This window comes from Carassius gibelio, chromosome B21 (genome assembly GCF_023724105.1).
Source record: "Carassius gibelio isolate Cgi1373 ecotype wild population from Czech Republic chromosome B21, carGib1.2-hapl.c, whole genome shotgun sequence".
In the NCBI taxonomy this organism is placed as follows: Eukaryota; Metazoa; Chordata; class Actinopteri; order Cypriniformes; family Cyprinidae; genus Carassius; species Carassius gibelio.
In genome coordinates, this window is record NC_068416.1 from 9,289,254 (window position 1) to 9,776,759 (window position 487,506).

The 487,506-nt window shown below is 37.1% G+C and overlaps 9 protein-coding genes and 1 long non-coding RNA gene across 20 annotated transcripts; 5 read left to right on the top strand and 5 right to left on the bottom strand.

The window, feature by feature from the left end:
* Window positions 1-4,280: 4,280 nt before the first annotated feature.
* LOC127985770 (transcription factor COE1-A) lies at window positions 4,281-119,263 on the bottom strand. 3 transcript variants are annotated; one of them, XM_052587914.1, is made up of 17 exons: window positions 118,646-119,263; window positions 118,010-118,166; window positions 117,094-117,157; window positions 115,937-115,992; window positions 108,628-108,701; window positions 104,665-104,733; window positions 43,137-43,218; window positions 41,218-41,359; window positions 34,524-34,654; window positions 29,928-30,054; window positions 20,270-20,358; window positions 13,600-13,665; window positions 13,258-13,420; window positions 12,989-13,168; window positions 10,284-10,478; window positions 9,138-9,206; window positions 4,281-8,116 (listed from the first exon to the last, which is right to left on the bottom strand). In XM_052587914.1, the coding sequence occupies exons 1-16, from the start codon at window positions 118,777-118,779 to the stop codon at window positions 9,139-9,141; spliced, it is 1,797 nt and encodes a 598-aa protein (XP_052443874.1). In that variant the 5' UTR covers window positions 118,780-119,263; the 3' UTR covers window positions 4,281-8,116; window position 9,138. The 3 variants fall into 3 exon arrangements, with proteins under 3 accessions (XP_052443874.1, XP_052443873.1, XP_052443875.1); XM_052587913.1 differs by having other exon boundaries at window positions 13,258-13,435; window positions 118,646-119,261; XM_052587915.1 differs by lacking the exon at window positions 9,138-9,206 and having other exon boundaries at window positions 13,258-13,435; window positions 118,646-119,262.
* A 2,926-nt stretch (window positions 119,264-122,189) lies between these two features.
* Window positions 122,190-144,199, bottom strand: LOC127985857 (RING finger protein 145). 2 transcript variants are annotated; one of them, XM_052588048.1, is made up of 11 exons: window positions 144,016-144,199; window positions 139,648-139,860; window positions 133,848-133,956; window positions 133,573-133,664; window positions 130,485-130,720; window positions 129,295-129,470; window positions 127,914-128,054; window positions 127,615-127,797; window positions 127,053-127,200; window positions 125,673-126,029; window positions 122,190-124,953 (listed from the first exon to the last, which is right to left on the bottom strand). In XM_052588048.1, exons 2-11 carry the CDS (start codon window positions 139,829-139,831, stop codon window positions 124,549-124,551), a joined length of 2,031 nt encoding a protein of 676 aa, XP_052444008.1. In that variant the 5' UTR covers window positions 139,832-139,860; window positions 144,016-144,199; the 3' UTR covers window positions 122,190-124,548. The 2 variants fall into 2 exon arrangements, with proteins under 2 accessions (XP_052444008.1, XP_052444007.1); XM_052588047.1 differs by having other exon boundaries at window positions 139,648-139,865.
* Window positions 144,200-145,253: 1,054 nt separating this feature from the next.
* Window positions 145,254-163,245, top strand: LOC127986053 (mitogen-activated protein kinase kinase kinase kinase 2). Of its 2 annotated transcripts, none has more exons than XM_052588249.1 (32): window positions 145,254-145,495; window positions 147,003-147,060; window positions 148,365-148,455; window positions 148,547-148,611; window positions 148,915-148,970; window positions 149,672-149,719; window positions 149,853-149,895; window positions 150,012-150,084; window positions 151,996-152,127; window positions 152,520-152,582; window positions 152,672-152,753; window positions 152,853-152,963; window positions 153,395-153,470; window positions 155,138-155,196; window positions 155,464-155,510; window positions 155,741-155,779; window positions 156,330-156,363; window positions 156,444-156,729; window positions 157,514-157,620; window positions 157,861-157,899; window positions 157,987-158,071; window positions 159,006-159,085; window positions 159,284-159,344; window positions 159,443-159,566; window positions 159,657-159,715; window positions 159,800-159,903; window positions 159,991-160,165; window positions 160,263-160,331; window positions 161,744-161,830; window positions 162,420-162,490; window positions 162,575-162,630; window positions 162,699-163,245. In XM_052588249.1, exons 1-32 carry the CDS (start codon window positions 145,403-145,405, stop codon window positions 162,784-162,786), a joined length of 2,661 nt encoding a protein of 886 aa, XP_052444209.1. In that variant the 5' UTR covers window positions 145,254-145,402; the 3' UTR covers window positions 162,787-163,245. The 2 variants fall into 2 exon arrangements, with proteins under 2 accessions (XP_052444209.1, XP_052444208.1); XM_052588248.1 differs by having other exon boundaries at window positions 145,255-145,495; window positions 157,502-157,620.
* A 7,143-nt stretch (window positions 163,246-170,388) lies between these two features.
* On the top strand, window positions 170,389-184,637 carry LOC127985396 (myotubularin-related protein 1). 2 transcript variants are annotated; one of them, XM_052587399.1, is made up of 16 exons: window positions 170,389-170,657; window positions 172,051-172,156; window positions 174,145-174,210; window positions 175,580-175,655; window positions 175,814-175,908; window positions 177,454-177,561; window positions 177,698-177,799; window positions 177,888-177,971; window positions 178,080-178,229; window positions 179,184-179,372; window positions 180,526-180,711; window positions 182,127-182,333; window positions 182,427-182,519; window positions 182,605-182,718; window positions 182,804-182,980; window positions 183,916-184,637. In XM_052587399.1, the coding sequence occupies exons 1-16, from the start codon at window positions 170,608-170,610 to the stop codon at window positions 184,063-184,065; spliced, it is 1,953 nt and encodes a 650-aa protein (XP_052443359.1). In that variant the 5' UTR covers window positions 170,389-170,607; the 3' UTR covers window positions 184,066-184,637. The 2 variants fall into 2 exon arrangements, with proteins under 2 accessions (XP_052443359.1, XP_052443360.1); XM_052587400.1 differs by lacking the exon at window positions 174,145-174,210.
* A 766-nt stretch (window positions 184,638-185,403) lies between these two features.
* Window positions 185,404-189,217, top strand: LOC127985398 (high mobility group protein B3). The gene is made up of 5 exons (XM_052587402.1): window positions 185,404-185,563; window positions 187,358-187,537; window positions 187,645-187,787; window positions 187,897-188,071; window positions 188,332-189,217. Exons 2-5 carry the CDS (start codon window positions 187,388-187,390, stop codon window positions 188,467-188,469), a joined length of 606 nt encoding a protein of 201 aa, XP_052443362.1. The 5' UTR covers window positions 185,404-185,563; window positions 187,358-187,387; the 3' UTR covers window positions 188,470-189,217.
* Window positions 189,218-190,996: 1,779 nt separating this feature from the next.
* Window positions 190,997-209,118, bottom strand: LOC127985400 (uncharacterized). Its single transcript, XR_008160646.1, has 5 exons — window positions 208,970-209,118; window positions 204,521-204,682; window positions 203,939-204,106; window positions 192,152-192,217; window positions 190,997-191,618 (listed from the first exon to the last, which is right to left on the bottom strand). It is a non-coding gene; the product is annotated as an uncharacterized LOC127985400 (long non-coding RNA).
* On the top strand, window positions 204,604-242,974 carry LOC127985399 (short transient receptor potential channel 5-like). The gene is made up of 11 exons (XM_052587403.1): window positions 204,604-204,726; window positions 215,751-216,177; window positions 219,227-219,748; window positions 223,838-224,174; window positions 227,159-227,298; window positions 227,408-227,730; window positions 232,226-232,421; window positions 233,599-233,793; window positions 236,169-236,210; window positions 238,592-238,681; window positions 239,510-242,974. Exons 2-11 carry the CDS (start codon window positions 215,791-215,793, stop codon window positions 240,347-240,349), a joined length of 3,072 nt encoding a protein of 1,023 aa, XP_052443363.1. The 5' UTR covers window positions 204,604-204,726; window positions 215,751-215,790; the 3' UTR covers window positions 240,350-242,974.
* Window positions 242,975-243,966: 992 nt separating this feature from the next.
* Window positions 243,967-266,336, bottom strand: alg13 (ALG13 UDP-N-acetylglucosaminyltransferase subunit). Of its 6 annotated transcripts, none has more exons than XM_052587398.1 (25): window positions 266,080-266,336; window positions 265,790-265,873; window positions 265,634-265,684; window positions 265,314-265,360; window positions 264,500-264,572; window positions 263,688-263,769; window positions 263,393-263,555; window positions 262,397-262,466; window positions 262,214-262,322; window positions 262,052-262,116; window positions 261,755-261,855; window positions 261,563-261,678; window positions 254,841-254,885; window positions 254,642-254,738; window positions 254,419-254,508; window positions 254,008-254,152; window positions 253,045-253,189; window positions 251,230-251,265; window positions 251,039-251,097; window positions 250,701-250,772; window positions 250,434-250,617; window positions 250,195-250,287; window positions 250,066-250,106; window positions 245,305-245,488; window positions 243,967-244,659 (listed from the first exon to the last, which is right to left on the bottom strand). In XM_052587398.1, the coding sequence occupies exons 1-25, from the start codon at window positions 266,197-266,199 to the stop codon at window positions 244,376-244,378; spliced, it is 2,556 nt and encodes an 851-aa protein (XP_052443358.1). In that variant the 5' UTR covers window positions 266,200-266,336; the 3' UTR covers window positions 243,967-244,375. The 6 variants fall into 6 exon arrangements, with proteins under 6 accessions (XP_052443358.1, XP_052443357.1, XP_052443356.1 ...); XM_052587397.1 differs by having other exon boundaries at window positions 254,419-254,529; XM_052587396.1 differs by having other exon boundaries at window positions 254,419-254,532.
* Window positions 266,337-284,827: 18,491 nt separating this feature from the next.
* On the bottom strand, window positions 284,828-420,637 carry dacha (dachshund a). The gene is made up of 12 exons (XM_052587401.1): window positions 419,978-420,637; window positions 356,684-356,799; window positions 330,875-331,000; window positions 310,817-310,969; window positions 309,344-309,516; window positions 308,019-308,154; window positions 307,689-307,763; window positions 295,440-295,585; window positions 295,064-295,211; window positions 293,808-293,954; window positions 291,749-291,814; window positions 284,828-286,241 (listed from the first exon to the last, which is right to left on the bottom strand). Exons 1-12 carry the CDS (start codon window positions 420,463-420,465, stop codon window positions 286,204-286,206), a joined length of 1,812 nt encoding a protein of 603 aa, XP_052443361.1. The 5' UTR covers window positions 420,466-420,637; the 3' UTR covers window positions 284,828-286,203.
* Window positions 420,638-429,215: 8,578 nt separating this feature from the next.
* chm (CHM Rab escort protein) lies at window positions 429,216-482,627 on the top strand. Its single transcript, XM_052588466.1, has 15 exons — window positions 429,216-429,289; window positions 441,375-441,441; window positions 441,576-441,648; window positions 441,813-441,943; window positions 443,238-443,577; window positions 444,454-444,570; window positions 445,143-445,263; window positions 448,748-448,970; window positions 463,099-463,176; window positions 468,569-468,673; window positions 469,497-469,560; window positions 470,921-471,017; window positions 475,952-476,062; window positions 481,613-481,770; window positions 481,872-482,627. Exons 1-15 carry the CDS (start codon window positions 429,238-429,240, stop codon window positions 482,124-482,126), a joined length of 1,992 nt encoding a protein of 663 aa, XP_052444426.1. The 5' UTR covers window positions 429,216-429,237; the 3' UTR covers window positions 482,127-482,627.
* The last annotated feature ends 4,879 nt before the right edge of the window (window positions 482,628-487,506 follow it).

Below are 487,506 nucleotides of genomic sequence, written 5' to 3' on the forward strand. Positions count from 1 at the left end.
TAAAATAAAGTGCAACCGTAATATTACTTGGTATACTGGAGACATAAAATATAAGGACAACACAAAATAAAATGTAACTTGTTTATTTACTGTTATAACCAGTAATAAGTATTTTCATCATGAACGTAGCTTTAAAAAAAATAAAATGAAAATGAACTTTAATGCTAACAATCAGTGGTATCATATGAATATTTATTTAGGTGAAATAACCACAGAGGACAGACTTATTAGTTTGATGCGTAGTTAAAAGATGTGTTTATATTGTGCATGTATGGTGACCCAAGTTCATAGGTTACCCAACCTTATATATCTATATTTACAAGTATATGTATATGTATTTGTGTTTGTATGTTTATGTATTAAGAGTTTCAATAAAAAAAAAAAAAAAAAAACAAATTAATTTGTATAAAATAAATTAAATGCTGATTAATTTAATTTAACATTTATTGTCAAATAAATAAGATTATTTGAAATGATGATTTCTCCATATCATTCCAGATGTTTTTCTTTTTTTCTTTTCTTTTTGGAATCTTGGAATGTTAAAATCATTCCTTCAGCCCATACTGACCTTAGTCTCTCCATACAGAGTAAAACTGACCCAGAATCCTCTGTTCCCTCCCACTCATTAACCTTATGAACATCCCAAACCTTGTGCGGTTCTACAATGATTTTAACAACCCCGCTGTCAGTTAGGATAAATAGCTCTCCATCCCTGATTGTTAAATTATGTCCTCTATTATTCATCAATCTGTTCAGTGGCTGCATTAGAGGAGTGGGTAGGTTTGACAGACAGACAGAGGGAGAGATGGGGGGCGGCGCACAGGGGTTAAACGCAGGAGGGAAGTGGCAAGACACACTCACACTGATCCATTAGCTAATGGAAGCCTAAAGCACTGTCACTTAACCCCCTGTGTTCCCATTATTGTCAAACACACCTCTCAGCTGTGTGTGTGTGTGTGTGTTTGCTTGTGTGTGAACACGTGTGCACACAGTGTGCTTGAAAGTAATATGAAGATCAAGTGTAGTATTAATGTGTGAGTTCGTGAAAATTATTGTGTTTCTCTACAAAAATCTGCACACAACAAACAATGGAAATAAAATGTTATCCTAGCCCAAAGTTAAGTTACACTTTTGCCACTTTGAAGAACCTAGAATATGACATAATTTCAGTTTTTTCACACTTTTTTGTCATGTATATAATTCCATATATAATTCCACGTGTTAATTCATAGTTTTGATGCCTTCAGTGTGAACCTACAATTTTCATAGTCATAAAAATAAAGAAAACTCTTTGAATGAGAAGTTGTGTTCAAACTTTTGGTCTGTGCTGTATACAGTATATATATATACATTAGGGGTGTAACGGTTCACAAAATTCACGGTTCGGTTCGATACGATACACTGATGTCACGGTTCGGTTCGGTTCGGTTCGATACGTTTTAGATACAGCAAAATGTAAAAACATCTCAACTTTTCAGAATGCCGCAAGCGCACCGCGGGTCATGTGACAAGAACCAACCAATCAGCTTCATCCTTTCCCGTAACAACGTTGAGAGCTCAGCCAAGATGAAGGAACAGCTGATCATAGTTGTATATGGATTGCAATTTTGAAATAAATTCAGTAGCAGAGCTACTGCAAGCGATTTTTAGAGCTGCAAATCCATTTATCCTTCGCTGAAATTTCCGCGTCTCATGGAGAGAGCACGTCATTGTTGCTTAGCAAAGACAGACGCCTCAGGAGAAAGACGCGCTTAGCGTTTTCCACGCGTTTTTAGGCACGATATGTGAACGGCCCCTAAGGCGCTCGCTCACTCAGCACGCGCTGAAGGCTCGTTGCAAAATGTCTAATGCATTTAACAGACCAGAAATATAAGATCCTAAAATAACCAACAGGTCTGGTGTTTGGGTTGGATTCCCTGTAAGCTATAGTGTCTAAATGCTGCAGGGATAGTTTGCTGCGTGCATGTTTCTCCTTTTTTTCGTCTTTTCCCAGATAGTACTGACGCATATATCCCAGATATTCCCGCTGGTTTTTTTTTTTTTTTTTTTGTAATCCCGCTGGTGTACCCTGTCATGTTGCAGATGCGACATACCGTTGTTTTTTTATCCACCACTCTCTTGCCATCACCATTATAGCTTAAAGGGAATCCAAAGTGCACCCAAACACCAGACCTGTTGGTTATTGGAGGATCTTCTCATTTCTAGTCTGTTAAACGCATTGGCTATTTTGCAACGAGCCTTCAGCGTGTACTGAGTGAGCGAGCGCCTGCTGAGTAGCCTAACATAAACATATAAGATGGTGTTTTTTTCTTCTTCGGGAGTGTCAGGGGCGTTGCCTGTTACGTTGTTTGGGTTATTGGGCTACCTTGTTGAACGTATATCATTATATTTCTTTCTCTCTCTTTTTTTTTTTTTTCAAATATAATTAATTACTCCAACGAACCGTTCGGTATACATAATGCGTACCGCGTACCGAACCGAAAGCGTCGTACCGAACGGTTCAATACGAATACGCGTATCGTTACACCCCTAATATACATATATATATATATATATATATATATATATATATATATATATATATATATATATATATATATATATATATATATATATACTGTATACAGTACATATAACATAGAACAGATTCATTCAACAATAGAAACAAGTAACTGCCAAGTGCGTCATTGAATCAGCTACTAAAACATTGATTAATTCTGAAAATTACACTACTGTGTTGTTTAGCAGAATTCATTCATCCCGACATGGCATTTAAAATCACAAATTGCATGTTGTGTCCAATCAAAAGCAAACAGAGCCTGTTCAGGCCAAGCGGCAGCCTTCTGGTTTCTATCGTGAAACCAACACGGAAGTAACTAAAACTGCAATTGATCTAGAGGATGGCTCCAAAAGGGAAACACTCCCATAGACTCCCCATGTTAAAATGACCAAATTTATAGCAGAAAAAAAATATGTTTACAGCCTGGTACAGAAAGTGGTTTTGGTCTATATTGCTAGTTTTGCCCTTCATGAGAACTGTGAGGGGGATGACATTTTTTATAACTCATCTGTTTAAATTGTATTAAGCTTCTGCATAATTAAGGGCGTGGCCACTTGAGTGACAGGTGGATTGCCACTGCTGTCACCACTGTCGTGCTAGGTGGGCGTGGAATTAATACAAATTAGCCACCAACTGACCCTTTTGCGGAGAGTGATCATCATTGATCAATCATAAGGCAGCATCCACCACTTTGTCTGACAAACAATCCAGGCAGGAGAGTAGATTAACGTTGGTAGACTTGAACTTGAAAAGTGTTGTGTACTGACATATTTCAGCTGTAAAAACAAGATACCTTCTGATGTTCATTCATGTTTATTTCATGCTATAACTAGTAAAGAGGAAGCGATGATTAGCTTACATGCCGCTTGAACTGAGGTGTTAATGCGATCTGTAACAGCACATTAAAGAGCCCCTGAAACTCTATTTGATAACAAGGGTAAAAATGAACATAATTACTAGAATATATCTAAAAACTAGAACACCCTTGAACCCACCTAGCAACTACCCTGGAAACATAGCAGTGAGTCTTAATGCCATTTTACATGGGCACTACTTAGAAAGTTTAAAACTACAGTTACGTTATTTTCTTTTACGGGAAAAAATCAACAAAGAAGTTAAAATGTTCCAGACAATCAGCTTAAGTAAAAAGAAAAGACTGATAATTGGAAGAAAATGTAAAACCGACACAGCCATCAAATTCCTGCAGAACTCAACCTTCTGTGCTGAGGTCAGGGGACAGACATTTTTCAAGCCAGTCAAATCGGTTCATTTTACGTATGTGAGTATATCTGCTGATGACTGTAAATGTAAATGATGAGCCAATTAAGTGTCAAATGCATTTTAATAATAATAATAAAAAAAGACCAGAGCCATCATTAATAAGTTAAAGTAGCAGTGGGCATATTCTCTATGCCAGAAGCATGTAATATATTAATGATCTAGAGTCATTAAAATGGGGCCATATTACTAATAAAGTTCGCTTAATTTCTGATGTGAATATAAATTGATGTGAATATAACTCTTATTGCAGATGACAGGCTTGTGTGTGATCACGTGAACCCCTGCGCTATAACGGCTCTTCATTTCTTTATACATATGTAATATGTAAATGTCGCAAATGCCATACATTTAAATTTCCCACAACAACTAAAATTTAAACAGCATCATCCCATAAATGCTTAGAATATTTTTTTTTAATAATAAAAAAACACAAAGAATGAAGAGTCACAGACAAGAGGAAACTTTAATTAAATATTGTGAAAGTCAAAAAGTTATTTTACAGTTCAATGGTATTTAAAAAAATGATCATCTTTACAGTAGTTTCTTTTTATATTTTCACCAGTAATAACTGCCCACTGAAAGTCCAGTCTACAACAAGTTTGTAATCAACAGGAAAAATAGTAGCAGATGACTTGTCAATTTAGATGCGTGACATATTAATCAATAAATCAAGTAGCCATCAAATGATAGTTTTGCAATTGATGCCCATTTAAATAATGGGAAAAGCCATGATTCAGAGGGAAATGAGACACATGAACTGTGAAACACAGACAGTTTTTAGATGTGATGCACTAAAAAAAAAAAAAAAAAAAAAAGATGAAATTTGTTAAGACATGACAGTGGAGAGGAGTGTCATGGAATGAAATGATCAAGCGAATAACTGGATAGACTCTTGTGCTGTTACTCCATAGTTTAACTTGTTAATTTATATTTTTATCTAACCAAACTATCTAAATAAGTATTTCTTAAAAATAAATAAATAATGTAAAAAAAGAGAAATCTGCATTAAGACATCTGATTGTTGGTACACTTCAAAAAAGAAAAAAAAGAAAAAGAAAACCGTATTGTGAAATTATTGACAAGGGATATAAAGGAAGAAAAACATGTGTATTATTTTCCCTCTAAAAAAAGCAAATTCCGGAGAGAAATTATTCAAAAACAGGGAGATATTATTGTATATTTGCTGAGCATGAAAACAATAACTATCCTTTTCTCTGCAAGTTCCAGAGAAGCAAAATGAAAAGATTATATTGTTTACATGTTGAATATACTCTCAAACTTCATTGCATTAAAATACAAACTATTTAACAAACCGTGCCATCTGAAACAAAACAATGTAACAAAATGCTATAACATTTTCATGGAGAGAGAAAAAAAAAAGTGTGTGAACAGCCCAAAAAACCTATCAAACAAACAGTTGTTCTTCGACATACAAAAATTACTATACAAATAAAATCACATTAATGGACACAACTTGGCAGATGACGATATAAAAACAGATCATCGCCAAATGAAGAGCGAAAACACGCAAACATGAAGAGAGTTTGAAGCATGTACAATTTCAAGCGATGCATACATACAATATTCATATGGGTATCCTACATAATCCCTTCGTGAACATCAAAACCTCAGAGCTAAAGTCAATGAGATCTGCTAAGCATGTCGTAAACATTATATCAGTGACACTAGGTTGTACAAAGCTGCCTTATGACTCCATTCTGATGTATAAATATATTCAAAACAATGACTTTGGCAAAATAAAAGAGAATTATAAAATCAAACATATGTACATGCTAGAATCCAATGTAATGGCTTCATCTGAATCTCGGCTCATTCGTGAGAAGGGTACAGAGATTTCACAGTGCTGACCATGCCGTAACATCCAAACCCTTCATCTCCTGAACATACACTCAGACTGATCTACATCGGTAGTTCTCAACCGGCCGGACGGGGAATAAAAACGTCTCAGCTGATAGGGTCAATGGGAAATCAAAATAACATAATGCTATGAATTATGTAATGTGCATAGTGATTTGAATGCATTTCAGTGTTGATTTGAAAAACATTTTCAGTACTTTTGCATGATCAGTTCAGGGCTGTGTTGGGCAAACTCAAAGGTAAAACCTGTTGAGAACCACTGAAGTACAAGAAAAGCAGAGCATTAAATACTTAATCAGTTTCAGTCGGTTCAGTCTGAACATTATCTACTGGAGGACTGCAAACTAAAGTATAAAGAAGTTATCACAGTTTTTATTCTTATTTTGTTTCTACAACACAAACAAATTAAAAGGAAAAAGGTCATTAAAATGGCATAAAACACTAATAATTAGCATTTTTGTTTTTGACACTGCAAGTCCTCCATAGAGAGTAGTTATAAAAAGAAGGCAGCGATCTCTTTTCGGGCTTTTTGATGGCATTATCTCTGTATAAAATGTGTTACTAGTGGTCAGTGTTTGCTCTCCCTGTTGAAAAAAAAACAGCATATGCTAGTTAGGGACCAGTTTAAACCAGCTTCAACATACCTAACCAGCATATGCTGGTTTTTTTCGATGGGGCTATACATTTTGGCATTACATAATGATAAAACTGGGTAGAGATGAGCATGAAATTACTTGAAATGTTGCCTTCAAGTCATATCGGATTTATCTTTTCTAGTTTCTAGTGAGAAACTTTAATTTCTTTTCTTTAAGACTTTCTGAGTTAGTGCTGTGGCAATTCAATTCATTGTGGGGACAAATATTAATTAACTGTTAATATGCAGTTTCTGTGCTGTGGATCAGGAATACCGTATTTTCCGGACTATAAGTCACACTTTTTTTCATAGTTTGGCTGGTCCTGTGACTTATAGTCAGGTGCGACTTATTTATCAAAATTAATTTGACATGAACCAGGAGAAATTAACCGAGAGAAATGAACTGAGAGGAAACATTACCGTCTCCAGCCGTGAGAGGGCGCTCTGCTGCTCAGTGCTCCTGTAGTCTACACTGAAGACATAGAGCGCCCTCTCGCGGCTGGAGACGGTAATGTTTTCTCTTGGTTCTAAATAAATGTGACTTATAGTCCAGTGGGACTTATATATGTTTTTTCCCTCATCATGACGTATTTTTGGACTGATGCGACTTATACTCAGGTGCGACTTATAGTCTGAAAAATACGGTAGCTGTAAAGCTAAACCGAAAACACTACTTTTATGTGACAAAGCTATCAATCTTTGAAGGCATAACTATTAAAAGAAAAATACATAAAGCATCAGGTACACACTTTGCATGCATCCTTTGCCTTTAAAGTGATAGTTCATCCAAAAATGAAAATTTGTTCCAATAGTTGTTCCAAACATGTATGAATTGGAAACAAGAATGTGGGTAGCCAAACCGGTTTGGAACAACTTGAGAGTGAGTAAATGATGAGAAAACGATCCTTTTAGTTTTGTTGCAGTGCTGCTAAAAAGCTTAACATTAAGTATAAAAAGGGCCAAACATGCCCATTTTCCCCAACCAACGACTCTCAAAATGTTTTTCGGAATTAAAACTTCCCAGAAGGACTTGAAGGCAGCATAATATCAACAAATGGAATATGAACGTGAAAATCAAGGCAGTGACAATGCAAAGGAACCGAGTCTCTCAGCTCTGAATTGGTTTTTAACCATAAAAAAGGCATAAATTATTTTTTTTACATGGCTGTTTACATTGAGTTTACATTGCTGGCATTTTGTAGACTGACTGACTTTCAAATGCATTTTCACAAATTCAGTGGGACATTCCTTGAGCAAAAAATCACCTGCAATCCTTCATCTAAAATCATAAATAGAAACCACTGCAATATTGTGTCAGGTATCATTTCATAAAAGGGTGGTACACACAGAAACACACAAATATTGATGGCAAATCAATAACTACTGTTTTTTAAAATAAATAGACCTCTCATGTTATAGTGTAGACGGGGCAGGTCGCCCCTTATCTTAAAAAGTGTCTAGAAGGTGAGTACAAATTTCAACATCAAAACAGGGAGGTACAACAGTTCAGTTCGATATTTTTCTCGTATCGTTCTTCCTCTATATCTTTTTGTTTCAAAGCAGATTGTGTTTAAAAAGGGCCTGAGTTTGTAGTTTTTCATCCTTCAGAACAAGACCGGGAGGTCAGTCCAGCGCCGGAGTATTCTGCACACGCTCAGTGAGACCAGTGGCATGAAAGAGCATGTTTCATCTTTCCATCTGCACACACACACACACACACACACACACACCCTACATTGGGGGAACAATCATTCCAGGGATAACTGTGAAGAGAGAAAAACACAGTGTTAGTTCACTTTACTCCATTAAACATGCCATATTGAAACAGACCTGGCTTCACATTAAAATGAAGTGTGACAGAATGAAACAATGAGAGGACGAATAGAAAGCAAGCACCAGCTATAAGATTGGACACCGTTTCATGTTTTTCACAGTTCTTTAAACTCAGAAATCAGTTTCCACATCTGCATTATAAACTGTGTCCCCTTCAGATGAGGCATACATCCTAAATCTCTTTCAGCGTCAATGCGAAACTGGCAAAAATGAGACACTTGAAGCGCTTGATTAAACATCTAATTGTTTGCAAACCATTTCTGGGCTTGTAAGGTCATGGTTGCCCTGGTGTACACCACTAAGAATGATGAATTCAGGGAAATCTGAGACAGTCTATCACATCATTCATGCCAGAAACTTCACTTTGTTTAGTTAAGCCAACATGTACTTCTTCTTTTTTTTACGCACGAGGAAAATGCTTAGCACTGCAGATCCGACTCAACATGAGTTTAGCAACTGCTGACAAACAAGAAAAGAAGAGAGGTGAACTGTTTTGGATTCTCTAGGAACCGCTGGAGGTGAAACACAACCTTGAGCATGAGCATGCAAACACACACTCACACATAAAACTGACACACTGTAAGATAGTTTTCAATGTAGAATGTTCTGCAGGTATATAGCAGGTACTGAACGTAAAAATGGTGTGTGATATACGGGAAACATGGGATATTTAAAGGTGAAGTGTCCGATTTTAAATGCAAATGTAAAATAATGACTGTTTTCGAACAGGTTTGCCTCATGTCTGTCACTTCCAACTTGCATAACTGAATTTCTTAGAGCTGGGATTGTAAGTATTTTAACATCAGACGATGCACTTCACCTTAAAAAACAAGCATAGTTGTTGTTTTTTTATTATTATTATTCTAGAGCACTGTTATTTGTTGGTATATGGATGATCAGATATAGAAACAGTGGGATGGATGTGGGAGGAGTAACAGATGAGTAACATACTTCAGGAGAAGGCCAGGCCCTGGAGCACGCTGGCTGTGGAGTACTTGTTAGAGTCGACAAAAGACTGATCTGAGGGCAGTGGAGAGAAGAAGAAGGGAACGGGAAAGAAGAGAGAGAGAGAGATGTTAATATCAGATCGAATGATGAGTGAGTATATGGTCAAAAGGAGAGATATTCATGCCTCTAGTTTACTGTCACAGATCCTCACAGGACTTTAGTGTCACATACATTGTCATTCAGATATTTGGGATCAGTACGATTTATTATTATTATTATTATTATTATTATTATTCAGCAAGGACGCACTTATAACTGGAGTAATGATGCTGAAAATTCAGATTTGCCATCACAGAGATAAATTAAAATGTAAAACATATTCAAATTTAAAACAGTTATTTTAAAATGTTTTTTTTTTTTTTTTATATATCAAATAAATGCAGTCTTAGGAGTCAATAAATAAATAAATAATAAAACATTCAAATATCATACCATTAAATATCATACAATTAAATGAAATATCATACAATTAAATTAAATTAAATTAAATTAAATTAAATTAAATTAAATTAAATTAAATTAAATTAAATTAAATTCAGTATCACCGAATATCATTACTGTCATATTTCCCTAGTGAAAAATAAATATACATTTATTTCAAGCTAAGCATCCTACACATACATTTACATATTTATGAACTTAATAAAAATACCCTGCAATTGTGCTCATTTTTCATTTCAATTCTGCAGAAGTTGTGCTGATGTCCAGCTAAAGATACACTGAGCTGAAGTGTATTTGATTGTGCTAAAGTTGAACTTTTGCAAGTATACTTCAGCTACACTTTAAATATCTTGCTTTTAAAGACTGATATTATTCAAATATCATACAATCCTCATCAATAGTGACATTAAAACACATTTTAGGCTTAATATTAAAACAAAAAACCTACAAGGTGCCAATTTGAGCTGACACAGATTGATGCTCAGAAATTAAGTTATAGATTTTCCTTTTGAAAAGTCGAGCCTCTGGAAGGTATTAGCCCACTTTTATACAGTGTTGTCAGTGAACTTCCATTTTATTGCTGGAGTATTTTCAGTTTTTAAAAGTGTCATAAAAACCCCACCCCAGCAGAATCTTTTTGTGCGTTACCTTGGAGACCGTTCCCATTGGTGCCAGTGCATGTAGGTGGAGGTGAAGACTGGGGCCGAACGACAGGAGCGAACGCGCTCTTCTGTTTCACAGCTGAAACCATGTTTGCCGGAGAGAAGGAGAAGATTCCAGAGGAGCTGCTGCAGTTCGAGGGCAGGCTGGTGGAGGAGGCCATGGTGGGGCTGGAGGGGACGACTGCAGGAATGCAGAGAGCGGGGTTCAGAAACACATTTTGGATTCAGCAAGAAGACAAGTAAGGAAGAGATGAAAAGTCTTGTGGGAAAGGGTTTGGGGCGGAAATTATTAATTGCAATTAATCTCAATCACAGAAGAATACATTTGAACAATTGCCCTAGTGAAAAAAGTGATATATTTAAAATACATTTATTTCCTACTATGTATAGTTCAAATATAATAACATATTTACTGACATATCACTCGAGACCTGTTTATAATTCAACTTTATTTGGAGTACTACTTGTGCACAATGCACATTTCTTAATATTAAGCCTAAAATGTATATAAATGTCACTACTGATGAGGATTGTTTGAATTGTATGAATAATAAAAATATAATACCTGAAATATAATTGCAATAGTTCCACTTTAGCACAATCGATACTTCAGTATATCTTTAGTTGCCCTACTTCTTCACAATTAAAGTGCATTAAGAACAAAACTAGTTGAAACAAATACGAACTTAGTATACCTAAATTACAAATGCAGGGCATTTTTTAAGTGCATAAATATGTAATGTATTTGTTTTATACTTAGCATGAAATAAACATATATATTAGTATCGTATTTTCCGGACTATAAGTCGCACTTTTTTTCATAGTTTGGCTGGTCCTGCGACTTATAGTCAGATGCGACTTATTTATCAAAATTATTTTGACATGAACCAGGAGAAATTAACCGAGAGAAAACATTACCGTCTCCAGCCGTGAGAGGGCGCTCTGCTGCTCAGTGCTCCTGTAGTCTACCCCTAATAAACATAGAGCGCCCTCTCGCGGTTGTAGACGGTAATGTTTTCTCTTGGTTCTAAATAAATGCGACTTACAGTCCAGTGCGACTTATATATGTTTATTTCCTCATGACGTATTTTTGGACTGATGCGACTCAGGTGCGACTTATAGTCCGAAAAATACGGTATATTTATTTTTCACTAGGGTGTTTATTTCTTAAACATAAATTTTGATGCAAAAAAAATTACCAAATAAAATGCAGGCGACAATTAAGCAAGCCGTTTGTAGGTTGAAGTCATGTGACATTTTGCCATGTTTGAAACTCAAATTAGAAACATTATAACAAAGGCAGAGTCCAACTAATCAATTAATGAAAACTGGAAGCTTAACAGGGGTCTCTGCGTTTGACTGGAAGTGTCTGATGGAGTCAGTGAGCCTTTTATAATACTTGTTAACACTGCTGGATGTTAGCAGTCAAACTGAAGTGTTGCCCCTTCAATTACTTTATTGATTTAATTAACCGTGTTTAATACACAGGCTAAAATGGAATTTACATTTGATAGAGGCAATAAAACCCTGTTTTTGTAAAGAAGACCAGAGTCATCAGAGGATAGAGTGGGCAGGGTTGCATTGCCGAATTCCTGATTGCTTTCTTTTCCTTTGCACGGGATGTTTGTGTCAAAGTTTTGCGTGCCGCTCGTCTCGCCTTTTTTAAGATTTAATGTCAGATTGCCCCCCCGAACACACACCCTCACTGCTCAAGTCATAATTAACCAAACAAACACATCACTCTTGGAATATTCCAAATTCTTTAGTCTCTGGCTCACTTTCGCATGTCTGGTTAATTGGAAAAAGCAAGCAATTAAGTATTAGCTCAATAAATAACAGCTGGAGCGAGGTGGCACTGTCAGGGGAACAGAAGAGAGACAGAGAGAGAGAGAGAGGCGAGATAACTTTTAAAGAGCTGTTGAATATAGACTGCAGAGCATTGTGGGAATTCTCAATTGGGAATTCTATCAGACCTAAAGGCCCATACTGTCAGTCTTCCTGCAGTGATTGTACATCAAAGACAGAAGTTTGTTTGGAAATAAGGGCTTGTTGGAGCATGTGAATTAAACACTTCAACTGTCACATTTCACCCCATAAAACAATACAGTAGTTCCAAAATACTGTATGCCTTGTGAATGGATTTTATCACTTTCAAGTGTTTAAACATTGCAGACGAAAGCATGTCACGGTAGGTCTTGACATCACATTTTGTCATTTGTCTTCAAGTGAAAGTCAGATTTAAAAGCTACAGCAGAGGGAAGATTTCATTCAAGTTAAAAATGTGGATCTATTCCTGACATAAACCAATCATATAGCTTCAGATAAGATGGAAATATAATACATGGGCTATGCAGACTCCACACACACACACACACACACACACACAAAAAAGATTTCTAGTAATTGCTAGTAAATGTTACAAATAATTACAAAGAAATGGCAGGAAAGTGGAAGTGGAAAGACTAAAGCTGTATTATCTTGTAAAACGTAATATTATTCCAACTTCAAAATGTTCAAATGAAAAAAAAAAACAATAAATCCCCTTATGGAAAAATGTAAAAAAATAAAATTAGTACTTTTAAAGTTTCACTTTCATTGGAAAACAGCAGCGTGAACATTCTGCTAAACATCTCCTTTTGCGTTTTATGGAAGAAAGGAAGAATATTTTGAACATGACATCTCAGCACTCACTTGCGTAGGGCGAGTTGGCAGCAGAGCCGTTCAGGAAGCTCGGGGAGCCGGTCAGGTTGGTCATGCCGCCGTTGCCGTAGCCGTTCATGCTGGTGGATACTGTACTGTAACTGCTCTGCTGTGGGGTGGAACTGGGCACGTATCCGTGTGGTGATACGCTACTCGTGTTACGACTGAAACCTGTGGCCGGACACAGAGAAAACTTCAACTGAGCCTTATGTCAAAGTAGTGTGGCAGTATTCAGCTTTGATAAACTTCATCCATCTTACCCTGGTTTCCACCCTGAGATGACTCTGAGACGTTAACGGCGAGCTGTCCAGTGAAGGAGTTCACTCCCATCATGCTTGCATGGACGGAGCTGTTGGTGAGGCCGGTGAGCTGGTTGTGGTTTCGTGGCACATTGTACAGGGCTTCAGCAATGTCTGCTGCTCGCTTAAGAATGATTTCCTAAGGAAAAATGATCCATCATCTCTCACAATTGAACACTTTCATAGCAAAAATACAAACAGAAAGACCCATATATTTTCAACATGTGTTGACAGTCAACTGTAAGTGAAGGGAATTTATGCGACTGTCATTTATCAATGATAACCAAGGAGTTTCTTCCTCACCTGGTTGTTATGAGGCATTCCATAAAGTGCTTCCACTAGATCGGCTGCTCTCTTCAAAATCACTTCCTGCATGCACAACAAAACAAACAAAAGAAATATTAATGATCAAAAGACGTTTGAGAACCAGTTTCATCCTCAGTTCAATCTATACACATTAACAATCCATAACACGTATCACTTGTAACTATACAATGTGATGTTCTCTTTCACAGATTTCCGTTTAATAACATCGGCGATCACAGCCAAGAGGAACACATGGAGCTGATGTTTGCTCAATTGTTCTGTGTCTGTCAGGATGAAAAAGTGCAGTATTTCAGCAAACATCTGCTTTGGGTTGAGGAAGGACAATGCAATCTATGTTTGCAGAGAAGGTCACTCGGTTTCACAGTACTGGGCAATAACTCAGCGGAGAGCAAGCTCTCGTAAGAGCTCTTGTGATGACGGTACATCAGAGATTGAATCGATGCGCTCCCGCTAATGAGAAGTAATTACTTTAACATATGCTTTTCTGTGCAGTCAAATGATGGGAAAGAAGGACAGCGGGTGTCATGATTGTTTAAGTGTAATGGCTGGAAAACATTAGCGACTTTTGTGTAGCTTTAATAATGTGATTATGTGGCTTGAGCAATATCTCCACATTATCAAACTAGCATGAGGGAAGTGAACCAAACGACATGCTTGTCTTGGCCAGTAAAATTTGAAACACAAAATCCTGTGTTTTGAAATTTTCACAAACAATGATCACATCATGTAGGTTTGTCATTCGAAATCTCTCATAAATCAAATGCAACATACGCATATGCAACATATGCAAAATACCCTTATGGAAAAATCACACAAATTTCACATTTTTTAAAAAATGTCAACTTTTTTGAAACCCTTTACCAAAAGTTTCACATCTGAAACTTTTAAATCTGAAATCATGATTACATTTGTTCACACACTGGGCCTCGTTCATTAAACAGAAGAAAACAAAAACTCAAATAATATATTTTTTGTTCTGAATTGCACTGATATAAATGTAAATAGTTTCTAAAATCATTTTTGTGTTAATTGTTGAATAATACATCATATCAATGCAAAATCATTCTAGAACTGAAAACCATTCTTCCATAAATTATTGCATGTTATAAATGTGATCATAAAACCAATAAAAAATGAACTTTTTACATTAAATGTTGCAATAATAGAAATGCAAAATGTGAATAAAACCATTCTTACATTGATTGGTGCATTGAAACGAATGTAGATTGTTTGTAATCCAATTTTTCTGTCAAATGTTGCATTGTCATAACTATAAATCATTTTTAAAACCAGCCTTATGTAAATATATAAATGGTTGCATTAAATATTTAACGTTTCTTATCTAAGTTGTAAATTCATTAAACTTTTAATCACAAAATGGTCCCATCCCTGTGAATGTAAATCATTTGAGAAAAAAAAAAAAAAATGTTGCAAATTTTTTACAAAAATATTAATTAATAATTATTTAAGTAAATAAATCATAACAACTTTCTTAATCAGTCATAAATCTAAATTATGCATAGAATAAATGTTATGCTAAATATAAATGTAATGTGCATAAACGTAAATTGTTGCATGAACGAATGGTTTTACAAACAATTTACAAATACATTTTTTCTGCTCATGTATATAAAATAATTAGGCCCTTTAATCTTACATGCAACTAAAATTCAGTTTTTTTTTTTTTTTTTTTTTGTAAGGATACTGTTATTGGATGTTTGAATCGCAGAACCGTTCACATGGTCCTCAAGCATTTTCCTTATATTTCTCCGGTCCTGTATGTTGGAGAGTGGGAGGTCTTTGAGAGAAGTTAATGCAGAAGGGCGCTGCTCCAGCTAACCGAGTGACAAGGCAGAAAATTGCTCCCTCCTCTGAATGCAACCTTCATCAGGATCTTACCCCTTAGCATGTGTGTGTGAGCACTGTGTTGGAACATATTGCCTCCCAATCAGCCCTGGGGTGTGTCGCATCATGCACACACACACACACACCCACACACACAAACAAAACTTGACGGGGGGTCACGCAAGCAATGAGGAGTTTTAGTGCGCTGTCCAAGGTGCTAAATTCACTCAATTATGGCCATGCTGGCACTGTGTTAACCTCTCATTATCGTCACGGGGAGCTGTTAGAGCGATAGATCCTGCAGCGAGAGTGAGGAGGCGGAGGAGAGCCCCTCTGCAGCCCAGCGTGGGGGAGCGCGAGAGGGATACTGGCGAGCGAAAGTTCCCGAATGAACGTGGGGCAGCCTGGAGGCAGTGAATTCCCAGTACGTGCAAGTTCAGCCAAAACATCAATCAAATTCAGCGGAAAAGATGAGGAGCAGAGGTCGATGATGAATACTGTATAGCAGAACACTGAGCTCTATACATCACAAATGTAATATGTTTTCCTATGCCTGTGGACCAGGTACTAAGACTCATCCATAAAAGTCAAACAGTGATCAGTTCTGTTAAGAAATCATCAAACCCACATGAATGAAAACATGGAAATCATGACAAAACTGAAAACCAGACACAACTATAAGTTAAAGACAATCCATAATTGTCCTTCTAGGCAACACCATCAAAAAATGATGATTGTCCCAACATTACATGACTGTGCCTCACATTACAGGAAGCAGTTTAACATGTTCACTTCATTTTGACAAAGCTATTTACTGTTCAGCATTTGTTCACAGCGTTGATTAGATCAGCTCTGATGCAGCAAGACATCAGCAGATGATGGCATCACAAGCTTCATATACAATGATATCAGCAAATTTGGTTTCCCAGAAAGGTTTTTAGTTGGCATTTCCGAAAACCTGCTATTTATTTAACCCTATAAAGCCAACTGTATAAAATCTGATACACACATTTCTAATTCCTCTAGATCATTAATGCATTGTGTTGCATTATCTGTTTTGTCCAAAAAAAAAAGAAAAAAGAAAAAAGGTGCAAAGCTTTGGTCATAAAACTAAGTCACTTTATTAACTTGTCACTTTACTAAAATTTTATTGGAAGAGGCATAGTGACAATTGATATTTATATGCATTTTATGTAAGTATGTTAAGTAGTTATAACGATCTCATTGATTTACATCGCAAGTTATTAATTTTATTTTACTTTTTGGGCAGATGAATGACAACATCTGCAACAAACTGAATACATGTTTTAGTCTTTTATAATAGCATATAGCAATGTGTGTGTGTGTGTGTATATATATAAATTCAAAACAAAAAAACAAAAAAAACCACACCTAGCTAATAAAGGCTCCAAAATGGGCAGGTTGTGTAGGTTCATGTCAGATCTCATTACGAATGTAAATGTCCAGCAGAGCATTCAGACTTCTGTTCTCCTCTCTAATCCTTTCATACGGGCTACTACACCGTCTGTCCGTCTGAGCTTCTCAGGTCTGTCTGGCTTTGAACTGTGAACATTACAGCCTCTATAGGAAACTAAACTGAGAGGTTTAGATAGGAGATACACTCAAAAAAAAAAAAAAAAAAAAATGAACTGGGGGAAATTGTTTAAAATTATATCTCTAATGACTGATACATATGTCAGAAACAAAAATAGATGATATTGCATATGCTGTACAGCAAATGATTGCTTAATCAGGTGTATCACATTCCAAAAAGTAATTAAAAGTGTCAATTTCACATTGCTGTATGAATTTTGCTTGAAAAACCTATATATAAAATATATCTTACATACATTTTAACTCTATAAAATGCATTACATACATTAAAACTCTATCAATCTGCTTACAGTAGATTCATTGTATTGTAAACATAGAGTAGCATCCTAAGCAAAAGTTTAGCTTTTGATTTTAAAAGCTATTTATGTAAGAACAGTAGAAGTCTATGGCATGTCTTCATTTAGATCTGTGTGTGTGTGTGTGTGTGTGTGTGCATCTCTCTCTGTGGCGTCCCTGTGTTTGGCTGGTATGATTGAGGTGAGCAGTTGAAAAGAGAGCCCCGTCAACAAACTGTTATTACCTCAATAAGGACGAGAAAATCGATGGGGCGGAGAGGAACAGAGCGTGTGTGTGTGTGTGTGTGGTGCCGCCGCTGCCAATGGGACAGCAGCCAAGACCAGAGAGATGGAGAGAGAGCGAGAGATTATGTATGATTCTCTGTTCCTCCATATGTCCGACCTCTTCATTGAGCTCAACACTGTTCTGAATGTCAGAGGTGCCAGTGCGCTGGAATAATTTCTCTTCCTGCTTTCAAACACACACACACACACACACACCCACACACACACACATATCCACTGCTGTGACTCAATTACTGGTGCTGGAGCAATAATAAAGTCCAGCCAGCGGAGACTTCGATCGCTGACCTGCCGGGAGGCACCGCTGGACAGCTGACTTCACCATGATGGATCACCTCTGGGTGCCAGCGCTCTTAAACTCACACACACACACGCACGCACACACACACACACACACACACACACACACGCACACACACACACACACACACACACACACACACACACACACACACACACACACACACACAAACACACACACACACACACACACACACACACACACACACACACACACAAACACTCACATGTATATACAATAAGCTCCCAGCACGTGACCAAACATACACACTTGTGAAATGAACAAGCAAAATACACTCAACGCTCTAAAGAGAAGATGAATGTAGAGAGGGAGCTTTTATAGTTTACGTGATTTTGCCAACTATCTTCCTGAAGTACATGGCATCATGGAATTATATTCCCATTAACCAATCATATTTTAAGGCTAGAGAAAGGTGGTGGTCTAGAGAAGGACTCTGACAGGTTGATTCTCATCAACATAGAATTTGCCAGAGATTGAAACTAATATCGGAGTAGCTCCGCTTACTAACATGTGATTGTGCTAGTCAACACTACAAAAGACGTTTATCTTCAGTGGTGTACTGTAGATTCGTGTATCGTAGTCTTCTTGATGTGATCGACCTGAGTTCGAATCCGCCATTTGCTGATTTTTTCCATCCCTTTTCAAATCTCATAACAAATTGTAAAGGCATTTATTTTCATTAAATATGAAGGAAATTATTGCAAAGTTGAAAATAAAGTATCGGGTAGGTGTAGGGAGGGCTTTTGTCCCAATGAGGTGGCATTCACTTAATAATTTGAATTAAAATTATAATTTATACTCAATACGTTATTATTGCTTACTGTTTTATAATATACCACAATTCTGAGGTGCAGATAATTGCTGCTGTTTGCACTTACTGTAAATAGCATATCACTAAAATAATCCTGCTATTTTAATCTAATAGCTCATAAATAATCTAATCTAAATATAATATAATATAATATAATATAATATAATATAATATAATATAATATAATCACAAAACATCACTTCACAAACCTAACCCTAACCCTTACCCTAATTTCTATAATGCCCAAAGTATAAAATAGTTAATTGTTTGCTTAACATGAAATATATATATATATATATATATGTATATATATATATATATATATATATATATATATATATATATATATATATATATATATATATATATATATACAGTAATATAAAATAATATAATATACTTGTCATTAAATGCCCTTTTATTAAATTTAGCTATTAATTACTTTTTTATTATTTTATCTTATTTTATACTTAAATTAAAATGGCAGAATGTTGCTTTAGCCCCAAACCTCGGGCCAAAGCTGAGGTCTGACCCTAAACCCTGAAAAAAAATAAAAATAAATTGTTCCAGAATCAACAAGAAAGTTGTTCCAGGAACACATTGTACTCGGCAAAATCTAAGCCAGTGTTTTCTAAATAACCTGACGTAGTCCCGGTATAACTGAGATTTGAACTGTGAATCTCAGTGATTGAACAAAGACTGTCATATTTCCAGAGCTCCAGCATAACTAATGCAAACCAAATACCTCCACCCTCTGCGACGCTAGCTTAGTTGGACTATTTAGACTGTTAAAGAAACACGGTTTCATTAAGACCAAATTGACCCAAACGGAAAAACAGAGAAAACACTCTGCAGAGTACCTGTTACACTCAGACGATCCATTTACAACAAACACAACACATGCAAACATTGCTCTGTATACATGTAGAAGTAAAACAGAAACATGATGCAACTCTTTCTGTCCTTTTGCAACAGACTCTAATGTTCATCCAAGCAGAATTATTACCATATGAGTTTCATCACCAAGACAATGATGACATAACAGAGGCCGGCCCACCATCTCAGTCCTTCATAAGTGAGACTCATTACTTTGATGTTATAGCTAATGCTGTAGCACTCTTTCTAAATCAAGGAAAGTGGATCTGGAAGCACTTAATAGTGATAGAGGACTGTCAGATCAAATGCATACAGCTGTATAATGATTCATGATTCAGCCCACACAACATACATTCTTGATAAACCTGTTAGTTCAACAGAGTCAGGCAATTAACACTCCAAATTAATCAGTTATATATTTTACATAAAAAAATTGAGATTCAAATAAACTAGAGGACGAGGGCGTTCTGGTGCAGGTTAACAGGTTAAAGCGATAATGTATATAAAGCTACATAAAATAAAAACATTTCAGTCCAGACAATTACTGCATTTATTGTCTGTTGTTGAAAAACAGCTTCGATCTGGAATTCGATTTGGTACCTTTGGCAAGCGTTCAGGGTCTCCTGGATGCCGAGGTATGACCTTCTGTAACCGCTGAAAACCGTAGTCTATGGTGGGTTCATTCAGAGCTGTGGACACAAACAAAAGAGACAAAGCCCTCATTTTTTCAATGTAATTTTAGAAGACTGGTAAGATTTTTCCCTTTTAATGTGCTGCAAAGAGTAAAAGGCTTAGCATATTTTAGGAATAGAGCTGAACATGGAACATTTAGTTGTTGCATTATCTTTTTTTCTTCTTAAATACACACAAAATTGAGTCCAACCTAGAGTAATAACTCTTCAGAAAGTGCAATAATAATATATACAACAGTCCTAATGGAAGTCATTTAAAATGGCTGGGAATTGTTGTGCGCCCATGTTAAGTGCAGCAACGCATATACTGTGAAATCGCAGGACGTTCATGTTTTACGTTTCACGCAGCAATTACTTTGCATAAAGTCTTTATTCTGTCAAAAACATGAAAGCCTGTCTCTCAGTCTGAGCGAGGTATGAGATGGAGGACAGGAGAGATGTTAACAAGCTATCCGACACCACTTGCTCCTGTAATGGACGGAAGATGGATGTAGAATATCTGCTCATGACGGCACTTTGTTTGTGAAGTACCACAGTTTCGAGAGCCTGCTTAGAAGTAGGGGAACCAAAAAACAACAACAACAAAAAAAAAACTCCTATAATTGCTTTAGCATTCAAGACAGCTCTAACCAGCTAAGACAAACTACATTTTCTAAAAAGTTCTATTATATTATATTATATTCTGTAACATTTTGTAATATGAAGATGAAATTTAATAAATAATATTAATTAAATGAATTCAAATATATTAATTATGCAAAATTTTAAAATAATAAAATAATTCTATAAATTAATATTTAGAATTGTATGGCAATACATTGTATAGTATGTTATTATTAACATTATATTATATAATAAATAAATAGCAAAAATTACTTTTTCATTATGCAAAGCATTTACTGTAACATATAGTGGAACATAACACGAAATACGTTAATCCTACATTCGTCTTATATTCATAACAGCTTGTGTTTTACAGGTGCCAAGTTGTTCGCTGTCCTCTGTGTTTTGGTTAGCATGTGGTTCAGTGTTCGTGGGATCCAAAAATGGCATCTGATTAAGCCCAAAATATGTATGTATTGCAAAACGTTCATAAATAACATGTCATTTGAGTGTCTGGTCCCAAGGCTGTTGAAGGATGGATGTGTGAGAAGAAAGAGAGAAAAGAGGAAGAGAGAAAGAGAGAGTGGTTTGGACAGTTTGAGTGTGAGGGAGTGTTAGGGGTTGCTGGGGCATGAAATGTAGGTACTTTCCTGTCGGTTGGAGCAGATGGTTAAGATACTGTAAATTCTGTTTAAGTTATATCAAAGTTAGTTCTTGGCAATTAAGAACATATAGGTTATATAAGCTATATAATATATATTGACCACATAAGTGCTGCTGTTCACAGTTATTACAGCAATAAATGACCTTTCATTATACAGTTCCTCGGAAATGCTGGTTGATAAAATCTAATTAATCTGAAAACTTGTCTGGATGAAAGGGAAAGAGAGCTGGCGTGTCTGTGTATTGCTGTGTGCGGGCATCTGTTAATAAAGTGATATGGAGATGGATGAGTCTCAAACACATTCACATGCTTGTATGTGTCAGAAGGACTTCACTCCTCGCTTGTTGCCATTGATTTCTACATTGTGTCCAATCCTCTCACTCAGCCTGGGGAAAACATTCACTTACAGAGAGACCCAGAGGTTGACAGAGAAGAAGAGGGAGAGAGAGAGAGAGAGAGAGAGAGAGAGAGAGAGAGAGAGAGAGAGAGAGAGAGAGAGAGTGCAGGGAAAAAGGGGAATTGTTTTAATGAATTGATCTTGGTACCAATCTCAATGAAATAGTATTTTGCATCTAATGTAATGACATTCATGCATTTTAGAGTGTGAATTGTTGTGTATTCAAACACTTGTTGAGTTAGAAATATCAAGCAATGTATTTGTGATTTAATGTACACTAACAACTACAGTAGATAAATATAAAGTAATGTAATATAATTTAACCCCATTTTATAATAACTTAAAAAATAGCAACAATGTCAATCACAACACATTATATTATATTATATTATATTATATTATATTATATTATATTATATTATATTATATTATATTTGTAAAATACTTTATTCAATAGAAATCGTTTATTAAATATATGATAATATGCATCAAGAGATGCATGTAATAAATAGCAATACAAACAACTATGATTGTTATTAATACATGTTAATATGTTAATTAATAAAAGCTAATTATATTTTTCAATGTGTATATAATATAATATAATTTTATTGATGCATATTATCATATATTATGATGAATATGATATAATAAATAAATAAATAAAAACTGTATCACTAAATGCATACATGCATACATATATACAAAATCAATCATGCATTCTTAAATCACAGTATTTCTTGAGTCACGTTCTAAACCACTTTCGAAAAATGACCCTAGTCCAGACTGTGTTTGTGAAGAAGCGGTTTCTTATGAAAGAACCTTTCGTCCACTTTCGACACAGGCTGAAACTGCGGGACATTGTGTCCCTCAAGAATATAAGAGTTTCCAATTTGATATACTTTGATTTGGTCACCACATCCTCTAGCCCTCACTTAAAAGAACACAGATATATCAAGGGCACTGAGACATATAAAGTAAAAAAAATAATCCTTCAAGGGTCTTACAGAGGACAAACTCGAGAAAATTCTCAGAAGGAGAATGAAGCTCTTCAACTATTCAAATATCTCTACTGTACGAAACGTTTCTCTTCCCGAAATGGGGAAGTGGGATTGTTGTTGGCCTAACTTTTCACTGTAGCCAAGTGCAGTATTCACTACATGCGAAACAAGCACTAACCACACGGTAAGTATTTATAGCTTGGCCTAACTCCACTTCTTCAAACTGTTTTATTGTTTTCCTCGTATTAATACCACATGGCATCAATTTGCAAAGGGATGTTGGTTTTATAGCTCTCCCTTGGTAGCTTTAGCGGTTAAATAGCCAAAAATAACCTAAGTGAGAGAAGTACTGTATCTAACTGTGCTACTAGCTAATTTAGCGGCCTAAAATGTTTCAGAAGGGAGTTGTTAAAAAAAAAATATCAGTTTGAACGTGCTAGCATGGTGATGGCAAACAATCCAACACATCTGCTGTAGTATATATCATATATTGTTATGATACTGGAAATCCATAGGCCTATGACAGTTCTACCTGGCCTAATGTATCTGAACTTAATGGATTGGTGAGAAATTTGGATGTTAACCAAACAAAACAGAGATTATCATGAGTCTGTGCAAACATTGTAGTGTCCACAAAGAGAGAACAGGATCGATGAATAGTGCCACTGCCGCAACATCTGTCAGCTGTCAGCACTAAAAGATTGGCGGATGCGGTCACACTGATACGAACATCACTGACAATAAATGAATGAGCAAAAAAAATGCGTATCACTTATTTCTGTCCCTCGCTCTCTGAGAAGAATCTCCTGCAATCACAGAGATCAATTCTTATTGAAATTTCATGAGGGCAGATCCAGGCCTCATCATATTTCACTATAATGACCTGGACTAGGGAATGATGTGAGAAGACAGACAGTGTGGAAAGAGGAGACAGGGAACCATGAGGTAAGTCCTCATTTAATTTGAGGATAGTAAAGTGGCGTGATGGGTAGTGGTTGGATACGTAATTGCCTACTGAACATACACTTAATCTACAGCCGAGCCAAACCCATACAACAGTAATACATTGATTACTCACCTTCAGAACACAAAAAATTATGAACATAATTGTTCATCTTCGGGAACACAAATTAAGGCCCTGTTTACACTGGTGCATTTTCATTTTAAAACAGTGTTTTTAAATTAAAATGAACCTCGTCTACACTGACGTTTTCAGTGCGTTTCAGAAACTATCTCCACCTACACTGCACAGCCGAAAACACGTCAGATGACCATTTATGCAGGTTCAACCGTAGATGCCCTATTATTTAGACTGCGGATGCGTCTGTGTGCTTGGAGCAGTGGAAAAGGGAATCTACCTTAACATAGCTATAAGCATGATGTTATTGTTTACACTGTCATCAAGGATACACATTTTCAAAAGTCTTCATTTTTGAGGGTTGAAAATGTTGGAGTAGTGTAAACGACAAGCATAACCAAAGCAAAAGTTATGTGTTCAGAATAAAAACACACTAGTGTAAACTAAGATGTCTATGGAGGGTCAGTAAGCTCTTGGATTTAATCAGAAATATGAAGAGTTTGTTTGCAAAAACAGATAACAAATTTTTTTTAATCATATTTTTTTTTTACCATGCTTTTATTGTGTTAGCTGTATTTTTTCTTATTTTATAACCTAATCAAAATAATGCAACTGCAGTTTGTTTGAGATTAATTGGATGCACAATGCACAATGAAAAAACATGATTTGTGAAAATTGTTAAAAACAGAGTTAATTTGAGTTTGAAGATGAATGAAGGACTTACAGGTTTGGAAAAAAAACATGTAGGTGGGTAATTCATGACAGAATTTTTATTTTCAGGTGAACTTTCAGGTGAAGTTCTGTTTTTTCTTTTTAAAAGATTCAAATAACACTGAGTCTTTAATCGACATGATAAATATAATCAAATTGAACACATCAAATAAAGCAGATCCAAATAAAGAATTAAATATATAACATAATACATTTTACATGCCTGAATCAAATCAAAACAAAATCGAATTTAATGTTATTGAATCAAAGCGAATTAATCAGATGTATAATTGACTCTATTCTAACCAGTTTTTGAATCAAATTCGAACAAACTGAATCTAGCTAAATAAAAGCAAACTGAACATTATCGAATCAAAGTAAATTAATCAAATTCATAACAAAATCAATAAAATCCAAGAACCACCAGAACAGGCACTCTAGCAGCACTAATATGGTTTCTTTAAGATTGTCTTTCACTAAAACATAATTTTTAGAAGGTTTGGATCAAATCTAACTAATTAAATAATAATAATAATAATAATAATAATAATAATAAAATTATGAAATCAAACTGAAAGCTAGAAAATAACTGATTGTATTCCACAACCAGAAGGTCCAGTGGTGTGTCAGCACTATGATATGGATCGTCTTTCATTTTTTTTAACAAATTAAATTAAAAATAACGAATCCAAATCATTTAATTAAAAATCAATGGATATAAAATAATTGATTATGTTCTATTCTATAGGCCGTGAGCTCTGCTGGAACTGTCTGGTTTAATCCCTAAAAATGTACCAATTTGGACCGAACAAAATGAGTTGAATCTACGAAAGAACTGATTCTATTCCAGAACCATCCGGTTTGGTGCTTTAGCAACCATGACGCACAAGTTGTCTTCCCGATGTTTTTCAAGAATGTTTGAATCAAATCCGAATTGAATCAGACAAAACGGAGACAAATTTAAAGTTATCCACTCAATACCGAATCTGTTCTTGGAACAAGCAGGTCCGTGGCTCTGACAGCTCTAAGACTGCATGGATCATCTTTAACTAAAACTCCTATCCTTTTTCTGCTGTAGTACTGCAGTTATAAGCAAGGGAATGTCATCACTTCCCTCCCCCTTCATCCCAGAGGGCGCATGTATTTCCCCCAGGTACGAGCTGAAGGCAAGAGCTCTGGGGGATCAATACCCACGGCAGTGGAGCGTTCAATACCTCTGAATTATTGCTTCATTCTTCTCCCCTTATTATAGATGAGTTATTTTTTCCAAGCCACACCACTTTAAGATCAATAGAGAACAATCTTATTCTTGTCTTTCCCCCTCTCTTATTCTACCACACTTTCTTCTTTGTAATGTTGCATCTTTATGACACAAAACAACTGGCGGTAAAAGAGATGTTGGATGCAGGTTTAGAGGAAGTGTTGCTGAAGTTCACTTTCTTTATACAATGAAGGAAATGTTTCTTTGCATGAGAGAACTATACACAAATATATTACATGCAGTGTGTCGTATTTTAGACTAGAGCTGTTTTTCTCATTACTTTGAGTAACCTAAAACCACTCTTGTGTTTTTTCTGCTTGGTGTGCTGACTAATAGCGTATTTCCATTGTGCTCTTGTTTTCACTGAGGCTGTGTTATATAATAAAGCCTCAAAACTCGTCCTTTGGGGTCTTGTTAGCAGTGTGTGTGTTGGTGTGTGTGATTCATCTACAGCACTACTAGCCGTTGTGACCGCTGCAGAGATATCTGGCTATAGTCCGGTCTTGCGGTGACCTGGAATTGCCTGGAATCTAATTGGAGGTGCTTGTCCCTTCCGACAATAAAGCTTTAAGTTGGCAGCAGTAGATCCTGCTGAATTTTTTTTACGTCACCAATTACTGCAGAAAAGGCGCTTTGCTATCAAGAGGCGATATTTGGTTAAAATGATAATAAAAAAATGTACCGTTATATGGGATGCTAGGGGAATTTTCAGCTATACTATCAGAAAACAAAATCAACATGTCATAGAAATGGACCAAATGTATCATTATGTATTTAAATTAAATTTAAACCTAATTTAAATAGGTTTTATTTCATATATTATTAATATAATATACTGTATAATTAAATAACAATATCATAATACAAATGTAAAATATTAGATAATAATTTGTTATTCCAAAGTAAATATTCCATTAAAATGCTCCAAAGTTGCTCAAATTTTACAATGGCATTTTGTTTTGATGTTTTAACCAATCACATAATTTTTCAAACCCTTCCCACCAACCATAAACTGTTTTAATCGATTCCTGATTTTATTTATTTATTTATTCACATTGGAAATACGTGAAGTCATGCAAGTAAAATATATATATTTTAATGACAACTTTAAAGGAAAGAAGTGATTTGGCATCACTGTTACACATTACATAATGTTACATAATTGATAAAACAAATTGGTAGCACTTTATTTTACAGTCCTGTTCCCCATGTACATACTATGTACTTATTATAGTAATTACAATAACTATGTAATAACTAGGTACTAACCTTGAACCTACCCCTAAACCTAACCCTACCCCATGAAGTTACCTAGTATTACCAGAACTTTCTTAGATAAATACACTGTAAGTACACTATAAGTACATGTAAGTACACATACTGTAAAATACAGTGCAACCAACAAATCAATCTCAAAATTCTAAAATTAAATCAAGTGAATTGAGAACAGAATGGAAAACATGGCCTTTCTGTCTCAGATCTGTTTCCCTGCGATTCTTGAGAAAGTTGCGGCAGTTCCATAGGCAGGATTTGTCTCTGTTACTCCAATGGTTTATCGATTGGCACTCTGCACTTCCTCCTAACAAACACACGCCGCTGACATTCAGTTTTAAAAGTGACACAGAACCTACACTGTCAATTATATGAGATGTATTAGTTTGTCCCCAGGGATCTGTATATGGTGTCCAGTACAACAGAAACACCAGGATGAGAGAGAGACAGACAGACAGAGAAACAGACAACCCTGCTGAAAAACAGTAGATTAAACCAGACTAAAGTGGTTTGCAGGTTTTAGCTGTTAGGAATAGGGATGCAGCGAGATATTGAAATTCTTGAGTGTCTACTTACTTATTAAGTGAAAATAGCCCACCTTGTTGGCAGAAGCTATTTACACTAACTCGGGCCACCAGTATGTGACTGCGCTAGTCAACACTACAAAACATGATCCTCTAACAACAGCTCAAGTGCTGTAGATGGTGAATTGCGTATATCGTACTCTTATTGTTGTGAACGACCCCGGTTAGAATAAGTGGCTCAAGCAGCGTTAAACACTCTGGAAGCAGACTTCCAGGTATATCAGGTGTACTGATGTAAGGAAACAATACATCTATATACGTGCTTTATTTTTAATTGCGCTGTACTTAATCTATACTCTCATTCTGGCGTAATAATCAAGGACCTTTCTGCTGCCGTACCATGGGTGCAGCAGGCGCAGTGATACTACACAACACCTGGAAATAGTCCTCAGATAGTTTGTAGAAAATCGCAACTTTTCATCTTCCGTCGGTAAATAGTGTAACTACAGAAGAGTCAAGTTTTAAATTGGAAAAATATAGGAACTATTTGGTCATTTTTTAATAGAATCAATATAGAATCAATGTTCTATGCTAAGCTAAGCTAAAAGTGCTACTTCCAGACCCGGAAATCGGCTTAATAGATTCAAAAACGGTAAAACTCAACTGTTTAACTCTAGGGGAGTTGGAAAATGCGCCTATTTTCAAAAAAAAGTGGAGTGTTCCTTTAACAAAAGAATGTGTTTTGTAACTTTATTGTACTACTAAAACTCTCAAACAAAGCTTGACCAGTAGTTTCATGTAAAACAGCCCAAAAGCACAGACTTTCTTGTGTCATCGTCTGCAAGACCTTATGTTCAACTTATGTTCTTGTTGTGGTTGACTGATTTAGCCATTTATGGATTCCGTCTTCAGTTGTAGTTTCCATTTGCTTCTGTTTCTAAAGATTTTCTGAGAGAAACGTCTGATATACTCGCAGCAGTGGGTGAAAGAAATGAAATAATGAATTTGCCATCTGTGTCTTCCTTTCAGTGTCACTGGTTGCCACCTACAACTCTGACACCATGTCTATCGTGGCACTTAATTTCTGTGGATACACATACTGTTTCCCTCTCCTTTCCTCAGTGGAACGAGTCGGTCGCCCATCTGTGCACCAGATCAGCTATTTTTCTCTTTTAATTCGCCTTTGATTTAGAATCACTTTCAAGTGTGTTCTCTTGTTTGTGTGGGTGTGTGTGATGATTTAACACCAGCGAGGATGTACAAACAAAAAGCAACAGAAAAAATAACCATGAAATTAGGCAGTGAGCTGACTTTTGACCTCATGGAAGAAATAGGCATTGATCGGTTGGGGTATGAGGTAAGACCAAAGCGCAATCGCGTTGCCTCACAAACACTGGAGGAACTGATAACAAAAGGTTAACTTTTTGTACATACAGTATATATCTGGTGCCTTACATAATTTTGTAAAAGAAACTCTTAAAATATTTAATTTGTCTAACAGTTAAATACAGTGTATAAACATATATGTCCAATAGTGTATATTCATACTGTGTATATAGAACAGAAATCTGTAATTTTGTCATTTGTATGTGACTCTACTGGGCCAAACGTTTTGTGTTTGTTTGTATATTTATGCATGAATGGTTTCATGTAAGCTGCGCAGTTTGTTTCACTGTTTAAATGGCTTCAATATGGTCGCCTATAAAATGCAGCTTGTTTTCTTCCTTAATTGTAACAGGTTTTATGAGCATTAGCGGTTATATTTTCTCCATCAACAGCAATCAAGCTTACAAAGCTGTACTTCTGAGAACTTGAGGGTTTGTGTGTGTGCTTGTGAGGAAAATCAACAGCAGTCTTTCATATAGCAAATAATTCTATGCATTCTATACAAAAAGATCAAAATTTATACCCATCTACTCAAAATTAAGAAAAAAAGTATAAAATCCTATGCATACCTCTTTAAATAATATATTGGGTTAAGATAACATGTAACGTGTAACAAGGACCCCATAAAATAAGGTGTTACTGTTTCGTTTTTTAAGATAAACAGCGTACCTGTGTAGATGAATCTTCCTGGTGTGCCTTTGCAAAACTGTTTGGATTTATAGGAGAGCGTGACCTCAACCACCCCGGGGATGTGACGCGGAGGGGTCTGAACTCTGATGGCATGAGGTGTGATGAGCTGTGAGGAGAAAATGAGAAAAAGAGAGGATGTTAGACTTAAGGAGTTCTATACCTGGAGATACCTGGAATTTCCGTTCTGCTCAATGGAAGTTGCTTGGCTGGCACAGGAAGTATGAGAATTGAAATCTACCATATTTGACAATGGGCGCTCAGTTCTGAAGCTCGGATGTTCATCATTAGAGCTGTAAATGCCATGTGACTAAATAATAGCTCTGAAGCTTCAGGAAATAATGTCAACAAACACAATCACTTGTGATATGAAAGGCAACAGATACTGACAGTAAACATCACATTGACAAAAGTTAATGAAAAAAGTTTCAGAACAGTGAAGTTAGTTCTGAGAAAAACTCTAGCAGCATTTTGTTGGCAAAAGTTAGTTGTGTTTTGTTTGTTGATTTGCCCTGGCTGATTATGTTCTTTGATCCAGTTCTGATCAGTAAACAATCTGACTATGTGTGTGTTTGTACGTGAGTGTATGAATCTAGTCTAATCAGTATCAGGCTGTTTATGGTGGGTGGTGAAGGGGTGGCGTAGATGAAGGCTGGAAGAGGACAGGTGGAGCTCCTCAGAGACGTAATTAACAGCACACTGTCTTTCAGCATCTCACAGTCTATGTGCATGTGGTTCATATGAGCTGTTGTCTGAAACATCTTTGAACATTTGTCTCTCACAGTCATAAACTTCATTTCAAAACAGTAAACAAGTGAACTTAGCTTGACAGCATTTATGGCATTAGACGCACTCCGGATGCAAGAGCGTTTCAAAATGTAGCCAGCAAAGTTGTGCTTCCTTTTGAGAGAGCTCATTGCGGCCAAGTTCTAGTCAGGGTAATCATAGAACGCAAAATAAATGTGGAAAATATGTGGAAAATAAATCCAAAATTGCAAAAGGAGTCAAGAGAAGGGTTGACTGAATTCAGAATAGCACATTCGTTTAGAGTGGCAGGAAAAGGAGTTGTAGCACACTAGTGAAGTTAACTAATCAGATACTATCACTAAAATAGATCAATCTAAAATAAATTATACCATTTTACCCAGTATTTATGGGGTTTATGTTGTTACCTTAGTAAACTGTCAAACAGAAATCAACAGAGAAAGAACTGTATATTCGGTGTTTCAGAGTTTGTGCCTATCTAGAGGATACCAGATCATTCACAAGTATGCAAATGTAAATGTTTGGGCAATGCCAGTGCTATTAAAGAATGGGTCTCTGTGATAAAAAGTTGAAATAAAATATAAATATTACACACACACACACACACACACACACACTTTTTATATATATATATATATATATATATATATATATATATATATATATATATATATATATATATTAAAGAGGTAAATAGAGGCATTAAAAAGCTAATGAAAATAGCAGAAGCAAATAACAAAATGAATAAAATGTAAAAACAAAATTAAAATAAAACCTAAAAAAAGTTATTTTAAAATATTCATAAATACTGTAAAAGAAAGCTTGTGCTTGCATTCTTATATGTATGTTATCAGACTTTACACATACACAAACACATTGCAAGTATTATAGTAAAAGTATTATGAATACATGAGCAGAGAGAGGTAACACTTTATAGGTTAGGGTATACTTTTCACTATTAACGAGTTGCTTATTAAGGCTATGTTTACATGACAATGATGAAGACAAAAACTAAAAAGTTTTTTTTTTCACTGTGTCTTTAAAAAGTTTCAAGCATAAATGAAAATGTTTTTAAAACGTTATATATATATATATATATATATATATATATATATATATATATATATATATATATATATATGTGTGTGTATGTATATATATATATATATATATATATATATATATATATATATATATATATATATATATATATATATATAGGTTTATACATATCCATGAAAATGGCCAGAAACGCTGTATTATGTATGCCAGGCCAGTAGTTGGCGCTGTCACCTTGTTAGTAAACAGAACCTTTAGGGAAGTAGCGATTAGATGTTGTATATGATGCTTATATACAAAATGTCATTGTCATGTAAACAAACGCATAACGCATAAAAAGTTAAAAAAAACTTTGTGTGAATAGCCTCTAACATGCATATTACTAGCATATTAGCAGTTTATTCTGCATGGCCATATTCTAGGTCACTTAAGCCTACCCCATACATAAACATAACTACAGAAACTACCTAAGAAGCAAATTAGGAGATTATTGGGGGAGAATAGTTCATGTTTAATCTTAGTTTATAGTGAATTTGTTCCCCGTTCTGAAGGATTACTGAAGTTTAAATTGAATCCAGTACAATCATCACAGTATACTCTGTCTAGGGTGCGTTCCCCAAAAGCATTGTTAGATAACTATGGTGATAAGTTCCATTGAACTATTTAGGTAACGACGGAGCTTGCAACCATAGCAGCTTTTGGGAAACGCAACATTGGTTAGTCTATAAGGCTATTTGTTCCTAACTGTCCATTTGACTATTACAGTACCGCACATGCTACAGAAAGACACAAGATCTCTTCGAAGCCCGAAAAAAAAAGGACGTCTTTGAAGCACAGTGTTAATGAATGCGGCTATTTGAGAACGACAGACAAAAATGACTGTGTTCAGAAGACAGTGAATTGGTAGGAGGAGAAGAAATGAAAGAAACAGATCTTCCTTGAACCCTCCCCTGCTCTTGTTCTCTTCCTCTCTCGTTAGATGCTATCTGTGGTAATCAGATCCCCGCTGCACTGCAGCTGAAGGGAACTACGTGGCTCTTGATGGGCCCCCCGTGTACGGGGGTCACGGGGTCAGGAGGTAAAGGTCACAAGGTTATGAGGTCCACAGGAACCGCTATGGGGAGATTTCAGCACAGTGTATTGAATCGGTACCAGATGTAGTTCATTACACACACACACACACACACACGCACACAGTCATTAGCTCGTTTAGCACTTAGCATCAGCAGATCAAAGAGGTTAGCTGAATATGCAGTGGGGAAATTTGTATCAGGGTTGGTGCTTGATGAACACTCAGTAGTCATGAAGAGTGGCGGTCTGAAGTGAAAAGTACTACAAAACACTCCAGATCAATGTGTTTGTGCATGTGATTCGCCACCACTGATTTGAGCGCCTTTAAAGCCGCCGCTATTGAGCAGTTAGCCAGCGTTAAACAAGCTGCTCAGTTTCTTGTACAAAACAATTGAGCAGCTACTGAATGTATTACATTTCTTAATCACTTAAGCAGAGTAACTAAATCACCTGCATAATGTCGGCCTAGCACAACACTAATGTATTCTGATAGGACAAAGGGTGTCATTGACAGCTTCGGGAAAGGTGACGGATGTAACTGCATTAAGCTAACAACACTGGAGGACTTTTATTAACGTTGTATTTAGGATATAATTTACACTAAACTAAATGTAGACTATTTTAACTTTTACTAATCAAATTTTTATAATATAATTTTAATAATTGACAAAAGGTAACTGATTGGCCGCAAAGCAGTCATGACACAAGCGTGGATTCATTTTCAATGACTCCACAGTCTAAAGGGTAAAAAACTAAATTATTCTGCTAATATCATTTTTTTCCACATGCACGTTTATGTAGTGTCTTTACCTCTTTCTTAAGCTATCACTATTTATTAAAGAACTTGGTTATGTGATAATGAAAGCATTGTGGTCAACAATATGTTTTTTTTTTTTTTTTTTTGTATATTTGGATGTACATATAAATATGCAATATGGATGGCAGGATCTAAAATCATATATGTGAAAGCTATTTTCCTACCAAAAATTATGAGATAAAAAGTAGAAATTATAACAAAAATGATGAGACAAAAAGTTAGCCTATTTTTCAAGCTGTCAAAATTTTAGCTTACAATATATACATTTCTAGTTGTTGTTAGATAATTATAACTTTATCTTATATGACTTACTATGTCAGAATTTTGACTTTTTATTAATTACTTTTTTAATTACTGACTTTTTATTTTATCATAATTACAACTTGTTATAATTGTGACAATTTGTTATTTATTTATTTAAACATATTCATTATTTAAATATATTCATTTATAATATGTGGACCTCACTACACAGCTTTAGCAACATAAATATCTTTAGGAAATATTGTATTTATTTTATGTATATTTCTGTACTTCTGTACTTTTAGAGTCCCAAACCTAACCTCAGTCTTAACCAATTTTATACATTTTAAGAAATAGACAACTAAATTTTAAGGTGACAATGATTTTAGTTTGAAAGTTTCTAAAGTTTCTAAAGTTTTATACATGTGTTTAAGTTTTAGATGTTGGCAATATGTTAATAATGTATGTTTCATTGTCAGTGTAATCTAATCATACAAATCTATAAGAACCATGCTTTGTGTATAAATGCCTATAATTACTAATGCGATCACACTGTAGCGACAAGCCGTGAGAAACAGCAAAGTTCAGCTGGACAGATGACAAAATACGACTTGCACACTCACCTCACTCCAGACCAGCATGGTGCCGAAGATGACCTGCAGCCCGTCAAAGAAGTTGTCTCCGATGATGATGACAGTAGCACCTCCTGTTGTCCAGCCTTCACTGGGACTAATGGCTTTGATACAAGGTGCAGCTGCTTCCAGAAACACCACAGGACCCATTTAAACAAAAGAGAAAAGTGAAAATGTGCTTAGTTTAGTTATCCAACATTAGCATTACTTGACCATGATTACAGGTTTTGTAGAGAACTTCCTAACATTCAGGATCAACATTAGTGCGAGGGTTGCAGATTTCGGGGTTAAAGGTGCCACTCGAATGCAGTTTAAGGGAAGTCTTGACACCTCTCAGTCTCTTATTTCAAGGCCAAAGCAGGAAACCAAAAACACACTAAGAAAGCTCACACAGCTGGATTCAACTAAGAGTCCCATACCACAGGCACTGGAAAAGTGTCGGTGGTTTTCACAGCTCTCGTAGCACACATTAGCCGTAAAAACAAGGGATCACTTACACCAAGAATTCTTATCCAACTCTATATGCCCGAGCTGGCACATCCATACTTTGAGGGCACAGTAAGGAAATGCTTGGGTTGTAGCAGAACAGTGAGACATCGCCTCAAATCATGGGCAGGACTGCCAATAGATTTACTCTTTTACAGCAAGAAAGATGCAAAAATAAAATACTCAATACCTCAGTGTCCAGTATGTCCTACTGTAATTTAGTCACAGTTGATGATGAATTGCAATGTCTATAGTGTTGATAATATTTCATCATTTTAAAGACAACATTAAAATGATTGGAAAAACTTTTTTATCATGGTTTTATCATTCACGTTATTGTTTTCCCCTTGACCCAGACTCTTGATTTGACTCTTGAAGTATGAAAATGAATCATAAATATGTAAATTTGCATGTTTGGTTACACTATATTTTTAAGGTGTCCTTGTTACAGTGTAATTATAAAAAATATAACGAGTAATGTTAAATAAGAACATGCACTTTATATATAACTAGGGTTAGGGTTTAGTTAGGGTTGATTGCTTATAATTATGCATAATTTACAGTTATTACTATAGTCAAAACAAGTAAGAAGTGTAACAAGGACACTGTCTCACCATGTTTTATATAAGCTACAATAATCTAAACAAAGGGGTTTTTTTAAGTTTAAAAAAAGATTTCTACTGCATGTCTACTGTTTTACAGTATTTAACTTCCAATTAAACTTTAAAATTTGCCTCAGAAAAGACAAAAGAGATTACATTTTATTGTAAAATATGTGTAAAATGTGGTAGAAATGTGACATTTCACATAAATAAATAAATATTGCTATTATTATTAGTAAGATTGAACACTAGTGAGACTAGTGAGAATGTCAGCAGATCATGAGTAAGATCGTAAAGTGTTATTTGGTTAAAAATCCACGGGCAAACTGTTTATCAATTCTTCAAGTGTCCTAAGAGTAGACATGACCATTAAAGTGTGGTTGTATGTCTTGGTGTAAATGAGGTGACCTTAGGCCTCCTGCTGTAGGAGACACGTGTTTTTGTCACCGGGCGTCGAGGTACAGTGGCTCGTTTAGCGTGTTCTGTTTGTTGCTCTCCACGGCGGCCGTGGATCAGTGGCTGAGTGAGAAAGGGACCACCACGGAGAAAGGTCAGTTTGCTTATTAGAGCTGTCTGCTCCCCTCCGAGACGCAGAGTCTCGTGCTAGCAGGGGGCAAAGAAAGCAATTTAGCGGCCGGCATTTACCTGCATTTTGCTCCCAAATGCCAAAGCGTCACTCACTGTAATGAGATATAAAGAGACGAAGGGTTGTGAAGGGCCAGCGTGACTGTTAGATCCACACACTGTGAGATGCAGGTCAGGTAAGATATACTGTAACCTTGCGAGACTTAGATGAGCTGTTACAGTGAACATGAAGAGTGGAGCAGTATGAGAAACATGTCAGCGGTGCCTAATGATCAGACACATGAGGTCCAACAAAACATTTATGAGAAGCACAAACAATGATTGATGCCTCAAATAAATATTATTTTCAGCACTGATTTTATAGGTAAATCTGTAATAAATGTATGTATATATATATACATTTTTTATTCACCATTTATTTTATTTATTTATTTAACATCTACTGGAATGATTTAAATGTGGTCCAATTTGCAGTCTTTCATGTCCTGAACATGTCATGATCATTTATACTATTACAATGATTCATTCCATTATTATTATTATTTTCTATCATTTAATTAATGAATTATTATTTTTGTTTTATTTGTGATTACACAGTGACTATATATGGATATAGTAATTAATTAAAACTAATTAATTTTTAAAATTAATTAAAACTAATTAATTTTTAACTAATGATTTAAGTATTATATAATGTAATTATATCTGTTAAAGTAATAAATGTCAGTCATTTGGAATTTGGAAAATAATCCAAATAAAAATATTTAAACCATTTAGAAAAAAAAACACATCTGGCCTCTCAAATACAAAGGCTTGCCACAATTGTGAAATACCAATCATTTGGTTATTACATTTCAAAAACCTATCATATTTAAAATCTCGAAAGGCAAAAAGCTTAATCTGTGGCCAATATTTGAAACGCGCCTTTTGTAATTTGAAAAACATCCCTAAATCCTAATCACAAACAGCTTTAGATTACGGAAAAGCACAACTTCTCATGTTCCGTAAACACATGTTAATCTTCTCTTTTTACATGTCATGCTTGTGTCAGACACTAGAAAAGAAAGAAAAGCAGACCTGGAGGGTGAAATGAGACATACACGCACACACTTTGGCGTTTGGTTGGGTGGTAAAGTAGGGAAAATGAGGTGCAATCTGTGGCGCTAATCTTGGCGTGAGTGGAGGTTTTTGGCGGAGACTGAAATGGTAGCTGGATTAAGCAGATGGAGACGCATGAATCCATCTGATAGGATTAAACTTTCTGTGGCTTTCTCTAAGCCATCTGCTCACCATGCTGCTCTGACACAGACACACACATACACACACACGTTTAATTTACAATGTAAAAAGTCTCTCTCACACACACACACACACACACACACACACAAAACCAAAAGACAGGGGTACGAACACAGGGCAAAGCACATCTGAGCAATTTCACTTGATCGACACTGTACAGCACAAAAACACAACAAAGATGACAATTTTAGGATATCCATATATGTGTCTTCTCACGTCATAGTATATTTGATGACAATTAAACTAACCATTTTAAAAGATGATATAATGATATCACAATTGGGAGAATATGGGCTGCATTTTCAAAAGATTTCATTCAAATAAATAAATGAATAAATAACTATCACTATTAGCATTGGCAATTGATTTTGAGACATTGTTCTGTGGTACTTGATTTTTCTATTACTAAAACATTCCATGCTATTTGACAAAACTAGAACACTTCTATAAAAAATTAAATAATAATAATTATAAAAAAATAAAAATACAAGAATACTAATTTTAGACACTGCATAACAGGACTAACTGATTATTTAACAATTGATAGATATAATATTATTAATATTAATTCCAGAAATAGTTATGAGCAATAATTTGGGTAAGGGAGCTTGACTGTAGCAACACCAGGGTTGTGTTTTTTATTTGTCTCTCTGTTAATATATTTAAAAGTTAATATAATATATAAAAAATAACTTTTGATATTAGAGTAAAGCCAATTTGATTTAAAACACGTTAAAAGTAGAAACTAAAACCACAGAAGCTACACGCTGAATTTAAATTCAATGCCCACATAAGGTATATAGCACATTATTGCACACCATGGACAGATTGCATCCCCTTTCCACGTCCCTAGGGTCTGTGCTTGGTGCTTTGGGACAGAGAGACTGTCTTCCACTGGGATGCGCTCAGCTGAGCCATTTTTCCTGTTTTCCCTTTCTTATAAACTCATTTAATGCTGTATGTTGGAGTATTTGGGGTCACACACCAACCTCCAGCTCCAAGAGATACATACATGCACCCAGTTGTTGTTATCGGAGTTACACTCATTAAGTTTATTCTAACTGCTGCTCTTTTAATGAAACATTTCAGACCTGATCTGAGGTCAGTTTGGGACCTATTAGAACCTCAACCATGATAAGCCCAATTAATGTCATCCCGTTGCTCATAATTCAATCTGCACCGTAATAAACAATACACAATTAAATTACAGCAGTTACATGCACTTATCAACAGTGGGAAAATTTTTTGATTTTTTTCACCAATTTTCTGAGCCGCCAAACAGGAAAATGTAAATTTAACAAGCACCATGAAATAAAGTTGTGGATAGAATGGATGTCCTGAGCTTGTCCGTCTGAAATGCAATAAACTGAAACCCTAACCAAAAAAAAAAACAAGAGGCTTACTGTCAATACAAACTGTAAATCTGTACTTTCTGTCTTTCATCCAAATGCAAACAGACCTCTTGGTATTGCTTGATGCCGCCAGCACGCGGCCACAAACCCCAAGAGACCATCACAGCTTATCACACCATATTCATCCACAACCCTAAATCACCACATCATATGTTCTGTTCTTCCATTCAGATCCAACAAATTTCCCTGGACATCTAAATCCTTGACAGGCTAAATGGGACACTGATTGGATTGGTCAGACGTCTAGATAAATACTTCAATAGTCTTTGTAAAGCATGTCATTGTGGGCTTGGTCTTGTGCAGATGGGCTCCGCGAAAGCTAACGCTAAAGCTAAACTCCAATAAGAGAGTCTACAGCCATAAAACATTCCAATAATAAAAACCACCCTATTTCTGAATTTTTTAAGAGCTTTAGCAAATGAGGTAGAAATGGAATTCTGAGACAATTTTTGTCATATATTATTCTACTTTCAAGTTATTATTCGAGTTCTCAGTCGTCAGTAATCCAATGTTATGGATGTGGTGTCAAAAGTGGGATTTTTCCACTGCATTATGTCAGGAGGATTTAAAGGTGAATGTATACTGACAATGCTAATAATTCAGAGTGTGCATTAAATCATTAATTTTCTAATAACAACGGTATGCTTTTGCCATGTCGGTCAAGAACAAAGAGGCCTAGGCATGGACAAAATAAACATTTGAGAGTTGTAACAATCACAGAGGACACCAGAATGTTTTTTAAAAGGCATAGGTTTATATTCTGCAGCCATTTGTAGGTATCCAAAACCATAATGGATGATATTGAGTAAACTCATTCAGTCCCATAATGCACCTCGACAGTGTACAACCAATGTGCGCTGAACAGTTGGCTGCTAGAAAATACCTATGCACAAATGAATTTCCACTCATTTTCTGACTTCAGTCTCTTATTTTTATTCACTTATTCAATGTACATATTAGTAAAGTAATGTAGGGAATAGTGAGTGAGAGTATACGGAAGCCAAACTTAAAAAAAAACGTAATTAGCACTTTAGCACGAGATGGTGGATAAAGATAGTCTGACTATAAATATATAATTAATTTAATACTGACAAGCAATTAAATAGTTTGAGATTGTTCTTTACCCAGCATTGTACTGTGTATGTATTTTGGATAATCATGCTATTAGCTTAGCAATATGCTAACAACAAACTCCACTGGAATCTCCGTCTAAGAAACAATACCTCAGAGTTCCATATAAAAACCATAGTACATAAATTTCCCTTATTAAAATTAACCATGGTTTATTGTAGTAAAAGTGTAGTAACCATGTTTTTGGTGTATTGATTACCATTTGTATAACCACAGTTTTACTACAAATACCTTGGTTAAACTATGGTTAGTGTAGCAAAACCATGGTTAATTTGTGTTTATCATGGTCTAACTACCATGTTTTTTTGGTTATGTTTTTAATCATAGTTAATTTTCATATGGGATGCTAATCATCAGTACCATGGAACAGTAGATGTCCCATATTTAAAAATCTGTGCTTTTGAATTTGATGTATCTGGCTCAGTGCATAATTTTTATCCTCCGCATTCAATTAAAACCTACCACAGTAATTTCTGCAGATGGAGGGATGGGTTAAAGGAAAGAGGGAGGGCACAGGTTAGTGCTTTAATTAATCTCTGCTTCATCTTTTACTCTCTCCGCACCACTGGAGAAGTGACTTAAAGGGCCAAAGCTCATAGACGGCTCCGACAGCTAAGCGCTATCTCTCAGCAACTCATTCACACATACTGGATGGAGTTTAAGATTTTGTATCAACACACTATTAGTAAAATGTAGACTTGTGTGTGTTTTGTCAGAGGCTTGCGGAGGCTTACTGCATATTTCATCACAGTATAATAAAGTGTGAGTCTACATGATCTGTCAGGGTCCCTGTTCACAAACTAGCCAACCTCATCTTGCTCCTTCCGATGCCATTTATCGTTTTTTTTTCCTCTTGCAAACCAATAGGGACAGGATGAGTAGGCAGAAAAGACTTTGTATTTTGAATCAGTTTGAAATGTCTGTTTCATTAAAATGCGTTTTTCCATTCCAATACACTATTTTTCCAAAGTCTTTCTGTGTGAACATGCAATAGATGGACCGTATGACCGTTGCACTAGCATCTTGCCTCTTTGGGAGCACAATGACTCCTTCTGTGTGAATGGCCCCTAAGACATCCCAATTCCCAATTAGAAGCCAATTCAATAGAAAGATGTAAATGCAATTCCATTTGTCTGCTAAACTCTTGATGATCCATCCGCAGTAACTCACCGTGCTCCAGATATGATGGCGTTCCCTCCGACGGGTCCAGTCGCCGAGCTCTTCTGCCATGTTTGGAGTTGTTGTGCACGAACATGTTGTCCGAAACAGCCAGAACATGTCCTTCTACACTCACAGTCGTCGACACAACCACCTGTAAAGAAAGGTAATGGGAATAAATGACAAAAAAAGAGTTGTATTTTGTCACTTTGAAGGAAAGTGTCAAATTTTTCTCCCACTACTGGCAAAAACTGGAACTGAAGCCTTACCTCATCAGCGGTGCCACGATTAAAGCACTCGCAGTCTCTAAATATTTCCATGCTGTACACTAATTAACACCGCATACAAAACACACTTCTCCGCCTTTCCCACAATGCCCCGCTCTCTCTGATTGATTGTTGATAGAGGTTGGCTCGGATTAATTAAATTAAAAAGCGTGCAGTACTTGTGCGCCCTGAGACAATGCGAAGAACGTAATAAGTGCTGGAGGTTGCCATTATGAGTGGCACAAACAGGCCCTCTTAATCTGCAGAGGCCCCCTGGTTCCCCACACACTGTAGAGCCTCTTATTTCAATTGCTGTTGAGCTTTGAGAGGAAATTCCACCTCTTCAAAAAAGAAAGGACTTGGTGAAGAGAGGTAAGTCTCTAAGGGACGTGGCTAAGCATATACTTACACTTTTGTTTTATTCTCTCTCCCTATCTATCTACATCATTCACTTTTTTTTTACTCCTCACAGTCCTTGATGTTCAGAGGTGGGATTCCTTTTAATATATCAATTGTTGCTCCTAGACAACAATGAAATAGACATTAGAGAAACAGTTAATTCAAAAAATTTTATTACCCTAGTGCACTTTTTATGTTTGATGGATGCACTTTTTTAGGCTTCAAAATCTCAACACCCTATTCACTGCAATTATAAAGCCTGAGAGAGACAGTATATATATATATATATATATATATATATATATATATATATATATATATATATACTAAAATAAAAGCTCAGAGATCTTAATATGAGCTCAAACTTCTAAAATCAAACTTCTAAAATCACATCTACGGAAGCCAGTTTCCGCCACTGAATAAATTTTGACTTTATTACTTGCATTTGTTAATCTATATCATGCAGTTATGACTTTTTAACTGCAAATGATGCAGATGATTAGTTTATAGACAGAACTATACAGATAGCTGCTGAGATAATATCTTACTTCAACAATGAATACTGATTCAAAATGGGCTGATATTTTGGAGTCAACTCCATAAAACCTATAGGTAGCTTTGACTCCAATTCAGACATTGTGCTAACTAGATATCAACTTATTCTACTAACAGAACATCAGCAGAAAAGAAAATAAGACCAGAGCTACAGGCTTTAGGCACCACCACAATGACAACCTTTGTACCTTTTTGATCTAAAATAGTTTCATAAGAAAGTAAACAAAGTCTATTCTTGTTGTTTTAAAGATTCATGTATAAAGAGTGTTAGAACAGTGTGATTGTGAAAGCAACAAGGGTCAAATACCAGTGAATGACTGGAGGTCAAGGTCTTGTGTTTCTTGCAGAGCAGTGATAGGTTGTTTACTCAATGTCTCACACTCAAACACACTCGCACTGTGTGAGCGACACTGTCGTGCAATTATGCAGAGTGTGTTTACAGGCTCAGAGCCAGATTTGAAATACCCTCAAATGCTGAAGAGAGTAAAACTGCATGCAGATAAAGGAATATTTCACACCACAAATAATAATTAATGAGAGCACAATTACCCCCGATATTCTACACTGGTATACCAAAACATTCAGAACCAGACCAGATCAGCAAAAGCAGACTAAGAGAGCTGGAAACACTGAGTTAGAAAGATGGATGGAAGGAAAGTGAGCATAAGTAATGAGCTAATGACTGAAAAGGTTAAAAGCTAAATGGTTTACCTGAAAGCGCCGCATGTCCCGTGGATTCCCTGCATTCTTCAGGCAGTTCTGATTGCATTTCAGGAAAAACTTGAGAAAAAATCTGCAAAAGGAGGAAAATGATTGGTTAGCGGTGGACTGAAGGAATCCATTGAATGTTCTGAAAAGCTTAAACAGAATAGACAAACATTTAAACACTGTAAATATGCCTGCTGACCAGTTCAAGTTAACCGAACCTCTGACAGTGAAATTAGACAGATCCAATTAGGACCAAAAATCCTGATTCTGATGCCACAGGAGAACCTTTGTAAGCTCCACAAAGATCTTTTGATTCTAGTTCTTAAGAAAACATATCCACTGGTACCTTAAAGATCCCTTTAAATAGTTTGATGAGCGCAATTTTCTTAAATGTTGACATACTTCATGTTAAAACGGCAACTAGTGGTGGGACATATAAAAGTCTTTGTCTTTTTATAGCACTAGCACACTTGAAGTGCATTTTATAAACTTTTAGAAGTACAGTAGTTTATCAATGACATTAAAGTTAACTCTTTACCATGAGAAATATATTTACTTTTTTCCAACTATATTAATACTTTTGTCCAGGTGATGAAATGTCTGAATAACCCCATACTACACGAAAGATTCTTGATTTAAAAAAGGTGTTCAACATTTTTAAAGAGACTTTTACACATCCCTAAAGTTCAGTAACACAAACACATGGACAGACAAACACACACAGCAACAGGCAGTGTGCTGAAATGTGGAGCGCCCATCTGTCGTGCAGGGAAACGCTGCTAACACACACACACACAGAGTCCCATCCAAACAGAAAAAATCATGTCCGTCTCTCTCATAATCATGGTAAGCAGAAATCGGGCACATTCATGGGCACTAGCACAAACCCTTCACTCACAGACTGGCATTAGAGCTGTAACAGCACAATACCAGCTGCTCTGACTGGCACACAAACAGTGTGTGTGTCTAACTGGATAATGCCATGGCACATACCCGTCTGTCAGGACCTTTTTTTCTCATGCATTTCTCTCTTGCCTCTTTGTTTGCAATTCTGTCTGTCTCTTTTGTCAATATGACACTGAATGTGTTAGAAAATGAATCAGCTATTCTTTCTAGAACTCTGTTTCAAACACACCCACGATTGCTCTGCTCCAAAAGCATCGTTGCGACACAAAGGCTGTTCCAAAAGATTGCTAACTTAATTATGCTGCCTGGTAAGACACCTCATTTTAGCCAAATTTCGAAGGCAGTGTCATGTGTAGCCTTTACAAAGAAATCACTGTTAAAAAAGATACTCATAATTCATTCAAATCTGTCAAGAATGTGCAATTTGTGAATTAATTAAAAGTGAAGTTAAGAAATCTGTTTGCAGATGCCACTTAGTTTTAATATAATGATACTCTCGCAAAAGTGTGACTTAAGTGTTTAAATACACTTAGATGTGCATTTGTGTTTGTATATCCATGTGCTTTTATATGAGTCAGGTTAGGCTGCTTAATACTTTTATCCTAATGTGGCCCGACAAGCACAGTTATATGGCAAAGAGCACTAAGGTGTGTGTGTATCATCTCATGAACACACACTCACACACTCGCACTCAGTTCCATAATTGAAAGGACCTTGCTGTCGTCTTCAGTTAAGGGCACTCCAATGAAGGCCAATTACTAGAGGGGTTGAGTGTGGAGCTGTACTTACTTTCACGAGCTAACAGTGAGACACCTGTGACCTCTCTAGAACAGATCACAATACACCACCGCTGATGAACACGGGAGAAAAACACACCGAATCAAAAAAGACCCATTTTAATTCAGGGTCTTAATTTATGCACATTCTGTTGCCTTGATCGTTTATTTATTTTTTTAATCAGTAAAAGCGTAATTAATTTATACAATGACTTGTATAGCCTCTTCTATGATTAGTATGTTTTTTAATCATTTTTCTTTGTCATATCAAATAATTGGTTATGACAAGGCAAGGCTAGTTCAGGTTGTAGGTCACATCTGGAACATGAACAACACGGTGAATAAACACTCAAGGAAAAAAAGAAAAAAAAAGAAAAGTGTGGCAAAGAATCTACTAGCCATGTGCAAATTTGTAGGTATTTATGGAAGCGATTTACTGTATGCTTTGATAATCATACGGAATATTAGCCAGATGTAGTTTATCACAAAAATGCAATTTTCTCAGCTTTTTGCTGAAAATTATGCATTTTTATGAAACCTACCAATATTTGAGTGTTGATAAAAAAGAAAGCTTTAAGCTAGAAAATGTGTTGTTGTTGTTGTTTAAAAGTAGAGGCTCTGATCTTTATTTTGATGTATTGCATATTCAAATATTCATACAGCAATATATCCTGGAGTCCATGAAATTTGTGTGAAAATCATCAAAATCGTTGACGGTGGCTGGCAACTTAAAAAAAAAAAATGCTGGCAGTGAAAGAGTTAAGAAAAGATCATGTTCCAGGGAGATATTTAGAAAATTTCCTACTGTAAATATATGTCAAACTCAATTTTTGATTAGTAATATGCATTGCTAAAGATTTGGACAAATTTAAAGGCGACTTCAATATTTTTGAATTATTATTATTAATATTATTTATTTATTTTTTCACCCTCTGATTCCAGATTTTCAAATAATTGTATTTCGGCCAAATATTGTCCTGTCCTAATGAACCATGATAATGTTGTATACATGTTTGCAATGTTAATAAAAGCTTTAATAAAAAGGCAAACTAATAGCCAATTAGTTTGGCTAATTTCTTTACTCAAAACCAACATCAACACCATTTTTATCTTTAGGCAATTATTATATTATATTATATTATATTATATTATATTATATTATATTATATTATATTATATTATATTATATTATATTATATACTCTTCTCAGTCATTTCACAATTATTTAATCGTCAAGATCAAAAGATCAATAAATATCAATACATAAAACCATTTTAATCTAAATTCAAAATTCTCTATGTAAACATAACAGTGCAATGATGGTAGTTTTATGTGTCTATACTGAGTATAATTTAATATAGAAGGACAGTATGTTGAAATGAATCACAATGGTATAATTTAAACACTCATGGCACACTCATGGAGTTATTTCAGGGCATTAAACTGGATTGGTTGACGATGAAAAAAACAGGTTTTTGCATTTCCTGAAATTCAGCAGGGCTGATATCATGATGAGAGAAGCTTTTGCATGAGCTAATCTAATTTGGTTACTAAATGCAAAACAGCGGCCATAGCTGCCTGTGCCATATTCCTGTATGGTGCGAGCCACACCAAGAGTAAATGAGCCCATGTGAACAGCACAGCAGCATAAATTATTCACGGGCTGAGATGGCAATTATGGCTCTGAGCACAACCAACATTAATATTTTATGAGGGCTAACGCACACTTCCAAGTGAATCAGAAAGAGAGAGAGAGAGAGAGATTGGGAGAAGTGGGTCTTCCCTATCCACTTTCTTTGTATTTTTTTTTTTTTTGAGTCTCTCTCTCCTTGAACTCACTCATTTGGGCTCTTCCTCTCTCAGCCTTACCAACTTATCTATTCTGCATGATTTAAGTTAGACCATTCACTATTGCCCAAATCCCAAAAAAGAGATTTAAGTTGTGTTATTACACGTTTATAACATAGTAATAAAGCAGTTATATAATGCATTAACTGCAAGAATTGTAAATTTCTGAGCATTTACACATTTTTGATTTATAACACCGGCATGTGTTCATAAAATGACATGCTAATAGAAATTAAACAGGAGAATTACATCTAAATTTGTTAAATACTGTAGAATTGGCTTCTGATGTAGTGGTGAGAATTCAATGCTGTGTCAATAATGTCATGCCAAGAGAAATACTCTGCATATTCTTGTGTGAGTTTACATATGTGAGTAATAAAAAAAGAGGGGATTGTGTTTTATTTGTCATTTTATGTTAGTTAAAGTGAATGCAGATCAGTGCACCCATATGATCCCACCTTGTTCTCTAACACACACTCGCTATACTCTTAAACTGACCCAAAATTCGAAATTATTCCAATACCCGTTACTAAATATTATCAGTGTTATAAAATAGTCTGTAATCTGAGGGAAATATCACCTATCATGTGCTAAAAGTCATCAATAAATAATCTCACTGAAAATTGTCATCATTTACTCTAAACCCCTTTGACACACAGTTTGCAAATCTCATTCTCTCTCATAAAATAGGTTGGGCCAAGTCTGATGTCACTGTCATGAAATATCATTGATTCTACATTGTCAGTGTGTCAAACCTGGTGTAATGCATTTTGACCAGCCGTATATTAATGTATGGAGATCATGTTGAAATTTTTTGGTGCTTTTTAAAAAATTTCGGTATTTGACAGCTCCTTGCTACTTGGGAAAGAGCAGCGGGAATATTTCTCAGAACATTTCCTTTGTGCTCCATGGAAGAAAGCTAGTCACATGGGTATCGAATGACATGATGCTGATTTCATTTTGCAATTAACTATTCCTTTAATGCCAGTTCCATGACTCAAAAGGGTGTGACACGATTACTAGATGTGATGTCACTCAAATGATGATGTCATGCCATGATTAAATCACTGCTTTGGATCAACTCACTCGTAACTCTTGCTATTATGTTTTTAGATGAAATTTCTCTCGCACTCAGTTTCAAATATGCATAAATGCAACACAAGCCGCAAAGAAACTACACAGAAAGAGAAAATCACACGGGAGCATCATTTTACACAAGCAATCCTTAATATGCAGGACTGGTAATTGCTCACCCCAGTGTGGGAACAGAGAGCTGTCAATCAGACTGAGAGGTCCCTGGAGATATGGAAATCAAGTTGATGACTGGTTCACCTGGATCTTATTCATGCTTATATTCGGTGTTGTAGGCACAGTTATTCTATAATACAAGACGCCTTGTTGGACGGCTGAGTTCAACTACCTTTTTTGTGGTGTTTAAATAACTACTTGAACTGGAAACACAAATAGATAATAAATTAGCATGTCGATAGTTTGTAATTTTTTGTTATTGTTGGGTTTCAAATCCCTTTGAGGGATCCATCAGTCAAATCAAAAGATTAATATAATTTTCTAAGCAAATTATAAATATTTAAATACATATTTAAAACATTTATTTTAAAATACAACATTTTGTACAAATATATGAAAAAAAAAACAAATACTATAAATATGAATAAAGTACTTCATGAATTAAATGGAACTATAAACAACATTTTCCAAATAATTAAAATATTTGTAAATGTGTAATAAAAAATGTAAAAAATATATTAAATAATAACAGATACTTGTTGTTGTTATTATATTTAATAACAAATATTAAATACATCTAAATATTTATAAATATTAGTCAAAATGTTTTAAATGACACAAAGACGGTGTACTCAATATCAGTACTAAAGAGAGACTGGTAGCATCCAACTAAATACTGGTTCTTTTAACATCCTTATTACAGGCAGCATCTTGCATTGACCCAACCGGAAATGAACCCTTTAGCCAAAAGCATAAACACAGTCCATACTTTCACCTGGCAAGAAAGATGACCTGACCTCTGGAAACATTTTTGACAGAGTCCCCAACAGACCAACCCAATGATAGAAATAGAAATAGAGAGAGTAAAAAAGAGCAGTCTGAGAGAGAAAGGAAAAGAGGAAGACAGGTCTCCTTTAGTGTCTATTGTAAAAGGCTGAAGGCAAACAACTCAATAATTCATGAGAGCAAGATTGATTTTGGGGGCTAGCTCAGAGGGTCGTGGGGGGGCTGGTGTGGTGGTCTAGCTGGGAAATCATTAGCCCAGCTAACACACACACACACACACGCACACACAGAGGCAAGGCTGATTAACGGTTAGCAGGGCTGGGAGGGTCCCGTACCTTGGGGGCTGGCAGATTTACTACTTTTGTTTTCTTGCACACAAACACTGGCTTTATACCTCTTCTTTGTCTGTTTGTCTTCTCTGGGGAAGTGAATTGAGTGGTGGGTTAGACCAGGGCAAGAGACGAGGAATAACAGATTCAAGCAAACTGAGAGTGAGAGTGTTTGTTTGGCTAATGGTTGTGTTGATTCTTTTTTTTTTCTTCATGTCTCGTGTTCAGTCTTTTATTTTGAATTTATTTAGACTCTTATTGTGAAAGTCTCTCTTTTTTGGTCTTTGCTTTCAGTTTCATGTGTTATTCCATTAAGTTTTTTGTATATATTGTCCTTTTGTCTGGCTGACATGTTTAAATAATCATATTAATGAGATTTACGAGTTTCCTTTCCTTCGTTGATGCATTTCCCACTGAAACAGGAAGTTTGGGAGGAACATATTAAAAGGCCATTTAAAGCCTGCTAGCCTAATTTAACCAACAGGTTTTTGTTTGTGTGACAGCCATAAGGGTTAGGGTTAGGGTTAGGGTTAGGGTTAGGGTTAGGGTCAGGTATTAGGTAAAAGGACCTAGTATTAGCGATAATTTGATTGGACCAGAAAATTAGATACGTCCACAAGTGCAACATGAGTCATCAATATTCTTAGCCTATTTTCCCAAAAGATACTGTATTTATTATTTTTTAACACATTATTATTATTATTATTTACAACAGATTTTGAGTTTACTTCAATTTTGATTAAGTTTGCATATTTAATTTCACTACTTTTCCTGTTGAAGCTGCTTTGAAAGGATCTGTATTGTATGCAGCACTAGATAAATAAAAGTGATTTGACTGTTCAAATCATGCATTGAAACTAATCACTGAAACTAATAAACTGCACTTTTTTGGGGGTTTTATGTATCTCCACAAGGATCAAAAAATATGTCTCCGATAGAATGTAAAATATTGTATCTTGTTATTGCACATCTAGCAATCATTACAGAATTGAAACAAGTCCCTGCAGTGTACACAGAGCCCAAGTCTATAACACAAGACGGCTAACCAACTCTACGCTCCAGGCATGTGAACGATTTTCTGCACGTGTCAGCAGACAGCTTACACAACGCTGAGAGGCACTTTCCCATCTCCACCAGAAATCAGCTATCATATGTCTCTCTCCACATATCAAAGGCGTAGATGTGTGTGTACAGCTGTACAAATGCTCGCCAGATTCACATAACACCCTGAATATGGATGTTTCCACGTCATTCTTCTCGCAAATATCAAAAGAGCTTGAGGTGGCGTCTGATGAGACACACTCTTTTGTCATCGCTGGCTCCAGCAATAATTCATAGACAGCACATTGAAGTCGAGGCACTGGGAACTCATTCTGACAGCCACTACGTCCACATTCTTCCACCTGTCTTATCCTGTCTGCAGCAGAGACAAATAAAAAGCCACAAGATGGTTTCCCAGGTTTCCAGATGATGACCACATTCATGGTCCATCTGATCAGATTTGGCAGGGGCTTGATTTGCCAGAGAAGAGAAGGGATTGAGGCTAGTCATTCAGATAAGGAAAACATGGTACGAATAATTGAGAAAAAGTAAGTCCTTACACTCTGCCTAAACCAGGAACAGATAAAAAAAAGTGTCTAAAATTGAAAATTCCAAATTAGGAAAATTCATGGGGCTGGGTATTAACATGTTCCCAAAGCTCCCCATTCTGTTTTTGATTTGATAATATAGTGATGACAACTTGATGCTGATTCAACAGGTCAATGGATTGGATCAATGTTTTAGTCTGATTCAAAAAGTAACTCTAAAACACAATCTTTTTGAATACTTCATTGGACAGATTAATTTGGAGTCATTTAAAAGTTGGGCTACATTGGATGTGATGTATGTTTATGATTCACTAAAAAGCCTATGCTGATAAGAGTTACTTTGTGAATCAGACTACTCATCTCGTCCTGTGATGTTATTGCGTGCAGCCCGCAAGTACACCACAAAATATAAGTTTTCATGCAACTAAAACACTGGAAAAGATTAATTGATCATTCTGAATTGATTCTGATCATGAGGAAATAAAAATGGATTAAATAATTTTAATTTCATTATTTATTTTTTGTTCGTTTTAATTTTCACTGGCAGCTGTTCACATTGAAACTCATGTTGAACAATTCACATTCCAGTTTAACATCTTGCTTCAAATACGTCTATATTGATTTCCAAGCTGCCATCTCACAATTACCATAATTCAGATTTCTGACTGCAGCATAAACCTCAAATATGTTTATATTGGATGTGATTTTGTTGCTTCACAACATTCCACAACTTCATGCTGGAAACTTGTGTGAAAAAGTGTTAAACTAATCCAAGTGTATTTCAGCAGCACCCATATAAACTTAAATGTACCTCCACTATTTTAAAAGTAGAAAACTGACATACATCAAGAGATTAATACATTCGTAAACATACTCTACACAGCCATACTGGGAATTTTGAATGTTTATTCCATATTATGTTTGATATTTCCTTGGAATTAACTCACCAAGTCAAATTCCTCGTAAATCTTTGAAACGTACTCTTTTCTGATTCTAATCATGTTAACAAAATCTCCTAACAAGTGCTTTGATTGGCATTAGCCGCTTACGACTTCCACTCACAAATCCCTCCTTTGGCTCCATCTTTGGTGTGTGGACTCAGGTTCGCTCTCTCTCTCCGCTCTGAACATCTGCTCGCTGTTGAACTACAGTTGGATTTGCCCATCTAGCTCCAAGAGCGCTAGTTAATTAGTGGATGGAGATTAGGTGGGATAATAGACAGGGAAAATCTCCTGATTATCTCGCAGAATCCCGGGAAAGAGTTGCATTATAGCGGAGATGCCATCACCTTCTTATTTGTGTCTGGTTTAATTACTGAGTATGGGTCACATTGAGAAGTGGCTCTGATAGACGTGGGATATGATCAGCACAGCTGAGGACCATTTTCCGGTGGCTAAATAAAGAATATTGCATAAAGGAGTGAGCTTCCAGAGAAAGTTTACGTAAAAAAAAAAAAAAAAAGATGAATAGATTTGGTTATAATTGTGAGTCCATGCTTGGTTTATTGTTGGCAAATGTTTAGGTTCACTTTAAATGTGATTGGAATACACATGGCCATGGTTAAAAATGGTTTTACTGTCCCCGTTCCCAAAAATATAAAGGTCAGTTTCCCACACTCAGATACTGTTTAGCCCCAGTCATAAATATGGCCAATGAATAATCATTATTATGCAATAAACCAGATCTAAAGCTGTGTGTTTTCAGGAAAGAGGCCCAAAAAAAGAATGGGTCGAGGATTGGAGCAGATTCAAGATTCTAACAGACCAAATTCAGCCAAAAAGCAATGCAGCCTATTAAAGGGCAATTGAGAAATGCATCTATGAAATTCTTTTTTGCTGAAACATAATTAGTATGATGACAAGTAACCCCTATATGTTCCCTGGGTAACAGTACAATTATTGTAAAACTCTAAACAATGAATAAAAATGGGTACAAAAGCCTGTGTTAATAAAAAGGCTTATGCAAATCTCTATTCTTTGCATTAATCTAATTTGTTAGCAGTGTTTCACTGCGCAGCCTGATGTTAGAATTCTCTTCTCTTTACCCCCTTCTGCGCAGTTCATTATAAATGGCCGTGAGGGAAGCGTCTTTTATTATTTACAGTATTTACTTCAGGGGAAGTCATGGCTTGTGTCATATTTATCTTGCTGAAAAACGGGCTGAGGAATGCACTTCACCCCCTTTGAACACAAGGAAATGTAGCGTGCTACTGATACAGCTCATGTTGAGTATAACTCAGTAGGCAACATCCAGAAGATTTGTCTCATTTAATCTGATTGTTCACAGAGTTTTGATTGTCCACAGTTTTGTTTTCCAATAAATATTTATAAACATTATTAGAAAGGCATTTGTATTTAAATACACTAACATTTAAATGCATAACCATTGAAATGTTGGGGTTAGTAAGATTATTTAAATCTAAAAAAAGGTGGGGGAGGTGAATATTTATTCAGCAATATTTATTCAGCAAGGACATATTAAATAGTTTAAAAGTAAATTAATTTATAATGTTGCAAAAAATATTTATGTTAAATAAATGCTTCCTTTTAAACTTTCTATAAATCAAAGAATTATGAAAAAAGTGAAAAACTAAAATATTAAGCGGCACAACTGTTCAATACAATAATAATCGGAATTGTCTCTTTAAAAGCAAATTGGCAAATCAGGATCATGTAACACTGGAGCTGTAGCTGAAAATGCAGCTTTTCATTACAGTAAATAATTACATTTAAAAATACAAAAGAGTTGTTTAAAATTGTAACAATATACCACTAAACTACTGATTTTTTTTTTATCAAATAAATGCAGCCTTTGTGAACAGAAAAAAAAAAAACTTTTGAATGGTAGTATATACAACATGAAAATAAAGATTTATATAAAATATATAAATAACATATAGTAATATAAGTTCATTTTTATGACCTCATGAACAGTTCTTCCTTGTTTTAAGTAGAAACTTATTTTAAAAGACTTTTATAGATTTGAAAGATTCTAAAACAGAAACAATTTAAGATAACAGATGTTATTTTATATATCCTGCATTTTCTTCAAATTAATACGGTAAATATACTGTATCTTGTTTTAAGGATGCAGTACATGCAAAGGAGTTGTCCCATCTGGGATGGAGCAAATAACGGCGGGGGGAGCGTGGGATTTTACGAGAACCAGTGATCCACGTTATGACTGAGTGTGTGTGTGTGTGTGTAACCCAAGCCGGGCACCAGAGCAGGCAGGTCTAGCGTTACACAGCCTCCAGGCAGCTACATCTGCACCAGGTCTTGTCCGACAGTACACAGAGACTGCAGCCAAACTCACACACACACTGACATCATCCAGCCGTGGCTTCTGCTGTATGTTACTCACACCCACCGAGCACAGGTAGCTGATCCTGGAGACACACGGTCGTCCCACAGGACAAAACAGAAGAATCTGGGCCATTTTGATTGCGGTTGTTCTAAATAACATCATTTCTATAGTATATAATATGTACAGTAGAGCGCACAGTATGCAACATTTTTTTTAATTAAATTTTTTCATTTATAATGCAAAACACTCAACTTGACCTTTAGTCATTGCAGTTTAATCTCGATTTTTCCATTGATTTGAGGAAGAAAGTAGTGACGAGGAAAGCTATCACGTAGCGAGATGTCAGCTTTGACCTCAGATGTCAGGGGTCATGACCCCACAAAGGGCCTGGAATAATAATCAGTGTGACGGCAAACAGATGTCATTCATTTTCGTCCTGGTAAAATTTGTAAACTTGGGTTTCCACAAGCTCCCTCTTTCTCTGAATACGCTGACGCTATAATACATCAATGACATCTCAAACCGGACTAAGAAGGCTGATTTTTGTTGTGAAACTCCTTTCTTTCCCGTCATGCCTGCAGGCTCTTTAAGGTGATAGATGGCGCTCTGTGTCTCGTGCCAACAGCACAGCCATGGCAGACCCCTGGGGAGGCTGAACTGCCATCAATAATACAGAGACCTGAACAGACTCTCAGTCTAGACGAAGAGGTAGGTTTGGACACTGGTTAGGTGTAGTCTGATTAGGACATTATTATGAAGGACTGGCAAAAGAGCGGATACAAATCTGGGTCAAATCTGTAGATGTTTTTTGTTTTGTATGTAAAAAAGGATGCTGATCCCCATGCAAGGGATATTATTCCTAAAATATAAGGCAGATTAATATTCTCATGTATGATGAAGATGTTTTCATGCTTGGTTGAAGAAATATTGCTCATGATATTATTAAGATACAGTATTCACTCAAGCTAAGAGTTTAGAAAAAAAAATGTAAATATTTTAAAATATAAATGTATTTCTATGTTTTTATTTTTATACATTTTTAAATGTAATTGATTCCTGTGCATTTTCAGTGTCACATAATCCGTCATAAATCATTTTAATTTGGTAAATTGCCTCTTAATAAACATTTATCAGTTTAAAGAAGGTGCTGCTGAATATTTTTGTGGAAACCATGACAATTTGATGTGTCCTTGCTGGAATTATTATTTTATATACACACACACACATATATATATATATATATATATATATATATATATATATATATATATATATAATATATATATATATATATATATATATATATATATATATATATATATATATATATATAATATATATATATATATATATATATATATATATATATATATATATATATATATATATATATGTAATGAGTAATTCTGTAAGTGGACATAGCTAAATTGGCTTACTTATTATTTATTGGCTTAAATATATATATTTAAAAAAAAATCTTATTGAGCTTAAAATGTAAAATCAGTAAGATTTTTATTTTTAAAATTTCATCTTAAAAATATACATACAATTCTACATTTTAAATTTAATTTAGATTGATTGTAAACAAAATAGAGCTCCCAATGGAATACAATTATTTATTCATTTGTATTCAATTGTTGTATGTTGTATTAGAGTAAACATATACTTAATTAAAAGTTTTTTTTTTTTAAATGAATAAATAAATACCTAAAATATTGTCCTAAGGTGATATGTTTTGGTTTGAATTGATACAGAATTGGAGAAAGGACAAGAAATGCCATTGAGAACATAGGAAAATGAGAAAGGAATTTAGTCAAACTATCAAAGTTCAGATTTTTTCATCACATATAATCTGCCCAACTATGCCTCCAACTGATCAATATAAGTTTACACCCAATAAATAATAAGTAAGCCAATTTAGCCACGTCCACTTACAGAATTACTCATTACTCGTCTTTAAATCACAAGTTATTATGACCATCAACCATTTTTGCAGTTTAGTCTTCACAAATGGTCTCGATCTACATTATACACATTTTTATTTTCAAAAGAGCAATGAGGAAATACGCATTCATATTAATGTTCTAAAGTCGATCTTTAATGACGAGACTATCATCATCTCACAGTGGAGTCTGAGGCCAGAGACAGGAAGAGTGGCCTCAGCACCTAGCCATTGGTTCATTTCTATTTCAGGTTCAATCTTTTATTTAGTCACAACATCCCAGTGTCATGAAATATTGATGGCAGCATGTATTCCGTCTAATACCGCTCATGTCCTGTAACGCCCTGCCATCTTTAAATATTTCTCAGAACAAATGCACTCTAGCCTCGCTCCGCCTCTGCTGCTCACCTGCGCTGGACCTGCACGAGAACGGTCAACTGCTGCATTAATGGGCCAACCAGGACACGGATGAGCCTTGACACTTCAGGGAGGATTTGATTAAAAATGCATCAAATTCACAGAATTATAGATTTGTGTATTTAGGGGAAGCTATTTTAGCTTCATTATTGAAGTAAAACCACAATATTATTAGTTGTTTAGCATCAGCATAAAATGAATCAAATTTCCCTGTGATATTCAAACGAGTTTTGGAGAGTGTTTCAGCTGGCCTGGATGCAAAAGGCAATAATACAGTAATATGGCATGAGAACAACTGTTTTTTTGCTGTTTTTGTAGTACATTTACAGCTCAGAACAAGTTGAATCCCATGTAACCCATTTCCTAATGCACATCATGGTGATATCAATATGAAAACTGCAAGGTGGTAAAAAAACAACAACAACAAAAACAGGATGTCATATAGCAAGGTAAGTCTTGAACATTGATTATGAATGCTGACAATATAGGCCAGTCTTGCTGTGGTCTACACCTCATTAATTTCAGCAGGGGCCAATCTGACAGGCTTCGGGGCCCACTCTGCCTTTGCTGGGGTTTCCACAGGAGTCACAAATCTGGCAGAGGGGCTCATTTTTAGCCGTCCACCCCCCACAGCCCTGCTCCGCGGCTGACAGTGATAAATAGAGCTTTTAGGACTCAATGTGACAGTTAAAGACTGTTACAGTATTTACATGCAACCTTATATTATGTTATATATATTTATTTGAAGTATAATTCATGTGTGTTGTGCTGCATGTTATGCTGTTATGTTTAATACAGTATTTCAATATGTGAAATAAGGTACCATTTTCCTAAATTTATTTATGGTTACCTGGCAATAGCCGTTTTTTTTTTTTTTTTTTTTTTTATGAGAGTTTCTCCTCTTTCCGGTTTCCCAACTCCCACTCACACTGAATGACCTTGAAAATCTGCAAGCTCGACAGGAGCTTTAAGGATTTTTAAAGGGCTGATTTCATCACAGACGTGTCGACTAATGACAGGATCACAGCTTTTCAAAAAAGACAAGAGGCTTGGGGGTGGAGAGAGAGCAATATCAAAACACAAACCACTCAAATGCTTTCATTTGAAACATGATACTGGTGTCCTCTACAAATTGTGGGTCAAACCCAAAAACTGGGAAGATAAAAAGGGTTCAAATTATGTAATTGCAAAGCTGTACATCAACATTAACACACACAAACTCGGCGCGCTGGCAGCCCCCTCTTCCGCGCCGGCATCACCCATGCCGGTTTTTACGCCAGCTGACGCGACGGGGGAGCCTTTCTCACCGAGAGCTGGGAAGGAGACAGGAGAGCGAACGGACGGGTGGCAGAGGACGTGTAGCGGCCCCCGCCGTGTTTGTCAAACAAATTAAACGTGTTGGAGATTCCTCACCTGCCTTGCGCACCGCTGCCGCATATGGCCCACCCGTTCAAAATAAGGAAATATGCATACATTAGCATACCTAATAACCAAGCCTCTCCATTTAATATGCAAATGCACTGAAATATTACTGAACGCCGTCTGTTCTAAATGAATAAATTTGAATTGCAATTAGAATAATCCTTTATAATTAATGAAAACTGTCAATTTTGGTTCAGGAGTAATTTGATTAACAGGATGATGGGATGATGGTTGGGGCCAGTGGGGGGGAGGCAGACGGGGGAAACGACGGCACCGTGACTGTTCATGGGCGGCAGGGAGGACCCCTTCATTATTGATTACACTGTCTAGGAGAATGGCCTAGGCCACGAATACCGGCTGATTTGATAGGCCAGCCACTGAGGTGATGTTTGAGTTAATCAGGGCAAAGCTGACCCTCTTTCACACCGTCCTCTGCAGGAATTCGGAGGTAGTCATTAAAAAACCATAAAGAAAGCAGAAAAAGCAAACCGCTACCCTCATAGTAGGTGACCTCATTCCTGACTGCCAAAGACAGCAATGTGTGTGCTGCCGTCGTCACTGAATCGCATACATCATCATTGTGTTTTAAGTACATTTGATTATGCATTGATTTTTATGAGCTGTCTACGTCATTTTGGCACACAAGTTCTGATTAACGCAAATTTGCATGGTACCATTCCCAATGCGGTCAGCTCATTGGATTATGGGTGTTTAGAGAACAAAACCCAGGGGTTTTCTCATTGAAAAGCTTGGCGAAAAAGTGGCACAAATGTTCATTGAATTTGTCCCCAACATATTCAGCAAAATGACTGCTGCATTATAGCTCGAAATGAAATGCCGGGGTCATTTACATATAACAGATGCCAAACCTTCAGTCAAAAGAAGCTACACAGACCAAATTCCCAAACCCCAAAATCCAGAAACACATAGTGAGTGCTTCAAATACGAAGAAACCAATGTGTTCCTACCTGTTTGTGCAAATTGCAGTGAAGACCCACGGGACATGAAAGAGAGAAAGAGAAGAAAGGAAATGTTGATTAGTTAATTATACAGTTCATTTTGAGCCATGTGCTTTGAAAGCCAATATCTGAATAACATTTGTAAAGATCTCCAAAGGTGTAAAGTAACACAGATGGAGACGGCTTACAGTTACAACACATTAAAGAGGCTGTCACAACATGAAGTACATTACGAAAGCAAAACTGGAGGGGCTTTTCAGTTTTCTTTCTAAATAAATCTCACCGGCATTAAAAAAACAGAAACAGTTTTTTTAAAGGGTGGGGCGGGGGGTGGTGCTCGGGTGGAAACACATGTATAGTGAGATCATCTGTTTGGGAAATGGAAGAGCACAGAGCAGGAAATGTTTGAATCGCTACTACTCAGCTCTTTCGGCATAGCAATTGGATGAGAACGATTTTAATAAAATCTGAGGAAGTGTCAAGGGTCAGATAAAAGATCTCATGAAAGGAAAGTGGAGATTAGAATTTCTGTGAGCATTGCTATCATATATTTGAGAATATATGATATTCATCTTCATCTTGGGAAATGGGATAATCAACATAATGGCATCACAGAGGCATGTACATATTGTTGTCTAACAAAACACTCTCTAAAAAGAAAATGTCCTCCCCAAATACCTTCGCCCTGCAACTGCTAATGGCAAGTTTTGATGGAGTGCGGTCTTAACAAACATTTTTACAGAGTGTGGCATAAAAAGTAAATGTTTTGCTGGAGTGTGATATAAATAAAAAAAAATTACAGGTGGTTTCGTAATCACTACATGTTTAGGTGAGTTGTGAGGTAAGTAAAGTAAACTTTTTTTTACAGGATGTGCTGTAAATATAACCTGGTCTCATAAAAGTACAGTACATACCTCTGGGTACTCTTCTGCAATACTGTGTTTATGTACCTTACTGCACATTTCGCCACAAATGTCCACTGATTGTCACTAAAACACGGGTTCAATACCTGGCACGTTTTTATTACGTTGATATAGGTATGTATTGTGGTGGTTCACAATTCAAATATCTGGGGACTGTTGCTAAAAGTTAATGCTCTATCGTGTTGGAAATATGCCCTACACTATACCTTCCCGATAGTGTTTACAAATTAAAAACTCATAGAAAAACACATTTGTTAATGCAACCATGCCATTTTTTTATATGCAGATTTGAACTGTTTTGTTGAACCATAGTTAGACGGGATTTGAACTGGAGCTCCTCACCCCTTCACCTCTCAAGTATGTCTCCGTACTATGAAAACCCATGGATATGAAGCTGGATATGTGCAATGAAAACATTCAAAAGCATCAGTTTTCAAATCTCCCTGCAATATTAAAATTGTTTTGAAGTCATAACATTCAAGTAATTATGTGGAAATTAGACTTTATTAATTTAAACTGTAATTTTCTGTGAAAAGGAAAGAAGTGTCAGAATTTTATTGTCTCTAGTCTTCATTTCTTTTGAAAACTGCAGTGATATGTACATATTGGTATTTATTTTGCATCTTGCAAAAACTGCCCTTAGGTAAGTTTTTGCTATGAGACCATGTTGGGTAAATACTCAATATTTTGCTGTGGTGTGGTGTAAAAAAAAGTTATTTACAGGGTGTGGCGTAAATTATGAATGTTTTAAAACAAAAAACTAAAACTTTGTTACAGGTTTTGGCGTAAATAATAAATGTTTTGCTGGGGTGTGGTGTAAAACAAACAAACAAACAAAAAACTTTTTTAATGGGTGTGGTGTAAATACTGAATGTTTTGCTGGAGTGTGGTGTATACAAAAAAAGTTTTGTTGGGGATTGGTGTAGAACAAATAAACAAACAATTATATAATGTTTTCAAATACCTGACAAAGATTTTCCAGTGTGTGGTGTAAACTAAAGGCTTTAATTATATAAAAAATGTGCCTTATTCCAGTTTCAGCAGGAAATATGTATGAAAGAATACAGCCCTCTGAAGACCTTTTCAGGTGGTCTTTAATATTCCATTAGCTACCACGTCAAGACAAGCCATAAAATTGTACATTTAAGCATAAGATGTAAAGTTCACAACATCCACACCATAGTAAAGAAGAACCACAAGTAGTCAAATAATTCAAGACAAGAAATACAGCAAAGTAAAAGTTAAATTTACAGACTGAAGAGTCAAAGCTCTGGACGCTGGAAATAGAATAAAGGTCTTCCTCTTTGCCAGATTGTTCTAGAAGCAATTAAGTGTTTTCTGGCAGGTCGCTAGTGCTGCTGGACCTCGTAATGGTGTCATTTACACTCCAGTCACAAGTAGCTGTCGCTCAGCCCTGCCAATAACCAGACAGAGACGCCACACCAATGTAGCGACTAATTAGCAAATTACGTTGAAAAAGGCAGAAATCGTAATTAACAGTTATTATGGCATTTCAGGAGTTGTAGCTTTAATTAGTGCAGAATGGGTGCTTGCATTTCAATGCTACCTCTCTCTCTTTCCCCATCCATACAGAAGAGAGTGTTCCATACGCTGCCTTGCTGGGTTAAGTCTTTTGCTCTTAAGAAAGCACTGCTCTAACAAAACCATGGTCAATAAGCTCAGGTCGTGATTTGCCACCACAAACATAGACGCTGATTAATTTGGCTTATGCAAAGTTGCTGTGCATTTAATAATGTTTTATGCAAGTTGCAAGAAACAGGTATAATTCAGGTCCATTACTGTGTATTGCAATCCATCACCAGAAAAATTGCTTCTTCGTTTTCTACGTTTCTCCTGCTGTACCTTTCTTTCCTTCAAAGCCAATGTTGTAATTTTGCTTACATTTTGCTACGTGTCTCTATGTGCTCTACTTCCATAATGGGCACCTTTTTACCAAGGCTTCCTCTTGCATCAAAGTCAAAAGCTGCCGTTTTAATTAAGTGACACTAATGAGCTTGTTGAAAGAAGGCTACTCTAGCGCTCTAGCGTGCAGTTAATGTGTTTATACAGGGTGTCATCCCTGATGGGTATCCTCCTGTCCCCTTCTTCTACAGCCTGAGGGATGAGGACACAAAATGAACTAGGGAAATTAATTTTCTAAGAACAATTTATATTTATTCACACACAATTCTATAGGTGCTATAGGCTGTAATGATGCTAAGCTAGATGCTAATGCAAAAGAACGCTGTGCAGTTTACAGTTTAAAGCATATAAGTGAATTGGGTTCAGTTAATATTACATTAATTACATGTACACTAATATTAAATGTATTCAAGGTCACAATTTTTGCATTTTAAAACATTGTTTAAAACATTGACATCCCGTTTTCTTGTCGCGATTACAATGTTATTTAAAGGCTGCATGTTTCTTACAACATTCTATTAATGTTATTTTCACGCAAAATAAAATGTTATTTTAATAGTTATTTTCCTACGTTATAAGAATGTTAAAATGTTGTCATGATTAGAACATTATTTAAAAACTCCTAAAGGATTTCTTACAAAATTTGAGCAACTTTACATTTACCCAAAATATAAAATTATTTGAATGTTTATTTTTTATATTCTAAGAACATTTTCTCTCAGTGTTAAGAGAATGTATATCAAACGTTAATAAAGTAATAAGAACATTCCATAAACATTATTTTAAAAGCACTTTGTTCAAACATTTACAAAGCATTAGTGAAAGTTAATGAAAGGATTTTTTTATATGTGTATTATTATATATCTTACTATATTATATTTTTAACATATATTTTACATGTTTATGTAAAATTTTAGAGATAGTACCGGATGCCAGGAAATTTTGTATACAGAACCATATTTGATCATTTCTGCCAGCCACGTCTCTTTTTACATGGAAATATGCATGATTATGTAAGTAACATTTTTTTCTTACATCATTTCACTTGTGTTACCAAATAAACATTTGTTGGTGTAAGGGATAAACAGTGCTGCTGTAACAGACTGTATTATCATTGTCCGATCAGGGTACATACAGTAGGTGGTAATGACAAACATGCATGAGCATGCATCTGTTACCATAGTAACAGGCATTAGTGTGCATGACAGGGGATGATTGACAGATGGCATTCTGATCATTGTAGGATTGATAGACAAGTGATGCTTACTATGCAGGGAAATGTCAAAGTCCACCAGACCACCATTACCATTCGTAGTCCACACCTACTGCTAAATGCCAAATACTACTCAGTATTCTTAGTCAAAGACATTACATTACTCATTGCAAACTCCCGCCAAACCTGCATTTGATCTGCGTTACACTTATAGAACCACATTGGGTGTAGTTCAACAGTTTCATATTTTCATTTTACCCTAGAGATTTCAGGTCACCTCTAACTCTAAAGTCACTTTGAATATGGCTCATATGACGACCGCTCATTTTTGAGTCCTTCCACTATCTCTCTCTTCTCTCTTTTGCGATTGTTATGGAAATGCTGAGTGTCGTCTTGGAGATTACTTATCTTTCAAACGGCCTAATCCTGCCCAGGATGCTAAATTCCTCCTTCAAAACGCATCTTTGTTTCAGTTCCATTCTCGGCTTTTGTTCATTAACTTCTTGAATATTTATAACATTGATGCAGTGCTCGTTCGCTTTCCCCTTTTGTTTTTGCATTTTGTTAAATATTCAGAAAGCGGATGCAATTAACATGTTGTTAATGAATAATTAATCAGAACTAAAGCAGCCCCCAAATTTATGCACTTTAATTATTGAAACCGTAAATATGAAAATACAGTCCTGCTGCCTTTTATCAACCCCTTATTTTAGTGTGTGTTCTTACATTCAAATGAGTCCATGCATGTGTGTTGATCATTACAATATGCTGTATGAATTGTGCATATGTGTGTTTATGCATGTGCATGTAGCTTTGATCCAAAAGCCTAAACAACTCCATTTCCAAGATTATCCATATGGAAGACTGTACAATCAGCCTAATGTACTGAATGTTGGCCAATAGTACTCCAATCAGAAGTGTTCTCACATATCCCAAACCCATGACACTTTTTCCTTTCATATAACAAAAAAGATTCATTTTTGAACAATATAGTGGTTCCATTTGTCTTCTCCACAAGGTAATGGGGACTGCAATTCATAGGACCTTTTCATATATATAAATATGTGTGTGTGTGTGTGTGTGTGTGTATATATATATATATATATATATATATATATATATATATATATATATATATATATATATATATATATATATAAAAGTTACTATAATTTTTTAATATTTATAATTTTTTTTAAAGAAATTAATTATCTAAAAAATATTAAATATTGAGAAGGTGAAATTGTATTTCGGTGTGACCTATCCCTTTAAAAGTGCCTAGGCCAGATCCAGGAAGACACGTTACACCCCCTGCCACAGCACTGAATTACGGTCTTATTGCTTGCTCATTACACTATGTGTGTGTGTCTGTGTGCATGTTTGGCGGCTCATTAGGGCATATCTAATTATTACTGTTGCATGCAAAAGCTTGCCGGTCATGTTGTTTGCAAAGAGGGAAATGTTGTCCTCGTTGCACCCTTCTCATTGGAAAGAACGGAGGAAGTCTGAGTGAGAAAGAGAGAGAGGCCTATCCAACCCTGCTAATTGAGATTTGTTTCTGGGAAGGCACCGATGCTGAGCATAACAAGAGGAAATTGACCGTACGGCACATAATTCTCTACTTGGCATTCCAAAAATAGGCGGTGCTTGCTCAGTACTTCAGGTAGCTCAGTGCACATTACAGAATCATATAGCGAGAAATGCTGAGGTGCGCGGATGAAAATATTCTATACGTCCTAATACGCCGCGCTGGCTTGTTATGAACCACTAGCCATTTATCTTTAGCATCAGCAAGATTAAGCTGCACTCCATATAATGATGATACTGCTGACACCTTGCACCTTATATGTCTTTTGAGAGAGAGAGGGGAAACCGGAGTGAAGCTGCTCTCTCGTCCCGTTTTGCACTCTACCTGCATCTTTCTCTCCTCTTTACTCAGGTTCCTGGTGAAAGATGATATGTGACAGCAAGCCAAAATCCTTGTTAATAAAAGGGCCTCCTTCTCTCCGTCAACAGGGTGTTTTAGAGCAACGGGGAAAATGCTTTATTTCAAGTCGACGTGAAGCCTGGAGAGGGTTCTGACAGGTATCAGTGACTGCAGAAGTCTGAAGAGAAAGTGTGCATGTGTGTGTGTGTGTTTATGTGTGTTGAAGACTGCATCTGTCATACAAAAACACACACGTTACACCGGAGATGGCTGACAGCTCCCTGAGTGTGGCGCGGGAGCAGATGCCATGCTCCTACAATCAGACGCAATCAGACGCTCCAGCTAGCTGCCTTGCCATCGCCTCGTTTTTGTTCCCACTCACAGGATCATAAATAAATGAACTGGTTTGAGAAAGATAAAGGCTTTGAGAAGGCAGACTTGTCAAGTAGTGCACGTTCAGGTGTACCTGATTTGGCATCGTATTTGCTCTTAAAATCTTTTCTAACAGGACCACACTGCGTTGAGCACCAGATATGAAGTTGTCTTGTTGATAGACCTGTAACAAGCAGTCAAATGACTTTGTAAGAACAGAGAGCTGGCTTATGAATTAATAGTGGTGCCTGTTTAGAAAAACATTACTGTTGCTATTGCTCATACTAGGGTGGAGTATAAATCTCTATTATACATACTTCACAGTGTAATTCAACCTACAGACATGAATGGGAACTCAAGTCAACTTGTTGAAGAAAAGCCCACAGATGATAAATATCCACCTAGCAACACCCTAGCAACCACCCAAAATCAAGGAAGGGAGTATTACTTAGAAAATGAAATGTAATTTGACACAAATTTTCTGCCTTGATCCTTGTGGGTTAAGCTTTAATGTGATGTATAGTTTAAAATATTTTGAAGGCCTTGTTGTGATTGATAACTCAAAGTGTTTTGGCCTTCAGAAACTCATTACCACAACAAATGCTGTTTGTAAGAACATGCTTATCTTTTGATTGTAGGAAGAATCATCAATATGGTCTTCTTAATATTCATACATACACAAATACATGAAATGCCATTGAATACATTTCTTGTATTAAAAATTGGATTAAAAATTCATCATCATTAAATAATCCTAATTATTTTCTCGACATATTCTCTGATAGCATTTCTCCATTTACTGATACTGTAAATATGAATTAATATCAGTTTATATTTAAATCTAAGGGAAAAGTTTGTGTAGACTTTGCAAAAAAAGTACCTATCAATATTAATAAAATCATTTACATTGATGTTTTTTGGAAGATGTTATTTCACCATGCACTGCAAATCTAACGTGTTCCGTTTACAAAATATCCCAGATAAAGTGACCTAAATGTCCATCAGAGGCACATTCATGAAACATCTGTCTTTCCTTCACCGTTTCTTGAACATCCTCAGAATTATTTATCTTCTGCTGCAACAAGAATTCTTTTGTTACTGACAAGCTGCTTTTCTTTCTGATAAAACTCTTCACGGCTTGAATGAAAGAGAGGAGATGCTGTCAGGCCTCTGTCTTAAAAGTGCTCTCTTCAAGACAGCATCATTCCTTTTAATTAGCATTCCAGCGGTGATCAAAGATGAGCCACCTCTGCTGCAGGAAATATCGATATGCGACAGGAAACGCAAACGTCAATCCCTGCCAGGTATAATGCTGGCACTGTTAAGATCCATGCCAAGTTGGCATGCTGGCGGTCTGTCGTAGATGCTCTTACAAGACTGAGGACGATACTGTGACAACTGTCACATATTCATGGAACGATGACTGCTTAATTATCCAGTCAATATAAACACATATTCTAGAAAGGGGATGATGATTACAGAACAGATGTATTCAGAAAAATGAGTTGACAAACACACCATGCGGCAGTTTGGGCTGTATGAAAACAGATCAAAAAGTGTGTCACGTTACTCACGCTAATGATGCAAGATTTACAGAAAACTGAGGGATGGTGAGCTATCAAATATGTCTTTAGCAGTTAGACATTCATAATCATTCATAACTTTAGATTTGTTTGTAAGGGAGCACTGTATTTATTCCTTATGTATTCCTCAACCATGCTATTTCTGTTCTTGTACATTATTATTTTTATTTTTTTGTACTTTTATTATTCTTACTTTTTCGAGATAAACTCGACTTTAGGTGTTCTATCATTTCATACTTTGAAAGTACTTTCAAAAATGAAAATCTCATGAAATGTGCATTATTACTTGTTAGACTTACTGAATGTTACATACAGTGTGCATATTGAACATTAGCACTACATTTAATAATAAGGCCACAGTGAACAGCTTGGCCCTTGTGGGCAATATCAGTCATCTCAGAGAGTGAATGTGTGTGTGTCTCCACCTTGTTTTCCTCACTCGTGCTGTTTTTGAACAGCAAAGTCTCTGAAGGGAATAGAGAGCTGCCTGATGTTTGTGCAAGTCTCACACAGCACAACAACATCTCTGCACCAGATTCGGCAAAGGTGATGTTTGCTGCTCACAAATGCATCGCACAAACTTCACAAAAGCTGTCCAAGGGCCTCTATAAGGCCAAAAATACCACCACACAACTGTCTTTACATTACAACCAATCAAACTGTACAAAACATCATATTTTCAGCATCTTTCTGTGTTCAGTAAAGATTAATAGGATGCTCTGATCTGCAATTTGCCATATATTTGTCTTAAAGGGATTACAGTATGTATCCAAAATTGAAAATTATGTTATTTAATATGTTACAAATTTAATATGTTTTATATTTAATATGTATATACAGTATATATACCCATATATATAACCATGTATAGCCACGATCTATTATAATATACTTCATTATATATCATTATATATCAGAGTAAATATCATTTCTGTGATCGAAAAGCTAAATTTTCAGCATTATTATTCCAGTTTTTAGTGTCACACGATCCTTCAAAAATCATATTTGGCAGAGATAAAAATACTTAAAAATCTGAAATCTTAGGATGCAATAATAATAATAATAATAATAATAATAATTAAAATCTAATTATTTAGAAAATCACCTTTAAAGTTAAAATTAAGTTTTTATTAATCAAAAAATAAGTTTTTATTTATTTATGGTAGGGAATAAACTTCATGGAACATGATCTTTACTTAATATCATAATGATTTTTGGCATAAAAGAAAATATTTATCTATACTTTTGACCCATATAATGCATTGTTGGCTATTGCTACAAATATACCCATGCTACTTATGGCTGGTTTTGTGATCCAGGGTAACATATTTGTTTTTTTATATTTCTATTTATTTATTTGTATTATTTTTCAGGAGATTCTTTGATGGATTATTATATATATATTATTGACCCCAAACCACTGATGTTAAAAAGGTAAAAAAAAAAAAGGAAACTTAAAGATTTTGTTTGTAAGATTGTAAAAGACTTTACTGTCACTTTTGAAAATTTAAATTGTTATTTGTGCATACAAGTAATAATTTCCTTAAAACAAAATACTGACCCTTAGAATGGTAATAAATTTATGTAAATTTGAAATTGGACATTATTTAAGATAATTTCATAATTGAAAAAGCATTTTTAGATTTTTTTGTGGGCTGGTTTAAATGGACAAGGACATTTCCAAAGACATTTCCCATTTTTAGACTGTCTGTCAGTAAAAGAGTAATGTAATTTACAAAAAGGAGACCAGGGAAACACTTCTGTTAGCCTGGAAGGCACAGTGGAAGCCCTTTGCTTTAAACAAACACATTAAATAACCTTTAATCCATCTCATCCAATGCTCTCTTTCCTTCTCTTTCACCGATGACAGGAACACCTCTCCGCTCAGGTTGTCCCCGTTTCCATAATCAGCCGATTTCAATTATTCTACTTCCCAACGCCAAGCGTCGTTTCACAAGGGACCCTGCATGCATATTAAAATCCTGTGCAACTTTCACCAGCAATAAAGTATCAGAGAATAATATTAGAAGCTTTTCTCTTTTTTTTAATCTGGCACTTTTCCATCTTTAGTACGCACACGTACGCACAAACACGCACACAGACGCTCGCATGCTTTCCCAAAACAGCGTAACTGGTTTCTTGGGACCTAATTAACATCACCTGCGTTAATTACTGCCTCAAACCAATCAACAGCTTTCCCACTAATTGGGTTTTTTTTCTCTATCAAGGCCGGAAGTCGCCATGGAGACATGTCACCTGAGGCGTGATGTATACACACACACCGAATAAAAGGGGACAGCCTCCAATTTAGGCTTGTTTGCGTAGCCTCATCAACACACACCTTATGCTAGACTTGAGGGATCAACATTGAGCTGTTGTTTTTGAAGCGGGCGATATGAAACGTGCCCAGGTTCGAGCAGTCACGGGGCGCAGCTGCGAGAAACTCTCTCCCCAGAGACCCGTGCCAGTCAAGATCCCATGTGTGTGCACGAACGGGAAAGAGTGAGTGCAAATGCGGGCTGTTTTTATGTGCTTGAATTCGTTACCTTACACATGATGCCGTGTTGTTGTGTAAAATCATGCAAAGACGGAAGGACTGCTAAAGGCAAAAAGGATAGCGATGATGTTCGGGTTGAGATGGTCAAGATGTGAAGAGATTGATTTCCTTTCCACGGATACTGTCATATAGACACTTTCGGCAGGCATCAGGCCCTCTCCATGGCCCCATAAATGTGTTGTAAAGTTAGAGGGGCCACAGGGCTGGCCAGTCCAGCTCACAGGAGCCTTAAAAATCGATAAGGGCTTGTCAGACGGAGATGCTCTCACTTGGAACACTGTCTTCACCAAACACACAAATGATTGGTGCAAAAAAAAAAGATGGACAGCACGTCTCTACATTCTTCCACAGTGAAAAGGAGAAGGCAAAATGCCCAAGTTTGGCAATTGTCATCTTATGTTGATGATGTCATTTGGTTGCAGGAGTCTGTGAAATAGTGATCATGAGCTGGAGCTGCTGTATTAAAGTCCCATCCAAACTCCAACAAGCTCACAATCATAGAACCACACCTTATTTTTATAGCATTAAATAACTAACACCAAATTTATCAGAAAAAGAAAAAAACACTTGAATATACATCAGCTTGATGAGATCTACCTAAAATGTTGGAAACCATCTTTGGGAAAATTTCATTTTCATTTTTTGTTTACATGGAGAGGGCAGGGTTTATGACCTATACTGCAGCCAGCCACTAGATGGCAATCAAAATATTTTAGCTTCACTTTTCAGGGGTGCATTTCCTAAAAGCATCATTAGTCAACTATGTGCACAAGTTCTGTTGTTACTAACATTGTTCAGTGATTTGGTGTTTCCCGGAACCATAGTTCGAACAAACATTCGCAAACAGTGTCGCAAACGTATGTGGTTGGAACTATAGCTCTCAACCTGTGGTTGGCATAGTTTCTGGTTAATTAGATATATGGGGCCAGATTTACTAACAGCATGCGTCAGTACAAACAGTCTTTTGACTTTAAAATAGTACTGTCAGGAATACAACATTTTACAGTGAATAGTTAGCACTGAAAAGGCGTGGACACAGTTCTGTGCCTAACCTTATTGAATATGCGTTTGTAGCAGTTTCCCTTTCAGACGTAAAATGTATGGAAGGAGAGGATTAAAATGAATCACGCAACACAATTTACTAACATTTGAGCTCATCAAATTACTGATATTTGCGCCATTGTTTAACGCCCACAAAAGCATGTCTTAAACTATTTTGCACTTGAGAACAGAAAGCACGTGGTAGAAGGAAGAGGATTTTTTTTCTCACATATTCATTTGGAATGCCAGAGGAACACATTATCCGAATCTGAACATATCCTTACACTAATTTGCACTGCGCTTGGTAGACTGCGTTGGTCATTATGGAAATGAGATGTTGCGTCTGTGTTCTTAAATTTGCACGTTGCCAGTAAACCACCCGCGGAAATTTCCACACCCATTGGAGCTGTTTTGGAATTTGAACAGTTTAGTAAAACTGGCCCATGGACTTATGCTCTTGGGCACAATAAGCACAATATGCAAGCTAACATGCAGTACAGTCTATATCTTCTATTCTATCTAAATATAAATGCATTTTGCGCATCCTCAATAAGCGCCATTTTTGCCTATATAGGGCTTGATTCTGCCAAACACCTAAAATAGGGAATTGAGGACAGGGTCCTTAAGTCATGGATAAATATGTATACATCCAGTACACACATACACATACTGTACAGTATATTAAATAATTAAATAGCACAGTTGGTGTATGAGCATTTAAAATATAAAGATAGACAAGAACAAAGCAAAAGGCTTGAGGCCTTACTGAGTCAACAGTGAATGTGTGTATAACTCTTTTAATAGCCTATGATGGTTGCCCCATTGGTATTGTGCAGACACCAGCACCAGGACAAACCAATCTCGCTCCACACAAGCATTAAGCATTCACGTGATGTTCTTGATGAACCAGCACAGACCAGCTGATCAAAAGCCTTGTGTGAGCGCTGGCCACTGAGGGACATCTTTTGACAGCTTTCAGCTATCAATCCAAAACCTCTTCACACACTCACCTCCGACCCCCGGGAGGAATTTCTGCTCAATACCACTCCCTTGACCACATACGTGTGCGCCTCTCATGCAATATTTAGTGCCCAGAATGGAGGCCATAAAAAAGTGGCCAGGCCTCTGCCATTGTAAATTATAAATCACTATTGATTTTCTTCGCTTTTTCTTTTGCACTAGCAAAGCACCTCAGGCTCATTGTAAGACACTACTAGCAGAGAGCACTTTATTAGATTAGGAGAGAGCCATCTCTTTTTCTTTTTCTCTCTCTCTCTCACACACACACACACACACTTAGTTTTAACAGCTCAGGGGTTGTCATGGGATAGTCAATTCCCCAAATTCAACAATGATATCACTGCTATAAAAAAGAGGGCAGAGTGAAACCGAGGCTGGTTCATGGTCCCATGAGGGCCCTGGGCACAGATCTTTGGAAGACCCTCAATCCCCTTCTACTACCAATACCCTTAGTGCCCTATTTTATGTTAAGCGACAAGGGTGATTTGGCTTTAGGCTTTTGTAGACTAGCATAAGACAACTAAAAACAGTGGTCAGGGGGCTTAGAGACTAACTTGTTTCATATATCCTGAGGGGCCAGGGCCCTTAGTAGTTAGCACATGCTGATGTTAAAAGGGGCCTGGGTCCCTTATTTGCTTGTGAGTCCCATGGGTCCTTGTGGTTAGATTGTGCTGTACAGTAAATGCTGGGGTCCCAGGGACCCCTGTGGTCAGCTCTTTCTGTATGTGCTGGTGGGGCCCAGTGGTTTTTCGAGTCAGCTTGTACTGTAAAGGACCAGTGGACCCTAGTGGTATGATTCTGCTGTATAAGCTGCCCTTTCGGTCAGCTTATGCTTTACATGCTAAAGGGCCCATGGCCCAACACCTTGGTGTTTATTGGTATTTATAAAGCACATATTCTGCTTGACCATATGTGACCCTGGACAACAAAACCAGTAATAAGTAGCGCCGTTATATTTGTAGCAATTGCCAAAATTACATTGTATGGGTCAAAATTATTGTTTTTTCTTTTATGCCAAAAATCATAAGGATATTAAATAAAGATCATGTTCCATGAAGATATTTTGTAAACTGCGCACCATAAATATATCAAAACGTAATTTTTGTTTAGTAATATGTATTGTACCAAATTTAATTTGGACAAATTTAAGGGCGATTTTCTCAATATTTAGATTTTTTGCACCCTCAGATTCCAGATTTTCAAACAGTTGTTTCTCGGCCAAATATTGTCCTCTCCTTACAAACCATACATAAATGGAACGCTTATTTATTCTGCTTTCAGATGATGCAATACTCAAAATTTACCCTTAATCCTACCCAATACCTAAACTTAACAACTATCTTATTTCCTATTAATAAGCAGCAAATTAGGAGTTTGCTGTTTGTTAATAGCGAGAATTGGACCTTACAATAAAGTTTGACTCAAATAAATCTAATATGAATCGGATATGTGCATTTGGGTCTGCCATGTAAGTGGACAGATCAGATTTTCCCATCAATGTGAGTCGTATGTCAATGCACAAGCGAATAAGTGACGTTGACTCAGGTGAATGCTTTTCTGGGCAGTGTTGCCAAGTCTGTGGTTTTCCTGCAGAATTTGGACACTTTTTTGATGTGGGTTAAAGTGATCTCCTCTTTCCCTTAAAATGTGATTTTGAGGAAGGGAACCACCGATGAAAAAAATCTAACTGGGATAATTTTGGGATAATTTTGAATAGCAATCATTCTGTTTCCCAGACCTGGCAAACCTGTTTCCAGGTCAGTACATCTACCTTGGGTTGTTTCACCAAGTGTACAGTGTAAATGCAGATGTTGGATATGGGTCATTTTTAAATGAAGACATAAGCTAGTCATAAAACAAATCGTAATTAGGAATCAAGACCTGCAGTGTAAACATGGCATAAGCTTCCTACTTTTCCATAGCATTCAGTTCCACAGACCTCTGCCTGCCAGGAAATCCCATTCTGTCAACCTCTCTTTCATACTCATCTCTTCTCTATTTCTCGCTCTTAAGCCTTCTTAAAAGCATCTCACAGGCTTTAAGCAGAAAAGACCTTGGCTAAGAGCATCTTTCATGTTACCGCGCTGTCTCATTAAAGAATGCTTTGCAGCTTCCAGCCCTCCTAATTCAATTAATGTTTTCAAAGGAGGCTTAACTCTGCCACCTAATTCATCTATTCTTTAGCTACTGTGTTAACAAGTAAGCTCTCTCAGCCAGGGGTTAAGACACAGTTGGAACAACAAGAATGTTTTCCCCTCTGTTTCTCCACAAAGTGCTCCCATAATATTTGGACATAATGTGTTTGTATTGCTCTCAGATGTCAAGGGCTTGGAATTGGACAGGATTGGTGTGCGTATCTGCGAGCGTGGTCCTGTATGTTTAATCTCCACTCTTCCTCTTGCTGTTTTCCCTCTCTAAGTGTGAGTGAGCTTGTTTGTGCAACACTTTTCGCAGCTCATGACTGCTATCGGAGCTATTTATGTAAACACTCAGGCACTTATCTAATAATTCGCTTCAGTCTGCCACCTCAGAGAAACACTGTATTTAGAGGCTTCATCGACATGACGGCCACCACACAACTCTCCGAAGCATCTCATCTGCCTCCAAGTGGCTGTGGCTCATGTAAGCTGTATTGTTTTCTATGGTGAAATTATGGTTATGGATGCAGAATATGGTCATGTGCTTTATAAGTTCTAATAAACAGCCAATAGGCATACTAATATGCAAATAATTAATAGTGATAATTGGTCCCTATACTAAAGTGTTACCATTAACACTTACAAAGCACATATTTTGCATGACCATATTCTACATCCTTAATCACTCCCAATTCCTAAACTTAACAACTTTTATAGTAATAATAAGTAATAGTAAGGTTACTTACTATTAATAAGCATCAAATTAGGAGTTTATCAATGCAAAAGTTGTAATTAATGGTTTGTTAATAGCGAGAATTAACCCTTAAAATTAAGTGTGACCAAAATGATCATTACTAAAAAAGAACGGAAGCAATTAGGCAAAGAACAATTTAAATTCTGACATGTGAAATTTTGTGAATAACAGGCATTTTTGTGGAAATCTACACGAGTTCCTACGGTCTGCAGATTCCATGAAGATCTACTATAAAAATATATTTGTCACACCAATGTCTTACGATAATGTTCTCATATTTGTGAGGTATTAAAAAATCCGTGTTTTAGTCGAAGTATTACAAAATCTTGATAAATGAGACAACAATATGATGGGTAGAGTATAATTTGGCTATTTACACAAAAAAGTTTTCAGCCAAAAACTGGAAACTTCGTATGCGTTTCGCATATTCATTTAAATTGATAATGGCGTTTTGGGGACTGAAAATGCATATTTTTTTTAATGGTTTTCAAAGTGCAAGTTTTTGAAAATGGCACCATTATCGTTTCCGTGTAAACACCCAAAATGGGAATCTTTAAAAACGGTGATGTAATGCACATGCGTAGTATGCGTAAGTATGTAGGCGTGCGCGAACAAGCATACACAACAATGGCGGCGTATATGGTACTCTTGTTGATGCTCAAGAGCAGCAACTTCCCAACAGCTACTGTTTACTAACAAGAGCCCCTTTCACACTGCCATTCCGGCAAATACAGGGGTAAAGTGTTCCTGTAATTGTTCCCTGGTCACTAGATTTGGCACTTTCACACTCCCAGTGATGACCCGGTATATGTGCGTGCTTTCACACACAACCCTTGAAGATCCCGTAACGACACGTGACATCAGCGCGTGACGTGTAATGTACGAGTCGATAACGCTTGGCACGTTATACTTTAACTGAAGCAAGCAAATGATCTCGGCGTCAGCGCGGAAAGTGAGGAGCTAACTGATCTCTGCTTCATTACAGTTTGCACATATGTTTTCGTCGCGAATGTTGATCTTCAAAACAGCCGGTAAAAGAGTCGCGCGATAACGCGCGTCATCACTTCGATACGGAATTAGATCTGGCTTTTGTTCACACAGCGCTCGTTCCAGATCGATTACCACAATGTTTCTAGGTCCCCGACCCGGGTTCAATTCGGTAATCAATTTCGGGATGTGGTTGCTTTCACACAGAAGGCGACCAGGCAATGTTACGGGAATATTGCGGGTCCGACGTGCAGTGTGAAAGGGGCTAAAGTGACAGCGCCAACTACTGGTCTGGCATATGTATAAAACAGCATTTTTGGTAGTTTTTGCCGATATGTATAAGTGCAAATCATTTTGAAAATGTTGTTGTGTATACATGAAACTTTTTAAAAACGCAAGGGAAAAACTTTTCCTTTTCTGACTACGTCGTTGTTGTGTAAACGTAGCCCCAGTAGGAAAGAGCTGGCTCTGGATTCCTGCAAATGTGTCAGCAGCGCTCTAGTTCCACCAGATCCTGCTCTAGATTTCAGCTCGACGCTTTCTCCCCTAACCTCTCACTGTCTCCTCTCACAGGGCCCCTTCATTAGGATTTTGCAGCCATTCTAACACCCTTTCTTCTTTGACAAGGCAGGCGTATCCTGTTACTGACGCCAAGAAAAAATAGCTCTGATAATGGCACGTTGGAGGGCAAGAGCGACCCATAGGACACAATTATTGCTTCCCGTATGTTAACATGTCGAAGAAAGTGTCAAGCCGTTTCAAATCAGTCTCTAACACTCTGCAAACCTATTTTACCAGCAGTTTTCCTCTTCAGCAAGACTCCTCTAACATCTTTTTGAGTGTGCAGTGCTTTCATAGCTGGGCTAACTAAAACCAAACTGATTTTGTTCACTAACTAATACCAAAGCCAAATGTTGTATACTAGAGGGCAGATGTTAAAAAAATCAACAGCTTACATTCAAATTTCTTAAAAAAATTGACAAAACGGGTCGAAACTGAGAAATATATGCTGAATAGATGAGTCCCTTACACTCGGATGTGATCTGAGAGCGGTTAATACATCCTATAGAAATGCTAATAGGTCTCTTGAACTGAGCATAATTTCTCCATTGTTCGGTCCAGGTTGTCTTTCAAAGTGGTCTCCTTATTTGAACTCTCGACAAACAGAAATGTGAAAAGTGCTGATGGTACTATAATTGAATGAGCAAATGAGAAAATTCTGAACTTCTGAAAGGTCACAACTAGTTTTGGTTACAGTTGAAAGTACACTCAAAAAATATGTAAGATTTATGCAATCAATGCAGTAAAATTCCTTTAAACTGAATAATCCTTACATATTTTAACTGAATGATTGATTATGGATGGTACAGTTATTCAATTAAAATATTGTAGTATTATCCAATTCAATTTGATGGAATTTTACTATTAATTAAATTGTGGAAATCTTTAAAAAAAAATGCCTTTTAATAGATATTTTCACTAAACTAGCATTGCGTAAGCTAAAGATAACATTCAATTTTAACTTAATTAGGGAAAAAAATGCAAAAAAGGGACTATAAATATTGAAATGGTTATGATTCAGGTTGTTTAATTAGATTATAAGAGTGTAAAAATAAAATACGTTAACATAAACATGTGTCTTTGACAGATGTTTATGTTTATATTAATGTATGGATCTCGGACAAGGGTAAAACAATAAAACCTGTACATAAAATGCATTCAAAATGAAGAAAGCATGGCAAAAAGTTGTAATGTGACCTTTATTTAACAAAAAGAAATGGTTGGTGTCTGTTAGTTTGAAATAACACCACAAAAGAAGTGGGTATTAAAAGAAGCACTTCAAAGAATGAATTAGCAGTGTGTGTGATTTGTATAATGGCTGTGTTCAGGTGATATTGGATATCAATGATACAGAAACACAACCCATATTGTGCTTCAAACATGAGATGCGGGGAAGAGAGCCAGAGAACAAGGATAATTACAAGAGTAGTTGACACTTGGATTCCAACACAACACCATACGCTCATTAGCTCTCCCTCCCGCTCTTTCTCCCTTGTCTATCTTTATTTTTCACTCTCTTTCTTTCTCTCTGTCAGTCTTTATCGGTCGACTAGCATGTGAAGCATACACTAAAACACAAAAACACAAATTAAACACTTATAATTTGATCTGGCTCATAATTTGCATTAGCGCACCACACACAACATCCTCCAATTTACCATAGCTAATCATTTGAAACGCCTCCAGTTTACAATTGAGGACTGCAAGGAATCTGTGTGCAAAGAACTGGATTTTTTTTTATTAATTTTCATGAAGGCCTGTACATAAGTTGCAAAAATCACACACACACACACACACACAATGCACACAAACTACACTCGGAGTCTATAGAGTAAACCGAAAGCAAACAAGCAAACTCAAGCCTGTTAGACAGGAAGACAGGCTGCTCTAAAAAAAACCAAGAGGCCAAAGCGAAGATCATACTTGGCGGAACTTTGACATGTTTGTCATCTGCAAACTATTTTTTTGCAGAGCCAAGAAAACAAACATTTCAGAACAGCCATTTAACTGTTTGCCATTAGTGAGAGCAGGCAAGAGCATGAGGAAGAGATGAAGAAAGAAAGAGCGAGAGAGAGAGAGAGAGAGAGAGAGAGAGAGAGAGAGATGAGAGGAAAACAGAGAAGCCAAGTGTTATTTAAACCAGTTTGCCACAAAACAGAGCGATAAATAAACCCATTGTTGTTTTTGCTTTAACCCGAACACAAGTGCACTGTTGAGACACCGCAAAAAAGACTAAATGTTTTGTGTTTGAAGAATAGAGAGAAAAAAGAAACACCAAGACTATCAATCTACAGTTTTTACACAGCTAAGATAAACTGGGTTGAAACGTTTCTCTTCTTTTTTCTCTTCAGTGCAAGAACCAGTCTGACATTATAACTGTAGTTTAACAAAAAAAGCCCAAGCAAATATCTCCAGCTTCCCACTACTTCCAAATCATGTTGGTTTTAACTCAGTCCAGCTTTGTACCCATAAAATCATTAGCAATAAAACTGAACAACATTTCCCTTTTATAACAATAATCGAATGTTTTAAGCTATATTGAAAGAAATTAGGTTAAAATGTGCATACAAATGATTATATCTCTCTTACTGCCTTTTTCTGTGGCGTGAACTGATCGTGATGTTTGTTTCTCAGTTTGAAACTCCTAGTGAAATGCGGCAAGTTGTTGCTTATGAAAACCAAATGTTGGCACCACATAATTCACAGCACTTCAACGGGGCCAAAGCAATACGAGAGCATTTCATGAAGATTTGCAATCATCAAAGTTACTGACTGCTCCTTTATTGCATATGACATATATTTTATTTATATCATATTAAGACTTTTATTCAGCAACAATGCATTCAATTGAACTAAAGTGACAGTAAATACTTTTATGACATCATAAAAGATTTATTTTTCAAACAAATGCTGTTATTTTGAACTTTCTATTCATCAAATAATTTTTTTTAAAACAACAATATTTCTGAAATGTGCTGTATGTAGGACTGGCAACGAGTGGTTGATCTAGGTATTGCAGTCCAAATGTAAAATATTGGAGAGGGTTTTTTTCATCCGGCCACTGCTCCCAAGTACGGAGCCCCACACATGACATGCAGGAAAAAATATTAGGCTAAATCGTGTGCACGATTTACTAATTCATTCCCTCAATGTACTAAAATGTGCACATGAATATTTCGTTCACTCGATTTGAGCACGATTTAGCAAATTTTGTAAATCGAGGGAACACAATAGTAAATCGAGGGAACGCAATAGTGAATTGAGGGAACGCAATAGTAAATCTAGGGAACGCAATAGTGAATTGAGGGAACGCAATAGTAAATCGAGGGAACGCAATAGTAAATCGAGGGAACCCAATGGTAAATCGAGGGAACGCAATAGTAAATCGAGGGAACGCAATAGTAGATCGAGGGAACGCAATAGTAAATCGAGAGAACGCAATAGTAAATCGAGAAAACGCAATAGTAAATCGAGGGAACGCAATAGTAAATCGAGGGAACGCAATAGTAGATCGAGGGAACGCAATAGTAAATCGAGAGAACGCAATAGTAAATCAAGAGAACGCAATAGTAAATCGAGAAAACGCAATAGTAAATCGAGGGAACGCAATAGTAAATTGAGGGAACGCAATAGTAAATTGAGGGAACGCAATAGTAAATCGAGGGAACGCAATAGTAATCGTGTGCACGTTTTAGTAAATTGAGGGAACGAATTAGTGAACCGTGCACACAATTTATTTATTTTTTTCTTGCATGTCATGTAGAGGGCTCCGTACCCAAGAACTTGACACACATGCAGGTTGCCAGATTGACAACACCAAATACAATTGACAAACCAAAACAGAGGACGACATATCGGCCTGGAACGCACATTTTCAAAGAAGAATAACTGACTGTAGCATTGTTTCTCAGATAAACAAGTATGTTAACTTAGCATGTTTCTTAAATATCTGCAAACATATTATTGTATTTTTATGCTTTAGTAAAGCCCAAAACTTACATACAGCACCTTTAAATGCCAAATATGCATATTAGAATGAAGGATCGCATGACACATAAACAAAAAAACAAAAACAAAAAAAAAAACACCTGAAAACATATTACATTAACATATAATATAATTTCTTACTGTAGCCTTGGTCATAAGAGACTTCCTTCAAAAACATTATAAAATCTTACCGATACCAATCTATAACAACTGGTAGTGTATATATTGGAAATAAACATTTTTTTTTTTTATATTTATATACAGTACATTTATCTTTTTTTATTTTGAATAACAAAATAAAGTATAAACGATTATAAAAAAAAATATTACTCAATATAAAACATCCATAATTTAATATTAACATTAATCATTTATGTTAAGTATATCAAATTAAATGACATAACAAATTGTCAATGGGACAGAGACCCATTATGCATCCACACATCAATTTCACAGAATTACAGATGCCAAAATACAGTCTCATGATGCAGGATATAGGGAGGTTTACACTGCTACTTGGTACCAGATTTGGCCCACATGTGGACATAATGAGGCAGGTAATTGGCCGAGCAGTATAGAGTAACAAAGAGGTGCATTTTGAGCCAGGAACACACGAGCCGTTTTGGTTCAGCAGTCTTTTAAAAAGCTGCAGCAGCACTTGAACGTAATGCACTGCAGAGCGAGCTTTAACATCTCTCCCTGGGCAAAACAGTTAAAGCAGCATGTGCTTTTAATTAAACGTATAATTCAACAAATATTAAACACTTATAATCTATTAACAATACAGTCTATGCAGGGAGGAAGTGTGTACTCTGAGAGGGCGTAAAAAAAACTGAGGTGACGAGTTCAACAAAAAAGTTCATGACAGTAGTAAAGGAATATGCTAGGTTAAGTACAAATAATCTACAAGTTTTTTTTTTTTTTTTTGTTTTTTTTTACAAACTGAGGAATGTTCATTCAATGCACCTTCATTCAAACTCCCTCACTGAGGAAAAAATTGATGTTTGCATATTAGAGTGGTAGAGTTAATTAATAATGTTAAAATGCATTTTAACAAGCAGAACTTCTCAAAAAAAAAAAAAAAAAGTAAATAATAGATTTTTGTGGGAGGGTAATTGAAATAATATTGACATTATAATAAAAAAAAAATATTTGAGTTGACAGAAAATTATAAATATCTTAACAACTAGAAATAAAACTGCTCTGGGAAGTCCGGAGGCAGACTTTTTGGTGATCCTGCCATATTACGATGTGCAGCGGCATATTCAAATGGCAGACTCATAAACTCAGCAGAGGTTCCCACACAAATCATTTCCCCCTAAATACTCCATTTATGTGTTTACCCTCCATGTGCTATGTGGAGCCAGGCTTGAATCTGCTCATTCTGGATAAATCAAGACCAAACCAGGATGTGTTGTTGGCATATGCAGTGTTATTGCACACTTGCGGACACTCGCACTTCAAGATATAAAAGGCATACAAATGTTGAGATTTCCAACAAAGTGATGAAAGCTAAGAAAAAAAATGCATGCACTACAAAGAATGTAAAGTGAAGGTCAATATGGTTGATTCGGGGGAAATGCTGTCCCTCCTGCCTTGCACACAGCACAGGTTTTCCTACTATTGTCATCAGCAAGATTGATAATGGCGCTCATTACAGCCAAGCAATTGTCAGCTTTTCCGGGACAAATTATAAAAAGAAACAAAAGAAATCCACACGCCCTGTCATTGTAACTGAGCTCTGGAGGACCGTTCCCTTTTGCTTGTGTCTTTCGCTCCAGAGTGAGGAATGTTGGCATGATGCCGAAAAACACAATAAAAATATTTTTATATTCCCTATGATTTGAGCGCATTAAGTGCCCTACAGCTCACCTTAAATGCACTTGGGGGTAACGCATTCCAAGTAACGTACAAAAATCAGAATACTTTTTTCAAGCAACTAGAAAAGTAACACATTACTTTTAAATGTATATTTAAAGTCACCCAGCTGTTAAAGCTGGTTCATAATCGCTCAACGCTGCAGTTTTAAATATCGTAGTTGCTTTTTCAAATAAGTAACACACTGTTTTCCTATTCATTCACTGACACCTCTCCTGAATTGTGTTGAGAGAATTGAAGTGAATTACAGAGGAACTTCATTCCATTCACTGGATTGAAATGGCATTTACAGTTGCCAAAAATATCACTTTTAGGTTTTCTTGTTTTTAAGAAATAAGCAACCTATGCCAAATTGAAAAAAAGTAACAAAAAATTTACGCAATGAATTACTTTCCATAAAGAGTAACTAAGTAACACAGTTAGTTACTTTCTTATGGAGTAATGTAGCATTGTACACTGTAAAAAAAATAAAATAAAAAAAAATAATAATAATAATAAAAATAACTATCACATGACTGGCAGCTATGGCTGCCGAATAAAAATAAAATAAAATTACAGTAAAATACTGTAATTTAAACTAATTACAAAAACAATAATTTTACAGAAGTTTTCGTTTAATATTTTACAGAGAATAAAAAAAAATGGATTTTTGGAGATTTTTTCTTGTTTCAATTATGATATTTTACTTTAATGTAAGTTTTTTTGTTGGGCTGCTGTAGCTTCCAGTGATGTAACTTTTTCTTTTTTTATATAGTGTAAAAAGTATAACTTTCCCCAACAGCAGCTTGATTTATTCAAATTGTAAGAGTTTAAGTATAGAGACACTGCTATCAGTTTGGGGGTTTCCACAAGACCCCCAACATTATTTGGAAAAAGTTATAAAACAACATATATACCGGGGTTTTTTTTTTTTTTTTTTTTTTTTGTGGTTGGGCCTATTTTTTTTTATTAAAAGCAGTAGTAAAAATAAACTAGTATTATTACAAATGTGGGCCAAATAACACTCCATGTTATTTCTTTGATTTGGCCCCTACTATCACCCTTCCCACATGCTCTCTGTCAAACAAGGCTCGTGCCCAAAAGGGCAGAGTCTGATCGCGTTCCAGTGTTGTACAATCGCATAAGGGCCTGGCATGATGGATTAAGCTGTGGGGAAACAGAGAGGTCTGCTGTATATCATCCACCTACAACCAGAATGCAAAACCACAGGCCCCCTACTGACAGCTTCATTATTTACTGGAGCTGTTGGCCATGGGAATGCTACGAGGAACGCATGTTCTTCACATGCTATTTGAAACAGTATCCCGAATTACTGCTTATGATCTTCAGAATGGAGGAAATTCAGGTATGGGACCAATTATGTGCTTGACTTTATCAATTTATCTATCTTGATGGAAACTAGGAACAAAATCCTTTCTGCTGTGGAATGGCAAAAGAGAAACTTTGAAGAATGTTCTTGCCATTATTTTCCATGCAATACAGTGACCAGGGCCTGTGATGCTCCGTTAAACACAATGAATATAAATCATCATATCATACTCCAAACCGATATTCTTGAATTGTATTGATGAGTTTGAGTGGAGGGAATGATTTTCAGTCTAAAGACATAAGAATATCAATAAAAAAAATATAGTTTAAAACATTCTTAAACATTCTAAAATATAGTTTAAAACTTCCATACCATATTCAAGTTTTACCATATTCATCAATTTAATTTGACTTTGAATATGTCTTTTTACCATCAAGTGAAAAGTAAAACCTTTTTCTTTTCGACCTTGTATAGACGTGTATACATATTAATGATTTATGTGTACTTGTATTACATGACATTTTACAACTTAAACTAACCATGCCATGTCACAGAATAGTCAAATAATCAGATATTATAAGATACTTATTGACCTTACTGATATAATTTTCTGTTTTCCTGTTTTTACAGGAATTAATTAATTAATGACAAACTACTTTAAAAGATTTTTCCTCATTATGATATTAGAACTTAACCACAAAAAATAAAGTACAATTATTATAGTTATTTTTTTTAAATTGTTTTAATACTTTTATATAATGTAAATAATTATGTGTATTAGTGGAGACTTTTATTCAAGTCATTGTATGAATTGATTGTTATATTATATTATATTATATTATATTATATTATATTATATTATATTATATTATATTATATTATATTATATTATATTATATATTTATTAAACCTTAAAATTATTATATATAATTTAATTAATATTATATTAATTAAATATGAATTGATCTAGACCAAAAAAAAAGTAATTTCACTGACCCCCATAACAACTTAAATTTAAGATTGTTTGTCTCACAAAGCTATTATAAGGCTTCAGAAAACTGTTCAATGATGTTGTCCATATAATTTGACAGGCCTTATACTCATTGTAAAATTTTCTGAAACTGTATAAAGAAAACATGAAAATGAAATCTGAAATTCTTCATTGTTCATTTGAAGAAAGTAAAAAAAATGCAATAAAAATGGTTGCACAAACTAATTGGAAAAAACAAAATGTCACACTATTCCTTTTTAGATGAGAATACAATGATTTGAGATTTCTTGCTCAACGGGGCAAATGCAGATGTCCAGGTAGCATCATTCCCATGAGCCCTTTAACTGCACTCCGTAGTGCTGACTCCCTTCTGTTTATTTCTGTCTGTCTATTTCTGGCTACTTATAACACAAACTACACTACAAAAACACAACCCTTACCCCCAAACGAAAAAAACACAGGGGAGGGTCGGAACCCCGAACTCCCTGGGGGAACACATTCCTCTCCATTAGCTGATCCGAGCCCACTTCCTGTGGGAGTAGGACGGCCGCCATCGCTCCCGGAGCCAGGGCCCTCCAGAACAGGAAGTAATCCAGCGAGTAGAGGAATTCATCATTCAGAGCCCCTCCACACATCTGACGGCGACATGTCGACGATTTCGAACGCACACACACACGCACACAAACACACTACGCTCCTTATCTTAGCATGGGTCTGACCTCTGCTCCTCTGGCTGTTGATAAGGGCTTACAGAGAGGATGTGCACGAGAGAGGCAGAAACATAATTCGATTATCTCTCGCTCACTCTCTGCACTACAATCAGCACCTGTATGAAAGTACATTTAATGCGGTTTGTCACAGGAAGAGGTGAGGAATCGACTTCCTGTTAGTGCCAGCTCTGGTGGGTGACCCAAGCCCTTTTTCCATTGTCACGACACAAAGATGTACAGGACATATGAAATGACTTGCACCACCCAGAACAAAATGACATGTATTCTTTGGACCACAGAATTCAGAGCCGAGGTATTTCTGTGATAACATATTTTGTTGTCGTCCTTGTTGAAGAAAGATTTGAAAAGTACCTCAAAACTATATTTTTACATTTACTGGAAGCATTGTGGTATAGTAGTGTTTGCCTGTACAAAACTGCCACTGAGCAGAGGGTATTCTGGGTAGTGGTTGACTGCCCTCTGAAAATGCACTGATATAAAAACTCAATTGGATAACTCTGTAATTAATTGTATGTTATAGCTGACAAAAGATAAAGGACCAATATTAAAATGCTACACTATTTTATCTTAAAATATAAAAAAAATTACAAAATTTAATTAGTAATTTTAAATGCTACAATGGAATGTAGACATCACAATATTATAATGTACCATATACAAATGGATATTCATTTTAATTTAAAGATTTATAGTGATATTAAAGGATTTAACTTAAAGTGAGCATTGGATGAAAAAGGTGCAAATGAAAATGCAAAATTAAATATCCTAAACAATAATGATAAATCAAATAAACATCTCAAAGATAGCAAATGAAAATCTAAATAATAATAATAATAATAATAATAATAATAATAATAAAATGCTACACTATTTTATCCAAATACATTTTAAAAACAAATAAAATATCTAAAAAAAGAGGCTTTTTTGCCGTTAAATATATTTATTTGTTTATAAATTTAATTATATATTAATCAGTCAATGACAAATAAAGTTGTGTTTTTTTTTTTTTTTGTTTGTTTTTATAATATGAACGTATTTTATTTCCTTTATGTAAATGTGTTAAAAGAAGTTTAATTTGTTAACTTTTTTCATTCATTTCATTTATTTTTTTTCCCCTTTGGGTCATCTTAAGACTTGATTTTCACATTTACCTCCATTAAATGTCAGGTGGTACAACCAAAAATTTGTACATATAATTATATTTCTCATTTTATTTCTAAGTGAAATCGCAGCAAAATAACCCTTACAGTGCCTAAAACATTATTATTTTGTGGTTGTGTATTTCATTCCTATTAATTCAAAATTCTTGCATTCAGTTAGCTGGGTATTTATTATCATGCTGGTATGTTGCAAACAGATAAACGTCACCTCACCTCACTAAATTTTCCAAGCGTCATTCTGCATCCACACAGGGTGTTTTTACAGTTAGTCTGTGCCTTTGACCCTCCGGTGTTGACAGCGTGCCTGTCCCTAGCTGTTTACAAGCAGGTTCCATAAGGCTCTGGAGGTCATTTTCTTTTGTGATGTATGCGCGAAGGGGTCGAAAAGCTTCCCGCCCTGTACTCTGCCATACATTTCCATGCTATTCTTGATCTTTTATCACCTGAGACAAACCTTCACACTCTTTGTTTCAAGATCCTTGTTTGACGCACCAGGCTTATTCTTCATGGAATAACCTCACAATGACTTTTATTAATAGGCCTGTTTATTATTGAACTCCAGCGACACAGACTCACCAGATGCTAAAAAACACCTCGAAGTCAGACTGGATGCGATTATTTTTATATCCAAGTGCCAACACCGAGCAAAACTTCCGGCCCTACGATCTCTGCCGCTTTCCACAGACTAAACCATCCGGGCGTAAAAGATGCTGTTAATCTTCTTTGACTTAGATTCTTAGACTGCTAAATTATAGGTCAGGCGCTTAACAAGTGAAGATGCAAAAATGGCTGTTTATGCGGTGGCGCTGATTTGCCTACATCGCATCCAGCCGTGCTCTGACATTAAGAGACGAGGCCCTCGCTGAGGAGACTGTCTAAACAAATCAGAGGGCGTGTGAAAACAAACCAGCGTGTTTTGACTGGAGCTCGCGTGAAACGTCTCGATTCCTCTGGCTGTTTAGAAAACAATCCTTCTTCAGCAAGAAACCGCGAGGATCTGAAATCCACTTGCCTCGCGATTAGAAATCCCTGTCGTGCCACTGATGGGGGTAGGTATGGGGGGCAGATGAGTGTCAGGGGTGGATGGTGAGGGTTCTTACCGAGAAGATTTTCCCTCAGTCAAACTGCACCAGAACATGAGCTGAATTTATAATCTAGCTCTTGTGGTTTGGAAGAACAAGACAGATCCCGAAGCCACGACATGGAGCTTTTTTGTGTGCGGGAAGTAAGCCGTGACTTAAATCAACCAATCAAATGGCTGTCTTTTTGATGGCGAGTGAATTTATGTTATGGTTTTGGGTCACTCAGTGTTGGTATAATGTTTTCGGAGAAAGCGTCAGTTTAACCCACAGCTCGCTGTAAAGTAATTGAACCGATTAGCATTTCATTAGTGCAATAGAAACTATAAGGCATTGAAAAAGGTTAAAAAAGACTGCCACTAAATCTTTAATTTCAGTTTTTCAGTTCAGTTCCGACGTCTGTTAATATGTTTACTTATATATATGTGACATACTTATATATATGCATCAGAATTATAAATTTGTATTTTATACCAAAAATCATTAGGACATATGGAACATGAAAGATTTTACCGTAATTATTTAAAAACTTAATTTTTGATTGGTAATATGCATGGTTAAGTTTATTATTTATTTTATTTTATTTTTTGCAGCCTCAGATTCCAGATTTTCAAATAGTTGTTTCTCGGCCAAATATTTTTACTATCCTAACAAACCATATACCTGGCTTTGTGGTCCACGGTCATATCTATATATATCTATATATATACTTTATATACTTTATGGGGGGATGGGGGTGTAAATGTGATTTTAAAAACTAGGATTGTGGTTTAAAATGTGAAAAAATGAATAAACAATAATAATATATATGGATATATTTGTTGTGCTTGTCTAAAGAGCTGCACAATTTGGCAATTTTTTTAATTGTTATTATATATCAGTGTGGACATAATAATAATTATTATTGTTATTATTGTTATTGATTATGAAAATACTAAGATAATAATAATATAATTTTACATTACAGCTGTAAAATTATAATACTAATATTTATAGCTGTCTTAATTTCTTCATTTTCGAACATCAAACCATAGAATAAATAAATAAAATATTTATCCTAGAAGTGGTGCATTCATTTTAAGTCATTTTTACAGTAAATTAACTGGTCCTTATTTATACATACATACATATATATATATATATATATATATATATATATATATATATATATATATATATATATATATATATATATTAAAAAATCATAACATTACTGCTAATACTGTTGACTGAGCAGTGTTATTCTTTTAGAAAAGGACTATAAAGCCAAAGGATGGTGGAGATGAACGAGCGGTGTGCTAAATGCTTGACGGATGGGTCCTGCCTTGTCTCCAATTGACCGTGTGACATCAGCGATGTGAGGCTCGTGTCAGTAACGTGGCGCTAATGGCAGCCTAAGCTACGGTTCCTGACTGAGCAATCTATTAGCGCCTAATCGCCACTGCCATATATCCTGAGCGATCCAGCTTTCCTATGCATCACAGTGTGTGTGTGTGTGTGGAAACAAAATCAGCCATCCAGAAACGGCCATCTACAAGCATCTTTTTTTAAACCCCACCCTGGCTCCGGAATAGATTTTAATGTGATTTAATTCCATCTAAATGGGCCAGAACTATTGATTTCAATTAAAAAAATGAAAACACGGCTATTAAAGAGAACGGCTACTCATGTGATTTCTGTTGTAAAAAAGGGTCCACCAAGTTCTCATTCGCCAATTAAGAATAAAAACGTCAAGCCTATAACTCATTATAATAGAGCCGCTCAGGAATTAAATAATGTCAGAAGAGGAAGCGCCCCTGAACACCAGAACAGTTTGTCCATGCACAATGCAGTCAACAAATGTCCATTTTTACTTAAACGACTCAATTATTTGTACTCACTTGCAGTATTGAGATGAAACTCTCAGCTATAAACACAGCGTTCCTTACACAGGCCATCGGGAAAGATGGATGACTCCACTTCCTCATATTATGTCGTAGCGCTCTGACATTTGTCAACAGAGGAAATGTAGCTATTTCCTTCAACAGGCCGATACATGTGTGTCATCATGTGTGCTTTTGAACTTCTTTATTGTTTGGATGGGATCCTTATCTTCCACTCATAAGCAGTTCTCCTCGATTAGAGACGTCCAGAGAGACTAGAACACAGGAAGCTAATGAGCTAGTCAAAGATCCACCACAGGATCCTAACGCAACGAGTACGACTGGATAAGAGGCCAAAATCTCCGGGTTTAACCTTCTGAAGGGTCACTCGATAAATTCCAACTAAACAATTCCTCCCGTGTCCGCTAATCAATAGAGCCCGCGACACACTTCCCAGTGCCACCATGGCACAGAGCGAGTGTTTTGTTTTATTGCTGTTTATTTTTCACTTTCATTGCATTTTCCATCTCTGCTTCCCTTAAGGAGAAACAGGAGGAGGTGGTACACCCCAGGCGGAGAGCAATTATTGAAATGGGACCCAGGTGGCCTGCCATCGGTCTTGCCACTTGAGCAAGGCGGCAATGCCTTGACGGCTAATCGATTAGCGCTCTCATGAAAGCAGCGTTGTGACCCTTGACCCCCCGGATAAGCTTCCTGTCTGACAGCTGACATGGGGAGTGCTTTACTTGACTGAATTAGAAATCTGCAGCGTTTCTCTTTTTTGATTTCTCTGCGTTTCGTATTCCGCCTCGAGGAGGTGGAGGGGTTGGACATGTCTTCTTTTTGTTCAAGTATGAATGTGAGGCAAAAAGAGCGCGACTTCCTTTAGCACTTAATCTCAATCGATGAAGGGTTTTTGATGTTGAAGTTGTGCGAGGTGTTTCGAGCTAGACGTCCCAAGAGGCGTCGCCGTCCCCTGAGCTAATATGCTTTGTTTTGATCTTACACTCTTGTTTTTCTCTGAAGTCAACAAAGAAATGGCCCCACAATACGCCAAAACAATGTCATCACGCAACAGAAATAACAGACAATAACAACAATGATAACCGTCTTGGACAAACAAAGCCAAGTCTTAAAAATTTGGTTTAAGGGACATAATCTTTAATCTTCCATGTCAATTTACATAAGCTTCTTTGTGGCTTTATCGAGTATCTGTGCAAATAATTCCTGAATATAAATGGGATGTTACACTACAGCCGCTGTCAGAGTCAGGCAAAACGACTGATATGGGATATATGAATGAAAACACTGACACAACACACTTCACGCAGAAACACAGCTCACATTAGGGACTGAGATAATAATTGATACATATTTTATAATTTATAAAAAATATATTTAAACAAATTATATATAAATAATAATACATTTATATAAACGTATTTATACATTAAAATAGGGACTGTAGTTGATCTATTTTTTAGGCAGTGTAGAAATAATATATGAATGGTGTATTTTAAATTTTTATTCTAAACTAATTTACAAAACTGAATTCAAATAAACACCGTTTTTGCTAATGAACTTTATGCTCAAATAAAGAGCGCATTCAAATCAACGTAAAGTCCATGGTCTTCATTTACGTCATATGACCAATCACACTGCAAATATATTGTGAATATTTAATAAACAGCCCAGCCTGGCTGCAGGCCCTCTGTCTTGGTGGCTCAAGTGCATTCATGATTTACGCCCATCGTCTCAGGGCATGTTTGTTGTTGTACAGCTGTCTTGCATGTTGCCGGGGACAACCAAGACGATGAATAAGGCCATCGATCAGGGCAGCTGGCGCGGAGGGAGCAGAGGCCCGCAGAGGGACAACAATGCTGTGCGCGGCGGGACTCTTCCTGGAGCGCTTTGCAGGGGAAGTCGTCTGTCGAACACCCTCCAAGGCCGATCGCCGGACAGACCTGTCGAACAGGAAAAGCCCACTGATCCACACAAAAGGTCCGACGGCACGGCCAGACACATGACATCATCTCCAATCACGGATAGTCCTGAACGCCCCCTGATGAAGACGCTGAAATGAGATGCTAATGGCGTTCTCTCTTCATCCCCGTCTCAGATTTGTTTACAGACACTGACAGTCAGACGGTGGTGGGGTGGCGAGGGTGCGAGCTGAATGCATTAAAGTTGGCCCAAACAGCAGGAGTGGCAGCTGTGGCGGACTCCAGGCATTCTTCCTTTCATTGTGACTCAGTTGTAGGAGGGAAGCGCCCGAGGACATGAAGCTGTGCGGCTCGCATGGCACCAAAAGAGGAGGGCACCTTGTGTTCGTATCCTGCCAATACGAGCTCTTGAAATATATCCCGAGCTTTTTAGTTTTGAGTGGTTGCGGCTACCCTGGACCGGCATTTGAAAAACAAAAGCACATAAACACAAGAGGAAAATGAAAGAGTGCTCGGTCACAGTGTTAAAAGAGAGAGGTCAGATTGACTTGCCACCAGTCTGCTCTCGTTTTAGGCCATTGTCACCACAGGGCCTGGCATGTAATTGGTGGAAAGAGGTTTTATATATTCTTTTTATCACGTGGTGGCGGTCGATAAGCCAAGTTTCTGCGCAGAAAGTGCATGCAAGAATGTGAGGTCCAATTCCTTGAGACATGTTCACTTCACAGATGAAAAGGTCTTCCTTTTGGCTACAGGAATGTGTCGTATTTTCAAGAAAGATAATGTTTGGTGTGAAACTTTGGAATTTGATTTAGTGGAAAAAAGAAGGCAAAGAAAAGATCATTACAACCAGGGATATATCTGGTATATCTGGATATATCTGGTATATCAGTTATCGGCCGTTATGATTTTAAGACTTATTAGAATTGGTATGTAATTGATATTTATGAATGATTATGAATGCTGTCACCTAAAACTGGAAATAGTTAGCTAATTTAAATAATCACTTTTCAATACGTAATATTGTGCTGCCTAAATTTACTTGTAGCACAAAAAAATAACTTTTTTTGTGTTTCATTTTCAACTTACAAATTAATATAAAGAGTATACATTTTATTATCTGGAATTTTTATTTTATTTTATTTAGCATTTTTATTTTGTTTGATGTATTTATTTAACATATTATAAATTAATATATTTATTTATCAGTTTCCAGCCATAACATAAAATTTGCTTTCAGGATATCAATATCAGGCAGAATTTTAATACAGTATGAGTGCATCTCTGACAAATTAGATTTTTATTTTATTATTATTTGTTTGCATCAATAAAACATATGCAATAGAACATTTGGGAAACGCCCCAAGCAGGACTCAAACTCTGGTCACATGCATGCAAGCACCACTGTACAACACGTCAAAGGACACACCACCAACTAAGACCATTCGTCAAGAAAACAAGGTCACAGAATGCACATTATTGCTGACTGCTTTCAAAATTAAATTGAGTGACAAATTAATCTGACACGATTTAAAATGTAAAAAAAATAAAATAAATATATATATATATATATATATATATATATAGATATATATATATATATATATATATATATAAATGTTCAAAAACCCTCACAAAGCCACCACACACTTAGAAGCTGATTCTCTGCTTGGTCTGTGTCGAGAGGTTGTCTGAGAGAGGCAGAGATCAACAGAGATGACTGCGGTGTCGGCTGCCTGTTAATTACCCAGCGGTGAAGCGGTCCAGACAGACTAACACACGGAGTCCCCCACCCTGAACCAGTGGCTCATTCTAGAGCTCCAGGCTGGCTCGCTCCTGCTCATCACTACACACTTTAAAGAGTTTTCTTCACCCAATGAGGCCATCAAAAGGACCAAGAAATCTATCATATTATAGGCCGTGGAGAGCTTGATATAACAATATTACGCCTGGGTTATGCTTTTTAAGTAAGCTATGTTACAATGTGGTTCTAGCTGAAAATAATCCAAATAATGTGAAGCAACAGGAAAACAAGTGCATATGTAAGCTCAATAGAAGCTTCTACAGTTCATGTGAAACATTATTCATGAGCCGTTTTATTTCTGTTTCTACAATTTCGGGCAAGGGATTTATTTTTATTAAAACAAACAGATGTCAATGTTATATAAAGACTATATTAAAACCTTTTTTTTTTTTTTTTTTTTTTTTACAATTCCTTTATTGTTACTTTTCAATTTTTCAACTTACTATTTTTAATGGATTTTATTACTTTATTCTTGTCAAATTGGAATTATAATGTTAAAAAGTATGATCATCTTAACAAAGGCAAAATCCATTTCAATATTAAATGTCAGATGATTTACATCCATTTTTAAATATGATGAAAAATATGAGTATGAATATTATTATACGAAATATATGAGAGGTGATGTAAAGTGTTGAATTCATTTGTGAACTTATTTTAAATTTGTTGATTTATTTGTGAACAAGATTTTCTATTGTGCGTTATTTCCAATCAAGATTACACAAAACGTCCCTATATTTGGAATCTTAAATTGGAAATTATCCTTAGCAAGACACACACACAAAAAAGTCAATCATGTTATAAAATGTCAAACATGTCATGTCCACCCTGTCATTTACATCACACAATGCTATTGAGCACAATACATAATTTGAGATGTGGTGGAAATGACTGCATGGAAATTATGACTTTAAAAAAAGAAAAATGACAAAAAAGTCAAATATATTCTTTTGTGATGTAAATTCATGCAGATCAAACAGAATATCCTGTGTTTCAAAAGTTTATTTTTTAAACCTCTGCAGGGCCAAATTTAAAGAAACAGCCATATAGCCTACACTAAAAATGGCGTAGGACTAATTTTCACTCAGAGGCTGCTAGTAAATGTCACAAATGATCACAAAGAAATGCCATGTAACACACAGGGCTTATTTTAATGATCTAAATGCAAAGTGTACAGGTACAAGTCAGGGCGTGTCCAAATCCACTTCTGCTATTTTAATGACAGAAAAATGTATATATATATATATAGCCTACAAAAAAATGTTATGCATTCCAATACTTTAATTTGTAATATTTGGCACGTTTGTGTGCTGCTGTGTGTCCCTGTGTTTAATAAGCAGTGTGTACGCTCTTTAAATAACAAAGAAAAAACATTGCGCCAGACTTTAGACCAGAAGATAGACTGGTCTATGACGCAGTCTATCTTCAGCTCTTTAAATTAGTATTGTGCCAGCAATGCGCCTGAACACACCTCTTTTTTAGACCAGCATGCCCATGGGTGCAAAAATGAACGCAAATGCATTTGCTAATTAAACGACATGGCCCTGGACAGGAAAATGCGCCGGCGCCGGACTGAAACTAGCAAACACACTTGCTCTGCGCCTTGCGTCGCATTGCGCCAGGTGTATGATAGGGCCCATGGAATTAAAAGTGAATTTTTAAATTACTTTGAATTTCCCTGTAAAACATACTCCAATAATATTTACATATATTTTTGCATGTTTGAAATTCACTTTTAGCATTGTATATAGCTTTAATATATATATTATTTATGATGCACTTTGTACTATTTGGAAATTTGTCCTTGTCTCTATATAAGTTGGATAATATTGTATTCTGCGAGAAAAAGAGGGCATGTTTTATCATGGAACATCACTTTGACGGCATGAGCTCTCTTTCCTGGCAACCCTTACCACTCGCTTCCTCCTGAAGGTAGTGCCGTAAAAACATACCGAGACACACACACACGCATTCCTTTAGGGTTGGCGGCGCCCTGGTCTTCCAGCACCCCACCGCCTGACTTTGATGGGCCGACCGTGTGTACGCAGCCATCCGTTAAATCTGACAAGGTTTGCGTTTTTATTCAGACCCTGCTATTAATAATGGAGTGATGCATGACCACCGCGTCCAGATCCTTCCCCTACTTTTAGATTCTCTCAGTGCAGCCCGGAGTGCTGACTCGCTAACCAATATCTACACCTTGTTTACATTCTCAGCGCGACCAGTTGGCTTGAACTCGCCTGCAACCTGTATTAATAACTGTTATGGGTCTGAAGTTTCCCCACCGACTGTGATGTTGAACTCTGGAGGCTGGAAACTTTTTGGGGAGGAATTCACCAGGGGCTAGGGTCTAGTTCTGCAAGTGACGGTGAAGCTGCAAACGGCCTGTCAATCATTGCTCCCCACCGTTCCCAGAGGGTTTTCCTCTGCAGCGACCCCCTCCTCTTACAAAAAAGCTAAATCGAGGAAGAAGGCAAGTAAAAAGAATCTCAGGGCTATATTGGACCTACTAGCTGGAGGCGCTGGCACTGAAGCTTCTTACATAAATACACATTTCCAGACACCTCCAGGGTGGAGAATAATAAGGCCACCTCCATGTCACCTTCCTCTTAACATAACTGCAAAAAAGCACAGGTATCTGCAAGAGGACACCAACCGGTGGAGATGAATATACAGGGGGCTTCCGTCTGCTCTTTCATGACTTTATCATTTTATCTGCAGAAAAATGGCTTGTGTGCACAAACAAAACAGTCAAGACTGACAGCTACCGCGGCATCCTCCATCATGCCCTGCCTGGATGGTGACAGTCAACCCATTCCCCAAGGTCCAGCTGTCCCCAGACCCCCGCTGTCACTGCGAGACCAGACCGGTACCAAAAGACCAGTCGTCGACCCCGAGGCTACCAGAGCAAGCAAGTGGATCATACCCCTTTGGAGCCTTCCGTCAAAGTCTGCAAAGTTAAAATCTCAAGTGTCATCCGCCGCGCTTCCCTCTAAAGTGATGGAGGAGCAGGCAGTATGGAAATTAATGCCACATTGATGGAGAGCCATCTTTAGAGCGGCCTTTTGAAGTCCTGACTGCACGCCGAACTGTCTGAGCGACGCTTCAAAAGTGTGATTTCAAAACAGCCCTCCTTGCGGCAGCAAAATATGGCAGCGATGTGTACACAGAGTTCTGCTAAATTACGTTAGAAAAAAAAACAGAGCAAGGAATGTTTACCACTTACCAGCCTAATGAAATTACATGTGCACAGGCTCACACACACGCAGCCTCGCGATGGGAAATTATACGCGGCCATTACACCGGGAGGGGTGAGGGACGTGTCTGAATCTGTCTATTGAGCAAAAGGGTAGTTGGGTTTCCTGGCCAACAGCGTCCATTTCATTTTAATGGCATTGCTAATGCAAACTCACCGGGTCGGGCGTTGGGTGGTGATTTGGGAACCGTGGGGTGGGGGATACACAGCAGCCCATTCATGGATACGTGGACTCTCAGGTCAGGTAAAGAGAGGGGTGTTCTGGCAGTGATATTAATGACCATTAAGTGAGAGTAGCTCTTTGCATTGGCACCTAAATCCAAACCACAGTTTTATCAGCCAGTAGATGCAGTAGATGTTCCTACTTGTGCTCACAAAAACATATTGTGGCCACATAGTGGCGGCATCGAATGGTAGTACCATGGTACTTTGGCGTGTTTGTATATGGTACAATTACAAGTGCGCTACTGTTCAAAAGTTTGGGGTCTGTAAGACTTTTTAATGTTTTTGAAAGAAGTCTCTTATGCTCACCAGGGTGTCATTTATTTGATAAAAAAATTAAAATAAAATTATATTACATACTCAATATGAAATATGAAATATAGTTCAAACTTAAAACAATGTAAAAATGTATTCTATTGTAATATATATTAATATTCCTGTGATGTAAAGTTGACATGTTTGCATCCTTTCCCCAGTATTCAGTGTCACACGATGCTTCAGAAATCATTCTAATAAGGTGATTTGTGCTAAAGAAACATTATTATCCCTTTTGATCAATTTAATGCATCTTTGATGAAAAAAAGTATTCATTTCTTTAAAAAAAATCTTACTACATGACAATGATAAATCTTTAGTTTAAAGCACATATGCCAAGTTTGATGTATCCTTTATATTCATGTTGATTTTCAAAAACATTTTAGTACCATTCATTTTAATGACTATTTTATGAATGGTATATCCATCAAGGTAAACTGACATATTAAACACATTATGTATATAATCTATATATGATTATATTTTTAACTGATTTAACTGTTGACACTATCTAGCCAAACCCTACCCCACTGGTTTTTACAGTACATGGTACTCCAAGGTACTTCATGCTACATGTCTATAAAAGATGATAAACAAACAAACAAACGAAAAATCAATAAAGGTATTTTTGCGGACAAAAACAAAGACCTGACATTTCACACACACCGCCCTTTCCACCCTGCCTGTTGTAGTGGGCTGATTGCCCAGTGCATAATGGGGGGCTGGTTACGCACAGGGACACAGGGACACATCTGTGTGCATCATATCCCGGGGCAAGGCCATTTCTCCCTAACACTTCTTCAATTCCAGTCCTTATAGCTCCAATAGGTTGGCTCAGGAGAAGTGTGTGTGCATGCCGCCCCTTTAAACACCGCCTCAGGGCACTTGGTTAGGCCCACCGCAGAGAAACACTAGGTGCAAATGTACAGGTACTGGGTTTGGTTTGTCTGTTTTTATGGCAGTTAATTCACAAACAAGCCATTCAAAACTGCTTTAGTTGGGAGTTTGTAATTTTGTAATCAAACAACAGAACAGATTACAAGTTTGCCATATTATAGTTGAATTTCTAAAAATGAGTGAAAAAAACTCTATTGTGTGAGAATTATTCTCGGGTGGAATCTGGGGGCTTATCGTGAATTAGCATCAAATGTAAATGTTGAGCTTTCTAATGATGGAAGGTGCAAAAAGGATTCAAAATAGGATAAATGAATAAAACATCTTCAGTTCTTCCTCTCTCTCTTTCTTAGTTTTTTTTTCTCTTTCTCTCTGACACAAAGTCAATGGCATGAATAATTCACTGCTCTCTCTCGCTCTCGCTCTCTCTCAGAGCCACGGGTGACCTTTCCCCACAGGAAGTGGAATCGAAACACAACAATGGGCCCCAAGCACAGGGGGATCCCAGCTAAGGAGACACTCAAAACACAGCGGGGATACAGAGAGCTTGCAGATCCCGTACATTATACATTAATAAATTATTCAGTTACAGTCCCTAAAATTCATATTGAATAAATACAGCCACCCACATACTAGACGGGGAAGACCAACAGAGAGGCCCCGGTCCAGATTGGCCCCAACATCAAACTAAGCAGAAGTCTAAATTACTGCTCTGAATCGTGGGCTAGTGTTTTAGTCTGAATACAGAATAATTTAATAATAAGTAGCTTACAGATTTAGTAGTATAATTCTGCAATGCAAAACAAACAATGGTGCCAGTTTTGACTAAGTAAAGGGAACTAAAAGTATTAAATTTACATTTAAATTAAATTCTAAAATATCAAATGTATCATATTTTTTCAGAATTATTTAATATATTAATATATTTGAACCAATATGCATCATTTATTAAAAAGTAAAAAAAAATATCTTCTAATGTGTCTGGACTTATTATCAAACAACACATCCTGCAATTTCTGTAGTATACAGTATATATGTGCATACTTTGTGCATAGAATATCTGAGTTACCTGTTAACTAAATGTGCAGCTTGAAAACACAGAGCACTGTGGGGAATAGTGTCTCCAACAACGCCATACAAAAAATCAGACCTTCCATTTTACAATGTTGCAGATAAACTGGAAGTTAAATCATTTAATTGAAAAAAAAATGGATTAAAGTGCAAAATATCATAAAATGCAATATGATAATTATATGCAACTTGTTGAATTAAGTATGCAACATTATAGGTCATGTGACAACAATGTAACGTACTTTTGTCTGAATCATTAATTGTTGAATGCATAATGCATAGTTTCACAAGCTATTTTTAAAATAGAATTATGCATGCAATACATACACTTTTATTTGAGTAAATTAAGTAAATAAAAATTGAGACGTAAACAGACTGTAAATGAGTGTCTGGGGAATAATCGCCACCTACAGAGAAAGAAATCTAATTAAAATATCATTATATGGAAAAACATGTTGACAACAAGCTGCATGTCTCGCACACTTTTTTCTTTTGCACCTGCAAACAAGTATAGCAGAAAGAAGGAAGTGACATCAATGCCTTAGGAGTGGTCCATCCTGTCTGCCATTATGAGCTCAGGTCAAAATCTCATTCAGCAGGAAGCCCTGATCATCAGAGCGCCGATGTTCACACACTCACGCAAACACGCAGAACACCTTACCACGGTAAACAACCATTCCCAGTGCAACATGAGCTCAACATACTCTCAGGAATAAAACAAATCTCTGAAAATGAATTGCAAACATCTATATCTCTCATAGAAAAGCTGAGGTTTGCTCTCAGTCGCAGACTTTCAAATGAGAACTCGATCTGAACTCATTCATGCTGCTTTAAAAATAGTGAATTAATTACAAGATTCTAGAAGTACAGTAGACTTAAACAAGAACTAAGTCCAGGGTTAATGAGCCACCTAAAATCTGTTCCTCTACTTCAGATGCTAATAGGAAAGCTAAAGAGGCTGACTGATTGACAGCTGAATTCAGACAGCTTGATTGACAGCTCTCACACACACTCAATCGTCTGCTTCGAGGCAGTGAGGGAGACGAGGATTCTGAGGGGACACTATTAGCTACTGATAACTTTTGCGCAATGCAAGGAAGTGATATCTCACCAGCAAAAAAACTCAAAAGATTTGCTCGATAGAAAGCAAATAAAACAGCATCGATCACCAAGGAGGAAGAAAAGAACGAGAAAGAAAGAAAGTGAGCTGATGTTTTAGTGAAAAGTAAGTTGAGACAGAGAGAGACGGACACGCTCACATGCAGACAAACGCGCACACCGCTTTAGGGGTCAACCAGGCGCATGATAGGATTTCGGCAGAGAACTAGAAGTCGTTAACCGTATATTAACTTGGAGAGGTAGGGGGCGACACTGTTATTATCGTCTTTCCTGGCTGGGATTAAGTGGGCCACACGCAGGCTGTCACAAAGAGCTGGCACTGAGAACCTCACAGCGCTACACTGACAAGCAGACGCATTCGAACAAACCACGGATATTCGCCTCTTTCTCTCCTTTCACTCCTTGCTGATTTCTGCCACTCTTTCTCACACTAGCCACTAAAAGCCTTTTTTGCATTTCTTCGCTCTTCAATGGGCCAATCTGGATTGGATTAATGCAACAATGGTCGCCTCAGTCTAATTCGAGACAATCGTGTGCTGGGTCATAGATAGGGCTAATGAAACCGTTAATGTCACAATAGTACCCCGCTGGTGTGGTCTGAACTGGACTCTCAGACGATTGCTCCATAAAGTATTTGGGCACTTAAGGGGCACCTGAGTGAATGTCTTGCATTAGAACACATCTGTAAACAAATGATGGACCGAACTAATGATTTTAACAGGAGTTCGCAAAGGAGTAACCACAGGTATAGTTCAGTACATGAATTATAAACATGATAATGTTTGATAACCAGGCAGGGGGAGTTTTTAAATCTAATTCCAAATCATATGAACTAGCCATCAGTTCACTAAAACATTAAATAGTAATGATGATACATTAAGTCGCAGACCCAACTTTCAGAAATAATGGCAATTTTAGTGAGAAATTACGTTAAAATCATGAGAAATAAAAGTGCAATAACAGTTACAAGCCACCGTGAGATATAAAGTCGCAATTACAAATATATGTATATTACCTTTTCATTTTATTTTATTTTATTTTATTTTACACACTTCACCTTTAACATGCTTCTTCTTTTTTAACTGTTTTGCTTGTAAAGTGCTTTGGCTATCTTTCTTTGAAATAAGTGTCACATAGTTAGATTTTTTTTTATCAACATTGAATTATTGCTAAATGTATCCAAATTTTAAAAAATAAACATCAAACCTAAAATATTGTTAACATTTTACTTGATCATATTTCTCACAAAAAAATATATATATAATCAATCGGCGCAAGTTGATAAATGACATTTTTATTCATTTTTTTAACTCTAAGGCAAAAACAGGTAAAAAAATTACTTTTTCAGATTTCTCGCAAAAAGAATCATGATAATGCACAGCAAGCTGATGTGATTTGAGATCTATTTTGCCTGCACGCCGTGAACTTTTAGCTTATAGCTGCACTTTTTCAGCAGGCCATTAAATGTAAAATTCAAGGGCATGGTGACCCATTTCCCTCCATCAGCTCTGCGAATGTTGTTTTGGTTAGAGAACAGAGATCCAGATGTTGAGCTCTGAGCGCTGAGAGTCAAGCCAGCCAAGAGGGGCTGAGAACCGAGTCTTGTCTTGAGGGTACAGGAAGTCCCACGGTATCCACGGGAACTTTCGCATTCCATTCTTCGCCGGCCCTCTGACAGCTTCTGACATCCCTCAGCGTGGGCTCACAGCATCACCGCGAGAGCCCGTGCGATCCCAGAGTGGATAGAGAACTACTTCCTCTGAGAGGGGAAGATGAAACATCCTAAGGCCGATGACAGCGCATTCAAGTAACTTCTGGTGGTGCGTTGGAGAAAACACACACCCGATCTTGTACCCCTCTTGCGCCAGAGGATCTAACATCACAGATACAATAGGCGACTGGTAAGTGGAGAGGTTTGAAACGGGCCGACAGGAAAGCATTTCGATTGACATGCTACCGTCCATCGTGTACAGCTCCCTTTGAATAAACTAAAAACAGTTTCTCCTAACGCTAATTTTAGGGACACGGCTACTTATACAAGGCTTTTTTGGCACCCTGTACATAAACAGAAGTCAGAATGGGAGGGTCTGGATTAAAATGAGACGTGAACAATAGACGTCCAGGGCTGCAGGGGTTGGAGTGGAGGAAGGTGGGGGTGGAGGGCCTGAACTGAAAGTGATTAAACCGAGAGAAAGAAAGGAGAAAGTGAGGAGGCGTCTATTAGATGTCAGTGTGCTTTGTGTCCATGTCAATGAGATGGGATTAAAGTATTGGAAATAATCTTACAGAGCCGATGAAAGGTCAGTCCGGGAGAGGGACAGGCCGAGAGGAACATATGGCCCGGCTGAGGAGTCGCTAATGTTATACAGCGCGTTACACACACACACACACACACACACACACACACACACACACACACACACACACGCATACATGAATGCATGAGGGAGCGGTTCGAATAAAACAAATAAAGAGATCCAGATAAATAATGAATCGTTCTACATGTGGCGTAAATCGAAGCGCGCAGTGGAGGTCATCACGAATTCTGTGAGCGGTTATGATTTGTGGTATTTCCCCTGCCTGCACGAATAAATCGAAAGAACTAACGACAGCCTGCAGTCGGGCGATTCGGTCAAATATATCCATCGATAAATGCCGAGGGTGGATATTGTTTGTTTACAGATGTTGTTTGCAATCCCGAATCTTAGTAAATATGAAATTAGTTGTTTTAACAGCATAATAAGGGTTCATTAGTGTTTTTAACACAGATTTGGATTAGCTGTGTTCTTTGCGTATCTAATTAGAGCATCACTCTCAATGCAAAACCGGCAGAATTAGCCATAGCCAGACTAATTACTGGTGTGAAATCAAATCGGCTCGTTGAAAGAAGTGCGCGCTAATGAGCCCTTATTAACCAAGCTAAATAACTCAGAGGGAAAAGGCGGAACTCGGATTTATTTTTCTTTAGGTTACGCATTGAGGAGAAATAATAAGTCATAATCAAGACGCTGTCATTGAGCTTGTGAGAAAATGTGTAGCTGCCAAGAACACATACCAAAATTAGATTGTTTTCTTCTTCTTTTTTTTCCCCACCTTTTTATTTATTTTTTTGTTCTTTCCTGCATGACCCATTTCTCTGGGCTGCAGAAACATGCGACGAGAGATCAGGAGTGACACAATCAGATCAGATCACAACATCCAAACACTTTCACCTTCATGAAAAAAAAAAGATTTTATATGCTAAGAAATATATGTGGGAGGATTATTAAGTGGGTAGGACGGAGGGGAAAATTGCTGCACAAATGCATCACAATTCTGCACAAGTGCAGAAAGATTCATAAATAGTAGTTTGAAAAGAACAAATATGCAGGACAAACAATACAGATATATATAAAAATGTATATCTATATGCTTAAATAAATGATAGCACAGAGATTTGATATATGCCATGTCAAGGCACATTAACACAATTTCTAATGCAGAACAACAGTGTTATAAATGCATTTACACAGAAAATACAATTGCATGACAAAACAGATATATATATACAAAAACTTAATAGAGAACTATTATGACTCCCTAAAACAAAACTGAAAGAGGAGCTGCCGGAAGATTCGCTAGTGGGAATGTAATAATTGTAGTTTTTGATGGTCTTGAAGTTACCAAGACCTTCTAGTGGGCCTTTTCACTGCACATGGGACCATAGCACATGAGATCCTCCAGCAGGTTCATCAGTCTGTGTTCATATTGAGCCTGTGTGCTCAGTGAGGTTTAGAGGTGTATGAGCGTGTATAAGGGAGCCACAGCTGGCTCCCAAGAGTTCTGACCCGTTCTGGTCAAGTGAAGCATAAACTGTGTCAGCTACCCACAAACACGCGAGCCAGGTATGAAGGGGGCGGCAGATCTGCTGTGTCCGAGCGCGGTCGACTGAGCAGCTCCAGTCACACCTGAGTCCATTCTGCAGGAACGGGTCAGTGGCTGAAACCGAACTGTGCAACTGTCCAACTCTAAACTGTCCAACTGCTGTCTAAAACTGAAGTAAACAAGCAGAGCGGAACCGGGAATGCTGATGTAGTGGGAAACAGTTTTTTTTCTTCTCAGTGGGGTTTAATTTTCACAAATGAGCCTGAACGGTCTTTTGACAAACGTCACAAATCAACCCTAGTCTGGTCATCTGCACACAATAACTCTTGCACACCATTCCATGTGGTGTATATCAAGTCATTTCCCCCCTTCGGCAATAGATTCTCACTGAGATATACCCTTGATTTGTGGCCTTTCCCAGTGTTACGGGCAGATTATGGAAAAAAAGGCGTCTTGGGAATTTGGGAAGCTGCATATATTCCAGCAAGGGCCTTTTTAGGCAGAACAAATGAAACGTGATTCAGTGCTGATTTTCTTCAAATAGGCTAAGCAGCTCTTGATATGTTCACCTCGTGTGCCTAAATATTGTCTCAAAGGAACGTTTAGCAATTTTCATCGAGCGTAGCAGTTGCTGCAACAATAGGAAAAAGATTGTTTTGTTCAATCCATGACAACCATGACCTGTCAAAATAAATGCCATTAGACGTCGGCTAATAGCTTCCACATTGCAAAACACATAACTGCACACAGCTAGCCTAAAGCTTAAAACATTAACGGCAATGAAAACACTACCTCGAGGACTGTGAAATCTTCAGAGTCGCAAAGAATCCTATTAGCATTACTGCTAACATTATTACAACTACAGTAATGGATGCAGGAGTTTAATTTGGATTTAAAGAGACGAATGTTAGGTGAAAGAAAGCGATGCCCCGGGGATTTGAGAGAGATGGCGAGAACAGGGTATCGAGGATGAGGGGGGGCAAGGGTCTCTGGTGTCTATTGTTTTTACATGTGGGTTTGATTAAGACAGAATAAAAAGACCAAGAACACTGTCTTTTTTTTACTTCTTAAGGGGGGAGCAGATCTCAATTTGAAATACATACCATGTAGATATTATCTAAATTGCTTACATGTTTACTGTCAAACATGTTCTCAAGAGAAATTACTCACTGAATACTTTTAACACAAAGACTAGCCTTTGACTAAAGTCTTTAAGCCTGTAATTTACTCAGGCAAAGATAGCAATAAAAAGCACATTAATATCAAGTGCTTGGGCACAGCCAATCCTGAACCCACAACAAAAAGAACATGGTGGAAAAAATAGCAGCCAAAGAAACAACATGACAGAGCGTTTAACCAACAAGTGACTCAAGCGAGACGGCCGTAGGACTCCAGCGTCTCAGTGTCCTGAGAACTGCTTCAATAGCGACCTCAACCACAGCCTCCAATGGCATGACGATAACAATGAAAGTATCAAATGTTTTCAGGCACACAAACAGTATCAGGAAGAGTTTCCTACCTGTCGATGATGACGGGATCCGAGGGTGTCTCGTTGCGGTTCCCGCAACTCTTTTTGTCACAACAACGACTGAAAACAAAGAAAATATCAGTTTAAATTAGACTTCCTATGTCACAAGTTAAATCGAAAACCACCACCTTGTCTGTTATTTTAGCAAGTCATATTTTTCATGTCTTTGTATGTTGTCCATTAAGTTTTACGCACAATTATGTTGTAGACAAAGAAAAACACTCAATGTTAGAACCTCAATGTTAATGCTTAGATATGCAAGCTAGACTAGATTTTAAATCAAAAGTCTGATAGTTAAAAGGGGAGGGGTTTAAACAAGGGCTTGGTGACATCACTAAAAAAGGAAAGTCGTTTCAGAGGCTTAAAATTGAATAGATGAAGGACCTTTTACTTCGGAATAATTTTAACCGATGAATCTTGCACAATAGCATGTATAAAGAAAGCAATTAGAGTCAATCTTTGATGTCTTGTTGACCTAAAAGCTAACCTGTAACTCTATCGCCACCTTGTGTATTGGAGTTTGTTACCGCCACATTAACACGTTAAGCACTTTCAATGTCACTGCTAGACCTTCTCTGCATTTGCATAGGTGATAAGGGTTAGAAGACTGACGAGAGGAGAATTTAAGGTGTGCGAGGGGCTTCAGCAGCGGTTTGGAGACCACCGGCATCACATTTCCACCGCACAGATGGCAGCAGGACACTGAATAAGGGCTGGGGACAAAACTGTCACATGACACCCCTGGCATTGTCCTTCCCCCTTCAGTTTTTCTTCCTCCCACAACTCTCTCTGCTTCCACCCTCCCGCCTCACGGTTTCTCTTGTTACCTCATTCCCAGCTCCCTATTTTCTCCACCGACACAGTTTTTAGACGTATCAATAGACTTTGTCATTCATTCACAGACTTTCAGATCGTATCATGAGATGTACCATGCTTATTCATGAGGAACCGTGTGTATGTGATTTATATAATACTCTTCTTCAGGTATGCATGATGAATGTCTTTCTTTAGAAACTCATCATGAATAGAAGACTAAAATCTATCTCTCTCTCCCTCTATCTACATCTAAATCTTTATCTCTCTCGCCCCTCCTTCTGCAAGGCTTCCTCAACTAGGTCAGTGTCCTCCCAAAGGACTGGAACAAGGGATTGCAGTGCCTCTGTGTGTGTGTGTGTGTGTGTGTATTTATACAGTGCAGGAAGAAAATTTGTAGAAGCCTAATGATCAAATCCAGCAGTGCCCATGGGAGACACAGTTTAGCTCCTGATACACCGAACCTTGAGCATTCAAGTTTATAGAAACACATTCAAAACAATTAAAGAGAAATATTGTTAACTACATTTTTCTTATGTAAAACTAACTGGTATGATGCACGAGTGTTGTGAGTGGTTGACAGTGCTTTGCTGCTGCAGTCTTTTATGGTTGATGGGTCAGAATTCATGTTGTTCTCATTTGGTTTTGAAAAATGTTAACATACTGCAAAAAAACATTTAGTTAACATTTAGTTGCTACATTTAGTTAAAACAACTACAAATTTACAGTGTTTTGTTTGATGTTGTTGTTGTTGTTTTTCAGATATCCAACCTAAATAAACTTATAATTTTACACCAAGCATTTTTTTTTTTAAAGTTGTGTACACGTGCATTAAAGATTTAGGAAAATATGTTATTATTTTTACTATGTTATTATAGTAAACTAAGTTATTATATGTTATTATTTTAAATATATCTAATAAATATTGTTTTAGATAACTTTATGCCTAAAATAAAAATACATTAAAACAAGCTCATTAAAGAAATATGTGTATTAAAGTAATTTAATATATGTGTTTGCATTTTATATATATATATATATCAATGCATTAATAAACCTGGACAAAAAAAAAAAAAAAATTATAAAATATTTAAAAACCTGACACAATATTGAGGCTTATATCACATTGCTACTTCATGTGGTTGCTATCAAAAAGTTATTTGAGGTCAGTTGCACTTATATTGCACTTATAGAGTTTATATATTTGAACAAACACTTAACATAAGTATGAAAAAGTTATGAACACTTGCCTTAGCAAATTCAACTGCAAGTAATTATTGCATGCCTAAATTAGCTTACTGGGAGGTTGGGAAGGTTATAATCTTTTTCCTGATCCTCTTCAAGATCGTCCCGTAGGACACAAAAAGGAAATCGCATCTTAGATCTTAACGCTTCCTTCCTGATGCGGCTTTTGAAGAAATGTCTAAATGGGCTAAATGTAATTAGCAGGATGTAGTCGGCTCTGTCAACGCTGGAACGTGGCTAGGCTACTATCACACGCCTCCAACATATGTTTCCTTTCCATGATTCCTTTGATTCATGAGATTGGATTTGTGTTATGACAACTTTAGTCTTTAGAAGAACGATTTTGGCTAGTTTCACGACAAACAACATCCTGAAACATTTCCTATTTTTTTTTTTTTTTTTATCCTCCCCCTAGTTGGTTAAAATGATAGGAATAAGCACTTTTGTCCCACACTTGCAAGCTGGCATGGCACCATATGGCTAATGGTGGTGCGTGGCAATTAGTGGAGCTGATTAATGGTGAACAGCCTAATTTTCTGCTTATAATTGCGGCAGCATTTGATGGTACACATACAGGCAATCGCACGCACACATACACGATTGCCTATCAATGCTGATTTGGCAGGTGGGGGGTGAAGACTACATCGGTTTGGGTATACATTTGCTGTCAGTTAAAAAAAAACATTAAAAAATCTATATATACAATTTTGGTTCTTTTTGTAATGCAAAAGTGCCTTTATAACACCTTTAAATTGTGTGATGCGTTGCTGGTAAAACCTGGCATATATTTCATAGATGCAATGTGAGCCAGGGCACGTTTGTTAACGGAGCAGACTGAAATTTCAGACTGAGTAATGAGTTTCTGCTTGTCCTAATTAACCAGGCATCAGGGTGATATTCATGGGGGGGGGGGGGGTTACAAGGGTGGGCTGCACTGTTAAAATACTACTAAAAATAGGCGCGAGTCGATCATCACAACCTACTTTTAAGCAAATTCATCTTTGGATGTTAATTAAATACATAGAATTTGATAGAAAAAGTCATCTTCTACTTGTTTTTCCTCTCTCTCTCGCTCTCTCTGTTGTTCACTAGGGGTTTGTGAGTTTGACCTGGATGGTATTAGTGTGAATTGAAACAGAATACAGCACTAGAGTGTACCGCGCAACAGAATAAAGTGACGAGCAGCAGGGTGTTTGGAAAGTCACAGAGCGAAATCTCATTGGTTCAACATCCCGGAATATAAAATATAGCATTAAATCAAAATCTAAAGCTGCGCCCAGAATCCCATAACTTTGCAAAAGTTAAAGAAAAGAATGTTCTGTATAGCATGAACATATGTAGTACGAATGAAATCCAGATGTACTAAGCTGTCTTGTGACTCAGAGCGGCAGTTGCGTCTTTTCGATGTCATGTGAACTCGTCTCCTGTGGCCTCATGGGATAGTAAAGCATCCATCAGATGCGTATTTCCGAATCTCAGCGGACTTTCTGCCTAATGTTTTATGAGTATTGTGAATTCGGACATACTATTTATTCCATGTACTGTTTTTATAATGCTACACAGCAAGGCATTTTTGAAACACAGAGTGAGTTTTTGCGGCAGTCCATGTTTATTAGCGTTAAGGTTTGCTATGTGCTAGTGTTCTCCCAAATGACGACTTTAGAGTTGATGCTTAAACATGCACTGAATAAAGTGCCAATTAAAAGTACTTTCAGCCAGTGGAACGAACTGAATTGTTATTTATAATTATTATTTAAAAGATTATGTACTACACAGTTTGATTGGGTTTTTAAATTTGAAATATGTTCTGATTTGCTGTGATTGCACCTTATCACATAGCATTTTCAGCAGGACATTCGAATCACTTGGAAACTCGGAAAATGGAAAAAGTCTCACCTGCACATGATTTCATGAGTCAGGAGCACACGGCACATCTCCGGATTCTTGTCCTGACCTTCATATATGATGGCCTTTGAACAGAGAGAGGGGGGAAAAGTCAGAGTTTGGACTCACACAGGCTTTATTTAACATTCTTGTGAAATCAAAATTAAATGAAGCATGTTACATGTGAAGATATATTTCAGGAAGCTGACACTGACCACACGACCCCCAACGCCCCCCCCCCCCCAAAAAAAAAAACATTTCCTCCACTTATCCACCCTCACAATCAGCGATGGATTCACAGAAGCCCATTCCACTTGAGGAACACGCTGCGAGGAGGCGTAGTTCTGCCTTTAAAGCCTGTTGGCCTGGTCGTATTTAATAAATATCAGCATGTGTCGTGGGGAATCGTCTAAGCTGATCCAATATTTCTGGACAGGCTGGCCAGAGCTCCGGCTTCACACAGGACTGTGGCTCATTACGTAAAGGAAAACAGAAGGTGAGAAATGAAGGTGCTCCAATAAGAAGAGCTCATTGTTTCACTTCTAGCTCCTCCAGGGCTTGGGGCTGAGGTGGAGTAACATTGTTAGAGGCTTGGATGTACAATAGCACAAGCTCTGAATGATTTGAGGGATGGGTAACAAGCCGAAGAACACCTGTTGTAGATGGAGGAGATGATATGTAACGTAACTGGCTGCTCAGATTCTAACAAGCGGGAGATGTAATCACAGTGATTCCTATGGATAAGAAAAAACCTACTGCTGAATGTCAAAATGAAATACTGTTTGCAATTTTACTTCTATAGAGTTTGTAAAATGTAAATTTATAATTAGATATCAGTCAAAGGAATTTACAATCATACAATCAATTATTTCAGCAATCATGTTGTGTGTTTACTATAAACTATTTAGAGCTAGCATGCCAGATTTGTGAATGAATCGCTCTTTTGTTCTAACTGGTCATACGAGTTTGAAAAAAGATCTGAAATTGTTCGCGATTCAGTATGATGAATTCGGACAGTTCACTTCCGCATCATTTGTCACCGTTTGTCAAACTGAAATAGTAATGGCATATTTTCTAAGAAAAGAACAAATGAGAGCTGATTGAGGCTGGATATTTACCTACTATGCATTCAATGGAAGAAATAAGCATATGGCAAAATTTCTTTTATCGTTTGTCGACGATGAAGCAGCATTGCGTGCAGCTTCGGAACGACTGTAAATTTATATTTAAAAAAAACACCATATCACAAAAAAGAAAACACAAGAAAGGTATATTTAGTTATACTTGAATGCTACATGTAAAAAGCATCAAACAAACAATGCCACTGGTCTTGTTCGATTCACAAGCAAATGTCTAACGAGCTGTTTTTTAAGTCTAATGAGCCAGTTCTTTTGAATCAGTCTGAATCACTCACACACAAAAAAATAAAAAATAAAAAAAAATAAAGGTGACTCAGAGTCAAGATCTGACTCACTTAATGATATTTGGTCATGTCGGTCTCCAAATGAAGTTTTGTGTACTTCAGGACAGGTTAAAGAAATGTTTATTACATAGGCTACACTATCAGTTTGGAACTAAAGTTTTGTGTTTCAAAATGTGTTTCAAAGATATCTCTTATCCAAGGCTGAATTTAGCAATCAGAAATAGAGTAAAACCGTAATATTGTGAAACATCATTACCATGATTTGCTGCTCAAAAAACATTTATTATTATTATAAATGTTGGAAACAATTGTGCTATTAAATATTCGTGTGATACCACTAAAAAGTGTCAGGTATGGTTTTTTGTTTGTTTGTTATTGTCTTTTTTCAACATATTCATATTTTTATTCAGCAAGGATTCATCAAAAGGGACAGGAAAGATATTTATAATGTTACAAAACATTTGTATTTTAAATAAATGCTGTTCTTTTGATTTTTTTATATTATTGAATAATCTTTAAAAAAGTTTAATGGGCTCAACAAAATATTAAAGAGCAAAAACTATTTTCAGCATTGATAATTATAAGAACAATTAAACGGCAATAATAATCAAACACCAAATATCATATTAGAATAATTTCTGAAGGATCATGTGACACTGAGGACTGATGCTGAAGATTCAGCTGTAATGTCCAAGGAATAAATTACATTTGTAAATACATTCAAATGGTAAACAGTTATTGTATAGTTATATCACAATATTGACGGTATTTATCTCTTCAATTCACTCTTTCATTTTTGCATCTCTCACTCATGGGTAAAAATGTGAAGTGCCTATGCGCTCACTGGGATACTACCTATGCTAGCGTGTGACGTGCCAAACCATCAGTGGCGTGTGGCACAGGGGCGGTGGGGGGAGGAGGTGGGTGCGAGAGAGCAGTTGGGATGCCAGACTGGAGCACGGTGCACCATCTGGTACGGCCCCCCGATTTTCTCCCAAATTTTCTCGGCTTTGCTCTCACCCCTCCTTAACACAAAACACAGCGCTGCCAGGCTGGCAAAGCCTCGTGTGTCCCCCCTCCTCCCCGAGCTGAATGTTGGACATGGCATGCCATTCCGAACAGTGCCGCGTTTGACTACGCCAAGCGTGTCACCTTGCTAAGATTCTGGGATCTCGTTCGTAGGCAGCAAATCTGTCCCGTTACGCACAGTCATTACTCTCTGCCATGTAACGGAGGTGTAATTCAGCAAGCCTGTCCACCATCGAAAAAGTTTGTCACATTGACCTTAACTGGGAAAAAAAAAAGAAAACACTGACGGAAAGTTCTATCTACCAAGAAAAGGGTAATTTGACAGGAGAAATATCCAGAGACAGACGATACATCGGCTCATTGTTTGATGTCTTTCAGATGTACTTTACATTATACAAAGGCACTGAAAGCGATATTGTTACAGCCAGTGCTGGAGTTGGCAAGCTCGGAGCATTTGTTCAGATGGTTTTCTTTCACTTTGAGGGAATGGGGGCCAAGGTCTTCTAGAAGTACACAGCATGCATCACTGTCTGCCAGCCCAAAGACCTGCTTCATATTACTATCTATAAACACCAAATCTATCTTCGCCCATTCCGGCAGAGCTGTGCTCCAGAACAGCAGTATTCTTCCACTTGCTTTAATGACTTAATAAAATATTATGAATCAATTATAAAAGGTAATTTGGGTGATATTCCACCATTTAAGTCAACCAACTACCCTACATATTAATGAATACACATTGTTTTTTTTTGTTTGTTTTTTTTTTATTATTTCTCACAAGATATAATTTCATGTTTTTATTTATTTTGTATTTTTTTTATTGTCAAATTGCATAATTGTCCATTGCAAAGCAATCCACAATGCTTTGCACAATAGTGTCACATTTTCCTCCAGTCATACACGTGGAAGTGACTCATATAAAGATTCATTAGTATTTTGTTTGTATTAAGCGCTCTCAAAAGGGACATTTTAGGTTACCAGCTCCTACAGTGTACCATCTCGATAACTTTTAAAGACTCTTTAAAGACTGCTTTTACTGCGATCAAAGAACAGGAAGTGCTGTGATAAACGCAGGAAATAGTTTCTTGCACACAGAGTGTGCAAAGGTGGTGCGTAAAAATTACCCTATGTTAATGTTATATTAGTGTGATTTTTAGGGAAGTTTTAACTGCGTGCCAAAGTGCGAGAAGGGCACATTAATAAGTATGCAACATTCATATGCCTTGTAATACATATTTCATCTCGCCAAGCACACTTTTCATATTTCATCCAGCGTTTTCCTCAATGGCTTTGATGTGATGCTTGAAATCGAAGGCAAGTAAACAAGACGCTATAAATAATTGGAAACCTACTTCCTACACAGTTGGCATCATCTGTTAGCATGCCATTAAGAACACGGCTGCCTTTTTTTCCCAGGCCACTGCGCTACCTTTAAAGAGGTGCTGTCTTGGCGGTGATTTCACTCTTTGTTCTCCCACACACACAGGAGCGTTCACATACACGAATAAGTATCCCACCCCACCCCTGATCAGCTGTTCAGACATAAAGCCTGAGAAACAAGAGAAGCGGAAGAGAGAGCAAGAGTTGGGCAGGCAGAGAGACAGACAGGAGAATAGACGCAGGGTTTCTAGAGACAGACATCTGAGGGACTTCTAGACAGTGAGCAGGAGAGCCGGGATCAAAACAAGGCAGAAAAGAAGAGAGCTGTGGAGTGGATGGGTTAAAAGAGTGAGAAAACAAAGCTACGTGAAAAGAAATGTGCATTGCCAAACCAATCACAATGCATTTTGTATTTGACATGCCTTTGGAGGGCGGGGTTTTGGAGAGAGGGCGTGGTCTGACTCACTGGCTAAGTTTAGCTCAAGCTTAAGTTAGCTCAAGCTAAACAACAAACATCTCGCACTGCATCTTAAAAACATAAACAATCCAGGAGGTAATGACAGAGGAAAATGAAAAGTAGGATAGATGAGGGAGGAACGTGGGAGGTCTGCTGTCTCTGCACTGTGTTTATCAGATGTGTTGCCGCTTGAAGCTGCTGATCACAGTTTTAACTGTCAAACTCACACTTGAGCCCCCCCCCCACATCCCCGACTCTCTCTTCTGTACCCCATAAGAAGTTACAATCCCAGTATAAAGGTGTGATTATTTTCGTCAAACTTGTTAAATGCAGATCCCACGCCACAGCCAGTTCTAAAGATTTAATTGCTCTCGTCAATCGCAGTATTTTCTGTCTAAACAAATACTAACGCCTAACGTTAACTTTGGTAAAGCATAGATAGCACATTCTGATAAATAGCATCATTGTTTGTCGTGATCTGAACCATTTGTGAAATCTGAAATCAGTCTATGAATTCTAAACTTTTCTTAACAGGTGACCAAGTGATTGAGTTGACCAATGAAAACTGTGGGGCGGGGTTTGCACTTAACCCATTTTACTATTCCTTGAATTAGCATGCTAGAATCTTAGTATGTGAAGTTTTCTTCCCTCAGCCGCCTAAACTCGTGTATTCTGGGTTTAATACAAGTTTAAAGCATGACAAACAAACCAATACAAAATGAAAGCGAAATGAGCTACAGCTCACAATGTCAGATTCAGAGCACATATTCTAACCGCTAGGCCACTGCTAAAACAACAGATGCAGCAAATTAACACTATAGCTTGAAATGTTAAACACTGGGATGTTTACGGTCTCTGCTGAATCTAATAATTTGCCTGTGACAGTAACTACCAAAATAACAAGCATCTTCATGCAACTGTTGAGCGGTTGCAAGAGTAAAATCTCGCCACAGAATAATAAGCTCTGTATCCGCAGTATAACAGTAAATCTGGACACTAATTACAGTCCAAGCTAAAGCTGTTTTAGCTGTTTTTGCTACCGTAGCATAAACAGAGTGTAAGTGTTTTAGCCTTGTTAGTATTGCGAAACACTGTACAAGCCTCTGGGATTAGCATTTGTTCCCACAGCCACATAGAAAGTAACATGATTGCTAACAAATTTGAATCAGCGCTGCTCTCTAAAGTTGCAGCGTTCAATTATTTGGCCAGGAATCCATGCGATTGGGAATTTCACTCAAATGTCATAAGAAAACTATTTGGTTTGAAAGTGACTTTCTGTGTGAACTGTGTCGTTGACGATGGACAATGGACCTTTCGGCCTGCAAAAGTTCATTAACGTTGCAACTTAACTTACTACACAGCCCTATAACTAGCATCTCACGACTGCTTCTGAGTGATTACAGAAGGCCGACGGGGATATAGAACATCACAAAAGATTACTCAGGTCGTCTGTAACCCGATAACGACTGCCAGCGGAGTAACATCCGCACTCCCTTCTCAAGAGAGTCTACTCTTCAATCCGAAAGCTTGTTTGTAGCCCGAGCCGCAACATGGCCCGAGACACCTGTAGCTGTCCTGTGGTCAGCCGGTATCCAGGTCTCATTTCACCCTCTCAACAGGTCTGACTGGCCCAGAGCGAAACCACATCTGATCCCAAACTCTCTCACACTCTCATTCACCTGAGGAAATCAAAGACAACAGCCTGTCGGCGCGGTAAATATATCACTCGCTACGGTGCTTTTTGAGTTGTTACAAGGTAACTATCTATCTTGTTGTTGGAGAAGGGGATTTGATATCCTCCGACTGCCGTTACACATGTTCCCCAATCTTTAAGTGTAGTTCTAAGTGGATCCCTTTAGCAAGATGATTCAACCATGGGTTGTCTTCACATCTGAAAGTTTCCCGCGCACAATGCGGCAGCAAAGGGGATCGCAATCTCATTCTCTGTGACTTCTATTACATGTGTTGTAATACCTGCGCAAAAATAATGAATACACGTGCTAAATATATTCCGAGAAGACTGACATGAAAACTGCCGGCAAACAACTACAAAAGATTTGTGAGGGGGAAGCCGAGGCGTCTGGGTGATTATTTTTTAACTTGACACTGATAAACAGCGCTCTAGCGACACTTCGCTCAAAAGTGCCATGTCCTCCCACGAAGTGCAGCAAAGCAGATAGTTAGGAAACAACAGCTTTTCTACCTACTGCCAGACTAGTGCTGTCAAAGTGGCAGCTACTGGGGTTTAATGCGCTTTGATGTTTCCCGCCACGCAACTTAGGCAGGAGGGAGAGGGAGCTGCCGCCCGCATGTAAGTTAGCGACCATTAGTGAAGTGTAAAGAGCCTAGCGTGGAGCCTTTCTCAGTTTGCACGTATATGTTTCTCTTTGACAAAAATGCTAATCGCTAATTCCCATGACATGCTAATTAGGGCTGATCCAGGGTCAGAAAAAAACACTAGTTTAAAAGCATCCAATCACTAGCCCAGGGCCACACATGTCTTCGGTGACAGATAAAATCAAACAGGAAACAGGAAACAGGCAACACTAATAATGTAGATCTGCCATATCGTACATACTAGAAATGAAACAAGACAGAGTTCAGAAGAAAGCAGCAGAGCATGACATGTGAACCACACCAACGGGAAACACAAACATGTTCACGAAAAAAGGTCTAGAAGGAGCTATGCAAGCGTAGCAAAAATAATAATAATAATAAAAAAAACTGATAAGAAAAAATCTGAAAAGAAAATATGGGTGCCCTTAAAATACACTCTCTGCTGTACAGTTAAACACCAAAGAACCTTTAAAACCACCGAGCACAAAAAGCCCAAAAGAGGCCACAGGACATCCAATGATGCATGTAAAAATGTGACACTGCCCGTGGGAGATACGCATGCTCTCCGCTGTGAGATTCATCTGTACGGAGCACAAACAGTTCAACCCTTAGCATGTCCTGATGCCCCAACATGTATGAATTAGCCTCTGGTGACATGCGCAGATGGTGGTGCACGGGACGAGATGAACCCTTACCTGTTTAGTCATGGAGTCAATTAGTCTTACATAAAAATCCTGCTCTGTTCTGATGCCTGGAACACACAAAACTTGACATTAGCATGTGCCTTTCATCACATTTCCCAAAAAAACATTCACATTCATTATCTTTAAATCGGCCATTGCAATGCACTGTAATTGCACCAAACATAATGCTCTTGAAAAAACAAGCCTAATTGTATTGTAATATGTCAAGATATTAAATAAACAATATATGCCATATATGTAAAACATAGTATTTTCCACATACTGTATTTAAAGAAGAAGATTAAAGAACTAAATTACTTTTTTTTTTCTCTTTTTTTTTTAGAGAAGATATTTTGAGATGGAAAAATGTATAAGTAGCCTAATTCTAACTTTAACATTGAATACACCTGCCCATGTCACATATCATAATTAACGGTTTATATACTACTTTCTAATTACTAGTTTAATTATATGGTTAATTCTTTATGAAAACAGGTAATGCATGATTGAAATTAAAAATTAATTATACTTCAGTTTAATTATTTAAATTAAAATCTAAATGGTGCCAAAATCACGACTTGCTGTTGATTTTTAATACTGACGAATAAAATCACAAATCAAAATGACAGAAATTATTGCGATGGTAAATAGTGATGAAAACGTTTACAAAAGCACTGAGCACAGTATGCTCGAGAGGTGGCAGAACTAACAGCTGGTTTATTTAGAAACTGACCAGATGACAAATGATAGACAGGCTGTCAGATTCCACACTAATGAACATGATCAATCCACACTCACTCCAAGAAAAACACATTAACAATTAATATCGCTGGGTTGGAAATGGGTTTCTAATTGATTTAAACCTTGAGTGAATTATTAATGCTTTAAATTCAAACTGATTCATTGTGAAGAGCCATGCTTTAATTTGAAGAAAGTAAATGAGAATTAGTTGGTGTCGAGGAGTCAACCACTGATTGCGTTTAATTGTTCAGAGCGAAACAGTCTCGATCGGTTAAATTATTGATTTCAATCACTGCCAATCTTCGCCAGATTGAGATCCCTAATGACAGCACCTGCTACTGTTGCTGTTTTAGTGCGATGAATTGCAAATCACGATCAATGAAAGTGTGCAAACGCAAGCGTCGCGCGCAAATATGAGCATGTCTTACCGTTGCTGTAGAGAAGTTGCAGTCTGTAATGTATGCCATTGTTTGTCTTTTCTCCTGTAGTCTCCTGTTCATGAAAATAATATTACAACAGGTCTCAAAATCATAGGCTATATGGGTAGTAATGGGAGGAAAGTTACTGCGCTTACAAAATAATATGGTTTGGCACTGTTTAATACAATTCAGCTGTAGTGCAAATACTGTTTTTGTTTAAAAAAAAAAAACAAAAAAAAAAACAGCGTGTGTATAGCTAAACAAAACGGAATTAGTAATTGAATTTCATGTATGAAGTCAACTTAATTTATTCTTAGCTGTACGTTATGTCACTAAGTATTCGGTTATAGCATCATAGTAAGTTATAGGCCATTACTGATAGTACTTAGGCTATATAACATTACATTCATATAAATGCATGATCTAAATTTTTATAAATATGTACATTTTGCTCTATTAAAATGGTTGAAAAATTCTGTTAAGGCGGCAGAAAAAAATGCAAGTTTTTCAAAATTGAATTTTGAAGGCATGCAAAATAAACAGACCTATTCACGAATTTTATTTATAAAGAAATGCATATAAAACCTTAATCTTACATTTTTTAATTAATCTGTATTAGTATTGTTCATATTAAATAACTATACGATTTAATTCCTGTGTTATTCCTTGATGTTTATTTCAATGTAATATTGCAATAATTTTGATTATACTGATCACATATTATTTCAATATGCTATGTTCACACGTTAATTATTTAAACTGTTTTTAAATGTGCGTTATTTGCTGTTTACTAGGCATATAAAAGCTTATGCACTTTTAAAAATATATATTTAAAAAAAAAAGGCATGTGCGAACGTATTTAGCGCTCCGGTGACATCGTGGTGCTGAAAATCAGTTTTTAAAGAAGCTCGTTCATGAAACTCACCTTCTCTTTTTCCACAAATCCGACAAAAGATGTCCTCTCAATTTCCACCGGCTGTCCTTGTCGGTCATAAAGGGCTAAAACGAAGTGGAAGAAGTTGGATTTGCGAAGATTTGAGGGCGGCTGTTTCTCGAAGTGCGCCCGGGCCAGTCCCACTCCACTGCGGGGAAGACACGGAGAACAACATCCTTCAGATAACGTACAGGCTAGATGTGTTATTGAAATAAAATGGATGTTTAATTTCTAATCCCATTGATTGGAGAATTAAAAACACCTATAGCTACATGTGTGTATACGAAATTATAATTATTATTTCTATTAGGCTATTATTATTATTGTTATTATTAGGTTATTGTAGGGCAATTATTAGCATATTCTTATTATTTCTCCAGCAAGTTCAATCCAGTGGTCCTAGGACCTCCAGATGTGACTGCATGCAAAAGAAGGTGAGCTTTGGCAAAGTCCCCAAACTTTGCATCCAAAGGAACTCATCAAAGCTCACTAAACGACAAAGCAAAGCGCATCAAAGGCTTAATCCTCGACAATCCGGATCGAGTTTCCTCAAAACAAACGCCGGCAGCACGATCGGTCCGCGCTCCGTGGGAGGCGATCGCAGTCGCAGCCCCGGGGGTCTCTTACCTCTGCGCGGCCGTGTTCGCATCCAGCACCCCGGCGCCTTGCATCCATGTTCGGACTGCGTTCATGCCGGCTCCGATGGGCTCCTCTTTCAAAATACTCCCACTCCTTTGGATGCTCTCCTGAATCCCAAACATGAAACCGGGATCTCTCGCACTCGTTTCCCGTTGGTAGTGTTCTCAGGTGCCCACCTCCCGTGCGTAAAAGAGAGAGGGTGAGAGAGAGAGCGCGCGCGCTTGAGAGAAAGAGAGAGAGATGGGAAGGAGTTTGGAAACCAGGACAGATCGCTGTGTCACCAAGACGCAAAGTGGAAACAAAAAGCAAGACGTCTTTTCTGTGCTGCCGATAATGTTTCCTGGGAGCAGCTGGTGCGATCAAGCAGATCTCATATCAAATGTCACCGTGACCTAACAACTTTTCTCCTCTTGTCTTCTTCTTTTTTTCTTTGTCAGGACAAAACAAGAAAGTCAAAAGTGGCTAAATCAAGAGGAAGCTGTATCCTTAGCCCTCTCGATCAAACTGAAGTGATTTGTGTCTCTTCCCAAAGGAATCAATCCTTCCTTTGACTATGAGAGGGGAACTAAACACGAGCGCAGCAGCCCCGGAGGCTTGAAGGAGGAACCTGGAGAGGCGGTCCGAAGGCAAACCAGTGTCAGATCCGCCCAACCAGAGCTCTCTCTCCTCCACCCACTCCATCAGCTTGTCAGAAGGCATTACTCGAGCACTCAACAGAAGCTGATTGGAGTTAGACGCTACAAACGTCCCGCAGAAGGGGGCTGTATTGATCAGTCTAGTTAGCTTCTTGACGCTGTAATTGCCGGCGTGACGATAAAAAAAAAAATTTGCATCTTGTTCGCACCTAAAGCATAATGTGAACTTGAGAGAGCCGTAAATAAGGACAGATTGCACGTCGGCGTGTTGTGCAATGTCGCAGTTGCATCCATTAAAGATTTAAAGATGGAAAGAAGACGCTTAGGGTTCTTCAGATTCTTTGCAAAACCTTTAGGCAGGAGAAACTTGAAATCCACATCTTGCACTTGAAACCAAAAAATAACCATTAGAACGTTATATAAACGTTCGCTAGCTTGTCACACATATATATATATATATATATATATATATATATATATATATATATATATATATATATATATATATATATATATATATATATATATGTATATATATATATATATATATTGAAATGCTAGTTGATTTCAACGGGAACGGGAACGGGAACCATGCGTTGGGCTTTTGCAGGGAATTAAGACGGCTAGCGGTTCATTAGAATTCAAAGGCACTTTAAATATAGTGAAGTTCAGGGAGTTCATTATAGTTGATCTGAGGCGCCTTCAAAGGGTTCTCCAGAGGGTTCCTTCTGTGTGACGATCTGAGGAACCAAACGCTGCATCAAGTGTCTTTTAAGCTTTAAAATATGACAAACCTTCCATGGAATTATAAAGCTATGTTTGAAATCCGACGGACGAATTTGAAGATATCTATATATACAGCCTATATTGAATAAAATTCAGTTCCTGAGTTTCCACAGCGTCTTTATCTCATTCAAATAATTAAAATGAAGTAGAGCTGAATTATGAATTCGATTTTTTTTAAGTCTGGTCATTTATTATTATTGTTATTCAGAAATGAGTAAAGAGAAAACAGGCGGATTTCTATATAGCTTTGTATTCAAAAACTAAAGGATACATAGGCTATCTAAAAATAAAATATGTGGAAGATATACTCCATCGCATGGAGACAGAGCTGATATGAAATGGTCGATAACACAATATAAATCAAAACTAAATATATCGATAAGATTTATACCAATATTATTCAATATTTTATGTATTCTGCACATACTACTGTTTCTCAAAAACAAAGATTTCTATACATTTTGGGCTGTTTCGTCCTTTAGCAATGAAGTAGCCTGGGCTACATAAAAAAAAAATAAAAAATAAAAAAACAGGCTGCAGCATGTAAAGAAAGAACAAAAACTAAATTCCCAAAACTTCAGTGCATTGACAGCACTGTAACATCTGATTGTTTGAAATAAGGATGTGGAGACCACGAAAACAAGAATATTTGCTGCGATAGATCACCGTAAGTAGTATGTTATTTGGTGAAAAAAAACTGCAGGGCAATTATGTAGAATGCGTTCTGAGACAAACGCGCTCCTCTCCGGCTTAAACAAACACACACACGGCGCAAAGCATCTCTCACTCGAACCATTTTATTTTTCCAAGCTGTATAGCTGTGACTGACAGATATGCAGCCGTGTGCACTGGCCCCTGGGGCCACTATATTTAGAGTTTGTCCCCTCAGTCTCCCACGCTGCACACTCATGCAACTTACACAGGCTACAATGTTTAAAAACTCTTCTGGATAATAGATGTATTTATTCTTGATATTAGTAGGCTATATACTGACATAATTATTAAAATATAAACATTTACTATATTATTAATAGCCTTACTATTATTATTATTATATAAGCTACATATATACATATACTTTCTCGCGTGATTTTAATAATTAATTTTATATATATATATATATATATATATATAAAAATATATATAATTAGAAAAAATAATGAGAATAATAAGAGCTTTTCATTAGTAGAGTTTTTTTCTGATTCCAAATAATACATGAGATGAAATAAATACCCAATAATATTTTAAACAACAAAAAAGCCCAGTGGTCTTTACACAAATGGTAATCATTCAGTGTTTTTTAAACTATGAATTATTTATAGAATTAAAATTCCATGTCCATGACGTATCACCCTGCCCGTTTTCTGTGTATTGTTTTTAAACATAGCATATATATTTATAGCCTATTATTTTTTCCCAGAGCATATGAAGGTGGTTTAATAATGCAGGTACTCTTTATCGAATTTATTACCAAAATTATTTTAGTGTAGCCTTATTATATAATTTCGCTGATTTGTTAAAGAGCATTAATCAAATATGTAACTTCGTTCCCAGTTTGAGACGCGTCACCAATCGCACGTGTACCGTTATGAACGTGATGCAGCAGCGCCATCGCGTGATCAAACTCAAGGTCAGTAAATTTTTTTCAATGTTTTCTTTCTTTTTTTTCTGCAATGATGTGTTAAATTGATAGAAAGTTATAGTAATAGCATCCAAAATAATTTTTTTTTGTTAACAATATATTTGTGTACTGTGTATAGAGTGTGTATGTCTTTGCACAAATATATATATATACACACACACACACACACACGCAGTATATGTATTTACATGTATATATAGGTTTATATATTATAGATTTAATATATAAACATTTTTCTCAAATATATACATGCATGTGTATGCTTATAAATACATAAATACACAGCGCGCACGCACACATATGTAGTCAAAATCTTCTTGTTTTGCTTCTACACTTTTTTGTGCATTTAGCATGTCAGACTGAAAACTACAAAGTCAGAAAACTTAAGTTTCCCAAAATGTAATTTCTTAATTTCTTTAACTCTGTTAAATCACCCAACAAAACGACAAAAATCACAATTAAAACAACATTTGTTCTATCTACATTTCCATTTATTTTCCTTGAAGAAAATAGTGCAAAAACTACTTGATACAGAATGCTTCGAACGTCATTTGTGTTTGCTCGTACATCAGAAGTATTCATGCACACAAATTTGCCATTCTGAAATGCATCTTTCTTTAAAAAACAGCAAAAACAAAACAAATCTGTGTCTTCAGGATCAATCCCACTTCTGAGAGTGTTCACACGTTCCTCAAGACACTTCATAATGTTCACTGCTGCTTTAACACTGTGTGGCATATCAAAAACACCATAAAGAATATACAGAGGAATATATTTGCCCGTATATGTACACATTTATAATGAGCTATACTTCATCTGCTCTCAACAAGACAAAATATCATTCGCTATAAATGACATTAGTGCAAACATAGTATGGCATGACATCTCCGGCACACACAGGAGCGTTCTCCTGACAGAAAATAATGGCAAAATAATTCTGCAAAGACTAAATGAAGTGCTGTTGATGATATAAACTGATTAGTCAACAGCCAATATTAAGGAGAAACTCTAACCTTTCAAGAATTCAAAAAAAAAAAACCCCCGTGGCTTGATTTTGAGATTTAACACTAAACATCAGAAACTGGCCAGTTTTACAAAGAGGGAAAATGCAAGATGGCCATAATAGAACATCAAATGAAAATTAATCAAAAAAGAAATGTATTGTCTTCCCACTAACGTTCTTTAAAACCAGAAAACAGGTTTAGTTTATGTAGTCTGCAATACGCTTCGGAAATGCTCGCTTCCAGGAATCAAGCCAACTGCCAAACTGACAGCTTAAGCTTTTCTGCAGTGATGGTTTAACATTAATTCTGACACATGGTAAAGAGTGACAAATATAAAGATGAAAAAAGCCGCCCAGCCTTGGATATCCCTTTAAAACTGGGGTAAATAACAAGAGGCGCGCTGTGATAAAACAGATCGACTGGCTCAATGGCACTTTAAATAACATTCCTCAGTTTGACTTCGCCAGGGTCTGGATTTTACAGTGGCTCATTTGGGATGCGCTTCCAAAACACATTTTTACACACACACACACACACACACACACACACACAAACTTCTACAAAAGAATATAGCATAAGAATCAAGAATCATCCATTACCTCCACAGAGATGATGTACATTTTCAGTCAAATGGATGCTTACTAAAAAGCTACTATGCCCCACGAAGGTGAAACGCTGTACCTACACAAGCACTCGATCTGAGAAAAAGCTTGAGTTGTTACACTAGCTACACTAGTAACTCAATGTTAACACAAACATAATTTGTAGTTACTATGATTCATCTCTGTATGGCAGTTTTGGGAAATGTCTTTTGACCAGCAATAATGTGAACAGATCGTATGAAATGCATCAGTGAGCTGAGAGACTCGTGACCAGCATAAAGGGACAGTTCATTCCAGAAGTCATCCTTTACTCAAGCTATTTCAAATTCGTACAATTTTCTTTTGTGGAACACAAAAGAAGGTCAGCAGACTATAAAAAAAAAGCTTTAGGATCTTTTGAATTGTATGGAGACATTTTCACTGTATATATATATATATATATATATATACACAACTGTTAAGAAAAAGGTTGTAATTAAATTTTTTATTCCATGGCGAAAAAAAGAAATGTGAAATGTAAACTCAGAATTAAAAAAAAAAGTAATAACCGTGGAAAGTTAACTTGCAATTGCAAAATATAAACTCCAAATTGCGAGATAAAAAGTTGCAATTACCTTTATTATCTGTGAATGAAAAAAACTGCAAGATGTAAACTTAAAAATTAGAGAAAAAAAGTCATTACTGCAGAATGTTAACTTGTAATTGCGAAATATATACTCAAAATTAAACTCTGAGATTTAAATACATAATTGTGATAAAAAGGAAAAAATTACAGGAACAAAAAAAACTATTATCAGATGTAAACTTCGAATTCACAGAGGGAAAAAAAAATTACTTGTAAATGAAATATTAAACAAACTTTTTATTCCATGGTGAAAAAATATTGAGTTGATATTTTGCAATTTTGACTTTTTTCCTATTAGAATTGTGAGGCAGTCCATATTGTCATAATTAGTAGCCAGTATTTTTAATTCTGTGATGGGATAAGCTGCCATTTAAACAGCCTTTTACTCCATTTAATTATATGGAAAAGAGCAGCTGGAACAACTTTCTAAATATCTTCTTTTGTGTTCCACAAAAATAGAGTGAGTAAATGATGACAGAACTTCTATTTTATGGTAAACCATCCCTATCATCTCCTAATGCAGTCCTCAACCTCAGCAATATGAAGTGTTTGTGGTGACACTTAACAGGCTGATAAGAGTTGAGGGTTATCATTTGCTCATGAAGAGGAATGGACATCTGACGAGCTGCAGGCACCATCATCATTCAGATCAGCTTCTGGGCTGGTGCTGCTCTCTGCCGCTGGATCACATTCTTTGGGCTGGATTTTCGAGCTCCCCGACGGCAAGTCCGTTCCAAGCTCTCGCTCGGCTGGGGTTTGCATGGGAGGAGTGTTTTTTGCTTGGGTGTCTTCCTCAGGGTCCAGCTCAACCTGTGGCTCACCCTCCTCCTGTCCCACCTCTGCTGGGTTCTGATTGGCAGCTCCTGAAGAGCTCGTTGGCTGTAATTGGCTTTTGAGCTGGCCGTGGCACAGAGGACACGTTTCTTGCACGTACAGCCACTTCTTCAAGCAGCCAGCGTGGAAAAAGTGGCCGCATGGCGTGATGACAGCAGACTTCATATCCTGGAATTGAAGGATGGAAGTGAGAAACAAAGTTTAAAACTAGACAGCCAAGATAAGAAGTGAAATTATGAACATGTCTGTAAATGAGGAAATGGTTTAACGGCTAGCGGGAGCAAATTGAGATTCAAATGATGGTGAGCAAAAGCAACAGCTGGTAAAGATTCCACTGTATGTAGTGGTATCACCAAACATGTGCAAAACTACTGAAGCTTGATTTCAGTAAAGATTTGGTTACAATTCACAATCTCTTGATTTGATTCAATTAGGATTCAGATTCATGTGGGTATAATATTCATTCCAGTAAAGAACCTTCAATAAAGTTTATTTATTGTCACTGATGGTTCCATGAAGAAACTATATTATTCATGAAATAAAACAAATGGGTCTTCAGATTATTCTTCATACTAAGAAAAAAAATAAATGGTTATTTTTTTAAATCACTGAAAGCTTCATTGGGGAACCAAAAACCCCTTTCGGAACAATTGTGAAGAGTGCATAGTAAACAAATTCTCTCTTAGTGACACATTAAACCCTCTAACTTGGTATAGAATATAACAGGGCACATGTAATATTTAACAAATGAAAAACTGATCAACATTTCAGTTACGATCTCCAGTGAAAGTACATAAAACATTTTGTACTAAATTAAAAAAAGATTCATGATTCAATGAACATATGTTGTGAATAAAGGCAGTGAAGACATCTTAAACACTCCTTACCTGAAAGCATATAGAACAGATGTCATTATGTTGCTGGAGCTGTAATGCAGAAGCAGTGGGCATGTTTTGGATCTTGTGAACTGCATCTCTGCGCAACAGGAAGCTCTGCCAGCCCAGCTGGGCCCTTAGCCACACGTTATAATAAGAGTGAACCAGGATGATGGTGGAGCCCATTACAGTCCATTCTCCAAACAGGGTCTCTGAGACACCATAGGCCACCACGCAGACGGCCACCAGGAACTCCAGGAGCCGGTAGGTTCCATTGACACAGTAGATGACTTCATCCATGTTCTCAACAGGAGCCTTACGAATCTCTTCCACCATGAAGAGGATATAGATCAGAAGTGTACCAAGAACCTACGAGAGTGTAATCCATCATATCATATATTAGACATTTAAATGTACATGCATTTATAAATATATACATTATATCTCATTATCTATGCAAAATATTCAAGACAAAAAAAAAAATATCTGAAACCGTATATTTTTCTTTTGCCTTCAAGATAGACAACCTATCATAAATGTCCCATTACTAAAACACAAACATATAAACAGCAGAAAATTGTGTGTCACCATTAGGGATGCACCGATATGTAAAGTTTGGCCGATACCGATAACCGATCATCCTTCACATATGAAAGTCGATATCCAGTATGTTGCCCGATAAATCGAACAATAATGAAATTACTTTAGTTAAATAATATTATTAATGAAAATTTGAAAAATAAAAGCGGTGGTTATTATTAATATATCAATGATTTTGATAGAAGTATCTTAACACCACTGCTGTTTGAGCTGTCTGCGCTGTAGCTGAAGAGCAGAAAGACCGGTAAACTGAAACGATAACTTATATATACACAAAAATACACAAATAAACATGTTATATGCTAGAATGTCTGCACCCGTGGCTCTTCCTGTAACACCACGCTGCAACACGACAAATATATTATAAATTCACAACGTTTTATCATAATAGTATTCTCAATGTGTTATATATGACAATCCCAATCATAGTTAATAGTGCGCTGAGCTAAAGATGACTACTGATAAATTGCTCTATTTACACTCTATTAGCTTAACCAAAAGCATTATATATCAGATAAACAAGATATATGTGCATAAACACAATACAATTGCACATTACACAACTGCACAAAAGGCTGCCAATGCACAATGTGGCAACAGAAGAAAAAAAAAACATTTATCAGCCGATACCGATATGGTGGCCAACATACTGTGCATCCCTAGTCACCATAAAAATCAACTGATATATACTATTATACCACTTCATCTTTTAATAAAACTTGACACTGCAAGGAGTGTCTATGCGCAGCGATAGAAACTGTTGATGTGTATTACTCTGTGAGGTCTGTGTACCTGCAGTGATGTGAGGATGCTGGAGGAGATGATTATGAGCAGCCAGAAGTCCATACGGAAGAACTGGCAGATCATGTAAGCCATGTAAGCAGGGAAGACCAGCAGGAAAAGACAAAGACTTACTGCTCGGAAGTGCTTCCACAGACTCCTGCAAAAACCAAAGACAGAAGAAAGACTCAACATACATGTCCTCGGACAGAAAAACATGAATATCGGCCCAGAGGATTCTAACGATTTTATTTCCTGATTACAAGACCAATCAAAACACAAATAATTTAATTATAAAAATTTAAAAGTAAATGCCCATAGTGCATATGTCTTAACATTTACTCTGTTAAGACTTATGGAAGCTAGTTTAATTTTGAAATTAAATTAATTAATTTATAAAAAAAAAAAAAAGAAAAAAGAAATTTCCAACCATTCAGAAAATGTCAAAAATCTGCCAGACTAAAAAAAAAAAAAAAGCCTGTTGTAAATAATGCACACGTGTCTTGTCTGAAAGTTGCAGGAGAACTGTATTCTGATCAGGCGTGAGGTATGCAAGATGTTTTGAGGCTCTTACTTGTCTCTGGAGGCCCCCAGTGCCAGAACTATAGGGTCAGCGATCTCCAGCATGGACTGCAGGATGGAAGCCACCACGACAAAGAGGATGATGCTGAGGAGGAATGCTCTGTGAATGACCTGCAGCTCAATGAGCCCAGTCTGAACAGCCAAGATCAGCAGAGTGATGCCCTCAGTCATTCCCCTGAAAACCAGACGAGAAAACAAACTACTGTATACACTCTTATCTACATTCAAGTCCCTGCAAAAAGTTGTTTTGAAATGGAGCACAGTAAGCATAATTGGCTGGACGTTCCTCACCTGTGCACGGCGTTGTCATTCATGAAAGCTCTATATCCCTGTAGATAGAACTTGCAGAGGGTGAGGACGCCCAGCGCCACGAAAGACACAGTGAAGACCAGCCCCAGCAGAGAGTAAGGAGTACTACAGCACTCGGCGATACTGCAGAAAACATACACAACCAACAAAACCTTTACATACTGTATGTTACATATTGTTAAACAGTGATTTCGATTTCTACTTCCCTATTTTCCACTGTTCCAAATCCTTTCTGGTTTATATCTAGCCTAGCTATGTCAATGTACAATTATTCCCATGATCAATTAATCGTTAACCTAATAATTCAGAATGCTTCTACCTCAGGGGCATATAATCACCAGCATTACAGGATGTGCAAAAACTAAAAGGCTACCAAGCAGGATTATAAAATGATTCGACACGATAATGATAGTCACCTTTGGGATTCAGGACCGCTGAATGCACCATTTTTAAATGGTATGATGTTCGTTGTTGCATTTAATTTTAAAACATAAATCAATGTTTGCAATTAACATTATCACCATTTAAAGTAAAACTATCCCAAATGTAGCTCAAGTAAATAGGCCTGTGCCAGTAAGCATGACTAACTCACATGAAACAGCTTTTTACGTGAACATTGTGAAGCACTACGCTTCGTTCACAAGAGAAATAAATGGTTAGAAGGGAAATATTACATTGCCTCCAAGGAAACTGGATCTGGATTCAAGCTGAATGAGAGAGGTACATTAACCCATACATTTATATTAAGCTTTGTGTTCTGTTTTGCGTGTTGCTATGTCATTTGAATTTCCACTAATTTAACACAAATTAAGAATTTGTTCCCATGACTTAATCCGTTCCCTCATGTTAATTAAATCACGGCTACGTTGTACCTTAAATTTAAGACCGTGGCAACAAATCAGTAAGTGGTAGGAACTAAGAAATATTCATATTTACTTTTTATACCCATTTTTTTCCATCATGTAACTCCGTAGGAGGAGTATTTCACACGCGCTATCAGTTCACATTCAGTTCCGACTTGCTTGTGCGGAAGTTATTCACTTTTCTGTCCATTTACAAAATGGTGTCAACATTTTATTTTAATTTTTCTAGATTCTTTGTAAAGCACTTTTACATTTTGGATCACATCAAAGGCCTATTTTGCACAATGTGAATTATTTGCACTAGAGATCCAGCCCATCACTGTCACAGCCCTAAGTTATCGTTTTTTTTTGTGTGTGTGTGTCTGTGCATGAACACACTGCACGAACTGAATCGATAATCAATAGGTTTGTGATTGTCAATAAATTGTTAGCGTGACTAATCTAGATGCTATCCTTTGTGCTGAATAAAATCAGTGGATAATATGTTGCAGGAGTCAGACCTGGTGAGGAACAGGAAGAGCAGCCTCTCTCTGGAGGGTGGCCGGTCCCGTGTGCTGAAGTAGGTGTAGATCTGCAGTGCAAACAGCACCAGCCAGAAGCACATGAAGAGAACAGGCAGAACCAGCTGATTCCACAGAGACATGCCCAGAGCCAGCAAACCGTACACCTCCACCACCTACAGAACAACACAGGAAACTTACCTAGGGTTCAAAGACTGGCTGGAAGGATGGGCAAAAACGTCTCTTTACTCCACATTATTCACAAACCACTTTTGATAACACTGAAACTTCATAATTCTCATCATCAATTTCTATATTAGAAAAACACTAATGTTAGCCTAATAATGCAAGTTAAAAAAAAAAAAAAGATCAAGCTCAATGAAGGCAATTACAGTGTAATTAGAAACTAATTTAAAGTAATATGGCAAAAAAAAAAAATGCATACATGACAGTAAAATAATTTTTGTTATAAAAGATTTCTATAAGAAAGGTGTCATTTTGATCTTTCTATTCATTGAAGGATACAGAGAGAGAGAATTTTTTTTTTTAAATAAAAAATAAATGATTATTTGGCACCAGACCTGTATACATTACTGATTCAGCCTTGAAATAACAGCAATAAATTACTTTTTAAAAAACATTAAAACAAAAGTTTATTATATTTTGCAAGTTTACTGTTCTTACTGTAATTCTGATTAAATAAATAGAGCTTTGATGAGGAAAATTAATTTAATTTAATTTAATTTTTAATTTAAAAGAGACTATTTAAAAATAAATGGTAAAACCAACCCCAATTAATTAAAAACCAACCCCAAACTCTTCAACAGGTTTTGTCTAAAATAAACAAAAAATGTTAAAACATATTTATCCAAAATAAATAGCAAAAAATTATTCATTTAATCTGCCATGTAGAAAAGTAATTTCAAATTTGAAAAGTGCACATGATGTTGGCGACGACAGCTTTGTGGGCAGCACGCTGACATACAGCGCCATTGCACTTTGGGTGTCCTGGGTTCGAGTCCTGGCTCGTGGACCTTTCCCAATCCCTTCCCCTACTCTCCCTCCCACTTCTACTCCTGTCTAGCTACTATCACACTAAAGTAAAAAAATGCTAAAAAAAATATAAATTCATCCCTTGATTGAGGGGGCGGCACATCTGACCCCACTCTGTAGACCTATGACACTCATACCTGCACCAGCTCTCTGTAGGCAGTTTTGGCCAGATTGTATGGCACCAGCAGGTTTGAGGCGATGAAGTAGAGCACCTCCAGACCGGTGAAGATCATAGCGAAGCGGTTGATGAAGACGATGGTCTCCAGGGGCACGAGGCACAGTCTAGCCACTAGGGGGAGCAGGTGTGCAGAAAACAGCCAGATCTGTTTGGTCTGCATGACGCAGGAACACAGCGTACACACCACGACCTGACCTGAGGGAGAGGATAGTCTTACTGAACAAACACTAACTCTGAACAAACAAACAGAACAGAAACACATCACACTAACACACGTCAACGTTTCCTTTAAAATTCTGCTTTAAATGTTTCCAGTGGGAATGCCCACAATGTGGTCCGCTTTGCCATGTTGACGGCACACAAAACAATTTGACTCAAATGAAACAAAAAAAGAGGTAACTACTCAAGTCTACCAGTTTACTCTCTCTTCACTGAAGGAATGAAACTTTTGCATTTAGATCTAAAGGATCAAATAATGAAAAAAATAAAATAAAAAAAAGTTTAATTTCAAATGAATAACTGAATGCGTTTTCTTTTCAACTTGGTTTCATTGCACAAATTGTGTGGTGCTGTTGCCAAAGGGGAGTTAGTATGACAGGTCACTTGTCATGCCTAATCAAAAGGGTAATGGTTGTTATCTTACATCTTCATTTGGCTGGTCAGCTAAGAACACAGATTTTGCCTATGAATGTTTTCTATTCAATTAGTTTAATTTCAAGTAAAATGAGGAAACTGCCCTGCGGTGCTGCTGTCTTCGTGAACTGTGCTTAATGTATTCATGTATTTCATTGTGTATCTTGTAAATAAGAAGAGATTTTCAGGATTAAATATCTGGATATAAAGGTCTTTAAGTGAGGTAAATATTTGATTAAACATGAATTAGACTCCCCATCTTTTATAAGAATTGCAAAAATATTTATAGATATCGCACTTACAAAGAGTAATTTCTACCAGTTGAAATATTTTAGATCCATTTTAACAGCATTTTAGGAAAAAAAAAAACTATTATATTTAATATGCCAGATTAACTGGGGGGGGGGGTCAGTTTTTTTCTTTTCTGTTTGTTTTCTTTTTAATGGTTAAATTACATTTTATTGATCAAAAAGCATATCTAATTAAAATAATGAAACTTAAACAAATTTACATCAATAAAAGTTTAACAAAAACTACATGTTAATGTCCCTATGAAGGGTTTTATTTTTTTCTACCTTTTTCCTAATCTGTGTTTGCATGTTTAATTATTTGAAAGCATATAAAAAAAGTTTAATTTATTATTACAACAGCCTTATGATTTTCTGCTTAGACGTTCTATATTGTGTATTTAATTTGTTTTTTTAAAGGCATAAAACATTCATTTAATCTATATTTTAAGTAATGAAAATGAAATGTCATTTTTTGGAAAATAAAAGGACATTTAATATTACAGTCAAAACTTTGAAAAAATATTGTATGCTTATTGCTTAAAAATAAGGTTTTAACAATTTTAGTATTAGCAGCCTATTACGTACATTCTGCTGAACAATAGTAATTTATTTCTTCCGCAATGCCCTCAAATTAAACCAAACTTTTATTTTGACGGGCTGCCATGAATATCTTTACATTTGTGTGTGTATGAGATATGAGGATAGTTTTACTCGAAATAAATGGTCAATTGCTCATGAAGTGAGACTCAGAGCAGTTCTGGAGATGTTGTTCATGTATTTATGTCCTCATTTAAGCCCCCTTTACATTGAGATTCCTGATAATACACGGGTAATGTGTCTCAGCAACTGTTCCCGGATCGTTAGATTGTGGTTCATTCACACTGCCAGTGATTTCCCAGAATCTGCGCGTGCGTTCACACACAACCCGTAAAGGTCCCATAATGACACGTGGCATCATGATGTGACATGTAACGCTAGTCACCTTAACTTTCACTTAAACTGGCAAACGATCTCAGTTTCAACACAGATAGTGAGGAACTACCTGATCTCTGCTTCATTACAGTTTGCACATTTTTTTGTCACAAATGTTGATCTGGCTTCAAAACACCTGGTAAAAGAGTCGCACGATAACGTGCGTCATCACTACGGCACACCCATCGCACCATTGGTTCTGGTTATTGTTCACACAGAGCTCTTTCCGGGACTAAGCTCACCAGTAATGTTACTTGGTACCCAACCCGGGATCAATCTGGAATCAATCCCGGGATGTGTTTGCATTCAAACAGAAGGCAATCAGGCAATTTTCCAGGAACAATGTGCAGTGTGAATGGGGCTTAAGGGAGACGGCAGATGCTAAAGTCACCGCAAGCGTCACGCACACTTCAGTATGAGTGGTAAACAAATGACTGTTGTGATATGGCGCTATAGATAAAATATATTTGGATAAAATTAACTTGACCAAGGGGGGCTGGGGGTGCCGCTCTCTTAATATAATGGCAGGGGAAACACTGCAGTCTGTAGCTCTGATTCTAGTCTGTTTGTCATGGAAAGGGCTGGTTGCATGCCATTCCATTCCTAAATGCCTCATTAGTAAAACTGGAAGTATTTCACAAGTCTATTCATTATCGAATTGAGCACACTGAGTCTTTCAGATTCTGTGTTATAGTTCAGCAGTCAGGTCTCTTTTCCAGCATAGGTAAAAACCAAATTTCAGTAACACAACACCAGTTGTGAGCAGGCATATGCCGGTATCAAACTTTCATCTTGCCATTCATTGCTAATACTTATATGCCTGTATTCTCACAATATTGAGAATTAGTTGCAAAAAAAAAAATGTTAGTCAAAGTATAACAGATTTAATAACAAAATTACAGGCATTTTTGAAGCAGCATACAGCAGTGTTGTGCATTTAAAATTCAGAATCGTTTGTAATAATTATTCTCTGTATTTTAAAGTGCCCGCGATAGCAATACCATGCATGTTTATTATCGTGATGTATCACATTACCGAATACCGGCACATCTAGTTGCGAGTAATTCATCCCTCATAATGCGTCAGGAACAAATTCAGCAGTAAAGAGAACTAAATCTGGTGTTGTGTTGGAGCTGATGATGCAGGACGTACCAATGAGTGCTGTGGTAAAGCGGTTCATGGACAGAGGCTCCAGGTAAAGTGGTCCCTCATAACCAGAGTCCAGCTCTCCACGTACATAATCCCTGCAGGAACACCAGTCATTGAGCACTGTTTGTTTGAAAGTCATTATAACTACTAAACAGTTGCATTAATGACAAAATGTGTCAAGCACTCTTTTATTTGTGAACTGTCAAAGTGTCAGCACTTAAAACCCAATGTGTCACTGTGTTTTATACAGTCAAGCAAGGGGTGCTGTGAGCACAGACCTGGAGAGCTGGTGTCCAGCGAAGAGCAGAAGAGCTGTGAGCACATAGAGGTAGAGCTGCACCAGATGCTGCCGGGGTAAAGTCAACAACACCAGACTGAGGATGTAGCCTGAAGAAAAGGGAGTCTCAATTACTGACATTCCATTAAATAAACTTACAAACCAGGTGCTTTTGCAAACTTGGTTTCACATAAAACTTGTTTTATTATATGTAAGTGTCAATGACAAACAACAGCACACACAATAAAGGAAAATGTTTTTTTTTTTTTTTTTTAATTCAGTTAAACAGCATATGCCAAGTAAAAAATATACCCTTTGTATTTATGTTGATGTCACGGGGTTTTGCGAAACTTTTATATTACTTTTCAAGAAAAAGTTTAATTTAATGTCTCTAAAATGTCATATGGTCTAACCAATAACATTATAGAAATAACATTTTCCCTACACCTTGAACGCATGTGAATATACATCATCTCCTTCCTGGGTAAAACCTTTCCATTAAGGGTCAAATTGACTGACACTATGAAGAAAACTAAATATTCATACAGAAAAAAAAAGACAATTTCCATCACTTTTTGATGCATACATTTGTTGAAAATTAGCAGATTATTTCATCACTACTTGTAATGACTATTTGCACAGTGAGATACAAATAACTACAACCAAGCGTGAATAGTATTACTGTAAAAACGAAGTAATAATACAAATTTTTAATTTAAGGTAAGCTTTATTTTGAAATGTGATTCTGATAAACAACCATACAAGACTAGCTCTGTGTCAAGACATATTTAACCAAATTAACTTGCTAACGCTGGTGATTATAAAAGCAAAACAAAACTCTGGTTTTTACTGACAGTGCTCATTAAAAATGCTGAAAGATTGTGTTACAGCAAACGAAAAGGTACTGATTTTATTTAATTCCAATGGGATTACACAGCATTGTGTTTAGACAACATAAAGCCTATAACTACAAACCAGGACTTAGGCCTAAACTTTAGGTCATAAAAATGGGCCAATTACATTATTGGTGAGAAGTTTATTGCAGCAGTGAAGTGTGATCCACCCTGCCTGTTTAACTGTGTCAGCAGCATCTATAACCCACACTAAAAACAGTTCATGCAGACAGGAAGTTGCATCAAACACATGACAATTTATCTCCTGGACTGGCCTGCACATTTCCACTAGGACAGCTCTCTGCTGCAAATATCTTTAGCTGGACGAGCAGGTCTGGGAAAGATTCTGTCATAAGCAAAACCTTTTTTGTCTCTGGCTGACAAACAATTGCTCTTGTTGTGGTTATTTATGCCTGCTGCACCGAACATGCAGGGAGAATCCAGCATGTTCAAAGAGGAGGAAATCTAATACACTGCCCTGGACTGCTATGTGAGCATCTAGCTTGCAAGTGAACATTTAGAAAGCATTTGCTGATGTTTAAATCATTATTGATGGAATTAGACATTGGTCTATAGGTGTGTGTGTGTGTGTGTGTGTGTGTTCTGGAAGCACAGAGAAGCTGTTCTCTCCATACTGTCTACTGAACAATGATTATGCTCATGTAATAGTTCACTTCAAATGTGTACAAATATCCAAAAGCTAGACTTATTTTCCTTCAATTAAAGATAAATATACATTAGGTTAACCTAAATTCTAATCCTAAAAAATCTACTTCTATGATTAAATTGCATTTAAAACAGTCCATTTCACAACAATTGCCTAAATGAATAATCGTATACTTTGTTAAACACTCAACACATTGTAGACGTCACAATAGGTTTAAAAGATACAATGCATGCCAATATCTGCCAAAGCATGAATGAATGTCTCTGATCTGAACTGTGTTTAGTGGTTTAGTTTCTGTCATCATTCAGTGTCTGCATCTTGCGTGTCGACTATGTGGCACAAATCATCAGCACTGAGACATGGTCGGTTGGATCAATTGTCCAGAACAGGTCATGCAAAGAGAGAGAAAGGGAGGAAAGAAAGGTGTGGTAGAGAGATGTCCAACTATGCCATATACAGTATACTGCCTGTAGAACTGCAGCCCTGTTCTCACAGAGTGTTTAGCTGGAGGTCACAGTCACTTTTTGTATTTAAATGTATCATGCGACAGAAGTGTGGCATCATGTCACTGGTTCTCAAACAAATGTATGGTTGCATTGATGCTGCAAATCACCGTCAGTTTCAACAACCTTTAAAGGGGCCATGGGATGTTAATATGATTCCTTCAGGGTCTTAATGTAAAGTTGATAACCTACTTTGGTTAAAAAAAAAAAAAAAAAAAAAACTTTTTACCTTGTCAAATTCAGCTCTGTTCATAGCAAGCCATTTCCTCTCTTCCATGGGGTGACGAGCATACTGTAAACTTTAGCCGCATTTAGCTATGAAACTTGCTAACTAGCACATTATTAGGAAAGATGATTTAATAAAACGGTAACACTTTAGTATAGGGTCCAATTCACACTAATAACTAGTTGCTTATTAGCATGTCTATTATTAATATATTGGCTGTTTATTAGTGCTTATAAAGTACATATAATGCATGACATCCATAATCCTACCCAATACCCTAAACTTAACAACTACCTTATAAACTATTAATAAGCAGCAAATAAGTTAATTGAGGCAAAAGTCATAGTTAATGGTTAGTTAATAGTGAGAATTGGACCCTAAACTAAAGTGTGACCAAAAACTCTTCACAAATGACTCCCGCGGACATAGACGCATTTAGGCAGACGCATTCGGTGCATTCCCTTCAAAAATGAAAGTAACGTTAATCCTCTGCATCTTCAGAGGCTCAGATGTTAGGAGTAAATGACAGCGGCTATGTTCATTGTTACATCAAACAACAAAACACCTCAATTGCTTAAATCAGAGACATTCTTGTCTTCCCGGGCAATGGAGTCGACACAATAGCAGACAACTCACAGCTAACTCTAAGGTTAAGGTCTAAGGTAAGACGGCCTTGTCAATTATATATCGTGGGAGCGGCCTGTGCAGAACGACACCATTCTGCCAGGAATCTCAGAACAGCCTGATTTGAGATATGAAAGAAAAAAAAACAAAAAAAAACATTGGGTGGATTTTTAGCATTATAGGGTGGATGTGTGCACACACTTCCAATAGACATTTATGTTCAAACAACATGTAAAGTGAACTTTGCATCCGATGACCCCTTTATTTAAGAATAATGAACCAATACAAAAGGTAGCCTTTGGTGTAAACTCACTAAATGTATTTATTATTTTTTTCAACTAAGAAAATTTGTTTTGATATACATGTTTAATTTGAAAATAATTTAAGAACTTGCATCCCTGTCACTAGATTTCATTTCAGGTTTGTACACTCAAAAGATAGGGTGCTGGATAAATGGATCAGTTAAAATAGTATTTGCAATGCAAAGGTAGCAGGCACCTGCATAATATCAGACACCGAAATGTACTGCTAAACGATCAGATGCAGATGAAAGTGAAAAGCTCTGCGGCTGATCTACTGACAATGTGCACATAAAAGAACAGACACAATTAGATCATTTCCATTATGAACAGCGCAATCTGGCTGGTTTCAGACCGAGCAGCAACCTCGCGCTCTCTCTCGTGAAGCCAATAAGGAAGTGACTAAAACTGCAATTCATCGACCGGCCGCTTGAGGCTGGCTGCAGAAGGGAGTCAGTCCCATAGACTCCCCATGCTAAAATGCCCAACTTTACAGCAGAAAAAAAAACATGTTTACAGCCTGGTACAAGAAATGATTTTGGTCTACATTGCTAATTTTGCCCTTCATGACAACTGTGAGGCCTTCATAAAGATGTGATATATATATCACATCTTTATGGGAAGGGTATGAAACTTGGTGACTTATTGCATTTGGAATGTGAGCGTACACACAAAAAAATTATTGCCATGATTTGAGGTCTAAGTGGTGGTACAAATAAAGAAATAAATAAGTGTCACTTGTGGTCTCCGGTCAAAAATGACAGACCATAGAAAATAATCAGGAAGTCGACAAACAAAAATTCTCAAAATTCCTTGAAATTTTTTGTTTATAATCTACAAATCTGCCACAACGCAGAAATGAGTACACATCAACGATAAAACTCTAAAACTGTTATGACTGTAATACAGCAAATAGGCCGATGTAAAATATAAGCTATAATTTAACTACAATACAGTAAAAAAAGGACAGCAAGGAAGCAGTTACAATTTAAAACATCAGGAGTGCAAAACAGACAAATCCACTCACACACACACTCACTCACAAACACACATACACAATTATACACACACTCAAATGAATTGGTATAAACATATAGCCAAAAAGAGTCAGAAAACTGATATAAGAACAAGATGGAATAAGCTCTGATGAAACATTCCTGTTCATTTTGGTTACGTTTTTATAGAATTTTAATGTTTTGTGTAACAAAATGCTTTCTGTGTTCAGGTTTGGCTGTAGTAATAATAATTCAAAAACTGATGCTTCAAAGCAACATTTTAAACCCTCCAATAATAGGTATTTGTCTAAAAACAATTAGACAATTTATAGGCCGTTTTATATATATACAGTGTTGGGTATAGTTACTTTGGTAAGTAGTTAGTTAGGTTACAACGTTACCATCAATTAAAAGTAATCAGTTATGATACAGCGTTACCTATTCATAAAAGTAACGCGTTAGAGTACTCATGCGTTACCAAAAATTAAAAGCCGTTTGCAGCGGCTCACACGACAGATTTAAATAATAACTTTAAATAATGCAGTTATCAAAGTACAAGTATGCTTACTTGTAAACACAACCTTAAACAGGCTTACAGATTTAAATCCATTTAGAAATGATGAACAACCAGCCAGCCAATGATCTAACAGAAATTAACAGCTGCCTGTCAAACAAAAATGATAACAAACCGAATTAAATCCTTCACTGCCACACAGGCAAATGACAAATCGCTTAATAGCCGAACTAATTATTATTAAAGTGTCACTCACAGTCACAAGCCTAAATTCGCTTTAACACAGTCCTCTTACATTTACTCTTCAAAGTAGTGATTAAAACGTAGCGTTATATTTGAGGTAGAATTTTTGGCGGTCGACAGAAGCTTTTCACCAAAGCAGAGTGTGCATTTTACCGTTATGTTCTTTTCTTTTTCGTTGACAAATTGAAAATAATGTGCGTACTTCCATAAACCAAACGCTGTCCTCTCTGCTATCTTGCCGGGAGTTCGAAAAAAAAAAAAACCCCACACACACACACACACACACACACACAGGGTCAGGCGCAGGGCACAGACGCATCACAGCCATTGACTTTAAGATCACAGAGCTTCGGCTCCGCTGATACTGTACATCCGCAGGTGGCACAGTAGACCTAGGACTACTGTCTGACAAAAAGCAGGCTGCAGTCGGGATTTTCCTTTCCTTAAAATAACGGATTACTTTTTTTAAAAAAATAACGAAGTTACTGATTACTTACGCACGAAACTAACGCGTTAAGTTACAAATTTCAGGAAAAAAGTAATTAGAGTACTCTAACGCGTTACCCACAACACTGTATATATATATATATATATATATATATATATATATATGGGCTAAACCATTTTATTGCAGATGTTTTTCTTATTTTACTCCCACCAGATGGCACTAATCTGGTAAAAAAAAAAAAAAGGATTTTACTGTGTTGACTATTTTAATATGAAATACTGCATTAATTGAAAAGACTTTAAAGGAGTTTGTTCGATAAGCATTTCCGGTTCATTGTCATTCATTGCTTGTTGTATAGGCAGGAAGTGGTTGCTTGTGTTTGGACCTACCGACATAATGCAGGTACAGGGCAATATATTTGTACTGGAAGAGAGGGTTATTGCTGAGACTGCTCCTCTGGATTTTCTGGAAGAAGGAGCTGACGTCCCAGCGGTACAGCACCTCTAGCAGCATGATGCTGGGGATCCGCAGACCCACGTTTAGAACCGCCTCCACACGGGCCTTCATCGCCATGACCAGCAGGGCACTGAACAGGCCTCAACCTAAACTGAGACAAACACGATTTTAAAATAGAGAACAACAGTGCTATTCTATTAAAACCACAGTTTTTTAGTCTTTGAGGAACTAAATCAAGACACCCAGATGAGGTAAGTTTATATTTCAACCTGAAATTTGACTAAATAAATAAGCATAATAATAATATTGCATATTATACATAAGAAAAAAAATTATATACAAACTGCTTTGAGTGTCCATTTTTATATACAACCCAGGTTTTAGTTGAGTGTTGATTATACATCTATATAAAAAAAAAATTCTCATTCATTTCATTAATTCGCTTTATTTATAGAGCACTTTACAACTACACCTGCAGACCAAAGTGCTGCACAATCAAGAAATACCTCATTAAAACACACAACTTAAAAACAACACACATCCTATTAAACAACAAAGACTAGCCCACCCCCTTAAAGGCTAAAGACAAGTAGTTTCTGATTTCAAGGCAGGACTCCACATACAACACATTGCAATAGTCCAGACGAGACAAAACATATGCATTAATAACCTTCTATGGGTCTTTCCTTAACAGAATAGGCTTTAGTCAAGCAATAGACCCAATCTGGAAAAACAAATCTTTACTAGATCATTAATCTGCTAGTCAAATTTCAGCTCTGGATCAAACACCACATCTAAGCTCCTTATTTGGTCATGACAATAATCGGACCATGAACCCACATATGTGATATTATCTAACCATCCTCTGGCAGGGCCAAAACACTATCTCAGTTTTACTCTGGTTAAACTGAAGCAGATTTCATCCAGCTCTTAACCTCATCTAGACATGCAAATAGCAAATTAGAACCATTGTTCTCTCCCACTCTCGTAGGAAAATAGATCTGTGTATTATCCGCATACAAATGGTAAGACATCCCGTATTTTGCAAAAACTGAGCCTAGGTGCAACATATACAAGGAAAATAAAATGCGGCCAATAACAGAACCATGGGGGACGCCACAAGTAAGAGGGGAACTGCCGTTGAAACAAAGTTACCATTAGGGCTGGGATAAATGATTATTTTTTAAACTATTAATCTAGCGATTATTTTTTCGATGCATCGATTAATCTAACGATTAATTTTTTCAGACTGATTCGATTTCGATTATCTCCCCATTAATTTACTACTAACAATTTATACATGTTGATTTACATATCTGAATGAAAAAAACATGAATTCCTTAACATTGCAATATATGTTTATTGCTCTTAAAATTACAAAATAAAAGACTGACTAAGAATGCATTACTTTGCACTTGTATAGAGATAGCATTCAATAAAACCTTGAAGCCTTGAAAACACATAGCTTACTGAAACAAGCTTACTGAACACATAGGGCCTAGCTTACTGAAAAAAAGTTCTTCTTTCAGATGAAAATAACAACAACTTGATGTCTAGCATTCAATAAAAAAGGTCACCCAAAATACTTGTTTAGAGCAATTGAAAGAATACAGTAACCAATGTTAACTTAAGGGGTGCTTTTCCAAAAAAAAATAAAATAAAATTAACAGTGGGAGCCAGCAGCCTGTCATGGAGAAAAAAAACATCTCCGAATGCTCCACGTGAAACTTTGGCGTTCTGCCCTTTTTCTATCGTGTCTAATGATTTTGGTTAAAATGCACGAGGGAGAGAGAGAGAGAGAGAGAGAGAGAAAGACAGCGCTCGTGTAGTTTGAAGACTGTGAGTGCGCGTGTAACTTTGGCGTTTCGCCCTTTTTCTATCGTGTTTAATGATTTTGTTTAATATGCACAAAGGAGAGAGAGAGAGCAAGAAGCGCTCGTGTTGTTTGAAGACTGTGAATGCGCGCGCAGCCGGAGCTCTCTCTCGTACGTGCCCTGTCAGGCGCAGCAGTCATTCTATTCTACATCACTCACCGATCAAATAAGGCTTTGACAGCCGCCAAAAAAAAAGATCAATGCAGAAAAACCCCTGGATTGGTTATATAACAAAGGACAGAATGTTGATCCGGCCATCGCGTATATTCAGCGCACATAAGGTAAACGTTTTGCAAACTTTTTTAGAGAAATAAAAACAGGTTGACGAATCGATTCGCATATTTTGCGTCAACATATTTTTTGCATCGACGTCATCGATGACCTCGATGCGTTGTCCCAGCCCTAGTTACCATACTTTACAGTGAATGATCTATTTGACAGATAAGACTTTATCCACTCTAAAACCGTCCCACGAATTCCAATTAAAGGTACAATTTGTAAGATATTTGCAGTAAAATATCCAAAAACCACTAGGCTAGTGTTATATATTTTGTCCACCTGAATACTAACAATATCTTTAATGTTTTCAACTACTTGTAAATCTTGAGAAAATTCCCATTCTAAACAGTGACACGGGGCAGTGCAGTCGCCTGTCCATGACGTTAGTTACCACCTTCACTAATGTAGAAACCACATGACAACAGTGTCGTGGACAAATGACCATAATTCCCATAATTCTTCGCACCTTCTTAGCGTCATCAAACCACGCGATTGTTATTGTTTTGGTAGTGCGCCCTCTAGTGGCATGTCCTACAACCTCTGTACCTTTAAATGGGATAACAGCTTTCTAAGAATCACATGGTCTATTGTGTAAAAAGCTGCACTTAAGTCCAATAAAATCAGAGCTGCCCCGTTACCTGCATCTCTGACTGTAGGTGAAAAACTCTTAAAAGTACAGACTCAGTGCTGTGACCTGCCATAAAACCAGATCAAATACCTACTTTAAAAATGACATTAACTGGGAATAAACCACCTTCTCTAAAATCTTTGATAGACATGGTAGCTTTGAGATGGGCCGATAATTTCTTTTAAAATAACCGCCAGCCTAAAGCAAGTTGGAACAACTCCATTAAGAGAATATTGTTAACAATAGAAGTAATACTCGGCCCAACAACATCAACCATCTCCTTAAGACGTAAATGAACCACATCGCAACAACCAGGTGTAGGATTCAAATGCATGATGATGTCCATAACTTGCGCCAGAGACACTTGCTCAAAGAGATCAAAACTCCTTACACAAACTGGTGACATCACAGACTCAACTGAAGATGCAGGCAGACTAGTTCTAATCATTTCTACTTTTTCCACAAAAAATATCCGAAACATTTCATAAACCTGCAATGAGGGGGTCAAGGTAAAACATACAGTCTGATTGAGAAATCTATTAATTGTTGAAAAAAGGGCTGCAGGGCCACTATATGTCACATATAATGACATTATATGACTCAATAACACTCAATAAATAATTCTGCCTTGCAGTTCTCACAGCAGCCTGGTTGTCTGAAAAACACCACCTCATGAATTGAAGTGAAACCTGTAGTTTATCCTTTCTCCATTTCCTGCATTCCTGCCTCAGAGAACATGTTGTTAAGCCATGGAGATGGATTAAGTTTAGATTTCCTAACTTTATATGGGGCCACTACATCCAAGATCTCGGAGCAAACAGAACTGAAGAAAATCAACAGCTCATCTGTTATTTGCAAACATATGAAACATAAATAACCCAAATGCTTAGAATATGACATTATCACCAAACAAAATCATAATGCATCTCCAAAACCACAGTAATACCCTATCCTATCTTTAAGAAACCATGTGAATACCTAATGTACTTCTCTTTTTACCACCAGGTGGGGGGAAAAAACACTACACTTACATAACTATACTCTTAAGTCAACAATATAGTCAAATAATTGTGCGATGACGAAAATATAGTGTTGTATTTAAACTCACGTGGACTAGTTGTTGTCATACCTGTCGTGTTAAACGTGTTTGAACTCTAGTAACCCCGACACATCAACAGTCACAGTTTAACACGGGACACATGTGAAATATTAAAAAGATAAACCTTATACAGACACAAATATTACATCGTTGAGACGACAGAACACGGGTTTAAATGTGAACCAGAACATTAATAACAGACTTTCGGAGTTTGTGCAGACTAAATGGTATCTTAATAACTAGGTAAAGTTCATATTTAACCGCTTCAGAGGTCTTACAACACAAACAAATAATGTTTTGAGGTAAATGTGTTAAATACGTAGAGTTAAATTATTTTAAAATGTAACTAACAGTAACATTACAGAACTGTGTCCGTTCTTCCCTTACAAACGCTTCGATAGTTATGATAAAATAGACTTACACGTTGGTTAATCACTTCAAGATGTTAGATTTCGTCTTTGGTTGCGTCTCTGGATGAGTATAAACCATTTTTAGCACCGATGTCTCGACGTTATCCGCTTGTTATGGTCAAATTAAAAGCATAAGAGACGGAGCATCTAAATTTCACTCAAGCAGCCATTACGCACACACTGTTTGAGGGCGCACAGCGCATGCGCGATTTTGAATAACGGAGATTAACCGCTAGGTGGCGCTAGTCTGACAGCTAACGTTACTATGGCGAAGGCTGTAATAGTTCAAATGACAAATTTGAAAATAAATAATTAAGAGAAGAGAGTGCATAGATTCGAGGACCGAACTTGGATCAGAGTCTTTCGCAAAAGCTTCAAGATGAGTAATGCGAGGTCCCCAGTTATACCTCTAGGTCTAGAGATTGGACTAGCTCATGAATATTAATTAATCCTGTTGACGTTCTACGTAATCTTCCTGGAGAGTAGTGACGTAATTAACATTTCATGAGCCAACTATTCGTATATTTGCTTTCTCAACATACAGCCTAGAAATTTACAAGTAAATAGTGTAGTGTTTTAAACTCTGCTTTTATATGTATACGTCGAAGAACCTGTAGATGGCACTCACAAACTGTGCACTTTCAAACAAGTAGCCTATGTATAGTTATTTAATAAATTGCAAAATAAACAATTGTATCATTTTAATAAATAATTGTTCAAGTTAAAGGGAAATATTGGTATGTTATATTTGTGATAAATGACAGTATTCAATATCTATTTTAACATATAATATTGATGTCATATACCACTTAATTTTTGTTGTCCATGTCTTAAAGGTTTGTAATGGAAATGTAAGATTTATTTATTTTTCTCATTCAAAATGTTATTTATGTCTTATAGAACACAGTTGGCATGCTATATCTGATTACAGCCAAATAAGAAACTAAAAGTACAATAGCATAGTGCCTTTTGTCCTCCGTGTTTAATTTAATGTAAACTAAACTAATGCTAAACTCTCCCTCTGATAGTTTTTGTGTGCGTTACGTAACGTCTGCGCTATTTTATAAGTTGTCTATCGAATGTTTTTTTTTTTTTTTTTTGGAAATGTTGCGTTGTTAAAGACTTAAAGACTTCCTGACAAATTAGACATCTGAACTGAAAAATAACGCGTCTCTAGACCCTGGCGTCATACTGTTGCGCTCTTGCGAACGCGTCTTGAACGCGTATTGCGTGAACGCCCCTGTCAAAGAGATGCGTTTGTGTCATCGCTGCCATGTTCACTCGAGTGCAGTGCACTTGTTACGCGGAGGTTGAGGAAGTCGTGGCACTTGGATGAGTATCATCCGCTCTTGATGTAACGTTGGTACCGTGAGAAAACGAGTCAAATGCCGCGCTGCGATGGACGCGATCGGAGTATCGCACGGGGATCCGCTCGATGACTATGAGCTGATACACCGCATCGGCAGCGGGACATATGGAGATGTGTATAAGGTAAGAAAACGACAGAAAGTTACCCCAGAAAAACGATTTCCGTGAATATGTAGTGCAGATAAAGCTTTAAGGCTCTTGTGTTTGTGCCAGTGATGCAAAATATGTTGCAAAAATACAATAACTAAGTTAAAGTTTTCTTATTAAAACCACAGTTATTTAATCTTTCTGAAATTGTTTATATTCATGCATACATTTATATCTCTGTGTGTGTCATGATAATAGTGGCTAACACGTCAGTCACCACAGTTTTAATCTTTGGATAATCATGCCTTCCTGCAAGCTCTGTTTGGGGACATATATCTGGTTTGTTGTTGGTGCAAAATCGCCTATCAGCAAATTTGTATCTTGTTACAGTTTCTTGACAAATGCTGCATCATAGTATCTTACATTTGCAACATTGTTGATTGTGCTTGCATGTCATATCCTTGCTGTCTAACAAATTGTGCATTCGCATTAACATGTTGAAGGAACTCTTAATAACTTTCGAGTGATGTGTGCACTGACTGTCTTACCGTGTTACTCTACGATGACTAAAGTTTTCACACCCCATTGTCTTTGATGTTCAGTGATGCACGTGTGACGCTGATATGTTTAACACCATAAAAACATGCGATTCGAAATATATTGTGGATGTCTTCCTTACATGAAAAAGAAACCGTGATACTAAACTTGAATTTGCAAGTGGAGTGTGTAATGGTGGCATACAGAAATAACCGCGTGAAAAACATCTAGTTGCATACCAGGAAGCAAACAATAAATAGATTCGCAAACGCTGTATGTGCATTTGGTCTCTGTGTGAAATGATTCCAACAGTGGCCTTGTGCCCTGATTGGGTGGATTGTCCACATATATCACCCTGCCTGAACAAACACGCATCATGGCCTTGATAACGGAGAAAGACACATTACAGGATGTGATTTGGTTCAGCAGGAAAGAAAACAGGAAATGAGCCCTGCTACTTTTTTTCATCTCTACTTCACCTTTCCAGTGTCTGCTGAGCCACTGCTGGTTACCATGGTTACGGGCAGACAGCCTCGTTTATTTATTTATATATTTATTTCTTTATTTTTGGTCTTCGCAGACCACACTGGCACTTGATGTGCCTCACAAGTCATATGAGGCTTGAGCGGATGCAGACCGCTTGACTTGCTGTTGTGAATGAGACAATCGCATTTCTTTCATTGGTGAAATATTATAAGGCCTTTAAAAAGTATAAGTGAAACCAGGGCCGATTTGAAAGAGGTAGCGTGGATTTGTCAGTGGATCAAAATACGTGTGGCTCTTCATGCACTGGATTTTTGTGACAAAGTAAAACTGGAAGCACTGGAACTTGAAAGTGGCGTGACACAGTAATGTTGTGGTGGCTCGATACAAGCGATCTTTCAAAAGAACCAGGAGGAATTTTGTCAGTAACTGTCTGATGCAAAGGTCTGATGTCAACATCCATTGCTTATTTGTAGAAGCATTTGATTTGCATAACCACTAACTTGTTTCTCTGTCTTTCTAGGCCCGTAGCATAAAGACCTCAGTCATCGCAGCTATTAAAGTGGTCAAACTGGACCCTGGTAAAGTCATAAACCATTTGTCTTCAAATTTTCATATTTGCATTTTACTGATATGATGCACACCATGTATTGACCTTTTCAGTAGATGTGGGTACTAGTGTTTTTCTAAAGAGGCTGAAGTTATGTCACATAAGTAAAATACAATATCATTTTATGAAATGTAAACAAAGTTGATGAAACTGAATATGTTCTATGCAATATTCTTCAATAATCTAGCAACTTTCCAGATACACTGTTTTTATTTTTTTCTTACATGCATACTTACACTTTCTTACAGTGTCACACTTCATTTCAGAACACATTTAAAAAAAAAAAGAAATCTCCAGTTCCTTAAAGGATGTTCTGCAGTGCTTGTCATAGTGACACACAGTAACTAACAGTGGCTGCGTTTACATGCACACTTTTTGGTTCAATCGGACTGAATTCAATACGATTGATGAATCTGATTGTAGTGTTTACATGAACGCTAAATAAAGTGATCGGGTTGATGTGTGCGTTTATGTCACAAACTTCAAATTGGATTTTTTCTCTTTTTTTGACATTTCCAAACTGCTCAAATAGTCAAAGTGAAAGTGACATATAGATAACATATAGTTTCTCACTGTTTGCAGATAATAACCACTCTCCTACACGGTTTCTTTATTTGTTTTTAACAGCAGAATTAATATTTACCCATTTATGGATAAATATACATATAAACCGCTGTGCTGTGCTCAATCAGCATCACTTAATCATGCAAAAAAAAGCCCTTCCCCATGCCCAAAACGAGTTCCCTGTGGATAATTATCCAAAACAAGGTTGTCCTGCTCGACTTCACAGTTGCCGAGAGAAAGGAGAGTTTTATAATGACAGGACACGCATTTATACAACTCTTTATTCAAAAGGAAGAGCTGCTTTTTCCGTGCTTCATACGTCATTACGTTATTACGTTATACGCACGGAAAAAGCAGCTCTTCCTCATCACAGGCTCAAATTAAGTCCAGTCAACTCCTCATGTTAATTGGCATGTACAGTATTTTATGCTACAGTAGTTCTTTGTTTCCAAACTTCTGAACACTGACATTTTAAAACTGAAAATGGTTGAGAAAGGCCCATAATTGCAATTTATATATATTTTGAATTTATTTGAAGAGACCTAGAATATCATCATTTTGGATGTAGATTCAGTCTAACACTGAATTCTTCACTACATCATCTGAATCTCGTCTCTGTCTTTTATTTCTTGTGAATCCTGCTGTGATGTTGAGGTGTTACTGATAACAATGTAGAATCAAGGACAAGACCCCTGTTTCTTTCTCTGTCAGGTGATGACATCTCAAGCATTCAACATGAAATAACCATGATGAAGGATTGCACTCATAAAAACATCGTGGCCTATTTCGGCAGCTACCTCAGGTCAGTCACGCGAGAAACTAATACTGCAGTTTGCAGCAAAAAAAAAAAAATGTGAAGAAAAAACTAACAACAACTTCTTCATATTGCACAGAAATAACAAGTTGTGGATCTGCATGGAATTCTGTGGGGGAGGATCGTTGCAGGATATTTATCATGGTAAAGTTGGCATGTATCTAATGAAATGTTACATGTTATATGAATGTATATCATTTCAATTCCTGTACATAGATGTTGCAGAAAATAGATAGTCAGTGGTTTTTTGCTAAGTTTATTGGATAAAGAAAGCAAAGCTGAAGTCACGATGTTTAATGGTTTCAGAAGCATGTCTTCAAATATGTAATTTCCGTTTGATGGGGGATGGAGTTTGCGGTTTCTTCAGTTGTTATTTATATTGCATGATAGAGGATTAATGCTCATGTGATGTTTGTGAGTCTAAATGAGGTCATTGTGTTTCTGCAGTCACTGGTCCTCTGAAAGAGAGACAGATAGCTTATGTGAGCAGAGAGACACTTCAGGTGAGGCTGCTTTCATGTCTTACATCATGGTTTTTGTTTTGTTTTTTTTTCGTTTGAGGTTCATGAGGTAATCAGTTATGTTATTTTGAAATTATCCCAGACATTTTTTGCTGTTGTTGTATTCTTTCCTTAAAGGCACAGTGCACCCCAACATTAAAATTCCCCCTCACGTTGTCCCAAACCTGTATGAATTTCTTTCTTCTGCTAAACACAAAAGAAGATATTTTGAAGAATGTGGGTGACCTAATAATTGCTTGTCCTCACTGTCTTCCAAAGAACGGATGGGAAAAAATGCTGTGGAAGTCAAATGGGAACCAGAAACCTGTTTGGTTACCAGCATTATTTTTTGAGTGAACTATCCCAATAAAGCATTTCACATTACGCTTGACCCCTTTTTAAAGGGAAAGTTCACCCAAAAATGAAAACTGGCTTTCTTTCTCTCTTGAGAAATATCTTGGTGTTTTATTTTTTTTTTTCTATACAGTCGAGGTCATTAGACTCCAAAATGATTCGGTTCCCATTGTTTTTCCAAAGGGGGCTAAAATCAGAGCTAACCCTGAAATGCTGTGTCAAAGGTGTACAATGGTACAACAGTATAGTGCTAAAATTGAGTTGTTTAGCAAAAGATAATGAAATGTTAAATGTTTATATACAGCCCATTTGTGCCATATCTTTGACAAGTGATTTTTGCTGGTTTACAGGGACTACATCATCTCCATGAAGCGGGAAAAATGCATAGAGACATAAAAGTAATTGCTTATAACCATGTTTGATATACATTAGTAGAGTTCATCTGTACATGAGTGAGTTTCTTCAAGCACAATAGCGCATGCGAGATGATAGCGTGGATGTGCTCATTGTGTCATTCTTGGTTGACCACAGGGTGCCAACATCCTTTTGACAGAGCGAGGAGATGTCAAACTAGGTCAGTTTGGGTTTACCCCTGTCTAAGCCCCTCACATGTAAACACACATATGCATGTATTAACTAATACACCATAAATCTCTTAAATGTGGGCTTTGTCTCCCCTCTGTCTGGCAGCGGATTTTGGAGTGGCAGCTGAGATCAACGCATCTGTTGCGAAGAGAAAGTCTTTTATCGGGACACCATACTGGTGAGATATTATACATTTGTAAACGCTGTGCTATTGTTGTTGTTGTTGTTGTTTTTTTACAGTACCATTCTGCAATTAATTGATCGGTCATGGTATTATAATATGTAACAATTTAAAATAACTGGTTTCTACTTTAATATATGTTTTAATGTAATTTATTCCTGTGATACAAAGCTGATTTCTCAGCATCATTACGCCAGTCTTCAGTGTCACATGACCATACTGAGATTATTCTAATATGCTGATTTGGTGCTTAAGAACCATTTCTGATTATTATCACAGTTGATGTTTGTGGGAACAGTGCTACATTATTTTCATAATTCTTTTTCAGTAAATCTCACTTTTAATCAGCTTAATACATCTTCACAATAAAAATATTAATACACCCACCACAACTTCACAGTACCACAATTTCAGTATTCGGTATTGATACCAGAGAAAATCCACGGTTCTCGGTACCAATTTTGGTACCAAAGCAAAACACAAAAATATGCTAAAAAACAAACAAACTTTTTTTTTTTTTATCACAAAAAAACAATGCCATTTTTTATACTTATTTACAATTGTGTTTAAGGTTTTTCTACAAGTAATATAATTATGAAACATTATTAGTAAACAAGTTTCACCCAAATTTAATTTGTCTTTTAATTAATTAAATTTAAACACATTTAATTGGTAAATAAAGGGGATTTGCTATTAAAATTTAAATAAATAGTGTGTGATTTATTTCTTTAAAAAGTTTTATACATTTTTTTCAACAGTAGTAGCAGTATCACATACAGTCTACTTAATAATAGTAATATTTCTAGCACAATGCATTTATGTAAAAATGAACTTATTTTGACGGGTTGCTGTGAATACCTTTAAATTGACACTGGTTTTACTCAAATGAAACGGTAGAATGATTGTGAAGTGACTCAGAACAGTTCTGGTGATGTTGTTTATGTATTTATGTCCTCATTGAGACGGAAGATGCTGAAATTACTGCAAGCATCATGCGCTTCAGTCTCTGTAGTAAACAAACCCGCACGTATCTGCCATTCATTCATTCACACAGAGACTTGCAGAACATGCAGGATTCATATTTCAAACAACTTTTGCAGCTTAACATTTAAAGATACTGGTCCATATGGAGATTTGATTTGATTAATTTATGCTAACTCTGACAAATTCCGTGACTGTCCATATTAAAATGTAAGTTTAATTTTCATTACTGGATTTTGAGATTCCGTCTGCGTTTTCTGCTTCGCGCAAATCATAGTGCTGTATGCGTCAAATGGCTGTATGCTGGTTTTCCAGCCTTACACAGAGATTGTTCCAGATTCTCTGAATCTTTGGATGATATTATGCACTGTAGATGATAACTTTTAGATGATGATAGCAGTTTTTCTCTGAGAAATTCCTTTCTGACGTTGCTCCACCATTTTTCGCCGCAGCATTGTGGAAATTGGTTATCCTCTGCCCATCTTGACTTCTGAGAGACACTGCTACTCTGAGAGGCTCTTTTTATACCCAACCATGTTGCCAATTGAGCTAATAAGTTGAAAATTGGTCCTGCAGTTGTTCATTATATGTACATTTAACTTTGCCGGCCTCTTATTGCTACCTGTCCTGACTTTTTTGGAACGTGTATCTCTCATGAAATCCAAAATGAGCCAATATTTGGCATGACATTTCAAAATGTCTCACTTTCAACATTTGATATGATATCTATAACATAAAAAATATAAGTTCATGAGATTTGTAAATTATTCCATTCCTCTTTTACTCACAATTTGTACAGCGTCCCTAACTATATATATATATATAAGTAAAGCAGGATAATTGAATAATGAGTCATATTAAAAATCCCATCCAGTATTGCTGTGTTATTTGCCTCTTTTATATTTTACTGTGATGATTTTTCCTCAGGATGGCCCCCGAGGTTGCGGCAGTGGAAAGGAAAGGGGGTTATAACCAGCTGTGTGACATCTGGGCAGTGGGTATCACAGCTATTGAACTAGCAGAGCTGCAGCCGCCCATGTTTGACCTACACCCCATGAGGTGTGGACACACACACACATATACACATATGCAGCTCCTTTCAAAAGTACTCACACCCTTTGAGAGCAGTCACACTACAAAATACATTCCCCTTTGTTGAAGTTGCTGTCAGCGATTTCAATTGTGCTATCTTTATCTCAGTTTACACAGTCTGAGCCAGTCAAACCTTGACCCCTTGGCAAACCCAAAACATGCTATTCCAAAAAAAATAGCTTACACCACCATTAATAATGTTTTCACATGCTGCAAAAAGTGATGTAGCCTAGCAGAAAACTCAAACAAAAAAACACTACATTTCCTAGACATTGCCCTTTAGGTTGAAAGGTTGAAATGAGATTTGGCGGAGGGTTGGGCGGCAGAGAACACAAACGTTTCTTTTGTTTTGCCCTCAGAGCTTTGATGCTGATGTCCAAGAGCAGTTTTCAGCCTCCCAAACTCAAAGACAAGAGCAAATGGTAATATGCCTGAAATGTAACTGTTGATTGTCCTCAAATAACAAAGTATTTAGCTTGACCATTTCAATAAAAATATGTTTATTTCTCAGGTCCACAGAATTTCACAACTTCGTCAAAATGGCGCTCACGAAGAGCCCTCGGAAAAGACCGACAGCAGAAAAACTCTTACAGGTACATGCTAACCATATCCTTTTACTCATGTAGGGCCTCTCGATGCTGTTCTTATTACTAAAATGACTTATTTATTTTTCCCCCCTCTGTTTTTTTCAGCATGCTTTTGTCACGCAGCTCCTCACGCGTAACCTTGTTATAGAGCTGCTGGACGCCGTCAATAACCCTGATCTGCAGCAGACACACACGATGGATGAGAGTGACCTGGAGGTGAGCGCTGAGCTGAGCGCAATGAAGATAAAACAGTGGAAAGATTTCATTTCACAACACTTTAGATTAAAGCTATCTCCCAATTCCACTTCAGTGTGAGGACTAGGCTGATTTTGTGAAAAGTGTCAAAACTGGGGTTTGTTTGAGCGGTCTAACATCTCCATCATATTTAGAAAAGCTGTTTGGAAACAGGATCAGTGACATAATGCTTTATGCAAATCTATTAATTTCTTCGAAAATATAATTGATTTTGAAACTAAAGCACACCAGCCTGTGTTTTCCAAGTGATCCTGAAGAGCTTGATTCGCTGGTTCAGTGTGTGTCTGATTAGGGTTGAACCCTGCAGGACATGTGGGGATGATGACCTCTGCTGTAAGGTAAAAGGTCTTTATGTGACTTTAGAGTTTATGTCCATGTTTGTGTGTTTACAGACGTGCAGTGTCCTGCCTGATAAGATTCACTCTCTAGCAAAACTTCCCATGCAGAGGACTCGGTCTGAAGAGCAATGTAAGTCAAGTTCATACTCTAATACACTGTTTCTAATACACATCTTATTTGCTATTAATTATCCTAACAGTATGTTCTTGCATCCAAATAGTAGATTAAATGAATCCCAGATTGAATTTTGATGAGAAATACCACTTGAATACACTTCTCAAAACTTGAAAAGAGGGGCCTACTGTACAGTTTGATTTATTGCTTTCAGCATATTTCAGTTAATATACAACCATTTTATTAACTAAGTGGGTAAAATCAAAAAATAAAATTTCTAAAAATTATTTTAGATTTGTACTAGGGGTCTGGTTATAGTGTCAGACAATTTTTTTATACAAAAAATTTGACTTTGTTTTTTAGTGAGCATTTTCATCTCACCCTTTGACCTTTACATTTGAAGGGACTTAAAGGGACAGTTCACTCAAAAATGAAAATTCTATCATCATTTTGTTCAAAAACTGGAAGGAATTCTGTGGGATCTGATGTAGTGCTGTCAAATGATTCATCGCGATTAATCACATCCAAAACATTTTTTTTTGTTTACATAATATACTGTATGTGTGTGTACTAGGGCTGTGCAAAAAATCTAATGTTATTTTCATGCACATCTCGTCAGTAAAGGTGCTCCTGTGATTAGTAGAATATATCCAGCATCCAACATCCATATATATATATATATATATATATATATATATATATATATATATATATATATATATAAAATAAAAATATATACATGATTGTGTGTATATTTATATATACATAATAAATATAAACAGTACACACACATGTAAACAAAAACTTTTATTTTGGATTTGGATTAATCGCGATTATTCATTTAGCAGCACTACTCTGCAACAATGTTCTTCAAAATATCTTCCTTTTTTTTTTTTTTTTACATGCCTATGAGTGATGAAAGAATTTTAATTTCCTGGTGAAGCATCCCTTTAAGTGGCCTATTTTGGTATTCAAGCATACTATGTAACCATTCACTTTGCATGTGAAATGATTGACAATGCTTTTGCTGCATCCACTAATACACAAAACGTTTACGGTGGCGTGTAAATGTAGTCAATCATTAATGTATCCTTTTAATGTTACCAAAATCTCTGGTTTTTGCAACTTGATTTCAATAAGCTTTGAGTTCTAAAAGTTAAACCATTTAAGCCAAGTCAGCTTTATATAGCACCTTTTAAAGTTACACATGCTTCCGAAATTTGCTGTGACTCTTCATGTCATCTCCAGCAGTGTAATGACAGAACTGTAGCGTAATAAGACCAAATCAGTTGTAGTAAACGCCAAATCAGGAGTGACTAAGAAAGAATGTGACATTAGTCACTAAGTGCCATTGTTGTGGTTTGTTAGATTACAGCAAGCCACGGCCACGGCCACAAGCCAAGGTTAGCTGGACAACAGCCGCTATTGTACTTGAGAAGCCACTCTAGAGCTATGAAAGGACGCATTGTGTGTGTTTCTGAGTGTGTCTTTAGCTTCATGTCTGTTTACATGAATGCATGAGCGTGCATCCAGATCTGCATGCTAGAATGTCACACAGACAATACTAGAAGAAAGTGGCACGTTATACTCCTACCACACAATTGTATGTGAAAGTAGAAGCATGCAGCAGTTGAATAAAGTGATTCTTTCTGCTTGTGACTATCGCTTTTTCTGTTTTCCAGTTGATCATGTGAGGTTCGGACCACCAATGAGAAAGGAGACAGATCCCTGTCCTGATCTGGTGAGATTAAAAGTTTTTAATGAAACAGAAATTACTTTGTCCAGTGTATCGAGTTATTTATGAAAGTTCTGTCCTGATTTTCTCACCTTCACAGTTTCTGGGTAACACTCTTGTTTTTTTGTGTGTGTGTGTGTGTTTTAAGGTGTGCTTGTTACACATTACATGTACTTACTATTATAATAACAATAAATTAAAGTAACTCTAATCATATAGTAAAAAACAATGCTTATGGATTGAATTACATACTGGTTTTCTGTTTTTTATTAGGGGGCGTATGATGACTGGAGCGCTATCAGTAAAGACAAGGACTCACCGTGGGTTATATTTCACTCTTGATCATCTAAAATATTGATGACGGTAGTAATTGTTGTGTCTGATCTGCTAATGCATGTAGGTCGTTCAGAAATATTAATTCTCCAATCACTGATCAAAGTCTAATTTGATGAATTTATTGTTAAATTAAGATGTTAAGAAGCACTTATAAGGCCTTCCCAGAAACTGAAGTTTTAAGGGTTACTTTGCTTTTTTACCATTTATTTTGCAGGAGTTTGTTAGAGTGCGTGGAAGAGGCCTTGATGGAAAGGTGATCTGGCTTTATATATATATATATAAGTATCAATTTGCATAACTTTTTTGGTCAATTAAATATTTGGAAACCTGATTAAAATTAATATTACAGTAAAAAAATATGAAATGCATATACTTATTGTTTTGTTTAAGCTTCGTGTTTTTAATTTGACCCCTTTGGTTTCCGAAATATATTTGATTGACCACCTAGTTAATACCTTGCATTTTTGCTTATCAGAGAAATTTCCCTTAATTAGGTTTTAAGAATATTTATATATTTTGAACTATATAAAAATATGACATTTTAGCTAATAAATATAATGCTTCAAATTTGGAGCAAAATGTTAATGTATCTAAACAATTTGGAAAAATAGATAGTATTTGAATCATTTTTTTAAATGATTAAATGATATTATTAAAAAAAATACTAATAATTGTTTGTTGTCCCCGCAAAGCTAACAGTGGATCTTCATTCCTACCAACACCCTTTTATAATTAATAACATGAGAAGGTTAATGCAGAACTAAAATGATGAAATGACTAACATTTTGCTTCCTCTTTTACAGGAGTTTGACTATAAAGAGAGGCTCTTCAGCTGAGGTAAGGGATCATTTAAAACAAAAGTGTAAAAAGTCAGTTGTCTTCTAGAATAAGATAATTTATTTGTTTTTAATCCACAGCACTCTCCGGATGAAGAGGATAAATATGGGACTGTGAAGAGAGTGCTCTCTTCTCCCCAGTCAACAACAGTCACCAATCAATCTGCCTCCTTGCCTCTTATTGGCTCGACGCCTCTGAAGGGCCACACCTCCGACACTAACCCCGCCCTGCTCAATGAATCCGCTTTGCTGATTGGTTCAGCACTATCTGACCTGTCACTCCTCACAAACTCTTCCCTCTTCACAGACTCCTCTTTCCTCAGTCATTCCATCAGTCTAGGCTCCCTTTGCTCAACACCAAATGAAGGTGAGATGAACTAATGACCGCACTTTTAAAGCAGAATATATGGAGCAAATTTTGTGCCAATATTCATCATCATACTCTGCCTAAAAATGAAAATTCACTCATTGTTACTTTCCCTTAAGATGTCCCAAAGGTATATGATTTTCTTTCTTTAGACGAGCCAGGAATGCGTGGATCACCGTAGTGATCCAGTGAAGTGCTTGACTCAAAACCAAATGCATCTTATATCAGCCAAATAATATATCCACGATAAATATATATATATATATACACACACACACACAGGCTGAAATGTTTTGAAATCACTTGTACCCTTCCTGTTCGAAAAAAATCCAGTCTCTGTCTTTGTTTGAGTCTGTGTTAGTTTGAGTCTTGGTAAAGTTTTAAATCTCTGCCACCAGGATGCTCCTCTGTCGGTCACGGATTATGGAAAGTAAAACATAAATCTATAGGGGTGGTTGGATTTATTCACGCACTTTAAATTATTTATTTGAAGCCTCTTTCTTTTCCGATTCTTATTCACATCTTTATCATAATAGGCTGCATATTAACTTATCGGGAGAAAACCGCAAGTTCTATGTGAAACCAGACATTTGAGCGCTCACATATAGTCAGAATGGCATAATCATAACAGCCTGCGAATATTCGATTGTGAGATTGGTAGTCGAATCCGGCTCCTCGAATCGAAGCATCGAGTCGTTGACTATTTGGGGTCACCCCTACAAATAATACATGGTTAAAATCCAAACACTGATGGATCTGCTGTGTTGAACAGGTTTGATAGCAGAGAGCGCTGTTGCTCCAGACCCAGGAGGATCCAGGAGGAATTTACCGCCACATGACCCCCCTCTCTCCCCAGAATGGAGTACTCTCAGGAGGAAACCAGAAGACTCGGTGAGTAGACTACATAGGTTAAACCATATTTGACCTTTGACCTTGATGAGAATCTGTCTGAAAGGGTTTAATTGTAAAATCCAATATTAGTGAAATGTGATTAAAAATTGAAATGTAATGCATTTTAGTTGTAGTTGGATATAATGCATTATTTACTTTAGATTTTTGGCTCTTTGTATTAAAATGTTGAAAATATTCATTCTTTCATTGGTCACTCGCTTCATTCTGATTTGATTCCAGAAAGTTGTCCATGGACTGCCACCTACACCACAAGTACATGTATGTACAGACAATTACATGATTCTAATTCTATTCCGTGCTATAATTTCATGCTTATTGTTTTTATAATCATAAATTGTCTTCCAGATGGGGGCCTGCTTCTCTAAAGTATTCAACGGCTGTCCGTTAAAGACTCAGTGTGCTGTTACATGGGTTCTGCCAAAAACCAGAGGTGAAGTTTGCTTATACAATTGGGAGCACTAGAGACAACCCTATTCTGCTTGCTGCCAGTTACACACAAACACACATAAAACCATCAACCAAGTATAAAAACGTGCATATGGTTTAGTGGTTAAAGTGAAAACCAAGGACTGTAGCAGGACAAAATAGCTGGTATGTTAAAATAGATTTGTGCATTAGTGTGAATGCAGCCTTTTAGACCTGCTGCGGTCTGTTATGTCATCAGTAATAAACATACAGAAGTACTTCTGAGAAAAAAGGAACTATCCTTCACTGCCTTTGTCTGGAAACATTCACATATTTAAAGCACTCTTTGTTTAATGCTTCTAATGTGTTATTAAATTTTATTTAGTATAATCTTAAAATACAGTTTATTTTATTTATTATTATTATTATTAATTTGCTTGCATGCAAACATGGTAACCTGAAACTCAGAAAGCGTGGGCTTGACATGCATGCAATAACTATTGAAATCCATTCTTGTGTGTAAAGCAAGTACAGTTGAGCTTCCCTTTAGTATATTGATGGCCTGATATATGTATGTGCATTGAGAAACGTGCATAAAATAAGTGCATAAAAGCCTTAATTAAATCTGTTAATCATATAAAGTGATGACATCACTCCTAAAGATTTGGATTAAACTGCTCTATTAATATATGGGGCACTTTTAGAATGTCTTTATGAATGTTTTGAAGCATGAAAGTTTTGGTGGAACTTTAATGGAGGAACAGAAATTTCTCCGGTTTCATTTTTGGAGGAAATAATAGTTGATGGACACCCCGGTCTTATTTTAATTGTCACGCTTCACAACTACTTCAGCCACTTCCCCGTCCAATCTTGAAGAATTATTTTACTATCATATGTATAAACAAATTTCTATTCATTTAATTTGCAACATATGTTTATATGCTGATATTTACTCCTAGATCAGTACCTTATGCTGGGTGCTGAGGAGGGCATCTACACGCTCAACCTCAATGAGCTGCATGAGGACACCATGGAAAAGGTAGCCATATTGTCTTTTCTCTTTTTACTTGTGGACCCTTTAATTGTTTCAGAGTAAAAAAAGAAAAAAGAAAAATAAGAGATGTGCAGGCACCATTCAAAAATACAAAGTTGCATAAAGTTGCATTTTTTATTCTTCCATAGTTTACTAAAGCAAATATCCCATGAAAGAGTGTGTAAGATTTTCTTTCTTTTCCAGTTGCTCCCTCAGAGATGCAGTTGGTTGTACGTGATGAACAACGTCCTTATGTCCGTCTCAGGCACGTGCAATGTTATTAATATGACTGCATCTAATGTACCATGAAGATCTAATCTTGATTAACTCTCTTGCTGGTACCTCTCTGTCCTCTGTCCACAGGAAAGTCATCACAGTTGACTTCTCATAGTCTGCCAGCACTTTTTGAGTACCGCAGGAATATGCAGCGTAGACAGGGCCATCTGGCGATTAATGCACACCGCTTGAGCACAAAGATAAACGCAAGGTTAGTCCGATTTTAACTGATCTTTGTCTTAAGTCAGTTCCTTTGGATTAAAGGGTCTGCTAAATGCTGGTGGTTCTTATCTTTCTCCAGGAAGTACGCCATGTCAGTAAAGATCCCAGACACCAAAGGCTGTAGAAGATGCAGTGTGGGTGAGGACCAGTGACCTCTGTAGGAGTGTGAATCAGTCTCTAGGCATTTTGTGCACGTTTTAATGTTTGTTCCTCCGCTTCTAGTTCGAAACCCCTACACTGACAGCATTTTCCTTTGTGCTGCTGTTCCCACGGGTTTGGTTCTTCTAATGTGGTATGAACCTCTGCAGAAGTTCATGCAGCTCAAGGTGAGAAACGAGAGCTAGGAGTGATGGAAACGTGGAAAATAATATCGCCACTGTTGCGTAACTTTCCTGTCTCTCACTCTCTCTCAGCACATTGCTCTGAATCTGCCAGAGTCTCTGCCCGTCTTTGAGTTGCTCGTAAACGAAACCGAAGAGCTGCCACAGGTCTGTGTGGGGGTGAGAAGCCGTCCCTGCCAAAAAGACAACACTGGACAGATGCACTTTGACATCATCCACCTGGATGACACGCCACAGAGTCAGCCAGGTGGTGCACATCAAAAATCACACACAAAAGCAACGATTCATATGAATTACATTTCAAGTGAGCTATAGGATTTGTGTTTTGCTTGACTGAGTTACAGATGGCGAGTCTCTGGAGGTCAAGCAAGTGATTCAGCTCGACAGGGACACAGTTCTCATTGCACTGAAAAGTAAGAAATGCTTGTTTTTACTGAGCCATTTGAAGCACTTTGTATGTACACTCACCTAAAGGATTATTAGAAACACCATACAAATACTGTGTTTGACCCCCTTTCGCCTTCAGAACTGCCTTAATTCTACGTGGCATTGATTCAACAAGGTGCTGAAAGCATTCTTTAGAGATGTTGGCCCATATTGATAGGATAGCATCTTGCAGTTGATTGAGATTTGTGGGATCCACATCCAAGGGCACGAAGCTCCCGTTCCACCACATACCCAAGATGCTCTATTGGGTTGAGATATGGTGACTGTAGGGGCCATTTTAGTACAGTGAACTCATTGTCATGTTCAAGAAACCAATTTGAAATGATTCGAGCTTTGTGACATGGTGCATTATCCTGCTGGAAGTAGCCATCAGAGGATGGGTACATGGTGGTCATAAAGGGATGGACATGGTCAGAAACAACACTAAGGTAGGCCGTGGCATTTAAACGATGCCCAACTGGCACTAAGGGGCCTAAAGTGTGCCAAGAAAACATCCCCCACACCATTACACCACCACCAGCAGCCTGCACAGTGGTAACAAGGCATGATGGATCAATGTTCTCATTCGGTTCACGCCAAATTCTGACTCTACCATCTGAATGTCTCAACAGAAATCGAGACTCATCAGACCATTTTCTTCAACTGTCCAATTTTGGTGAGCTCATGCAAATTGTAGCCTCTTTTTCATATTTGTAGTGGAGATAAGTGGTACCCGGAGGGGTCTTCTGCTGTTGTAGCCCATCCGCCTCAAGGTTGTTCGTGTTGTGGCTTCACAAGTGCTTTGCTGCATACCTCGGTTGTAACGAGTGGTTATTTAAGTCAAAGTTGCTCTTATATCAACTTGAATCAGTCGGCCCATTCTCTTCTGACCTCTAGCATCAACAAGGCATTTTTACCCACAGGACTGCCGCATACTGGATGTTTTTCCCTTTTCAAACCATTCTTTGTAAACCCTAGAAATGGTTGTGCGTGAAAATCCCAGTAACTGAGCAGATTGTGAAATACTCAGACCGGCTCGTCTGGCACCAACAACCATGCCACGCTCAAAATTGCTTAAATCACCTTTCTCTCCCATTCTGACATTCAGTTTGTAGTTCAGGAGATTATCTTGACCAGGACCACACCCCTAAATGCATTGAAGCAACTGCCATGTGATTGGTTGATTAGATAATTGCATTAATGAGAAATTGAACAGGTGTTCCTAATAATCCTTTAGGTGAGTGTACGCTCAATAGGGATGTCTGATACTGACCAAAAATTAGATTTATATATTTCTGGGTATTTGCTGAGTGTGGTTTTTGTGCTGCTTTTATGACAGGGTTAGGCCATAAATAAATTAAATGTGACACTAATCCTTTATCAACCCGGTTTGTTTCAGACACAGTGAAGGTTGTGAATCTACAGGGATGTGCGAGCCATCAGAAGACTTTTGAACTTGCATTTGAGTTTCCCATTCAGACACTGGGTAAGCCCTGTTAAGCCAATGCCAGGCCGTCTTTGAGCACCTCTCAGCCTAGTTTTTGCTGTCTGTTCTTCCCCTATGTCAGTAGTTGGAGAACTGTCCACAGCTTTAAATTTTTTTAAAAAAGTTTTAGGGTAACACATTACAATTGATGCGAATTACATAATTGCATTACTAGTTACTTGAAACAAGTAATCTTTTACTTTATAATTTACAAGAAGTTACATTTTCCAATAAGTAATGCCAATAACTTTGTTTTCCCATTTATTGACTGACAGCTTTCCTTTCCCCATATTGAGAGAAATCGTGAATTTGACAAAAATATAACTTTTTTTTTATATTAAAATCAAACAAGCAAGCCCAGCACAGATTACTTTTCATAAAGAGTAACTAAGTAATGCAATATTGTAATTTTAAAAGAGACCTTTCTTACTTTTGTTCAGCTTAGTGAACCAATGTTGAAGCACAACTTGGCAATAACACAGCCGCTGCGAATTATTTGTTGTCAGCTTGATGTGTCATGGCTTTTAGATAGCCATCATGTTTGCTATGTCTTTTTAATATTGGACCTCTTTCTGTTGCATCTTTATAGTGTGTCTACAGGACAGTGTTCTTGTCTTCTGGAAACACGGTCTGAAAGGAAGGAGTTTACAAACTAATGAGGTAAAGCTGACGTCTACGGCAACGATGGCTTCACTGATGTATGAGGAAGCAAGAAATGATGGAATATTATGCTGTTTGCCTCAGGTTACGCAGGAGATCACAGACAGAAGTCGAGTTTTTCAAGTTTTGGGAACAACTAGGTATGTATTCCCACATGTCTGGTAATAGACAAATGGAAGCATATACTAATCATTTAATGTTGCTACAGGGATATCATCTTGCAAAGCACTCCTACGGATGATCCGTCTGCCCTGAGCAACCTGTACATCCTCACGGGGCACGAAAGCAGCTACTGATGGACCTGAGATGCTGAGATCTGCAAACACTACAGAGGTGGATGGTCCTCCCTTCACTACTGAAAGGGTAGCGTCATCAGGCCCAAAAAGCTCCAGGAACAGAGAAAAGCATGATGGAGTCACGTACACTCAGTTCTCCAGAGCCTGTGAGGACAGGAGGAGGAATCGGAGCTGATTTAAAGGAGGGAAAGTGACCTGTGGACTTGCATTAGGCCTACTATTTTTGAAAAGGCTGTCATGGGTCAGTGACAAAACGAATGAGGTGTTCTATTTAATACTAGACCGTCTGTCTTGTTTCGAGAAATAATATATAGCTAGGTAATATCAACATGTTTTGGCGCAGTCGTTTAAAAATGATCTTCCATTGGCCAGTAAATTAGTTGATAGAATTGTGTAAACCATTGTACTGTAAAAACCCACAAAAACTGTGAAATAAATAAATGTAAACGACAAGGTTAATTTGATGAATCGTTTTATTTGTGTTGCCAGTAGTGGTCATTTTAATTCACAGCGCTAGGGGAAGCTGTTTCTTTCGTCAGGTCTTAATTATTTAACAGTGCTTTGTCTTGTTTGGAAAGACCAAACAGGAATCGCTTATGGCAAGCCCTTTTAGCTTAAATTGTTCCCCACCTTATTTGTCATAATTGAATTTGTATTAGTAAGAATTCAGTTAGAGAGCTCTATAATTTTAATTCTTAGTATTCTTAACGATTATGATTGTAGAGCTCTCCAATTAAATTCTTACTAGTAAAAATGCAATTGCAGAACTCTTTAATTCAATACTTACTAGTAAAAATCCAATTGCAGAGCTCTTTAATTCAATTATATATTAATAGTAACAAATTAATTAGGGAGCTCTACAATCATAATTGTTACTAGTAAGAATTGAATTAGGTTGCATTTACACTGCAGGTCTTGATGCTAGGGCTGGGTAAAAAAAATAATTTTTCGATTAATCGTTTTTTAAAATGTGATCGATTCAAAATCGATTCTCAAAGGCCATGAATCAATGTTTTTCCATATTTATTTCCACAGACATTGGACGTAAGATTAGCGTTAATCTAATTACAAATCTTCTCCACTAGATGTCACCCTCTTATGTGCCTTGTGCGATGTTACCAACGAAGCCGTCATTCATTCATTCACTCACTCACTCACTTGAAGAAGTTCAAGCAAATGGAAACACCATATACTACGCAGCAATGCTCCCGTGCGCGTCTTTCAGACTGCATCTTAAAGCCTCTTATACTTTCTGCATCCGCGAGTCTGCTATGGACCGCTAGGAAGGCGTGACGTAAATATCGTCATCGGAGAGTGTGTGCTGAGGCTATGAGCAGACAACAGCGTGGACAGGTGCGTGTGGTCCGTAGTCTTCAAAAGCACAATTGCACATGTTCAGGTATAGTGGAGAACCTCATTGCCAATCAAACCTGTGCAATCTGTCAATGAAGAATATAAAGACAGTGATGTGCAATAATTATGGGCAATTGTTTGTTAATATGTCCGCACTTTCGAAAGTATAAACTGAAGAAGTCCGCACTGGCCATGACTGCGTCCAGATTGCTCATGTGGAAAGTATAACACAAGCTTTACAATCGTAACTTCATTGTGCTGTTACTACATCAAGCCGAATTTCACAATTAGATATCATAATATTTAGGCTATAATATTGTAAATCAGGTTGGTTTGTTTGGTGACGTATTGTGCGTGCGGCCCGCGAGACTAATACTTGGACCATAATGCGGCCCGGTGGAAAAAAGGCTGAGAACCACTGGCTTAAAGGGTTTCAGGTGCTTTGTCGACGTTGATGCCACCTTCAGATAAAAAGTCAGAGGAATGGAAGAATTTTTTATTTTGTAAGCAAGACGATGACGATAGTGTTGTGGACAAGAACAAAGCATTTTTTCATCTTGCATCAAACTTGTATTTATTTAACATAATTGTGTGCATTTGAAAATTAGAGATGGGTTCTGTTTTAATGTACCCAAGTGTACCTAAACTAAAAGAGTTTAATATACAGGTTTTGTGGCTCTTAATTTCTTTTTATTAATTACCAAACTGTAAACTTATGTTCACTGTTCTTTTTTTTATATATATAGTATTTGTATTAAATATATATTCATTGACTTTAATCGAGAATCGAGTATAGAAAATAGAGCTTAAGATCTTTGCCCGAACCCGACGGGACCCGATCGGACTACATTTCGATTCGGGCTTCATTTATAATAAATTCTAATTTTACACGTGGGCTCGGGCCGGGCTCGGGCTTGTGCGGTAAATGAGCGGTCATGTAATGTGTTTCGATTAGCGCCAGAAAGATGCGAAAATGTATGCTGAGTAGTTGAAGCGGAGGCTTGCCTCTGACGATTACATTTTGGTAGCACCAGCAACTAAAGTTAGTCATGAACTATAACGTTAGTCATGAATAAATTGTTAAAACCTGTATAAATGACTCATTCTTGACAAAAGGCACAAGAGCTGTGTGCGTGCGTATCTACATTTGAATAATGTCGGGTTGTAAATGGGTTCGTGCTTTTAAAAAGCTGTCAATCAAAATGTACTAGTCGGGCTTTTAACTTTTAAGGCCCGATTACAGCTCTTATAGAAAATCGAATAGAGAATCGAAATCGAATCGATCTGAGAGCTTGTGAATTGAAATCAAATCGATCTGGAAAATCTGAATCGATACCCAGCCCTACTTGATGCCCAGATTTTCTGACTATATCCGATTTTTTTGACAACCTGCTTACATCATCTTTTAAAAGTGTCCCGTATCCGATTTTTTGCATTTACACTATACATTGCTGAAACTACCAAACGTAGACATCCTGACCTGGAAAAGAAAGTAAAACAGTACGAAATACAATGGATGCAGATGCAAATAAAATTATACAGTGTTTTGCTTTCCACAATATTTTAGTAAGTAAACAAAAAAAATCATCAAAACATTGGTTTAGTATGGCGGAGAAAAAAAGAGGAGATCCTTGTTGCAGCCTGGGCGAATTTTGCGTATTCGACTGCACATGCAAATGCATGTATCCGATTCATATCCAATTTATTACCACACATGAATGAGGCCTGAATCCGATCTGAAAACATCGGAATCCATGCGGTTTTTCCTGCTTACACATTCACCGGTCATATCCGATATGTGCCACACGAGAGCAAAAAATAGGAATTGGGTCACTTGAACCATGCAGTGTAATGGGGCCTTAGAGAGCTCTCTAATGCAAATGCAGAGCTCTCTTTATCATAATTGTTACTATTGAAAACTGAATTACAGAGCTCTAATTGGAATTCTTACTAATAAGAATTTACTTGTAGAGCTCTGTAATTAAAACTGAATGGAAGTCAATGGAGACATACAGTATTGTTCAAAATAATAGCAGTACAATGTGACTAACCAGAATAATCAAGGTTTTTAGTATATTTTTTATTGCTACGTGGCAAACAAGTTACCAGTAGGTTCAGTAGATTGTCAGAAAACAAACAAGACCCAGCATTCATGATATGCACGCTCTTAAGGCTGTGCAATTGGGCAATTAGTTGAAAGGGGTGTGTTCAAAAAAATAGCAGTGTCTACCTTTGACTGTACAAACTCAAAACTATTTTGTACAAACATTTTTTTCATGATTTAGCAATCCTGTGAATCACTAAACTAATATTTAGTTGTATGACCACAGTTTTTTAAAACTGCTTGACATCTGTGTGGCATGGAGTCAACCAACTTGTGGCACCTCTCAGCTGTTATTCCACTCCATGATTCTTTAACAACATTCCACAATTCATTCACATTTCTTGGTTTTGCTTCAGAAACAGCATTTTTGATATCACCCCACAAGTTCTCAATTGGATTAAGGTCTGGAGATTGGGCTGGCCACTCCATAACATTAATTTTGTTGGTTTGGAACCAAGACTTTGCCCGTTTACTAGTGTGTTTTGGGTCATTGTCTTGTTGAAACAACCATTTCAAGGGCATGTCCTCTTCAGCATAGGGCAACATGACCTCTTCAAGTATTTGAACATATGCAAACTGATCCATGATCCCTGGTATGCGATAAATAGGCCCAACACCATAGTAGGAGAAACATGCCCATATCATGATGCTTGCACCTCCATGCTTCACTGTCTTCACTGTGTACTGTGGCTTGAATTCAGAGTTTGGGGGTCGTCTCACAAACTGCCTGTGGCCCTTGGACCCAAAAAGAACAATTTTACTCTCATCAGTCCACAAAATGTTCCTCCATTTCTCTTTAGGCCAGTTGATGTGTTCTTTGGCAAATTGTAACCTCTTCTGCATATGCTTTTTTTTAACAGAGGGACTTTGCGGGGGATTCTTGAAAATAGATTAGCTTCACACAGACGTCTTCTAACTGTCACAGTACTTACAGGTAACTCCAGACTGTCTTTGATCATCCTGGAGGTGATCATTGGCTGAGCCTTTGCCATTCTGGTTATTCTTCTATCCATTTTGATGGTTGTCTTCCGTTTTCTTCCACGTCTCTCTGGTTTTGCTCTCCATTTTAAGGCATTGGAGATCATTTTAGCTGAACAGCCTATCATTTTTTGCACCTCTTTATAGGTTTTCCCCTCTCTAATCAACTTTTTAATCAAAGTACGCTGTTCTTCTGAACAATGTCTTGAACGACCCATTTTCCTCAGCTTTCAAATGCATGTTCAACAAGTGTTGGCTTCATCCTTAAATAGGGGCCACCTGATTCACACCTGTTTCTTCACAAAATTGATGACCTCAGTGATTGAATGCCACACTGCTATTTTTTTGAACACATCCCTTTCAACTAATTCAACTAATTGCCCAATTGCACAGCCTTAAGAGCGTGCATATCATGAATGCTGGGTCTCATTTGTTTTCTGAGAATCTACTGAACCTACTGGTAACTTGTTTGCCATGTAGCAATAAAAAAATATACGAAAAACCTTGATTATTCTGGTTAGTCACATTGTACTGCTATTATTTTGAACAATACTGTATGACTAGTAAAAATTCATTTGTGGAGCTCTCTAATTTGAATTTTTACTAGTAAGAAATTAATTAGAGAGCTCTATAATAATAATTGTTACTAGTAATAATTGAATTAGAGAGCTCTCTAATTAATTTCTTACTAGTAAAAAATGCAACTTTGGGAACGATTTAAGCTAAAAGGGCTTGCCATAAGCGCTTTACCCAGTCGTTAAACTCGACCTTAAAGGAAACTACAGCAGTGTTATACCTATCTGATAAAGTACTTAGCAACTGGTAGGAATGCGCTGTATTTGAAACGTAGCTAAAACGTATTATTCTACCTTTCTGTAGATAGAGGTTTTATTCTCGCTATGAATCTAGAGATGGCTTGCTTGTCGTTTCGCCAGCCGTACGCTTCTTGTGTTGAATGGTGTGAAGGCGCTAGAGAGCCGCTGGCGCCCCTGCTGTCAAAGCTGAGGAACTGCACGCTAGCGGTTCACATCGCTCAGAAGAGCTGGAAGAAGAGGACTGGAGACTCATCCTCACTGAGAGGCTGCGAATGACTGCTGTTCAAACCGAGGAACTGCTAATGTCTGGAGAAAGGTTCGGCCGTGATGTTATAGCAGGTGATCTGTGCAATGGTTTGCTAATAATTGTAATTTTGTATAATTATAAGGATTTATTATGTGCATAATTTATGTAAATTAATAAAATAAATTCAACTAAGGTGTAGATATTATTCAGATATATTCAGATCATATGTATATAGACATAATACATATTACAGACATAAATAGTAAACTTAAGTAAACTTCATTATTATTTAAGGTAGCGCTGAAACATGAAGTAACGTTACATACTTTCTCAAGTCAACATCAACGTTTGCTTTTATTCTACTTATAAATATCAATGAATTGCAAAAGATAGATAGTAGATATGGGAGGGGGGGGGGGGGCTCAAAAACGGTCAAGAACACCCTGGTTTGTTAATAATTGTATTGTTAATAATTGTAATATGTGCATCATTTATGTAAATATAAATTAATTAATTAAACTACGGTGTAGATATTATTCAGATATATTCATATTCATATATCCTTATAAATATCAATAAATTGCTAATGATATAGATAGATCAAATTAGTTGGGGGGCTAAAAAACTCAAGAACACCCACAATGGATGTCTGTTCCTACAAATGTCTGAAAAAATGACTTTCCCGAGTCTGTATTTAGTCCCAAGTCTCCTATAAAACTATATACTATTTTACAAAATAAAATTATCTTTTATTTGCATTTTTATCCATCATACAAACAAGAAATGTGAAATCACCGTCAAATAAAACAAGATTCTCAGACTCGCCTTATTAATAATATTATCTTTCATTTTAAACTATTACACTATTGGCTGATTACTGTTATGGATTGAAACGAAAATGCTCGAGAGTTGCTGCACACACACACAAAAAAATAAATAAAAAATAAAAAGAGTGAGCAACAATAAAAACGCATGTTGCTGGAGGGCCTTATTAAAAATGCAAATTCATTCTCTGCCAGCAGGAGGCGCGTTTGCAGCGGCAGAAACAGAGGTTTCCCCAGTGATAGATAGATAGATAGATAGATAGATAGATAGATAGATAGATAGATAGATAGATAGATAGATGGATGGATGGATGGATGGATGGATGGATGGATGGATGGATGGATGGATGGATAGATGAGAGAGCTGGAAACAGCAGCTTGCTTGACTGAACTCAAAATGAAATACCTTACAAGACTCTCAAACCCCGGTGGCTCAATGAACCAATATATTCCAGGGGCCATAAAGACATGTGGACGATACACATCCCAGTTCATCTCCTGCCCTCAGCACCTTCTCATCCGTAACAGTGAAACAAAGTATTCACTACTGTATTTGTGTCTGAGACGCTGAGATGTGCCTCCCTGGAGATTTGCAATGTGTCTAATGTATAGGTTTATTTATTTATTTATTTTCAAGATTAAATATAAAAATTGCATTTTTTACATACCTGTATTAGATATGTGTCGGTATTCAATAATGAACATGCACAAGATTATTGTGGGCACTTAAAGAAAACTGTGAAAAATTATTTAGAACAAATTAACCTGATTTTTTTAATGCATTTTAAGAAGGCTTTAGTAACATTAAAATAGTACACAGACATGTAAGTAAGTTATTTCAGGGAAAGTGAGGATTCATCACTTAAGCACAACAATTTCAACATTAAGAAAGCATAGTTGTAAGGACATATTATTTATTTTCTTTTTTTTTTTTCATTACCTGGGCATCGCTGAGAAGGCAGGGTTTGGGATTTGGAGAGGATTTGGGATTGGAGGAAGAATGATTTCTTCAGAGCCACATAGGCGTTAAATTATATTATATTATATTATATTATATTATATTATATTATATTATATTATATTATATTATATTATATTATATTATATTATATTATATTAATCCGTATTGTCACGCTGTTGCATTCTGGGAAACGTAGTTGGTAGATATTTATTATCGCTGTCGTGGCGGTGCGGGAGGCGAGTTTACGAATCCTACTGCGCTGAAGACTGTATGCATTAATATTCATGAGAGGAGTCTTTGCCATTGGAAACTATTGACGCAGCGTAATTATTATTCAGGAGCAAACCATCACCATTGGTAGGTTATGCAGCACCGACCTATTTAGTATTCATGAGCGATTCCCTTCGACGTATAGGACTCCTGATTTCGAGGCGAGTCACAAAGTTTCGGAGGAAAGCGTTTGCAGAAGATCCAGACACGATGAGCGCTGGATATGCAACATAGCGATATTTTGCGCTTCTGTAAGCCTACAGTAGAGAATGGATAAGCGACCGACCTCACCACAGTCAAACGCTGAAACTCCCGACAGGTCAGTGCCAATAAACACCCATTTGATACTTTATGACACCCATATAGCTAGTGGCGCGACGCGAAGGGATGCGTTCTTATCGCGTCGCGTTGTAGAGCTAGAGTGTCATAAAGGTGTGTTGTACTGCCTTCTAGTTACTGAGTGACTTGATAGCCTTCAAACAGAACACTTTGGCTGACTTTGTTTGAATGAAATGTCATATTAACCAGACGTGAAGATAAGAAAGAATTTTATCAACCCGAGCAAGTACTGATGACAAACCTTCATAATAAATTATCGGATAATATAACTTTTTTAAGCGTACACTCACATAAACAAACAGCGGTTTAGAATCACTACAAATCATGAACGCCCACGAGAGATATGTATGCTGCAGACATATTTGTCTATTTTGTTAATTGTTATACGTGAAGCGGCTCTCGACTCCTCATGGGTGCCGCTTTGTTGATATCACATGACCAAGCCGTGTCATGTAATTGGCCAAATTAAAAGTAAAAAAAAAAAAAAAAAAAAAAAAAAATATATATATATATATATATATATATATATATATATATATATATATATATATATAAGCCTGTTTCCTCCACTGAATAAAAAATAAAGAAAGAGTTAATTGCGATTTTTTTTTTCTTTAATCTCTTTAAATTTATTTAATTTTCTTCTTGCAATTTCAAGTTAACATATCGGAATTCACCCCTTTTTTTCTCAGAACTGCACGATATAAATTCCTAACTCTGAATTTTCTTTTCAGACTTCAACGATATAAACTCGCGAGTAATAAATTCAGAATTGCAGGACATAAACTCACAATTCTGAGATAAAAAAAGTCTTTTTCCCAAAAATTTGACTTTTTTTAACTCACAATTGTGAAAAGAAGAAAATAAGACAAAATTATGAATTATCAGAATCATATGAAGTTAAAAAAAATGAATTTTCAGGAAAAAAAATCTGAGAAAATAATCATAATTGCAAAATACAATCTCACAATTGTGAGTAAAAAAATGTCAGAATTGTAAGTTTATATCCAGCAATTTTGACTTTGTCACAAAATGTTTTTATCTCATAACTATGCAAAAAAAAAAAAAAATTGGAATTTTAAAGTCACAATCACCTTTTTCTTTTTTTATGTTTGTTTATAAATGATGGATACAGGCTAAAGTAACTTTCAGCCAGTGTTCAAGATTTTTTATAAAGTAAAAAAATATATAGTCCATCTAAACTAGAGATGCAACATAACTGTCTGACAGCATAGTTCAGAATGATGAATGTTGTTGATGTACTGGTCCTATTGGGATAAATAAGAGCTAGCTAAACATAAACATAAACCGTGCTCATCTAAATATCTTCCTGTCAGACATGTATGGGACTCACTAACACTTTTACATTCTAGTCCCACAGGGGCTCATGTTGAATGGTGCAAACAACTGATTGCAGCCACAATGTCAAGTCAGATCTCTGGACCCATCAGCTCAGAGATGATTTCCAGAGATTATAAGGTATGAGCGTATACTTAAAATATACTTAAAGCACTCATATTTATATTTCATCACAGTTTGGTCATTTGTAGAGGTAGAAGACTGAAGCAAATATTCAGTGTAAAAAATTAATAATAAGCAGGTAAATGCTCACTAACTCAAAACAGTTCTTGTTTCTTTTTTATTTATGCATTGCCGGAGATCTCCACCCAGTGCTTTAAGTTTAAATACTCTTATGCAAGATTCAGCGGACATGTGTTGTCATGAAACCACAGAGAATCAGAACATCGCTGATGAAATGATTTCATTTTATCAAGTCTTCACGGATGCATAGTTCACATGGAAAAGAAAGTTCTCTCAATATGTAACACATTTTGTTACAAAACCCCTTTGGGGGAACATAAAAGGTTAATTATTCCTGGCCATATCATGGGACTATAAAAACATCATAAAATAGTCCAGACAACTGGGCATCTGGAGTCATAAGAAAGAACAGACTGAAAACAGGTGACTGGAAATTGTTGGTAATGTTATCTTTTAGTGTGGTGTTTAAGGAATAGTTCACTTAAAAATGAGAATGTACTCACCGTTAGGTCATCTGAGAAATTTAGCATTCCATCACTTGCTCACCAATGGATCCTCTGCAGTGAATGGGTGCCGTCAGAAGCATTGCTTTAATTTAAAAGTATATGAGTCCAGTCTATCATTTAAAGTCCTGAAGTGAAAAGCTCCATGTTTGTAGGAAGGAGCCCTCATTCTATAATATTGTTTTCTCAAGTAAACAAGTCAAATCATTCGAATCAGGAGAGAAATATGCACAGAACAAAGCACAGTTTACAAGCAAAATGGTTCTAAACATATTTGTCTGTGGTTTTTGATGAGGACAGCAGGGTCTTCATCACTGGAAGTAGTGTTATTATATTTTGGCCAGAAGTGAAAAAAGTAATGATGTTTCAAACATTGATCCCTTATGAGTTGAGATCAACTTCTCTGTTGATCATGCAGATCTTCTGATTTTCACCCTGCTTCTGTTCTTCAAGGGTCATATAACGACTAATTAAGTTTTACTTAACCTTTTGAAATATGTTATGGTTAGAAATTGTAGCTTTCAGAATTTAGAAAACCCGAAAATAGCCTGTACTGAAACATACGTGTATTGAGTGTTTTTGATGTTAGGATGATACAAATAATCTACTGCATCCATTGCATCTGATTCATATGTTATTCTTTAGAAAGTAAAAGGCTTTTAGTATAATTGTATAAATGTCCATATTCAGGTTGTGATTCACATGGTTTTAATTTGTGAAATCTACTGATTTCACAAATGTAAGAATATATTTTTTATTGTAATATTTCTAAATGAACATTTACTGGACTGAAGCAACTTAGGTTTACTTCATTATCCATGCAGAATATTTAAATATTACCTTATTAGGGAGATATAGAACTATTGCTGGGAGCTGTTGGCATGTGATATTTATATGCATTTTGTTTAAGGATCAGAAATTATCATACTTTTTTCCTCTTATTTTATAAGCCATATAAATATCAGAAACTGCATATTTTGCTAGTTTCCAGTATGAGCTCTCAACTATATCCTAAGAGCCATAAATGCCTTATGATGAATAGGACAATGAACAAAAAACACATGGATTTTTTAAATTTGATTTTTTTTAATAATATTTTCTGTAGTATTTTCTGTTATTTGTCAGATTAATAGTCAGGCATATGTTGATTTCCTCAGAAACAGAGTCAGTATCAGAGTTTTGGGAGCAGAAACCTTGACTGACATCTAAGATCTGGGAAAGTGATCAGAAGTATATGACCCCTTTTGACCTCATGACCTCTGCATGAATGCTTGTAGTTCTTCTAGTTTCTTGAAATGATTGCTCTTCCACAATCATTCTGATGGGATTACATACACTGTGATGGTTCTACTCTTTCTTCTCTCTCTTTCCTCATCACTCTTTGTTTTTCTGTGCTGTTGTTGTGGGGTTTCTCTGGTGCAGGACTGTGATGTGGAGGTTAAAGGATTTCTCTTGGACAGTGACCCTCAGCAGACTGCTCCTTCTTCGGCAAGTCTCTCTGTGTGTGTGTGACGCCATTAACTATTTGACCTAATAATTAACTTACTAACAGACTGAATTTCAGAGTGTTTCATATGTCTGTATCTATTAAATATCTATTAAAACAACAGTCTATCTGACTGTCAATGTGGATTTCTTGAATAGTCTGGTCATTATAATGGACTCTTTTTGAAAATGACCAGCATGTCCATGTAAATGCAGTAATTGTAATATTTGGACATATATTTGTATGCTTGTACACAGTTTTTTTCCTGTGCCACAAATGCTTTGGAAAGAGCATGCTTTGTATTTGAATCTCCAGTAAGGCTTATTGTATTCTACATTATTGGTGCAGTAGATCACTGAATGTGTGAGGGGAAAAATACAGATGTTTTGACTCATATGAGGCATTATGAAATATCCCCACCCCGTGCCATCTTTTCAGGGCTTTATTAGCATAATGTAGAACAGATCACCATAGATCTTTTGTGTTGGTGAAGGTCAAGCCTGTTGAACTCCACAGTGCCGTCGTTGTCCTGCAGCTGGACTGGAAGAGAAAGACTGGATTCTCTGATTCCTCTGTGTCCGTGAAGTGGCCAAGCAGTTGTGTCACTGTGGGTGGAGCAGACCCGTGAGCCCCCATCTCATCCTGCTGAGCTCCATATACTCGTTGTCAACAGTGTGCTGACAGAAAATGAACTTTTGGGGCCAAACATTGACTAGTGGCTCATGGGATCTGAAAATAGTAATCATACTGCTTTCATACTGCATATACATAGATGAGATTGTGCTAAATTTACTGTCAAGATGCTGGAGTGGTGCACAGTAGATTGTTTCCAGAATGTCGAGGTGTTCACAATGTCTTCTAGCCAATCTAAAAATATCAATCTCAAATATTTTGCAGATTTGATGTCCTAAATGACAGCCCTGCCTTCCGTGTTTGGTTTACGATCTCAAATGTTGGACTGACTGTCTCTGTTTGCTTTAGGCGGAGAGAGAACTGAAAGTTAGGAGTGGTAGCAAAGGAAACCACATACAGTGTATCTCAGACACCTCAGACATCTCAGACATCTTTTTATATTTGTATTTTGTTAGAGGTTTCTTAATAGTTTACTATCAGTGGCACTTGTGAAGGTAAGCTGCAAAAAAAAACCAATACCAACATTCTGGGATCTTTAAATTTAGACAACTTGCATTGCATATGAATTAATCAGGATTTTGTGTCATTTATATATACACTTATTCAGAATATCCATGCAGGATATCTAAAAAGCCATGCTTAAATTATGCTGATACTGTAATATTCCAATAGGAACATGTAAATGTGTATCTAGAATAGAAAATCATATCAAAATGTGTTTGTTCCCCTGTGTGCCAGACACTCAGAGAAGGAAATAAGCAGGCTCAGATGGAAGAGGCTCCACGTGTTCCTGGAGAAACCATTAAAGCTATTGGTAAGGAACTTCATATTTGAACATGTTTTTATGTAATGTATTAATGGAGAAACACCATGAAGCATAGCAAGTCAACCATAATAAGAAATAAGTTAATATGTGGTGGATAAGGCTAAAAAATAGTTGTTCATCAACCACTGCTGTGGTGTTTTTCACAGTCAAAGATGTGATGTATATTTGTCCGTTCTCTGGGGTCGTGAGGGGGACTCTAACCATCACTGACTACAAGCTCTTCTTTAAAAGCCTGACACGGGTAAACACACTTTTCGATTTCTTTTTACAGCATCCAATGCAATGATACATCAAATTGAACTAGCGATATTAAAAAGCTGACTGTGGACATGTCACTTCATGTTAAATATCTGAGCAATGTACATCAAAGAACAATCGTCAATCTATTTAATAGTAGAAAAAAAAAACAAATAAAATTATATTTTTCTGTACTCATCAGTGCTGAAACTGTTTTAATACTCATTTTTCTCAGTATACTAGCTGCAGTTTCTTGTCGTCATTCAGTGTCTTGTCAGCTCAGTTTTTGCTGTGCAAATATTTTCATAAGGACATGGCTGTCTTGAAAGAATAAAGACCAGCTGATCAACACTGTAAGCAAATGGGGTGTGTTGTATTGACAAAAAATTATGTCTTAATATTTTTGGGAATTTTTCGATAAAGATAATTAAACAGAATTTTGCAGAGTATGTTTTTGTGCTGGTTTAGGCCAATAAAGAGAAATAAGACACTGAAACCACCAGTAGGTGGCGGCAAGTCCCTGTGTTAATGTGAGGTTCATTGAATTGTTCATTCGAAAAATTCGCCCAACATGGCTAATTTGTTTAAAAATGAAGCAAGTGGCTCTTTTTTTGAAAGGATCTTTGAATCATTGACTCAAAAAAAAAAAAAAAAAAGCTTTTACTTAGGAACGAAACACCGCTTCCAACTGAAAAACTGAAAAAGCAGACAACTTGTTTAATATTAACTTATTGTTTTTGCACTGTTGTATAAAATGAATATCACATTTGCAATCAAGCTCAAACATTAATATTCAGGAAAAAGTTTGGTGATGTTACTTAACTATGTCATATCTTAGAATTACAAAAAACAAAACCCATGTAGGGATATTTTTTGCTTTCATAACTAGAATTATAGGGAAATTATTAAGGCTTCATCATGCAGTAAATACGATCGGACTCTCAAGATGTGTTTTAATTCATTTTTTGCAAAGCGAGTGACATATTTGATAATGTCAGCCCGCAATTACGATAACAACAATTACGATATTATTGCGGATGATAAATATTGCACAACCCTGTAAAGCAAGTGCTGCTTTGTTTAGAGTTTGTATATCCACAGACCTAGTTCTGTTTTTTATGTAATGAAGACGGGATGCTGCCACCTGCTGTTATGGAGAGTTATTTCCTCTCAGATCTTTTGCGCTAGTTGGCTGTTTGGTGTAGTTTTTGCAGCGTGTTCAAGCTCAACGTTTTAGCTCAGACCAAGGTAATGTGAGGCAGCTTTCATCACCAGTACTTCTAGTTGGTTTGGTGTGTCACAACATTAAAAACCAAAGTATGATTTAGCTTTTGCCCTAATATTACCATATGCTTTTTCTGCATAATGATAAATGTAGACTTTCCTATGACCTGCAAAGTGCATAAATCTACTACACAATATAATTATGCAAATTAGGTACAGTAAAATACAGTTCCTTGCTCAGTATATTTTCCAAAGTGTCTTCGCAGATCTCAACATGCACAAATGTTTTGGTAGATTGATAGTGTTGTTTTTGTGTTTGGCAAAGGATCCTCCGTTTGTGCTGGATGTGAATCTTGGAGCCATTAGCAGACTGGAGTCTATCGCCGTTCAGAGTCACGGAGACAACACTCAAGGACTTGAGATAGTTTGCAAGGCAAGGGGCACATTAGTCTTTTTCCACCCTTCATTTGCTCCCAGTCCCTTCCTTTTCATGTCATTGATTCTATTTATTCTCTTGCTCACACCTTTAAATATTAAATCCTGATTTAAAATAGTTTTTTTTTTCACAGGACTTGAGAAACCCCCGGTTTGCGTACAAGAAGGAAGGTCAGAGCAATTCGGAGGTGTTTGAAACACTTTCAAAGTACGCATTCCCGCTCTCCCACAACCTGGTATGACTTTATGAAAACACCCAGATGTGTGCACTAGCTGAAGGGGTTTCAGTATGTTTAATGACACACATTCCCTCTCCTCCCTCAGCCTCTCTTTGCCTTTAAGTACCGGGAGATGTTTCCAGAAGATGGCTGGAAGATCTACGACCCAGTCGTTGAGTATAAGAGGCAGGTAAGAACTGTCGTCATCACTAACTATATGTAAAGTGTGTGTCATTACAGGTCATTATTTTGGTATTATGTCTGATGTACCTGTGTCGATGCTGTTGGACGGTAACAGGGTCTTCCGAACGAGAGCTGGATCATCAGTAAAGTCAACAGCAGTTATGAGCTGTGCGAGACATATCCCGCTCTGCTGGTCCTTCCCTCAAACGTCACAGAGGACGAACTGAAGAGAGTGGCGGCCTTTAGGGCCAAACGCCGTTTGCCAGTAAGAGAACTAATATTTTAAATCAAAAAGCAGAATTTTGTTTCATAGTTTTGTTTTTTTTTTTGATAAATTGAAATATCTTCTAAAAGCACCTGTGTTGTCATCAGGGTTATTATAGTTAAAGGGGTCATCAGATGCTACATGCACTTTTACAAGAACTACAATTTGTGTTGGCAGTGTGTTTACACAACCACCCTATAATGATAAAAAAAAAACCTGATTGTAACCTGATTAAATCATTTCCCCTTTCTCGAATCGAGCCGATCCCCTCCCATCATAGTTAGATTGATAATAGCGTTTTTCAGCTGGCCTGATGTCTTACATTAGACCCGTCCTGAGTGAGCTGTCATCAATCCACAAATAGTTTCAACGTCGGATGTAGACAAAAATAACTCCTAAGTGACTGAGGTGTTCTGTTTTTGGATGTAATAATGAACATAGCAGTCGTCATTTACTCTCGACATCGCTTGAAGATGCAGTGGATTACATTTGTTTATGAAGAGAATGTGTCCCCGATCTACCTTCTATAATGCGTCTATATTCGACCAAATCATTTGTAATCCAGCCTCACTAACAGAAGAAGTAAGTGTAAGGTTTTTTTAATGAATCACTTCAAAACGTCTTTCCTAATAATTTGCTAATTGGCAAGTTTACGAGGAATGAAGCTAAAGTAAACAGTCTCTCTGAGAACTGTTAAACACTTTTCATTAAGACCCTAAAGAATCATATCAACGTGTGGAAAATGGGCATCTGATGACCCCTTTAGCAAAAACTAAAACCATAAAAAAACATATTTGTTACTTAAAAAAAACTAAAATTGAAATTAATATTTACCTAAACTATACATATTTTTTAAATAGACAGTAATAAAAATGTCAAAAACAAATGAAAAAATACTGGAACTTCTACTAAACTTGAAATGAAAATAGAAAATGCCCTTATCCCTTCCATCAGGTGCTGTCCTGGATTCACCCTGAGAGTCAGGCCGCTATCGTGCGCTGCGGTCAGCCGCAGGTGGGTCCATCAGACCGCCGCTGCAGGGACGACGAGCGCTACCTGCAGACCATTCTCGACGCCAACGCTCAGTCTCACAAACTCTGCATCTTTGATGCTCGCCAAAGCACTGTGGCTGACACTAACAAGGTAAGCTACTGTTTTAACAAAGATACACACTAGCGTTCAGCGGTTTGAGGTCAGGAAGAGTTTTTGGATGAAACAAATTGAGAAAGAGTGAGAAAGAGTAACAGTAAAGACATTTATATTGTTACATTTGTAATGTTTTCTGTTTTAAATAAATGCAATTCTTTAGAATTTCAATACATCAAAGAATCTTGAAAAAAAAAAACATTTTATCATGGTTTCCACAAAAATATAAAGCAACTTATAAACATTGATAATGATAAATTGATAAAAATGTTTCTTGAGCAGCAAATCAGCATATTAGAGATAAATTACATTTTAAAATATATTCAAATAATAAATCCTGTGATAAAATTTAACAATATATTTTTTATTAACATTATTTTAGTGTATACCCACTTATCTATATAATTATATTTCTATAAGATCTAATCATCATTTTTAAGGCCCTATTTGGTTCAATCTCAGAGATATGGGGTGTCAATGTGGCTTCGTGTCTAAAATGTTGAAAATACCCATTTTCAGTGAAAAACCAAATGATGGTCACTTTGTATACAGCTTCAAAATGAAGATTACACAAGAAAAGTTTTATAAAAATATATTAATATATAGTCGCATAATTAATAATTTGTGCACAGGCATGTAAACTTTGGAAAAATAATATTTATGGCACTTGGACAGGTATGCAGTTGTTTTAATAGTTGTTAATTAGTTGTTTTAAGTTTGTTTTAAGCTACATTTCCAGTTTCAACATGATTTGTTCTTCAGACATTGCTCTTTAAAAGAAAATGAATCAGATGACTGCAAAGAGTCCAGCTTTTGGTTTTTGACCACTGAAAACTGTTTTCTCCTGGAGCCATATTGAGATTCCAGAATCACTGGAATGGAACCAGATGGAGCCTTTAAAAACCATTAAAAACCAGTCACCATTGCTGAAGTCAACAGATTTTACTAACAGACCTACCAATCTCTGAATAATTATATAACATACTGTTGCTGCCATCTTCCTGAAGTAATTTAACCCCCTGGTTTCTGGCTGTTCATCATTAGTTGGGTGATTTACTGGTGCAGCCTGCTAGACCATCTTGAGCCAGCAACAAATTAGCTATTGTAGCAGATTTTCTGGAGTAGCTGATATGTGACTTCTCTTCTGAAGGCCAAAGATGGAGGATATGAGAATGAGAGTCTCTATATCAATGTGGAGCTGAACTTTCTGGAGATCCCCAACATGCACGTGATGAGAGAATCCCTGAGGAAGCTGAAGGAGGTGGTGTATCCTGCCATCGACCAGCAGCGCTGGTTCTCATCTGTGGACTCTACGCACTGGCTGGAGTACATCAGGGTGAGAATATGGGACTATATCACTGCACTGCACCGTGATGGTCATCATATCCTGACCTTTATACTCATCAAGTTTCACATTTTTTTCTTAATTTAGAAAATAAGAAGAAAAGCAGTTCTTCAGAATTTTATTCACACAGTCACACAGCTTTTGCATTTCACTCCACTGCTTTTCCAGTGTTTTCTACTGTATGTAAACATGCGCTAGATGGACATGTGGTTGGACCTTTGTGTGCATGTTAAAAATCATATCTTTAGACCTGCTATAAGGAAAGAAAAAAGAAAAAGGTCATTTAGTAAAATAAAACGAAATGTAACTACTTAAAATTGCATTTAACCTGTTAACTGTTACTCACGTTTTTGAAAATAGACATGAATGTGCATGATGAAAACCTTAATTTTTATAATTCATGACTGAAAACATTTTGTAACATGATTCTGATGTACCATTTACATGGTAATGCAATGTATGATTTTAAAATGGGTTTTAAAGGATGAATTTTTAGATTTTATGTTTTCAAGTGATGTATAACTTCTGATGATTTCTAAAATGTGATAGAGAAAAAGGCAACGAGGAAGTCTTTTTTTAAACAAAAGCTCCTGTTGTAATGTAGATTTCTAAAGGTTGCACTCTTGTCATAAATTCATCTATTACTTTTCCTACATAATGTTTAACAAAAAATATTGGTAAAATATATATTTGAGAGTCTTAGACCTTTCCAACGATATATAGTTTGTCAAGATTAGATTAGATTTGATTGTAATATAGTATAGTCAACGTAGGCGTCCCGTATACGGGACAGGGTGACATTTAACAGGTTAAAACACTATTGGACATTTGATTTTCTTTTTATATTTGTCAGTGCTGTTAAAAAAACGCTGACAGTCAGTTGGATTTAAGACAAGTAGGTTATTCTAAATTTATAAAGCTATTTACCATGATCTTTAAGATGATTCTTGTCAAGGTTTGAGAATCTTACAAACAAAAGATATATTTAAAAAAAAAGCGTGTGTGTGTGTGTGTGCGTGCGTGCCTGTGTGTGTGTGTGCGTGCGTGCCTGTGTGTGTGTGTGTGTGTGTGTGCTTAAACCGTGTTGGACTTTAAATGCCATTCTATACTTCACACTTGGTAGCAACTAATGAACTTGGTTTTGCTCAGCTAAGCTAAATTTTAATTGAACAAAGATAATACAGAAATGCAATTTAAATTGAAGCTCTAAAACTTCTGAATATATTTTTTGTATTATTATTGTTGTATATAACAAAGTGCAGAAATGAACAGGTTTAACAAATCGGGGTATGTAATTAAATGTAAACACTCAATTGAATTAATAATTGAAAACATAAAACATTAAGAATAATATGAATAAAAATAAGCACTTCTTAAAGGTACAGCAGCGTCTGTTCTCTCTGTAGCTCTTGCTAGCAGGTGCGGTGCGCATCGCAGACCGTCTGGAGTCGGGGAAGACGTCAGTGGTGGTGCACTGCAGCGACGGCTGGGACCGCACGGCTCAGCTCACCTCTCTGGCCATGCTCATGCTGGACGCACACTACCGCTCGCTCAGGGGCTTCCAGGTGCTTCTGGAGAAGGAGTGGCTGAGTTTCGGACACCGCTTTGCCTCGGTCAGTAACACCCTGTGTATACGGAGAAGAACACTGTGCACTGAATGCTTACTAGCATCTTACAGCTTCCTTCTCTGTCCTGCTGTCCGTCAGCGAGTGGGACACGGAGATGGGAACCATGCAAACTCGGAGCGCTCCCCTCTCTTTGTGCAGTTCATCGACTGTGTCTGGCAAATGACCCGGCAGGTGAGGAACAGAGGAGCTAAAATGAAAAATGCAATGTCTATTATATGACCAAAGTGTTTTTTTCTCTTTCTCTCTCTCTTCATAGTTTCCCTCTGCATTTGAATTCAATGAGCTGTTTCTCATCACGGTGCTTGATCACCTGTACAGCTGCCTGTTTGGGACGTTTCTTTACAACAGTGAGCAAGAACGGGTCGCAAAGGCATGCAACTGTTATTTGGTTTTAAAGTCAATTTGTCATAATTTAGTCACCCTAATATCAATCAGGTTTTTTTTTTTTTTTGCAGGAGATGTACAGCAAGACCGTGTCTCTGTGGTCATATGTGAACAGCCAGCTTGAGGAGTTTACTAACCCGCTGTATGTGAACTACGAGCACCATGTTTTATATCCAGTAGCCAGTCTGAGGCATCTAGAGCTTTGGGTCAGTTATTATGTGCGCTGGAACCCTCGCATGAGGCCACAGGTGAGCAGAGGATGATGGCTGATGGCTACTTATTCCACATTTGTTTCAGTGGTTGTAGGAGAAAAGTGTGTGTTGTGGAGGACTAATAACAGTGTAAAACAATTAAGATGCTGAGTTGATTTGTATTTTAAGTTGCATTATCTAAAATCGTAGCATTGCCTGCATTTACTTAAAATGTTATTTTATTTATCTTTTAGAAAATATGCATTTGGTTTATGTGGTTTTATTTACTATAAATAGGAATCCATAAAGGGTTTTTGTATTTTATTTTTTATTAATACTATATATTATTTATTCAAGCTGTGCTAAAAATTCTAAAACAATTTCAAATTTTATTTGGATGAAGTCCACAGTTTTGTGGTCCATGACTTGAACACGTTTTATATATATTTATATAATATATTTTATATTATCAATTAATATATACATTTATACATTTATAATATAAATTTGTTACAAATTTAATTCCACTGTCTTGGTAATGGGAATTCATAAAAAAAGTAAATTATAAATGACTTTAAAAATTAAATGCTTATTTATAATTTGGATTAAAATATTTCTTTCTAATATTGTATTAATTCTATAAAAAACTGTATTGGCCATTTAATATTGATCTGTTTGTCAATGCAGTTGAGCATGTCATTCAGTTCTTTACACTTGGATTCTTTAAACTCTGTCGCTCAGAACAGATGATTTTAATTGGATTAAAAAAAAATGCATTTAAAAGATGCGTTTAAAAATTATTCACATTTAAAAATGTAACATTAAAATTTAGTATATATTTATTTAAATATACATTTTAATTTGATGTATTCATTTAGTCGACCTTACATTTTATTCTTATGAATTTTAATACATTTTATGCATGTTAAAAAGTCAAAAAGTGTTGTGTATATACTTCCGATTCAGTGACACTAAAGGCTCTGTTTTGTCAGGTTCCTGTTCATCAGAGTCTGAAGGAGTTGTTGGTCCTGAAGTCAGAGTTGCAGAAGAAAGTGGATGAGTTAAAACGTGATGCAGCTTCATCACATTCTCTCTCCTCTTCCTCAGAGCATGAAGGCATGCCCATGCAGACTACTGTCTGAGCTTATCTTATTAACTTGGTAAATACTGACATTAAAATCAATGATATTTGTTCTGATCTCTGTCGTCACAGTTAGGTTAACAATAATGTTTACATATGTTTGATAATATCCTAGTGTAATCCTTGGGATAATAACCACTATGTGGTCACTGGTGCCCCCTAAATGCCATAAAACCTCTGGCCACATCACATAGCACTACAGTTCAACAGTCATTGTCTATAGAGTTTTCTGTGCATTGCTTTGTGAAAGCTGTTTAGATTTATATAACATATTTTTGGGTGATTTTAACATCTGTGTTTTATCGAGAGCTGCGTATATTGAAAAGCCTATTTCAAGAAATCGTGGTCAAATTGTGTCATCAACAATAATAAGTATTCAGAACTAAACATCACTCTACAGAAAATGCCTGAATATTCTAGTGACTTTGGCAAAAAAAATATTGCTCTTATATTGCATACAATAATAACTCCACAACACTAATTGAAATGTAACATAATTTAAAATCATGCGTAATATAAAATGTATGCATAACTTTGCTCTCTGGAAGTAAATGACATATTTGTGTACATAAACCATCACCATCTTTTATTTTTGTTTTAAATGGATTTCAATATTACTATGACAGTTTACTAAAAGTTGGTTAATGTGTATATGTTATTTTCTGATTGTGTTTGTAATACTCTTTTTTTAAGTGTTTTATAGTAATTTTATAATAAATTTCTAATTTCTTATAAGCTCATATCTGTAATAGAGTGTCTTAATGTTTAAAACTACATTTTTTAAATCTAATTTCTCCTGCTTTTTGTAATCCATGATACATCTGCACATTTGCTCTTAATTAGACACAGTATTGTTCATAATACTTGATAAAAATATATATATATTAAAAAAAACCCTTGGGTTCAGAGTACATGTAAATGCAATATCTTATAATAAAACAAATAAATATTGTTAATTTACTAAGTGTAATCATGCATGTCCTTGACACGTCGTTGGTCGTGGACAAACCAATAACCAAAACAATATTTTGTATTCCCATCTTTCTGTTTTTGTAAGCCTTCCTCGTTTTGATATGGCAGTCCAACTACCCAATTTTCTGCTGCTCTGCTCTGCTCAGTAATCTCGCGCTCTAAACATTGTACCGTATACATTTCCTCTGCACAGTACCACCTGTAGTTCACGCTCACACGTGGTTTGCCACAGACCTTTTTAACTTCTGTTGTTATGATAGTAATTCCCGCCTTGTTTTTGAATAATGGGAGTGGTTTATGCTTCTGTCCAATGGCGTACAGCAGGTTATGAATATGTATGACCTTTTAGCCAATCCACAGTTGTGGAGGCTGTTTTAAATGCGTACCGGGACTGGCCAATCAGGCAGCTCTCGTAGTGAGCTAGTAGCGCGAGGCTGTGTGGTCTTCTATTGAGAGAAGAAGCGCGTCTCGAGGAGGCCGTTAGTGTGACTGAGGAGAACCGACGACAGGACAAACATTAGCAAAAGGTATTTATAAAAGACTCCATTTTAGAATTTCAACTGGGGCTTAATATTCTCTTTAAAGTCTTGTTTAAATTATTTAAAGCCTTTTCTTGTGCGTAAGCCATGTTTTATATATGACTAACCGTGTTTTTCTTTTAAAAACGAATTTACGGTGAAATGTTTAACAGTGGTTTTTATTCCGTTAATTTGGTTATAAACCATTTCGCTTTCATTTGCAGTCTAGAAATTTTAAAAATAAAAATAAAAGATCTTAAACCGAAGTTGAGTGACGAACGTGCTTTTAAAATGGCTGGCGATGTATTAATCTGCCTCAAAAATCACGGGGTGCTAAATGGCTAAATGGCTGTTGTGAAGTGCACCGTGTGTCGTCGCTGAGTTTGCTGTGTAATAGTTTTAGCTCGTTGTATGTTTTCTGGTTATGCAGAGCATTGAGTAGTTAATGCGCTGTTGACAAGCCATTGCCAGTCATGGCTGGTTTGCCCCTGCCTTTGTTATAAACGGGTTTGAGCCGGGCGCGAATTTGCGAATCTTACTATGGGGAAGGTTTCACTCATGAATATTAATTACTCCACTGCCGTTGCTGCGTAATATTTCCTTAGCGTAACTTAATTTATTATTCATAGCGAACGCCTTCTCCATAGTATGAATCGTTAGTTTTCTGGCTCACTAAATACGCCTACCTAAATATGTCTAGATTGCAACCAATCAGCTAGCTATGCGGGCGACCGTCACTTTGCGTAATTAATATTCATGTCGCAAGCCTAAGCGATAGTAGGATTTGTTTCTTTTAGCGTCAAGTGTGAAACTGGTAAAACTTTGCTAAAGCTGGATTCGCAGCTCATTGTATTTAACAAACGACTTTTAAATGGCTTATCTAGCAGCTTTTCGAAGTCGACGTGTCCTTGAAGTGTCTGCTGTGAAGACGGCGATGTGCAAGTCATTGTTCCTCGACGCTGATAGAAGCCATTTTAATGAATGGAGTCTGATTGAAGAGAAGCGGCCAGTCAGACCCTCTCTTCACACATTACTGGCCTTTTAACTAGCCACGCGTTTACATGATATCTTATTTGGGATATAATCACTAATTTACGGTTTTGAGAAAAGTTTGTCATCAGTTTGCACTTTACAGCATGGAATATAATAAAGTAGTGTTGAAGGCACCTCCGACGATGGTTCTATATTAAAACAAACTGGTCCCCAAAGTAAATGTCTCTAACTTTTTTTTTATTATTATTATTAACTGAAGTCTTTAAATCCGACCTGCTCTAATGAACTACGAGATTCGTAATCGGTGGTATTATGCTTTTTTCTTTTTATAAATCTATAGTACATTACTCATGATTCTGTAAAAAGAATAAAGACCGTTTGCTCCAAAATAACGCTTTAGCTCCTGTCCACTACCATGAACTACTGCTTTTAATGCAATTAGTGCAATAAATGTGTGAGAGCCATTAAGTACAGTCTTGTAACTTTTTAAATTCTCAATCTTTTTTTTTTTTTTTTTTTATCCGATTTTCTAATTAAATCATAACATGATATAATTCACCTCGTTTGTTGGTTTGAATTTCAACTTCTGCACCTCTTTAATGATTCCTTTGGAGTCCCTACAAGTAAAAAATAAGAAAATTAGTTTTCTGGAACCAATGCTGCTGAAAAGTGGGGGGCACTCTATTAAGACCGTCTCTAGGAATGAGCAATGTGTGAAAAGATGTAGTTTATATGTATTGAAACTGTGGCACCTGATTCATCTCCATAATAACATTTGTTTTAATTCATCAAATTGTCTGTTTTATCTAGGTGTGGTGATAGTTGATTGGCTTCGTAATAATGGCAAAAGGTGAGCCAGGGAAACCCAAGGGCAAGATGTCCGCCTATGCCTATTTTGTGAAGACGTGCCGTGAAGAGCACAACAAGAAGAACCCCGGCGTCACAGTTAACTTCTCAGAATTTTCAAAGAAGTGCTCCGAGAGATGGAAAGTAAGTAGGTTATTCTCATCTGGAGATGTCTGTCTTTTTTTTTTTTTTTTTTATCAACGGTAAAAATGAATAAAGGCTACAGGTAAAGAAACTGTCATCTGTTTCAGACAATGTCACCAAAAGAGAAGACTAAATTTGATGACCTGGCCAAACAAGACAAGGCCCGATATGACCAGGAAATGATGAGCTTCAATCCAGGAAAGAAAAGTCGGAAGCAGAAGAAGGACCCTAATGCTCCAAGGCGGCCACCGTATGTGCTCTTTGCTTTTACAAGGCTTATTTTCAACTTATTGATTGTGGATGGACTATGGGCTTGTCTAGTTTAGTTACTTAAATGTTTCTTTTCTTCTTTTTCCCAGGTCTGGATTTTTCCTGTTCTGTGCAGAAGAAAGGCCCAGCATAAAGGCTCAGAACCCCAGTCTGGGCATTGGAGATGTAGCCAAGAGGCTGGGAGAGATGTGGAACAATCTGTCTGATTCGGAGAAGCAGCCCTTCCAGTCCAAGGCCAACAAACTGAAGGACAAGTATCAGAAGGTGGAGCATGACCTCTCTCAAAATGCTGTTAATTAATCAATGTGGATGGTGTTTGGAGAATTTTCTAAATGATAATGTGGCACTGGAGTAATGGCTTCTGAAATTCTGCTTTGGCATCACAGGAATTAATTACATTTCAAAATGCATTCAAATAGGAAAATTATCTTAAATCTTATTTTTAAAGAAAAAAAGTCATACTCTTTACTGCTAGTGGTATATGTGTGTTTTGTAACTGTAAAGTTGTCATTTGTTTTTCTCAGGACATGGCAGACTACAAAGGAAAGGGAAAAGTAAGCGGAGGGGCATCATCTGCCAAATCCAAACCGAAGGATGATGATGACGAAGATGAAGACGATGAGGAGGAAGATGAAGAAGAGGAAGATGATGAGGATGATTAAAGAACTTGTTGCTCCTAATTGGGCAGTAAGTTATTTGTGTGCTGCCAATTAGTATCAGTTAAGTCTGGGTCTACGAGGTCTTGATGTCAAGGCTGCTATAAACTGATCACCAGTAGAGACGCCCAATGCATGCAAGCTCTGACTTTACACAACCAAACTCTCTCTCAGCGCTGGGTTTGCTGGTGGTCCAGTTACAGCTTGCTATTAAACTGCATTGACAAAAACAATATTTCTACATTCAACAATAAAACAAACTGGTAGCAGTACATACTCTTTTAAAACTATTTAAGATGGTGTTTCTGTACGGCTGTTGACTTGGTTCTTGTTTTTTTTTTTTTTTTTTTCTACTCTCCCAGCTTTCAAAATGCGCAATTTGTTTATCTATTTAAGATTCTGTTTGGGCCCATAAGCTTCCTGCGATGTTGAAAGGATGTTTGTGAATTGTGGTTACATTTATTATTTGTGTAATTTTGACTGATTACATTGATAATTTTATGTGTGGAGAGTCTAGGGACATTTTCAGCTTTAACCAGAAGCAAATGATCAGATGTTAAAACTGGGGAAAGCTCTTATTTGCACCTTCAGTTGTTACTTTTTTTATGTCTAGGTGACACTGTGAAAATTTGAAAAACATGGCATTTTTAGATCTCAAATGATTCAAGCGACCTTCTTATCTGCAAAATGTTCAATGTAGTGTGTAAATACTTGGGGTATTTGTCAATGTTATCAATAAAAGGATAAATGGTGATGGTTTCTTTTAAGAGTGCTCTTTTAATTTGAATTCATTTATTTTCATTCCTCTCTCCATTTAATAACCCTAATGCATTGACTGTGGTGAGCCACTAGATGACAATGGAGGGCACCAATTGCACAAATTGTTTAACAAGCGGTCAACAAAACCAAAAAGTGCAACAATCTTAATCAATGCAAACCTTAATGTTTCAATATTATCAGGTGAGAGATTAAGACGTGCCTTTTGTCCACATGCGTCCTCTAAAACTTCTCAATAAAATAGTTTTATGAACTGCGGCCATGTCTGATAGAATATTTCCCTTAAAGGGAAGAAAAAAAAAAAACTTTCTGGCTTGTGGAGGAGCTATGTGTGAAAAGGCCTTTGGATATCCCCTGAGAACTGAACTAAGCCTCAGCTGCAAAAAGACATTGGCAAATATAACAGGAACAATGGAATTCCAATCTTCCACCCACAGTGATGTGTGTATTACGTGCCCGTACATACTCCAAAATTTATTTGGACCCTTTTATTTTAAATTTTTAAAAAAAATGCATGACTCATTTGATAATATAGCAATCCAATGGGAATTTATTTAAAAATATTTCTTCAAACCGAATTGTTCTTAACCAGCTGCACACACAAAGATATACTTTAAACTATAGAAGTTTTGTTTTTATAGCCTAAAGTGGAGGTACAGTAAGTTGTTTTGTTACAAATGAATCAAAGAATTGCAAAGCATTTTAGACCTTATCTGATTCTAAACAGCTGATAGCAAACTATCGAAGCCCGTTTCTGCCACGGAATAAAAAAAAAAAGTTATTGCGACTTTTTCATCTAACAATTTATATAATATATAAAATTATATAAACAATTGTGAGTTATAATGTCAGAATTGTAAGTTTATAATGTCAGAATTGCGAGATAAAAACATGAAATTATTGGAAGTTTATGTCTCGCAATTCTGACTTTTTCTGAGATATAAACTCGCAATTGCATGTTATAAAGTCAGCTTTGCAAGATATAAACTCGCTTTTCTGAGAGAGGAAAAAAGTCTTTGCAGTTCTGACTTTATTTCTCAGATTTACGACTTTGTCTCGGAAATGCGAGTTTATATCAATTTTATTTTTTTGTAATATTTTACTGGGGCACAGAGCTATTTGTGGCTCATGTTCCTATAAAATGATCTAGAGATGCCCTGTGTGGGTACATAGCAAATTTGGGATCTTATATTTGAACATGGACACTCCTCCATTTTTAATGCAAATGAACGACTTCAAATAGTCAACATGACAAGCTACATAGCTGATATTAATATTGTGACTAAAGCAATACTGAATAAAGATTTTCAGTATCAGGATATACATCTAGTGCTTTCACACTTTTGTCTTGTCTTTTGCAACAAAAGGATTTAATATCACATAATTTCCGCTCCAGACATTTTAACCATAAGTCTACTGTATAAATATTTGACTGTTTCATAAAACTTCACTGAAAGATGTACACAATCTTTTACTAAAGAGGACTTTAATTCTATAAACGTTCTCCTTGTCCATGTGAAATTGGCTGTGAAATCAATGTTAAATTGCTTATATTACAAATGTGTATATATTATATTTTAAAAGACATATTAAGGTAGATAAAGAGTGACAACTGATACTATGCATTTTATGTAGGTAATCTTATACTGTTATAAAAATCTCATTGACTTACATTACAAGCTCAGACCTTTCATCTAACAATTTGGACATAAATAAAGACACCAGGATAAAATGGTAAAAAAAAAATAGATACAGATACACCACAAATTGATTTTATTTTAAGTAGTTCACTCAAAAATGAAAATGCATTTACCCTCAAGCCATCCAAGATGTAGATGTGTTTTTTTTTTTTTTTTTTTCATGGGAAAAGATTTAGAGAAATGTAGCACTACATCACTTGCTCACCAATGGATATTCTACAGTGAATGGGTGCCATCAGAATGAGAGTCCACACAGCTGGTAAAAACATCTCAATAATCCACAAGTAATCCACATATCTCCAGTCCATCATTTTATGTCTTGTGAAACAAAACACTGTTTGGGCTCTCATTCTGATGGCACCCATTCACTGCAGAGGATCCATTGGCGAGCAATCTTTTCCCACAAACAAACAGACTAAAAACTTGGATAGCCTTAGTTTGAATACATTTTCTGCAATTTTTGTTATTTTTATTTTTGGGGGTGAACTAAAAGCAAATACAGAAACGTCAAGATACATTAAAATAATGTGAAAGGGTTCAAATGTTCTTCAAATAATTAAATCTCTTCTGTCCAACCACCTGCTCCACTTTTGCCAAATCTTTCTTTTTTTCCTCATCAAATATCCTGTTTCACTCTGTAATAAGATTATGCAAGCAAAATGCTCTTCGAAAGGCAACCTAGAAAAACAAAACAAAAGCCTATTATTCCTGGCACTCAGCACAGTTATACATAGAAAATACAACCCAGCTAGATGCTAACTCTAAAAGGTTTGTTGTCATCTACACAGGAAAAGTTTGCATGGGCCTACCTTACAAGTTTCTCAAATCTCATCACCCTCCAACATTAGCTTTATTAATATCATGAAGTCTGCTACGTAATATATTGTGGAGAGCATAAAGTATGCCAGCACTTGACCAATTATTTGTGGAGGGCTCTTTTTCGCTCCATAATTGTCTGGCAGACTCATATCTGGATAAGATTTAATGCCCTGATACTTTGTAAAATCCTTCACTTAAAAGTCAGGAGAGCTTATTAATAGCATGTCACTCCAGGCTGCAATTTTTAGGTCAAAGACAGATTTGAAGAGAAATAATTGATGCGACCTGCTATAAAATGTTAAATCTACCGCATAAGCCACACTGTTGCTGTTGTGCAGTGGAGATGTGCGTTCTGTATGGGTGCCGGTGTGCAGCCCTGCCCCTGTCATCACCTCGTCTGATTGCCTCAGTCTGGACTCATCCACTCATTCCCAAGAGCCTTTGCACATACACTCTCCCTGCAAATACAGAATGAATCAGCAGGGTGCAATCACAAACTTTAGGATCTCTTTTTTGATCAAACATGCAGGCCTGATGCTGAGAAATAATGTACAGACGCACTGAAGGAAATGCATCGATTGATACACATTGTGCTGTGATCTGATCATCAGTATTGGTGTTGAGTTGCCTGTGGTGTGGGTTAATGATGCTCTGCCAGCACTGGAGATCAATTAAAGCTAATGAGGTGATGCGTTCCTGCACCAGCCCCAAACAGAAAAATAAAGCTCAGCTCGCCTTTTTGTTTAGTTCTGACACATTAAAGATACACTTCCATGTAAGGTGTAAGGACTTGATGGAGCACATTTCTTGATATTTAAAAAAAACATGGTTCAAATTAGATTTTTCCTTACATTCATTTCATATTATTTATAGTGGATAAATGGTTATGTATTTCCATTTGATTTTTGAGAATTTGAGGTTTTTTTTTTTTTTTTGCAAACTTAATGCTAAATTAATTTTGTAATCCCTTTTGTTATATGATGCCATACAGAGAAAAACATTTATTAGTGAATTGATTATAATTAATAGTGTTTGCAATTGTTTCAGGCATTTAAAGGGCCGAGTGCAACTGGCAGTGAAAGGTCGGGACATCTCGTCGGCTGCCTGGTTCACCAGCCAAGCAATATGAACAGCACGAAGCAACCTAAGATGCTTCTGACTCCAAAGCAGGAGGTGGCAGGCGAGTCGCGACATGCGATGGGAGCACAGACCACCTTGTTGTTTGATGTACGCAATGGTCGCATTGTTGTCCGTGTGGACTAATACATGCTCGCCTCGTAAGCACCCTTTGAGACAAATCAAGGCAAGCTGCACCACCAGCAACTCAAGGCAGTTGATGTGACAGTGCAGTCGGGGCCCCGTCCAAACGCCTGAAACTGCAAGTCCATAGTACGTGGCCCCCCAGCCGGTGGTTGAGGCATCTTGTGTGGACCACATCATGTCTGGAGACCTGGTCTAGGGGCACTCCTGGCTGGAGAATTGCAAGGGCAGGACCTTGTACTGATATGCCTGTCCTTCAAACACAAATTGCATGAATGTGGTGTGGAAGGATTGACACATCGAAGTGTGCGTCCTTCAAGTCGATCGCTGCAAACCAATCTTTGGGATGAATGCACCTGAAGATGCACTTCTGTGTGAGCATCTTGAACGGGAGCCTTTGAAAGGCCTTGTTCAAAATGTGCAGATCCAAGATGGGTCTGAATCCACTGCCTTTCTTGAGTACATAAAAGTAGGGTCTGTGAAACCCCGTCCTCATATTGGCTGGGCGAACCAGCTATATTGCCTCCTTCACCAGCAGGACTCCGATCTCTGCACACAAGACAGGAGCATCTGGTGCTTTTACTGAAGTAAAGTGGACGCCCCTGAACCTGGGAGGGCACCGGGCTAACTGAATCACATAGCCGAGCCTGACAGTCCGAAGAAACCAATAAGACAAGCTGGGTAGCACTAGCCAGGTTCCCAGAAGCCGCGCACAATGGAACTACAGGTGTACCCGCAGTGGGGCAGCGAAGAAGAACACAGGGACCTGGCCCGGGTGTTTCTTTGCCAGTCCGAGACGTGGTCTGAGTGTGTGTAACTCTGACCTGCGTTTGAGCAGAGGGTGCTCGGGTAGTCTGTTAGTTCATCCTCCCAATCCGCCCACTGCTGCTCACATGCGAGAGACAAGGCTGAGTGTGATACGACACTGGATCCTCCACAACCCCCTGTCCCCTCTGGAGGAAATTGCTCTTTTGTTGAGTAAAGAAACAAAAGATTCTCCATCTCTTGGTCACCCCACTCAGGGCTGCTTGCTCTTGCGCTTGCCACCAGGTTTGGTGGGGGCCTTCCAGCATGTCGGCCAGACACAGCCAGAGATGGCGCTTCTGGACCACCATAGTGGACATCACACGACCCAGAGACTGCGCCGTAACCTTCGTCACTTGTAGCGTGAGGTCCATTGTGGTACGGAGTTCTTTGAGAATTTCCAAGTCATGACCACCCTCGTGCAAGTCTCTCAGTGCCTTAGTCTGGTTCACTTGCAACAACGTCATAGCATGTAAGGCGGAGGCAGTTTCTTCATAGGCTGTATAAGCACTGCCATCAGAGTTGACGAATGCCTACAGGCCCGGGAAGGAAGCAACGGTTTGCCCCGCCAAATGGTATCTGCATTTGGACACAATTGCATTGCAGCCAACCACTCCACCTGGGGTACCCCTGTGTATCCCCTTGCTGCATCACCATCGGTTGGTCCAGCCTGCTCTCTCGCCAGCTCCACTGGTTGCAAAGCGACGGTAGACGGAGGGCTTCCCCTTGGAGGGGAAATTCTCACCTTCACAGTAAGACCAGTCCGGCTGGTGACAGAAATAGGGCTCCTCCGGCTACTGCCAAATGGAACCCCAGATCTAGGCACGGGCACTCCGCCCCTTTGCAGGAAACGAAGTCTGGTCCGCAAAACTGAGACGGTCTTTCTCCCGCAATGGGGGCATGATTCAGCTACGAAAGCCAAGCGTGCTTAATGCCCAGACACGTGAGAAGTGCCATACTACCAACACAAGAGCCCTTGAAGAGCGTGCTTGACGCATCTTGCTTCACACTGTGATCAGCAGCAGCTGGATGAAATAATCAGATGCCAATGTGCATTGGCTCATTTAGTTTACACTCAAAGTAGATTGGTCTATCTAAGCATATCCAAGATGTAATACAAGTGTCAGGTGTCTCCAGAATGTGTATGTGAAGTTTCAGCTCAAAAGTACCCCACATATAATTTATTATATCATTTTTAACATTCCGATTTTTTTATTTCTTTTATTTTTTATTTTACACTAACACACCACAGTGGTACTGATATTTCATAATAACAGATACATCCATATAAGGATCTTACAACCTTTGGATATATATGTTCATACATAAGCATATAAAATGCAAAGACAAAATAATAATAATAAATATTAATAATAAAAATACAACAGGGCATATTAGAGTAAATAAATAACAGAGAAATTTTATAGACAGATAATTAATCATTGAGCATCTTCCAGAAAGTTCTACAGAGACCAACTGCACCAGAAAACATCAGATCTTTGTTGCAGATCATAAGTTAGTTTTTCCAGAGGAGAGGGTAGCGACCTGACTCATCCACATACTAACTGAGGGTATCTGAAGAGTTGAACATAGTAGTTATGTACATTTTTTATTTAAATATATACAAAAGTTCACTACACTTTCTTTGTCATAGTCGAGGCACAGACCAGCTTTACAGTTCAGAAGGTGAACAATAATATGTTGAATAATCATGTGAAAGTGAAAGTGACGTGACATTCAGCCAAGTATGGTGACCCATACTCAGAATTAGTGCTCTGCATTTAACCCATCCGAAGTGCACACACACAGAGCAGTGAACACAAACACACACACTGTGAACACACACCCAGAGCAGTGGGCAGCCATTTATGCTGCAGCGCCCGGGGAGCAGTTGGGGGTTCAGTGCCTTGCTCAAGGGCACCTAAGTCATGGTATTGAAGGTGGAGGGAGAACTGTACATCCACTCCCCCCACCCACAATTCCTGTCGGCCCGAGACTAGAACTCACAACCCTTTGATTGTTGGACTCTCAATCAAAAGGTTGTGAGTTCGAGTCCCGGGCCGGCAGGAATCACTTTCACTTTCACATGATTATTCAACATATTATTGTTCACCTTCTGAACTGTAAAGCTGGTCTGTGCCTCGACTAACCATTAGGCCACGACTTCCCAGCAATCTCTATCCAGCAACCTTTGATTTTATCACAATCCCAAAACACATGCATCACTGTGCCAATGTCTGACTCACATTTGAAACATAATTGAGAAGAATGGGCAATATTTTATGAAGGAAAAGTCCTGTGAATGAATTTATAATTTTGTTTGTGGGACGAAATTGAGACACCTTTGGGGAAAACACATGCACAAACAGATAACCACTCCTAATTACTAAAATGTAATCCTAAATCCTTTTCCCATATGACCTTCAAAGAGTCAAAAGTTGAAGGACCAACATTAGACAGCAAAGCATATAACTCAGAGATCTTCTTAAGAGCACATGAAGAGAGAAGCTGTTTTTACACTTCAGTAAGAACAAACCGTATATTACTGTACCTTCTTTTGAGTTTGACTCTAAAAAGTGCCACAATTGAAGAAATGTATAAAAATTATTACTGGGCAGGTTAAATTTGTGCCTTAATGACTGGAATGACCTCAGTTGACCATTATCAAACAAATGACCAAACTCAGACAGTCCTCTCAGCCTCCTGGTCAGAAGACCAATATTATTTATGATTTGAGAAAGATCAGGATTGAGTGCAATAGGAGACTTAAAAGATAACCTATTTGGAATAGCTAAATATTTCTTAACATCCACACCAAGAGAGTATTCGACACAGTGAAAATATTAGTCAGAGACTACATTTTTTGTATATTATGCATAAATGGCAGTGAGCATGACAGTCTAGGAAAGCATCTAGAATATTCAATCCCAGTCCAACGTGAATCAGATCTGTTAAGAAACCAACTTTCCTTGTGTTTGATTTGTGCAGACCAAAAACATAACTGAATATTAGGGAGCGAAGTCCCACCTAGTTCCCCTTGATTTCATCAAAACAGACAATTTGAGTCTAGGTTTTTTGTGATTACAAATGTACTTTGAAATAGAAGAATTAATCTTTTTTTTAAAATCTGTACTTAAGTGGCATGGCAAATTTCGGAACAAAAAAATACAATCTCTGAAGAATATTCATTCTTATGAAATTAATCCTGCAAAAAAAAATTAAAAAAAAATAATTTGAAAGAATCTACCAATCTGATAAATTTTGATAAATTTGTGTAATTTACTGCAGGGTTGGCTTTATACAAATTGACCAAATTAGGCTTGACATTGATTCCCAAATATGAAAGTGCTAAATTAAAAGGGGATTTTGTAATGGCTTCAGAGGGAACGTGCAAATAGAAAGCTTGATATTTGTCAAAATGAATCTTATATTCTGAGAAATTACTTTATTTTTCAATTACAGCAAGATTTGCGGTCTCATGATATTTGAGATAGAGCAGAGCATCGTCTGCATGAAGGGATATACGATGTTCCTCCAGACCTATTTTAAAACCAAGTATATTAGTGTTAGTTCTCACAGCAACAGCCAGTGGTTCGATAACCAAAGAGAATAATAATGGCTAGAGTGGGTAGCCTTGACGACAGCCTCAGCTTATTGAAAATCTGTCAGACAACACTCGGTTAGTGTTAACTTGAGGATTAGGGTTAGAGTATAAAAGTTAAACCAAACCATTCCACCCTATCAAATGCCTTTTCGGCATCGAGAGATACAGTGAAGGCAGATTCCTTGGTAACATTTAAATGATCTGTAATATTCAACACTCGAGTCTACAAATATTATCATTGCCATATCAGAACTTCACGAAACCTGTCTGATCTGGGTTGACGATGTAAGGCAAAACAGTTTCGAACCGCTGAGCTAAAGATTTAGTTATAATTTTATAATCCACATTGAGTAAACTAGTTGGGCGATAAGAAGAACAATTCAATGGGTCTTTGTCTTTTTCAGAAGCAAGCTGATGACCACCAATGAATGGGATTAAGGGATAGAATAGGCATAGAATTTGAATCTAAAGTACTATTTATTGCTTGCTTTAAAATTGGACAAAGCTCTGGCCAGAACTCCTTATAAAACTCTAATAAAAACCCATCTGGGCTGGGAGCGTTACCAGTTGGTATAGATTGTATAGATTGCCAAATTCCTTCCTTAGTAAAACAAACTTGGCGACTTCCTTAGTAAAAGTTGACTAGGCTTGTTTCCAAACTCGTAATAATGCTGTTTACTGTTGGCTCTGGCATTATTTAACAAGATACAATTGTCTTGATTTGGGAATCTTTTGTGTTGTTTTTCCAGATAATTACTTTTTTGGGTTTTTAGTTTCTTCATCAAAGAAGCATAAATAATAAAGTTACCTTGCATTGCGGCTTTGGCAGCATCCCATTTTAATGCAGGGGAAACTGGCTAATTCTGATTGTCCTGCCGATAATGAATTATTTTCTGTTTTAAAAAAGAGTGAAAGTTAGTATTGCTTAAGAATGGAGTATTACATTTCCAGCAGATGGACTTTTGGACTGATATACTAATATCAATCACTAAATAAACAGGACCCAATAGGGCCTACGTGACAAGAACTTACACGATGTCTACATTCAGATGGTATGAAAAAATGATCCAGTCTTGAATAAGAGTTGTGAGAATGAGAGTAGAATGTATAATCTCTGTCTTTAGGATGCTGCTCTCTTCAGATATCCACCAGGCCAAGATTCTTACAAGTATTGCACAAAATATGTGAGGATTTTACAGCCAATTAAAACCCGGGATGATTATTTATAAAAATTTCCATCAAGTACGCAACTGAAGTCACCTCCCAAAAAACAATGTTCTTGCAATGCTGATTAAATTTTGGGCCACATAAGACATGAAATTAGGGCAATCTGTATTTGGAGCATATACATTTCTTACAGTGATATGTCTTCTATGAATTAAACCAGAAATCATCAAAAATCAGCACCTTCTTAATCATAATCTGCATGCTCGAGAATGAATGGGATATTTTTATGAATAAGATGAGTACCCTACTATTTTCACGTGAATGAAGAAAAATAAAACTGACCAACCCAATCTCCTTTCAACTTCATATGTTCTATATCAGATGAGTGAGTTTCCTGTAGTAGCATGATAGATATGTTCTTTTTTAAGGGATTTGTAAAAATTCCCTTCACGTTCCAAGTTAATAATTCGCTGTGTAGAGTAATAAGAGTGATAACATGCAAAATTGTACAACAAATTACGTCCGTATGAGATACCAAATATGAACAGAAGAGTACAACAAGTAAAACATGAACATGAACATGGCATAATAATTGTTAAAATAAATAAACGTTTGAAATAAAAAATAAAGAACTACCCTTTCATACCAGCCCCGTATACGGGATATTTGTAACCTTACAAACCTACAATGGTATATTGTACCGTTATATGTCCAATGGAATCATCAGTTTTTTTCCTCGGAAAATCAAGGTGCAGATCTCAAATAAAAGTCAAAGTTAATCATCCAGAGATCATCTACCATCACCTTCAAGCTGGTCATTTGCCCTTCAGTAGTTGCTGCTGAATTTTCAACAAATGAAATCTTCTGTACGGCTTGATCCCAGCGAGTTTCAGCGCCCATTACTCTATCGATGAGGGCACTGAATTAATTCTGATGGTAATACACAGAATTGGCTATCCGCTCCAGACTGCTAGTAATTCCATCGAGGTGTGGTCTGTTGGTTTATATTTCTGATAATATCAGTGACATTTCCAGGTGAGATTCGGCTGCGTTAACTTTAGCATCAGCCAAAGGCGCGTTGTGAGTAGTGTTCTTTAGCCTTCTGTGAGTACGTCGAGCCAAAAATAGGAAAAGCTTTATCAGAAGGTGTGTCTGACATAATTATAAGTCCGTTCAACAAAATAAATTGAAAAATCGGAGAAGATAAATGTATATTATTTGAAAATTGTAGCAGATCAAAGAACTCAAAGAACCATCTCACTCTGGATCACGTGACTCCCCTCTAACATTCCGAATTTAAGTGGAACCAGAAACATGTCTCTTTAAATGCAAATGAGCTGCAGCTCCACGCCCCTTTTTCAGAACAGGGCTTATCATTTACTGCTAAAAAAAAAAAAAAAAAAAAAAAAAACAGGTTGATTTTGATTACCATGAAATCATGCATTTTAAACCATATTAGTTTAAATTTATGATAGAGCTATACGGTTTTCTGAGTGCGCATATCCGAAGCATGCACACAGAAAGCAGCTGTCACACGGCATGTGAGTACTAAATGAAGTTCTCTTTCGCATCTTATTGCGCTTAAACTGTCAAACCTACACAAGTTTATGTTAAAACACTCACATGAGTTACAAAAACAGTTGGTCATGTCCAGGGCCAGAGTGGGACTCATTCAGCGCAGACGTTTCATGCCTTGCGGGACACTTAAATTCATGAGTGACTTTATTTAAAGAATGTAATTAAAACCTCAGTATATAAGTCTGCAATAGTTCACTGTTCTCTACAGCCTTGCAATTCATTTATTTTTCTAGAGCTTTTGTTTTGATGTAAAAATCTTAACTTAAGAAATGGAATGTAATGGTACATTTTAGGAAATTACGCAACAGAATAAGGGACACTCAAAATATTTGTACTGTAACATAATGTATGTCTGCTTGCAGTTAAAAAATTCCCAGAAAAAAATATAAAATAAAATGATACAATTGTTTTGCTTAACATATTAATGTACAGTTATTCTAAAAGTAAAAATTAATGCCATACAAAACTGTCATCAGTAAATTGTAGTCTACCGTTATAGAATGTGACTGCACAAGTATAGTGTATTCATTTAGAAGGTGAAAACACTGTGGGGAAAAAGTATTATTTAAACCATTCTGTGCTTGCACAGTCCAGCGTTCCAGTATATTGTTACAGTTTCTCTCTGTCCCTTTCCTCCTGATGGTCTCTCCTCTGCGTTGAGATTTTTGTTCCAGCGGCAGCATGATTCCACAATCTGACAAGTCTTCAGCTGCAAAAGTAAAGATTTCCCAAGTGTCTGTGACAGACTAAGCCAATTGTCTCAATGTGTGGCCTGTGCCAGAATTCTAGCTCTGTCGCAGCTGGACACAGTCTCTCATGTCTTGATTTCTCACAGGTAATCTCTAGCTATTTAAATTTGCTATTGGGATTCAATTCACTATTTTGCTCCATTGTTACGTGCATGGCAGTAAGAGAGTAGTGTTAAAGTTTTAGGTAAGCTTAGGGATCTTACAGAGGTTTTTCTTGCCACTGTCAGCTTTGGGTTCTTCACAGAGGGTTTGTGAGGCGCAATACAATTTTTTTGTGAAGCTGCTTTGGAAGGATTTGTATTGTGTGAATTTCTATACACATACTTATGAAATCAGTTTTAATGCATGTCATGTCTTATTTCAACTGCTAATTATATGAATCAACAAATGCAACTCTGTTCCATGCAGCATACAGTACATGCAGCTTAAAGCATCATAGGCATGTTTCCAACATATGAAGGAATAATTCTATGGCCTTCTGAGATGCTGAATTCTAAAAGAGTGTAGCATGTATTTTCCACAGAAAATATAATCCTATTCTGCAGCACAACAGAAAACAAAAATTTATTCAGCAAGGATGCATTAAAGTGTTTTCTACATTGATAATAATAAAAATGTGCATCTTGTGCAGCAAATCATCATATTAGAGTGATTTATGAAGGATCGTGTGACACTGAAGACTGGAGTAATGATGCAGAAAAAAAAAGAATATATATATATATATATATATATATATATATATATATATATATATATATATATATATATATAGCACCCCAACGATTATCTAGAAGGTACTTTGAATGGAGATCAAATGATTCGAGCTAAGTCAATAGAAAAAAAGTGAAGAATAAGAAGAAATTTAAATATCATCGATCAATAACATTGTAAACACTGTAATTATTGTGTGTGAAGGACTGTTTACTGCTGTCGAAAGCTCATCCATTATACATGCCATAGCCCATGGCCATAGCAGACATGATGAATAACCCACCAGGGATTACAACACTGAGGTTATTATAGCAACTCTGAAGAGTACTGATTTCTTCAATAAATGTTTGATAAGATAACTGGACACCGGAAACATTACGTAATTACACTGTATTAGTAAGAGGAAAGAAATTCACTCTGAAATGTTCATTATGCAAGTCTGCTTATTAGTGTTTCACCATTAAACCAGATGAACCCATTAGTGTGCTGATCCAACAGAAACAGTCATTCAGCCATCATAAATGCAATTCAGAGCGAATGAGAATCATCAAAATTATTTTTGTTGCTGTTATTGTTGTTTCATTTAAGTAACTTTGTCTCCTAAAATTCTGTAGGAGCAATACAGTTACACAAATGAGACAGTTTGTGTAAGAGTGCAGAGTTTTAATGAATGCATTAATTGGATAATAAATTCTTGAATTGCAGGAGACTTTGCTCTGCTTTTAATCACACTGCTTTTCTATAAGAAAGAACTGTAGAGATTTTGACATGATTGTAGAGAAAAAACTGGCATCATAATCAACATACTAAATCATAATAAACATACACACTGCTTCTGGAGAACACGTGATAAATGAAATGAAATATGTTCTAATATCAGCTCAATTCCAGGTCTGAAGAACGTTCTGCACATGCAAAATTCATGTATTCTTTATTGAAGGGGCAGTTGAAACAGGATCAAATATTTTGGAAGGAATATTTTGGCAGTACATTTAGCAGAGATGCAAATAGTCTGGTCAACTGTGTGAAGCTTAATGCAAGCAAAATGTAACAGACTGAACTATAATTAAGATGAATGAAAACAAATGTTAACAATTTTCAATTTAAACTTTACATGCTAGTATCTGATAGTATGGATGTCCTCATTCATATCCATTAGATTTAAACTGGTTACCCTGATTTTAAAGGAAACTGAGTGTTACTGAGTTATTATTGATTACATTGACATTATATTGATACAATTATTATTAATAATAGTACTTACTATGCGGTTTGGGATCGGTTAGTTTAGGATTTTGTCCTTTTCCCTCATTGTTTGTTCAACCCTGTTATACTGTAACATTTCCATATCAAAAATTACCTGGATCAACTTAAAGCAAACTTTTCTTAATTCAGGGACGAGTATTCTATTTAGGGTAAATAAAAAAAATATGATAATGCAATGATTCATATCTAGTTTGGTTGCTAGTAAGTGCCTTAACCAGCACTCAAAGGGCCCTATTTTAACGATCTAAATGCAAAGTGTCAAGTGCACGGTGCAGGTGCACTCAGGTCGTGTCCAAATCCACATTTGCTATTTTAACGACGGAAAACAGTTGGCGCGCCACCCATATTTATTTATTTATTTAGACTACAAAAAAGTCTTATGCATTGCAATCCTTTAATTTTTAATATTTGGCATGTTTGTGTACTGCTGTGCATCCCTGTGTTTAATAGTCAGCATGTATGCTCTTTAAATAACAAAGAAAAAACATAGGTTTGAGTAGGTCTATGGCGCAGTCTGTTTTCAGCTCTTTAAAATAGCATTGCACCAGCAATGCGCTTGAACACACCTCTTTTTAGACCAGCACGCCCATGGGCGCAAAAATTAACATATGCATTTGCTAATTAAACGACGTGGCACTAAACGGGAAAATGCGAACGGCGTCAGACTGAAACTAGCAAACACACTTGCGCTGCACCTTGCATCACATTGCGCCAGGTGTATGATAGGTCCCAAAATGTCTTGGTGAAACAGAAGTAGTGACATATTAAAATGTACATCCAAGTGTAAAATGTTGGATGGAGACTTGGTTCAATCCACCTGTTGTCGATTGGATTTTGTGATGTGAGTTTGTTGATTGTGGCGGGGTGGGTTAAGGGGGCAAAATGATTGGAGAAGTCTGGCATATGTCGCTGACATTTTGGCCAGGTCAACTCTGACTTTAAAACAGCTGAACCGATGACTGATGGCCAGATGGCCAGTGAACGAACTCTGGCTGTGATTTCTAAATGCTCATGTTGAGATCTACCAAACTGATACTCACTGTGAATGTTTAGAGCGCCACTAAGCACCACACGCCTGTCTGGTTCTCCAGCTGAACACCTGTATTCGTCCTGTTATTCCCAGCCAGGAAAATGAAGAAGAACACTCAAGAGAGAAACCTCAAACACCACACTAATGTCAGGGGAGGAACTGAACAGTGCTGGTACTTCTGTAAGACAAGGAACAGACATGCAGGATTTGAGATGACAACAAGCTCAAAAACAACCTGGAGAAAGAGAATGGAGAAGGGGAATGGGGGGATGCTTCGAGAGGGAGGTAGGGAGGGGGGAGGGAGGGAGGGATGGAGACAGAGAGAGGAGGGTGAGGTGGAAAAGGAAGAGAGGGGAAAAACAGGAGACAGAACAGACAGCCAGAGCAGCACAGAAACAGACAGAGGTAGAGCAGGGGCAGGAGACGCCACACTCCATCCAGCAACCATGACAACTGAGGCAAGCGCATACCAAGCCAGCGTACCCTCACGCCACCGATAATACTGACAGCAGGGACGACTGCAGGACACGCTGGGACACTGCAAACCTGGAATGGTTTAACTGATTTTTCTCTTTTGTTCAGCTCCTTTCACCTGGGGTCAATTCATCAGGGTGGGCTGAACCCGGATCAAAGCGAACAGCTGGAGCCTTTTCCACTGCGACCCATCAATGGAGTCCCTGAGGTGGGTTTAATAGCGCTCAATGGTTCTCCTCCGGAGCAAACGACCTGCCGGCAGACTTGTCTTGAAAACCGCCTGTAAGACAGAAGGGACGAAACATGTAAGCCAAATGACACAGGGTGAGTGCACTGTCCAGATCTTGCATGTGGAAAATTTTGAATCGCTTGGAAAGGGCTACGAATTTGTAATATCTTGCAGAAGGTGCAGTGGGATCATGGAGAAAAAAAAACAAAATGCATATTAAATGTATTCGGTAAATATATACCTTTGTAAACTGATTTTTTCAAAGACTAGCATGTCCTCATTCAGAATTTGGTTAAGTAATCTAAGGTTAAGGATATATATATATATATATATATATATATATATAAACATTTTAGTGTGGGGGCCGTCTGTGACAATCAACAGGTTATTAAGGCTTTAATGAATCTCCCACAGCGATGCTCGATGGCTTGTCCTCAGGAAACTGTACCATGTGTCCCCATGATTTGCTACTGATATAATTAACAGGACGCTGAATTTAGCCACAATCATTAACAGATTGAACTCTAATTAAGGTGCATTGCAAAGGAAAGGTAAACAATTTCATTAAAATTTGTTTTATGGGAATATTAGACTTTTTGCAAGTCTTCATTCATAAAAAATTGGTTAAATGAAAGGTAAAGGACATTTGAAAATAATTTTGGGTTGCACTTTATTTTAAGGTGTCATTGTTACAGTGTAGTTACGCAAATAAGAAATAAGTAACAACAAGTACTTACTGTAGGGTTTAGTGTTGGTTAGTTGCTTTAAATTATGCATAATCTACTGTCAATGCTGTACTGTATATGTAACAAGGACAGATGTTGTTATAAGGACACAAATAATGTGCTTTCTACAGCTTCTGAGAAAATTAAGAGCTTGTTAAGCTCAATAAGCAATATTTGGTAACACTTTATTTTAAGAAATCCTTTTTACACGGTACATGTATTTATTATTGTAATAACAATAACAAATAGCCCTAAGACAAACCCTTACCATATAGTAAGTACATGTAGTTAATTAATATTACTCAGTACTTAAATGTATAATTACACAGTAACAAAGACAATTTAAGAAAGAGTATAACCCAATATTTTTTTAAGACCACAAAAAAATTTACAAAATTTGAAATGTTATAGAGCTGGCACAAAACAGGAATGTTGTAAAAGATACATTTAATAAATAAAATGCAATAATAATAATAATAATAATAATTTTATTAATAATAATTTTTATGATAGTTTTTGGTTCAATGTTCATTCAAACTAATGAATCCTTAGTCTTTTACAAAGAAAAAATTGATTCAAAATGCAACAAATCTCATACATTACACTTGAAATATTGTTTAAAATGTTTAAAATGTACTTGTTAAGCCATATCTATTTATATATATAAATAAGGCAATAAGGGAAGTGAGGAAAACATCTAGATCTTTTGACAGCATTGAAAAGATAATAGTCCATAAGCATACGAGAAGATATGAAGATTCTTGAGTAATACAGTATGAAGGCTACAGGCACGTTGCACTGATGGTCACAGCTGTACTTTGATGTACTTCTGATGTCTGTTTTCAGGTTTCAGGCTCAGATCAACCGGTGTGTAAATAACATGAAATTTCAAGGTTGCTTTCACACATTATGTAACACCGTGTGGGTCAGCATCTTTACTGTTAATTTCTGAACACAGACTATTTTTGTCTGCTCGTTTCATTTGACTCTTCAGCAAGAATAAGCTAGTGCTGAAATAAGCTGTTCTCTATATGAAAGGTTTCCATGAATATCTCACAAATGTGAAACTGTAACACAGCAACAAGGTGCGAGTCAAATGCTCAATTACCACTTAATGTGTGCTTGATAATTGGCTCATTAAAGTAAACAGTGCATGCATGTTGCTTAACAGTGTGCATTCAAATTATTGAGCAAATTTTTCGTAACCGAACCGGAAATTGTGTCCCAGTTTACCCATTATAATGAGGGAGACTCGGTCCACCCTAAACCATGACTCGACTATGAATTCAAAAGACAGCTCTGAACAAATATTATTTATTGCCATGTTCAGAATGGAATATTACTGTACTGAATGCTGAACAGTATGTACTGTATACAATGTGTTTAAAATGTTAAATCAGAACTATAAAATTCCCCATATTGTTATGAAATGACAGTGAAGTTCAGTTAACATTCATTTAAGGTAATTCAAGCACGATTAATATTTTAACACTGGAAATTAAAGGTTGGTTTCAGCACGTTCCATTAAGGGACATAGTATTTCATTCAGTGTGCTCTACATTGGTTAAAGGGGGGCTACGATGGTGTTTCGTGTATTCAGAGTTGTTCACAGTGTTAAAGAGATGGATTTTCATGCTAAACATGGCCAAAGTAAAAAAAAAAATAATAATTTGGACGAATGACAGAGAATTTCTGTGTCGAAAAGCTGTTTTTTTGTCAATCGTGGAACTAATGACGTAGAACTCCTTATATGAGCATTTCTCTCGGAAAAGCGCGTCCGCACATACGTTGACTTAGAGGAGAAGTCGTCGGCAGCGCTGCATAGGATTTGTTCGAGAATGTCTCCAAATAAGTGTGTTTTTGGATGCGAGGGAAAGTTTACCGTGTTCAGCTTCCCCAAGAACCCAGCACTACATGAACAGTGGATGCAGTTTGTTTTTCCGGGGCAGCAACGGAGTGTAGCAAGTACGTTTGTGTGTTCTCGTCATTTCAGTGACGGCATGCATCCAGGAGCTCGGCTTTTTCCGGAGAGAATCGGAAAGCTGTATTTTTCTTTTATAAATATGATAAAACGAAATACTTTTTGGAGATATGAAGGATGCAGTACTACTCTATAGTTACTCAAGATTAAGATGAGATTATGTGATTATGTGCCCTTTAAATCACATTTATACAGATAGTTGCATACTAGGCACAGTATACATACGGCATGCCTCAAATTCAGCATGAATAGTATTGTTGTAGGCCATTCTGAATACAGTCCTTTGTCTTTGTGTTCACTGTAGTCACGTTAGTGAAAAAGCCTCTGTAATTATGTAGCACTGTGATGATAATGGTACTGATGACAAATAGACTAGTGGTACTGTAATGCCTCCTGGGATCATATTGTCCGTTTAGGAATATGTAAGCCCAAAACTGATCCTGTTGCACATTATCACAGAACATCCATCTGACATCACCTCACTACATCCTCCGAAACCAGTCTGGCTAATGACCCTGTTCTTTGGTGAGAACCATATATGGGGCTCTTGTTAATATGAGTCACTTTAAGAAAGAGGTGTTCAGGTTTTACATAGACAAGCCCTCTCGTCTGGTGTCACTGATGCTCTGTGGAAAACAGCAGCGAAGGGATTGTGACGCAGGTCGGCTCTGTAGAGTACAGTGAACACTACAGTGAGAGAGGGAAAGAGAGAGAGAGAGAGAGGAAAAAGATTTTTGTGCTGTGGAATTGCTAACTGGCTTCCCCACGCTCTAGTAAACAGCTGCCTGTGCCTAATTAGCGTTTCGAACTGAATATCTGCACTGTGTGTGGGCTCCAGTCTCAAAAACACTCTCACTGTTATGGCCAGCTGACGCTTTTACCAAATACAGACTGCCTTGATGCTGTCTGACCGTGGCTTCCTTTCTTTACCCTGCAAGCACCACAATTCCTGACAAAGCCCAGCCCAGCTATACTTCATTTTCCACCATCTGTTGAGCACAAAACCTTTCAAAGTGCACTCCATTGATGCATTTAGTGGATCTTTTGTTTTAAGTTCTCAGATCAGCGTCATTTGACTTGAAAAGGAAGGTCCACTAGCAGGGTTGCCAAGTCTACGAAACAAAACCAACCCAGCTACTATTCAAAAACTAGCTCAAAACTTGCCCAATCGATTTATTTTTTCTGCAGTTTTCCACTTCGTTGATTTGAATGTACAACAGAGCCAGCTAACGAATGGCTTTACATGTTAAATAGAATTGTCCATTCATGCCTATCTGGTCATCCAGTGTACCCTCCAATCACAATGCAATCCAATACAATTGTGGCATGTAATTTGTCTTTTCACTACAAAATGTGACAAGCTTTATAACCAATCACAGCCAATGAAAAGAGCTCCTCTCTCTGCAAACGTTGCCTCACACTCACAAATTCAAAAAAACGACATAATCAAATTAATATTAATTTAAGCATTATTTAAAATTTCTGTGACAATTTTTGTCATTGAATGCACTTGTTTGTACACACGTGCTTAATTTTCTTGCTTAGTTTAATTTATTTTAAAGATCCCTTTCATTGTGGTTATTAAAGTCAGTAAACCTGATTAAAACTTTATACATTGCATATATTTCGTACCTTATATTTTCATTTTCATTGGACCCACTGTATGTTCTTGTACTCAACTGTCCGTGACGTTGCAGAAATAGAAACTCTTCCAAAAATAGATTCCTGTCACCCATTGCGTATCCCCGTCGCGACTGGTTAAGAGACCCAGAGGACTTCATATTGCCAAGTTTGCCAGTTGTCCTTTCCATTTCTTTGCTTGTCCCAGCTTCTAAAGGAACACTGTGAGCAGAATTTGGAAAAACCTGCTGCGTGTGATGGTCTTGGCCAGTTCTCATTTCCAATCAGTTTCACTTCACTGCTGAAATAGCCATGGTTTGGAAACTATTAACTCTGCAACCCTTATTTAAAGTTTGTGATTCGATAGAATCTAACTCATGTAGCCCTCGCTCTATCCTAAAAGTGCTTGTTAAAAAACTTGCCACCCATTGTATCCAGTACATGTTGTTCAGATCTCTCACAGAGTTAACATATTTTTTTTTCAGTCTGTACTAGGTCAGTTCAATAACATGCCAGCAATTTACCTTCCATGGTCACACTTTTCTCCAATTCTCAGAATTAATTATTAACTATTACTTTTGCCTTAATGAATTCCTTATTTGCTTCATATTAATAGTTAGCAAAGAAGTTGTTATGTTTAAGTATGGGGAAGGATTAAAGAATGCAGAATAAAGCATTAATAAGTGCTTTATGACTACTAATAAACAGCTAGCAATACCCTAGTAAAAAACTAATTTATTTAAAATACATTTATTTCATACTATACTAAGCATAGTTGAATATCGATATATTTTTGCACCATATTACAAAATGGCTATACATAGATGACGTGTAAATGTGATCCAATTTATGTGACAATCAAACTACAAGAAAAGAGTAAAACCAAGCTACTTTTTCCTTAAAGGGGTCATATGACGCGATTTCAATTGTTCCTTTCTCTTTGGAGTGTTTTACAAGCTCTTGTAAAAGACTAAAGTCTCAAATCCAATTAGATATTCTTTATAAAAGTTTAGACTCGTCGACGCCCTCCTTAAACGGCTCATTCAAACATGCCCCACATGTCTATGTCACTGTGTGGGAAGATTTGCATAACACCACACAAATGTTCACGCAAAAAAAAATAAGGCCGTTCCTCACTCAAGCCCCCAGCTGTTTCTTACTCTTGGCAAATACAGTCTGGCGCTTCTGACTCATGGTATGTAAGTAGGTTTACATATGTAAAGAATTTGCCACTGATGATTCAAATGCGAGTTTTGAGCAGTGTAGAACAGCACTTGTTGTGCGTCATTTCTCCAATCACAAATGCAGTCATGGTTTTATGTTTACGTATCGCAATATGCAACGCAACGTGTGAAAACACAGTATAAGTCATTATAATCAGTAATTATGTTCCCACTGGATGCAACAACTGCTTCGTTTGTAATGTTTTTTTTTATTGTTTTTGTCCTGTCATGACGGTGTTTTCACCAGGACACGACATAATAGTATATGTTGAGGGGCGTAACATTTCTGTCAGACGCTTGAAACATTTGGCCAATCACAACACACTGGATAGCTGGCCAATCAGAGCACAACTCACTTTTCAGAATGACAAGCCTTGTAAAAATCAACACATTTCAAAAGCCGGGGCATAGAGGAGAACAATAATGTCAATATGTGGAAAATAATGTGTTTTTTTTTTTTTTTACCTTAAACCGCATAAACACATTGCATTACACCAAATGCACAAAATAATGTTCTTTTTAGCAACATCATATGACCCCTTTAAACTATATGTCAATCATTCTCTCTTACATATCCCAAACTAAGCCACATCTATATGACAAACTATTAAATTATTTAAGTTTTACAATTAGCTATACTGTATGTGCTCCTAAAGGGACAACATCTTTACATAATTTAAATGGTTCTATTCTCCAAGTCTATAAAGTAGTGCCCAATGTGCTATGAAGGACTAATATGAAGGACTTTATCATATAATCTCGTTCACTTACATGATCTTGTGCACTCTGAAATCGGGTGCAAAAAGCTTTGAATCTTGTCGCTCTAAAAGCTTTCACAAGCTCAAGTATGGACATTTTTAACAACTTTTTTTTTTCTTTTTCTTTTTTCTTTTTTTTATCATTGCTTTTCCCTTAAAGATATATTCTGGGTTTAATATAAATTTAGTATTTTGTAATTTGTGGCAAAAAAACAAAAAAACAAAAAACAATGTGAGGGGTATGATTTCATAAATCATTTATTCCTAATTCATTCTTCTGCTAAAACATTCATATTATATAAGATGTTAAGCTGTTTAAGGTCTTTTTATTTTAAGCTTTAATGCTTATAGTGTTCTCAAGGCAATACAATTGTAAAATTGGATTTAACATTACTGTGGCTCAAGTGGTAGAGCATTGTGTTAGCAGCGCAAGGTTGTGGGTTCAATTCCCAGGGAATGCATTTTAGATAAAAAATGTTTGGCTGAATGCACTGTAAGTCACTTTGGATAAAAGTGTCTGCTAAATGCATATAAATAAATTGTAAGTGCATCAATATAACCATGATGATTCCTTTCATAACTTGGTATTTTGACATAGATATTTGAAAAACCATTTATGTTCCCACTACATTTTAACCAAAATGATATGAAAAAAGCAAGCTTTTCTGTGTATACTCATTCTTTGATCTCTTGTCAGCGATATATGATTCAGGCCAGTGGAGGAAACCTGAGTGCTGTAGAAACCAATCTCAACATTTATAATCTCCAAATCACTGCTCCACTGCAGTAAACTAGCAAGAAGCGAGACAGAGGGAAAAAACACACAGCTGCTATGGGAGATCAGTGTGAACTTAAATATGTGTTCACACTAAATGCCAGCAGATGCTCATGGAACACAATCAATGAATCCAATCCCTCTGGGATGTTTCTTTGAGCTTGCACGTTGCTTCTCTAGCTCTCTCTCTCTCTGTCAAGTTCTGGCATTCCATCGCAATGTCAGAATCTAAGTGCTAGGCTAGTTCTTCTTTTAAAAACAGCTCAGCTTCCATTTATAGCTGGAGGCAGAGGTCTGTATTGCCCACCAGAGATTTCAGCTTTTGCTGTTTGTTTTTAATGAGTAATTCCTAGTTCTTGAAATATGCAGCAACAATATCCATCTCTTACTCCCTCTATAAACACACACATTGTTAGTGCTTTGTTTTCACAAAATCATTGTTACTTAAAGTAAACCTACTATTGACAGGAAGTAAACATTTAGTTCAATTAAACTTACTTTAGATTGTGGAGCATTCAACAGATGGCAATAAACTTTCAAGAACGTCCTTCGTTATGAAATTAAAGGAAATAAAACAATATGGTTAAACTGAATAGAAATCAAAAGTATCAGAAACAGTATCAAAACACAAGATAAAGCATCAAAGACAATACAAGTGGAAACCAATACGCTACAGCATTCTGTAGTAATTACAAATGGTTTAGAGTCATTTGACAAACACCCACATACAATGAATTCAATAATCGAGCCTCGCAAACACAAAGGCATGGATCACCTTCTCACAATCTTTAAAAGAAAGAAATGGTTTAGCCTTCGCCACTAATTATAAATGACAAAAATAACAGATTTAAAGAATGAATTTATCTGTTTATCGAATTTGAGAGTATTATAAAATAATACTCCTAGATTTTCGACCACAGTTTTACAAAAAGGAGTCAACTCACCTAAATTTGACAGTTCAGGTGCATTAGGACTTCCAAACCAAACAAGTTCTGTCTTACTCTCATTAAAATTTAAGACGTTAGCTGACATCCAGGCTTTAACATCCTTCAAACAATTCACAAGGAGCAGAGCATTTATATGATTTTTCCTCAAAGGCAAATAAATGTACGTATCATCTGCATAAAAATGATAGGTAAAAATTTATAAAGAAAAGAAAATAGGGGCAAAAATGGATCCTTGTGGAACACCACACATCAACAGAGCAGAAGATGAAAATGCCTGACCTGAATTGACAGAGAAACTTCTATTCGATAGGTATGATCTTAACCACTTTAGATCAAGAGCGGTACCCTGAATACCTGCCACTTCCTCAAAGCGTGAAACAAGGATCCCACGATCAATCACATCGAAAGCTGCAGTGAGATCTAAGAGAGTAAGAACCACAGAATAAATTATCATTAAGCACTTTTAACAACCCAGAATGAAAGGTCTCTAACACAAAACTTTGATCCAAAAAAACTCTGTATTTGACTAAGAACAGTCTTCTCTAAAACCTTAGATAAAAACTGAAGTTTTGAAATCGGTCTAAAATTGGACAGAACAGAACAATTTGAACAGAACAGAAATTTGGCTTTTTAAGAAGTGGCTGGACAAAAGCATGATTCAGTGACAACGTCATCAAACCAGAATACAGGCTATCATTAAAAAAAGAAAGAATACTTGGGCCAATTAATAATATTAAGACCTTTTTCAATAGCCATGATGGAATACTATCCAGAGGACAGTTGGTGGGTTTCATCTGACCTACAATCTCATTCAGTGTCACCAAAGATACTGGCTCAAAATGGGTAAACATAGCAGAGTAGGACCGGAAGGATCCAAAAACAGTTAACAATCTCAGATCAAATTGTCATAATGTTTACAAAATGTTTAAATAATCTTCAAAGACTCATCAACTCTCTCACTTGGATTGACCAGATAATTTATAGTGCTGAATAGTACTCTAAGTTTATGATAGTTACTGGCAATTAACTCGGAAAAGTACTTTTGATTTGATTTGAAATGTTTAACGCCGGTAGAGTCTAATTTCCAAACATAAGGAGTAGAAACAACAGGCCTACTAGTCTCGTGACTGACGGACATCTCAAAAGTGACAGCTGTATGATCTGAAAAGTACAATATTACAAATTGACAAACCATAAAAGGAAAGGAAAAAGGAAACTGGCCTTAAACATTAGCTTGATTAATGTTTTATGCAACCCAGAGAGACAGTTTTTGTGCTGTTTCCATATGGAATTGTTTAACCATGTATATGTTAGCATTAGTATTGGGTCTTCACTTCAAAACCACTCTAATGAACTAAGGTGTCCATCCTGGTCTACAAACATGCTGAATAAAACTTGGATCGATGCCTTGTTTAGCTTTTATGAAGCAGTGAGGTGTGAAGTACAACAGTAAACAGGAAAACACACGGCCTCTGTTCTTCTGTAATGAAATAATGAAATGCTCACAGACATGAGTATAAAGTGCATCAAATAAAATTTTATGATATTCAAATTGACTAGATCACAGTAAAACTGGGCAGTTGTCTTGCTTTTGGCAAGGTCCACAAATCCTCATGCCAGGATGGTTGAATTGTTGCAACCAACTCAGAGTGCTAATATTGGTTCGAGTGAGAAAAAAGGTCTGAGCTTAAAAGTGGAATTTATGTATCACGTGATTGACGAACAATTACCATTTTAATTACATGATTTTAAATTATTTGACAAGCACTTTGTGAAGGTTACAACTTTATGTTTAATTTGAGACATTTCACATTAATTTACATTTCATTTTTGAGGTTTTACATTAATATACATTTAATTTAAAAGGTTCACATTATTGTATATGCAATTTTACACGATTTTAAATATTTTACATTATTAAATGTTAAATTTTTGCAGTTTAATTCATGTTATATCATGTCATTTGAGAGATTTTTTTACATTAACATTTAAATTTAGATGATTAAGTTTTAATCATGAGTTTATTTTACTATTAAAGGATGCTTATTAATCCTCTCTCTCTCTCTCTCTCTCTCTCTCTCTCTCTCTCTCTCTCTCTCTCTCTCTATATATATATATATATATATATATATATATATATTCTCAAGTATGCAATCTTATATATTCAAAAAAGTATTCTTAACATAAAATATTATACAAAAGGCTGAAATATTCATTTTTTTACTAAAATGGACATTACAGCTCTAACACTTACCTTAAAACAAAGGATATACCAATTAGAATCGATCCTGTCGATTAAAAAAAACAGTGAAGTTTATGCTTACATCAATAATACATCAACAAATTATATTTCCCATCTCACCTTAATTGATGTGATTCAGGTCCTAATTATCGCAATGACAGGCGGCAGTTGGTCTGCTGCTACAATTACCCAGGGCGTCCCCCAGGGATCTGTTACTGGCCCTCTGTTCTTTCTAAACTACATGATTCCCAATAGACAAATAATGTGACTTCAGTCCCGGTTCTAGACTTACAGAACCGGGACTGTTACACATTATTTTCCACATATTGACATTATTGTTCTCCTCTATACCCCGGCTTTTGAAATGTGTTGATTTTTACAAGGCTTGTCATTCTGAAAAGTGAGTTGTGCTCTGATTGGCCAGCTATCCAGTGTGTTGTGATTGGCCAAATGTTTCAAAAAATACACACGTATATTATCTACACAAAAAAGTTTAAATATCAGGGTGGAGCAAGTTGCAGCATGTTTTATACAGTAAATGTGTAAAAAGAATTGTACTTTTTTTCATGTAGTTAAAATACGTGCTATATCTTTTTGAGAGCATTTATAGTAGAAATGTTTAGCAATTGTTTTTAAATCAAATATTTGTTTCTATACTGAAACTGGCTTTCAAACATATCTTCATTCTGAGAAATATTAGAAAGGTTCAATTTAAATATTAACTGGAGTAAAAAGTGTCTTGCCTCGCTCCTACATCTGGATCTGTTCCAATTTGGCATTTCAATTATGAAAGAAATGTAATGTAATTTTGAAATGACTAACTGATTGTTTGCTCAATCTCTCCACAGCTTTGTCTGGACTTGTGTCATTTTATGTCAACGAGTCCACATGAACCCCATGGCGCAGCTATACTACAACAAAGCCAGTAACTCCCCGTACCGCGATCGCATCCCACTGCAGGTCGTGAGGGCGGAAGTTGAGCTGTCTGCCAAGGAACGAGCCTACCTGACGGCGGTTGAGAAGGGAGACTATGCTGGAGTTAAACAGGCCCTTGAGGAGGCCGAGATCTATTACAACATCAACATGAACTGCCTGGACCCATTGGGCCGCAGCGCACTCCTCATCGCTATTGAGAATGAGAACCTGGAGGTGATGGAGCTGCTGTTGAGTCATGGTGTACACATGGGTGATGCACTCCTATACGCCATCCGTAAGGAGGTGGTGGGAGCAGTGGAGTTACTGCTATCCTACAAGAAGCCAAGTGGTGAGAAACAGGTGCGTGAGGGCATGACTTCCTTCAGAGAGAGAGTCACATCATACTTTTCTGACTGGAAAGCATGTAGCTGTACTGATATGACAGTGCATTTAAAGGGTTAGTTCATCCAAAAATGAAAATTAGGCCATAAATTACTCACCCTCAATACGTCCTATGTTTATATGACTTTCTTCTTTCAGACGATTCCAGTCGGAGTTATATTAAAAATTGTCTTTTATCTTTCAAGCTGTTTAATGCCACTCAGCGGGTGTTGCAGAGCATCAGTCCAAAAGAAATGAAATAAAATGCGCCCATCCATTAAAAAAAGTCTCTCTCACGGCTCCCGGGGGTTGGAGGTTGGGGGGGATGAACAAAGGCCTCCTGTTGCGAATTAATGCATTTTTGTAAGACACTTTTTTTATGGATGTGCTTTTTATTTAATTTATTTTGGACTGATGCACTGCAACACCCACTGAGTGCCATGAAACAGCTTGAAAGATCAAAGACAATTTGTATACAACAATCCAACTTTTAACTATTTCCACCATTTATATTTCAGTAGAAACATACTTATATAAAAAAAAAGTTTATATAAAACTGCCTTGTGTTCAATATAAGTGTTTGTATTTAACCTATTTAATCACTGGCCTTTTTTTAAAGCAAAAAGTATAGATTTCAGGGTGAATCATTTGATATCTGAAGCGGGTCATAAAAAGCCTCATAGGTATCACTTTTTCCTTGATCTTTTGAGATAAAAAAAAATTATGTACTATGAACACATTAAAACAACTCATTCTTCCTTAACTTTGTGAAATGTATTCATCAGCATGTCTGTCTATATTGTGACGAGTCAGCTGCCTCCTCCCTGATTATCACCGGCACCCCGTCCTAAATCGCCGCCCTTCACCAGGCTCCCGACTGGAGTGGGTGTGTGAGAGGAGGGGCGCTGGACGAGTCAGGGCTGGCGGCGTGAGATGGGGCACACCTGAAGGAAGTGGAGCCTCATTACCGCCGCTGTTTAAAAGCCCAACGCGCCTCTCCTCAGGGGACCGGTCTCTTCCCCGTGCATGCACACTGGTGTCCTCGTGGGTCCAGGAAGGGTGCGTTGAGGGACTCCCGCGCCACCAAGACGTGAGCTGCCGGACCCGCGATCCGGATGGGAACCGCACCCGTATACACGGCCGACGGGCCAGGATGCCGGGCCGTCCATCCCCTACCAGCGCCGCGGCCAACGAGAGAGACGCGGCCGCTAGGAGAAGCCGCCGCCCCTCGCGCCCCGGACCAAGGAGGGGAGCGCGTGCGGCCGCCGGACTCCGCCCCTTGCCTGGACCCTTCCTTGATGAACACTGCCCGACCTACACAAATCCCGCAGCACGACGAGGACACCAGATTCCCTGTTATTTTGGACACTTTCCCCCTTTAGCCACTTTTATTCCCTTTGTTTTATGATTTCTGTTAATAAAAGCCTCTCCGAGGCCTGACGCCACGCCCACTGTGTCTGTCTTGTGCTCCTCCCGTGACACTGGTGGAGAATGCGGGCAAGGCGGAGCCTAGACAGCGCAGTTGGGAAACGTCTGGTGACGTCACTCCCTCTCGCTTGCAAACGTTCGTGAGAACCCAGACTGGGACGGAGGAAAACTAGGGACAGCCTCCCAGCCACACAAGGGGTAAGTGACTTTTCCATTGTCATTTTACCCTGTGGTTGGTTGAGACTGTCACTAAAACCCGGTTTCTCTGTCCCTGTTCTGGTGCGCCGCGAGAGGGAGGACCGCCCGGAGAGGAAGCCCCGCCCACTCCGACCGTTTGGAGCCTGGTTGAGGATGGTAGCACTCCCGTGTGGGCGGCGCCCTGATGACGGGGATGTCGCTTGGGAGGGGGAATGTGACGAGTCAGCTGCCTCCTCCCTGATTATCACCGGCACCCCGTCCTAAATCGCCGCCCTTCACCAGGCTCCCGACTGGAGTGGGTGTGTGAGAGGAGGGGCGCTGGACGAGTCAGGGCTGGCGGCGTGTGATGGGGCACACCTGAAGGAAGTGGAGCCTCATTACCGCCGCTGTTTAAAAGCCCAACGCGCCTCTCCTCAGGAGACCGGTCTCTTCCCCGTGCATGCACACTGGTGTCCTCGTGGGTCCAGGAAGGGTGCGTTGAGGGACTCCCGCGCCACCAAGACGTGAGCTGCCGGACCCGCGATCCGGATGGGAACCGCACCCGTATACACGGCCGACGGGCCAGGATGCCGGGCCGTCCATCCCCTACCAGCGCCGCGGCCAACGAGAGAGACGCGGCCGCTAGGAGAAGCCGCCGCCCCTCGCGCCCCGGACCAAGGAGGGGAGCGCGTGCGGCCGCCGGACTCCGCCCCTTGCCTGGACCCTTCCTTGATGAACACTGCCCGACCTACACAAATCCCGCAGCACGACGAGGACACCAGATTCCCTGTTATTTTGGACACTTTCCCCCTTTGGCCACTTTTATTCCCTTTGTTTTATGATTTCTGTTAATAAAAGCCTCTCCGAGGCCTGACGCCACGCCCACTGTGTCTGTCTTGTGCTCCTACCGTGACAATATTTACATGTATGATTGAAAATCAGCTCAAAATTTGGATTTTATTTCTAATCTGAAGTACATAGTTTCGCTTTAATGCACCCAAAGACAATAATCATATAGGAAATGGGGTGATGGCATAGGAGGCTTTGTGTATTGTCAAATATGCCAAGCTCAAGTGCCCATAAAAAAGACTAGAGTACAGTAAAAACTGGTTACAATTTTGATTTTGTTAGAGCTGTGACCATAGTATAAATCCCTTTTGTCCATTTTAATGCAGACTAAAAGGGATTCAAAATTGGCTTATTGTTCAATAAGCAGATCTCAGGGTCAAGGATCCTTAAAGTCTCTATAATCATTTTAAAAGGCCAGTTCACACTGCACTGACAGACATGGCAACAGACATTCATTACTGTATGGTGACTGTGTTCATCTTTAATACTAAGCACAGTACATTGGACTGTAAATATTGACATCTTCCTTAATAGCTTACTTTTATTTATTGCTCTCTTTATTTCACTCATCTAGGTTCCTTCTCACATGATGGACACACAGTTTTCAGAGTTTACACCCGATATCACTCCAATAATGTTGGCTGCTCACACTAACAACTACGAGATAATCAAGCACCTAGTTCAACGAAAAGTCACCATCCCGCGGCCACACCAGATCCGCTGTGACTGCGTGGAGTGTGTATCGAGCTCCGAAGTGGACAGCCTTCGGCACTCCCGCTCACGTCTAAACATCTACAGAACTCTTGCCAGCCCCTCTCTCATAGCCCTTTCCAGCGAAGATCCCATCCTCACTGCATTCAGGCTGGGCTGGGAGCTGAAGGAGCTCAGTAAGGTGGAGAACGAGTTCCGGCAGGAGTACGAGGAGCTGTCGCAGCAGTGCAAACGTTTTGCTAAAGACTTGCTGGATCAGGCCCGTAGCTCCTGTGAGCTGGAGACCATCCTCAACCATCGGGATGACCACAGCGAGGAGCTGGACCCCCGAGAGTGCAGAGACCTGGCCAAGCTCAAGCTAGCCATCAAGTACCACCAGAAAGAGGTGAGTATCCTAGATTTAGACAAGAGATTGAGTATAATTTCTCCAATATCCAGTTTGCAGGAGTGTGAATTGTGGTTAGACAGCAAATCGTTTCACAGGCTTTTGATTGATTTCAAAAGTGATTCTTGCAAATTCATAATAATTTGTTTCATCATAAAGTTTGACTCAACTGATGATTTGATTCTGTATTTAAAAGTGTTTACAATTCTTTAAATATATCTACTAACGTGTCTGATGCAAGAAAGAGATGAAAGACAATCTACTTTAGCTTGTTCATTCATTGCACAAAAAGTAACTTTTCCATGAAAATTCCTGAGTTTGGTCCAAAGGTAAAGTTCCAATCTATGAATTCCAAAGTTTCCATACGATAAAAAAAGTTTAATTTTGGTAGTGGTCCTTAGGTAGAAGTGAAGTGACATACAGCCAAGTATGGTGACGCATAACAAAGTCCTTTTAGGCAAGTCGTCCCACTCGGCCGCCATCTTGGCAACGCCTCCGGACAGCTATTTCAGAATAACAAGACCAGCTCCTATCTAAATGAATGGGCAGAGAGTCAGAACTGCACTTTCACTGGTCACCGGGACATAAAAACAGCATGTATAGAAACAGCAGTGAAATATGATAAAAATCGCTGAAAAAAGAATCGCTGAAAAGACTTTGCCCCAAAATAAGGTTTAAAACGCCTTTTTCTCCATAGGTTATACCTTTACTACGCATGCGCAAGGGTTCCTCAACTGCGCATAAGTCAGTGGAACCAGACGATAGGCTTAAATGTTTCTCGGCTTGACTTTTAAAAGCAGATGATTGGCTTTCCAGCGGGAGGGGCGGGACATGTGCACACAACTGCCATCTTTGCTGTTACGGGTTTTCCTTATATAGTTTTTTTGAGGATTGAGGAAGTGGCATGTCTCTTATAAACTGTCTCTGCCCATACTCAGAATTCATGCTCTGAATTTAACCCATCCAAAGTGCACACACACAGCAGTGGGCAGCCATTTATCCTGTGGCACCCGGGGAGCAGTTGGGAGTACAGTGTCTTGCTCAAGGGCACCTCAGTCAAGGTATTGCCAGCCTGAGACTCAAACCCACAATCTTATGGTTAGGAGTCAAACTCTCTAAGCATTAGGCCACAACGTCCAAACAGTGCACAATGTTTCGATTAATTTTTACACATTCTGAAATGTGCTACTTTACCAAATCTTGATAAATCCACAAATATTGATCAACAACAACAACAACAATCAATCAATCAATCAACTTTATTTATATAGCGCTTTAAACAAAATACATTGCGTCAAAGCACTGAACAACATTCATTTGGAAAACAGTGTCTCAATAATGCAAAATGATAGTTAAAGGCAGTTCATCACTGAATTCAGTGATGTCATCTCTGTTCAGATAGTGTCTGTTCATTTATTTGCAATCAAGTCAATGATATCGCTGTAGATGAAGTGACCCCCAACTAAGCAAGCCAGAGGCGACAGCGGCAAGGAACCGAAACTCCATCGGTGACAGAATGGAGAAAAAAACCTTGGGAGAAACCAGGCTCAGTTGGGGGGCCAGTTCTCCTCTGACCAGACGAAACCAGTAGTTCAACAATACTACTACTACTACTAATTATTATTATTATTGTTGTTGTTACCAGTTAATGTTTCAGAAGTCATATTTCATTATCAGTGCATATTAACTAGCAGAAAGTGATCCTTTACAACCATGATCATTTGGAATTGTGGCGGTGTGGTATTCCAGTTGCTTATCTTGTTAGGTAACGAATAGGTTGAAGGTTTGAATCCAAGGTGTCAAGGGTTCGGTGTTTTTTTTTTATTATTTTTTTTTTTTTTTGCTGATAGATGCTTTAACTACAATGATACTACCAAAAAGGCACCTTTCTCACAAGTACTTCATTATTTTAGATTGTTTTTTTTATTATTATCTTTGAAAGTGGAGTATATGGATTTTTATTTGTTACATTTTTATTATTATTATTATTATTATTATTATTATTATTATTATTATTATTATTATTATTATTATTATTATTATTATGTGTTTACGTATTATTATTTTATTTATTTATTTATTGCTCACAGCCTCTCCAGTCTCCAGTGCATGGATGTGTAAGTTAACCTTAAGCTTGAAAACTTTTACTATTATCTTCAAAAACAGGGATTGGTTTAGTCAGTGCAAGCATGTGCTTGCAGCATTTTATAAGCAGCTTATGAGATAAATTTAAATTAAAATGCAGTGTTTTGATCAACCTTAATGTCAGTTAGGCGTGTCTACCACTAAACTTTTGTCTTGTCCTCAGGCATCAAATTAAATTCCACTACATGATGTTGCCTTAATAAGTGTATCATATTTTGGCTGTGCTTCAAATGCAGTGGGAATCATGTTAAGTCATCCTCATGCAATCATTTTATTGATTATAAAGAAGTCCTTGTTTTTTTTCCTCTCCTTTTTCATCAACACTGATAAATTAGTAAAATATTTAAAAAGTAATGAAAGACAAAAATTAAATGCATAATTAAAAACAAAGACTAAACCAGGACCTTCTTGAAATAAACCAAATGTTTCTTATTTCCCTAGAAATGTTATCTTGAGATGAAGGGCTTCCATAAGAACTGATGTTTCTAATGCTGATGGAATCATTGCAAAATGTTTTCACGAGAGGTGACAGTTCAAGTGACCTTTCTGAATCATCTGTCTGTTTAATAGGAGTCCACAGCAGAAATGGCTCCTTTCATAAAACATAATAACATGCAGAGCAATGTAGGTCAGGCAGCAAGAGAAAAATATGATTTGAGAAATATTATTTATACAATTATAATGGACAGGCACATTATTGTACCCCTGCATTGTGTAAAAGGGAGCTATTTCTGGGTGGGGTTTTTCTGCAGTCTTAAAATATAAACCTCATTTTGTGACAACATGAAGCATTGGGGTGGTGTGGCAGAATGGACTGAATGAAATGGAAAAGTTGCAGGTTTCAACCTCACAAGGGTTGATCTGTGAATCACCAACCCTGGGCTCTTGGGCAGTTCATTCTAAGATACTCCATGGCAATAGATCTTGCAATAAGTGTAATGTCATTTTTACATAAATGTTTTCCAGTGATAAATGTAAAACTAAATGACTTCTTACTCAAATTCTGACAGTTTGATTTAATAACTGATTTCTCCTCAAATGCCTGTGGGAAAAATATTACATAATGATAATGAATGTCAAACCTCACTGGTGTTCACTCACTTAAAAACCTTTTCAACATTTATGCTGGTGTATAACATTTGTCATTTGTTGTCATGTGTGCACTTGGCTTCTTTGGATAGATAGTAGTTAAAAAAAGAATAATAATAAATAACCTTTCGTTAATATATGAGTACATGTCACAAATAATGGCCGAAGTGTTTTATAATGGAGGAACATAAACTTCGTCACAGATCCAAACATGTTGTTTGTTTCTGCATTACATCTGTATAATAATCTATGAGATTCAACACCATGAAACCAATTCTCATAAAAGTGAATTTTCTGTTTTTACAAATACATAAAATCATGACATGATACATCCATACTCCTCAACTAACAACAGTTAAGTATTAACAGTTCTCAAAAATGAGTAGTCCAAATATATAGAAATATATGTTGGATGTTTTGTCTTTTATGATTAGACCCATAATTTTCTGGAATGTTCCAGAAAGTTCTAGAATATTCCAGAATATTAATGTTCCCATCCATGCAAAAACAAAATATCTTAAATAAATGAATGAATAAAACATTTATAATTAATGACTAAACCAGTGTTCTTTAAATTATGAAAGTTCTAAAATTTACTAGGCCTAAATATTTACAAAAAGTATTGATACTGCATGAAAATAAATATAAGAAAATATAATATAATGATAATTACCACCACAGAATTACAGAAGAATCATAGGTGAAATTGTTTTTGTTACATCTTGTCAGAGCATTTAATGCTTAAATGTCATGCAGTTCAAATATTATGCCAGATAGTGAATACTGTCTTTATATGTATTTGCCATGATTTTCACTGGCTTATTAGACCATTCACCTATTATTATATTCTCACAGTTTGTAGCTCAGCCCAACTGCCAGCAGCTCCTGGCAACACTGTGGTACGATGGGTTCCCAGGATGGAGACGACGTCACTGGGCCGTGAAGCTTGTCACTTGCTTCATCATTGGCCTGCTCTTTCCTGTCTTCTCCGTCATATATCTTCTGGCTCCAAAAAGCACCCTGGGAACCTTCATCAAGAAGCCTTTCATCAAGTTCATCTGCCACACTGCCTCCTACCTGACCTTCCTCTTCCTCCTCCTCCTCGCCTCACAGCATATTGTGCAAACTGATCTGCATGTCCAGGGACCTCCACCCACCATTGTGGAGTGGATGATCTTACCCTGGGTTCTAGGTAAGACTCCTTTTGGACATTTGAGTGCAATAGATAACATTCATTCAGTTTGCGCTAAAGTGTTTTATAAAGGATATATAATATGCTTTTTTTTTTTAAGTATGCTGTACTTTTTTAGCACAGTAGTATTATAATTGAACTTCTTTTGCACATATGTACTTCTTTTCAAAGTTTTTTTTCATTGCTTAGAACACTTTAATGCAGAATTTTTTTTAATCCCTTTGTTGGAAATGATTAGGACAAATAAAGTGAGTGGAAATTTGAAGTGGGGAAAATATTTATGTGATTCCCTGATTTTGTAAGTTTGCCCACTTACAAAGTAATGGTCTGTAATTTTATAGGTTTATTTTAACAATAATGCATTTTATAGAGACAGAATACCTACCAGAAAACACATTATATGAAAGTTAGAAATTGATTTGCATTTCAGTGAGTGAAAAAAGTATTTGATCCCCATGCAAAACATGACTTGGTACTTGGTGCAGAAGCCCTTGTTGGCATGCACAGAGCTAAGACGTTTGTTGTAATTGGTCAACAGGTTTGCTCCAAGCGGCAACCTTCCAGTCTCTCTCATGAAACCAACACGGAAGTGACTAAAACTGCAACTGATCGACTGGCCACTAGGGGCTGGCCCCAAAAGAGTTTCGGTCCCATAGACTCCCCATGTTAAAATGCCCAACTTTTTTCAGAAAAAAATGTGTAAAATATGTCCACAGTCTGGTACAAAAAGTGGTTTTAATTTATATATTAATAATTTTATGCCCTTTATGAAAACTGAGGAGGGCGAATTCTTTTATAAGTCAGCCTTTTAAATTATATTAAAGGTTCTGCATAATTAATGGGATGGTTGATTGCGATTTCATTTTTTTTTTTTTACGTTAGTTAGTTTGTAATGTTGCTGTTTGAGCATAAACAATATCTGCAAAGTTGCAGCACTTAAAGTTCAATGCAAACGGATTTCATCTTTTCAAATTCTGTCAGTTTAATGCATACAAAAATGGCTGGTAAGCGCCTACGACAAGCTTCTTCCCGGGTCCATTACATCATGATCCCAGATAAACCCCGCCCCCGGGAACATGCAACAAAGGGGGCGAGGCCATGTTGTGCTGCTTTAGAGAAGAGGAAGAGAAAACTCGGGATGCACATAAAAATCTGTTCATAAATGAATAGCGATTCTGTCTTCTAACGATCCTAATGGATTCACAAGTTTCAAAACCAATGTTCTAAAGCATCGGTTCTCGATCCTGTTCCTTGCGTCACCCCTCTGCATCTCTCTCTCTCTCTCTCTCTGTCTCAATAAGTTGAGGCGTTTGTCAGAAAAGGGACAGATCGGTGTGGAATAAAGATAAATTATGTGAAGAATAATGTGTTAAAAAAAAAAAAAAACGAAGCATGAACACATATTAAACTGAACCCCATAAACACAATCAAGCCTAGAAAAAAAAAAAAATCAACCACCCCATTAAGTGACAGAGTGACAGGTGGATTGCCGCTGCTGTCACCACCGCCGATCTAGGTGCAAGTGGTTTCAGCAACCAGCTCCCGCCCTTTTGTCCTTTTTTTGAATAAAAAATTTTGGAGCTCCAGATTGGCGCCAATTGGTGGCTGTTTTTCTTCCATTTCCGAATAATCGCACCACAAATTTTCATCTTCTCACCAAGCTTCTTGCGGATGGTCTTGGAGCCCATTCAAGCCTTTTGCAGATCTACAATCTTGTCTCTGGCATCCTTTGGCAGCTCTTTGGTCTTGGCCATAGTGGGGGGAGAGGATGAAATGGAAGATACAGATTGTGTGGGTAGATGTTTTACACCTAAACTGACATTAAGAGTAACTTCTTAAAGTGGCAGGACTAATCTGTGTGCGTCATGCACACTTTACCAATCTGTGGGAGCCAGAATTCTTGCTGGTTGGTAGGGGATCAAATACTTATTTCACTCACTGAAATGCAAGTCAATTTCTAACCTTTATATAATGTGCTTTTTCTGGACTTTTTGGTTGATATTCTTATGAATGTATGATAGTCTTTATCCATTCAAATTATACTACCATAAAAAGTACATACCCTTCATTTCTTTGTAAGTGGGCAAACCTACAAAATCAGCATGGGGATCAAATAAATATTTTCCCCATTGTAGCTCAGATGATGAAGAAAAGCTGATTTGTAATATTTACTAAGCTGGCTCATTTCTCAAGCAGTAAAACTGGTGGTCTGCACAAGAAATAGATACGGCTATGGTTTTATCCCTCTCATGAAGTAAATGAACACTCATGAATTATTGATATCATAATTTATTGACCTCAAGACAAAAGCAGAGGAAATCATATCTCGAGTCCCAGTTCAGGATTGATTACACCAGGGCTCAATCACAATGGCTTGAGGTTTTCTCTCAGAGCACACACAAGCCCAGAAGAAGACACACGTGGAGGTTTGAAACAAATGATCTGTAGTCTGGAGGACAGGTGCAATCAGCGAGAACAGAGTTTACTTTATTTTTGTGAATATGAGCCCTAGGCAGCCTAACAGCATTTGTTTGTTTTCTGTTTTGTTTATTTCAGTTAATTAATTTTGGGACATGTTAGAGGCCCTGAGGGACAGGGTGAGACAATTTAGTTTTTAGGTATGTTTTCCACTATTGGTTTTTTTTGTTTTTTTTTTTGTTTAATTTTTTGTCTTTTGATAAGATTTTTTTTTTTATATATATATATAAACAAAAAATAAATTAAATTAAATTAAATTAAATTAAACGAACAAAAATTGTATCCAAAGGTCGAACGTTTATTCTTAAACACTGGCAGAACCGGGGGAAAAATACTGAAAAAAAAAGAAAGAAATTATGCAGAAGAATAACTAGTACAAAATATTTTTTGTTAATTTTGTCCTAAAATGAAATATGTAGTGATAGTGGAGGAACTGCTCTTTTGTACTGTTTTGCCGTTATTGTAATGTTTTGATTTACATTTTTTTTGTATTTTGGCCCTTGCAGGCTTCATCTGGGTGGAGATTAAAGAGATGTGGGATGGTGGTTTCACAGAGTACGTCCATGACTGGTGGAACCTGATGGATTTTGCAATGAACTCTCTGTACCTGGCTACTATATCTCTTAAAATGGTGGCCTACTTTAAGGTTTATACCGGCATTTTAATGCAAGCTACAGTATTACAGAAGCTATTACAGTAAATAATTTCAGCTAGAACTGTCTCCATTTATCTCTCTTATCTTCTCTCTCCATCAGTACAACAGCTCTCGTCCTCGTGTGGAGTGGGAGATGTGGCACCCTACGCTCATCGCCGAGGCTCTCTTCGCCATCGCCAACATCTTCAGCTCGCTGCGTCTCATCTCTCTGTTCACCGCCAACTCTCACTTGGGCCCACTGCAGATCTCTCTCGGCCGCATGCTGCTGGACATCCTCAAGTTCCTTTTCATCTACTGTCTGGTGCTGCTGGCTTTTGCCAACGGCCTCAACCAGCTCTACTTCTACTATGAGACGAAGGCGTCCGAAGAGCCCAACCACTGCAAAGGGATCCGTTGTGAGAAGCAGAACAATGCCTTCTCTACGTGAGTGAAACACATTGTAAAGTTATGTCATGACTAAAAAGAAGCATGCTTTTAAAGAATCTATATGTAGAGTGGCCGTTAAGTGAACTGCAGTCAGCAACTTAAAGGGATACTCCACCCCAAAATAAAAATGTTGTCATTATTCACTTACTCCTATGTCGTTCCATACCCATAAAAGCTTTGTTCGTATTTGGAACACAATTTAGGATATTTTGGATGAAAACTGGGAGGCTTGTGACTGTCCCATTGACTGCCAAGTATATAGCACTGTCAACGTCCAGAAATATATGAAAAGCATCGTCAGAATAGTCTATTTGCCATCAGTGGTTCAATCTGAATTTTATGAAGCGACGAGAAAAGAAAACACAAATAACGACTTTGTTCAACAATTTGTCTCCTCTGTGTCTCTCGGCAACACCATCGCCATTTTGGAGAACATCTGCTGAACGCAAAATGAATACGTGTCTGCTGCGACACAACGATACGTTTTCTACATGCATTTATGCTTTGATTTGAACAAAAACAGCATATCCGTGCAGCACAGCTGACACAAAAGAGCAGACGCTGCTTGCGTTCAACTGATTTTCAAAATAATGGGATCATGGTTGTTTTCACACAACACGACTAGGGGTAGCATTCAGTTGCAGCTATGTTCACATTGCATGATGGATCGGCGACAGAAGGTTACACACTGCATGACTTTACAACAGGAAGATTCGCTGACAAACTCTGGTCTTCAAACTGTTTCATAACCAAAAGCATGCATATTGTGGTATGTAAGACTTCAAACAAACATTTACAAAGATGACTTTGTAACATACTTAATAACATACTTCTGCAGGAATTTTTTTTAATACACAAATCTAAGTATTTGAAAGCAGTGGCGTGCACAGACCTCCAGAGGGGCAAGGGCTAATCTACATTGCTAGAGCACAATCACAGTCCGGGGTCACATATGTCAAGTTCACACTGCATGATTTTAGTTTTTAGAGTTTTGTGAAATCGCAGACAAATGCCCAAAATCAGAGGCAAATCAGTGCTCGTTCACACAAGTGAGAGTCACGTAGTGTGAATTATTAAAGACGCGATCTGAGAGAATTGTTGATATGTCGCCAACGCCTGTGAAATATTTGCCATGCTAAATATCTGGACCTTAAATTATAATATTATTTAGGGACCTATATTATACTGGATTTACTATTATTATTTGACAAATTAAATTAAAAATATATATTTTTTTCTTTCACTTTTCCCATTCATTTTCAATTTTTAGGATTAAAAACAGAAGAAAAACATTACACACCTTTAGAACAACCAAATCAAGGCCAGATTTTTGTGTGTGTTTAGATAGATTATTTAGAAAAAAACATCACAATCTCATGCCACCCAAAATTCAAATGGGGTCAGCTGGATTCCAAAGTGACATTAAGGGCCCTATTTTAACGATCTGAAACGCAAGTGTCAAAGCGCGAAGCGCAAGTAACTTTGTGGGTGGGTCTCGGCGCTGTTGCTATTTTCCCGGCGGGATAAATGGCTCTTGCGCCCGGCGCAAATCTAAAATGGGTTGGTCTGAAGTAGCTTCATTATTCATAGGTGTGGTTTGGGCGTTACGTGAAATAAACCAATCAGAACTTCATCCAACATTCCCTTTAAAAGCAGGTGCGCAAGTTCCATTATGGATTGCTATTATTATGGCGTATTTACCAGGCGCACGCCAGGAGCGGTTCACAGCCGAGGAGACTGATGTTCTTGTAAGAGCAGTGAAAGACAGAGAAGTTGTGTTGTATGGGGATGGGATAAACCCACCCAAAATAGCGTCGGTTAAACAGGCGTGGGAGGAAATAGCCACAATTTGTCAGATGTCCTTATATACACATATGTCTTGCCACTATTTGGCCAACAGGTCTGATCCTTAATTACTACAATTAGCCTGAATAATTTGTAAGCTAGATTTATGCCTATTTTTTCTCATCTTGGTGGCACACCACAATGATTTCCGTCATCTCATGTGTTAATATTTTTTAGTGTAACAATTTATGAATTGCAAAAATAACTGTTGCATCTGTGTAGATTACATGAGCAAAGTGTATGCGCGTTGTGCACGCTATACATTATGGTCAAGCATGCGCCCTTAAAATAGCATAATGAACAACGCGCAACGCGCCACTGACTTTAGACTAGGTTTTTTCTGGTCAGTGGCGCAATTGTTTAATGGAACAGCAAAATAGCACCAGGGATCGTTTGCACCAGAACACGCCTCGTTTTTTGCGCTGAACCGCCCAGGGAGCGCAAGTTCATTCACTAGTTTAGCGACGTGCTTCTGTGGAGGGAAAAGCGCGCTTTGCGCGGGTGCAAAATAGGAATGACACATGCGTCGGTGTACAAAGTCAGTTGCGCTGGGTGCAAGATAGGGCCCTAAGAGTTAAATAAAGATCATGTTTTCATGAACATATTTTGTATATTTCCTTAAAAACTTAATTTTTTATAAGTAATACGGATTGCTAAGAACTTCACTTGGACAACTTTAAAGGCAATTTTCTTGGTATTTTTTTGCACCCTCAGATTCCAGGTTTTCAAATAGTTGTATTCCAGCCAAGAATTTAACTATCCTAAAAAAACATAGGCTACATCAATGGAAAGCTTATTTATTTAGCTTTCAGATTACATATAAATTGACACCTTATGACTGATTTTGTAGCCAAATGTCACATATGTGCTGCTCAATAACAAAATAAACACAACAAAAAATGACAGCAGTGAGAAAACAGCAGTTAAGAAAGCATTTGATCATAGCAATATGGATATGTTTATATCAGCTCTTCAATTCACCTCCATCATGTTGACAGATGAGGTATTTAAAATTACATTGTTATGATAGCTTGATTATAAAGTGCATTTGAGACTAGACTTTGAAGATTTGACTCTGTGAGACTATAGTACAGAGATTACTGTATATTCCATATTCAGTTATAAGCTTGAAGTACACTACAAGTGCACCTTCAATACAATAAGTTCACTTAATTTCCATAAATTAAAAAAATATTGTGACCAGTGTCTGTCACGGTACAAAATTACAAAATCAAACTGCCTATTGTTTATTTTCAGAGGAATGTCTAATTAAAGCAGTCCAACTTGAGAACTTAATTCCAATCTTTCTGAAGCCAAGATAAAATAGTTTCGTTATTGCTATTGCTTTGTAGTAACAGAGGTCTTGTAGCGTTGCTAATAATCAGAATAAATGACCTGTGATGCACGTATTACAAAACCCACACAGACACTTCGGTCAACTTGATCAATGAATGTAGCCAAGACGCCACATGCAGTTTAATGCTGATCTCCTGCAGAGGTCAAAATGAGAAAGGAAACGAGTGGAAATGGTTATGATCTTCCTGAATTTTCTCATCATAGCATGAGCCTTGCAGAATCATTTGATCTCAGAGGACGGAGACAAAATTACATATAGTCATCAATCAACTGTTGTGTGTAATGACGAAAATCTGTTGCTCAAGGCTGTGCAGCAAAAACTTTCAGAAATAGGAAGATATGTCAATGATACCAATATATTTTAAAACTAATCCTCAGAAGGCAATCTATCTATCTATCTTGTCTGTCCGTCTGTCTACCATTCTATCTTTCCATGCATTCTTCCATACATTTTAAAAATTATTATTATTATCATCATTTTTACTTTCTTTTAAAACATTCAAACAAGGGTTTGCTAAGATGGTCTTGAAAAACTTTGCATGTGTAGTTAAAGTGAGTTCTAATAATTATTTGTATGTTCTTTCTTAAAGGGATACTTCACTCAAAAATGAAAATGCTGTCATTAATTACTCACCTTCCTGACGCTCCAAACCTGTAAGACCTCTGTTCTTCTTCGGAAAACAAATTAAGATATTTTTTGATGAAATCCGAGAGCTTTCTGACCCTGCGTAGACAGCAAGGGAACTACCACGGCCCAGGCCCAGAGAGATAGTAAGGTCATCATTACAGTAGTCCAAACCTTCAACCATCAAGTTGCGAGAATACTTTTTGTCTGTGAAGAAAACAAAAATAACTTTATTCAACGATTTCTTTTTTTCCATGTCAGTCTCCGCTGCATGTTCACGAGAGTATCACGATTAATGACGACATTTTCATTTTTGGGTGAACTATCCCTTTCATTGAACCCTCTTAAGTATTTGGACACTCACAGTAAGTTACAGTGTCCAAAAGGTTTTCAGGTAACTCAGCCTAAAAATTTGTCTCTGCTTATTAACCTGTGGTAGTAAATTATCATTGAAAAAGTTGATGCTTTCAATTTGTGTGTTTCCTTCTTGGCTATATTTGATAAAAACAGTATGTCATTGCTGATAAAAGTGCAGGTTTAAATCCATTCAAATGCAGTACCCAATTCAATTCTAACGTTCCTATATTATAGACAATATGTGTGTTTGGGAGAAACTCAATATATGAAAAGTCTTGTTTTGTTTCTTTTTTTATTTCCCTCTCTCAGACTGTTTGAAACTCTTCAGTCTCTCTTCTGGTCTGTGTTTGGGCTGCTGAATCTGTATGTTACCAATGTGAAGGCTCGGCATGAGTTTACCGAGTTTGTGGGGGCCACCATGTTCGGCACTTATAACGTCATCTCACTGGTCGTGCTGCTGAACATGCTCATCGCTATGATGAACAACTCTTACCAACTCATTGCTGTAAGTGCCGAAACCAAATCTAATTTGGGCTGCTCTTGGTAGATTGCGTTGTTTATTATAGAAATGCATTTTTATGGGACTGGGCTCTCTGGCTCATTTGCCCTGTTTAGTAAATCTGACCCTAAATCTGTCTAAAATCAGTAGTAATCATGTGGCCAAAAAAAGGGCCAAATTCACTGAAAAATGTTTAGCAAATTTACATTTTAGTGTAAATTACAACAAACCAATCTGGTTTAACCTGAGGATAAATGTGTTAAAAAGCTCTGTGCCATATTTAAATTAGGTATATTTGCTAATATACTGCTTAAAAGAACATTTTATGTCAGCCTAAGATGATTTGCTGTTTTGACTGAAGACTACTGCCATTTGTATTGTTTTTGTGCAATTAACCTTTTACCATCTGGGTCAATGGAAAATAAGAGTGTCCATGACCAAAATCTATCTTTTAAAACACGTGTTTCAAGCTTTAAAAAACTTTAGCATTTTCCAAAAAACCTAAAATTTAATGACTAAAAATGTAATGTGGTTTAACCATCAAATAAAACATGCGTAAAAGCTTTTAAATATATTTTCTCATATTTTCGTTATTTATTGATTGATTATTATTATTTTTTTAATCAGTTTTGGAAAGTTGCACCACATGACATTTTTAATCCTGTACATATGTCTGTGATATAAAAGGTCAAATGATTTGGTATTAAAAACCTTGCTGACCTCTGACAATCATGAAGGTCTATAGAGGCCCAGTTTATGTCATATTGGCCTGATGTATGTTTCTACTTATTTTATCAACATGACTTAACCTAAAAACATTTAATGTCCTCAAATTAATTACATAACGGCTTTGTGTATGTATTCTGAACATTGAAGCCATTAGTATCTTACAAACAAACCATCATATTTCTTAAGTTTTGTTACAGTCAGATGAGCTCTTGTCTATGCATTTTTCAGTATGTATTAGTTTTGGGCTTATATAAGCTAAATTTAGAGGCATTTTCACCCCTGCATGTGTCTCACAATGGGTACCGTTATTCAAGTAAACACAATTCTGAGTAAACGCACATCATCCAATCACAAGATGATTTTTGCAGCAACAAAAGCCAGTCTGGGACACTGTCCCGATTGGCAGTTTCAGCACTCTCCTCCGTCCAGCTGGCTGTCTGCTTCTCTGTTGTAGGATCACGCGGACATCGAGTGGAAATTTGCTCGTACCAAGCTGTGGATGAGCTACTTCGATGAGGGAGGGACATTACCACCTCCCTTCAACATCATACCAAGTCCGAAGTCTGTGTGGTACTTGTGTGTGTGGCTGCACTGCCGTCTGTGTGGACACAAGGAGGAGTGTAAACACGGAAACCTCAAAGAGTTCACGGTAATGCACTGCGCGCTTCATTGTGTATGCAGCGTGGGTGGCACATTACAGCTTTCACTCAATGAATCTAACAGTCCTTGACAAAGCAAACAAAACAGCAGGATTGTCATTATTTTTTGAAGAATCACTAGAATTAGGGAAGGCAAGCTACTCATCATTATTACTCATTCTTTGTTAACTGTATTCAGAGACTTGTATTTTGTTTGTGCTGTGCACATGATTTATATCTCAAAGCATGCCATTTATTGAGGAATGTTTTGCTAATCTTTTTCAAATAAATCAAATTGTAGCCCAGTGGATGATTAAATAGGTGAAAACTAAAGAAGAGACAAGGGACCATCCACAATCTACAAACCGTGAATATACTGTAGCTATTCTGACTTCAGCTAGTAAGCAACCATTCAGAACACCACAACCTCCCCGGAGTTCCTTTAAGGCACGTCAGTTCATGTGGCAGCCATTTCTACTCATGCAAGAGGAGATATATTATAGTGAAAGAAGACCAGAATTACAAATATTAACTAAAACATATTTCAAATCAGAAATAGAATTATTTCAAAACAACTATTTCATCATAATTAGTGCTTGTTTGGCCCATATCACAATAAAAAAAAAGAAGAAAAAAAAGAAAAGGAAATCAAAACTCAACAGGTTCATTTAAATGTAAAGATATGGTCACCAATGTTATCATAGTTAATTAAAAGTAAAACCACAGATATTATTGTTTCTAAAGAAAATAAACATTAAGTGAAAAAAAAAAGTTTAGAAAAAAAAAGCAAGATCTCTTTGACCTATTAAAAAAAAAAAAACTAATACAAACGTATTAATTTTGCATATCTTAATAATAATTTAATGTAATAATAATAATAATAATAATTGTAATATTAAAGATGCATATAAACCTTCATAAATCCTAAACGGCCTTTGAAATGATTTTAAGGATGCCCTGCTGTTTGTCTATTTGGCATCCAGCCTCAAGTTGCCCTAGGCCAATGTTGGTTGCTAGGCAACCCTGCTTCAACCATGCCTATTCCTGAGCCATTGTGTGTTGGATCAGTTGAACTTCTCTCCTCTGTGAGGTGGACTCTCACCCACGTTCTCCCACACACAGCACATGGAGCGCACAGTTTTGGGTTTAACAATCATGTAAGGCTGCTATCAGTTATTTTGGAATTTGTAGCTGGCATTTCGGTGAAGAATAATAATAATGATTTCACCCTCTAACTTTAGCACTCAATATTCTAATTCTATTCTTTAAAAAAAAAAAAATCGAACTACCTTTCTTATCTTTTTGTATTCTATTTTCTTTTCAGTTATTATACAATAAAAAATCTCTAACACTAACTTGCTCTATTCTTTTTCTATTCTGTTTTCTTTTTATTTATTATATTATTTAAAAGCCCTTGCTACGTGTACTGTGTTAAGCTAACTGAGACTTGTTATAGCACTTATATATCATTGCTCTTTTGATGATTTTGATTGCTTCCATTGTCCTCATTTGTAGGTCACTTTGGATAAAAGCGTCTGCTAAATGAATAAATGTAATGTAAATGTAGAATAAGCATGTCAAATGCTTTCAGAGGGTTTCAGGTCATTCTAAAGACCAGTTCGTGTGAAAATGAAACATCTGTCATCGTTTACTCAACCTCACGTTGTTTCAAACCTGTATGACTTTCTTCCATATATGGAATACAAAGCCAGTAGATTTATTTAAAAGAATTTGCTGGGCACTCTGTTTTTATAGTTACAGTGAATGGGAACTAAAGCTGGAAAGAATTTTAAAAGGAAAGTTATATGATTTCAGAAGCCACATGGACCTCTTTTATGCTTCTGCTTTCAAAGCTTCAAAGCTCTATATCCTTTTCATTGTCATTACACACACACAAAAATTTGACTTCTAATGCTATATTTTGTGTTCCACAGAACTCAGTAATGCAGGATTGGAACAATATGAAAGTGTTAAAATGACAACAGTTTGAATTTTTAGGTTATCTATTTAGAGACGCTATCGTAAATCTAACACCATTAAAAAAGTCTTTAAAAAGAAATGCAAACAAAAATATTTTAAAAATATACATTTTACTTTAGCTAATGACATTTCCTTTTTTTTTTTGTTTAACTTAAAGTACTAAAATAATTAAAACAAACTAATACATTTATAAAAACCAGATATAGACATTTAAAAGATAATAAAAAAAAACACTTTAAAATCAAAGTGAAAATATAAAATATTAATTCAAAGTATTAATCAAAACTATATTAGTAAATTGACAATACTATCAGTGACTGATAGTTCAAACTATTCACCTTTGGATCATAAGTATTACATAATGCCACATATTTATTGTTAACATTATTAATGTTATCTGTTTCAGGAAAGGCATGCCGATAACCTTATTCAGAACCAGCACTACCAGGTAATGACATCTGGCCTTACCCATCACACTTTGGCATCCGTGTCATAAATCCGTTTCCCAGCATGCTGTTGGATCGGAACCTTGCTGTGAAAATGTTAACAATCCCAACAGTTTATTCAGATGAGAAAACAAACATTAGCCTATTGGCATCATGCATATTAATGAGTTATTAGAGCATTGCACATTTTATAATTTGCATGTATTTTCTTCAATGATAGTTCTAGGTGCTTACAAAGAGAAAAATCATGTAGAAGGGATTTTAAATCGGTTTACAGTAAATAGTGCATGATCACACTGAAAATAAATATCATGTAGAGTTGTTAATCAGTGCATATTCATTACTAGCTCTAATTGCATTGCACCCTGTCATGCTTTGAACTTTATAACCACTGAATCCCTGCTGATTGCTAATGGATTAATACAGGTGCTGGTTATATAATTAGGATATCATCAAAAAGTTGATTTATTTCACTAATTCCATTCAAAAAGTGAAACTTGTATATTATATTAATTCATTACACACAGACTGATATATTTCAAATGTTTATTTATTTTACTGACAACTAAGGAAAATCCCAAATTCAGTATATCAGAAAATTTCAATATTACTTAAGACCAATACAAAGAAAGGATTTTTAGAAATCTTGGCCAACTGAAAAGCATGAAAATGAAAAGTATGAGCATGTACAGCGCTCAATACTTAGTTGGGGCTCTTTTTGCCTGAATTACTGCAGCAATGCGTCGTGGCATGGAGTTGATCAGTCTGTGGCTCTGCTCAGGTGTTATGAGAGCCCAGGTTGCTCTGATAGTGGCCTTCTGCATTGTTGGGTCTGGAATATCGCATCTTCCTCTTCACAATACCCCATAGATTTTCTATGGGGTTAAAGTCAGGCGAGTTTGCTGGCCAATTAAGAACAGGGACACCATAGTCCTTAAACCAGGTACTGGAAGTCCTTTTGGAAAATGAAATCTGCATCTCCATAAAGTTGGTCAGCAGCAGGGAGCATGGAGTGCTCTAAAACTTCCCGGTATACGATTGTGTTGACCTTAGAACTCAGAAAACACAGTGGACCAACACCAGTAGATGACATGGTACCTCAAACCATCACTAACTGTGGAAACTTTACACTGGACCTCAAGCAACGTGGATTGTGTGTCTCTCCTCTCTTCCTCCAGACTCTGGGACCCTGATATCCAAAGGAAATGCTAAATTTACTTTCATCAGAGAACAAAACTTTGGACCACTCAGCAGCAGTCCAGTCCTTTTTGTCTTTAGACACTTCTGACGCTGTCTGTTGTTCGAGTGGCTTGACACAAGGAATGCGACAGCTGAAACACATGTCTTGCATACGTCTGTGTGTAGTGGTTCTTGAAGCACTGACTCCAGCTGCAGTCCACTCCTTGAGAATCTCCCCCACATTTTTGAATGGGTTTAGTTTCACAATCCTCTCCAGGGTGCGGTTATCCCTATTACTTGTACACTATTTTTCTATCAAATCTTGCCCTGCTTGTGCAAGGTGTCAATGGTCATCTTTTGAACAACTGTCAAGACAGCGGTCTTCCCCATGATTGTGTAGCCTACAGATAATGAATTTGTGATTTTCCTTAGTCATCAGTTATAAACATCAAAATTAAAAGATATAAACATTTGAAATATATCAGTCTGTGTGTAATGAATGAATATAATATACTGTACAAGTTTCACTTTTTGAATGGAATTAGTGAAATAAATCAACTTTTTGATGATATTCTAATTATATGACCAGCACCTGTACATAGTCATCCAGACTCAAGCAACCTATGGTGCAGGTCGGGACTCTGTAATGAATATACACAATGAAACTACACAGTTGCCACTAAACAATGTAATGCATGTAATGTATGAGGAAACTACAACAGTAATCACTGTTTTTTTTAGGTTGATAGCTGTGCTTGTGTTGTTGTATATAATTACTTCAGACAAATGCTTCTCCCCAACAATCAAGAGCTTCAGTAGCGGATATTGCACTAGCTGTTATTTTGTTGATGTGCGTAAGCATGTTTAGAGAGCCACTGCTGGCTCATTCTTTATTGGATATGCAAAAATGCTAATTAATGCTAATGAACATCCAGAATTTCACCTCTAGCTAAAACATGTCATGAACATGCCCAAAACTGATATTTGCGACTTATTAAACTGGAATCACAAAATATGTACATGCCAAACACATTCAGAGCCCATCACCCTATCTCACCCCATCCGAGCATACATCACCACCTCCTCTGGGGATGTGGAGTTCTTTTGATTCATATTGAAGAGGAAAACAGGGTTATTCGTAGATCATAATATAACAGGTCAAGAAAAATGGACTGAAGCCCATCCTGTCTGTGGCTGTTTTTAGGAAGTGATCAGAAACTTGGTAAAGCGATATGTTGCAGCCATGATCCGCAGCGCCAAAACAGATGAAGGGCTGACAGAGGAGAACTTCAAGGTATGAAGATTTTTTATAAAAGTCATCTTATTCTCTATACAAGCACTTATAGAGGCCTTGATGATTTTATTTGTATTCTTAAAGTATACATTTTTATAATGTAGTAGTCAGTCATGCAGGTTTGAAACTTAGAAATGAATACTAATTAAATAAATAATGTTGAGTAGATACACAATGTGAACCATTTCCAATTTTATTATAGAATAAGTGAAATGAGAGTTGAATTAGTTGCAAATGATTTTAATTTATATTTTTTTTTACTACCTAATAAGCTGAATTGCTATAAAAAACTACTTTGTTCAGTAAATATTTACCATCATTACTGTTATTGTTAATAATAAATTAATAGTTTATTAGCCTAACTGTACACTGTTTAAAGTGCAATAAAGCCACTTTTATAAATATAAAGTTTGGTTCATGTACGAGCACAGACGTGGGCTCAAACACGGCTCACCCAATCAAATTTCAGAGTGGGAAACTTTATCGCATAAAATCCACTTTGCTTGCCATGAAATTCATTGCCCAAATAGAGATTTTCTTTTAGGACTTTTAACTAGGCACAAAATGATAAAACAACATTTTATTGGTTGCTTGTTTTCTGTATTGTGATGCCATCATCTCATGTTAAACCTCAGGCTTTTGGGGAGAGACTGATAATGGAAGATGATAAACTCCAAATATGACTCATCCCTAAAGTCCACAAGCAAAATCATAAGAATTAAAAGTCATGAAGATAATGTCAAAAACGTTAGAATAATTCGAAGACTTCCTGTAATTAGGTGGCGCAGTTTACGCTCTAGTAACTTCATATTGTTTCTTTGCGTTAAGGAACTTAAGCAGGATATCTCCAGCTTCCGCTACGAGGTTCTTGACCTGCTGGGCAACCGTAAACCACCGCGACGCACTTATTCTTCTAGTAGCGAGGCCACTCAGCAGGACGAAACAGCTGAGCCTGAGGAAGAGGAGGACGGGGAGGGTGATAGGCTTGGAGGACCCAGATGTGCAGATGGGGGAGAGTCATCCAGATCCGAAGCATCTACGTCCTTCTCCCAGTGTTACAGGAGAAACCGAGAGTCCCAGTTCAGCGTATCGGCTCTCTTCAAATCCATGTCGGGACCAGCAAGAGAAAGAATGGAAAGCAATGGCTTGAGGAACAACATATCTAATTCTTCTGCATTTGTGCGGACCAGTAGCCGTCTGCAGTGCTTTTCTCGCTCCAAGAAAAACTCTCTGCATCGTTTGGGAATGCTAATGTCTCGTATGAACGGACACGTCCCCGTCCCGGACCAATATGCAGAAACGTCGGGAGATCAGCAGTCCACATACAGCATTTCCGACCAAGTACCGCAAACATCTTGGCATGGTCCCCAGATGCCATCGAAGGTAACTCAAAGCGAGATGCACCTGCACACGCTGGGACTGGGGCCACCTGAGACTGAACAGAACCCAGTGCAGGTCACAACTCAACGGGCAAACGGCAGGGACAGTCTCGTCCTCCGGCCGCCCAGCAACTCGCTGCCTCCGCTGCACTGTGCTTCCAGCCTGACTGCCTCCAGCGCTCAGCTCTTAGCCTCCAGTGATGATCTGTGCCATGGCTGGTTGGGACCTTGTGACAGTTTGGGCTCCTCCAGCTGGGACCAAGAGGAGTCGGTTACGACACAGCTGTAGAAGCAAAGTCAGTTCATTAACGTAATGTTTCACAGCTTCAGCCAGGGATTGATTTCAGCTCCAACCCCAAACACACCTGAACCAGCTAATCGAGGCATTCAGGGGTTACTTGGTAATTATATGCAGGTGTGTTGGAACTGGGAGGGTAGCTGGAAATCCCTGGCTGAAGGCGACTGGTTCAAAGCTCCAACAACAGTCAAGGGCCTGTGACACTCATACTTTAGCATCTTTATGCTTTGCACACATCAGGCCTTATTCACAAAACACGAGCAGAACGAATTGTGTAAAAGCATTCGTAAAACATTAATGCAAAAGTGTCAGTGCACCCATTTACATATCGCCTATCCTAACAATTAGGAAAATGTGTTCCACTCGTGTTTCTTGATTGAGGCCACTGGGAATTTATATTCAAAAGTGAGGCATGTAATTTCTGTGTGGGGAAAAATATATATTTTACTATAATGCCTAACACTCCCCTTTCTACCATTGGTTGGATACTACAAAGTAAAGTGAAATTGTGGACTGCATCTGAAATTTTCCTACTAATATATACATACATACATATATATATATATATATATATATAACAGTATGTGAAAAGACTGATTAGTATATCCAACTTCGCAGAATTCATAAAACGGTACACAAAAGGTTCAAAAGTATGCATCCAGTGGACACTTTACTATGCCATGAGGCCTCTGGAGAGGATTTGTGCATAGGAAAATAGCAGAATATAGCAGTGAAGTAACACAACTGATGCTGGTAGGTTGCATAAATATGTCCGGATTACATTCATACTATATAGAAAAGTGGTTCCCAAAACCAGGGTCACTGAAGATTTTCAAGATGTCACCGAGCTCATTCCAGTTTGAGGGTTACAAATATAAATGGTAGCAGTTTGAACAAACCACGATAAAATTCGAGAATTTTTTAAATATGAGTTAATAGTTTATTTATCATTAAAACCATGTTTAATTAACCTACCGCAATTTGGAAAAACTCACTGTAAACGCTGTCCAACAGTAAACAAAGTTAGTTACATTCTCATGAAGACATACAGTAGCACAAATTGTATGAATGCATCTTTGAAGGGGAACAAGGGTCTTAATTTCCATGGCCTTTTCTTTTCACCTGCATTTTCATTGCAGAAGCGCCACCTGCTGTCAGACAGTGGATTTGCATTTTCATTCAGCCCATCTGCCGTTTTTGCTCAAGCCCATGTAAAAATCAGACCGAAATATGATGCACTGTTGTAAAGTTTTACCATTTATGGAAAATAAGCTAATGTGCATTCTAAAAATCTAAATTTGGATAAGGTATCTTATAATATTAAAAGAGCAGATATAAAAAACTATTACAAATAGAAATTATTTTGATTCAACCCCTTTTCTTAAAAACGGTTTAAAGTCTGAAATTAGAGTATTTTTAATTTAATGGACTTTGGTAAGAGCCATGATCTATGCATAGGTGTAGTATAAATACATACTTCATATACCATGTTGGTATTAACATGACCTATAACATCAGTCATGTCACTTCCCCACAATTTATAAAAATCAAAAAAAAAAAAAAAAACTCAGAGCTCTTTAAAATGTTCTATACGAGTTATTGGATGCACCCTTAAGTAGGTGTTATTGCAATATGTATTTCAAGTACTTATATGTTCAGATGCACCATTAACAATGTAGCAATGCTTTTGCACAACTCCATCCAATGTAAACCCCTTTGTTTATTTTACAAGGCTGTAAGTTAATGTTTTAAACAAGATGCATTTACTTTTAAATTGCATACCATCTGCATCACACATTAAGTTCTGGTGCTTCATTGTCAACGCTAGTGCAATATTTTTGAAAACAAGCTTAAACTGCAGACCTGAACACCTGTGTACTATAGAAAGTCCTTTTTAGAGCTCAAAGTGGAAGTAGAAACAATGTATCAGACATATTTCATATCATGTAAATTTATAGATCTTGAAGTCACATCGTCTCAGAAGACACAGATAACAGAATGTGGACTTAAATATATATGCATCTTTGTAATAAACTTGTATCTACACTAAACAAATGTTAATAAGGGCACCAAGTGAAGCTTAAAAATATACTTCCGAAATATGCATCTATGTAACTGATAATATCTTTTCATTTGTTTTTCACAGATGTTTTATTTGCAAATGGTATTACAGTAAATAGTGAATTGGCTCCTAAAAGCATTTAATTTGCTCAATAACAGAGCTTAGTAGAGTTAGTTTCTCTCATGACTGGCCTCTAGACACTGTACAAGTAATAATTAATACATCAGATCGATTTGTGCATTAGTAACCTCTTATTTGTGTTTCTTCATTATGGTTTTAATTTAAGCTGTGAGTTATCTACAGTAGATTCTGTCTTTTTGTAAACATTTATTTTCAAAAAAATTATTTTTCTATTCCTTTTTTTTTTTTTTTTTTTTTTTTTTTACATAAGGGGTACATTTGTTACACTTCATGTATAATTTATACTTTGATTTCAAATAGAGGCTTCAGTGGTTTTCAATTTAGTTTTTTGTTTTGTGGTCACATGAACTAAATAAATCATATCTGGGTTAATGTTGTGAATGATTAAAAATGCACTTTTTGCTGATCTTAAAGTCAACATAATATAGACCCTGCCTACATCTTTCTGGTGTTACTGTGCATGTTATTGAAAAAAAAAAAATGGAATCTTTCTTTGAAATGTCTTTAAGAGGCAGAGCAAGGTATTACTTTTATTTTCAGATGTCACAAAGGCCACATGTTTTTTTGTTATCATTAGCATTTGTTTAGGCAGTTATTATAGAATAATTGCTAGTGAGATGCACTGAGATTAAAATGTTTTAAATAAATGGAGGATAAAGCCATTTAAGAAGTTTCTCCACATATTGCGGAAGTTAAAAATCGGTTAAACATTTTTGTGTTTTTCCATTAGTCATTAACTAAAAACTTACAGCTTAGCTCAGATCTAGCTTGTTATCTATCGATCCATCTAATGCATAAGCAAGGAGAAGGGGTGAACTAATCTGGCCTGTCTTCGGAAATAAAACCCAATTACAGTTACACAGTGTTCCTAGTGTTAATATCCTCTTTTATGTGGAAATGGATATTTTCAAGTAAAATGGGCAGTTTCAAAGATCAGATTGTGAAAATGTGAGAATCATTCACCAAGTTGCCAAGCAGCTGCATGATTATCCAGAAAAATTGTAACCAGTCCATCTAATTATTAATTACAAAGTCAAATAATTGCAAATAATTAACTGCTTAATGTAGTTGTAAAGATTCACATTTATACACACAAACACCTACATAGTCTCCAGACTTCTGAATGGTCAAGTCTCATACGTTCAGCAAGGCTGCATTCATTTTGAGCAAAAACTGTAATATCACACAATATTACCTCAAAATTTAAAATCGCTTCTCTATTTTCATATTGTAAAATTAAATTGAATCCTGTGGTCAAAGCTGAATTTTCAGCATCATTACTCCTCTTCTCTCAGCAACTACTTATAATATAATTTTCTTCAGGACGCTTTAAATAGAAAGTTAATTTCTCTCATATAAATACGTTTCAGCTTGTAACCTTAAAATAGATTTGGAAACAACTTGATTTGGTTAATTTTTTTTATTTGTGCAGCTATAATAAGTGATTTTTTTTGACATAGAAAAACAACAGACAATGGTTTCCTAAGGCTTGAACTCCTGGTGTGTTGCTAAACGACTACATTCTGGAAGTGTGCAAACATTTGTAAAAGGAAATGAGAAGGGAACTCTAATTACATTTAGAATCATGTCACCTTTTAAAATCCTCAAATTATTAGGGAAAAAAAATCCAATATGCGCTTATTAAATTGGAGGGGGCAAATGTGCGAGGTGGTAAAAGCACACGTACTCTGTCCTGCCTTTCAGTTTAAGTGCTAAGTAACACTGCAGGATCTCTGAATAACCATTCGTCTGTGAAAACAATACAGAACTAACAACTGAACATAAACAGGAACATTTCTGGTGGTAAACAAGACTTAGACAAACTGTGAGTGTGGCAGGTGGGTGGTGTGGGTGGGGGTGGTGATGTAGTTGACTGGGGGGTGAGAGGACGAGGGGCAGTATGTGGCATGGTGGATGCGGGGGTGTGGGCCGGCACCGGGAGTCCAGGGTGTGAGGTAGTGGTATGTTGTGGAGAGCACAGGCATGTAGGGATCATAGGAGGGGTGAAGGGGCTGCTGACCGCACTGCTCCTGCACCAGGGGGTAGTACACCGTCCCAGGGACCACCGCTGAAGGGCTCTCCATGGCCAGAGGGGTGCCTGAGGAGAGGAGGGCATGTGTGAGCGTGTACTAGGGCTGCCCTGACTACTAGCAGTCATTCATTTAAGCCATTAGTCTAATAATTGCACATTTATATACATTACTTACATGAGCATTTGAAATGTTTCATGATTCCTTGATTCAATTTAAGTGCTCTATTATAAACTAAATCAGCATGGGCAACATACAATCGAGAATACTGGCAGAATACCGGAAGTTGCATATTCCACAGACGAAAATCCATTAAAAGCATTATTAGACCGTTTTCTAAAGGCACCTCCTGTTTCCTACGCTAATAGCTTCCACACAAACACTTATGATAGTGGCATTTTTACCAGATACCAGACGAGACCGATCATAATCCGGTATTGATAAACTATGAAACTCTTCAAGAGGGCAAAATAAGACTTACAACTACAAAGGGGTCAGATGACATTCCTAAAAAGAACATTCATACACGCACACACACACAAAGACAGGTGAACATTTGGATTTCCTGCCCAATATACAGTAATTTCCTCAATGACAAGCTCTTAATCGGTCCATCTAAGATAACATTTTGGTCTTCTAAGAGTAGATGTATGATAAGCTCAAGATGAACATGACAGCTGAGAATTTGGAGGTCTGCAGTAATGATGCCTTACCATTGCTGGCCACATCTCCTTGTGGATGTGGGCACATGCGGCCAGGATCATGGTAGGCCTGGGGAACTGTGTGGTCAGCAGTGGGAACGGTGCTCTGGTACGGCTGGAACTGAGCCTCTGCGACCTGCTGTGGATACACCTGCTGCATGTGCACCATAGAGTTCCAGTAACTCTGCTGATACCACTGGAACGAATACAAAAATCTTAGTATGTCACATGTATACAAGTACATTCAGGACAGTAAGCGACATTATTTGGTTTCATCTGACAACTGTTATTGTTATTTTATTATTTGACCTGTAATACAAACCCGATTCCAAAAAAGTTGGGCCACTGTACAAATTGTGAATAAAAACAGAATGCAATGATGTGGAAGTTTCAAATTTCAATATTTTATTCAGAATACAACATAGATGACATCAAGTGTTTAAACTGAAAAAATGTATAATTTTAAGAGGGGGGGGGGTAGATTTTAAATTTCATTGCATCAACATTTCAAAAAAGTGTGGCATCCTCTCTTCTTTTTATAACGGTCTGCAAACGTTTGGAGACTGAGGAGACAAGTTGCTCAAGTATAGGAATAGGAATGTTGTTCCATTCTTGTCTAATACAGGCTTCTAGTTGCTCAACTGTCTTAGGTCTTTTTTGTCGCATCTTCCTCTTTATGATGTGCCAAATGTTTTCTATGGGTGAAAGATCTGGACTGCGGCCTGGCCATTTCAGTAACCAGATACTTCTATGCAGCCATGATGTTGTAATTGATGGAGTATGTGGTCTGGCATTGTCATGTTGGAAAATGCAAGGTCTTCCCTGAAAGACTAGAATTCTAGAACTTTGATATACCTTTCAGCATTGATGGTGCCTTTCCAGATGGGTAAGCTGCCCATGCCACATGCACTCATGCGACCCCATACCATCAGAGGTGCAGGCTTCTGAACGGAGCGCTGATAACAACTTGGGTTGTTCTTGTACTCTTTAGTCCGGGATGATATGGTGTCCCAGTTTTCCAAAAAGAACTTCAAATTTTGATTTGTCTGACCACAAAACAGTTTCCACTTTGCCACAGTCCATTTTAAATGAGCCTTGGCCCAGAGAAAACACCTGTGCTTCTGGATCATGTTTAGATATGGTTTCTTTTTTGACCTACCCAATATACGGTAATTATCTCAATGACAAGCTCTTGACAATCGGGATATTTTTTTTCAATAATGGTGATATGATTATTAAACACATTTTTGATATTTCGATATAATAATATATTATAGTAATAATATACATAACAGCATTTGTCACTGACGGCGCGTAGCCGTCAGAAAGAGCAGAACACCATTGGCTACTTTCGTGATGACGTACACCACAGAGTCACGCAACCAGTGCTCAGCACAGCAGTAGTAGGCTGATCTCCAACGCGGCAAATTTTAGCTACAAAATGAGCGCCGAAATGGTTCATAAGAGAGGAAAGACTAATTCAGTGGTAGGGATGGGTACCGAAACCAGGTATTAAACTGACCCCGGGGCTAAATTATGAAAGACCGTAGTATCAGTAAGATCTGACGCTATCGGTTCTGCTGGGAAAAAAATTATGTACTATGTATTTTTGCTTAATTATGTTGTCGTGCACATTTAATCTCGCCAAACATTTCTAATGTGCGATCATATTAAGACGTTTGTCCGTGAGATCTGCGTGAACTCATGCATGCCGCGGAGGCTGTCTGTCAGTCACACACACACACACACACCACAACGAGCCCACGCACATGCATTAACTGTACGTAAACTCCTGCTTAATAATAAAGAGTGACGATGGCGAAGAGATTTGCTTAATGTTATCGTGCACATTTTCTCACCAAACATTTCTAATTTGCGCCCTATGTTATCTATATTCTATTTTTAATAAAATATACGTTTGAGATTTGCAAATTATTCTATTCCTTTTTTACTGACAATTTGTACAGTGTCCCAACTTTTTTGGAATTGGGTTTGAATGTAAGGCCTCATGCACAAACACCATCACAAAGTGATTCACTTCTGTTTATGCATTGGTGATCAAGCTAGTGATTGAATCAACTTCACAATTCAAACACTCTTGATCCTGATAGCAACGTGAAAAACTTTTCTAGATTATAATTTTTTGAATACAGAAACCGATCAAAGACTTATAAAATCGCTGGATCGATACAAAGTAAATTAAATTAAAAGAACAGTGATTTGATTTCTGCATTTTAACCAAAACTCCCATTCTAATCAGTGGCTACGTTTACAAACAACATCAGATTAATCGTTCAATCGGATTGAAAGTAAATGTGAACGCCTTTGTTCCAGTTGAGCTCGATCTGAATAAAACTGATTGGTTCGGACGGGGTGGTGTAGAACTTTTCTAATCGGATCAGGATGACATGTAAAAACTTGACTGGATTCAAAACCAAAACTAGAAAGTACTGCACATGTGCAATGATATAGAAATGGTGTAATGTATGATGCATGGAACAAGCCCTTGTTTTTGTATAATGAATAGTATAGTGAAGTTTTGTCTCACTGTAAATGACTCATGCTACTCCTTTCATTCATTGTCTGTGAAGCGGTTCAGAACAATGTCCCATAAGTCCTCACTTCATACTTTCATCCAAAGAGGGCTTGTTTTGACTATAAGAATGGGCGATTTTACTGCTTGATAAACAGTGTTGGGGTAGTTACTCAAATTTAATTAGCTACTAGTTACTTCTGTAAATTGTAATGAGATTACTTTACTAGTTACTGCATTTAAAAAGTAACTTTTTTAAATTTTAGGGATTTTTTTCTGTTTCATTTTTTTCTCAATTCATTTTTAATGGTTAAATTTATTTGTATTAATCAAAAAGCATGTCTAATTAATTTAAATCATAACACATTTTCACAGCAATTTATTAAAAGTAAAAAAAAAAAAAAGTACAGGTTTAGGGCCCTATGAAATGTTTTATTTTTTCCTTCACTATATGTTTGATTTTTTTTTTTTAGCATATGTAATTTAAATGCATAAAAACGACTTAAAACTTAAAATAGCCTTATGAAATTTTTTTCCCCTCAGAAATATGTTGTGTATTTACATTTTTCTGGTTATCAAATGAAGAAATAAAACATTCATTTAGATTTTCTTTTAAATATTGAAAATTAAGCTAACTTTATTTTTTGGTAAACAAATGGGTTTTACTATTAAATATAAAACATGGAAGAAATGTTAAGCAGAAGATGCTTTAAAAAGCACGAGAAAGAGGTTTCCCCAACAACAGGTGGAAACAAAGCAGCGCTGAGCTTACAAACACTGCTTTATCAGGCATATAACATGCAAGTCTTCCTTCAGAAATACAGTGATATAAAAACACCTGTGTCACATTTTGATATTTAAACAAATGTAAGGAATTATTATTATTATTATTATTATTATTAAACGTGTAGTACGTGCTCATGTTTATTCAACAATGCCTTTTGGAAAATAGTTTAGTTTAAAAATCGTGGCGAGTCCCCAATGATGTATGGGAAATATCCCACATCACAACCACCTGAGCCCCAACTTCAGTCTACTCATCACCCTGACTTAAATTGCGTTTGTAGAAGGCACCGCAGCCAGACCAATATACACAACACAGACCGGAAGTTAACTTAGGGCCAGGCGCGTGCGCCCGATGAAACCCTCTATAAGATGACATTTCAGCACTTGACAAACGGAGAGGGAGTCCTACATAGCACTTGAAGCACAGCTGTGCGATTGCTTAACGTGCAATGTTGGGAAATGCACGTCAAACAATAATGAGCGACCGTAAAATTACTCATAGAAAACACTCTTAAGCACTAAGAACAATTGTTATTGGGAAACCCGGCCCAGATCTTTACACACCGGAAAACACGGCATGTGTAACACAGGAAAGTGCGTTCCTATAGTCTAGTAAAGTAGTGTAGTTACCAATATTATTAGAGTAATGCATTACTTTACTTCGTTACCCAAAAAAGTAATCTAGTTACTGTAATCCGTTACTTTGTAACTCGTTACCCCCAACACTGTTGATAAATAAAAGCAGCACGGCACAAAGCTTTACGTGCTTGTGGTCTCCTAATTAGGACTCAAAAAAGATCAATAAGCATGCTCTTCGTAATAATGAACCGATGGTAGGAGAACAGTATGTGCAAACTCTTTATATTCACGTAGTGTGCATGTCAAAATATCAAATCCAATATTAAAGCTTGTGACATATACTGTAAATGCACATCAATGAACACATTTAGCATACATGTAAGTAGTATGTACATTCATTCAGAATTATTTAATTCCATTTGAAACCAGGTGTCGAAGTGAATTTAGCCAATGACAGTTTACATTGCTTAACCAGTCTTTCATTTACATCATATTTATCGCGTTAATTACGATGAAAGTATTCAATCATTGCACCATATGCTCAGCAGCCATGACTGTTTGGCTATAGTACAGCGCTGCGACCTGGAGTAGCAGTATTAGTATCTAAATACAATGCTATGATCAACACTTTTCCTGATTAGTTCATCTCATTTCATATGTAAATATGTTAGCCAATCACAGGAGTGGGAGTTTACATTTAAGTCTCAGCAGAAAGGCTAATTCTAATAGAGGTTAAATTCAGGGTAAAAATTTACCATTTACAGTATATCTAAATTCTGATTATTATTTTTTTTCATGGTGTTCATTAAATAGTTATAGATGGGCATTACAATTTTTTTTTTTTTTACCCGATCAGAACTAAAAGATCCACTTACCTGAACCCCCAAATTATAGTAGTACTGGAGCACTTTGCAATCTGTGGAGAGAATATTTTTTTTTTACAAAAACAAATATGCAGAACATATTATGAACAAATATAAGACAATGAGGTGGTTCCCTCTAACCTCTTGGAAGGTCACTGCCATTGGGGTCATAGGAGTAGGGTGGAGGCGGCGCCATGGCGACTGGTTCTCCCAACTCATTGACAAACCACGGAACTGCTCAGGAAAAACAGCATGGATACAACTACACAACAACTAATGAGGAAGTGTGTTTTGAGTCATCTCCTTTGCTAACACTAGTATTTGATAACTGTGCATGCATGACAATCATTAGATTCATTTAAAAAGCCATAAATGTATACCAGGCCTGCCCAAAACATTCTGGGGTGGAGGCTGTCCAGGTGTTAAAATGGTGTTGGGCTGCAGTGGGTTCGGCGGTGTCTGGGAGCTCCCAGTGGATGAAGAGGAAGAGTTTGATGTGAAGATTGCAGCCGGAGCAGAGTTGATTGGTTGAGAAGAGGAGAGGACAGACGACTTCACAACCACCTGAAAGATTGAGTTACACATGTCCCATCCAAGGCAGGGCAAAACTGCACAACACATTTATGAATGCGGTGAACAATGCATGCCTGTTGTGAGTAACTGTAGGTGGCGACACCCTCTTGTGGGGACCCGGCACGAGAACCTCCCTCCTGAATGGTCTGGAAAACATGTCAAAATTCAATCGGATTAGCAATCTCTATTTATTATCAAAGTACTTTTAAACTTTTCCACAAACACTCATTTAATGAGTGTAGTGACATTTTCTGTATTCTCAAGTAAAGGGAAAGATAGGAGTTGGTTTAGGAGAGCTTGTGCAGAACTGTCAGAGCACATCTCCATGTTCTCCCACTGGAACTCTTGTCAGCTACTGTATTAGCATTTTGGTGGACATTTTTGACAAATGAAGAGGTTTGGAAGACAGTACCAGATTGGTGGTAGACTCTGCTGCAGCAGCATACACCGATGGACTCTGATATCCTGCCTCTGCAATACAAATAAATGTTTTTAATGGCAGTGCACACAGGATATCACATAAATGTATAAAGTACAGTATAAATACACACACACAGTATAAAGCTGAAATTTCACTAACAATGTAGCGGTTCATGAACTAACCTGCAGCAGAGTAGATGTACTCCTCAGAGTATTCACCTAGTCAGGACAAACAGTTAAAATTAACCACGATACATCATATCACATATGGGCTGTGTCAAAGCCTGGTGAGCTGCCTACTTCCCTTTTTCAGTTTAAATGTAAAAAAAATAAAAATCTGCTGCTTTGTATTTGCATTGAATTGGTGGTTTTTATGTGCAAATCATTACCATAAGTATTTACCAGATGTATATAAATGCCAAATTCTCACTACAATTTGTACTCCAACTTTTAATATTTCTGTAGAGTTTTTTTTTAATGGTCAAATTAATCCGTAGTAATCAATTTCAATTAATCAATTTCTTAGAAATTTAACAAGAACTACATTTTTAGGTCCCTATGAAATCAGTTTGCTATTTCCCCCTCAAATTCTCTTTTTTTTTTTTATTGTTATTCAAATTTAGCACTTTTCCTTTTAATTAATTTACTTTGAAATCTGCGTCAGTCTTAATTTTTCTGGATGCATGTACACATTACAAAAACTGGTGGTAATTGGTGTTGGGCAATGTGGTCATTTTTCAAATCATCTTATCGTCAGCCCGAGAGATCGACGATACATTATTATTATCGTGCATGGGTGGAGTAAGAGAAAGACTTTGTTCTTGTCATAGCATAACTATTTGCCGTTTTAAACCGCACAGGTGCACGAGAGAGAGAGCCTATGGAATCACCAATAATCTGAATTAAAATATACTTTCAAACAAACTTTAAATATAAAAATACTGCATTTAAAACAACTAGTTCATATATAGTTGGACGCAACCGTCATACCACACATCCTTTGACAAATTTGCCGGATCTGCGCATGAAAGTTATCAGTATAAATGTTCTGCAAAATAAGTCAATGGTGAAAATCAATAGTATATTTAAAGTCCAACAGTTTAACACTAGTATTGGATATAATCGAACATGTTAAATAGAAAGTATTCAAAACAGGTAAGTTCATATTTGGAGTAAAGTTGAATTGAACTGATGCATCAGTGATACAAGGCTCTGGACCGTGCGCCTCATGACGAGACTGACACACTGCCACAGAAACAAGAATGAGTTGCTGTGGCCAACGTGCGTGTTTGAAATGCGGTGCTTAAGTGAAATAGCTGGGCAGTTTGATTCCTGAATTATAATAGACTGCCCAATAAAAATAATAATAATCATAATTATAATTTAATACATTAATAGGAGAATGAGCCTAATGTGAACACATGTTAGATAAAAACTGCATGGACTGTAAGTCACTTTGGATAAAAGCGTCTGCTAAATGCATGAATTTAATTTAATATTGTCTTGACTATCGACAGAGACATCTGCTATCGTCGATATCTCTGACCATCATCGATACATGATACTATTGTCTATTGGCACAACCCTAGTGATAATCAAACAGAAGCATAAATCATAAAAATAAACTAAAGGTAAATCAAATGAAAACCAAACTGTGCTCGAGTTTGTGTAGTAGTTAAAACTGCCATTTATTTACATGAAGACTTTATATTTACAAAGCAGTCTTTAACATTCACAGACAGAAGTCCATATTGTGATTTGAATTAATCCCAAATTTAAATTAGATTACATGCTTTAATATACTTTTATTTAAATGTTTGACTGAATTCTGTGATTCGGTCTATGTTTACCAAATCATTAGGCACTAAAATAGTTTTACTGACCCCCACAAGTGTCCATGGAGCCCAATTTAAGAACTCCTGATATAGAAAAGGACCATGTGGGTAGCTGACAGCTCATTCTGTTTTGACACAGAGCCATGGAACATTTTGGCTGTACCTTGGTCACCAGCATTACTCCTCTCATCAGGGTCCTCCTCTGATGATGTCATGGGCTGTTTGCCTGAGGGAGGAATTGGACTGGGAACTCTTGGCACCCAGTAAGCAGTGGCCCCTGGAACCATGGGGCTAGAGACTGCTTGACCCTTCAGATACACATCATGAGACAGACAGAACAGTGACCATAGTGTCAAAGCCTAAAAGACCTTTTCACACCAAGGACAAAACTATATTTAACTACAGTAAGTTTTAATGATGGTCCTAATCTTATGTGAATAGGGAATCCACCTGACTTTAAAGAGCTTGAGCATTTAATGCAGCATGGCATATGCTGCTTGAAATACCATATAATGGTTTCGTGCATTGGTGCAGACTAGGGCTGTCAAAATAGCTGAAAAAGCTTCTCTCCTGAGGCCACAAGAGTGCGTGCATCTAGCAAAATATTATAGCATAAGAAAACATGACTCAAAAAATACATAATATTTTAAATGTTTATAAACCAATTATAATTAAGTTGCTTAAACCACTATAAACAAAACAGCATCATGTATACATGCATAGTTAAATACAAAAGGGCGGAAAGCCATACAGAATTTTTATTTATTTAAAAACATGAGATGCAGTGGGATTGGGAACAAAAACCCACCATAAAGTTGAGATACGTTTTTAAAAAGTTGAACTTACATTAATTTTACATGGCTTTCTAAACATGCGGCTCTCTTGTGCAAGACGCGAATTAAACGGTATCCCTCTCGAAAATGTGTGAAACATGCATTCTCCGTGAACGGCTTTGTTTCAGTTTTGAGGTCTTCTCCACATTGGCGTTCTCATTTTTTGAAATTTGATTTTCTTTTTTTTTTTGACAGCCCTACTGCAGATGCTAATATACGTAGCTTTCTTGGTTGTTGGTGTGAACAGGCCTTACAGCTCCCAACTTTTACTGAAGTAGAAATGGAGGTCTCACTGATATTGGCGAGAAGGCACTCTCATCAGTCTCCTCAATTTCATAGAAGGTGATACTTCCCTCTATGTCTTGGGTTTCTTCTCCTGGCTCAGGAACACAGCTCAGAAACTCTTTATTCAGAGAGTGCATTTGCCGCCGCCGACTCCTATACATACACAACTTAACTCACTTTGACAGCAGCTGAATATAAAAGGTTTGCTGAGAAAACAAAAGATTCAACTGAAATATCCTGCGATATTGAAGACGATGCAATGGATTCACACAGAAAACAATTTTACACAAAGCTGTAATGTTGAAAATGTTGAGGCTAGTCATTTTGTATAAATGCAATGTTTTGCCCAACCTTGCAAATTATAGTTCACCTAGCATTATCCATTTCCGATGTAGATGTTAAACTAAATGTTTTCTTACCGGGACCTGAACGAGTAGTTATCAAAACTCTGGTAGCAGCGCTTGCTGGGACTGGGATAATAGGCTAGATCTGGTCCAATAAGATGGTGCCTGTTCAGGAATCGGGTCGAACTTCTGACCAAAAGTTGTTAAAACACCACCCCAAAAATGTTTTAAATAAAAATTAATAATTACAAGATGACACATTAATGAATAAACATCTGTAAAGTATTGTGGGTCTAACCTGGGTGGGGCGTAGCCACGTGGTGGTCTAGGTGGATGGTGGGGTCGGTAGTGTTCATAGGCCAGACCTGCAGGAGGTGGAGCGGGACCGTGTACCCCTGGAGAACGGACATGATGAATGTTTCCTGGCCCAGGCTGCAGACGGGGAGGTAAGCCAGGTTGAGGATGACTGAAAGACACTGTCATCAACATCTCCTTACCACGAGGTTTCCTGAAGTACCGTCGCCGTCCGCGTAGCTCTGGGTCTTTAAAGAGGAAAATTTTCATGACCCAGAAATATGCAATTTGATCGGTTCATGTACCCTGCTGATAACTCCAGTACTTACAACTAACAGATCTCCACACTGAGCAGCAACAACATTAAAACCACCTGCCTAACATTCTGTAGAAACTTATGCTGCCAAACACTCAATGCATTTATTAGGGGTGTAACGATACGCAAAAATCACAGTTCGGTACATACCTCGATTTTAAAGTTACGGTTCGGTTCATTTTCGGTACAGTAAGGGAAAGAAATGCAAACATTAAACTGCAGGTTATTACTATACACTTTTGTTAATACTTTTAAATAAAATATATGTAAAATAAAAAAAAAGAATAAGAAATAAAATACTGCTGCAAAGTTCTCCACTAAATAAAATACTCTCAGTCTCAAACCAATATCATATAATAAAATATAAATAAATAACTATGATTACAGTGCAGCATTACCAATCGCAGCTTGTAGGCCTGCTTCATCAGGACAGTGACGTGCCTGCTGCTGTAGGTAACAGGGAGACAGCCGACAGACCAGGATCTTGTCTTCATGACAACAATATCTATACTTCATGTTGAGCATAAATATAAAGCCTACTGATAAAGGACACCGTCAACAGTATTGACAGCAAAATAGACTACGTATGTTTGACAGGTACAATATTTGAAAATCGATAATTATTTATTTTTATTACTTACATTTATATCTGAATTTATATCAACGTATAGACTTTCAAACATCAACGTGTCATGAATTAATATGCATTTGTGTACAAAATGACAAACATATTTTCCTATTCTATTTTGCCTGGAAACGCTTCCAACACGCTTGCGTGTCGCGTGAAAAATAGGCGTTGGTTCTATTTCTAGAATGCATGCGTTTTCCGCGCATGTGCGTCTCAACGCAGGCAGCCTGCAAGCTCTACCCTGTTAACATGGGAGCCGCACGCAACTGAGATGCTTGCGCCACGCATCCAGTGTGTCGCCGGCCTTAGAATCAGCTGCAGGGTGGGATTTGCGCTGAACGTGGAGACTTCCGCCACTTAATATGTTCGTTTGGAAACACGAAAATATACTAATTTTCCGCGCACAAAATATTGCATTCCGTCATTCGGTACACACATGCACCGAACCGAAAGCCCTGTACCAAAATGGTCCGGTACGAACACACGTACCGTTACACCCCTAGAATTTACTCTACAAGACCTCTGAACATATCTTGTAGCACCAAAACATTTGTAGCTGATCCTTCATTCCCTGCAAATTTTGAGGTGGGTCTCCATGGGATCAGCTTTGTTGGCCCAGGAACTGAGATCTTGGAAAATTTTGCAGTGGGGCAAGGTGTATCATCCTGCTGAAAGAGGCTAATGCTTCCAAGAAAAACAATTGCCATGACGGAGTGAACATGGTCTGCAACAATCTTTAGGAAGGTGGTAAATGTCAAAGTAACATCCAGGTGAATGTAAGGACCCAAGGATTCCCAACAGAACACGGTACAGAGAGTAGCACTGCCTCCACCAGCCTACCTTTTTCCATAAGGCAAGATATACACACCCAGCTGTCCGTCTGTTCTAAATCAAAGCATGATTCATCAGACCAGGAAACCCTCCTCCACTGCACTGTAGTCCAGTTATGATGCTCATGTGTCCATTTGTAGGTGCCTTCGGTGGTTGACAGAGGTCATCATGGGCACTCCAATCGGTCAGCGGCTACACAGACCTATATGCAGCAAACTTGTACTGTGTGCTTGGAGACCTCTCTATCATGGCTGGCAATAAATTTCCATTTCCAGTTTTGAGCTATAGTAACTTCTGCTGGTCTCTGCTTTAATGAGCTTTGGGCAGTCATGGCCCTGATGCTGGCTTGTCCTTACTTGCCATTCCATCTCTATCGCATACATTGTCAGTGTTGTGTGCTTGCTTAGTCCTTTGTTGTGATAAACAGTAAAGTGCGTTCAGCTGAATTCAATTTCCATTTTGTCGGGTAAAAAAAAAAAAGATTAGTATACCACGGTCGCGGTAGCCCTCCAGTTAAGCACTCCTTGTGTGAAGACCGAAGAGTGTAAAGACCATCGACTCTACTGTGCGACTCCACCGGGCAGGGACACCGGCAGGGAATATAAGTATTGTTTTGATTAATCTTTTTTCTTTTTCCTTGTTTCATTTCTGTTTCAGTTGTTTTTTGTTTAGAACCAAATCATACTATGTGTTTCCAGATCCCTACCACTAGCAAACCACACATCACACAATGTAGACAGCACAATCTTAACAACCTGCACACACCTATATCTGATAATACACTACTTTCTTTTTCTATTGTTCTCTGGAATTGCCAGTCTGCTGTAAACAAAGGCGATTTCATTACTTCTATTATTAGTCATTCAAAGCTTCATCTCATGGCCCTAATAGAGACCTGGATCAAACCAGAGGACACTGCTACACCTGCAGCACTCTCCAATAATGTCTAATTTTCCCACTCCCCCCGTTTGACTGGAAGAGGTGGAGGTACTGGTCTGCTCATCTCTAATGATTGGAAATTTAATCCATTACCATCTTTGGGTATCAATAGCTGCTTTGAATCTCATTCAGTTACTGTTACCTACCCTTTTAAAATACATGTTGTAGTTGTCTATCGACAGGACCACTGGGTAACTTTTTGGATGAATTAGATGTGTTGCTCTCAACCTTTCCTGAGGATGGTACTCCCCTAGTAATGCTTGGAGATTTCAACATCCATCTAGATAAACCTCTGTTTGCTGATTTCCACTCTCTGCTTGCCCCTTTTGATCTCAACTGAGTGTCAACTACTGCTACTCACAAATCAGGCAACCAACTGGACCTTATTTATACACGACACCGCTCTACTGATCATGTTCTGGTTACTCCAATGCACACGTCGGATCACTTCCTCCTCACTCTTAACCTCAACATGGTCCCCGACATATCACTTACCCCTCCACATGTCATCTTTCGACGTAACCTACGCACACTTTCACCCTCCCGGCTATCTGCAATGGTTTCATCTTCACTTCCTTCCCCTAAACTGTTTGCATCTTTGGACGCGAACAGTGCTACTGATACTTTCTGCTCCACTCTTACATCTTGTTTAAACACTGTTTGCCCCTTATCTTCCAGACCAGCCCGTAACACCCCTTCTGCCCCTTGGTTATCTGTTCTACGCGAACACCGTTCTAAGCTTAGAGCTGCTGAAAGGGTGTGGCGCAAGTCCAAAAAATACAACAGACCTTATTGTGTATCAGTCACTCCTATCTTATTTCTCTGTTAATGTCTCCACAGCTAAAATGACATACTACCGTAACAAAATTAACAATTCATCTAACTCTTGCATGCTTTTTAAAACATTTTCTTCACTTCTTTGTCCTCGCCCTCCTGCTTCATCTCTAATAGCTGACGACTTTACGTTTTTCATTAATAAAATTAAACAGTGCACAGTTTTCCACACCACAATCAGTCAAGCTCATATCACCAGCAAACTTACACTCATTTACATCCTTCTCTTCACTCTGAGGCAGAAGTCTAAAAACGTATTTCTAATCACCCTACTAATTGCCCGCTTGATCCTATTCAATCTCATCTCCTTCAAGGCATTTCTCCTGCAGTTGTACCTGCACTCACTCACATCAACACTTCCCTCCACACTGGTGTTTTCCCCTCATCATTTAGACAGGCACGTATAACTCCACTACTTAAGAAACCCAACCCAACCTCAGCCCATCTCTTTTAGATAACTACAGACCAGTTTCCCTTCTTCCTTTCATTGCAAAAACACTTGAACGAGCGGTGTTCAAAGAAGTCTCTACATTTCTCACACACAACAATCTCAATCTGGCTTCAGAAGTGGACATTCAACTGAGACGGCCTTGCTCTCAGTTGTTGAAGCTCTAAGACTGGCAAGAGCAGAAACCAAATCTTCAGTACTTATCCTGCTTGATCTGTCCGCTGCTTTTGACATTGTTAACCACCAGATCCTCCCATCAACCCTACTGGCAAATGGCATCTCAGGAATCACACTTCAATGGTTTGAGTCTTACCTATCAGATAGGTCCTTCAAAGTATCTTGGAGAGGTGAGGTGTCCAAGTCTCAACATCTAACTTCTGGGGTGCCTCAGGGCTCAGTTCTTGGACCACTTCTCTTTTCGGTCGACATGGCATCATTAGGTTCTGTCATTCAGAAACATGGCTTTTCATACCACTGCTATGCTGATGACACTCAACTCTACCTCTCATACCATCCTGATGATCCGACAGTAGCTATTCGCATCTCAGCTTGTCTTACAGACATTTCTTCCTGGATGATGGACCATCACCTTCGACTCAACCTTGCCAAGACCGAACTGCTTGTGATTCCAGCAAACCCATCGTTTCATCACAATTTCACCATCAAGTTAGGCACATCAACCATAACTCCTTCAAAAACAGCTAGAAGCCTTGGAGTTATGATTGATGATCAGCTGACTTTCTCAAACCACATTGCAAAAACTGTCCGATCCTGCAGATTTGCTTTATTCAACATCAAGAAGATCAAGCCCTTTCTTTCGGAACATGCTGCACAACTCCTTGTTCAAGCTCTTGTTTTGTCCAGGCTGGACTATTGCAAAGCCCTCTTGGCAGGTCTTCCAGCCAATTCTATCAAACCTTTACAATTAATTCAGAATGCTGCAGAAAGATTCATTTTTAATGAGCCAAAAAGAATACACGTCACACCTCTGTTTATCAATTTGCACTGGCTTCCAATAGCTGCTCGCATAAAATTCAAGGCATTGATGTTTGCCTACAAAACTACCACTGGCTCTGCACCCATTTACCTAAATTTGTTACTTCAGACTTATGTGCCCTCTAGAAGCTTGCATTCTGCAAGTGAAAGTCGCTTGATGGTGCCATCCCAAAGAAGCACAAAGTCACTTTTACAGACTTTTAAATTAAATGTTCCCTCTTGGTGGAATGACCTCCCCAACTCAATCCGAGCACTTAGCAATTTTCTCTCTCTCTCTCTCTCTCTCTCTATATATGTGTGTGTGTATATATAAAGACCTCTAACTAGCTTGCTCTATTCTTTTTTATTCTATCAGTTTTCTATTTATTATATTATTTTAAATCCAATGCTACGTGTACGGTGTTAACCCTAACTGAGACTTGTTATAGCACTTATATATCATTGCTTTTTTTTTTGTTTTTTTAATCTCTTTGGATAAAAGCTTCTGCTAAATGAATAAATGTAAATGTAATTAAGATAAATGTAAAAATATATCTTAATTACAGCCTATGCTCTCAATGTCAAATGTAGAAATGTTAATCATGCATTTATGACCTCAAGGTTAGATTATTGTAATTCTTTATGGTGTGGTTGTTCTGCACACTTAGTAAACAAACTACACCTAGTCCAAAATGCAGCAGCAAGAGTTCTTACTAGAACCAGGAAGTATGACCATATTAGCCTGGACCTGTCAACACTGCACTGACTCCCCATCAAACATCGTATAGATTTTAAAATATTGCTCACTACTTATAAAGCCCTGAATAGTTTAGCTCCTCAGTATTTGAATGAGCTCCTGTTACATTATAATCCTCCATGTCCGCTGCGTTCTCAAAACTCAGGCAATTTGATAATACCTAGAATATCAAAATCAACTGCGGGTGGCAGATTCTTTTCCTATTTGGCGCCTAAACTCTGGAATAACCTACCTAACATTGTTTGGGAGGCAGACACACTCTTGCAGTTTAAATCTAGATTAAAGACCCATCTCTTTAACCTGGCTTACACATAACACACTAATATGCTTTTAATATCAAAATCCGTTAAAGGATGTTTAGGCTGCATTAATTAGGTAAACCGGAACCAGGAACACCTGATGTACTTGCTACATCATTAGAAGAATGGCGTCTACGCTAATATTAGTCTGTTTTTCTCTTATTCCGAGGTCACCGTAGCCACCAGATCCAGTCTGTATCCAGATCAGAGGGTCACTTCATCTAAAGCGATATCGTTGACTTGATAGCAAATGTATGCACAGACACAATTTAAACTGAACTGAGATGACGACATCACTGCATTCAATGATGAACAGCCTTTAACTGTCATTTTGCATTATTGACACACTGTTTTCCTAATGAATGCAGTTCAGTTGCTTTGACGCAATGTATTTTGTATAAAGCGCTATATAAATAAAGGTGATTTGACTTGCAAGACTTGCCATTTTGGAGATGCTCTGACCCAATCTAGCCATCACTATTCGGCCCTTCTCAAGACCACTTAGATATTTTCTGCTTCCAACACCAAGTTGAAGAGCAGACTGGTTACTTCCTACATAATATATCCCACCTCTTGACAGGTACCACTTTAATGATAGACTCAAATATTATTCACTCCATCCTGTCAGTAGTTTTAATGTTGTGGCTGATCAGATTATAGAAGCACAAAGTATTTGACAGGCCATTATTTGACCATTGTCTAAATTATAAAAAATATAAGCATTATTTCAAGCATAATTAAATGCAGTTAATTTTAAGATTAACAGGTTTTAGCATTTTAAAAGTTCAGCAGTTTTATATACATACACATTTATTTACACAAAACAAGTAATCACCCACTAAATTAAAGAAAAATTCAAGCCTAATATCCCGATACAAATGAAGTCAAGGAGGCAAACCTATTTCTCCAGGGTACTGCTCTGGATGGTTGTATGAATTTCCTTTTCTGCTTGGTGTGATGTTCCAGGCTGGCACAGGATTCACTGGCTTCAGATTGGTCAAAGGAACCAGGTGTCTAAAACATCAAAGAGGATGTTTAAATATTTTCAGGGATATCTTCTTGTGAGAAAGTACAGAAGGACACGGCTTACTTTTCCCCAAGTTCCTCAATGAACACAGTCACCGCAGTGGTCTGAGTCCCTACTTCTTGAATGAAGGCATTGTAGTACTTCCCTTTTGGATCCAAGCGGACCTGGGAAACAAAACCATGAGTATTACAGAGGATGCAGGGACATTCAATGCTTCAGAAATAGGATTCATTATAATAAAAAAAATAAAAAAAGAACAAGAGTCTATTTTATCAAAAGGGGTGTGACAAAAAAAAAAAGATAAAGCATGCCAATTTGCTACATGTTAACATTTAAACCTGATGCAAGGTTTTGTCCCACCTGACACTTATCTCCTAAAAAATACTGTCTGCCAGCAAACACCATGTAATCAGTCTTCTGTAGCTCTATAACACAGGATTATCAAAGCACATCTCAAAATTATGCAAATATTATACTTCTAGTTTAGGCTTGTAAAAAGTAACCAAGGTAAAGTAAACCGACCTTTGCGGCTGTCTTGCCACACGTCAAACTCCACGTTGCGGTACAGCTCTGGCTCTAAGGCCTTAAGTACCTTGTACGGCAGAGCCAGTTTTCCTGACCCTTCTGTGGCCTGGAGCAGAGAGATAGTGTCAAATACTAATGAAAACTTAACATCTTAATCTCTTAAATTATGGTTTTAGTCACCTTCTGGTCCTCAGCTCCAGCTTTGGTTTTGTCTTCAGAGCGGCTGTGACCACTCGACTCCCATTCTTCTCTGGAACAAAGCCATGCAAAGTACATAAACTGACATTCTTTGGTAAAAAAGAACAAATGGAATTCTAAAGATTGAAAGCATAAAGCGACCAGCAGTGTTGGAAAAGCTACTTGCTCCTGTCTGTAATTTGTCAAGCTACAAACTAATAATTTAAGTTTAACTACCATCAAATATCAGCCTGCAGATTTGTTTTCCAGATTTTCCTTTCTTTCGAAACATGCTACAGATCTGCTTGTTCAAGCTCTTGTTCTGGACTACTGCAATGCTCTCTTGGTTTTCCAGCCAGTTTTATCAAAACTCTACAATTAATCCAGAATGTGGCTGCAAGATTAATAAGCCTACAGGAACGCATGCCAAAGAAAAATTTGATGAATACAATAAAAACAGTAATGTGAAAATTTTACATTTAGTTTAAAATGTGATTTTCTTTTTATTGTAAACGTGTTAAAAGTCCCTACAGCCAGCCTTTTACTTTTGATCAATATAAAGAATCTTTACTGAATAAAAAGGTAATACTTTGTGTGTGTGAGTGTGTGTATATATAAAAACACACACACTTTCTCACATGAAGTAATCAAACGCCTGGTAAATTAGTTACAGAAGTTGTATAGACTACCACTGTAGGCGTTTTTTATTTGTCATTTTTGGAGCTTGACACACATTTCCTATATACTTTCACTGTATAGTAAAAAAAAACAGCTAAGACTTTGTTAAACATCTCCTTTTTGTGTTTACGTGAGTCTGAACATCATGAGGATGAATAAATGACAGAATTTTGACTTTTGGGTCAACAATTTTCTTACAATCTGTACTCCTAAGGCATCTGAGCTTTCAGCATTTCTCCATGATGAAATGACACATTTTAGAGATAGCAAGAAAAAATAAAAATGCAGAAGACTGAATAAAGACAGGAAACAAGAGAAGACCTCTGAAGACGGTCTTCTGGGATATCATATCCTGCGTCATCACTGCACATAGAGTGGCTGTTTCGGTATCGTCGTCCTCCTCCTTTGAATCCCTCCAGCGCCATCTGCAGCTCTTCTTCCTCAACTCCCAGAACACGAGTGTACAACAATTCATACAAAATCGCTGAAAAAATGAAAGCAGCACATACAACATTCCAGTACTGTTATGTTACAATAAAGATACAAAATGTTTAAGTTTGGGATAGTTCAGAATTCATTATACACATGATTTGGGCTCGAGGAGCTGCTAACTCACCCTGACATATTGCCGCATCCACTGGATAGGTCTTGGGGTAAACAATGTCATAGTGGCCGTTGTTTGAGCAACACAGCAAAATCTGTGGGGTGGAACTCAAGATGGGAAATGTGCTGGGAAATGTAATGAATGCTGTACAAATTACACATTACTTGAGTAACAAAGTAATGCTTAAGCAAAGAAAAAAAATAATAAAATAAACTCTAAACGCCCTGGTCCTGGAGAACTCCCAACACTACACATTTGACATGTCTCCCTATTCAAACACACCTGATTCAACTCATCAGCTCATTAGTGAAGACTGCAAGACCTCAAATGTGTGTGTCAGTTAAGAGACACCAAAAATGTGCAATGTTAAGGGTTCTCTAGGACCAGGAAACCTTGATCTGGTGGATGAAACCAGAACAGAAGACTGTGAATGCTGCCAACCTAAAACTGATCCCACCATCCTGAAATACATTTGGTGCACTGAAATCTATAGCTGATGGATTCCACTAGATCTTCTTTTATTTGATGGCCACTATGTAACTTCTGGAGTCAGGGGTCCAGCTTCACGGGAGTTAATGGAAGAACTTCCAGCTCAAATTCATAGTAATCAAATCTTTCATAGATGTTCAGATAGTGTTCAACAAGCAAAAAAAAAAAAAAAAAAAAAAAAATCCTAAAGCAGCTGTATAAACTGCTTACGGGTTTACGGAGTTATTTCTGTCAAACCGGAACTGTGGTTAATTCATGGTCAGAATAGTGAAATTGAATTAGAACCGAACTTGAACTTTTGAATGTAAACTAATGGAGATTAACCCATTCCTCACCTTAGGCAAGTTGTCCTCCTCTGCAATCTCAGTTGGTGGCTTACCTGGATACCTGTAAATGACAAAGCACCGCCTGCGCCAAATATTATTCACATGAGAACATGGACCCAAAAATCCACATTTAAACCTGAATGTATTCAAACAGGTATAGTTCAGATGTACTGCATTAGATAAAAGAATAGTCTACCATGTTTTATTTTAAAGCCATTTGACTGCTTTTCCATGGAACACAAAAGGTGAATTTAAGAATGTCCTGGTTTTTCTTTTAAATAAAATGAAAGTGAATGAGAACTGGGACAGTCAAGCACTAAAATGACAAAATACATTTCTCATAAAAGCGGTCCACAAAACTGGAGCACTTTATTCCATGCCTTTCAATGCCTCATGAGAGCTTTGTGTGGTAAGCAAATCATAAGTCATTATTCACTAAAAATATTTATTGTAGCACTACTGACTTTGGAAATAAGACACTTTTTGTAGTCCATTTTAGACATTTGGTGGATGAGAAGTTTATCCGTTTTGGTCTGTTTATCACATAAACCTATCATGCGACTTGGGATACAGCACTGGAGTCTCCTTTTTGTCATTTTGATACCTCACAGCATATCGAAGAGAACAGCTAGGATTGTCCTTCAGAAATCATACTATTGTGTTCCACGGTAAAAAAAACATGTATGGTTTAAAACGACATGAAAATAAGTAAATGATGCGTTTACTTTTTGACTGAACTATTCCTCTAGTGTGGCTACTTTAACAGACTGATAGTTTTTCACAAAAGGGCTCCAGAATGAAGTAATAGAGATGCAAAGCATACCTGTACAGTAAAGACAGTGCTTTTATTTCCACTTGACCTGTGGTTTCCTAGTGGGTTTGAGAAATTAAAAGACACATATGAAGTCTTAAAGACTTAGGATAAAAAAAAAAAAAAAAAAAACACCAAACTTTTTCAATTGCACAAAGGTTAACCAATATCAATACTGACATTCACATGTCTGATAACCATTTCTTAGTTATTCTGATTCTTGAAGCATTAAATAGCTTAAACATTAAGATACAAACAAATAAACATTAAATAAAACAATATATGTTAATATTTTAGTGACAGCAGCTAGATGAAAGACCCTGAATACAAACCTGGGGATCTTCCAAACGTTCCAAATACTTCTCAAAAGATCCTTGAACAAACTGAAAGACATGGTAAAACCATAACACAACATGTTATAATGTTTAAACTTGATGACAGTTTGTAAAAAGGTTTCTGTTAATGTAGGCTAATTTGAATTGACTCACGGGCTCAAAGTTGCATCTGTTTGCCTTAATGAAGTTGACACACTCTTTCCTTATTCTCTGATGGTAATTCTGGGAGTAATAAAGCTTATAGCAAAATAAAACATCAGATTAGCAGCATATATCAAAGCACCTGTACAGGTATAATCATGAAAATGTCGTCTAGCTACTAATTTTACCAGCTATGCTACAGCATACACCACATTCAAGAAGACATACTTTCACAACTTCTGAATGTCGTAGATAAATGTAGAGCTTGAGATAACTTTGAGGTATATATCTATAAAATGTACCTGCTCAGAAACAGCTCGAAACAGACAGGAAGCGTCTCTGGCCATCATTTTTCGGTAAAGCCCGATGCTGGCCAAATACTCGTCCATGTTTACAAAATACTTCTTCAAGGCTTTCTGCATCTTCAAGAAATAATAAATAAAAAACAATACACATACAGCACTTCACGGCTTTCCGAATAAAAGCGGAAAAAACGGTGAAGGTCGAAAGTTTCCTTTCGGGCGTGTGTGTGTCACAGGTGCTGCAAATGAAGCCTAATTGAAGCGCATCACTGTCTTTTGGCGCGACTTTACATTTCGAAAATGTTTGTACATTGACGTGGTTTTCTATTATAACACTATTGCAGATTTTTTAGCTAATAGTAGTAAAAGTATATTTATGACACACGGGGGTGTCTGTCAACCCTTTCAAAAAAATAAAATTCATATTTATTTAATTGGAGGTTGGTGCCATCATCATTAATCTAGGTAAATGCTGCTCGTCAGTTTCAAGTATTTCAATTCGATTTAATTAAATTCAGTTCCATTTAAAATATTATTCGGAGACTTAAAATGTTTTATGTGCAATATAGAGAATAAGTTACAGACAATAGGATATTGTAGGCCTACATGTCTTTTTTTTTTTTTAAAGAAAAAAAAAATCTCAAGTAATTCTTTAAACTACAATAAATCCTGTCAGTTGCTAGTCTACATTACTACAGTATATTAAAGCGATCTGTAAACAAACACACAAAAAGTGTTTTAGCTAGCCTATAACAACAGTTTATTATAGAATGAAAATGTATTAGCCTATGATAATAACTTTTTAATATTAATAAAATTTCTACTCCAGTTTGTTGTGGAAATATAAACGTTTAAGTAGTGGAACTTGTTTTCATGGCTGATTTATCTAAACATACATTAGCCGGAATATTGAGTTAAGCCAAGTAAAAATATGATGAACTTGTTAATGTATAGGCCTAGAATAAAAGGCTTTTCTTGTGGTAAATGTGACATTGCTTGACAGGCTTTTTACAAGATACATTGACATCCTTCCGCGGTTGAAACACTGAGCGTTTACATGAGGCCTGTGGCCTATATCCTGCACTTTTCTTTCAGCATCTTCTGATGTTCATGTTCAATTGTTGCAGAAACTGTGAATGTGGATCGGTCGCTTGTAACGATACTGAGGCGCTGTTACAAGAGAACCAAAACGCAATTTAGGCTATTTTCATATCAGAAGTTACAAAAACAATTAAAGATCATGATTTTATCTTTATTTCATAGCCTGATTGATCGAACTTACAGTTTTCCTAAAGCGGATGATCAAACTTCGGAAAAATCCATAGACATAGACTTGAGGGAAACTTGTTTAATGAGCAGAACAAAATCTGTGTGTGTGTGTGTGTGTGTGTTTGTATATATATATATATATATATATATATATATATATATATATATATATATATATCTGTGTGTGTGTGTGTGTGTGTGTTTGTATATATATATATATATATATATATATATATATATATATATATATATACATGTATGTATATGTGTGTGTGTGTATGTGTGTGTATGTGTATGTATGTATATATTTGATATGATTTATATAATTGTTATACCCTAAAGCCATTACACAAGTTAGCTTAGTTTAATAGTAGCTATTAAGCTGTTATTTAAAATTAATATAAACATAGATAAAATGCAATATAAATAAGAATCAATAGCTTTAAAAATGACTATGAGTTTAGATTTTAAGTGTTTTATACTATACATAATATAACTCTATAAACTAATTTATACATGGCGAGATTAAAAAAATTCATGGAAAATCGTTTTATCTCATGTAAATGTGTTCAAAATTTTCATCTTGTGCAATCTTTAAATTTTTGGTAGTGAGATTGAAACTGATTCACCTAAATTGAATCACAGTTTCAAAGCATGAAATTGGCTGTTCATTACTGATGTCACACTTTCATGTGCATGACAGAGAAACCCAAAACTAATCCTGTAACCCTGAGTCTGTTCCGCCACCATCATGGTAGTACAAGTAAGCAATGTAAATGTTTATGTTTCTCATATTGGTTAGTTAATGTTAAATTAGTTAAAATTATTTTGTTTTTTTGTTTATGTGTTGTTATTTTTACAATTTGTAAAGTAAAAAAAAAATGAAAATGTAGTTTTACCTATCTATATGTATTATTAGGCATAACACAAGACAAAATAACATCGACTATTCTAACCAACTAGTTTCAATGATTCTGTTTAAGTTTTTTTGTAAAGATACATAGACCTATGTGGCCTACACAGGTATCGGTACCAACAAAATAATGTAATGAATTTAACTCGGTAATGTAGGCCTACTTTTAAATTCCAGTTTGACTGCATGTTGTGACTTTATTTAAAGTGCTGCTCTTCGGAGAATCCACACGATGGCGCCAAAGCTCGCGATGAAAAACGAGATCTCAGTCACGTAAAAATAAATGCTATCAGTAGTTCATGACGCATCTATCTGTATTCTAGCACCTTTATACATGAAAAACGTTAAGAGATGAAGTATGGCAGGATGATTGGTTTAAATTCATGGCAAAAATCACTTGAGTTTGTTACTACATTTACGGTTAATGTACTACATTTCCTGCAGTCTTAGTGAATGTCTACAAAACGATGTAGAAAATAATAAATTATAACATTGTATATATCACACTCTTAAGAATTTCGCAATTGGGCATGTGACCTAAATGTACAGGTTCTTTTAAGTGGTTCATTTAGAGAATTAAACAAAACAAAACATATATATCTGTTTTGTTTAATTCTCTAATTAAAATAATGAGTAGATTCTCAGTGCAAATTGTTACACCAATTTAGCTTTTTTTCAGTGAACTTCAATTGAAAATTTTTTTTTTAGGCATTAAAACGAATGAATGCTAATGTTCTTTAGCAGTATAATTGATGTAGTTTTTCTGGTAGTGCTCTGGATTCTCTCTTTCCGCTCAGGACATGGAGTGAGCTGCTGCATATTTGCCTAAAAGGCCTTTGACACCGGAATCATTGTATTTTCTGGTGTCGTCCCGTCCCCCTTCAACTAATGGATGGTCAAACACTCCGGAACTCAATCCTCATAATGAAAATACTGCATTAATTTTATTTTGTGATGTGTCATTGTAATTCAAGAGATGTTTTTAATCTTCAGATTGCTCCGACACAAGCCATTTCAGAAATATTTGGCAGCAGCCCATCTCGCCCCACACGGGTGTATGCTCCTTTCATTGAATGCCGTTTGTCAGAGGTGGACATTAAAAGCTCCCCTTTATTTGAATAAACTATTCAAGTTTTTAAAAAAAGCACTGTTAAAATATGTAAATTGATCCAGGGAAGAACGCTCGACTCACACGTAGTCTTTCATATCTCGATGTTGTCCATTACAAAGTGCATCTCCTTTCCACTTTTTCATGTCATCTTGTCTTTATTGGCAGCTTGTGTGCTGCTCTCTGTTGATGAGATGGTGCTGGCCCGTCCTGCGCTCTCCAGCTGAGATCCAGAAGAGGATGTGATGTGACGGACCACCAAAGGTAAGATTATTCTTCAAGTGATCAGCATACAACGCCGTTTTCATTATTACTGCACTGCTTTAAGCTTGGACATCAAATAAATGCATATGGCCTGTAACCACCATAGACTGTTAAGATGATGTGTGCCCCAATATTGTCTGCTGATCAGTAAGGGTTCTTCAATAACAAACATTAATTTTAAGAGAGAGAGAGAGGGGGGCTATAGTTATTGTTACATAAAGAGAAATCTGATAATTTAACCTTTGACGACAAGGCAAGGTTAACCAAGGTTGTAAAATGTCATGTGGTATGAATCTCTATGAATGTAATATTTTTCTTTTGAACAGTGTGCACACCCACATGTATACAAGGTATAAGAAATTCATAATTTTTGACTTGGTTGCATTGCATGATATATTTTTAAAAATCATTTATGAAAATTGCATAGGTTTTTCCAAACCTTAAGAAAACCACCATGTAGTCGGTCGGCACTGTTATACACCATTGAGCCTCCCCTAATCTTGGCTACATTCTTGATCTGGAAATGATCATGTATGCACAATAAGCGGAGATGAACTTAACTCTAAGTCTTGTGTATTAAATCACAAACTTTCATTGCATTCAGAAGCAGTGGATTGGAGAATGAGATCAAAATCAGGCCACAGACATCCATTACATCCTAGTTTTATGGTTTCAAACCTCTGGTGGTGAACTATTCTTGTGTTATTTATTCTGTAAAACATTGCAAATTCTCTATAAGGGAGTTTTAAATGCATTTATCAATGGGTATTTAGTAAAACATGCAAATTTCTGAAAAGCAGAAGCTAGTTTCCCTGCGGCATCATTGAGCGTTTGACATTGCCGCCTGTCTTTGTTTAGTGTTCCTCTTTATCTAAGTTGCCTCACTTACAACACTCTAATACTGCAATAAAATCCCTACCGAGTGCATGCTTGGTCACCTTGACATGCTGTTAAATTGCATTTGTGCTCCAGAAACTCCGGATGTATCTTTCCCCCCATTAGGTGCTCATGGGATTGCTTTTAATGACACTTTGCTGATTTGCTTTCACTGTAATAACAGACAGCTTTTGTGACATCCACTGGCTTCTGCAAACACCATGCTAATCTGACCACAGAACGTGTAGCACAGCACCAGCGTAATTTGATTCGCAGCACATTGTGCTTACACGCTCCAAATCTGCCTTACGCCTGTGATATCCTAACTCCTCGCCGTTTGCTGGAGCCGCACCAAATGAACGCGGGGAAGAAGAAAAAAGCTCCTGAAGCAGACGATGGACAGTGGGGGCCAAATGAAAGCTCTCAGATTCACTGTACATAGCCATCGGTCAAACAGTCCATTTCTTCCCCGATGCCGCTGTGGTCTGGCATAAGAGGAAGATGGAATAATCTGTGGAAATATATGTGTGTGTATCCTATGCAATTTTTAAATTCCCCTTGAAGCTCTCCAGGTGTCCAACATGAAAAAAACAAATGCATGGAAATGTATAAATTAATAATTTATTAGTTGTGTTTGGACATTTGTAATTGTGTGACTCATATCTTTTATATATATATATATATATATATATATATATATATATATATATATATATATATATATATATATATATATATATATATATTAAAGGGGCAATATTTACCTCCAAAACAGGTTTTAATGGCTATTTTGATGTTTATGAATGTATGTTTTCATTTTTTCAACACTTCAATTGAAATAAAAAAATATTATTAACCGGTATGTCCTAGCAAATACAAAAGTAGCTGTAGAAAAAAGGTGAATTTTTTCTACTTTTAGTATTTTCATATTAGTGTCTTTTTAATTATCTATCTATCTATCTATATGTACACACACACACACACACACTATATATATATATATATATATATATATATATATATATATATATATATATATATATATACACACACACACCTACTTAATCATTCTTCTCTTCTATTACTGTAAAATTAATTAATTTTACTATATATATATATATATATATATATATATATATATATATATATATATATATATATATATATATTATAGTAAGTACAGAGAAGAATGACAAATTCGAATGATTTGAGGTGTGTGTGTGTATGTGTGTATGTGTGTGTATATATATATATATATATATATATATATATGTGTGTGTGTGCATGTATGTATATAACGCATGAATTTCACAGTAGAAGAGATGAGCCGAATATGTTTTAAAATGTTAACCGTTTTCAGTCATTTGCATCACACTCCTAATATTATGTTAATGCAGATAGAGGAGTATGTTTTTACTTGGCCTACATTTTCACACAGTACAAAAATGTTGTGTCTCACTCTCTTTCTTTCACTTGCATTCACTTTATCCATTACTGTTTTTTCCCTCGAAATATCGCTTTGGTGTTTCTCCATTTATGGATGCAGGTCACTTTGCCATTTCTTTTCTGTCGCTGTGAAAATAAGTTATTTAAAGCAAATTCATCATTGGCGTTTGGATTTAGTCGGCCCCTCCTCTGAGTGCTGCTCTGACACGGGTTTATACAGCTTTTATCCTGTCCCCAACTCTTTGCTGAACAGACACTTTTGTCGTGCTGGCTGGTGAATTTTTTAACAGATCTCATGGCCACTTTCGCCTTTACAATTGCCAGGTTCACCAATTTACTGTAATGGACTGAAGTAGAGAGACTGTGGGTATTACAAATGATTTTGAGAGTGAAAGGAGAAAGTGAATGGAAAAATAAACAAGCAGATATAAAACTCTTTATTTGGAAGAGCCAGAGATTAATATTTCATAAGGGGCCGAGTATGTACCAAGCCCCTTTTTCACACGCTGTAGGTTCTGTGCTGTAGTTTGGTGTGTCATAGGCTTTTACTGCATGCACCATTTTCAGATTATAGTACTGACTCATATTTAGTGATGGGAATCTTAAAGAATTTACCCATTCTGGTTACCAATGGTTCCATTATGGTTTGTTTTAGTACTTTTAAAGAATTAGGTATTTGGAAAAAAATGTAAATGTGCCAAATGAGAGAATTTCAATATTGAAATTAGTTTTGTGACACATTTGTATTTGTAAATTTAAAGGATGCATTTTTAAAAGCATTTTTAAAGGATGTAAAGAAATAAAGTTGTAAAAGAACTAGAGTTTATTGTAAAGTGATGCATTTAAACAATAGCTGAATTATATATGCATATGTATGCAAAATATACATATATTCACACTTACTTTTATGTGGTGTGCCTAAAATGTAATTACAGTTTATTAAATTACAAATATTGTGCATGATATTTTCAGTCTAAAATGCACAAATTTTAAAATATTTGATAAAAGTGTAATCATTTGAGTTTAGTTTAAATTTGTTATGGTGAAACCACTGTCAGATATGAAATGTTTATTAACTAGCATCTTATCTTGGTTTCAGTATCAATATTTTTTTTTAGACTGAACACTTTCCATCGCCTTTTCCTTTTTAAAATTTAATGTTAGGGTATATTTCACAGCCAGAGTCAAACCTGTGTTATCTGCATGAGCACAAATGTCTTGAGAAATTATATGTTTAAGCTTAGACTAAATATATTTCCATTTCATTTCTGGCATTTTAAATTTTCCTTAAAATGTGAGTTTCTTTTTTTTGCAAACCTCCTAGATGGTGACCCCAAATGCAAAGCCGGTTTGCATACATAAACAGTTTTCATGCGCTTTATCATGAGAATTTATTGGGACTAATATCTGTGACATCATCACGGTGGCTGTGTATCAGTATAAATGAGTGCTTCTGAATGCAAAGGTTGCGCAGACGGCACTCATGCTCGCTGGATAATTAGCGGCAATGACAAAGGAGCAGGGCGCTGAGCCGTGGTCTAATGCGTCGCTGGTGCCGGGACAGGCATGTGCCCCCAAAGCTCCAGTGCTGCCCCATTATTAATGAATGACCTTTGCTGATGTTAAAGGGTTTGGGAGCAAAATTAACGTCTGCGCTCATTTGTTGCTGTCACATTCCTTCCTTAACTTTCTTCATGGTGTGCGAGAGATTGCTTTTTTTAGATAATGCTATTAACTCATTCACTTAAAAGCGTTAGATTGATGTATTCTTTCCGCATTCTGCTGTGACTTGCACTGGTGGCATTGGGGTCATTAAGCCGTCTATTCTTCTTTCCATAGTGACGGTTTGTGATTGTTTTGGTCATTATTGTTGCCTTTGTTTACAGCGAGTGAGTCTTCAGGAAATGTAAACAGTGGCACACATCCTCCTCTACCCAGAAGCCCCTCTACGGCCAGCCAGACAGAGCTCACTTCTACCTTACTTCAAAGAAAAAGGAAAAAAGTTCAACTCTGAACAGTTTCCTACTGAGTCTTGTTAAAACCGCGTGTAAAAAAAAAAAAAGGAGGCACTTCAAAGGACCGGTGCTGCTGACTGTCTCGAAAGCACAGAAAGGGTTTTTATTGGCTTGTTCTAGGTTATTAATTTCCACTGCACCTCACTAAATCTTAATTAGTCAGACGATAAAGAAAAAGTCAACTAACAAAAACAACATAAGATTTTACGGCTAATCTCCATGTAAAGTTCATCAAAATGTCCATCTGTAAAGCGTCCAGTTGTGTTGTTGCCGATTGTTCAGTCTCTGTTTGCTCTGAGAGAATGGGAGATAAGAAATAAACACTGAAGTCATAAACAGGCATATGTTCACCAGCAGCTCTTGTTGAACGTGTATTATCACCTCCAAATATAATAATGCATCAAGTGAATTTTATTGTTAAAACCAAGCATCAAGTTTAGGTCGTTTTGAGGACATTTACATGTGGTCATATTAGGGGTGTAACTGTTCACAAACATGACTGATCAGTTTCAGTACAGCAGGGGGAAAAAACTAAATTGAATTGAACTAGCCTAATTGCTCTTTTTTTTTAATAAAATAAATTCAGTTATAATTAATATTTTCTTAGGGATAAAAAAAAAATCGACCCCAGTTTGTGCTCTAAACTATAGGGAGCTGGTTTACGTTACTATAAGGTTAAATTAAATTACTTTTTATTTAATTACTATTTATTTTTAAATATATGAATCAACACTCGACTTAAAAAAATTTATGCAAACATGTAAATTGCACATAATTCAGTTTTTAAATTAACTTTATATTTAAGTATAAAATTTCTTATTTATATGTATTTATATGTATTAATATATATTCTGTGGAAGGGTAGGACCAAGAAATGTTTGTCCAATCAAAATGCTCGTTCTGAAATTAAAAATTCCAAGCATTTTGATTGACTTTCCTACCTGCCTGTCAACATGTGTATTTGCATACCTCTGTGCACACTGTTCGCGCAGACAGAATACGTCATCAGCACGTTAACATACATGCAGACAGTGCAAGAATGGCAGGCAAACATCAACAACCTGACCTTCCTTCCTGGTGTTGTAGTAATTGTAGTAATTTTACTAACTGTGCTCAAAAGTTTTCTCACCGGTGAATGACACATTATGTATTGTAGTAATGTTTGTCTGGCCTGTATGTGTATATGTGTTCAGGAGGCGTGGCTTTGGACAGTAATTTGCAGGAAGGATGGGACGTACACTTTCAGTGCTGTCCAGCTAAAGTTAGCATTTTCCAAGATAAGTAAAATATATCAATAGCTATATAGCCTAATATTTTGCAAAATAATCTTCTCTGACTTATTTTCTCTAGCAAACGTACGAGCTGTAGACACGCTGAGGACTTGCCTGAGGTAAATGAAATAGTATGTGACATTTTGTCTTGACTTTTTTCTGCAGTTAAAAAACAGATTCAGTGATTCATGAAGCACGAGATGTTCATTCATGTTTATTTTGTGTTATAACTAGTAGTAAAGAGAAAGAGATGATCACACTCACTCAAAACAATGACATATTTTGTAAGATGAGACTTTGTTTCATACCAAACACACAATTTTTAAAGCTACAAAAGTTTTGATAAATCATCCTGAACTACAGATTATTGTCCAATCAGATGCTCTTTTGAATGAAAATGCTCCGCCCCCTAATTTCACCTGCAAGCAACTACCAATAACAAATAGCCCTTTGATGTCTTGTTTAAATAGGAAAAAGTATGATTGTTTGTGGAGTCTTTTAAAAATAAAAGATAAAACCTGAATATGGAACAAAACTAATCTGGCTACATATAGCTTGTCTTTTGAGTTTGATTTCTGCTCCAGTGTGAATGGTGTCATGGTGTCATTTTTTTTTTTTTTCAGGTAAATAAATCTTGTACTGATTAATCTAGGCTATATTTTTAGTTGCTTATTGTGGCATATTAACTGAACTGGAGGTGGCGTGTATTTTTCTCTCTTGCTGTACTTGGTGCTCTCTTTCACTAAATGTTTATATTTACATGTATTATATTTATATATCTATGCCTGGAATGGCTGTTTATGAGATCATTTCTTTTGCCTTGGGGGAGGAAGTGTTTTTTGTAGCAAATAAAAGCACTTCCTTCTCCCTTACAGGCCCGGATTTTATGTTTATCCATGTCGTGAGAAAGCTACCGCGTCGTAATGCCTTTTCCATAATTAGACTGATGGCAGGAAACTCAAACTAAATAAATTGGTGTATAAATGGTGGAATGCGGTAAGGAAAAAACACAAGACATACAGCTAAAAAAAGGAGGTAATTTGCTATGGAAAGCTGTCGTACATTTCCGAAGACTGACTTTTGGCTTAAAAGGACAACGTCCGTGTTGTGTTTGTTTGTTATCTTCATCTGTGTTGCTCTGTTACAGTCCTCCAGTGTTTCTGAGCTGAGCTAAAGTTGTAATTGTTTCCGTACCGCAACACTGTGCTCTTTGACTGGATTGTTTCCTGTGTGTAATCAGGCAGATCTATTGAACACTGATCACTAAGGTTTTGTCAAGAAGTACACTTGAGTGTTCTTCCTTGTCTGATTGGTGTAAAGCAGAAATACGCATTGATCAGTGCGGCGCATTTATTTCTTATCTTGTCATCACAGTGACTGATTGACACATTCTCATTTGCTGAAGCATCCGTGTCATTTTAGACTGTTTCTACATGTCTTTTATTGTGCTTTGTGTTGTTTCAGTACTTTAATATTTTCATTTCATTTCCATTGGGAACTGCATTGAATTTAGGCCAGGTGATTGTTTCAAACCAGGCCTAACGTTACATCTCCTATAACCCCAGTGCTGCATAACCATATTGATAAATCCTAAATTTAAAGGAGAATTGGAGATTAGTGTTTAGATATCAGATATGTAACCATATTAGAACCCAATTTGAATGCTAAAAATCCATTATTGTATGCTTTTCTGTTGTTTACATGCATGCAGCAAGACGAGTAATTATCTATCCCAGGTATCAGTGGAAGAAAAAATAAATACATTTTTGTGACACCATAAATGCAGGCTTTGATTAAATATTAGTCTATCACATGTTGCCTCAAATCATTTGAGCCAAGTTTCATGGTAAACGAAAACTGTATAATGCATGTTAATCAAATTGTGTAATAAATATTTGTATTATTGTTATTATTACTATTAGTCATTTGTATACTTTAGCATTTTGCATTTGTAAGTATGTGTGTGTGTGTTTGTGTGTGTGTGTGAGAGAGAGAGAGAACATGTGTGTGTGTTTTATATTCTATTTATTTTATTTATTAAATTACTATTATAATATATTTATTATTTATACCATTCAAATGTTGGGGTCAGTATGATCAGTTCAGTAGTATAGCTCCAAAACAGTTCTATTAAATACATTCAGCTCTTTTGAACTTTATTCATCAAAGAATCCTGAAAAAAATTACCATTTTCACATGCAGACTAATTACATGTCCTGCTAAGTTTATAATATTTTCAATAAAAATTATTTATATATTTTTTTTTTTTATAAAAAGAATTGTGTACATTTAAAACACTGTAATTTGTATTATCTTTGCATCACTTTGCAAAAACTTTCTCAAACCGCGGCTTTGGCAGTGAATTTGGCATTGTTCTCTGATTGCTGTTATCAAGCTCTCTCTTTTTTTAAACATTTAATTTAATTTAATTTTAATTTTTTAGTTCTGAAAACAATATTTTGGGGGTTTGTCTTTTGCTATTTGAGCTAATGAGAATGAAAAAAAAAAGGTTTGATTTTTGATTATTGTCTCAGTTCACAACTATAGATGTTTAAGCAACTATGATGACCTCTGTGTCTGAGAAACCTGGGAATCTGGAAAGAGTCCATGTATTACAGTTTCCACAAATAGCACAACTGCTAGATCATTTTTTTTCTCTCTCTTTCTGCCACTTTTGCTCCCATAATAGGTGCATGAGCTGAATCAACTTCTGTGACAAATGAGACGAAGGTACAGACATTTCAATTTATAAAACCACTAGAATAACATGATTTGGCTCTTTAAATGCATGTAATGAATACCATAGAGTGGAGTCTCCTCTGTTCTAGCATCATAGTATCCAGCGTATCTGTGGCCGTCAGTAGGTGTGTGGTTTGGGCGTGGGGGTGTCTCTGTGTCCTCTTCCTCTGCAGGGACAGACGGCAGCGACGCACACGTTAACACTGCACTCAAACGCTTTCTGACAGCTTTGGCATATGCCACCCGCTAATTACAGTGCCAGTCCTCCCCCACTGCTGTTTACTCACCCTTCACTGCTTTATCTGGATTAGCCTGGCGAACCACTACACACACACACACAAATCGATTCCTCTGAAATTCCTTAATCTTACTCTTTAAGGACTGCCTTCTGAAAAACAAGCACATTTCATATGTATGTAAGCAACCATTCATATTTGCATAATACTGTTCAGATGATGCTTGGGTCCCAAAAAGTTATCTTCCTCTTCTGCAATAAAACTATAATTATAGATAACTTAGCTTATGGGCAAGTAAAATGAATTCTTGATTCAATACATGTTAAGCTGTATCACACTTTGTGGCATTTGTCATTGTCATTTAAAATGAAAACTTATAAAAACACACTTATAAAGGAAGTCTTAGGAGTAGCCACATGTTTAAAATCAGAAATGTGATTATTTTTTTATTTATTATAATATATTATTAATAAGAAAGATTCATATTAGAGATATTAAGAAATTTAAAAAAATATATTTTTAACCTATTGGAAAGAATAGAATTATTGTCATAGTTTGCAAGCCTTTATTATTAATATTTCAGTCAGACCTACAGGCATGGTGTGTATTGTATTAATAGATGCACTGTAAGGATAATACATTTCCTTATTCTTGTTTTTACAAATGATTCAAAATCATTTGTGATAGTTGACACAACTTGTATTGAACCTGCCACATTCCCTTAATATCCAACATAGAGTTACTAGTGTCAGCATGACTTTAGATGACACATGCAGCTTTCATCTACATGTAAAGAGAAGTGAGGAGCCAGAAAGGTCTATTTAAGACTCATCCACACAACCGAAAAGATGGCCGCTGTCAGTTTCAGCTTTGATGGCATATGAAGCACGGGGCAAATGTGCCCATAAACACTCTGTCTGCATGTGTATGTGTGTTTATGTTTTTGAGAGGTGCATCAATAATAGATGAGGCCTGTATGGACCTGTCTGCCAGACACGTAGCATTAGCAGATGGTCCTGAGAACTAAGCCTCGGTCGCCACGGCGACGCCAGCAGATGCCACTCACTCGCACCCACACACAGGCTGCAGTCTGTGTACCACGGTAAAACTGATTTACCATGATCACTTTTCTCAATATAAGCAGGAATCATCTAGTAATCACTTCCTTGCACTTTTTCAACGTGGTGAAGGTGACGATTTCAAAATAACGACAACATTTTCTATGAAAACCATCATAACTATTATCAATTCTGGAAAAGAATGTGAATACGTTCACATTAAATGATGCAACTCAAGTCATTCTGGATATTTAGTTAAAAACTACATGCATTCGTTTTTTTTTAAACTGCATATAATAAGTGCTGTTATGAGGTGTTCAATTTGATCATTTGTGTAATAGAAAAGATATTGCCCCATTGATACCATAGTAAATAGTAGTGGAGCTTACTCATTTTTTGTAGCTTGACTGATGTTGAACTACTTGGAGAGTAGCTTTCCTTAGCACTGGACACCAACAAATGTTGCCCGTTTGTGTATGTGTATTTTTTCCCCTCCCTCTCTCTTCATTTAACCGCTAGATGTGTTTGTAGAAGTGTGAACTCACTCTCTTGGTGTATCTGCTTTTTTGTAACAAAGAACAACATGTTTTCCAGCAGTTCTGCTCCACTTACAAGGAAAACTAAAACAATCCATCAGTTGTCAGGATCACTGGACCGACTGTGGGAGAACTAAATGGATCCTGGGTCTGGGAGTCTTCCCTCATGTTTCAGTGTGTCTTCCTGAGTCTGCACTTGTGATCTCATATACTTGGAGATGGAACTCACGGAAGTGATCCAACTTGCATCGCGCTTCATAATAGGAAAGATTAATCATATCTCAGTTACAAACATTACATGGAGAGCAGATTGAAGCTTTTCCCCCTTCAGAAACAGACCCTCATACAGTAGTCACATGCCTCTTCTGGAATTGTAGACTGTAAATCTGCTTTCAGATTTCCCAAGATGCCAACGTCTCTTAAAAGTCAGAGATCTGAAGATAAAGTAAAACATTTCTCATCAGATTCTTCTGGACAAATGATCTGAAGGTGTCATTCCAGATTATAGCTGTACACTGTAATGAATTATGTTTCAAAGATGTATATTAAAACGAAGAATAATGGAGTAAAAAGTAATACATAAAAATTTGTATGTTTAATTCTATACCATTTATTTGTAGCTGTTTGAAATTCAGTAGCAATTTCTGAGAGACAATCCTACACCATTTTCAGTGTATTTTTGTTGTATGTATTAACTGAAAGCCTGTCTTCTGAGGGTATTATCATACAGTATATATTTCAAAAATTATTTTCTTTTTTTTAATCTAATATCATAACCATCAGTTTACAATAGAAAATACAAATGCTATCATAATTTAATTACAACATCTTTTCCTTGGAATTTATAAAATAAGTAAAAAACCTCTCCTACTAGAAGACCTTATAAAAAAAAAAAAAAAACTTAAACTCATGTACAAAACAAACAACTGCTCGCAGCTCTAAATAATGAAACACACATCCAGCGAGAAACGGCAGCAGTGGACAGAACTTGGAGAGCTGCTGACCAGCATTATCGCCCGCAGACATCTGAGTCTGCCCCGCTTTAAAACATTCCTATTTACGGCGCGGCGGCACAGAAATAAATAAATGTGTTAATATGTTGGGAAGGCTGGTTGGAGGGACCGCTGGTGCTGTTTGGTTTTTCTGTGATGATGCCATTTATCACACGTTGACAGCCCGTTTGTGAAGTGCTGCGCTACGCGGTCCACTTCAACTCACCGTCCCGCCGTCTCAGCTCTTTGGGAGAATGCATAAACGAGACGTCACGATGCAGAACGACTAGCATACCTTGCCCGTGGGACTTCCAGGGTGAAAAACACTGGAGATTCTCCACAGTCAGATGTACACACAAGTCTGACACAGATTTTGTGTTTATTTAATGTTTTTTCCTGAAGAACATGCTGTCTGGCTGCTTTCTGCGTTGTCTGAAATGTGTAAAGGACCTAGTACATGCCCTAGGGGTACACCATATCATCAGGTGTGAGAAAGGCAAAATAGAGGTTCAAATGCATCATGAGGATGTTCTAGGAGTTTTTCCATGTAGAGGTGAACTATGGAAAGAGGGCACATTCCTGTGACCTTCATTTTTTTTTTTACGTGGATGTGTGTGTGCAGGTTCAAGCAAACAGTACAGGTGGTGATTTATGATTTTCAGTGCAGCGAGATGCGACTTGACATTTTCCTGCTGTGGCGTAGCCCAGTTCTGGCTCCATGCTTCATTACGTGAGCCTCCCCACGCGATTCCCGACCCAGTAAAAAAAGCCTGCTCACCTCAGCAATGAGTGAATGAGCATGTGTGGATCTGTCTCGGGGGTGGGCGGCTTCACTATGCTATTCTCACCTTCCCCAAAATCTCCATATGGCCATGATGCCACTGCTCCAGTCAACCCTTAAATACACACACACAGCTGACAACAACTTTCAAAGTCTTACCTGGTAAGATAAAGGAAACTGATAAATAAGTAAACAATCACATCTGTGAGCACAAATGGTTGACATTTGGCGTGATGCAGATCATTTCTTATTTATGGGTGTTTTCTTGTCCCTTGACCCACTTACACAGGTCATATGACTAATGCCTAAAATTAGGTGATGCACATCTGTGCTCTATACACTTGTGTTTGTATCACTACTACTTTATTTAGTAGGAATAGTGTAAGCACCAGAAAGAAAATTGCACTTGTCAAGTGATTTCATGGTCTTTTTAAACTGCCACAAACCTTATGATCTCAGAAAAGTACAGTAGAGATATAAGTAGGCGGTCTTTAGCATACATTATTACCTTTGCAATACAGTCTCTGCAGAAATTCATTATTCTTAATTAGCATTTCTGTAAACAGCATCAACCCCCATCATTTGCCATACAGGAAAATCTCTGCGGTGCATTTCCACTAACAGTCGCGAACGCAGCAATTTGTTGCAGTTGTTTTTAGTTATTACTTCAGTTGTTCAGCGAGAGAGGAGGGGAAACTAGAGTAGAACATTCCTAGACACTGCTTTGTCTTCACAAACACACATCTAGACACCTATTATTCACTATTATCTTTTAACTATGAAATTTACTGCTGTTTGAATTGTCTTTAATGCAGCCTGGAGGTAATATCCCATGATTCCCCACTAGACAGCCACTTTAGTGAGCTCTTTAACTCCCTTTCAACTGCCTTTACTCATCTATTCATTCATTTTACAATAACAAACTCCAACTTTAACAGCCAACAACAACCTGTGTTTGGGTTTTATTTAGCCTTGTAGTGCTGGAAAGGTGTGTGTGTGTGTGTGTGTGTGTGTGTGTGTGTGTGTGTGTGCATGGGTTTTGCTTACACTCAAGGTGTGGGATGCCAAGTGTTGGCTTTCTTGTTAAAAGAAATCATTATTTTGGAAGAAAAAGAAAAGCAACGAACAGGAAGACCATTAAAGCATAAAATGTCACAGAATTTGCTTGGCTGTTTTCAAATACAGAGATAAAGAGCATTCTTTTTTATAATATATAATATTTTATAATAATATTCATAATATAAAATGTAGTGTAATATGTTGATATTTTTTAGTTTTACTGTAATAATTATGTAATAAAGTTTGTATATTGATAAAAAAATCTACAGATTTAACAAATAGCGTATGTTAAATATATGCATGTTAAAAACTTTTTTCATTACCTTAAATTAACTGAGACTAATCATTTTTAATGATGAAAAACTGATAATTATGATGAAAAGCACCTATGACCGTACACTTTGACCTATTCATTTTAACATAAAATATTGATATGTTCAAATACTTAAACGCAGCTCATATAGTGTATGTTTAATTGAAATGTATCTCATCATTTCTCTCTAAGAGGGAGACATCCTGAAGAGTTGCAATGTTTTCATGAGAGTCAATCGTTCATGGTCACAGTGGCATAATCTGTCCAAGCAAACGGCTCCGTTCCGAAGAGGTCGAGAATTATCGATTCCGGTCGCGGTCATATTTCATCTCCATGAAGCTTTTTAATTGACGTGGATCTGCTCTTATGGATTATAGGCTTGAGAGAAGAGAAGAGACGCACACCTGGCTCTGATGTCAAGCTGGTATGACTCTCCATATTCGTCCGCTCCTTTAATCCCTACCTTCTTGTTAGCCTTAATCAGATTCAATGTTTTTAATGGAACGTATGCAAATGATTCTGTTTTTATCTTATTTCCACTGATCAAATAGTCCACCGCAGCGATTGTGTTTCAAACACTCACCTCAGTCCCACCCCTAAAAACATCACTAAACATAAATGAAGTACTTTGACTACTTTACATAAAGCCAGTTATGGAGGAGAGGGGCTAATCAAGAGTAGATCAAAGACTCGTCTTTAATTGAAGTGCAAAAACGGACCCTCTTTCTTTTTTTGTTTGTAGGGCCAATTCAGGCAGCGGCTCTCAGGGCTCTGTCAGGAGGCCTGCTACTCTTCCCACAACTCCCAGAAGTCCACACAGTTACGGACAACGGATGAAGTGCAGCGGTGGCGGTGGGAAATGTAGTCTGCAGCTCGACGGTTTGACGGTACGTGACTAATTAGGTCAGTTTCTTTGGCAGCTGCAGGTGAGAGGTGCTCGCTCGCGTTTGCTTGGTGTTGAACACCTCTGGGACGGTGGAGCTTCAGAGCCGTGGGTTTTTATGGATTGCTGGGGTGATGGGAGTTTTAGGCTGTGATGCGAGGCCCATGTGTATTTATATTAAAACGCTCTGCTTCAAAGAAGTACCACAACAACCATGACGAGAAGATATTAAGAGAGTCATAAAGAACCAGTGTTCATACCATTCAAACTACTTGTCAACTGATACAGAGTTCAGGATTTCTTGAATATTTTACGAATGTACATGAGATACATTAGTGCAAATTACTACTAACAGTTGCTTAAATGTGTGTGTGTGTTTCATATATATATGGAAAGTAATTAATACTTTCATTCAGGAACAATGAATTAAATTGATCAAAAGGAACATTAAACACTTCTACATTGGTTAAAAACATTAAATTCGTCAAAGAATCCTGAATAAAAAGTTTCCACAAAAATATTGAGCAGCACAATGGATTTCAACATTGATAATAATAATAATAATAATAATAATAATGTGTTTCTTGAGCAGCAAATCAGCATATTAGAATGATCTCTGGAGGATCATGTGACGCTGATGCTGTAATGATGCTGAAAATTCAAATTCTTTTTTTTTAAAATATATATTCAAATTAGGAAACCCTTATTTTAAATAGATTTTTTTACATATCTTACTGTACTTCACATATGATTTAACTGTGTTTTGATCAAACAAACTGAAAAAAAAGTCACAAAATGTAAGCAGTAGTGTAACTATGAACAGTAGTATGTTTATAGCAATAATAATAATAATAATAATAAACTTTGTGCTATAATTGACACATTTTGGAAATGTCACATGTGGTTATTAAACGTTAATTTCAAAATGGCCAAATACCAGTTAACTCAGGGATACCATCTCTGAAAATAACTGAAGCAAAACAAACAAATGTTTCCATCTTAATTTTATTACTCAAAGGGGGAAAAAATCAAAACCTACCAAGTCGTCCATAGGGGTGTTTTATTCGTCGTGGCATGTGCAAGGCTGTGATAAGTGTCTGTTGCCATTTGAAAACAAGATTCAACATCATCGATAGCTGCCGATTTCTGATTGCATTACCTATGGAGTCGCTAGAAATGTTTAAAAATAGATTTGAAGAGGCAGCGTTTTATTTTCAATCGATACGTGTCATTTTTCATTATTGTATTTACAAGCATGCTCGCTCTGGATGTGCATAAGGGTACTTCTCATCTCTTTTTCGTCACTAAAAATGTATCCACGTAATAACAACGTCAGGATAGCAAACGCTAAAGCATGTTTACAAGTCTTTATAAACGGGTAAAAACAGAAGGGGGAGTACTGTAATACTGTGTTTATAGCAACATCAAATGAACACTTCTTTTTTTTTTACTTTTTAAGTTAAGCAGCAATAGAGAAAAACATTGTCACGGGGCAAAGTAAGACAGCAAAGACGAACAAAGAACGTTTGTTTCAAGATCACTTGAGCATCTGTTTGAAATGCTGATTAAAATACAATGGAAAATAACAAAGCAGATAATAAAATAAACACCAGATTAATAAACATAGGGAGGGGAAACGACAACATGGGGAAAATATTTCTACATTTTCTAAAAAAAATACAACAAATTAGAAAAAAACGAAATGTTGATATAGAATCCCTTTCTTAAAAGGCAAAACAACAAATGCAGACAATGTTTATTAAAGAAGCACATGTCTTGTTTGGAGTCTGTCCTCATAATATTTGTCTCTTTTGTCCCTTCATGTAGAGGTGCTGTGGACAAAGTTCTCTACAGACTCGTCAAAACTGTTGTGCTGTTCAGAATCATGGGGGATCAGCAGATCACACTCAATAATAATAATAATAATAACAAACTGAAGATTACTTTAGGGTGAATCTGTGTGCTTCACATAAAGAAGGGGAATTCATCAGGTAATGAGATTTTAATCCAGGAAAACAAACATTTCTTTTAATCTCAAAAAAGTGTGGGATGTAGAAGTAGTCAAAACAAGAAAGAAAGACATTTTTTTACAAGTAGGTGCATGTGATGAAAGGTCGCCAACAAGCAGTGCTCAAGACACATACACGCGTCTCATGAGGACCGCAGATGCGCTGCACCTCCACACACATACACACACACACACACACACTCAAGTCCTGTACATGGGTTCAGGTGCCCGGTCACCCGCACCACTTTTCCTCCGGGAAGAAGCCCCACAAACCCCTCTCCATGTGGCTCCATCCGTCTCTGGGCTGAGATGAGCTGAGCTGAGCTGTCTGTCGTGGGACTAAAGATGTCAGAAGCTTCAGTACATGATGGGAGGTTTGGAGTAGGGTCTGTTTTCTGGAATGAAGAAGATAAAATGCATGAGAGCCAGTGAATATTATATAGAACTTTAATCATGTAATCCATAAAAAATGTAATATAATCAAATACTGCACTTTGGAATCTGATTGTGCAATTCAGATCACGTGTGTGTGTGTTAATTTGTATTAATTTATACATATAAAATCATTTATTTATATAAAACATTCATCAGATTTTAGAGCTTTAATTATCAATTATATAATATAAAAACGAGGCATAATATAATTTGGAAAACATTACATTTTAGCACAACATGGTTCAAATTAATATTCACCATCCCCAAGAGAATCACAAAGACTTCGTAATTCAAGAATCATAATTAAAAAAGGGATAAAAACAAAGACATTAATGTCTTCCAACATCAAAACTTAGCAAGTTTAGAGAATGAATCATGTTTGCGGTGGCCGTGAAGCACTAGATCAGAGAGAAACAGCTGGTGGTTGAGGGGCAGGAGTGCTGCAGATGCATGTTAATCGGAGAGCTCGCAGCGCACAGTCACACAGGAAACAGTTCATTAGGACTCAAGTGCTTTTACATGTTCAACATGCTTGTTTCTGCAAGCACCAACAGATGAGCTAATATGTATGCAGGATGTAAATACAACGACACTCAAGGTACATGGACAGAGAGAGCGTAAGTGAGGGAGACGGGACATTAAACATAATCTATAGGTCACTCCAAATTAGTTTGCTTTGAAAGCAGACATGGAAAAATTGGGCATTCTTGGCTGTATTTTTATAGTTTTGAATTGGTATAGATTTATTGGTGTAAAATTACATTTGAATGATTTTATTTTATCAATATGTTATAAAAATATCAAATTCTAATAATGAATTGCTACATTTAATTGCCAAATAATTCAAATAAAACATTTTTTTCTCAGATTTTGTTAGTGCATGATTTTACCCCATTTAGAAAAAAAAAATATACGTTTGTAAGTGACCATTATCTTACCCAACTTATGAAAAATGATCAATAGCTTTATCAGTAAATCCAAATTAACAATCTGATTCAAAACTAGCAATGCCATAATGAGTGACATTTCTACAAAATGTGACCCTGGACCACAAAACCAGTCTTAAGTTACTGGGGTATATTTCTAGCAATAGCCCAAAAAAAAAAAAAACATTGTATGGGTCAAGATTATTGATTTTTCTTGAATGCCAGAAATCATTAGTAAAGATCATGTTCCATTAAGATATTTTGTAAATTTCCTACTGTAAATATATCAAAACTTAATTTTTGATTAGTAATATGCATTGCTAAGAATTCATTTGGACAACGTTAAAGGCGATTTTCAGCAAATGATCCATGAAAAAAAAAAACTGCTTAACCTTCAGAAATGTTTGATTCTCAAGAATTTCAGACCCTATTTTTGTACTACTTTTGTGGAAAGTGCCTAATTTTCTGATAAACTGTCTGTGAACAGAAATTCTTTTTCATTGAACCCTTTTGTTGTTTATTAACATCCACAGAACATGTTTCAATGTGCCATATTAAACATTACACGTGACATTCATACTATACATGAACCATTTGAAATATATGAATGCGGTAAGAATGAGGCCTGCTGGTGCTGGAAGGAGGGAGATATGCTAGAAGAGATAAATAGACGGAGGATATATCACTTGCTCTGAAATATGAGTTATGAGTAATATCCTGAAGTGCAATTAATTGAGTCCTATGGCTGACAGCAGACTAAATCTGCCATGATGAAGCTGCACCCAGGAGACACCGGAGCAAATAGTTCATACACTTAATCCAGAGACCTGACAGAGCAGGACACTATCAGTTTTGTTAAGCAGGAGGTGGGCCAAAATACTAGTGTTCAATGCATCAATAATCATTTCTCTTTTGTGAATATCAGTGTTTTCACCATGTCACAAACTATAGCTAAATTGGATTTGTTTAGGATTTTATAACCTAACCTAAAATGGAAAAAAAAAGAAGTAATTGCACAGAATTGTATGTTAATTAATAAATAAACAGACACATTCATGTATATTAAATATTGCATACAAGGAGACTTACAATTAAATAATATTTGTTATTGCCAATTTTCATGTTCACCTTTTATTCATCAATTTGTAGCCCTAACAGAAAGCATCCAGGTTCTATTTAAAGACAAGCATTTATTCCTCACATTGGTATTTCAGTAAATAACTGTTGCTAGCGATGAGGTCAACCCTATGAATCTTTGGCTCTTTTGCCCCACATGTAGGATACTGTAATAGATGGATGGGGAGGTGAGGGTGGTCCTCCTTCGGGACCTCCTCCACAACACACGGCACCCCCTCCATATAACCCCGGACTCATTTATTCTCGAAACGCAAACGCCGCTTCCTCATCCTTGATTATTCATCCTCATTATATCACAGCATGATATCAATTAATAGGTTGAAAACTTCGAGATATGAATGGTGTGCCGTAGTACAGTGCATTCAGATCCGAAATCTGCACACCTTCAGCGTCGATTGTTGGAACGTTCTCCGGATGGCGCCCATTGAGTGTGACTGCAACGTTTTGAGTTCGGTCTGCTCCATCTTAATTACATTTTCACCTCGCCTCTCTTCTTCACTCCGTCTCTCTCCCACCACTCCACACTTCTCTTAATCGGCTTGTAAAATGATGTCACCTTCTTTTGTGTTCAGCAGTTTTTTTTGTTAGCGCCACTTGTCTTGATTAATCAGAAAAGGCACGGGTCATCGTAATGGCCCAACACCGGGGTGGAACCTGAGAAAGCGCAAAAAGCTTTTAGCCCGACGAGTGGGATCTCGGCAAGGACAATCAAACCTAATGAAATCAGCTGTCACTGCTAGCTTGCAAAACTGTGAAGTCCGACTTGGGAGGGAAGCACGGGCTAATTAGATTTTTGCCGGCTGTAATGGATAAATGTGGTGAGGCGCGGGAGCTCGGGGAGGGGTGGAGCGGACAACAGACTTCATACACAAACTCCCCAGGTGGGGCGGCTGCCAGACTTTGTAAGCTGATTGCACAGACACCTTTCCTCTTTCAGCTTGATGGAACTTCTAGATAAAGAAGTGCAGAGATAAAGTGATGATCTGTGCATCCGAGAGAGTGCGGGATCATTATGTTTTCCCTTCATGGACAAAACCAGGCATTCCATAACAAGTGAATTACTGTAGATACGCTCTTCCTTTAGCTTGGTACAATTTAGATGTTGTTTACACCGAAAAAGGACAAATGTTGTATTGTTAAATATTTCTCTTCATATTACAGTTTCCTCCATGAATAAAAGTGAACCTCTCATTTTAGCTCTCTCATTTAAGCTCATTTAGTAGTCATTATTTCTTATAAGCCAATTATAAGAACTGAATATACGGAATCCATAATCACAGTCTCAAATAATGTACAATTAACTGTAACTGTATTGAACTTGTTTTCCCCCTTTAGTGAGGAATTAAAATGTAGTGCAAAGCAGTTTTGTCCATTGTAGGCCGCTGATCACTACTCATGAAGTGAACAGTTAAAGTTCTGTTTCAGAGCGATTACAGTCCCATAGCAGAGACTCATTTGCACCTCGTATTAGCCTCTGCATTACAGGGGAAAGGTCTGATCTTCACGTTTCCTGGTTCTGCTCGTTGCTCTAAAGGTCTAACACTAATCCCTGCTGTTATACTCATATTAGTGACGCCTCAACTCAGGTCACAGACTACATTCCACAGGCCTCCAGAGTGCCACTAAAATAGTCGCAAATTATATATTTTTTTTCCAGTTTTTCAGGATTAACTCGCAACCATTATTTGTCATTTAAAGAAACATCAGATTTCATTGTAATAAATGGTATTCATAAAAAAAAAAATCACAATCATTGTTAAGCATAGTGTGGTCTGACTGTAATCTTGTACAGAGCCCCTAAAGGGCCAAATACGATTGCATACTCCAGCAAAAGTTTTGTATTCCCCTTAGAAACTTTGCATTAATGGGCAATTTTTTATTTTAATTTTTGCATTCCCTGATAAATTTTTTTTTGAAAACAAACGTGAGGCTTCTTTGGGAACTCTAAAATTTGTGAGTGAACACAAAGCATGGAAATCTAATTTTTCCTCCCATCTCATCTTTATTTCCATCTCCCTGTCTCTTCAGGGCCTCCATAATGTTGAATCCATTGCATGGGAAACTTTGGGAGTAATATGGATAACATGTTAGAACCATCAACACAATTTTTTCCCCTCCAAACAGCCAGAAATATTCTTACAAAACAGAGTGACCTTTATACGACATGGATCAGGATTACTAGTGACAATATGGGAAATTTATCAAGCGATTCTATAATTTGTGATACCTAAAAAAAGCTATTGGGTCCTAAAAGTTTTTATTTAAAAAAAATCCCTAGTCAATTTTTAGGCCTAAATGAAATCCTGTATGATTTCAAGATAAGTGCTTCTTAACTAATTTAGATTAGTTTTGGCATTGTAAATTTTTTAGCAAATGTGATTGTATATGATCATCACTTAATGGTTGTAAAACATCTCAAAAGCAATTTTTTTTTCTCAAGTCATGAGTTACTTGATGTCTCATAAGGTTTGACAACAGCATGCTCTATTCCGTCTCCAGATGTCGGCCTACAAAATAACAATTGATGTATTTCTCGGTATGGTCTAAGGCTGTGTGTCTTTGATCTGCAGGTTTTGAAAGTTACAGACTTTGAAACACGAGATGTGCAACAGATTTAGTGTGTAGTTGTGTCTGATTCAACCCTAGAAACCTACAGTCACCCGCCGATGACCCCTTTACACTGCGAATGAACCTTGGTGCCGCCCCAAAGAAGAAAAACAACTGGTGATATCTACCCTGCAAAGCTTCAGCAGGGCTCTGTTACAGCACCGCTGTCAAAACCAGAAGAAAAATGGACGTCTCTTTATTTGCAGACTGTGAAATTGGCTATATAGGGGGAAAAAACATTTCTCTCATTTTCAGCGGAGCACTTTGGAGCCCATTTCCACTGCATCTTCTGTAAACATATGTATTTATTCACCTTCCCCCAGCCCCACATTTCAATAAGATGTACGGCAGCGGGTCTTTAATTCGCCGTCAGACGTGTTGATAATAGGTCCCATTTATCAAACACAACTTTTGGCCAGATTTGGGAGGCTAGCTTGGAGGGAAGGGGGAAAGACAGATGGAACAGGGATAAGAATGATACTGTATGAGTGTGTGCAGAAGAGCTGTAAAGCGCAAATAGATCTCGGGGAACGGAAGCGTGAAAGGCAGATGAAAACATCAGTTTGTAATCTCACTCTTGAAAGAGTTGGACATCTTCAAAGGGTCCCAATGAGATGTAAGGCAAGTTCAGGGATTTACTCTAGTAGTTTTGCTGGGGTTCGGCCCCAGGAGAGAGGGGGCCTCTGGACCATATGTACAGCACATGGCTGGCTGCATCTTCTCAACTGCAGCCATTTTTACCTTTCATTCAAATACAGACTATTGACCATATGATGTCAGGTCTTGTAAATTCTTACCTTGTACAGCTGAGTTCTCCTGCTGGCTGCCATTATGTTCAGACTTCACCTCTGGTATCACTGCCTCTACAATCAAATATGTCACACAATTAGACCTCTCGGTACATTACCATCCCTATGATACCAAACTATCAGCACGATATTACTGTTTTTACGTTATATTCCAACAAATAAAAGCAGCCTTGGTTAGTATCAGAAACTTCATTATTAAAAACGTACTGACCCAAACTTTTGAACAATAGTGAGTTTTATTACACATTAATATTTTTCAATTCACATTGTCTGCCTAGCTCGCTTGAGTTGCATTGCACTTGGAAAATCTCCACAACAAAGGCTGTGTTGCACAGATAAACCAAAGAGGAAGTGGCTTTATCTGAGGAGAGATGTGACGTAACAGCAAACTTTCACAATATGGATCTTTTTCTAGCATTCCCTTCAAAAGAAAGGCAAAAACAAAGTGCATTTCTCATAATGAATTCGCGTCTAATCAGCCTTGGCCTAATAATTGCTCCAGCACTCATGAAAATACTTGCAGATGTCTTGCAAATGTACCTGTTTTTTTTTTTTACCCCCTATTCAAATTCTGCTTCTGTTAAGATATTCACAATTAAACAAGTGTAATCAAAACAACAGCAAGCGATTAGGAAAATGGTTTGGCCTTGATAAGTGTGTATTAAGAGCGTTTATGATAAACATCAGACTCCATTTCCTCAGCTGAGATTATGATGCTAATGCATTGCTAATAGTTATGACCTAGACGGAAATACCAATATCAGCACTGAATAAAAAAATAGGCGAATGAACAGAAGGTTAAACGATGTATTAATGGACAAACTGAGGGAAGTTCTGAACAATCAGATCTTTAAAGAGATGACTGTAAAGACTGTAGAGAAAAACCGTGTATGTACATGTCCAAACAATGCGCGATGTGACGAGTTTCCAATGTTACGTCAACAAAACTAAAAATGCAACACAATCTTAAATATATGTTATATTTGGCTGCGAAAGCGTAAAATCCACTGCCCACATTTTACGTATTCTTGATGTGTTTTCCAATTAATTTCTTTACACATATTATCCTCAAAGAAACTGTTATAAGCCTTAAACTAAATAAAAAAGTTAAGAGAATCTCAATACTTTTTGATTTGAACCAGAAAGTGGTATAAGAAAATATGAAAAAGAAAACCATCACAAACAGCTGTACAATATTAAACCACTGAATGTAAGTCATTAATTTAATACAATATATTTGACGTTAACTTTGGAAATGCTTTATTGGAGTGGATGTCGCTGCTAAGCATGGAGCTCATTTCCATTGACTACTCTGATTGGTGGAGCTCTCTTCAAGGTTAAGTGCAGTATGGATTTCACCTGGAGTTCAGCAATTACGCATTTGGTTTTGGCTTCTATGGAATCGAATATCATAAGCTGCTTTCCCACCAGTAGGCAAAACATTCCTGGTTGCTTAACCATTCTGTTATGTGCCAATCCAGGTCAGTCGGCATGAGTATGGTTTCGCTTTTCACTGGTAATGGTACTGGTGATCTCATAATTAAATTAAGCAGAATTTTGGACCAACAAGATTCCATTTATTGGTTGGCTTGTCCCAATATCACACTTGCAGTCTTGGCCACTTGTAGGTGCATAAGACTGTTCCTGGTCTAAAATCTCAAAGTTTGCATCAAAGTGGTATTTGCAGCTCAGTGTATCCCATTATCATAAAAACTCATGTGTTTTAAAAAGGTTGCAGAGAGGTGTATGTGTATTTGTAAAATGTTAGCAACAGTTTTTTTTTCTTTTAATTAAAAGTACCACATTTGCTTTATTGTAAGTGCAAAATATTGAAAATCTAAATGTGTTAGGAAACTTCAGTAGGACTTAACACTATTATGTCTGCCCCATCTGGTGATCAAAAGTTCTGCACACTTGCAGTCTTCAAAACCACTTGAACGCTTGGGCCAACTACAGGAAATGTGTCATGTCAGTAGACAAGTGGTCAAATGAAAAGTGTGGGTATTGGGACGGGCCCAGTGTTGTGTGTGTCCGAGCAGAGCCCCACCGTTGAGACTCATGCGGAGACTCTCAGGAGATGTGGCCTGTTTGAGCGCATGTTCCACCTGCTCTCTCCTCTTAGACTCAAACTCCAGAGCCTCCTGCAGTTTCCTCTTCGCCTTCTTTTCCTTCTTCAGACGCTTCTGAATAGTGGCTGAGGGCGAGAAGAAAGACGTCTGAACAAACATTCAAACGTAAAACACTTCTCTCCTTCAGCATGGTGTCTGAAAACACAAGACTCGTGTTCACACATTAGAGACTTGAAAGTGCTCATTAGCACTAGCAAAACAAAAACATATGGTGCGCTACGTGCAACAGCTTTCAAAAAGGATATGTAAAAATGCTAGGTTTTTTAGATGCTCGGATTAATCAACTTTACCGAAATGTGGCGTAGTTAGCGGTGTTTGCTAGGGCATTCGTATTCAGGGTGCAGAGACTGTAAGAACAAGCAATCGTTGTAGCACGACTAATAAAAAAAAAAAAAATTCAACCTAACAATGTGCATTTATGGGCCAACACAACAGCTGTACACAGCTAACGCCAACACATCGTGTTCACACAGCACAGTGTTTTCTCTGAATATGTGCAAACATAATCAACTCTGTGTATATGTGGATTCACAGCAATTAACGGCCTTTTGAAACACTCGGAGTCTGGCAGAAGATCTTAAAACAAGCTCACGGCACGTTCGCTCGCTTGCAGTGTTAAATGTATGTCCTTTCCTCCTCACACCTCTAATTACTTGCCTTTGATTGGCCAAATCATCCACCATATAACAGTGCGCATTAAAAGAACATGAAATGCTGTAACAGCCATGGCTAATAAATTATTGAGGTGTTTGTACATATTGTCAGAGTTGTTATCCAGCTGAATAATTGGCTTAATTTCTTGGCGCAAACGGCTCGAGTTGAATTGGCAGTAAATCCACTGGTGACACGGTTTGGGAGGGAATTGGCGGCGCACACTCTGAGGTTTTTCTGAGAGTTCGTCATGCGTTAATGTGTTTACTAAAAACAAAAAATAGAGGGCAGGAAAGTTTCATACACATTATGACTAAAGAATTTCCATCACTTTTCCAGTAATTTGCGATTACTGGATAAGGCCTCATTTAAAATCATTTAAAAAAGAAACACAATATTTCTAAAGGTACTGATAAATCAACACACACACATCAACCCTGGACTTAAAATATAACTATTATAATAGCAAGTTCAATTATGATCCACTGTAGCGTCGTTTAGGTTTAACAGTGTGTGTACATACCTCGGCTGTGCAGTTCAGAGGTGAGTTGTCTCTCCAGACTCTCTCTCATCTCTCTTTCTCTGTACAGCTCCATCTTTAACTCCTTGCGTTCCTGTTGCACCTGTTTCTCCTGCACACGGGCATTATCCACAGCCACCTTCAGCAGCCCCTGAGCCGCCAACACAACACAAGACACACTCGATTTTAATATACAAATAAACTTCACCAGTTACTTTAAAGCACTGCTTCTTAATCAGGGGGCCTCGGCAAACTTCCACTTAAAATTATGTCAACATATGATTCTAACATGAGTATAAATACATAAACTGATTTTTTTCTTTCTATTTTTTATTGAACTATTTCTAACAAATATACATAAAACACACACTGCATGTACCTGGATGTTAGTGAGCAATGTCTCCACGGAAGAGAGGCCATCTGCAAACAGGAAGGGAGCGGGGAAGCCTGGAGGAAGAGTCTGGGTGCCCAGAGGAAGCTTCTCGAACCCTTGCTTCTGTATGGGCAAAGCTAACTGAGCCTCATCTGACAAAACACAAAACAGAACATATGTTGTGAATAGTCATGCCAGTATTTCTAGAAAGTTAACATGTTAATGGATGTGACTTTTTACATTTGTATAAGCTGTTAAAGCATTTATTAATACATTTTAAGTAATTTAATATTATTCAATTTAGCACCAGAAGTTTCTTTTCTTCTTCTTCTTCTTCTTTCTTTCTTCTTCTTTTTCTTTTTTTCTGCGTAAAATAGTGGTTGGCCAATGTAGAATTTTATTGATAGCCATCAATAAATAAAGACATATAACACATGTTGCAAATAGAATTTTTCATTTGACATCATTAATAAATGAAAATGAATCAATATAAAAAACAAAATAAACATTTATTGTTTGGACGGTTTAGATTTACCTTTTGATTCTATAATCCTATTATCGAATTTTTTTTTTTCATAAATAAAGAAATTGTTAGAAACATGACTAAAAAGGTTGTAAGCTACAGAAATTTGGTAAATCTGTGTGCACTGGAACTCATAAGACCAAGTAGAAAGGCAAACTCTATAAAACATCTAAAATATCTAAAACATATACCGTTTACTTTCTTTGTCTAACACTATCTATATTAACATTTATATATCAAAATATCAGTTGACAACTACAGCAAAATCAAATTAAACTAAGTTAATAAGATTCTTAAAAGTAAATTGTGTAATTTCCGTGTCACCAAGCAGAATTGAAAAGATAGAAACATGTTTCCCAAACACCCCATCTACCATTGGTCAAACAAACAGATAGCTCCACCCCCAGCCTCACCCTATTGGTTGAGCTGTTACTGTATCAGGCTGTTCAGGACAATCAAACACAGACTAATTTTTAACAGTCCCACATTTACAAAAATAAATAAATAATAACCTACAAATTGCTCACTTAGTCTCTGCGGAACAAACTGGAAAAAATAGAAAAAGTATTTTCTAGAAATGAAACTCATCACCTTGTAGTGAGTTTCATACAGCCTCCAAATTTGTTTCACAGAGGATGAACTGTCTATAATCAAAGCGGGAGTTTACCGAGTATCACTCAGCTGGCAGAAGATAAAGCGAGTGAGCACTTCACAGTGTATTTCTGAAGAAACAGAAAGCTGCTATGTCCAAACCTCCGTATAGCAGTTAATCTCTTACTTTCACACATACAATCCATATTTTACCCACAAAATTCCCATAGGCAACCCCTCCCACCCACAGTGCAAGGCCACAAACTCTAGCCCCACTGCAGCAGCAATAACAGATAGAACTGGGGCTGAATAAGAAAGACCGTGAGCGGTCATGATTCACCCCGGCTAATCTGTACGGGGCCTCTCTCCACGCACGTTGACACGGCCCGTCCAGGGCTCCCTACGCAAGACAAATAGGATGGCTGGGGTGGGAATTGTGATGACAGTGTATCACGGGTCACATCGATTTTCCCGCCGCGCGCTCTCCTGCACCCCACCAGATAACCCTGCACTCCTTTCTGCCCATTGTTCATACCCCACCTGTCCCACCAGCCATAAATTTTCCCCCTTCTTTCCTCGCCACTGCAAAGGGCATTAAAGAAGAGAGGAGCCGAGAGAAAGAGGGGAAGAATTCGCCCTCCTCCTCTTCTCCTTACAGCTTGACAGTGTGTGATTAAGTTTTTGGTGCCGGCTGAAAGTGGCGAGCAGATGAAGGTCACGCAGATAGAGTGTGAAGAGGAAAACGCGCGAGAGCAAGAAGGATAGGGTGAGAAAAGGGGTGAGCAGAAGGGGACGCTGGAGAGAGAGGTGTGAGGTGAACTGTGAGATAAAGCTGGAGGTGAAGACCGCAGAAATGTTTAAAAGCGCACCAGGGGCTAAGCGTCTGTTTCCTACCTTCAGCAGGAACATTTTAATCGTACGTTTTTGTCTTAATGTGTACGGTTCATCTCTGCACATTATTCCGAAGAAAAATGTCTTCATAATCTTTCACTAAAACATAGCTTCTTCACCTCTAAAATGGCTTTCGTTTCAAAATAAACTTCAATATATTGTCTTTTTGTTCCTTTAAAAATAATATTTTCCCCAGTCTTTTAAGTCTGAACAATACGAGCGATTTAACTCATGAGTTTCATGCACAACAAGTAGAGAAAGGAAGTGCATGGATTATTAATGTGCAAAAATATCTGATATATACTTGTCCAATTAAATTGATCTAAAAACTTAATTGAAACCTGCTTTGCCTACTTTCTATGTGTCATTTGTTGGATATATAGTACATCCAACTTTACTTGCATTCATCATTCTTGAAAAGCAGTATTCCATATGGTAAATCTGAGCTACATGATTGTTTATATCATGTATCAAAATGTAAAATTTATTATTGCACAGCTCTCTTTCTCTCTCTCTCTCTCTCTTTCTATTTATATAAATATATTAGGGCTGTCAAAATTAACAAGCTAACGCAAACTCATTTTAACGGCACAAAGTTTTTTAACACGCGATTAACACCGTGCACATTTTCTGTTTGACCCATTGTCTAGCCTATAGTTGGAGAAATGGAGATGCACAGTGTTGCCAGTCCCCTTTAGCAACAATTGTTGATTTAGTTTTTTAAGTACCTAGCAACAAATCTAGCTGCTCCACTGACAAACCTTATTTAATTTCTGCGACTCACTGGTACTGTTGACTATGTTCTCACTAACAATAAACATACGCACATCTCCATAAAACATCCATGTTTGTCCATGCCCGTGATGATTAGAGTATTAAAAAATGTAAAAAGTATTCATTAACAAATAAAAATGTGCAATTAAGTTGAAATTAATCAGAGTTAACTCATGGCGATCATGCGATTAATCACGATTAAATATTTTAATCGATTGACAGCCTTACTATATTTATTTGTTTATAACAAATCTGTTAAACAGATGATTCAGTGACTGTAAAACACAGACATTTGTAAATCACTTGTGACCACCTACTGGCATAACAGTGTAACCTGCAGAATGAATCAGGAAACAAATCTTGAATTGATTCAAAAGATTCAAGTCACTTAAATGATTCAAATTCCCACCCTAAATTCTGTTTTACTCAGAAATGTCACTTCACAGGAGTAAATCGGGCTTTCAACGCCGTTTCACGAACAGGTCATATATTAGCATCATCCTATTTGTAGTTCTTTTTTGGGGAGTGGATGATTCAAATTCAGGCTTGGGGAACTAAAGACTACACTTCCCAGGTCAATGCGGCAGTAGAAAGGAGGTTAATGGCAGCAGGCTCTTGAAAGCCCTGCCCTCCTGCTGGCCCCTGCACACCTAATTGCAAGTCCCTTTTAAACGACAGATTTATCTTGCTGCGGCTGCTGATAGTGTTCACTTCAATTCATTTTATTCCATCCAGCAAAGAGGGTGGAAGAGCCCTCGGCCCATGACATTTACAAAGTGCCCCCGTTCTGTCTCCTCTCACTGTAATGTGCACGAGTAATGATACCGTGAGAGTGTGTGTGTGTGTGTGTGTGTTAGGCCAAGCACAATGGGATCTGTTTGTTTGTATGCTTGTTTGATAAAAATTTATTTTCGTTCCTAGGAAGAAGACAATACGGAATCATTTTTTGCAAATGTAAACATTTTTACAAGATGCAAGTACTGTAACACACACACACACACACACACACACACGCAAAAACACCCCTGACCCACGGAACAAAACACATCCATCCATTCAACCCTACAAAACAGCACCAGCCGAGAGTACAAAGTGAACAAACAGATAAATAAATAAACTAACAAAAAGAAGCTGAAGTGCTTTTTTCTTTTAACTGACCGCTGCAATCAATAATTCATTTATCAGACCTTTTATTTGCTGTCCACTAAAAATAAGACAATATGAAGTTTCTAGCAAAAGCTTTCTTGCCGGTTTCAAACAAAGAAACTCAAACACCACCATGGCCTCCAGAGAAAAGCAAAAAGAAATAGAAAGAAAAAAAAAAGAAATGGGGCAAAGCTTTGTTTTAAGAGATTTACAACAGTTGGAAAGTTTTTTTTTCTCTCTCATTTTAATTATAAAAATATTAATATATCATTAAAATTAAATAACAACAATTTCCTAATTGGTTATTGGTTAATTCTTTTCAAATGTAGTTAGTGCTTTGACTAGCCTTATGCTCTCAAATGTATGAGAACCTTATCAAATTTGAAAATGCTTTCTCCTCATGTCTCTTCCTCTAACTTTTCTTCAAAAGATGCTTTTCTCTCAGCGAGTTGCTTGAGATAATGTCAGCCTTCCCAGAGACAGCGGATTCTGCCCCCCGTTCCATATGGATGAACAGATGCCGGGGACAGGAACGAGAGAAAGAAGGCCATCTCCCTCAGCGCCTTTAACCCCAATGTGCTTTTCTTGCCCCCACATATTTGTTAGTTTTTATTTTGTACATGTGTTGGAGGGGACGTCTCTTGAATATTCACAGGGATCCAATTAGGGGGTAATTTAGTGTGTGTGTCTACGGCACAGTGTTTTTGTCAGGTACATGTACACGATCGCGCACACACTTATATAGGTTTGTTTACACAAAGATTTACATATGAAGATCAAGGCACACAACTAATCACCATAATTGCCAGAGTAAATGTTAAAAGATGGGCAACAGCTAATTATTTAAGCTTGTTTTGAACTGTGAGGTCCTTTTTTAACACTATATTAATAATGACATGAAAGAAGAAATTAATGACAAGTGTATATAATGCTGCAGTCTGAGCAAAAAGTTGTAGATGCTGACTTTGTTTTGATTAAATCAGGTCAGGATGAAGGCTGTTTAGGTGTCTCAAGGTCAAATTGCACCCCTAAATAAAAAAAGAAGATATTTTTAAAAACCAAAACAATCTTTTTGGGATCATTTAAGACTTTGTTATGATGTTAATATAATGTCAGCATATTTTCGCCCTACATTTTATTACTGTAAAATGTCTGGATGTTTTAATTATTATTTTTATTATTGTAAATCTCAAGTTATCATCAATGTAATTATATATACAAGTGCACATTTTAGAATTAAAAAGAGGTTGAGTGATCACGTAACACTTGTTCTGAACAGTTTGCACCTCTAGGAAAATTTTTGGGTGGCAACGGTTAGAGGAGTTTGTATTCGTAATTAAGAGAAAATGCGGGAGAAATAACCAAAAGTAAAAAACTGAGGGAAAACAGTGAGATAAAGAAAACGGGGAAAACAAGAGGAGATCAGACCTTCCCGGCGAAGCTGATGCCACACAGACTCTGATGGAGCATTAGCCCACTAGAGAAAAAAGCTTGAGAGAGACAGATCGCCCCTCTGCCAGTTAGACATTTATTCCCAACAAGATGGCAGTGTTTGACAGGAGGCGCAGGGGGAGCCCTAAAGCATGGGATCCAAACGCCTGGGTGGTATTTATAGCTTTGAGACACAGTCCAATCAGAACCAACTCACAGAGGAGTACTCCTAGATGAACAACCCCACAGATTCACAAACATACACAGAGATGCATGTTACTGTACAGTCTTCAATCTACACGATCACCTGCAATTTATATGAAAATAGAGGGTTTCATAAACAACCTAATATATTGTTTATAACAGTAATGGTGCAGTCACATGTACAGATGCTCATTCCAGCAAGAATCCATACAAATTAAGAGTTTCACATATCTAAGTTTTCCTGTAGCTCAAGTGGTACAGGCAAATTGTTTGCCTGGATGCAATGTAAGTAGCTTTGGATAAAAGCGTCTGCTAAATGCATACATTTATTTATTTTATTTATTTATTTAAAGTTGAGCATGCAAATTCGACACGCTGATCAACAGAAAGAAAGAACAGAATCTCTGTGATATTGACAATGGAAAAATCTAACTTTTTTTGCTAAGTAGACTAGTAAGTAACCACCTAAATCATTAGCAACTACTGTACATAAATACACACTAAAAACATTCACAACACTTTAGCTTTGTGGCAGCCTATGCAACATTCACATTTTCACATCTTTAAAAATGGTTTGGTTTGACGTGCTATAACAAAAATTAAACAAAACACAAAAACTTCCTACCACTAAACCGCAAGCTATATTACCGGCAGAGTAAATGGAAGTCAATGAAAGCGATACAGCGCACAAGTCACTCCCTATCACCTCTTAATTTCGTTCTTCAACTTCAAATAATTCTCAGCGGTTACACTTCCAAAACTTGAGGTCCACGGGGCCCCTAAATCACTAGAGCGGAGAATAACAAGCTACATTAAAACCAGGCCCCCAAAAGGAAATGCACAAAGCACTTAATGAGCTCAACCAAAGCAAAGGACCAATGTTCGTTAGTTAACCCCCACGATACATACGTATACAGAAAAAAAGATGAAAGCAGGACAATAAAACCCTAGCAGTACTAGGTTGGAGGAGGAAGTGAATGAGGGGGTATTAGTGTATATTACATTTTAACAGCCATATGCAGGCTGGACCGCAGAACACGTCTGGGCTGCTCGGGAAGATAGAGGATGCTGGGAATGTAAAATGAAAGAATAGTTGGCGCAGTGAGAGCTATAAAAGTGGCACTGCATTGATCTTTGCCCTGTGTGGCTTGAATATTCTGAAACTGGAAAAGTGCAGTGTTTTCAAGTATAGTAGGAAAGCCAACTAGCAAGAAACAATACATCACAAATTGGAGAAATAGAAAATTAAATGAAATCTTTTTTTTTTTCAGTTTTTGGCCAATTTTTCTTATTTTGAACAATGGGTATAAGAGAAAGAAGTTGACGGTTAAGGAAATAATATGAACTTGACTTAACCACCTCTGTCTCCCAAGTAAGAACTACTGCTCAATGTGTCACAAATCAGTAGGCCACTGTAGCAACAAAACTTTAAGTATTTTAAGATCCACAGGCACCCACGCTCAAACTTTCACCAAGTGTAAAACTCCTTTTTAGAGCACAACGTCGTAGACTAAGAACAAAGAGAACTAATTTGGGCGCGTTCTCACTTAAGTCTACAGGAGACTACAGAAAAGGGCAATTTAAACGAACAAATTCACCTGCAAATAAACAGGAGAGTAAACAAACTAGAAAAGAGGCCAGGCTGCGTTTTCCTGACACTCCAGCCCTGCGCCTAATGAATATGTGTACATGAAATGAACCTTAATGAGCGCTTCCTTCTCCCCCAATTAGCATGTGAAGAGCAGTAGGTGGAATATAAAATGAGAGGAATACTAGGTCAACACCATAGCCCTTAACCTGCATGCAGGAAGAATGAACCTGCGAGATGAACGTGTTTCAGGGTATGATGAGAGCCTGAGAAAGTTTCACTCATGCAGTCCGAAAGATCGGAATGATTTGAAATGCCACATGAAATGAAAAGTCCTTTAGCGTATTTGCGTTGAGGCTAATATATAAATTCTGTCAACTTTTACAAGTATGCTAGCATATAAAGTAGCTTCTGGTTCTCAAATCTTGTTTTCAGAGTTGTATACTATTTTCATTTTATTTTTTCCCACAGTACAAAATTATATAAAATGAGAATATCCTCTTCCTCTGATAACAACTGACAACGACTAACATTAGAATGTATCTACAGTATGTTAGAAGCTAATTTTACTTTGCAAGCTTGTACTTGCGTACTTTTTACATACTTAAATACTAAGCACGAACAAATGTAGTACCTACTAAACTGTATGCGATTTCAGATTCAGCAACTTCTTAAAGTTAGCCTTTGGTTTAGCTTATAGCATAGCATAATGCTAAGTGGTTAAAAAGCCAATTTGATTAGAAATTACAATAAACTAAAGGACACATTTTTATGTGTATGATGTAGAGACCTGCGTATGTCTATATGTTCATGGCTTTGTTTTCTCTGTAAACTGGTAATTGGCATTATTTAATTCTGGCTCGTGTATTGTTTTCTTTTATCGGTACGACTATCTCTGTCTGCCTCGGGGCACTTTACTTCGGATACGATAGTGACACCGCACAGGAGAGCGCGCAAGCCTGAGAGACAAAAACCTGTTCCAACTCTTCCCTCAGAACCAGAGCAGAACACAAGCACCTGTCCTCACCCTTCTCCTCCTCTCTGCCTTCATCTGTGTGTGTGTGCGCGGGAGAGAGGAGGAGATAGAGCGCACATCATTTATCACTTGTGTTCTCGTCCAAAAATGTCGCTTTTGTGGGGTGACTTTCAACCGTGCTAACCTTGCCCCAAATTGCTAACTGTAACAGTTTACTTTTTCTTTCCAACATGTCATTGATTTTCTTTGCTTAATATCTGTTCCTCGTCATTAACACAAAGAGAAACGCTGCGCGCCGCAAGCAGACCCTCAAACCCTCCAGCCGGAGAGCTCTCGAGGGCCGCTGGGGCCCTGCAAAGGGTCTTGGTTTAATTAAACCATCACAAACGTGCTTAGAACAGCAATCAACCTAATGATCAAAAAGGGTCTTCAAAGCCCATGGATGGTCCCCTTAGCACATATCTGAAGGAGGAGCTTGTGAATAAACAAACAAAAATGAAGATTAAAAATATGAGGCTCGAAAAGCCAAGCGCTTGGCGTTTGAGGCCTGATCCCTGACTTGGAACGAGGTAAAGCGATGGTTTCGTTTGTTGTGACTTATTTACCAGCACGCTTATCTCAAAGGGCGAAACAATGGCGCACATTTCTATCAGAAATCATTACAGGCCATTTCAAATCATTTCCGCGCAGCTAATTTCATAATAGCGGAGGGAAACATTGATTGTAACCAGATGCTACATATCTACTCTGTGGAAAACTGGACAGAGCAATTACGGAGCGCAAGTCTCGGCCTACCCATGCTTCTTCTCGCACAGACGAACATACACTAAGTGCTTCTATAGCCAAAGTGCTGCACATCAGCTCAAGCCAAATACATTAGCACACTATCATACAACACGTATAGACTTGACTAGACTTTATGTGTACAATGAAGTGATTTCAGAAACAAACACCAATGAGAAACACACTGGTATAGGATACTGTCAGATCTGTTATGTTTTTTGGTGAATTAGTCCAATTTAAATCTGAGATTCAGAATATGGACATATATTTCATCCTAATCAAGGTGTAAATGAATCATCCTAGCCAACAAGAATTCAAATTAAACGTTACTATGCCAATCTTAGTTTGAATGGCACTAAATTGTCCTCCTAAACATTAATTTCTCAGCTCTGGTCGCTTGGTTTCTGCTCACAAGATAATTTGGGATTCAGTTAACTTAGTAAAGATTGGCCATGCCCGCTGCATGGCTTGGTCACACTTTTCTCAGAGGCCTGTGAGAGTCAGTGGCCTGATTGTAAGATTGATGTTAGTGTGTGCTAAATGCTTCGCACATGAACCAAAACCACACAGAATAATATCAGAACTTCCTTTTGCTCTTTAATGGAAGAAAGGAGAAACCCTGCCTGCAGTGAGAGCAGCTCCTTTTGGCATTCAACCAGCCCTGAGTGAAAGAGAGGAAGAGAGGTAAAGAGAACGAGTGATTTATGGAGAGCTAGAGAGGGGGTTCACTCGCTAAAGTCCCATTGAAACACAGTGCTCCTGGCCCCGGGCTTCACCATTCATCACCACGTACCACCACGTCACTTTGTTTATCATCACTGACACACACACACAGAGGCCAAACAGTGTTTAAAATTCAATGGCCCTTTCGTGAGGATTCGGGAAAATGGGCCCTGGGTAATCTATGTTTGTGAGTCCCTGATCTTTTAACTTTAGGTTGTTAACTTTAGATTTGAGGTTGCGAAGAATTAAAAAAAATAAAAATAAGGTTCACAGACTAAATCCTGTCTTTTAAATAAAATCCATGTGTTTGGGACTTTAGCGTGAAGGCGGAGGATTTGTCTGCATGGATTTCACATCAGGTTCAAGTGTTCAAACAGAAAACCGATTGGTTTAAAAATGACATTTTGCTAATGTGACCATACTTTTTCTTTACTTTAAAATTTTTACCAAAATAAAGATATATTACACTTAAATTTTAGGTATCAAACTGTACTTTATAAAACGTTCCCTCACCATTTATTCTACAAATATAAATAAAACCTCAAATGATGCTGCTGTTTGAAGACACGCGTCATTATTTTTCTGAGTGACTAGACTTTCACCTGTCAGGCAATTATAAATGTGAAAAATCCCATAGACCCAAGCCACATGTAGGGGCGGAACACCCAAACATCGCTGTAGCAAGTTTAGCTCAAGCTAACATCACACTCACACTTTCTGCAGAAAATATAAAAATTAGCTTTTCTGATTTGAGAGTTTAACACCTTCTGTATGTTCCGGGTCAAATATATCAATCCAACATTAATCAAAAAAAATTCCAAAATAAAGATTAATAGGTAGAGAAGGAAGATAAAAAATGAAGGGGAAATATTTACTGGTAATGCTCAGGTGAATAGACACACTAACAAGAACAGAAGAGAATTCATAGCAGCATGTAATACAATTGGACAGCACATTGCAGAAGTAAACTAGAGCAGACATATTTGATATAATCATGGCCAATCTTTACTAAGTCAATCCTCTCAGGTGTTCAGAGCGGCCCACTGCTGTGTGTATGTAGGTTAAACTGTCGCTCAGATTGAATGAAGTCTACTGATACGTGTTTGAAGATGTGTGACGGTGAGTTCGGACTATCCTGGATAGATAAAGAACATGTAAGAGTCATTGTGTGAGAGTGTGTGCGGTCAGTGACCTAAATTGTCTGGGTCCTGCATCCTGTTCTCGACCCTGCATTAAATGCGGCATGCTGCACTTTTAAAAACAAGAGCGGTTCGCTGTGTTCACGCATTTGTGTGTGTGTGTGTGTGTGTTTAGGGTGGATTTTTTTCCAGACGCATTAATAAAATATGGTCGGAGGCCAGGTGCACATTGAATCTCTTTAAGAGAGCCTCGGGGCATCTTTGCATCGTCTCCTCCCAGCAGCCCAGTGTGTGATGCGCGTTAGGGGCCGCCACCTGCTGTTACGCTCCAGAAATGGTTGCCCACACACACCACAGCATTCAAGATTTTCACACACACACACACCTATGTATCATTGCGTCAGAGAAAAAGAAAAAAACAAATTCTTATACTGATGAATTACGCACTTAGCTGCTCTAACAGCTCTCTTACACTCATCTACTCACACACGCCGTGAATATGAACTTCATACATGTTCAGTTAAGCTCCTAATTAAGTCATTCATTAAAACAGAAGTGTTGTGACGCTGATATACTGCCAGTCTAAACCAGCGTGGTGTAAATTTCACAAACGAGCATTCAAATGTTATGCGTGATGTCAATACACTCGGCAGCGCTAAACCGCCATTGTCTACGAGTCGGCTGTGTTTACTACGGTGTTTACGAAGACGATGTTTAAAATGTGCTCTACATCTCACGTCTGAGTGGTATGTCTTCCACATGGGTTTTTGTATTGTTCCTACAACAAAATAATAACTGTGGTGATTATTTGTTTTTATGGGCACAGGAAACTTCCGAATTTGAGATATATATAAGCTGAAATAATTCAGCTTCATTATGACCACCCAAAGTGACTGTTATGTGCATATGGTTTCAGTTGTTTCTATATTTTTCTGTAAATGTAGATCAAATTGAAGTAAAAAACACGTTATTGGTGAATCGCGATTTGTTAGTAAAATATCCATAGACATTTCACGCACAAATGAGTGGATTACTTTGTAAAGCATATTCACGTTCAATGAGGACAGAGATATTACCGTATTTTCTGGACTATAAGTCGCACTTTTAGTCGCGGCTGAAGACGGTAATGTTTTCTCTTGGTGCTTGGGTCTAAATAAATGCGACTTATAGTCCGGTGCAACTTATATATGCTTTTTTCCTCGTCATGATGTATTTTTGGACTGTTGCGGCTTATACTCAGGTGCGACTTATAGTCCGAAAAATACGGTATCTGACAATGGAAATTTGCATTACACCTGGTGTTCATTTACTGCAGTATTGCAAAATTTCACAGGTGAAATCGAGTCATTTCAGTCGAAGGATGAGAAGGTGCGAGAAAAAGGTGCTTGATGCATTGCTACACATTTGCAAACAAAAGTTTGTGAATGTGATTGCACTTTTGTGGTGTAGACAGTGTTTTAGTGTTTTTTGCTGTTGAGGAACTAACCTTTCTCTTTAAGGATTTTCTTCATATTGATGCCGGTGTCTCGTTCTGGCAGTTCTCCATCGGTTGGGTTCAAAACTGCACACATCAAGAGAAAGCATGCATCCAGTTGTCCCAGAAGTGAAGTAATTCTGATAGCAATCTAATTGCCTACCACTGGGAGCATTTTGTTATTTGTAAAAACTAATATCTGTTTTGTTATATCTGTTATGTTCTTTTGTGGGTGGATTAGTCTGTAGTCATTATAATTGGATTTATAGAAAACAATCAGTCTGTGAGTTGTATTAGACATATTTAAGCTAAATGTGAATAGTATTGTGTGTGTTTACTGACCCAGGCGTTCAGGACTCTGTGTGTGTGGGTTTGGGGAGCTGGACACACTACTGCTGGGGTGTGAAGAGGGCTGTGATCCGGGACGAGGGGTTTCCTCCAGAGACGGAGCAGGAGACGGACTGTCCTGTACACACTCCTAAACACACACACACACAAAGATTCAGTTCACATATTCTTTACAAATGACTCAAACAGGCCTGCCGTTTTAAATGAACCAAACTAAAACCAAAACCATAAAAAATATATATATATATATTTATAATTGTAGCTTGAAAAAAAATTTAATGTTAACTGAGACAAAATATAAAAATTTACTAGTTTTGCTTTAAGAAGAAGTACTAAAAATAACTAACATGCTAATAAACTAAAACTAATTAAAAAGTAATATCATTAATGACAAAAACACAACAAACTTACTAAAACTATAAACCTACAGTGAAAACAGATGAGGTAAAAAAAAAAAAAATGCAATCAAAATATTAACTGAGACTTTAATTATATATCAGTGATGTTAAAATAACACTGTTAGGATAATACAAGTGATTTAAGGTTTCCATCAACACTCCAAAAAAACAAAAAAAAAATCACAAATAAAATACATTTAATAATATCTCTTCAATATTTACTCTAGACAGCAATTTCTCATCACATTCTTCAATAACTACATTTTCATTCGTTCTCTACAGTAATGTATTTTTTCCAAAAGAATTTGAGGAGAAACATCTGGGACAAAGTTGATTCATAGCTAAAAAGTCCATTCAATCTCCAGAGGTATCAACCAAACTCATTCTGTATGTTATATAGTGCTATAGTGGTGTGTTTGTGTGTGGCGGTGAATTTTGATGTAAAAGCGTGTGTGTACTGTACGCCTCGGGTCGTTTCTGCATCTCAGAGAAACACACAAGTGTCCTCCTCCAACTGTAAATTGACTCACACACTCTCCTCTCAGGGGGCACATGGCAGTAAGATAACAGATAGTGTTTGTCTTTAAAGTCTGCATCTAATATTCCCTAACACGCACTCCGCACGGACCCAGCACAACATTTATTCTGTTATTCCTCCTCCGAGTATTTCAAATCAAACTCTCTCCTGTAGAAATTAAGATGGTTTGGTATACAGCTCTCTCTCAGGTGTTAAATGGCTCGTGGAGCGGCTCGTATCCAACACTGATCCGAGGGGATCTGCGGTTCTCTGACTGATGCTCGGTGCACGCGGTGAAAATGAGCTGACTCTAGCTGAGAGATCTGAGTGCACATTAGAGCCCCAGTGAATGGCTTCTCTGCGTTTGGCCACTGAAGTCTCAACTTTGTGGCTGCGTGTGTTACCTTGATGACGGACGATCCTGCTCTGGACAGGGGGCTGTGCATCTGAGCAGCTGCGGCCATGTTGGCGATGGTGTTCAGGTGGTTCATCTGGTTCATCGCCATGGCAACGGAGGCAGGCGGCAGACTGACGGGCAGCAGGGGGTGGGGCATCATCATAAACGGCAGGTCCAGCCCTGAAAGACCACAACAGAGACACGAAGAGACTGTTTATGCGGAACATGGTTGGTAAACCGCCATGCACTAATCACTTTTGTTTACATCACTTTATATTTAAAGGGAACATGAAATAAATGTATTGTTTCCACATGATGTCACATCCTTAGAGCGACGCCCACCTGGAGGGCAAAACTAAAACAGCATGTTAACTTAAGCATCTTCCCATAGAAAACCAGTATAAAGAACATGCTTAATATGGTTTAATGGGACTGAATTTAGCATTTAGATTATTAATAAAACATACAATAGACAAGCCGATGAACATGAATGCATTGCACAAAGTTTGATTCATATTCTGGACTCATCTGCTTGCCTGTATATATAACATGCTTCATCAAGGTCAATCTAATAATATCACTGTTTTAGAAGGTCCTGCTGTTTTAGTGATTGAAATACTGTGTGACTTTCAGTTTGTGCACTTATCCTTGTTTTTCCTCTTTTGATCGAAATATTTGTGGCTTGAAACAGATGGAAAATTGACCGGCCTGTGCTGCAGTTAAAGACTCTTTTTTTCTATTTTAAAGGTGATGTTAAAATATTCTATAAAAACAATCACATTAGCCTGACACAGCAACACTGGCTTGACCACTGGAATAAAGTTGGGGGCGGGACTATCATGGTTGTCTGACCAATGATAGAGGGGGGGGGGGGGGTGTTCAAGAAACATGTTTGAAAACATTCATTATTTTTTTTTACATTTCCAAAATTCCCCCTCATTAATGTTTAATCTTAATGTTTTGATTTATTAAAGATTGATTAGCCAGTACAGAATTATTATGATTTATTTACTTACGTATTTATATAGCACTTTATACAATACAGAATGTTTCTGTGTCAAAATAATACTTTTTTTTTTTTTTTTTTTTTTTTCAAATAACTTCTCTTTTATAGTTATGTACCTACGATTTTGTAGGTGAGGGAATGCAATATTTAATATCATAGCTCATATTTTACCAACCAGTCAAATCCCAATGGATAAAATCAATGTTTTCCTCTTAGTTTCACTCAAAAAATGTCACATTACAAAAGTAAAATGTGTTTGGAATAAAAAATAAAATAAAAAAACATGAAAAACACTTGCTAGTCATGAATACACTACACTGTGACTTGAAGAACAGTTTAAATGGGCAGTCCGAACGGGAGTATGCACTGACCCCAAGAATAAATGACTAACACGACGTGTACAGCTGAGTGTAATCAATACACCTGGAGCTGGTGATCGGGTGAATGAGTGGATGTGATGAATGAATGACTCACGGTTAGCCAGGAGATGACTCTGCTGTAGGGAAGAGAGATGAGACCCTGACAGGCCATGCTGAGCGGAGAGGCCGGCGTGAGCCAGACCATGCTGGGCTCTGGAGGAGGGGGGGGACTGGAGTTTCTCTTTATCCCAGGACGACTCGCTGCCGCCTGGGGACAGCAGAGAGATACAGAGGGAGACTCAATCAGTCTGGATCCCTAAACAGAGCCGGTACTCCACATGTAATCACAGAAACGATGTACTATGCAAATATATTTTTTTATTTGTACTATGCAAATATATTATTAAAAATGTTTTGAATCACAATATATAATGCTATAATTTAAAAGGACATTATTTGATTAAAAATAAATTTCATATATTTTTAGCAGTCTTTACTCCAGTCTTCAGTGTCACAGGATTCTTCAAAAATTAATTTTTGTATAAATTAATGTTGAACATTTTGGTAAAAACAGGGATACTATTTTTCAGAATTCTTTGAATAAGAAAAAAATTGAAAATGAAAATCTTTTGGCAAGAATGTAAAAAGTATTTACTGTCACTTTCAATCAATTTAATGCATCCTTTCTGAATAAAGCAATGAATTTATTTTAAAATGTATAAAAAAAAAAAACTCAAACTTTTGAAATGTAGTGTACGCGTATATAAATATAGAAAATATTACAAATAGTATTTATAATCAGTATGCAAAATAAAGCCTTTTTTAAAGACTATTAATATTTATTGTTTTTAGACATTATTTTATGACATTTTCTCATTAAATGTGTCTGAATGTTATTATTTTGAGCCTGTTTAATTTGACAAAATTACTGTAATAATTTTTTTATTATTAAATTAGCAGAAATTCAAGTTGGAACAATATATACTATCACAATGTGCTTATAAATATTCTTTAAATAAATATTGTAAAAAACCATCATAAAATAGATTAAGAGAACAGTTATAGTGTGTAGCATAGGGGTGTTTTAAATTGATACTACATTCGGTGCAAGATAGAAAACGAAGGGGCAGTCCAGATTCAACCTAGGGCTGCACGATAAGTCGCAAGTGATATTTAATGCGCATCTTGTCAGTAAAGTCAGTTCTGAAACCAGCGGTAAATCTCCATCACATGCGTGCTTTCACATGGAGCAGCATTTACTACACAGAGCCGCTGAAAAATGACAAGCTGCACAAAAACCTTGATCAGCGATCATTAAATATTGCATGCGATTTGTCATGCAGCCCTAATTCGAACCCCAGTTCCCGCCAGTCGTACTGCCTCAAAACCTACAGACAAGAACTCCTGCACAAAATACCATCTCTTCCAAAGCCATTAAAGAGTTAACCCCTCTGCCAATCACTCCAAGCTCATCCCAAAACACACAACATCTGGGAATTAAGCACTGGAATGAAATGCAGCAGAAAAGCTCGTTGCGAAGTGCCATATAACAACTTAAGTTGAATTAGTTGAGAGAGGAGGGAGAAGGAATGCAAAGCAGAGGAGAGGAAATCATTGTCTAATTCTGCCTAATAAGCAACGGAGGTCCTACGAGTGATCCAGCAGATGGTGTTTTTGCAACAGATTGCAGTGAGTGATTCTTTTAATAATAATACGAATTAAAATCTCTCTCTGTAGAACGCGGGGGCGCCGTTCATCAGGGAGCCGTTTGAATGAGCAGGAAAAAACAGCCTGATAAAGTAATAGCTGTGCCCAAACACCTGAGGCTGAGAGGAGAGCATGTGTACATGGGCTGATGAAACACAGAACGATGAGGGAACAATGACATTTGATATCAATACTCAATCCATAAGCAGTAATGAAGTCGTAATAGGATGTAAACTGCTTTAGAATGAATTCTGAAGCCATTTGTGAGGCCCATCAGTGCATAATGATGCATAGATATCACTGTAATCAGTTTTACTGTTTTACTACAGTTTTACTACTTTTATGTTAGAACAAAAAACAATGTTTTTTTTTTTCCGTGTTTTATGATCTGGTATGAAATGTATGGAAGCCCGTTTCTGCCACTAAATAATAATAATAAAACAAGGTAACTGCGACTTTTTATCTCACAATTCTGACTTTTTTTCTCAGAATTGTGTGATATAATCTCGTAAATCTGAGTTTTTTCTCGCAATTGCTAGTTCATATCTCACAACTCTGACTTCATAACTCGCAATAAATATTTTGTGATGATAACTTTTTAAGTTGAGAAGTTATTAAGTCAAAATTGCAAGTTATAAAATCAGAATTGAGAATTTATATCTCATAATTCTGACTTTATAATTCTCAATTTTGACTTTATAACTCGCAGTTGTGTCAGAACTGTGAGATAAAAAGTCACATTTACCTTGTTTTACTTTTTATTCAGTAGCAGAAACAGGCTTCCATAGAAATGTCATGATGGTGAGCAGGTTGTGACAGAATTTGTATTTTTGAGTGAACTATCTCTCTTTAAGAGAGATGTATATGAAGAGAGACAGAGAGGAAAAGTGTCTGCATTGCAAATTCCACATGACCTATATTTGCTCTTGTCTAATGTAATTAATTTCTGAACATACAAGCCGAGCTCTGAGGTCCCGTAGTGTAGGTGCTAAATAGCCAACGGGTGTTTATAGCCATTTTTAGCCCTTTGACTTCAATAAACTCTCTTTAAATAAACTCCAACCAAGAGCAGATATACACATATCATTGGAGAGTTTTGTCATTTTGTTTGTAATCAAAATCATTAACATTTCCATGTAGTGCCATTTTCATCACATCTGAAATGTGTTGTTTAGAGACATTCTGTGGCGGAAATTACATTCTAAACGTTTTTGGAAAATGGGCAGTACTCGTTTGTATTGCTAAAGTTTAATAGCTAGCATTTCCTTGTCAATTACTTGATTAATTATAAACAAATACATCTTCTATAGTTTATATACACTATCATTCAAAAGGTGTTTTCAGTAAGATTTTTTTACAATTCTTTTTATTCAGAAAGGACACGTTAAATTGACGACAAAGACATATAAAACATTTTTTATTTAGAATAGTAATAATACAAATAAAATTCAATCTATGGGAGATGTGCCTTCAACTGAAGAAACTTACGCATACACGTTTATGCATGAGTTTGTCTCACTGTGTTCCTCTACATCATTAAACAGACTTAGTAATAATGACAATGAGCACATCTCCACACTTTTAAAGCGGCATATCTCAGTTTCATCATGTATCCCATAAGTCAATTCTGTGACCTCTGTAACAGGCTAACTGCAGTAGAAGACTTTGCAAGCGTGTGTTATGTGTGTGAGAGACAGCATGCAGTATATCACAGTGAGTGTGGAGTTGAACTATCCACAGCTCTGGTGCTGATGGCCCATTTGGGTTCAATCCAAGATCTCCTCCAGTGTTGGCTGCTAAAGTAATTAGCCTAAAACTGATGCCAGCCAGTAGAGATAGAGGAAGAGTGAGCAAGCACGAGAGATGGAGAGTGTCTGTGTTTCGGCATCCCGTCCAGCCGTCAGTCATGCTTTGAGAATGTGTCCATCACCGCGATGCTCCTTAACCACACGCTGACAGAGCTGGTTAACTGAATTCCTTTTTAAAAAGTCTGCTGTAATTGTGACACGCATCTGTGGGCACGTGCGAAGAAACGCTGTTCTCCGCTCGCGATATAAAACTCAAACTGATAAGCATTAAGACTTGGGAATTTGTGTCAACTAATACACCTATCAAGCATTTGTATCTAGATCATTAACACCTCAGTGTTTTCTTTGATCAACCTCACCCCGGATATAGTCTTCCGTCTGACTCACACTCACAGTCACACGCTTTCTGCCGTTATTTACAGTTCATTCCAGGTATCTGATCACTATGTGTGCTCCTGGGAGCCTTGGGTGTTGTTAGCACCATGCTTTGCCATTTGAGCTACAGAAACTACAGCTACAGTTATTTTTATTTGCACATACAGTGGCGTGAAAAGGTTTTTGCCCCCTTCCTAATGCAAGTAAATACAAAATGCAGTTTTTAAATGATGGTTTCATTTATTAAGGGAAAAAAGTTGTCCAAACCTACCTGGCCCTACGTGAAAAATTAATTGCCCCCTCCTGTTAAATCATGAAAGAACTGTGATTAGCCACGTTATTTTAGAACGCTGAGTTGAATTTCACTAGCCACACCCAGGGCGGATTATTGCCAGACCTGTTGAATCAAGAAATCACTTAAATAGAACCTGTCTGACAAAATTAAACATGCATGAAATGCAACACATCATGCCGTGATCTAAATAAAGTCAAGAACAGATGAGAAACAAAAAAGTTAACATGTATCAGTCTAGAAAGGGTTATAAAGCCATGTCTAAGGCTTTGGGACTCCAGCGAACCACGGTCAGAGCCATTATCCACAAATGGAGAAAACTTGGAACAGTGGTGAACCTTGCCAGGAGTTGCTGGCCTACCAAAATTACTCCAAGAGCACAACGACGACTTGTCCAGGAGGTCTTAAAAGAACACAGAACAACATCTAAAGAAATGCAGGCCTCACTTGCCTAAATTAAGGTCAGTGTTCTTGATTCAACAATAAAAAAGAGACTGGGCAAAAACAGCACCCATGGGAGTGTTCTGAGGCAAAAGCCACCGCTGACCAAAAAGAACACAAAGAATTGTCTCACAAGAACTGTATTTCTTTAGTAAATTATTAAAGTATTACATTACATTCTATTTGGGTTTTTAAGTACAAGTGGAAAATGTGCAAAAAGTTTAATTTCATCCAAGTGAAATTAGCAAGCAGTTAGACTGAATTTACATTAGTTGTAAACGCAGAGCCAGGCGCGAGTCAACGCAGGTTGCGCGCGTACATCGAGCCTCATCCATACTGCCAGATGCACTCGTGGAGATTTGCGGTGCAGGGAAGAACCGAAATTCTCCTTCAGGATTTTCTGATAAAGCGCAGAATTCGCACCACGTGGGTAAGAGTGGAGCGAGTATGAGAAGCATTCAAAGACACAGTCTGTATGTGCGGTCTTCTGAATAAGGAATAGCGAACATGCAAAAGGGATATGCATTGTGACGCAGCTCTCGCAAATTATCTTTTTTGTTTGTTGTCTGTCTTTTCGAAGCTTAAGTTACATAACATTTTCCTTAGTTTTAATTTGCCTAACTATTGATCTGTCCCTGTAGACACCATTATCCCACTCTCTCTTCTGCTTTCCGTTTGTTTTTGTTTTATTAAATGGTGGGCATTTACACAGTTGGCTAGAGCAGAGCTGATTGGGGAGAACGGAGGTCCGCTCACTCTATTGGCTAGTAAGACTACCACTCAAGGCTGGCAGTCATGCAAATGCTCTGGAACAGAGTAATATTGCTTGATGTGGACGCACAGCTCTACAAGCCATAATTGATGGAACCATGAATTCTGTGCTCTATCAGAAAATCCTGAAGGAGAATGTCCGGTCTTCAGTTTGTGACCTCAAGCAGGACAATGATCCCAAACACACCAGCAAGTCCACCTCTGAATGGCTCAAGAAAAACAAGGTTTTGGAGTGGCCAAGTGAAAGTCTGGATGGTGCATTGATTCAGAAATCAGGTCTTTAGTAGAGTTTTTGCTCTTTTCTGAATCCATTTGCCACATAAAACAAGCAGCCAAATGAACTTGTGACAAATTGGATTTAATAAATATATACATCTGTTGCTGTTGGAAGTAGGCAGTCCCAACTTATATTAAGTGTCCCTAATACCTGTATACTATCATAGTCACTGGATGTGTACATAGTATGTAACCACGGTGTAAGCACACATTGGTACATAGTATCTACAGCTCTAATGATTGTGTAACTACACATATGTAACAACCCACTGAATGGTGTGTATAAGTACAAATGTATAACAGGACACTGGTAACAACACTTTTTGCTAATGGAAGTACAAATGTGTAATAGGACTAACAGCACTTTCTGGTAAAGAAAGTGTTACACTTTATATTTGCTTTATCGTGTAATTACTCTGATGTTACACAACAGCGGTCAGTAAGTTAGGCTTTACATATAAATTATGATTGGTTACACTTTATATTAAGTGGACAGTTCCTGAGAAGTTACCATGTAAGTACTCTGTTATTACAGTGGTGCACCAAATCCAACTTGAGATCCAACTCATCTCTAAACCTATCCATTTCCACACACTGGATTCCCATTTTCATCCCTAAACCTACCCATCTCCACCCCCTTGATCAAATTGTTCCAATTACTCTTATACATCCTGTTACACAAGTACTTAGTGAAGTGAAAAAAAATATTGTTACCAATGTCATGTTACACATTTGTACTTGCACAAACCATTCTGAGCGGTTGTTACATGTGTGTAGTTACAGAAATATTATAGTCGTAGATACTATGTATCAATGTGTACTTACACTGTGGTTACATACTACGCACACATTTAGTTACTATGAAAGTACACAGGTATTAGGGACACTAAATAAAGTGGGACTTTAAAATGCACGATTTAGAGTGCTAACAGCATTATTTCAACCTATTTTCTTTTAAAGAATCATCATGTTTAACAGCAAAATTAATGATGAAAAACCATGATTCTGCAAATAATCTCCAATCTACAAAATTAGTTCACAGCACTACACTAATACACACACATATGTTGGTGCAGACACAAATAATAGTTTTATATTTCTCCATTTCTCCATGTTTTTAATTATTATGGCATTGTAGTTTCCCCCCTCATTAAAACCAATTTAAAAAAAAAAAAACGTTTTATTTTTTTCAAATCACAGGACCCTATCATACACAAGGCGCAGTGTGCAAGTGTGTTTGTTATTTTCCAGCGCCACATCGTTTAATTAGCAAATGCATTTGCGGCCATTTGTGCACCCATGGGCGTGCCGGTCTAAAAAAGAGGTGTGTTCATGCACATTGCTATTTTAAGGAGCTGAAAACAGACTGCACCATAAACCAACTCAAACCTGGTCTAAAGTCTAAAGTCAATGGCGCAATATTTATTTTGTTACTAAAAGAACACGTTGGTAGAAAATGTGCCTGTCCACAGTGTGCGTTGACTTTGCTTATTACACACAGGGATGCGCATCACACCAACTTGCCAAATATTAAAAACAAAAGGATTACAGTGTAAAAGAATATTATTGTGTAGGCTACATAAATATAAAAATGTAAAGATGCATAGCCATTGCGTGTATTAGAATTAGGCTACCTATTTGCAAATCAGCCTTACTACTTATGATGAATTAAATTCTACTTCATCCCATGCCTTCTTCACCTTGGGAAGCTTTGGTGGATGTCTGCTTGTCCCGTAGATGATCTGCTCATGCGCTTTAACTTTGCGCACGAGCAGATCGGTTTCTTTGATTGAGAAGCATTCAGCTTTTCCGTCAACAAATTCCGTCATGTAAATAGCGAGCCACCATGAAAAAAAATACTTCCAGAGTGCCGCTGCACTTTATTACATAGAACTGTTAAATTCTGTCAAAATTAATTTTTTTACATTCATCCAAACAGAAAAAATATTGGCTGGTGTCAATAATAAAAAAATGGCAATTATCAGCCAATATGTAGGGCTTAGCAATAATATATTGATCAACCACTAGTCCTGAATCTTTATTTGTGGGAAAAGATCTTCCTTTAAGCCACTGAATTGGAGTGTTTTTTGGCCAGTCAGCCTCACCATCTGGCACCTAAGCCTGCCTCCACCTACACAGTCCCTCCGTTCAATGCCTGGAGACTCAAGTACATGCGTGTCTGTGAATAATATAACGCTGGGCAGCGCATTAGCACTGAGGTCAAAAGTATGGTGTCTTAAAAGGCTCACGGCATTAGTAAGCACAAAATATGGCTCAGAAAATGACACAGATCAAAACAAGAGCAAGCAAGCTTTGATCAGAGAAATATACAAATATTCCAGTGTTTTTGGGTGGGTCATTACTTTTTTTGTGGCCTGTGAATCATCTTCCCGGCCGTGTTGTTTGGGCCCCTGATGGGTTTAGGGTCTTCAGGCCCCCGTTTGAGCGGTCACATGTGTTGATGTTGGCCCTGTCAGTGTATGGGACTGTAAACAGTGTGTGTATGTTTATGCCTTTGGTCAGTGAAAAATCAGCAAGTGTGCGTGTGTGTTTACACCAGCCCAAACAACATCCTGGTCTTAACATCTCACACTCAAGAACGGACAGGATTCTGATACTTGTGTCACAACATGGGCTAGACAAGTGTGACAATAAAATGCCTAATTATTAATTAGGTTTCTCAAATGTTACCCCTATTCGGTGGGGTCCCGCCGAAAGCTCCATTAGTTGAGCCACATCATAATGAAGCACTTCCTGATCCATCCTCCTAATCGTGTGTGCACACCAAAAGTGAATTTAATTATTTGCACAAGTTTATACCAGGTTTGATTTGGTCTTTTAAACTGTTTAATATTTTTAATTAATTATGCCTTTTAACGCACCTGTATGATCTCATGAATAACTGTGTCTATAGTTATAATGCATCATTATACTTCTATATCTACTTATATTTATAATTCCATATATTCTTTTGAAAGGATAATGCATCAAAACACATGACACACAAACCTTCAAATATTATAATGCATTTTAACTTCATTTACAGTTGACATGGTTAAGGTCTACCTCATCTCGAGTAAAAGGTCATATTAGTGTTGAATTATGTGTTGCATGTCAGTGCACACCGTCAAGAACCAACGTTAAACAGAGTACAGAAGTACTGGCCGGAAGGGTCAGAGAGTACGTTTCAAGTGACAAAGTCATACGTGTTCGTCATGTTGAGCAACAAAACTCACTGTGTTGCTTTGGTTCTGCCGTCTATTTAAAACTAAACATACTGTGCGACACACACACGCATTCATTAATATCGTTATGCCAGCAAACCTTACAGTCTCATACACACAAACACACACACACAAACTGTCCGGGAGCGCATTAACAGCTTGTAGCGGGTACGGGCAGAGGACGGCACGCTGGCACTCTGTTTGTCATATTTCTTGTGGGCCTCGCCATCTGCCGGGGTGGCATTTTCATGGCTGTTTACCCTGACTCCCGCCAAGGAATCATCTGCCACCGCATAATGCAGCCCGCAAAAAAGGGGGGGATTAAGTTGGTAATGCAACTGAGACTATTGCTAATTTGGTGTAATTGGGAAGAAATGAAGATAAATGAGGGCGAGAGAAGGAGAGGCAATCAGTATGGCAGGCAGTACAGCTGTGCTTTTGGCCAAACTCAAGCCCTCCCGCCCTCCCCCCTTCCGAGCGTCACCCCCCCTGCCACGTCACCCCGTGCTCAACAAGGTGCATGCAAATCCAAGCTAATGACAAATACGCTGGGCTGACATCCACAGCACAGGTTATCTGCCTTTCGGTTCATCTCACTGCTGTGGATTTCAGCTTACGGGTGTGCAGAGATGACCTTCATATAAGACTTCTTTCTTGCCTTATAACTTCACTTTACCTTATATTTTTATATAAATAAATAAATGAATAAATATATTGCTAAAACATAAGGCGTCATATTGCTTAATGGATATAAGATGAATATTGTATTTATAAAAATCTACAAAAATGTTGGTGCATTGAAATGAATAAAATTCGAATAAATATGTTGATGTTTGAAATTAAATGGTATAATATAAATGAACTCTTTCATGAAAATGTGTTTTTTTTAAGTTTGTGTTTGATGCTGCACCTGGTTTTAACCCTATTAGAGATTTTATTTGAAATATGTTGCAGTATGTCGAATGACATAACTGTCATCTCTGAAGTCTGGAAGGATATCTTGTCTGTGTGTAACATACTGGATCAGACACGGTTTACATCTGTGTCTATCGTACATGTTTTAAGGTTAGGAGGCTGATGGCGGTGTGTGTACATGCGTCTGTGAGTGGCAGTGTGTTTTCAGTGCTTTGTGGGGCACCCGCTGAGCTCTCTATATCCAACTACCCTGTGCCAGACACCCCTCTGGCTGGCTTCCCCGCAGTATCCGCCCTGCTTCGCACAGATGTCCCCACACACACCCTGACACACCTCACACACTAAAGTCCCCTGAGGAGGACAACCTTCAAGACTATACATCAGTTTCAGCCGCCATGGAGATGCGACATATGCGTGGATCCCCATTCAGTCCCACTATATGTGAATGATCTGTGCTGTGCTACATGATGCAAGCAGGTAACAACACATACTGTAATAAAGGACACAGGACAGTAGGAGAGGGTGGGGATAGGCTGTGCCACTTTCAGATTGCCCTCTATGTAAGGAGGAATGAGGTAAAACTAAGTATATACTAACTTATATCTAAGGAAGTCAGCTATCAACTCAGTTTGAAGAAAGCAACTATAATTTAAGGCCATAAAAAATTGTCCAGGCAGTGACACAACTTACCCCACATTAGGGGCAAGTTGAATCACTGGGGGAAATATATATATTTTTTTGTTTCAAACAAATAAATATATGAACACAGATGGGGATAAAAAAAAGACTTTACTAATGCACAATTCCATTGTAAAGTCTTTTTTTTTTTTGTAGCTAGTGACAGTTTTATACATTTACAATTCACCAAAATCTCTGATATATATTTTTAAACCATTTAGAAAACTTTGGCCAACGGTGTTTCGTTTGTATTTTTTCCTCAAACCACACATATAGTAGCTGTATGTGATGGGTCTTTGCCTAATATATTGTCGCGACCAAAATAATGCAGAGTATACTAGATTACAGAGCTGGCACATCTTAGCCCATGGGTATATGACTACCGAGCATTCGCTATCAGACCTTGCTATGCTGCTTCTGGAAAGCACTTCACCTCAAATGTGCTCCTGTTTCATGTTGCACCTAATGCAATACTGCTATCTAACTGTTAACATCCATCCCTGGTCAGTTGGATAGATTCGGCACAGAGCAACAGCAAATCTTATTAGGCAGAGCGACTTACTTGCAAACAGCTTTGTAGAAGACATGTTGTGATGACTAAGAAGACACAAAAGCATGGATGTCTTTACAAGTTTATGAAAACACCTCCACTCCAAGCCCCATAGGAAAGTATGGAGCTTTGAGTTTGGGGTGCAAAAAAATCTATTTACACGGAATAACAAAGAAGTAATAATGAAGGAGAGCAATCAAGGGGGAAAAACATATAAATTTTAAGTCATTAATTCCCTCCCTGAACAATGAGAGAGCAATCCACAAGAGGCCCAACGTAAAAGTGTTTGAATTGGAAGTGAAAATGATTAAAGAGCTCTTTTAATGAAGTGTTAATTGCTGTGAGAAGTAGGAAGAAGACTGGAGGAGACACGCTACTTTGAAAGGAGTGAACGCTACAGCAAAAGCCCATTTCTACACTGACAGAAGGCAAAACACCGTATGAGAAAATGGTATACTGGATTGGGCAGAGAGGCCAAGATAAAAGGGTCTTATTCGCTTATAAATGTGTGCACAGAAAAGATGCTTGTGCAAAATAGTTTTCCTACATTTCAAAATTTTAGTCTTAATTCTTAATTAAGAATAAGTGCAAACTAATTTGATAAGGGTTTTACACACAAGTCCCATTTATTTTACTGAACAAGGAATAATGTGAGTGGACAAATGATAGAGCCCTGCTGAACACCAAGAGACAAAAAGTTAGAAAATAGAAACAAGGATGAATCCTTAAAACCCAGGTGAGCTTCTGAATCTCACTGCTTTGGTAAATAAGTTACTATTCTTGCAGAGGCCTCTCAATAATGAACATCATATTTATACCTCCACCTACGGCTGAATATTCAACATCTCATCATCCTCTCTAACGGAGTCCTATATTGTGTTTCTCATGGGCCTTTTGTGCTGCATAAGATGGCACAGTCTTTCACTTACCCTTATCACAGACACACATTAATGGCCATCAGAGAACTCTGTTCTCTTTGAACGGTTTACGGCGAATAGCCTTTGATCATAAGTAGTGCTTGCTTCACAGAAAGCCTGAAAAGATGTCTCTTTGATATCACCCCGCTTTTACATATCAATGAGCGCCACCAAAGATGGGGGCCCAGGCGACTCTCTTGTGCTGTGCTTTTGGGAAATGTGACTTAGACAATATGTGTTGACCAGTAAATGCATACATTTGTCAGACAATTTCATAGATGAGGATATGAGTAGCCATCTTCATCCAGAAGCAAGGACTCATCAAGTGTCTATCCTCAATAGACTGTGGCTCATTTGACTGTTTTGGAGTGGACAGCCCCACGTCTTTATGGGCTTTCATTAGACGTCATTTTTAGGCTCATTTGAAATCAATCCCCCTTCGGACCCTTACGCCAGCTTCGGTGTCAGCCGGATGAAAAATGAGGCGGGGCATTGGGGCTTTGGGCGGCCCCCCGTCCGTCCTGCTTGGCCCAGTCCGTTAATACAGCATCATCTGGTCGAACGGACTGGCAATTCCCACATCTCATTACCGACAGGAACTGTGGGTCATTACGCGGGATGGATTCCCATTAGCTGAACTGAGGGTTTGAGACTAAATACAGAAGCTTTGGACACAAGCACATACTCACAAGCACTTTGTTACATACTCCTCAGCCACTCTTAACTTGTTCACACACTTCTGGATGAGAGGAAGGTGAAAATTACTTGAGAGAATTTATCTACTTTGAGCACTTCAGGTAGACAGCAGGATTTTGAATGCATTCAAAAAGCTTGCACTTAAAGGAATAGTTCACCCGGAAATAATTTGTATTATTTTGTCATTATTTACTTACCCTCAGGTCATTTCAAAGCCACGCACTGCTATTTTATTTAGACAGTTTATTTCCAAAATTGTAATGCAGATTGTGCCTTAGTTTAGAGTTCATAGTGACCAGGGGCTTGTGTGAACTGTTCCTTTAAGTCTGTCCTTTAGGGTAAATTCTTATCAATTGAGTCAGCCCAATGAAAGCAATTCAAGAAGCATGTTTTCCCCAAAAGAAATATGCAGCATATCTCAGAGGACCTCAGATGATGCCAACCCTGAAACAACACAGAACTACCAAATTTTGCTATAAGTTTGATTGTGTCATAATAATTGCTGTTAATAGTGTTCGTTGTCTGTTTGATTACATCTTAAATTGTTTTCTCCGTACATTTCTGCCATATGTACATAAACTGAGTCACCACTGATAAGCTACTACTTAATATTATAGAAACATTAATTTTCTGTAAAGCTGCTTTGCACCTATTTGTATTGTAAAAAGCACTATACATATAACATTTAATTGAATCTCTCTTATCCCTGAAAAGAAGTTCATTCTCTATGACACATTAATTCAGGATGACTGCATGGTTATCTGGAAATCAAGGTAACGGAGAGGCAGTCAGGAGTGGGTTTAACCTGCAGGAGTGGAAGGAAGAAGCATGGGCCGTCGAGTGAGGATAATGCAGGTCCTTCATATGGTCCGTTGCTATATGAGCCATCTGTTTATATGACAGACTGCATCCTGATGGACAGAGTGGGTAATCAATGCAGCTCTGCTCCACAGGTTTATGCATGAACGTAGAGTGTTCAGCTGTTCAGCTTCATGCAAGCTTGAGTGCGTGTATTTGCTTTTACAGTTTTAAAACGGGGTATACCTGACATGTTTATTTATGTGAGTATGTCTCCTTGTTTAGTGTGAGCGTAAATATGTTTGTGTCTGTTCAAATGTGCTCATCTCCGGCAATGGTCAGCAAGCAGCTCCTGTCCCTGTGGGGATGATGATTTATGAAACATAAATTTTGGATGGATGGGTCCAGGCAAACATTTCAGTCAGAGGACACAGATTGGAGGAGATTTCTGACAAGTCAGCATGACAGGCTAAAGAGATGAATATGATAACAGCAGACAGTCTATAATGTAAAGATCACCTAAAAAGCTAAATGTATGCATACTTTTTGCTACACATTAATAATGTGTAACAAAACATGATAATATGATAATGTTAAACCGTATTGACACCTTTCAGCTCCTTATTTTTAAATTCTGGCCACTTCTTTTGCTGATTTTGCATACAAGATGTTGAACAAGATAGTAGTTGATTAATGACCTACTCTGACCTGTCTGAACTTACTACTCAGGTAAAATGTATCTACAAGTCAAACATGGATATATTGGGAGTGATTTTTTTGTGTATCAGGGGTCATACTATAACATAAAGCTCTTGGAATATGCAAAAGTATCTCAAAGATTAACAACTTTTAGAGCAGATCAAGTAAGTGGAAGAGAAAAAGAAAAAAAAACTAATTGAAAGACTGAAATAGGTTCTTCACCTAATTAATTACGTTAGAACCCATTATATTTAAAGCACTACATGTGTTTAGGCAGCAGAGTAGTAAGTAATTCTGCCTTCATAGTCACTACATATATTGTAACAGCAGAAATAAGCATAATTATATAAAATATGTTCATTTAAATGCACATTATTTATATTAACCTTAAATTAAATTGTTGTTGAAAAGATATAAATAATAAATATATATTGATTAGTAAATAATATAAACTGGGTTTGTCAAGGAACAGTTAATGGCTAGTTAGTGCAAATACTCCAGATGCATTGAGCCACAGTGCTCATATGGAAGAAATGGGTTTGAGTCTGAGCAGCAACCTGTCAGTTTCTTATCATTCTACACCATTCATCCAATTTTAGTCTCTAATAAAAAAACTAATTTAGAATATGCATGGCCATCGCAAGCCACTATCGAACCACAGACCATCCATAGTCAGTCCCTGAGAGTGTCTGTTTGAAAAAGAACATGAAATCACATCTACAGCCAGTTATCATCCAGACAAAACCTTGACCCTGCACCCGAGTTCAGAAGGTGCTCTGCTAGAGTGATACAGGAAACTGATACTCCCCCACCTCAGCCACAAGATCAACACTGATCCCTCTTGCTCTCGACACGCTCAATATTTTACATAAAACAAAGGGCTAGCCGAGATCAGATGATGCCATTTATGGGAGCTGAGAGGAGGGAGAAGTGTCTCCGGTTACAGTGGGATTATAGGTAAGAACAGTGAAAGTGTCTTATGGTGAATCTCAGGAAAAAAAAAAACTGTCAAGAAATACCCAGGTCATATTACAAATTTCAAATATTACACTTGTTCGGGACTTGGCTTGTGAGTTTAGCTAGTGCTACGTGAGAATCAGAAAGAGAGAAAAGAGACGAGCGAGTGTGGCGTCCTCTGAGGCAACACTAGGACAATCTAATCTGATTTAATAAGAGTGACAGTTGCTCTCTGATGACAGAAAAACTCTTGAAAGTGTGATGGCAAAATGAAAGGATAGGTGAGAGACAAAGAAAAGAAGAAATAAAAGTGCTGACCGCTTTGGTAGTTAGGGATTTGCAACATACACAACTCTGAGTCCCGCAATCTCTGCATGTGCGCTCTCTCTCTCTCTCTCTCTCTCTCTCTCTCTCTCTCTCTCTCTCTCTCTCCAGCACACACCTGGTTTTTGCTAACGCGGCAAATCACATGGCTGACAGATTCCCGGGCCCGTTTAAATAATGCATGGGATTTCTCTTTTAACTTGTCAGTCGCCCTATAAAAAAATATATCAGTTCTTTTCTGATGTCATTTGTGACAGTGATTCACCCTGACAGTTCTCCATTAGACCAATGAGTCCCTTTTCGTTTGCTCATTCTTCTACCGCCGTTCCGACAAGAAACACATGTTACTCCCTTTTCTTTTTCCCTCTCTCTCTAGCCCTCTTTTTTCTTGTTAATAGGGGTTTTCAGAGCTGTATTTATATTTAAAGACACAAGGAGCCCCCATTAACTCATTTCACCCTCCAGTTCTGTTGCAACCGTATTAGCGCAAACATCGCTCTCTGCCTAATGCAGAAACCGCACACCGGCTCTGAGTCGTTGAACAAACTCCAGCATGCTTTGTGCTACTGGATAAACTAGGGGGGAAAAAAGGCAGACTGTCTTTTTCCATGCCAAATACTTCATCAAATCTCTTTGGCCCGTGTCAAACATGTCGTCGCTGTGCGTTGTTGCGTTTTCTGATTCCGTGCTCTTTTCTTGCGCTCTGGCGGCAAGGGTGGGGTTAACGTTTGAACGGACTGAGTGAGGGGGGAGATTGAAATCAAGCCTATCTGTGCTGACTGCCTGCTGCAGATAGCTCAGGCTTTTTTGTGGCACAATCCACACAATGGAGGAAAAGCGCAGATTAGCCGTTTCCCCTTTGAAGTTCCCCTTCAAAAAAGGCAAAAGGCTCACCACCAAGAGTGAGAGGGGAGGGAACCCAAAACATCTTGCGGGAATGTAAAGAAACAAAAAAAAGGGACAGGAAAAAGTGCCATCGGGACTTTGAGCAAGCAGTGTCTTGGCGGCGCGCAAGAGAGAGCGAGGCAAAAGAGAAAGAGGTTAAAGTTGTCGGACTGCTTCAGAGGGTGTTTGTTTAACTTCAGGGATTCAAGAAAGCTAGATCAGATTCCAAGACCACCTCTCAACTCCAAACAATGTGCATCAAAGACAAATCCAATGTACTTTGGGTGGTATGGCTTGCTTTTGAAGACTTAGAAAGTCCGGTCCAAAACCCAAACGTCCTTTTGGTTCCTCAAAGTTCCTCAGAACTCCATAGCTTTCGCTTGGAGTATCCAATTAAAAATAACAACTAGCAGTGGCACTCGAAATCACAGGCCGCATCCGTTCGTACGCTGGTCATTCACAAAATCTCTTCATTTGTTCATTGAAGACCTCATGTTGGAATTTTGTGGCAATCTCTGTGAGCTTAGAGATCACATTTATGGTAGGACTTTATAAAGTTGACCGAATGAACGCTTAGTTCCCTGTCCACTCGATTCTGTACTGTTCAAATAAAGGAGAAAAATGGCAAAAATAAATTTTAAAAACAAAACATGCTCTCACATGCTTGCAGTACAAATCTCTTGAGTGATGACAAGGAGTATTATTCAGTTATATTAATATTTCATTTAAATGTTCATTGCATCCTGGGTACATCTGGGTAATTTCATGCATTCTTGGTACTTGCATTATTGAGTATTGAAAATTAACTTCAGCAATTGATGATCATGATGTAGATCGAACAAGAACACATATTGAGAAAATGGCTATTGCCAGCTAACAAGCATTTGCGCGTTCTTTCTGGAAAATGGACCAAAAATATATCTCTAAATATTTTGCCCAATCAAAGATTTGTTTTCTGCTTACTCCACTTTACCCATCTTTTTTATCTCCAACATTTGCATATGATTGTAGCATATCTAGTAGCAGTCATATAGAACTTCCAAAGCAAAGTAGCCATTACCTGTTACCACTATGGTAAAATGAATGAATAGTCAATGAATGTATGAATATGATCACAAAAAGGCAATGATCACCAAAGAAAAGCATAACAGGTTTTCTAGGGTTAATCAATGTAATATTTACACAAAGTGACATAATTATCCCATAACTACTCATTTACAGAAATCATGTTTAATTAAAGAATAAAATTTTAGCGCAATTTTTTTTATTAGAATATATGTATATATATCTAATACAATATTGGGATAGGTGGTCATATACACATCTAGCCGAAAAAAAATCTAATATTTCAATGGACCGCAAGCACAAATTTTCCTTTTTTTCAAATATATATATATATATATCTTCTTTTTTTGTATAAATATATTTGACATTTTGTAAGTAAAGTGGTTGCAATGCACCCTGATTTGTAACCAAAAAGCCAAACCCAAAAAGAAAGAGTTGATCTAGGCTTATCAGATCTGACACCACACAAACAAACGCCTATAGTGCTGGGTCTGTGCTTACTATGTTTCACGGCCCGGGACTGTTGTTCACTCAGCACGCTGACATCCGCAAACACGAGTGAAATTTGACTCTGTGTGATTCTCAGTTTCCATTGATGCAGTTCTCTCCATCTCTATCTCTCTCATCATCAACATTAGCTCTATCGGCAGCCAGAGTACATTAGAGGATGTGTGATTGAGTGCGAGACAGACGTCTTCTCTCCACCCCTGGCACTGGCTCTTCCTCCTCTCTCCTGCTCTCTATTCTCTCGCCATCATCTTTCTGTCACTACACACACTCCGTGTGTTTCTCTCCGCACGCATGGACCGAATTCAAAGGTGATTCGTATTCACAGTCTCAAGTGCTGATCTACGCGGAGCAGCTTTTTGGTGAAGCATGTTATAAACTGACGGTTCAGTCATTCATTCCAATAGGATGAACCACATCTGAAGGTGCTTTTACAGAGCAAATTCATCAAAAACCATTAGATGACTAAAACAGCTGACACATATGCGTGTCATAAAGACATTTCGTAGGTTGCTTGTACTGAATAGTCTGAATGAAATCTCACTTGTCCAAAATCATTACTGTATATTACATATCAGATGTGTTCTGTACTGAACTGAACTGAACGATAACATCAACTGGAAACTTGTCATGTCATATCTGGTTGGGAAACAGTCACCCTGTTTAAAACATACATTTTCTAACCAGCCCATATTAACCACTTGGAAACTAACTAAAGCCTAAAATATAATAAAACTAGACAGGACTGAGAATTGAATAAAAAAAGGTACCCCCCAAATTAGCGATTATTATTTTTTATAATGTTTTCTACTTTGTAGTATTCTGCTAAAATGTGTACAAAAACAGTAAAAAATACAAAATAAATAAAATATTGTGGATATGACAACTATTTTATAGAATAATATGTACACATACTCTAACAGTTTGTAATACTAATTAAACTGAGGATGCATTTATTTTATCTGCAAATATTATTACGATATAAAATAACTTTTTTTTTGTTTTATTTTTGTATACTAAATCAAATCATTCTTATATGCTGATTTGGTGCTGCTGTTGTTGTTTAATATTTTTGTGGAAATTGTTCAAAAGTTTGGGGAGAGAGAGAGAGAGAGAGAAATATTGTACATCGCTGAATTTTCTATAAAAAAATGTTTTTCACAAAAACTATTGAGCAGCAATAAAACTAACAAACAAACAAACAAAACAAAACTATTCTACATTGCTAATAATAACAACCATTATTAATAATTGAGTCAATGACCCATAATAATTGAATACCAAATTAACATATTCAAATGACTTCTGAAGGATCATGTGGTACTCATTTAAATTTTTTTAATTAATTTTAAAATTATTTAAAATTATAAGAATATTTCACAACCTTAATGCATTTTTTATCAAATAAATGTAGATGTTGAGCAGAAGATACTTTCACAAACTCAAACTAGTAGTGACCGGTAATGTATAAGTCTGTTTTTATGTCTGTTTTTTCACCCTTTTTCTTTAAACACATTTGACTGTAATTTTTAAACCTTTGCGAACTGATATGAGGAGTGAATTGCTGGTATTAATGTCTCCCTCTACATATTCACACACACGCAGTGTTTCTGTTCACATATGTGTGTGTTGTTCGTGTAAGTAAGCTTTATTGGTCTTGGCAATAACAACGGATGGCATTTGTGTCTGTGCTCGCAGTTGCTGAATGTGATAATAAAGAATGACATTTTACTTTGTGTGTGTGTGTGTGTGAAGTGATGGTAACATCACAATCTAAATGCACAGTCAGGAGGGGAACATTAAAGACGTCATTAGCCTCAATAAAGCTCAGCAGAAAGGAGAGGGCTGCGTGGGCAAGAACCCATTACCTCAGGCCACGTGCCTGTGCGCACATGTGTGTGTGTGTGTGTCGAGGTGATTAGATTGTTGAACGCTTCCTAACAGTGCTCTTTATTTTCATATTGTGAATATCTATAGCCTGCGCTGGTAGTGAGTCATAAACTGGTCCAAGCTAATGGCTCATCAGAGATGTGTTCTGCTGCTGCAGGGGATTCGATGTGTTTGATTAGCAGGTGAGGAGCTCACAAGTGATTCTACTGAACTGTGGCAGGTGCAATAACTCAAACACAAAGCATTTGTAAGAGCATAGCGAATCTACAAACTACAACAGTGGAAGCTATAATAGATAGGCCTAAAAAAGTCAATCACGCTTTAAAATGATTTAATAAAACTAATATTAAAGGTTTGCATGCCCTTTTAAAGTATGTTTGTATGTGTGTGACTCTGACCTGCACTGGAGTTCAGCTCCTCGTTCTCTGACTCGGTACCGTTCTGGCTTCCGTGCATGCTGTTCATGGCCATCAGTTTCATTTTCTGCAGTTTCATAGCTTCAGCCATGGCTGCTGCTGTCAGACCTGTGGGGCGCACACACACACAGAGAGAGAGAGAGAGAGAGAGAGAGAGAGGTAAGTGTACCTGGTAACATGCTTGGCCCCTTTTACACCTGGTACAGCATCCGTCTCAGGGGATCTTATGTCACGTAAACAGCTATCAGAAATCACTGGAAGTCACCTGGTATTAACATGAGTCTCATTTGATCAGATTTTATCAAAGGGAAGCTCACTTACTACCTCAGAGTGTTGATAAAGCACAAAAAGTCACTGATATTAAAAATCTATAGTTTAGCACATCCCTAATCAGTACTGGTCGTGACTGCCGCCCACCGGCAGAATGTGGCCCTCTGGAAGAGAAGGGAGGGATCTACTCCCAGAAGGCCTTCTGTCGTGCTCTTGTACTAGTGTGTGTGTGTCCCAGGAGGATTTCCCAGTGTTACTCACTGTCTCACACACACTTCCCGAACTCAACCCTCCTCTCATCAAGGGCTCCTCAGCCCTGGAAGCCATCAGCACTCAGCCCAATTAGGCCCCTAATTAATTCAATTAAACAACGGAGGGACACATTAAGTAATTCATTAAGTGACGATGTGATGCCTTCTCGCACACCGCTCTCGAATTTTCCCCACAAATCAGGTTGGGAGGAAGTGATGGCCCACGTCCTGTGTCTTTTTCCCCAGGTTCAGACAATGGATGTCACCTTGATCTAATTCATTAAAAATGTAGCCTCCAACGGAATACGTGAACTAGCGCAGAAAAGAAGGCCGAAGAAAATTCCTTTATCCTCACTCTCTCAAGCTCTGGGTGGATTTGGAAGCACAGGGCACTTCTGCTCCCAGAGGGCCGTGCGGTCCCCGTCGAGAGCTTGCGGCTGAAAATTAACAACGGCACGACTGCTTTGGCTTTCTGCGACAGACAGCAAGCCAAATAAACTAGCAAATTAGTCATACTTAGAAAAATACGAGTTGTGGATATGCTGGACTGGAGTGGAGGAAGAGATAAATGAAAAAAAAAGACAAGCATCTTTTTCAGATCCAGCCCTGTCTACAGTAAAATCAGGCAAAAAACTACAACAACAAAAACTATTTTATATATATATATATATATATATATATATATATATATATATATATATATATATATATATATGTATATTGTGTGTGTAACTACATGTAATGATTACAGACGGATAAAGTGAACACTGCTTTTATTGGTTAGTGGTAAGATTTTGTGGAAGGGTCCTTCTGAGCTTTGTTTCTGGAAAACGTAGGAGCGCTGAAGTGGTGGAGAAGCATCAGATCATTTCCTGTGAGGTCCAAATAAACTGCGCAAACTAAACACGATTGTTTATACAGAATACAAAGCGTAGAAAAATAAAGGAAAAAGGCCCTCACAATTGGTGCATTGTCTCAGCACACACACACACTATAAGCCCCTCCTGCCTCCTGATACTATGTCAAGGAGAAGCCCCGAGATCAAACGGCGTACGTAACAGTAATTGATGTTTGAGGAAAGTCGCGACCCGCGGAAATGGGAGCCGGCGGATGAAAGGCGAGTGCCGTTTTGCAGGGGTGGACAAACAGATTGCTTATTGTTTGCCTTTCATATGGCCCTTCAGATCTACAAGTCTCTCTGCCTAAGACTCCCGCTTTGAACACTCAAGGTATCACCCCCCCGCCGCAAGAGCGGAGGGCGCTCGGGCACGTCCTGAGGAGGGGGAACACATCTATCCTCCTTTCCTCGCCCCATACTCCTTCGTTCTCAAGATCTGACAGGTCCATCTCGGTCGCTAATGCTTCACCTGCTTTGGAAGTGAGGAGGTGAGCCGACGAGCCGGACAGACGGGGGCTTCTGTAGTCTTGAGGGGGGTCAGGTACGGGCCAGTCTGGATTCCTCTGCTATGACGTGACTGAATTGGCCCTTTTTCATACCTAGACAACAATGCCCCATTTAATTAAAGAGTGGTATGAGAAAAGGTAGATTCCGAATTGAAGGAAAAATTGATCCAGAGGGGTTTCTTTTGATCTCCGAGTCAGTGAGCGTTACATCAATGGATTCTTTTCAGCACTGAGAGGCTCTCTGTTTCACTGCGTTTAACTTTGTCTGTCTTTACCGCGGTAATGAAACGTTAGAGACCCAGGTAAAGACATGGAGGCACTCGCACCTGAGATTGCTGCCTTGAATTCTGTTACAGGTCAGCAAATACCAGACGTGTTCATGTCCCTTGCTTTTGGTTCATTTAAAGGCTAAAAATGGATTTTGTTTTTTATTATTTTTATTATTAATTAAACAAATATTATTTAATTATTAATTATAAACAATTGCAATGATTATTAATTACTGAATAATAAAAGCTAAGTAAATAGTTTTACATATGTGGTATCCGTTTTTTTATTTTTTTATTTTTTAATACTGGTCAGTCTCCAGCTGAATTTTTTTATCTGCTTTTAAAGGTTTTGTGTATATCTCCGACTCTCAGCATCTGTTGAGTTTCAATGGAAAGAGTCGCCAGGCTTCCCAACAAATATTTATTCCAGTACTTACTTCACCAACCAAACATGCTCTCATCCCAATTCCACTTACAAAGATCCTCACATACGAAGGACTCCTGTGATTGTATGTCCACGAACATACAAAAGGGAATAGAGAAGTAAGGCAGGAAGAGAGAGAAATAAAGATAAAAAACACACACACAACATAGATTGCCTGTGAGAACAAGCCCAAAGAGATCATGTTTTCCACAAAGAGGGTCAGTCAAGCACTCCCTCCGTTTCATGCAACCGGACGCATTATTGCATTTTGCATTTCTCCTTTTCAGACAAAACGAGGATAAAAAAGAGAAAGGAACAGTGCCTTTTCTTCGCTTTGACAGAGCGTCTTGGGAAAAAGTATCAGATTTGTGCACAAGACGAGGGGAAAAAAACAGGCAGAGCATCTCCTTTGATTCACTGAAGAGTAAATATTACTGTCCGATTTCACGCCGAACAGTAAACCGAGAAAGGACAAAAAGGTAAAAGAAAGGAGGGCAGAGGGAGATGGGGGCGGCATACTGTATTTAATTCACCTTTGGAATTTCCGAACGGCGGAACAAGGGATGAGATGAACGCCTGACAAAGGCATATGGCCTGCGGGCGAAACCAGACTCTGCTTTTCAGTGCGCAGCGGTGAGAAAGAGAGAGAGAAATGGGCCGCAATGGAAGTTGTAAATAAAAGCCCAAATGAATGCTGAGATTTCCGCCTCATGACCCCACTGTTTGTGTGAAACCCACTGGAGGACTGATACATCTAAATCTAGGTTGTGATAGTTTCCACCAAGAAGAGTTTCCTCCCAAAGTGGGGCTGTTTTTGTTTGATACGAATGGCTCAAATGAACGTAAACTGTAGATAAAAATCAGTTTAGAGTCATGTCAAAGGAAACTCTTTGATTTTGAGAAACAAATGAGGTCTGAACAGAATGATGGCCTGGATATGAATGTTTTATAAGGTGCCTCTAGAAAAAACATATGTATATATTTTTTTTATTCTATTCTAGTGAATATCGGAATATTTCCGCCAATGTGACCAGAAGACATTGTAAAATTTTGTTAGATACAAATCAACTCAAATGAACCTAATACTGCTAAGTCAGTTTCAAGTTATTTCAAAGGAAAAACTTTGGTGCCAAAACATTTTGGAATATATTTCTTAAAAATATCAGACATATGTTGTACTGCATTCAAATTTTTGAACATCTAAAAACAATGGTTTGGGAATCTAGGCCTATTTGTAAAAATACCAGATACAAAATACATTTTGTTAGATACAAACAAATTGAGTCTTAACAGAATGATGGTCTGTATATGAATGTTTCAAAACTTTCTGAGGTTTCTATTCCATTGACGATTCACAAATGTAAGAATTTCTCCACCAGTGTGTACAGAAGATATTGTAAAACTCTAGCATCTTTGTTAGAAACGAATGGTTAAAATGAACCTAAACCACTGATAAGACAGTTTAGAGTCATTTCAAAGGAAAGACTTTGGTGCAAGAAGGTGAATCTAAAAAACTTTCTGGAATAATTTTTTTTTTTAAATACCAGACATAATTGACTTTCATTATGTTCTACTCTGATAAAATTTGTGAACATCAGAATTTTTCAGCCAGTTTCCGCACCTAAAAACAAGGGTTTGGGAATCTATTTGTGAAAATACCAGATATAAATGACTTTCTTGACATTCTATTCTATAATCTCTTTAAAATCTGGATTGGAAACCTTTCTGCCAGTGTGAACAGAACACATGGCTCAGATTAATCTAAACTATTGATGTCTCTATTGAACTATTCAAGTCAGTTTAAAGGAAATGATCCGATTTGGATGAAAAACAACTCTTAACAGAATGATCATCTAAACTATTAAAGTGCTAGAAGGTGCATCTAAAAAAAAAAAAATAGTAGAATTTAGATAATTATTTTTAAAAATACCTGACTTTTTTGAGGTTCCATTTCTATTTGTGTATTTTAAAAATAAATGACTCCTGAGGCAATTCTTTAAATCAGCAAAGCCAATGATTTATTGGTTTGAACTGGTCTACCTGATTGACCGAATCATTCAGTGCCATTCTTCACATGATGTCTTAACAAGGCATGACACGAAAGGCAACAAACAAGTTGTTTTAAGCTTTACAACGTGTGCTAGTTCTTATTTATTGACCAGTGAACATGACTGACTGGGGTCGAGGGGTCTCCCTGATCCTGAGTCAGCTCATGTGGGTCTGTGAGTGAGCCCAATATGAGCAAGACTCTGTAATTACTTTTAATGAAGGCAGATGCTGATGTGGATTTCTGCCATTATTGGAGCAGAGAAAAGATGATACACACACGCACACGCACACACACAGCGTGGGAATGAGGGCATTGATGGCCATACCCGGAGGATGGCCAGAAGAGTGGGGTAGACAAAAGAAAGGAAGATTTAATGTAACACCATGGAACAGACAGATGACATGTAATGAGGGCTTGAGGCTATCTACAATGAACACAAAATACTCACAAACACATATAAAGCAGCTGTAAATGTGGTCAAACTTCAGCTATGGTAAAATGGGAGAACAACTTTTTTCTCATAAAAATCAATTGGTTTAAAATCTGTATTAAACAGAAGCCAGGATGATTACTTAAATATAAAAGCTGTAAATTCATGCAGATGATATTTATATATCTATATACACATTTTTGGGGTCAGTAAGTTATTTTTATTTTTTTTATGATTAATACTTTTATTTAGAAAGGATGCATCAAATTGATTAAAATGAACAATTATGACATTTATAATCTTACTAAATATTTATTTCAAACAAATGTTGTTAAATGTTCAGGAATGAATTACATTTATAAACACATTAAAATAGAAAACTGTTATTTTAATTAATATTTTATTAAATATAAAAAAAAAAATCCTAACCTGACAATTTTAATATCAATCTACTTTACTTTTAGGTTCAAAAGCAAACACTTTTCCTATATTTCAAGTAGTTAATATTAAGCATCAAAACCAAGTTTTTTTTATACTGGGTTACTCCGCCGCGGTACCCCCGAAGCAATCTAACATAGTCCGAATATAAACACTTATTATAGGTGCACCCTAGTGATTCAGGACAAGCTAAAAACACGGTTTGGAAAATGGATTCATGGTGTACTCGCTTATTATATACATTTTTCTACATTTTGAACACAAACAAAGTTACGGACCGCAGCTCTGATTGGTTATTTCTTACCGGGAGCGATGGATTTTCTGCAAATGGCAATAGGACCACTGGGAAGAGCCAGAGGAGCTTGATTTTTTCACCGATTATCTGTCTCATATTCTACTGTCAGGAGATAATGACAGGTTTAACAAAAAATGTAAAAAATATATTTTTACAAAAGTTACCTACTGCAGCTTTAAGTAGCACTTGAAAATCATCGTAGATCAACAAGTGCTCTGGAGTACATCGTAACAAGTGCATCGTAAGAAGACTAAGGAGCCCCGCACATGTCATGCAAGAAAAAATTAATAAATATAGGCACGATTTACAAATACGTTCCCTCGATGTACTAAAATGTGCTCACGTTTTACTCATTTATTCCCTCTATGTACTAGAATCTGCATTAGATTGCTATTTCATTCCCACAATTTTCTAAATCGTCTGCACCATTTACTAATTAATTCTCTCGATTTATAAATCGTCTACACGATTTTGCAAATCGAGGGAACAAATTAGTAAATCGTGTGGACAATTTATAAATTGAGGGAACGAAATAGTAAATCGTGCACATGATTTAGCCAACTTTTTTTCCTGTATGCCATGTGTGAGGCTCCGTAGAAGACAGATTTATGCGGTCACCTGCTGGACAATCTGCAGATTTCACCTTTAACTTTATTCAAGTGCAATGTGATTATAATATAAGGATTTGATTATACATTATTGTACACTTTATTACTCATTTATTTATTTATTTATTTATTTATTTATAAATGAAATCATTTAAAAGGAAATTAGATCATTTCTAAGACTGAGGAAAAATCTGTCAATGCCTACGTGCATGAAAACTAGGGTCGGAGATCTTACTTATTTAACAATCTTTTTTATTATCTTTCAAATCCTAATAAACTAATAAAACTAAATGGCACAAATAAAGTGCAGCACAAAGCTTGCAATGACTGTGGCAACTTTAACATTTGAAAGGATATTACGGCAAAGTTATCGCTTTTCTTATTCACATTTTTTTTTTCATGAATATGATTGACCTGAAGAATGAAAGCTGCATCATACATTGGGAAATTATGAGCTATATCACCACTTATCAACACTAGGGTGTGTGACAATACACTTAGCTCATGAGATATACAGATCCTTGTTTCAATAGAATGAGATAATATTTTAATACTTTTTAAGATAAAAAAAATAATTGTCTTTTAATCACACTAATCAAACAATGCAGTTGTATTTTGAAATATTTTAACTAATCTAGGGCTGTAACTAATAAGTGTTTTGGTAATCAAGTAATCTACTGATTATTTTGACAATTGAGTAATCTGATATTTTTAGTAATACAAATAGACCTAAGTGAAAAACAGGCTTCAGTATGACTATATATAATCTGATGATGAGGCAATAATAATCGGTTCAAATAAAGTTTCAAAACCAAGTAATTACATGGTTTTATTGAACAACAAGGCCTACATAATGTAATACACAAAATATGAACATGACCAATTTAAGTTTATTATGTATTATAACAAATACCTGCAAAGGGGGCCAACGGTCAGGCCATGCTTCACTTTACAGCATGATTCAAGGACGTTTAAATCCATGTAATTTTAATATTTGGCCACATGCTAACTCAGAGCTTTTTTTATTTGATTTTGAAATCCGATGTAAAACAAATCACATACCAGCACTCGTGTCCGCATCGAGACACAGAGGAGACAATTTGTTAAATAAAGTCATTATATTTGTTTCCTTTGCATGCAAAAAATTTTTTCTCGTTGCTTCATAAAATTCAAATTGAACCACTGATGGCAGGTGGTCTATTCTGACGATGTCTTTCATACTTTTCTGGACCTTGACAGTGGGCAGTCTGGGCAGTCAATGGGGCAGACACAAAACTCCCCATTGTCTTCTAAAATATCTTAAAATTGTGTTCCGAACAAATCTTTTGACAAAATTTTCTTTTTGGGGTGGAATTACCCTTTAAGATTTCAATAAACGAGCGTGTACTGCAATTACGAGCCATTCTATAAGGTCACATATCAGCACCTGACAAACGGATAGCGACTCCTAAGTAGCATTTAAAGCACAGCTATGTGTGACTGTATTAAGTGCATTTTTTGGAAATGCACGTGAAACAATAACTAACAGTCATAAATTGACTCATAGAAACTGCTCTTAAATGTTAAGATCAATCGTTATCAAGAAACGGAGTCTAGTATCGCTGGATTTGCTATGATTTGAGATACACTTTTAATATAGTATACAAATTAGGACATGTCTTCTGATGTGACATGAAATACAGGAGAAAGATGTCTATTTTAGTTTTTGTGGGTATCTGCAAAACTCCACAGACATTATGAATATGACGATGTGTTTTACACGGTAATTTGACCTCTGGATGCTCAGAGGGATAACGTCCAAGATGCAGAGTCTTTTTTCTCTCTTCGGCATAAAAATGCAGACAAAACAGACAAATTGAGCCATAACATTTTCCCTCAGCACTCCCCATTTCCTCTACATTATGTTACAAAACATTAATATAATCCCTCCTCGTAATTTCTGAGGCAATTAAAGGTAAAAGCGGACCAATTTAGCACCCACTATATACCAACCCAGTTTAATGTCTAATAGTAGTGCCTTTAATTGTAGTATTGTGTTTTTTTTGGCATTAATAGGTGCTGAGGTCTTAGTGGCCACTAGACACAGGTGTTAATTATCCAGTGCAGCAGTGGCAGCTTGCAGTTTTATATTGCATCAAGGTAAAATTACAGCGCATTATTCTCCTATCAAACAGAAATAAGCCGTTAATTAACTCCCTGCTGTAGTAATCGCTTCCTTCTTTATTTATTTGTTTTTATTATTTGTGCAAGACCCACTCTTTTTTCCAGCGGTGAGTCTCACATTTGCATATTTGTATGCGCTTAAAGTTACACACCTTAAAGTTACTCACTCAATGTACTAGAAGTGATGTTTAATGCTGATCTGAAGTCAGTGCAGTGCTATAGAGTAAAAAAAGAAATATTAAAAAAATGCACCAGTCCAAAAAACAACACAAAGACAAAGCAAACTGGCACAAACACACACCAGCACTTGGCAAAGTGCATGTGTACAAGCATTAGTGAGGATTTAAAAAAGCAGATGTATAAACTACAACTTACAGTATTTCTACTTGATTTTACGTTCACATTAATTTCATCTGCAGGCTTTCTATTTGGTAAAAGATATGAAATCTATTCGTTGGGTTATGGACTCTAGAGAAGAAACACGTGTGAATGAGTGTGGAGTGTGTAGAGTGGGCAGTGCCGACTGCAGCAGGATTGTAAAGCACTGAGGATGAGACCTGTGATTGGCTCGTGGGCGTCCTGATCTGTACGTGTCATCAACAGTCGCCCTGGAGGAGCGTGGGGTGGTGGGTGGCAGAGGCAGCGTAAATTAATAACCCTGTGTCCTGCAGTCAGACACAGAGAGAAATGTGTGTATGTGCACAATGAACAGGATGCTAAAACATCTCACAATCCGATGCAGAGTGTGGATTTATCTGTATGCACACACCTTTATATTTTTCAATCAATGCCGTACATTAATTTCTGCCTGTAACGTTTGCATACACACACATACATGTGATCGCACACTCATATACACACACGCTGCAATCAGCAGTGATTTCGAGGCATCCCTTTAACCCCAGGAACTCGTTAATGTTTCATGGAAAGAGCCACTAGAGTCTTCACTGGCCGACTCAGAATCTCACGACTTAGCAGAAATAAATGGGCCAAGTGTTCAAAGAGTAACAAGGCACTGCTCACTGGGCAGAAAGTGAGTGGAGAGCACTTTTCCTGCCTCCTCTTTCTCTCTCGCGCTGTGTCTTTGGCTCACATACTCCTCTACAATACAATACATATTTGGAGAAAAAAATGGCATTAATTATTTTGATTCTTCAGTATGTTTGCGGCAGATGTTTTATTAATTATTATCGTAATTTGTAAATTAAAATAAAAATAAAATATAAGTATTAGATGAAAAACAAATGAACAAATTGGAAATGTTGCATTGGTAATTAAGTATAATAAGTTAAATTAACCTTAAAATTATTAAATGGAAATAAATAAAAAGTACAATTGACAAACAAATTAAACCTAAACTTTTTTTTTTTACAAATTAAAACATTTTGTCATGTTTTATGCTTTTGTTATACAGAACATTCTGAAAAATATTCTCTTTCAGAAAATTATCAAACCAACCATGTTTTAATAAGTTAAAATGTAATAGATAGATGTAATAGATGTAAAATATTAATTATGACATTCAAATTTATAAAAGTTGCCATTTGTGACAGATAAAATCATGTGATCAGTGTCCTGTGTCTGCATGTTTTTATTTATCTCACATTAACCATGGTTATGTGATCTATGCTCGCCACTCTGAACAAAAATAATATCAAGGTCCACGTTTCACAACTGACTGCCCGGACTGTTTCCCAGAAACAGCACTCCATCTCATATTAATATTAATAATGACGATCAAAGTTCACGTCAACCTTCCTGCTCCTGTTCAAACAATCCGGTTTAGTGCAGTCTAGAAGTGTGCTAAAGTAAATTATAGTTAGGTTTATTAGTTCATAAAATCAGATAAATGAATGCATCACTTTCATTCTCTGGATGTTTACTTCTTCATGCATGCACTGCACAAACAGAGCGCTTGTGTTGATCAGTGTGAAACTGAGCTGCTGTAAACCCTCGGGCATCGTACCTGAAAACATCCCTGCAAACATTTTAGCGTGTCTGTCTCCTCCCTGATATGAGTGTGTGTGTACAGTATGTATGTGTGTGAGCATGCTCTTCTAAATGCTGTTGATCTAGATTAGCTCAGATGCAGCTGCAGGCATCAAACAAAGTCAAAGAGAGAAAAAACTAGGTATTGCTGCATTTGCAGAACCAATTGCATTTAAGTGTAAATTTGAGCTGGAATTTCATTTTCATTCAAGGTTTTATTAAACAGTTAACTACAGTTTAACATTTTCTGAAGGAAATGTGAGCACTATAAGACTCTTGAGTGGTTTTTAGCACATTTCTGTGAGGTTGATAGGGTGGTTTTCTTCTGGCAGACAAGAACTCCATTCAGTTCACTTTGAAAAGTAATAGCAAACCTCTCCTCCACATGCCACGTGATTTGAGTTTCAAAGTAAGTAGTCTAAAGGTATATATAATAATTAAAAAGAAAACATAGAATAGAAAAAGAACAGACCAAGGTAGAGTTAGAGGCCTTTTTTTGTTAACTGTAACTGTATGATAAATAAAAAGAAAAGGAATAATAGAAAAAGAATACAGAAGCTAATGTTAGTTTTTTTTTTCAATGTCCATCAGTTTTGAGTTTTACCCTCATGCTTTAAGCTAAAAACATGCTATGTTAAATGTTAAAAGGCTTAAAATGCAGACTTTATACATACTAATGTTAAGGCTAATTTGCTGCAGAATAAGCAAATAAATACACAACACCTATGCCTTTACAACAGTGAAGTGCTTATTCGCTTAACATCCCAAATTTGGTGTTAGCGCTAATGGCTCAGCCTCGTTAACATGGTTAATTGCAGAGGCGCAGAGGTATGACCTCCCTCACATTTCAAAGGAAGACTGAAGCTGCGCCATTAAAGACAGACCACCCAATTCTCTCTTCAGATCCCCGAGCGTTTATTTTCCCGCAAGACAGCAAACCCAAAGAGTCCAGACTCCAACCAAACAAAGCTTTAGCTTGAGTAGCATGTGTTGTGTGTTCGACAAAACCCTTAACCTCTTTTTAACTGTTGCCCTGTGGTGAAGCCGAGTCAATCACTTCTCTCTCTCTCTCTCTCTGTGGTCAAGGCTTTCTGATGGCCTAATCAACAAAACTACACATTCGATATAAATATGTATTAGTAAAGGGAATTACTTCAAGGTTATGGTCAAACTCGGAATGTTGTTTTGATGTGTTTGCCGTTTTGTTGAGCATCTATTGTAGTTCATGGAAATGCATGAGAAGCTGTAGTGATTATAATCAATAACCTCCTGCAAAACAAGTGTGAGGTTTAGATTAAAAAACGATATATAGCAAACTTCTGTTTCCTGGATTTTGTTTGTTTCTGGAAGAAACTAGTGTATATTATGTATATATACACATATGCACACATACACACAAAAAGACAATTCATACATTAATAGATTTGCTATTAATGACTAGCTTTAACTTTCTAATGTGCATAACTCAGATACATATACAGTGTTCCTGTAGCTCAATTGGTAGAGCTTTTGCTTATCAAGCGCAAGTTTGGGGGTTCAATTCCCCGGGAACACATGATAGGTAAAAATTGATAGCTTGAATGCTGAGTTGCTTTGGATAAAAGTGTCTGCTAAATGCATAAATACAATTTTTATTTATATATTGCATTAAAAAAAATGTAACCGATGTAACACATAAAAATTCTAAATGAAGTCTCTTAAACCATAAAAACACCTCTCTCTCTAAGACTGGGTGGTTTCTGTTTGAGCAACTGTAACCATCTTCAAGAAGCGTGACGTAGAGAAACAGAAAGCGGGGGGGGGGGCTTCGAGCCTGTCTAAATGAGTTTAATATGATTGATGAGATCTCCTTCCCGCTCTTTCTCTCTCCATCTGAGAAAGCTCACTTCCATCATGAGCTGGTACTGGAGCAGTCCTCCCACTGAAGGCATGGTGCATCCAAGAGCCGAAACAATAGTGACAGGCGGGCCGGCCGGGGGTTTGCTCGTAGGATTAGCTCCAATAGCCATAATAAATGAAACAAGAGACCCAAATGAAAACAGTTGGGCGCTGACTGGCGGAGGGGCTGATGGGAAGTGGCAGCTCTGCCGGCCCCCGGGCGCCGAATTAGTTTTGCCACTCGATAATTTGACTGATCCACTCCAGTGGCCGGAGAAAGCCAGAGTAAAAGAGAAGTAGAGAGACAGAAAGAGGGATAAGTAGGAAGGTGAAAGGAAAAGGCTGATGCACCTGTTGAGCTGCCTTTACTCTCTCGCTCTAAAATACACAACATTTAACATCTTTAGTACAGCTGAACAGCATGATGGGAAGGCTCTCGCAGGATAGTGTGTCTTACTCTTTGACATGAACCTCAACATACATCATTCAGAACTGCAAAGGGTCTACTTTTATTTGTGTGGGCTTACAATATCAACAAAACGTTAAAAACAAAAAGAAATGAAAAAAAAAACAAACAGGATGCGCATTTTGCATCTCTGACTTGAGCAAGAGGGCTTCACTGATCCGAAACTCATAGACATGATAAACATATCCATAAAATGCTTATTACTACTTTAACATGAAATAATTCAAACAATTCAAATCGAAAACTAAAACGTGTTCATAATGTAATCCGTAAAGAGGCGTTTCTCTCTAAAGGCGCGTCCAGTTGAGGAGATGGCGAGTCAAATTCATCTTTGTGACACTGACTCAGGAAACACAGTCTATTAACAAATAATTCAAATAACCCCCTAAATTTATATATAGTTTATTTCTTTATTTACTTTTTTGTTCTTGTTAGTTTTTTTGGCCGTTGTGCCAAAATTGTGTTTGCATTCAGTACAAAATAGCCTAAGGCTGCATTTTAGTGCCATGTTGAAAAGTAACTAGCCTAAATAAGATTAACATCATCATATTTTAAATGATTATACTATATTATAATATATTAAGTTATATTATAAGTATGTGAAAATTTCACCTATTGTCCATCAAAAAAATAAAAGTCTGTGGCATCCAACCTGTCATTCTATAAATTAAACATGAAAAACAGCAGTAAAACTTCGACTTACTGACATTTTTTGAAACTGTGATTGATCGATTCCATGAGACATTCGTTTGTATTAAATTGTTCGGATTTTTTTAACATGCATTCAAATATCCCCGTTAATTTCTTGCTGCAAATATTAAAGAGGAAAATATCATTGATTCATCTGCCACTACTGGTGAATCTCACTACAAATTAAAAAGCGTAAAAACACATTTATTTTATATTTATATAGATCATAAAATGGAAAGTAGGCACTTTGCAGTAACATTATTATTGGGTTATTGGGTGGCTTGAGTGCTACAAATAATGAATAGACCTGAAAACGTTAAATATTATTTCCAAGCATTTATTCCATAAGTAAAACAGCTTGTGAAGTACGATCTCCGTAACTTTATTTAATTCAGAAAAATCAACAATAAAGGGCCTAGGTTGAGTTAACTGGCGCGGCGCACACATTTTTTGCATATGGGCCCAGGGCTGAGTTGCTACGCCACTGATCATCATTATTATTATTATTATTATTATTAATATTTATGAATTAATTAACACACTATTTATATTATATACCTATTTATACAATAATAATTAAATATACAAATAAATAAGTGCTTCCACACATTTAAACCTGTAAATAAAATGATAATATTTTGAATTTTATTTTTTTTACTCTATTTTTTACTTTATTTTATTTTGCCAGTTTAATTTTTGTAATCAAACTAATACATATTTTACATATATTTTACATTTTTAGTTAGCTGCCAAGGCAAAAATTCAGCTATATTGTAATTAACAAAATCATTTTCGTTTTAGTTACCAGTCAAAACACAGGTTCTTGGTACAGACTGTAGCTCAGTAAAGGGACAATGGGTGTTCGGTTTGAGGGTGACCAAAGGGCAGTAGAGCAGAGCCTGTCTGTCTACAAACGGTTCACAGTGTCTTGATCACAACTCAAGACACAAGACAATCTCTCCTTTACCACTTCATCTAAAGACATGTCTTATGTGAGATGTTTGTCTATCAGATACACAACCAAAGCAAGAAAGGATGAGCTCCCATGTCTCACCAACAAAGCACGTTCAAGAGAAAACAGTGAGCATCTGTCTCTGCGCGTCTCCCTTGGCACGCTGGTGCCGCACTTGAAGGCTAACCTTTGTGTAACCTTTCTGAACGTTGAAAGCGTGTTTCGCCACTGACTTATTAATTTGGACAAGGTCACCCTTTTATTCATTTTAATACCAGATTAACGAAGTCAGATCTTGAACTTTGATGTTAAGTTAAAAAAATGTGCAGATGAGGGCAAACTCGAGGACAGCGTGTAAAAATTAGCGTGACTTTATCGACGTGCTATTGACGTTCTCTCTTTTTATTCTTTTTTTTTAATTCAAGGGTGAAGAAGTGTCAGCGTGGCCGATACCTGCTAACTAGCAGCGTAAGCACTAAAACAGGCATTTACATACTGCACTGTCAAAATTAATAAAGCTCGCTGTGGCATGCTGAGACTCTTTGGTTTTTTTCTTCTTGGCCCTTTTTTGTTTGAGTGTGTGTGTTTATATTGAAATTCTGTATTAGGCGTGTGTGTGATGATGCCCTTCACATGGAGAACAGTAACTATTTCTGGTAAGCACAAGCTCATTTAGCTGCAGGTGCCCTGATGGGTAATTAACGTGGACAGATTATTCAGACAACCTCTCGATGCTTAATTCTCTGCTTACTGCTTATTAACACTTTATTAACACTTGAAGAAAAAAATATAAGAATAACGTTGACATATGCATGTATACACACATATACGCTTAAAAGAAGCCTCTTATGCTCACCATGCATTAAAAACTGTAATATCATGAAATACTTGTACAATTTTTATGTGTAATTTTTTTTTTTGAAATCCTAATGTATGGCAAAACTTAATTGTCAGTACTATTACTCAAGTCTTCAGTATCACCGATCCTTCAGAATCCTAATAAACTAAATTATTGCACACTTCTTATAAATTATTGTGATTAATTTTTAATAATGTTTTTTTTTTATCATTATCTATGTTGAAAACATTTCTGCTGAATATAATTTTGTGGAAAATATGACATTTTTCTCACGATTCTTTGATGAGCAGGACATTTAAACATAAACATAATTTATTTGAAATTTAAATATTTTTTGTAATTTTATTAATAAATTTTTCATGACACTTTAAATCAATTAATAAAATTTTTTAAGAAACTAATTAATTAAGAAAAATATGGTGTATAATAGTTATAGTGTATCACAATTTCACAGAAATATTAAGCAGCATTGACAATAATCAGAAATGTTTCGATGTTTTGAGTAATGATGCTTTTTAGCATATGGATAAATTACATTTTAAAACATATTCAAATAGAAAACAGTTCTTTAAATTGTAATCATATATATATAACATTAATATGAATTTGTAATAATATGTTACTGCTTTTTTTTATAAATTCAGCCTTGGAGCAGATACTTTTTTTGAAAATCATATATCTAAAAAAAAATTATAATAATAATGTATACACATGCATTTTATTTGAATTGATAAAACTGTGGTACTCTGGCATCTTACAATAATCACTAGTTACTACAGTTATCAAGGCTTTATAAATGTAGCAAAAAGGATTCTACTTGTAAAATTTTTCATACTGAGGCATTTGACTGAAATTTGGCACTCTAAGGCTTCATAAAGACGACATCATTTATTTGGGATTAACAAATGTGTATCATTCCCCAGAACTAATCCCACTTTTGTAATCTATGACACACACAGATTGACTTGTGCTAACATAAGAGGTTTTGGCATACGAGTGTAGGATTGATCTTAAGGTGGTTCTCAATGTGTCGCTGGCGGCACTAGCACACTCAAACAACACACATACGCTAAGACGTTCGTCCTGAACGTGAGTCAGTGGCTCCAAACTGTCAATCAAGTCCCCTTTGCTAATTAAGTGGCTAATTATAGAGTTAACGCTGCCGAGCGGTGCAGTGATAAGGAGGCCAGCGGCTGACAAACAGACAGATGAGTATCATATCACTTGAGTTCTGTAGGTGGACGTCTCAATAGCTATTAATTCTTCAAAAAAAGACATCCGTGTATGCAAAACTTTGAAGAGAAAGTCCGTTGATGTGTTTAATGGCTAATCTGCCCTTGAACAACAGTTGGTGCCAAAATAGTTCCTGTAGTTTTTGATACTACAGTAAAATGTGAATAAGGGATCTTCTTCCAAATTTAATTTGGTTCTATTATTTGAACATAGTGTTTGACTTATACCAAGTAAAAATACCAACTTAGTAGCATTTTTGCACATGGGTAGGGATCCAAGGACATTACAGATAAACGGTTACAATGAATACCCAATGGTTCTTGTAACAAAAACTTCATAATGGAGGAATTTACTTCTGATTTTACAGCCAATATAACAACTATTATTCCTGTAGTAAAACCTAAAACCTAGTTAATTTCCATTAAAGTGCTTCAGTTGTTGTGGCTATCATGACTTTACCACAGTTAAACTCTTGTTCCTCTAGTTAATTTTAGTCAAGGACTCTGTTTTTTTGCGCAAATACATAAGTTACCCTACAATTTTTAAGGTAAACCTATGACTGATTTTCAATTACTACCGCCAAACCATTAATTGCGATTAATCACATCCAAAATTAAAGTTTTTGTTTACACAATATATATGTGTGTGCTTTTGTATATTTATTATGTATATATAAATACAAACTCATGTATGTAAATATGTAAAAAAAATTACATATATATATATAGTAAATGTGTAAATAAATGTACAGTATAAATGTAAATGTTATCCAAATATATGTAGTATAAATAGTATGTGTGTGTATTTATATACATAATAAATACACACAGTACACATACATATATACTTTTATATTGGCTGCGATGAATCGTGAAAAATCATTTGACAGCACTAATAACAATATGTAGTGTACTTTAAAAATACTACAAATTTAACACTTTACTACAAATTCTACAATTTTGTAAGTGGTTTATTGTAGTTGTACTGTTGTAATCACTATTTCAGCAGTTTAACATGGTAAATTTTTTGTCAGAGAAAAAAATACCGAAAAATAATTGAGAGTGCAAATGTTGAGAGTTTTTTGTTTGTTTGTTTGTTTGTTTGTTTTGTTTTTTTAAGTGCTTATTTTCTCACCTGGTTTGTTACCAGATAATACATTCATCTTTGGAAGGCGTATGTAGTGTCGAGGAAAAACAGTTTAAAGACAAAAAAATCATTCTTTCTTGTCAATTCACTTCAGTAGATCAATGCAGGAAGTGTGGGAGAAGTACTGGGAAGCCATCGGAGAGTGGCCAGCCTCGTCTTTATCAGAAGACCAGTGGAAATAAACTCTTGAAGATCTTCTCCTGTGCTCTAACTCTCTCCGTCCCTGAGCTTGTGCACGTTCTTGTAATTATGATGTCTTTGTCTTTTTGTTTTTTCTCTGCCTGCAATAATGAAGAGCTATTGAGATGTCTCCTGCTAGTGTTTGAAGACAGGCAGATCACTCTATGATCCAAAAAAAAAAAAAAACAGCATAGCCTTCATTAAATAGGGATTGAGGGCCACCCACCTTTGCACCTGGGGACAGATGGAGATCTGTGTGTGTGTGTGTGTGTGTGTGTGTGTGTGTGTGTGTGTGTGCTAGTCTTACAGAAGGACTATGCAGAAATGAGTTACAAGGAGGGAAAGTGTGAATGTGGTGCAAATAAACACTGCTCATTTTCAATTAATGTTCCACACTGATAGTTAAACTTCGGTCAAAATGTAGAACTTGATTTATATATAAAAATTTGCAGATATTTATTACACTTTTTATGTAGAAACGATTCAAAAACAAATTTTCATTGCATAAAAATAATTAACGACAAATATTTATAATGTTAACAGAAAAATGCATATTCTAATAATATTACAATAAAAATGTTCATTAACTATTTAAATGACCTCACCATATACAGTATATTAAATTGAATTGGCTATGAATGTAATTTTACTGTAAAATTGACGATGTACAATAGTGAGCATTACCTCATAGTCCACTGTGAAAATCTAATTCAAACAGGAACATTAATAAATGAACAGAACACAAGCAATATTAATGTAAAATGTACTTTTACGGTAAAACTGTTAAAATTATGGGGGAAAAAATCTAATTAAAAAAATACGAGCAAACAAAATTAAAGAATCATTTAATTATTATTGATTTGAATTATTTTGTTGTTTCTTGTTTTTATCAATTATCAATTTTATGTCATTTAGTAAAGTCTGTATGTTTTTGACATAGTTTTGACAATTTTGATGTTTCATTTGATATGTGGTTTTCTATTGTACTCCCTGCATTATCATGCTAGTTACCATTGTATTTGAATATTTTAGCTCTTCAAAGTATATTGACATATTGGCTTTATTTATACAGTTATGAACTGTAAAACATACAGGAGCCAACATGTCTCCCATAAGACTTGAAACATTATTACTGAATTACAGTAAATTTCTAAACTTCTGTCACTGCAAATTAAGCTATGACGTACAATATAATCAAGAGAGTCTGCAATTTCACTTACAGTTAACAAATCTATGTAAAATACATCAACAACTTGTTCTTTGCCCATCAAACTTTAGATTTTGGTCACAAATGTAACCCGTGGGATTAAAAGGGTTAAAAAAAAATCTGCCAAGACGGTACAGATGTCACCTTTATCAGAGATCAAAAAAGATGTCAAAAAGTCACGAATGTGCTAATGACACTGTTAGAAGTTTCTCTCTCTCTCTCTCTCTCTCTCTCTCTCTCTGACACCCAAAAACAATTTGCGAAATACAAGCTTAATTTGTGTTCAACTGTTTTTTTGTTTTTTTTAGCTGACTTGTCAATTGACTGCCATATGTTAAATCTGCCACTTCAAGATGTGCGTGTTAACACATGACTCCTTACGACATTTTACAAACCCAACAAAAGTGCAAAATGAAGTTTGGTGTCGCTGTACGCAGGCGCTAATGTGAATCACAGGTTTAGACAAACGTTACCCCTCACTGGTTCTTGCTGATATCTATATTCCTGGCAGCACAAAGCTTTCGTCTCACACAGTTTGAAAGGCTTAGCATTCATTAGGATGCAGGAGACAGGATGCACTGGCCCATATGTCACTAAACAGATCTCCATGTTTTATTTATCCTAGCACTGTTCCTATACACACACACACACACACAGAGAGAGTTAACCCTCCAGTCGGACTGCAATGCAAGTGACCAGCTCTAAATCAGACAAGAGGTCACAGTGTAAAACCGAATTGGTTTATGTAGAATGTTTTGATTGGCAGTGCTAAAAACAATTAGTACACTCTCAGAAAAGCTTTTAGGTACTAACATATATCTTGCACATTCCATTATGAACCAGCATTTTCAGCTTCAAAACAATTTTGGATTGATAAAATGAAGTTCTGTCCTTTTTTTTTCTTTTACCATCTTTAAACGTAGAAACATGTCACATTACGGAAGTAAAATGTGATGTGAAATGCAAATTCATATTGACCTTAAAGGTACAGAGGTTGTAGGACCTGCCACGAGAGGGCGCACTATCAAAACAATAACAATCGTGTGGTTTGATGACGCTAAGAAGGAGCGTGGAATGATGGGATTTGTTGTCTTCTACCCAACCGCTGACGGCCATCAATCAGACGGAAACATAAATCATGGATTTAACGTGAGTTCAACAATTTGCACGAGTAGATTACATTCAAAGTCAATGCAAAGACGCGATCGGACGATGGATCAGATGCGTCCTCGTGCGGGTCTAGAGATGCGATGCCCCTCGTTTGCTGTGTAAGCCCCATAATACTAATCTTGTTGATCGTTATAATAGCATACGTTTTCTGTAAAGATACAAATCAAAATAACTCACCTGTTGAGTAAAACACAAGCGAGATCGGCATCTCTTTCTAGTTGAAGTTTGTCGCGAAGCTACTTCCGCATTTGTCCACGACACTGTTGTCATGTGGTTTCTATGGCAGTAACAAAGGGTAACTAACATCATTGACAGGCGACTGCACTGCCCTGTGTCACTGCTTAGAATGGGAATTCTCGCATGATTTACAAGTAGTTGAAAACATTAGAGATATTGTTAGTATTCAGCTGGACAAAATATATAACACTTGCCTAGTGGTTTTTGGATATTTTATTGCAAATATCTTACAAATTGTACTTTTAAGTTTGACCAGGTAACTACGTTTTTAGTTAGAGCACCATTTTCATAAAAAAAAAAAAAAAAACTCCTTGACTAGCCAAAAAATACTAACAGAAACAACACACACCAACGAGACTCTAGGCGCTCAAAAAAGAAGATGTCTTGTGCGTGCGAGAGTGCTTACAGGTGCATGACGGAGCCAGCGGCACTCTTAAATACTCCTGCACTGAGTGCGCTGTGTGTTTCTGCACATGTGTGTGAGTGAGTGAGTTTAGGGAGGGGGGCAACAGAAGGGGGGATAAACAGATGGAGAAACTGCTCCCCAAAGGGACATGTCATTCATCAAAGTCACCAGCTAGGCCTGCAATTGTTTTCACCCACAGAGAGAGAGAGAGAGAGAGAGAGAGAATGTGTGTGTGTGTTTTTAGACAGGTTTGTGTAAGAGTCACTTTCTACAAGTGTGTATGTATGCGAATGAAGGCCGGGGACGTGTGTGTGGGAATGTGTGAGTTTGAGAGAGTGTTCAAGTGTCCTTTCGCTGACATTTCGTATCAGTGCCGCCCATCAGTTATCTGTTATCAGCAGTGGGCCCAGACTCGAACCCCGAACAGGCAGTGAGTTGGGAAGTCTGTGAAAGTCAAATTACCCTCCATACAGCCAAATACAAAAAGATTCGGAAACAAAACGTAGTTTTTAGTTACCAGGGTATTGCTAAGGTGTGGCTTATTGGATCAAAAAAAGAACACAACATCAAAAGGAATATTTGGTCACACTTTATTTCTGAGGTCTAGTTCTCTCAATTAATATTCCAATAACTTTTGCCTCAACAAACTCCTAATTTGCAGCTTATTAATAGTTAGTAAGCTGTTAAGTTTAGGTATTGGGTAAGATTAGGGATGTAGAATATGGTTATGCACAATATGTGCTTTATAAGTACTAATAAACAACCAATATGTTAATAATAGGAATGATAATACATAATAGTGAGAACTGGTCCCTATACTGAAGTGTTACCAAATATTTCAGTTTAATACAAGTTAAGCTCAGTTGACAGACCATTGTTGATTTAAAAAATTTTTTGGTTATTTGGATTTTAATGTGTCCTTGTCCAAGTGTACAGTTGTTATACAAGTATTGAGTAATATTGATTAAGTAAGTGTACTTACTATATGGATAGGGTTTGGCGCAGGGCTACTTGCATGTAATTTTGCATAATCTATTGTTATTATAATAGTAAGTACATGTAAGGTATAACAAGGACCCTTTCCAATAGAGTGTTACCATTATTTGAATTTGAATGGGGCCAATAAATGTTAAGCCAATAGACATTAAAAGTATACATATTTACATGATTTTAGCATGATATAATTACTCACTAACCTTTTCTGGGTGAATTTATATTCAATTTTACAACTTCATTGCCATGACAATATACCAACAAAAACAACAACTTTACAGCTGAAATAATACACAAGTTTTAATAGAAGAATAAATGTGAGTGCTATTATTAAATTATAACCTTCACATTTTTGCTTTTAAATCCTCTAAATCTGACCTCTATAAGTGCTCTACCATTTTTTTCCCCGCTTTTTTATAAAGAAAACAAGGGATGAGTCACAATTAATTGAGCTTAACTCATATTGAACTAGCAATAAGTCTCTTAAACTGATATTCTGGCCTCTAGATATGTCTTGGGTCGCTCCTTCAGAGGGTTCCACCTTATTGTTCACATGTGAATATCATTAGTTTTCAAAAGTAACAGCATACCTCTTCTCAATAAGCCGCCCGGTTTCAGGTATCGTGCCCAAAGCACAAACAACACAAGCTATTCTAATGTCCTCGTTCTCTCTCTCCTCCGCTCAAGTGCCACAGGCTTATAATGTTTCTGTCAACAGCAATCCAGGAAACCAAATGCAAAAACAAACCCCACAACAACACCTGGTTTACCAGCACCCCCCTACTGCATTCAGACACTCCGTCCTGACTGGAAACACAGCGGAGGGCTTCGAGAGAACAGAAAAACACTTCATTTCTCCAGAGACGCTACTCTCTGGCTGTTTTTTTCCTCTTTCTGAGGGTGAGGGTGAGCATTGATATCCTCCACTGAGCGCCGTATCAGCCGAGCCGCCACTTTGTCCTGCCTAATTATGGCGTTAGCAGAAAATAACAGCGCAAATTGCTGCTAATAATTAAATGACAAGTCTGATCAGAATCTGCTGATGTTTTGGTAATGCTGCTAGAATGGGACAGTAGTTACGATGCCTCAGATGTATTACTAATGTGATGAACAGATGTACGGCCACACATTTAAAACAGTTTCTTTATTAAGTTTAGTTAAAAAAATAATGGTAATAATAATTTAAATAAAAATAAAATTAAATAACATAAATATCTATATATATCTATATATATATAGATATATATGTTAATAATGAGAATTGGCCCCTATACTAAAGTGTTACCAATAAAAATAGTTATTTCATTTTATTACATCATTAAATTCATTATAAATACACACTTGTATAATTACTGACTATAATAAGGACAACTGTAATTAGAATTCATACTAGATTAATATAACAACCAATACTAATTACCTAATTATATTCATTTTTACCTCATTAAAAAGTCACAAATTCAGTCAATTGCTGAGAAAGATCACAAATGTTGTAATCTTTGATAATTGTGGCCCATTTACAAGTTAATATTTTCAGGTGTGATATTACTATTAATACTGTACCTCCGTGGAAGGGTGGTACATCTATGCAAAAGTATTATGTAGAGGTTTTTAGATGATTTACGGGAATTGTTTTTACACGTTTTAGCAGCTTGACTTCATCACTTTACTGTGTGTTGTCTGTTCTTACTGGAACACATGCAAGTAACTGAAGAAATGCTAGTGGAAAGGAGTGATTGTTCGCTATAAACAATCAGAATAAGTTCAGCTCCTCAAGTTTCACAATATGTTGATACTGCTGTCATGGAGAATAGACTGAGGCGTCCTGACATACATGTGGAAGTCAGATCTTTTAGCGCAGCATGGATTCATGCATGGAATTACAGCAGAAAGACCCGAGGGCTTTGGAACACATCCGGATGGAGTCCAAAATAAACACATTAGTTCATTTAACTTGTTTAAAAGGGTAAATGATACCAGTAAACTACCATCTGGAAAGAATACATACTTAAAAGTTACACTATTTATTTTTTAAATGTAGTCTATTATGCAACAAAGCTGCTTTTATTTACGCAGTAGTAGTGTATAGTCTTCATTAAATATGATTGTTAAAAATGTGACAGGAAATCCCAACCTGTCCTCCAACCAATACGCTTGTATAGGTCGTTTGTCCAAATCCCTGAAATACGACCCATCAGAGCGTATACTACAATTGCGCCCCTATCGGCAAAAGATTATTTTCATATTAATGTTTTGTACTCTTTTATTTGTCCTCTGGTTTGCGTTTCGTGTAGCTCAGTTAGTAGATTATTGTGTTATACCTTGATATGTAATCATGCTATCATAGGTTCGACCCCAGGGAACAGACGTTCACGAAAATGTATACGCTCAATAAATCATAATTTAGCATGATTTCTGTGAGGGTTAGGTTTAGGGGTGGGGTTAGGTGTGGTCATTCAAACGAATAAGCCACCTACAGTAGTAAAATATGCAGGAAATACTGTGAGATTGGTGTAAAATGCCCACACATTGCATTTAAATAAACGTGCGTTTTGATTGATAATGACGTTATACTGTCATTATACTTAAATAATGATACCGTCATTATTTTTACGCCCGCTAGAGGGCGCTTAACTTTAAAACGTAAATATAGGTCTTAATAAATGCTTGCACAAACGACCTATATTGTCGTTTTTTGTTGGAGGACAGGCTCGGAAATCCGCCTCTGCGAAATTAAATAAACGTAAAAATTAAATAAATAACCTACATAACAAAAATAAATAAAAACAAGTCCTTTGCAAAGGGGAGAAAAAAAATTCTGTGTTACGTAAGAATGGTTTTACGAACGATTTACACAGAAATTCATGTTCACGTTTCATGAATGAGGGCCCATAATGCCAATGTCCCTATTAACTCACATTGCTCTCAAATCGCATCACATCCTACAAAGTCAGACATTTGTTGGCATTGGGGATGGCGAGATGAGCAAAGGAACTGAGAGAAATGTGGACGCACATTTTAAAGAGCTCCATCCCCCCCCCCGGAGCGGCTGGCAGAAATAACAACAGAGTCATCTAAAATCAATCAGCGGGGCCGGCTAACGGACTGCTCCGGCTACTCCGCGCTGCGCAGATCAATACATGCGCTGGCCATTGTGAAAGCTAAATTGCCACTACCATCAGCAATTTAGAGAACTGAAGTTAAAAGGCAAGAAGTGGAGAGAAGAGTGGACATGACATTAACGTATCCGAGCACGACGCTAAACGACACATGTGGTTTAGTCGCAAATAAAAACACGCAAACAAACACCCAGCTGATGCCCAGTGGTTTAGGATTTGGTATTAAAGCGATAAAACAATTCCTCTGAAACAGATTGAATTCCAAAGGAAGGAAAGATGAAAGAGGGATGATGAGAGAGAAAGAGAGAAAGCAAATGCGTGCACAGGAAAAAAGCAAAGAGGCAACAGAAATCCAATAGTTTAACCTCTGTTTGAGACGCAGTGGTGGCCAGTGAAGGACAGAGGAGGAAAATCAATACGAGCTGATTTGCAGAGGGTGGAAGAGTGGGAGGAGGAAAGAAAAGGAGAGCGAGAGAGATGGGAAAAAAGACAGACAGCACAGATAAAAAAAATACAGATTCCACAGAAGAAAGAAAAATCAAGCATAAATGAGACAAAATGTTCATATATGTGGTTTCACACACTGGCGCCTGTCATTCATTGACAGGTGAGGCTGGTATTTTTAGGTCTTGCAGGTGGGTGAGCGAGAGAGGGGGGGTTTTACCTGTCGGGGAGAGCAGACTGGGAGAGAGCAGGCCGTGAACGCTGTGAGGAAGCAGACGAGAGCTGTCCTGCATCGCCACGCCGAGAGAACGCTTGGGAGGACGACCGGGCCGAGAACTGCACAGAAAAAACAGACAACGGGGGTTTAATATGACGTCAGATACATTTGCATCTAAATTTTAGCTTGATCGTGTACAGTAGATCACAGGGACACATGACTGAGAGATGTATTTTGATTGGTGAACATCAACTATAGGCTACTTATTCGTCAATGACATATAATTGTTTACTGAACAGTTATGTAAAATCACATTTGAACTTGTGCTGTTTTGGACATAAACAGCAATATGGTGATATAGCTCTCACTGCTCGTCTGATATTGTATGATATAAATACAAAAACTCATACAGATGCATTTTATGCCCTAATATCTTGAATTTTAGGGCACAACTGCATTCATGATGTTGTTCCCTTGCATCGTATTTGTCAACAGTAAACTTATGAAATGTAAAATGATGTACAGGTCTGAGCGCGAGGCTAGTGCGTTAACTGCGTTAAGATATTGTAATTGCATTATTTTTTCATAACACATTAAACTGACAGCTCTGTTGTTGTTTTATTGTTGTTGGTGCAAATGTGATTTTCTGGACAGTTCAGTCCCTTCTGGCAGACCAATGAAAAGAAAAAATAGTTTCAGAGCATAAGCAAGTTTCTACTTTATACACACATCAAACAAACATACCTCCGGTTACATATCAACCCGTCATGATAGCTACGTGAACAATCATGGCTTTAGTATCCCGTTCCGCTAACATACAGCACGCTAGACAAATGATTCAACACAAAACACAAACTTATCTCCCGCACTTCATTGTGAGACAGGCTATCAAAGAGACAGGTACATGACAGTTCGAACCCTGCGCAAGGGTGCTGGCAGATTAAAATAAGCCAGAAAAGCAAAATGCTAATTCTACTGCTGCATATCATTGGATCATGTCCAAGTACATCAAGCAGCAAGTGTTTTTCACTGTTCTATTAATACTGCAGCGCTAACAAACACAAACCAGAGCAGAATCACCACTATCCTGATCATAGTAAAGCCAAAAAGGAGGATGCCACAGCATGCCACTTGTTCATTATAGTATTACACTGGAGTTTCAGAGAGTAGTAGTATTTTTAAATGGAAGTTTCACAAGTCATTCTTGGCAGCATACAATGTGTGCATGTATAGCTGATGTAGACGACTGAAGTCAACACATAACAGCATCTGCAACCAGTTTTACATCTATTATGTGATGCATGTTTAAGTCCAATCTGAATACGAGCTTTCTACTTATTGTGGAGAACAAATGAAATATCACATGCACCAACTTTCATTGATGTTACATTAATGTTAGCATGTACATAACATTGGTTATTTTTATGGAATTTGTTCATAATATTAAAAAATAAGGTTTATTGCAAATTTGTGGAAATGTTTATTTTATTTTATTTTATATCACACCAATAACACTATCCAGCAGTATAACATATTTGAGGATTTCAAAGTTGGGGAAAATAGTGTTTCTTTGGGGGGAGTGCTGTGGAAGACAGAATAAATCAAACAAATATTAAAAAAAAAATTTTTTATTAAGACTTGCAATAAATAATCAAAGGATTGTCTTTTTTTTTACTTTATATCTCACAATTCACTTTTTTTAAACAATGAAATAAAAAATAAAAGCATTAGAAAAAGGACATAATTTTTACAATTCTTAGTTCTCTTTTAAAAATTGCAAGAAAAAAATAATTTTATATCACTGACTTTTTTATCTGAATTTTGAGTTCATTTCTTGCAATTCGGACTTTTTTTCTGAAAATGAAAAAAAAAGTCCCAATGACCTTATCCATTTCTGTACAGTTCAAGGATCAACTACTATCCGTTTAACCACTAGTATATTATAGTAGCCTACAGTACCAGTCAAAAGTTTGGACACTTTCCCATTCTTCTATATATAGAATACAGTATACATAAACAGAATATATACATAAAAACTTTTTTTTGCAATGATCACTAACATGTGGTGATCAAACACTTATAATGACTTGACAGCGATATGTAATGGAGGCAGGGCATTTAACAATAAACATTATTATCCAAAAGGAGTCTAACATCCGTGCACTGAAAAGTAAAGTTGAAGTTTATTCATCTTTAATTCAGTTCAATTCCCTTTAAACTTTATTCCGTTTAAGTTTATTTCAAGTTTATTTTCATAAAATACCTCTGTAAATAAATACAATATAAATTCACGTCTCACGCACTTTAATGCCCTTTGAATGTAATGTGAAGTCCACTTCTCAGGGCACTTAAGGTCGAATTAGACAACGCTTGAATGATGCTGCCTGAACAAGATACCTCCATTCTGAAGTGAAAGTGTTGACTGGTGTCACTATCTCGCGAACACACCAACGGATCTCCACCAAATTCAGAGTATTGCTAGATTGTTCAGTGCCAGACCGCAAATTTAACCACCTGTAACTCCCGAACCCCATGGGTTATGGACGTGGGGGTGGTCTCATTCGAAAGAGGACCTCTAGACGTACACTACAATTGCATTCCAGAGGGATCCTCGAGCTGAAGGGATCCCCGAATTTGGTGCGGATTCTACATGCAGTTATGGCAATATGGGCATTCAAAGTTTCAATTGTTTTCCATAGACTTAAGCTTTAAACCGTTTTATCCAGGAAGCCAGTAGTACAATGAAGCACACTCTTCTAGACAAACTTAGTAATTACACCACTTCAAGAATTTATCTGCATTATGTTATGTAAAAAAAAAAAAAGGTTTATATCAGCGGCATATTTGCTGATACCGATATATCGGCGACAGGTTCATATCGGCCAATAATATCGGCAAATCGATATATCGGTCTGGCTCTAATATATCCAATTTTTGATTGGATTAGTAATGTAACGGTCCTAAAATGATCCCCATTTGCTACAGATAATAACAAGCTTGTCAACACACTTAAAATGACCATTCAGTGTCCAGTTTCATCCATAAGGCAGCATTCCTGCCCCAAGATATTCCAGTTTGACTTGCTGATGTGTTGACAAGTTTTTTATGATTTGTAGCAAATGGGAATCACTTTGGACGGTCACATTACTAATCTAATTAAAAACTATGAACAGTGGAGCGTGGTGTAAAAGCGAGGCAATCAACATGAATCACTTAAGCCGTTGTTGTGCCTGTAAGTGGAGAGCAGTCGATGGAGCTAACTGTACTGTAAAAAAAAAATGTCAGCACAGTTTGCCAGACCACAATTCCTCTCTAGTGCGGAGTCTTTGATTCTGGGAGAGTTTGACAAACTACTTTTAGCCTTTTTACTCTGAGAAGATGTTTGATTTAATTGACAGAGAAAGTGGAGGTGGGACACAGGGAGGATTCGAACCGGTGTCTCCCACATGAACACTATGTAGTGCTAACCGCTAGGCCACAGTAAACTTATTATAACTTACTGCTACTAAAAATAAATCCACAGAGACCTCTATGCGCAGTCCCTGAGTCTGTTTCAAAGTTTGTTTTTACATCATTCTGACAAAAGCCACTTTGGAAAACAATCAATTACCTCAGTGTTCAGATAACATGACTCCATTTCCTTTGAGGAAAGCAAATTAGAAAACAGTCTGGTGGGGCAGTAAATGATTCTGTGGGGTCATTGTGGTGCAGGAAGAAAAATCAGCTAAATGTCAAAAGATCCCTCCTTGAAGTCAGCCAGCTACTAATTTGAAATCACACATCAGTGACTGTTTAAAAAAAAACCTAAGCAGACGTTTCTGGTCATGCTTAAAGTGTGATGGAAACTGTTTCCTTTAAACTCTACATCAGTATACGTGTGTGTTGAAGAACAAGAAAAATTCTTTCTTTCCTCATTTGGAATATCTGACTCACTAGCTCCTTTTAAGCATTCCTAATCGAGGCGTGCCCGAAATACAAGATAGAAAAAAAGCCAACATGCTGGAGTCGTTAGAAGTCTGCAGTCAGGCGATTGTGCGTGAACAGCCACTTGACTCCCGCGGGACTCTTAAAGCTATTTTCTTATTTAGCTCCACTTTGACTGCGTATTGTTAGAGGCCGAGCAGTTCTTTCCTCGCTCGTGACAGGTGCTTCCCTTATATAAAACCCATCCTTTCATTTTCAAGAGCTCTTTCGGAAAGGTACAGCAATCATGTACTCGACACAATGTTCCAGAAAGAATACTGGAATTCTAATTATGTGGAAATATTGGACTTTGTATTTTTAATATGAACAAGGATATAGTACTAAAAAATGATACTTAGTATTTACCTATTTGATCATATCCATATATATTTTGGATGAATTGATTAAACTGGCCAAAGTTTATTTCCAGATCATATTATTATTTTTTAATTGTACATTATAATCTTACACTAATTATAACTAATAGCATGATAATATTAGTTATGAAAATGTTTTGAACCATATTTTTAGTGCATAAAGGTCATAAAGCATTAGAACAAAACCTGATCAGCATTTTGGATCATTTGAGAACTTGTCGTCACAATTTTGTGCTGCACTTGTGTTTTGACATCAAAAATAAAAAATAAAAAAAAATGTTCCATGATTTTACAGTGGTTCATATTTCATCTTATGGCTTATATGATGAGCTTTTTTATTCTTAGCAACATTTTTTTTATACATGTAAATGCATTTAATGTGTAAAATGAACGATAAAATGAAAATGATAAAATGATAGATTTTTCTTTTATGCCAAATATCATTAGGATATTAAGTAAAGATCATCTTCAATAAAGATATTTTGTATATTTCCTACAGTAAATATATCAAAACATATTTTGATTAGTAATATACATTGCTAAGAGCCTCATTTGGACAAATTTAAAGGATATTTTCTCTGTATGTTTTTTTTTCACCCACAAGAGTCCAGATTTTCAAATAGTTGTATCTCAGCTAAATATTGTCCTATACTAACAAAGCTTTTTTTATTTAGCTTTCAAATGTATTATTCTCGATATCAAAAATGGACCCTTATGACTGATTTTCTGGTCCAGAGTCACATTTGTCGTGCAAAAACAATTTTTTTTTTTTTTTTTGGAGAATTAGCTGTAATAATCAGTTAGTTGGTTATGCACAATTATCCTTTTTGATTATGAAAACTGTGGCACCACTATTAATCAAATTTTTTATTATTAAATCATTTTTAAAAGGTATTTTGGTGATGATGTGTGAATGGTAACAGTATGAGTATTGTGTAAAAGATAATTGGCCAATTTTACTGCAATTTAACAAGTTTCATGTATTAAAATGTTCAAAGTTGTATACATTTTATAGACTAGTTGTTGCAGACATAATTTTAAATATTGTAAATAAAATGATATAAATAAATAAAATCGCATAATTCCAAGCTGCTGCTAAGTAACTGGTAATGTGGAGGTGACAATAGCCAAGTTCTTACTGTGAAAACAGGATTTTTAAGAAAGGCAGCAAGCGTTTGAAGACTCCTAATCAGAGTGTCCTGACTTTGTCTCCATTAACCGGTTGTAATGCAGGTCTATTGAAGGCTGCTTGTCAGTATATTGAACCGGCACCCTGTGAACCGCTCAGTTCTTCAGTCAATCTGACTGTAATGGAGCCTCTTACACCCTGAGAATTCCCTGATATGGGAATATTTTTCATCTCCCTTTCCCACTCGCAGGCATGATGCCCATGTGCGTTCCCTACAGCCACGACAGACAGTGAAGAGCAGCGAGTATACAATCACACACACGCTCTCCTCTCTTTCCAGTATCCCATCGGGCTGGAGGAACAGATGGCAGTGAAAAGTCATTCACACGTTGCTGCACGTTCCACACGCTGGAGAAGAAAACCCTGTCAGTGCGCTCGTCGCAACCAATCACTCTGCTCAAATCCCCGGCGACAGCATCGCGCTCTGCTGGGGACTGGCGAAAACTGGGTTACTAAGCACTTTTTCTTCTCTCCCGACTTCGTAAATGTGCCCTTGTCATCTTTAAATGGCCTTATTCAATATTCATGAACAGGCGACACCTGCTCGTCTCGCTGAGACAATGTGGCTGAAAAAATGGGGCGGGGCAAGTTCCGAGGTAGGTGATTCAAACTACACCCCTTTCTGTGGAGTGGGCGTGGCCTAAGAGTTTGTTTACAGAAACAAACTTAAGTTTTAATCTTCAACTGTTTGTAATAATGTTTAGCCCGAGAAGAAGCAAAGGCTAAGAGTTGGACCGTGGCCGGAGGGGGTGCGGGAGGACAAGGAGGGAAAACAAAATCAGATTTCCAAAATTATAATGGAAAACGGTTTTAACAACAACAAAGACGGCAGCTGAGGCAAGAGAAAAATGTACGAGTCAGGGTGCCTTTGAAGATATTTAATTAAAATCTAATCCTGCATTCTTAAAGGCTCACATAAATTAAGCTGTCAGTCAGAAGATTTATGCATTCACATTTGCATATTGCATACAATTCATCAATTACTCATGTTTGAAAGGCTTGAGTATCCCAGGGAGCGGAGCTACCAGTGTGCCAGCTCAGAGAGACAGACAGCGAGAGAGAGACAGCGTGAGGGAGAGAGACAGACAGAGAGGATGATGGGGCTCCTGGTACCCGCTGATGCCCAAGAGGAGTCAGTCTCCATATGTCCATGCATTCAACCAATACTACTCAAATCCTTTCTCTTGCAAACGTACACACACACACTGTGCGTGAAGCTGTCTGGTCTCAGACTGCCACATTTAAAGCTCTATTCTCACAGTCAGACAACTGCAGCTGATTTCATTCTGCACTTTGCTCTCAGTGTTGTACAACTAAACTAATTAGTGTACACTGGAGCGGACCACAAGTGCATGTGGCAGGCACAAGCTAAATGATTCACGCTTTACTGAATAGTCACTGCACAAACATTTCATATATCTACAATATGTTATGTCATGACTTAAAGTCTCTTATGCTCACCAACGTTACATTTATCTGATCAAAAATAAAGTAAAAACTCTAAAATTGTGAAATATTATTGCAATTAATCTATGTGAATATATTTTAAAATTAATGTAATCTATTCCTGTGATACAAAAGATGAGTTTTTAGTCTTCAGTTTCACTTGATCCATCGGAAAATCATTCTAATATACTGATAATATTTTTGTGTAAACCAAGATACATTTTTTTTTCAGGATTCTGTGATGAATGATAGGTTCAAAAGAACAGCATTTATTTGAATTAGAAATATTTTGTTACAATATAAATGTCCTTACTGTCACTTTTTGTTAATTCAATTAATTCTTGTTGAATATATATATATATATATATATATATATATATATATATTTTTTTTTTTTTTTTTTTTTTTTTTAAAGAATCATATTTAAGTTTGATTTTATACAAACAGAGAAAAAAATTACAGAAAGAAAATATATAGCCAAGAAATAACAATATAAAGCAAAAGATTTTACATATGCATGTTTTTTTATTTATTTATATATATTCCATGTTAAAAATAAAAATATTATGACTATACAACTAGTGGTCGACCGATATATCGTCCGATATTTGTCATTTCTCAAATAAAGGCATCGGCCGATAAGTTTTTCTGCTTGGCAGATGTGTTCGAGGTGGACTTTTATTTTGACGGCGCTGAGAGCAGCAGTGCCTGAGCACACAGTGCTCACACTCTCTCTGGTTTGTCGTCGTCATTAACCGTTCTGTCTAACACAAATAGAAGTCTGTCTAATAATCGGATAGAATGGTTAAACAAAGGAATTAGTATATACAGAAGTATTAAAACGATTGCTATTATATTAGGCCTATTAGAAATAGAAAGGCAAACATTATAATACTTTCTCGTTTGCCGTCAGCATTCAGCAAATATGCATTTATATAATTTAAACAAATCTTTGAATGTCTAATGAACATTTAATTTCACAAACCTTGCAAACTTCGTATCCAGCTGTGAGATCTTGTGAAGTGTGCATTTTTATCCTGCATGATCACCTGTTCTCTGTGTGATGGTCGCTCTGTGTGAATTGAATGCTTTAAACTATAAACTGTGATTTCAAATTATGCTGTGCTTTATGCATTTGCACAATGTCATATTCATGTAATTTTCACTGTGTGCTGTATGTAAAATGAGGGTTGCCCTGGCTTTATTTGTAAAAATATGATTCTCAGTGAAAACAAACTTCCCATAATACTGAATCCCCTGTTGGTTACAGTGTTTACTTTCTTTTGAATTATATTTTTATAAAAAAAACTATTTTAGTTGAAAAATACTGTCATCTAAAGTATAAGCATGTTTATTTTACACATTTATTTTTTAATTTATTATCAAATGATTTCAAATTTCTTAAACATTAATAATAATAATTTTAAAAAATGCTATCGTCTTCATATCGCCTATATATCGCAAGATATCGGCAGTCAAAAAAACGCATAATCAGTCGACCACTATATACAACCTGCCCCTTAGTTTACCATTTAAAGTACATTTCTATTAACAATTTTACATACTGAGGTATGAGACTGAAGTTCTGTGATATCAGTCATAGATGTTGTCAATAAAGCTTGTATTGTCTTCTATCGAACTGCTTTTCAGTACAGGCAAGGTCACATCTGACATTTCCAGGTATGTGTTCACTCATCGCTCTTTCTTATAAAGCCATCCAATATTTCTCAGATTAAAGGCCAATGCTTTTAATTTGGGAAAGGCTTTGGCCGTGCTAGGGCTGGTTTTCCCCACAGGCTTGTCTCACACTGTGTTCCATTATCTTGATTGCGATTTTCAGACGAAGACTATTGTTAACCACAACTAGTGGTTTTGTAGGGTTGAGGCAAGCCAAGGAGATGCCAAAAAACAAAGACAACGTCTCCAACCATCTAGTTGGCTAGTTGAATTTCAGATTGGATGGAGTGTTTAAAGGGATAGTTCACCCAAAAATCATAATTATATTATTAATAACTCACCCTCATGTCATTCCAAACCAGTAAAACCTCCGTTCATCTTCGGGACACAGTTTAAGATATTTTAGATTTAGCTCGAGAGCTCTCAGTCCCTCCATTGAAACTGTGTGAACGGTATACTGTCCATGTCCAGAAAGGTAAGAAAAACATCATCAAAGTAGTCCATGTGACATCAGAGGCTCAGTTAGAATATTTTGAAGCATCGAAAATACATTTTGGTTCAAAAATAGCAAAAACTACGGCTTTTTTCGTCATTGTCTTCTCTTCCGTGTCTGTTGTGAGAGAGTCCAAAACAAAGCACTTTGTGATATCCAGTTCGCAAACGAATCATTTGATGTAACCGGATCTTTTTGAACCAGTTCACCTAATCATTTATATAATAAATATAATCATATATGACTATAAATCACCATTAAACAAAAGAAGAAGAAAGTGGTTAACTTTCTCCTGGTTGCATATTTGGAAACGATAAAGATCAATCGAGATTTCAGGGTTTATGGGTTGGTATAACCCTCCTTTCTATTTACCTACAGTACAAGTATATTAAAGAAATTTAAGAAAATTAGAGGCCTGTCTCTTTACCTAAATTAAATGATTAAATTCTGAATTGCTTTTGTCGAGGTAGCCACTATAAAGGATGACCTCATATAAGCTAATGACAGTAAACAAAGGTGTGTTTTTCTAAAATGCCGACTCCTGGGACGCCACCAGAGAAAGGTCAAGCGCTCAGAGCGACAGAGTGCCGTCTATGTGGCACAGTCTCTTTCGCACGCATACACACAAATACACATGCTGTCCGGCCCTCACAATGTCGCTTTTGTTCTGCATTATTAACTGAGAGAATTCCTTGCTTCGAGCTTTTATTAAAAAATTTGGTGCGGCTGTGTGCAAGGAACCATTTCGGAAAGGGCCCAGAAAAAAACAGAGCATCTCCCGAAGAGAAATCTCCACTCGTGGATTTCTTTAAGTGCTGCCTCCGTCTGACACCGTGTAGCTTTTAGCTTAAGTAACCGCCGATCATAATTTTTCCCTCCTTCTCTCAGCAGTGCCTCTACAGAGCTACTGATGGTATTGAATAAATGTCAGATGTCTTCCCCCCTGCTGTCTGCTCCGAGAGCGAGAGGGAGAGGAGCGAGCGAGAGGTGTTGCCTTATTCATGGTGGGCGGCCGGGGCGGGTGGGGGAGGGAGAGTTTGTTTGTGAGCCATTATCTTCATCCATCAATCAAATCCGAGGAGCGGGCGACATGAGCGCATCATTTGATTGCACATGGGAGCATGTGTGTGTATGAATATCCATAACAATATGAACGTCCAGTGAGATGATCTTTATTTCTAAATGACACACAAGGCCTTGACACATGCTGCTAAACAACAGATCATCAGGCCAGCGTGGAAAAGCTCTGCGGATTTACACAGAATTAGTATGTACGGCATTCACAAAGTTCTACACGGCCACTTTTGAGATATTTTACCATATTGAAATCCATTTACCAATTAATGCAGAAAATCCAATTAAAGTGTACAACCTTTGTCACACATTTTCAAGATTATATTCACAAATTTGAATGTGTCAAAGTGAAACAGAAAGGAATTTCGCGACAAATCAGCACTATATCAGTTATCGACCTAAATTGGGTATTTTTAGATGTATCATAACTTGTAATAGCATCACTGGGATCCATTCTGTATTATTATGAAGGTTTTTTTAAACAGTATACTACGTACATATTAAGGGTAAAAGTATAACAGTTTTATTTTGTACTTACGTTTAATTTTATCGTGCATACTATTCACTTCTAACATACTGTATATACTAATAATTTTAGTTCTTGCATGTATGATTTCCTTACAGTAGTATAAAAATATAGCATTGACCATATATTGCTTACTGGCCACGAAAAAGATAAATGAATGCTTGTATGATTCAACAGCCATGCAGCATTTGACAGTTTAAAACATTTTTGAAATTTCAAAATTTCGAAATAAAACAAAGATGATAAATATGATTCTAATCTTCCTACTTCAAAATGTCATGCTTAATTCTTTGTAGCTATTTGCGTAATTATATCTTGGTAATTATTCATTTATATTCTGAGTAAAGTGTTTCAAAGTAAATCCTACATAATTATTTTTAACATTTTCAAAGATAGATGGTCAATGAAGAGGTCATTTATTTACATTTATTCGTTTAGCTATATATGTCAGAGGCCGCACGCCTCTGGAACAACTAGGGGTTAAGTGTCTTGCTCAGGGACACATTGGTGTCTCACAGTGGATTCGAACCCGGGTCTCTCACACCAAAGGCATGTGCCAACACCACCTCATTTATCCAGTACTCAAATACTCAAATGAGATACAGACACACACATCATTTTAAAATCCTCAGTTCCAGCTGAATTCACTGATTAATCCTTCCTCTTTAGACATGCTCACTTCCTTTTTTCAGCCCTGCATCTCTGTGATTCTGTATTGATTCTTCACCGAACATATGATGAGCCGGTGATTTACCACACGAGGAGAATGGACGGACAGAGCGAGAGGGATGGGAAAGAGGAGGGGAGAGGCTGTCGTCACTTGACAGCTCACTGAGATACGACTCAATGCGCTGCTCTTAAAAATAGCAGCTCTCTGATAAACAGCACGCTCTCCCTTTAACCTGCAGCAGAGACGGCGGACACAATGTGCCCGACTGCGCTTAAGTTAAGATGTGATAGATTCAAAGCATCCCAGCAATGAGACTGGCTCTGACAGCCTGTTAACGGTGAGAGGACGCACATGTCATGGCCTCCAGTGTGTGAGAGAAAACAGACACAGAGATTTCTTATCTTTGTATACTCTCGCTCTCACACACACACTCACACACTCGTGGTCTGTTTTACCCATGCCGCTATAATACACACTCGTATCAGTCTAAGTAAGTTTGATCTCTTTTTCCATTCCACCTGTTTCTCAGTCTCACTCCATCCATCTCTGTAAGTGCTGCGTTTCATTCTGTCAAAGCGAGTATTCAATGTTGAAGTCAACATAAAATCGCAACTGACCTTTTTTTTACTTTTCGCTGATATGATTTATCAGAGCACAACATTCTGAAGTCTGACTTGCTCTGTCTCTGAAACAACTTCTAATTCTTATTCTTATTCTTATGGGTGTATTAAACTTGGCTTCAAATTCCTTTCCATTTATTGCCTTCAACAACTAAGGCCAATGAAATAGAACCATCCTAAACTCCTTATCAAGGGTTAGGGGTTATAATGATTAATTAAATAATTAAATATTATAAATAAAGCTCAAAGTGTTTTGGGTAATTATATATATATATATATATATATATATATATATATATATATATATATATATATATTAGTGGTGGGCCGTTATCGGCGTTAACGTGCTGTGTTAACGCGAGACTCTTATCGGGCGATAAAATATATATCGCCGTTAATCTATTCTCAAAGTTGGGTTGGGAGCTGGGTCTATACTAAGCAAGCTATAATGACTTTCACCTTGATATTTTATATAACCGACTGGCCGAGGCCAGCCTAAAAAGATGCTCAGGACAGTTGACGGGCCACTGCTGCGCATCGTCACGAAAGCTAATCTTTTACACGTGTTGTTAAGCCTTACCGCTTGTCGATTTAAACATTAAAGCATCCAAACACAAGACACGGAAAAGCTGAACAGAGTAAACTGAAACTGGTGTTAGGTGCGCACGAGAGAGAGAGAGAGCCGCGTATCACGGACAGCGACACTGAACCGAGCTCTCTTCTGCGAAGTTCTCCTCAAAGTCCCTCCTGCACCTGAACAAGCAAATACAAATCGCAGTTTGAAAAAACAAAAAGATGTGAAAGAGCCCAATTCAGTACTCATGGTATTCTGGTGTTCAGAGCTCACGCAGAGAAAGGCGTCTCCAGACGCTAAAAATAAAAGTTTTCAAGTGTTTTGATCAAAACACTTGAACATCAAATTTGCTTATTTTTGCTCTAGTGCCGACAAATACATAAGAAATATATCAGAAAAAAGCATAATTATGCTCGAAAAAACTGTCAGTTATTTCTTAAGTGAAAGTAAACAGTTAAGGAAAAGAATGGGATGTTTATTATATTGGATGCGTTCATCGTCTCTTAAAGTGACCGCGTCTAATTTAGCTACTGGCTGCTGTAATGTTAATACAAGAAAATGAAAATGAAAATCACTCTCAGTTTTAACAGTCAAACCAAAAATTATTCAGAAACCAGATATATATTTTTTTATATATATAGTAAAACTGTAATAATGTGAGAAATGTTGAAGGTGTCTGAATAAATGTAGGTTTGATTGTATATTTCATTTTTACATTGAAGACTATCCAGTTCTTTTTTACATTTAATTATTTAGTTTCTGTCCCTTGACACCTACAAACTTGAAAAAAACTTAAACATTGTGTAAATGTATAAAATAAAAATAAACGAACATACAAATTAAACAATTTCAAACAGGACCCACTGGTACAACCTTCATCGGTGCCCCGCTGACCCCAGCTGGCTCTGCTCACGCCTGTTTCACACATACTCCGTCTGCAGTGCGTATGCAGTCCGTGTGCGTAACGTATGTGGTGCAGCATGGACTCGATGTGCTTTCACACAGGACGCGTTTGCAGTCCGCTACTCCGTATGTAAACGATCGCTGCACTGCTGCAGACGCAGCGCTCCTGGAACGCAACTGGAATCCGTTAACATGGGTGTGTAAAAAAATATGCAACGCATACGCACTGCAGACGGAGTATGTGTGAAACAGACGTAAGGATTCGACGAATGTGATCCGCAGATTAATTGCACAGCTTAACCATTATAGAGTGAAACTTTTGACTCCCTCTCTCCCTCGTGCATATTAATCAATTGACACGATGGTGTCGATGTTTAAATCATTTAAAATGAGAATGTAAGTGTGCTCACCCCATTTTTGTTTGTAAGAAAACAATTTGATTAGATTTCATATCGCAATATATATCACAGAAAAATAAAATATCGCAATGTAATTTTTTCCCAATAACGTGCAGCCCTATTATCAATGTTGAAAACAGTTGTGCTGCTTTATATTTTTCTGGAAATTGTAATCCTTTCAGGATTATTTGATGAATAGAAAGTTAAAAAGAAACACATTTATTTAAAATAGAAACATTTTTTTAGATTATAAATGTTTTCACTGCTTCTTTTGAGTATTTTAACACATCCTTGCTGAATAAAATAATAATTTCTTACAAATTTTTACTGACACCAAACGTTATTACAGTAGATTATATAACAAAGTTTTAAAATTTATTCTAACGAATGAGTTACATTTGCATAAATAAATAAATAAACATTACCGATATATCGGCTTCAATTAGTCAAATATAGCATACAGTTATCAGATAGAGCTAATAAAATTAAAATGGGCAAATAACAGTTGATATATCGATCTATCTATATAAACAAGATGACAAAGAAATATTGTGAGCAAAATATATTGAAATAAATTCTCAATACTATAGAAGTCAATGGCCACCATTAACTGTTTGGTTACCCATATTCTTCAAAATATCTTCTTTTGTGTTCAACATGAGGGTGAGTTTTTTTTTTTTTTTTTTTATGAATTATACCTTTAAGTGCTGATTGTGTTCAGAAGAATTGAATGATTAGGACAAAACGTGGCTCACTATCACATGATTATGGGCTCTTTGCCATCGGCACGACTTTACATTAACGGCCGACTGAAAGCAAACAATTTAGATAGCAAAATGCATTGAACCTTGACACATACAAACACATGCTGTTACCACAAAACACACACACACACTTCTCCTATATCCACTCTCAAGTCGCCAGGTTCATATCCCACTCAATTAAATTAGATCTGCTTCCCGTAATTCTGCCACTCTCAGCGCCAAAGCTGACAGCAATCGGCTTTCTTCCTACCAGACAAAACTGGCCGTCCCTCCACTGCGAGTCTTTGTGGACCCCGGCGGGCGGGATGATGTGTGTGTGTGGGGGGGAGTTTGCCTTCAGACAATGGCGAGGGTTGGCACTTAGCTGTACGCGGATTAAATTCTCTGACATTATCAACCCGCCCGCTGAATCCGTGAAGGGGGCGGGAGGAACAGGGGTCGGCAAGATGCAGAACAAACCTTCTGTCCCTGATGCTCAACGTCTCACCACGGATTACTGTCACTCACCGCCGAGAGAGAGAGAAAAGTTCGAGAGAGAAAGGAGGCGAGGGAGGGTTACTCTCATTTATTTAATAACCCGCACCCTAATCTGTTTCAAAACAGCAGAGGGAGGGAAAATGTCATGGGAAGATGTAAACACGAGAAGCCGGTGGCTCTTGTACCTACAAACAGAGTCTTTTCTCGAATTTAACAAGTCCTTTGCTTCTTCTGTGTGAGGGCTGGAGATGAAAGTTGGTGGGCTTCTTTCTCCGGCTGTTTTGGTTTAAGCATTTTATTTTGACCTCTATACTTTTTTCCACACGCATTATTAGACTAGATTAAAATATCTCTAAAGTTCTCATGAGAAAATATAGCAGACAGCAGCTATTTTTCCAGAGGAAGACCTTATGAAGTAACAAAAACAGCTCTTAGAATGCACCATGAGCTTGTATTCCAATGCATTTGGCCAGACTTTTATCCAAAACATTTGACAGAATTATCAATTTGCATGTTCCCTGGGAATTAAACCCATGACTGCTAATGCCACGACAACATACAGTAAAACATTATTGAAATTTGAAATGATATAAGACTGTAAAAGACCTGTTTGATTAATGGTAAGTTCCCAAACTCTATATGGTGAAAAGTATGTGTTTGTGCTTTAGGGTTTTGTAACTACAGTATGCTATTAAATCAACATTCATTGCTTTGTTTCAATGTTGTGTGTTATCAAGATGGTGTGCACTGTGCACCTTCTATATATGTGACCCTGGAGCACTAGTCTTAAGTCGCTGGGGTATATTTTTAGCAATAGCCAAAAAAAACATTGTATGGGTCTAAATGATAGATTTTTCTTGTATGCCAAAAATCATTAGGATATTAAGTAAAGATCATGTTCCATTAAGACATTTTGTACATTTCCTAATGTAAATATATAAAAACTTAATTTCTGATTAGTAAAATGCATTGCTAAGAATTCATTTGAACAACTTTAAAGGAGATTTTCTCACACCCTAAGAGTCCAGAATTTCAAATAGTTTATCTCAGCCAAATATTGTCCAATCCATACATCAATGAAAAGCTTATTTATTCAGCTTTCAGATGATATATAAATCTCAATTTCGAAAAATTGACACTTAAGACTGGTTTTGTGGTCCAAATCAAGAGGCTTTTTTGTTACCATCTGTATTGTTAGTGCTTTGTCAGTGTATTATAAAGATTAATATTATATCAATTGATTAAATAAACTGGTTTTTATGTAAATCTAAGTTAAATCTGTAAAATCTAAAAATGTTGGTACTGTATTTATTACGGTTAAGTTCTGGCAACCACAGCTGCTATTTTTTGCTGTAAATTTAACAGTTGTTTATTATTATTATTAAAGTCAACATAAAATGACATTTACAACCCCTTATACTTATATAATTTCTTATTTTTACATAATTTGTAAATGTAAATATTGAGCACATGAACTGATTGGACTGTCAGAGGGGAAGGGTGTTAACATCAGACAAGAGCAAGTAACAAGACAAATATATTTTTTCATGGAAATAACATGCAGCAAAATTTTGAAATAATGTATATGAATTGCCAAGAGTAAGACCAAGATTACATACTGAGAAAGTGAATGAAGTTAACTTTGATTTGATGTTGACTTAAAGTGCGGCATAAGGCAGAGCGTGTTACTTTGAGGACATGACATCATTAGATATTAACCTATCAGAGTGCGGGACCTGAATCTGGCTTTAAACAGTCTACCTTTCTTTTCTGTCTCCTTATCCTGTGGGAACTTTCGAACAAAAATCCAAAAGGTTGAAGTGACTCTCTTAACTCTCCATTCTGCACGATGAATTGCCTTTGATTTGACCAGATTACAAGACGCCACATTCAACGCACTGAAAGCTAGGGTGCAGAGCTGGGCCAAAGGTCAGGATTAGGGACTGTTTACCAGGCGGGGTGAAAGGTCACAGGTCAGGGGCTTAAGACACACAAGCCCAATCAACACAGTAACTTTCCTGAGTGTTTCCAGAGGCCGTTGCCAACCATTCGATACCGCATGGTGCATTGTTTATACCAAAAAGCACTGCGGCGAATTGATAAATTGCTAAATTAATCCCTTCGCACACTTTTGGAATTGCAATGCTTTTTGCTCATTCAGGAGGGTCACCCTGACCCTGCTTTTGTTTTAGGCAGATTGTAGCAGCTTGGCTTGATTAAATGCATTTGATCCTTTTAGCAGTGTACAGTTCCATTCATATTGTGCTGAGGAGATGGAGGTGAAACATTAAATGATCCGCCCGATGCACAGTCACACGCTGAACTGCATGCACAGTGGACACAAGCATTTAAAGAGCTGAAGAAAAAGTGAGACATGTTTAACAAAAGCTTTAAATGATACTATTAGAAAATTTGAAATTTTATACCTCTGAAAATATGTAGATTCATACATTTGAATGAGCAGAAACGGTGCAAACTACACACACACAAAAAGTTTTTTTTTTTAAAGTAAATTTTACTTTAATCTAGTTATTTACATAATTTAATTAATTTAGCTTTTGCTGAAATTATTATTTTTTATTATTACAATTATTTAATAATCTAGTGAATACATTTTTTTGTTGAAAGCAGTGGTAAAATCGCTGATAAAATCTTTTTAATGCGATAGCTGGCACTTTGCACCGCGCTGTCTAGATGCATTTTTAATTCAGCCATATCAAGTTTAGATATGATATGCCACTAATCTTCATGCTCTAACAGGTCACCATGGCAATGGCCATCTGATCAATTTCCTGCCCTCGCCTGTGTATCCTGAGTGACCATAAACGTTCATTACCATTGCTCTGCGATCGCTAATGTTTGGAGAACACATCTAATGTTGGGTACAGGCATAAATTTGGGAACTGAAACGTGTTACATCTGTTCTTTCAGTTACAATTACATTATATGTTGAGTGCAAACACACCAGACACTCACAGGCTCTAGTCATTCACTTAAAATGTGACTAACGACACATCACACAGTGCCTGAATTACGAGCGTTTCACTTCGCTCTCGTGAGCAACACCTACCAGAGCCGCTCTAATTTGATGTAGGCCGAGGCAGACGTGGAAAATCAATAGTGGGCTATGAGAGTGGATTTTTGTCCTATCAAAAGATGCCGCGGATGACCGTCATTTGCAAGAAACATTCCTATTTTGAAGGCCTTTCCAATTAAACTAATGGTTTGGCCTGTTGAATGACTATTTGTTCAGACCGGAGTGAAACTGGGTGCTCTGAGCCAAAACGGAGTAGTGGAGAACATATCACCATTTAATGAGGAAGCAAATGGGTTTTGTCCACATTGCAGAACAGTCTTTTACTTAATATAGTTGGCTTGTAATTAAAGAACAACAGATTCAATTGAAATGCATGAGTGTAACACACAAGTGCTCAAAGTGCATTATTGCACCAAGGCACAATTACATTGTGTGTCTGGCACACTCGGACCCTTCAGTTTGTCTCCTGTCAGCAGGGCTAACCGCTGACCCCGCGTTTGGCCTGCCTGTCAACTTCCTGCTAAGGTTAAACACACCAGGCCAGCATCCTCTTTCTCACTGCATTAGCTAAGCAAGCTACCATGGCTATTGCAGATCACTGTACTTCTATCCTTTACAATTACTTTGGCACATCTGCACAAAAATATTACACCTGCTGTACATTATAAAATATAATTTAATTATAAAAACAATGAGAACGCAAACGAGAAAAAAAAACATTGATTTTTAACTTGAATTCCAAAGATAGATAGATAGATAGATAGATAGATAGATAGATAGATAGATAGATAGATAGATAGATAGATGTTTAACAAAAACTATCAAATATACTATTGTAAAATGTGCATTTTACTTTGAAAATGTGTAGATTAATAGATTTGAACGAACAGAAAGTAATTGTTATTTTAGTGCAAACTACGTTTTCTGGTACATGAAAAAAGTCACCATAGTCTGACTGGTTTGAATTAATTTAATGTATTTATTATTATTTTTTATTTAATTTATTTAGCTTTTGCTTAAATTAGGAGCAGTAGAAGTAGTGAAATAAATCGTTTATGAATGTAACATACAAACATCTGATCATCCTTTACTCCTAATACTTTTTGACGATTTTATTTTTTTGGAACGTAACATTTGGATGAGCTTTGTTGAAAATGCTGGTAAAATATCAAATAAGATCCTTATGAAATCATTCTAGTATGGTAAACAAGAATAATTTCTTCTTATTATCAGTGTTGAAAACACCTAAATATTTTTTGTGAAAACCATGGTACATTTATGTCACAACTTTGTTTATATGAAAGATAATTTTTTTTTGCATTATAAATATTGTTACTGTCACTCTTGATTGATTTAATGCACTTCACGTTGCCAGTCAAGGAATAATAACCACGACAATGAATTTATAATACTATTCCTAGGTAATTTCGATATACAGAAGTCTTCTTACATTGTGAAATTAACATACGCGTTCTATCGGTGCTGTTTTGCACAGTGAAGCATTTATGCACAGATTATCAAAAGCAGCTTGCGTCCTCATTTACGCACCCCGCAGGTATGTGCTCTGTCTGCATTGTAAATACATGTATGTTCTGATTAGTGCTGCCACATGTGAACGGTTAAGCAGGCCGACGTAATGCGGACCAGACGCTATGGATTCCTGTACAGTCTTAAATGGACACATGTTTAAAATGGATCCTTTTGAAGTTGCCAAACAATGTGCAATATCAGGAAACAAGCTGTGTGCATGAGGCAGGAATGTGGAGTGTGGGGGGAAACGGAGCGGAGAGGGGGACACACTTAGCAAGCCTGTGGGTAAAAGTAACACACAATGAAACATGAAAAAGACTCCAGTCCCCATTAAGCCAGAGATCACAAGACAACAGCGTGTGTGTGTGTGTGAGCCACTTTCAGAAGACTTTTTGTGTTTTCTGTAATTATGTGCACTTAAAGCATACTAAATCCTTTTTTTAAGAGTTTTCAACATAACACTCTGGATGGATTCAAACTCGTATTTCAATTTCACTGGCTTTATCTCTTGTAGACAAACACACACACTCTCTCTCTCTCTCTCTCTCTCACACACACACACACACACACACACACGGGATGGCCCTCATGGTGAGAGCAGGTCTATTTTTGTGCAGGTAGCTGAGCACTTGGTTTGCTTTAATCAGAAGTGCATTGTTAGCTATGGCCTGATGGGAGGCAGGAGGCCCACAGAATAGAGGAAAAGAGGAAGCCAACACACTCCTAAAACATATTAAGGAAATAGTTCAAGGAAATTAATGTTCATTCCTATAATTCCATATTTTTCTTCCATAGAGCACAAAAAAGATGTTAGGAAGAATGTTTGCTTTGCTCCTTCATTTAAAGTGGATGGAGAGTCTGGTGCTGTCAAGCCTTTAAATAGAGACAAAAAGCACCACACAAGACATGTACGTAGCCCGTACAACTTATATACTACATTCTAAGGCCTCTGAAGCCATACAATAGTTTTGTGATGAACATGGGAACGCTGGAAAGAGACAAGTTTGAGTAAATAAAAAATATTAATACTTTTTGGGTGTACTTTCCCTTTAAATATGGTCTACCTATGATCTACCATAACAGGTCTAAATGTAGCATTAAAATATGATATACAAAATGTATAGCTCACTTTGTAATTGATTTTTTATTGCTTGTTGGTTCAGTGGTATTAATGAAGGTGATTTTCAATCTTGCTGCAATATTATTGACAGTTATGCATGATTAATTGGTTTACATTAAAATGTCACTTATTGGCTTTATTTAAATGTATCTCTGCCTACTTTGTTGCATGTTAACAATTTAAACAAACACATATATGCATATTAAAATGACAACAGCATATCTGTCGAAGACCATGCCTTAAAACCCACACACATCATAAATAAGAAAAACTGTGCTCCAGAAAGCAGCCACAAATTCTCGTCCATTAACATTCTGCAGCGTTAATGCCGACTTTTAGAAACATGAATAAATCTTTTTCATTAGCGTGTGCATAATGGATCTTGTGTGGACCGTTTCTCCTCCATCGTCCTGCAGGCGTGGGCACTTGTCTGCCAAGAGTGTTCTTTAATTTAGTGAGTCTGAACTGTCAAGAGGCATTGTGGGATACAGAGTTGAGTTTTGGTGCTTGTTGACAGTCCCCCGTTTTCTTTCAACAAGATAAAAAAAAATAAAAAAAAAAAAGCTCTATCCAGAATATTTTGGTAAAGTATTTAAAAGTAATTTTTAATTAGTAATTTTTTAAAGAAAATTAAAAGAAATTAGTTTAGGGTGGTGCTATCCGTTTAAAAAACATTGTTTGAAAACAGTGATTATTTTTTAATTTCTGATTGGTTGATGTAATATTGCAGACATTTTTAGTTTTTTCTTCAAATAGGTCCACTTATTTATTTTTATATTTATTTGTGTGTGTGTGTGTGTGTGTGTGTGTGTGTGTGTGTGTGTGTGTGTGTGTGTGTGTGTGTGTGTGTGTGTGTGTGTGCGTGTGCTAAAACAGTGGAAATCTATTTTCTTTATCTACTGAAATCTAATTTCTACTCTCTAATGGATCGTTAGATTTAAACATATTTTTTTGGGGGGGGCAGTTTAGAGTTGACAGGAAGCAACGTGGGAGAGAGAGACGGGGGCAAGATGGAGAAAGGTCCTCGAGCCGGGATCCGAACTCAAGACACCTGTAGTCTATGGCCCAGAGCCGATTATAAGGCCTTTTTCTGTTCTGTGCTTTAAGATTACAGTAAAACCCATAATATTGCATATGAAAAGAGAAGCATCACCCAGATATACTTCACATAAAAATGGAAGATTAATCACCTTTTTAGATAAGACTGTAATAATTGTGACATTGTAAAAAAAACTTGGACTGTTGGCGCCACTAGCCTCGTGGTCAATGTGTCGACGTACAGCGTAACGGCACTCACGGTGACCCAGGTTTGATTCCGGTCGATCCCCTTCCCCTTTCTCCACCCAGTGCTTTTCTGTTGTCTCTCTACTGTCCTATCTATAAAAGGTATAAAAACTTTCAAAACACGCTCTTTGCTGGTTGCTATTTGATCACGTCATATGATTGTTCTGTACAATTTATTCAGCTTATAGCTGTTTAATCTTTTTATTTATTTTACAAAAACACAATAAAGGGAGCCACAAAATTAACGCAAAACAAACTATGATCCATATGTCAGCTGAGCGTACTAAGTAAGCATGGTTAAAAAAATATAGTTGTGTGCATACTATGCTGATGATGAAATTTATGTCACACGTTTTGTACAAATGCGTTTGCGTAAAAACTTAAGTATACGCTGAGCCTTAGCATTAGTTCTTTAGGAATACCCACTAGGCATCACTGAGATGTAAATGGGGCCAGTCATTTTAGTGTTGCCCATTTCTATATCAGATCAGATCTCCAAGGATTCTGAAACCCCAACAGGCTTTAAAGCGAAGTTGTGAAGTCCTCTAGCATCTCTCTTCCCAGATCCGCTGCATCTTCTCCTCTCATCCTGCTCTCGCTGCTCCCCGTGCCTGGCTCTGTGCATTTTAGCACAGGGGATCAATGCTCAGATCTGTAGTTAACCGTGCACTGTAATGCAAATGCAGAGCCGCATTGATCGACAGGATCTCGCCCGCACCGCTGCCGCTGTCCCCACAAGGGCACTCCCTCGCAATCCGATAAACGTCCCGGCTACAACGACTGCTGTGTGCACTGGGCTTTCAAAGTGCCGCTTCAGCACTACGGCCAGCTGCACGAACGCGGCAGCGAGAGAGAGATGTCAGGCTTTCAGTGGTGTACAGGGAGGTGAGGAGAAGCAGATGAAGGAGGATGAGTGGGCGAGAGGTGTAAACTTGAGAGGAATATAAAGTAAGTTTGAAGTAATTACAGCTTAGATGGCAAAGTCTAATTTCATAGCAATTAGCGGAATGACTTATCATCAGCGCAATCTTCACAGTGGATCACTAAAAAGAATAAGCGCCCATCTCTTAAGACACAACATTTAGAATGGCATCAATCTACGAGAGAGATTGTTAAAAAAAACTCAAAAACTTCAGATCTCAAGACGCCAACTTATCACACTGAGTTGAACTGGAACAGAGTTGGCCTCCTCCGAACACTTGCTTGATGTTGTAGAGCGGTTTGGCCCGTTTCAGTCGGGCCGGTACTGTGCAGCATTTACGCTGTCCATTCAGTTTAGAGCTGCTGTTAAATAAGCAGATGTGTGAAGGAATGAGGGGGCGTACACACAGGTCCAAAAAATCATGGAACAGACTTCAGCACATCGTTGTAAAAATGCTGTAAATGAGTGATATGCTGAAAAACAGGCGAAGACTTCATGATGTCTACTGTGTTCAAGAGCTTAAAAATGTGTTGACAGCTAACATCTTATTTTCCTGTGCGTGAGCAACTGTTACTTCTGCTTAAATTCATATATGTTGTTCAATGCCTCTCTATTTTTTTTTTTTTATAATAATTTATTATCTTAATTTGAAGCCCTCCGATCTATTAATGGCAAGACGGCTGGCTAAAACATGAATTTAAGCCTGTCAGATGTCCTTTATGTAGTTACATTATAGCTCTTTATTACATGGCTCTCTGGAACACTCGATTACTTATTTCATTTTGTGGTCAAATATTTTTGCATAATGGCTGCTGTACTTTATATCTGACCAATGTCCCTGCCAACCAGCTTTCTACAGTGTGTTACATTAACATCATTCAGAACACTTTGTGGACTTTTTCCTCTAACTAAATCAAATAATTTCAACTCAAATCAATATTTCATGTCAATTTAGTAAGTAGATATAAAATTTGTCAGATATTGTAGTCATTACTGCAAAAATGACCAACTGACAACATTACTGCATACAGTCAATATTATTTGAAATGATAAATGTATTCATAAATGTAAAAATTTATTATTAGTATTACATTTATGTAAAACAGAATACACACACATCTAAAATATAATTATATATAACATTATATCATTAATTAGGTTATATAATATACAGTTATAGAATATAATTATATTTAAATGAAACATCAAAAGTTCAAAAGTTCAGCTTGCTTCCAAAAGTGATGTCACTTGTCATGTGACTTTAACACTTCACTTACAAATATGGCACCTAAATAACTATATATATATATATATATATATATATATAGTTACCAGCTAGAAGCCTGAAAAAAGAAAATAAAAAAAAAATTATAAAACCCGCAAACCGGCAGGCTTTTGTCTCGTAAGTGATGACACCGAGGCCCCATTTTGTCACTTCCTCTAACCCCAGAATTCTTTAATGCATTAAAACATATTTGGTCCAATTCAAAACTATCAATCATTGAGGAAGGGCATAAATTGAAAGCAGACCAAGAGACTTACATGCACCAGAGTGGTTCCACATGTGGCCAACAACTGGAAACCTCTGCATCGAGACTGCTCAGAAAACCTCAGGCTGTTACTAATTCACCCCCGCTGGTTACTCGCCAGTTAGCGGTGGGATATCCCAGCCTGATCAAGCAATATTATATCAGTGTCGATTTTAACCTTGGCTGTAAATCTTTATCAGTAGGTTTCTCTATCACTGCTTTCCTAGAGGATGAAGCTGAGAACATATAACCTGCTCTTTAACTTTACAGTAGAGTTATACAAGCCCTTCCATGCAAACAGCACTGTTAAATGTGCGGATCAGAGCTCTACAGCCAGTAAAAAAGGCAGCACACATAGTAAAACCCTTACTGGAGACCTGCTAAGTTCAAACAGTGAAAAGTGGACTGAAGCATACTGTAAAATCACATACACAGTGTATTGCAATGTAATATAAAAATAAAAAAACTATAAATCTATAGATTTGGTTATATTATTTGCAACAATAAACCCCCCCCCCCCCCTGATCTTCTGATGTTAGATGGTTGAGCGTATCTCCACAGTGGAGGTGAGCAGAGAACTTCATCTTTGCCCCCTAACGCTCCTGTCCTCTACTTCGGCTCAATTAAATTACCATTCCCCACACAAACGAGCACACGTTTTCTTCTTTTCGTTCTTTCATCCCTCTTTTCTTTTTTTAGCATAGACAAGGCTTATGGAAATGAGCTCTTCTCTGCCTCTGAGGGTTGCCAAGCCCTGTGCCCCTGTGTAATGTCATCCCACTTAAAGACTATGTAAACAGCATTATCGGCACATTTGCACGACGCGCCGCGACCCCTGAGCGCTCGCCACAAGGTCAGGGTGGGCAGACAGGAGTGCAGGCGAAGGCATGGAGAGTGGGACCAGTGTAGTGCATGTTCTGCATCTGATGACAGACGCCGAGGGTGATACACGGCCTTCTGCCACTTTGCCTTAAGATCATGTTGCATTCATGAAAAGCACAACATACAAATAATCTCTTAAAGGGCTCATATGATGTGATTTACATTTTTCCTTTCTCTTTGGAGTGTTGCAAATTCTTGTTGCACGAAGAAGTTCTGTAAAGTTATAAAGACTAAAGTCTCAAATCCAAAGAGATAATCTTTATAAAAGTTAAAGACTCTACCACACCACCCTAAAACGGCTCAAACACACCCCCACATCTCTACATCACTATGTTCACGCAAAGAAAGAAGGCGTGGTTTCAGTAACACAGTTAGTGTTGAAGCAGTCATGTCAGGGAGATTCTGTGTATATCTAGAAGAAAGCAAAAGCACTTTATTTGGCTTTCCCAAAGTAGATGCATTTAGGAATCTTTAAGATTACTTACAACAGAACAGTAATGCATTTTATGGATGACCGTCTCGTGAACCTAGGAGAGGAGGTCATTCTGACTTCGCTAAAAACAATCTGGTGTTTCTTAATCCGCTACTGTAAGTATGTTTTGTTATTAGTTTAAGTATTTATTGTATGTTGAAATGCAGAGTTTTCCGCATGTGTGTGAGAGAGAAAGAGAGAGAGACAGAGAGAGACAGGGACACACAGTGGAGTCAGCTGTCTTAACCATCCATGGCTTGTGTACTGCAAACACATACGAGCTTCATCACTGTGTCTGTCACGCACTTGAACTGATGGTAAAATTAAGGACATTATTAACTTTCTTTACATTTATTTTAAAGATGAAGCTCGCAATCATGGAAAGTGGCGTAACATTTCCGACGAGTGCTTGCGGTGTTCGGCCAATCACAATGCATGGGGTCAGTTGGCCAATCAGAGCAGACTGCACTTGTCAGAAGGAGGGACTTTGTAGAAAATGACAAATTAGAGAGAGGCGGGGCATAGAGGACCTACAATAACGTACAGTATTTAACTGTACATTACTGCTTCAACATTAAAGCATGTCAACATATTCTGTTACACCAAAAACACAAAATAATGATCTTTAAAAAAGCATCATATGACCCCTTTAACTATCCCAAATATTTATCAGAGAAACCAATTAAATTAAACGGAGAGAAAATTTCGAATTTTACCCAATTCTCCTCATTTTCAGGAGAGATGAGGAAAAGGCCCTGGTGATCTTTTTTAGAGATTCATAAAAGATCTCAAGAATGTCTTAAACTGTACAACCTCTGATATCTCAATATAAACTAAACAAATTCTCATCATATCACCTGATTCAACCCTCTTTCCGTTTGCCATCAAATATCTTTTCTGTGTCTGTTTTATTTCTCTTTCCAGCTGATGAAGCACGACCAAAAATAAGCCTCATGGCCTATGAAAGAGCAATAACCCCAGAGCAATAAACCCTTCCTCTGGGTATCGGCCGATTCAATCATATTTCTCTTTTACCCTCTTCAGTTCACAACATATCGCTAACAGCACTTCAATTCTTCTTTTTTCCCTTCCAGAAAAAACGTGAAAATGCCTCCCCGTTTCATCCGTGTCCAGGAGCACTTGTGTGACACAATGAAAGTATTCCAGACCCTGGAGGCCCCTACCTCGGCCCCTGACTGCCTGAATGGCTGTTGTGCTCATTAGCTGCCATGGTGACGCCCAGGCCGGCGAATAGCATTTGAGCTGCGGCCCGGCACAAAAGTACCTCCAATTAAATGTCAATAATTTAACAAAGCCTTTGAACTCCTCGCAGCTCCATGTTTACAGGGGCTTACAAGAACACTGGTGCGCCATTGTCTCATTATCTGCACAAGCCACAGGAGAGATAGAGAGGGAAAGAGAGATAGATAGAAGGAAAAATGTTGAGGGGGTGGTTGAAAGGACACATGGGGAGAGGGGTTGAGGAGAGCACTCTCTCATGTTTGGACTGGGGATATCTGGGAAATGAAGTCCATTCATGCGCTCTCCCTACAACGCGATATCCTGTTGACTCTGTTAACTTCCTTGAGCCTGTGAAGAATCAAACCGTAGCGGTGTGAGGCTGCTAATGAAATCCACAGCTTCGGTCCTGCAGGAGAGAACGAGGCTGTCGACGTGGCTTCTTTCGCAAGTTTTAGCTTGTGAAATTTCATTATAAATAGTACCTGACATCTGCCATAAATAGAAAATCAATTAACATTCATACACCTTTGTTCTAAATTACAGTGACAACCACCGAGCATATGAGAGATGTTTCTAAGGTGTCTTTTCAAGTTAGCGACCTGCTAATTTGACATGTTCCGTACTGGCACTCTTTTAGATATTATTTTGTCAAATTGGACTTTCGTGATGGTGAATTTCGAATTACAATATCTACTTTGGAATTAAAGGTGCCGTGTGTCACCAGTATCACCAAATAAACTGTAAAAACAACACATCTTTTGTTAAAACAACCCACTCTGACTTCCATTGGTTGGACAAACAGATGCAGTAAAGCTGAGATACAGTAGGAGGAACTATGTAACACATTTTAAGCTCAAACTTCACTAAAAGTCGGTGACTGTGGGGAACTTTTCCTCTTGTGCTCCGCTGATGACCCTACAACGAGCATGCGGTTCGATTCACTTTGAAACTCAGCATGTCAAAAACGAAAAAAGACGGTTTTATATGCAAACACTTCCAAAGGAATGGGACAAATGGATTAGGAAAACAACACCCCTCCTTTTCCCTCCATCCCTCTGCTAACCCTCGTCCCGCTAGCAACAAAACTCCAAGAAATCAAAAGCCTCATTTCCTGACTCCCTTGCCTGGCCAAACTTTTACATCTCTGTTTACTGAGATTTTTTCCTTATTACAAAATGATTTCGGTCTCCAAACATGCATGGATTACTCAGCAAGTACGACCTGGGGTCATCCCTGAACACGAGGCCAACGAGGAAAAGAAAAACAACGATGCAATATGAAAAGAAAAGAGCATACTGTTGTCTGAATGTGTTGCGCTTTTGTTTAAAGCAATCAAGTCGGTTGGCTTTTTGCTTTGCATTTATTAAAAACAAATGAGAAAAAAGTGGTAAGAAAAGAACAATCTGAACATGTAGGGACAAAGCTAGAGGAAAAAAGTAAAGAAAGAAAAAAAGATGCAGTGGCTGCACAATCTAAACATTGACGGGCCTGTGTTTTTCTTGCAAAGCCTGCTTTCAGAGAGATTTGAATTTAATTGATTCCTTTTTACACAAATACATTGTTGGAATGCCAGTAATGAAAAGGTCCACAGAGAGGTCAGCGGGACACAGCGGTGCGGGGAAGAAAGAGAGCAGACAGAACAGGACAGGACAGACAGACAGATGGACAAGCAGGCAGGGGATGTTGATATAGATCTACTGTACACCTGTTACATCAATGCCTGAGACTGCATCTCTTTTGTTTTTGTTTTCATATATTTTTCTCTATTGAAAATATAGAATGTTACGACTTTAATATTTAATTTATTAATTTAATTTAATTATTTATTTATTAATTTTTATATAAAAAAAGCAAATAACAATCTCTTACTGTCACTATTTCCATGCGCATTTTGGAAAATCGCATTAAAAAAAGCTGAATGGAAACACCAAAATCGCATAAATTCCAAAAATGTGTATAAAAAATAGGAAAACTAGGAAACTTTTTATCCAATGAGAAAAATGTGTATGAAAACTATGATTTAAACACAGTTACTGAATAAATCCCAACATGCACACTGAAAAAGTCATGTGACTTTGCGCTATGAGACAGGATCAGGTGCACAGCATCAATATGTTGTTTTGGTCATTGTGAAATTCCTGAGGAAAGTCTATTAACAAGTTTTTCTAACATGACTGCATTCCCAAACATCAGGCATCCACCTCCGAAAGCAATGATCAAATTTATTGTGTTACGTCTGCTCTCTCTGAGATACAAGTGATTTATTCTATATGAAAATGATTACATTTAGTGGCTTCTTCTAGTTTTCTTAGAGATATTTAGTGCCAGTTTATCAGGAAGTATCGATTTTGTTCCATTTCACTCATTGGATGGAAACTGCTTTATTCGCAAATGTTTTTTATGTGATATTCCAGTTTTTTGCATAAGTTTAATTCACATTTCTGGGTGGAAACATAGCTTACTGAGTTTTTGGTGATATTTAGATTATTGGTGCATCTATAAAAACAGCAACAGAGCTGCTGCTATCATTATTCACCTGTTTTTTTCAAATACATACTGTTGCCTCACAGGCATTTTGAAATGCTTCAAGAAGCTTGAAAACATGTCCACCTATGTGCCTCATATCAATGACAATTGCCCTGTCCTCTGGGGCACGTCACTGTTTTGTATGTGTCCCACCCCATTATAGCCCAAGGACATCAGCACGGCCCCTCTGTAACTTAACACCTATGTAAAATAATACTACATGTATTATTCATACTAACATGATGGAGCAGTTGAAAACAGCCCAGAAGACAGGCACCTATGAAAATGATGACCAAACACAGAGAGAGTCGTGAATTATTGAGGCGGCCATCAGCTGCATTTTACCAGCATAAAGGGATGCTGAATAAGGTGCTGACTGGAAACCCATAATGCCTTGCAATGTTTTTAAAAGGTTAGGACTAAACTGTGGGGTATTTGCTTCATCAGTGTAGAGAAAGCTGAAATTTGTTTTCGTATGCTAAGAGCTACTCATAAAGTTGAAAAAAGAGACCCTTTTGGAAAAGTAGTTAGCTACACATAAATGTTACAAAAAGTATCAACTACAGTGAAGATATTTAAGGATTCAATATATTTAATTACATAACCAGTAAATGATTTACTGTATTTACAGCTATTACAACTAAAAACATGATAAACAACAGCTTTTGTGCCTAAATATAAGTACCTAAAAAAACAAAACAAGTTTGGTGTGGAAAAAGTCATACAATTTTATGAGTGATGACTTGCATCACTGAAACTTTTTTTGTTTGTTTTTTGAGACAATTCATTGATCAAGCAACATCTTTAAACTGAAATATTGTCAAAAATCCTCAACGGTACTTAAATAGGACAGTCTATAGCCCCTTTCACACTGCCATTCCGGCAAACACAGGGGTAAAGTGTTCCTGCAATTGTTCCCTGGTCGCTAGATTTGGCACTTTCACACTGCCAGTGATGACCCGGTATATGTGCGTGCTTTCACACATAACCCTTGAAGATCCTGTAACGACACGTGACATCAGCGCGTGACGTGTAATGTACGAGTCGACAACGCTAGGCACGTTATACTTTCACTGAAGCAAGCAAACGATCTCGGCGTCAGCGTGGAAAGTGAGGAACTAACTGATCTCTGCTTCATTACAGTTTGCACATATGTTTTTGTCGCGAATGTTGATCTTCCTTCAAAACAGCTGGTAAAAGAGTCGCGCGTCATCACTTCGACACAGAATTAGATCTGGCTTTTGTTCACACAGCGCTCGTCCCGGGTCGAACCCCACAATGTTACTAGGTCCCCGACCCGGGTTCAATTCGGTAATCAATTCCGGGACGTGGTTGCTTTCACACAGAAGGTGACCCGGCAATGTTCCGGAAATATTGCGGGTCCGACATGCAGTGTGAAAGGGGCTTATGTGTTTGTTTGTAAAGCTATATGCAAAGCAATTTAACCAAAAAGTTTGTCACAGTAATGTATATGTTACTTAACTGAATTACTTTTTTGTCAAAAGTGAAGCATATAATTGTATAGGCCTACTACTGTATATAATAAATGGATGCTTAAAAGAGTTCACTGTTTTCAGGGCAAACAACTAACAATTTACTTTTACAAATATGAACATTTGAACAGAAGAAAGAAAGTCATTAATGTTTGGAACAACCTTAAGGTGAGTAAACCATGACAAAAAGTTTCATTTTGGGGACAGAAGAATGTATTTTAGCATAGAAAAATACATCAGCTACAAGTTTCCTGTGCATTTAACACATTTTAACATTCCACAAAAAAGAGTGTATTCTGTGCTGTGATCTGGTCTGTTTCTAATGCAGTCCAGAAATGGCTCCATAAGATGGTCAAATTCCATTATTTTAATCTAATATCAACAGGGCCAGCCATATAAACATCCTTTTGTAACTATACTGCCACTGCTGGGATAACAGTCTTTTTTTCCAGCCCATTTGGGTGATCTGAACACAAGGGTGGACCTTTGGGTGGAATGTACGGCTATGTGGCTATGGTGAACCCCACAAAGGCTACTGACGTGACTCCTTCCTACGCAACAATTCGAAAATGAGTCTACACACCAGAACTACAGGCCTTGTTCACAAAATAAGAGCATTATATGTAAATATTAATAGGAATGAAAGTTAAAAAGAATGTTTTTTGTGCATGTTAATACACTAGGCAGATGGTCGTAGAGCGGAGGATGACTAAACGAATAAATAAACAAATACAAGACTGTATTGTTTTTGCTGAAAGTTTATCCAGCGTGGCCGGAATTAATGCCGTCCACAAAAGAGTCCCGACAGGCGGAGCATAAAATGGGAATGGTGGGGTGTGGGAAAAGAGACGAGCGAAAGAGAGGCTCCCATCTATTGTTTTCATTGTCTGGGATCAGAAGCTGGAATGAGAGCTGAGAATAGGGGGGTAGAGCAAGAGAGAAAGGAGAAACACTCAGAATCCAGATAAACGCTCTTGACATGGAGTGCAAAGATGAATTACAGGTATCCATTTAGCCTAAATAGCTGGGGTGAGGGGGGGGAGTGCAATAGAGGAAGTAGTATAGGAAAAAAGAGGAGATATAGATGGGCACATCAGCAGTTTTTTCAACATACCTACACTTCTCATCCTTAGGTATGACTCCTCTTTGCCTCGAACAACTCAAGAATCAGTTCATAGGCCTGAAAAGGGGATCTGAATCTTACTAGCAAACAAACAAATACTCATACACTTAAGAGGAACCATTCAAAGCAACATCAACTATAAATCACAGAGCTGATATCGCACTATGGACAGATTAGACCATAACAGCTCTGCGTGGTCCCTCCCTGGCAACAGAATCAAATGGCTGTACAAGCAAGGACTCTTGTATACAACGGCTCAGCACAAGTCAACATACACCCACAAGCCTTGACTATCCAAGACCATCAACTTTCAACATTGGTGCAAGTCAGAGAAAACCTTACCTTGGAATTGTGACCACAAATGCCAATTTTCCACCAACGGTTCCAGTGATGGTTCCTGGACCATTGTCAAATCATTTCAACCATAAAAAGGTTTTCTGGCAGTTCCAGGCAGGAACAACTGGTTTGCTGATCTGTAACTAGGAAACAATTGTGTCCAGGGGTGGAAAAAATTTTGTCAACAGGTAAGGTTTTTCGAAAAACCAACAGTTTAGCTTGGCCTTCTACAGTAAGCAGTGGTTCTTAACTATACGACAAAACATGGAAACATCCGATAACAAAAGCATTCAGCGGTGATCTGTAGAGAAAATGTGCTCTCTGCTTAAAATATGGTCTTCTGTTTAGATCCAAGAGAATGCTAACAAATGGGGAAAACCTATACAGTTGCTTAACCTTCGCAATTCCTATCAATCGCTATTGGGGCAGTTTTAGACTCAAGTTTAAGACTAACTTCTCAGATCGGGAGTGACTCCACACAAGGAAGAAAAAGTGAATTATTAAATTTTACAGCTCATTACTTGGACAAAAGAGGAATCAACTCTGGAGGGGAAGAGGATTAGTGGTGAAATGAAGCCAGTGATATGTAGTGGGGGCCATTATCTTGCCCAGTTATCTGGATGGCGCGATAAGTAAATAACCATTGCGGGAGTAACCCCCGGGGATGCAGAATCAAAAAGCGCTCTGATTAGCATAATCTCTCTTGTCTTTCACAGAACTCTCACACGTTTGGGGAAACGATGTTCTTTCGTAGGAAACTCTGTCAGGCAGAGATAGAAGTCGGCATACTGTTTATGCGAGCTTATATAAGCAGAACTAACTGATATCTGCAAATATCAAAGAAGTATCTCTCGTATCGCTTTCAATTTGCGCCACTTTCGTTTTCAATTAGCTGTATCTTCGGTGGAGAGAACTTTGACGATAACGCATTGAAGTCGTCAGAGTTTTACGGTTCAAATTTAATTTGGAAAAGGATCTTCTCAATGCACCTACAGGTTGGCCTACAGTGAAACATACCTTTGCTTAGCACATTAGAGTCACATTGCCGGAGGCTCTTAGTTGGTACTCAAGCCTGTGCTAAGGGATTACGAATGCGGAGGAAAACATAAATGACCTCAGACTTTCAAGACCGCCTTCGCTCTATATATAAATTTCAAAACGGAGTGCTGGAAAGGAGAAAAGGTTAGACAGGAAAAGGGTGAACACGTTGTGTTTCCTGCACCGGGCCTCAATCAGAGAGAATGGACAGATTAGTGAATTGATTCTGCAGCCGTGTTTACCCAAGAGCGCAGAAATTTCCCTTCCCTCGCACCATGCTCTTATCTATATTATTCCAGTTTGTTTTTAACAAACAGCAGACTCGTAATAACCACAGGGGCCCCTGCTTGCTTTACGTTTGTGAATAAATGGCCATAAAGCATTTAATTTCAGACTTTTTAACAGTCCATAATAAATATTTTCAGATAATAACTGAAGGTGAAGTTGGCTTTATGGCACTGTAAATTAGCTCCCAGTTTTATCAGCATATTCGCAAGCTGTTTAACTAGCACACAGATGTCATAATAACGTCCTGAAGAATAACCTTGTTGTTCCAGCGATTGGGCTGTAGTCCTATTACCCAGGGAGCTGTTACGCGCACACATGCTCACCTTCCTCTCGTGAATCTTTAACTGTTTAGTGAGCGGCATGCACAGAGGACAGACGAATTGCCCCAGGCGTGACTGTCACACCAGCCATTATTCTCCCGTTGACTTCCATTCTCTCTCAGGCCTTCAGCTGCAGAGGTTCTCCCTCGTAATTCACCCACATTAGCTCTCCTAACTACAACCCCCCTCCCTCGGCTCCTGCGCCCAAATAAAAGAAGAATGAATGCACACCAATGGGGCAGCTATTTGGACAGACAATATTCTCATGCATACCGCCCCGCCATTTTTTGTGTTGCATACTTGGGTCCAGTAAGTGAGAATGCCAATAGACCGCCAGCATTGGGGGGGCTTAGTTAAGACTTCACATGTCTATGATTAATGAAAATAAAATGCATTGGGGAATGAGTTGCCACCCCCATTCGCCCCCAGAAGGCTTAGGTTTGTGTGGAAGCAGCGGCGTAATAATTACTGATAAATCCGAGGTCTCAATGAAGCACACTTTCCCTAATCTCGCTAGAAACATCACAAAAGGTCCGGCTCTCTCGCTCTGACACTTGACAGTGCTGGTCTTTGCTCTAATTTCTGTTGGCCTGCGGCAGGCAGACAGCATCCATTGTCAGAAGCCACTCAGTGACAAAAAGAATCGGGCCGCATTTTTGGCCTGGCTGATTCCTATTGTGTGACCAGCACATGATGACCTATGTCCATGTTCTTTTCAGAATATGTAGTCAAACCTTGTCTCTTTTATCTTGAGTTGTTTCTGCTTACAAACCCTGCTAAAAATCTGCATTTTGGGGGTTTTGTGGTGCTGTACAACCGGGTAGGATGGTGGTTTTCTCTTGTTTTGTACACCACTTTGGTCTACATTGGAAGTGCTTAAGAAAAAAAGTTGAGTTGAGGGGTTAACTATCATAACCAGCAAGACTACCATGGATGACCGGTTTTAAGTTTTGCTGGTGGCAGGACCAGCAACTTTTCAGCACAGAACAAGCAAAGACATTTTTTTTATGATTGGTTCTCTATAATCTTTTCTATTTGGTTACATCCCTGGCTACCTCTATACATCTCTTTTTTACTGTTTCCTCCTCATGAGATAAGAATAAGATATAAGAGTTGAAATGTGCATTTCTCCATTTCTTATGCATAAGTTTCTTCATTGTTTCCCATATGTAAGGATAGAGTCCTTCACCTTTAGGAAAACTGTGACTGTGTGAAAAATAGGTGGCATAAATTCAGTGATATTTTTTTAGACCAAGGCTGCTGTTCACACTTGCACACACACACACACACACACACACACACACACACACTCACACTGGTACTCTTAAATCCCCAAGTTGTGTATATGCATGGGGAAGGTGGGGAGTGTCGCGCTGGTCAACATTTCTAGAGGATTATTTGATTAATGCTGAGGGATGCAGTGTGTTTAGACAGGGTCACGACCCCTGGGCATCCATTTAATCAAATCTCTCTTTTTCTCAGTTCACCCAGAGGAGGTCAAAACTAATACAGCCTCCCCTGTCTCCCTTTTTTTTCTCTCTCTCTCTCTCTCTTTCTGTTTAATACATGTAGCCAGCCTCAAATGCGTGAATGAGGTGTGCATGTGTGTGAATCTGACCAAGAAACCAGGAGCATAAGGAAAACTATGGTTGAGGGTTGGAGTGTCTATATATATATATTAAAAAAGCAAAACAATTTTGTGTTAGGTAGCCTTAAAATATGAAATACTACAGTATGTTCAGTCTACAATATGCACGTTATTATTACTTTGTAAAATCTAATATTAAAATACATTTTTACATTTATTTTTAGATATATTTACATATCTTTTTATTTTGTTTCTGATAAAACTAAGCATTTATATTTATAAAGAGAGAGAGAGAAAGAGAGAGAGAGAGAGATGTAGTGTAATGAGAGCATTCGTAATAGATATATTTTCTGAATATTTAATACTATCCTACAAAATTCTGCTTCAAGTATATTTATCTTGTTTTACTTATTTCACTTGAAAATGAACAAATAATCCTGATCAAAAAAAAAACTTTTGCAATGTAGCTAAGAAAATGTGCGTGCAGATGTATTTGAACACTGTGTTACACTGTGTCTACAAAGTTGCGCGACATTTTGTTGTGTTACTTCCAGTGTAAGCATTGTTTTTTTGTGTGTTTGTGTGAGTACAAAGTTTGTGTCTGTTTATGCATGAACCTCTCTTTGTTTATCCAGTGTTAAATAATTATTTCGTGGCACAGCTCACTATCAGCACCAGCCCCCCGACTCGTACCCGGCCACCAGGGAGGCCCTGACCTCCGGAGAGAGCAGAAGCCCTTATTCAGCGCGATATTACTTAGTCCTTTATTCCTCCACTCCAATAGTGACACTTCAGCGCAAAACCGCCTTTCTTCTTCCACTCCGCTCACCTCTTTGAATACATTAGCCCCTGAGAAAAATTCACGCTAACAATCCTTTGTTAATGATATGCTTATTTACCTGCTGCTGTCTGAAGTCGACACTCCATCCATGCTTACCTTACCGCCACTCGCTGCTGATGTCATCATAATTTTTAAGCAATAGTGCAATATTAACATTTCCCCTGACTTTCTCCTCTATGGGTTCCCCACTTTGAACAAGCCAATTACCCTGCTGGCCCGAGCCAATTACACAGTATTTGTTCAGGAGTTTTCAATAATACTCTCTCTGTCTCTCTCTCTGTGTCTCTCTCACTCGAAAGGTTTTCAAAAGGTTTGAGCTGTAATTGCCAACCATTGATCAGCATAAACTACAGGCTTAATGAAGTGTATTCGTGTACAGAGGGGAGGGGGGTTGACATGACGCAGGTCTCTATGGTAATGTTGTCAGCATAAAATTGAAATAATTGCTTCGTTTGAATTACATGCATTTCATAGTCTTTGCTTTTAATTAGATCTTTACACCAACGTTATGAACGTAAATCTTTCAAAGCTGCAATTTAATATCATCTGCACAAAAGCTACACGATTTCTAGTATGCATCTTGGTATTTAAGTGTTCACATAAAAAACTTTTATGAAACTAATTGTGAGAAGTTAATTTCGTAATCATTTTAAAACATCTTAAAATTTGGTCCGTTCACAAAGATATCATATCAATTCAAAACACTTGGGATATGGCACACAGTCCCCATTCATGGAAAAGAGCAGCGTGAACATTCTTTAAAACTTCTCATTTTGTGTTCTACAGAAAGCAAACATCCAGACAGGTTTCAAACAAAATCAGGGTGAATATATAGTAAAAAAAAACAAAACAAAAAAAAACCTTCCAAGTGAATTATTGTCCTGTTTGATATAAGCTGTTATAGTGGGAAAGTCATACTAGTAAACGATCTGTGAATTCATGTTTGTGTATGTGATACACACACAGGGGGAATAAGAGATATGTCCAGGCTGCTTGACTACATTTATTAAGGGTGCAGGTGCAAGTCTGTCTCACTTTCAATCTTTCATACACACACACACGGCTCCATTCACACCGACCCGCACAGCCCCGGGGTTCGGCGGGTCACGGCTATGAGTGACATGGCTGAGACTGAGGGACACACACTCGCACACATACACACACTTGTGTCCTGACTCCAGATTAAATTCCTTTAAACGTGGGAGGTGGACTATACACATGACCCTTATTTAATTAAAAATCACAGGAGTGGCCCGAAAGAGAGAATCTTTCATTTTGTGCACACAGTACAGCAACAAGAAACAAGAGAGAAATTCACCATGAGAGGCGTGAAAAAAATTCTTGCCCTCCTTCCTTTGAAAACCGCACTTAAACTCACATAGAAATGCTCAAAGTGAAAGAGGAACAGTTTACTGTGCTATCTGTTACAGATTTACATATATATTCCACCATTATTGCAATTATGTAATTAAAAAACCATAATACCGTGTATATAAAAACTATAAGGACTTAAAACAAATAACAAAAAAAGGACAATTTGACACATAACATCAAAAACTGTTTAGTTAATTTATTACTATCATTTTACAGAATTAAAATAACATTTGCTAGCAAAAATTAAACGTTTTCTGTACAGTCTCCACCGATCAATTTAAGACCTTTTATTTTTAATAGGCCAATTCTCATTAAAAAAAAAAAAAAAAAATGATGAATATAAATAAGTCTAAATTAACTGTTTAACTGTCATATGGTTTTGTTTCTAGGAAATGCTTAATTTATGGCCATTTATGCTTCAAGTTAGACTGATATTGCTAAATGGATATTGTATAACAAGTCATATTTTATGACTTAATATAATGTATAAAGTAATAAAAACCTAAATAAATTGCATGATGTATTTACAAAACATGCAAAGCTTAAATGAACTTGACTTGGCTTCAAGCTTAATACTTTGAAACTGACTTGCAATCCAAAGCCTTTGATTACTTTTTCTTTTTTTAATTGAATTATTTGCTCCATCGCAGTTGTGAGCCATCACCAAAACCCAGTGCGCAAAGATCTAAACCTCGAATGACAGATAGCTGTTTGTTTTTCATGCTGATCTGCAGCACTTTAATCACTTTTTCCGAGTCCTGCATTTGTACCTCCCGAGCAGACAGGATGGGACAATTAATTAACTTTTATAACATTGAAACGAATAACAGGATGTTTTCAAACACAGTGCTGCTGGAGCAAAGAAAGGCTATTGTTTAAGAGTGCAATTGTTCAGCCACCGTTCGAACACAGATGACAAGAAATAGGGATATTTGAGCCAGAGAGAACGAATGCATCTAGTGAGTTCTTCTTTTTCCTGAGATCGATCGGAGACAAAGCTTAGGGAAGGAACTGGGCTAATTTAGGTCCCTTAAGACAATTAAACATTTGGTGTGCATTCAGCTGGACCCCATCTCATACGGCCTTCTAATCAATTGTGTTAATACTACTTTAGAAAGCCAAAAAGTGCATTTAAACCTAAAGAAAGAGGCGTTATTGCTGAAATAAAAATGATTTAAATGAACACATCAATCTAAAAGGACTCGGTTTAAGAGTTTCAAACGTGCCGAAAAACGTTTATAACCTCTGAACCCAACCTTGAAAAGAGCGGAAAAAGGACACGCACGCTCTCACATACCAACAAGAATCAGTCATATTTTCACTTCCATACTTCAAACACGATGCATTAATTCCCTAATTGAGTCGCCCTCTCCATCCAACCGTCGCCGCTTCTTCTCCACGCTTCATTCTCTCCTTCGTTTTCCTGCTTCGTTTTAATAAACGTCTTGTTGGGGCTGCCACGGCACACACAGATAGACAGTGTGATTTGGTGGCGTTGTTTAATTTGATTTGCTGTAATTAATTTGCCCCGTGCGCCGAGACACTCAGAGGCGTGCGTGTTTGCGGCTGCGCGCGACCCGATAGCAGAGTGCATGAAATAAATCATTTCTGTCAGAGCCTACCACTCACTTTAATTAAAAGCATGCCGCTCTATAGAAGACAATTACGCTGGCGATTGTGACAAAGAGGTGTATTAAGCCGGACCAAATGTCATGGCGTGCATTATCTGCTGCAGGAGGCCTGGGGGAAGAAATGCGATGCAGCACCTGTTTCTAAAAAAAGGAGCGCTGTTCGTGGCCCTCTCAGGAGCGAGCGTGTGTATGTGTGGAGTGGACATTTCTCTTAACCCCTATCTATGGCACATTTTTCAGGCTGTGACATCATGACCTTCCCGTGTCTCTTGCCGCGTGTTTCCAAAAGTGCCTGAACAGACGTCTGTGATGTGTGAGTGTGGTTCTGTGCACTTACCTGACGTGAGGAACCCGGGAACATCCAGGACGGATCGCCACATGAGGAGAAAGAGAGAGAAACGGCAAGATGAGGATGCAGACAATACAACTTTAATGCATTACTGTACTTTGTCAGATGTGAAGTTAAAATGTTCTGGCGTTGACTTTAGTCCCGGAGGATGGGTTTCACAGTACTCATGATCAGCTGTGCTTTGATGACGTTTAATTGGTTTAATATCAAGCCATTCCGCATCAGAAACAGGTCATTTTGATTTCATTGAAAAAGCGTCAGTTTTAGAAATTTGAGATTTATTATGTCTCTAGAGCAGTAAAGTCACATGCACTCTTTAAAGTCAGCACAAAATGACCGTTTAACTTTTGGAAAAATAAGCATTTCATTTTTTTTCCCTATGGAATTATATACACGGATAGAATAGAATAGAATAGAATAATGTATTTTTAAGAAAGTTAAATGTTAAAAATTTAAATCTATTTATATATATATATAAATATAAATTTATTATTATTATTAATGAACGTAATGACTTACTGAACACTGGTGAACTTTATCATATTGCTTCTGCTGCTGTGCGTTTTTCCTAAAACACTTCTTATCCGTGGTAAAACCACTGTCACTCACATCCTCTTACTCTATCAATAGTTTATGCATCTTTACAGTGCGGAGCTGGACCGGTAATTCAATTTTAAGCTTGTGACAATGTATTGACTTTATAATGACATCATTTCACATTAATATTTAAGCGTAGCTTCGCAGTAAATGCGAACATACTCGTTGCCGTAACCTTATAATAATCAATTTACCAAGCTCAAACTGTATTCTGCTTGGCAACTGACTTTATTTGAAAGGCGAATCTTTCTGAACTCGTCTCGAGGTGACGTGAAAACTTTCTGTGCGCCCCTAAAATAATTCATGAGCACTTTGTGAGTGACAAGCTCACAATGCTCTATAGGAAATTAATCTCATAACTTGTTCAGCGTTTTGACAACGCTGTTGCCTAACAGCTCAGATTAAGGGAGACACCATCCAATTATGTGTCAGTGTAAGCAGGCAAATAATAGCACTCATCATTTTGAGAACTATTGTTGAGGAAGAAATGCCGAACAATGCTAAGGACTACATTTTGGACGGAAACGGCACTGAAGCGAGAGGCTCTTGACAGGAGAGGCGTGAAACTGCTACATCTGTGACAGGAATTTTGCCGAAGTTCTTTTAACGGTAGCGTTCGCATTTTGCTTCGTTGAGAACAATTGTAGCCCACGGACCGTAGAGGTACGGTAATCAAACAGTACCGACTTTTTCTCTTTTTCTTCCCAGTCTCGGAACGGCGGGCGGAGCGACTACCTGCCAGTCAGTCGACGGAGAATGTGTATCGCGGCCTGACGTTATAATTAAACTATCCTGTAAGACATTCACAGACCTGCTGACAAGCACGTTCGCATTATGACAAAGTGGTCAGATGTTTGAGACTTACTCGTAAAGCTGCTATTAGGGAGGACCTGACAAGTCGAGCAAGGAACACACACACACACAAATGCGCTTTGTGGGCGTACTGGGCGGCATGAGCTTGAAATATTTCAATGCTGCATTAAAAAGTTGAAAACAGGCTTCACATTTTTGACTTCATGTATTGTCTGTAAAGTAGGCCTATGTTTAAATTACAGTGGTTTCAAATTGTAACTTTAATAGGAATAATAACAAAAATTAATCCCAAACTACTGTACCTCTTCACAGATTTTTGCATTCTGTTAAATTCTCATTATTCACACTCTTACGATCCATCATCCTATAGCCAACTTTATCATCCATCAAAAACTAAATTTGCATTTTCGTACTCTGGGCCCCTGGCTACAGAGTCCATCTCTTACACACTGTCCCCCTGAGGCCCCCTCGGGCCCCTCCGGCCTGGCGACAGCAGAAGAAATGAGGCAAAAGAAGATTCTATTACAGATGACAAAAGAGCAAAGACCCAACCTCCGGTGAGCTCTATTATTTAACATACATTATAACCCAGATCCTGATTTGTCAAAGAAGACGGAAGATATTTGCGACTGCTTGGAGCAGTGACCTAAAAAAATGGACATGATGAAAACTTTTGGTGTTTGTTCACTTTGAGTTCTTCCTCAAAGTTGAGCTTGGGAAAAGAACAGCTCAGTTTCTGGACAATAAAAAAAATGTTGTGATGAATACATAAAACACACTATAAATAATTACTATTTAGATGCAGTGACTAAAAGTTTTCAGTCTTCTAATAATTTTTTGCTTTTAAAAAGACAGTTGCATTCTGCTTTCTATTTAAAAAAATGAAAGCGCTATATTGTCTATTTCCTGTATGTGGCCTTCTATTTAGTGTCTAAAATGGTGTGAGGCATGCATGGTTATTATAAATTTTAATTTATGCATTTAGCAGACACTTTTATCCAAAGCGACTTACAGTGAATTCAGGCTATCAATTTTTACCTATCATGTGTTCCTGGGGAATCGAACCCCCAACCTTGCGCTTCATAATGCAATGCTCTACCAATTGAGCTACAGAAAAACTATAAATAACTTGCCAATTGTTTAAACAGTTTTGCATGTCTCACTGCAGCTCACATCCCTGATAAAAATCATTGTTTTATTGTAGTAAAAATACAGAAACCATGTTTATTGTCGGATTGATGACCGTTTGTAAAACTACAATGGTTAATCTACGCTTAGAGTACCAAAAACATGATTAATTTGTGGTTACAGTAAAAACTATGTTTTTTGGTTTTATCTGTATCAAAACCATGGTTAATTGTAATTTGTCTGTTGCACAGTACCAGTCCAAAACCAGTTCAGGACCACACACCTACACATTCACATTCTGCTTAAAAAAACAAAAAACAAAAGAAAGCATTAAATGGACATTTTCCTTTACATGCCCTCAATACAGTTGAATGAATACAAGATCATGAAAATGGCTTGCATATTAAGCGTCAATTCAAGTTATTAAAAAGCATAGTGTTTAACAATCTCAAAAAAGGTGCAAAAGCTGTCACTTATGTGGTACTTTACCTTTTAGGTACTAATGTGTACACTTTAAGTACTCGTATGCACCTTTAAGGGAAACGTATGTACAAAGATGTACCTTTTGTAAAGGTACCACCCCAGCGACAAATTTTGAATCTTCACACAGCAGGTCATATCAACTGCACCGATGCAGCTTGAACTTCTCTTCTCAGTATCACAAAGAAAAAAGCAACTCACAAAACATACCAAACAGTAATAACAGTTCAAGACCACCAACCACACATGTGTGAACACGGTCGAATTCTGCTCCCGGGTTTACCATAAGGAAGCATTAAACGGTCAATTTCCTGTACGTGACCGTCTCTCCTTCTACCTGCACATATCTGACCACTCCCTGAACTGTGACCATAGGGCAGAGAGGAAAAGAGAAAGGAGATAGATAGCACACCAGTGAGAAAGAGAGAGAGTTACTGCGGCTCTTTCAAAGGTGAACTCTATCTGCGCTGCTGCTATAGTGAGCAGAGCAGAGTAATAAAGAATGCCGGGCCTGACAAGGAAGGTCTGGGCGCAGGTGTTAAATCAGGCAGTGCGGAGGGCAGCCGTATGCACAGGCTGATTTATGGGCCCTTCCAACCCGTGTGTTTTAAACGTGACCTTGCGTATACACTAACCCTGACCCGCTTCTTCACCGGCCCATTTTATCATGCGCTTCTGCTCAAATACACACGCTTTCATTCCCATGCAATGCTTGCATAGAGACGTGTCTGTGTGATTCCATGTATATGTTTATGTATATGTTTATGACCATGGTGTCCTTCAGCTGGAGTGGGGCGAGAAGATGTGAGATGAACACAACGTGGATGCATTAATATGCATAATAGGTGTCTTCATGCATTTGCTCTGAAGATCTGATTTCATATGTTGCTTGATGCATCTCAGAGTGTTGGTGATGTGTTGAAAAAAATGGGTATGTGTAAGACATTTTAGACTGATACACAATGCCGTAAAAAAAAGTGTGTGGATTCATCCAAGAGATTTTAGATGATTGACATGACTTGACGCATCTGTGTGTTTGTGACATGCTGATAAATGCATATTCTGGAAGTTATTTCAGACTGATTCACATTATTTAATGATGTTTTTAACATGCAGTAAAAATGTATGTGGATGCATGCAAAAGATTTTGCTTTACTTGATGCATCTCAGAGTGTTTGTGATGTGGTGGAAAATGCTTGTGTGCGCAAAATATTTCAAACAAGTACTTTATGAATCACAATATGTTCATGATATTCAATAAAAATGTGCATGTAATAATGCATGCAAAACATTTCAGAATATTTCACATTGCATCTGTGCATGTTTGTGATGTACTGAGAAAATGTAAGCACATTTCAAACTTATTCACATTACTGGATTTTTGCAACATGCAGTACAAAATATGTGTCTGCATGAATTTGAGATAATTTGCATCACTTGATTACTCGAAATATAATATATTACTCGTGCTTCCAAATATGGGTATGTGTATGAAAATTCCGACCGATTTATGTCTTGATGCATCGCTAAGTTTGTGACATGCTCAAAAATGCATGTTTGAGCAATTTTGAAAAACCAAAAAAGTAAGACTTTTTAGGCAGATTTACATTAGTTGATGCATCTCTGTGTGTTTGTGAAATGCTGAGAAATGCAAGTACACATTTCAGACAATTCAGACTGATTCATGTTACTCAAAGCATATCTGGGTGTTAGCAAAATTCTGGAAAAAAAATGTATCCACAAGTTGTTACATGCAAAGCGATTCAGTTGATGCATCTCTGGGGTTGAAGACAATTTCACATTTGTTAATGCTTCTTTGGCCATTCAACATGATGAAAAATAATTGTAGATGCATAAAGCATTTTGAACTGATTAACATTACCTGATGAATCTCTGAATGTTTGTGATGCAGTGAAAAATGTGTGCATGCATGTAAGAGAGTGTTAATGCAGCAAGCTTGCGTAGTTTGGTGTCTCCCACATTGCTGACTTGGACACATAACCGTTTTGTAAGTTAGATCAGATAAAGTTAACCCCAGATAACTCCTCTTCATATGTTTCGCTGTACAGCTGTACCAAACGCATCAGTCCTCTTTAGAGTTATTAAACTCTGAGCTGTGTCTATTCAGAGAGCTCTCCTCGACCAAACGGCTCGACACACTCTGAATATCAAAGAGGCACCGTACACCCTGCGCAGGGGCGACTGAAGGAAACTTTGAGGGGAAAATTAATGAGCTGAAATAGTTACGAGAGATATTAGCATGGCCGTGCGAGCATCCCAGGATACGCATTTGCCAAAAACGTGCACACTCACACGCACACACTCACACTTTCCCATGTGTAGCCGTTGTATGTTATGAGCTGCACGGGGCTCGTAAAAGGTGGATCGTGCCTGCGGTTGGGTTTTTTGGGCTGGGTTTTACAGCAGGTAAGGGTGTGCGAACAGCCCTCCTCTGGCTCACAGTCTGTGCCCATGCCAGCATGCCTGGTGCCAGTCTGGCAAATCACTGGCGTTCAGGGTAATTCTTTCTGCAGAGTGGTAAATTGATAAAACATACACTCACAGCATGCAGAATTTAAAGACTCATATATAGTAATCAACAAACAACATCCAAATATCCTGATCTCACATTACTGACAATTATAAAGAAATCTAAATAGACTTTCACCAAAATAAAATTACTTGTTCTGCCTCTCAAGACATTTTCACAATCCAAGAAGTCTTGTCCTGTCAATATCTGAGCCTGTCCTCCAACAAAAAATGACGATATAGGTCGTTTGTGCAAGCACCTTATTACGACCTATATTTACATTTTAAAGTTAAGCGCCCACTAGCTGGCGTAAAAATAATGACAGTATCGCGTTGCGTCTGTCGTCATGAAATGACATATAACGTCATTACCAATCAATACGCACGTTTATTTTAACACAATGTGTGGGCTTTTTACACCGATCTCACAGTATTTCCTACATATTTTACTAGATGCTTATTCATTCGAATGACCACACCTAACCCCACCCCTAAACCTAACCCTCACAGAAATTATGCTAAATTATGATTTATCGAGCATATACATTTTCATGCATGTCTGTTTCCTGGGATCAAACCCATGATAGCATGATTACCTATCAATGTATAGAACAATAATCTACCAACTGAGCTACACAAAACGCAAATCAGAGTGCAAATAAAAGAGTAAAAAACGACCTTTTGCCAATAGAGGCGCAATTGTAGTATACGATCTGATGGGTCGTATTTCGGGGATTTGGACAAACGACCTATACGAGCGTAATGGTTGGAGGACAGGTTGCAATATCTTGTTGAGCATCCTGTTTCACAATATGGAATTACAAAATTGCTTGTGAATGTTGACTTTAAATATAAATTAAAAATTTTTACATTTTTGTTTCCAAACAGGTTTCCTAAACACTCCAACCATGCCTTTTGCTCCACCTTCTGTAGTAATTGGTTGAGCCAGAACTTCACACGTTATGCAAGTCCGACAAACAACTCCAGCTCCAACACACTGGCATGGAAGTTTCTAGTAACCCCGAAGACCTTGATTTAGCTGGTTCAGTTGGGTTTAATTAGAGTTGGAGCTAAACTCTGCAGGTCAGTGGTCTTCCAGGAACAAGTTGGACATCCCCATAAAGACCATTTAGAAAGCTGACCTCAACTTGACATTTTAAACTCATGACTCAAAATGATGTTTTTCTTGCTACTGAGTTTTTATGAATTCTTATCTGCAGAGAGATATTTCACATTATAAGGCTGCATAGTCAAAACAGTATGTACAATGTGTAATGTATGAAATGTACTGCACTTTGAATTTACTAATATTGGCTTTGCAAATAACAATAATAATAAGTTTAAATGAATCAGACATGTGATTAGGGCTGTCACGAAATTTTTTTTTTCCGATTTTTAAGACATAAGCATTCATTGAATCGATTGTAAAATCGATTTTCCATGTCTAAAAAAAAAGACGTTTCCTTTTTCAATGTCAAATAACAGACGAACGTAAAGAGAGCGCTGGAAACGCACAAGTCAGCAATATTTCTTATTTATTGACATGAAGTTGCGTGCAGAATAACAAACAGCAACAGGAGTGCAACATTCTCGAAAAAATATATATGCAGGGGGGATGGCTGCCATAACAAAATAAAAAAATTTACTGCAGCCTTCAACCCGGCTGCATTTATGATTTAGGCAATTCAAAAATCTCCAAGATTATTTTAAATAATGATTCAATCCATTTCAAACAACTGTTCAAAAAGAAAACGGGCTCTGACCGCACTGATGTCCCAGGGACACTCAGGTACAGCTGCACAAGGTGGGGGTATTACTGCCAATTTTCCACCACAAAAGCCGGTCGCTGTCAGCTTGCAATGGTCCTTTTCATAACTCAGAATCTCCTGTAACTAGATGCGCAAATGAGACGAATTCACGTCTACCGCACCGCGAGACCTTCAGATGCGCGTAAACGCGTCTTTACATTTACTTAACATTGAAATAACTCGCGACAGACGCTCTATTCGCATTTGGTGTGAATGCAGAAAGGTCGCTTTCGGCGTAACTGGGTCTTATAGGCGCGTAAAATTGCTGGTATTTTCTGTCTAGCTTTCGCAAGGCATACTGCACTTTGGGAATTATTTTCTTTTTCTGCTTGTTTGTGAGTTTTGTTACATCTATTTTTTTAATTGTTTAATTATTTTAAAATGAATAGTGTACATATTTGGTTCAAATCGATTCCCTATTTTCTATTAACTTTTTTTGGTTGGTCCGATCGATTGTGCAATCGATTTTCGATATGAAAGTGACAGCCCTACAGGTGATGGCATATTTCAAAAATCAAGTTAAAGCAAGAAAAAAGCATGCAGTAGATTTTGTCGTATTGTCTTGGCCTAACCCATGACGTCACAAGTGAGCACATCTTTTTTTCTTTCCAGCCTTTTTTGTTCAGGCCAAATGAGGAGAGATGGTTTGTCATAAACACTAATGATGATGCAATTCAATCATGAGTCATTTATTGATTGAACTGATGGATTTATATGTGGCCGATGGGCGTCCAATCAATGGACCTGGGGCTCTTCTTAAATGGATGGAGGTTAACACAGCCCCATTACCTGCCGCTTCATTCCAGTGTGTTTTTATTACATTCAAAGCCATCATTCACACACATACGCGTCTGGAGATACATTCCCTCGATGCTCTCTCACACGCACACACACACCATTATCACCTTTAACATTCCTAACCACACGTCATACCAGCTGCGTCGTCCCAATGACAGTATCAGCCCGAGCTTTCAACAGCTCCGCCAGCAAATAATTAAAGACCATTATTTACCTTCCGCGAGATGAACAGCTATCTCGCGCCTTTCCGTATTCCACCTTTCCTCCCCCACTTTCTCTCTCATTCTCTTTCTCTCTTATTCTGCTCTCCCCCAGCAGTGACACGTTCATGTCAGCACCAATAAATCATCCCAATTTGTTCCTTCTCTGCCAACATGAGCTTTAATCTTCATTTACGACTTACGAAAAAGGTCTGTTTGTCTGAATCCTCTGATAAAACACTTAAGTAACATGTTTTTTCTGGCGATTGTCATTTGGATGTACCACATATATTTTTCAGCCAAATGTGGAATATGATAAGAGAATAAAGTATGAACAGTACCCAGGAGACAGATGTCAAAACGTGGTGAATACAGTGTGGGGTGTTATTGTAACACTTAAACAGAAAATTAAGCTTAATCCATTGACTAAGTATAGTTTATAGTAAAGTATAAAGTAGTAAAGTATATTTAGAGAATATAAAAGCCAATAAAAATCAGATAAACATTACTGTACATTTGAACTTACTTATGAAGTAGGATTGTTAATGGCCGACTACAGAATCCTGTGACCTTTAAACCCCACAGCCATTCCATTGGCTAAAGCAAATTTCATTGGAAATAATAAATCATTTTATTAGTAAATATCAATAAATCAATGTATTTTAAATTTCATATCACATTATATCACATTATATTACAAAAGCCTTTGTGTTTTCAGTCAGCCTACAGTTAACAAGCTATTGTTATTTCCTACTTGTGTAACATACTGTAGCGTTATTTGGTTTAAAAAGCTCTTTTTATTAGCTAGAACAATGTATCACGATAACATTCTGATTGTACATTTGAAGGGGGTAAAATTTTGCACGAACCAATGATAGCTTAACTTGATTGTTTGTTGCTTCAGTTATTTCATGGGATATGTCATATATAATATAAATAACACTTTCATGGTTAAGACGAGCTGTTGAGATTTCCAATCAGGCACTGAACAGGACACTCAAAACGAGTTCTTTCAGTCAATGCAAATGCTCTGAAGTCTAAATGAACACTAATTGCTAAAATTTTGTGCCAACAGCAGCGAACATTTAGAAAGTGGCAATTGCTAGATTTTGGAAGTGTCCAAATATCGGCCGATTAATCGGTCTGAGTGATCTTTAAGTCTCTAATGATCACAGAACCAAAGGCCAAAGGTCAAGGAAATTTGTGCTCAACAATTTCCAAATCTTGTTCCCTCCAAATCGTAACCTATGGCTACTACTGTGCAAAATTAAGATGACAAAACCTTCAATATTTAAAAAAAGATGGTTTCAAAGCTTTATCTACGTACTTTTTTAAGTAGAATTGCCTAAATCTTTAGCCTTGCTTGGTGTCTTTTGCCACCACAGATGCGTTTTTGTTCAGTTCCCTGGCGTTCCCGCTGGTCCCACTTTGGTGTGCGGTGGAGGGGAGCGTATGTGTCTCAATCATGGCTCAATTACAGCCTTCTTGCCTCAGTATGAGAGATCTGTTATGAATACACAACCGCCGCCACCAATCACCATAACCACTGCTCTCATTACCATCCCTTTAACCGGCGCGATTATTACCCTTTTATTAATGGAGAGAGAGAGCGGAGAGGGAGATCGGGGAGAGAGAAAGGAGATACAGCGGTGCGCAGTAAACGAGTGTCAGGTTCGGTGCACGCACTGAAAAATTAAACCAATTAGGAGTGCCGTTTGGAGCCCCTCCGTTCGCATTCCTCTCCGAGCCACTGAACAGCTCCGAGGAAAGAGAGACCGAGGGAGAGAGAGATAGAGGGGGGGAAAGAAAGAGTTCGGCACTCTATTCTGTCATGCTCGGCGAAGAGCGGAGAAGAGCGGGAGCGAGAGAGCAAACGCTGCTGCTGAGAGGCGGATTAAAAGCAATCTATATCCACATAAATCATTGATTAAATGAATCATGAAATTAATATGTAAATTGTGTGTTTAACCTCTATTTATATACCACTGTCTGTCATCGTAGCGTAAATCTAAAACTAATTGCGATTTCTCAGCGAGCCTGGGAAACTGCAAGAGAGAGACGACGGGTGGAAAGAGGGAGGAAGAGAGAGGTAAAAGTCTGACATATTTATTAACTAAACGTTCAACTACATCAACTTTCTCATTAACAGCAGTATTAAGGGAGAGTGGTGAGAAAACCAGACCGTTTGCGCTGCATCAGCACTCTGAGTGTAACAAACGTGAGAGGGATGCTTTTGGCCCAGAAAGACAACAGTATACTGAGGGAAAAAAACAATTTATGGTTGTCTGACAACTACAAGAGCCAATTATATGAATGCTGTATAATCCATACAATGTGTACCTAAATGTAAAACTCTGATGCAACTAACAACTCTTTTGATAATCATGCTGCCAATTTGTTTTGTTTTTTTGTTTGTTTTTTTGATTAATCAATTACCTAAAAGTTCAAAAGCATTTACTAAAAAGTAAGTTATCTCATATCTGGTCTAGTGTTATCCTAAAAACATGCAGTTAACAACTATATAATTATAACTTGATAATCAGTCTCTCTTGATTACTTGTTAGATTACTCGTTAAAAGGGTAAAAAAAATAATATATTAAGCAATTTAATGCTAAAAGTCTGGTCAAACATGTAATTTATAATTATTATTAGTCATTAAGCAAGACGCTTTTATCCAAAGCGACTTACAAATGACAACATGACTTTCAACAAGTTATACAACTAAAATCTCATTGATTAATCAGCCAATTATTTTCAGATATCAATTTTTCAATGTAATCAAAATACATTATTACAACATTACTATTTAAAACAGATTAATTCCATTTATATAATCTAGAATTTACGATAATTGATTGATTAATATGAATGAATAAATATTAGTCAATTACTCAATTATTCTACTTAACAAAAGCAAATGTTTAATTCTTGTTTAAAAAAAAATGAACAAGTGCAACAATTTTGCTTATTAATCTGTTGGATTAAAAAAATCATTAACAAATCAATTGAAGGTTATATAACATATAATATGTAGGCTATAAAGTGCATGCAAAAACATATTTAACATACAAAGAGAACAGACCCAACTGATCAATCACAACATCGTGTCCACTATTTTCACAATCAATTTATATTGATCTCATTGATTAACCGTTGCAATTTGATATATATCTCATGAACACTTGAGAGTATATTAAACAGTTGCTAAAACACAATAGCAAAAAAAGCTCAAAAATACTGGTGATACGCTACCGTTGATATATATTTTGGAAGTATGAAAGCCGACTGATACCTGCATATATTGTGTATGTCTGACAGACACATTGTTTAGAGGTCCCATTGGCTGTTCTAGAGGCGGTAGTGCTGTGTGTGTGTGTGTGTGTGTGTGTGTGTGTGTGTGTGTGTGTGTGTGTGCGTGTGTGTGTGTGTGTGTGTGTGTGTGTGTGTGTGTGTGTGTGTGTGTGTGTGTGTGTGTGTGTGTGTGTTTGTGTGTGTGTGAGTTTGTGTGTGGGTGATATAGGTGAGGCGGAGTGATGGGATCGGAGGCCCTTCCTGCCCCGGCTGACATAAACCACACTCTGGACAGTCCAGCAGGCCACAGAGGACCCTGATTTATAGTCAGGCGAAAGCCAGGACAGCCGTGGTGATCTTTCAATAAAACATCAAAAAAAGCTCTGACCCATCCATTACCCAAAAGCCCCTGTGGAACAGATGGGTCAGGTGTGCTTGCCATCCCTCACACTGCAATCTCACACTGAGGCACCATGGGAAAACCAGGAAGAGTGTGTGTACTTACAGCACAGTGAAAAACACACTACTATTAGTTTCTGTTCAATTACAGTTACTCTGATCTGATTTCAACTATACTTGATCAAATTGTTGCAAATTGCTTATAAACCACAACAAAGCATATGTCGCTTTTTCCGTAAGTTGGGTCTATGCTCATATATTGTAGTTTTATTTGAAACTTTTCTATTCTCATCAGACGTTTTTTACTAAACACAAGGCACAAGCAGAACAAATCTGTATGTAAATTGTTTCATATGTATATTATCCAATTCGAGTAAATGTGTCAATTTATGTGACAATGGTTTTACTCCAAACTTCATTCTTTTTTATGTTTAATGAATTAGCCCCAATGTATAGAACACATTTACTATTTTTTTAATAACCAGTAAAGTTTTTAAGTGATTTATCAAACAAATATTTGACAGATATTTTTTAAACTGCACGAAACTTTATTAATAAATTATTAATTTATAGTATGTTCCAAACCTAATTATATAATAAATTATATTTCTTTTTTAGCAGAACTTACATTTTCGGATTTCCATTTATTATAATATGAATTAATTAAAACAGTTTTCAAACTATGATGCAGTCACCCGCAGGGGGCTACAAAGGTGTACAAGTAGAGAGAAAAACTTGAAAGAAAATACAAATATCATACAAAACAAATTTGTAAGACCTTAAATATGTATAAAACAATAGATATACCTTGTTTTTCTTACAATAAAAACAAATGGATCCTTATGCATAAAAATATGCGGGGGTCCTTGGCATCAAAAATCTATTTTTCTATATATTTATATATTTACAATGTACTGATGACATTATCTTGAATCCAATTTTTCAAATAGGCCAAAAGATAGAAAGGATCTAAAAATTAGTTTGAGACTCACACACACACACCACACACACACACACACACACACACTTGTGTCAGAGACAGGAAGGTGAAAGACAATGTATCCTACATTTGACAGGAATGTAGCGCAAGACGAGCCCACACACTTTACCTTTACTCACACACACACACACACACACACACACACTCGGAGGTAGTTTCTGATATGTTATCTGATACATGCACTAAACTGAAGGCAGATCATTGTCACTGTGTCTTCAAAAGAAAGCAATAAAGTGTTGTGCATGCTCTCCCCCTTGTTTCCCTAATTCATTCATTTCATTTTAACTATCCGTAACAATCTGGCGAGACATTACCCTGTAATGAAACCACACAGGGCCTGATTGTTTTCATCAGAGAACCTCCCCCCACACACACACACACACATACACACACAAATGACACCCTTTGCTACTGACAGACACAATATTTACACGGTTTCGGATATACACACACATGCACAACATCAGCCCACATCCATACATACAAATACACACACTGACCACGCATCGCTTAGTAGAAAAACAACCATCTGGATGGATGAAAGCTGCTGATGACAGTGTGTGTAACTAATTATATTTGTTTTATGAATTCAAAAAGAGCTAAATCATTTTTTTACTAATCTACAGCTCTGTAAAGTTTGTTATTATTAGGGTTTGTGTGGGGGTGTGGTCTTTAGCCATCTTTCCCTTTGGATGAAGAGTCTCTGTAAGGCATTTTTAAGACACGGCCATCATAACGGTGAATAAACAAGCACATAACCTGCTTTCTAGTGTGGTTCCAATTTACAGTCTGTGCACATGCTTAACATGTTTCCAATCAGGCCTAGGGCCGCTATTAACGGAAACTATCATCATACTTCTGAGGGCACGGGGAAAAATCCTGAGAATGGAAAACACATAAAAGCAGCTGTTATTGAGCATGTCCATGATTCACGTTCAGGACTGTTTGAATCTCTCTCAAACTAAGAAACAAATGAAGCGCAATGCAAACCGAAGCAGGGTGAATATTTCTGTTAAATCTGAAGATGGCTCATATGTTTTAATTTAAGTTCAATTGACATTATTAAAAGTATTCAGATGACCTAGGAGTGGCAGGATGATTGAAATCTTACATTTAGTTTTGTTCATTTGTAAATAGCTCACTATAGGCCTAGCTATCTTTGTGCTAAGGGTTTTTTCAGTAACTGAGTTAAAATATATACTGTATATATAAATATAAATATATATTATATTATATATTATTAAAAAGCTAATTAAGTCTGAGGCTTCTGTCAGTTACATGTACATTCTTGATATCAACTTAAAACAACAGTAATTTATGCATTTAGCAGACGCTTTTACCCAAAGCGACTTACAGTGCATTCAGGCTATCAATTTTTACATATCATGTGTTCCCAGGGAATCGAACCCCCAACCTTGCGCTTGATAACGCAATGCTCTACCAATTGAGCTACAAGAACACTATTATATATATATTATATATATACTTCTGTTTTTTATCAAAAAAGCTGATTCAAATTTGACGGTATATTTACTGAAGGCCCAAGGAATCTCAAAGACAGGATGACAGGAGACATGTAGCATGTTACAGGTGGAGGTCACATGATCAAAGTACTTGTAAAACATTTGGCAACTGCGTTCCATCATAAGGTGCTCATACCCTCTGCTTTAGTCTGAAATAATTGCATTTTGTGTAATATAATCTTTCTATGTGATGTGAATAGTGCAGCGCTCCTGGGTGGATTTTAAAAGTTTTATAGGCTTATTCTGCAGACTTCCGGATGGTGGTGCGCAGAAGGGTGTGCGTGGGGGGTGGTAATTGGAGCTGGGCTGCCTGGGGCAGATAGAGACAGAATGAATCCCTTACAGATCCGACGAGAGCACCAAACCGGCCATGATGTCACCACATACCCTGGGCTTTTCTTGATTGAACCCAGGCGCAGAAAGAGCCTCGCGTACATACAAACACTCACCCAAACCCTCCTTGACCCTATCTCTCCTTACATTCCACCTTGCTTTCATCTTTACTTCTTCTTTTAATAATCCAGGGCGAGCAGATGTTTCCATGTTTGACTGCAACATGACTTCAATATATCTTTAATCTGACCGAGCATTTAGTGAAATCATTAATATGCTAATTGAGTGTTTTTAGCATTGACACGCAACATCATTTAAATACTATATTAATTATCAAATTAATATTCAATTATATTTCTATCAAATTCAAATGCCTGGCCTTTTGTGTGTAATATAAAAACAAATATTTGATAGATTTTTAAAATAACATTGTAATCAATTGTTGTAGATTAAATACACCACAAAGAGGTAAGAAACCATTTATACTTTAAAAATTATATTAATTAATAATTATAAATAAATGCTAAATCAAATATCTACATTTTTTTAAATAATATTTGAATGTATTGCTATAGATTAAATACACTATAGAGAGAGTACACTTTAATAATTACAATAACTATTAAATTAATATTCCAAAATATTTCCAAAATAATTAAATGTCTGACCTCTAAATAAATAAATAAACTTTGGTGTGTAAAACAAATTATCATGAATAATTTAATAATTTATATTTACTGCTGATTTTTCTGTATACACAATACACAGTCTTTCATTTACAATAACATTTATATAATAATACATATGCAGTATAACAGCTGGACACAAAAATTCATACACACAATACAGATACGTTTGATGCTTCTGAGACTGTTAATGTTATTCTCATAATTTCTACAAAACCTCATGTATGTTCACATGTGGAGCAGTGGAATTTAAATCAGCAGAATTCCACAACATCCGTATTCAGTGCATCACACTCAGTGTTTAAGTTTGCAAGGCCTTTCAAAACAAGGGTGTTTCTAAGCCTGAGCTGCTCATTTCCAAGCAAGCCTCCCTCGAGGTCATTACCACGACTGAGAAAAAGTTGAGCGGCATCGTGCTCTTCAGGTGAACCCATCAGCCCAAGCCAGACAGAGGGGGTTAATGTGGCGAATTATGGCCTCCAGATGTGAGCGACAACTGTAAACCCTCTTCTGAGCAGGGCGAACCACGACTGTGTCACTTCCTCCGATCTTCACATCTTTCAAGTGCTCCAAAACGGGATTCGGAGAGTCAGAGCGTTTTCAGACAGTGTCAAACGCTCACTTGAGCTCGTCTGTCATTACCCTAACCTCTCCGTTCTGACTCGCCAAATGCTTTGTGCGAGCGGATCACAAGCTGCTAGCTCGCAGGAACGGAGAAGTGCAGCGGAACATGTCATGAAATATTAATTGGCATAATTGGGATGCTAGTTAGCGCTTCTTTGACCAGCTTTAGTCCCCTCCAGCACAGCGCCGCGCGCCTACCGCTTAGTGTCAAGCTAAACTATTAAACTGGCAGAAAAAAAAGATGAACTCTTGAAAATGGATTAGATGGGGCTTATGTTTCAGGGCCGTTCAAATACTCACTAAAACGCCCTAATCGTCTTCTCGCCGCCAACGACAGACAATGGTGGGGAAGAAAACACCAGCTCTTCCGGTACGAACAACTTTGCCGATTTCAGTGTCACATTCAATTTTCTGCTTCCTGCTTCTCCCCGGATCCCCATCCAAAAACAAGCATTTAAAACATCAGTCCTAATTAGATGATTAGTGCTCTGAAGGGCAGGAGATAAGTCATTTGCATAATTCAATCATAAGAGTTAGAGATACATATTTCGATGTTCGTTTGTACAATTATCTCCGCTGTCCTGGGGGCTGTGATACTAATGTGATTAAACAATACTCTTGCACGGGGCCTAGTGTCCTCCATTAAAGCACTGCTAGAGGCAAAGCAAAAATTAATTTTAGGAGACAATCAATTTTATTCTACATGACTGTAATAAATATAGCCTGGCTGCAGATGTGTCATTAAGCTCAGGAGGAGACTTTCCCAAAGTCAAAATGACACTAGTCTCTTTCTCTCCCGCCGTAACTGCGGACGGTGAGTGGAAAGTGACATTTTTCCTCTAGTGAGATTCTTGACAGGCCATATCCATCTGTCTGTTTTAACCTCTTATATCTCTCTCCCACGTCGCTGCACATCAGCGCACACCTGCTATTCCTCATCCCCATCGAGACGGTGTATATTAAGAGCTAACTTCATAATTGCAGCTTCTAAATGCTCCTCAAACATCGTTTAATGATTGCGAATGTCAATATGTAATTTGTGCAGATTCACATACGTAGCAGCGTTCTTAATTTGTTTTCGTGATTTCCGCGCCTAGAAGATTCAAGTAGCGCCTTTCCATCACTAATTGACCACATGTGTCTTTGCTTTGCCTCTAATTCATTGGTTACGCATGGGACTAGTTATTAAAGCGCTGTGGCTTGGAACAGGCACCCGCCAACATTAATGAGAACTCACATGGCCACAAGTTGTTTTATAAGAGCCCGTCAGCAGTTAAGCGCTCTCACGTCTCAAACATGTTCGCAATAAGACAGAGATGGACAGAATAGTCGGTCTGTAAGACCAGCTGCCAGCTTGCCTTTTCAAAATCTGTTCAACTACCTGTAAATAAAGCCCTCTAAAAATCTCTGTCCTTCTTTCTTACAAGTTGGCCCCAAAAATTATTTGGACCCCCAAAAAAAGGAAGAATGCATTAAAATAAATTCCACTTAGTTATATATATATATAGAGAGAGAGAGAGAGAGAGAGAGAGAGAGATATATATTAGTGCTGTCAAACAAATAATCACGATTAATCGCATCCAATCGCATTTTTTTGCATAGCATATGTGTGTGTACTGTGTATATTTATTATGTATATATAAATACACACACATGCATGTATATATTTAAGAAAAATGTGTTATGTTTATATCTTACAAATATTTATATATAATATAAATAATATGAAATATATACATGTAAATATTTTCTAAATATATGACGTATGTGTGTGTATTTATTATATACATAATAAATATGCACAGTAAACAGATATATTATTTAAACAATAAAACTTTTATTTCAGACGCAATTAATCGCGATTAATCGTTTGACGGCACTAATATATATATATATATATATATATATATATATATATATATATATATATATATATATATATATATATTAGTGCCGTCAAACGATTAATCGCGATTAATTGCGTCTGAAATAAAAGTTTTATTGTTTAAATATATATATATATATATATGTGTGTGTGTGTGTGTGTGTGTGTGTGTGTGTGCGCGCGTGTGTGTGTGTGCGTGTGCAAAGTATATAAAAGAAATAATCTCAGAAAACTCTCAGACAGACTTATAGGTTTTTGCATCTGAATCACAAATATATTCAAATATTCGTAGATTAATCACACACACACACACACACACACACACATACACAGATATAGCTATATCAGAACATTTAGCTTGTTTGTATCTTTGTTAGTTTGTTCAATTTAAAAATGAATATAAATAATAAAAAAGAAGGTTGTAAGGCTACAAATCATGACATACTGTTTAAAAAAAAAGATGACAAAATGCATGGCTTGATATGAGATATGACAGCCATTCACATACTAACATACAGATACACTGAAGCCCCTCTTGATGCTTTAAACTGTATTAATTCATAATTTACTGTGCAAAAAGGGTAAAGGAAAGAGTGAATCTGCAAAAAAACAACCTCAGAAAAAGGTGGATGTATAATTAATGGCTGACATTAAGGTGTGCAGAAGGAAGAGCGACAATCTGAGGAGATTTGATGAGACAGCGGGGTGTCTCGGGTGCCTCGGGCGAAGCCAAAGGCGCTGAGCCTCTGTCCATATGGACCGAGCGCGCGCACGTGCACGCGCGACGAAACGGAGAGACCTGCAGGCTCGCGCGCACTCCTGACGTGGGTAATAGCAGACCTTGTCTGTCCTTGTGTCTTTGATTTAAAGTTTTCAGTTTTTAGTCTTCAAACTTTATGCGCGACTCAAAATCAGACCAAATCAATCATACGTGAGATACTAATTCAAATTAATCTACAGATTATGATTCTTAAAGGTGTCAAATTGTGCATTTTAGGGAATCTTTGGAACGCTGCGCGTGTGATGGTAGCTCGCGCCTGGGGCAACGATGGGAATTAGACACATTTTAAATTAATGACTAAAAAAAGCAAATCGCTTCAAGACGAAAAAAAAAAAAAAGATGACAGGCTTTCGAACAACTAATGCGTTTTATGATTTAACCTGACAATTCCTGCAACTCCTGCTAAAGTGCGACTGGCATGAACGCAAACAGGGATGTTGTTCTCATTTTTATGATGTTACCCGCATGAAGTAACTCTCTGGTCAGTGATGCAATAAATATTAGTGGACAAGAGCTTTCTACACTTTTTATTTTTATTTTTGGATGTTCTTGCACTTGGTGGAGGAAAAAAAAAACAGTTAAACTAATCCAATCCACCTTTGCGAAGAGGCAGGAGAGCAAGCACAGATGTTCATCTCTAATGTAATTCCCATTCAATTTCCTAAGTGCAGTCCCCAAGTGCAAACTAGTTTAGTGTTATGTTTAGCTTGCAGATTTCGTTTTAATAAATAATGAATGCATTAAAAACCCGGAGATCAATTGCGAGCTGAGAAATCATAAAAAGCGAGCCGTAATTGCCGCGTGCGTTTGCTGATTTGGACACTTTCTGTGCGTTTCAGTCTGGAAGTTTTAAAGAGCCCTTTGCCTATTTTAAGGCTGTGTTTGAAAACCTAGTGAGCTCCCTACCTAGACAGCACATTCAGCTACAACCAATAATTGTATGATTGTCGGGCCCTAAAACGTGGACGAAACATGCAGTAGCATATAATATAACAGTGTTGTCCTATTTACCGATTGAATGATTCTTATGAGCCGGTTCTTTTTAGTGAATCAAAAACGTAGCGCAATCAGTGTAGTCCAAATCCTGAAGGAATGACTCTTATGAGTCGGTTCGTTTTAGTGCCTCAAAACACAAAATTCAAATTGGGTATGACTTTAAGTTTTAGTTTGTGAATTTTGTGAAAGCTGAATAAACTAATGTAGATTACTAATTCTTCATGTCCGACTCCAAGATGCCTAAAAGTTATGTTGCATATTTTTTTTTTCATACAAAAATGCTTTATTTATAATATGGTTAGCCTACTACCTTACATTTGCCAGCCCTAAAGAGTTTTTAAATTGTCTTTGTAAATACATTTTGCAATAACTGTTTTATATTGTCTGTTCTGGGAAAGGTGATATGATCTGATTTTTTTTTTAATGCTGAGGGCATTAAATGCGATAAAAGTTGCAATTTCTTTTTTCCTAATATTTACTCTTTTACAGACCTTAAAGACTTGTGGAATAATGGAACTTTTTGGAAATCATTAAGAGGAAACAGAAACAGTATCGTAACAACCCATAAGATTCCCACCTCTATTCATTTTGTAAGTCTATCTAAACATGCATGAGATGCCTTTGTCCATTGCGTCGCACTCTTAAGTGTTTGTAAAATGCATGTCCTGTGACCTCTTTAATTCTGTAGCACCCTGTCTGGCTGCCTTCAATAGGACAATCTGTCCCGCTTGAACATCCCCTTAGTAGGCAGCTCAGGATAAATTCTGAGACACACTGCTCACTTGCTCAAACCGATGCAAAAGACACCCATTTGTCTCAGCTTAGCCCTTCTCCCAGTGAGCCTGTGCTGAAGGAGGAGAGGAGAGAGAGAGGGAGAGGAGGCAAGGGGCCAGCACGCACATTAGTTTCAGCCATCTGGTAGCGGGACGGTGGATGATGTTTAAATCTGACTATAAAAGCGATGCTTGCGAAGGTGAACTGTAAAGCAACGATGCCGAGGAGCAAATTCAATTTCAGGGGGGCCCATTGCTCGGGCAATTTCATTATCCGTCCGTATGCTGCAATCTGACGGAAGAGTGAAAAGCGCAGCGTTCCGCACCTCATTCTCTTATTGTCCATTTTCCTGGACTCAAAATTAAACAAAATAATGTTGTAAAACGGTCTCTCCCCCGCTCACTTTCTCCTCGCTCTCATTTCTAATTAGATGTGCACGGCAGATTGATTCAGAACGGCGCAAAGCCCAATAAAGTGACGGGGGATTCTTCTGGAGGTTGTGCTGGGGATGTTAAAAGGTTAATTACCGAACCTTGCCCAGAATGGCCATCTGGATATGCACTCTTTCTCTCTCTCCCCCTAAAACACACATGCGTGCATCTCCACACACACATCCGCTGTGCAAAAGCGCACTTCAAGGCCACGTTCCTGAACCTTCTCGCCCCGACCAATTTTCAATACCTGACCCTTTACCTGTGAGAAAGTAAGAAAATGGAAATTGAAAATTGAAAATACTAGACCTGATGCAAAGCACTTCATGGAGAGGAATACATACAGAGTTTAAGATTGTGAACTTTTGGGGACAGACTTTACTTCAAAATATATACATTTAATATATTGTATAATTTTTTACAAATTTATATTCAATATTATGTCATATATGACACGATAATAAATATAATTATTTTGTTATTATTTATTTTTATATTAATAACACATGATTTCAGAATAATTTAAATGTCTTTTAATATATATATATTACATTAGTTTATTCAGCTTTCACAAATATTATATATAAATGTCTTTTAATAATATATATATAGTGTTATGACTGTTATTCCACTAAAAACAAAGCTGCTGCAGTTTTTATACTAACATATAATTAGAGACTTTTTCCTTGGATGATAAAGGTCTTTAAAGGTGCACTGCTCCCTTGAGTCCCACCACACCAATCACACACACATGAGCTGATATTGCTGCAGGAGCCTGAGAACACTAATGCATCTGTCATGATAACAAGCTAAGAATAACATCTCCGCACCAAACACAGCCACAGATCCAGGAGAGGTGATTCAATGATTTATGCAACATGGCCCAACACCTTATCCAAATGAGAGTATCAAACAAGACTTCCAGATCTGGCCCTCGATATCACAAGGGTTAAAAGTGTATACATGATACTGATGGCTATTCATGTGAGCCCGACTCAGTGGAGCAAATAACAGAATAAAGTGAAATACAACCGAAGTATGACCCCTAGTCCAAAGAGCTGTCATTCATTGTATAAGCAAGAATAAAAGTGTGTGGGGGGGGGGGGGGTGAATAAATAACTAATACTGAAAAAGTTTCTAAACACTTTGATCAATAAAGTACAATTAGTCAATTTAGTCGTTTAACAAATCAAAACGTATACTAATGAAGACTATAAATGTAGTAGATCCAGGAGAAGTTAATTTATAAAGCTTATAAAGACAAAAAAGTTTACTTAATGCATGCTAATATTTAAAAAATCATCTTTCAATCATCTTTGTTTTGTGGCATCAGTTAAATAAATCCTGCAAGTTAACAGAATTTCAGAGCTATTCAGATTTGCCTTCCAAACAGATTATATTACAAGGCAGCTGAAATATTGAAATCTGCATTTTGTTATTTATATAGGTGTAAATGGATATCATATTATTGCTTTTAGTTGATCTGAATCAATAAAATGACTATTTTTACGCTGAAGCCTAATAAACGCTTGTGTAAAAAGCAGATCGAGTGGTCAGCGAGAAAAGATTCCGGACAAAGTTATTTGCTTGATTTTGGAGAAAGCTGTGATTAATATTTATTATTAACCTATTCTAATATTTATTTTTAGCCTATTCTAATATTTATTTTAGCCTACTATTATTATTATTATTTATTTTTTATTTTTTTTCAGGACAATGAATTGATTCAAAACGGAAAAGAGGTCAAAACTGCAGGTGCTGGCAGAAAAAAATGATTGCAACTAATTTTCATGCAAAAGTTTCATTCAGGACTTCTCATGTGTTTTGAGAGTTTACAATCAGCACTTTATTATAACTTTTTTTATATAAGTAAACGAACTTTATTCTTTTATATTAAAGGTAACTATCTTGTTTAGAGCACGTGCGTTAAAATAGCCTAGAAATGTAATAAACGTGTAATACATATATTTACATAAAGATTCGTATTTACATACGCATGAAATCCTTTTTAATTTAAGTTATCATTAAGTGTTAGCAACTTTTCCAAGTAGACAACTCTGCTAGTTCTGAATGAACTTGAGAAGCAGCTCAGGCTCCAAAGCGCGTAAATGTGAGATGCGTATGCGATTTAGGCTAAGACTTGCCTGGCATTGGTGCAGTCGTTATAAAGCGCCTCGAAGTCTTTTCGGGTGATGAGTTTGCACCGGTTCACGCCCGGCTGAATGGCCCCAAGTCCGCGCAGGATCCGCACCTGCTCCACCGTGCACACCACCGGACATATATCCAGCCGCTTCAGCTTGGTGTAGACGGTGTGCAGTCCGCCGACCAGGTGCTTCAGGAACAGGTCGAACACCTGCGGGAGGCAGATGAGCTCCTGCCCGTCCACGGTGAACGAGGCCACTTTCACCCCGTGCACCTCCACCATCTTACACTCGTTATTGTGGACCACGCCGGGCCCGTTCCCGTTAGTGCCGCCGCCGCCGGTGCCGGAGATGAAAGAGTTGATCATGCTGCTGGTCAGTCGCGGAGACTCGGCCGGGCTGGAGTACAGAGAGTCGGGACGGAACAGGCTGCTCGCGCCCCCGGGAGTGGAGGTCGGTGAAAGCACCGGAGGAGTTGCTGATACGGCCATAGTTTATGCGAAGTTTCCTCTTTTCCGTACTTTTGAGTCAAGCACACTTTGCAGGCTCCTCGTACTGTTTCGCGGCTTTCACTCGGTGTTTCTCATGCGGCTCCGGTAGCTACTGCTGATAGTCGGTAATGTGCAACTACCTTCCTCGCTCGTGAGATGGACAGAAGTGTATCGCACTCAGCGATTCAATTAGCCTGCCCACTAAAGTCCGGAGTGACAGCCATCTCAGCCAATAAGGAGCGCGATGGCACTCGCCTTCGAATATCATTGGCCATCTGCCAGTGATGGGTGGGGACTTGTGTTCTCACTATCAAAAGCGAATACAACTTTTTAGACAGATTATAATTCGTGTCTTCAGCTTGTATTGACCGCAGCTGTTATTTTGCTAACATGTTTTCGTCCACAACCTTTATACTGAATAAATTTAATGCTGAAGATAAGAATAGTGCATAACAAAATATGTGCGTAATGATTTTTTTTCATGTAAATGTAGCTGGGCTATATTCTTGTCCGATAAGCTTTATACAATGTTTGTTAATAATAACTTAATGGAAGTTATCAATAATAAAGTTATCATATTAACACTTCAATTATTACTGTGGATTTGAGTGATGACAGAATATTACGCTTCTAGACATTAATATGAATAAATATTACTAAATAAGACAACTGTTCACAGTATACCCGTGACTACCCATTCTAACCATAATTTAGCATCACATCATTTTAAAATTGTATTACATGATGGAAAATATTATGCTTCATATTTTTGAACAAACTGATTTTTTTTAAAGGCCCAGAACTTCGATATTATAACCTGTAAGACAAAAAAGTAACTAAGGTGAACTAACTTTACTGTCTAAGCTTTGAGTAAGCACTTCTGTTGTTATATAACATTGCTTTTAGGTGACTTATAAAAGATGGAGTTCTGGATTTTTTTACATTTGTCGCATGTGAATCTTACTTAGAATTTGTAGTATATTATAATTCTTATTTGTAATTTTGAGTTATTGTACTAATCATTCATATACCTCAGAGCAAATATATATTAAACATGTTTAATAAACATGTTTACAAATGAATTCACTGATATTACCAGAAGAAAATACCCTCTGTAAAGATCTAGGTGCATTTAGACAGTAACACATCTGATTCACTTTTCTTTTTTCCAATACTTTATCTTTGCTCTCATTATGAACCACTTAGTGAAGCAAATGGGGACCTTTGTAAATGAGAATCTTCAAAAAAAAATTGTTGTAAAATGAATGTAGGAATCATGCTTAACCTTTGAGCCCTTGCAACTTTTGTGGGAAGATTAATATTGTAATGAGGGCCTAAATGCCATGCAAATTTCTGCCAAGTACCTGCTGAAATTAAAAAGCTAGGTGGCAATCTAGAAAATTAGATACATATTTTACCTAGCTTTCAATCGCACCTCAACGTTTCGTCTTATATTTAATCTTAATGAATACTTGATTAACATACCTGGCCCTGCAGGCACACATGCACCGCCCCCTCCACCCGCCCCTCTAGCACCGCCCCAATGCTCCGTATGCATATTCATGAATAATACACACATATGTAATGGGTCTACATACTTACACTGGCATATGTTAATAGCAGTATAAGCAGCATTAGATTTAACCACTGGTTTCAGTGTTTCTAAAAGTAAAACTTTTAACAAAATATATATCTTATAGGAATACTATTAAAATAATTAATAGTATAAAATAAGAGAAGCGAAGCGATTACAACGCATAGGGAAAAGACAAATAAGAAGGAGTGGAGTCATAATGCAAGGCACTGAGAGCTTGGAGAATATGAATACTGGAAAAGAAGAGGCGAGACAAGAACAAAAAGACACAAGGAGAGATGAGAAGCAAAGAAAAAACAAAACGAGACAAGAAAAGAGAAGCTGAGCATAGAGGAGACAAGATGAGGCCAAAGGAGAAAAATCAAGAAGAGATGTGAAACAAACCTAGCCTAGAAGACAAGAGAAAAGACAAGTTGAGCATAGAAAAGAGGAAACAAAGTGATATAAGATATATAGCAGCAACAATGTAGTGAAGAGACAAAGCAATAGGAGAGGAGTTATACAATGAGAGAAGATGATATCCTTGAACAGAAGAGACAAAACAAGGAAGAACAAGAATAGACGAGCTGAGCATAGAAGAGACCAGATTAGACAAGATAAGGGAAGTCTATGTGAAACAAGTTGAGAAGAGATGAGACAATCAAAGACACACTGATCATAAAGACAAGAAGAGAAGAGTTGAGAATAGAAGAGATGAGACAAAACAAGATGAGGCCAAGTGAGACAAGTAGAGAGAAGGGGAGACAAAACAAGTCCAAAAAAGACAAGCTGAGCATAGAAGAGACAAAATGGGGTAAGACAAGATGAGACCAGGTGACACAATCAGAGAAGAGATGAGACAAGACATGAAGAGACAAGCTGAGCATAGAACAGATGAGAAACCACAACATGAGCATAGAAGAGTGGCAAAAATTTAGACATGTTGCAATTACAATGGATAGCGACGAGACAAAGTGAGACAGGAGGAGTCAAACAATGAGAGAAGATGATATACTTGAAGAAAAGAAACAAAACAAGAAGAGAGGAGCAAATATGAGACAAGACATTACAATACAAGAAAAGAAAAGACAAGTTGAGAGAAGAGAGACAAGACAAGATGAGGCTAAGTGAGACCAGTCGAGAGGAGACAAGCTGAGCACAGGAAAGAGCAGAAGAGATACTGTGGATAGTGATGAGAAAAAGTGAACTGGGAGGAGTCATGCTCTGTGAGAAGATGATATAAGAGACAAAACAACAAGAGACAAGCAAAAAAGAGAGAAGATGGGACACAACAAGAAGGGACCAGCTGAACATAGAAGAGACAAGACCAGGCAAGATGAGACGAAAGCAGGTGAGTGAAGTCGAGAAGAGATGAGACAAGAAGAGACAAGGCAACATAAGACAAGATGAGCATAGAAGAGAAGAGAAGAGAAGAGAAGAGAAGAGAAGAGAAGAGAAGAGAAGAGAAGAGAAGAGACAAAACAAGATGAGGCAAGATGAGACAAGTTGAGCAAGACAACAAATCGAGACCAAAGAGACAAGTTGAACATAGAAAAGGGAAAAGAAAAGGCAATAAGTAAGAAGTGAGAGGTAGAAGAGTCATTTAAATGAGACTTGAGACAAGATCAACAGGAAGAGAACAGGTCGAAACAAGAAAAGGTGAAGACATGAAAAGTGATGTTGAGCATAGAAGAGATGAGATGAGGTGAGACAAAACAACACAAAATAAGACCAGCTGGGCATAAATGATAAGGCATGAGTCGAAACCAGAAGAGGTAAGGGATAACAGTGCATAAGTGTGAGACAAAGTAAAAGGGACAGTCATATAATGAGATGCAAAGAGAGGAAATAGAAGCTAGATGAAATAAGAAGAGTATGGTGAATGGGAAGAGAAGAGACAAAAGAAGTTGAGGATAGAAGAGAAGAGATGAAGCAGGATGAGACAAGACAAGTCAACGTGAGACAAGCTAAGCATAGAAAGGACAAGAAAAAACAGCAGAAGAAGAGACAAGCTGAGCACATAAGAGAAGAGATGAGTCAAGACCAGAAAAGATGAGCTTAAAAAAGAAAGAAAAGAACAGTAAAAAAAAAACAAAGAACAATTAATAGACATGAAGTGTGGAAAAGATAAGAATGAAAGAGATGGATGAACGGTTGAGACAAGGGATGTTGAGAAAAGAAAGAGACAGAGTGAGACAGAGCAAGAGTGTTCATGTTTGAGACAGAGGGAATGACGGAGCGGCTGTGTTTTAATAGCATCAGTCTGTCTCTCTCATCTAAAATATTACACTGAAGCCAAAAGCAGATCAGCACCTTCTCTCGGTGTGATGAAATGTTTCTGCATTCATTTCCACCTTACGCAAATCAATAACAACAATAAATTACAACTGAGTTTAATTGAATGTTGTTTCTAATTTTACTGTCACTCGTGATAAATATTTATGTCCATTACAGCTTTTTAAATTCATTACGCTTCCACATCTTTTCACTCAACGGATTGCTACATACATCAGCAGTTCAGTAATCCATTTGGGCTGCGACAAGTGCCAAAAAGTTGCCCGACTCTTAATTTAGAGTAAAATATCACCCTTTAATACTACTTAAGAATAGACAAGCTGTCACTTGATTATGCTCAACTTACTTAATTTCTCAGAGAAAGCCACCGCAGATGATTTAAGGACAGTCTTCTCACACTTGCTTCCAAATCACGGGTGACTGGACCTTCTTCTAAGAGCCTCATGTTTTCGAAGAGACATCGGTTGTGTGCGGCACTGTCCATCAACAAAAATTACTCTGGGAGAAAAGTGGCCTAAGGAGGTTAACTGTTTCGGTCACATCAGACTGAAATGTGTTATTTCATTTTTCAGCTCCTGGGTAGTGCAGCCTTCAGCGCTTTGAATGAGTGATGTGGACTTATGGTAATGGACAACGTTACGTAGAAAGGTCCTGTTGTGCCGTAAAGTGCCTGTTGGAATCCCAGTGAGCAACTGACGACAGAACTTTCTTTTAAATTATCCCTTTAAATCAGCATTATTTAAAAACAATATAACAAATACTACATTATAATACAATGCAAATTAATTACAAAGATTTGTTATATTCAATTCAATACAATTTAAGTTTATTTGTATAGCGTTTTTTACAATACAAGTCGTTACAAAGCAACTTTACAGAAAAATTACATTTCTACAATATTTAGTAGTAGCTTATAAGTGGTGACTGTCAGTTTGTGCGCATATGACAGGATTTTTCAAAAAAATTAATACAAGACGTAGTCAGCCAGACGATAAACATTATTAAAAGCAATTATTAAATGATGCAGTCACACATGTAGCAATATTTGTTAGTTCTGTTTGTTGATTCAGGGTTAGCATCATTTGGGGTCCTCTGAGGGTCAGCATCATCTCTTCTCAGGTGTTCTGGATCCAGACTGGAGCTTGTGTAATTCCTGCTGTGGCAAAACATAGAAACAAATAGAGACATCATTAGCATGGCTGCTGTTCCAACAAATTAAAATTAATTAGTTTAACCCAAGCTAAAGAATAAGAAATGCGCATTTGATCAGATACAACTGCAGTCGCAATTTAAGAGATACATTATTTGAATGCTTGGCGAAAATGATGCGTTTTTAATCTAAATTTAAACAGAGAGAGTGTGTTTGAACCCTGAACATTATCAGGAAGGCTATTCCAGAGTTTGGGAGCCATTATATAATTTCACAAAGCAATGCACAAGATTAGAAACAAAATATTTATTAAATAATATTTATTTATTAATGCATGCATGCATTCCTTTATGCATTTTGTAGTTGCATTAATGTAGTTTACGTTTAGACAAAATGCTACCACATTATATAAATATAATGAAAAATTATTAAGAAGATTTGTTATATAATGTCACAATGCAATGCACAAGATTAGAAACAAAATATTTCTTAAATAATATTTATTTATTAATGCATGCATGCATTCCTTTATGCATTTTGTAGTTGCATTAATGTAGTTTACGTTTAGACAAAATGCTACCACATTATATAAATATAATGAAAAATTATTAAGAAGATTTGTTATATAATGTCACAATGCAATGCACAAGATTAGAAACAAAATAATATTTATTTATTTATGAATTTATTCTTTTTATGGTTTTTTATGCATGCTTTTGGGGTGAAATTAGACCTAGATATTTTCTTGATGAGATTTAAAAAGATAAAACGATACCTCAAAACTCATGGCATGTCACTACAATGGTGATACGTATTTCTGCATCACCCATGCATTCCCTGTGTGACACACTCTGATAACCGATCTCTAATTTCATTTATATTTATGGTGAGATTTATAATGCAATAATGTTCTGGTGGATGTTTCATTTGGAGAGTTTACGAGGGGCCTGACAGATGGTGTCATTGTACGTTGCTTTGCCACCGCTCACCTCTCTCTACTCAAGATGCCCACCCTCAAAAAGAGCTGAGAGAGAAATTAAATGAACTGTGAAGTCTCCTTGAATTCCACTTCAAAGTTGCATTTAAGTATGAAAAACTTTGCCACAGTATTTCGCAATCACCGATTGAATGAACGCCAGATCTTTGAACAAACACTGCCGGCGAAGGCTGCAACTTTTCCACATCTAGTTTTGGTCGTGGTGGCTCTGTTGGATGGATTGTTTATTCTTTCCACGTCTGAATTGTAATCTTAATCCTTCTTAATCAACTCTGGCTCTCCAAAGTGCTTGTAAGATACAACAGTTTAGCAGGAGACGGTAAGACCCGTCCTTGGAGATGTCTTTACCCGGCCTGAAAGTAATAACGGGCAACAAAACAGCAAAGTAGATGTACTCTCCAAACACAGAAGCTGTGAATGAGGACTCTTAGAAGCCAGCATCAAAGCCTGAGGAACTCACAGAAGACTGCGACTAAAGGTGTGGGCTCTCGCAAGATAAAGAGCGCTTGATTCTTGCGGAAAGCACTGTAGCACTCGTCGCCTTGATTTCGCCTTCAAAACCAGCCAGAACTAAATGCCTCTGAACATACGTGGTGATGGCACACGATGAAACCCCACACAAAATGATTTCAATCCACACAGGTTTTGCTTTTCATTTCTTCCTCAGATAAAAAAAGAGCCGTATCCCCCAGAGAACAAGCCGTTGACATGCAGACACCCCTCCATCACAAACACTGCGACAAACTCTCTTGTTAAAAGCATCCCTGGTGTGTCAGATATGAGAGAGAGGGAGAGCGAGCAGGAGAAGAAAAAAGGGTTCTCCTGTTGTAAGCCATCTGTCTTGTTTTCCGCTGTTGTTTTAAGCATGGACAAGACTTGCTTAAAAAGCAGACTAAAGAAGATCAAGTGTCACCAATCTGTCTTATTTGAAGCTATAAACACCTGTCCCTATTCCGGCCTAAGAAATAAGTATCAGTGACAGAGCCTGTGATGTTAAAGTCAAGAAAGCTGCGGAAAAGAAAGGTCTTAAGGGTTATCCGTGTTGCTTCTTTCTGTTTCGGGAGATATGGTCATCTGTCTTTGTTTACCAATGAACTACACAACACCAAAAAAAAAAAAAAAAACAGTAATCAGAAAATAGAAAGCAAGTTCCTCACAGCACGCTTTTACAAGATGATTTTTAAAACCCTTGACTGGCGATGAAGAAAGCCGCAGAAACATCTGGAACATGCAGATAGGAATATTCGGAAAATAGACAAAGCTGCTCTGAAATATATTCTCCGGTGCATTCTGGCATATCTCGAGATAAGGAGAATGTTCTTGAAATATATGAATTATAAGTGGGCAACCCCTTAAGATGCTAAAAAGGCCCTTGTTTCAGGAGCAAATGGTTCAGAAGCTTATGCTTTAGAGATATGTGTAATCATTTGAGTAAGGAAAAAAAATGGCAAAAGTTCTGTGAAATTATATCAACCAATTTTCTTTTTTAATTTTCTTTTTAAAAAAGCAACACAGTTTGTTATAAACGCTTATATGTTCTAGGTTCAATGCCATCTATAGATTTAAGACCATAAAAAAAAAAAAAAAAATCATACAATCGAAAATGGGACATGTACAATTGCTAATAACAACTTGTATGCTATATATATATATATATATATATATATATATATATATATATATATATATATATATATATATATATATATATATATATTGTTTTGTAGTCACCAAAAAGTACAAGCACAGTTCTACTTGTAATGGAATGTCTTAGCCCATACTTCTGTTGTAAGTACATTACTGTAAAATGTGATTTTTGTTTGATTTTACAAATGATTTGCCAAATTATAATGCATTATTGCATGAATAATGGTTGTATTTAATTGTTCCACAATTTTATGATATAATAACTAATAACTAATAATAATAAATCGTTTTTTACAAGGTTCCAAATTGACACTTGGATTAAAAAAAATATTGACATTAAAAGTTGCTAGAATACGTTTCATAAACTTCTTTAATTTCAGTAATTAAATGTTCTCATATATTTTTTAATTAATATTTCTAATAAGAAGTTAGATGTCTTTAGATTTGATTTTTAAAAAATACATCTTGATAGCTGGCTGTCAGTGACTGTGAGAGCCAAGAGGGTATTTTGACAGCTCATCATTAACACCTCTTCCCAGCTCCTGCTATTTGAAGAAACAATATTCTGTTGTTGGCAGCAGCTGGGAACATAAGCCATCGGTGAATAAAAAAAAAAAAAAGCATACTGATCCATTTTCAATAGCCTCACCTTGTGTTTGTAGGCTATGAATATTAAAATAAGTCTACCTGTTGAACATTTTGAACATACACTACTGTGCAAAAGTATTAGGACATTACATTTTCACCAAAAACAACAACAACATTGTTTTATGAAAATTATTTCTATATTTTGCATTAGTGGGAAATATTGGTTTACATTTCCAAACATTCCTTTTGCCAGTATTGGCCTAAGGCTTTTGCAAAGTAGTGTATGTTATACTGAGATAAAAATTTTATATTAGATCATTACATTAAGTTATGTTGTATTAAATTAAATTAAAAATCGTTAACGTTTTTTTTCTTCTTTCGTTTAAAACACGGAGGATTCCAGTTCTGAAAAAACGTTGTGTACAATTTGGCTACTGTGTGTTTAAATATAATGAACGTTTTAGGCAATAAAAAAGTTTACGTCACGATATAGCGTGTCACGTGACAGTGTGTAGTTTCAAGATGGCTGCGGAGGAGCTCCCATCTCAATTTGATGTTGTCATTCTCGGAACAGGTATGAAATATCAACGTTAACATGATCATTCTTAATGGTTTGCGCTCCAGAGGTGTTTTCTGTGCCTGGTATTGTTGTGGGAAATGAGTGTAGAATGACGCTCTCTGTGTTTTGCCACAGACACAGCGACATATGAACGCTAAAATAAATGGGGATGTGTTTTTGACATGTATGATGGAGAATAACATGTATTTGTTTTGACAGTTATCTGACTGCTGAATTGTATAATTGGAGCGAATGTGTAAGAAAGCGCAAAATAAAGCTGAGAATAATTTGCTGTGTTTGTGTGCTGAACTCTGGGTGAATTCAAATGGATAATAATAATTGATTATTACAGTATCATAAACACGAATTTACCGCAGTTATTAACATGAATAGCACATTTCGTATCTATTATTTTACCTTTTTTTATGAGTTACCTTTCTGTTGTCTTACTGTATAAAAACAAGACATTCTTTAAATCTGATAACTGGCAAATAATAATTATTATTATTAACACTTAATATGTACAACAATTAATGATAACAATTATTACAGAATTTTATGAACAACATATTGTTTATTTTTTTATTTAGTTTGTTATCTGTATAAATCAAATCTAAAGCATGGTGTTAATATAAGAACAATAACAGCAAAAATAATAATAAACATGATTGTTAACACTTAATATTTACAGCAGTTATTATAAAAAATAATAATTTTATTGGCTTAATAACTTTGTTGTCTAATTTGTTAATTGTTTGTTGTCTGTATAAAGCAAAAGCATATGGGTAGTAATAAAAATAAGAATAATATTATAATAAATAATGTGCGCTAGGGCTGCCCGATATTGGGGAAAAAATTACATTGCGATATTTTATTTTTCTGCGATATATATTGCGATATGAAATCTAATAAAAAAAATTCTTACAAACAAAAATGGGGTGAGCACACTTCCATTCTCATTTTAAATGATTTAAACATCGACACCATCATGTCAATTGATTAATATCCGTGAGGGAGAGAGAGCAAGACAGCGCTCGTGTTGTTTGAAGATGGTGAGCATGCGGCCGGGGGTCTCTCTCTCGCGTGCACTCTCTCTCTCTCTCTGCCCTGTCAAAACTTTCACTCTATGATGGTTAAGCTGTGCAGTTAATCAGCGAATCACATTCGTCAAGGCCTGGGGAGCAGCTGGCCCGTACAGTTAATTAATAACAGATCAACTAAGACAGCCTACATCGCACATCCTGCGATGTGACTATTGTGGATTCGTACTTCGCGATATCGATGCTTAAACGACACATCGTGCAGCCCTAACGTGTGCTCATTCGAAGCGTGCAAACCCGCGACTCAGAACGTTCGCAAATATTAAGCTCTCTCTTAAGTAGTGTGTTTAATAGGGCTGTGCAAAAAAATCAAATGCGATTTTCATGCACATCTCGTCAGTGGCGCTCCTGTGATTAGAAGTACATCTCCAGCACGTGCGTTCAGATCAGGGTTGCCATGCTTTCAAAACAAATCCAGCCCAATTGCTTCTCAAAACTAGCCCAATCGCATTTCCAGGAGGTTCACTGATAAAAATTCGCATTTTAGGGGCTAAACATCACGTTACTGGTATTGGGGTCGCTTCAACCCACGGACATGAAAAACAACCGCAGACTTTGCAACACTCGTTCAGGTGGAGAAGCTTTTACTACACAAAAAACTGAAAATCACTGTTTATTGTTTGGATCTTTATTGTATTTATTTGTGATGTTGCTTGCAGTTGGATAGAATATTCTTCTTTCTGTTTTTTTTTTTTTATTATTAGAAAGTACAGTTTTTCCATAAGCATAGCACATATCGAACTGTACCGAAACCATTACTCTAAAACCGTGAAACAAACCGAACCATGAAAAAGTTAAACCGAGCCACAAAAACCGATCCAATCATTTCCGATAACTAAAGTCAAAGTCAGTTTTTATATGAAATATTTTATATTAAGTAAGTTTTATCCAAAGCAACTAGCAGTAGTACACTTATTACAGAAACATCTCCCTTGTGGTAATCTGGGATTCTAGGCACAACGGCGATGGCTTGGGCTTCTAACTAAACTAACCAATCAAGGATGCACAGTGGGTTTTACAGTGGACAGTTGTAGTTTAACATTCCCTGGCCTGGTCTAAAGTTTAGCCCTAGTTCTTTATTGAGTGCATCAGTGCTTTAAAGTAGTGCACAAACCATTTTGTCGTTTAACAGACCTAGAGCTGACCCTGACTCTGTGACCTGCTTCAAACATGGCACTGAATTGTAGGTTTGTGCTGCGGACCCTCTGGAGGATGGCTACTTTACCGGACTGCGTGGTGCAGAGCGAGACCCCTGGAACCATACTGTCCTCTTTCTCTCTCGTGTCCTCATTCAAAGCACAGAAGTGTGTTTATATGCAGGCCAGATCCTCAGGACAATGCTGAAGCCAGCAGGAGATGAAGTTACTCCCTGGTGCAGAGCATTGTTCTTCACAACAGGGAGGAGAGGTAGATGGATAAAAAAGAAAAAGAAAAGAGGGGTTAGTGCGATGGCTAAGAGCAATGTTCTCGTGCTGTGATTGATGGTGTGCAAATGAATATATCTGGCCCACTTCTGGTTCCGCTCATGCAAAACCACCAGAGCCAGTTGGTCCCAAGGCAAGCGGTGACACGGGGACACTCACAGCTTGGACTATTTCTGCTCAGACTCCGTTCCGTGTCAAGGTTGCTCAGACAAGCGTGCTTGTCCCAGACTCCCTAGTTACCCCCGTTTTTGCTGCTGGATATGGCGACAAATGAGGATATGGACAGGGAGCAGTTGTTAATGAATACTGCGGCCTCCATAATGATGCCTGCTAGACCCTCTGACTGTGTGAAGGACTGTGTTCCCGTCGGTCGCAGCCTGTCAGCTGGTGAACTCGCACCTGACCCGGCTGTCCCCGGAGAGCCCATGCTCAGGGTCTGCTGAGGTGGGAGCAGATGCCCGTGGACCTTTTCATTTTTTATATTGTTTGGCTCAGAGGCTTAGAGTGAAATAGAATAATCAAGAACAGAACGGCAAACTGAAATTCCCCCTGGCTTCAGGTTATTTTCCTGCAGTTGGTGTTGTGTAGTGTGTGGAGTTAATCGGGTTCAATGGATGACTTCCAGAATCAGCTACAGCTATATCTCAAGATTTCCAAGATTTTTTTGTTTGATGTGAAACTTCGGTAGGTCTGATATCTACAGAATTAGTATCTTTCAAATATATGCTTTTATATCTGTGCCCCAAAATGAACTCAAGCAAGGCAGCAGTATATGAAATTCTCAGTATATTTTAAACAAAGCCAAAATAGAGTGAGAAGATAATAAAAAAATAAAATAAATAAATGGTTAACAAAAAGTCGAACTCACTCTCAGGCCAGCCAAGATGTATAGGAGTTATTTCTTAATATAAACAGATTTAGAGAAATTCAACATTGCACTCACCATTGGTTCCTCTGCAGTGAATGGGTGCCGTCAGAAATAGAGTCCAGCTGATAAAAACACCACAGTAATCTACAAGTAACTGACACGACTCCAGTCATCAGTTCCTTTGTTACTCCTATGAATTTGTTATTGCATCAGGTGTGGACTTGAATGGGTTTGAAATTGGTCCATGCAAAGGAAAATATTGACAACATAATAAATATGCAGCGGCTATATGCGCTAAGTGCAAATAGCAATAGATGCTATTCACAGTAAGTGAAAATAACAATGGATTCTATTTGCACTAAGTGAACATAGCAGTATTTCTAAGCTAAATGCTATTTACACTAAGTGCATATAACAATAGATTCTATTTAGAGTATGAGCAAATAGCAGTATGTTCTTTGCAATACGTGTAAACTATAGTTGAATGAATGCTTTTTATACTTTGTGCAAATAGTGGCACCCATTTGCACCTCTGTATGGTAGAACGTTATAAAACAGTGTGCAGTAATAACACATTGAGTGTAAATTTTCCTATGTATTGAAATTATTGCATAGATGCCACCTTATTGGGACAGTGAAGCCCCCCCCCCCCCACCCCCCATGTCTATCCCTGAACCTACCTGAGCATTTTGGGATTTTTTTCCCCCCTCGTCAATCAGATGGAAGTCAGTGGTAACCAAAGTTGTTTGATACCAAAATTCCTCAAAATATCTTCTTTTGTGTTCAACAGAAGAACGAAAGTCATACAGGTTTGGAATGACATGAGGGCGAGTGTATGGTAACAGAATCTTAATTTTTGTGTGAATTATCTCTTTACTAGACTAATGTCAGAATGACCTAATGAATGTAAGGGACTGATTTAGACAGTATAGTTCTGCATTGCTCTGCTTTGTGATAATGAATCAACAACCCTGGTGCAGAGTATTGACATTTCAAGTATTATGAATGATTATTTAGTATTGTAAAGCTTTGAAGTTGTTTGGTCCATTTTCTGTTACAGTGAGCATGTTAAAAGGTTTTTCTTCATGCTGCAATTAAACACTCGCCTACCTATCAGATATAAGCTCTTGTCTGGAATTGCTACTTGCGCATAAGGATGCACTAATGCACTGACAGCTACTCTGCAAACTGCTAAAAGTCCAAACGGTAACTGGATTTAACAGTATTTCATGATGAATGTATATTAAAACACAGCAGCTGTAGAGACTAAAGGATGCAGACAATGTGAAGGTACAATACTCTTTACTGAAGAGCATCGTTACAGGCTCAGCTATCATTGGCTGACAGGCCTGACTGAGATGCACGTTTAGTTCATCTCGTATCAGAGCTGTTCCCTTACCTGCCGCTAATAGAGCAGCAATGAAGAAATTTCACCGGCTCGCACTTTGAGCCTGGGTTAATGTAACTATTCATCTTGCTTGGACCCCATGTGCCTTTAGCTTGAATAGCCTCTATTAGCAGTCATGTGATTGCAGAACACCTTCACATATATCCCTGTGCTCTTTTCAGGTGATTGATTTCTCATGGCCCTTGAGCATTAGTGTGGAATTGATTGTTAGTAGGACCTCCAATGGGCCTCGTAGTCACAGACTGCTTGTAGATTGTCAGTGATCATTGTAACAGGGTTTATGACTTTGGAACTTAATGTTTTTCTGTTAGACATCTACATCTAGATTTTATTTAGGCCGATGCTGACACTCGCTTCATTTGAAGAGGTTCGATTTTTTTTTTCTCTGCAGCTTAAGTTTGCAGTTTGGTTTGTGGGTCACTGACATGACACTCATACTAATTACTTAAATACTTAAATAATGCAATGCATACTTACAGTGACTTGAATAGAACTCTTCTATGATGAACATGATTTTAATTCATCATAATGTTGGGGGGAAAGCCTTATTACAAGAATGAAATTGAATTAGATTGTTAAATTTTACATGATGCATCCTCCCCCAAAACATAATAATATTTACGAATAAATCATTAATAATACCTGTAAAAATACTTCTGACACACAGTCTGTAAGTACATTTACATATTTAAACAAGAGTTTTGAGCAGTGTAGATTAGATCTTCTTGTTTGTTATTTCTTCGACCACAAATGCAGACATTGTTTTATGTTTACGCAGTGCAATATGCAGTGCAATCCGCAGTGCGTTAAAAAACTGTATAAATCATTATAATCAGTCATTATTTCCCTACTTGTGCAACAAATGCCTAGTTTATAATGGTTTTATTGTTTTTGACTGGGACACGGCATCAGGGTATGGTAAGACACCATTCCTCTTATCACGTACAATGTTTGTTCTGTTCGATCATAAGTGCTCTGTGAAGTGGACATCACCAGATATTCTGCCACCAGATATTCCTTATTTACAGAGGTATATGATGTCATACTTATCCATGTGTGAAGATGCTGCAGGCAGCAGCGCAGCACACATCCATAAATGAATGTTCAGAGGTGAATAAACTTTTATTTTCTTTTTTTAAAGGATTTCCCCTGCTCAGGGAGTAGGGAGCAGTGAACCTGGTGCAGGGATCAAATCATTCGGAATGCAGTTCATGCACGTAGCGCTCTTTTTGTCACTGTCTTTTTTTTTTGCATAACAGCAACATCTTAACAGAACAAAATAGGCTAGAGCTGCAACTAAGGACTATTTTTTTCTGTCGACTAATCTAACAATTATTTTTTCGATTAGTCGACTAATCTAACGATGATTTTTTTTTTACAATAAATAATTAATCTAATGTTCTTTTTTTTTAATTAGCTAATGAATCCTTTGGATAACTTTACCAAAAAGTATAATATTTCAACCTTTATTCATTTTCAACTTATGGGGTTGAAGTTTTTACAGTATAAAATAAATAAGAGGCAAAGAAAATTATTTTACTATGGTAAATATGAGCTTATGATAGCATTTATAATTAAACCACAGTAGCCATACATTTACAGTTGTCCGAGACGTCATGAAATGTTCTTTAGCATCACAAAACATAAAATGTAGTCAGGGTTCTGCTATGGTTTAGCATGGTTTCCAGAGATCTCGAGCTGATTCGGGGTAGCTCGGTGGTTTGTGACTGTTGTCTCGCGGTCTTTTAAGGGCCGTTACATAGTCAACGCGAGCAAGCAACGCGAGCGATGCGCTCCCTTTCATAGTCTAAACAGTGGACGCAAGCATCACGGGCGATGCGTGTATGCAATACACCGCTCACACAATGGGGGTAGTAGAGTCGGGTCGCGTGATATTCAGATCACAATGGAAACTGAAGAGGAGTGTATTCTGTTGCTGATGAACTATCGTATAAATGTGGATGAATATGTATGTTCGCATAATTTTTCCTCTTTGCCCGCCATTGTATTCAAACCTTCTTCTTCTGTAAACACAATATACTTGAATTAATGTACAATACTTGAAATGTCGCCCCCACCGACAACGCATAGTATTGCGTGCATCGGCGTGTCGCGTATCAAAAACTAGGACGACACATTTGGCTACGCACCGACGCATAATGGCGGCCGAAGCGTAACGATGCGTAGCCTCGGGGACGCGTATGCGTACAGATGCGTTGACTATGAAACGGCCCTAAGGGGCCGTTCACATATCACGTCTATTGTGCGCTCAAGTTCGTTATTTCCAATGTAGGCACGCGATAAGCGCGCTCATAATGGAAGCAAGGCGGTCGCGACGCGCTCGTTTTTTCCAGGCGCGTCCGCACCGCATCGAGTTAAAAACATCTCAACTTTTCAGAATGCCGCAAGCGCAAGAATATCAGACCTGAACCAGGAAGTTGGTCACCAGATCACACGGTAACCAGCTAAACCGTAACACCGGAGAGCGCCCAGATGTTTTCCTCTGAGGTGCTCACGCATCGGAGTTGTGCTCCCGTGGTTCACCATATCGGTTTTACAAAGGGAACAAAGGGCCATTTTATTTGTCCTCTGTTTAAAGTATTCACATACTTTTGATAACAATGGTCTCTGTTTTTGTGATAGAATGCAACTTTCTCCATTCCCAGTATGCCATTACGCGAGATGTAAAAAGTGTGACGCGTCGACGCATTTCATGCACGTCGACGTATTTTTGTAGTCGACGTAATCGATGACGTCGACGCGTTGTTGCAGCACTAAAATAGGCTTGTAGCTCTCTTCTTACGAGCTGGTTATAAGAATCAAGTGTGTTGACTAAGAGGGACATTCAAAATATGCATAGCATCAGGGACTGGGATTGGAAACCACTGTCTTAAGGGGCGGAACATTACCGCCACACGCTGGATGCATTCGGCTAACCACAATGCACTGGATAGCTGGCCAATCAGAGCACACCTCGCTTTTCAGACACACACATGTACATTTAAACTCAGATGTAGATTTAAAGTTAAAAACAGTACAGAAGTTGTAGATCTTATTTTTCACAATACTAATTTTAACAGTAAGGTGATTTTGAGAAGGAAATGTTTCACTGTCACTGCTTCATTTTCTTATTGTTAATATACAGGTGCTGGTCATATAATTAGAATATCATCAAAAAGTTTATTTCACTAATTCGATTCAAAAAGTGAAACTTGTATATTATATTCATTCATTACACACAGACTGATATATTTCAAATGTTTATTTCTTTTAATTTTGATAATTATAACTTTCAACTAAGGAAAATCCCAAATTCATTATCTCAAAAAATTACAATATTACGGCATTAAGACCATTACAAAGAAAATATTTTTAGACACAGAGCTCTGTGAACAGCTAGCCTCTTTTGCAATGTCCTTTTGTGTCTTGCCCTCCTTGTGCAAGGAGTCACTGGTCGTCTTTTGGACAAATGTCAAGTCAGCAGTCCTCCCCATGATTGTGTAGCCTACAGAACTAGACTGAGAGACCATTTAAAGGCTTTGCAGGAGTTTTGAGTTAATTAGCTGATTAGAGTGTGGTACCAGGTGTCTTCAATATTGAACCTTTTCACAATATTCTAATTTTCTGAGATACTGAATTTGGTATTTTCCTTATTTGTCAGTTATAATCATCAAAATTAAAAGAAATAAACATTTGAAATATATTGGTCTGTGTGTAATGAATGAATATAATATACAAGTTTCTTTTTTTGAATGGAATTAGTGAAATAAATCAACTTTTTGATGATATTCTAATTATATGATCAGCACCTGTGTATATATAGCAATAAATATTGTATCGTGGACTTGATATCGCAATAATATTGTATTGTGACATTTTGATATCATTACATGACATTTAAATTAATGAGATGAAAATTGCTCTGCCTTACATATACAGTCAAGAATATGCATCAGTGATGCCAAACACTTTTAAATCTTAAATTCAACTATTCCTCACACAGAGCATCATATAATTTTAGAAGAGTTGGAATATAGAGCAAACACTGTGTGGACCACTTTTGTGCTGCTGTTCCTTTATTTATTAAAAGGAATAGCAGCTCTGAGTTTCTCCCTTTGTGTTTTTATGGCTGAAGAAAGTCATACAGGCTCAGAACGAGGAGGCTGAGTAAATGATGACAAAATTTTCATTATTGTTGAACTCTTCCTTTACACTTCCCACAGATGGGAAGGAAAATATACAACAGCATGGTGTATATGTGAGAGAGAGATAGATAGAGGGGATGGGTGTCATAATGGGTGGAGTGTAAGAGAAGTGACCTGCCCTCTCCCTTTCTCTCTTACTCTCTCTCTCTCTCTCTCTCTCACACACAGTCCCTCCCTCGCTCCCTCAGCCTCGACTATAAATAACCAAAAAATGACTTTCAAGGTGCAGAGATAGAATCCATTTGGAATGTTCTCTGAAATGAAGAGTGATTTATGATTTCATACAATTCCTGCTGAAAGCATTTCGGGCTTTGCCCGGTCATCAAAGTCCTGCCAGCTCAAATCTATTATTTATCGCCCAGCATGTCTATGTGGCATCAGAACTTTATGGCAGGTAATGTTTGTCTTTAGCAAACATGATGTGAAAAAATCAATACCGGATAGGATAAATGGCATTAAAAGATGGCGGCCAGAGGTTCTTTACACTTTTTAAAAACATCTTCAGTATTATCTGGACAGATATATTGAGGCTCCTCGCACCGTCGCTGCTCTGGTAGGGGCGTAATTGAGATGCATTTGTTTTTAAACAGGCCACGTGAATTAATGTAATACTTTTCCATAAATATAATTAGGTTTCTTCAGTTCAGGTAATTTTATAAAATGATGCCACTGTAAAGCACAAAAGGATGCATTATTATTAGTTATTCCATAGTAAACATCTCAAGCTCTAATTTGATGCATTTCATCGGAACAGGATTGCAGGAATAGATTTTATCCATCAGGAATTTATTGGATTGTAAAAAACATTTTTTACATTGAATTGGCGCAATAAATTCAGGAACATGTGTTGTTAAAGTGAAGAGGTGAATTTCGATGTTATGCCATTGAGTCTGAATGATATGCCATTAAATCTGGACGATTTCACAATCCTGTTACAGACATTGTGGAGCCAGATTGTATTCATCAAGAATCAAATTGAAAAATTGACAGGAACAGGAATGAAGAGAACAGGAGGGGTTGAAAGTTGTTTTCGACAGAGTGATTTTAATTATTTTTTTAAGATAACGATATGTTTATTTTACACTAATGTGCGATGATAAATCAGCACAATAAAATCAGAAATTATGAAAGTCAACAGGGTGAAATTCTGTGTCCTGCCATTATATTTGGACAAAGGTTTTTCATCACATTGTAGGAGAACATGTGGGTGTCTAGAATCCCAGGATTCTCCATCAGTGAAATAGCCAGTGCTAGGAAAGATACGACGGACCTGCTCGGAATAAATCACTTTTCCATTGTGTGTGTGAGATGGGGCTGTGCAAGGCCAGATGAAGAAGAAGAAAGATGGAGGGACAGGGACGCTTCAGCGGCTTAATGGAGTTGTTTTCAGCCCCGGTGCTGCTCAATCTTGCTCTCAGGGACCCCACGCGTTCCGTCTGCCTTTATAGTGCAGCTTTGCCAAGTATGTAAACCTCAGCTCAAGCAGTATGTATGCTAGTAAATATACCAATTGGATCCATTGGTACTTTGGCTTGTGAGCTAGAGCTTGTACGAGCACTTAATTTTAATAGTCAGCGAGTTATCTGGGAAATGTTTACCTTATGTAAATGACTGTCCAAATGCTGTGCAGCATCAGCAATGCCAAATCCATGCTGCTTGCAGTTTCAAAAACTGTGCAAAAACAGTCATATGCCACTTGCTTATACAGTAGTCACTATATTCTTCTGTTTTATGGCTTTTGTGTGTGTGTGTGTGTGTGTGTGTGTGTGTGTGTGTGTGTGAATGCTTCAAATGGATTAACGTTTATGCATTTGACATTGAGAGCATAGGCCGTAATTTAGATACATTTTTTAGATGGAAAAATGTAGTTTTACAAATGCTAGAAATGTGGATTTCTAAGGACAGATTGCTATCAAAGTTCCTAACTGATGACAAATAATTGACAGAGCTGCCATCAAGTCTTAGACAGTGTTCTAGGTTATTACATGAAGAATTTTTAGGTCCTGTAATTAATTTTTTTTTTCCAGAGTTGTGGTCCAGATGAGTAATTGAAAAATCAATTTAGAAATCGATAAATGAATTGAGAAGGTTATTGTTGTGTTTTGTTTAATTTTAGTCATTTGTGCCTTTGCCATTTTCATGATTTTTTTTTTCATTTACATTTTTTCATTCAAATTTTTAACATTTTCTTTTTGTATTTATAATGTGTTTATTTTATTTCAGCCTTATTTCAAGTAGCAGAAATGTTTTTAGTTATAGTTAACAATAAACCTGCTGAGAAATCAATCAATTAATAAAAAAAAAAAGAATGCTATCAACCACTGATTTTTGGATAAATGTGGATAAATAAATGGAATCGACCATCTTAATAAAATATAAAGAAGATAAACCAATAACTATTTATAAACAAATTGAAAATACAATGTATTATTAATATACAAATAATTATGAAAATGAACACTTTTAAATCAGAAATTTAAATAATTTTCATTGATATATCATTATTTATAACAATTGGTAAAGTTAATTTTAATAGTTTTTTTAGGTGATCTTTGTTGATCAACACCCAATTAATTCATTTATCTATTGATGAATCCATTTTTCAAATAATTCACCAATTTATCAGTTTATTTATTCACTTCTTAATTGATTTCTTGGATTTCTGAAATGTTTTTTGAGTGTCACGTTAGTGTCCCTGTACAAATGACCACACAGTATTTCAGTTGTTTGAAGCATTGTGGATCACTGGCAGCATATTTGTGGCAGAGCGAATGCTAAAATCTAGTGACTTGCTTTATTAGAAATGGGAGATGAAAGATTGAATGAAACACAATATTGTTAGCTGTGTCATTGTCCTTATGCTGAGTTGCTGTTTCTAACTGGATGTATCCGCAGCAGTTAAAGTGAATAAGCCTCCAGCGAGCCTTAATGCTTTTTGCATTAGAGCAATTGTGAAAGTAGTTGGACTGCTTCACCATTTCAGCGATGTGTGCATGAAATGGTACGCATTTCGCAAATTGAGTGGAACTTTCAATTCAGAGAGAGATCGCAATGCTGGTCGGTGACAATGCTTTCTGTCTGTGTTTATTTCCCAGGCCTCACCGAGTCTGTCATTGCGGCGGCCCTCTCCAGAGTCGGACAGAACGTTCTGCATTTGGACAGGTAGTTTGATGCTCAGTGTCTATGAAATGAGATCCACGTAAACATTTATGTTCTTGCATGAAGCAGACGCTTTTATCCAAAGTGACAAAAGAAGAGCAACAAACACACAATTTTTTTATTTATTTTTTTAACAGGAGGAACTATTATGCTGGAAACTGGGCAAGCTTCACATTCAATGGCCTACTGTCATGGATCGAGGAATATAAGGTCAGTATTTTATCATTTTTTCACTTAGAAGTTTATGTGAAGTTTATAGGTAACTGAATGACATTTTTTTAAAACTGATCCTACATTTGAGTGGTTTTAAGCTGTAGGTCACCTTGTGGTTTTGCAGTCAACGGTTGATTTTGGTTTGTAACGTGTGTTCTCAGAATCAGCAGGAGGTACAGATCACAGAGTCGGAGCAAGTATGGAGGAGCTTGATTGATGAGGGAGAGGATGTGGTGCCTCTCAGCTCTGTGGATTCCTCTATTTCCAACTTAGAAGTTTTCTGTTATGCCAGGTTGGCTTTCATTTTATTTACAATTAAAATGGTCTAAATGAGTCCTTAACAAATGATGGAAGACAGATCTTATGTGTTTTGTCTCTTGAGTGCACATTTGCTTTGCTTTTTATTAAATTGTAAAATATTATGTTAGGGTATTGTGCATTGTTTCAGAATAATAAACATGCTAGATAACAAACTAACTGAACTGACTATTAGGATAATTTAAATGTTACTTCTATTTTACGGTAAAAGGCTCTAAAAAGACAGATCATGAATAATATATACCATATTTTTCGGACTATAAGTCGCACCTAAGTCGCATCAGTCCAAAAATATGTCATGATGAGGAAAAAAACATAAATAAGTCGCACTGGACTATAAGTTGCATTCATTTAGAACCAAGAGAAAACATTACCGTCTCCAGCCGCGAGAGGGCGGAAGAGAGCGCCCTCTCGCAGCTGACGACGGTAATGTTTTCTCTTGGTTCATGTCAAATTAATTTTGATAAATAAGTCCCACCTGACTATAAGTCGCAGGACCAGCCAAACTATGAAAAAAAGTGCGACTTATAGTCCGGAAAATACGGTAATAAATAAAGTAATTCATTAATAAATAATAATAAACGATACACAATGTTGCACTTCTATGCAATTCCTGATAAAATCCAAACAATTTTGACAGGTCTAATTTATTTTAATTGTATTTTTTTATCTAGCATTGTGAATTATATTTCGATAACAATAATGATGAAGGTGAACCTTAGCAAATTAGAAACTAACTGTACTGCGTATTTTATAAAGCTAAAACTTTGCTTGTATGAAGTTCTTTATATTCCAGGTATTTTTAGGAAATCTAACCATTTAATTTGTGGCTTTAATAAAGACTTGTTGTCATGAGATTATTCAAATATACATTAAATACTGAAGAACATGTTATTATGAATGTAATCTAGTGCATTAATTTAGCAAATCCAGCTAAGGACACTGAATTTCTTTACTGAGGTAAATGTAACATTATGTGACATGATTTTTTTATTGTCTTTTTTTTTCTGCAGTTTCTTTCGACATACCTTACATGTTTATTTATGCTTATTTGGTGCTGTAAATAAAGAGGAAGACATGATCGGTCACGTGCTGCTTAAACTAAAGTGATCTGTCACACAACATTGAAGGGCGTCAAATGCGCAAATGCTCCGTTACCTTTCCTTTCTATATTCACATGCCGGATCCGTTACCCCGTTTTGTTCCGGGACCTCGCATTTTACAAATTAAGCACTGGTCAAAAGGTATTTATTATTTGTCCTTTATAGTGAGGAAGAAGAGAAAGAAGAGGAAGCGAAGGGCCTTTTAACAAGCTGTCAGCCCATGAATGCTGAGACTGTGTCAGAAGAGACCGCCGGGGACTCTACAGTTACAGGTGACGACGCTACAGCAGCCGATGCTACGACGCAGAACGAGGAGCACGAATTCTCTGAGCCTAAGGAGGAGCAGCATACATCTGATATTTCAGAGCCCAGCCAATCACAGGAAGAGAAAGATTCGCAGCCAATCAGCAGCCCTGCAGATCCACCTGTAGAGGTGGAAAAGAAGATAACATATCAAAAGTTGGTAAAAGAGGGACGCAGATTCAACATAGACCTTGTCTCCAAGGTTTGTATTGTTTAAACAAATATGATCCTTAAAAATATTAGATAATAAAAAGAAAATAACAGGAAACCAAGAACTGCTTTATTTAATAAAAATCAACTGAAAATAATTACTGAAATTTGAAAACACTCAAAATGATCATGTAATCTCAATTTAATTAGAGATTAATTTTAGCAGTGGAAACTTATGTAGCTATAACTTGTTAATACAGTAAATGCTATCATGCTTATTGATAACACAATTATTTGATTAGCATAACAATTGCTAAATGAGTAATACAATATAGACCAAAATAATCTTGAAACTAGCATAGCAAAACCTCAAACTACTAAATCACTCACTTAACATTAATCTTGCACAGTATATTTATTTATTTGTAACACTTTGTTTTAATATGTGTAACACTCTAAATTAGAGTTTCTCTAAAGTAAACTGTTCAAATTCAAAACACTTCAGAGAACTTGAAATAAGTCAGTTTAATGAAGAAAAATAAAGTTATAAATACTTGAACAAGTATATTTAATATAAAAATGTAGGTTTGCCTTACTCAAACCAATTGATTATTGTGAGAAATAGGGTTTATCATGTACTGTTTTATTGTTGTCTTTTTAAGAATAATAATAAATCCACCATTTTTAAGTATTCGTTTTGCTTAAAGGAAGGGAAAAATATCTGATCATGTAAATGTGTGGTGTAATTGATAATATTGGTGTTGTCACAAGTTTATTAATCAGTAGGAAAATTCCCTCACCATGGCATCCCTACCTTAAGACAATTAAAACACCATCACGTAGTGATCACAGTCTGGCATCTAACTTTAAATGAACTTAGAGGGCAATGAAATGCAATTTATAGTCTTCTCTTTGACCCTCTTCAAAGTTGATGTATTCACGTGGTGCACTGGTGGATCTGCTCATCAAATCTAATGTGAGCCGTTACGCAGAGTTCAAGAACATCGGACGTATCCTCACCTGCAGAAATGGAAAAGTGGAACAGGTATGGAGCTGATCTTTTTCAATAAATCCTATTAACAGTATCAAATAAATGCAAAAATGATCGAAAGGAAAAATGATATTTAACAAAAAAAAAACTGACATTTTAGCCATTAAATAAATAAAATAATGCAACCATTTTTCCAAACTGCTTGTTCTATGTAGGGTTGCACTAATTCTTTATTTTATTTTATTTTATTGTATTTCATCTCTTCCTCATGACTGCATTATGTTTTAGGTCTAATATGAAGCAACCTGATTCAAATTATTAGAGCAGTTCAGCTAAGATAAAATGATTAAATTGATTTGCTGCTTGATTTATCCTTTCCTACCTGATAAGAGCATTGACGCAAAAGGTGTTTCTCATTTCACTAAAAATATTAAATGCAGCATTGTAATGCAAAATCCATCTGTGTGAGTAATTCAGGGCTAAAGGTAAGCCGTTTTTCTCACAGTTGTACGTCCTCCTCTGAAGTGAGTGTGTGTGATATGTGTATTTGTGAATGCACTGATGCATATATACACATACATGTCACTACTTTAACCTGCTCTGTCCTGTTTCTTCCTCCCCTGAAGGTCCCGTGTTCACGGGCAGATGTGTTTGCCAGTAAGCAGCTGACTGTGGTGGAGAAACGCATGCTGATGAAGTTTCTTACCTTCTGTCTGGACTTTGAGCAGCACCCAGAGGAGTACAAGGGTATGACCTCTTGTGTTTGTTTCCCTGCAGCTTTCTGATTCACATGAAACATCAGAGATCTATCACAGACATTTACTGTAGATTTCAGTTCAGATAAGACATCTCTGTGAACTAGAGATTTTAGTTCTTAAAGTCGACATGAAATCAGAATGTAACTTTTTTTTTTACTTTCTTAACTAATGTTTTTTTTTGTCTTATTATGCACAACCAATAAGCAGTGCATGCTATTTAAAGCTGTAGTATATAACTTTTTTGATTTAAAAATGAGCCAAAATCAATATTTGAGCAAGTTCATAACCAGTCAGTGTTACTATTGCCTTACTGTAGCCCAATTCACAGCAGTTCGCTTATAATAATGTTTTCTAATTTGATTGGTACGGTTAGGTTTTTGCAGGAAATTCAGGAATTCTGCCGCATCATTACGTCATGTCTGTAGTGGTTAAACTGATCTTATTTGTTCCATGATCGGTACGAACTAAGCCCCACAGTTTGGCATGCTTGTAATCCACGGATTAATTGCAAAATGTAACCATAATGGAGTATGAGTTTATCATTTGTTTGTATTTACAAATGCAAGAAAATGTAAAACAATTATAGAGAGAAAAAGCGAAAGAGAACTTGATTTGTTACTTGCGCACTGTTCTCTACATGCACAGCCACACACATGCGTGTCAGATGGCGCGCAAAAACCGAACTGAATCCTCTGAACAGACACATACACATAAAATTATGATCTCAACAATCATTTAGGTAAACTGCGTCAGTTATGTTTCAAGTGAATAAAAAATCTGAGAAAGAAATCAGTTGTGATGTGTATCATCATATCGGATCTGTACATCAATCTTAAATGGACAGCGGCCTATAAATACTGCTGCTGTCATTAATGATCATCAAACAACAAATCATCTGTGATAAAAATCTCAATTTAATTTATACAGTGTACTAGTGGTCAGCCGATTTATCGCCAATATCAATATATATTTGGCTTTTTCAAATATCTGCATCGTCTGATACGTTTTTCTGCTTGGCAGATGTGTTTGAGGTGGGACTTTTATTTTGTCGGCGCTGAGAATGGCAGCTCCTGAGCACACAGTGTTCACATTGTCCCTCTTGTTTACTGTCGTTGTTAACCGTTCTGTCTTATATGAATAGAAGTCTCTCTAATAATCCGATAGAATGGTTAAACAAAGGCTCATTCTAATAGAGGTTAAAGGGGTTGTTGGATGCTAAATTCACTTTTACAAGTAGTTTGAACTGAAATGTGTGTTGGAAGTGTGTGTACACAACTACCCTATAATAATAAAAATCCACCCAGTGCAGGGTTGTAATTTTTTGAGCGGTCACACTGGCATGACCACCGCATTGCATTTGAGAAACATGAAAAGAAATGAAAGCGAAACTAAACTGCGCTATGCTTCAGCTGTGCAGCACAGACTGTTTATCAGCTTAGACCGCAACACAAACAAAACTTGTCCCAGCCCAGGGTTTTGTCCACATAAAATATCAAATCAAGAAACCAGATTTTTTTTTCTTTAATTTTTTTTTTGTGTGTATGCACTAAGAAAAGTCACAAACTTTTCTTCAATTTGCTACTAAATCACAGTTGGTCGGTTCCATATGCTTAAAGAATAATGCTACATTTAATAAGAGTGGAATATATAATTCTTCTGTATATAAAACGTCGATTTCACACCTTTTTACTGTTACAAAAGTACATTTTGTATGCATCTTAACTAAAGCTTGGTGCTTTACTGTCAAATCTGTGTAAACAAAAGAAAAATAAACAAGAAATGAACATGAAATATTATTAGTAACTGCACTTACTAATGCAAAACAATAGTAATTTTATGATTAAATTATCTTTATTTTGAATACCCTCACACACCACCCCCAAAGCTACCAAATCTGCTCCTGGCGCCACCATCTGTAGAACTCAAGTAACAGCATTTCTAAAAGTATGAGACAACAACAAACCAAAAAACATAGGCCTACCATTAAAGGCTTAGTTCTCCACGATCCTCTTCAATAATATCCTCTGCTTCTCAATCAGGCTCAAACTGATAAGCGATATTAACGACAGCATTGTTTACAATACAAACGGAGTAAATGCCACTGAGGTGAGGGGCGGGATGTTTAGAAGAGCACTAGAGGTGGTTTAGCCAATCACAGCACATACTAGGCTAGCTAACCAATCAGAGCCCATCGCCTATTTCTGAGGGAGGGGCTTCATAGAGAAGGGACAGAGTGGTGTGGAATAAAGTTAATTATATGATAATGTGTTTTTCTAAAAACAAAGCATTAACACATTTTAGACTGCCCCCCATACATACAATTAACCCTAGAAAAAAAAAGTAAACCACCCCTTTAAGATCCTAAAGAATCATATCACCCTGTAAAAAATGGGTTTTCCGATGAACCCTTTAATTTGAGAATAAAGTATAACAATAATAATAATTTGCACCGTTTGATGTGATATGATAATAAATCACCATTGGTAGTGCAATTTTTTGTAATGCTTTTTTTCTTAGTTGGTCAGAACAAACTTGGCAGAGTTGTTACTTGTTCAGGAGACAATATCTGGTAAAAAATCTTATTTGGGTCATATATTCCAAGATGTAGGCTACAATCTGTGATTGCGAATCACAACATGTGTGACTGCCACACATTCTCCTTAAAACATTAGATTCATCCGGGCTGTAGCCGTGTCGCCGCACAACCCATGCAAGGAAGATAATTCTGCAAACAGCTGCAATTGGAGGTTTTTAAACCGAGATGGCGACAGAGGCAAAACCTACAGACTTCAGCTTTAAAGAAAAAACATTTCAAATAATTATATTATATAATAATATTAACCAATAATAACATCCACGCTCCAGTCAGATGGCAGTGCATTAAATCAAGCCCCATTAAATGAATAATTATAGGTTATAGATAATATACAGTCTCAGAAAAGTGAATTAGAAATCTATGGAAAAACAAAATTGAAAATCCCCTTTGATATATATATATATTTTTTTTTTTTTAAACGAAGAAAACATAATTCAAGCAAATAGGCTGTGATGAGTGTTCCAATCTGTGTCAGTGGTATTTTAAGTATTAGAACATGTGTGGACATTTGTAACTTGAAAGTGTGAGGCCTCTAGTATCATTCTCTTCCAGTTATTTTCCATTGATATTCCAAACTAATTCTTCTAGTTATTTACCTAATCCAAAAATTAAATCAGAAGTTTCACACACTCTGAGAAAATAGCTTACTTCCTCATTGCAAAATAAGGTGGATATTGCGCATTGATTTGATTGCCGTTTCTTGTTGTCTTGTATAGCCTCAAAGCACTGACACGAGGTAAATTGCAGTTTTTATGTTATTACAATGTTTTTCAACATGCAATAATAATGCAATGAAAGAGCCTTTTATTCATTAGTGACAGTGGGAGGTCACATTATACTTTTGCACTCTAAACATTTTAAATTGTCCTTATTGTAGACTATATCGAGAAACCATTCAGAGACTTCCTGAAGAACAAGAAGCTCACTGAGAACCTGCAAGACTTCATCCTGCACTCGATCGCTATGGTGACGCAGCAGACCCTTACGGAGGAAGGACTAAAGGCCACGCAGCACTTCCTGCGATGCTTGGGACGCTACGGAAACACTCCCTTTCTGTTCCCTCTGTATGGCCTGGGAGAAATCCCACAATGCTTTTGCAGGTAAACTTTCCGTAATACTGTTACAGAATAGAGCAAATATTTAAGCAAATGCATATGTAAAATAACATGATAATCCAACATTAAACATATATATCAAATCATAAACATAAAGTGTATATATATATATATATATATATATATATATATATATATATATATATATATATATATATATATATATATATATATCTCATATAAATCAAAACTGCTTAATGTTACATGAAATTAAATGTCAACCCAGGAACTGGTATAGGATGCTATTTGGGGTGTTGATGGAAGTGATCTACTCCGATCTGGAAGTAATCTTTTCTCTTTTAATTTCATTTTCATGTAATTTTCTCTTTTTTGATCCACAATCTTGGATCTGGGCGTCTTGAAACAAGCCCTTCACAAGCTTCCGTTCAAGATGCTCATGCAGAAGCACATCTTTGGGTGCATCCTTCCCCAAGATTGATTTGCAACGATTGACTTGAAGGATGCATGCTATCCTCTGCAACACAAGACATTCCTGCAGTCCACGTTTGAGGGACGAGCATACCAGTACAAGGTCCTGCCCTTCGGGCTGTCTCTGTCACCCCGTGTCTTCACGAACATTGCAGAGGCAGCACTCGTTCCCCTGAGAGAGGGCTTTTGCGTTCTTAACTACCTCAATGAATGGCTCATACTAGCTCAGTCTCAGGATCAGTTGTGTGAACACAGGGACTTGGTGTTATCACACCTCGACCAGTTGGGCCTTCGGGTCACCTGGGAAAAGAGCAAACTCTTCTTGACGCAGAGGATCTCTTTTCTCTGTGCTTAGTTGGATTCAGTCGAACAGACAGCATACCTCACTCAAGAATGTGCTCATTCAGTGTTGAACTGACTGAATATGTTAGAGAGCAGGACAGGGGCTACTTCATATGAAACCACTTCCACACTGGCTTCATGACCGAGTCCTGAAGTGGGTGTGGCAACATGGCACTCACAAACCTTCACCCTGTGGTCTGACCATGCGTTTCTCCAGGCAGGAGTGCCCCTAGAACAGGTCTCTAGGCATGCTTTGGATCACATGGATGCCCGCACCACCGGCTAGGGGGCCATGTTTGATGAGCTTTCAGTCTTGGGGGTTTGGACGGGCCCCCAACTGCACTGGCACATCAATTGCCTAGAGTTGTTGGCAGTACGCTTCGCCTTGATCCATCTCAAATAGCACTTACAAGGCAAACACGTACTATTCCGCACAGATAACACTGCAGCTGTTGCGCACATCAACCGACAAGGTGGTCTATGCTGCTGTCGCAACTCTCCAGACACTGTGCAAGATCAGGGAGGACGAGGAGCAGGTCCTGCTTGTGGTGCCTTATTGGCCCACTCGGACCTGGTTACCACAACTGATGCTCTTCCTGACATGCCCTCCTTGGCAGATTCCTCTGAGGAAGCATTTACTGCAGGGATGGGAAACTTTGATTTTTTCATTTTTTTCCTTCATACCGAGTGGCCAGATTAGTAATCCACGTTAGGGCTGAACGATATTGGAAAAAAATGATTCAATATTTTTTTTTTGAAAAAAGATTGCGATGTTTTTTTTTTGTGCGACATATATTGCGATATGAAATCTAATAAAAAAATTTTCTTATAAACAAAAATGGGGTGAGCACACTTACATTCTCATTTTAAATTATTTAAACATCGACACCATCGTGCCAATTGATTTATATGCGCAAGGGAGAGGGAGGAAGACAGCGCTCGTGTTGTTTGAAGATGGTGAGCGTGCGGCCGTCTCTCTCTCTCTCTCTCTCTCTCCCTCTCTCTCTCTCTCTCTCTCTCACGCTCTCTCTCTCACGCGTGCTCTCTCTCTCTCTTTCTTGCACGTGCTCTCTCTCTCATGCTCTCTCCCGCGAATCACATTCGTCAAGGGTCGGGGAGCAGCTGGCCCATACAGTTAATGAATAACCCCTCTTTCACACCGCAAGCGCTAGCGGTGCGCGAGCAGCGCATATTTTTTTCGCCGTCCATGTTAATCAATGGGTGCATTCACACCAGGACCACGAGCAGCGCGTGAGCGTCAAGCAGGAACGTCGCGTGTACAGCAGTGCAGCGGGGGTTTCGGCGTCCGTTCTATTTTTGCTGTGCTGCTCATGCTCAATTAAAGTGAAAGCACACTTTTGATGGACAAAATAAATGTGATTTAACACAAAACGTGCTCAAAATGCACAGAATAAGCATGTCAAGAGTTTTAACAACAATACCAATGTCTAGTGTTTTAACAATTATGCCAGAACAGAAAATTAAGTATAACAAATATGTATTTACCCATTTAAACCTTTTAATTAATCGTTTTGGGTGAAGGTATGGTGTATTGTTATAAAAACAAATGTTGAAAGAATTTTCTTTGCAGCCGCTGCTGTGATGCTGTACTTATACGCTTCAAGTGTGAATACTCGCGAGAGTCTGCTGCTGCAGTGACGATGTAGTAGCGCGGACGCGCTGCTCGCGCACCGCTATCGCTTGCGGTGTGAAAGAGGGTTAATGGATCCACTATGACAGCCTACATCGCACATCCTGCGTTGTGACTATCGTGGATTCGTACATCGCGATATCGATGCTTAAACGACACTTCGTGCAGCCCTAATCCACGTCCATACACCTTTTACAGCGTCTTACTCAATTTCCTTTTTTACTGGATGAAATTAAAGTATAACTAATATAATTAGATTTGAATGATTTTAAAACGTATGCAGTTATGCTAATTCAGAAGGAAAACTTTGTTGTCAGTGGACAGAAATATTACCCCTACAAATATAATATACAGAGGTCCTTTATTTTATAAGCGGCCTACAGAACATTCTCAAAACAACTTAAGAGGACAGTTGAAAGGGGCTTATCAAAAAAATTTTTTTCCAAATGATACCATAAAATAACCTGGTACCTGCAGGATTTTTTTTTAACCCTTTCTAAGATCTGCACTTCACATTTCAGCCTTTTAAAAACATATATAAATTATTGTATCAATTTAAACAATAATTATTAATAATTATTTTAAATAACAAAAATATTTTAGTGTCTTAACCCTCTGAGGTCTAAAGCGGTTTGGGAGACTGAAGAAGTTTTGTCATGGCCTGACATTTGTGCTTTTTTCAGTTGCTTATAAACATCTAAATGGCTAAAGTGTAATATCACTGTAATCAGCACAAATTTGACTATTATAATATGAGAGCAGCATGTATGATTGTCTTTTTGAGAAACAATGTTTATGCATGGTTAGTGAAAAACTAAAAAATGTAAATCACTTGAATAAGGCAATAAAACACATACAGAACATTGTTTCCCGGGACTTTTGATAACTGGAGCCTTGTAGCCTAGAATTTTTCTTCCTAAATTATGTGAAAATCATCTTGTTTACTTACTCAAAGAAAACAATATATTGATTAAAATTTTCTATGATACTTTTTGTGTAGAAAGGGTCTAGGCGAGAGGGCATGAACTATCAGGATTATATTGTGATTTACACCTGAGAAGACAAAGACATAATAAGATGCCTAATGAGCCGTTTAGTCAGATATGTGACTGAGAGGGAAGAGTTACAAGAAAAAATTTAAGGACAAAATAAATCTCTATAATTTTAAGTTTGTAGTTTATTTAGAATATATTTATTTATCCCACAAAATAATTAAATATTCACTTGCGAGTGCAGATAAACAGTTTATTAGGAACAATCAAAGCTGACTTTCAAAGCTGAATTTTTTGCATCATTACTCCAGTCACACAATCCTTCAGAAATCCTTTTAACAATCTGACTTTCTACAAAAAAAATACATTTATTGTTATTATTATTGTTATTAGCATTCTTATTATTAATGTTGAAAAGAGCTGAGAATATTTTTTTCAGGATTTTTGGGGATAAATTGAAAGAACAGCACTGTTTGTTACATTTGTTACATTTACATTTATTTGTTACATTTTTATTATTTACATCAAGCTTTTGAATGGTATAGTGTATATTGTTATTGAAACTTCATAATATTTCACTTGATTATACATTTAGTCAGGAATTATCGTTTGGCAAAAGTCTAACTAGTAAAATGTTTACACGTTAAGTATATACATAAATAAAAAAAAGACTTACTCCTGTTTATCTCATGTAATACACATGTAATCTCTGCTGAATAATGCGCTTCATTAATTTTTTTTCTGAGGTAATCCTCAACCCATCTTCTTGGAGTGAATTAAGTCTTATTTCTCTCACAGCTAAGCAAACAGTAAAATCAAAAAAAAAAAAACTTGAGGAACAGTCTCGCTGCTTTGTTTTCTATATGGGCGTTTACAAGCTGCGAGCTTCAAGTGAAACATTATATTCTGAATAGCACATTCAGCGCGTGGGCGTGGTCACATTAAAAGATAATGAAGGGAGACGAGAAAAACGGACCTCACTTTGTTTTCATCTGGACTACTTAATCACAGAATATTTGTTTTTGGTAGTTTAGTTTAAAAGGGGACATGTCAAGCTTTCTATAGATATATCTCTCATGTCTCTTCGTTGAGTATTCACAGAGTTACAGTTCATTTTAATGGCAAGTTTCTAAATGAAGATCACCACAGACCAAGGCTGCAGACAGCACACCTTGTTTATCTTTATTTTATAAATGCACAAAGTTTTGTTGTTTTTATGTCTGTATACAAATAAAAGTAGACCCTTTACAGATTCAGTTGATCTAATGCTCTTATCTGTACGATCAACACTGAAACTGTAATTTAAGTTCTTTTCGGGGTTATCACGAGAAAATGCCTCATAGCACGTATACACGGGGATCGACTCCAGAGGGTTAATTGTTTAGATTTTTATAATGCATCAGCCTTTTGTCGATCTGCTGGTTCACATTAAAAAAATATGTGGCAAAAATAGCAAATGGGCTTATTGAAAAAGCAAATTCGTTCTCTGTCAGCAGGTTTCACTTTCGGAGCGGCAGAAATATAGTGGTTTATTATTCAGATCACTGAACGGCCGCATCACCGGCTCGGCTCCTCAGCGAAAACCCGAGTATGCGTTGCATCTGCTGCCTATTTATACTCATGCTGCGATCAGCAGCAGCTGGATGCAGTCATCGCATGCCAATGTGGATTGGCTTGTTTACTCAAAGTAGATTGGTCTCTCTAGTGAGATTCCCAATTCGTTGGTCATCGACGTGACGTCTCCGTTCCCTCTTTCAGGGAATGATGGTTACAATATGTAACTGAGACGTTATTTCTTTTGACATATTGCATGTTCAGATATCATACAGCTAAATATTCTGGGTGCCATGAAAGTTCTGTGAAAATAATAAAAAATCCTGGCAGTGACTTTCTTATTATTATTATTATTAAAGCTTTTGGTTAGAGAGTTAATGGCACAACAACAAAACATGGCTGTTTAAGTCTGAGAGTCAAAAATTGCTAATAAGATTCAACTCTAGGTTTTTTACAAGTCACTTTTAGCTCACATCCTCCCAGCTCTGAGGGAGAAGGGAGAAGCAGGCCGTTAGGAGGAGGGTCAGAGCTCTGCAGGACCGTTAGTGTTTGCTCTTAGCACATTGAATCTGTTGGGAGCAGTGCTGTGAAACGGTGGCACTTAGAGACGAGCAGTCTTCAGCCGTGAACCGCTGAGAGGAATCATCATCACAGAAACCATGAGCTGGCGTCAGGCCAAGTTACAGAGAGCATCTCCCCAAAGACAAGCAGAGCAATGGAGTGTTTATCTAAAATGCACATATGACTCCAAGCTCTGCTGTGAGCTTTGCTCTTAGAAAAAGTTATTTTTACGTACACAATATGTCAATAAGCTTGTATAGCCGATGTGCTAAAATAGATCAGGCCAATAATATCAGAGCAATTGCCAAATGTTGCTTTCAATGTAAATGCGTCAGATAGACATCAATATTTCATTTTAATTTGCGCTTGTTTTTGCTCTTATGTAATCATGTTCTGTGATACGATTATATCATAATTCCACATAAAGGCAACTTAACCCTCCACCTCCCAATTTAAGCTTGACACGTCTCATCCGAGAGACCTGCAAATTTTAATGTGCCTCCTCGTCTGTGAGGCAGAGGCATTAGCATTTTTGATTTCCGTAGTTTTCCACTAATCACCCTTGCTGACATTCAGATAAGCACACTAGCGCACTGAGGCATGAACCCACCTGCAAGCTGTCCATCATTTGTGGAGGGAAACGCAAGAAACAGTTGTCACTGCTGACTTTATTTTTCTCCATGACTTCATTTTGAAATTGTGCAGTATTTATATTAAAGGGGGGGGGGGGGGGTGAAATGCTCATTTTCACTCAATATCCTGTTAATCTTGAGTACCTATAGAGTAGTACTGCATCCTTCATAACTCCAAAAAGTCTTTAGTTTTATTATATTTATAAGAGAAAGATAGTCTGTACCGATTTTTCCCGGAAAACACGAGCTGCTAGAGGCGTGACGTGTGGACGGAGCTAAAGAATCACGAGCGCCAGTAGGCTTTTGCGCTGAGAGCTGGAAGCTGTGACATTACCGTGAGGAAAAAAAAATCATCCAAAACAAACCATGGCTAACAGTCAGATTCAGCCATATATTTATGATCCAGAATCAGATCCAGAGGCTGAAATTTAACAAGAGCAACATCAGCAACGACGTCTCTATGTGGTATGTATTAAAACTGTATATATTTGCTTAGCGGTTTTGGAAAATGACTAAGTTCCACTTTGTCGTCTTTTTTTTTTTTTTTTTTAAGGTGTACATGTGGAAAGTGCAGTTTGATGACAACATCGCATGTTGTTTACTTGATGTGCTTACGCGCCGATAGCTAAGTTAACAACACAGAGATATTTTAAGCAGTTTTACTCACCGCCTGCGGTTCCAACACACGATCGTGACCCTTTTTCGTTGGGACTGCATTATCCTTAAGAAATAAACGATACGCAAATCCGGCGTCAAACTGGACCTTGTTTGTAAAACAAGCATCTTCGAAATGCAGGGAACAAACAAAAACGCTTGCACAACTCCGTTGATGCTCTGTAAAAATAAACTCCATCCACTGGTCCCTTAATGCTGTTTTTTTTTTTTTTTTTGGTAATCTGTGCAGGGTTGTCCTGCCCTGGCAACCAAAAATACACTTCTTTTGTGACATTTCGGTCTTTCGCTCTGATCAGTGAATGTCTCTGCTCTACGGGAGTGCGCGCTCATCCGGGAGAAGTGCCCTTAGGACCCATATAAGGAAATTCCGCTCCATCTAACGTCACACAGAGCCATACTCGAAAAAAAACTTTCCGAAACTTGTGACAAACCAAACGTACAACTTAATTTTTGAAACTTTGTCCATGTTTAGCATGGGAATCCAACTCTTTAACAGTGTAAAAAACTCAGTATGCATAAAATAGCATTTCACCCCCTCTTTAAAACGTCAGTGATGGTTTACAATATGGATGTTGTAAAATGCATCCCAAATAAAAAAGGAAGAAGAGTTCATTCCTAACCCTAAGGTTGTGGGTTTGAGTCTCGGGCCAGCACCGCGACTGAGGTGCCATTGAGCAAGGCACTGAACCCCCAACTGCTCCCCGGATGCCAGGTGTGTGTTCACGGTGTGTTCACTGCTGTTTGTGTGCACTAAAAATGGGTTAAAATGCAGAGCACGAATTCTGAGTATGGGTCAACATACTTGGCTGTATGTCACTTCACTATTGTCATTGTTAAACTGCATGTCCACAGTTAAAACACACCTTATAAATGTGATGCAGATACATATTGCTTTTTATTTTTGGTATCTTGGTCACAAAATAAGCTCTATGGCATTTAATTAAATCGAGGAAAGTAAAGAAAGACAGGAAGGACAATTTTTTCTCTTCTGTGTCAGTCGTTGACGTGCTTTAACAAGATTAGCATGACGCATCAAAGACAAATGGAAAAGAGCAGCTTGGAATTAATCAAAATATCTCAATATGTGTTCTACAAAGTCAGTCAGTCAAACAGGTTTGGAACCACATGAGGTTGAATAAATAATTACAAAATCAGCATTTTTGCATGAACAACTTTGCAATGAAGTAGGCTGAAAAAAATTTGGTGTCCACTTGTCACTCAATTGTTTGTGTTAATTCTGAAGTAGAAAGACTGAAGTTGTGGTTTCTTGTAAAACATACTCCAGTAATCTTTAAGATCTATAACATTCATTTAGAAAATAGATTTTTATATTTTTATTTTATGGCAAAAAAGATTTATCAATATGTTTAATATATTTGAAAGGGGTCATATGATGCTACATGTAATGTATGTTGGCAGTGTGTGTACACAACCACCCTAAAGTGATAAAAATTCAACCTGTGAATTATTATTATTTTTTTTTATTGTTATTTATTTTATTTTTTTTATCTGCTTAAATCTTTACCCCTTTCTCAATTTGAGCCGATCTCAGATGCTTGTCTGTGTGACGTCACAAAAACAGGCCCCTCCCACAATAGTTTGATTGACCGTAATGTTTCAGCACAGACTGGAATGATGGTTTACCTTAGACCCGCCCTGAGTGGGCTGTCATAAGCCCACCGTCGTTTCACTGCCACAGCAGATGTAGACAAGACGCAGTGGATTACTTTTGTTTTTGAAGAGAATGCGCACCTGATTTACATAATGTTTGCACAAATCATTCATGACCCAGCTTGACCTACAGAAGAAGTGGGTGAACTTTATATATATATATATATATGAATCTTTGCAAATCGCCTTTCCTAATTATGTGTTAATTAGCCATTTTCACGGTGAATGCGGCTAAAGTAAACGGAAGAGAGGGGCGGGGTCCTCAGAGCTCATTAACATTTAAAGGGAAATGCTACAAAACTGCGTGCTTTGAAAAGAGCTGTTTTAAACTGTTAAGGTGTTTTTACACGACCATTGAGAAAGTTTAACCAAATTTTGTTACAGACTTTTCATTAAGACTCTATATAATCATATCAACTTGTGGGAAAATTGCCATCCTATGACCCCTTATATTTTATACCACCTGTGCCATTTGCCAATGTGAGTTACACAGGTACAGAATACCAGAGCAGACAGTGAGTCTACTAGAGAATTAAAAGACTTAAAGCACTACAGAGAGATGTGACAGAAGGAAAAAAGAGATCAAAGAGAGGAAAGAGACGGACCTCAGTAGGGACAAATGCAAGGGATTGAGAGACAAAAGTCAGAAGGAGCGAGCAAGCGAGGGAGGCGGGTTCATTCATCACACTGATACCTGCTTGCAGGTGATAGATGGATAGATGGAGGTGCAAGCTCAATAATGCGCACTCTCTCAGTTATTCACAGATCAGCGAGCAGCTCTGCTAATATAGTGATGAAATGCTTTACCGTCTTCCCCCGCATTATCCCTCAAGTTTTGACAGCAGAGACTTTTTAATTTCTAAATAACCTTTGGCACTTTGACTGCCATCTTTCGTCTTCTGCACTCCGTTCCGGTTCCCCCATCTCGGTCATCGGGATGGTTTTTGGAGCCGGCGTGATCCATTCAGCCCGGTAAACACATTTGGCCATGACAGGTTATGATTTGCACCTGCGATCACGGCACTCCAATCAGACAACAGTCAAACAGAAACAGATTGAGAGGATGGGGAAATGCATTAATTAGAGCCGATGATTGTCTTTGCAGCATTCCCTCATATGTCGCGTTTCCTCTCTGTCATTCGTTTTCCTCCCCCTTTACCGTGTGTTCTCGGGGAGCAATAAACATTTAATTTATTCAGATCCAAACAGGATTTAATTTTCGCACAGAAAGGCCTGCCAGCCAGCATGGCGCTTTGTTTTCTTTTAATTATTGGCCAACCATTAGCCCCCCACTCAGCTTCCAGCACCCTAGATTACAAGCGAATTTGCAGGCAATGAACCTGACAGGTAAGTGGTCTTTGCTGCGTGCGGTAATTTTGTTTGTTTAGCATCTCCTGCAAGGTAAGGGGATTTATTGTCAACGCACACAGAACGCTAATAAAACCTTCTCTTTTTTTCGGGGGCCTCCCATGGGCGCCCTGTTTTTTTCTCCTCCGAACCTGGTTTGGCTTTTGAGTAGGAGCAGCATGTCCAAAAGTGGCATCAGGTTTTTTGTTGTTGTTGTTGTGTTGATTTAATCAAGTGAGTCAAGCTTTTCCTCCTTTTGTTTAATAGACTGAGATCTAACAGGTCACAAGGGATGCATTCAAGATTTTTTAGATTAATGGCTTCAATTCCGGCCCATTATTGACTATCTGCTGGGAAATTGTGCTGAATGTTTTGCTCTTTTGTTTAAAGAGGGTGAGCTGTAATTTTTGGGTTCTCATCAAACAAGCATAAATAGTCAAAATGCCCTTTTAATTATTAATTTATTAAATTTTTCAAAACTGTATATATCAATTTATTTTTGTTTAATATTTATTAATTTATTATAAGTTCATCATATATAGACAAACAGGGTGTGCTTAAGCTATCAACACACGAAGAGTTATAATCATTTATGTTTTAATCCAACACATCCCATTAAACATTCTCAGTGCTGTGGGAACAGTAAGTGAACTTTACCTTGTTGCCATTACTAGGATGATCCACAATATATATATATATTTTTTTGATGAGTTTTGCAAATAGTTTGTCTTGAGCGGTTAAACAGCTCACTGCTCTTTAGAAAAATCCTCCAGGTCCCGCACATGCTTTGGTTTTCCAGCATATTCTTCATATGCAAACCAGATCCTTTACAACAATTTTGAGATCAATTTTTCTAATGCACAACACACAGTTGGAAAACATAGAATTATCTCATTGTTTCTGCCTATTTTAAGATTTAGACATAGTACAGGGTTCATACAAGGTGCTTGAAGTACATCAATTTTGCTTTTTGAAATTTAATCCTGGAAAACTCATGAAAACCCATATTTATGAGTGCTTGAAAAGTTCTTCAATTTTTGAAAGGCAGTATATATGAAATTAGTTTGAATAAGGTAATATTACTAAAATAAGCAATAACTTTGCCATAGTATTCTTTCAAGTGCTAAAGTTGCCACAGTTAATGCATGCTTTGCATGTGCTGCACTTTATTTGTACCAATTTGTTTTGTTTATGTATTAGAATTTCAAAGATAATAACTATATTGTTTGATAAGAGAGATCTTTAGTCCTTGGAAGGAAAAAAAAGTCCTGAAAGACTTGGAATTTAATTTTGCTTTATTATTAGGAATGCTGTTTTTGCTTATTTACAGTCTAATCAACCTGAAGGAGTGAGTTTGTGTGTGTGCATTTGTGCATAGTCATAGTCAGTGTGCGCATTTGTGCATAGTCATAGTCAGTGTGCGCATTTGTGCATAGTCAGTGTAAGAAAACATTGACTGAATGGTTCTTTGTGGAACCAAAAATGGTTCTTCCATGGTATATCTATGAAGAACCTTTTGAGCAACTTAATTTTTAAGAGTGCTGTCTTTTAAAGATATCTGTATATTAATCTTATTTATTTGTTCTATGCTTAGTTATACTACATTTCGATTTTTTAAAGATATGACTTCTTTTATTCAGGGATCAAAAAGTGAAAGTAAAAACCTTTACATTCTTACAAAAAAAAATTCAGTTTCAAATAAATTCTGTTCTTTTGAACTTTCAATTCCTCAAAGATTCCTGGAAAAAATTAATCACAGTTTCCACAAAAATATTAAGCACTGATTGTATCTTGTGGGTCAAATCAGCATTTTAGATTTGATTTCTGAAGGATTGTGTGACACTAAAACTACAATCTTACTGTTTTTGCTGTATTTTTAACCAAATAATTGGTGAGCATAAGAGACTACTTATAATATTCTTAAAATCTTTTAGACTTTTGAACAGTAGTGAACATTTGAACAGTAGTTTAATACTAAATTAATATTAATTTGTTTAATATTTCCACACGAATTGAAGCTTATAGTACCAAGTAGCTTTAAGAATGTCCGTTTTTCCAATTTACCTCAATATCCTTTTTATACGTAGATCAATATCTGTAACACAAAGTAGAGCATCTTAACTCACAAAGTGAAATTCGTTATGGATTGCAGCCTTCAGCTATCTCAACCTGTTATCTCTGAAAACGCTAGGATATCATCCCATTGCGTTTCCTGCGGCATGAAAAAAGCTGCCATCCTTACAAGGCTCTGTTCAATTTATTTGAAGCTCTGCCGTGATGTTGCCATTAGAGCCCGAAGCTTGTTTGTGCTTCTTGTTACATTACTTTTTAATTACAGAAATAACTAGTTGGAGGCAGTTGTTTTGTGGGGATGTCGGTGGGGTGAAGGGGGGGCAGGGTGTTAGGTGACGAGAAAGAGGGAGTTGTCGAAGATTTATTTTGGATGTGACCTTCTCCACACTCGCTGCAGCTGTAATCAGTGGAATTAATAGCATAATCAAATTATACACAAACTCATAAATCATCGGTGAGCGCGCTGTCATGGCGTTGGGCTATTAATGGCCTCCATTGTTTTGTTACCGTATTAAAAAATCACGTCCCCTGATTCCCGTCTTGATAGGAACTGAAATGCCATTTAGAAGCTATAAAGAGCAGGGGCTTGTGGGTGTACTGGATTTTCACAACTGTTAATTTAGCCGTGATGGCGAGTGATGTCGCCAGGGCGAGTGCTGGGGCCTGGAGAGGGAAAGGCAGTGCCCATGCACTCTGCCCGACTGCATCATTGCGGCCGACAGCGAGCAGTTAATTAGAGTAATATCAGCTTAAACGTCTGTCAGTTAGGGTTAATGACATCAAAGGGCTTCCCTGCTGCCTCTATGGGGTTCTGTGGAGGACAGGAGATGGGCTCAGATGATTGCTGGCAGATTTAGTCCCTTTTTTTTTATCTTTGCACTTTATTAAGATGCCATGTCTCTATATTAAACAGGATAGACAAGTCCAGAAGTTTTTTCCCTCTCCCCTGTTTCTTAAGCTTGGAGTGAACCGCAAAACTGTGTCTTTAGACATGTTTATGTGACCTAATACCTGACCTTTGGCCTTCTTGCCTGTGACATACAAGGTGGAAGGCTTGTACAGACAGGATTTATTGTGGCGTATATTTATGCCCTGTTAATGAAAGAATATGTTGATGAGGGTTATTTGTTTTGTGCTAAATATGTGTGCTCACCAAGGGCTGTATTTATTTACTTAAAATATGGTAAAAACAGTAATTTTGTAAAATATTATTTCAAAGATATATATTTTTCAGAATATTTTTTAAAATATAATTAGTTCCTGTTATCTATTCCAGTGTTGCTAATTATAATAAATGGTAATAATAGCATGATAAATTATAATTAGACAAATCAGCATATTATAATGATTTCTGAAGGATCTTGAGACTGAAGACTGAAGTAATGATGCTGAAAATTTTAGCTTTGCCATCCATTTTAAAATTAAATTCTAAATTAAAAATAAAATAATTGTAATATTTCAAATAATTCAATGTATTTTTGATTAAATAAATGTACCTTTGTGAGCATAAGATAATCTTTATAAAAAAAACTATATAAAAATATGATTGCTTAATAAATCAATCATGAAAAATAAATCGATCAATAATTTTAATTAAATTCCATTCAATCATTCGTTATAATTCAAACTAATTTTTACTAGGTGTAATCATCTGAACTGTCAATAACTTGCAGCCTCTAATTTCTTATCACCTTTGTAAAACTCCAAAAAAGGCAATATATTAGTCACCAATAGTTACTTTTACTGTTGTGTTATTCTTAATATTAATAATTCAACTATGTGCAATCACACAAAGTCAGCTATTATGTCACAGCTTCTCACTGTCTGTTTGGTCTCTCCATTCATCGTCTCTTGGACTGACATTGTCTCCAAGCTTAAGAATATTTGAATCACTTTGTCCTTGTTTATAGTTTAATTATGCTGCTATAGTTTATCATGACAAGATCGCGAGACTACATGACAAAAAGCTTTACTTGGGAAGTTAACACATTTTAAGATCTTGGTGACATTTTTGCCTTGTCAAATGAATTGGATTTGGTCCTTTTCGTGTGGACAAGGTGTGATCAGCCCTTTTAATGTCATGCCATCAGCTGCAATTACAGCTGTTTAGCGGGTCCATACAGACTGGATGTCATATAAATAAATGCAAGTGTATGTAAGGTGTTACTTTTTTTGTCTCCCTGCAGAATGTGTGCCGTATTTGGAGGAATTTATTGTCTGCGACACTCAGTGCAGTGCCTGGTTGTGGACAAGGCATCTAACAAGTAAGTAGTTCTCCACAGATTCAGTTCTTACACGTTAACAACACGCATTTCAACAAGAAAAACAACTCATAAGATACTGAAATTCAATTAGGATTCAATAGATTTACTTCCTCCTCTGGTTGATTCACACCACTTCAGCATCCCAAGGCTGATCAGAGCTCATTTGTGTATGGGGTACTCAAAAACAAGGCCAAGAGATGGCGCACACGAGTGAATGGGGGTGGATATTCGGAATATAGATATGAAATTAATTTTCAGGGAGACAGCGGTACCAGCCCCCCTTAAGCAGCCGAGCTCGGAAGACAAATCACAGACTCTGCCACTTGGGCCGGCGATGAGTGATGCCGCTTTTTCCTCGTGGCCTTACCTCCACTAATTGATTTTCATCTGAAGACAAAAAAGCCCTCTGTTGCTGCCTCTTAAAAAATGAGAGTTCATCTCCCGTCTCCCTTGATTAATCTGTGCTGATAATGTGCGTCAGGCCTCACCAGAAAGGCCTTTAATGAGTTTCAAAGGTGGATTGTTGTCATAAACTAGGTTAGATCTGGGGGTTTTTTCCCCTCTCTCTTTATTCCTTCCTCATTCTTTGGCCTTCTCTTTGGCAATATATTGAGTTTCTTTCATCTTGCTGGTGAATGACCCAGGGGGCTTGGATTCCTCTGGATGTAGCGCATGGACACTTACACATGTGATAGCATTAGCTTACTAGTGTAAAGGCTATGGCATATCATGCCGGTGTAGCAACGCTCGAATTAGATGTATTTTCCTGTCGTTTATCAAAAAATCATAAATTTCTCGTAAGCTATGAGCGGGCATGTCAAGCCAGTTATGGTTGCTTCTATGATTAATTGCAATCTCAGTATCAATTTTTAAAATTACAAAAAACCTTCTTATACTCAGCAGCAGCACATCTGTTACTGTTGCTGAATCTACCAGTCCACGGCATAATACGTAATTTTCCCTGGGTCCAAATTGAATTTTAATGGCGTATGTGGGGTAAAAACCGTGTAGTTTGATTCATAAACAAATGACTCTCATGAACCAGTTCTTTCTAGTGAATCAAAAACTGTGCGACCAGTGTAGTCTGAACAAATAACAATGTGTAATTTTTACATCATTATAATAACAGGTTTACATAAAATCAGTTCTTTTAAATTAGAGGTCAACTGATATATGTGACCCTGGACCACAGAACCAGTAACAAGGGTCAATTTATCGAAATTGAGATTAATAAATCATATGAAAGTTGAATAAATGAGCTTTCCATTGATATATGGTTTGTTAGCGTTGGCCAATATTTGACGGAGATACTGCTATTCAAACATCTGGAATCTGAGGGTGCAAAAAAATATATATATCAGCAATATACCCATGCTATTTATGACTGGTTTTGTGGTCCAGGGTCACATATCGGTTTTGCCGATTAATCGGCACCGATAGTTGAGTGCTAGAACTATAAAAAAAAATCCATGGCGATCGTTTTCAGGTTTTGTCCATTAATTGATCTGCTGAGAAGGTTGCGCTGTCAATATACAGTGTGACAGCGGCCTCTAGAAGCGGAAATCATTGACACCTCGTGTTAATGTACATAATGACTTCAACATAGGCTGTAAACCTGTGTATTGTGCATTTATTCAGCAAAACGTTTTTCTATGGTTTTAATAAAGTATGCTTCATTTATTGAATTATAAACTGCGCTTTCTTTTTCTGTTTGGTCTGTTTTTTTTTAAATCCCAAACTTCAAACTCATCTGTCACATTGTTCATTTACTGGGAAACTATAAGCTAACTTTGATGATTAATATAATAATTATATTTTTATTAATTTAAAAAGTATGGTTCTGTACTGTTTTTTAAAAAACAGTTAAGCACTATTTTAGTTTTCATTTGGTATCGTTTTTAAAAGCTGTCGATTGATTAATTGGTACTGGCCATTATGGTCCAACCTAGCTATTGGTAAAATCCACTATCGTTTGACCCTTTATTTTAAACTAAAACTAAAACATATAAAATCAAAACTTTTTAAATATCAGATTATATCGTGATTATATATTATAACCTGGTCAACTTTTTGAGAAATAAATTATATTTTATAGATTTTATAGAATGTATGTGTGTGTGTGTGTGTGTGTGTATACAGTGGGTATGTAAAGTATTCAAACCCCCTAAAATGCTGCACTCTTTGTTATATTGTAGCCATTTGCTAAAATCATTTAAGTTCCTTTTTTTCTCATTAATGTACACACAGTACCCCATATTGACAGAGAAACACAGAATTGTTGACATTTTTGTAGATTTATTAAAAAAGAAAAACTGAAATATCACATGGTCCTAAGTATTCAGACACTTTGCTGTGACACTCATATATTTAACTCAAGTGCTGTCCATTTCTTCTGATCATCCTTGAGATGGTTCTACACCTTCATTTGAGTCCAGCTGTGGCCGAAAGCCACACACCTGTCTATATAAGACCTTACAGCTCACAGTGCATGTCAGAGCAAAGAGAATCATGAGGTCAAAGGAACTGTCTGAAAAGCTCAGAGACAGAACTGTGGCAAGGCACAGATCTGGCCAGATCTAACAAAGAGTGAAAAATTTAAGGGGGTCTGAATATTTTCCATACCCAGTGTATGTGTATGTATATGTATATATGTGTATGTATATGTATATATATATATATATATATATATATATATGCGTGTGTGTGTGTGTGTGTTGCATATGACAGGTAGTTGACATATTAACATATTAAATGGTAACATTTATTCTTGAACCAAGCGGATAACTTTAATAATTTGTTTTCCCAACATACTTTTCAGATGTTTATTCACTCTTTTAGTAGGTCATCTGATGGAGGTCAGTTTTGATATGTGGCATCTGTCCCTGATGCTGTCCCTACTGTCAGTTCTACTTGAGCGGCCCAGCAAGAACTATTCCTCAAAACTTAACGTAGCATACGAAAAACAGCCAAGATGACCTTAATTGATAATTTACTGTACGTTCTTCCTGATCGCCACCGATGCCCTGAAATACAAGAACCCCAATATAACTGGAGCACTTAGAAGTTTCAAGGCGAATTCTTTCATCCATATTGGATTGGAGCCAGACTCAGCTGACCAGGGCGGAGAGAGGGGAGCTGGCAGAACTCCAAACCAAAGTGTCCATCAGACCCTGAGCTCAGTCTATAAAGCATCGCCTAGAATGTAGCGCGGACCATCCGTGCCCTCCACCAGTGGCGCCCCGTGTGGAGTCAGCCCTGTGCTCGAGGTTAGCGCCATACATCATCAATGGAAAAAGTTTCATGAAGGTGAAGAAAAAAGCTGGCAAGGTGTCTGGCAGGCTGAACAATGATTTTAATTTCCCTGGCATCATAAATTACCGCCCTATGTCTGCTCTTATTACAGACATAAAGCTGAAAAGGGTAGATTAATAATGCAGCAGAGGATAACAGACCCTCAAATCCCACCTGCCACTCCATGTGGAGGATGGTCCAGCGCTGTCCAGTTTGTTACCACCTCGACAGGCAACTCAATCACGTGTCCGAATTCATTTGTCCAAGTTAATTTAACACGTCAACAGAAATTAACTGATGATTTCTTCCGCCCAGTGATAAAATCCCTTTTTTTGGGTTCCACTGAAGAAAGCACACAACCCATATGCTAAATTGACTATCCAAGATGGACATATAATGCGCACAATATTTCAAAAACTATTTGTGAATAAACGTGTAAAAAATAAAAATAAATCCTTTTGAAGCCTGCAAAATGTGAAAAGCTTGCGAGTTAATGTGTACACCAATTCTTTAAGTGATTTAAAACAATGGCATACTATTTTATGCAATATTTACCAAGACAAATTAGCTTCTTGCTTGTAATATCTGTCATGGTGTCATTCAGCATATGATCTGTTTAGCCTACACAAAACCACATTTGCAGAGAAGTATATAAAATTCAAATGAGTTTGAACGCATGCATCGTTGGGTGCAAGGTTATCATGCTGATTGGTTCAGAGGCCACTGACGTGGTTTATGAAGGCGATTTATGAATGTTTATGATGATCTGCAAAGCCAACGCTGGCCTTGGTTGCAAGTGAAATGGAATCATTAGCACTATTTCAGTGTTTTATGCGCCCTGACAGAAGAAACTTATGTACTTGTAAAAAAAAATAAAGATATATATATATATATATATATATATATTAGGTTCACCTTCCATTAGGTTTAAATTCATTTTAATGCAAATTAAAAACCTAATTAATTATTTTAAGTTATAAGAAGGATTTTTGTATAATATAATTTTTGAAATTATACAATCGAAACTGAAATCACATAATTAACAATATCAATTTACAATACACTTTAAAACAAATGTTGGAGTTATTTGGAAATGTTTGTACATCATAGAATGAAATATTGACCTGAAATTGTTAATTGGCCAGAAATGCTTTTAGACATAGCCCTGGAGTCATTTACGTAAATAGGTAGATGGTTCGCTTGACTCAGAAGCAGCTTCCTGTGAGCAAAAGCGACCTGCTACGGATGCCCTCAGGTGTGTTAGGTTTGTGAAATGTGTCCCATATTGCTTTCTTTCACCCCATTGGCTGACGATTGATTGGAAGCCCTCCACTTCCTCTGCTAGTTCCTCCGAGTAAATAAATCTTCATTTACATAAACAGATCTGTCCTGCAGTCAGTCTGGGCATTGGGGGAGGATTATTCCGAGGCCTGACTTTTTTCGTCAGGGGGGGAGACGCTCTCTTGCCCCTTTATTGTGTTGTGAAAGTCCATTTCAAGGATGTCACCCCCAGCCCATTAGTTTGGATAATGAGCCCTATAAAGCACATTTATAACTCTTGACATAACAAGCCAACAGATTCTCCTCTGTTCCTCCTTTTTCTCTCTCACTCGCTCTTTTCCTTCTCCATTGCAGAGATTAAAGGAGAAAAGGTCAAACCTGTGCCCTAAGCCAGTGGTTGATGTCTGGTTTTGTTTTGGGACCCAAATTTTACGTTTTGATATTAAGTGGCAAACTGACATGCAATAAACATGCAAATAATTGCTTAAAATAATAAATTGCTTAAAATCTGATTTATTCCAACAATGCAAAATTATGACATTTTGGCTTACAAAAATGCCAAAGCACCACTTTATTCCTATAGTAATGCATATGCAATGTTAGGCCACTTCTCTTTATAAAAAGAGTTTTTAGAAGTAACCACCTGACCCATGAAGGATGTGACAGCTAATATATGATGCTCTAGTCTTTTAATATTTTATCTTCAAATCATAATCTGACCATCTCTTGACCCTTTTGTGATTTAAAGTAGGTTTTTTGGGTGAAGATGGGCTTGCAGTTTTCCTTGTCCTAATGCATCTTCTGTATTCATACGTCATAGAGTTAAAGCTGTGATTGATACACGTGGTCAGAAGATCAGCTGCAGTCATTTTGTGGTTGAAGATTCGTACATCAGAGATGAACAAAGACGGAGCACAGTTTACAGGTAAGCTCATAAAAGCCAACTAAAATTAAATTAGTATTCGTTACTGTAATTATTGACAAATGAAGATGAAGATGAAGATGTTATAATGAAGAGCTACAGCACTACAGTGTTGGCATTTCATTTGCACTTTCTTATATATTTAATACTATTAAATTAAAAACACTTTATACCTCCAATATAACTAAAATGATAACTTTTTAAATGTGTTTTTTTACATTAATTATAATTATAACATACATATGTTTTTCCTAACATGCATAATGACATGCAAAATGAGAATTTTGAATAATTTCCATATAATGAAAGTAAATGGTGATAAAATCTATAAAAGCACCATAAAATCATTATAAAAGTGGTCCATATCATATATATATAATATCATATATATTCTTAGTTGTCTTTGTGTGACCACCCTAAGTCACAGTTGCCTTTTCGGTTCTCAATTTTCTGAAACTTGGTTCTTCTTCTGTTCTAATGTTTGGACACATTGTGCCAAGTTTGTATATGCTGAAGCAAAGATTTGAAAGCTCAACATCCACTGGTCAGTCTCTGATGTCATTGTGTTGAAAGAGCAGCAACAACATTTTTTAAAGCCTCTTTTGTTGTTTCCAAAAACAAGAAAGTTGTATGTGTTTGAAAATGACAAAAGGTTGAGTAAATGATGACAGAAACTTCGTTTTTGGGTCAACTATTCATTTCAATTACTGTAAATTGTGATTTAGGGTCATTTTGAATTTTCTCTTTTCTGATAATCTCCTTCATAATATACAGTATGTTCTCTTCCTTTTCCTAGTCTTTTCAAAGTTTTTTTCCATCTTCACAGGCAGATATCTCGAGCAGTGCTCATCACAGACAGATCTGTACTACCTTCAGAATCTGATCAGCAGGTATAAAGCTTCCTTTCTTTCATGTCTTTCATTTTGCTGTTAATTCTTTTAGTTGTTTATACCTTCTTTTGTTTGTTTTTTTATTTAAATTTGTATGCTTTAGTTTGCTAATTCTTGTTTTTGTTCATGCTTTTATTAGTTTTTCAGCTTGTTCTTTAGTTTGATTTTTGTTTAGTTTTTGCTTTTCTTTCGTTTATTCTCTTGTTTGTTCATTCTTTCATGCTTTTATTTGATCTTATGTACTGTATGTTTTTCTCTTTTCTTTCATTAGTTCTTATTTGTTCGTTCATTTTTCTTTTGTTTTATTTCTTTCTTTCTTACTTTCCTCTTTTTTTTTTTTTTTTTTTTGCATATTCACATGCACGTTTAAAGGGCATTGACCCATCTCTGCTGTGCGTGTGTTTGTGAAGCACGTTTCTTGCCTGCGTTGCACTTTTGCTTTTCAACTTGTATTGCATTACATCTTTTTTATGCTGCATATCACATTTGGATGGATTCTTGGGACATGTCCAAGATCCAGCAGGCATAGATGCAACAAAACATCAGAGCCGATTTGTGGGATCGTTTCAATAGTTTTGACGTCCCGTTCTCGAGCGTAGCATTCTAAAGTGAATTACGAGAGGAAAAAATAACCAGTTCAATGAAAGGACAGTAATTCTGTTTGCTGTTACTGGTTTAGAATTGGATAAATAAATCTTTCTGATGCGAGAGTGGATGGTGACACGCAAGCATCCTCTTAGGCTAATTTGAGTGCTGTCCACCAGAGTCCAGGAAAAGAAGTGGAGTGGTCACATGCCTTCTGAATCTCAGCCCAATTTGTTCTCCATCAGGAATTCATGCTTGAATATTCAAAGCAGATCAGGAGAGGAAGGAAAAGTGGGTGTAATTTATGCTCATTAGCCTCAACGAACAGAAATTAATATCAGTGTCTTGACACAGTGTGGAAATGGAATATTACATGACTATGTGTGACAAAACTTAATTAAATATTCAGGCTGGTTTTAATTAGCCATTCGTTCTTTGAAATGACAGTCGCCAGACGAGCATTCGGTCAATGCTTTCTCTTCCTCTTTCACTATTTTTTTTGTTGGTTATAGTTGGCGCACTTGGACTTGATTAAAAAGCAGTTTTAACATAGTTTAACCCAAGCACTGTATGAAAACATAATTGGATTATATAGGTTTATCTCTGCCTTATTTGCATTATTTACTCAACAAGCTTACAACATGGGCAAAATAAAATTGGTTTGTGATTTATGCTGTAGATTCTGCACTATGTTTGTAGTGCCAGGAAGGATCGGCATCTCAGTCATATGTTTTATGTAGATTCTAAGATAGTGTATTTCATGTTTTAATGGCAGATCTCATTGGTGACAATTCCTCCTCTGGAATCTTCTGCACCAGCTGTGAGGATGGTGGAGCTTTGTTCCTCCTCCATGACCTGCATGCCTGGCACCTGTGAGTTACACATCCACCACAATACATACATGCCATGATCACACATCAGTTATATAGTTACCATAATCATATGGTCAATGCATGTTGCAAGTGTAACAATGATTTCCAAACAATTTGCAATACTTCCTTTTGCCAGTTCCAAAATGTACACACACACACACACACGCACACGCACACTCACGCACACACACACACACACAAACACACACACACACACAAACACACACACGCACACACATGTTTGTGTGTGTGTCTGCGTGCTTGCGTTTGTGTGTATTTTTGCTCACCAAAGCTGCATTTATTTTATCAAAAATAGGGTAAAAATAAAAAATATTGTAATATATTATTACTATTTATAATGTTAAACTGTAAAAAAACATTTTTATTTGAATATTTTAAAATGAAATTTATTCCAGTGATCAAAACAGCAGCAGTTCTCCAGTCTTCAGTGTCAATCATTCTGATATGCTGCTGATTTGCTTGATTTCTTGTTATTGTCAATGTTAAAAAAAGTTTTTGCTTTTGTGGAAACTTTGATACTACCATTTGAAAGTTTAGGTAAATAAGATTTCAGGGGAAAAGATACAGAAATGTGTGCTTTTATCCAGCAGGGGTGCATTAAAATGATCAAGTAAACTTTTATAGTGATAGAAAGGATTTCTATTTCAAATAACTGTATTTTTTGTGTTCAAAGAATCCTGATTTTTTTTTTACTGTGGTTTACACAAAATTATTACCGTATTTTACATTTACATTACATTTATTCATTTAGCAGACGCTTTTATCCAAAGCGACTTACAGATGAAGACAGTGGAAGCAATCAAAAACAACAAAAAGAGCAATGATATATAAGTCCTATAACAAGTCTCAGTTAGGTTAACACGGTGCACGAAGCATTTTCCGGACTATAAGTCGCACTTTTTTTCATAGTTTGGCTGGTCCTGCGACTTATAGTTAGGTGCGACTTATCAAAATTAATTTGACATGAACCGAGAGAAATGAACTAAGAGAAATTAAACAAGAGAAAACATTACCGTCTCCAGCCGCGAGAGGGCGCTCTGCTGCTCAGTGCTCCTGTAGTCTACACTGAAGACATAGAGCGCCCTCTCGCGGCTGGAGACGGTAATGTTTTCTCTTGGTTCTAAATAAATGCGACTTATAGTCCGGTGCCACTTATATATGTTTATTTCCTCATCATGACATATTTTTGGACTGATGCGACTTATACTTAGGTGCGACTTATAGTCCGAAAAATATGGTAAGCAGCAAAAACTGTTTCAATGTTACGTTTTTCTCGAGCAAATCATCATACAATATTAGAATGATTTCTGAGGGATCATGTGACATTGAAGACTGGAGTGAACAGTTATTTTAAAATGTAGCAATATTTCACAATATTACTGTTCTTACTGTATTTTGATAAAGTAAATGTAAATGTCTTGGTGAGCATAAGGTACTTTTTGTATACACTTTTTACCAGTAGTGCATATAAATGCAGATTTTAAACTATTAGTTTATTAGTTATTAAAATGTTAAAAAGTGATGAACATTGATCATCTCAGAACACAAAAATGTCAAGACTGTCCTTCAAAACCCTCAGTTCAGCGCCCACCACACCGATGACTCCATCATTAACTCCATTGTTATTTATGAAAGTTATTGTGTTTGTTACACTGGCTCTACTCTGCTATCAATCATAGTGAAGGGGTAGATCAGGTGGAGATGGTGGAGGGCCCCAGTCACTGACTCTGTCCTCACGGGGGAATGAAAAGCTTAATCAGCGGAACTCCTCTTCCTCTCTCTGGGAATTGAGTTCAGGGGAAATGATAGGAAGCTTTGCTTTGCTATAGCCCGGTCCCACAGGGAGATGGATCATAGTCGTTCCTCTTTAAGTAATGCACTTCTACCTGAGAGCATCCCTCGCAATCAACGGATGATGATGACCGTGACAGACATGCGTTCACAGGAGAAGATGCTCTTTATTTATCATTAACCACTTATGACAAGACTGTTTTAGTTACGCTGCTGAGGATGTTAGATGTGTTCTCCAGGAGGGCTCCAAGCAACACCACGACTATTGATTCTAGACTTTGCAGGTGAAGTGTGTGATTTTCAGGCCACTGGCAGCACCATACAGAATTGCAGAATTGTTATTGGTGGTCTTGCCCCAAACTTTACCTCAGATTCAGCCCCATCTCATTACACTGGGTGCGAGTTCTAAGTATATAAAGTATTAGTATTTTAACATTAGAAAAAACATATTTCAAATCAGGATAGACCGCATTTGTTTGCTTTATACTTTCATCATACAACATTTCGCCTGACATTACTAAGTCTGAACCAAAGGATATCAGTGTATGAAGGACTTGGAGTGCCACTTAAAAATATAAATAATCAATGTATTCATATTTAATGATAATTCTCATTGAAAATGATTGAAAAAAATGAGTGAAATAAAAAAACTCTTGAAGTTATAGTATAATAACTTTGTATCTGTTAAATAATAAATCACTTCAAACTGACATTAGACATTTACAACTGTATATGGAATTTATTAATGTAGTTAAATATTAATGCAAGTACAATTATCCATCTAATATGAAAGTGTATTTAGTATGGTGAGAAATATATTATTTCAAAAGTTTTGATTGTTATATAATGGAAATAAAATATTTTTTGCAATGCTTGTTAAAAGTGCAATATTAAATTTTTATGTTGCATTTTACTACTTTAAGCATGAAGTTTATTACTTTACACTTTTAAGCATCCATATTTAAAATTAGTTATAAATAGGTGCATTTATTTGTCAATTTTGGAAGTAACTTATTTAAAATTTTTTAATGAATACATTAAAAAATTATTTAATTGAATTGATTGATTCCTTTTATTATTTGATTAGGTTTTTTAAATGGGACTCATATTCTACTATATTTGCAGTGTTTGCTCTTAATGAATAATCCACATTCACATCAGTCTAAAAAGATTTTTAGAATTACAATTATTATAAATGTTGCTTCATGTTGATCATGCAGATTAAATATAATTTCTATTTTATTTAATTATTTCCTTCTACTCATTTGTGCTACTTCAAATTATGCATTTTCATAAGTTCAGAACTCTTCCATGCATTTCATGTATACTGTAGGATGATGGATGTTCATGTAAAAGTGTCCACTCAAATACAACAGGGAAAAAAAAGCGTAGTTTTTTCTTCAAGACTCTATATAGAATATATATGCCCATAAATGGGTATATTCTGAATCCACCTGTACTGCAAAAGTGTTCACTTTCAACTATCCAGGACTTTTAAAATCCTCCCCTGGAGTGTTTCTGTCTATGGCGAGAATCTTTTTCAAAACTCTGTAGTGTCCCGTGTGTCTTTAGAGCCTTTAGCGAAGCTGCACCTCCTGTCCCACTGGAGATGCCTGCATATCTGCACCTCTCCATGGTGTGACACGGAGCCAGTGTGCCGCCCTGAGCTTCCTGCACTGGATTTGTTCTCTTTGATCCTCACACACACACACACACACACAGAGTTGTACCACAGACCACAGGAAGGATCAATGGAGAAGTAATGATAAGCCTGGAAGTGGTGTGTGAACTCTTGGGATTACCCAGGACATTTCCACAAATCCCACTAGCAGAACTTCTCAGACCTCTATGAGGATTGAGATTCGTTGTTTTGAGTTTCGGTGCCCGTTTCTTTTTTGCCCCTCTGCATTACTTTAAGGGATACTTTCATGGAAAGTCAGAGCCTTACTGTAGTTCTTGTCAGATTGTTGGCCAAGTTTGTCATACTTATTTAAACAAGTTTTTGCCAGTAAAGTATGCTTTGAAACCTTGCCTAGTGCAGCTTGAGACTTGAGCTTATGGAAGATAGTTTGCACCAAATGTTAGAAAAAAATTAAACAAAATAAAAGGTAATTATGACTTTTAACAATTATGATTTTTTTCCCTGTTAAAATTTTTACTTTTTTTTTTTTATATAAGAGAAGAAAACTTAGAGTTGTGAAATATAAACATCTTTAACCTTTTTTCTTAGAATTGCAAGTTTATTTTTAGTATATTTTGGGTACACATGATGATATGGAGGCTTGCTTCTGGAGTAATGAATAAAACAAGTAACACAATTCAGACCTTTTTTTCCTCTGATTATATATCATAATTCTGAGGGGGGAAAAGTCAGAATTGTGAGAGATATATATTATATATCTTTAAAAATCAGCTAAAAACAGCTCTTCATCATCTTTATTTGACACTCTAACTCTAGCACTCTCAATTCAAATTCTATTCCTAAAATTAATCAACTAGTCCCTTTTAGACTTGTGCACTATTCATTTACTAATGGCTTGCTTGCTTAAAAAAAATAAAATAAAACGATCTTTTCTAATCTTTTTGCTATCTATGCATTTTCTTTATTTGTTCAATTCGTATTTAATTCATTATGTTTATTTAGCCATTTATTTAAATAATAATGGTTACAGTGTTCACCACAAAGCATTCTTATACATTTTAGACGATTTAAACGTTTCTCAGAAATGGTATAAAAGTTAACCATATGAAACCAAAAATAAAAAGTATGTACCGTATTTTTATGACTATAAGTCGCACCTGAGTATAAGTTGCATCAGTCCAAAAATGCGTCATGACGAGGAAAAAAACACATATAAGTCGCACTGGACTATAAGTCGCATTTATTTAGAACCAAGAGAAAACTTTATCGTCTACAGCCGCGAGAGGGCGGAAGAGAGCGCCCTCTCGCGGCTGATGACAGTAATGTTTTCTCTTAGTTCATGTCAAATTAATTTTGATAAGTCACACCTGACTATAAGTCACAGGACCAACCAAACTATGAAAAAAAGTGCGACTTATAGTCCGGAAAATACGGTACCCTCAATTGCCCTAAATGGTCTCTTGTGATCTTATTTCGTCAGATCTGGTCCACTTGACCTGTTCATCATCTGGTACGGCCCAGGAAGATCTTGCTCCAGTTGTATCTGAGTTATTTCACGTTTCCACCATTCCTGGAGAGGAACCTTCAGAAGGTAAGACCTGACCCAACTCCCCATCATTTAAACCCATTAACATCTTCACTCCTTCTGTGCATCGACCTCCGATTCCACATCCAGATCTACTATACATGCTGCTAACAGTACTTAACTAACCTTGCCGCTCGCGTCAAAGAGAGATCATCTCTTCATCTCTTTAAAAAGAAAGATCTGGTATTGCTGTGACATTCAGCGAAGGGCTTACACAGAGACGTTATTGGCGATAACAGTGATTGATATTGATGGTGGTGTGGCAGGCAGGGGCCAGGCGCTGCTCCCATTGATTCCCATTATGCTCTGTCAGGGTCTGCTTGGCTCCTTCAGAGTGAATCTGTGCACGACCCGTCACATATGACCTCACATTACCTTCAGATTATAAGGGTGAATTCATATAGTGAGTTTGGATTGCAAAGATCGATTTGTGTATATATATATATATATATATATATATATATATATATATATATATATATATATATATATATATACATACATACTATATCATGGCTGTCAGCCAATTAAACTTTTAAATCTAATTAGTAATTCACTCTGAAACATGCAGAGCATATATTGAATTAAACTGCAGCCTTTGTTATGTGCTAGTCGTACTTGGCTATATAATAATTACATTATCACTAGTTTAGCTACTTTAAATTGTGAGTAGTTTGAAGCTTGGCTTGATTTCATTTCCTGATACTGGTCCTTATCAACAGCTTCATGTTATAGTTGACAGTTCCTAAAATGTACCAATTGATCATAATTTGTGTAATAAGAGTGTCTTGACTCCAGATGTGTGATGGAGGGATGACTGTCTTGTTTGATTGCAGTAAGATCAAGGTCATCTCGGCCAGCTCTCCTCCCTCCATCCCTCTATCAGCCGGCATCTCAACACACCTTTATCACTCCTCCATAATGCACATACTCTCCTTTAGAGCATTACCTTTTTCTGTTGATTCTTGTTGTGAATTTAAGTACTTCTGTGGTTCAAGAAAATAGAAATGTTAAAACTGATTCTTTATGTGTGTGTTAGCTTGTGTGCTCAGGTGCCTGGCCAGCACAGCGGAGGGTGTGGGACACGGGGCCCCGCTGGGCGACACACTGCCTTTTTATCACAGGAATGAGCTAGTACTGTTTTAATTAAAATGTCAGAACAAATACTGGCAGAGGTCTTGAGGATGAATCGCTAGATAAGAAGAGCAGTGGGCCAGAACAGGTCAGAGAGACAAAGTCACCTGGGTAGATCTTCATTCATTCCCATGGTCAAAGAGCTGTGTGTGTGTGTGTGTGTGTGTATGAGAGAGAGAGTCTGTTTGGATCAGGATGGAGCCAAATGGAACAAATAAACAACAACTAGTGCAGATTTCCTAAGGGATTTTAAACCCTTCACAAAGATCAAGGCTTGTGTATGACTGCATGTAGACTAGATTAAAGGAAACCAATTGCTTTGCTATTACATCTTATATTCAGGGTTTTTGACTTGAACAGCCCATAACACTCAGAACACATCCCAAAACCCTGTATAGCATAAACCTGTGATACCTTAGTTACTGCAGCAGACTAAAACAACAACACTACAAATATTTTAGTGACTGCACTTATGTCTCTGAACACCTTAGAGTACATTAGTCCCAACCCTGTTTTTCAGTTGTGCTGATTAGTTAAGTTTTTTATTCAATCATTTCCTCATTGGGATTTTAAAAGTGCTATGAGCCGTGAACCAAACGAGCCAACCAACTACGAGACCAGTCACACCATTAACAAACTTTGGTTTGAAACAAAAAGTGAATGAAAATCAGATGAACCGACAAAAGTGCAGCACTGTGTACTTTAATGAAGGGAAGAACTACAATCCCATGAAGCATTGTGAATGACAATCCAATAAAAAATGAAGGTATAAAAGTATGAAACTATTCATTTAAAAAATTGTTATTGTTTGTATCTATGAAACTCTTAAATTGTTCAGATTATAAGTTTATAATGTTTACAAATGCATATGTATTTTCAGATCATAGGAAGACCATATAAAAAAATAGACTCCAAATAAAAAATAAACATTTCTAATATGTTTTTATGTCACAAACACAACTCTTTTTGGCATTTATTTGTAAATCACTTCCTGTACGTTAGTGGATTTCAAAACATTTCAAGACAAAAATCCACAAATAGGTGGACTACAGCTACTGTATACTCAAAGCCAATCTTAGCATGTTCTTGCCATGACCATCGCGTTTTGCTATGCACTCAAGATGGGAAGAGATTGATTTTGCACTCTGCACCACTCTGAGCACCTTAGTGTCAGCATACTTTTCACGACCACAAAGCAATGTGATAAACACCTCTTTTCACCTATTTCCATAATGTTTTTTTTTTGTTGTTGTTGTTGTTGTAGAGAGCATCGTTGGTTCAGTGTGTGTGTGTACCTAATTAACCATATATTTTTTTTTTTGGTCAGAATGCAGAATGTTTTCTGTGAGGGGTAGGGTTAAGGGTGGGGATTATCTTATAAAATCTATAACTATCTTTATATAAAACAGTAGAAGTCTGTGTAATGTCCTCATTCAGATAGTTGTGTGTGTGTGTGTGTGTGTGTGTGTGTGTGTGTGTGTGTGTGTGTGTGTGAACGCAGTGTGTTAGAGGGTGATTGTGGTTTGGGAGGTTTGCAGCTGCAGGCATGTGTTAGCTGCTATCAAGAGTGCTGTTGTATGCTAATCTGACATTTGTCACATCTGGGATTGTGTGTGTGTGTGCGTGTGCATGTGTGTGTGTGACCGTGCGTGTGTGTGTGTGTGACCGTGTGTGTGACCGTCCGACCAAACCAGAACCATACATACTTCAATAGACTTTTGAAGTATTATTTTCTTAAAAATTCTCAACCTTAGAATGGTGGTGTTTATGATATTATCATAACGCACAATTCTGAATATACAAATCAAATATTAAATCCGATATCAATATATTATAAATAAGTTTATATATCAATACATATACAGTATAAAACCGTTTCTCTGTGTCCATATATTAGCTGGTCATGTATGTTCATGGCTTTCTTCCTCTAATAGAAGAGTCTCTTTGACTGTGTGTGTTCAGTTAAAGGCTTGAGTGTTTGGTGAATCAGTGACCCGGCAGCATTCAGAGGGAAGGATGGGTGGTGTATTTGAAGTGGCGTTAAACATTGATGGCGCCACACCTCTCCCCTCTCCAAATTAAGCAAATCTCCGGGCAGGAAAAGGAACACGCGTCATAATTGTGTGACATTTGGGTAATGACCGTTCTGACATTTCAGACTGACACCTTCTCCCTCTCGCTTTTTCTAGCCTTTCTTTTCCCACCTTTTTGCGGCAGAGGCTCGTGTATTTAAAGGGTAATGATACAGACCGACAGCTTTACGCTTTAAATGAACCAGTGACACACACGCGCACACACTCTTGAGACTCTTCTCTTCTGTTGTCCTATAGAGCCACTCTCGTCTAAGATGTCATCAAAGGAGAGAAAGAGATTAGGTGACCTATGTCATGCAGCCGCTAACAAAATACTAACATTCTCATCTCGTGATAAATCTGCCGTAAGTGGTGTTGTGAGAACATGTTCACTATTAACTAAGAGTTTCCCCTCAGTAAACTTCTAATTTGCTGCGTATTGATAGTAAGTAAGGTAGTTGTTGTAGTATCGGATAGGGTTAAGGGGAATATGGTCATTCAGAATAAGATATTAATATGTGAGAATACTTAGGCAACTTGCTGTAAGACTTTTGAGATTTCTCAACAATTGATTTTTAGTTCTGCTCAATAAAGATACTTTGTTGAGTCAATGTAAATTTGTTTGCTCATGCAATGCTGATTTTTTTATTTTAGTAAAAGAAAAATTCTTGTCACAGCTGCTGAAACAATAATTACTGTCATTGTGGTAATGTTTTTCTGTTTCCTGGAACAAAAAAAAGAATGTCTATAAAGTCACTACATTATCAAATGTATGTTTGTTTACAAAAGACAAACGTGAAAGGCTATGTTAGCCTCATTAAGCAGACATCATTGTCTTTGTTTGTTAGACAACTTACAAGACTAAGATATCCAGGAATTGGATTTAAGTGTGTGAACATACTCTAGGCCTCATAACCAGACACACAAACCTCAAGAACTGTGACAACCAACAAATGTTAAAAAGATGAGCTATTTACAGCACAGTACAACAAATAACTAACAATAATGATAAAACAAAAAAAGTTGAAATGAAGTCAGAAAATGGCAAAACAATAATGTTATAATGGTAACTGCATAATTTATGCATGCTGCAATGCATGCTGGGATTCACAAAGCCTTAAAGTTCCAACAGTGTGAAATTCTTTGTTCAGATAACTGTGTTAGACTAGTTGGAGCAACCTTTGTGGTAATTGTGTTGTCCGACGAGGATTTTTATGTAGTTTCAAGAAAATAGCATTTTTTAGTATTTGAGACTAAGGTTTCGTAAACTGGAAAATGAGCAGTTTCATTTTTTACAGTGGTCAAAAAGTCTGTCTGTGGTGTTCCCATCAACTCATGCTTTCTGCTGTCCGTGGTGCTGAAATTCTCTCTGGCTTTCATATTAAAAAATATCCAACACCAACATGTCATCTTACTGTCATTTGTTGCACATCTAAACTCCCCCATTTTCGTAAATTTTAGGTTCAAATATTTCTGTGCACACATTCAAAGACTTTCCACAGCCCTGATTTTTTATTTTATTTTATTTTTTTATTTTTTAATGAAAATTATTTCATGTGCATAATATATTATACTCTAGTGTTTTAATGTTTTTAAAAACAAGTATTTTCTGCTCACCAAGGCTGGATTTATTTGATAAAAAATACTGTTAAAAAAACATTAATATTGAAATATTATTATAATTTCTGTTAACTGTTTTCTTTTATGTTTTTAAAATGTAGTTTATTCCTGTGATGCAAAGCGGAATGTTCAGCATCATTGCTCCTGTCTTCAGTGTCACATGATCCTTCAGAAATCATTCAATCATGCTGATATGCTGGTGATTGATTATTATCAGTTATTATTGGTGCTCAATCATCAATCAAAACTTTTGATGTGTTTAATGTTGTATTTCTATGTGAAATACAAATCTTTTGTATCCATTATCTGTAACTTTTATCAGTATAGTGTGTCCTTGCTGAATAAAAGTTTCTTTTTTTTTTTAAGAAAAATGCTAGTGTTCCACAGTTTACACAATAACATGAGGCAGCAAAAATGGTTTCAACATTGATAATGATTAAAAGAAAAATCTTGAGCAGCAAATAAGCATATTAGAAAGATTTCTGAAGGATCATGTGACACTGACGGGTGGAGAAATGATGCAGAAAATTCAGCTTTAATCGCACATTTGAAAACATTGAAATAGAAACCAGCTTTTTTAATTGTAATAATCTGTAACAGTATTAAAGTTTTTACAGTATTTTTTATCAAATAAATGCAGCATTGGTGAGCAGAAGAACAAGACATCTGAAATGCAAAGCCCTCTCATGTCAAGACAGCAAATGAATGACTGTTTTAACATCACATTCAGCTGCGGAGGAGAGAAGCAAGCCGGCAGTGCTGTGGGTCATGTACTTCAACATGAGGGACACATCAGCACTGGACAGCAGCAGCTACAGCCTGCCGAGCAACGTTCACGTGTGCACCGGTCCCGATGGCAGCCTGGGCAGCGACTGCTCCATTAAACTGGTGAGTCCAGCAGTCATTGGGTCAGATATTGTTTATAGGCTCAATTATGGGATGTTTCTTGTTGGTTTAGGCAAACTATGACCATTTCTGTTCATTTCCAGGCTGAATCCGTATTTCAGCATATTCTCCCTGATGAGGAGTTCTGTCCTCCTGCGCCCAACCCAGAGGACATCATCTATGACGGAGACGGTCCGCAGGCCGAAGGACATGGTTTTGAAGAGAGTGTTAACACAGAAGCAGAGGAAGAAGGTGCCGCCCATGAGAAGAGTCCATCAACTGAGAGCTCTGAACCTGCAGAGATGGACAGTGTTACCCAGCAGGCACCGTCAGACACGACCCCGTCCACTGAAGAATAACCCAAATAACCCAACCACTCAAGAATAAGAGACGCTTGTTCTTTTCTCCACAATCTCTGAGCATATGGAATCCAAAATAAATCATGTTCATCTCCAAGTTCTCAATCCTGTTATGTTCGTCATTTTATGTGCCTTTCTTTAGCATTTTCACACGCGATGCCTGTTTTATTTTGATCCGTTACTGTAAGATGTATTTGCTTTTTAAAAACCAAAATGCTTTTTTTTTTTCTTTCTTTTTTTTCTGAATGTATTCACAATTTTGCATGGTTCAAGAAAGGTGCCTATCATATATACTGGAGTTACTCAGAAGACTAAGATTAAATGATTTGGTCACATGCTGGACAAATACTCTTATTTTGGCAAAACGCTGCTTCTTCAAATCCTGTATTTCAAATGTCTGTTTGAATGCCGTCAGCCTTTTCATTTCCCCTTATGTCTGTTTTGTGTCTTCACATACAAATGTACGCTATAATGGTTGCTGGCATTAAATATTTAATTGAAGACGTATTTTAGTTGATTATTCGTAGCCCCACTGCAGTATTCAGCGTTACATCGTCTGTCACTGATACAAACTGATTTCAACTCCGATGTAGACTGTGACGCCGAGCATTAGTGATGCTCTACGAGTGCGGTGTACCTGCCATGAAGGCGAGGTGAGGAAGCGCAAGGGAAGGAGCACAGTTTGATGACATTTGGTTTGCACTGCCATGGCTGAACAGATGGCTCATTATGGCTGCGAGTGCGCAGTCGTCCCTCACAGCACTAGCTGTCTTTGTTTCCCTGGAATTTGATATGGGTTCTGCCGAGGGTATTTACCCGTTCTGGAGGGGAAGAATTACTGCTGAACACATGGCCCAGGTTAGTCCCAGACCAGAGGAAGTGTGCTGATTCTTTCCGACGGCTGGGAGTAAGTACACCCCTGACAGCACTGACGAGTGTTTAGAGTCAAATCAAGAGTGATGCGTGTCACACATAACGCACAACTTCGGTTTTATTCACTCATTTTGTAGGATGTGTGGTTTTGCATGTTGTGTAGGCTTAGAATGCAGAAGAGATGATGGGTATTTTCTAAGAACATTCTCTTTCTTCTGGATTTTTTTTTTATTCTAAAAAGAAACAGGGCTGTAACCTCCATACACACTGCAAGACCACCATGGGACTGTGTGCCTTCTGTATTCAGATTAGTTGTCAAGAAAAAATATTATTAAATGACTAATTCTAGTATTTTTAAATTCCATTTCAGAGTGCTAATAGTAATTTGTCATTAATAAGCCTGATCCTAAAGAAACACTTAATTTCAACCCTGTTACTGTACGTTTTTTAGGTGTAAATTTCAATAATTAACTTATTTTGTTGTGCCCGGTATATATATGAATTATGTATATAATTGAATTAATATTATAATAACTTGCAATTTCTCTCTGGCAGTGTGGTTTGGGGTTAAAGGTCAGTGCAAAAATGTCTATTAATGGCCTCAGCTAGCAAAAATCATTGTACCACACAGTATTATTCACCGTTTTTGTTCTAGTGATTAAAAAAAATATATATATATTTTCGTTAACAAAGTTGAACTATCAAGCTGGACAAAGTTTTTTGTCATTAATAACCAGAGCCTGACCTTAAAGCATAACTTAATGTCAATCCTGTTATTGCAAGTTTTGAATTCATACAGATAATTTAGTAGGTAAGTTTGAGGCTTTTCATAAATTTCACATTATGATTTATTTAAATTTTACTAACTCATGCCATTTTTTTTTTTTTTTTTACTAACCCCATTTTTCTTTGTGATTTGACAGCCCTGTTATATCCAAAGTGTTCTTGAGCTGAAGATCAGTGCAAAAACGTCTAATAGTGGCAAGCATCATTACGCCACACTGTATTATTGACAGGTTGTGTTATGCCAATTAAAATAATAACATTTATCCCATAACAAGTTGAACTATCAAGCTTTATTTATTTGACTGTCATGTCATTAGTAATGCTAAACTTGACCCTACAGCACCACTTTATTTCAACCCTGTTACTTTAAGTTTGGAATTCATATACATGAACTTAAAAAGATAACAAGAGTTACATTACAATTCAAGTAAGCATATTAATACCACATGCCATCTCATTTTAAAGACGTGTCAACCCTGTTACATATACATGTTTCAGGGTTAAAGATGTCAATGCAAAAATGTCTCACGATAGCCTCAGCTAACAATTATCATTGCACCATGGCATATTATTCACTGGCTATGTTCTGGTGATTAAAAAATGTTTATGCGATAACAGAGTTGAATAATTAACCTTAGGGGCAATTTTTATTTTTATTTTGTTAATTTCAAACCATTATATCAGAGCAGAACATTTGCTCTAATTAAATCTCTCAGATAATGTATATTCACTATATCCTGTTAATTTATGTGAGGACACACAAATGACATGATTACGTCTGAGTGACCTATGATATTTTCCCTCAGCGGAGACACGAGAACCTGAGGTCTCAAACATGGCCTTATTTAGGTTTAAACCTGCTGAGTGTCCATATATCTGCTTCATGCTCTTTGATCGATTTCCTCAATTTTCGTAATTACATGACAATCCTTTATCTCCAGCATTTTGGTTTCATCTCATTGTTTTGGGGGTATGAGATTATTTTCTTCTCTCTTGAGTGACCTGCCTGCTCAATAGCATCATTGGGAATCAATTTTCTGCATGGAGAGTCTTGACATTCAAACGCAAAAGGGTAAAATGTGCCACAGGCAAGACACCTAGCGGGGGCCACGTTTCTCTGGCACTATGGGGTGCGTTCAGTGAGGAATCTATAGGGACTTACTCTGAGGAGTTGTAAAATGTTTCTCAACAAATTAAGGATTGACACACAAATAGTTTTACTTAGCAGATGCCTCTGGCTTCATTTATCTTTAAGAAGGCCACTTAACAAGGTGCTGTCTAAGAGATATAATGTAAGGGAATGCAAACTAGCACACCAAAAAGGAGTGTGTGAATCTAAAGAAAAGTTTCAATACAAACAGACACACAGCAAATAATGCAATAATAATAAAGATGTGGCCTATTATTTTATTTATTATTTATTCCAATGTGTTTATTGTTGAATTGGAGTTTCTAGATCGGTGGGAGAACAGTAATGCCAGGTTTCAAAGTAAAAATCACTTTTAAACAGAGGATAAATATTTCTAGCCAAGCAGTAATTCTGTGAAATTTGCAGAAAAATAAAAAAATAAAAAATTTGAACAATGTTATTTAACTGTATATAGGATACATACAATGCAATTTACAAGATAAAGCAGTTAGCTTTTCATTCTAAAATTACTCCACCATCATTTCCATCACAGAATGCTGTTAAATACAATTCATCAAGCATTCAAAAATGTAAAACGTGTAGAAATGGAAAAGTGTGTTATTTTCTAAACCCTGGCTTCATTTATCTTTAAGAAGGCCAGAAGTCCCGGACCAGAAGTCCCGGAAACGCACACGTATATGTGTCACTTCTAGTTGCTTCAATGTGTTTTTACTGACATCTAGTGGCTTCATCATCTCAATACATGGTCTTATTGCACACTGAGAGAGTATCCGTACAACAAAATGTATTGGTTCTCACAATGTTAAAAATAAAAAAGTTGTAATCACTTAAATCTTTAACTATAAATAATGTCCTTTGTATTAACTAATAAATTAATAACATTTTTTTTTTATATTAATTTAATTTATCATCATATATAGTTGTATTTCAAGGTTTATCATGTACATTACAAACATGTGATGTAGTGAAATGGCTTGGGAAACCAACAGCAAATTAAGGACATAATTAAGGAATTTTGTCCAGTTAAACAAATATGAGCACTGTACGTTTCAAAGCCAAAACGTGGCGCTGTTAAGCTAGTTTCCTAGTTTCAGAGCAATTCCAGGTTTATTTAAATGAAACCAGTCTCATTTAAACCTTTAATCAGAGTCTGACTTAAATACGTATTTCGAGTCTGACAACATCAGTACAAAAAGCTATTGCTATTCAGTTCCATTTCTCCACAAGTGATGCTATTTTAACAGTAGCCTGCATTGTCTTTTCTTCAAAATGAATAACAGAAGGCATTCAATTAACAAAAAAACATTTAATGTCAATACAAGACAAAATTCTTATAGGTTTGGAATAACATGAGGGTAAGTAATTAATGACAGAATTTTCATTTTTCATTTCATTTTTGTTTAACTATCCATTTAAGAATGACAAAAAGACAAATAAAAAAATGGCTATATTATATTATAGGCCTATTAAGCAGAGGAAGTGTCTAATGACTTTTTTTTTTTTGTACATTTTTATTACTATCATTACATTTTATTATTCTCATCCCAAAGGCTTTCAAATCCATTTACTAATGTGTCTTATTTTAAATATTTTATAATATATTTTACTATTATTATGTATTTATTTATTTTTATTTATTAAATCTTTCATGTATTGTGTGTGTGATTCATTTTTATATTTTTTTCGTGATTCATTTCGTGTAATTACTCCAGGCAAAGTTGTGTCATGACAAAAAAAAATATATATATTAAAAAAAAAGGTTTGGTAACGCCCATCATGCCCCAAGCTCTCGAGTGACCTGTGATGTCATCAGATCACCTGTCACTCAGAATTCAGCCCGTCTGCTCTGCATTTGAAATTTCAGAGGTAACGTTAATTCTTAAAATTCGTGAAATTCTTCAAAGCTGTGGTGAATTAGCTAATTGTTCATAAACTGTTGTTATTTAATAGTCAGTGTTGCAAACGATACCTGTACAAATGATAAACAATTTTAACGGCCAACTAGTCTCCTCACAGCATACTATCATAGACAGTATGAATAATTTTACAAAAATACCGTTGTAAACTGTAACGTTAATATTGTCTTTGTTTCAAATGCTTTAAGTCTTAAATAGTAATGTAAACAAAGATTTTTGTAGTTTAAGCTATAGCTCATGGTCGTTTTATTGACATTTACACTCGCTGCAGTTTTCGATGCTAAAAACGTTATTTTTACATTTTTTAAGTTACTTATAATGAGTAACTTAGCGCGTTGTCACACAGGTTTGACTGCAAGCGCGCGACCCTTGAGAAGCGTCCACCTTTTTGGGGATATTCTAAAACGCTTATCGTGGTTTAATGTACTGATACAGTGCCTTTTCCTCCCAAAGAGAACCATCATAAGGCTTAAAGGGATAGTTCACCCAAAAATCTAAATTATGTCATTAATGACTCACCCTCATGTTGTTCCAAACCCGTGAGACTTCCTTTTATCTTCGGAACACAGTTTAAGATATTTTTGATTTAGTCCGAGAGCTCTCAGTCCCTCCATTGAAGCTGTGTGTACGGTATACTGTCCATGTCCAGAAAGGT

Bases quoted from the DNA above. Each gene is read 5' to 3' on its own strand.
- LOC127985770 (XM_052587913.1), bottom strand. From the start codon at position 118,779: ATGTTTGGGATTCAGGAGAGCATCCAAAGGAGTGGGAGTATTTTGAAA. The intron at 41,360-43,136 runs GTAAACCATTTA...CTTTCTTTACAG, and splicing joins GGGACATGCGGCGCTTTCAG to GTGGTTGTGTCGACGACTGT. The intron at 10,479-12,988 runs GTGAGTGCTGAG...GCATTCCTGCAG, and splicing joins TGCCAACTCGCCCTACGCAA to TCGTCCCCTCCAGCCCCACC.
- LOC127985857 (XM_052588048.1), bottom strand. From the start codon at position 139,831: ATGGCGATGAAGGCCCGTGTGGAGGCGGTTCTAAACGTGGGTCTGCGG. The intron at 127,201-127,614 runs GTAAGAGCCTCA...TGGTTTTTGCAG, and splicing joins CTGGGGGCCTCCAGAGACAA to GAGTCTGTGGAAGCACTTCC. The intron at 124,954-125,672 runs GTAAGGAGTGTT...CTTCAATTCCAG, and splicing joins TCTGTTCTATATGCTTTCAG to GATATGAAGTCTGCTGTCAT.
- LOC127986053 (XM_052588248.1), top strand. From the start codon at position 145,403: ATGGACGCGATCGGAGTATCGCACGGGGATCCGCTCGATGACTATGAG. The intron at 157,621-157,860 runs GTGAGTAGACTA...ATTTGATTCCAG, and splicing joins GGAGGAAACCAGAAGACTCG to AAAGTTGTCCATGGACTGCC. The intron at 161,831-162,419 runs GTAAGCCCTGTT...GCATCTTTATAG, and splicing joins GTTTCCCATTCAGACACTGG to TGTGTCTACAGGACAGTGTT.
- LOC127985396 (XM_052587399.1), top strand. From the start codon at position 170,608: ATGGATAAGCGACCGACCTCACCACAGTCAAACGCTGAAACTCCCGAC. The intron at 175,656-175,813 runs GTAAGGAACTTC...TGTTTTTCACAG, and splicing joins AGAAACCATTAAAGCTATTG to TCAAAGATGTGATGTATATT. The intron at 180,712-182,126 runs GTGAGAATATGG...TTCTCTCTGTAG, and splicing joins ACTGGCTGGAGTACATCAGG to CTCTTGCTAGCAGGTGCGGT.
- LOC127985398 (XM_052587402.1), top strand. From the start codon at position 187,388: ATGGCAAAAGGTGAGCCAGGGAAACCCAAGGGCAAGATGTCCGCCTAT. The intron at 187,538-187,644 runs GTAAGTAGGTTA...CATCTGTTTCAG, and splicing joins AGTGCTCCGAGAGATGGAAA to ACAATGTCACCAAAAGAGAA. The intron at 188,072-188,331 runs GTGGAGCATGAC...TGTTTTTCTCAG, and splicing joins TGAAGGACAAGTATCAGAAG to GACATGGCAGACTACAAAGG.
- LOC127985399 (XM_052587403.1), top strand. From the start codon at position 215,791: ATGAACCCCATGGCGCAGCTATACTACAACAAAGCCAGTAACTCCCCG. The intron at 227,731-232,225 runs GTGAGTGAAACA...TCCCTCTCTCAG, and splicing joins CAGAACAATGCCTTCTCTAC to ACTGTTTGAAACTCTTCAGT. The intron at 233,794-236,168 runs GTAATGCACTGC...TATCTGTTTCAG, and splicing joins GAAACCTCAAAGAGTTCACG to GAAAGGCATGCCGATAACCT.
- alg13 (XM_052587393.1), bottom strand. From the start codon at position 266,199: ATGCAGAAAGCCTTGAAGAAGTATTTTGTAAACATGGACGAGTATTTG. The intron at 250,773-251,038 runs GTACTGTCTTCC...CATGTTTTCCAG, and splicing joins CAGAGTCTACCACCAATCTG to ACCATTCAGGAGGGAGGTTC. The intron at 245,489-250,065 runs GTAAGTGGATCT...TATTCGTTCCAG, and splicing joins ACTATAATTTGGGGGTTCAG to TGGTATCAGCAGAGTTACTG.
- dacha (XM_052587401.1), bottom strand. From the start codon at position 420,465: ATGGCCGTATCAGCAACTCCTCCGGTGCTTTCACCGACCTCCACTCCC. The intron at 310,970-330,874 runs GTCAGAGTCACA...TGCTGTCCCCAG, and splicing joins GGAGCTGAACTCCAGTGCAG to GCGGCAGCGAGTCGTCCTGG. The intron at 295,212-295,439 runs GTACATGCAGTG...TTGGCGGCTCAG, and splicing joins CATTGCTCACTAACATCCAG to GGGCTGCTGAAGGTGGCTGT.
- chm (XM_052588466.1), top strand. From the start codon at position 429,238: ATGGCTGCGGAGGAGCTCCCATCTCAATTTGATGTTGTCATTCTCGGA. The intron at 441,649-441,812 runs GTCAGTATTTTA...GTGTGTTCTCAG, and splicing joins CATGGATCGAGGAATATAAG to AATCAGCAGGAGGTACAGAT. The intron at 468,674-469,496 runs GTAAGCTCATAA...CCATCTTCACAG, and splicing joins AGACGGAGCACAGTTTACAG to GCAGATATCTCGAGCAGTGC.